Source organism: Eurosta solidaginis, chromosome 1, assembly GCF_040869045.1.
Source record: "Eurosta solidaginis isolate ZX-2024a chromosome 1, ASM4086904v1, whole genome shotgun sequence".
In the NCBI taxonomy this organism is placed as follows: Eukaryota; Metazoa; Arthropoda; class Insecta; order Diptera; family Tephritidae; genus Eurosta; species Eurosta solidaginis.
The window spans coordinates 367,368,342-367,945,057 of NC_090319.1; the positions used below are offsets into that span (position 1 = coordinate 367,368,342).

Here is a 576,716-nt window from a genome sequence, read left to right on the forward strand (position 1 = left end):
CCCTTAGTAGATCTGTATGGCATTGGAACCAGCCGACCATCTAAGGATGCTAAGAAAAGCGCAAGGCTGCGAATAATAGTTAGGTGGCAAGAAAGAAGGCAAGATTCGAGAAAGAAACGCTGGACCTTCATGCTGGTTCGAAATATAGCGGAATGGTACGAGCGAAAACACGGCGAGCCATATTACCACCTCACACAGTTATTGAGCGGCACGGCGGTTTCAAGGAATATCTACATAAGCGTGCGATTGATGACGATCCTTTCTGTCCACACTGTCCTTCCGAATTGGAAAGCGCAGAACGTGTTATGTTTCAATGCACTCGTTTCACGGCAGTGAAAGTTCTTGGAGAGGAGCCTTCCATTAGGAATTTAGTTCCCCGAATTTGCGGAAAAATAGATTGTTGGACTGCTGTGATGCATGCTGAATGGGAGCGCAGAGAAATGCGCATATGACAAAATCGCCTCCCCAACTTACTTTACTTTTTGATCGTCCTGGCTTTTCATTTAAAACTAGCTGACTGGTGTTAGCAACTAATATGAAAGATAATAGCGGGCGTAGCGGGAAATGGTTAATGACAAAGAAATACGTGCATTAAATTACAACAAAAATATCTTCACTTTCAATTTAGTTAACAAACATATTTCGTATACAACAAACAATAATAGCAAACGAACATATCTCGTTAATATTACATATGTATGCATATATGTATTAGGGCGGGTCGATTTAAAAATCGCTCATTGCTCTATGAAAATCGTATTCTAGTGATCAAAATAAGAAACCTTGCCGAAGGAGCCATACCTCTAAAACGAATTCTGATGTCCCCCCCCCCCCCCCCCCCCTTTAGATCGAACTTTTGGGTAGGGGCAATTTCAATTTTACCTGCTGTGTCTTGTGGTGGCTTAAAAAAACAACACAAGAAATTTTACGATCTGCAATTGTGTCACAGTGATACCTTCATTTTTTAAAACGTTTGAATAAAAAACCCACACAACTATGTTTACGACATGCAAATGCATCACAGTGATGCCTTGGTTTTAAAAGGGAGTTGTAAAAACGCTAATTTCTAATAATTTTTTTAAATTTTTTTTCTATTACTAAGTTAAATTTTCATTTACATATGTTCTGACTAAATAAATTTCTAAAGAGAAAAATAAACTCCAAAAAGAAAACACATAGGCATTTCAAAGTGGGATTTTTCAAAATTTGCCCATACGACCCAAAGTGGGGGACATCAGAATTCGTTTTAGAAGTATGGTTCCTTCGGCAAAGTTTCTTATTTTGATCCCTAGAATATGATTTTCACAGAGCAATGGGCGATTTTTTTGCCTCCCCACAAATCGACCCAGCCTAATATGTACGCATCTAGAAGCATTGATTTATATGTTCATACAGAAAATATTATTAACACATAAACATTTATTGTGACTCCATTTGAATTGCTTATTATAAAATTAGTACGTGAGTAATTGTGTTAAAGAAAATTTCTACCAACAATGCACGATCTAAGAAGAATTTAGTATTCTTGTATGTTTAAAGGCATCAATGCACATGTGGGTAGATAGGTAGGCAGACATGCGCAGTTCGATCAATCAATATGCGCTTAGCGTTGAATTTTTATTACAAGTTTATGATCACAAATTATTGTGGACAAGTGAGTAACGCAACATTAAATTGAATAATTTAATGTTAATGTTGTTGGTAATAAAGTAAAATGTGTAAGTTATTGCTTAAAAATTATGTAATGTGGTGTTTGTGCTAATGATGCATTTCATTTGTATACCTTTCAGGGAAAATGAAATGGTATATCAATTTTGTCACGAAACTCAAAATTGTAAACCCTTAAAGGAGAAGAGATAGACCCATCAGTAGTTTTACATATATGATCATGTCGACAATCTGCTTTGATTTAGCCAAGTCAGTCTGTCTGTTTGAACGCAAACTAGTCCCCCAATATCAGATGTCTTGATAAAATTTGGTATTGGAACCGACCGGATAAAACCACTGTAGCATACACATTAGATTGGGTCGATTTATTAACCGAGATCGGGCCATCGACTTTTCGATAGGATTTGGGCTCAGGAAAAAAAGTTTCACTATGCATACCCATAGTACAGGTTTACAAGTATGATATGTATGAGAAGGAAACAAATCCTTTCTCTTTCTAACACACTGTCAAACTATTGTGGAACTCAGTGGAACCTGCGTGGAACATGCGTTTGACACTGAACGAAGTGTCAAAATTACCGGGGCTGCTGTTGTGGAAAGCGACGCAGGGAAACAAAAAAAGGAGCGGAATATCAGATATGGGTTGCTGTGATGGTCAATTTTTTTGAACGAATTTAGTATGAAAATGAGGTGCACCTATATGGGTCCTACAGAAAATTATACAAAAAAGTATTGAATTGAGGTATCTGAGGACGCGTAGTTATTCCAACATTAAGAATACAAACACGGGTGCTAAGTTTTTCTACTCGTTCAAAAGTTTTCCGCGAAAAACAGTTTGAAACCGAGGTCGACTGCAATAACCCGTCCAAAATAGTAGAAAGATTTATGAAAAGACGCGATTTGTCCTGTTATCAATAGTCCAAAGGCAAAAAAGTATTCGAATTATTGGAAGCGAGGCAAAAACGCGTTTATTAATACTTCCCCCAACGGTTTTGGTCATGTTGTAGCAATCGTCTCCGGTAATAAAGTATCACAATTTGTTAATTAAAATTGTCCAAAACATATGGATTTTAAAGAGAGATGTAATTAAGTGCTCGTTTGAAAGTAAGTAAAGATATTTCTTTGTAATTTTACAACAAAAAATTTAACCCAGTTTTCGTTAACAGCTACTAAACTTTTCTTGGACCTAAGAAGTACAACAGTGCCAAATAGCATCCACAAACAAAAAAACGAACAAGAACAAGCATTTTATCGGGTGAGCGTGGCTGTGTATGTGCGTGCTGCTTCATATTCTACTTGTAGACCTGTACTATGACGCATACCCTAAAAAATAATTTTCGAGCCTGCAAAATTTTTATTTTTTTTTTTACTTTTTTTCGATTTTTAAGGATTTTTCATGACCTACTAAAAAATTTTAATTTGATTGTAAAACTTTCGTGTATACCTTGTCCGACCCAAAAATGTCCGCTAAAGTAAAAAAAAAAATTCTTTGTTGGTGTGGAAAACTAGTACGCAAATTGGAAGAGAAGAGAAGCTCGGCCTTAGATCCTTAGAGGTTATCGCGCCTTACATTTATTTTTATTTTTTATATGTATGAACACTACGCCTGTGAGGTATTTGTAAATTATATTGCAGTATATTACCAAAAAGGAACTCTTACGCAGCTTCATTGGGTTTCTTGTTTTTTAACGCTTTCGAAGATGCGACCACGTACTCAGTTTTCTCCTGATTTGAGGTTTTCGAGTTTCCTTTCAACCTCGCCCAAAAAAGAAAGACATTACTTTTGAATTTTCATACATGATCTTTTATTATTTATTTATATATATTTTTTTTGTGTTTTACTTTTTTTCTTTTTAATCAATTAAATTAGTTTACTTAAATTTTGTCACATTTAACATAATATTTTTCGCATTTTACAATTGTGATTGCCATTAAATTTAATATTTATCAATAATAATAATACTTATAATAATAATATTTTATTTAGCTTATTTATATTTCACATTTTAAATATTTTCTGCATTATATTTAGTTTTTTCTTTCTTACTGGTTATAAATTTTATTTAGTTTTAGACGTTCTTTTTAACTATCAATATGGCCAATTACAGTTACATAGCGAGTTATGTACAATTATGTATGTATGTGTACTAACACATTAATATATCTAACAATACAGTTACATATTTATTTATTTATATTTTAGCACAATATTACAAATACACATACATTTACAAGTCGGTGTATGCAGAAAGTCATTTATTTTTTTATTGGCGGTATAATTTTTATAAATTAATTACGATTAAATATACTAAATTATTATAATACAAGTTGAGCTTATAAAATATAACAACATGAAATCAAATTTATATAACAAAAAATTATTATTTTTTTGTTTAATAAGTTCTTTTATTTTTAAACACATTAAAATTTTTATAACATTTTATGCGTTTTTAAGAGAGGTTTTTGAATTTAAAATCTATAATTACATATACAGGGTGTTGGCGTACTCTTTTACCCTATAGTTTTATTATTATTTACATCTTATTCGTAATCATTTGTTTTTTGTTTTTATACAATATTTTGTATAACTAAATCTTATTTATAAAGGGTTTATACATTAATATAAATCTATACAAGATTTTGCTTTTATTTTTTTGTTTTTGATTTGCTTAGTAACTTTTTTTGACCTTTTTGTATATTTCACCAAAAATTTAAAATATATTTTTTTTTATGTTTCTTTGTTTTAATGGTGTGTTCAATTTATACTTATTATTAAGAATTCATGAGCTTAACACCGGCTTATAATAATTGAATAAACTGAATTAAGCAAGTAAACAAATACAAGCAGGGTAGCCTAGTGGTTAAGGCAACTGCAAGTTTCACCGTGTGATTCGCTGTTCGAATCTCGGTGAAACCTTTGATAATATTACGAAATTGTCTGACCATGAATTCGTGGCGGTTTTCGAAATGTTACCATCGCAATATGCCTGTAAATGTTTTCTTTCTTTCTTTTTAGTTTCTCTCAGAATAAAACAAAATAATTGAACATTCATTTATTGAACATTCAATTATTATATGTCGGCGTTAAGCTCATGAATTCTTAATAATATATATATATATATTTTATTAAGACTAATATGTTTAATTTTTTAACTTTAATAATGGTTTTCATATCTAATGCAATTTTTTTTTGTTTTTGTTTGTGCTATCACGCAAGAGTTGCCATTTATTTTAAATTTTTTTTTCTATTGTTAGTTTTCAACTCCTTTATTTAAATGTGCATTATTTATTTTTTATACTATATGTAATTTCATACTTTATATTCTTTTTCTAGTTTTGAGTTTCTGCAATTTTGAATTGTTTAGTAGCAACATTTTTTTTTGTAGTTCTGTATTAAAAAAAGTTAGGTTACAGGTTTTGGACGTTTTTTGTATGCTTTGAACTTCCATTAAGGAAAATTTTATATTGTTTGGCCATACAAGGTATATATTTGAAAAAAAAAAGGTTTTTACATTAATATTTACTTTTTATTGTTTTATCATAACAATATTGCAAAATGCTGTTCTATAATAATTTTCCTTGGATACTGTGTAAACTGTAGCTATATATTCTGTTCCAAAGCTATTCAGTTGTTATTTTAATTTAAATAATACTCGTCAAGTGTACATAAAATATAAATTTGTAAAAATTTTGTGTAAAGCAGAAAGTTATGATCAAAAATATTAGAAAATTTTTTAAATTAATCGAATAATAGAATATCTGCTCTATGATGATAAATGCTTGTCAAGAGGCTATGTAAGTTCTTAGAAAGTGGTTATGTAATATAGCTCCCAAAAAGCATAGGATTACGGGTCTTCTTGTATCTTTGTTTCGTAGATGGGGATGGGTCAGTGTGATGAATTCCGAATGAAGCTACCTTAGGATTTCTAACCTACAGATAAATTCTTACTTAAATAAACACGGTGAAAAGGGTCCTTAGAAATTTTAGTTTCAAATTGTCCATTGAAAAGGTTTGTTGTGCCTTAAGGAGAGACATACAATACGTCTCTATTGCTCTAACTAAGTAAAAAACCAACTCTGTGTGGATGCGTTAATTGACCTGCCTATTTATCTTGGGATAAAATTGCTGAGTTATGTGCTTATATCATAGTGCAATGGGATGTCTAGTGTTATGAAGGTTCGGGGAAGGGAGAACTGTCTGTTTTGAGTTTCATTGTGCTCTTTAGCATTGGGCGTTTCCTCTTCACCTTTTTATCGAGTATAAATACTGAGTGCGGTGTTCGCGGGGGTTTGCAATTTGCTTCAATAGATTAGGCAACCATACTGGTGAGTTGTATCGTATGTAGTCTGCACCAGCCACCGTGTAGTGTGCTTCGTTTGGTTTATACTTTGGCAAATACTTCGAGTGAATTTTTTTCATGAAAAGCTTCTCAGTGAAAAATCATCTGCCTTGCAGCTGTCGTTCGAAGTCGGCATAAAACATGTTGGTTCCGTCCTGGAAGAGGAGCTCGGCCTAAATCTCCTCAGAGGTAAATTTATCCAAGCATTTTATTCAATTTATTTTATTTTTGCTCCTAACTTATCTATATTTAGTTTAAAACTTAGGCTACTATCGAATGTAATGCCCTGGAATCTTGGATACCCGACAATTGCTGGCGTAATACCGCGACGTGGATGCTGAAATGCGAAATCTACGTTGTAAATGCCGTCACGAGAAGTGAGACAACTGGCTAGATAGAGGAGAGGTTTGTTAAAACTGGAGCTTAGTTGAACTATAGGTGGTTCACACTAGTATCCATTTTAGGACAATCGACTGCACGGAAAAGGGATAGGGAGTTTTGATATATAGGCACTATACAATAGAGGTGATAGAAAACCACTTGTTTAATTATTCTTGATTTGAATACTTCTTTACGGAGTGTACTTTTGTCTTTCTTCCACCCTTATAGTTTCGTAGAGCAGATACTCTACTATTCGTAATAGCGCCATTGTTTTAACTATTCTAAGTGCTCGGCCGTGCGTTCTTTTGGAACCCTAAGGCAAATGTACAGCAAATAGTATCAAAAACAGGCTTAAAGGAGTTGAGAAATCCATGCATATCTACTAGGGTAGTAAAAAAAATATTCATATGAAAACTAAAGTCGCGATGATGCAACTCTAAGAATTAAAATAAAAAACAAGAAGTTTAATAAGCTGTTTTCATGGAACAGGGAACAATATTTTCACTATACCAGTAGAAGAAAAAAAAATTTTTGTTGGCCAATCGCGATTCCATACACGTCATTGTAGAATTTGAGATTGAACGTTACCATCAAGTTTTTACAAAACCAGACAAATTAGCAAAAAATCATCGTATCCTTTGGAGTGCTAAGGGTCGATGATACAAAAATAAAATCAGAATTTTTACAGGTTTTCATTTTGAATGTCCAGCACAAGTTCTTCACTATACCAAAAGAATTAACTATTTAATACACATAGTAAACTATTTTCATAGTTTTTTTTTGACCCACCTTACTATTTACTCCTTAGAGGATATTTTTCCAATGGTTAAACTATGATTTTAGGTGCCAAGATGTGTTACGGCTTCTTGCAGCCGAAGGAAATTTTACTAGCTTGGGAGTTTATCGACGGTGATTAGAAAAGTAGATTATGTTGGGAGGTTTGAAAGGGGGAAAAATGTGAAGCAAAAAACTAGACTCCCTGAAGAAGATACGTGAGTATCGAAACGCGTAAGAGTAAGAAGGGAGGTTTGAATTTTACCGTGTCATTACCGGTCGTTAAGCTGCAACTCAGCATATATAGACACGAACCGTTTTCAAATCAGTTAGGTAAAAGAAGTTCAAGGTGTGTCTTATTTCAAGTCTATTTTAAAGAATTTTTCTAAATATCGAAATGTACTACAAGCAGCCAGAAAGGAAAAATTATTTATGTAAACAGAGCTTTCTTTATGCGGTTTAAAGGTTCAGAGTTTAAAATAAAAATTATATTTATGTTTTGCATTCATAGGTTTTAATATGTTTTAAACGCCTTTCACAATAGTTTGTTGATTGAAATATTTGTTTTATTAAGATAGAAGAAACTGAAAACTGTTTCAGTTAAAATACAAATATTTTTAGGAACTCTAGGCTAGCTCACACTAAATTGAACTACATAATACGTTTTTATAAACTTAAAATACTTAAAGTGGGATAGTTTTCTGCGATGGATTGTTTTTATTTGTGATGCCAAACATGGAAGGATTTGAACGAAATTAAAAATAACTTACGTAAATAAAAAAAGTTATTGCACAAAAGTTTAAAATAGTTAAATTATTTCATAATAATGTTTATATACATATATTTTTTAAATAAACTTCTTTTCAAAGAAATTTAAAAAAAAATGTAAGACTATTAACAAAGTATAATTATTGTTTAATTTTTTCTTCCCAAAAATATTTTCTGCCAACCGACAGAAGAACTGGCGACCTCAGCATTGTATTAATTAAATTTTGCTTTTCGCTTTTAATGCTTATTTACATTTATACATATATACTCCCGACCATATCCGTTAAAATTCAGACCAAGCATTGCGAATGTTTATTTATTTTCATAAAAAATTTTTTCATCTTACGCTTATTTAACTGGCGCCAAACAATTGTCTGCAATATTTAAATATTACAAAAACAACGCCACGCCCTTTTTAATACACCCCTCTACTTTGCTTAAGTTAATCCTTTGGTTAAGCCGCAACGGTGCCACTTAAACAGTAGCTCAGTCGTTCAGTGGCTTAGCCGTTCGTATAATCGTTTCATTGAATGCAAAACACTCGAAAAAGCAAAAATAGGAAACAATGAAGTTCAAAAACCTATTAACCAGGCTTAGCTGTTAGCTAGTCTGTAGCAGTGTAGAGCGGTCAGCAACAAGTGCAGCGTAACGGACAGCAATAAGATGGATGGCCGGTGGATAAGCTGAGCTGAGGTTGAGTTCTGGCGCACTTCTTTTCCATTCTACTTCTTATACGGTTTACCGCAAAAGTTGATCGGCACAATTTCACGCTCGATTGATTTAATCCTGTCAGCAGGTAAATTTTACTTAAATTTTTTTTCTTTTTTTCATTGCTTTAATGAAGTTGCACGCCAATTGAAATTTTGCTATGTATTTTGTTGGCCTACACTCACTCATTAATGTTGGCGGCGACAGGATAATCCCAGCATTATTTATCAAAACCATAACGCCTTGAGCCTTGAATAGCTGTACTAAGCGCCAGTGTGTTGGAGAGCGAGAGAGAGCGCACATGCTAAATGTTGAGTAGGATTTCATATCTTTGTGGTCAAAATTGCCTGTTGATGAATTGTTTTGTTGCAAAATAGTTTGTTGTGGCACGTTAGGCAAATTGTTTTTATTAGTTTTAGTTCTGTTTTGCATGCATATTTTTGTTGTTGTAACCTCACATAGAGGCATTTTTCTTTATGGCATTTATGAATTTGTGGCAAGTTTTGTTGGTTCTGCTTTACTCTTTATACATATTGCTTTTTTTGCGTTCACTGGTATGTTTGTTGTTGTTGCTTTTATGAACTTTCTTATTAAACGCCTAACTTGCGTGCTAAGTTTTTATTTTCCACATTCTTTGCCTTGTTTACTTTCAATTGAATAAATTATTATTCAAATTGTTCCCGCTCCATCACGTATAATCCGTCCGCCAGGTGCCCTGTTAACATAAAGGAGAAAAAAGTATGATTTTAGCTTGATTTAAGTAGCAAGAATGTAATTGTGGGCGATTTGATAAAATTACTTAATAAACGTGATTTGAGAGCAGCAAGCAGGGATTTTCTCCTAAAACAAATTTTGTTTTCAATTGTGGAGCTCCAACTTTCTTGTTAAGAAAGAGTTGAGAGCGCAAATTAGAGAAAGCTCAGAGTAGGTAAATTGTGGGCAACAGTGGTGGCAAGGAAAAATATATAGGCTCCATTTATCAAAAAAATTTGGTTTAGTCCAGTCCAAAATGAACCTGTTGAGAACTGTGCAGTAAAGAAAAGTGCTTTTGAACTACCCTTGATGGTACTTGTACAACTTTGGCAGAGAATTTTCATAGTGTGCGTAAAATTCTGAGCTAATGCATGAGTGCGGTTTATGACGAAGTCGTTGCTCGTGTGCATGTATACGCAAAAACTCCCGTATGGGCGACGCTGCCAGGGCTACAAAGCATTTGTTTGGAATTTTTTCCATTCTACTGTCACCAATTGATCTAGTTTATTCCAAGCTAGCTTAAAAAATTACACAGAAACACTTTTGTGTTACCGGTGTGTTTTATTTCATATACTTTAAAGATTTACCCTTAATTCATAAAATATAAAATGTTTTATAAAACTTTTAAAATTAACATTTCTATGCAAAATTTCGTATTATAAGTTTAACAAACACAATCTTTTTTATGAATAAGGGTGTTAGAAGTTTGAAAAATTCTTCAATCAACTATGCCCATTCAGTGTACAACAGGTCGAACCACAAAAAAAAAAAAAGCCGAAAACGTTCCATATTGCTTCCGGAATAAGCTCGAAATAATTCCGAAATTAAGCCATAAGTGATCTTGAATCGATCATGTAATTCTACCGAAACTGTTTTGAAATAGTCTCGAAATTATCCTGAGCTTGTCGCAAAGTGACAACTAAAATAATCTAGAAGTAATCCTGAAATTTTGCCAAATAGGTTCTGAAATTATTTCGAAATGATTGTGAATATCCGACATATTATTAAAATGATCCTGGTATTCAAGAAGTCATCTCGAAATGTTCACAAAACAGTGAAGTAATCATTGCAAAATAGTCCAGAAACATAAGATACTATTCCATCCCCTTCAAGATTTGGTCCAATTGCGTCAATCCGTCATGCATGGACAAAGGTGCACTTAGGTCCATATTATTTAATATGCACACACATTCCCCCTTTACTTAATGTGATAATGTGGCCCTCTTTAATTTATTGATTTGGTATGCCCTTTTCTTATGGAACACACGGTCAGTCCATGTTTTATTACAGGAATCCCTAAACTGAAAAGATGATAAATCCCGTTTACAAGTACCGCTTTTGTTCAATCGTAATATAAATCCAGTTTTAAAAAAATAAAATAATAAAAAAATTCAGATATCATACATTGGGCCATTATATAAGTAAAATTAAATTTATATAAGTAAATTTAAAAATAAATAAATTTAAAAATAAATAAAAAGTTTTTTAAATTATCTTCAGAAGAGAAGATGGAAAATAAGTCAGAGCAATAGTAAAAAAGTCAGTTTTTCTGTTGTTACAGCGAGCCGACGTATCTTTTTCTAATGGCATTTTCTTTCCCGAAAATGATGTCGTCCTTTTGGTTGTTTTCAGCGCTCTCGTGATTTTTCCTGTCTCTTTCAAAAAATAAACTCCATTGAATAAGAAAATGCATAGCACAGGGTCGCGTAGTTCAAAAGGGTAACGCCATAACTCCTCATAATGTAAATACTCAAAGACCGTGGGCGCACTTTACACCTTTTTTTCATATACATTGTGGTACGGTCGAATAAGGGTATCAGCGCCAAAATGAAAACGGTTTATTCGGGAGCTAAGTCATATGCTTCACTTATCTGTAAATAGAGCATTTAACTTTTTAAGCACTTCCTTTTACTGGTCGATTTGGAGTTTTGAGCGCACGACAAAGCTGTTGTGATGTTGGTATTAGATAGGCTTATGCCGAAGATTAAGTTATTTGCTAAGGTAAACGACTTTGAATGGAAATTTCGTTCACATAAATTTGAGTGGCAAGTTATGTGGGCTTTACTAAATTTTTATTATATGGATGTTAAATCTGAATAGAAACTGTACATTTTTTCGCCAACCTAATTGCAGCACCTTTACTGTTCTACCCAGCGCTCAATTGGAGTTTGCGCTCATATAATTTTTCTGGTCATACATAGCTCTCTTAAAAGCTCACTCTTATTGAACATTAAACAAAGAGTTGAGTAAGTAAATATTTGAGATGTCTTCAAAGTGTCTTACCATCGAGCCTAAACCAAGATGATATGGCTGCGAATGTGGCACTACACCGCCACCCAGCGAACCGGCCGTTGAAAAGCCACCTTGCAGACCACTCGAAGCACCCAAAGCGCCCATACCGCCGGTATACCAGCCGCCGTGCATATGCGCATGTGCGGGATGTAAACCACTGGAAAGATGGCCATGTTGTGCTGGAAAATAAAACAAAATAAAGATATATAGAAAATTAATACATACACATGTACATATAACAAAGTGAGTAGCCATTATTTATTTAGGTTGGGTAAGTAAATATAGAGTTAATGTGTAAAACTAAGGGTACATAATGTGCACTTGAATATAAATATAATAAATATATAAATAGTAGGTATAAACAAAAAAATATTTATGAAGGTAATAAATAAAGCGTAGTTTGTTTTGCGTAGAAATTAATAAAACTTTGAAGCAGAAGAATATAAATAATTGGAATTAATCGTTATTATATATACTTTTCAAAGATACATTTTGATTTCAATTAAATATTAAAAAAAAAAAATGTCAACTTTATAAACATAAGTGCATGGTAGTCAAAAAACTATTCTCAATAAGCTCTTAATTAAAAAAAAATTATCTGTATGTGATATCTAAGTTTTTTAGCAGCTTTGTTTCTAATATTTCAATAGTTATTACTCACCCATAGATGAAAACCCGCCACCAAAGCCCTTTGTCGGATCGAGTGGCTTAAAATCACCCATACCCAAATGGCTGCCTATGGGTAAACAAGCACCCATACCCTTCTTTTTTTTCGACTTTGAGGATAATTTTCGATTTCGCGTTTGAATGCCTTCTTTTTTCATGGTAAGCGGGCGATTGACCTGGAAGCAAAAAATTAGGAAGAAAGAAAAAATTAAGTATTGTTTTGTGTAAAGAAGCTTTGTAATGATTTATGATAAATCAACATTTTAGAGTCTGTACAATTCGATTTATACACTCATACATAGATAATGCAAGTTTTCTTTTCGTTTTAAGTAAACCCAAGCAGTTTTTCATTAAATTTCCGTTGACCTTGAAGAGTAGCAAAATGTCGTTGAAAAAACAGCCCTAACTACGGAGGCTTGAGTGTTTGCACTACTAGCCCAATTTTGTAGCTCATATACATGTGTGTATTAATGTATGTGAAAAAACTGCAACAAGAACTTCCGTTGTCATTACTGCATCACTAAAAACTCTCTAGCTTCCCCATCCCACAATGCGGAGACAGTTTTCTATATTTAAACATCGATTCATGTACATTAGGGTGTCTTTTACTTTGTAATATTGTCCTATATAGCAAAAATACATCTGGAAGTATATTTCTACTTGTTTGTTTGTCGTTGCGGGGTGGTTTTGTTTTTGTAAGTCAGTTTTAAAGTTTCTAATATATCGCTAGTGAAAGTGTTTTTTTTTTATTATTCTAACGTAGCATATTTTTTGTTTGTAAATTTTCTTGTTTTATTAAAAACGGTGCAAACTTTTGAAAAATGTTAATAAAATATTTTATGAACCATGTTAAAGTTTTCTGAACTTTTCACCAGTTCGGCTTTGCAATCGTGGGTGGATCAGAAAGTATTGAGAAGTATACAGCAATCAATTTCAGTTGCATGAGAAAATTTTATTCGCCCGTTTGCATTAATACATTTGTTTAAACTTATATGAATGAACGAAATGTTACTTATAAGCTAAAAAAATTTAAAAAGAGAGAAGTATCCGTACTCAAACTCTTTCAAGCACACACATTTATGCAAATCATTTTATTGTGCCGGTAAAAGATGCTATGTATATATAAGAATTTTTCCACAAACGTCGCCGAAATTGAATAAAATGGTTTTTGTGAGTGTAAACAAACGCAGCGTTGCATAAAAGAAGTATTAAATTGATTGACCAGTTGAATACCTAGCAGCAATGTTGCATGCGATTATTGCACTTCCGTTTACAGCATTCAAATTTCAAAATCAACAATAAAAATTTGATTGCGAAAATCATTAATATCATTTGCTTCGTTTTGGGTCGTTAGTATTGAGAATAACTAAAATAATAATAAAATAATAAGTAAATACAAATTTTAGTTATTCTGAAAACGATCAATGTTAACTACTTTGGCAAACATTTTTTTTCTCACAAAAAGAATATTTGAAATCATTACCAACACTGTTGCATCCAATTATTGCATAAAGTTTTTTTTCTTGCATGCAATTATACTGTCAAAATTTAGAAATCAACAATTAGTTTTAAGAATTTTTGTCTTCCTTTCGCATAGTTAAATATTTGAGGCAGGCATCAACTAACTTCAGAATCATCAATTCAACTATTTATGTACGTGTTCTCGGTTTAATTTTTGGGACGATTTTTGTTTAGCCCTAAGCTGGCGATTTTGGCGACTTAAACGTGAATAGCTGCGATACCACTTACAATAACAAAATTGACAACCTTATTCAACAGGCCCCCAAAACAAGGGCAATATAATGTTTTTACTAATATTTTGATTTTAAATTAAATCAAGTCATAACCATCAAAACGGCATAGGTGAAAAAATGTCCAAATTTTCCATTGTAATAGAATTTGAGAGCATATGCATTAAATCGTTTTACGGCAAGCTGTTGAGCGGTTTTGACCAAATCAATTAATAGTTAAGTGACGATTTGTTAAAATTTAAATATTCATATTTTAACAAAAGCCGTGTCTCTACTTAGTCTTATACTATGGTTTTGTTTATATAAAACGCAATGCAATACTTAATATTTCATATTTCCGTAGCATATATTATCTGCATCTACTTCAATTAAGTGTAAAAGGTGCAATTTAATGTTAATGAATGCGATATAATCTGTCAAAGTGCTTTGCATAATTCGGTCCTTAGGTTTTATCTTGTTATTAAGGTAACTTATAGTCATATATAAGCCGCTTAAGGTCCTTTTCCAAGGCGTTTTCCAGATATCCCGCTTCAAAAATTCCCATCATCCCAAGTTTTTATAACCCACTGGGTTTTTAATGGTCTGGTATTTCAACCAAAAATATTTTGTTCATAGAAATAAGGCGCACCCTAATAAACATGGCATAAACCTAAATACATATATTAACAAAAAGTTGTACTTCCTTTAAACCAGTTACATTCAAAAACTCATAGTTTGCTAAATTCTACGTACCAGCCAATTCGCACGGTATGTAACCGGAATAAAATGAAACATTAAAATATTTTTACATGATCAGATAAGAGAGGCAGTGTGCGATTATTTCAACTGATAAGTTTTCCCTATTCTCTACATTACTGCAGCGCAACCATAAGCGCTACGCCCTTAACGGCATTTGCTTAGTAGGAAGCGTACAAACATATAAGTAGTACTTATGTACTTAAGGGCACCAAAGATACACAGATACACACATACACATAGCTCTTCAAACCCTCGCATACATCAACGTATTATGCGTGTAAATGTTCAAGCAGTCAACCAACCAACCAAACAACCAACCCAACGTTGCCTCTGACTAACAACGCACAAACCAACCAACCGTTGAATCAACCACTTTTACCTCCACCTTTTGCGACTATTTTTATTTAATTTATATTTTTCTATTTCCTTTTTATTCGCATAGTGTAAAGCTTCCAGCGTTTCGCTAACATTTTTTTTTTTGCGGTAATGCATTTGTTTGTTTGTGTTAGTAAGTTTGTTTTATGTGCGATTTATATGTTTGCAGTTTTTTGTTTGTGCATTTTTTGTATGAGTACTTGCATATGGTATGCTTATAGGCTTATCATTTGTGAAAAATCAACGTTGATGTTAGAAAATGCGCTTCATTGCGATACAATTACAATATTAAGTTACTCTTCATCAGCAGCCGCATGTGGAAGGGTGCTTGGCTAGCAGACTTTACACAGCGTTAAAAAAAAACTATTCAGTGATGCATTTAAAGAGGTCTATGCTTCTTTTTAGTTAACCAGCCTATCAGCCAACGAGTCTACTTACCAGCTAACAGACAAATTCATGTAAAAGATTGGGAAAAATTAAAGTACCAGGGCGTGAATTACGTTGTATAGCTTAATGGTATGCAAGTTGGGATGTGCGCACAGTGGAATATTTTATGTTCTTTATACATAGGTGCTTTTCTTTTAAGTTTGATACTTCTTAGGTTATCATCATTAACGTTTAGAGCTAGTAGTGTAGATTAGGAGCAATGATGTCTTTGATATCAAACAAATCTCTCTTCTTTCAGCATCGTAGAACTTATTGCTTTTCAAGGTCAAGGCCTTGTGCTGCCAATAGTAACGAATTTTCTTCCTAATACCTACAAATTCCAAAAAAATTTCAAAACCCCCGCAAGAAACAAATTAGACAGGCCAATTTCAGACGACAAAATCAAAGTGTATCAAATTTGCGGTAAAGTCCATTGTTTTAATACAAGGATTAGTTTCTGTATTTCACTTTGTCATCAGCTAGTTTTTTAGGTACCGAGCTCTGAGCACGAGTACACTTGCTTTAAATTGCTGTTAATGAAAATGATGGCAACGTAAGTACGTGTCGGCCTAATCTTAGGACGAAGCAATGCAAACGTATGACCAGCCCAAAGAAACGTATGACAAGCAAACCCATCCGTCAACACAGCCATTTGAATTCCCCGTTGCCCGTTTTGTTATTTGTATCAAAAACAACTCCTAGTAACTATCGCCGTTTACACTTTTATATTTTTTCTCTAATATTAGCCGTGTTTTTTTTTTACACGCGTAACGTTGTGATAGATAGTGGAAGCGCATAGAATACATAGAATTAGTGTAGAGAGTGAAACAAAGACACAAATTTCAGCTACATCTGAGTATAATGCGTATTGAAATTTAGTAGGACAAAATTTATGCGCAGCAATTTCAGAGGTGTATTTAAAGTTTGTCGCTTAGCAGTCCATATGAAGTTTAAGCGTAAACAGATATACGCGTGTTAAAAAACACGGCTATTAATAACAGTAACCGCATTTTTTCATCGCCATTTTCGTCTAAATTTCTTCTTGCAAACTTTTTCTTCTTATGTTTTTCTTCTAATTTGATTTGTTTTTGGTTTGTTTGTGTTTTATTTACCAAGTTTTTTGCCTTTCTTTTCCTTTTTTCCTTATCCTCTAATTTTCCTTTTACATTTGAACTTCCTTTGCTTGTCCTCTTATTTTTAATATACTCAGCTGAGCAGAGCTCACAGAGTATATTAATTTTGTTCGCATAACGGTACCCCGTAACGGCATAAAGTAATCGAGATAGATATAGACTTCTATATATTAAAATGATCTGTGCGAAAAAAGAAATTCATTTAGCCATGTCCGTCCGTCCGTCCGTCTGTCCGTAAACACGATAACTTGAGTATATTTTCAGGTATCTTAATGAAATTTGGTATGTAAGTTCCTGGGCACTCATCTCAAAGCGATAAAGCTGATATAGTAAAAGATAAAGATGATATAGTAAAATTTTGGACAATGGGCGTGGCACCGCCAAGGTAATTTAAAAGTTTTGCAAGCTGTAATTTGGCAGCTGAGTATGTAATGTTCGGTTACACCCGAACTTAGTAAGGAATACTTGTTTTTCTTTTACATTTGAACTTCCTTTGCTTTTCCTCATATTTTTATTTTTCTTTTCCATTTTTGGTTTCTTCTTCTTCATCTTTGTCTTTTTTTCAATCTTTTCTTTTTTTACTTTTACTTTTATTTTTAATTTTATAATTTTTTTTTTCTTCCACTTCTTTTCCTATTTCGTTTTCTTTTATTTTTATTTTTATTTAATTTTTACTTTTCTTCTCTTTTTTTTCTATTTTTACTCCTATTTCGTTTTCTTCCTTTTTTATTTTTTAATTTTAACTTAAATTTTACTATGCGTTCTTCTTATATTTTTCTTCTTAATTTACTCCTTTTTTCTCTTTCATTTTCTTTTAGTTTTCACTTTTCTTTCCTTTGAATTCTTGCTTCTTTCAAAGTTACCATAGTTTTTTATACTTTCTCTTATTTAATTTTTTTCTTTTCAAAATTTTTTGTTCGCTGCCCTTTTTTAATCACGTTTGTTTTTACTTTCCTAGCAACCTCACTAATTATTAAAATTTGTTTTTTTTTATTTATTTTTCGATCTTTTCTTTTTACAATCAACATATTTATTTTCCTCTAATTTTCTTAATAACATGTTCTTTCGATCCGTTAAACTCTTTCTTTTTCTGTTTTTTGTGTTTCAGCCCCTTCCCTATTCTTTTTCCTTTGATTCAAAATTTTGTCTGTTTTGAAAGCACCTTTGTTTTGTCTCTTTTCGTCATCCTTTTCATTTCCCTATTTTATTTGATGTCTTTATTCGCTTTTCTCTACTTATTTCTTCTTTTTTCCTGCACCTTTATTCCACTTCTACTTCAAGTTCTCCTGCCTTACTTATTCTTCTGTCTCTTCTTAATGGTACATCGCACTATGCTAGTGAAGGGCCATCTTATCTTAGAGAAATATCACTATATCTCAGTAAGAAATCGCCACATCTTAGTAGAAGTTTCGACCGCCTCAATGAAGGATCGCCGTATCTTACTGAGAGATCAACCTAGTGAAAGATGGCCTTATCATGTGGGAGATCGGGTAATCATTCTTCAAACGCACTCTAATATAAGGCATTTTAAAAATATTCTTCAGTTAAATTCTGAGATAGACCATTTTTGAACTGACAGCCAAGATATGGTGATATTGAACCATATCAAACAATAAAAGAATGAAAAACAAAAGACTTAAGAAGCCAACTCTAGTTAGTTAGGGAAGTGGTTTTCTCTAATCTATATACTTACTAAAACAGCTCAGTTACGGCAATATATCAAAGTATGAACGGTAACGAATTTGCACGACTTTTTTGATTACTGTACAGTGTGACCTGTACAGTCTGTACAGTAAAGATTTGAATAATTCAGAAGTCAACGGCTACAATCATTACTGATCAAATAATTTTCTACCATTTTCTTTTAAATAAGAGTGTTTATTTCACAAATAACAAACTATTTATAATAATCCACCAAACTTACTACTCTTATGCCTCCTTGCACAAAAGTTAAAACTTTAACATATTTTTACTTTTTTCCTCAAAATTTTTTAAACGTAACACCGACTTGCTTCTAGTAAAAGCGGCTATGTGAGCTAACGTAATACTTTAGAGTAAGAAACACACAAAAAGTTCGAAACATTTTTAAATGGTTGAAAACTATCACTCAGTTGCCGCTGTGTAACAATAATGCAATAAAACAAATTTTTAAATGGAACATAAAGAGAAATAAAACAAAAATCAGAAAAACGAACAGTATCATTTACATTAGCAGAGTTTTTTTTTGTTTTGATGACAACAAATAGGATAGAGAAGTTGCCCCTACTTCCGCACCACTACCATCATTGCAGTGAACAACGATAACAAGAGCACAGCAATAACAGTCAATCCCTATAGCTATTATGCCGTCGCTCCTGCCTGCTACGACAATTATTAGGGCACGTAGCGGCATGGCTTTGTTGTATTATACAATGCATTGTTGTTGCGTTTATTGTTCCAATAAAAAGCTGAAGATTTGCGAAAAGGTAAATAATTGTTTTGGTAATTGATACTTTTATGAAAATTTTCGGGCAGGTCGAGTAGCGAGATCAACGCTAAATGGGGTGTGCAGAGTGAATGTCGTGCGGCAGGATCAGCAGGATATGTAACAATTGAAGCTGAGGGCAGCACTGGGTAGCATCTAAGTAAATGCGTTGACAGTTAAAATTGCTACAATTTTCTTAAATCAAACAATGCTAAAGATCAACTACAAATTAAAACGGGATTTCTGGCTGCGGATGTGCATTGTTGCTGCTATGTATATATGTATATATGTGTGTGCATGTGTGTGTGTTTATGTAAGTGTATTGTCGTAAGTTGCTTTGCCACTTAAAAGATTAAGGGCGTTGCGGCCGTTTGGCGAGGGTAATGTGGCTATGGAACAGCTGTTGCTGCATTCTTGCATTATGTTCGTACGTTTAACACCATTTTTGTTTTGCTTGATAAATTACTAATATGAATATGTACTTTATAGTTTCATGTTTGTTTATATTACATGTTTTTTATGTTTTTATTTGATTCACATTTAACTAATAACACGTACACTATCATTAACGCTTTTAAGTATACAAATTACTTTAATTTACACGCGATTTCTTGAACGTCACGAAGACGATGGAGGAATAAGTTAATGTTTGTGTGTTCATATATCTTAACTATTTATGCTTTTAGTTTGCAAATGTTGCTGATAAGAGCGAAGCCTTCAACAAAGCTAGATAAATTACTTATATGGAAGGGAAGTTTAAGTGAGCTCAAAACTACCAATATCAATACAAGGCTAGCCTATTAGAGTTGAAATTATATAAAAATTCCTGACATTTTTCAGAAAAGCTAGGGTAAGATAACTTTTTGTAAGTCTTAGGAGCCTTAATACGGCACTTATTATAGCCGCCATAAAACCAGAAGGAGGACCATCAACCAGTTACATGGCTTTACATCTGGTAACGGTACGGAAACTTTTATGGTCTATATTTCAGGACTTGCGTTATGACTTAAGTAGATTTAAGCAATCGAATGTTGGATTGCCTTAGCACTACTTATAACTTGTAGTCAATTTTGAACTCTCAAATCAGTCATCGTATTGACTCTGCAAAAAAAAATAAATAAAATAAAAACGAACAAAGTTTTAACGTGCTAATTTGCAAACTGTTGCTTGCATTTAATTTTCCGATCGCTACAAAACTCAAACATATATAGCCAGATAACTGAGCCACAAAAAATTATGTAAGTAGTTATCTTAATTAAGTTTACGAACTCCAAATTATTGCATTATTTTTCGTTCGTGCTTTGCACACAGTAACTTTGATTGGATAACGGTTGGTTGTACAGCTATACAGGAATCGAGATAGATATAGACTTCCATATATCCAAATCATCAGTATCGAAAAAAAAGTTGATTGAGCCATGTCCGTACGTCCGTCCGTCCGGCCGCCCGTTAGCACGATAAATTGAGTAAATATTGAGATATCTTCACCAAATTTGGTACACGAGCTTATCTGGACCCAGAATAGATTAGTGTTGAAAATGAGCGAAATCGGATGATAACCACCTCCCACTTTTTACATATATAAAATTTTGGAAAACACAAAAAACCTTATAAATAATACACTCAATACACAATAATGTTGAAATTTGACATGTGGACTGATATTGAGACTCTTGATAAAAATATGGAAATTTTTTTTAAAATGGCCGTGGCACCGCCCACTTGTGATAAAATCAATTTAACAAATATTATTGTTCATAAATCAAAAATCGTTAAACCTATCATAACAAAATTCGGCAGATGTGTTGCCTTTATTATAAGGAATGCTTCGAAGAAAAATTAACGAAATCGGTTAAGGACCACGCCCACTTTTATATAAAAGATTTTTAAAAGGGTCGTAGACGAAAGTAATAAGCAATGTCTTAGCGAAAAAGAGCTTGTGTCAATAGAATTTTATTTTCTAAATTGAATTATAGCATTAAGTTGGAAATCACTAAAATTTTTGAAAATGGTTGTGACACCGCCCTTTTTATGAGTAAGCAATTTTTTATGTTTCGGGAGCCATAACTGGAAGAGAAATTAACATATCGTAATGAAACTGTGTACACATATTTTCCTTATAGCGAAAATTAATTCTAGTAAAAATGGACATATACTAGAATAATAAGCTATAACTTAGCAAAAAATAGTTTTGAATCATGATATTTCACTTATCAAGTTTTATTGTAAGAGGAAATGGGGAGGCATTTTTTTTAACGGGCGGTGCCACGTGTTATGTAGAAAAGTAATTTATCTGCAATGGAATGTACAATTGAAGCTCACGCTGAGTATATAATGTTCGGTTACACCCGAACTTAGACACCTTTATTTGTTAATTTCAATTTTAATTCTAGTTTCAATTTAAATTTCAATTTTAATGTCAGTTCAAGGTTCGATCCGAGCTCAAGACCAGAACAATAATTTTTATGATAATTATTGTTTTTTTTTTTAATTTTTCTATAATCGAAACATTTTATTTTATTTTTGGAATAGTAGGTAGACATTTTTTCAGAAAACAAACACTATAAAACAAAAACAATTGTTTAGTTTCAGTTTTAATTTCAATTTCAACCTAAATTTCGATTTTAGTTTCAGTTACAATTAAAATCTCATTTCACTTGAATTTTCCTTTTCATTTTCCGTTTCAATGTTAATTTGAAATTCCTTTCTTTTTTCTTTTCATTTTAATTTTAGATTTCGTTTTCAAATAATATTTTATTTTCAATTTAATTTAGTATTACATTTTTATTTTAATTTTCATTCTCATTTTCATTTTATTTTAATTTCCATTTCTATTTTAATTTTCAATTTCAATTTCGCTTGCATTTTCATTGTAAAATTTTAATTTCAATCTCTGTTCCAATTTTTTTTTTCATTTCTATTTCTTTTTTCATTCCCATACTAATTTTTTTGTCTTTAGTTTTAACTAAAATTCATTAAATTTTCATTCTTATATTCATTTTCAGCATTATTCTTATTTTCGTTCACATTTAAATTTAATTTGCATCTTCATTTTCGTTCTCAATTTTGCTTTCAAACTCATTTTAATTTTCATTTTTATCCTCATTTTATTTTTATTAACTTTTTTTTTTCATTTCATTATGTATTTTAATTTAAGTTTTACTTTTATTTTGAATTTTCTTCCTTACTGTGGTGTTCCTTTTCTTCTTCCTCTCCCACTAATCCTCCTTCTTCGTCTCCCTTTCTATCTCTCCCTCTCTCTCTCTCTATATCTCTCTCATTTTCTCTTTCCTTCTCCCTATCCCGAACCATCTCCCCCTTCCATCCTTTTCCCTCACCTCTCTCTTTTCCTCCCACTCCTCCCCTAACATATCAGAGTGTCCTTCTCCACCCCTCCATACCCCAATCAATCAGTTCGTATTTATAACGAATTGAAGCTGCATATTGTTCGGGAGCATGGCACCGCCCATTTTTCCAAAATATAATATGGCCTATGCTCTACCCAACTGTTCACTTTATTAGCCTGCTTTAATAATTTTCAAAATATCAGTAGAAGACTTAGAGTTTAGAAATATAGCTCTGTAGACCTTACCGATTTTAGGTTTTAAATTAAGTATAAGACTATAAGCCTTACATAAGACCCACCTCTTTTGCTGACTAATAATGACACGCACGCACTGAAACAAATATATCAAACAAAATGTTGCGCAGCTTCATTTTACTGCTAATGATGATGCACTCGAACGGTGAGCGGCAAGCGCTACGCACATTGCGTGTAGCCTCATTAATAAATTAAAGCGAATTCTTAATCGTTCAGTGAGTTACATAAATGAGAACGATACGATGCTATAAGTAAAAGTAGATTTTTAACAGATTGTTGAAAGAGCGCAATGACGCAAAGCGCATGATTGTTGGCGAGGTTAGATGAAGGGGCAACGCAAATGCAGTGGCGTTCGACACAGTTGAGGCCGTCAAAAAGATTTATGCATAAATTAAATGGCGCACACAACATTGCCTGCAGCACTGCAACGTGTGTATGTGTGTATGTATGATGAAGTTGTTGGAGGTTATTGGATGCTTGGTTAGTTGGTTACTTTGGTCGGTTAGCTGTTGGCTGTCAAGTTAATTTTTGACAGGCTTGCACGCGACTGTTGCATGTGGCAAGTGGCAACTTTATATGCAGCGGCAAGTTATATGCAACGCTACTGCAAATATTCTGTAAAGTTGTTGTGTGTTTGTTGTTATATGTATTTGTTTATGACACTCTACTAAATACGGCGATCGTTGGGTGGCATTATTGTATGTACATGTGTGTGTGTGGTTATTGCTCATCATTCATTTAGAAACGCTTTGTGTACACGCGCATGTTGCAACAACACAATTTGCTTTCGCTGTTATAGGCTAATTGAGCGTAACCTGCGCATGATTTACAATGGAAAACAAAATTTGTTAAAAGAATGTGCGGTTAAAGCAAAGAAAAAAAAAAAGTTATAATTAAAATAAAAATAATTTCTAGAGATTCCTTTATAAAAAGCGCCGCTTTACTGTGAATTAAATTTTTGTTTAACTTCTTTACGAGTATGCGCATGCGCTTCACGCTGGACGATTTGCTCTCCCTATACGGAAAAAGATTTAAAAAAATGTTCAGAAATTGTTAAAAATTCTTAGTTATTGATTTGTTTGACGTTCATAGCTCAGATATTCAATAATCCAAGGAAATTTTTTTTAGCTCAGATACCCAATAATAATTTTTTCATTTTGTTCTTATAAATTTAACTAATAAAAAAATTTAGAAATTAATTTAAATTTACTTTAGATTTTTCAGACACTGATAGCGCGGATGCCAAACAATTCCTTTGCTATGTTCATATACATTTTGCTAATTAAACAAAAATATTTAAAAAAAAATTATTAAAAATTTTTTTTTTTAATTCTTAGATTTTTCATTTATTGCAAATTTAATTTTTTTTGTGATTCCGTAGAAATATTTTTATTATATATTATATATTTATACTCAGCAAAAAAATAATTTATAGAAAATTTTATAAAATTTTTGTTATGCTCATATAAATTAATCATAATGAAAAAAACTATGGAATAAACAAAATTGCTTATGGTAATTTTTTTTGAACAGTCAGGTGGCGATAGCTAAGATTATTTGTTAAAAAAAATTTTATTTGGCAAAGTTAAATAATAAATAAAAATATAAGTTTATGACAAAAATAAATTTTAACACTTTTGGAGTTTTGAGATTCTGACTTTTCAGACGGCGACAGCTTAGATAAAAATGTTAATTGGGAAAAAAGAATATCTAAAAAAATTTTCATTGGCTCTTAAACGCCAATTAATTAATGATGAAAACTGTTCATATAGACACAGTTTTTTAAAAACAAAAGTTTATTGAAGACCATTTAATTTTTTTTTTGGGTTTTTATAAATAGTATGTGAGTTATTATATGAGTTATTATAAAATATTGATTGTAAGACCTTTCCGAATATCTAAAAAATGATCAAAGAAGTCTTAATTACTTTGGGTAATATACACTGAAAGAAAAATACTGGTAGGTAGGTAGGTTGAACGGGCCGGTCCATGAGGACCTCACATAGACTGATTGAGTCCGTAGTGTTACCAGAAGTTTGTTTTAATGACCAAACTGAAAAACCCTATCAAAAACCAGGACCTATGTTATAAAATAACTCCGTCCTCTTGGCAAATACTAGAAGCTTCCTAGGAATTAAGCCACTTGCTGCTTCTAGATCTGACAGCTGCATCACTCCTAATAGCTGGAGTCTTAGCCTGGCAAGTGCAGGGCACGAGCACAGAACGTGCTCGATCATTTCCTCCTCCAACCCGCACTTCCTACATCTGCTATCACTGACCAAGCATAGTTTAAAGGCATGTGAAGCCAGAAGGCAGTGTCCAGTCAGAATACCCGTCATGAGTGTACAGTCCTCTCTTTTTAATGATAGAAGCAACTGTGTTAATCTAAGGTTGTAAGACCTATACATAATCTTCGACACTTTACAGCCCCGCGCTTGCACCCACGCCTTTCCCCCTTGGTCGATCATGTGCACCTCTCGCCTTCGCTTAATCTCGCCTAATCTAATTGGGACACCTACGGAGCAAGCTTCAAAGGATGCGCCATTTTTAGCTAGTTCATCCGCTTTTTCATTCCCATCTATTCCCATATGCCCTGAGACCCAATATAGATGTATGCTTCTCCCTGTCCTGATTCTCTCCAGAGACTGCTTACACTCTAAATGCATTTAGATGCTGTGCTATGCGAGATTATTGCCTTAATTGCTGCTTGACTGTCAATATAAAAGTTAACACGGTTGCAGCTTAAGCTATTCTCTTCCAGGGTTTCTACTGCTTTGGTTACGGCTAATATTTCCGCTTGGAAAACGCTACAGTAATCCGGCAGCCTGTATGATCTGCTTATTTCCGGATCAGCGCAGTATACCGCAGACCCTACTCCTTCCACTACTTTGGAACCATGGGTGTACACATGTATCGCCTCGTCCGCCATTTGCGCACCCTTGCGCCAACCGTCCACCTCTATTGTGGCCTTAAGATCTCCCTCGAAGCGCAGATAGGGAATCATGTAGTCTGTTCGTCTTGTGATTGATGACGCTATACTACTATGGCCATATGGTCGGCGCTCAAGCTACCCCGAAGCACCAAGCCTGGTTACGGTCGTTAACGCTTTGTTATTTGCTACCAGGTCTACAGGTGGGGGAAAAAAAATACTGGTAAATTCAACCGAAATACGGGTCAATTTAACCGAAATTTCTGTCAATTTTTATACATCGTAACAAGATGTTGCATCAACTGCGCACAAACCGTTGATTCGTAATTGACCGTTTTAGTAGTCAAATGAACAAAAAAAGTTGTTGTGACAGCTTTGTACGAAAGTATCTATGTTGGGGCATTTGCAAGGCATATGAGTTTTCACTGAGATCTTTTCATGGCACAAATTCACTCAGAGTGCTTGCCGAACAGTGCCGAGGGGCGACCCCGCTTAGGAAAATTTTCTTCTTATTGAAAAACCTTATTTCCAAATTTTATGTTGCTTTGCGCGTGGTGTGAACCCAGGGTCTTCGGTGTGGTAGGCGGAGCACGCTACCATCACACCACGGCGGCCGCCATATACATACGTAAATATGTGCATACATATAGTACACAGAATACGTAAGTACAAAGTAGAGAACGCAGTGAGCGTAAAATTCACTTTGAAATTTGTTCATGTATTGACTGTTGATCGCTGTTAAAATGACCAGTGAGATCAGTTGTGTTAACAAAAAAATCTGTTAGATTGTTTAGGAATCTGTCGATTTTACAGAATTTTGTTAACTTAAGAGCGACAATTTCTCTTTTGTTGAAATTACTAAATTAATTTGTTCGCTTGACAAAGAATTTGGTCGAATTAACCTTAATTCGATCAATTTCACCGAATCTCCTTTAAGTCAAGAACAATAGAACCGATTTGTTGATTTCACTAGCACCATTTTTTCAGTGTAAACTTTCCCACACTAGCGAGACCAAATGTCCTACTGTGCAATACTTAAAATTCATCAAGTACTAAATTTCTTATCTCCATTTACTCTCTTCGCTTATCGCAACATATTTTCATGTAAAGCAACTGTTTACTGCAAAGTGGCATATCAAATTATAAAAACAAATCCTGATTAGTTACAATGATTGTTATCTTTGCACATCTATCAACTATTACCGAATCGTTCCCATTGCACGCATTTCCCAACCTTAATTTTCTCAATAAGACTATCTTATGTAAAAAAAGAAAGAAAAGCAACTAGGTATCATACAATAATCGTTCATCATTGTGACACCATTATCCCCATTGTCGCCAGCACTCGGTCTGTATTACTTTATAGCTCAACAGGACACGTGTGACAGGATCAATGTTCTCAAACTCTTATAAGAGAAGCAATGAAACAAATGAAACACAAATTCTTTTTAGGTTTTAAACCTTCTTTATTTGTGCGTGCAAATGTTTGTGGGCTGTACAAACAGTACTCGAAAAATATACAGTTATAAAGGCAGACAGCCACTCAGCAGGATATTAATTTGGTCACAAGTTGTTCGGATATATTTTCCTTTTATTTTATAGAAAAAAAGCATCGTCCCTTATTTCTGTAATATTTGTTGTAGTTATTCTCATAAAATAATATTTTTATTATGTATTTCTTTATGCGACACAACGGCACCTGATTATTAACGACTTTTTGTTTACAGGTGTAGATTTTATGACATCGCTTACATAAATACTTGTCTACATATATATTACGGTAATGTGTACAGGTAGAAATTATATGCGTGATATATCGCACTCATGTGAACCAAATTTTCTTAAAGAGAGAGCAAATATCAACACATATATTATTATCATGTGTGATATTATCATGTGATGATGAAACTTTCTTTGAAAAGGATTATTTGTGATGAGTTTAGTTTCATTAATATTAATTTCTTAAGAAAGATACTATGTATTTATTCACACACGATTTATAAAAAATGCTTTTTCTACATATGATGTTATCACCAAAACAACAAGTAATTGATTTGATCTTGTGATGTGACGAGTCCATGTAGGTGGAAGAAAATTACAAAAAAAAAAAAATGATTTGAACTCCTCGGTAAACGCCTTAGCTAGATTTATATAGAATAAAATTAGAACTTGATTTAATAATTCCTTAATTTGATTTTTCTCCTGTGATAAGATCATATGATGCGATTTGCCATCATGTGATAATATTGCATGCATATTAAAATACTATTTTATATGTTTATTATAATCGTAGCTGTTTCACCTGAGGTCTATTAGGCAAACCAAGAAGCACTGGTTTAAGGATAAATTCTTATTGTAATGAGGTCAGACAATGATATAGGATGCCGTCGACTTAATTTATCTCATACTTGAGAATTTGGATTTTGGGTTGCCTATGTTTGAAATAGTCATGTCTCTCAAACCTTCGGCAAGTGCTTTCGCTTTCCACTACAATAACAATAACAACAGCCAGATTTTGCGAATCACCGTGGAATTGGCTGATTTTTGCCTCACCTGCAATCTTATATACAGAGTTGGAATGACCTAAAAGGTTCAAAATGTTCATGTCCGTAAAACCTTCAAAAGGTGTTTTCATCTGTATTAAAACAATAATAAGCTCTTATGTAGGCGTCCTTTAGTCTTTCTAAAGTTCTTGGAGAAAAATTTTAGTAGAATCGGTCTAAAGTATTTGCGGCTTACGTGGTGACGATTATAGTGCCTTTTATCTAATTAAAAAATAAAATAAATATCAGATGGCCTTCTCGCATTAATATTTTTCCGAGCATATATCTCTTGATCTTAGTTAGAAAAAAAATTATTATCTAGCGCAGAATTTGGTCACATCATAAACACACATGATCAAATGACGCATTCATACAATAAGATCACATGATTCGAATTTCTCATGATTTGGAAGCTTTTATTATTTTAAAACTTCATTTCATTAACTACAACATATTTCCTTGATAGGCGTTTGTGCTTAGTTTAAAAACAAAATTACTTATCAAACCCAGTAAATGGTCACATCATAAAATCACCTGATCACATCAAAGATGTTTGAAATTGGCCATCCTTCTTATTTCTCATGATATGGAAATTTGTATTGCACATTCTTTAAAGTCTGTCACCTCTTGTAGTAACGTTACAGTACTTTTTTAGAAATAAAAAAAAATACGTTTCTTCGTACTTTTCCTGCAAATTTAGCTGCGTATTGCAGCAATAACAAAAAAAAAAAAAACAATTGTTCGTCACATTACGCTTCTTTTGCCATTTCAGTTAGGCTGTCTATGTGCCTTATCGGATTGAAAATTTGCATAAATTCCAAAAATTGCAAAACAGGGCATACAACTCACAACAACAAGAAAATAGTAAGCAAACTGCATGAAGTGCAACAACAAAAAACGGCGGCGATTTGGGTGGCTTGCATATAGTGCAGTTTTTGCACTAATGATGTGGCAGGCAACAGAATAACAAGAATTTTGCTTTAATTTAAGCTATATACATAAATTTATACACATTTTATTTATTTGTATATTTCTTTTATCTGCGATTTTTGATGAGCATATTTCAATGTATAAATATAATTTATATGCGTTCGCGTTATTTGGCAGCTCGCCGGCAAGCAGTGCATCACAAATATGTAGGAAGAAGCAGTAGCCAACACAACAACAATAACAACTAGTAAATAAATTCAAAATGAAAACAAAATCATTTGAAAATATTTTCTTATATATTTTTTTCGTTTTTCAATTGGCCACTGTCCCATCTTGATTAGATACCAATCAGCAGCAGCATAGAAAATACCAGGCGACACAAAACACATCTAAAGTTTGTATGCACTTATTCAAAATTTCAGCGGTCAAATGGGTGGGCCAATGTGACGTGCCACTATCTACCCACAGTCACTTGTAGATATGTATCCGCACTTGTATCTATCTATCCATTTATTTATGCGCTCGCATGCTATGACGAACTCCCTCAATTTTCGTACATCGTAACTTGCTGGTTCGTCTTTCATTTGCTTATGAGCGCACATATCAGACCAAAGCAATCCATTTGCCACAAATGCAACAAATCTAAATGTCTCAAACAAATATCTCGATATGTAGACATGTGCGCCCTTTTTAAATAATTTCCTCACTAGCGCGGGTGCATATATTTCTGGCCCCCATAAATTGTCAGCTGTGTGTGGGCTCGTACATCTAATGCGCAATCTGATTGGCAATTTATGGAAATTTTGTTGCCCGCTAACTTATTAGTACTTGCAAATTCACATACATTCATATATTTATTTATTTATTAACTGCTATAAATGCAAATTTGCATGTCCGTTTTCTCTTGTTGTTTATCTGCCAACTGCTGTTATAATTCAGTCCTAATACACCTACACAAACACACTTGGTTTTGGCTCACCGATCGGACAGTGGGTTTTCTTTGGCTCGTAGGTCATTAGTATGTTGAACGTTATTAGATGGGCGATTTTAACGATGAATCAACTAACGAATGGACGACGTTGGTTGGTGTTGATGGCGTTGCCAATGATGAATGTAAAATAATGGTTGTTGTTAGTTATTGGCTGCACGGTGCGTGGAAAGATTTATGGTGGTTTGATGTATTTTGATGATAAGTTGACTTGTTTTGAATAAAAATTTTTTTTAAATAAAAAATTATGCACATTTGCTTTGGAATATACCACATCACCATGGTATCGCACTTTTGAGAGAAGCCAAAATTAATTAAGCTTAAAAATTTAAAGATCAGTTCCGAAGTTCTTTTTTTCAAATGGCACTCTTAGCTATTATCAAAGTCTAGAAAAATATTATTATATAATACTGCAACAACATTACAGTGGCCTTAGATAAGATGTTTACACAGATGATTTGATAACCAGGGACTGGATTCATTAGGTGATATCAGTCATATGAATTAATCCTTTTGCGATTTATTCATATGATACAATTTGATGCTCACATTAGACTAATTAAGATATTCACCTCAAGCTAGATTCAATAAATATGAGAAATATATTTGGACACCAGACGACTACGATTGTTGTTACACCAATTTTACAGTGGCCTTAGTTCAAATGATTACACAGATGATTTGATAACCAGGGGCAGGATTCATTAGGTGATATCAGTCATATGATTCAGTCTTTTTATGATTTTATCATATGATACAATTTGATGCTCACATCAGAATAATTAAGATATTCACCCATAGCTAGATTCAATACGTATGAGTTTTGAAATGTCCTCTTTTCTCCATTTAACGTATATGTCTAACGTCTTTCAAAACTGAGCATGGTCACGTGATTTTTAACATGTCACAATTTTTCAAGATTACATCAAATGTTTAATTCAACTTATGTTCAACAAACCATTCACACGTTATCACATTCAGCATTTTACTGATATTGCACATCTACAGTCAAAATGCTAATAGCGGGTGCGTAACGATATAGTAATACTATCAAATGACACTATCATAATACAACTCTATCATATAAAAGGTTTGTATGGAAGAATAGTATACAATTCAAAACTCACGTTTACTGAATCTATCAGGTGGAGGTGAATAAAGTATAATAGTTATATTCTGAAAGAATGACGGATATTACTTTACCGTTATGCGCTCAGCTACAAGGTGAATATGATAATATATGCATTTAGAAAGTAAGTTAGAAATAAATTTTTGAAGTAATATTAAAAACAATACATCACATGATTAAAAACAACGGGTAGTTTCGAGAAATATAAAAGTTTTCAGTATTCAAACACATATTTTGCATTTGTATTTATAAAGTTATGATGTGACAATTTTGCTCTTAGCGCGATGAATCAAAACGATTTGCGACTTGAAATTATTTTGATGCAGTCTTACGATTTAATCATATAAGTGCGATCATGTGATCTAATGATGTGACCCATATTAATGCGTTAGCTAAGTGGGGATTTTATTTTATTCAACTAAGTACACGACTTTAGTGCTTTTCAAAAGTTATGACCTGCTATATGATTCTGTCACATGACTTTAGAAAATGGGTAGTTTTAATATGAATGCAAATATTTTGTATTAATACTCAAACAAAGTCAATTAGATACCTATTAGATAAGTAGTTTTGAACTACTTTGTATTTGTATTCAATTGATGCACCTTTATGATGCAATAATATGACTGCGATGTTTGATCATGTGATCCAATGATGTCGAGCGGTTGTGTCGAAGTTAAATGATTCCAAAAAGCCAGCTCTGACCCGCGCTTTAAATCTTTGGCAGCAGAATTTACTTTTGTAGACAGAGGTCTAAAAATTTCCTTCTAAACACCTTAGTTTTATTTTTTTTTTAACTTTTGATATAATTCACTGTCTTCTCACTAGCAATCACTTTTAAATTTTCAAGGGCATTTCAACTTTTTTATTTTGCCTTCATTACCTTATCTTTCTATGCCTTTTTCTTCATTTATCTACGTTTCTATGTATCTGCCACCCTCCACCAACAGAAAAAACTTATTGACATGTAAATGACACTTTTACTAAAACTTTTTTACACCCCCACTAACAAATGGCACTTCAAGGTGAGCACAAAAGTAGAAAAAAGCGTAATAAAAAACCAAAATTCCTGTGAAAAAAAGTTAGGAAAAACTTTCTCCTAATGGTTAAATAGGTAAACAAAAAATCTCGTAAAAAGGAAAAAATCTTAGTAAGCGAAAACGGACAAAAAACTATGTAGTAGACATCTCATATTTGTGGTTGGCTGGTGACATTTTTACTGCAAAAAGTTTTACGTAGTTACTTCTTATCAATCATTTGCCGCGAGCGATGCCCAGAAAATTGATTTTAATTTTGTTTACTTTAGTTGATTTTTTCCATTGTTTTTTAAACTCTTTTTTTTTTAATATTTTATTTACTTTTCGGTTTTTCTAAAGTAACCATGACATTCTCATGATGAATTAGGCATGTCAGTAACTTGTAATACAAATTTCTGGTTCAGAACCAGACCTAAAGTACCAACTAAGAACTAGCTCGATAGCAGCTAGATTTTCGCTAACCGGTTCCCAAAAGTGTAAGTTTTAAAAAAAGAAAAACCGGTTTCAAAAATGCGACCCGTTTCAAAATTTAGAAGTTTTCAAAAAGTTTCCGGCTCTAAAAACTAAGTAAAAAAAAGGGAGCCGGTGCATGAACGGTAACCAAAAACGGTTCCAAAAATTAAGGTTTTCAAAATGCTTTCCGTTCGAAAACCAATATCGGACTTAAGAAAGCAATCGCTTCAAAAAAAAAAAAAAAGAAAAAATTCGATGTTTTCAAAAAAGTTTTAAGTTAAATAAAAGCAACAGTTCAAAGTAACCAGTTTATGAAAAGGCAACCGGGTCCAAAACGTAGTAGTTTTCAAAAAAAAAAAAAACATTCAAGCTCAAAAAAGTTATAAGTTTCAAAACCTGAAACAGATACTAAAAACCGAAGCTTTCTAAAAAGTTTCCAGTTCTAAAATGTAATCGGTTCGAGAAACGGGAACCGGTTCCAAATCAATCATTTCAAAAAGTTTACCAGTTCTAAAAACTAACAAAAGCCAAAAAAGTTACGGATTGCAACAAGTCACAGTTTTGAAAAAATCTACCAATTTTTAATAAATAGCCGATGCCAAAAATTTCGCCGGCTTCAAAAAGTTGAAACTTTCAAACTGTTTGAAGTTCAAACGTTGGGGACGGTTCCGAAAAAGCAACTACCTTGAAAAAGTCGATGTTTTTTTAAATATTTCCAGCTCAAAGAACTTAACCGGTTCCAAAAAGTCGAAGTTTTCAAAAAAGCTTCCAGTTCTAAAAAAATAGCCGTTGCCAAAAACTTAAACGGTTTCAAAAAGTTAAAATTTAAAAACAGTTTGAAGTATCAAAAAGTAGCCGGATTCAATGAAGTAACCGACTCCTAAAGGTCGAAGTTTTCAAAAATATTTCCAGGTCCGAAAAATAAACCAGTGGCAGAAAGTAGCCAATACCAAAGAAATTACCTGCTCCAAAAAAGTAACCGGTTGCAAAAAAATATTGGCTCTAAAGCCCCATAAAGAGTGAACGGTTCTAAAATTAAAACCAATTTACTGAAAAAGTACTAAAAAAGTAGCTAGTTTTGCATATTTGAAGGGCTTAAATATGTAAAACGTCACGAAATTTGAAACGAGCTCAAAAAGCAAGAGGGTCGGTAGAAGTTCCAGTCAAAGGTTTGAGCAAAAAGAAATATTTGCCTTGGCTTAGCTGACCAAACAAATAAAAATAAACGACTAATTATAATTACGCAAAGCAAATTTTAAAGTAAAAGAACACTTATTTTTGAGACTTTCATTGTAAAAGTCACAACCAGTACGAAGCCTGCTTATAAGTATTAAGCCAACTAGAAAAAACGCGCATAAAATCTCTCTTATGAAAACTGAAGCAAGATAAAACATCAAATAAAAAGAATATTAATAATAATAACTTTCCGAGTAGCTACTCATTTACCGAAAATTGAATTTTGTTTCCACATCAATGCCGCCACATCAAAATGATACACCGCTAACGTAACACCTTTGCGCCACGAGATAAACACGCACACACACACACACATGCACAACAGAGAGCTTGAATGGTACCGAACTCAATAAACTCCCAACAGCAGCCATCAAACACCCACTCCATAAAAAATTCGCACTCAACTCTCTAGCGTCTATAAATTACCCCAATTTAGCCGGTAAGCGATTTCTTCCCCATTTATTCATTTATTTTGCAACAGCGATTTGCTTATCGTATCTTAACAGGCCGAGCAATGCACGCGCCAACCGTTGTTTAGTGCTTATCTTATCGTCATACAGCAATGTTGTTGTGGAGTAACAAAATCATATATAAAATTACAAAAGCAAAACAACAACAAAAAATAACAATCAACAGAGAACAAACAAAAACAAGCAGGAACAACAACAATAGCACCGCTTAATACACAGCATCTTTAAATAATCATCAACAATTCATCAAAACGTTTAAGAGCAACACCAAAGCAGTGGCAGCGCAAGGTCATATGATTGAGTGAGCAAAGCGCCCAACTTTGGGAGTTACATATGTGTGTGCGCGCGTGTGTGTGTATGTGTTTGTAATCAGATTGACCAACTTTATCGTGGTTATTTTGTGCACAAGAACATTGCACCCGCCTGATTTAAGTGCAAATCTGATTTTCGTTAAGCTTTCTACTTCACACGCGTTTGTGCTGCTTCGTATTGCTACTTGGGAAGTAGCGCCCTTTTGCTTGCTTGTATGCACAACTTTTCAACCCCAAGTATTACATACAATTACTTTCATTACTTCCATACGCTTGCAATACTCATCTTTGATCTGCGCCCCTTTTCTAGTAACGCGCACCCGTATGGGTGTCAATTTTAATCTCGTCACATTTCCGCTACCCTGCACTTGATTTCCGTTTACCAAGCACAGCAGCAAGGCACAGTGATTGATTTTGTATTAATAGTTAAACAAATTTAAGTAAACAAACACATGCAATATGTAATTGGAGTTATTTTCGAAATTCTATCTATGGAGTGAGAAGTGAAGAACTCTCTATTGGAGAACAACAAGATGGATTCAAGGATTGTGTAGCGCAATCATTTAAAGCGGTTTCCAGTTTACTTAGACCACCCCAAGAGAAAGGGGTTGTTTGATCTAGAATCTCAACATAGTCATATCAAATCGCTCCCGAGATGGTCGAAGTAGTATCTTACCAACACTTTTAACACTTTGTAGGTAAATTATGGAGAAATACACTAAAAATAGAAAAATTTTGCACCTGAAGAGCAAAATATCATTGATACACTGACAAGGTTAGCAACGACCAATTCTTTACTGCGTTGCTTTGCATAGTCAACGCAATTCAAAGTATGATGTGCAAGTTTTCCGTGCTGATCTACTCGAATCGAGAGACCGTATATTTTTATAATACTCTGCTAGAAATTAATAAATAACAAGTTCGCACTGTTTACCTCAGGGAAGATTTAAGACCGATCGCCTGCTCCTTTTTAGTTTTTTGAAATTTCGCGGGGCGGAATCTGCAAGTTTTATGCCGACCTAGAACGGCATCTGCAAGACAGATTTTTACTGAGAAATTTTTCATGGCAGGAATACACTTGGAGTGCTTGCCAATCCATGAGTTTTTTAACTGAAACTATATAAAAAAACTCAGAAACGTTTTCGAAAAAATTCGAAAATTCAAGAAAATTTTATGAAAATCCCGAACTGTTAATTTGGAATTCTCTGAGTTTTTTTCTAGTGTGCAGCCTTGAAGCCCAGTCAATTTTAGTCCGAAAGAGTACAAATTATAGGCATCTCAAAATTCACATTGATTTTTGGAAATTTTTTTTAGACGGTTAATTCAGAAATTGACCCACTGTGCAAAAACACATTTGAGGAGTATCAGCGACCACACTTGCTTTATGAGAAAAATTGATTTTCCTATCTAAGGCGAGTGTATGTGCGCTGCCCTGCAAAAAATGCTATAAGCCTAGGATGAGTTCCGGATGAGTCGGAAAGGAGTATGCGACTAATGCCAGTTTTGATCTATTTGCATGCTTTGAACTGTTCCCTTTTGTTTGAGCATGTCCTATGAAGAGACTAATTGTACACATTTATACCCGAACGGGAACGATAGGAACAATCCCCTTTGTATCCATACGAGAACGAATGAAGACTATTCTCTTTTATCACCCAAAAGTGTTAGTTTTCGTATGGTACGAGGTTATATATATTTTAAACGCAATATTAAAACTTGCAAAAAATTGCTAAATACAACTATGTAAAAAATTATTAAGCCGCCAACTCATTCCAAGAGATATGCGTCGACGATACTGGAACATATGGTTCAAGTCATTTAGGTTCGGTATAGGGCACCGCATTTTTCTTAAATAATTCGAATCAATCACTTCGTTGCCGCCTTTTTATGTTTCTTAAAATGGGCTACATAGATTTCAACCTGACTAATCCCAACTGTACCCAAAAGGAACTACAGGGGATCAATTATACCCCCATGTAGATAAAAGAGATGAATCGCATACCGCTCTCTTTAGGGATTAGTTGCACTATGGTTTGCAGGATAGCTTTATACACTAGTCCAAGCGCAGTTTCTACCACAAACACACACTCGAACACGTTAAATGGTGTGTAAAATCGCTTTCGCACTTAACGAGGGTTAAGCGCATGAAGTTTATTTGCTGGTGCTATTCGACCGAGTGTTTGTTATGTTGTTGTTTTTTTTATTCTTATTTTTGTTGTTGTTGTTGTTAGCAAATATATTTGCTGTTTGTTTTATTTTTGTTGCTTACCTACTTGTAGTTGCTTTTGTTGGATATTATAAACGATTTAAACGCTTATATCATTAAACTATCATCAACGGATTTACGGCGTGGCAGCGCCCGCTGTGCCCAACTACGCTGTCACTGTGTGACTTTATTGATAGATACCGGAATAGCACTCCCCTTTTAAATATATCCGCTGCACTACGCCATTGCCATTGCCGCCACCACCACCACTACTTGGGTGTGCTATTTTTGTGGAAATTTGTTAGCATTTATTTAAATGTTGTTAGGCAAATAAATTTTGACAGGATTAACATGCTAATATACATTTGTATTCAATTCGGTATGTGTGCACCTATGTATGAACGTATGTGTGCATACATAAATCGCTTGCCGCTTTGTTAGATATGTCACTTTTATAGCCGCCGCCGTGCACATTAATTCAACCAAAAGCATATGCAGCGCGGATTAGCTCAGTTTGTTCGCAGTTAAGTGAGTAGCTCATATACAAAGCTCCCATGAGAGCGTAGTTGTTAAAGTGAACTCTGACTATTTTTTATTTGTTTGTAGTTTGTAGGATATAAAACGCGAAAGTCATCCGTAGTAGAAAAATTGGCGGTGTAGTGACGTTGGCGCGTTTTAACATTAAAATCTCTTGTTTGGCATAAAACTATTAACTTTAGCTTGGTACTATGTTGAATTTAGGTCCAAGATACCTAAATGCACTGAATCGGCATGTTTTAAAAATTTATATATAATTTTGTTTTAAATGACAAAATTTTTTCATGGAAATCTAACTTTAAAGCAGTATAAAACTACTTTTCAAAATTTGTTATGTCAACAAAAAAATTTCGAAAATTTTTTATGGAATTTTTAAAGTTTATAAAAGTTTGTAAATAAATATATATATTTGTACATAAATAAAAAATAGGTCGAAAATTAAAAAAAAAAAAATTCGAAAATAGTTCAAACAACTTTTGAAAATTTTATCAAAAAAAATTGGTGGCAAGTTAAATTTCTTTTTTTAAATTTTAAAGACTTCAATTTTATTTTCACGAAGTGTCGCTTAAAAATCGTGATGAATTAAAAAAAAGTATTTTAAATCATTTTGTTGCATTCTTAAACAAAATAAAAAATATAAGAAAGTTTTGTAAAATGGTAAAAAAAATTTCAAATTAAAAACCCATTTCAGAATTAGAAAAAAAATCTAAAATCTAAAATTGAAAACAAAAGAAAACAGCTATAAAATTTTTTCTGTTTTTTAAATTCCTTATCGGAAAATGTCGATGTTGACAATTTTACAAATATGTTTCAAATTTTATTTACGTTTCTAAGAATGCAATTTCCAAAAAAGTTTTAAAAATTCCTCCCAAAAATGTGCAATATTTTAAAATAGAGTTTGAAAATTGTTTAAAAAAATCGTTTTTGTCTTTGTTCCAAAATTGTTTTCAAAAATTCGAACATTTTAGAAAAAATCCTCGAAAATTTAAAATAATTTTTTTTAATGCAAGTTTTGTTTTTCCAATTTTATACAATCTTAGACCATGTTTACACATGCATTAATCTACAATAAATCGCCAATAGATAATCTACGCGTTTACATATGTTCCATCCCTAGAAGTAGATTATTATCTGTAAAATTTTTACGTTTATCTTTGTTTGTGCTACCAATTAGAGACTAAACTCTAGAGGTGGAACTTTTTCTATGAAAAAAAGTCCGCATCTCTAAAATTTATTCATAACTACGATTATACTAGTACTAACGATTATCGAGGGGAAAATTTTATATTGGTTATATAATTAACGATGAGATGTTAAATACGAAAATGAAGATAGTCTCGCTATATGTAAACTAGGTCTTAGTTTAACAAAGTGTGTTTTAAAACCCTTGTTGAATTTTTAAAATTTCTTTTCGGAAAGCAATATTGATTTATAGCTCTCTCCTTTAAACTATATTGGCGTCCTTAAAATGCAAAATAAAAAATTTACAAAAACACCTTAAAATTTTCAAAAACATTTTGAAAATTGTTCAAAAATATATTGAACATTTAATCAAAAAAAAGTTTAAAAATTTTTAAACATAAATTTCAAATTAACCAAAAATACTGGTTTGTAGGCTCAATTTAGGTTTCACACAAGTCGCTGAAATGCCGTGTTGACTTTTCAAAGTTTTTTTTCGGACGCCAGTATCGACTATTATCTACTTACAATCAAAAACTTCAAAAAAACATTAAAATTTCCAAAAAAAAAAACTAACTGTAAATTTTTCGAAAAAAAAATTTGGAAAATTAAAAGAAATCTTAAATTTTTTTTAAACGTTTGTTAATTTAATTTATTAAATTTTAATGAGCTCGAGGCAGTTTAAAAAATTGAAACACAGTTTAAATTTTTATATTTCAATTTTATTTGGTCGATATTTCGATCTCATTCTGAGATCATCCTCAGGAAACAATTGAATATGTTTTACCGACTGTCGGTAAAACATATTCAATTGTTTCCTGAGGATGATCTCAGAATGAGATCGAAATATCGACCAAATAAAATTGAAATATAAAAATTTAAACTGTGTTTCAATTTTTTAAACTGCCTCGAGCTCATTAAAATTTAATAAATTATAATATTTGAGGGCAAATAAAAATATATTTTTAAAACATTTGTTAATTTGTTTTTGCAAATTTTTAGTTAAAAATCCTAAAATACAATTTTAACTTTATGTAATTTTTTATACTTTTTTTAATGGCATCATAATCTCGTTCAAAATTAAATTGAATTCAATGTTTCATAACGGTATTTGGGGTTTTATAAACTAAGATAAAAAAAAAAAAATTGAACAACTTTCGCAATTTAAAATATGGCTTGGAATATAAATTTATATACATGAATATAATATACATACATACATTAATGTTAAAAACATGTCAATTCTGAATGGGTATGATGCATATATGAAAACTTTTTCACATTCCCTTGTAATTTATCTTTCATTTAGTTTTCTTGTTTTTAATTTAGAAGAAATATTTTTTTATTGTTGTCTTTCAACTTACATTATGCAACTTGTAATAGAGTCCACAAGCATTACACACTGGTTCACCGCTTGCGTTCCGCCGCCAAAGGGTTGTCGTTGTGGTTTTGCAATTCGCACATGATGTACCCGCTCGTTTCGCTGCGCTTTGTAGTGACTGCAGTGTCTGCAAAAATAAAAAGGGGGAAAATATAAAAATTAAGTATGAGTGGTGAATTTTTTTTCATTTTAGGTTATTTTTATAAAGAAATAAAGGGGTGAATATTTTAGAGAAAATCATTTGGTCATAAATTAGTGTTTTCTTAATTTCTTGTGGTTGCTGCATGTACATTCAATTGTGGTTAATTAGTGTAAATTATGCAAACCAATCGAATTTTTTGGGATGGAATTATTCTTACTCGTAATCAATAGAACAATTTTCAAGTTACTTATACATTAGGCCGGGTCGATTTGTGGGGAGGCAAAAAAACCGCCCATTGCTCTGTGAAAATCATATTCTAGGGATCAAAATAAGAAACCTTGCCGAAGGAACTATACCTCCAAAACGAATTCTGATGTCCCCCCCTTTGGGTCGTAGGGGCAAATTTTGAAAAATTCCACTTTGAAATGCCTATGTTTTTTTCTTTTTGGAGTTTATTTTTCTCTTTAGAAATTTATTTAGTCAGAACATATGTAAATGAAAAAATGAATTTAACTTAGTAATAGAAAAGAAATAAAAAAAAATTATTAGAAATTAGCGTTTTTACAACCCCCTTTTAAAACCAAGGCATCACTGTGATGCATTTGCATGTCGTAAACATAGTTGTGTGGGTTTTTTTATTCAACCGTTTTAAAAAATGAAGGTATCACTGTGACACAATTGCAGATCGTAAAATTGCTTGTGTTGTTTTTTTGAAGCCACCACACGACACAGCAGGTAGAATTGAAATTGCCCCTACCCAAAAGTTCGACCCAAAGGGGGGGACAACAGAATTCGTTTTAGAGGTATGCTTCCGTCGGCAATGTTTCTTATTTTGATCCTTAGAATACGATTTTCATAGAGCAATGAGCGATTTTTAAATCAACCCGCCCTAATGTATATAGCTAAGTAACCAGGTATGAGATACAACTGTTCATGAAAAGTCTAGACGTTGGGACTAATATTCGTACAAGGCTACAGAGAGTATAAAAGCAGCGCAAGCTGAGTAATAACAAATCAGTTTGATTTAAACACGCTTTTGTGAAGTACGTGGTAGTTGTGAAGTACTACTCCCAAAGTAGTCTAATAAAAACCATTTTGTAATACTGAATATTGGAGTGATTTATTCGACAGTTCAGCGATTCGAACTTTGGCATAAGGTGTATATTTATCAGAAATCCCCAAAATTCGTTATAATAACGATAAATACAAAGTGCGGTATACCTTTGAGGAGACTTAGGCAATCTTCTCTTTTAATTTGCGTCGTGCTTCTTCTTAGTTTGTTCTACAAATTGAAATTACTTAAGTTTTAATAAACCAATGCGCACAAACAAATGACGGTCGTGATGGTTAAGATGCTATTATGCTGTCAACCAACTTTATATTTAATTTTTGTCGTTTGTGTGTGGGGCAAGAATATTCCCGAGATGAATTATTTGCTTGTGTGAGAATGTCGATCCCACATCTAATGCCTGAGTTAATTTGGGAAAAAAGTCCTAGCGGGTCTCTTCGCAGTATCATCTAACTAAATTGATGGTTACATAACAACTAAGTTTTACCGTTGTCAACTGAACCATGAACTAAAATAAAACTAAGTTAAGCATTCAACTTAACAGGTAAATCGAGGTAGACCAGCTGACCGATATTCGCCAATACGAGTTGGTACCAACAAACCAATAATCAGCACAAGGTATTGCAAAAAAATACCTACAGACTTTTGAAACAATTAAAAAGCAACAGTTAAACTTAACTGTGTGTTCAAGATTGGCATTTGTGACAAACAGACACACACACACGCGCAAGTGCATTAAACAACAGTATAAATTAAGTTGTTAACATGACAATTCGACAAAACTCTCTTGGTCCTCTGGTGTTGATGATGTTACTGAGTGTAGTTGTTATTGTTGCAAATTTTTTTTTTGCTTAATCTTGTAGGTGCAATACATTTCACACCTCGCTAAAGACATCACCAAAAAAAATTTAAAAGTAAAAATTCACAGTAAAAAAATTTGCAAAAAACAAGAAACATTTTAATGCTAACAAGGTCCACTTTAATGAATTCGACGTTTACACTTCGATCCAGCAACTACTCAATCGCACTCCTATACCCCACTCTATTACTTACATATATAAACTTAAATGTCTTAACCACATAGCTCCACACTAAGTATGCATGCTTACTGACTCAATCGGGTCTTAACAACAAACTCGAACTAACTGAAACTCTACAGTGGCCTATTAAAGTAGTGCGCACTTTCTCGCCGATTACGATTGCATTTGGATGGGCATAAAATTAAGCGACAGGTCACAGCTTACCTGTACATATAAATGTATATACATTAACCTGGGTCGATTTGTATGGACGAAAGTTAACCGATATCGCGCCATCGATTTTTCGATAGGATTTGGGCTCTGGAAAAAAAAGTTCCACTATGCATACCCAGAAAAATAATTTTCAAGCCTGCGAAAAAAAAAAAATGGCGAAAGGGTAAATTTTTCGATGCTGATCCCAAAGTTCCTTTACCTCCAGTTCTTCCACCCCCAACTATTGAATTGATAAATCTGTCCTCTCCGAGTCCCTTAGCAGTTCAACCATCGACATCGAAGGCTCATTCAGCTGTATCTACCGTACCCTCCATAAAAAGGAACCAAGTTCCCCAAAACCCCTCTGCGGAATCTGAACCGCCGGCTAGTAGATTGATTACTGTCCAGATTAAAAAATCGATTTTCGTGTCCAGATTCGAGAGAGACACTACAGAAGAGGACCTGAAGTTGTACATCATAAGTAAACTTAAATCTGAAAATGTGACTATTCTTAAATTTAATTTTAGAGACATTTCGTCATTTAGGATTGACGTATCATCGCAACATTTTGAAACAATTTTGAGTAATTCATTTTGGCCACCCGGAGCCTTTGTGCGTGAATTCGAGCATAGACGCAACGTTAATATTCGTAATCTTGCTACCGTTCCTCAAACCAATAATGCTGCAAAAAACTAAATATTAAACCTGTCCTTAATATATTTTATCAAAATGTAAGAAGCTTAACACGAAACTAACTGAACTATACTTGAGATCATTTAACTGTAATTACAATATCATCGCTTTTACTGAAACTTGGTTAAAGCCTCATATTTTTAATTCGGAGATTCTTTGTAATGATTACCAAATATATAGAAATGACCGCTTGAATAGAGTTGGCGGTGGAGTTTTGCTCGCGGTACACTCTTCTATACCTTCCGCTGAGGAAAATTTCCTGTTATTGAAGCTACGGAATTTAAGTGCATTAGAACCCAGCTGGGAATAGGTTTTACCTATATTGTCATTTGCTATATCCCCCCATCTTCAGATCCCTCGGTGTATATGAACCATATTTCGTTACTGAAATATATCAGTTCAATGTTGAAGCCTATTGGCTCGATAATTGTCTTGAGTGACTTTAATCTTCCGCACGTATCATGGGCCACATCCGGCCATGGTATTGTACCGGTTTCTTCAAAATTGTCCAGCATCGACTTTTTAGCTGAAATAACTGAACTTTGCCTAAGACAGATAAATATAGTTCCAAACATGTTGGGGAGGTTACTTTATCTGGTATTTGTTGATGCTGAATCAAAATCCATTCTTAGGAGGGGTGAACCTCTTAGTGTACCTGAGGACCCTTACCATCCTTCGCTGGAAATAGTTTACGAATTGGAGGAAATTCTCGGAGTTTCACTACCACAGAAAACGACTCTAGTTTTAGATTCGAATTCGCGAAGGCTAATTTTAATAAACTCAAATTTTAAACTGTTGCAAAAACGTTGGCCATAACAGTTTTTTGAAAAAAAACAAAAATATATTTTTTGGGTTTTGGGGAGTCTTTTGGTCAAAATTTTACCCTTTCGCCATTTTTTTCGCAGGCTCGAAAATTATTTTTTTGGGTATCCGTAGTGAACTTTTTTTCCTGAGCCCAAATCCTATCGAAAAATCGAAAGCGCGATATCGGTTAATAAATCGACCCAGTCTAATATATGTACATACATACATAAGTATATATAATTGTCTGTACATTATCGCAAAATTTTGTTTTTTGTTTTTGTACAGGTATGCAGTGGCTTAACTAAATGGTTGTCTGTGGTGTGAAAGATGGCAAAACGCGATTTCATATTGATTTGTGTACTTCGCGTTCAAACTCACACTTGTTGGTATTTATTTGGAAATTCGTGTTTTGGAATACTTTGCGTTGTGCCTTGTTTTGTTGTTCATGCCACATAGTTGGCGTGCCAGCATGTTGGTTGCAAATTTGAAATTTCTTATTTTGTTGAGAGCGATTTATTTTATTTCGAATTAAGTACCTACAATGACAATATTTCTTGTAGGGCATTTTTGCAAAGATTTTTAAAAAACAAGAAATAGTACTAAAATATTACCCTTTTAACAGTTGGGGTATTCCAATGTGACGGATTGGACATTTTGACGCCTTATTGGTAAAATTTTAAGAACTCTTTACCTAGTATTTAAGAAACTTTTGAAAATTTATCACTTGTTCATACGAAAAACTGATTGTAAATTATTTCCAATAGTGACAGATGGGCAAAGAACCCAACGTCTGGATGACTTCACTTCCCTATTATTGAAGATCGTTAACATTTAAGAAAATAATAAGTCCCCCTAGTGGGTTAGGTGCCTTAGAATATACTCGCGGCAGGTATGTGGCAGGCTGTCCTAAGAGACGACTAAAAACCAAATTGATTCAAGGGGTTGCCAGAGCAATTTATAGCTTCTCCAACACAATTGTCGACCTCACCTACCCATGGCGAATCCTGTTTCTCTAGCAGCCGTGGCTCTGGCGACCACAAGATCGTCACGGATGTAGGGGGTGGGAGGGTGGAATGGCCAGAAAGTTTCATGTTCCCGAGATAGTCGGGCTAGTACCTCAATAGTGCTTGTGACTGGAACTCCCCAAAACCTTCGGGGAGTGTCCTTATCGCTACAACAACAACAAAATAATAAGTCACATATTTTCTGTATTGAACTATCAGGGACCCATTTTAAGAGTTGGGTCATGCCAATGTGACAAATGGACTTTATGGCGCGTTATTGCTCAAATTTTTAATTATTTTCTTTACATTTTGAGAACTTTTGACATATTTGTTTCATAAAAAAAAAAAAAGAGATACAAGTAATTTCAACAGTGACTGATAAGACAACGAAACCCACCCCAGCGGGTTAGGAGGTCAGAATATACTCGCGGTAGGTATGCCTATCGTAAGAGCCGGCTAAAATACCAGATTCAAGGGGCTGTGTAGCGCAACCCTTCAGGTTTCCAACGCAATATATAGCTTCTTCAAACCCAATTGTCAACCTCACCTATCCGCGGCGAATCCTGTTTCACTAACAGACGAGGCTCTGGAGACCCCAAGCTCCTCATGGAACTTGGCGGTGGGGAGGGAGGGAGGGGATGGCCTGAAGGTTTAATGTGGCTACATAAATCGTTATCGAGATGGTCGGGCTAGCACCTTAATGGTGCTGTGGTACCGGAGCGTACCGGATCTGTATCCGGCAAAGCACCATCACATCGATAACACTCCCCAATGCCTTCGGGGAGCAACCTTATCGCTAAAACAACAACAACGAAATCAACGACTGGATGATGTCACTTCCCAATCACAGACAAACTATACAAATATTTTCAAAATTGGGCCTATTAAATGTTTTTGTTTCAAGCTAAAATTGAAACTTAAACTCATTTTAGCTCATGGCGGGTGGGAAAAGTCACATTGGAAACACAAGGAGAGATATATGTAGCTCCGAGCGGATTTAGGCAGAGCCTTTATTTCAATTTGCGACGTGCACGTATTCAATGTATTTCTACAAATTGGCGAGACGAGACTAACATATTTTACGTCGAATCTGAGCAGCTTATAATGGCAGAAATACCCTCAAAGTGTTTGCCGAGGGGCGATTGCACTTAGAAAACTTTGAAAAAAAAAAAACTTGTTTCTAAAGCCCGTGTCTTGAACGCACGACCTTTGGATTGGTAAGCAGGCACACTACCAAAACCTCACCTTCGGCCTAGAAGAGTCTACTGTCTATATTTTTACTCAAAAGTGGAGTAATTTTTTAATTGTCTCTGCGACTTGGGTTAGGTTTGGTTAAACTGTTCGGTCAACAGAGACCGCAAATATATTGGATGTTTCCATAATGCTTCGAAAAAATGGGAGCACTTCCATTAGGTATCAGGACTTATGTTATAAAATTACTCCATTCTCTTGGCAAACACTAGAAGGTATCTAGGATGTATGTAGCTTAATTGCCGCCTCTAGATCTGGCCAGTGTACCGCCCCTAATAACTAGAGTCTTGACCTCGCAAGTACAGGATACGTACACACAACGTGCTCAGGGCACTAAGGAAGAATCACTTTCTTATAATTTTTAGTCATTTTCACCTTAAATATATTGATTTGGATCGTTTAAATAGAGTATATGGACCATATACATCGGGATTTAATTGTATTTGAATCCCATCATGGCTGATTTGAGATCACTAAGAGATTCATCTTTGATTCCTTCGTAATCCAATCGGAACTGAGTTCGAAATCTTTTAATGATCATTTCGTGATACTTATCGTAAATCATTTCAGAATCATTTCGGGATAGTTATAGGATCATTTCGCGACTATCTCTCAATCTTTTCAGGATTATTTTGGGGAAATATCGCGATGTTTTTCGGCATTACTTAAGGACAAATTTAAGTTTGTTTTAAGGATGTTATCGGCACTCTTTCCGGCTAACATACATATATTCACTTTATTTCGGCACTGTTCCAGGATTATTTCGCGATAATTTCATCATCATTTTTTGACAATTTCGGGACTGTTTCCAGGTTCATTGCATGATTATTTTAAAGATCATTTCTCATTGCTTTTGATGTCTTTTGGTGTCGTGATAACTTCGGAACAATTAATTATAAAGGAGCAATTTCGGCATGAGAACATTTCAATTTTTTTAAATCTCCTAAAACTTTACTCCATTAAAAATGTTGCTCTGCTGCTGCCTTCCGAAAGCTATCTGCAACCAAATACACATCTCTACAAGCACAACAAAATTGTGGGCGTTGCACTTAATTTCGGATTTCGCACATTTCGCTTAAAGTTAAATGGTCTGTAGATTTCCGTTACAAACTCAATAAGTGCGCCAAAATCCTATATACGCATGTATGTATGTTTAAATGTACATGCATTAATTTTGTTGTTGGTTGTTGTTATTGACTCAATTGAAGTGTACAATTATGTAAGTTGAAACTGTGGCAAGTTCGTTAGGCAGGCTTGTGCCACAAGTGGCATGGTTCAGTAAATATTAGTTACGCCTGAAAAGAGGGCAGCAACAGTGCTTTTTATACGCTTTGTATAAACGAAAAAAAAACAGCTTAAAGCAAAATTAAAAAATAAAAACTAAACACCTTTACTTTACATGCCTCGAACAGGTGGTTGTGGTGTTGCTGAATGAGAACAAAAAAAAAAAAAAATACTGGTCGAAAAACATGCAATAGCCATTGGAAAAACATCAATTAAAAGTTCATCGTCAAACATGATCAATAGCAGACAGTGAACACAACGTGCGAAGCTGAACAAAAAAAAAATAAAAAATACTAAAATTACAAATCAACAAGAAATACAACAAAAATATAACATTTATTAACTGAGTTGCTTTTGAGGGCGAGAAAGGCGAGCGTTCAAAGCGTGTTGCCTGAACATTATCACGATCCAATGCAATGCAGACGAAGGCGCAATGGAAAAAGTGGAAGGCATATGTACACTCTGTACGAAAAGTATGTGCCGAGGAATGTGTTTTTCAACAAGTTTTGATTCAACTTGATTAAATTTTCAGAAAAATGTTGAAAATTGTGTTATTATTATTATTATAATTATTATTATTAGGCATAAATGAACTGCGTCCTTTGTTTAGATCTATTGTGCTTGACCTTTCTGCCTATTGCTGCATCTGGAATTTTTTAACGTATCAAAGTACCTTTTGAGGTTTTTTACTCCAAATTGCGAAAGGATTAAGATTCACGCCACCTGGATGGGATAGACTCTGTCACAGCGACGTATTCGCAAACAATGGGAACCTGCGTTTTATCCTTCAGCTTACGAAAGCGACAGATTTGTATATCACTTAGATCTAATTTACTAAGTTGATATCATAGAGTACGGTGTCCCGTGTAGTTCCAGTGAGAGTTGAAAGGTCCTGAAAGGTCTGCTTAGATGTAGGTTTGGCTGATGCTCTCGTTGCTGGCAGAATAAACAATTTGGACTGTGTTTACCCTGGGCATTCAATACAGTGTTGTCTGTACTAATTTGTTTACCGGTTCCTTATAGTTTCATTAGACTACAGCTACACAAGGGCTCTGGACCACAAAATGCTGCTTTAGCATCTTACTTGGCTAGATGGTCTGCCCGTTCATAACCTTTATGTCCCTGATGCCTGACCATCTTAACAAAACCTTTTTTTTGGCACCCAGGTCATTTAGGACTCCAATGGATTCATCCACTAGCCTAGAAGTAAGTGTGTAAGACTGCAAGCTAATACGTCTGCCTCGCTAACTGAAATATTGTGGAAAGTCCTCGAGGATAAACCCTTAATAGACACTCTTTATCGCAAACTTTCATCGCATGAATTTCGGCCTGAAAAATAGTTTGATAGCATCCCATTGGTATCTTTTTCTTGAAGTTTGGCCCATAGATAACAGCTCGCGTTTTTCCGACATCAAACTTTGATCTACAAGTGGACCAGACAAATGAGTCAGTATATGGATTCTTTGTTTACCAAGGAGATCTGCGGACAATAGCCCCCTGAAGTTTCTGAACCTAGGATCCAATGCATCACGTAATCGTAAAACAGGATTTCGTATGAATTTTCTTATACGCATACTTTTTCCATTGAGTGTACATACATATGTAAGGCCAATGTGGAAGGCGAAACCAAATGTGATTTGAAAATAGCGCCCAACTAACTAGGCGTTTGCGTTTTACCGAACGCTAGTTGACTGAATGCAGCATTGGCGCGTTACAGGTTGTGTTGGACACCTAGACTATACAGAGTTGAGCTGCGCTTGCGTATAGCTCAAAATAAAAGGCGAAATAAAAAATTAAAACAAAATAAATTTTAAATTAAAAGAGTCAAAATTTACGCTTAAGCCAGCAAGCTGCAGCAGCAATGAGGTATTTAGTTACTTGCAGTTAAGTTAAAGCTTCTGTGAAAAAAAAATTACTAAAGCAACAACAACAATAACAATAACTATATCAACATCCAGTAAGGCATGTCGCAATACATCCCAACCTACAAGCAAACGAATGGAAAAAAAAAGAAATAAAGTTATCATGAACGCATGTTGCAGGCAATTCGTGGAAATCATGGAAGGACGAGAAAAAATCGTCAAAGACAAAATTAAAAAAAAAAAAATTAGCAAAAGTAAGAGTTAAAAAAAGTGGAAATATTAACTCTACTGCAGCATGGTTTTTTATTTCTTCCGTTGCACCTTCATGGTTATACATTGCGTGGAGCTTGCCCAGATCTGGCCCCAACTACACTGAAAAAATGGTGCTAGTAAAATCAACAAATCGGTTCTGTTGTTCTTGACTAACGGAGATTCGGTGAAATTGATCGAATTAAGGTTAATTCGACCTATTTCTTTGTTAAGCGAAAAAATTAGTTTAGTCATTTCAACAGAAGAGAAATTGTCGCTCTTAAGTTAACAAAATTATGTAAAATTGATAGATTCCTAATCAATCTAACTGATTTTTTTGTTAACACAACTGATCTCACTGGTCATTTCAACAGCGATCAACAGTCAATACATGAGCAAATTTCAAAGAGAATTTTACGCGCACTGCGCTCTCTACTTTGTACTTATGTATGCTGTGTACTTTATGTATGCATATATTTACGTATGTATATGGTGGCCGCCGTGGTGTGATAGTAGCGTACTCCGCCTACCACACTGAAGGCCCTGGGTTCACACCCCGGACAAAGCAACATAAAAATTTTAGAAATAAGGTTTTTCAATTAGAAGAAAATTTTTTAAGCGCCGTCGCCCCTCGGCACTGTTCGGCAAGCACTCCGAGTGTATTTCTGCCGTGAAAGGATCTCAGTGAAAACTCATCCGCCTTGCAAATGCCGCAACATAGGTACTTTCGTATAAAGCTTTCGCAACAACTTTTTTTGTTCATTTGACTACTAAAACGGTCAATTACGAATCAAGGATTTGTGTGCAGTTGATTCAATATCTTGTTGCGATGGATAAAAATTGACAGAAATTTCGGCTGAATTGACCCATATTTCGGTTGATTTTACCAGTCTTTTTCTTTCAGTGTAAGTATAGAATCAGGTATATAATTTTATGCTGAAAAAGTAGCTGTTGCTCGTCATGTGAAGTTTTGTAAAATTGTCATTTTAATGAATTGATGCTGCTGTTAAAAAAGGTTCTTATGAAATGCATACCCAGGTGTGCACGTTTGGGTCTTAGGGTGAGACGGAGGGAGGAGAAAGAAAACGAAAAAGGCACTTGAGTGTAAGATAGTTTTGGAGATGAGTTTGGAGTTGAACGTGTATATATATACAACACATATAATGAGTATTACACGTACGAATATTGTTATATATCTATGTCAGCATTCTATTATTGGGAAATCCAATAATCGGGGTAGCTTTAGTGCAGGCCTTATAGCCATAGCTCTATAGCCCCACCTAATATTTGGAAACGGAATATATGGCCCGTGCCTGAGCTTCGAAAGAGGACTTGTGCCGGAAGATTGGTACCAAAGTGCAGAAATGCTATACCATACTGTGGCGAATTTTAGCATCACTAAAGTGTTAGTAAATAAAGGCACAACAACTAAAACATTAAAGCAAGCTACACTTGTGTACATGAACACATCAATGATCATTTATACACATATATGGAAGACGACGAGAAGTACATGCACACACATAACCAGCAACTCGAAGTGAAGAGATATCTCACGCAAACACATATAGTCATCAGCAGAAGTTCTTACTCACACATATACACGCATATCACTAAATTACCAAGCAGGAGATACAACAGTTCTAGAAGGTGAAACGTCTATACCTTTGGAGATATATGCGGACGAGGCAACAGATAGTATAAAAGCAGCGCAAGCTGAGCAACAACTAATCAGTTTTGATTTAAACACGCTATTTGTGGTGAAGTATAATTGTGAAGTACTACTCCCAAAGTATGCTAAATAAAGACCAGTTTGCAATACTGAATATTTGATTGATATATTCAACAGTTTAGCGATTCGAACAAATGGTTCCAAATTAATGGAAGGGGTCGGGTCTGCTGTTTACTGTGTCGATCCAGAAGTAAACAGATCCCAAATGCTGTCAGATTACTGCAACGCCTTTTCTGGCGGAAACAATAGCCGCGAAGAAAGCATTAGAAATTCTTGAGGAAGCGTGCTTAAGCTGCAGTTGCGTCAATATACTATATTGATAGTCAGGCGGCGATTAAGGCAATAATCTCACATAGTACTTCATCAATAAGTGTCTGGAATGCAAAGAAGCATTGTAAGAACTTCGCTCAAGCCGGACCATACATCTATACTAAGTAATATTTACCTACCTTCTGCATCAAACAAAAAAGAAAAAACACTTGATTCCTTACTTATATGAGCATTATTGTTTAAACAAAAGTAACAATTTTTGCAAAAAAAAAAAACAGTGTGTTTGTTTGTTCGCTGTGAACCGTGCGAGCATACTTGCTTTAATTTGCACATTTATCACGTCACATTTAGCGTCAGATACATATATACATAGCAACCGCTACCGTTATTTAACTTCGGGAGTACCATTATGGGTACATGTGTCTATATTTAAACATTTCGTTCAAGTTGTTAGGCAAAAGTTCTTTTTTGGTATGTTTGCGTTTTTATGCTAATGTTTGTGCACTAAGGAAATTTAAATCTATCTAACTCTATATACATATATACTTAAAGAAGGATATATGTTTGTATGCAGCTTATGCACTCCGAAACCACTCCCCAGATTTTATTAAATTTTGCGGAGCCGTTTCACAGCAACCCGAAGAGTGTTCCTGAGAAGTTTCTTCCCGGGAAGTGAACCAGACACCGATCTATGCGAACATGTTCTATTTACTATTTGTAGGTAGCCGTCCTGGATGAGTATTTACGACACTTTTGGACGAGGGACTTATCTATTCGACCAAATTCTATCCATGGTTCGATTTGCCTGAATATTGGTATTTAGGTAGCCGTTTGGGTAGATTAGAATTTACGAAACTTTTTTTCCTGGCAAATGGACCAGGGACTGATTGGGACTTGGGCTGGTATTGGGACTGGAACTGGGACTGGGAATAAGATATGGAGAAGAATAAGAAGAACAGTGAAGAAGAGAAAAGAGGGAAGGAAAAAGAGACTGAGATAGAGATAGAGTTAGAAGATGATAGAGAGATAGATATAGATGGAGCGGAAAAGAAGTGAGGGAAGAGACGGAGAGGGAGAAAGAGACGTAGAGAAAGAGAAAGGTAGAAGGAGGAGGGAATAAAAGGATAGGGAAAAGGGGTAGAGATAGAGAGGGAAAGTTAAACGTAAAAACTTCTTTAAAGTTATGCCGTTATGCCAAAGTTAGGGCACATCAACGTTTGCTGGGTCTATTAGTATGTATATGAAGTGGAGACAAGTAATGTTAACTTATGTTTGTAGGTCACAACAGCATACCGCCAGGTGTGAATGATAGTGCCACTGGCCAAATATGCTTCTGCCACAGGCTGAATTTGTAGAAAAGGGGTACCTTCTTATTCAGTAAGAAATATCTTGTGGAGGATACACACAAACTTAGGAAAGAGCTTAGAAGAACAAATAGAGAGCGAAATTATTTTCAGGAAGGAAAACGCAATACGATTTGGGCAGCACGTTTTCTGCGATCTCTGAAATGTTGCACATGACAGTCTCTAGGCTTGAACAACCCAGAAAGCATTTTTATTGTTGAAAAAGTTTAATAAACGTATGGTCTTGATTTTCACAATCCCTAACAAATAATGCAATTAAGTAAAAATTCTAATACACATATATACATATATATATATCTATATTTTAAGCCACAACAGGTGAGTATAACAAAAAATGCTCAAGTGATAAAAATCTATGATTTTATTTATAAATTTTTTTTTCACTGATTCATAAGATTGATTTGTTTATCTTTTCGTCGCTGTAACGCACTCTTTTAAAGAAGTTAATAAAAATTAATGAAGTGTGAGCATTAACACATCTAAAACACAGAATTTCCATGATAGCGCACCATTTCTTGATACAACACCATCGAATACTTATCATATATGCACTACAACTATCTACTTGTATGGAAAAGCATTGGTATGTGTGTATGTATGCATTCAAAACCGGCGAATAAACGTAATAAATCAAGAATATAGAAATGACAAACTGTCAAATATTGACAAGATTAATTGAAAGGCAAACAAATATGGTGAAGTATATCAAAACACAGGTACATAAGGTACATACATATATATGCGTAAGTATCTACATAGCCCATCGAGAAAAAATATACAATTGCTATATACAAATGAACTAATATAATAATTTATTTTTGCGGAATAACGAAAAGTAGCATACTTTTAAAAGAAATTAGCTATAAGCTGATTGTAAAATTAAGTAAAGTTGATAAAGCGTGTATATTTTTTTTGTCATTCGCATAAAAAGTTTTTTTTCCTGCAGGGCATTTATGTATGCGCATACACACACAAGCAAATGTGTAGGGTCATTTAAGCGCCGAAAAAAAATCATAAGATTAAATTTTTGATTGAAAAATGTAAAGCATAAGAATAAAAAAATACAGTAGCGCACAAAACAAAAGTGCAGTGGCAATTGTTATCAAATTTCGTCAATTAGATACTTCTTTTTTATTTTTAAGATTTTAAGAAAAAAATTCTATAACTTTTGTGACTGAAACTATGCAAAGCTATCTTGAAAATTCGTTAAAATTTAAGAAAATTTCGAAGATTTTTTAAGAAAGTCTCTTAAGTTTTGTGGAGTATGCAGCTTGATAAAAACCTTTAAAAGGTATAACCATTCTCTCTTCTTGTCGTCTATGACTTATTTTTTGAAGTTTTTGCGCAATTTAATATTTAATAAATAATCTCCGAACAAAAGGAAAGAAGAAAATAATCAATCAATCGACTCCACAAACTCTCGTAGTCGTGCCTGAAGTTTGGATTTATTACCGGTTGTATTCAATCCGCGGCTCTCCAACTCCTTCTTCAGTTGCTGGATCTTCAATTCACTTAACTTTGCCATGTCCAATTTCTACTCGAAATCTTCGGAATTTATTCAACAATTCCTCTTCTGACAACAATTGTAACGAATTTAGGGGAATTCCGTTTATTTGAAACCTTCTGCTAACGTTCGAATCTCTAAAGTGGTGAATAAATCACTTTAATATTTTGTATTACAAACTGGTCTTTATTTAGATTAATTTCGGAGTACTTCACAATTATACTTCACACCCAATAGCGTGTTTAAATCAAACTGATTAGTCATTCCTCAGCTTGCGCCGCTTTTATACTCTCTGTTGCCTCGTCAGCATATTTCTCCAAAGGCCTAGACGTTTCACTTTCTAGAATCTCCCGCTTGGTTACCAGCGATATACATGTACATTTGTAATTTTTGCGCTTCTCATAGTCATATGCGTGGGTATGTGTGAGTAGCAACTTCGGCTGATGACTACATGTGTGTGAGTTATCTCTTCGTCGCCTTCTATGTATGTGTATAAATGATGATTTATGTGTTCATGTACACCAGTGTAGCTCGACTTAATGTTTTTGTTGTTGCATGATTATTTACTAGCAGCTTAGTGATGCTAATATTCGTCACAACATATTATTTTGTTTTTGCTTGAGAAACAACGTAAATATGTATATGTATGTGCATTTTGAGAAATTGTAAAATTTTTCATTACGTCAGATATGGTTAAATTTTTTAAGTGTTTTTATCATGGAAGGCAGTATAGGTCTCTTGAAATTTGCATTGATCTTCGGAAACTTTTTTTTTTGAAGGGTGTTTCACATTTACAAAGTGTGAACAAATTTTTTTATATGGAAGAAAGTCGAAAAATTTGTGCTTAAACAATATTGTTTCTTAAATACAAAGTACAAGCTTTTGCGTTCTAGAAATGTTGAAATCTTCCTTTTTTTCTGGAACACCACTTTTTTTAAATATTTTTTTTTTATTTAAATTTTAATTAATTCCATGCCATCAAGCTTGCTTTTGAATTCGCACCTAAAAGATTTATTTATGCGTTGACAGCATAAATAAAATTATTTCAAAATAAAGCAACATGCTATTGCCCGCTTTGTTTGACGGGCTTTTGCATTTGCTGTGCAGCGAAATTACAAAGATCTTTGTTTTATTTTGTTTATATTTATGTAGGTATCTATATATGCATGTACAAATTTAGTAGTGTGCAAAATTTACGACTTTTACCTGGGGTCAATGCAAGGTGCGCTACTACGGCATAACTGTATGCTTATACTAGAATCATTGAGAAGAGGGGAGTGTGAGACTCATAAAATGGTAGGCGAGAATTGGTGGTTGGATTGGAATATTTCAAGGAAATTTTTACAAGAAAGCAGAAATAGATTATTACTATGTATTTTAAAAATAACGTAAATCTTGCACAAAAAAAAAAAAAAATACTCGAACATCAAGTACTCGTGAGGTTCGACCTACAAAAAAATTTTGGTAACCTGCCAAAAAAATCGATACAGTTTTCTAACAAATCGATATTTTTCGATAACAAACGATACCTTTTTAATAGCAAGGAAATCAATTTTCGATAGTAAAGCCATAAATTTTGCACTACTATTCGAGAACAAACCAATAACTCATTGAAAACGATTGCTGTAGATAACAGATTTATAAAAACTCAATAGCCGGTCCATTCCTCGTCGATAACAAACCGATAAGTAATGGATAATAACCCGATAACTCGCCAGTAACGGTAATTTCGATAAAAAATCAATAATACGCCGTGCGGTTTAGCTTTTATTTTCTACTCCTATCCTCTATTCCTATCCTCCCACCATTCCCACAAATTACACCTACACGTATCTTACACTTCCACATGCCAACCTTTCAATTACACTTTTTTTCGCTTGCATTCCAGAGTCCCCCATACCGTGAGCAAAGATGTTTACATATTGTAACGAATTTACTTGCAAATCCTCTTATTTGCAATCCTCTGCTAAGTTCGAATCACTAAACTGTTGAATAAATAACTCCAATTTGTAGTAATGCAAAATGGCCTTTATTAAAGTACTTCACAATAACACTCCAACTGTACAACGAATAGCTTAATAACCAAACTGATAGCTTAAAGGAAACTGACTTTCAAAATAATAGTGCTATTGCTCGCTAGATATCGTCTTACTCGTAACTGCTTGACAATTCAAATCAAACTGAATTCCATTTTACTCGCTTGTGCCGCTTTTATAGTTTACGCTGCATACATCTAGGCTCTTCTATTTCCAGAACTTACCAACTATTTCGAGTGTTTATAGTTCTCATATAGTTTCTACTTGTTTACAATTTTCTACTTTTCAGCGTCTCTCAGATGTATGTGAGTTTGTAGTTTACAGTCTCTCGCACACACATAGGCGTATAAGTAAATGCATCTGTGTGTGACATCTCTCGGCTGCCTTATATATGTGTATACATGATTTGATTATTGACGTGAACATCGCTTAGCATCGCCTTAGTGATGGTATAGCTTAGGGATGCTAATATCCGTGACAATATGAAGAGCTTACTGTATATAGCGGAATTCTTTACATGCGCCAAAAGAGATCCTTAAGTTTATGTAAGACCTATCAATTTGCGGAAATTGCTACATACTTCTTAATACTGTAACGTATCTTCAAAATACCCGCTTAATCTTTGCGTTCTGTTATCTGTTATCGCGTGACTGAACTGATGAATTAATAAACTCAAATGTGCTTATTACAAATTGCTTATTATTTGCAGCACGGCTATGGTAGTATAACTTCACAATTCAAACCATTTGCATACTTGACTTCAAACGTGTTAAAATCAAATAGATGAACCATCACCTGGAACTCGCCACTTTTACAGCATCCAGTTGCTTCGTTCGCCTATTTCTCCCAAGGCCTAGACTTGAAGTGAACAGCCTTCTCGATTAGTCGTTTATTTACTTCTATCATCTCTTTGCTGCCCATATTGCTGTTCAATGCATATGTGTGTAGTTTATCTTATGCAGTCCATAGCACAATTGTACAGACTCAATTCACACGAATTTTTTCGCTAATTCGTTTGTTGAATGCGTTAGTCGTCGCTGAACAAGCGGAGTAGCAACATCGGAGGAGATTGTTATTTATTTACGCATTTCAAATCAACATATTTTGCAAACAAAATCTCAAGCGCTTAATTTCAAGCTTTTAAATGTTAGCATTATATTTTATTTTAAGTCTTTGGTACTCTCATGCATGTAAATAATATTTACATATCATATTAATGAAATAATTTTTGAATATTGGCAAACATTGTGCGCGTTCGTTTTGCTTAATTGCTCGTTGATTAACGACTGAACCACCACCACTACGATCATAATACTCTTACTAACACAATCACATTTCCAGTTTTGAAGAGCCCTGATTGAATGTTATATGCGCTCTTTGTTGCTGCATATATGTGTGAGTAACTGTTTGTCCATGGTTGCCACTTTGGTACATTTGGACTAATAATGGTCCCTTCCAACCCTATTTCGTCCACTGGTCCCTTTTTTTCAATTTTGGTCCTTTTTAGGCAGTATCCATGATTTTTGTACTTTTCTTTCTTTTTCACAGAGGTTAAATTTCACACCTCTCCCACAACAATTGGCATACTTTCATTAACCCACATATAATTTTCAAATTACTTTCATGAAATTCTTACCACAAAAAATGCGCAGTCAACAAAAGACATTAATAAGAAAAGTACTGGATCTAAGGGCAAACACATCACACGGACTTATCAGAAAAAATTCTTGTTTTAGTATCCAGATAATTCGATGAGTTATCAAACACTTTTCGTGATAGATTTCTTTCAAATGCCCGCGTGCCTCTAAGAAATTTAACAGGGCTTGCCACTTACGATTGCCGTCGAGTTAAAATTTAAATTTAAAACTAAGTAAATAATGAAACTGATTGGTTTTATGTTTGGTTTACTTGCCACTCACTTAGTTTATGTTCAAGGGTGCCGAGAGATATTGAGATTTCGTGAACGAATATATCAAGAAAATCCTATGTAAAAATTGCACGTCGATATCTAAAACGTTCTCACACAGTTAAAAGTAGCTCAATGGATTTAAGGAATTCCAGGAGTATTGTGATGTTAAGGCACGCAGAATACTTGAAAACTAAGAAGCTTGACATAAGAAATATTTTAACCGTAAGGAAGGCAGGAATACTTCTCGAAAGCGGTAACTTTATGAATGAATATCGAATCGCTATTGAACAAATTTACTTTTATAATCAGATTTTGAAGCAAATATAAAAAATATTGGATTTCGGAAGAAGTATTTTGTGTTTTATTCCCGTCCGTAGGTACAGAACTCCATAAACTTCAATAAAAAAACCGTTAACTAATTTCTAGTACCTACTTAAATGTAATCAGGTTCCGTTGAACAGTTGAAACTTTTAAGATGTTCGATTTTTAATCTGAAGCCTGGAAGTTTTTCAAAAATCACGCTTACTGAATCTAGGCTCTGGTATGAAATTTAAACGTTCAGGGGAACAAGGCAACAATAAAAATACCATTACCAAAACTGCTAGGAAGAATTGCTTGATTTTAGTAAAAGCAAACTGCGCTATACATACATCGCAATTAACAAAATAATGCTGGGACTAATGCTTGATTTAAGGCAAAGTCTCCTATTCGCTATGTTTATTAAAATATATAGGAAACCACGGAAACATCCTGAAATATTATATTTGACAACGACTAAGACACTTTTGTGGATTGTCGAATTGCTTGTATCACAAAAATTCGGTCTTTTTTCTGAGAATTTGTCCTATTTTTCGATGAATTTTGGTCCCAAATGAAAACATGGTGTGGCAACCGTGGTTGCGTCATCTGCTTACATTGCTGTTGTAGCTGTGAAGCATATATTTGCTATGAACTTAAAGTTTAAGTCTTAAACACAAAATTTAAATATTTAGTCTGACTTGTTAATGTATTGAATTAATTCATGTGGTTTCATCCCAAACCTGCATTGCTAAATTTATTACTACTTAAAAGCGCAATCCATTATATATTTGTTTCTTTGTGTCTTACTTTAATTTAGTTTATTTATCAAATGTCACCATTTATCAATTCATTAATACATACTCTAAGGCTACATGTCAACAACAATTCATTGAATTAAACTGATTACTTTGATTACAAATTCAAATAAAAGAAAAGTAAAATTAGGCAGCTATTGTTTACTTAAGTTTTTGTAATTAGATTTTTTATATCAAAATTTAGATATTGCAATTTTACGGAAAAAATATCACATATTTCTTTTGTACTTAAACCAAATATTATTTGTTAAGAAAATAATCCACATTTATGACAATTATTAAATAAATTTCTATTTACATTAGATAAAGGTGGCAATTTTTAATGGAAAATTTACAAAAATATACAAATAATTTGAAGAAAATATTTTTATGAGTGATATTTATTTGTGTAGAACGATTTTCTATTATTTTTTACGCACCCCTTTCCTACCTTATTTAAGAAATTTCAAGCGAATTTAATCGATTAGATTTTTGACAGCACCTTGCTTTATAGCGCTGATAAGATAATTATCTACATACATATGTACATATTTAAATACTCGTACGCTTGTATATATGTATCTCTTAGGAAAACTACACTGAAAGAAATGGTGCTAGTAAAATCAACAAATCGGTTCTTTTGTTCTTGACTTAACGGGAATTCGGTGAAATTGATCGAATTATGGTTAATTCGACCGAGTTCTTTGTCAAGCGAACAAATTTGTTTAGTCATTTCAACAGAAGAAAAATTTTCGCTCTTTAGTTAACAAAATTCTGAAAAAATGACATATTCCTAATCAATCTAACTGTTTTTTTTATTTAAATAACTGATCTTACTGGTCATTTCAACAGCGATCAACAGTCAATACATTAGCAAATTTCAAAGAGAATTTTACGCTCACTGCGCTCTCTACTTTGTACTTATGTATGCTGTGTGCTATATGTATGCACATATTTACGTATGTATATGGCAGCCGCCGTGGTGTGATGGTAACGTGCTCCGCCTACCACACCGAAGACCCTGGGTTCACACCCCGGACAAAGCAACATAAAAATTTTAGAAATAAGGTTTTTAAATTAGAAGACAATTTTCTAAGCGGGGTCGCCCCTCGGCACTGTTCGACAAGCACTCGGAGTGTATTTCTGCCATGAAAATATCTCAGTGAAAACTCATCTGCCTTGCAAATGCCGCAACATAAATACCTTCGTACAAAGCTGTCGCAACAACTTTTTTTATTCATTTGACTACTAAAACGGTCAATTACGAATCAACGATTTGTGCGCAGTTGATTCAACATCTTGTTGCGATGGATAAAAATTGACAGAAATTTTGGTTGAATTGACCCGAATTTCGGTTGATTTTACCAGTCTTTTGCTTTCAGTGTAGGTCTGATTGAAACCGAAACTCATGTAGTAAGTTTATTGTCAAAATTTTTCTGTACTTATGAATTGTTTATTTTTCATAAGAAGCTTAAGGGATCGTATTTGTTATTGGTTTACTCATCAATTAATTTAATGCCATTTTTATACTCAGGCTCTCCTGTATTGCTGGTTAGTGATTTATGTTATTTGTATTAAAATAAAATGAATTTAAGTGGATTCTTTTGAAATCTTTATGTAAATATGAATTTGGACGAGCTTGAAATGACTTGTTTTTTATTTTTTACGGTTTTTAACAACTGACCTCGGACCACTGTTTCATAAGGCGTATTCATTCCTTCAAGAAATCATAGACAGCGTAGGAAACGTAGTTTTCCATTTTCCAGTCAAAAGTTTTCTATATGCTGCAGTAAAATATGCGTATTGGAAATATTATACGTTTTCAATGACTTCTAGAGTGAGAGTAGTGCTCTATTATAACATGAAATATTGAAAGAAAATATAGGACTTGTAAAAACCAAATATTATCAAATCAATTTGACCAATCTGTAGACGAATTCACAAAGTTTTAATTTTTTACTTTGGATGACGACTGTGCTATTTACTGACTCATGGCGTTTTCTTTTCTAGAAATAATGTCACCAAGTTGGCTCTGCTCAGCTCTTTCGTGAGTTTACGTGTTTATTTCACAAAATATTTTTCTTCGAATAAGAACCTACAAGAAAAGCCCTTCTGCATTGCGTCAGGTGACCTACTTAAAAGCTTAGAATTTAAGAGTGCAGCATGCGGCTAAAATTTCTTCCAGAAAATAAGACGCCATTAGTTTTGAAATCGCTAACGTTTTGAACATTTTATTGTTTTTAAATGGAAGAAAAGTGACTCCACAGCTAATGCCGGTAAAAAATTATCTTATATTATTAAACGATATTAGCTGATCAAAGATTTACGAATATCGATAAAAAAAACTGTAATTCAAATCGAAATCTTTGTCTTCATAGATTATTTATATAGCGATGGCGAATGTCGTTAAAAAAGTTACAGAGTCCCAGCACTGATGCCAAAAAACCAATCTCATGTGAAAAATAAATTATTATCTTTTTATGTATTTTTATATGTGCATGTGTATCCAACTGACTCCTTCGTTATTTTCTGAAAATGCAATGGACTCACAATTTGGTCCATTTTCTTTCTTTTCTTTTTAGGAAGTAAGCCAGGCGCCGACCTCTCCACAAACAAAGAAAAACTACTTTGTGACAAGATTTGTTTAAAATTTGGTACAAGGATATCTCTTTGCCCCCCGCCAGTGATTTGGCAAACCTCTCTCTCTCTTCTAAACGCGCCCTACATTTATTTTTTTTTTTATATCGGTGAGCCTAGCTTAATAATTGAAAGACGTCTCTTTCCAGGAAGTGGACTAAGTGCCAACATATTCTAAAAGGACTTTTTTATAGCCCGATTTGCTTGAATACATTAATAATATTTGGGAAAGTTTTTACATGATTCGCTTTTGGCTAGGTTGATATTTGGTACACTTTTTTTGAGGCAAAGTTGGGGAGTTTGAAAAAAATCGTATTCAATTGATCATCCGAATCTATTGCTCGTCGTTTTTGTACTAAAAACAATATCCGCTATGTTATTGGCATGAGAACCAAAATTCGCGATGAGGGGTATCTTACTCGATATCGAGAACAATGCTTTCACTATACTAAACAGAAATTTTATGATTATTTGGCCACCCTAATTCATTAACATGTGGGCTGAGTGAAAATCACCCTACCTCAGCTACCTGTTCAAAAACGCCTTCTGATCTGTCCCGGAACTTGTTTCTAAAACCAACCATCTAAGAATTGGGCTGCAGAATGACCTATCTCAAAGTTTTTGTCAAAATCGTGCTACTATACGTCAGAATTATGTATTTGTAGTATGTTTATCTATACATGTAGGAATGTGTGTATCTGAATTATTTTTTTACCCCTTAATACATTACAGGTGTTATAAACAAAATGCTCACATGAAAAAATTTAAAGAATCCGCTTTTGCAACTGCCGACGGCAATTGAGCTCATTTCTTAAAGCGTGTTTCGCATTTACCTTTTTGCAAACAACAAAGTAACATTATTGTGGTTTTTTGTGTCAACTTGGTTTACTTTAAAGTCAATAAAATAACAAAACAAAAATTTAGAAAAATGCCAAGTAAACAGCCACGTACTGACACACTGAAAAATTTATATAAAATTTCTAAGCACAACACGAATGGCAATGCCCTTTTCGATCTAAGATAAAAACGAGCTAACATTCTTATAAATACAAATAAAATAACTGGTATATAAGCGCAAAGCAGAGTGAGTATATAGAAAGATATATGTATGTATGTATGTAGGTATGCTATGTAAATAGCTTATTTATAGTTGTATACAAAAAGGTCTCTAAGAACGGCTAGATGGATGCTCGGGCATGTAGCACAATGTACGGAGGGTAATATAAAAGCGTAAAGATAAGCGATGCTGTGGATTGAGCAGTGCGAACTGTAAGTTAAACGTTGCTTAACTTTACTAGCCACACAAAACCATTCATGTTAACCGACATCAACATAGCCAAATACACCAATTCACTGAACTGACCCCACTTCAAAGCTAAGCATATTACATACATACATATTTCTTTTTAAAAACACAAAGAAACTCAACTTGGTTTGGGGTGTTATAATAATACTGAAATATCTTGATGCTGTACAGACAAATCGAAAAAAAAAAAAAAAAAATCTAAAAAGCAATGAAATTGTGGCGACTGTGTAGAATGGAGTATGAGGAATCTGCTTCCTTGTTTGACTCCCTTGGAAAAGCGCACGCTACATTAGATTCAGCAAAAAGTGTTTTGGGGTAGAAATACAATTTTTGCAAAATGACACAAATACATGTGGGCATACGCACACAATCATGCACTCTATATGTGTGTACGCAGACAGAATAAATAAAGCTAAACAAAGGCAGACAAAAGCTTAGAAAGAAAAATGTTTATTTGCTGCGGCAGCTTTTTAATTTTTGTATGTTTGTATGTACGTAATAAAAGGCATGAAAAAAAAACAAATGCTTGCGGGGAGAGCTACTTGCTGTTAGACATGGAAAATTTCTTTATTTCATACTCGTGCTTTGTTACATTAAAATAAAAATAATATGAAATGAAATAAAAGGAAATTACTTCAGTAATATTCCTTTTTCCAGTTAACATTTAAGCTTATGAACGAAATTTTCAAGAAATTTGTATCGCTTACTCTACATCTCCCTCTCTCCCCTTTTGTCGGGGAGTATTATTGATCTTACTTATACTCTCACTCTTACTGTTGTTGTTGTTGTTGTAGCGATAAGGTTGCTCCCCCAAGGTTTTGGGGAGTGCTATCGATGTGATGGTCCTTTACGGGATACAGATCCGGTACGCTCCGTTACGCTCCGGTACCACAGCACCATTAAGGTGCTAGCCCGACCATCACGGGTACGATTTATATGGCCACATTAAACCTTCAGGCCATTCCCTCCCTCCCCACCCAAGTTCCATGAGGAGCTTGGGGTCACCAGAGCCTCGCCTGTTATTGAAACAGGATTCGCCGCGGATAGGTGAGGTTGATAATTGGGTTTGGAGAAGCTATATATTGCCCTGGCAACCTGAAGGGTTGCGCTACACAGCCCCTTGAATTTGGTATTTTAGTCGCCTCTTACGACAGGCATACCTACCGCGGATATATTCTGATCCCCTAACCCGCTGGGGTCTCTCACTCTTACTCTCACTCTTCTTCTTCTTACTCCTACACTTACTCTTACTCTTATTGCTACCCTTACTTTTACTCTTGCTATAACTCTTACTCTTAATCTCCCCCTCACTTTTACTCTTACTCTTTCTCTACTCATACTATTAATCTTACCCTTACTCCTACTCTTATACTTACTCTTACTCTTACCTTCACTCCTACTCTCACTCTTACTGTTACTCTTACTATTAATCTTACTCTCACCCTCACGTTTACTCCTTCTTTTACTTTTACTATTCATCTCCATCGTAATCTTCCTGTTCTCTACCTTCCCAACTCCCTCTCTCTCTAACGCATTCCGACTACTTTTTTCTTCACATCTCTCCATTTTTCCTCCCTCTCTCATTCATTCTCCATTTTTTATCATCAATCCTCTCTTCTTAACCTCTTTCTCTTTGCTCTTCCCCCTCCCTTCACACGCAGAAACTTCACTCACCGTGCTAATATGAAGCTTTGCCTTACTTTGCTTTAACTGAATAGAAGATTTTATGCTCCTACGCTACCTCTGACTCTCTCTCTTCCTCTAGCTAACTCGTCATATCGTTACTTAAATATTACCCCCAAATATTTTTGATAATATTTTGCCATTATCTTTTTTCAAAAAAAATTTTAAATTTGCAAATAAAGTCGAAAAAGGTGTGCATGGATTAGCTATTGTCTAATGCACCGAGAAAAATATCTAAGCTAATTCTTCGGTGTTTGCTGGGTTGCTGCTACATTCACTCCATTTCATGAACTGCAGAGTACTCAGAGCAACCCCCAAAGTGGGAAACGAATTGTAAATGGCAGGCGCAAAAAGTCAAGTGGCAATTCAGTTCAAACGGAAGTTCTGGCTGCTGAAAATGGAGCAAGAAGCTGTTGTCAAACACATAAATGGAGAAACTTATACACAGATACATATGTATGTCTGTGTGTGTGCGCAGCTCTGCGCGAAAAAGTAATATAGATGGCACTTGGCTATAAACTGCTGGGATTTGTGAAGTTTATTTTGTATTTCAGCACGTACATATGTATTGGTAGGGAAAATGGGTGCCATTCATGGGGGAAACAGTACGTATCTGGCGCAGAAATTTTCTCTATTGATTTTATCGCAGGAGATAGTAGATAACTACATTTTGCATAATATTATATTGCATAGAGATGCGCGCGACAGAGATAAGTCGAGAAGCTATATAATATATACCTATGTATGTACTTGTATATATGTTGTATATAGAACGCAAATACTCAGATAAAACTGGGTGGACAAGACTTGGTGGCCGCTGTGAGCAAGAAAATTGAGAAATTCTGCTAACTTGTTAGTGTTATATATTTCATAAAGATATTTCATTTGCTTATATATGCTTGTAAGATATTATTCTCATTTACTTAGTTATGTATTTTTTTAATTTATTTTATGACATGCTCGTTTCACTGTACGATGAAACATAAAAATTTTATTATCTCATTTTTATTTATTTGGCTTTTCGTTGTTCCGAGCACTGAAAATATAATGGTACAGCCCAAGTTTCTTTTCTTAGTATAAAACTGGAAAATTTGCAGTGAGGGGTGGCTTGCAAAAAGGGAATTCCTTTGAATTACGTCGTGAGATGATTATATATTTGAAGTGCTAAAACTTTTTTGTTGTTGTAGTACATATATAGGTGCAAGTTAAACCATAACAAAGGTAACTTTACCAGAATTAAAACAATTTGGGACTTGTTGAGAAGATATTAATCGACTTCTCCTCGTCGTTTGTTACCGGATTGCTATCGTTATGTCACCGGCTTCTTATTGGTTTCTTAGTAGCTTTTTGTCATCTATTGTATTAAAATTGTATCGGTATATGATTTACAACAACAGTCGTCGATTAAAATCGATCGTGATACGCAAATCGATAACCTTTCCATAACAAATCGATAGCCTTACAATAACAAATCAATAGCACACCGGCAAAAATTTGGTCTGCGGCTTCTAGTTAGTTTTTCAGTAGCTTGTTGTGGTCGATTTTATATTAAGCTGTTATGTAGATTAATAAATCCGTCGATTACACGCCAATACAAAATCCGTGGCAAACCGATAGTAAATCGGTAACAAATCGGTATCTTTTCCATAACTTTCCCATAACAAATCAATGGCAACATCGATAAGTAATCGATAAATTTTCCATAATTAACCTATGAATTGAATAGCATATTGCCAACAAATCGACGGAGAATCAATATACTTTCGATAGTAAATTGATAACTCTTCGACAACATATTCGTAAATTTTGAATGATAAATCGTTAACACGCCGATAGCAAATGTATAACTCTTCGATAGAAAATCGATAGTTTGTTCAGAACATATCGATATTTTTTCGATAAATAATCCATAACTTTTCGATAGCAATTTTATAACTTTTTAATAAAATGTCGATAAATTTTTGATAAGATTTCGTTAGTTTAAAAGTCATGCACTTGTTGTGTTTTGGTAGTTCGCTTCTCTGGGCATATATTTTTTTTTGCAAACTATTCAGTAATTAATTACTTTACTTACAATTTTCTGTACTTCTGCGTGACTGACTTTTGGAACTTTTTTTTTTTTGAGTACAAGCCAACGGTGTATTGAAACAGGGAAATACTAACACATTGCAATTAGAGAAGAATAATACGCCGAACAATGGAGCAGTTAAGTGGTTGACCGGTAGAAGCGCCGCCTTGTACACTAGTGTGACTGTAGGTATCAAGGTTCGCATCCCATTACTATAAAAGCCAACTGATGAAGAATCTTGTAATTTAAAGACGTGCTCCATGTCCTACAAAGACATGTATAGAGGCAATATATTCTGGAAGATGAGCTAACAAGTTTAGCAGTCAAATATTTTTGTTATCTACATCAACTGAGTATGCATTTCATATTACTAATGCAGGCAGAGATCTTTATCCACCCAGCCATATGAATACCCCTGTGCTTTCTTTACACTAGTATAAGGTATGAATGTTGGAGTTTTTGAGTTCAATACTCAGCTCCCGTTAAGCTCATGAAGAAGTGAAATTCAGAAGCATGTCCTAATAAACATCGCCGTTTGTAAACTTTGTAATTTTTCTCTAATAACAATAACAATAACAATTGTATAAAGCATTGTGAGCATGTCGCGCTAATTAAATACTGACAATACTTTCAAATATAATAAAAACAAGTAAGGAAGGCTAAGTTTGGGTGTAACCGAACATTACATTCTCAGTAAGGGAAAATCACCATGTAGGAAAATGAACCTAGGGTAACCCTGGAATGTGTTTGTATGACATGTGTATCAAATGAAAGGTGTTAATGAGTAATTTTAAAGGGAGTGGGCCTTAGTTCTGTAGGTGGACGCCTTTTCGAGATATCGCCATAAAGGTGGACCAGGGGTGACTCTATAATGTGTTCGTTCGATATGGGTATCAAATTAAAGGTATTAATGAGGGTTTTAAAAGGGAGTGGTGGTAGTTGTATATGTGGAGGCGTTTTCGAGATATCGACCAAAATGTGGACCAGGGTGACCCAGACCAACATCTGTCGGGTACCGCTAACTTATTTATATATGTAATACCACGAACAGTATTCCTGCCAAGATTTCAAGGGCTTTTGATTGCGCCCTGCAGAACTTTTTCATTTTTGTCTACTGAATATGGTAGGTGTCACACCCATTTTACAAAGTTTTTTTCTAAAGTTATATTTTGCGTCAATAAACCAATCCAGTTACCATGTTTCATCCCTTTTTTCGTATTTGGTATAGAATTATGGCATTTTTTTAATTTTTCGTAATTTCCGATATCGAAAAAGTGGGCGTCGTCATAGTCGGATTTCGGCCATTTTTTATACCAACACAAAGTGAGTCCAGATAATTACGTGAACTGAGTTTAGTAAAGATATATCCAGATATATCGAGATATATCGATTTTTGTTCAAGTTATCGTGTTAACGGCCGAGCGGAAGGACAGACAGTCGACTGTGTATAAAAACTGGGCGTGGCCTCAACCGATTTCGCCCTTTTTCACAGAAAACTGTTACCGTCCTAGGATCTAAGACCCTATCAAATTTCACAAGGATTGGTAAATTTTTGTTCGACTTATGGCATTAAAAGTATCCTAGACAAATTAAATGAAAAAGGGCGGAGCCACGCCCATTTTGAAATGTTCTTTTATTTTTGTATTTTGTTGCACCATATCATTACTGGAATTGAATATTGACATAATTGACTTATATACTGTAAAGATATTAACTTGTTTTTTTTTAAATTTGAATTAAAAAAATTTTTATATAAAGTGGGCGTGGTCGATCTCCGATTTTGATAATTTTTATTAAGAACACATATAGTAATAGGAGTAATGTTCCTGCCAAATTTCATCATGATATCCTCAACGACTGCCAAATTACAGCTTGCAAAATTTTAAATTACCTTCTTTTAAAAGTGGGCGGCGCCACGCCCATTGTCCAAAATTTTACTAATTTTCTATTCTGCGTCATAAGTTCAACTCACCTACCAAGTTTCATCGCTTTGTCCATCTTTGGTAATGAATTATCGCACTTTTTCGATTTTTCGAAATTTTCGATATCGAAAAAGTGGGCGTGGTTATAGTGCGATATCGTTCATTTTAAATAGCGATCTGAGATGAGTACCCAGAAACCTGCGTACCAAATTTCATCAAGATACCTCAAAATTTACTCAAGTTATCGTGTTAACGGATGGACGGACGGACGGACATGGCTTAATAAATTTTTTGCGATATTGATGATTTTGATATATGGAAGTTTATATCTATCTCGATTCCTTTATACCTGTACAACCAACTGTTATCCAATCAAAGTTAATATACTCTGTGAGCTCTGCACAACTGAGTATAAAAAAATAAACATATTAAAATGAGCCTGAAAGCCCCAAACGTATTTTGGCTTTGAACAAAGTCTGCCTATGCATTCTTATTTCAACATTAATTGTCATTTTTATCGATTTTTCACAAACAGCTTTAGTGGCCTTGAACCTTAAAACGAGATACCAAAGCGAAAGATACAAAAGCAAAACGTTTTGCGAATTCGAATACCTAATATCCTGCATATACGTCCTGCCAGCGTCAAACAGGATACTCAGAATCATGCAAAAAGCAAACAATTACGCAGCGAAAATGGACAAACTACGAGAAGTTGATCGACGAAAGGCAGAGAAGTCAAGTCGAGTGAGCAATGTACATTGAAACATTTTGTGAAAATTTATTAAGTTAAGCGCAATTTAATATGCACAAAATGCCTATAATTTTATACGAACATTTGCACATTGTATAGATATTATAGAGAATATGCAAAACTTTAAGAAATATATGCATTATGTTTGTATATACATTTATGAGAACTACATACATACATCAGTATTTATTTCTTCGACTTTGTGTTTAAATACTGAATTCACGTACAAAGTCTTCAGCACTTGCAAAATGTGTGTATGTGTGTGTAGGAGTTGCATGGCAGTAAAGGGTTCACCTGCTGAGTCCTTCAACGTCTGTGTGTGCACTTATCCTGGCATGTTAATATTATGCGAAAACTAATGCAACACACAACAATAACAAACGCTTTGTGCTACATGAGTGTTGCACAGGTAAGTAAGTGGTACATTTTCATGAAATATTACGAACATTTTTTTTGCTTGTATGCTTTTTAAGGCAATGTGAGCGTGCTTGGCAGACATCCATTTCCAAGTCAGCACAAAAAAAAAAATGAGTAAAACTAAAGAAAAGCAGTAAAATAAAATATTTACGCTACTAAGTTAGGTAAGTTAAAAACAACTAATGAAAGCAATAACAAAAATATATGCGAAATAAAAACAAAAAAATATTTAACACAAGAAAGCATGATAGCAAGAAATAAAATTATTTTGTCGCACAAAAAGAATTGAAAAAAAAAAACAACTTGTCAGAAAATGTATTAAGCTTTTATAGTTGGTGGTCGCCATCAAGCAATATATAATGTTAAAAGCGTTAGCAATGACGACTGCGATTTCAGTAGCACTGGCCAGTGACAAATATTAATGACACTTTTCATACCTTCGATATGCGCGACTGCGAAAGCGTAAACTCATTTATAAAGTAAAACATATAAACAAATGCACACACACATCAACATGAGACCAAAGGAAAGATAGCGAGGCGTTATATAAAAAATCGAAAATTTTTGCTGAATTATTATGTATTTAGCAGAAAATATGCTCTGCTACTACTCCGGCTCTGAACAGCAAAAGAGCATAGAGCAGAGCTGTAGCATATAGCGAAATAAAAATCCAAACGAGATGCTATTTGTAGTGAAGCGAGTGCAATCAAAAAAAATTTTATGCTCGTAGCAGAGCGTAAGAAATGCTATCACTTTTATGTGCTACGGCTCGGCTCCATGCTCTCTTCTTGTTCAGAGCCGGCAAAAAAAAAATCCAGAGTATTATTTATTTACTTATAACTACGGCTGTTTACGCCCAAAACTTAAACTACTAAATACAATTCATTACTACAATCACTTAGTTCCATTGAATATGCTGTCGGAATGCCATGTGATTCGGATCAGCATATTTAATAGCGTGACAAACGGACGAGACTGGGAGCCATTCTTTAAAGGGAGGTTGAAAAGGACGCTTTTCCAATCCTCCACTGCTCCCAGCATAAGGCAACAAAATTTGGAACATATATTTTTTATACTCAGTTGAGCAGAGCTCACATAGTATATTAACTTTGATTGCATAACGGTTGGTTGTACAGGTATAAAGGAATCGAGATAGATATAGACTTCCATATATCAAAATCATCAGGATCGAAAAAAAATTTGATTGAGCCATGTCCGTAAATTTTGAGGTATCTTGATGAAATTTGGTACGCAGGTTTCTGGGTACTCATCTCAGATCGCTATTTAAAATGAACGATATCGCACTATAACCACGCCCACTTTTTCGATATCGAAAATTTCGAAAAATCGAAAAAGTGCGATAATTCATTACCAAGATGGATAAATTGATGAAACTTGGTAGCTGAGTTGAACTTATGGCGTAGAATAGAAAATTAGTAAAGTTTGGGACAATGGGTGAGGCACCGCCCACTTTTAAAAGAAAGTAATTTAGAAGTTTTGCAAGCTGTAATTTGGCAGTCGTTGAAGATATCATGATGAAATTTGGCAGAAACATTACTCCTATTACGATGTGTATGCATAAGAAAAATTAGCAAAATGGGAGAACGACCACGCCCACTTAAAAAAAAATTTTTTTTTAAAGCCAAATTTAAAAAAAAAAGTTAATATCTTTACAGTATATAAGTAAATTATGTCAACATTCAACTCCAGTAATGATATGGTGCAACAAAATACAAAAATAAAAGAAAATTTCAAAATGGGCGTGGCTCCGCCCTTTTTCATTTAATTTGTCTAGAATACTTTTAATGCCATAAGTCGAACAAAAATTTACCAATCCTTCTGAAATTTGGTAGGAGCATAGATTCTATGACGTTAACTATTTTCTGTGAAAATGGGCGAAATCGGTTGAAGCCACGCCCAGTTTTTATACACAGTCGTCCGTCTGTCCTTCCCCTCGCCCATTAACACGATAACTTGAGCAAAAACCGATATATCTTTACTAAACTTAGTCCACGTACTTATCTGAACTCACTTTATCTTGATACAAAAAGTGGACGAAATCCGACTATAACCGCGCCCACTTTTTCGAAATCGAAAATTACAAAAAATGCCATAATTCTATACCAAATACGAAAAAGGGATGAAACATGGTAATTTGATTGGTTTATTGACGCAAAAAATAATTTTAGAAAAAACTTTGTAAAATGGTTGTGACACCTACCATATTAAGTAGAAGAAAATGAAAAAAGTTCTGTAAGGCGAAATCAAAAGCCCTTGGAATTTTGGCAGGAATACTGTTCGTGGTATTACATATATAAATAAATTAGCGGTACCCGAAAGATGAAGTTCTGGGTCACCCTGGTCCACATTTTGGACGATATCTCGAAAACGCCTTCACATATACAACTACCAACAGCCCTTTTAAAACCCTCATTAATACCTTTAATTTGATACCCACGTCGTACAAAAACATTCTAGAGTCACCCCTGTTCCATCTTTATGGCGATATCTCGAAAAGGCGTCCACCTATGGAACTAAGGCCCCTCCCTTTTAAAATACTCATTAACACCTTTCATTTGATACCCATATCGTACAAACACATTCTAGAGTCACCCCTGGTCCACCTTTAGAACTATGGCCCACTCCCTTTTAAAATACTCATTAATACCTTCCATTTGATACACATGTCATACAAATACATTCCAGGGTTACCCTAGGTTCATTTTCCTACATGGTGATTTTCCCTTATTTTGTCTCCAAAGCTCTCAGCTGAGTATGTAATGTTCGGTTACACCCGAACTTAGCCTTCCTTACTTGTTTTCTTTAAAATTGGTATTTTAAGTGATCGGATTAGTGTCCGGTCAACGCAGTTAAACATGTATATGGATGTTGAAAATAACGCGTATCCAATCACCTCAACTTTGTTTGGTAATGGCGCTCTCGGAATGCATGTAGATTCCGATCAGCACAGCTCATCATATAATGGGAGATTGAAAAAGACGTGTTTCCAATCCTCCCTGTTCCAACTTTTGTTTGGCCTTATTTTCGTTACTTATTTATTTATTTATTTGTTTAATTTTACGGTTTACTAATTTGAAGGTTGGAAATAACGTGTTTCCAATCCTGTCCCGAATCACGTTGAAAGGGCGTGAGTCCCATTAATGCAGCAACTGTCGGCCTGAGACTGCGATTTCGAGATTTCGTCCCCAATCCCTCGTTTTCTGACATGATTTATATATGCATTTTTCCTGGCTTTTTCAATCACTGCTTTTTTGTCAATTTTCTAACTCAAAAATGTGTACCCAAAATAATTCGGAAATATGCGAGAGAAATTCATAGTGTTCTTGAAAACGGGTACAATTTCTTTAGCAAAAACATGAGCTTGTGAAGACGAACCCTACTAGAACGATCTCTTATGATACAGAAGGTGTGAGCTGCCACTCTCAACCATTGTCAATCAATTATCAATTTTTCGGAATGCCCACGTTTCAGCTTTTAATTATTGGGTCTGTACGTCAATTTTTCTAAACAATGAGAAATTGGTATGCCGGAACCCAACTGTAAATGAAAGTACAAGAAACCTTCATATCCAAAAATGGGCGTAGTAATAATAAAAAGTGGCAATAATTTGTAAACAACTGAACACGCGGCCCCAATGTTAAGCTAAAATACAATATTGGATTGCATTAGGTTTAGCCAGATAGACCCTAAATAGTTTCGGGATCTATTCTCGAATAATCCCGCATAAAATTCCATACTGTTCATGAAATAGTTCTGCAATCCTCACTAAAACATTCTAAAAATCACTTAAAATAATCTTGATATTGTCATAAAAACAATTCTTAAACAGGCCAAAAATGACCACACATTATTTCGAAATAATTTAGAAATCGTAGTGGAATTGTCCGTAATCGATTCCCAAACAGTCTTGGAAATTCGGCAACGATCCACATATAGTCGTGAAATTATTCCGAAAATAATTCCGAAATGATCGCGAAACAGTTATGAATTGATGCCGAGAAGGTTTGAAATTATTTCACCCAAGATTCCGAAAAAAATACGGAAATTAAAATTACTGAAAAAATGCTGATATGATTGAAATTATTCCGAAAGCTGATCGAGAACAATCAATAAGTAATTCCAAAATAAAGAATCGCGGGTCTGCAAAGATTTTAATATCATGTGCAGATTCTACGATATTTGACTCATATCTTTGAAGAGAGATGCCTTCTGGTGTCACATGCTTATAAGTTAGGCTTCGTTAGTAACAGCAGGTTTCGGAAGTGAGAGGTGTAGGAAGAAATATGTTCTGTGTTCGTGTCCTCCGCTCTCCAGGTCAAGGCGCCAGCTAATAGGGGCGGCATAGTTGCCAGATCTTGAGGCAGCAATGAAGCTAGGTCCTAGAAAACTTTTAGTATTTGCCAAAGAACGGATTTATTCTTTAATATAACTCCTGGCACCTGATTGGGTTTCCTACGTTGGGTTGTCAAACAAATTATGGTAATGCCATGCACACATTCAGTCTAAGGTCTTTATTGACCGGCCAGTTCAACCAAACTTAGATAAGCTTCGATCTCGGCAGAAAAAACATAAATTAAAGTTGAGTTGAAGAAGGTGACGTGCAATATATGAAAATTGTAAATGTTTGTTGTAGTTATGGTTTTTTGGTATGTGCATCTAGAGCGAACGTAGGACTTGTCTGGATGGTAGTCGGCTATGATGCCGATGTATAGACTTAAGTGTTGTGAGAACAAACATATCATCTACTTTTCTTATTTCAATAAAAAAATTAACGATATTTATCCAACTCGTGGTTATTCCATTTGTCAATTTGTTATGGAATGCATTTAATATCAACTGAAGTTGAAATTGATTGAAGGATCAAATGAATGTCGTGCTCACCACGAACAGTGTAAATGAGTTACATGATTGCGTGCGCGCTCCACATTCGCAGCTACTGTTTGTGTGAGTTTTTTCTTCTTCCTCCTTTCCACATTTATACTATTTCTAGCACTTACGCCTTAAATCCTTACGAAATAGCGTTTGCTGGACATTTTATAACCCTTTTATATAATTTATGTGGCACGAGTAAAGACGTTGGCTAGAATTTTTAACCACATACACTCGTATGATATATTGTTATAACAACAAACACCACACAAATACACCTAAAACATACATCGAATACATTTGCTGTGTTCGCACATAAAATTCATTGAACACGTTTTTAATGAGTGACATTTGTTTTATTGATTTCCTTTTATTAAATTTATATGCGTATATAAGTGACATATGTCTTCACATTCATACCTACTTGCTGATATATAAAGGTGGTGTTTAGTGGTACCTTTTTGGCACTTAAGGTGTGTGGTTTTCTTAAAAAAAAAAGAGAGCAAAGGAAAAGCCCAAAAAAGCATGGTAAGGCGTCATTGCACTTATTTATTACGTCTTTTGTGGAAATGAGGTGTGTATAAATCGATTAATGGTGACATAGGCTTTTATGTGCAGGTGTTTATGTGAAGTAAGAGTGATAATCAAAATATCGAAGAGTTAAAATGGCGCTTAAGGTGTGCTCGGTATTATTCAATTGTCACCCGTTATGAATTTTAATATATTTTTGGAGTTAAAGCAAAATTGACAATATTTTTTTCAAATTTATAAATGAAATTTGAGAATATTACTATGGAAAATATGTAGTTGGACATATGGAATGACGTTAAATTATTTTGGAACTTTTTTAAATAATCGTATATATTATTTCTAATTGCTGTTTTTATGTACGGCTCCCTTTTTCGCTCTTATTTGGAATCCAAATCTATAAATAAAGTTTTGGTTGTAAAGATGGAAATTCGGGCTATTAGCGAGCTTTGTGCAATTTTGGTCGTAGTGCTTTTGTTTAGCTATATTTTATTAAAATAATTTGTTAAAACTAAACGATTGCGAGCACATAAAGAAATCTATTTGTATTATGGCACTATTGTGAATATTTTCACGGCATTACCGGCAGTTGCAAGCTATAAGTTTTAGTTGATTGATAGAACAGCTGATTTTTGTTGATATTTGATAAGATACTTTTATATTGGTTGCGCAAGATGCGCACGGGTCCAGCTCGTACTAAATAATTTCGAAATTTTAGCTTTTACGACAGTTGTATTTCAAAAATGCGCCATCTGAACAAACCATCAAAAAAGCTAAGAATTTGTTTGCAGAGTTCATGCATAAACGTTTATTTTCGTCCGCACTCTACTCCAGAAATACATTTACTAACTACCTGCCTTAAAATCAGGGCCCGTAACGAGTGTTACGATTAGTATTGAAATCAAGTTTTCACTCAAACATTAAATCAAAACATTACTGAAATCGTGAGTTCGAACACTGAAAGAAATGGGGCTAGTAAAATTAACAAATCGGTTCTGTTGTTCTTGACATAACGGAGATTCGGTGAAATTGATCGAATTATGGTTAATTCGACCGACTTCTTTGTCAAGCGAACAAATTAGTTTACTAATTTCAACAGAAGAGAAATTGTCGCTCTTAAGTTAACAAAAATTTGTAATATTGACAGATTCCTAATCAATCTAACTGATTTTTCTGTTAACACAACTGACCTTACAGGTCATTTCAACGGCGATCAACTGTCAATACATAAGCAAATTTCTAAGAAAATTTTACGCTCACTGCGCTCTCTACTTTGTATCTATGACGGTGGTGCCACTTGCTAAAAAAAGAAAACTAAAATAAGAAAACCATCAAATCCAAAAAACGCCCAAAATGGGAAAAGAACAAAAAACTAGTTTTTCAGTTACCAATACAAAACGAAAAAACCCTTTTTTGAAGTTACTGTGCAAAAAATTATGAGATACCGGGACACCTATTTATCGGGTACAATTTTGCAACTTCTCGTCCAAGCGAAACGCAAAATTGCGCCCTCTTGTTGCAAAAGTTTTGCCTGAACGAACAGGATTTTTCAAAAGTTAGTAACATTTTGTTCAAGTTTTTATGAAGTTTTTCTCGCGCGAACGAATCTAATAAGATAATAAAAAAACATCCTTTTTTAATGCTGATATTATTGAGTTGTTTTGGAATCGTTTCAACATAAATTGTTGCGAAAATTAAACTTGCCGAATTACATGTAAAGTTACTCCAGTGGTGCATTACCTTCCTGCGATTTGATTCTTTACTTTTCTATAACTTACAAGTTCTCTTTTTAAAATGTTACGTCAAACATATATACTACAAGTTTTGTTCGAAACAACCAAGTGTGGCAACTACATGCGAGAGAAGAAATTGAGAATAAGCTGAGCTGCAACTGAAAGAATTGAGAAGCAGTTTTGTCACTACTATTTTCATTTCTATTTGCAAAGCGAAGTTCAAAACTATAAATTAAATAAATTATAAAATATAAAATTTGGAAAAGTGTGTTTAATAAAACAAAATAATAAAGTGTATAATGTTTAATGTGTCCCAGCATATTTGATGTGCGCCCAATTGGAGTTCGGTTAGTAAGTGCCACCGTGGTGTGATGGTAGCGTACTCCGCCTACGACACCGAATGCCCTGGGTTTACACCCCGGGCAAAGCAACATCAAAATTTTAGAAATAAGCTTTTTCAATTTGAAGAAAAATTTTCTAAGCGGAGTTGCCCCCCGGCAGTGTTCGGCAAGCACTCCGAGTGTATTTCTGCCATGAAATGCTCTCAGTGAAAACTCGCAGATGCGGTTCGGAGACGGCATAAAACAAGTATGTCGCGTCCCGCCAATTTGTAAGAAAAGTTAAAAAGGCGCACGACGCGAATTGGAAGAGAAGTGCGGCCTAAAATCTCTTCGGAGATTATTGCGCCTTATATTTATTTATTTCTATGGCAACATAGGTACTTTCATACAAAGCTGTCGCAACAACTTTTTTTGTACATTTTACTACTAAAAGGGTCAATTGCGAATCAGCGATTTGTGCGCAGTTGATTCAACATATTGTTGCGATGGATAAAAATTTACAGAAATTTCAGTTGAATTGACCCGTATTTCGGTTGATTTTACCAGTCCTTTTCTTTTAGTGAATAACGACATATATGAACTATAGACTTCGCGTACTAGTTGCAGTTATAATTTATCATAATTTTTATAAATAGTTTGGCAGTTTCATATTTATAAATTGAGTGAAAAATTGATTCCGATACGAATCGTAACACATGATACGGTCCTGAATAAATCCGATGTGATTTCGTGAAATGAAAAAAAAAAATTAATCCCAAATTTATTCGAGTGTTTGAAAATTTTGAAAATTATTTTTCACTTTATTGTTTCACAGATCACAATCACAATATTTAGAAAAGTGTAAAACTGCCTGACTTTCTCATATGCCACTATGGTGTTTTAAGATTTTATTAAGACGTAGGAAATCAAGTGGTATATAAAAACTCAAAATCTCTGATTTCTAATTGAGATGGTTAAGATCGTTGTGCACGATATGACAACAGTAAAAAAAGAAAGTTTTTATGAAACTTGAAAAGCCAATTTTTAAAGTTATTTTATTTGATTGGTTTCTTGATATCCCGTAGCTGAAAGTAACTCAAAAATTTTGAATTTTGGCCAGTAAAAAATTTGGTGAAAGCTCTAACAACTTTTAGCGTACATGGCAACGTCAGCCTTCAAATCTTATAAACAAACGTAAATTAAAGAAAAGTTTGTTCTCATATTTTGTTTTTGTAAGTGTTGATAGCGTAATCGACCGGCGAGTTATATTTTTTTAATGGAAGTTTTCTTATTTATCAAATTGAGAAATCTAATTTTCGTTAACCTATCTCGAATATACCCGGAACAAATTGAAATTGAAGTCAGTAAAATTTAGAGAGAGATACGCTACGATTTAACTGTGAATGTTAGGATGCCTTATTAGAAATTTTTAAGAGAAATTAACAAGAGCAACAATAAAAAATGTTATCTAATAATTGACGACTTTTCGCCGAAAAGTTATCGACTTGTTATTGAAACGTTATCGATTTGTTTTAAAAAAGTTGTACATTTGCTATTAAACATTTATCGATATGCAATCTAAAAGTAATCTAAAAGAAAAATAGCAAAATTATTGATTTCTTATAAAAAAGTTATCGACTTGTTAAGAAAGAGTTATTGAGATATTACCGATTTGTTATCGAAGCGTTACCAATTTGTTATTGCGACATCGATTTGTTATAGAAACGTTGTCGAATTGTAATTTAAAATTTATCTGTTTGTTATTGAACTGTTATCAAGAAATGATTAATTACTTACTTACTTACTTAATTGGCGCTTAACCGTCTAAACGGTTATGGCCGTCCAACAAGGCGCGCCAGTCGCTCCTTCGCTCCGCCAACCGGCGCCAATTGGTCACACCAAGGGAGTTTAAATCGTTTTCCACCTGGTCCTTCCAACGGAGTGGGGGCCGCCCTCTACCTCTGCTTCCATAGGCGGGTTCCGATAGAAACACTTTCCTGGCCGGAGCATCATCTTTCATTCGCATAACATGGCCTAGCCAGCGCAGCCGCTGCGTTTTAATTCGCTGGACTATGTTGATGTCTGCGTATAGCTCGTACAGCTCATCATTAAATCTTCTTCGGTACTCGCCATCGCCAACGCGTAGAGGTCCATAAATCTTTCGAAGAACTTTTCTCTCGAACACTCCCAAAGCCGCTTCATCTGCTGTTGTCATGGTCCATGCTTCTGCCCCATATAGCAGGACGGGTACGATAAGTGACTTGTAGAGTATGATTTTCGTTCGCCGAGAGAGGACTTTACTTTTCAATTGCCTACCTAGTCCTAGTGAGAAATGATTAATTTAATATCGAAAAATTATCGATTTCTTATCAAAGTGTAAGCAATTTGTTATCGGCGTGTTACCTGTCGATAAGTGGATGGCTCGGAGATAATAATTCGTTATACATATTATGCCGATAATAAAATAATAACTTGCCGTTTCGGTTGTTACCGATAAGAAGCCGATTAAGCTTTTCTCAAAAAGGCCGATATTATTGGTTTTTGGTTAAGTTATCTCTATTGAGTTTCAACGTCCATCCCTGGGCGAGCTCTAACATTGGTTTCATAGACCTGTATATTTAATTTAGCTCTTAAAAGGTAAGAAGCTTTAAGAGATCAAGTGGTATTAAATCTGTTAGAGTTAAGGTTTTTGTGACCTAGGAGGTATTGCTGCTTTTAGAACGCCTCAAGTTTAATAAAGAACTTAAGTCAATATAAAACAGCTAAGCAAATCTTAAGCAACATGTTGCACAAACACTCAGTATTTCTACGATGTCATCGAAAAATATTTGGAAAAGTGGTGAAAGGAGAAATGTTGGCATTTCAAAGTATTGACATGCAATTTCTCTCTTCGTTGGCCTCCAAAGCTAAATATCTTCAGGATTCTGTACATATGGGAAAATAGCATTTTGTGACTCGTTTAAGTTAAATTAAACATGAACTTAGTCTTAAGTTTGTTTAAAAAAAAAATTACCTGTGTGACGACAACTTCCAGAAAAACAACATGTCTACTCTGTAGCAAAGTTTCTGCTGCACAGAGCTATTACATCCGTGCTGTAGCGTGGCGAATTCACAAACCCACCCCTTACTATATCGTTAATTTTTAATTGATCTTTCTTAATGTAATAACTTTTTAATTTTATTTTTTTTAAATTTTTTTTGCGTTTTGTATTGTTGTTTCTTTTTTTATACTCAGCTGAGCAGAGCTCACAAAGTATATAAATTTTGTTCGCATAACGGTAATCCGTAACGGCATAAACTAATCGAGATAGCTATAGACTTCTATATATCAAAATGATCTGGGCGAAAAAAGAAATTAACCATGTCCGTCCGTCCGTCGTTTTGACGTATCTTAATGAAATTTGGTATGTAGATTCCTGGGCAAACATCTCAATCGCTATTTCAAATGAACGAAATCGGACTATAACCACGCCCAATTTTTCGGTATCGATTCGAAAAATTTCATAGTTCTATACCAAATACGAAAAAAGGGATGAAACACCGTGATTGGATTGTTTTTTTGACGCAAAATATAACTTTGGGAAAAACTTTATAAAATGGTTGTGACACCTACCATATTAAGTAGAAGAAAATGTAAAAGTTCTGCATGGCGAAATCAAAAGCCCTTGGAATCATGGCAGGAATACTGTTCGTGGTGCCCGACAGATGATTTTCTGGGTCAACTTGGTCCACATTTTGGCGATATCTCGAAAAGGCGTCCACCTACAGAACTAAGGCCCACTCCTTTTAAAATACTCATTAACACCTTTTTTTGATACCCGTATCGTACAACCACATTCTAGAGTCACCCCTGGTCCACGTTTGTGGCGATATCGCGAAAGGCGTCCACCTATAGAACTAAGGCCCACTCCCTTTTAAAATACTCATTAACACCTTTCATTTGATACGCATATCGTAAAAACATATTCTAGAATCACCTCTGGTTCACCTTTATGGCGATATCTCGAAAAGACGTCCACCTATAGAACTATGGCCTACTGCCTTCTAAAATACTCTTTAGTACCTTCCTTTAGTTACCTTAGGTTCATTTTCCTACATGGTGATTTCCCCTTATTTTGCCTCCATAGCTCCCAGCTGAGTATGTAATGTTCGGTTACACCCGAATTTAGCCTTCCTTACTTGTTTCCTTTTGCATTAAGCTTTGGCATTGCATACTTCCCAGAGGATCAACGCTAAAGGCCAATTTTTTTTTTCGTCTACGTTGTTGACGATATGTTGTCTTAACAAGATCTAGCGTCAGCCGTACGTTTTGTTATTTTTTTCTTTGTTTTTTTTTTTTTGTATTGCACATTGTCTGCACCTCATTTTTAGTATGCTGTCGCTAAAATATTGACAGACGCACATCAATTTTACTTGCAAGCACAACAACAATGTTTTGTATGTTATTGAAAACTTTTGTATCTTCACTTGTTTTCGATTTGTATGCTTTTTGGCGCAATGACGCCCCACATGTTGTTGCAAATTCGTTTAAGCGCTTACTGTCTGCTGGCGTTTTGCGTGCGACGAACTCTTTCACGGCTGCTTCGTATTTTAATTTCTTCTTTTTGCATTTATTATACTCCTTAAATATATTTAAAAGGGTTTTTGATTTTAATTCGTTTCAACCTGTTCGGATGAGCGCGCATACATTCAATGATCGTGAATTTTTGATTTATTATAAGAATGCCTATACTTAGGCGGCTGAGCGCTCTGTTTTTGTTGTTGCTTTGCTCTTTTTGTTATATATATATAGTACACCCCTTTTTTTTTGGAATTTCAGTTGCTCATTGCGTTATTCAGCATATTATGATTAAATGCGCGCGCTATTGATGAGCTTCGATTTTTTATTTAAAATTGTTATTTTTTCATTGCTTATATTCCCTTTCATTATTTAGTCCCTGAATGCAGGCAGTTAATTTTTAGCGTTACTGCCCACATGTGGTCTTTGGGGGTTTGCTCTTAACATTTTTTTTTTTGGTAGCAGCGCTTAAGTGCCCCACTTGAAATATTCTCACGGTTTTTTGATTGTGCATAGGCACCAGCGAGATAGCGCGTAAACACATATGGCGTGCTGATGCGCTGGCTGAAATGTGTTAATTTCCAGTTTAATTTGCTGTTAAATCGAAGTTAAGCGACACATTGCACGGTTTGTGCGTGATAAAGCAAATTTGAGATTTTTTGGAGTAAAAGAAAAGAGAAGACAATATTTGCAAAAAAAAAAAAACAATCTATATTTTAAACCAACTTGCCAGCTTTTGCAATCAAATAATTTATAAATAAATACGAAAAAAATGTATTATTAACGCCCCTGCTGTTCATACACGGCACAATCGAGCGCAGTAACTCAACGCGCGTTCGTTTCTTAAGTCTTTTGTTCACAATGCGTTCAACAATTGTGTAGCATTTAAAAAATGTTGAAATAACTTACCGCGCGTGATATGACAAAATTTGTTAAGATTTCACGCAATCTAACAACTCTTTTAACACATACCAATCGTAGCAGCAACAATAACAGTACAACAACAAAAAGTGATTCAAACTGAAGTGAAAGAATTATAATGATATGGAAAAATTATTGATTGGCTTGATCGCACTTGTTAATGATCACGCTCAGTTGCTGAAGCAAACCCAAACAAGCGATAAAAACAGGCCACTTACATATTTTAACTGTATATACAGTAATGTATTGACATGAATTGGCTTAGAGGAAATCATCAGCGTGATTTGTTAAATTTGAAGTTCATCTTTCAGAACTTATTGTTCTTTTGTAGCATAGAATGTGCAAGTAAACCAAATGAAAATGAATATTTTTTTTTTTTGATAAATATTCATTGTAGAGCTGTCTATCTAAAATATGCGTTAACTTAAGAGCAGCGGGAGTGTTTGAAAAGCACGTGTTTAATTAACAACTATGCCAAGCGTACGCCTCTATGATTAATTGCAAAGTCATTGCTAATAGAGTTATCAAGGGAAGTAAATAAAAAAAAAAACTTTTGAAACTAATAGATCTGAAGTGAAGGTAATAAAAAGTTCTAGCTCAAGCGGAATTTTTTTTGGAAAATCTGTGCATAACCTGCGCCCTTTTGGAAGTTTAGCCTCTTTAGGGCTTAGGAAAGCCTCGATATAGGAAACGTACCTTTGAAAGTACAATGTCCTGTATATTCTGTAGAGCGATCAGCCTTCTAGCTGTCAACCACTTTCTAGAATCTATAATTTTCTATATGATATTTGGATGCAAAATTGTGTATGAACTCTGTCAAAATCGAGCCTTCCTATATTATTTCAAATGATAGCTACACTGAAAGAGAAAAGTTGAAATATCTGCCAATTTGTATTCATCATAAATCGCGGTTGAATTAACTTGCCACAAATTGTTGATTCTGAAATGACTGCTTCAACAGTCAAATCAGAAAAAAAAATGTCATCATAGGCAAGCCTCCATAGCTCTGTTAATTTATTTTTTGTTTTAACAATTATTACAATACCCTTAAGAATACCAATGAAAACTGTTAGAATAACAGATTTTCGACAGTGATGGCTGGTGATATGACAAAAATTTCTGTAGCACCATAGTTATAGGAGAGAAGTAGAAAACGCTATGAGCGTAGTTTCTCTTTCAAATAGGCTGATGCACTTGCGACATATTGTCCGCTGTTGATATGACCAATAAAACGAGTTATTTCAGCAGCCAAATCAGTTAAGTTGAATAAGAATCTGCAATTTTTACAGAATATCGTTAATTTGAAATGATTAAAAATATGCTATCTTAACTAAAACAGGATTTGCAATGAGAGCTTCCTTATTTGCCTCTATTTTAAATAGAGTGGCTCATTTGCAACCTGCCTCTTACCCAATGTTTATGAAGACATACAAAGTAAACATTTAAGTTAAATTTCGTTATGTAAAGTAGATGAACCAACTCCCGTCTTTCTCATCTCACATAGCTCCGTCCATTAGCCTTTAAAATTATAATGTTATCATCGGACCTTAATAAGTTCAGAACGTTTAAATTAAATCTCAAAAAATAGAGCATATATCAACTGCCATACGCCCCTTCCGTTGGCCTCTACGATATGATATTTTTGTATTTTTATTGATCCCGAAATGATCAACAAAGTTTAAACTAAATCGCGCTGTAGAAAGGGGGTAAGTATATCCATTCCCCGCTCCCACTAGCTCTACCTACGTCAATGAATCTCTCAATTTGACTTTTTGTCGTCGGTCCTTGGTATGTTTACAACTTTTACAACCCTATATAACATCAAAACACTCTAAAACCCCCCTTCCCTCCCCTTCATTCATCCAAAACGCTTTGTAACGCTCGTGAATTTGTAAAGTTGGGATATTGCCATCAGTAATCAATAAATCTGTGGTATTTAAAATAATGTCTTTTAATCCCCTCTCCTCTTTCATAAGAATCTGATGATTTAAAACCAAAATACTGAAACAATTTTTAGAAATTCAAAATTTTTTAAATTTAACTAATGGCACAAAAATTAAAAAATGAAGTGCTATAATGCTTCCAAAGCATATAAGCGCAAGTAGAATATATTTACAAAATTTAATTCATTTCCTCCTACACAAAAAATTACTCAAACTTTCAAAATCTTTTTAGAATATTGCATAGAAATACGTTTTCCATTCGTACATAAATAAAAAAGTTTAAAATTATAATTAACTATATGTTATAGAATAACGTTTAAAATAAAATTAACTATGTGAAAATTTTCAGCCACAAACAGCAACTAACTATAGTCGCAATTTTGTTGTCAATATTCTTCGTTCTAATTTCGCAGCTGCGTTCAAGGTGTGTTGAAAAAAAAAACCGTGTTGACGGTGACACGCTTGTTTTTGTTTTTTGTTTTGTTGTTATTGCAAAGCGTCTATTTTTTGTCGTTTATGTCTCATAATTTACGATTATCGCACAACAGTTTCTCATTGCCTTTAGCATAAGTCACGAGTTTAATTTGCTTGTTGAGTATTTGCAATTTATGAGATTTATAAACAAAAAACAAGAAAAAAAGAGAGAAAAACAAGTAAGGAAGGTTAAGTTCGGGTGTAACCGAACATTACATACTCAGTTGAGAGCTATGGTGGCAACATAAAGGAAAATAACCATGTAGGAAAATGAACCGAGGGTAACCCTGGAATGTGTTTGTATGACATGTGTATCAAATGAAAGGTATTAAAGAGTATTTTAAGAGGGAGTGGGCCATAGTTCTATAGGTGGACGCAATTTCCGGATATCGCCATAAAGGTGACTCTAGAATGTGTGTTGTACGATATGTGTATCAAATGAAAGGTATTAATGAGGGTTTTAAAAGGGAGTGGTGGTAGTTGTATATGTGAAGGCGTTTTCGAGATATCGACCAAAATGTGGACCAGAGTGACCCAGAACATCATCTGTCGGGTGCCGCTAATTTATTTGTATATGTAATACCACCAACAGTTATCCTTCCAAGATTCCAAGGGCTTTTGATTTCGCCCTGCAAAACTTTTTCATTTTCTTCTACTTAATATGGTAGGTGTCACACCCGTTTTACCAATTTTTTTTCTAAACTTATATTTTGCGTCAATAGACCAATACAATTACCATGTTTCATCCCTTTTTTCGCATTTGGTATATAATTATGGCTTTTTTTTAATTTTTCATAATATTCGATATCGAAAAAGTGGGCGTGGCCATAGTCGGATTTCGGCCATTTTTTACACCAACACAAAGTGAGTTCAGATAAATACGTGAACTGAGTTTAGTAAAGATATATCGATTTTTGCTCAAGTTATCGTGTTAAAGGCCGAGCGGAAGGACAGACGGTCGACTGTGTATAAAAACTGGGCGCGGCTTCAACCGATTTCACCCTTTTTCACAGAAAACAGTTATCGTCCTAGAATCTAAGACTCTACCAAATTTCACAAGGATTGGTAAATTTTTGTTCGACTTATGGCATTAAAAGTATCCTAGACAAATTAAATGAAAAAGGGCGGAGCCACGCCCATTTTGAAATTTTCTTTTATTTTTGTATTTTGTTGCACCATATCATTACTGGAGTTGAATGTTGGCATAATTTACTTATATACTGTAAAGATATTAACTTTACTTTTAAAATTTGAATTAAAAAAAATTTTTTTTTAAAAAGTGGGCGTGGTCGTTCTCCGATTTTGCTATTTTTAGTTGGCAGACATATAGTAATAAGGGTAACGTTCCTGCCAAATTTCGTCATGATATCTTCAACGACTGCCAAATAACAGCTTGCAAAACTTCTAAATTACCTTCTTTTAAAAGTGGGCGGTGCCACGCCCATTGTCCAAAATTTTACTATTTTTCTATTCTACGTCATAAGTTGAACTAACCTACCAAATTTCATCGCTTAATCCGTATTTGGTAATGAATTATCGCACTTTTTCGATTTTTCGAAATATTCGATATCGAAAAAGTGGGCGTGGTTATTGTCCGATATCGTTATTTTAAATAGCGATCTGAGATGAGTGCCCAGGAACCTACATACCAAATTTCATCAAGATACCTCAAAATTTACTCAAGTTATCGTGTTAACGGACAGACGGACGGACGGACGGACACGGCTCAATCGAATTTTTTTTCGATACTGATGATTTTGATATATGGAAGTCTATATCTATCTCGATTTCTTTATACCTGTACAACCAACCGTTATCCAATCAAAGTTAATATACTCTGTGAGCTCTGCTCAACTGAGTATAATAAATGTGCGCATAACAGGTGGTAGGAAATTCAAAAAAAAAAAAATCAAACAAGGTTTTATAAATTATAAACAACTTGAGATGAGCTAGAGACAAATAAAATTAAAAAAGATTTGAAATTTTGTAAAAAAAACAGTAACAAAAATAAAAAAATACTATAAAATAAAATAAAATAAAATAAAACAAAATAAAGTAAAATGAAGTTTAATAAAATATAATGAAATTAAATTTATAAAATTAAACAAGAAAAATAAAATAAAATAAAATTTTATGAATTAAAATGAGATCAAATAAAATAAGATAAAATAAAATAAAATAAAATAAAATAAAATAAAGTAAAATAAAATTAAATTAAATAAAACAAAATAAAATATAATAAAATGAAATAACATAAAATAAAACAAAATTAGATAAAATAAAATTAAATTAATAAAATAAAATAAAATGAAATAAAATAAAATAAAATATAATATAATAAAATAAGATAAGATAAAATAAATTTAAATTAAATTAAACAAACTAAAATGAAAAAAAAACAAAATAAAAAAAAACAAAAATAAGTAAAATAAAATAAAATAAAATAAAATAAAACAAAAAAAAAAAATAAAATAAAAATAAAATGAAATAAAATAAAATAAAGTAGGATGGAATAAAATAGAATAAAATAAAATAAAATAAATAAAATAAGATGAAATAAAATAAAATAAAGTAAAGTAAAATAATTTAAAAAAATAAAATTACATATAATAAAATAATGTAATACAAATTTTGGTAAAATAAAAAAAATCAAATAAAAAAATAAGAAATATCAATAAAATAAAATTAAAGAAAATAGTAAAAGATAAAGCAAAACAAAATAAAATAAAAAACACTTCAAAAGTGGGAAGTTTTTTTTTTTGTTTTTTTTTTGAATTTGTTGTATTTACATCGTATAACCAACATTTACAAATAATTTCTAAATATAGTTTTTTTCCAAAGACATCAAAACGGCTTTAAATAGCTACTTGGGCGACCAGGGTCGCAGCCATTTTTTCCAACGAAATTTTTTTTCTCAATGGCATCTTAATTTCTTAGATTTTACTTTCGTCTTACAAAAACATTAATTTCAAAGTTTGGAGCATAAGAAAAATATAAAAACTTTGCACATTTACAAATCACTTTGATAGCATCGGCCGAATGAGCCTAAGGGCTGTGAGCACCAAAGTTTTGCAGTCAGATTAACAAAAAAGTTACTTAGAACAGTTTTTTTCGTTTGCTTAATATGTTTAACATTCTTACATACATACATACTACATACATATGCGCATAAATTTATGCTTGTCGCTTGCAAACACTTAAAAACAATTCGACTGACGGTCAAGCGAGTCAAGGTGAGCGCATAGTTCACCTCCTAGTCATGCTAAAAATCAATTGTTTACGCGAACAGTGAATACCGACAAGCTGCTTGCCCAGAGTCAATTTCCGCCCTCAAAAGCTTTAAGAACAATGCAACAGAAATAAAAACGAAAATAGAAATAAAAAAAAAATAACAGTACTGAATTTCATGTTCTCAAAATATGCAAAAATACTCTCGCTTTTCGCTGGTATGATGGTAGCAACGCGCTTGGTTAAGCTTGACTGGAGCTAAGCGTAATTAGAATTTAACTCTCAATATTCGAAAGACCTGAAGCTTAGCTATTTTTTTATACGCACTTATGTATGTATGTAAATTACACAAAGGTCAGACGCTACTAAGCGAAATTGCAAAGCTAAGGCGCTTACATTACAGGTTCTACCGGACGTTTGTGCTATTTTCTGTTTTTTTTTTTTTTTTTAATTTTTATCCAGCCAGAAATTAAGTTAGAAAATGCGGCATGCCTATATGAAAAAAATAAAAATATTGCCTTGCAAAAAATTATCAAAGCTCGAAAAAATCACGCAAAAATCTTTTATTTTGTCCTTGCAATTAAGCGCAATTATAGAACTGCCAACTAGTAGTCATTGCTAGATTGCATTCAGCTTTAGGCATATTATCGGGTGTTTGCATAACAAAGCACATTCCGTTTCTATATGCAAATCTATAAATGAGTATAAATATAGTAGCAAGAACGATGTACCAGCACAAAGCCACACAGTATAGAACAATGCAAATATTTTGTTGCCAATTATTTCGCTCATTCTAATTTATGTGCTTTAGCCTCAAGTCACAATTAGTTGTGGGGCTGAAGGAAATTCTCTAACGTTATAAGAAAATATACAAGTAACAATTAACAATTTTGTGATAAGATGAATTTTGGTAAACTTTTTATTGCCACCACTGTATAAAAACTTTAAGTGAATATCAAGCATTGCACTAATTAAAACTAAGTTCATTTCTAAGAAGTAGTGGTGAGGCACATACATATAAACATTTTTATACCTTTCATGAAAATGAAATGGTATATTAACTTTGGTCCGATGTTTGTAACGTTGAGAAATATAGAATATAGACTTTAGACATTAAGTATACCGAATTGATCAGGGCGACAAACTGAGTTGATATAGCCATGCCTGTCTGTGCGTTCGTCTGTCTGTTCGAACGCAAACTAGTCCCTCAAATTTTGAGATATCTCAATGAAATTTGGCACAAGAATGTATTTTTGTATTATATTAGACATTTGTCGGATCCGGTAGGATCGGACCACTATAACATATATCTCCCATACAACCGATCGTTCGGATAAGACGATTTTGGTCATTTCTGCCGCAATTTAGAAAGCATAAACGTGAAACTCGGTGATATATATTCTAATATATCATAGAAGATATTCTGAAAAAATCACATTGATTGGAGCTATATATAGTTATATCTCATACGACAGATCGTTCAGATAGAAAGATTTCTGGCCATTTCTCCCTTAGTTTCCAGTATAAAACGTGAAACTTGGTGATATATATTCTAATATATCATGGAAGATTTCCTGTAAAAATCATCCCATACAACTGATCGTTCAGATAAGGGGGTTTTTTGCCATTTTTTAATATTTATCTTAAAATCGTTTAGGTATGTACATCTGTTCACTATATATTTCTTATCTTATACAGCGCATTATTTGGAGATTACAAATGGGATAAGATTATTGTTCAGCCCCATTCATGAAAGGTATGAAGTCTTTGGTACAGCCGTAGACAGTCCCGTCCTTACTTGTTTCCTTTGACATAGTAGAAATATTGTTAAGCACATCCAAAAAGATAGCATGTAAAAATTTGAGGTTTTTGTTTAATTTTTAGGGGTGCCTCATCGTGGCTTGAGTTTTTCTGTACAAATCCTATGTGGTATGTCATCAAATTTTAGGTTGAGGTTTACTACTAAACGAGTCAAGTTAGAGAAAAAATAAAATTTTCGTAGACCGTTAAATTTCCTATAAAAAGATATATAGCTCGTGATTGGGGAACTAAGCGTTAGAGCTCTAGTACATTTTTTATGAAATCTTGAAAATTCCCGGTACGATTTGTATGGATAAACTAAAGTCGAAATGAGGAAACTCTAAGCATAAAAGGCGCAATAAGTTGAAACTTTTACAGGCTATATTTTTGGATGTCCTAAAAAATATTTTTATTTAACCAATCTGCTGGTTTATAAAAAAAAATTTGTTTGGCCCACCCTAATGCATATATAGATATAGCGTTCAGACATCGGTATTTTATAGTTTTGCTATTTGTCTATAAGAAAGTGGTTTTCGTTATATTTTTATTGTCAGCACTGTACACAAAACGTGCTAAAAAATTACTTAAAGTATAAGTCAGATCTTTAACATTGGAGTAATGAAAACTCCATAAATTTTGCATCTAAAATATCAACCTTCTTTTGTTGTTACAGGTTATTGATAATCCATTGCGCAATCTTGCTCTTATTGCGTATGTAAAATGGCAATTACTTACAATATTGGCGGACCCATGCTGTAGACCAGCCATCGATTTCCACATTACCTCTCTTGTGGCACCTCTCCTATTAATGAACACATCAAATGCGCATCTGTGGTATAGTGAAGCAAACTCTCAATGAAGAGCGTAGGAGAAAGGCATTAGTTCGTCTGGCGATGAACTGGGTGCGATGCTATACCTATCGTCCGTTTCACAGGCGGCCCTTATTGCAACATGGATAATCAAAACGAACAGATAGTGGTATAACGCGGAATGCAGTGTAGTAAATATCAAGTGTGACTTTACAGAGGAGATCCTCAAATTTGAATTCTTCTAGTCCCGATATTGAGATTTAGCCGGCGACATTCAAAAGTGACAATTGTATCAGACTCTATGGAATTTGTGAATAAAAGAGAGATAAACTTTACTTCTTTTGCAATGCTTCGGCCCACGGCCACGTCTATGCACTATGTTGTGAAAAAAATGGAAACTACAGAAAACTTGAGAGATTTTTGATCTGTAGGTTTAAGTTATACATAAACTAGACTGGCTTCGGGATACGTGAAAATCAATTCTGATTGAGATTAAGATTAACGGCTGATCATTTTCGGTTGCCTTTGTCGCCCTTTTGATGATCAGGTATGAGGTGAACGCGATAGACGTGCTTAAAGAGCAATGGCTGAGCTCTTCAAGATCCTGAACATTTTATAACTTTAATCTTTGTTTTTAAATTATTATTCTGAAAGCGGCCAAATCATTTGATATTTGGTACATAGATATTATTTGAATTTGACTCCATTCACAAGCAGATGCTAATTTCCGGCAATAAATTGCTTTGGAAAGTAGAGGGATGACCTGGAAAGTAGATGGACGCTGGCAACTTGTCAAAAAAAAACTGTCTGAAGGCAGTGATCGAGTTTACTAGGATAGCTCTGCAAGGTAGGCTGTTATTTGATATTTAATTAAAATTATATCGGATAGGCCTATATGGATAAAAAATGAATTCCTAAGTGCTTCTGCTCAGAATGTCACCTAGGGTTGCCTCCTAACTGTTTTATTTTTATCCTGTGTTTGTCAATTACTACATCTCTCGGCTCTCTAACTTAAGCATTACTATTTTTGATATTTCTATAAGTTGCCACCTGCTTGAAATAAAAAAGTTAAATATACCGTATTTTAACTAAAATCCTCCAAGCAGTCATCTAGGGCTACCACCTAACCGTTTTATATTTATCCTTTGTATATCCTTCTTTATTTCGAATTGATTGAAAGTTAAGCTTTTGTAAGACTCGACAATCAAGGCTCTCTTACCTTACAAGTTTTGCCACCTGTTTGAATTAAAAAAAAAAATTATCAAATATGCCAATATGTATATCAAATGAATACAATATTGTAACGAATTTACTGAAATTCCGCTTATTTCAAATCTTCTACTAAGGTTCGAATCACTAAACTGTTGAATAAATAACACCAATTTTTAATAATGCAAAATGGCCTTTATTAAAGTACAATAACACTACTACCTATTGCCCGACAGATAGCATACTTAATTCAAAACTGATTGTAGCGCCTCTACTATTGCTGCCTTTTATACTCTTTGATTTCCTCGTTGCATCTTCTAGGTGCTTCTGTTCTAGAATCTACTAGTTGTTTATCTGCTATAATTATAACTACAGATGTACGTGTACAGCTCTTATATGCGCGTGTGTTTGTGAGCGACACTTCCACAATTATAATTGCATATCTCAGATAAGGCATCTGCATGTGTTTGTGCGTTGCTTCTCCGCTGCTTGTACGTATATATGTGAAGACATAATGATTGAATTATTGATGTGCATTCAGTCACTGCTTAGCATCGGCTTAGAGGTGGCAGTACCACTTAGTGTTGCTAATATTCGTAACAATATGATTATTTTTGGGTAGGGCTGCCATCCTATTTTAGTTATATATTTGTATAATTGTACATATGTCACTAAGATGTAGAGTTTCTGACGCAAATTTTAGTTACACCAAACCAAAACTCAATCCCCAGTTACTAAGTTATTATAACGTTAGATAGTCGAGCTTTGCATTGATAGTTAGGAATAACAAAAAAGCTCATCAAGAAACAAAAAATACATAAAAAGGCACCACGCAGCTGTAGAAAAGTTGGGGATGCTGCTTCAATTGTTATTTGTTTAATCTTTTTTGCTATAATTTAAATTTGCTCTATTATTCAAATAAATGTTAACTTTTTTCACTTTTTTTGCTGCAATTGGCACAAAGTGCCGTCTAACTTTTCTTCTGTTCATGAACTCGCCCTATAACTTAAATATGTCGATATTCTTGTATATTCCAACATTTAAATCAATACAATGCCATTCAAATATAAAGTCAGTTTGACCATTTGTTAACTTGGTGGCGGTTAAAGTTGGATATAGAAGACAACTGAATGCCGGTTTATAGTATGCCTGCCACCCAGAGACTACAAGCTTTTTATTTATTTATAAGCTTAAATTATATATATGTGTATGTGTGTATTTGAATGTATTTATATTGAACAGCCAAACAATTGAATTGCATATCAAATTGACTTAACGACCTGACAGTGGTGTGGGCATTGATGTGGAGCATCCTGTGGTGGACACAATACACTTGCATACTTACATACATACATATTTAGTAGTAGCACAGTGACAGCAACTTGGTGGCAATTGCAAGTTGCAACTACTCCGCAGTGCAAGCTCAGTTTTATTACAGCTGAACGCTGTGTGCGGTTGATGCTAATGATGTATAGCGACTTCAATACAAACGTCTAGCTTAAATAAGTTGAAGAAGGAGAAGGAAGATGAACATACCCACATGGCTTAATTTACATATATGCAGATATGTATGCTCACACATAAAAGGTTTTCAATAAAAAAACGTTTTTAAAACAATTAAATGCCTAGTGCCTAGTCTAACCTCGTCACCCCCAGTGTGCTACAAACCACATTCACAAGAGGCATTCCAATGCACATAAAAATCACAGCATAAATTTTAATTTGTTGCATATTTTGTCAACAGCATTAAAAATGTCAACAAAAATCAACAAACCTTAAATATCCAGCTGTGAATTTCTTGGGAATTCCCTCATAAGCATAATGCGAGCAGCGAATACAATGAATGAGACGACGAATAAAAACCGACACAACAACAACCATGGAAGCTGATAGTGCAGCAGACGTGAATGTATGTACATCTATATGTGGTTGAGAGGGGCTAAGAGGAGCACGTGAAAAGGGCAGGAAAAATATGTGGCAGAGGCTGAAGAACGTTGTGACGCCAAACGCCAAGGCGTACATACATATGTGCGCCACTCTGCAGAGGGCACACTGTGGACAGTATACCTTTTTTTGGTTTTAAATTACTACTTATAGTTGTTGTTGTTGTAATTGAGTGGTTTAATATAAGTAGATAGGTATATCTTAATGTGGCGCAATCAAAATCCTATATATTCTTAAACCTCAATAAAGTGAAAATCAGCGCTTTAATATAAAACGAGGGCAACCTGCTAAGTCAGCTGCTTATTCATCTGCTAGAACGGTCGCCATGCGGAGAAATATCACAAAAAAGTCAAGCTTAGTTTTTCGTTTAAAAATATTCCGCAAACAAGTTTAATGAAAAATTTGGCATCAAGGTAAATCTTAAATTATGTTTGCATAGTGGGAAAGGTAAAAAGTAGTGAAAAGTTGTGCAGAGAGAGAGCTGTCCCCTAGAATATTATCTTCTCGTTCATATTTGGATGTTTCAATGCTGTATTTGTCTTAATGTGCGCTGAACTTTGTCGCATAACAGACGATGCTTCAAATATTCACGCGAATAAAATGGGCCATAGCCCAGGGGGAGTGGTACAGGATAACATATTAGTTTTAAAGCCGATACAATTGACTCTTTACCTTAGGTAGAAGCCACATAGCAGATTTTATTAATATTTTGAAAACGACCTAAGTTATACAACCACTCTCTAATTTTTTTGCGATATGTACTGATATTTTTCTTCACAAATGTTAATAGTTAAAGCTAAGGGAAGTGAAAACAGTAAATGACAATATAAGAAAAATTACAAAATTTCGTAAAACCTGCAACAATGTTAAGCTTTCATAAACCCAGTACTGCCTGAGCTCAAAATAATTATATAGCCCCATACCTTTCGGAATACTGATGCTACTCAAATTCGGTAGTCTATGCAAAAATCAGTAGGAATACGTGCGAATTCATTCTTGAGAGTTGCATAATAGAGAAATTGGCAGGAGACAAAAATTGAAATGAAATAAGCGCGATATACCTCAGAAAATATCTAGACCGAGTTTCTCTTCTATTGGCGTCGTGATACTTTTAAATTTTATTTATTAATTGCCTAGATATGACCTACAAATAATGTAACCCTGTTGGTTTTTCTCTGCTCTCTCGTATGTCTATGGGCTCTTTTCACAAAATGTTTCCTCTTGAATGAGAAAAGGGGTACGTACCATTACCTTTAATTTTAGCCTTTATGCAGAGCGTTAACTCAAAATATAGAATTTTGAGGTACAACATGAGAGTAAAGTTTTTTCCTAAAAAGTGCAAAAAAAGTAAAGGGAATTAAAAATGCAACTAAGTATATGATGGTAAAATATTTTACAAAAGAACAGTTTTAACAAAATAAGTTCGCAGACGATCAGTACTTTCTGTATTTGCAATAATATTCAGGGCCTATAAAAATATTAGTGTTCAGAGGCGAATTGTTCGTCTGAGCAAAGGCGAATTCAGTACCAGGTGTTGTTATCCCAAAAGCTGATTGCTTCTTCTTGATAATTTTCCATACAAAGCCTTGTACTACAACATGTGAGTTAATCGAAATCAATTAAAATTTTCTTTTGACTTGACATTCTTCTATACGGCGAATTGGTTGAATTCGCTTTGCGACCACCTGGTATGGATTCGCCTCGGTCTAAGCTATCGCTCGTAATAAAGAATAATGGCCTATAATGAGAGGCAAATAACACAAAATAGTTTAGTAGAACAAGCGAGCACAGGGATGATAAATGGATTTTTTCATTTTGTACCAAACAAGGAAAAAAATGTACCAAATCATCCAAAAATGTACCAAAAGTTTTCGGATGTGAATTTGAACCAAACTAGAGCTATATTCCGCTACTTTATCCAAAAACTATTTTTAGTCAGGAAATTTTTCGAACACTTATTAAAGGTAGTATAACAGGGAAATATGATTTATGAAGAAATACTTTTGCAGTAAAAATACTAAAAGAAGTTTATGGATTGAAGCGTACAGTTATGTGCATATATAAAAACATTTCTTTATCAAGTGCCAGTAAGGAATATAAAATTAATATTTAAAAAAAATAACCGTTGCATTCAATGCAAAAACATTTCATAAAAATATTTTAGGTACAAAAGTTTTAGATTCAGGTATAAAAGTTGACAAATTGTCGCCTACATCCGTACTAATAACTCATGTTTCAATCACTATATTAGCATTACACTACTACACTATCTCAGTTGACAAAAAGCTTTTTTCGTATCTATTTTTCGACAACTATTGTTAGTTGATTTCATCAAGTCTTTAGTTTTTATTAAATTCGAAACTGCGTTTGTTTGAATTAAATTTCGTATAGAAAATATCCTTTCTACGTTTGTAGATGAATGTGGAATAGACAATATGCCTTGAACTATTCTATAAATATTGGAAAACATTTGCGCATTTAATTTATTTTTAACTGATCTTAATTCTTCCCAAAAGCTGCATATATTTAAATTCTTGATTTTTTTAAGGCTTTAGCGGTCTCAATTCAGAATTAATTTTCTCTATTTTATCAAATGCAGATTTTGGAAACAAGTCCATAACTAAAGGCACAATACTATTTGTTCCACCGCTTAAAATGCTTTCTGGTGAAAGCTTTGCAGCCCACAACAAAGTATTATCATTCATATTTACTTTCTTTAATAAAGTACTACAAAATTGTATATTAAATTGTTTAGCACAACTCTTAAATATGTGTAAGTTATCTTCTTCGAAAAGGTTGTTTGATAGGATAATAACCATATTAACACCGCAGTAAACTTCATCTGGGGCTAAGTTATTTTCGTCTGAATCAATATTTAACAGCCAAGTAGGACTGGAGTCTAAATAAGATTTTTTTATAAAATTTTTATTTTGGTAATAAGTAAATGTATGCGAATACCTTCAGACTGCATTTCTATATTCACATTATTTATTTAATTTACAATATAAGAAAGATATGTAAAATATACTTTATAAATAGGACTTTGAAAAATTTCAGATATAAAATTAATATTTTGATTACTGCTTTTATTTTCAAATACGTAAAGATTTAAATAATACTTGAGGGCATCTCATTTCACAAGAATTCTACCTATGACTGCTTGTCTAGAAAGCCACCTTGTGGGGGCGTACTTTAGTATAACATGCATTTCTGTACCGAAATGTTCTTGAAAACTCTGAAAGTCTGCCCTCTTAAGCGGGCTGTTACTAAAATGATAGTTTATGTCTTTTAAAAATGTATCAATAGTGTTGGGAAATACATCACAAGCGGCCATTGAAGCTAAATTTAAAATGTGACAAACACATCCATTAACGTGCAGATTTGGAACAACTTGCTTCAGCCTTGCTTGCACTCCGTTTTTTGCTCCCATCATAACCGAGCAATTGTCGGCAGTGAAAGCAATCATTTTTATTTATTTTTTTATTGAATGGTCTTTCAAAGATTTAATAATGGCATTATAAATACCCTCCGTGCTACTATCAGTCAAAAGTATCCAATCTAAAAATCTATCAATGCAGTTTTTATCAAAAATTCGAATCGAAACTGCCAAATTTTTTGATATACATTTATTTATTTATTCAAAAGATAAAATTATAATATTAAATTATAATATAACTATAAAGCCATAGTGCAAGGGCCTTAGGCTAATTGATATACATATATCAGTAATTTCATCTATTATTAGAGAGTAATAATTCTTCTGAGAAAATGCAATTATGGGTTTATAATTTTCTGGCCCTGTTATTTAAGTTATTATTTTCTGTGCTTTAATTCTGTTGTTGCAAAATTTGTTCACAATTTTAGAATCAGTTATGCTATTTTTCATAAGCATATTTAATTGAGCCATAATAGCAAATGGCAAATTGTGCTAGGCAACAAAACAACTTAGCTATATATTTTCTTCGAAACATTTTAAATTTTTTTGTACATTCAGAGCTGCTTTGCAAATGACTTGAAGTAGTGCTGTATTTTACAAAAATGTACCATATATGTCAATGTAGTACCAACGTACTTTCGGGAAGCGAAATGTACCAAAAAAAAGTAAAAATGTACCATCGTTATCATCACTGAGCGAGCATGCTATTCGTTGATTTTTGCTCTCAAACTAATGAACACAAAGGAGCGACGCACTATGGCGCCTTTGGAGTATTTTCTTTGCAAAAATCATAACTTTTGAACTAAAGAAGATATTTTAAAGATTTATACTGCACCTGAAAGCTAAGCTAAGCGCGACGGTCATGCTCAGTTCTTTGTATGTTTGTTACGGGTTCCATTTATCATTTTGTATGTCACACCTACATTTACGAAATTAATTGTTTGCATATGGCAGAGTGATGACCACTGATGTAAGTACTTGGGAAAAGATTTGTAAACTAGGCAAGCTCAAAACAAATTTGAGAGGCATTGATTCGTCTTGCAACGTTTCATGTGTTTTTATTTGTCAGGATTTTGAATTGTTAAATCGTCGTGATAGGGCTATTTTTTGGTACTGTTATCGATATTTTGCATATTTTTTTATTTATAATTACAGAAATTAGGGAAATAATCAAGTTGCAGTTCACGTCATGGTTCACGTTGAATTATAACTTAATAAGATGGTACGTTTAAAATTTTATATAGAATTTGACGTGATTCGAGCTCGTTTGACTACGAGAATGAACTATCAATGAAAGCTCCGTATGCTAAAAAAAAAAATACACTAATTTATCAAACCATCCTAGTACAACAAAACTAAAAAATGTATTTGTAAATAGATTATATTTTAAATAATCAACAAATTAATATTTATTACACGGTTGTGCCATACTAAGGTGGGAAAATTTATACTCCTTGTCATACAAATACAGCGTGAAGCTGTTGAATCTTGCTTACGCCCAACGTATTGAATACATTAGTTACACATTTATTTACATACTTAGTTTGTAAGAATATAAGTGTGCATGCTAATAGGTCAATTTATGTTATTTTGAAAACCTTAAAATTTCTACACACTTCCAATACATTTACACATCGCCCCTTTTTTTCTAAACAACATAAAACAGTTGGTGGCACAGCATCCCTAAAAAGCCACAATTTTAAGTAGCTGGCTGACTGCTTCATGGAACTGTAGGCAAAAGAGGAAAGGAAGTCTGTGTATTGTTGTTGTAATATTGAATTGTATTGTGATAATTTCATTTGTATTTTTGTATGTAATATTATTGAGTTGGTGTTTTGATTTTGTGAAGTTTCGAACGATTTTTGATGTAGTTGGCGCCACTGGTTGAGTAGGCAGCAACACTGTGTGGCGCTTAACGTTGATCGTAGATAGGCGATTATGTTCGGATCTGTTAGAATGCATGTTGTAAAAGTAGCTTGAATGAGTTTTGTAGATGTAAGTGATTGTGTGCGTTTCAGAACCCCACTCAATTTACAGATGTAAATGGAAGATATTAAGACTTCTTTTTTGAGGCGATGTTATGAGCCTTAATTTATGCATATTTAGTAATTTTTATATATTTTTTTTCAGTTTTGTAGTTTTAAAAGATATTGCGTTTTATTAGATTTTTATGAGTTGTTTTGATGCGATTATTTGTGGTTGATTTGTTGCTTAAGATACAGGCGCTACTACTGTTAGCACGACTCAACTTTGTTATATTTATAAAGGAAAACAAATTTGTTTATTTTTTTTGACGTATACAAAAAAAGCTTGTTTATCGAAGCTGTTGTTATCAGTTTATGAATAAATTTAGATGAGCGCGTAATGATTCAGTCGTTTTTCTTATAAATTTTAATTTACCTATTTAGCTGTCACTTTATAACTACTAAATTTAATACGTTTTTGGAAGACGCATATTGCATTTCCTATTTTTTAATTTGTTAAAATTTCTGAGAACCATATATTTCTCAAATAGTGTGGACAATTTATATGCCTATAAATTAATAATGATTTGTTTTTCGGTAATTCTAGCAAAGTGATTTGAGTTGAGGATAGGTTATGTGGGAAATACACTAATACGCTTTTTATACGAGTCACAATATCATGATAAGCAATTTTTTGTTAGTCTCTTGTTTCTTTAATTATTTTATATAGCTTTACTGTTATATGACACTATTTTTTGTGTTGTTAAACTTACCAGTCTTCGCTTTGGTTTAATGAGTGGTCGATTTTGGCCATTCATTTTATAATACAGTCCACAGGCATTGCACAAATAGTGACCGGTGCCATCACGTCGCCACAATGGCGTAGAGGTAGCACCGCAGTTAACGCACTCGCGCCCCTCTGCAACGACAAAAAAGGGAAGATTGCGATATAAGTACATAGAATTGAGAGGAAAATCTTTAATATAGTTATATTATACATAAATAAAAAGCATAAAGAATATAAATATTTAAATAAAATATAGCTACATATTTACAAAAACAAGTTTATTAGCAAAATGATACTCAAATTATATAGAAACTATAAATAGAATAAAAAAAAAAAAACAAGTAAGGAAGGTTAAGTTCGGGTGTAACCGAACATTACGTACTCAGCTGAGAGATATTGAGACAAAATAAAGGAAAATTACCATGAAGTAAAATGAACCTAGGGTAACCCTGGAATGTGTTTGTATGACATGGGTATCAAATGGAAGGTATTAAAGAGTATTTTAAAAGGGAGTGGGCCATAGTTCTATAGGTGGACGCCATTTAGGGATATCGCCATAAAGGTGGACCAGGGGTGACTCTAGAATGTGTGGTATACGATATTGGTATCAAATTAAAGGTATTAATGAGGTTTTTAAAAGGGAGCCCTTAGTTGTATATGTGAACGCGTTTTCGAGATATCGACCAAAATGTGGACCAGGGTGACCTAGAACATCATATATATATATATGTACTATATATATGTAATACCACGAACTTTTTAATTTTCTTCTACTTAATATGGTAGGTGTCACACGCATTTTACAAAGTTTTTTCTAAAGTTATATTTTGCGTCAATAAACCAATCCAATTACCATATTTCATCTCTTTTTTCATATTTGGTACAGAATTATAGCAGTTTTTTAATTTTTCGTAATTTCCATATCGAAAAAGTGGGCGTGGTCATAGTCGGATCTCGGCAATTTTTTATACCAAGACACAGTGAGTTCAATAAGTACGTGAACTAAGTTTAGTAAAGATATATCTATTTTTGCTCAAGTTATCGTGCTAACGGCCGAGCGGTAGGACAGACGGTCGACTGTGTATAAAAACTGGGCGTGGCTTCAACCGATGTCACCCATTTTCACAGAAAACTGTTATCGTTATAGAATCTATGCGACTACCAAATTTCACAAGGATTGGTAAATTTTTGTTCGACTTTTGACCTTAAAAGTATTCTAGATGAATTAAATGAAAAAGGGCAGAGCCACACCCATTTTGAAATTTTCTTTTATTTTTGTATTTTGTTGCACCATATCATTACTGGAGTCGAATGTTGACATAATTTACTTATATATGGTGTAAAGATATTAAATATTTTGTTAAAATTTGACTTTGAAAACAAATTTTTTTTTTAAAGTGGGCGTGTTCGTCATCCGATTCTGCAAATTTTTGTTTGGCACACATATAGTAATAGGAATAACGCGCCTGCCACATTTCAACATATCTTCAACGACTGCGAAATTACAGCTTGCAAAACTTTTAAATTTCCTTCTTTTAAAAGTGGGCTGTGCCACGCCCATTGTCCAAAATTTTATTAATTTTCTATTTTGCGTCATAAGCTGAACGCTCCTACCAAGTTTCATCGCTTTATACGTCTTTGGTAATGAATTATCGCACTTTTTCAGTTTTCGAAATTTTCGATATCAAAAAAGTGGGTGTGGTTATAGTCCGATTTCGTTCATTTTAAATAGCGATGAGATTAAATAGATAGAGATGAGTGCCCAGGAACCTACGTACCAAATTTCATCAAGATACCTCAAAATTTACTCAAGTTATCATGTTTTGCGGACGGACGGACATGGCTAAATGAATTTCTTTTTTCGCCCATATCATTTTGATATATAGAAGTCTATATCTTTCTCGATTAGTTTATGCCGTTACGGATTACCGTTATGCGAACAAAGTTAATATGCTCTGTGAGCTCTGCTCAGCTGAGTATAAAAATAAGTACTTGCAATTAGTTCGTATGTTTAAGGACCACCCTAATGTACCTTTGAATTAATGCTTAGTCTGTAGGTTAACTTTTGACTTTACCTTTTTTATAACTTTTTAAAAAAATATAATTCTTAATTTTTTTACCCACGCTTGTTTATTACCCATAGACAGTGGTGCCTAATTTGTAGCAACAAAATGCATGCTATTAAAACCGTTGCAATGTGAAATGTACAATTGACTATTCTGCGTACACCAACTCTTTAAAATACAGACGAATCATATAAGCTCATTTACATATCGCTGCCATTTTTATATGTCGGCTCTCAGGTTCGCTTTCTAGCTCAGACCTTTCCGCGGTCTCAGCGCTAAAAGCAACTTAGACTGCACAAGTAAATACTTAAATACAACCTCTTCGGGACCTAACACTTCACAGATCAATTCCGGGATAGAATATTTAGTCCAGCTCTATTGTGCATTTGTACATCTAACATTAATATTTATACTCCCTCTACTTTGCATGTGGCCGGTTTGGCATGCAAACTTGGCTTAATATCGCGCGCAATTAACGAAGCAATTTTAATTCTAGTAGATACTTTGTTTTTCAATTTTCATTTAGCCCCCCATCCGCTTTAGCTTACTTTCCTTTTTACATTGGTTACGGTATCAATTTTATTTAAATGCTACATTTAATGTTGGGCTTTCGAGTAATATTGTTTTAAATTTTCCTTATACACTTGTTATACTCAGTTGAGCAGAGCTCACAGAGTATATTAACTTTGATTGGATAACGGTTGGTTGTACAGGTATAAAGGAATCGAGATAGATATAGACTTCCATATATCAAAATCATCAGTATCGAAAAAAAGTTTGATTGAGCCATGTCCGTCCGTCCGTCCGTCCGTTAGCGCAATAACTTGAGTAAATTTTGAGGTATCTTGATGAAATTTGGTATGTAGATTCCTGGGAACTTATCTCAGATCGCTATTTAAAATGAACGATATCGGACTATAACCACACCTACTTTTTCCATATCGAAAAATTTGAAAAACGGAAAAAGTGCAATAATTCATTACCAAAGACGGATAGAGCGATGAAACTTGGTAGGTGCGTTGAACTTATGACGCAGAATAGAAAATAGTCAAATTTTGGACAATGGTCGTGGCACCACCCACTTTTAAAAGAAGTTAATTTAAAAGTTTTGCAAGCTGTAATTTGGCAGTCGTTGAAGATATCATGATGAAATTTGGCAGGAACGTTACTCCTATTACTGTATGTATGCTTAATAAAAATTAGCAAAATCGGAGAACGACCACGCCCACTTAAAAAAAATTTTTTTTTTAAGTCAAATTTTAACCAAAACTTAATATCTTTACAATATATAAGTAAATTATGTCAACATTCGACTCCAGTAATGATATGGTGCAACAAAATACAAAAATAAAAGAAAATTTCAAAATGGGCGTGGCTCCGCCCTTTTTCATTTAATTTGTCTAGGATACTTTTAATGCCATAAGTCGAACAAAAATTTACCAATCCTTATGAAATTTGGTAGGGGCTTAGACTCTAGACGATAACTGTTTTCTGTGTAAAAGGGCCAAATCGGTTGAAGCCACGCCCAGTTTTTATACACAGTCGACCGTCTCTCCTTCCGCTCGGCCGTTAACACGATAACTTGAGCAAAAATCGATATATCTTTACTAAACTCAGTTCACGTACTTATCTGAACTCACTTTGTATTGGTGTAAAAAATAGCGAAATCCGCCTATGACCACGCCCATCTTTTCGATATCGAAAGTTACGAAAAATGAAAAAAAAAAATGCCATAATTCTATACCAAATACGAAAAAAGGGATGAAACATTGTAATTGGATTGGTTTATTGACGCAAAATATAACTTTAGAAAAAACTTTGCAAAATGGGTGTGAGACTTACTATCGAAAAGGCGTCCACCTATAGAACTAAGGCCGACGCCCTTTTAAAATACTCATTAACACCTTCCATTTGAAACCTATGTCAAACAAACACATTCCAGGGTTTCCCTAGGTTCATTTTGTTAAATGGTGGTTTCCTTTATTTTGTCTCCAAAGCTCTCTGCTGAGTATATAATGATCGGTTACACCCGAACTTACCCTTCCTTACTTGTTTTTAATTGTTGTTGTTTTTGTCAGTTTTTAACCTCTTAATGATACTACTAAATATGCGTTATTATGATTTAATGTTTACAGTTCATGCAGCGATTTTTCACCTAAGCATAAATAGACTTAAGTATATCTGTATGTATGTATGTTTGTATGGTTGTTTATTTTGCCGGTTAGCTTAAATTTTTTGTGGTTTCTGTTTTAAATTTCATATGCCAACTCATCTTTGGTGAGCATTTACACTTTTAAAGCGGTACTGGGCCTACCCGGCCGCATAGAAATTTAGTCATTAGCATAACTTCAAAAAAAAAAAAAGTATTTTTTTTTTAATTTTACGCTACACTGGATTTGTTATGCATTTACAAATTAATTAACCGTTTTAGTTGTACCCCTATTATGTGTTATTATTTTTAAAGGTAGTTGTTTATGCTTCACTAATGTCAGTTAAATTATTTTTAAATCATAGAACATTTGCTAACATTAACTAGGTTTTTTGTATAGTATGCTATGGTTGTCAATGGCAAATGGTTCCACAATTCTGGTATACTTTGTTGGTTCTTATAGAAATAGGGATGGAAAAGCGAAGTACAAATATCTATCAGCTGTGCCATAAACGCACCATAGAATACATTTTTATGCTCTAGAAGGTGTGAAATACTACTTTTTTTTATTAAGAGTCTTCCTAGTAGTCGACCCTCATTAAAACCCTTAATAGACCTGGGGAAGAAATTATCATTAATCGCCTGACCTCTTCAGTTTTCAGCGTTGGCTTTGTTCTTGTGTTTTCCTGCATGTTTCGGGGCTAGAGCTTACGATTTCTTCACGAACACAAGCGCGAATTTCGAGACTCGAGAAAACAAAACTTACTCGCGAGGTTCTTGAATCTTGAAATACTCCCAAGCTCGCTAACTTTTTGACATTCAATTCAGTTGCTGCATTATATTATATTTAAATACTCGAATCTCCAAATATTCATAATTACGTGCTTAAATGGCTCGGAAAACAATCCCGAAGCAGTCCCCAAAATTACCTTACAATGATCCTGAAAACACTGCTGAAACACTTCACTGCTGCAACACTTCAGAAATTACCTCCGAAATAATTTCAAAATGATCCTCGACTAGTCCCAAATTGATCCAAATCATCACTAAAATATACCGAAAAATTTTCGGAAATCATATCGGAATAGTGCGTATTAAAAAAAGGCTTAAAATGATGGCAATAAGATTTCGAAGCAATCCGTAAGTTATACCGAATGATTGAAAATATTCTGAAAATGTCCCAAATTATTAGCGAAATAGTCCCAAAACTAACCATCAAATATACTTAAATTGGTCTTAAATTAATTTAGGATTTATACCAAAACGTATCCAAACTACCCCGAACGGAATCGGTACATGGTAGATAGGTTACACCATCTTGTCTAAGCTCTTATTCGAATTCCTGAATTGCGCCAGAAAACCGCTTTTTCAATCGATCGAAGGTCTGCCACATAAATATCTTTACGGTGGCAATTGGTGATTGCCATAATAACTGCATATAAAGTTGTCCGACTAACTGGCTCTATAATATTACTATTGATATTATGCCCTCCCCTACAACATAATGTTGCCATATCCTGTGCTCCCTCCCTAGGCAGCATTCTAGGGTCCTTGTTTTTTATTAATCGTCCTGCTTTCAAAACTCTTAATCAGTGGTCACCAAAATTGAAAGTGTGGCTGTGCTTGTAAGAGTAAAATCTTCGTAGTGGTAACAGTTTAGTCGCTGATTAACTAGCAACGAAGCAAGAGGTATAATAATAATAATAAAGAGGTATGCACGCATATTTTTTAACAATCGAAAAATATTCGGCAATTTGCTATGAAACTATTTTTTTATTGCTCCGGCTTAACAAAAAATTAAAAGAAAATATATTGCAATTAAAACAATCTGCGCCCGAGCGCTTGCTTGAAAAATATGTTTTTTATACCTTTCATGAACATGAAATGGTATACTAACTTTGGTCCGATGTTTGTAACGTTGAGAAATATAGAAGATATCATCATCATCATCATCATCCTCCTCAACTCCTATTGGAGCATAGGGCCTCGACCACCGACTTAAATCTTATTCTGTTAGGTGCAGTTCTTGTGATGTCATTCCACGTATACCCTGTGTCTTCGAGTTCTTTATCCACAGTTCTGCGCCAAGTTTTCGCAGGTGCACCAGGTCGTCGGCTTCCTTGTGGATTCCATCGCAATGCTTATAGAAGATATACTAACCATTAAGTATACCGAATTGATCAGGGCTACGAACTGAGTTGATATAACAATTTCCGTCTGTCCGTCCGTACGTCTGTCTGTTTGAACGCAAACTGGTCCCTCAAATTTTGAGATATCTCAATGAAATTTAGCACAAGGATGTATTTTCGTATTATATTAGACATTTGTCGGATACGGTAGGATCGGACCACTATATCCCATACAACCGATCATTCAGATAAGACGATTTTGGTCATTCCTACCGCAATTTAGAAAGTATAAACGTGAAACTCGGTAATACATATTCTAATATATCATAATAGATATCCTGAAAAAATCACTTTGATCGGAGCTATATATAGTATATATCCCATACAACCGATCCTTCAGATAGAAAGATTTTCGGCAATTTCTCCCTTAATTTCCAATACAAAAACGTTAAACTTGTTGATATTTATTCTAATATATCATAGAAGATTTCCTGTAAAAATCATTTCGATCGGAGCTGTATATAGTATATATCCCATACAACCGATCGTTCAGATAGAAAGATTTTTGGCAAAGTCTCCCTTAATTTCCAATACAAAAACGTTAAACTTGGTGTTATATATTCAAATATATCATAGAAGATTTCCTGTAAAAATCGTTTCGATCGGAGCTATATATAATATATATCCAATGCAACCGATCGTTCAGATAAGTGGGTTTTTTTGCCATTTCTTATTTTATATTTATCTTAAAAATCGTTAGGTACGTACATCTGTTCATTATATATTTCTTATCTTATACATCCGATTATTTGAAGATTACAAACGGGATAAGATTATTGTTCAGCCCCATTCATGAAAGGTATGAGGTCTTCGGCACAGCCGAAGACAGTCCCGTCCTTACTTCTTTTATTTTAGTAAATAGTTTAGGTAAAGGGAAAGTATTTAAAAAATAATAACTTCCATATTGCTGATTTGTATTAATATGCATTTATAATGTCTTCATCAAACACAATTACTCTCTATATTTACATATTTACATAAAAGAGATATAAAGGTAATACGACCTAATATAGTCTCTAAATCTCTTGAAATCAGACAATTGATCAATAATAAACACATACACAATTACCTCTTATAAACACTCCTTTTTTCAACAAAACAAATTCCTAGTGAATTGCCTTACGACACACAGCAGTCCCAAATGAAGGCATAAAAACGTGAAATGCTCTTCAGAACTACATTTTATTACGACTTTCTTCATAGTGTCCAAAAAATTATCATTTGGGATATTACTCTTCGAGTGTTTTTGGAGATTTCAAATTACGAATATTTTACGTGCGCTCATCCCACAATTTTAACATTTATTTGCTTTTTATAACTATTTTATATATATATTAGACTGGGTCGTTTCATTAACCCATATCGCGCCATCGATTTTTCGATAGGATTTGGGCTCAGGAAAAAACAGTTCCACTACGCATATCAAAAAAAAATAATTTTCGAGCCTGCGGAATTTCATTTTTTTGACTTTTTTCGACTTTGATTAATGTATTTTTCATGACCTACTAAAAAAAGTTTCACTTGATTGTAAAATTTTCATGTATACCCTGTCCGACCCAAAAATGTCCGCTAAAAACGTAGTCGATAAACTTTTTTTTTTTTTTCAAAGAACTGTTATCGCCAACGTTTTTAGCGGACATTTTTGGGTCGGACATAGTATACATATGAAATATTTTTAGTAGGTCATAAAAAAAACCTTAAAATTCAAAGTCGAAAAAAAGTAAAAAAAAATGAAATTCCGCAGGTTTGAAAATAATTTTTTTGGGTATGCGTGGTGGAACTTTTTTCCTGAGCCCAAATCCTATAGAAAAACCGATGGCGCGATATCGGTTAACTTTCGTCCATACAAATCGACCCACCCTAATATACATAGAGACTGAATATTAAAAAATTTAGGGTGTCTTAATAGGATCAGAGTAGTAAGGCGACTACTTGCTTGCTTATCAACGTACATATGTAGGTATGTACATACCCTACAAGCATTTTACATATTTTCTAAATAATTCGAGCAGAATATTGCTTGTTTATTGCTATTGCTTTTTTTGCTATTATGTTGTTATACTATCTTCATATTACGTGTTTATGTCAGTTACAACCATTCCTAGAAATTAATTTAAGCGTTTTGCGTGTAGAAATCCAAATATGTAGCTAACAAAAGAATTTATAAAGGCGACATTTTTTGGCTGCAATTTTAGGTGGAGTGTGTCTGCTTTAGGTAGACAAATACATAATTACCATATTTACATAAGCCTTGTCACTCCCTCACCTTTAGTTAATTTGACTTAGGTTTTGTTGTGCGCATTTTTGTCAACCAAATTTATTGTTAAAAATAAACAGTTCATTTGTTACAGGCGCATAGAAGACGATTTGCATACTTGTAATTTTTTTATGAAAAATATCAACATTCTTGGACATATTTAATTGTTGTAAATTTAAATAGAATATGTTTCGTATTAATAATGTGAGTTTGCTTTGAACAGCGCGGTCTTAGGCCATTTTCTTTCTAGACGAATCCTTAAACAATGGTTGGTACTTTTCATCGCTGTTATCAAATATTTTCAAATGTAAATGTCATGTTAAATTACACAGGCCGACAAATTTAATTTTTTCGACAGGCCCTTTTTGTGACATGAGATATTTTCCTTTAAGTGTATTAGATTTCCAAACCTTCTTCACAACAAACTTGAAGTCTACTTTTGGGCACGATAGCGACAAAATATCTGCAAGTAGGTGACTTTAGCAAACCATGAGTGTTTGCAATAAAAAGAAATAAAATTAAAAAAATGTAAGGCGCGATAATCTCCGAAGAGATCTAAGGCCGAGCTTCTCTTCCAATTTGCGTCGTTTTCCTCTTGATTTTCCTTACAAATTTGCCGGACGGGACCTACATGTTTTATGCCGACTCCGAACGCCATCTGCAAGGCAGATGAGTTTTCACTGAGAGCTTTTCATGGCAGAAATACACCCGGAGCGCTTGCTAAGCACTGCCGAGGGGCGACCTCGCTTAGAAAAATTTTCTTCTAATTGAAAAACCTTAATTCTAAAATTTTAATGTTGCTTTGCCCGTGGTGCGAACCCACAAAACAAAACTCTTAAATTAAAAGAAATTATAAAGACTACCCCATCTGCTACACAATTCCAAACCTAATTTATGCGAGCCTGCCTGAAAGTATGCTACAATATGCTGTACCTTTTCAACTAGCAGAGGATAGCAGTTTCTCTTGCCGGTATATAGTACATAGTGGTTTTTATCAATTCTATCTTGCTCTAAGAGTGCCGTTCGGAGAGAGGTGACATAAGGTCTACATTAAAAAAAAAAAAAAAAATAAAAAAAAGGTCTACATTACCACAAGGTTAAGTGAAGTTAATACCAAATGAAATGGTCACATCATTAAATTACAAACGGTTACAATAACAACGATATTGGCAATCATGCTTTACTAAAAAGTCAACTCATATTTTCGCAAGGGCCAAAGAGTCAATAAATTTCTTTCATATTGCACGCATTAATATTAGCTGGTAAATTTACAGTTGAATAAAAACAGCAATTAATCACACCGGTAAAAATTATGCGAAACAATTGAGTGTAAAAAATGTCAGATCTAAGAACATGGGGTTTTAAGAATTTCAATTGGTACATAAATGGGTTCCGAAGAAAAAGTATGCAGCACGTTTCATAGTCTGGTTTTATTTCAGTTAAAAATCGGATTAAAAACAGGCATCACAAGAATTTCTTCAGAATAAAAATAAAAATATTTCAATTAAACGTCCCTTATTCATTCTGTAGAACTCTTTTGATGTTGTGCTGTTCTCGTTTAACCCTCCGATTAGCGGTGAATAAATTCAACACATCTTAGCGTTGTCGGCTGGCCAGACGAAATTTGACTCTTAGAACTTTATCCACAAATATTTAAATTTTGAAGAAAACTCGTCGCACACTGTGATTACCCAGAAATAATAGGTCTTGTAGGCTTAAAAATATGTTCGTCTAGCCAGACGACAACGCTAAAATTTGACATAATCAAATTTGGTACAAAAAAGAAAGATAACATTAAAAGAAAAAAATATCGATTTCCGAGTTATTATAAAGACCACTTTTAAACTTAAAAAGTCACTAAAGCTTTTCATGATCGGGTGGGTAGCAGTAATGTTATTCACGAAAATAAAGCCTTCTCGTCCGGCCAGACGCCACAATCTATCGGAGGGTTAAGTATATTATGGTTCCGAAATGGTCATATGGAAAAACCGAAAAATTCCAATTGGCCTTTAAATCAAACTTAAAAAGATCATAAAGTCAATAGAAATTTTGCGCGTTTAAATTGGTCATAAAGCCCATTTATTTCATGACCATTTGAAGAGGTCATACGGATTAGAGATATACGCCGTCGATAAACGCCGCCGCCGAATATCAAAAAAATCGGCGGCGGCGGTGGCGTCCGGCGCGGTATTATATTTTCTACTCATTTAAGACTGTCTAGGCCATTTATTGTTCATGCCGAAAATTGGACGGATATGGTCGAAAGGGGTATCAACGGATGCGCATCACTGCCAGTTATAAGAATCCAATTGCGTAATGTAACTCTTTCTATCCGTTCAAAAGTAATTTAAAACAAGTAAGGAAGGCTAAGTTCGGGTGTAACCGAACATTACATACTCAGTTGAGAGCTATGGAGACAAAATAAGGGAAAATCACCTCGTAGTAAAATGAAGCTAGGGTAACCCTGGAATCTGTTTGTATGACATGAGTATCAAATGGAAGGTATTAAAGAGTATTTTAAGAGGAAGTGGGCCATAGTTTTATAGGTGGACGCCATTTCAGGATATAGCCATAAAGGTGGACCAGGGCTGACACTAGAATTTGTTTGTACGATATGGGTATCAAATGAAAGGTGTGAATGAGTCTTTTATAAGGGAGTGGGCCTTAGTTCTATACGTGAACGCGTTTTCGAGATATCGACCAAAATGTGGACCAGGGTGACCCAGAACATCATATGTCGGGTACCGCTAATTTATTTATATATGTAATACCGCGAACAGTATTCCTGCCAAGATTCCAAGGGCGTTTGATTTCGCCCTGCAGAACTTTTTCATTTTCTTCTACTTAATATGGTAGGTGTCACAACCATTTTACAAAGTTTTTTCCAAGGTTATATTTGGCGTAAATAAACCAATCCAATTACCATGTTTCATCTCTTTTTTCATATTTGGTATAGAATTATGGTATTTTTTTCATTCTTCGTAATTTTCGATATCGAAAAAGTGGGCGTGGTCATAGGCGGATTTCGCTATTTTTTACACCAATACAAAGTGAGTTCAGATAAGTACGTGAACTAAGTTTAGTAAAGATATATCGATTTTTGCTCAAGTTATCATGTTAACGGCCGAGCGGAAGGACAGAAGGTCGCCTGTGTATAAAAACTGGGCGTGGCTTTAACCGATCCCTACCAAATTTCACAAGGATTAGTTCATTTTTGTTCGACTTATGGCATTAAAAGTATTCTAGACGAATTAAATGAAAAAGGGCGTAGCCACGCCCATTTAGAAATTTTCTTTAATTTTTGTATTCTGTTGCACCATATCATGACTGAAGTTGAATGTTCACATAATTTACTTTTATACTGTAAGATATTAAATTTTATGTTAAAATTTTACTTAAAAAATTTTTTTTTTAAGTGGGCGTGTTTGTAATCCGATTTTGCTAATATTTACTTAGCACACATAAAATAATAGGAGTAACGTTCCTGCCAAATTTCATCATGATATCTTCAACGACTGCGAAATTACGGATTGCAAAACTTTGAAATTACCTTCTTTCCAAAGTGGGCGGTGCCACGCTCATTGTCCAAAATTTTACTAATTTTCTATTCTGCGTCATAAGTTCAACCCACCTACCAAGTTTCATCACTTTAGGCGTCTTTGGTAATGAATTATAGCACTTTTTCTCTTTTTCGAAATTTTCGATATCGAAAAAGTGGGCGTGGTTATGGCCCGATTTCGTTCATTTTAAATAGCGATCTGAGATGAGTGCTTAGAAACCAACATGCCAAATTTCATCAAGATACCTCAAAATATACTCAAGTTATCGTGTTAACGGACAGACGGACGGACGAAGGAACCTACTTTCCAAGTTTTATCAAGATAACTCAAAATTTATCCATGTTATTGTGTTTACGGACGGACGGACATGGCTAAATGAATTTCTTTATTCGCCCAGATCATTTTGTTATATAGAAGTCTATATCTATCTCGATTAGTTTATGCCGTTACGGATTACCGTTATGCGAACAAAGTTAATATACTCTGTGAGCTCTGCTCAGCTGAGTATAAAAACAGGCGCTTTCAATGCCAGCTTAACACGGATTTTGCATTACCCAATTCACCAATTTATTAAAACAATACACTAAAAGAAAAATTATGTTAAATTTAAATGCACACTTTGCATAATTTTCAAAAAACATTAAGAAGGAACAATGAATTCAAATAAAATGACCCAAGTTGAACATGTTTTCAAATTGTCCTTCTGTTGTTTAAAAAGCAAGTTACCCGAAAAAAATGCTGATTTTCTCAAACATTCTATATTCCGATTGGGAATAATAAGCGAAATCAGTTATGCAAAATCCTTTAGTAGGTCCCAGGGGTTTAAACTCCCCTTTGAAATGATTCTCACCTTGTACTTAAGTTGAAGATAGAAGGGTTTGAAAAATCACTTGGCCTTATATTCAAATATCTGTTGTTTATTTGCGAAACTTTAAAATAGCGTCCGATGTGTTAATTTTGATTTTCACAATTCATCATTCAACACCCAAGTCTCCCGTTTTCACATTTCCTAAAGTTGGCGGTCCTATCCCAACTGATCCCTTGGAATTAATCACATTTATTAAAGCCTTTCAACCAAGTTTAAATATCACCTACACGTTACGGCTCCTTTTACAAATGTGAATACGGCACATATATTTACCAGGTGAGGCTTTGTCCTTCGCAAAAACACTCAAAGTGGTGAAGAAAAAGCTTTCCCAAGACAGTCGAACTAATGACCGTGTGTCGTAATGTAGTGGACCGTCGAACTAGTCTCAAAACTGCAGCCACGTGGTCATCCATAATGAGCTCTTATATCATAAGGCCGGAAAACAGCAGTTAACATTTTTCGGTCGACTTTCATTCTAAAATATCGTTTTGATCTAACGAAGACTATTGAAATCAATGTTGTGAACACAAGCGTCTCCAAACGTTGGTCTACATTAAAAGAAAAGGTATCCAGGGTTCTTGTAAAATTTAAATTATGTAGGATTATACTATTTTCACCCATGAGTTATGCAATAATATCCACTTGGACTGCTTATGATTTCGAGGGCGGCATCCTTGGCCGAATAGCCACTCCCTAACGTTTCAAGGTGTTTCTTTGGTAGTGCTCGACAGTATAGCGCGAAAAAAAAAATCCGTTAGAAAGTCTTCGGAGCTATATATAGAGCTTCTAGTGACGTTCACGAAGGTATGCGTTCGAAGTCGCAGTCCTATAACTTCTGTGCTGGCATGTTATGTGAGGGCCAGGATGCGTGGTAGCGACTGGTGGTGGACAGGATTGCTACTGTTCGCACTTCGGGAATTATAGCTCTTAAAAGAGCCGAAAAAACTTGATGCCCCCTTTGACGCGACTAACAATAGGCCAGCGTTGGTGCACATCGTTAAAACTATGCCATGAGTATTAAAAGACCATTAATAGCAACCATAAATCGCCTTTGTGCGTGACCAGCAAGGGATCACAAATAATTTAAAGAAATCGCGTCGATAAGGAGTATTAGAAGTTAGACCAGAACATCTCCTTTGGTGAAACTACGTTTTGTACGAGATATACAGACAAAAGTGTGACCATTTTAAGTACCTCAGTCCCTTAGACCGGGGATAGGTTCGAAGCCTCCCTGGAGTAATTGAATGAAGGACAGTCCCTCCGCAAGGAGCTGCTCTTGAAATTTTTTGAACGATCCGCGAGACTTTGAGGCAAAAACCCCGGATCTTTCCGAAATCGCCAATACGTTGATTCCCTTAAATACATACAAACAAAACCTTTCCTAAATATTAATTTTAAATAGAAAAAAGCGTTTTAAAGCAAGATCACCGGCGTGCACCGGCGCGCCGCCAATATAGTGATCGGCGTAAACCTCTAATATGGGTTACACCACAATGCTAAACTCTTGGGATAGTTTTTAAGTTAATGACAAAATAAGTTCGCCATAATAGTAATACATAAAAAATATTAGTAAAATTGGCACTCCTCATAAAGCTCGCATATGATTTATCAAATTTTCACAGATTGTTTTTTATACCCTTTTAACGCGTATGTTAGAAGTTTCTCTTTTATTCACAATTAATATAAATCTCTTTACTGCCGGCCCTTCACATATAAATAGATGTTTGTGAAGAAACAGTTATAATAGTATCAGTTTTAAATCTTAAGAAAACTTTTAAACACAATTCGCAAACATTTCAATCATTTAAATTTATTTCACGCTCTGCACTTTCATGCCTTAACCACAATGCTTGTCAGCTACACGGCGCCAGATCATAACAACTGAAAATAAACATCTAATACAACCTAATAAAAATAGCGAACTCCCCAAAAATTAATTATGCATAAATTTTAATTAGCTGGCTCAACAATGGCGCTACGTGGATAAAAGTAAAAAAAAAAAAAACAAGTAAGGAAGGTTAAGTTCGGGTGTAACCGAACATTACATACTCAGTTGAGAGCTATGGTGACAAAATAAGAGAAAATAGCCATGTAGGAAAATGAACCGAGGGTAACTCTGGAATGTGTTTGTATGACATGTGTATCAAATGAAAGGTGTTAATGATTATTTAAAACGTAGTGGGCCTTAGTTCTATAGGTGGACGCCATTTAGGGATATCGCCCCAAAGGTGGATCAGGGTTGACTCTAGAATATGTTCGAATGTACGATATTGGTATCAAATTAAAGGTATTAATGAGAGTTTTAAAAGGGAGAGGTGGTATTTGTATATGTGAAGGCGTTTTCCAGATATCGACCAAAATGTGGACCAGGGTTACCCAGAGCATCATCTGTTGGATACCGCTAATTTATTTATATATGTAATACCTGCCAAGATTTCAAGGGTTTCTTATTTCGCCCTGCAGAACTTTTTCATTTTCTTCTACTTAACTTGGTAGGTGTCACAACCATTTTATAAAGTTTTTTCTAAAGTTATATTTCGCGTCAATAAACCAATCCAATTACCATATTTCATCCCTTTTTTCGTATTTGGTATAGAATTATGGCATTTTTTTCATTTTTCGTAATTTTCGATATCGAAAAAGTGGGCGTGGTCATAGTCGGATTTCGTTCATTTTTTATACCAAGATAAAGTGAGTTCAGATAAGTACGTGACTAAGTTCAGTAAAGATATGTCGATTTTTGCTCAAGTTATCGTGTTAATGGCCATGCTGAAGGACAGACGGATGACTGTGAATAAAAACTGGGCGTGGCTTCAACCGATTTCGCCCATTTTCACAGAAAACAGTTAACGTCATAAAATCTATGCCCCTGCCAAATTTCAAATGGATTGGTAAATTTTTGTTTGACTTTTGACCTTAAAAGTATCCTAGACAAATTAAATGAAAAAGGGCGGAGCCACGCCCCTTTTGAAGTTTTCTTTTATTTTTGTATTTTGTTGCACCATATCATTACTGGAGTTGAATGTTGACATAATTTACTTACATACTGTAAAGATATTAAATTTTTTGTTAAAATTTTACTTAAAATTTGGTCCTTCTCCGATTTTGCTAATTTTTATTAAGCGTATATATAATAATAGGAGTAACGTTCCTGCCAAATTTCATCATGATGTTTTCAACGACTGCCAAATTACAGCTTGCAAAATTTTAATTACCTTCTTTTAAACGTGGGCGGTGCCACGCCCATTGTCCAAAATTTTACTAATTTTATATTCTGCATCATAAGTTCAATTCACCTACCAAATTTCATCGCTTTATCTGTCTTTGGTAATGAATTATTGCACTTTTTCGGTTTTTCGAAATTTTCGATATCGAAAAAGTGGGCGTGGTTATAGTCCGATATCGTTCATTTTAAATAGCGATCTGAGATGAGTGCTCAGGAACCTACATACCAAATTTCATCAAGATATCTCAAAACTTACACAAGTTATCGTGTTAACGGACGGACGGACGGACATTGCTCAATCAAATTTTTTTTCAATCCTGATGATTTTGATATATGGAAGTCTATATCTATCTCGATTCCTTTATACCTGTACAACCAACCGTTATCCAATCAAAGTTAATATACTCTGTGAGCTCTGCTCAACTGAGTATAAAAAGCATAAATAAATGAGAAATTACTTTTCAGTAAGCTTGTACGAATATATATTATACATGATAGAAGTTTTGGTATATATGTACGTTGTCATGTAAAATATCTTTATATATGAATAAATGAATTTTATTAATAATTTTGTTAAACGTTTTTGCCTCTTTCTATGAGCTATTTTAATTTTATTGACTTTAAAACGCTACTCCTTAGCGTCCATGTTTTAAAACCAAGTTTTTTTTTTAATTTTTTTATTTATGTATGTATATATATTCATTCATTGCACCATGTTTAATATGGCTGTCTTGTTTGCTCGCTCCTTATTTTTTTGTGTGTGGTTTATTTGTTTCTCCCTGCTGCGGCTGTGTTATTTATGTTTCAATAATACAGTAGCAGTTCAATAAATTATCATTATACAATTTTTTAAGTCATAATAAAATGAAGCTCAAGCTCTGAGAATTGGTACAAACGAGAATACATACTGATGAATGAAATTGGTGCTTAGTGATGATATAGTTAAGCTTTTTCGGTACTGCGTGGGCTTCTCATGGAATTTTTTCTTCCATGAAGTCATCATCACGCTCAGATATCATCTTGGAACTTGCGGTAGACAATTTTTCTGTACAAGACAATATGTTGCAGTTTAATATCTATGCAGGTAGATCTTTTTACCTAGATCAATATATACAACAAAAATGCCCACGCAATGGATCTAGCTATAAACAGAGAAGTCATATAAACAGGTAGCATGTCGATGAACAGCCATGGATGACCAACAGGAAGAAATGTGAAGTTGCTGACGTACACTACCCTATCCGCGGAACTTTATGGTCAGGTACTTCGAACATTGCAAATTTAAGATGAAGAAAATGTTAAGGCTGTTGCAAGTCCGCTACGATCTAATTACAGATGGAAAGGCGTTTAGCAGGATAAGAACTCACCTTCCTCAAAATTTTGCTCAAAAAATATCCCAAATCATTGTCGATAATGTTCAAACAAAAACACTGAGCTATCCAGAATTATGAAATGAAATAAGTTATTTTGTGGAAACCACACTACGAGAATAAAACTGGTCCTAGAGGCGGTGATAACAGAAATCTCTGAGACAATACGAAAGCAGTATTATGAGTTAGCGTTTTAAAAAGTGGCTGTTTTTTTTGTTCGAGGGCGCACGGTTAGTACGACGGCATAATATATTTTTCATCCCCATTCTAGTCCCATTCTAGTGAAAAATCGGAGATAAACTGACTCAATAAGGACATATCTGAGTTAGAAATAATTATTTAACTAAAAGTTTAATGAAAATGTTCGCTTCTTTCACTATATTCCGGCAAATTGGACTTATTGCCATTTGAAGTGGTCATAATTGAAATTGACCTTTTGGCCGTTGACTTAATCTCACCCCACCAATAAAAGTGTTTGGCTGCGTTCGACGTCCGACAACAAATAAATAGGTTTTGCTAATTTAGTACTTAAAATTACAGCTACATTACTGTGCCCCTCGTTGGGCGCCGTTTTGCCTTGTACGAAGTTTTGTTAAAGATAAAAAAGTTAAATAGAAAAGTTAAAAAGGAAGCAGAAAAGAGTGAGGATTATTATTAAAAAAAATACTATTCTCAGGTCATTCCCTCTTAGAAACATGATATCGATTTTATAGCTCTTTAAATATCGATTACCCATGAACTTCAAAAAAGGATCGGCAGATATAATATCGATACCACTATCGCATCTGTTTTATATTTTAGCAGAAGAGAGCTACAGATATAAAAATTATCAAATGTTCAATAAATGGACCTCATGACTTTCAGAACGAGTTTTAACTGAAGTTGTTAAAACAGTTTTTGCGATAGAGAAGAAGAAAACATTTTTGATTAATATATTCAGGCCTGTTCTGAATTCCGACTCGTTTCGCAAAGTAAAACGAGGCTGATTCCGAGTCGATTTCATTTTGGTGTTCTCAATTCCGATTGAAGCAAATCGATTCGAAGTCGATTTCGAACAGTTTTCATTTCGAGTCGATAATCAAGCGAAACAGCTGTTTTTATTTATTTTGGTTTTAGTTAAATAAAAATTGTGCAAAAATTTGAACAAAATGCCAGCACCAATGGCTTTTGGAAATGCAGAGGCAAGAAGACGTGGAATTATGCATAAAAATCGCAAAATTATCGATCGAAATTGAGAACACGTCGGTTTCCTTTCGACCAGAATCGCTTTGTTTAGCTTGGAAAATTTTTAATAGGAATTTTCAAATTAAGATTTGTTATACTAAATAAAGAAATAGTCCAACAAAAATTTGTTATAAATCTTCAAAATAAAATGAATAATTTAATAAACCTTATTTGTGGGAAAAATAATGTAATTATCCGTGCTTAATGGGCTAATTATTTTCGAATCCGACTGCTCAGAGGCAAAACTTTTCAAATTGACCAAGTATGGTTGGAATCGCTATTCAGAACACCAATCCATTTCGATTCCGAAAAAATTGGTCGGAGTTGAAATCCAGAATAGGCCCGATTGTCGATAAAAATCTAGCTTCTTTCTATCTGCAAAAGATTTCTTTCTCGATCCCTAAAAATATTTGAACATAAAATATATGTTGGCACTGAGTAACAGAAGTATGGTTATGGTGTCGTATTTTTTCACGTAAAGCTTTTGAAGGTTTTCAGATTACATAATTACCCAGGTATTTTTGTCACGTGTTCCTCTTACCAAGAACTGAGTAATGTTGGGCGTTTTTTCTAGGCAAACAAGCAATTGACATACGCTTGAACTTTACTTGAGCTTTTTGGCATAACTGCTCCGTAAAACAACAAAAAAATATTTAAAGAAGATAAACTAAAACGATTTCAACCGGCGCACTTCTCCAAACAGCGTAGACTTGCTAATTAAATTTAATTATCACAAAATACAAAAGGTCATTTAGGCAGCTTAAGTGTACGACAAAGATACAAGCTCGCGCCTAAAAGCTTGTTTTGACATGCTCTTCATAATAAAATTATTTTTACTACAAAGCAGTTAGCAAGAACTACTAAGTTTTGGAATCACAATTTTTTCTTTTTTTTGTTGCAATTCCAACTTTAATATTTCAGGCGCAAGTTGGCATTTAGAGGAGTAGTCTTTCTACGCCACCTCTTTGCTCATAAACTTTATTAAAATTATTATTCAGTTGCTGTGTCAGCAGTTCTGCAGTTGATATGCTTGTAAAATCAAGCAGAACAGCATTAAAACAAAAACAAAATCTGAAAACAACAATAAAAAAAAAAAACACGTGCGTGCATTAAATGGTCTTGCGCACAAGAGAGGGCCTAATAAAAATTAAGCAATATTTGCTTTGTTGTTAACAAGCTGACAATATATGGTCATCAACGTTTTGTGTTTTTATTTCTTGTTTGTGTGTGCGGTCGTATGATTATGGGCCAAGAAAAGGTTTAGTGAAAGACAAAAGGTAACTAAATAAGTTAAAAACACACAAAAAGAGAAGAATAATCACAAAAAAGTCTGAGAAATATTAAAATGAAAAAAGGCGACGGTCTAGTAGAGGGCGCAACAGCAGACGGAGGCTGAAACTGTCATGAAGAAATTTCCACCGAATTGAGCCAATGCAGACAGACCTTAAATTGAGTACGTGTATGTGTTGGTTTTGTTAGCAAACCCAAAAAAAAAAAAAAACAAATTCAATATTTTTTTCTCTTTAGTTGTCGCAGATCACAACGGTCCATTGGCGTTTAGTTGGTGGCGGTTGGCCCTTACCGACTTCAGCGCATCGTCGCCACGCTATACTAAAGCTAATAAATCAGTGAGTTAATGATGTTTATACCTTTGCTACAAAACAGCCACTGCCAAGAAGTGGCTAAGTAAGCAAACCAACAAACCAACCAGCCACTCACACGCTGGTTGACCGCCCCGGTCGTTTGACTGCTCGTTCAACGCTAGTAGTTGTAGTAGTTTTTTGTTGTTTTATTTTGTTTTGGGTACTACCGTTCCGGCTGGTCCATTTTTTACTTTTGCTCTTTGGCATGTAATTTTATTAAGAATTTTGTCGACACCACGCGCCTGCAGATTCCAGCGCAATAAAGCGTTCTGACTTTTTGTGAGGGAGTGAAATTTTTTGGTTTTAAAATTTTTTGGTTGCTCTTGTATTTGTATGTTGTTATGTGGTTACATATGTGTTTTTATATATTATGTACGTAAATTTTTAAAATGCCACACCACATTTTAGTGAAAATATTGCACAGTGATTGATACAGTCGCTGACAATTAGAATGGACCTAGATAGTTTTGGTTTTTTTTTTCCACATGAAGTGAAATCACAAGGTCACAAGGTGACGTAATATCAGATCTAATGATGCTTTCATCGGGTCAGTTGGGAAAAAGGGATGAAATATGCCCAACCACTGTAGATCAAGTGACATACCTATAATAGTGACACACGACAAATCATCCACCGCCGGGTATGGTGGATAAGCACTAAGCTCACATTTCCTTTAGCATGGGCTCAAGTTCTGGTGACGTAATTGGACAGCTGGAATAAAAAGTTTAAGTGAGATTTTTTTCAAACTTATACACTTCTCTATTAGCCAAAGTTTTGCATTTACTGAAAATAAGTTTGGTCGTTTTCGGACTACTCTGACAGCAGTGAGAAAATTTTTGTTGCTAAAAAGTGCTTTTTCTAATTAGCTTGGTGTCTTCCGCAGGACACGTACTTGTGGTGTTTGATTATTGAACTGGTGCTCCAAAAATGTGCTCTTCCCAAAATCTTTTTGTTTTTCTAATTCAAAATATTGGCTCTTCCTTTCCCTCGCTACTCTCTTACCTCCCGCATATTCGTTTCATTTTACCTCCCGCTCCTCTTTTCTCTCTCACTATCTTCCTCTATTTCTTGCTTCTTCTTGTTCATAGTCTTTCCTATCCCTCTCCACTCTCGTTCTGTTATATGAATAGTTGGCGAAAAAAGGGGAATTTATATTAAGAATCCAATTGTTCCAAATTGGTCCCGAAGTAGTCCCACAATTATTCCATAAATGATCCTGAAGTGATGCTGTTACAGTCTAAAAATTGTTTCGGGATATTCTCTAAATGATTCAGAAATTGTTCCAAAGTGATATTTAAAATAATTCCGAAATAATCAAGAATATGACCCATAAATTACATCCCCTTCAAAATTTAATCGAATTCCCTCATGATGTGTCAATCTTTGATCGAATGATTTTGTATGTCCTTCCTTATCGAAGAAAAAGTAAGTCCCTGTTTTATTTTATGAATCGATGTGTCCTAATTTGAACAAGGGAAAGACGGTAAGTCCCCTTTCACTGTCTATTTTTTCCTCGGCTAATTATTGAACCGAATTGCACGGAAGAATAGCACCCTAACTAAAGCTTTTTTCGAATATACCGTTCCTTTTCCTATTTCGCGTAAAAAAATAATTATTCAAAATTATACTCACTCGACTGCTCAGTGGAATACAAGCCTATCTCAGTGGGCGTTTCGAATGGCACATCAGCGTAGCTGAGTTTGCATACCCGTTATCAGGCTACCACCAAGAAAAGGAAAGTTTAAGCTGGATGATAACACTGCTCAATCCAGCTGAAAAAAAAAACTTTCGAAGGAAAGGATGCCAATTATTATGGAAATATTTTTTGTAATGATATTTTTGCGAACTACATTTCCCATTCGCCGTATATGCTATGCTTTAATCCAGGGATCGCCAAGAGCTTCTTATGGAAGCGTGACCACACCTACTTTGAAATTCAAAAATAAAAATAAAATGGCGACGGAGCTAGTAAAAAGTACACTGTAAAAACTTCGAAAATTCATAAAATAAGATTTTTTTAATATCTCGATCCTTGCGCCACCTGGCGGCGATTTTTTTTCCATATAACGCTTTCTATTCATGTATGTAATATGTGTTCCAAATATTAGCCTAATCGGAGCACAAATACGATATTTTTAAATATTTCTATCCATGCGCAACCTATCGGAAATTTTTTTCTTATTATTGCATTATCATCGGATTCTGAACTATATTCCAAGTTTCAAGTTTGTACTTTATCGGGAAGTTACTTAAATTTCGATTACAAAATTCTGTTCGCTACACAGAGTCAAGCTAAATAAATTTATTATATTCTATTAGATAAATTAGTTATAATCTTAAATTATCTTCTTACTTCAAACTTTTCACTAATATGTATATCCCATATTAAATTTTCAGGTTCAAGTGAGGCGAAATAAATTTTTGTCAGTGCATGTCTATTCTTCATTTTGTTTTCTAAAAAAATAGCTACCACCATTCAGCGCGCAGAAATGGCGCTGGCTCGTATACAAACCCAGTCGGACTTGGTAGCTTTCAAAATTAACGTATCGCATTGTTTTCTTGAATGCATTCAAAAATACTTCAGCATGCGTTCAATTAAAATTTAATTTAATTTGAAATTGAATTATTAAAAAAATCAAACAAAGCTACATTGTTTTCGTACAGGTGAACCAAAAATAGACCCAAAAATATTACTTCAAAAGTCATTTTACACGAAATTATAGCAGTTTAGGTCCTAATGGGCACAGCAGAATACATTCGGTTGTGGGCGAGAGGAAAGAAGGCGTGCGCGCGGGGATGTGTGGTACGCTCGTGAGAAAACCCTAAGACAGTCAGGCTGTATAAGCGCAGTTAAACCAAAGCATGGCGATGAGTTTGGTTATAACTCTTTAAAGATAACTGCAATACACTGTAATCTGAGGTTATATTTCTGTTTTTGGTGGAAAACAAGGCTAATTATTTGTGCACAGTATTTGAGTTGGTTTATTTGGCAATTTAGAGACTCAAACCAAAAGCACGTAAGCTAGAAATCAAAAAATTCGTCACCTTATGCATAACCAGCAAGTGCATAGGTAATAGCGTGTGACTGTAAGTAAAAGTAAGAAACAAAAAATAGCCGAGTAGATTTTTGCATATCCTCTGTTTCATTTTCAGTGCTAGTTACTGTACATGTTGCCTTGTTGGATGCTGTCACAAGTGAACGTAAGTGCGAAGGTTAAAATGTGTGTGTATGTGTATTTGCGTTTTATGACCATTAACGGCTTTTGTATGATATGACTCTCTTGAATTTAATTTTGATTGCAGTTTGCTTTTTCTTTGTACTACTATATTTTTTTGTTGTTGTGCATCACGTTGATCCCTGGAAATCTTTATATTTATATTTTTATTTATGCTTGTATGTACACATTTATGTATATAATTTTATATTCTATTTTCTCCATATCTTTAATATTTTTTTTTACTTTTAATTGCTCTTAAAGTAATATTTAATTTCTTTCCTTTGTTCCTACTGTGAGAATCCTTCAACTATGGTTTTGATTTAGTAGTTATAACTGTAACTCTGAGCTACAAATCTTAGCTAGTTGCAGTCCCTTTTTTTCAATGATTTCTCAGAAATTCGTGCACACATCGGTATGTCTTCTTACGGAGATGACTTATATAATTTCATGCAACCTGTTGGTAGGGTCAATGTTGAGCACCGTAATTTAGTGACAATTGACGTTGTGGTTACTATAACGATGCTGTTGTTTCAACTTTGTTTTATTGTTGTGTTCTAAAAAATTTACCTGTTGTTAAAGAAATTTGTTGTTTTAAAGAACCTGTGTAGATGTTTTTTATTTTTCATACCAATTTAAGCCATTTATTTGACACTTGGCGTTTGTTCAAGTATTCTTAGGTTTATACAGGGTGATCGTAAATTTTGTTCCAAAACCTGACCCACTTGTTTGTACATTTTTTTCGGGGAATCGGTGCTCAAAACTCTCATATCAGCCGCTTTTTACTCATCACATCTCTGTCGATTGCGTGCGTATTTTTCGCCTTAGAGCGATTACATATGTCACGTCATATCACTTGCTAGATATTAAAATCTTTGAATATTATAGCTAAAAATTCGTGTCCACAAGAAAAATTCTCTACACTTTTCAATTCCATAGAAACAGCATTAGTTGGAATAGAAAAATATCGAGAAATATCAATGTTTTGGTAAAAATGTCCAAAAATGGTCAAAAATAAATACTTTTCCTGAAAATTCGTGTGGTTTGCAGATATCTTTACCCACAGAAATTATGATGCAGGTAATATTGCTCAAGTATGCCAAATATGACCTTTCTGTGATGAAAACTACGCTCGCAATTGACCAAAATGTTAGGAGTGACAAGGTTCTGACATGAGAAATTTGAGCATCGATTTCTCGAAAAAGTTGTAAGAAACTCAAAAAAATATATAGGGTATTTTGTATTTGGCTTAATTTGAGAAATACGTGGGCGAAGTATTGTAATGCAATTTTGGATCACCCTGTATATTTTTCAAGCATAGACTAGCATGCATTGTCTTTAGCTATTGTTCATTATTAATAACATCTTTTTTTTTTAATATTTATGTATTTGGTATATTAATTTTTTTTGTTTTGATTCCCTCTCTCTGTGAGTTGTGGCTAATAAAATATTTGTTGATTATGTTTTCTCGCTATTTAGATTTTTAGTTGGAATTCTTTAATTGCCATGTAACTAATTGGACATATGTTTTTGTATACCTTTTGATATGGTGAGCAAGGTTGCGGAGCTACGTTTACCAGTGTTTTTATTAAAGTTATGACATTTTTGGGAAATAGTATGAGTGATTATTTAATCGTGGGGAATATTGGAGCTTTTATGAGAATTTATGTTCGATTATCGTATTAAATATGCTCGCAGGTTCATCTTCAGTCCAAAGCAACACTAAAAATGAGAAAATAATCAGAAAGTAGGAAAATGCTAAGAGTAATAGTAAAAAGGAGCTTGTCAATATGATCCTTGATTCAGCACCGTTTTTCACATATTTTTTGTTTCTTTTTTCTTCGCCAAACATAGTATTCAGATCTGAATCAAATGATTAACACGAAAATCAATTAGACAACACATGTTTTCCACCTTTATCCTATTTGCAGCAAGAGTGTAACATTCTTTTTCTAAAAGTTGGAAATAGTACGAAAATTCCGATAATTTAGATTAAAGAGCTCTTTGAAATAAAACTGCTTGATCATTGCCATTGTGATATCAAAACGAGGGACTCTTTTCCTCCATCAAATTGTATATATGTATATAGTTTGTTAATAGGGTTAAAAAGATTTTCGCATGCTTGCGAAAGTGGAAAATTTTCAAACAGATAATGGTTAATTTCCGAAATTCGTTTAAGGCCTCCACCGATAATATGATCAAGCTAAAGTGTTTTAAATCCATTTGGATAAAAGCTAAGTTTTCACCAAGACATGGAATACAAGCTTATAGTGTGAAATGGCCCTAAGTGATGATACACCGCGAATCACTAAAATATAAAAGAAAACAAATTTCCACAAATTCGTTGGATATTGTGTCGCAATCATACTCCTTAAAAGAGACCTTCGTCTATTTCTAAAAATAAACTATGAATTTTTTGAATTTTTTGGCTAATCACATTAAAGGGTTCCAAATAGCTAAGTATTTAGAGCTTTTAAGCCACTTTTCCCGCTAAATAAGAGTAAAATTGGGGAAAATACCAATCACTTCGTAGGATCTCTCTCAACTCGATCATATTGATTGTATCGTTCAAATATATATATTATTTTTTTTGTGGGTTTGCTGGCTAAAGGTAAATTTTAATATTTTAGCTATACCTTGATATTTAATTCTTCTAACTGCCTTTTTTGGCAAAAGCGACTTTTCACTTTCGTTGACCTCAACAGCAATTCCTTAATGGTGGAACCTTGTTGAAGCTGCTAATTTTATTAGAATTTTATAATAGGATCCTAATAATTTTTCTTTGCTTGGTCTTTGAGTACATCTAACTCTGCATTGACTTGCCTTAGTTTTATGTTTCTATCACTTCTACATCGGACTGGAATATACTGCGTGGCCTTCTCACGTTTGCTGCGAAATGAAAAGCATTTACGAAGGTAGTTTGGTTATTGGATGACTCTTGCATAAAATACACTTTTTATATCATATCTCAGCACAAGCTTCCTTTAGCTTTTTTCTAATATTTAAGTCCTCTGAAATAATAGAGATTCTTAAGGTTCTCAAAACTGCAGTTGGTTTAAGTAATGATCTCTTTATTTAACCATAATATCTTTCCTCCCATCAATTTCTTCAATTTCGTGTACAAGACACAGCCGAAAAGTGCTAAACCTGGAGAATATTCTGGACGAGATAGCAGTTCGGAGCGGAAGTTGTGCATTTTTGTCATGCCCACTATACATGTTTCCCTTCTCAGCCAAGTGTGCAAAAATTTGCTTCAAATACGAATACGAGTCTATACAAAAGCTTCGAATATACGCCTAGGATATTTTTGCCCTTTTCTCTTTGTCGTGGATTTTAATGATCAATAGTCCAACTATGAATTGCTTTGGTGCACCTTCGTGCGTGGTAAGTGACTATTTTGATTCTTCTTTGGCTACTGGTGTATTGAGAGGGACCTTTATTTCATCTACGTTAATGCAACGATTCAAAAATTCAGTATATACTTGGCTTTGTGGAAGGAAATTGACCTGAAAAGCGTTGTATTTAAAAAAATTCGCGATAAGTTCAAAAAGTTACAGAAAATTAATAAATAACACCTTTGATACAAAAACTAAAACAACATATTTGTGGTCTGTTACTGGTTCCTTTGATATATTGTCTAAATCAACAAAACATTAATTTTGCTCCGGAATCAAGTATTGGGACTCTGTAGTTTTAGCCTGGAACCACATCATATTTAAAAATAATAGACTTCGGGGGATTTATAAGGTTCGTTTAGCTTCGATCACTACTCTTCGCTAGAGAATTAGAAACTATTGGTATATATCGACAAAAAAAAAAAACTTGTATGTGCGTAAAGTTGTTATTATTTTATGCGCAATGTGTGTTATTATACATAGGTAGTTATATGAAAAATTGCCTTCCAAAACAACAACAACAGCAGCTTTTTTTAGTAGGATAAGTGCAGCTACAAAATATATTATTATTTATGATTTTATTTTCACAATTCACAATGAAAATTTTTTTTATGGCACATATTACACAAAACCACAGTGCTTTTTTAAATATTTTGTTATTTTTTTATTGGTGAACAAGACAAAAGACACATGATGTGAGCAAATATATATTGTATATTGATATTGAATTAAAACAAAAAGTGTAATTAATATACACAAAACAGTGTGAAAAAGCGTTACAAATGGAAACTGGTTAACGTAGACTAAATAATATTAACAAACCAAAGGATTTTGTATAATAACGGTACACATAAAAAATGCAAATCATATAAAAATGGAAATTATAGGCAAATAAAAGAGTGCGCATGCAAAGTGTGGAATCAACAGAGAAAACTTGAACTAGAAAAGAAAACCCACTTAAAATCACAAATAGCAGTTTTGCAGCAAAAAATATTAATGGCTTAGTATTTTCAAAAAAGAATATAGATCATAGGTTTTTAGATTAAGCGCAACTACAGTTGCAAATATCTGCGCATCAGAAACGCTGCAAAAATGCGCCGCTGCAGCGCTGGTGAAAGATGCACATCATTATCTTGAATTTCAGATTCTCTAAAAGAAATAATCCTGAAAATCTTTAAAAATCCAAGACATAATCTAGACAGGTCACAATACAGACATAGCAACACAATATCCCGAGAGAGCAAAGTTTCAGCAAGACTCTATACATATTTCTTATTATAATTGAACCTTTAACGAAAGATGAAACTTGAAGCTACATTTCAAAACAATGCGTATGATTGGGATTTGATGTCCGAATTGAATTTCGTCGAGATGTGATTTAGTTTCGAAATCGAGATATTTACTCTCCTCTGTTGCCCTCTCTCAGAATTTGTTGCTAAAATTTCACATGGTTTCAATTTTCCCCAAATTTTTTAATTAATTTATATTAAAAAATTGCCTTAACAGATGTTTTTATGCATTAAAGGCAATAAGCACTCCCCTCTCAATAATACGAATATACACTCATTGGTTAATTCCTTTTTTTCTATAATTAGAGCAAAGTAATACCAGTTCCTTAAATGAATCTGCCAACAACAAAAGTAGCTTTGGTACTAGCAAACATAACAAATAAGTATAAAATAAGCTAAAATAAATCTATGCAAAACAAAGCTGTGGCCATGGGTAGGTCGATTTGTATGGACGAAAGTTAACCGATATTGCGCCATCGATTTTTCGATAGGATTTGGGCTCAGGAAAAAAAGTTCCACTACGCATACCCAAGAAATAATTTTCGAGCCAGCGAAACTTTTTTTCGACTTTGATTTTTAAGGTTTTTTTCGTGACCTACTAAAAAAATTTCATATATATACACTGTCCGATCCAAAAATGTCCGTTGAAAACAGGACAGGGTAAAATTGAAAATTTTACAATCAAATGAAACTTTTTTTAGTAGGTCATGAAAAAAACCTTAAAAATCGTAGTCAAAAAAAAAAAAAAAAAAAAAATTCAAAAAAATTTAATTTCGTAGGATCGAAAATTATTTTTGTGTACGCGTATTAGAACTTTTTTTCTGAGCCCAAATCCTATTGAAAAATCGATGGTGCGATATTGGTTAATAAATCGACCTAGTCTACTGTATGTGTTTGTCAACAGCTAATCATTGCAGGAGTGCAGGCTCGAATCCCACTTCGTGAAGAAAATTCTTAGAAGAGATTTCCAACCTTAAGTCGAAACAGCTGTTGCTTGTCCGTCCTGACATCACGTTGCTTCAAAGATAAAAATAATAATATAAATTTTAATATACAATTTTTTTAATAAAACTTAATTTTTTTCACGATAAACAATAAAAAAGAAACGATAAATTTGAATACCATTTTCCGAAACCTTATTATAATTTGTTGTACAGTCAATATCTGGCAAAGCACTACAAAGAACAATAAAACTTCACGAAAACTTGGGACATTTTTTTATCTCTACAAGAGGAAAAATAAAAGAAGTGTAAATATTCAATAAGCTGCCCCAAAACTAAAACTCTTGTATTTTTTTTCATATGGAACGAAGAAAAACAGTAAAAAAAAAAATTTGAAAAAGATCTGAAAAGGTTTGAACTAAATTTTCTGGATGAGTAGAAAAGCCATACTAGTATTTGCTGAATATATTTGGAAAGTTAAAGTTTATTTGCTTTAAAACTAAGAAGAGATCTCAAATTATTTTTGCACCGACATATGAGACGCTGAAAATACGATCTTATTTAAAAAAAAAAAAAAAAAACAAAAAAAAAATTAGCGATACTTTTTTTTTTATTAATTTGATCTAACCAGTCTGCTATAGTTTAATAATAAAAAAAAAATTTTAGGAAAAAATTTTTTAAAGATTAACGATGCCTATCTTTCATAAAATTTTTATAAAAAAAATATAAAAAAATTTGAAAAAAATTTTCTAATATTTGTAATGCATACAAAAGTCCATCTCTTTTGTTAAAAAAAACTTAGGGATAGTTAATTTGCCCGAAGAATAATTCCGTGAAAATTATTTTTTTATTAGCAGCTTATAAAATAATTTTTTATTAAAAATAACGCCATTTTTTTTTAAATTTTTTTTAAGTAAATTTCTTAAAAAAAACTTTCAAAACCTTTTACTTCATACACAAAGTCCGTGTATTTTAATATAAAAAAGCCTTAGGTGAGTTATTTCTATTTCTTTATTTTCGGTATGAAAAGCGTAAAAGAAAAAATGGAGTTTCAATTCTTTTTTTTACTTATTGAATATGTTTCCTTAAAATAAAAAATTTTAATAAAGCAAAATGCAAAAAAAGTCTAAAGTTCTTGATTCCCGTACATTTATTTGAAAAATTTTGGACTTAAAGTTTTTTATCTCTTTTTTGACTGTTTTCTTTATTATTATTAATTTCGAGGTAAAAAATTGCAGATAACTATTAAAATTAAATATTAAAAATTTTGTGGAATATTTTTTGCTTAAAAGTTTTTTTCCAAAATTTGAAACTTTCCTACAATAGACATATAAATAATAGTAGCAAAAAAAACGTTTAAAACGCCGTTATTATTGTCCTCATTCATTCCTCAAATATCAATTCGCCCAACATCATACTACCTCCAATATTTCATAGTTCGTGAGCCATTCAATAAGAAACGGGTTTTTGAGCTTTTCTGAAAAATTGTGAGTGGCGCTTACAACGCTTTTCGCGTGTACCCTTCGTATGACGAATTGAAAAAACAAATTTTATACATTTTTGCTAAGAATTTTTTCACTTCAGAAAAAATTTGCAATTTTCCTCCAAACAATCTCTAATAGCAAGCAACTCATAAGGACCACGTATGGAAACTTTCCGCGCATGGCTTTAGCAGCCATACGTACAAGCATGGACAAATCAGCAAACAATCGTCAATAGATGTGGAAGAAATCATATAACCAAACGTCCCAAAAACAATGGATTTCAAATCATATCAATTACTTAGCTTCATTCAATGCATACTTTATATTCACCTGTAACAAAAGACAAAAAAGTTCGAGAGAATGATGGCACAAAATATAGCACGCACACACATATACATAAATAAGCAAGCATATCCATTCTTAACGCCGCGCGCCACTTAAATCCACTTTTTTCTTTTTAACAAACTATTAAATTCATTTATACAGCTAAAGCAGAAAACAACAAAAGATATAAAAACCGAGTGAAAAGTGTGCTGTAAAAAAAAGTTTTTTTTCTTTTCGAAAAAAAATTGATCGCTTCGCGTATCGCACAAATGTATCTCTTGAAAAACTGCAACTGAACAAAAGCGTAGAACATATGTTCTAGCGCCTTCACACAACTTATCGCCAAGTCGCGATAGCACAAAACGTTTAAATGGTTGAATGACCAAATGACTGGAGGATCGAATGAGCCACTGGCTGGTCTATTGGATAACGATTGAGTATAACTGACTTGTTGAGTGGCGCTGGTGAGGGTGGCAGCTACTTGGGTTAGCTTGGCAAACAAGCGTTGCAATCAACAGATTGCAATAATAGCAGAAGCAACCATAAAATCAGCCAATAATGACAAGAAACTAGCAGCCGTTGAAATGAAGCATTCAATGTTTAATGGTGATTACAACAACAATGAAAATAGCACACAAACACACTGAAGCAATCAAGAAACAATAGCGCACAATGAAGCCACTTTGGTTTTGTGATTGGTAAAATTATAAAAAGAAGAAAGATTCAAGATCCTGGCGCATTTTTCAACTTAATTTAAAATTTTGCGCATTGTTTTATAATGCGCTGTAGCTGCTATGTGTGACATTAACTAACTGACGTCTGCAAAAAACTGTCAACTTGCAAGTCAAAACAATAAAAATTGTTGTGGTAAAGCAAATAAAATTTAAAATATGTAAGATTGAAAAAAAAAACTAAATAAATCTGAAAAAAATAAGAAATTTGTAAATGCTCATAAAAGCGGTTAGTAAAATTATAGAAATAACAAGTAAAGGTGTCTAAGTTTGGGTGTAACCGAACATTGTATACTCAGCGTGAGCGTCAACTGCACATTTCATTTCAGATAAATTACTTTTCTACATAAGAGGTGGCACCGCCCGTTAAAAAATGTCTCCCCATTTCCTCTTACAATAAAACTTTATAAGTGAAATATCATTGATTCAAAACAATTTTTTGCAAAGTTATAGCTTACTATATGGGCATTCCGTATAACGAATACTGCATAACCTGCAAAGATCAAACTGCCAGGGAGACAGTAGAAACCTTTATGTGTAAATGCCCGGCCCTATCTAGAGCTCGGCTAAGGCTCCTTTGAACCCCGTTTCTAGAAGACCTCAGAGGGTTATCTATGATAGCAATCCCGAATATTCTTAATTTTATCAACAACTATGGCTGGTTGTAATACCTAGGTTTTTAGGCGAGTTCCATGGCATCAAAACGGCTTTAAATAGCTATTTGGGCGCCCAGGGTCGCAGCCATTTCATCTACCTACTTACCTATAGCTTACTATTCTAGTCTACGACTCTTTTTAAATTTGGTTTATATAAAAGTGGGCGTGGTCTTTAACCGATCCCGTCCATTTTTACTAGAAATATTTTCTATTATATGGAAAATTTGTCTACCCAATTTTATAACGATCCGTTAATTTTTCTTAGAGTTATGGCTCCGGAAACATAGAAAATGGCTTAGTCATAAAAGGGGCGATGCCACGCCCATTTTTTAAAATTTGAATTTTTTCCTATTTATTGTTATAAATGCAAATGGGAAATGAAATAACATTGATATAAAGCTCTTTTTTGCAAAGATAAAACTTATTTCATTCGTCCACGACCCTTTTAAAAATCTTTTATATAAAAGTGGGCGTGCCACGCCCATTTAAAAAAAATTTCAAATTTGTATAAGGAGTCTCAATATCAGTCCACACGGCAAATTTCACCATTCTAGGTGTATTATTTACTAAATTATCAGGTTTTTGTGTTTTCCAAAATGTTATATATATATAAAAAGTGGGCGTGGTTATTATCCGATTTCGCTCATTTTATATACCAATCTATCCTGGGTCCAGGTAAGCTCGTGTACCAAATTTGGTGAAGATATCTCAATATTTACTCAAATTATCGTGTTTTGGACAGACGGACGGACATGGCTCAATCAAATTTTTTCTCGACACTCATGATTTTATATATATGGAATTCTATATCTATCACGATTCTTTTATACCTGTACCACCAACCGTTATCCAATCATAGTTAATATACTCCATGTGCAAAACACGCTGAGTATAAAAATAATATATACACTAAGTATATTTAAATCTCAGCCTGTGTTGCTTTCATTAAGCATGTCCCTCACTCGTATTATTATTATAACGCAACTTATTTATTTATTTTTTATTCCTTCATCTTTATTTAGCTTTTGTGCTGCTCGCCTTATTTTTAAATATTTTTTCTTAACTTTACTGCTGGTGACAATGAGTTGGACGTCTGCTATCTTGCGCGCCACTTTCTGGTTGTTTGTTGTACTGGCAGTCAGGTATTTTATATATGTATGTAAAATATTTGTATATGTGCAACGCATTGTCCGCTTTGTTGCTGCAGTTTGCGATTTCTCATATTAAGTACCCTTTGTCAGTTTGTTCTCTTTTCATGTAGTTTTTTTTTTTTTCAAATTCTGCTTTCCTTGTGCTGTCACTATTTTATTTAATTTTTGTCAATGTGCTGCGTTATGCTCCACTTGTATGGGTAAACAAATTTTGCTTAGACTTATCAAAATGAAAGACTGAAGTAAAGAACTCGTAAGTTACTAAGGACATTTTAACATATAAAAGACTTAAGAAACGAACTTTTTATTTAAAACTTGAATAGAACGTTTTATCGTGCAGAAATGTAGAGAAATTTACTAATTAAAATGGAAGACGGGACTGTGGCTTAATAACATGTCATATGGAAAAAAAATTATAAAAATTTAATTTTACTGTAATTAATAGATAAGAGCATCCAGTGAATTATCGCTTCAAAAAATGGGAGAGGGCCTAACAATTTTAAAGGAAACTCATCCTTAAGTTTGTTTAACGACAAAACTGAAAACCCCTATCAAAAATTAATACCTCTGTTATGAAATAACGTCATACTCTTGGCAAATACTAATAGTTTTCTACGACGTATCTGACAGTTATATCACTCCTAGTAGCTGGAGTCTTAGACTGGCAAGTACAGGGCACGAACACAAAAGGTGCTCGATCATTTCCTTCTCCACTGACCAAGCCTAATTTAAAGACATGTGACGCCAGCAGGCAGTGTAAAAAAATAAATGTAAGGCGCGATAACCTCCGAAGAGATCTAAGACTGAGCTTCTCTTCCAATTTGCGTCGTGCTACTCTTGATTTTCCCTACAAATTAGCCGGACGGGACTTGCATGTTTTATGCCGACTCCGAACGGCATCTGCAAGGCAGATGAGTTTTAACTGAGAGCTTTTCATGGCAGAAATACACTCGGAACGCTTGCCAAACACTGCCGAAGGGCGACCCCGCTTAGAAAAATTTTCTTCTAATTGAAAAACCTTATTTCTAAAAGTTTGATGTTGCTTTGCCCGGGGTGCGAACCCAGGCCATACGGTGTGGTAGGCGGAGCACGCTACCATCACATCACGGTGGCCGCCGCAGCAGGCAGTGTACAATCAGAATATCCGACATGAGCCTGCAGTCCCCTCTTTCTAATGATATCAGTAAGTTTGCAAGCCTAAGATTGCAAGACTTTCACATGATTTTCGACACTTTGCAACCCAACGCTTGGGTACACGCATTTTCCGCTTGGTCGATCATGTGCACCTCTCCCTTTCTGTTAATCTCACACAATCTAGTTGGGTAATTTACGGATCAAGCATTGAGGAACGCGCCCTTTTTAGCTAGTTCATTCGCTTTTTCATTCACATCTATTCCTATACGCCCTGGGACCCAACAAGATTTAATCTGATACCAGATTAAATTATGACAACATAAAAAGTGCTTGATAGTAATTAAATATAATTTAATATATTTTAAATTTACCCATTCCTGATAAATTTTTCGTGCTCTTCAGGTATTATCTATATACTTATTTATTTATATATTATTTAAAAAAGCGACAACGTTTAAGGCATCGTGTTAGTGCAACGTGGGCTTTACATTCGTGCTACATTCAGGGAAATGCGTGCACCTCAGATGGGGAATTAAATGAGCAAATAATAAAAGTAAAAAAAAAAAAACAAACAAAATATGTATCACCAGACGCAATAAAAAGTACTCAGTCAAATAAAGAAGTCTTACAAAATGTATATTAAAAGCGTCACTTGTCAATTTTCAAATTTCGATTGGAGGCTAATTGGTGCCGGTTTTGTGCCATCTTCAGTGCCATTTTTCGTTGAAATGCAATCAGCTTTTCTGAGAGCTAACCAACTGGACCTACAACTTTTAAGAACTAATTTTTAGTTAAGTGAGACCCGTGAGAGAATTGTGGCTACTCTATCAGTTGTTTATACGTTTCGAAAAAAAAATTCTTCAAAATATTCCTTCAAATCTAAATTGGTTTAAATTATTCATACGGCAGCCAGATAACAATTTCAAGATTTATTCACTATAACAGTTCTGTAAAAGCTTTACACTATTTTGAAGAAAATATTTCAGCAAAACAACAGAATCCATTTGAGTAAAATTTGGACTAAGTTTTACAGGTAGCTTGGAAGTTTATGATAGGGGGTTTTCGGTATCAACAGATAACCATAATACGTTTAAGTTATCGATAATTTAAAAAAAATGTATCGATATGTCACTAGCAAGTTATTGATTTGATAAGGGCACAATAGGCCAATGGTCGCAGTGCAATCCTCAATTAAATTATCTATCTATTGATTTGTTATCGAAAAAGTGTCGATTGTTATGAGAGTGTTGACAATTTGTTATTGGCATGTATTGATTTGTTGTCGAAAAGTTATCAAAAAGTTATCGACTTATTATTAAAAAGTTATTGATATGTTATCCAAAAAATATCGATTCATTTTTGAAAAGTTGTTTATTATTAAAATCGCTTAGGCGGCTAAACGCTGATTAATAGTGATGTTGACGTTGATTATTTATTGAAAAATTAATGATGAGTTATAAAAAAAAATCGATTTGCTATCAAAAAAGATTTGTTATCGAAAATAACTGAAAAATTTCGCTTTAGAAAAATATCGTTTTGCTGTCGGAGTGTAACCAATTTATTATGTGGGTATTATGATTTGCTGTCGAAAAGTAATCCATCTGTTATCGGAGTGTTGCCAATCTTACATCAGGGTTTAATCGATTAGTTAGCGTAAAGTTATCGATTTAATATAGAAAAGTTATCGATTATTCGTAAAAAAAGTTATCAGTATATTTACGGAATGTAGTCTATTTGTTAACCAAAAGCTATCGCTTTAATATCGAAAAAGTTCGATTTGTAACCAAAAAATTATCGTTTTATTTTCGAAGGTCTATCAGTTAATTATTGGTGTATTATTGAAATTTTATCGACGATTCATTGGTTTGTTATGAAACAGATACTTATAAACCTTAAATATAAAATTGCTTACACATCTGTGAGCCGACGACTCAGCGATAGCTGTCGACAAAAAACCGATTAAATAAACAGTAACTTCTCGGTATCAGTTGTTACCAATTGGAAGCCGAACACGCCCGAAATTATATAATCCTATTGAAGCTACCTCTGTTGTAGTTTTAATTTAACCCCTACGTTCCACTACGCATACCAAAAAAATTATTTTTTTTTTTCAAAAAAACTGTTGTAAAAAGGTTGGCGATAACAGTTTTTTGGAAAAAAAAATATTTTTTGGTTTTTGGGAAGTGTTTTGGTAGAAAAATTGACCCTTTCGTCACTTTCTTTTTAGCAGGCTCGAAAATTATTTTTTTGGGTATGCGTAGTGGAACTTTTTTTCCTGAGCCCAAATCCTATCGAAAAATCGATGGGCGCGATAGTGGTTAATAAATCGACCCAGTATAATGTACATAGCAAAGCAAGCAGCCAAACTTATGTATATGGCAACGAAGAATAGTCCATATACATAATCAGCAGCTTGAAGCAGAGATATTATTGCACATACATTAGGCCGGGTCGATTTGTGGGGAGGCAAAAAAATCGCCCATTGCTCTGTGAAAATCATATTCTAGGGATCAAAATAAGAAACTTTGCCGAAGGAACCATACCTCTAAAACGAATTCTGATGTCCCCCCTTTGGGTCGTAAGGGCAAATTTTGAAAAATCCCACTTTGAAATGCCTATGTTTTTTCTTTTTGGAGTTTATTTTTCTCTTTAGAAATTTATTTAGTCCGAACATATGTAAATGAAAAAATGAATTTAACTTAGTAATAGAAAAGAAATTAAAAAAAATTATTAGAAATTTGCGTTTTTACAACCCCCTTTTAAAACCAAGCCATCACTGTGACACAATTGCAGATCGTAAAATTGCTTGTGTTGTTTTTTTTAAGCCACCACAAGACACAGCAGGTAGAATTGAAATTGCCCCTACCCAAAAGTTCGACCTAAAGGGGGGGGACATCAGAATTCATTTTAGAGGTATGGTTCCTTCGGCAAAGTTTCTTATTTTGATCCCTAGAATACGATTTTCACAGAGCAATTAGCGATTTTTAAATCGACCCGCCCTAACATACATATATGTAGCCGGCAGCTAAGGGCCGAAGTTGTTACTTACATATACACACGCATATGGCTAGAAGAAAAACACAAACTGCAGATATAGATTTATATAGCTAAATAACCAAATATGAGATACAACTGTTCTAGAAGGCATGTTCGTGAAAGGTCTAGATCTTAGGAGAAATGGGCGAACGAGTTAACCGGGATTATAAAAGTAGCGCAAGCTGAGGAATCAGTAATCAGTTTCATTTAAACACTGTATTTGTGAAGTATAATTGTAATTGTGAAGTACTAATCCCAAAGTAGGCTAATAAAGACCATTTTGTAATACTGAATATTGGAGTTATTTATTCGACAGCTCAGCGATTCGAACGCAGAAGGTGTACAATTATCAGGAATTCCCCAAAATTTGTTACAATACTTTTATCCCGAACAAATTATAAGGATACATTTTTTGAACATTTGAATATTTTTTTCTTATCTTATTTTCAGCTATTAACACATTTAATTAAGAAGAAGAAATGACGTGAGATTGGCAGAACATACATATACATGTACAAAAATATATTAGATATTTCTTTCAAACCAAAATATAGGCAAGTAAATGAGTGGTTAAAGGAGAAAATGTAGCAAAAAAAAAAAAAAATAAGGTCTAAGAACTTTAAACTACGCATACATGCAAGGAGATATGCAGAGACAGACGCAGGCTCTCCAAAAATATAATAAACAGGAAAATTAAGGTCAAGAAGTAAGCAAGAGAGCAATGAGTGTAAAAAAGGAAAAAAACAGTTAACAAAGCAGTAGCAGGAAAAAGGGATTGGGAAGCCAAGTAAGAAACTAATTAAAAAAAAAAATACAAAAAAAATACTTGTGGCCATCGAGAGTAAAAACGGATCAACTAAATTGAGGACACGATCTGAAGTAACTTAGGTCAGCACTTCAAAGGACGAATGCAGGTGAACTTGAAACTAAATACAAATGGGGAAAAAGTAAAATTTAAGAGGAGTGATGAAAAGTAGTAGCGGACAACGGGGGTGGATTTAAACAAAGCTGCACAGAGGCAACGCTATGTTGAAAGCAGGTGCAGTTGACTTGCGTCATGGCACAATGAACGCATTGTTATGAGCGAAATGCGGCATAAAATAGGAAAAATGAAAACGAAATATTAACACAACTCAAATGCATTTAAAGAAACCTTGGGCAGACTTTAGACAGAAAAAGTGAATGCACATATTGCTAAGTAGAGCGATTTGAGGTAATTAAGGAATTTATTTGTTAGACAAAACTGGCAAGCGAAAAAGGTGAAGGAACGGCAGAGTAAGACATAACTAAAATAAAAAAAAAAAAATGAAAAATGTAACTAGTAGTTATTTGAATAAAAAAACCAGTTAATGAAAAAGCAGCTAAGTAATGTAAAGCAGAAGTATTCACATGAAAATTGAACCTGCGACGGAGAAAGGTAGACTTTGCAAAGATGTAAATAGCAATGGAAGCAAACTGAAGAATTTGTGCAATCTGTATTGTCATTTTCAAACATTTTCGCACGCGCATAAAAATCATTACATAATAAAACTTGAATACACTAAATGGGATGTATTCGCTTCTAACTCACACACGGCGAATGCAGCAGCAAAATGTTGTAGGCTGGCATGCGGAAGCGCGTTAATGTGACGCAGGGTTGTTTTCATATAGCGCGGGTACAAGACAGAGGAGCATATAATTTGCAAAAGCGCATACGATTTATAGCAGTACATGTTCAAGTGCGGGAAAATTTTGTGTCTGTTTTGTTTTAAAGTCGCAGCGTGTGAGCGCTGGCGAAAATTTAGAACGGAAGCTGGCAAAGTGGGGTGTAAAAATGTGCTGCTATATATTTAAGAACATAGCCCATGCAGTTGAGTACTTTTTGTGTTTTTATTGCATAAAAGCAGTACTTGAATTAAGTTAAAAGTCATTTTGTGAAAATTCTCACAAAAAGTCACGACCTCAAGAGCGCACCGGTATCTTTGTTCTGTTGCTGTTTATTTACGCTTTTATACTTAGAAGTTGTACAATAAAGGGAGGTGAAGTAATGATTCATTATTTATTTGAAGTTTAGTAAATAAATGCGTTGGGCCTCAAGGAAATGGTCACTCACTAAAATAGTATATCACAGGTTATGCCTATCAATGTTCCGGTGCTCACACCTCTGGCTATCTTGGAACCATCAAAGAATGCCGTTTTTTTCTACAATAATAATAAAATATAAACACTAAAGGCGATGCGCTGTGACCCATGGGTCTTTTGTGCCTCTTTTTTCTTCACAGTGCCTTGTCTAATCAGACTCCTTAAACAATCGCGTATTTTTATAGATTATATAAAATGTATGTGCTTAGCCCCAACGAACGGGATTATGATCTGCAATCTTATCCGTGCCATCGGTGGAGTGACAGGTGCTGGTCGAATCCATATCTGGGTTGTGAGTTTAGCTCTTCAGCAGTACAGTATCTCAGCGTAAAGAAATTTTCTTGAGTGTTGCCTCAAAACTGCTAAGTATCGTGAGAAGTTAGCTTGTAGGTCTGTCGCTGCGTTTAGATTTATAGCGAATATTTTCGACTGAAAATTGTCGATGAACCGCCCCAGTGATATGAATATACTACTCCTGGCGCCGAATATTCCTGGCCCGAGCCGCGTTGAGGCCTTCGAGAGGTCTGTGTACATTACAAGTGTTTAGTCACTGACTTTCATATGGTAACTCATCCTAGAGTCTACATCCTTGCAGAACTCGCCTGTGATGCTTCTGCACACCGTCATTGCTCTTGTAGCCTTGGTATGTCAACATGCTTACTCAATAACAATTTAGTATCAAAGGTGACTCTAAGTGGCTCAACTTCGTTGACCTTCTACAACGGCGCGCCCTACAAATCCATTGCTTCCATTTCGCAGAGAAATCTTCTTTTGAAGAAGGAAACGATGACAGTCTTTGTGTGACTGATATTCAGTGTTTGTTTGCCTCTTCCGCCATTTACAAGGATAAGTTATCAGTCGAGGTATGGTTCTGGAGCGACAAGTTTAGTTGTTGACCATTTAAACTTGGCAATTCAAATGCCGGTTTTTTTTTTTTGTTTTTTTTTTTTTTTAATTTTTTCGAAAAGTAATAGATCCGGGTTGTTAGGATACCTGCAAACAACGGTTTCTTGTACCCACCTAATAACTTAGTATTTCAAAAGTTCTTTCCAGTTGGGATGATAGCATAAGGGACTAGTATTATATTCATAACAGAAGCGTTCTCCAGGTCAAATATCGCAGAATTTGCTCTTTCGATACTCACACCCGTTTCCGAAGCGCGTTCTCCATTGATTTCCATCCACATTCCACTATACATTCTTCGCCGTCGAAAGGAGGAACTGATCAGTCAATTTCCGTATGTTCAATGAATTAACCCTACTTACTAATTTTAGGACGAAGCATACAAAATTTACCATCCAGAATTCTTCCACCATTCTTGTCTCTCTACCCGACTTCGATATGGAAACCAACTTCTGAAAACTTCGAGGCCTCAATTAACTTGAAATTCCCCTGTTAGGACAACTTAATTTAAGATAGTTTTCTTCTAATAAAGAACACTCATTTTCAACCTTATACGAATGGTTTTTGTTCCTAAATATTTATCACATTTTTTTATATCCTAACTTAAAGTTTGCTGCAGGGAACTAACTTGCCCTTTGATACTACATTTTGTACGTCTAGTGTTTGCAAAGTTTAAGTCCAATGAATTCCAAAGATGTCCATATTAAGATTTTATATGGTGTGTATTATATCATAGTCTTTATGAAAAGGGTTACTTGATATGCCGTCAGGCTGATTCTTTTGATACTTCAATTACTTACTTACTTAATTGGCGCTTAATCGTCTAAACGTTTATGGCCGTCCAACAAGGCGCGCCAGTCGCTTCTTCGCTCCGCCAACCGGCGCCAATTGGTCACACCAAGGGAGTTTAAATCGTTTTCCACCTGGTCCTTCCAACGGAGTGGGGACCGCTTTCTACCTCTGCTTCCATAGGCGGGTTCGGATAGAAACACTTTCTTGGGCGGAGCATTATCTTTCGTTCGCATAACATGACCTAGCCAGCGCAGCCGCTGTGTTTTAATTCGCTGGACTATGTGGATGTCTGCGTATAGCTCGTACAGCTCATCATTAAATCTTCTTCGGTACTCGCTATCACCAACGCGCACATTGAAATAAATGGTGGTAGGAAAATCAACAAATCGGTTCTGTTGTTCTTGACTTAACGGAGATTCGGTGAAATTGATCGAATTGTGATTAATTCGACCGAGTTCTTTGTCAAGCGAACAAATTAGTTTAGTCATATCAACAGAAGAGAAATTGTCGCTCTTAAGTTAACAAAATTCTGTAAAACTGACAGATTCCTAATCAATCTAACTGATTTTTTTGTTAACACAACTGACCTCACTGGTCATTTCAACAGCAATCAACAGTCAATACATGAGCAAATTTCAAAGAGAGTTTTACGCTCACTGCGCTCTCTACTTTGTACTTATGTATGCAGTGTACTATATGTATGCACATATTTACGTATGTATATGGCGGCCGCCGTGGTGTGATAGTAGCGTGCTCCGCTTACTACACCGAAGACCCTGGGTTCACACCCCGGACAAAGCAACATCAACATTTTAGAAATAAGGTTTTTAAATTAGAAGAAAATTTTCTAAGCGGGGTCGCACCTCGGCACTGTTCGGCAAGCACTCCGAGTGTATTTCTGCCATGAAGAATCTCAGTGTAAACTCATCTGCCCTGCAAATGCCGAAACATATGTACTTTCGTATAAAGCTGTCCCAACAACTTTTTTGTTCATTTGCCTTCTAAAACGGTCAATTACGAATCAACGAATTGTGCGCAGTTGATTCAATATCTTGTTGCGATGGATAAAAATTGACAGAACTTTCGGTTGAATTTACTCTTATTTTCCGGTTGATTTTACGAGTCTTTTTCTTTCAGTGTAGAGGTTCATAAATCTTTCGGAGAACTTTTGTCTCGAACACTCCCAAATCCGCTTCATCTGCTGTTGTCATGGTCCATGCTTCTGTCCCATATAGCAGGACGGGTACGATAAGTGACTTGTAGAGTATGATTTTCGTTCGCCGAGAGAGAACTTTACTTTTCAATTGTCTACATAGTCCAAAGTAGCATTTGTTGGCAAAATTGATTATTCGCTGGATTTCAGTGCTGATGTTGTTGCTAGTGTTGATGTTGGTTCCCAAATACTGATATTTCACAGTCACTTTAAAAAAGATTAGTCACTAAAATGATATCAATGCTTACTTCACAAGAACGGGTGTTCTCTGAACCCGGAAGTTAACGGTAGTATTGCCCTGTTATATACAGACAATATTTCAAATCTTGAAGTCAAAAAAAGGTTTTGCTGAATTTCTTACCATGACACGGACTTTCTTTCAAAAGGAAGTATATATATTTAAATAATATATAACAATAACAACATTATTTTTAGTAAAAAAAAGCAACAACATAGTGAAATTTTTTAAATAAAAATATCACACATAACTTTCACGGGTATCCCCATTCCAAAGACCTTCGGATTCATACAATTTTACTCATTTCAATTTGGTTTAGAGTAATAATTTTTTGTAAAATTTCATTTAGTATATTATCTAAATTATATTTTATTTAATTAGTTATATTTTTATATTTCGTCAAAATTTTTCTTTAAAAGTAACTTTTTACACATTTCTCAAATATACGAAATATTTAAAGTGGAATTATATGATTCCCCATTAATTTTTTGTTTTTAATTTAATAAGTTAAGCTTTTATAATAGTTGTGACTTTCTCAAATTTTTAAATAAGTCGTCAATTTCTTTCTTTCAAAGAAGTTGATACGGTAGTTGGTCTAGCAAAATGGAATTGAGTGTCCCTAATTTTCACGATTTTGGTAAACCCATTAACTAATTTTAGATACATTGGCTTAAAAATAATAAACAAATACAAAAAATTATATATAAAAATTTAATGTATACAAAATCAAATGACAATATGAAAAGTAGTGTTATTAAAAGTGTATTATACGATAACCAAATTATAACGGTATTAGTAATAATAAATTTCAGTAGAGCTGTGCCTTAAATGTTTTAAAGATAATTTTTTTGGAATAAAGTACACGCTTAATAGCAACAAATAATTAGAAAAAAAACATATCTAAAATCAAAAGCACATCTCTACCTTTTAACATATACGCATACATATATATTATTCACCCACACCATCACATTTGCATATGAAATGGGTCTTTATTTTGTTTTTTGTCTTGCTTACCAGCACTGGTTCTTGGTTTCGTACGCGCCGGTTTCACATCCTGACTATGACTATGTCCATGACTATGCGCGTGACTATGGCCATGCCCAAGACTATGCCCATGATTTGCCGACATATTGCCACCCAAACCGCTACCACTCAACCCACCTAATCCACTGCCAATACCACCGCCGCCGCCGCTACTACCACCCAGACCGCTATGGCTGTGCCCTAGACCAGATGACGAGCCTATACCACTCGCACTTGACGTCGCACCACCCATCATATGATGATGCGCCGCATGATGACCACTTGACATGCTATGCCGTGCAGCTGCTGCTGCCATTGAGGAACTTTGAAACATACCCGCTGCTGCTGCTGCAGCTGCCTGATGATGCGCCACCGCCGCTGAAGTGTTTGCCAAATGATGATGCGCCGCGTATGAAGCATATGTACCATCATAGCCACCCATAGCACTAGCGCTGCTACCCGCGCTACCGAGCGATGAATTGCCTGTTAAACCATTACCGCTAAGACCGACACCAAGCGCACTGTTACTGCTGCCATTACCCAAACTGTTTGCGTAATGTGCTTGCGCTGTACCATCGAATAGACTGGAACCATTTAGGGCGGAGACGGTATTGGCGCTGGAGGTGTGTGAGTGAAGATTGTGGTTACCGTTATTTGTTGTTGAGGCGGAGTTTGTGTTGTTGTTGTTACTATTCACATTATTATTATTATTGCTGTTGTTATGCGAACTACTACTGTTCGCTGTGTTGTTGTTGCTGTTGTTATTGTTATTGCTGTTATTATTGTTATTACTACCTTCACGTTGCTTTGGCGCCGCCGATGATTGTTGGCTGAGGTTGTGCGTTAAACCACCAACACCGTTTTGTATGGCAGGTTTAATGTCCAGCGCACAACTCGTGTCCGCTAATGAGGTAGTGCCGGTTGATTGTGCTTGATGCATGAACGCGTTCACAACAGCCTAATGGTGAAAGATGGAGGAGAGAAAGGAAAACAAGGGATCAATATATTTTTACAAGAGGTAAATTTTTACATAAGAAAAGTAAGGTAAATATGTTAGTTCATGCAAGCGATATGTTCTCGATACCATTTCGTTCCGTTCACGTTTGAGAAGGGTTTGAGAAAAGAAAATTTCTAAACTTGAGAAATGAAATTTCTAAACTTGTGGGGGAAAATCCCATAATAAAGAGGTGCTTTTTAGTTTAAGAAAGCTATCAACTTGTACTTGAGATATATTTTAGAATTAACGTTTGATAACTGGGAACGAGGTTAGTTTTCAAATGCGTCTCAAATTGTTATTTAATAAAAATATTTACTTGGGTCTACCAGCCCGGAAAATGCTTAGCAACTTTATTAGAGAAAAACAATCAGCCTTCTAGAAGGGATTTGTGAATTGTTTCTGTTCATATAGTTTACCTTCATGGTATTGAGAATATAGTTATAATTGCTTGGGAAATACGTGGACCATGTCCAGAAGATTTTGTAATGCGTTACTAGATCAATGCTGGAGCACTCAAAAACCTTTCACATTCATTTCGGTATAGCTTCGAAATAGTTTTAAGATCCATTGCTGGATAAAATCGGACGTCCAACTTTCTTTGGTACAAGGCCAGGTTTTATTTGGTGGCCGGATTTATTAATTTTTTTTTTAATTTTTTGGGAGCATTTTGAGACAATTTCACAATGTTTTCGTTGTAAGTGATCAATTATTTCAAGATTGATTTCGAATCATTGAGGGCATATTTTGGAATCATTTCATCAATTAAGGGGTTTCAGGGGTTAATTTTAGGATTAAGTTATGACTATTTTCGGAACCTTTTTAAGATAACTTCAAGGCTATTATTGAGCCAGTTTGGGATCATTTCGGTGCTATGTAAGAACCATATCACCATCAGCCCGGGTCTTTTCGTTTTCTTTTAAATAGGAACTTGGAACACCGTTTCTCATCAAATTTTTGGGACCATACCGGGAATATTTCTATTTCCGGTATCATTAGTAGATAATTTGAAGACCGTTTAAGAATTGATTTTAAACCCTCCACAAGATCACTTCACTTCAAAATTGCTCCATTTGCTAATAGAGATTACTCCAGTACAGTTTTAAAGTCCTTAGAGGGGTTTAATATCTTTTTTTTTTTGGGTCTACTTGATTTTCTCTGTAACAACGTAGTTTGGATTCAAAATTTATGCTTTTGGGATCATGTTGTGGCTATTTTGCGGAAAATTTAGGAACTACTACAGTATTGTGTCGAGAATAATTTCGAAATTGTTTGCCGGAAATTTTGGGATCATAGACATTAAGTTTCACCTATTTGGGAATCATATAATTTATTACGGGGTCAGGACCGTTTTTCAATCTTCTTATTATCGATTGAGGATAGTTTCAGTACTGATCACTTCGGAACCATTTCGAGATCGCTTGAGGATGTTTTTTAAAATAACGATATAATAAAATAATATAGTTTGACCTCTTCTTCTGATAGATTTTCAAATAAAATATTCTTCAAAATCAAACTATTATTTTTCTGTTGGCGAAGAGATTCAGGAATAAGCACGGCCGAAGGCAGCCTATGCAGAAAGTTGGTATGCATTATTAGCCTTTTTTTTTCGCGGCAATTTAAAACCTAATTTGAATTTATTTCACACATAAAATGGGGATTTTGTGTTGGTATGAGTTTGGGGATTTTGATTTTGGGGATTTTGATCTGGGGATTTTGTTTTGGGGATTTTGATTTTGGGGATAGCGTGGTAGACCCAATATTTTTCTCTGCAGCAAGCGATACAAGAAAACCGGGTGAATCAAATACGGTGATACATGGAGCTCCAAGAGAGACCTAAATTTCTTGATAATACTGAATCAATTCTGAGTAGGACCGAAGTAGCACAACCATGGGAACAACTGCAATATATTTAATAGCTTTTGAAGTTATTAATCATTAATTGACTTGTTTATGTTAATCCCTAAATATGAGTCGCTTGTTGTAAAATTTTTTTAAATATCACAAAATATAAAACATTACATTGCCTAGGGTCAAGTTAAATATCGTATATTAATTTAATATGTTTTCAATGTAATATCGCTTTGCAATTATTTTAACAAATCGCTGCATTTTTACATTTTTATCGCATTTAATCTTAATTTGTTAAAATTATTCAATTGTTTCATTATTGTGCTTACCTGATATTCCGATGGACCGGTTTGTACTGAGTCGGGTGTTGAATCCTTTGGCGGTGTCGGTGGAAACGGAAACGAATGTTGGCCCGCCGTCGTTTGATGGCTTTGACCAATTTGGCCAACCTTATGGTCAACTTGCGGATCTTGAGGGCATGCAAAGGGACTACCCCATGGGCTGGCAGGCGCAAATGATTTATGCTCGCTGGTAAGCCATGAACCGAGAGGCGGATGAAAGTGCGGCCGACATACTTGCGGTGATGTATGGGATGATGGCATACGGGATGCTGCAAAGATAACAAACAAAAACAATCGTTCCATTATCATACGCAAAAGAAAAAAGAGTGTATGCAAAGAAGAAAAAATATTGCGTGTTTTAATAAATGCAAAATACAGTTCAACATAAAATTCTCATGAGCAATTGTTCTCAAAAAAAAAAAAAAAAAAAATTTATATATTAGAGTTAATCTATATGCATTAAATCAATTATTGGAAAATTTATATTGAAAGTAGGCACTCAAAAAAAATTTAATAAATGAATAACTACAAAGTTGTAGGTTAGTCGTTGTGTATGCATTGTAGGAGGGTGACGGAAGTGAGACCAGAAGCGATACAATTTTTTATAATAAATGATGCCAACTTGTCGGTAAACATACATTGGTATGTGTGTATGTTTTAAGTGCAATAAATTATTTATAGCTGCAGCTCTATGGCACCGAACAAAGTGAAGGCTGCCAGTTCACTATGGGGTAGGAGGCTTAATTTCCTAGTAAAAATATAGTTCTAAAAAAGTCAGCAAAAAGAACATTTGCGTTTGAGTGTAAGTCAACCATTTTGACGGTGAAGTTTTCCCTAACTACTATAAATTTGTTTAGAAACAATTTTTTTGATAAATATTTTTTTTATCTCGCTGCCAAGTAAAAATATATGGAAACGCCCATGGTATAAATATTACTAGGTAAAACCATTTACTCTTCTTGGCGGCCATGATGGTTTTTTGATTTTTAAAAAAAATTTAAAATCACTCTCTTAAACTTTGTGGAAATGCCAAACCAAAGAAAACTCACAAAAAATTTTTGATATGACATTTTTCACTTTTTTTAATACCAAGAAAATAAAATGCTTATGAAATAATTGAAAAAATATTTCGAAATGTTTTGAAATCTGTTTTTATGTACATACATATATGGCAAAAAAAATTAGTTGCCAATATAGCGGATGCCTCAACACGCCCTATTTTTGCAAACGGACAAAAGAAAAGACCTTACTTCTTGACCTCTTCTAATTAATAAGCGAATGTTGGAGACCACCCCTATTGATTTTTCATTCATCCTTCTTCACTTGGTTGATACGCCTTTAACCCTTAAATATGCTGAAACTTCACTTCATAAGAGATCAGCAGTCTCAAATTTTCCTCGCGATTGGAAGATAAATTCGTTAATTGGCGCCTAACCGTTTATGAGATGCTGGTCGTTGCGTAACAAGTCACTCCAGCTAACCCTGGTTCGCGATAACTGATGCCAACAGTGGGCACCAAGAGAGATCAAAGTCATCCCCCACCTGCTTCTCCGAACTCAGTGGAGATCTTCCCATAACTTGCCTACGCCACCAAAAGCGTTGTAGCTCTTCGCAGCTTAGCTAAACAGCATCGTTCAGTTGGAGTATGAAAGTTCGTGGAGGCTGAATTTACCGGCTGAACGGCCAAAGTCTGCCGCCGTGGTCTAGAGCTAGTGTGTTGGCCTATCTATCAAAAGAATTTAAGAAAATGTGTATAAATGGTGTCGATTGTCCCTCGGCATTACCTTGGCACCAAAAGTTCGTCCGCCTTAGCAGATAAAGTTTTGGCTCGGCATAGAACATGTATTTAGGTGAGCCAGTTCATAGAAAAATTAATACACGATACGTAGCCTTCAAATTGAAAGGACAGCTAGATCTCCTCGGATATATGTCACACCAAATTGTTATAATTAGTAGGTTTGTATCTCTTACGTACACCTTGGCACAACAATTTGTTGAAGAAAATTCCTCAGAAGAGGATCGTGGCTTGATGTTTCTTTTTGTGGGAAACCACAATACAATTCTTGTATTGAAAATTCTGGAATGCGGTTGACCCTTGAGATTTCTTTCCCACAAAAAAAAAGTTATTTCCACCAATAAAAAATTTGGGTTTGGATAAAATATCATAATATAATTGTTAGAACGCAAAAGTATCTGGTAGTTCTATACGACAGCATGACACTGGTAATACGCGTTCAAAATACCGAGAGAGTTGTAAAAAGACTCGTATTTACCTCGACAACAATAATCAGAATGCGGAAAATAAAAATTTTAGATCGTTCAAAAGATATTAACGAAAAACCGAAAAATTACCCGGAGTGCTCCGAAACCGAGGGTGGAATCCATAGTATTTTTTCGCAGAACACCTTTCCGCATTGGCGGCCTTTGACCGCGCTTATAATACCGCGTCTTTTGATACCCCTCTTGATATGTTTGGACGTGTATTAAGAGTGGCATGCTGTCGTATAGAATTACCAAATATATTACAGTTTGTTTTATTTCTGTTATGAAAACAAAACCAAAATAAAAAAATTAAAATGTGAAGCAGTGAGAATTTTAAAATTTTTTAAACTTCATTTCGGCTCTCAGCGGTTTTACCTTGTAATATTTATACCATGGAAACGCCAAATAAATTTTGTACAAAAACTTCCGGTTTTTTTTTTAATTTTTGTTGTCTCGTCAAGATCGCAAGCCGTTCAAATCAAGCAAAAATATACAAAATGACCAACATTTTTTATCTCGAAGTTTTATATTTATAATAAATTTTTTATCTTTTTATACTCTGATTTGTTTCTTTTTTTTTAATTTTCTGCATGTTTTGAAGGAAGGAAAATTTAGTACAGAATTCAATGATTTTTTTTAAGTGGAATATTTTCTATCCCAATTTGTGTTTTTTATTTGGTTGTGCTCGTTTTGATGTTAACCCTTTCAACATTTCTTTCTGCTCTTTTTCCTCATATTTTTTCGTTCCGACATAACCACTTTGATCTGAAAAACTATGTACAAAATCTCGCACGCCGCCCCATAGTACAGCGCAAGACTGCCACAGCCCACATTGCGGCAGTGCCAAAGACATCGATCGATCGCACCACACAGCATAAATTCGCCTAAAGCTTCTGTGTGCTGTTGCTGCTGCTGCAACTGAACGTCATTCAATCTTGCAATGTCAGTAGCGGTAAAAACAACAACACAATACAGTAAGTGTTTGCTTGTGTTCTCAACTTGTTTTGCATACAAAGGACAACAATTCTAATACATACATACAAACAACAAATGTTGGTACTGCCGCTTATATCTAAAGAAATTGATGTGCTTGTATGAGTGTTGATGCTGCCACCACTGTTATTATTTTATGAATTGTTTTTTATTTTTATTTTTTGGATTGTTACTACACAGTTTATCCAGCTACAATGCAGCGTTTATACATTGTCATAAATTGTTTAATTTGTATCATAAACAATCGCGTTAAACTTTATCCCTAAGCCATAATGCCAAAAGATCGATCAAAAGCCGCCATCGCAACAACACAACATTCATGCATCATTTGTGTGGCAGGCAAGCAAGCAGCAGCAGCAGCAACAGGAGTCAAGCGATTACATCGATTGCATTGATGGCGCACTTAAGCGATCGCGCGATCGGTAGAAATGTGCAAGCAGCTTTAGCGCATTAATGCGTTCACAGCATACACAAAGCTGCCACCTCGGCATGCTGGCAAGAACTGCCGCCAATTGCAGCTTCTGCTCGACAGCGTTGACCATGTGGCAGTCGCCTGTCCGAGAATGATTCATGTCGCTTTTGCTCCCATTTCTACTTTGATTTTAATTTTACCTTGTTTTACATATTTTTTTAGTTTTTATTTATACTTATTCGCGCGTTAAGTAGCGTTGCAAGCTAATGCTTTTTGAAATGTATAATTTAGCAGACACCAAGTGAGATTTATGTGGCATGCTGTTGGCGCTTTATGTTTGGTATTATATATTTGCATCAAACACTTTATTGTTGCTGTTGTTGTTTTATACACTAATTTACGCCTTAGTTTCGAGGGTGAAAAATTATTAATGTAAAATATAAGGTATGAACACTAGTTTTGCTAGTAACTTGCAACAATATGGATTTAATACAGGGACTGCAACACTTTTAAAATTTATTATACACTAGAAGACCCGGCAGACGTTGTTCTGCCCCAAATTTGGCCTATCTGCATACATTTTAATAAGCTTCTTCCGCATAACTCTGCCCTCCCCCCCTCTTCACTTTTTCTAATCCTTTTATTCACTCCTCCCTCCGTCTTTTTCGCTTCATCTATCTCCATCTTCGTCTCATTCTATCTCTTTCTCAATCTCCTTCTCTCTTTTCTCTTTTCTCTTCTCTCAATTTCTTCTCATTCTTCTGCATCCCTTATTGCCTGTCCCAGAGGGTGGTATATATTTTATTCCAGTCCCAGTCCCAGTCCAACTCCGAGTCTCAGTCCCAGTCCTAGTCCTAATCCCGGTCCCAGTTCGTCTCTGCATAATATATTACTCTGTACTAAAGCACTCATCTACAGCTTTTATTTGATATCCATATTGTATAAACACTGTCTAGGCATTCACTGGTCCACGTTTTGGCGTATATCTCGAGACCTTAGTCACCCAGGGGTATGAGAATTACCCTCTACACAACTAAAGACTCTCCTGAATTAAAAAAAATGTCATTGTACCTCTAAATCGCGGGCGCCCTCAGAAACCCCCTTCCCCCCCTCTCGGCAGGCCTGGTGATGTGCTATACTTTATATCATTCGCTATAATATTTTTTATTGATAAGCAGGTAGTTTCATTAAGCACCAAGCAATTAAACGGAAGTATATCCGCAACACCTGAAAATATGAGTGCCACTGCGTATACGGAACACTATATTATTACGTATAAACAAATAAAAAAATTTGCAATAAAATAATATTGCGACTATAAACTGAGATATCACCTACCCTATCTCTCAAGTTAGATCAAACTACACACGGGGTGCAAAACAAATTCAAAATCGGTTTAGTAGTTTAAGAGTCCATCGCGCCCAAAAATGTTGTGACACGTGTTTTTTATATATTAAGATGTTTTTTTTTTGTAATAATTTTTCTAACTTTTCTCACTAAGTGGTAGTTTTAAGTTTGGCCAGATCAAAAGGAGTTTTTTATATTGCTTGGAAAATAATAATTATTTTTTTAGTTTTGATTTCTCTCCCTAAATAACAGTTATATTAAAATTTGTTTTTATTTCTCTCGAACAGTAACAGCCAATTACAAGTTTTTTTTTTATCTCGCGACGATATAAGTATTTATGGTTGGAATTTTATGCTTTGCTTGGAAAATAATAGTTACTTTTAAACGGTTTTATTTAACTGGACTCTGTGTAGCGGCCGGCCGAACAGAATTTTGTAATTAAAATATAAGTAACTTCCCGCTAAACTATAAGCTTGAAACTTGGAATATAGTTCAGAACCCAATGACAATGCAATAATAAGAAAAAAACTCGGACAAGCAGCTCATGGAGAAATATTTCAAAAAAACGTATTTGTGGTCCGATTTGGTTCATATTTGGCGCACATAATACATACATGAATAGAAAGCCACCTATGAAAAAAATCGCCGCTAGGTGGTGCATGGATCGAGATATTAAAAAAAATCGGAATTGCGGTCCGATTTGTTTCATATTTGGAACAAATATTACATACAGTCGGGTAGAATTGACATCAAAATACTTTGGAGTTCGAGGAGGAACAAGCATACGCGGGGCTGAGTCGAGTAAAGTCTTTGGAAGGATTATGTGTTGAATATTAAAGTGTAAAAAATTGTCAGGAAATAGTCCTTGTTGTAATGAGTCACTAAATGAACTAAATAGAATGAGAAATAATAGGCAATTAAATAAAGACTAAAAACTTGAAAATAAAATAATTTAAAAATAATTTTATGTTAAACAGTTTTATTGAAAACAATATTTACATGAAGTAATAATAATACTAAAAGCTAGAAAATAATTAGGTAGATCCTACGTACTAGTTATTACACTCCTCATTAATATAAGGCGTTGATCAGACAATAAAATAAAAGCGTTGGACGCGTCAAATTTTTATTGAGAGGCATAAGTAAGGCCAACTGAACCTTAAGCAGGTTATGCCACGCCTCACATTTTTAGAAATTTCACGCGGCCAACACCTTTATTTAATTGTCTGATCAACGCCCTAATTATGTTCTAGCTTTTAGTATTATTATAGCTTAACAATACTTACATGTTTTCAATAAAACCGTTTGACTAAATTTTTTTTTTGTAATTATTATTTTTTTGAGTTTTTTTATGCTTTTCAGTTCGAATGTTTACCAATATTACTTTTTTGCAATCCCTGCAATAAATAAGTGCATTGATGCCCTACAACATCCATATGAGTTTATGCCCCTGTATGCCAGCTGTCCTTCTGTATATTATACCGATCTTTTGTACGTCAGTCGCCAGCCAAATATTGACTGCCTAGCGGTTTTGCATTGTTATTATCATTATTATTATTGATTTTAAGCTTAAGGCTTTAAATGCAAAATAACAGCACACAATTCATCATATGTATGTTTGTTATGAATACATGTCGTATTACAAATCACTGACCGTTGCTGATATGAACGAATGCCTTCGAATTTTCATATTCCATAAGCTACTACGAGAGCATTGTGTTTGTGCGTAGAAGCAAATGTAGTAGGAAAATTGCAACTAAATTTTTTTACGATGGGAAAGTATAATATTCTGCTCATATAGCCGCTAAGTATTAGTAATTCTCGCAGTAGTTGTATGCCTCAGAAAACTTTAGCCTCGGTTTAGATGTTCAATGCTACGCCCATACGCTTACGACTAGAAATTTCTTATTCCTACGAATTCAGTTTTTGATATTTTACTTATTTACTGTAATACGCTTTTACGTTAACGCGCTTCTACGCTAGTATGATCTTCTGCCAAATATCTCTTAAGCCAGACCGCTGTTACGCTCATACGCTTGCACCCTACCAAGCTCACAAAGATTCAATCTACTTTTTCATATTTTCATTTAAATATTCAATTCTTTGAGTAAAAATGATTTACGCTGACGTTTTTACGTGCTTACGCTATTGCGCTTGAAAGCCCCTGCTGCTAAAAATATTATTCATAACTTGACGCAATATAAAATCGCGGATATTATAGCCGAGCTGCTTTTCAAAAAAGTTCGCTTAGTTGTCAAAGCTTAAATCTTTTTTTTTTATCAGAGAAACAAAATTATTAGGCTGGGGCCCTATTCAGTAACTGTGAGTTTTAAAATGTACACCTTTTCTTCATATAATTTGTATGAGAGAAAAATGTACATTTGAAAACTCATAGTTACTGAATAGGGCCTCTGGTTATGCTTCGCGAGACTTATTTCAGAATTGTATGGCACTAATACATCTTCTCAGAATATTTTGATTAGCTTCGATGATACAGCTGAACATTAAGTAACTGACTGTCTCCTCGTCTTCATCCATTCAGTTTACGCTGGTAAGGTAATTGAGAGTATTAAGACGTATTGCATGGATTCTAATTGGACAGTGCCCTGCAAACCCCTTCACATAGTATTTTAAGCCATCGCTTCCTCAACTCCCTTATGGCGCCCTGCTACTCATATGTTTGCTAATCCTATTCAGCCCGAGTCGTGCACGCTCCCAGTAGTGGAATATCCTTTTGCATGGACTGTGATACAACATTGTTGAAGCATCTTTCGATGCCAAGAAAAGCGTCCACCAAAATGCTTTGCGTTTTTTTTATGTACAGAATTATGAATTGGTGCAAAGTACTGCCCTTAGCCTTACTGTCAGGCGGATCTCTTAGCCCGCAGGGGTGCAAATGAACCGGATAAAGATGACTGTAGGGATTTCGGTATTCCGCTGGCCACCTGCGGTTTGCTCCTCCATAGCTAGGCCTCGAATCATCTCAGCATACGTTGGGCGAACACCACCTCTTGCAGGGTAACAAAATCTTTCTGGCCGAATGTGCATGGCAGGAGGTCTGCCGAAGTAATTGGGTTCGCCTATCTATGGTCATTGGGGTTTTGACAGGGCACTGTCCCATGGGTATCCATGCGGTACGTCTCAATATATTGAAAACCCCATCCTGCTGTAGCTGTATGGAGGATGATGAGGTGGAATTACCAAATTATGCTTGATTGCTTTTGCCAGAACTAGGCGAAAGTATTTCGGTCGCGACTCACCTGGATCTCCCGACGATTTATCCAAGGTTGAGGTCGGTATCATTCGGAACTTTATCGTTGGTATCACAACGAACCTTCGTGTTGACCAAGTGAGTTTTCCTTATCAGGGCAGCTACAACCTAATCCAACCTAACTGCCCTTACAAAGCTATTGGTGATATCCCGAAAACTTTTATAAGTACAAACCGAAGATAACCAGTAATTCATGAAATCGATATCAATTGAGTGAAATCGATTAACTCGCTTATCAATAGGGGAATTAAACTCAAGCGTCATATTTCAATAATATGACGTCACACTTGGAAATTATACTCGAAATATCTAAGCGAGACGCCACATTATCAAAATATGACGCGTCCATTGTTTTGTTCACTCTCTTTTCGAGAGAGCAACTTATTTATTCGACATTGTCTTCCACGTAGACTCTTGATCCAAACCTAGAGACATTTTGTAGAATTTTAAGCCAGATAAGAATAAGCCGAGTACTTTTTGTCAACTCCGAAGTTGTTTCTTTCACTGTTTGACTTCAAATTTATGCACTCCATACGCACTGGCTTACAGATTTTCCAATTTAACCACAAGATCGTGATTGATTATGTGGTTTTGGCTTGAGCGAAAAAAAAAAATTTATAATAATATTTAATATAGGTAATAAAATTGTGCAACACAAATTGACTAGCACAACTAAAAAAAAAAAACGAAAAAAAAAAAAAGAAACGCGAAAATTGAAGTGCCGAAGAGCAACAAAACAAAAAGGAACTTTGGTACAACATTGACGCACTTCAACACAGATCGCGAAAAAGATGAGCCACCGCCAAGACGGCAGCCATAACAACAACAATAACACCAGTAATAACAGCAGCAGCAATTTGTACTTTTGCAGTAGGCGCTTACCGGAGAAGCATAATTCATCTAACTGGCATTGTAGCTGCTGAACTGAATTTGGTTTTTGGTATTGCTGCCGCTTGATATTATTGGTGCTGTTGCTGATGATTTTGGTGCTGCCGCTGTTGTCGATCGATTGCCCATTGCTTGGGCATTGCAAATTGTTGATCGTTGTGCATGATAATTCCCATTTGATTAGCCTAATAACAGTTTTTTAGCCAATATTACATGTACGTGTGCCTGATTATAGATATTATGCGCCAGCAATCGGTATCTACCGTAGATGCGTTGTTGCATCGGTTGTGGCTGAAGTTATACACCATGCATCATAAGTGACTTCAGGTGGTTTCCTTCTACGGTCGCTCTATCCTCGTTCTTTTATTTGTACTTAGTAGGTATGTTTGTATGTTTTTTCATGCTGTTATTTTAGGTATGTTTGTATAATTTTTGGAAGCGCAGGTGATCAGCAGTGAAAATGAGTATTGAATTAAAATAGCAAGTTTGTATGAATGTTTTATCTTTATCTTGAATTTTTTATATTTATTTTTCACTGCTGTCTAAATATTAAACCCCAAAGACGGACAAACAAACAAATGAATTTATAGCATTGATAGCGCTATGCGCTCGCACAATTTTTTTCCTTATTGGTGGTTGTTTGATCGATCGATGGGCGCTAGTGTGAGATCGCGTGATCACAACACGATCAAACGCAAGACATCGCACGTGAAAGACAAAATATAATAGCGATTTTTTTGTGTGCACTGAATTACAATTGATTTCATCTCGTTGATGACCTAACAATTGGTTTACTATGAAAATACGAATTATGTGATCACCGAATAATATAACAGCAAAAAAGAGGACGAAAGAATTTGTATGATTTGTAGCAGAAATATGAGTACACGCGTATCATACCTGGTAAATACGAATCCCTGAAAATCAGTACCTCAATCGCGCTACAAAAGTACTTAACAGCGCGAAAATTAGAGCAAACTAGAATTTTTTTTTACAAATAATACAATGTTTCACAGCAATGTAATGAAATCAGCGAAATGTATGTAAGATGTAGGGCTATCATTAAAATCCAATATATAATTTGCTGCAAGCATGTTAAGACAGAACGTAGCTGAAAATTATAGGTATGAACAAATACAAAAAAATTTAAAAACAAAATTGGAGAAAAAGAATTCGTATGAAAATAAAATTGACACCAGTCAGTTGAGCAAGTTGAGGCACCATGTGTACGTGTTGGCAGCAAGTAATTGTTGCATGGACACAAATTCGCAGTTCTTTCTGCATACGCAAAGACAAACAAAAATAAACAATTGAGTTTTTTAATAAATTTTTTTTCAGTTCTTGGGTGTTGCCACTTTATTTGCACACACATCTTTGCCGTGAAGTTTTGCTGTATCGCAATCAACCCGCTCAACATGTGAACTGTAGCGAGCGCATGCGCAAATGCATACGAAAACGCGTACTGACTTACAGCAGCGAACTCGAAAATGGCAGTGGAAATTTTATAAAATTTGGTTAATGGAATTCATTTTTCGTTATTTTCAATATTTTAGTAAACAACTGCGATGAATTTCATAACTGGAACTGTGAAAACCATTATCAAAAACGTTTTCGAAAAAGTTCGAAAATACGTGAAAATTTTACGAACTTTTTTTTGGAGCTCTTTGAACTTTTTTGAATAATCAATTTTCGCGTCAAACCGATTTTAGTCTAACAAGGTACTAGTAACAAGTCTTTCAGAATTCGCATTGATTTTTGAGAATTTTTTTACGCGGAGTATTGAAAGATTTTCTTCCATATAAAAAAATTAACACACATTGTATGATGAAATATCTTAAAAAATTGCCAAAAACAAATGCGAATTTTTAGAGACTTATAAATTAAATCATGTTATCTCGAAAATTTTCTCGAATTTTGAAAAATTTTCGAAAATGTTTTTGAAATTGGTTTGCATAGCTTCCGTTAAAATATTAACATCGGTTTTTTTAAATATGAAAATTAAAAATTGACAAAATATGAAAAAAATTTCCACTGCTCTTTTTTTGTTCGCTGCTGTTTATAAATACTTATATCAGCAATCATTATCTATATAATTTTTGTTCGTAGCGTCAAATTAATAAGGTGTCAATTTATGATGTGTACGATGCTGTGCTGATAAGCTTGATTGTGAGAAATTAAGTCATAACTGCAATCATTGCATACTTGCATTTGTATGTGCATGTATACATACATACATACATGCATACATACATAAATAGCAACATTTCTGGTTTTCCCAGTAAACATTGACAAGCGTTTGAGAAGAAACTTCATTTTCAAATCTCAAATCACAATTCCAAAAGGCTTCGTTTCTCGTGTTCTAAAACTAAAAAGTACATTTCTAAAATAGTTCTCAAGTTGCGAAATTTCATGTTCTCAAACTAATCTTAAAGTTGAGCAGAAGTAGGTGAGCCTCAATATGCACTTGTGAAATGCGTCTCAACTCTCACTCAATTATGTATTTTTTTATTTCTTTATAAGTATGCAAATTGAAGAAAGCTGGAAAAATAGTGATCTCTACTATTTTTCCAGCAGTAGAATAGAGGTCATTATTTTTCCAGCAGTGTTTCAGAGAAGTGCAAATCTATTTCAGAATACTTAACTTGAAAAAAAATCGTTCAATTGGAAAGAGCAATTTTGCACTAGACAAGGTTAGGTTGAACTGGCCGGTCAATGAGGACCTCACATAGACTGAATAAGTCCGTAATGTTACCAGAAGTTTGTTTTAACGACCAAACTGAAAATAACCAAATTATAAAATAACTCCGTCGTCTTGGCAAATACTAGAAGCTTCCTGGGACTTAAGCCACTTGCTGCTTCTAGATCTGACAGCTGTATCACTCCTAATAGCTGTAGTTTTAGCCTGGCAAGTGCAGGGCACGAGAACAGAACGTGCTCGATCGTTTCCCGCAAGTCCTACATCTGCTATCACTGACCAAGCCTAATTTAAGGGCATGTGACGCCAGAAGGCAGTGTCCAGTCAGAAAACCCGTCATGAGTCTACAGTCCTCTCTTTTTAATGAAAGAAGCAACTTTGTTAGTCTAAGGTTGTAAGATAAGCTCAGATGTATTTCAAATAAATTCAAATGTTTTTCAGAAGCGAGTAAAAAGAGTTTGAGCAGAAATCAAATATATATCAGACAATTATGAATGTTTTCCAGGAAAATTTAATGATTGTCTTTGAAATTAGTTCATTTTTCATTTTCAAAAAAAAAAAAATCAATTTTGCTTTAGAAAAGTTCATTTGTATTTCAACGAAATTTGAAAGAGTATCAACATAAATTTTGCTTCAAAATAGTACAAATGTATATAAGAAATGGTGAAATATATTTCAGTTGAGAGAAATAAATTATTTCAAAAAAAATTTTAATGTATTTCAGAAAATGTGAAACAGCTTTTGGAAATATTTACAGATTATTTTTGTAATTTGGTTAGCTTTTCATTTTCGTTATATGTGACTTGGAATCATAAAAGGAACCTATTGTGCGAAAACAAGTTTTCGAGAAAAACGCGTTTAAAGTTCTTGTTTAGCTTGACTCTTTGTAGCGGCCGGCCGTTGTGAACGAATTTTGTAATAAAAATTTAAGTAACTACCCGATAAGCTACAAACTTGAAATATAGTTCAAAACGCGATGACAATGCAATAATAAGACAAAAAATTTCCGTTAGGTGGCGCATGGATAGAAATATTTCAAAAATTCGTATTTGTGATCCGAATTGGCTTTAAATGCGATTTGAATGTAATAATCACTCAAAAAGTGAACAACGGTATTTCGCACAATAGGTCCCTTTTATGATTCCAGGTCACATATGTATATCAGAAAGAAGAAATTTTTCTTCAGGAATGTTAAAAGACTTTCGGTCAATTGTATTTTAGAAAACAGCAATTTTACTTCAGACATCTTCAAATGTTTTTCAAATATCTTTAAGAAAAATTTTTAAATTATTTTTGTGATTTGGTCAACTTTTCATTTAAAGCCAAATTTAATTTTTTATCAATTTAAAAAAAAATTTAAGATTATCTAAATCGTGTTTCAGTGTTTCTGAATTACATTTACGCCCAAATAAAATGCGTTAAATAAAATACATTTGAGGTTTTGTGAAAACATATAAAGCTTTCGGAATTGCATGTGGAAAAGGTATAAGTAGATACAACTAATAATGAAGGCAAGTACAAGCTTTAGCATAAATGAATAAGTTATCATTACATAATGTCGGAATGGACGTGATTCCGAGCAATATAGTGTAAGTCCGTTGGGAGGTTGGTTATGACACGTGTCTAATTAGTCATCTATCTAATTAACCGTCCTTCTAATTTGTTGTGAAAACGATAAACATACGCTGATCCTGATAATCTTGTTGAGCTCTGTTCATCTATGCATGTGAAAACTACTAAAATATGGTCTTGAAAGCGTGCACCAAATGTTGACTGACTAGGTGGAAGGAAAGGACGAGTCCTTGAATCTAAATTTTCTAATATACGATTTAATGAAGATTATGGAATAGTGGTTCTCTATCCTATGAATTCACTTGTAAGCCCAGTATGGCTGAAGGAGCCTCGAGGCTTATTAATTTGCGTAGATCTGAGAAGAAGAAGTTACTTTTTGTTGTGAATAGATTGTCTTAGGTATCAAGATTCTTGTAATTCTTAGCAAAATCTAGGTACAGACTTGCATGTGCTTCTAAAACCAAATGAAAATTTAACTTAATTTATTCAAGAAATTTGACTATTTATTTATCCATTCTTTATTCGCCACAAACAACACTCCAGCATTTTCCAACTACTCTTTAGAAAAGTTAAATTTACAATATGCGACTATCTACAGTAGAAAGAGTTTTGGTTTGAAAATAATTATTTGTTAAAATATTAAATTTCTAATGCGAAACGATGTTATAATTTAAATTAAAAACTAAAATTTCCTCAATGATGCGAAAATTTAACTTATTGCTAACTGGATTGTTATCTTATGGTAATTTTACACCAAAGGCATAGCTAAATATTTTTTTTATTTCCACAGTTGGTGTTTGATGTAATTTGTGTCATTTGCAAACGACTAAGTGACGCTGTGGTGTGAAACTGCGCAAATTAAGGTGTAATTTTGTACAATTTTTAAAAGAAGCAGTTTTCCGTCAGACTTTTTAGTTTTTGAATATGGCTCCAACTAAAAACTTCTAATGGTATTTCACAGTGCTGAGATACTTTTGCGAAAGCAGTAAGGAAGACAGGCCCAATTTAGCATGTTTACTTCGTAAAAACAAGCGAAAAATGATTCACTGCTTGCTCTGTGATCGCACGATATATAGGTGATCTAAACCGGTGGTCATACCCCCCAGCGGGTTATGGGGTTTAGAATATACCCGCAGCAGGTATGCCTGTCGTAAGAGTCGGCTAGTGTACCAAATTAATTTGAGGTGTTGTGTAGCGCAACCCTTTCAAGGCGTTGCCAGCGCAAAACATAGCTTCCCCAACCCAATTGTCAACCTCACAAAGCCGTGGCGAATCCTGTTACTTTAACAGCCGAGGCTGTGGCGTCCACAAGTTCCTCATGGGCTTAGGGGGTTGGAGGGCGGTATGGCCTTGAAGGTTTAATGTGGTCATACTAAATCGTTTCCGAGATGGTCGGGCTGGCAAAGGACCATCAACATCGATAACACTCCCCAAGGCCTTCGGAGAGTGTCTTTATTGCTACAACAACAACAACAACCAATGGTCATAAAAATTGAAACTGTGTCTGCTGGTAGGAGTAAAATTATTGAAATGGTAATGGTCTAGTCGTTGATTAACGAGCATTGAGGCAATATGTATGCACGCATATTTGTTAATATTAAAAAAATTATTCGTAAATATTCTATACAAATTTTAATTTATTGCTTGAGTCTAACAAAAAATTATAGTGAAATATATTGCTCATATTAAACAATTAAAATATTCTGTGCATGAGCGTTTTTGCAAAGCATCTTTTCGAAAATGCACTAATAAACAATAGCATCCTTCGCTGTTTATATTGTGGAATTCCACCAACACATACTAATTTTTTATGTAATAACTAAACCAAAACATACTCATATTGAGCACTCTCTTTCTGGAGAGTACAAATCTCAACATGTAAAATAATAACGACTTTTCCATTAAACGGTACCTTATAATATTCATATGCAGTTAACTTCATTATATGTGTATTACCTTTGCGTGCGTGAACTGAAGAACAATTACTTCTTGAACTTTCCGACCCACTTTTCAACAGCAATCAGCACAAATATTAAATTAACACTTAATACTACATTTTTTTATCTTCCTAAAATAATTCTAAAGATCTTCAAAATGAATAAATTAAATTTATTTCTTTTATCTTATTTTTGCTTAAATGTTAATTGCTATAATCCAATAAACTAGGTACACATCTGCGTAAAAACAAATGAGAGCAAATTTATTTATATATTTAACATAAATATGTATGAGTGTGAATGTGTAACGTGTGAAGCAAGTAGATTGAATTATCATAAATGCGATTGACATGCCCAGATAGCGGGACATGCAATTGCACTTTAATGGCATTTAAGGTGTGATTATTATTTATTTATGAAAAGCACTTAAACATACATACATCAAATCACATGCGAAGTGTTAAAAGTTTTTATTATAAATAAGAAAGAAAGTAAAGAGCATAAAAGTAACGCAAAAGTTTATAATTTTAAGTAAAATAAATGTGATGGGCAGATATGTATTTGAACTGATAGTAAATTTAGTATTCACGCAATAAATTCGAATATCAAGTGATGAAACTGTTTTTCACTCATGCAATTCAAATAGATGATTATTTTTATGAGGGCAAACGCGTACTCCGCGGTTTAGTTTGCGCAGGCGCGTATTCTTTATATAAAAACCACGCAAACGTTGATAGATAATAAAAAAAAAACAGAAATATGTAATGCATATTTATAATATTTATTTGCTACAAGCCAGTGGCATGCAGCCAAGTATTAGTACACAAACGCAATTTCAGCAGCACAGAGGAGACAAAAAAATGGTTATTATGTGAAATATTTAATAGCAATAATTAAAACAAACAAGGCGATGCCAACACTGCAAATAATTCTTGGACTAACTGGTGCGTTTCTTGTGCTTTCGGCACTTCTACTAGTTTACCATCAATCAAAACAGTTTATATCCAATCAACTGGCAAATTGAATACGACGCTGTCGCTTTGATTGGAATTTTCTAGCATTTACCTATATTTTAATCATTATCTTTATCTTTGTTAGGGCGGGTAGATTTAAAAATCGCTCATTGCTCTGTGAAAATCGTATTCTAGGGATCAAAATAAGAAACTTTGCCGAAGGAACCATACCTCTAAAACGAATTGTGATGTCCCCCTCTTTGGGTCGAACTTTTGGGTAGGGGCAATTTCAATTCTACCTGCTGTGTCTTGTGGTGGCTCAAAAAAAAAACAACACAAGCACTTTTACGATCTGCAATTGTGTCACAGTGATACCTTCATTTTTTAAAACGGTTGAATAAAAAACCCACACAACTATGTTTACGACATGCAAATGCATCAGAGTGATGCCTTGGTTTAAAAAGGGGGTTGTAAAAACGCTAATTTCTAATATTTTTTTTTAATTTCTTTTCTATTACTAAGTTAAATTCATTTTTTCATTTACATATGTTCTGACTAAATAAATTTCTAAAGAGAAAAATAAACTCCAAAAAGAAAAAACATAGGCATTTCAAAGTGGGATTTTTCAAAATTTGCAAGTTCGACCCAAAGGGGGGGACATCAGAATTCATTTTAGAGGTATGGTTCCTTCGGCAAAGTTTCTTATATTGATCCCTAGAATATGATTTTCATAGAGCAATAGGCGATTTTTTTGCCTCCCCACAAATCGACCCGGCCTAATGTTTATACATACATATCTATCTTTATTTTTATCTTTATCTTTATATTCATCTTTATTTTTATATTTATCTCTATATATCATTATCTTTATATTTATATCTATCTTTATTTTTATCTTTATCTTCACTTTCATCTTTGTCTTTATCTTTATTTTTATCTTTATCTTTATTGATATTGTTTTTGTTGCTTTTTATCTTTATCTGTATCTGTATCTGTATCTGTATATTTATCTTTATCTTTATATTTATCTTTATCTTTATTTTTATCTTTATCTTGATCTTGATCTTTATCTTTATCGTTGTCTTTATCTTTATCTTTATCTCCATCTTTATCTTCATCTTCATCTTTATCTTGATTTTGTCTTTATCTCTATCTTTGTCTTTATGGTTATCTTTATCTTTGTCTTTATCTTCAACTTTATCTTAATTTTGTCTTTATCTTTATCTTCATCTTTATCTCTATATTTATCTTTATCTTTATCTTTATCGTTGTCTTTATCTTTATCTTTATCTCCATCTTCATCTTCATCTTTATCTTGATTTTGTCTTTATCTTTGTCTTTGTCTTTATGGTTATCTTTATCTTTGTCTTTATCTTCAACTTTATCTTAATTTTGTCTTTATCTTTATCTTCATCTTTATCTCTATCTTTATCTTTATCTCTACCTTTATCTCAATTTTGTCTTTATCTTTATCTTTTTCTTCATCTTTTTTATTGTTATCCTTTTCTATATCTTTAACTTTATCGCAATCTTCATCTTTAAGTTTATCTATATCTATTTTAGACAAACTTTCTTTTGACTTTAAAGACTTTTTATCTAATTTTTTGATGTTGCTTTCCCTGGGACTTGAACCCAAGACCTTCGGTGTGGTAGACGTTGCGCGCTACCATGACACCAAGGCGGTTGCCAGTAGCAGTCGCAAAAACTGGCACTAGTGCCTTTCGCCGCAGGTTATAAATGTAAGAAATATGAGAGTGCCAAATGTGTTTTTGTTTAAAAGTCAAGGTGTCCGCTACTGCGCGCTGAACTGGCGAACAAGTGCAGCGGTTTCGGGTGGTTATGCGATGCTTTTACCGAATGCACAATATTGCATGCCACCAAACAAGAATCCGTTATACTTTATTGCTACTACACTTTAGTGTACATACATTCATACATGCTGTGCGCTTAGGGTGCATAACCTGTGGCTGCGTGGCATAAGAAACTGAACGAGACAAACAAAAATAATAACAATAAACTATCAAAAAAACTTTTATTCACGAGACGACAACGTCCTCCGCCTGAAGTATTGAAGTGTTTTTAATTTGGAGCAGGTGTAATATTTGCCCTGCTACATTTGGTTGGGGATTAGCGAACGCAGACGGCTAACGCGAAGCTATAAGTAGGAACTGCGTGGCTAGCAGACAATTGGAGCGGACAGCGCGCGAACAAGCTGAGTGCATGAAAAGATAGTGACTAGTTGCTTACAGCTGGAGTTGTGGCACGAAAGCATACAAAAAACTCGTACTAAATATGTGGCACGCGCCAAAAACTGACTAACCTTTAATGTATGTGTGAATGTGTTTTTTACGAATGTTTCCATTATTTTGTTATTATGAACTTTTCTTTTAAAATTTGTTAATTTTCATTTTTGCTGTCCGTTACAGTGGGAAAGTAAGAAATAGCATACTCGAGAAAAACAACTATTTACAGGTACATATTTTAATTGTAAATGAGTTAGGTTTGTATTTCCACTCCGGGAACGGCTCTAGTGAACTCGGTGCAATTTTTCGGGTGGTCTTACAGGGTTGGCACTGCTTTGAAATTATTTAAAAAAATAAAAGAAATATATCAATGCAAGTATCAAAAAAAATGTATTTTAAATTTTTTTTAATATATTTTTGTTGGGGTTGCCACCTAATAGATATTGTGACGAATATTAATGACACTAAGTGATACTCACATCACTAATTGATACTAAATAAATAAGGCCACAAAACAATAAAACAAGCAGTTATTTGTATCTATATAAACGAATCAATCATTATGTCTACACATATGTACGTACTCGCAGCTGTGAGAACCGCACACACACATGCATATATCTGAGATACTCCCAAAAGTAGGCAATCATCGGTGGAAATATCACTCACATATACACGCGCATATGAGAATCTATAACTGCATCTGTAGTTATAGCTGGCAATTTTATAGGTGGTAAACAAGTAGCAAATTCGGGAAATAGAAACGCCTAGAAATTTGTCAACGAGGAAACCAAAGAGTATAAAAGCAACACCAGCTTAGGCATGGGGAATCAGTTTGATTTAAGCACGCTATCTGTCGAGAAGTTGAAGTGTTATTGTGAAGTGCTTTAATAAAGGTCATTTTGCATTATTGAATAGTGGAGTTATTTATTTAACAGTTTAGTGATTTGAACGTTAGTAGAAGGTTGCAAGTAAGAAAAATTGCACGAAATTCGTTACAATATGTATATTTGCATATTTCAATACATTTATGTATATGCAATACTATCTTGGAAACGATTACGAAATTATTATTTTATACCGCTGAAGCATTATACTGTTAGCACTGCTACCTAGACGTTGCCATTAATATTAATTGAAGAGGGCTGCCACCTATTTACAGATTTTTCAAAAATTTATTTATCATACTAATATGGGACAAAAAGGAATCCTTAAAAATTTTAAATTTTTTTTAAACAGCCTAATGTATACAGAGCAGCGAATACGGAAATATATTCAAATGCTACTAAAAAAGTATATCAATTATCTTCTTCTTTTATCTATTTACTTTCTAAAATTATTGTAAGAAATGCAATAAATTCTATAACTAAAAGCGTTCGGATTGTCGGTAACAAATCGATAACACGCCGATACCAAATTGCTAAAACTCCGATAAGAAGTTATAGATTTAAAAAAACGACAAATTTTAGATAAAAAATTAATGAATTTTCCATAACAAAAAAAGTAGCTCTGTTGTGGAATCGACGCCATGCAGATAACACTAATAGTTTGTCGATAACTTTTCGGTAAGCATATCGATAAATTTTTGATAACGCAGTGTTAGCTTGTCTATAACTTTTTGGTAACTTAGCGATAACTGTTTAACGAATAATCGATAGTACAGCGATTAATTTCCGATAACAAACCGATAACCCTTCCATAAAAAAGCATTAACTCACTGATAAACTTTATTTTTGATAGCAAATATTAAACACTTATTAACAAATCGATAACTCGTCTATACCTCGTCGATAATACAGCTAAAACAAAACGATAACACATCGCTAACAAACTGCCCTTTTACAAGTTTTTACTGCCATTTTTGTGTTTTCAGCTGTATTTGCAAATAATTTGTTTGTACAAAAAATTAAAATTATTTTCAAAACGCAAAATTTCTAAATTTATGTATGATACTTTTCCACCCACAACTGTACACTGGAACGCATCTTTTCACTTTCGACAACATTGGCGCATAATTGCTGCGGGAAGCAATAACTAATGTTGAGAAAAGAAGAGCGTAAGAAACAAACAAAGAAGCGCCCTTGTCGGCAAGGATCACCTACAACTTATTCGTGGCGGATGGGGCAGGTGTAATATTTTTTTGTTTTTTCATATTTACATTTTTATGCTACTTTAAAGAGTTTTTCATCTTTCTTTGTTATCCGTAACGTGCAGTGTAGTAGCAGTAGTGTCTGCGCGAGACGTAAGAAGGGCACCTCAATAAGGACTTAGTGCAGTGCATTTCATTACGAAATGCGTTGTGTTGCATCGCGGCTAAGAGGGTTGGGATACACAAATATCTTACTTTTAAGAAAATATTTGACAGAAAAATGAGTTAGTAGCATTAAGCGGTTAACGGCAAGCAGATGCGGCGGCGTTACATTACATGCCACACATCTTTTAAAAGGTGGCAAGCGGCAAGTAGTTGAAATGTTGTAAATTTGGTTTAAGGGTAATTCATTTTCTTCGTTTCTTTTGGCGTTTTATTTTATTTCATTTTCATTATTTATGATTGATGACTGCGCATAGCGGATGCAGCTGAACTTTGACCTACTGCTCAAGTAAAGGAAGGAAAAGAAACTTTAATTGCTTTAAGCGCTTTAATTTATATTTATCCTTTTCCTTTTGCTGTACGCTAACACCTAAATTGCTGCTATGAAATCTTGAATCCGAAATTCTCACTCAGCGCATTCTCTAATCAACTGGCGGCGTGTCACCAGCAAATCTCGCACGATAAGAATCTCATTTGTGGCAAAACTAAAGCACATTCACACTCATTCACTCAATATGTTTGTTTATGTGTGTATGCCACAATTTCGCATTTTACATTTGCTGATATTGCATTGTATGCCATCGCTTTTATTTCGTTTCTTCATTCGTTACATTTCAGTCGACTGACACTTTAATCCTTTGGCAGGGATTTTGATTTGTGCACTCTGATAAGGTTGGCTAACACAATTCGAGTGTGCTACGGGTATAATCTGTGTATGTATGTTAAGCGCAAGTACATTCGCACCAGATTTAAGTACTATAAGATTGTCGCCATTATATTTGGAACAAAAGGCTTGATGGTCGAGCGCAACACAAAAAAAAAAAAAAACATACAAACAAAAACATAATAAAATGTGAAAATCGAAACCAAAGTGTGAATTTAATTTTCGAAAAAGCCTCACTGTTTTTCTTCTATATAATCGCGTTTGCTTTGTCTGCTATTGCTGTCTCTTTTCTTTTTTGTATCATTGGTCATTGGTGTTGCGTTAATGTACGAGATCTTTGTCAATTTGGTACTCAGCCCTTTCATTTTTATCCTTTCTCTTGCGTAATATTTCCAAATGTGATTGTAGATATATGTCATGTAACAAAATGCAATCCTTTCAACAATTTCAATTTTGCTACAGTTTTTAATTACATTCTCTAATGGATTTTTTTTTCAGTTTTTGTCTCCTATTCGTATCCGAAAAAACTAAATTCTATGGTGCACTCGCTCGTTAGTTGGTGTCAGTGTTTCGTAGCTCATAAATACCTTCAACTAGCTTCTACAGGGACCGACTTCGATAGTTATTTTATTTGGTATTTCAATTTCCAATGTCAGAAAGCTCTCTGGGACTCTATCTAGCTCCCAACAAACAAAAAAAATCGTTGATAGTTGCTGTCATTTTTATTGACTTTTTTGGCAGCAGCGGTGGTGCGTTATTCGTCCACTACACCGAAAAGCCTGGGTTCCACTTCGGGGCAAAACATAAAAAATTCAGAAATAAGGGGTTTCAATTAGAATACTTTTTTTCTAAGCGGGTTTGCCTCTTGGCAGTGATTTGGCAAACAGTTCGAGTGTCTTTTTGCCTTGAAAAGCTTTTCATTGAAAGCTCATCTATCTTGCAGATGCTGTTCGGAGTCAGCGTAAAAGACGTAGGTCCCGTCCCGCCAATTTGTAGGATAAAATTAAAAACTCGCACGACGCAGAAGGAGCTCGGCCTAAATTCTCTTCGGAAGTGTTTCGCGCCTTGTATTTATTTGTTGTCAGATGACTTCACTAGCTAAGTTTCTTGAGAATCCTTAGTTAAAAGCCCTTTTATTTCATAGATAGTTTTGACGGAAATAAAATGTGTAGAAAGAAACCTCGAAAATCCTAAAATTGTGTGTCTCAAGTAGGGATCAGATGGTAATTTTTGAGGTAGTTTCATGATTCGTATTGTTTTCGGCAACATTTGAGGTGAGTTCATTTTGAGATGAATTCTGAATCACTTCAGAAAAATTTCATTTTAATTTCGGAGTTGTTTCGGAACAACTTTCACAGTACAAAATAGGGCAATATTTTGGGTAAAAACCAAGTATGAACTATTTTCGGGCTTGTTAGGGATTTCTTAAGAATTGTTTCGTTAGATTCCTCCTGGAATAAAGTGATAGAAATTTTATAATTTTAAAATCACCACCTTGAAATATTTTCGAATCATACCCCTTTTAAAACTTCGGAACCATTTCTGAATTTTTACAGAACGATTTCGGAGTAAGTACGTAATTGATGACGAAAGTCACTTTAAGGCAATTTCAATTAAATTTAAGTTCGAAAGAATAGTATTTTTTTTTAATTAATTCTTATTTTTGTAAATTTTTCAAGAAAAGAAAAAATATATTTCTATATATTTTTTAATAAAACCGTTAAAATTTTGCTTTTTTGGTTATTTTTGACTTTTTAAAAACTATAAAAATAACGGTTAAAATCTTACTTAAATATTTTGGTCAAAAATAACAGTTCAAACTTTGTTTATACATATATTTTTTAACAAAAATAATAAAATAAATAATTAGGCTTTACAATTACTTCACAACTATTAGATCAACTGTAAAATAAAAGTGAATTTATTACTAATACTTTACGACTTAAAATAGATACAAAATTTAAATTTTACGAGGGTGGAAGATTTTGACTGAAATATAAAAAAAACACTTAAACAAATTTTTTAACAAAATAAATTTAAAATTTACTTATTTAATTTTTTTAATTATTAATAATTAAATTTCTTTCCTTTTTTTGCTTAAATACATATTTGTTATAGTTCCTGCCTGCTCTCATCCAATCCCTGTTGCTGCTTTTTTCTTCTTTCAATTGCATTTGTCTGCAGCCACAATTTCATTTACGAATAGCTCTTATCGCGATTTTCTTACTTTCTCTTTGAATTTTATTTCATCTGAACGATTTTGAACTTTTTTTTCATTTACGCTTTGTACTTTTCTCTTTCTTTACTTGTATGTTTTCTCAATCCCGATCTATCTTTTTATCCATTTGTGCGCTCTATCACATTCAAATGAGATTTCATCAAATGATAATTCGATAAAAGGGCTTTTATATGCTCCAGCGCAGTTATATATGCAAGAAATTGTTCAAAACTAAGTATACATATACATAACTATATGTGGATGTGTGTATGTATGAATCTGTGTTTGGTTCAGGATCCACTTGCACAAAGGTTCCGCTTTACACTTTATAAATTTTTAAGTACATATTTCAGTGTTCATCAGAAGCTGCACAAATCCATTTCATTAACGTTTACAATCCGTTTTCTTTCTTTTATATGTTCCACTTGGGAGTATTAGAAAATCTGTCAGCTTTTTTTTTTGGATTCATATTTTTTTTCTCTGCCCGTCAAATTGTTACTCAAAGAGCCTTTGTTTGCTTACAATCATACATGTTGCCCATCCATATTTTTCTTTTACACTTTTTCCCCCCTTGCATATATATCTCACTTCCTTTTTCATTTTCAGCTTATAAATGTTTTAATTTTGTGTCGACTTCATTTCACTAATTGAAATGCATTTACTCGATTTTTTTGCCGCCTTTGATGACACGTACCCAGTCTCTTTGGTCTGTAAGCGTTGGCTGATTATCTCAGGTGCAGCCAATATTTGTTGACACATTTTAACCAAATTAAATACTTACATTGAATGGATGCTTTTCAAAATAAGTATGAGATTAAAGATAACTAAAGGGTGTGAAATGTTATTGTAGTGTCAATCCCAATTGAAAGTCATCTCACTTAGTTTAACTGGAGAACATTTTCATTACAATGTTAGCAGGGACACTGGTGAGAGATTAGATAGAGACATATCTCTGCGATTTAAGATGACTGAATAATGTTGAAGGGGAACTAAATCTCTAAATATCTTCGATATAAAGAAGTTTTACTTGGTGCTGCGGTTCGTATTGGAAGGAACGACTGAATAGAAAATTTTTGTTTAGGAAATGACAATCCAAGCTTGACAAACTCCCAAACTTTCCGGCTTGAAGAAAACATAACGGCTGTTTTCTGCAATAGGATCATATCTTGTATAAATTATGTCAATTAAAATTAGTACCTTGGCCCATAGAATCCAAGCGATTATTGGGCCAAAAAGGTAAGGCTTTGTAGATTAAGAAAAAAAAGGTAAAATTTTCAACATATAATTTTGTTTATCATTTTAGCGATCAGTTCTCTCACGAAAGTATCGTTTGAAAGTTCTTATGAAATTAAATTTTGTAGATCGCAATAATGTAAAAGTTTTGCAGAAAAATATTTCACGCAACATTTCACTAATTATGTTCTGGGCATCTGACACGAAGAGGGAACAACAAAGGACAAGGCTTATTGAATTTACTTAGTGTTTTCAATTGCATCAAAACCAAACTTGGGACGTTTGGCTCATTTTTAGCTGATTTTGGAGTTCAAAATGATTATATTGCCTTTCCTGCGCTGCTAGCCTGATATGAGGCTGAAACTCAAGTATGAGTCCGATAAACTCTTAATTGATATATAAACGACACATATTTCATTACTCATAAGATTCTAACTGGACTGTTTCCGTTGTCATGTATGTGATTTATTGGCATCATATACTGCGAATTTTTAGTTCTAATATAACATTATTGTTGAACATTTAGGATTGATTTTTTATAGATTTCTGCTGACATCCCTTTTAAACGCTGCAGCGACTATCCGGAAGCAAAGACCATGACCATGTCAATCATAATTATATTTTTGAGGTTCATGTGTCTCACATTTTTCGGAACCCTATCGGATTCGTAATCATTAGTGCTCCGAAAATCTATGTGAGGATGTATCTAAAGTGTTCATTGTTGTTATTGTATTAAGATAGCTTCGTCCTATTCAATGGGTGCGACCACTCAAAAATTGTCATCAAAGTCCTATAACGGGAGTAAAAGTAAACTAGCAGTTTTAACAGGGGTGGATCATAGGAACGTTGCTGTGAGAGGCGTAGGTTCCACATTACAATTGAAAATATGGTTAGTGTCATGTGGCGACACACAGCATGCAGCACTCACATTACGTATGTTGGGATTCTGGACTTGCATAAAACAGCGAAAAATGCGGCAAAGCACCTTTCTCTATGCAGTCTTGCTTTTATTGGGGAATAAAATTTCTAATAAAAGTTCTTTTATTATACAATTTTCATGTATATAGTAAAAAGTTGTGTTTGGTATCTTTCGACTTTTTTCGTTTCTATTCAGACCCAACCTACATAAAGACTCGCCCAAGCGGCATCAAAAGCGCTGACAAACGCCACGTTGTGCCACAAAAAAAACAGTCATAAATCTATAATAAAACATACACAGAAAAAATCACCAAAAACCGCAACTTCAACCACGGTAACAAATAACAAAAACTACCAGTTTAACAAAAATAAAAAAGATCTCAAAAAAAAAAAAAAAAAAAAAAATACATGTCTACCAAATAAAATGAGTAATAAAAGCAAATACTTATGAGCTTTTTTGTTTGTTACAATTGCTGTTGTTATTATAATTCGTTTAAAAATCAGTGAGCGCGCAAGCAAAGCTTTAAATGACAGATCAAAGTGATTTCGCCGAATGTTTATATAAATATATATATATATATATATACCCACATGAATAAAAGCACACGTGCAAATAAAAAACAAAAACATACATACGAATACCTTATAAAAAATAGGTAAAATAATCTGAAGAATTAAGAAAAAGAACTTAACTTTGGTCAGTTCTTTATGTATGTATGTATGTGTTTGTTAGCATATTTGCTTTCAACGATTTAAATCGTAGCGGAATAACTAAAATATGTGAATACATTTGGACAACTAAATAATTGCTTTACCGTTTGATCAGCCTGCGGAAAATGATTCAATTTTCTTATTTATTTATTGCTATTTCTTTTGGAGCGCTGACATATTAAAAGCATTTGACAGCCAGCCGCTCCAACTTTGACAACGTCATCTCTTAAGTGGCGCACTTTGTGTCTTCACAACGCCGCCGCCCATTGAGACTAAATAAAAAAGAGTTACAATTTGCTTTAGCTAAATACTGCTCAGATTGGTTTAGCGCAAATAGTAGCAAACACATTAACAGCAGCTGGCAGGCAAAGCCAACCCCTCTCTATGAGCCTATCATAGCGCAGCGCTCATGGCATGTGGTAGCCAAAAGTGGCTGACAGCTAGCAGCTAATGTACGATATATATTTAACTAGGCAAGCGCAGCGCACAGTGCTATATAACGGCCAAAGTAAATAAAATGGAAGTGATTATTGGTCCGGATATGTTTTTTATAGTCCAGAATTAGGTGAGACGTAGATAAGCAGGAAAAAAGATTAAGAAAAATGCTAAAAAAAAGTTTTGGAAATTTGTGTACTGAATTTTCCGGACGAATGGTACAGCCAAATAAAATACCGCTTATCGTTTTTTTTTCATATTAAAAAAAAAAAAACTAATTCATAAAATATTTTTTTTACAAATGAAATTTACTTTATTTTTTTTTATTGAATATCTTATTTTGTCAAGATATTAATTTGAATATGATATCTCCAATCGTTTTTTTTTTTTTTTTTCAAATTAAAAAAAAGCAAAAATTCATAGTACGTTCGTTTACAAATAAAGCTTATTTAATTTTTTTAATAATTTTTTTTTTTTAATTTTAGGACGAATGGGACAGCCAAATAAAATACCGCTAATCGTTTTTTTTTTTCATATTAAAAAAAAAAACATTAATCCATAAAATATTTTTTTACAAATGAAATTTACTTTATTTTTTTTTTTTTTATTGAATATATATTTTTTCTTATTTTATCAAGATATTTATTTGAGTACGATATCTCCAATCGTTTTTTTTTTTTTTTTCAAATTAAAAAAAAGCAAAAATTCATAGTACGTTGTTTTACAAATAAAGCTTATTTAATATTAATAGAAAGATATTATTCGGTATTTGGTTTATCAGTGTCAAAAGCAAATATATATATATAAATTTATAGTTTTTTTTCCACATCTAGGTATCTAAATTTTTTTTTTAACTTGAAAAAAGAACTGAGAATTCAAAAAATATTCTTAGAATAAAATTTTTATTTGGCTAAACAAATTTTTTTCTTAAAAGTAAAATCAACCCCAGTTAATGGGAACTAGAGCTTACGATTTCACGAACATGTCCGAAAAGAGATTTCTCGCGAGATTCTCGAATTGCTCGTAAGGCTTGTGAGATTCTCGAATCTCGAATTACTCATAAGGCTCGTGAGATTCTCGAATCTCGAATTACTCCTAAGGCTTGCGAGCTTCTCGACATTCAACTTAATCGATTCATTGGCTGTTTTATATAGAGCTTACGATTTCTTCTGGAGCACAAGCCAAAATGTCCGCAAAACCACAAGTAAAAAAGAATAGAATATTGCCAATGCAGCGATTGAATTGAAAGTCGAGAAGATCGCGAGTATTACGAGTAATTCGAGACTCGAGAAGCCGTGTTCTTGATGTCTCGTTGAAAAATAAAATATTGCGAACAAAATTATATGTATAATAAATATGGTTTTGAGTTAAATCTCATTGATGTATTATTTATAATCAGCAAAAAAGTCACAAGTAAAAAAAAAACAAGTGTATAAATATATTTTTATACTCAGTTGAGCAGAGCTCACAGAGTATATTAAGTTTGATTGGATAACGGTTGGTTGTACATATATAAAGGAATCGAGATAGATATAGACTTCCATATATCAAAATAATCAGGATCGAAAAAAAATTTGATTGAGCCATGTCCGTCCGTCCGTCCGTCCGTCCGTCCGTCCGTCCGTCCGTCCGTCCGTCCGTCCGTCCGTTAACACGATAACTTGAGTAAATTTTGAGGTATCTTGATGAAATTTGGTATGTAGGTTCCTGAGCACTCATCTCAGATCGCTATTTAAAATGAACGATATCGGACTGTAACCACGCCCACTTTTTCGATATCGAAAATTTCGAAAAACCGAAAAAGTGCGATAACTCATTACAAAAGACAGATAAAGCGACGAAACTTGGTAGATGGGTTGATGTTATGACGCAGAATAGAAAATTAGTAAGATTTTGGACAATGGGCGTGGCCCCGCCCACTTTTACAAGAAGGTAATTTAAAAGTTTTGCAAGCTGTAATTTGGCAGTCGTTGAAGATATCATGATGAAATTTGGCAGGAACGTTACTACTATTACTCTATATGTGCTAAATAAAAATTAGCAAAATTGGATTAAGAACACGCCCACTTTTTAAAAAAAAATTTTTTTAATTCGAATTTTAACAAAAAATTTAATATCTTTACTGTATATAAGTAAATTAAGTCAAAATTCAACTCCAGTAATGATATGATGCAACAAAATACAAAAATAAAAGAAAATTTGAAAATGGGCGTGGCTCCGCCCATTTTCATTTAGTTTGTCTAGAATACTTTTATTGCCATAAGTCGAACAAAAATTTACCAATCCTTCTCAAATTTGGTAGGAGCATAGATTCTATGACGGTAACTGTTCTCTGTGAAAATGGGCGAAATCGGTGGAAGCCACGCCCAGTTTTTATACACAGTCTACCGTCTGTCCTTCCGCTCGGCCATTAACACAATAACTTGAGCAAAATCCGATATATCTTTACTAAGCTTAGCCCACGTACTTACCTGAGCTCGCTTTTTCTTGGTATAAAAAATGGGCGAAATCTGACCATAACCACGCCCACTTTATCGATATCGAAAATTACGAAAAATGAAAAAAATGCCATAATTCTATACCAAATACGAAAAAAGGGATGAAACATGGTAACTGGATTGGTTTGTTGACGCAAAATATAACTTTGGAAAAATCTTTGTAAAATGGGTGTGACACCTAACATATTAAGTAGAAGAAAATGAAAAAGTTCTACAAGGCGAAATCAACAGCCCTTGGAATCTTGGCAGGAATACTGTTAGTGGTATTGCATATATAAATAAATTAGCAGTACCCGACAGATGATTTTCTGGATCACCTGGTCCACATTTTGGTGGATATCACGAGAACGCCTCCACATATACATCTAAGGGCCACTCGCTTTTAAAACCCTCATTAATACCTTTAATTTGATATCCATATCGTACAAAAACATACCAGAGTCACCCCTGTCCCACCCTAATGGCGATATCTCGAAAAGGCGTCCACCTATAGAACTAATGCCCCCTCTCTCTTAAAATGCTCAGTAACACCTTTCGTTTGATACCCATATCGTACAAACATTCTAGAGTAACCCCTGGCCCACCCTAATGGCGATATCTCGAAAAGGCGTCCACCTATAGACCTAGTGTCCACTCCCTCTTAAAATGCTCAGTAACACCTTTCGTTTGATACCCATATCGTACAAACATTCTAGAGTCACCCCTGGGCCACCCTAATGGTAATATCTCGAAAAGGCGTCCACCTATAGACCTAATGCCCACTCCCTCTTAAAATGCTCAGTAACAGCTTTCGTTTGATACCCATATCGTACAAACATTCTAGAGTCACACCTGGCCCACCCTAATGGCGATATTTCGAAAAGGCGTCCACCTATAGAACTAAGGATTACTCCCTTTTAAAATACTCATTACCACCTTTCATTTGATACCCATATCGTACAAACACATTCTAGAGTCACCCTGGCCCACCCTAATGGCGATATCTCGAAAAGGCGTCCACCTATAGACCTAATATCCACTCCCTCTTAAAATGCTCAGTAACACCTTTCGTTTGATACCCATATCGTACAAACATTCTAGAGTCACCCCTGGCCCACCCTAATGGCGATATCTCGAAAAGGCGTCCACCTATAGACCTAATGTACACTCCCTCTTAAAATGCTCAGTAACACCTTTCGATTGATACCCATATCATACAAACATTCTAGAGTCACCCCTGTCCCACCCTAATGGCGATATCTCGAAAAGGCGTCCACCTATAGACCTAATGCCCACTCCCTCTTAAAATGCTCAGTAACACCTTTCGTTTGATACCCATATCGTACAAACATTCTAGAGTCACACCTGGCCCACCCTAATGGCGATATCTCGAAAAGGCGTCCACCTATAGAACTAAGGATTACTCCCTTTTAAAATACTCATTACCACCTTTCATTTGATACCCATATCGTACAAACACATTCTAGAGTCACCCTGGCCCACCCTAATGGCGATATCTCGAAAAGGCGTCCACCTATAGACCTAATGCCCACTCCCTCTTAAAATGCTCAGTAACACCTTTCGTTTGATACCCATACCGTACAAACATTCTAGAGTCACCCTTGGTCCAGCTTTATGGCGATATCTCGAAAAGGCGTCCACCTATAGAACTAAGGATTACTCCCTTTTAAAATACTCATTACCACCTTTCATTTGATACCCATATCGTACAAACACATTCTAGAGTCACCCTGGCCCACCCTAATGGCGATATCTCGAAAAGGCGTCCACCTATAGACCTAATGCCCACTCCCTCTTAAAATGCTCAGTAACACCTTTCGTTTGATACCCATATCGTACAAACATTCTAGAGTCACCCTTGGTCCACCTTTATGGCGATATCTCGAAAAGGCGTCCACCTATAGAACTAAGGATTACTCCCTTTTAAAATACTCCTTACCACCTTTCATTTGATACCCATATCGTACAAACACATTCTAGAGTCACCCCTGGCCCACCCTAATGGCGATATCTCGAAAAGGCGTCCACCTATAGACCTAATGCCCACTCCCTCTTAAAATGCTCAGTAACGCCTTTCGTTTGATACCCATATCGTACAAACATTCTAGAGTCACCCCTGGCCCACCCTAATGGCGATATCTCGAAAGGGCGTCCACCTATAGACCTAATGCCCACTCCCTCTTAAAATGCTCAGTAACACCTTTCGTTTGATGCACATATCGTACAAACACATTCTAGAGTCACCGCTGGCCCACCCTAATGGCGATATCTCGAAAAGGCGCCCACCTATAGACCTAATGCCCACTCCCTCTTAAAATGCTCAGTAACACCTTTCGTTTGATACCCATACCGTACAAACATTCTAGAGTCACCCCTGGCCCACCCTAATGGCGATATCTCGAAAAGGCGTCCACCTATAGACCTAATGCCCACTCCCTCTTAAAATGCTCAGTAACACCTTTCATTTGATTCCCATATCGTACAAACACATTCTAGAGACACCCCTGGTCCACCTTTATGGCGATATCTCGAAACGGCGTCCACCTATGGAACTAAGGATCACTCCTTTTCAAAATACTCATTAACAGCTTTCATTTGATACCCATATCGTACAAACACATTATAGAATCACCCCTGGTCCACCTTAATGGGGACATCTCGAAAAGGCGTCCACCGATAGACCTAAGGCCCACTGCCTCTTAAAATGCTCAGTAACACCTTTCATTTGATACCCATATCGTACAAACAAATTCTAGAGTCAGCCCTGGTCTACCTTTATGGCGATATCCCTAAATGGCGTTCATCCATAGAACTATGGCCTATTCTCTCTTAAAATACTCTTTAATACCTTTCATTTGATACACATGTTATACAACCACATTCCAGGGTTACCCCAGATTGATTTTCCTTATTTTGTCTCCATAGCTCTCAACTGAGTATGTTATGTTCGGTTACACCCGAACTTAGCCTTCCTTACTTGTTATTTATATATTTATTTATTTATTACGACTCTAAGAGCCTAGTTCAAAACTTAAAAATATGATTGCATTAATTGACAATGTGTAATTAAACTAATTTTTCAATTAAAAAAAAAATTTAATTATGACACATGTATCACTACACTAATGCATTTAAATCTCAACGACTATATCATTTAATCGGCCTAGATTTGGTGTAGTCATACATACTGTCCATACAGCGATTAAGTAAGAATGTGGAGAAGCTCGCGAGATTTATGCGAACTTCCAGACGCGAGAATCTCGCGAGAAGTCGAATTATCGATTTCTCGGGTCTCGAAAATCTCGCTTGTCTTCGAGAAGAAATCGTAAGCTCTAATGGGAACATTAAAAATTAAATTATTCTGTATCTCACCTATCATGGTTTGAAAGGAAGACAAAACAGCAAAAAATATAAAAAAAAAAATAAAATTTAAATAAATGCAAGGCGCGATAACCTCCGAAGAGATCTAAGGCCGAGCTTCTCTTTCAATTTGCGTCGTGCTCCTCTTGATTTTCCTTACAAATTAGTCGGGTGGGACGTACATGTTTTATACCGACTTCGAACGGCATCTGCAAGACAGATGAGTTTTCACTGAGATCTTTTCATGGCAGAAATACACTCGGAGGGGCAAAATTTACTTAATTTTGTTTTGAGCATTTTTTTTTAATTTTGTCAAGATATTAATTTGAATACAACAGAAAAAAATTATTCCGTATCTGATTTAACAGTGACAAAAACACATATATATTTATTGTTTTTTTTTTCCACAACTAGATATCTAAATTTTTTTTTACACGGAAAAAAGAATTTGAAAAAGGTGCCTTGAATATAAATTTTGTTTGACAAAGAAATTCTTTTAATAATTTTTTAATTTATTTTTTAAACAAAATAAACCCAAATTCATAGGAACATTATGAAAATCAATTATTCGGTATCTCCCTATCGTGAGACCCCGATTTTTTAGTCAATAATCTTTTTTTATTATTCAGAACGGTCCCAAAGCATTGTCTTTCACAACGACGTACTTGCTCGAGATGATCCTAAAAAACTAATAAATTGGAAAAGAGCGGGCAGTAGAGGTTGAAATTATATATTTTGTGCTTTATATATATTTTAGGTAAAGTTGATCAAAACCGATTGTTAGGTAATTGTCGTATATGTTAGCATAGGAAATAACAAATATACCCTGCTTTGTTCATTTTTGTTCAGCTAGCGAGGTTTAATCGACCACTATGCAGCGGCGCGTCCAATGAGGCAAACGATAGAAGGAAGCGCAGTGCCTTTTACATACATGCCAAGCGTTTGTTAGTTTTTCTTTGAAGGAAATAAAACTTTGTTGCTTTTATTTACTACATCATGGCTTTTCGCCTGCTTACGCCGCTGCTGCGCCGTGAGTGACATAATTAATTGAGTTGGTTGGTAAAAGCGATAGCCACTGTTACTGATAATGCACTCACACACACACATAAATGCAATTGCCGCGCATGTGTACTCGGCTTCATATTTCTTTGTTTGTATGTAGATAAGTATGTTTGTATCAAAGGCGGCTTTTGCTGTGGTTTCATTTGCTGCCGGCGATTGAAGACATGACATTTGAATGACAGATTCAAGACGTGCGATTGAGGTGATCGTTAGACATGCATGTCGACATGGAAATACGCGTTCTAAGTGATCGTATATTCATTCACAAGTGTATGTAGAAAAATACATGTGTGTATGTGCATCTCATTTGGACAGGTGAGAGAACTCAACTAAATGTTAAGTCTTTGACTTTGACAACGCCGACGACAGCACCTGAAGTTAATGAGCTCAGTAAATGTTGGGAGATTGAGGTTTGGCACTTACTTGCAGGTAAACGTAGTAAGATTTTGTAACGCCATCAGGTAGGGTACTCAGAATTCGGACTGTATGTAGTGTTCAAGGCTCAATTTCGGAAATCCCCGAACTGAATTACTGAAAAATGTGAATTTGTTATTCACCAACTTACTATTCAGCTATTTTTTTCAATATGTGTGTCACACCATATCAAAAATTTGAAATAAGTTCATTATCAGACATACTTTTGAGGGAGCGTTAGCCTAGAAAAGTTGTGCGCCTTACGTCGCGTTTTTCATTTGATTGTTTGTTTGCTACTGACAATTATAATTGTTGTCTCGCTCTCGTATAGGTGTCAAACTCTAATATTCTCCAAGCCAGCTCGACAAACCATACTCAGCCATTACTTGAAGTGAAGCAATATTGAGAGAACACAATGTTTTAGGCGTATGATGATATATGAAAAAGGGTGTTAACTCTTTATTCTATGGCTAGTTCTCGTAAAAATCCATACGTGATAAAGATATGAAAAAGTATCATGAATAATAATAAGAACGACGTAAGACGAGACTATAAATAATATGTGAAACAATAAGAAAACAAAGCCAACAATGGCAAAAAACAAGTGCAAAGACAAAAGCAACTAGCAATAACAGATAAAGTTAACAAGTCGCCAGACAACACAAGTTGAACGTAATGATGATGCAAAATGTCTTATTATTTATTATCTAAATCTTATAAAATTGCATACATATGAAACTGCTTGCTTAGAAGACAGTAAAGTGAGCACCTATGAAGGTGTGAGGCTTTGAAAAATATGGTAGCAAGGCAAACGATCACAAGTACCCAGAACAATGCAACAGCGAAGTCGCAAAAGTTCAAAGAAAAGTTAAAGCAGATGTGCAACATTGCAACAATAGGTGGCGTACGAGTGTAGGCAAAAGTAGATGGGCAAAGTGTTAGGTGTGAATTAAACGTGGCGAGAAATGCAAAAATGCATTGCATATATGCATGCTTATGTGTTGATTATGTTTAAAGAAATTTATTGCGCTGCAGAGATAAGCAAAAAAAAATATATATAAATTTAAGTTTGCCAAATAGGCATAGAACAATCTATTGTTGTGTTATAAAAAAGTGTTTTATATGTAGTTTACAGCTGTTTTTTCTGCGTCTGCTTTTGCTGGTAGTAAATCATGACAAACGCCTAAAAAAAGAACACTCCCATATAAAGTTGCTGCTCGCATTGTGTCATAGCAACCGCATTTGAAACTTATGTGCATATATACATATATGTATGTAATAAAGTAAACTTGTATTTTATGCATTTGTGTATACTACACGTTTGTAAGCCTTTTTTAAACATGTTGTTAGTACGCTTGGCATGTTGCATTTTGCTCAAGCGTTATTGTATGTGTTGCCAAAATGTCAACAACTTTGCAAACTTTATTTAAAGTTTTTTTTTGTTTCATTTTTATGAACATATGTACATACGCATATGTGTAAATTTACAGGTTTTTATTATTAGCATACAAACTTTTCCAGTTGTTGCTTTTTTCGCATAGTGCAGTGTGTTTTCTATGCGAAAATTTATGCCAGTTGAGTCACAGAAGTGTTGTTGTGCTGTAAACAAACAAGGGAGTAAAACACAATATGTATACTAAATAAACAATGCATATGTTTATTTAGGTGGTGGTATCGCTTTCAAGAAATATATTTTTTCATTGCCGTGCCTGAAATTTGTATTGGTCACAGATAAAATATTTAACCAAATTTCCCCGTCACTGCCCCTTTCTCTCTCTGCCACTCCCAAATCCATTTTTAACCTAATTTTTCCACTCATTCTCCCTCCCGAGATATTTTTCCCCTCTGTCACTCGCACATCTATTCTCCTGTCCCCACTTCCTTTGTATACGTAATTACTTTACTTAATATTGCTCATCTATATAGCAAATATTGAAAGCTTGTCTCTGAAGGCCCGAAGACATTCGACATTTACGTCGTTTTGGCGCTGATGTCACTTTGTAATAACGCACGCCGTAGTTTTCCTGCCACAAGGAACGGAAGAAAGCTCAAATTTTGATTTGCTTTTAATGATTAAATTTTAAAATAACAAATTTTGTCACATGAACCAAGGCGAATCCATCAAGGCGAATTAATCAATTCGCCGTGCAGAAGAATGTCAAGTCAAAAGAAAATTTTCATAGATTTCGATTATTGATGTACAAGGCGTTGTATGGAAAATTATAAAGAAGAAGCAATCAGCTGTTGGGATAACAACACCTGATACTGAATTCGCCTTGCCCACGAACAGGGAAATATTTTTCAAAAAAAAAAAAATAAGCAAAATAAAAAATAATAATAAATGGATTTCTCATACAATTTAGGACAATGGACAAAAGGGGCATTGACAGCGCATGGAAAAACGTAAGTTTTTGAACTCTTTTGCTGTTGCTTTGACGTTCCCGTTGCGTTGTCTGTGGATATAGAGCATATCATATTCATTTCGGAATTCATATTCATTTATAAATTTTGTATGTTTTTTCCATGGCGTATCTATACAAGGTGGTAGCAAAAAGTACTCATACCAATTCGCCGTGCAGCAGAATGTCAAATCAAAAAAGAAAACAGTGCTCTGAATTCATTTTAACTGACATCCTGCTATAGCAAATTTTGCTAGGAAAATCGCAATAACGAGCAATCAGCTGATAGGTAACACCACCTTATACTAAATTCTCCCTGGTTTTTTGCTAAGCTTTTTATATAAAAAATCAGATTTTTATATAGAATAGAGAAGGAAAATATCATTTGAAAGACACTAATGTAAATTTATTTCTGTGCCATTTTTGCCATATAACGCATGAACAACATTTAATAGGCGAATGAAAATAAGTAAAGCCTTCACAAACAAAATCTCAAAAGTGATTTTTAAAAGACCTAATATTTACACTTTATGAGACTAAAACTCTATGGACTACCAACTGCAATTTCGGTTTTTTAATTTAAAATATAAAATAATTTTTTTTTTATTATTATTATGAATTAATGAGCTTAACACCGGCTTATAATAATTGAATATTTAATTATTATGTTTTTCCAAGACAAACTGAAAAGAAAGAAAGAAACATTTACTGGCATATTGCGATGGTACCATTTCGAAAACCGCCACGAATTCATCGTAAGGCAATTTCGTAATGTTATCAAAGGTGTCACCGAGATTCGAACCGCGAATCACACGGTGAAACTGCAGTTGCCTTAACAGTTCGCGGTTCGAAATTGCCAGACGATGAATTCGTGGTGGTTGTCGAAATGGTACCATCGCAATATGCCAGTAAATTTTTCTTTCTTTCTTTTCAGTTTCTCATAGAAAAATATAATAATTGAACATTCAATTATTATGAGCCGGTGTTAAGCTCAGGAATTCTTAATAATAAGTACGAATTGAACACACCATTAAAACAAACAAACCTACATTTTTTTTTTTTTAGTTTCAAATTTTTCTGACTTTCCAAAAACAGCCAAAACGTAAAATCTTATATAAAATTTTAAGAGGGAAAAAATAAAATGCAGCCCACTCTACCTCCGTACATTTTTTACATCTTATATCCTCTCTGCTGGGTTATTATGTTAGGTACGTACATAGGTAAATCCCTACATATGTATTACCAATGACAATTTTCACATTCTGTGACATGTTGCATTTGTATGTACATAAAATTCTTTCTTTTTTTATTAGTGTTTGAAATTTTCTTCTTTGTATGTTATACGCAAGAACAACGCTGTGAAACATAGATGAAGGAAAAGCAAAAACATTTGCAAACAACTTTGCCAGCAGCATGAAAACATCGTTGCAAGCAAAACCCTAGCGCATGCAAGCAAAATTAAAACAAGAGGAAGAAAAACATGCCAAAGGGGAAATCGCTGTTAAAAAAGTGCTAAGTATTTAAAAAACAGGAAAACAAACAAAAAAACAAATGAATGCAAAACAGCTGGGAGAAGAACTGTGAATAGGGCGACAGGCCGTTGTAGTGAATGAGTTGACGCTGTTTTTTGTGTTTTTTGTTTTACTATTTTACTCTTTTGTTTATTTTATACCTACTCAGCTTTTTGCTGACTATAGTCTAGTCCGGATTTCAAGCGTATGCGCCATTTTTGTAGCCATTTTGTGTACAAACAGATATACATATAAATGAATGTATGTGTGTGTATATGTACACATTTGCATATATTTGTCTGATCTTTTGTTATGAACGATACGTGAAAAGTAAAAAGAGCACATTTAAAAGAGAATAAATAAACAGCCCCTAAAGGAGTCTCTGAGAATATATTGAGCTTTCTGCATTTTCTCAGGACAGCAAAAGAAAATCTATCTATCACTTTGGGCCTTCATTGCAGAATTGAAATAACTTCACATCACAAAAAATTGTCTCAAAACTGGAATGATTTCTCAAAACACTAAAATTATTCCTGCAAATATAGAGCAAATTCTTATAAGCATTCAAATTATTAAAAAATTTATTTGAGTAGAAAAAGGCGGATGGTAGAACATAATTCTCGTTTTCTTTGTTCAAGCAAGCAAATGATAGAATTGCGAACTCAACTTGCAACAACAGTGATCAAACTACTACAAATACAACAATACAAGAAATAAATAAACCACAAAAGCAGCAAAAAGTGTGAAACTGCTACACAAATATTTAGCTGTTAAACAAAAGTGAGCTGTTGCACTGAAAGCCCGAGTGTCTTAAGCCCGCACTCAAGTGTCGATAAGCGCGCACAAATCATAGCAATGGCGCAACAATCGCTATAGTAATCAGCTAGCAACAAACAAACAAACAAAAAAAACCCCACCTTAGGGAGTTACCTAAACATGGACGAATGACAGACGTGCGTTGCAAGGCTGTCCTCTTGACTGATGAAGTACTGCGACAAGTGGCATTGCTGCGCTCTTCTTGATGATGGCTTCCCACACGGCCAAGGCTGCCCGCCTATTTTCACCATTTACAGTAGTAGCTAGGGTTTTTTGTTGTTACTTCTGCTATTGAAACAGAAAAACCTCGCTAAAGCTGATATAATGAGCTTGATGATATTGAACTAATTTATTTTTTGTTTATTAACTTGATACTTGCCGATCGGGAGAGCGGAATGAGAGTAATAGAAAAGGCTGTGGAGGTTTAGAAGGAATCAAAACCAGGAAATAAGCTGTAAGAGTAAGAGTACGAAAAGAGTAATGGTACGAAAAGAAAAAGAGTAGAAAAAAGAGTAAGAGTGAGAGTATGAGTAAGAGTAAAAGCTAGACTATGAGTTAGGGACAGGAGAATAGTAAGATTAAGAGAAGGAGAAAGAGGAAGAGACGGAAAAAGAGTAAGAGACAGAAAAAGAGTTAGAGTAAAATTATGGGTAAGAGCAAAGGCTATAGTAGAATAAGAGCCAGAAAAAGAGTGAGAGTATGAGTAGAAATAAGAATGGTAATAAGAGAAGGAGAAGAAATAATAGCAAGGATAAAAATATGACCAGCAATGAGAGTAATAGTATCAGAAAAAGTAAATATTCACAAGGCTAAGAAGATTAAAAGTAAAAGAAGGTTTAGAACAAAGAGTACGAGGTAGAGAATGGGGATTACAGTAAAAGTAAGAGTAAGATCAAAAGTAAGAGCAATAGAGAGCGTAAAGTAAGGGTGAGAGTAAGAGTACAAGTAACAGTAATAGTAAGAGTACATAAGAGTAATGGTAAGAGAAAGAGCTGGAGTAAAAATAAGAGTAAGAGTTAAAAAAGACTATAAGTTAGGGTAAGGGTGAGAGCAAGAGTAAGACTAAGAGTAAGAGAAAGAGTAAAAGTAAGAGTAGGGGTTATAGTAAAAGTAAGAGCAAGATTAAGGGTAAGGGTAAGAGTTAGAGTGGGAGTAAGAGGAAGAGTTATATTGTGTATGTACACAATTTGGTGTATAAAAAAGTCTGCCCGAAACAGGTGTTCGTTCGGAGATGTTCCACTGTACACCAATGGATATAAGCTCTATAATTATTATACGCTTGCGTAGCAATCGATGACACAAGTGCGTGCAGCGCATCAACAATTGTATGCAAACAATAACAAAGCGCACAAGTTGCCAGTACAATAGCAACAGGCATGTATGAATGTGTGTATATGTTGCGTGTGCGTATTTCAAAAATGTAATCGAACGTGGCGATCGTCATTTTTCATGGCGTTAAATATTGCGCGTTGCAGCAACTTGTTAAACACATGCGAGAAGTTCCAAGTGTGCAAAAAAATAATAATCAAAAAACTCACACAAAAAAAAAAATAAAATAAAAAACATGATACAATAAAACACCCGCTAACAACTACAAGTGCCAATAAAAGTAATGAGCAACAACAAATAATAATTTATAAATATATTTCCTACACGCTTTTGCTGCATTTGCTCATTTTTTAAGGCCTGCTACCTATATACACACTTACATGCTACATGCCACAAATAGCGAGCGCATTGGGTTGCCACACGAGATCGCATGGTCGGCGGCAAATACAGTTGACAGTTCAAGCGTCAGTATAATCATTAAAATTGACAAGTTTTTGATGTGTAGACGCCTGCAAATGCCACCAGCGTTGCCAAATTTGGCAATATGCGTTTGCTACCACGTTAACAACGCCTGGCTGTGAAAACAAATGCGCCAGCTAACAAAAAAATTCAAAAAAAAAAAAAAAACAAACATCTCGAGTAAGTGGATTGCAAAAAGCAGAGACACAAAAAAATATTTGACAAGTCGCTAAAATGTAGCGCCTACGTGAAATGCTTTTAGAATGTGCGCCCGCTCAGCGAAGAAGTCAACGCTGACTGGCTGATGCTGCAGACCCCGAGTATGTCATAAAATAAATAACTATGCTGTGACATTTATCACAATCTGTGGTACAAACAAGCACGCAAGCAAATCACAAAAACCTAAAAATATGTATCGAGGCAAAAAAAAAAAAAAAAAAACAGTAACAAAATGGGAAGATGGCAAAATGAGTTAACTATGGAAGCAGGAGTATTCCACGAGAAGTATGAACTTTTACTGTTTTTAGCTAAAGGTAAAACGTAACTTTATCAAACGAAGTATTTGTTGCATCAGTATAATGTGGTTTGACCCTTAGTCTCACAAAAGTAACAACTTTATTTTCTATATGTGTCTAAGAAGTCTGAGAATAAGCAAGCGTTTGTACGGGACAGCTCCAGCGCCTCATGAGTTTTAGTAATTTTGAGTCGTGGGAAATTTGAGAGAAAATTATAACAAGCAATAAAGTTTCTTAGATAGTGCTTGAGTCAAAGCTCGCTACAACAACAAAAATATCAATTTATTTATTTCAGAAAAGTTTATAGCGCTACGATGAAATAATTCAAATTTTAGATTTCTCATCTTCTATATAGAAACACTGATGTGGCTGTCTAAAGCTTGTACTGCAACTTGACTTGAATTTGCTTCTATTACGTGAAATTAACATATTTTGGGTAAAGGGTTAGTATACTACCAGACGCGACCTTGAATTGTTTTCAGTTTTCCATGAATTTTTACAGCTTTCGCAAGTTGTACCTGTACCTTCAAACTTTCATTAGGTACATTTCCTACTGCACATTGTAGTAGGTTAAAAAAACCGATACAAAATTCTGGCGCTTTTGTGTACTGGATGATTAAACTCCGGCTCACATTCTTTGAGAATAATTCTCCAGCGCAAAACAGATACTCTTATATTTAAGTGACGGAACCTATAGTCCGTAGTGATATGGAGTTAGAAACCTAATTATGATAAAATAGTCTACATATACTACAACATCAAGTTGAAAGACCAAGTAAAAAGATATGCTTTAAGGTCATAGTGCTTTGAGACCAAATCTTGGTTCTTTATGTTAGCAATTCTCTTATATTTCTATATATATTCTTCCTCATTTTTGGAAATTGTCTAAGGTGGTTGATTTTTATTGTCATATTATTTTTAAATTCTTTTGTCTTCTTATTTTCTACCCATTGTTACGTTATTTTTTTATATCGTTTTTGTGATATTTTTGTTACATTGTTTTCTAATACTAAGAGATTATAATTTTATCTACCTTTTTTCATATTTTTTTCAAATTCTTCTTCTTCTTTAAAGTTTTTCTGATCAATATTTTATAATTTTTTTTTGTTATACCAATATTTAAGTCTACTTCCTCTTTTTTTATTCCAATTGAAACAGAAAAAAATTATAATATTTTTTGTTACATTACTTTTAAATTCTCATAGTCTTCTTTTGTACCAGTTCTTTTCGTGGTTTTTTCTTTAATATTTGTTTTTACTATATATTTTTGTTCAATTTTTCTTTCTTCCGTTTCCTGTATTAATGCTTTCTATAACATTTCTTAAAGTCTCTTTTATTATTTTATCCTTTATATTCTATTATATTCTTCTTCTTCTTTTTATACAGTATTTTGTTTAAAACATTTTTTAATGATTTTTTTTAATAATCTTGTTATATTACTTTAGAATTCTTCTTTCGATTCTTTTTTATATCAATCCTTTTTAATTGCCTTTATAAGTTTCGTAATATGTTATATTTGAATTCTTTCTCCTCTTCTTTCCTTTTACCAATTTATTTTATTAAATTTCTTGTTAATAATATTTTCTATAATTTTTTTGTTATATTATTGTAAAATTATTCTCCTCTATCTTTTATACCATTCTTTTATAATTTTTTATTTTATTTTTCTCTACATTCTTCTTCTGCCTATTCAAACCAACTTATTCTTTTACATGTTTTTTCTTTCATAAATTTTTTTATAGCTGTATTTTGTTATAAAATTTTTAAATTCCTCTTTCACTTCCTTTTATATAATTTTTGTTTATTTGTAAATTCTTTCTCTTCTTTGAAATGTTTCTAATAGCTTTTTTATTTTTTGTTAATACATTACATTTTTTCTCTTCTTTTTTAATCCATTTTAATTCCCTTTTTTTATTTTTACCTTTATATTAAGTCGCTTTCAAGTTTGTCCCCTTATATCCATACGAATTTTTGACCCTTTTTCTGTAACTTCTAGTCGAGCTAGACACTTGATACTCAGAGCATAGCTCAGATCTGGGAGACGTTACAACGCAAATGAAAAAAAAAATCCGCTAGGTGGCGCACGGATCGAGATATACAGAAAATCTATTTTAAAATGGAAATTTTGCGATCGACTTTTAACTAACTTCTCGATGATCCAGAGACTTGAAACTTAGCACATGGTTTGCGAGTCGATGGCACTACAATTCGTGGAAAACAAAATGCCGCCAGGTGGCAGACGAATCGAGATAAACGAAAATCCCTGAAAATCCCTGAAAAAACGCAGGGAATCTTGCGATCGATTTTTAAGTAACTTCCCGGTGACCTAGAGACTCGAAACTTAGCACACAGTTCGAGGCTTGGTGGCAATTGGTGCTAATTGAGATAATTACAAATCCCTGAAAAACGAGGGGAATCTTGCGATCAATTTTTGAGTAACTTGCCGGTGAGCTAGAGACTTGGATCTTGGGCTGTGGGTCAGAACCCGGTGACAATACAACATTTGATCAAAAAAAAATTCGCTATGTGGTGCACGCGGATCAAGATGGTAAGAAAACAAATTTTAATTTGGGAATCTTTCAATCCATATTTAACTAACTTCCCGGTTACCTAGAGACTTGAAACTTGGTACTTGGTTAGAGACCTAGTGACAATACAACTTATAGAAAACAAATTTCCGCTAGGTGGCGCGCTAGTTAAGATAACTGCAAATCCTTGAAAAACGAGGGGAGTCTGGCAATCGATTTTTAAGTAACTTCCCGATCAGCTAGAGACCTGAAACTTGGGCCGTGGGTCAGAACCCAAAATTCCAAATGCCTTTTTGTAGGTAGCACTAAAAAAGTGAAAATAAAAAGATGATAAAAAATTTTTGAGGACTACCTTTATATAAATTGACCAAAAAATAGAAGGCAGTTTTTCCTTTAATACAGACATAATCTTGTTGAATTTTGACTAAAAAAACTTTAACAATAGCTCTTGTAAAACAATTTAGGGATTTAAAATTATAAAGGTAGAGCGCGTGCTTAAATTTTAAATAATCAATTAGTTAATCCCAAGTACATGGTTTGCTTTAAATTGAAAGATTGCGCTCCACCTTTATAGTTTTAAATCCCAAAATTCTTTTACAAGAGCTATTGTTAAAGTTGTTTAGTCAAAATTCAACAAGATTATGTCTGTATTAAAGGAAAAATTGCTTTTATTTTTTGGTCCATTTATATAAAGGTAGTTTTTAAAATTTTTTTATCATCTTTTTATTTAATTTTATGCTTAATAAAATTTAAAGTCTTCTTTTTTTAATTTCTACAAAAAAATTTGTTTTTTGATATATTTCTTTTTTATTTAGTTATGATTTCTTTATCTTTTTTTAAATTTTTGTTATATTAATTTAAAGTTCTTAATTTTTTTCTTTTTTCGTACCGATTTGTTTTAAATTTCTTTTAAAAGTTGTTTCTTATATTGTTTTTGCCCTCTTTCAACTCTTTTTTTCTTATATCAAATATTCTTTTAAATATTTTAATAATTTTTGTTATGAATATTTAAATTCATCTTCATCTTTTTTTATATACCATGTTTTTTACTTTTTTTGTTATATTAATAACAAATTCTTCTTTTTTATACAACTTTTTTCTTTTGATCTTGTTTTTTCCTATTTTATAATTTCTAGGAACGAGCAACCGGAATATTGGAAACACAAAAAAAAAAAGCTTTTTGAAAACGAGGAGGCACTTTGGCTTTTGAATTTTTTTGGACCAAATTTTAATTGAATTTATTTGTTTGTTTTTATTTTCTTTATTAAATATTTTTTGGATTTTTATCCATTAAAATTATACATATAATTAAATTCTCGTATCACAGTGTTTGTGATTGAACTCCTTCGAAACGGCTCGACCGATTCTAATGAAATTTTGTGGGCGTGTTGAGTGGGTTTGAGAATCGAATTTCATCTATTTTTCATACCCCAAAATGGTAACGGTGGTCCATCCCTCCTTTTTGTAGAAACATTTTTTTGTTTATATTTTATATGAAACAGCATTCAAAGGTACTACATACAACCCTTTGGGACTGGGATTGGGAATATGGGATAGAGAAGAGCAAAAATATCTAGAGAAGAAAAACGAGGGAAGCAAAATTTAAATAAATTTAAAACTTTCTTTCCTAACTTTATTGGGGCAAAACTTTTTAGATGTATAGCAGCTAAAATAATTTAGAAAAGCAATAAAAAAATTCCTGAAATTTACAATTTCCCATGGAATGTCCAACGCAGTCTTTGCAACAAATTTCTACATTATGAAGTATGAAACTTGAGAGTTGATGTTGTCATTCTACATACATACATTAGTGCCTAAAACACAAGCAGCAAACAGCAAAAGGCACAACAACCTTTCAACAAGCACACAAAATCAACAGAAAATGCATAAATTCATAAGTTGGAGTTGCGCATGCGCACGCATTGCTGCAGCAAAACACGCACGTTGGCGCGCATGTGCAGCACTTTGGCAAATGCTGAGAATTTTTTGGCGCATATTTTACAAATTCAATTGTTCGCACAAAAAAAAAAAACATCCACTCATAAGCAAACAATAAAAAGTCGTTGAATTTATAAATGCGCTTTATGACGATTATGAGCATTGAAGTTCAACTTGCAACTGTTTGCTTGCTTTGATCATTTCTACCATCGACCATCGTCTTTACCGCCGCTTTGCTAGCCATTATGAGTCTATATAAATATTATTTATTAAATAATGCGCATCACGCCGCCGCCAATCGACAGACGGACAACTTTTTTGACCATACGTGGTATCCGTGCTTCCCTCTGTCAGTACAACTAAAAATCATAAGAACTAACAAAAATTATGCTAAATAGCGTCCCAAAAATGTACAAAATCGTGGAGGTCCTGTCCATTCACATCGCACATGTACCAATTGGTGTATGTCGGTATTGTTCGCGCATGCGTCTTTTCACTGTTTGTTCACATTTGTGGCAAGTACAAATTTTTTGGCGGCGGCTTTTTCGACACACTCGCATGACATTTGTCTTTTTCGTTTATTATTTATTTGTGGTGATGCGTTTTTCGTAGTCAATGGAAGGCTCCCGCTATCTATGCATTTGGCAATTGGTTGGTTTTGTTTTAGTGATGTTGCGCGCGTTGGGGTCATGTTGCTAAGCTGTTGAATATTTTATTAGCAATATTTTTCGTGTGCCTTTTTATTCTTGTATTTTTTTAATGTTTGCAGCTGCTTGTTGTTGGAACATTTGTTGTTGCTGTTGTTCTTGTTTTAATGCTTGTTATTAGCAGTAGTTGTTTGCGCACATTAAACAATCACATATTTAAATGCGAATTTATTTTCTTTATTGCTTGCCACGTTTTGCAGCATGCCACATTGCGAACAAAATCGTGCTCTTATAAATATTTGTTGTTGCATGCACATATAAAGCTTGCCATGCCGATCATCATACTTTTATCCGTATCCAAAATTGGCAGACTTTTGCACGTCAGCCATAGCGACGAGCTGTCTGCAATGGCAGCATTGCACAGAAAGTTATTGTGGCAAGCTTGCTTTTAATTCCTTTTATTAGCTTCCTTTCGTGCGTGGTTTTCTTTTTGTATAAACCTCTTTTTCTTATTATTACTGTAGCTCCTTTACTACCATCCTCAACTCCAACTGGTGGATTTCCAAGAATGAGCGCCTACAATTGTAACCAGCCATGACTTGCAACAACGCAACTTAGACAACCAACAACTCCTCTGCGATTCGTAGAAATCACGGTGTCAATGAGTGCTACAATGACCTCAGCAATTGTTGTTACCGCTGTTGGAAGTCTTAGTGTATGGCATCATCTTAGTGTATTACATACTTCTGCTCTTTAAATGTTGCAACTTACTACAGACACCGCAGTACTGTTAAACTAATTTATCAAGTGCCAATGTCCGTGTTTGGCATACGTGCAAGTAGGTATGTGCCTTTCCGGTTATGGCTATTGATCGAATTCTTTTGCTACTGCGTGCTCGTACTTTTACAGCAGGCAAATAAATGGAAATGAGGGGGTGTAACTTTTAATTTGCTCTAAAGAAGGCAACATTTCATTTAACTTAGTTTATTGTGACTTATTTATGTTTTATGTCGTGGCCACCCTGGGCCAAGCAACATCAAAATTTTAGAAATAAGGTTTTTCAATTAGAAGACAACTTTTCTAAGCGGGGTCGCCCCTCGGCAGTGTTTGGCAAGCGCTCCGAGTGTATTTCTGCCATGAAAAGCTCTCAGTGGAAACTCATCTGCTTTGCAGATGCCGTTCGGAGTCGGCATAAAACATGTAGGTCCCGTCCGGCCAATTTGTAGAGAAAATCAAGAGGATTACGATGCAAATTGGAAGAGAAGCTCGGCCTTAGATCTCGTCGGAGGTTATCGCGCCTTACATTTATTTTTTATTTAGTTATGTTTAATTTAGTTCAGATTAATTTCATTTCGTATGATTAAATTTTATTTTATTTTATTTTATTTTATTTTATTTTATTTTATTTTATTTTATTCTATTTTATTTAGTTGCATTTAATTTGATCAATTTAATTTGGTGTGAATCAGGTTAGTTCAATTTAAATCTATCAATTCCAAAATCAGTTCAACTTATTTCAATTAATTTAGATCAGTCAATTAAAACCGACAGCAAGTATTTCCCTGTAATTCTATTCGATTTCATTCAATTCAACCTGTTTTAATACAATGTTATTCAATGCAATTAATATCCACTAATTTCAATTGAATTCAATACAACTCAATTCAATGCAGTTCAATTCAAATTCATACAATTCAATTCAGATCAATTCAATTGAGTTCATATCAGCTTAATTTAATCCAATCCGATTCAATTAAGTGCAAGCTCATTTCAAATCAATTCAGTTTTTTTAACAAAGCTCAACTCGGTAAACTTAGTCAATTCAGTTTAAGTCCCGTCAATTCAAGTCAGCTAATACAATTAAATTTAGTTTAATATTTTAGATGGAGTCTTTTTTTAGCTATGTCCTGACTAGTGACTGCTCCAAGCCCGGTTATAAGTAACATAGATTTTAAGTATACTTTAATAACTTGGGCTTATCTCTTTTCTTTCTTTACTTTCAAACACATTTGTTTGATTGTTTTTACAGTTTCGATTAGTTGGATTACAGCAAACGCAAATTGTGACTTTGACAAACGCTAATGAGTTTAAAGCCAATTAATTGTTAGTAATAATAATTTTTTTATTCCCTGCTAATTCTGAGAAGAATAAACTAAGTTTGAATTTCGAAAACAACTTTTAAATATGGACAGTAAAATTTTTTTCTGTTTTTTGTTGTTTTTTGCTTCTCTAATACATTTGGTTGACTAGCGTTAAGTCATTGGCTCAATTTTTATGTAAATTTAATCTTCTAGGAAGCGACTTAATAATCACAGCATTATTTATTGTTTTACTTAAGGACTGATGTTCTAATTTGATATTATCAACACTTTGAAGTAGTAAAAAATTTAGCGGCCGTTTGCTGACCAGATAGTAAAGGAGTCTTACTTCTAGGAATTGAGAATAAATGATGGGAGAGTAGTAATTTGTAAATTTATTATTGGAATGTATGAAAGTGAACTACATCTTTCGATCTGTTTTCTGATGGCTCGAACATATCACAAATAATTGTATTTATATCTCATGTTAAAGAAAAAGTACCCAGGGCTTAATTCGAATAAAGGTATAACACTTTAAATTGGGAACAAAGCTAACTCAGGCCCCCTTCCCCTGGCTGTTGTTGGGTAATAAAGTGTGCCTGTTAGGCTAAATCTGTGTGAACTATGCATATATTTTGACACACGTTTAGAGTGTAAGTATTCCAAACCCTTTTAATGCGAAAAGATTAAGAGAAAACTTAAAAATGGAACATGAATGGAACTTCTATTCGATCCCCTCTTTTCCTTTCTCGCCCTCGCTGCGTCCCTCTCTCCCTCTCCGTGTTTTTCTCTCTTTCCCTCCTTTTCTTTATCCAACTCTCTCTGTCTGTAGCTCTCTTTCGCTTCTCTTCGTCATACTATTGTAGACGAAATACAAAAAGTCGCATCATAAATTAGACGTTTACATACAGTTCGATCCCTTGTCCATTACCCAGAAAATTATTGTCCTAATTACCTCATAATCTAGGCAAGAAGTGTGGGAGTGTTAATCGGAGCGTTTACACTCGTTATGAGCCCGAAAAGAGTGTATTTTGTAGTTGGGAAGGCGATTGGTGTCTCGACCTGTTTGTATGGTAGAACCCAATTTGAAATTCTTATACGATTAGATTTAAGTAAAAATAAGTAGACTAACCAGAGATCAATGACAATGATAAGTTCAAGGGTTGTATATAGATAGATGCGAGGAAGGGAGAGGGGCTGTCCCGTTTAGTGCTGCAATACTTCATTCAGAATTCAATGGCGTAGCAAGGTCGGAGGGGAAGGGGCGTGTGTTATTTTTGATGTAAAATATTGTAACGAATTTAAAGAAATTTTTGATTATTCTGCCTTTCTACTATCGCTCGAATCTCTGAACTTCCGAATAAATAACGCAAATATTCAGCATAGCAAAAGCTTCTTTATTCACAGTACTATTGTGGTAGTATTTCACAGTTAAATTACTCGCGCACTTCACTAGTGGCGTATGAAATCAAATTGATTAATTGTTTCTCAGCTTGCGCTGGTTATATACTCTCAGCTGCTACTTTCGCCTATTTCTCCAAGGGTCAATACCTTTCGCGAACAGCCGCCTCGAATACTTGCTTGTTCATTTTTTGTTTCTGTATCACAAAGTTCGTTATTTAGCTATACATATGTAGAAATGATGTACCGATTTCATGTTTGTATGGCTGCTTGCTTTGATGTTTACATGTATGTGTAGCATTTATTTACTAGCTGCATAGTGACGTATCGAACTGCTAATATTCGCCACAATAGACATTTAACATTTTTTTCTTCTCCTCGTGTTCGATTTCATATATTAGCAAACTGAATTCTCTGGCATTAAATTTAATTTCTCCCTTTTTTCCCATTCTCTCCACCTGCTGGATTTAAAGTACATTTTCGAAACAGAATATGATCAAAAGTTTAGTAGCTAAAAATCACAACAGCCAACATAAAATTAATATATTTGAAAAAAAAAAAAATCTCACAATCAAACACTTTTACTACGGCAGTGCTGTAAAATTTGTGTAAAACAACAGTAGAGCAACAACAAACAACAATTTTATAGTAGCAACAATTGGCCATTGCAACAACAGCAGTTTGACATAGAGCAACAAAGTATGCAACTCATTTGTAAACCACACAGCTCGTATGCAAACAAGCAACAACAAGCTGTTCAGTGCATAAGTAACAACAAAAAATATTTGTTGTGTTATTTTCTCTTTGTTGCTATTGCAATATTAAATTGCTAAGCATTACCACTGCCAAAGGCAACTACTAGAAGTTAATAATACAAAGCGCTTGCGCTTTGCGTTGTGTCGCCTATGCATAGGTAGACACACACACGTACACATACTCACACCCAAACACACTTTCATAAGTATCTCGAAAAGCATATGAGCGCGTTCGGCAACCAAATTGCCAACAATTTATCATGCGTTGTACGATTTTGCACCCAAAGAAATTGCTTTGGCAAACTAATAGCTTATATTATGTGTGTATGTAGAAAATCATATATATCTATGGGTATGAATAAAAGTCTCATTTGTATAAAGGCATATGTGCAAGGCAGGCAGAAAACGTGCAAGGGCGCAGCAATTCAATATGCTCAAAATCACATATACTTATGTACATTTATTCATATATGTATGTATATTAAGCTGGGTCGATTTATTAACCTATATCGCGCCATCGATTTGGTTTTGGTTTTGGATTATCTTGACGATTTTTTCAGACAACCATCTATGCCCAATACGTAACCTTGTGGTAAAATTTGATGTTGCTAGCTGTTAAAATGAGGGAGAAATAGGGCAGAAATGGCTAAAACCCTCTTATTGAACAATCGATTGTATGGGAGGTATATGCTATAGTGGTCCGATCCGGTCGATTCCGACAAATGTCAAATGCCCCATCAAAATATGCCTGCTTACCAAATTTCATCAAGATATCTCAAAAATTGAGAGACTAGTTTGCGTTCAAACAAACGGAGAGACGGACAGATGGACGTACAGACGGACGGACGGACGGACACACGGACATGGCTAAATCAACTCAGCTCGTCCCCTGATCATTTTGGTATACTTATTGGAGGGCCTAACGGAAACATATACATAAAAAATGATTTGGAGCCTTGAAAATGAAAAAAATCGATTTCGACCCAAACAAGTCCCAAAAACCAAAAAATTTTTTTTTTAAAAACTGTTAATGCCAACGTTTTTATCGCATAATTTTAAGTGCGTTAGGAGCTTTGAGACAAATTCGTTTTCATCGGCAACACTTTTGCACGTTTCTGAAGAAACTCTTAAAAAGAAAAATGGCGAAAAAATAAATGTTTTCACCAAAACACTCCTCAAAACCCAAAAAATATTTTTTTTTTTTTACAAAAAACTGTTATCGCCAAAGTTTTTAGCGGACAATTTTGAGTCGGACAGGGTATACATGAAAATTTTAAAATCAAATGAAAATTTTTTAAGTAGGTCATGAAAAAACCTTAAAAATCGAAGAAAAAAAGGCAAAAAACTTAAATTTTGCAGGCTCGAAATTATTTTTTTGGGTATGCTTAGTGGAACTTTTTTTCCTGAGCCAAAACTAATCGAAAAATTGATGGCCCGATATCGGTTAACTTTCGTCCATGCAAATCAACCCAGCTTAATGTATATATTTATTGGTTTTATTATTTGCAACTCTTTGCTATTATTGTGCGGGCGTTTACTTGCTTTGCACCAAACAACCCTCTGGTCCCCACCATCGTCGTGACTCTTTTACTTGCCAATTTAACGACCTCGGTCACTCCAACGCACACTACACTTGCCAGCCAAGGTAATTTTACAATAATAATAGCAGCTTTAACGATTACAACAATGATTACAACAACAAAAGCAACAATTTGATAACGACAATTTTGCTAACAAAAGCGCAATAATGGCATGAACAGAGATGTTAACAAAAACCAATAACAATACAAAGTTTTTTTTATTTCCGTTCTACTGTGGACTTGAAGTTACTAGACAGAGTCCACACGCTTTCGTCAATGGAAGACGTTACTACGTAGATTTTGGGTTTATTTTCGGTATAACTTCTGTACTTTTTGGATAAAACTTCAAAACCATTCTGGGATTGTTTTGTGGATAACTTCTGTACCAAGCCGCCTTGAGATGGGTTTTGGATATTTTTTGGGATAATTTTTATTACGATTTGTGATTGCCCTCTAGATCGTTTCTATACCTTTCTGCGATTTATTCAGAACAATGACGGGACTAATTAAGTATAACCTCGGTACAACTTGGGAAAATATTTTCGAAATAGTTTCAAAATTACTTTGCTACGATTTCGGATTTGTTTTTACAATAATTTCTTAAATTTTCTCATGAATGGTATAGAAAAAGTAAAAGCTGAGATGGTTTGTGATATTTTCCGCTAAATAACAATTCTGAACTGTTTTGTAAATCGTTTCGAAGCCGATTGGGTAGAATTTTTTAAAATTTAAATCAATTCAAAACTTCTTCGTTAATTTTTTTGTTAAAATTTCCAAATCAGAAAATAACTAGTAACTAACTCTTTTCAAAAAAGTCACTAGTGTCAAAATAGTCACAAGTGCCAAAAAAATCACTACCGTTAAAAAATATTACAAAACGTCACAAGTGGCAAAAAAGTCAATGGTCCTCATAAAAGTCACTGGTGCCGAAAGAGTCACTAGAACCAAAAAATGCAGTAGTCCCGAAGAATTCATGCGTAACAAAAAATTCGTCCTTCCAAAAAATCACTAGAGTCAATGTTAATGAAGCAAAAGCAATCGCTTCATTTTAATCAGGAAATAACTAGTAAATAAACATTTTCAAAAAAGTTACTAGTGGCAAAAAAGTCACTAGTGTCAAAATAATCACATGTGCCAAAAAGTCACTACCGTTAAAAAATAGTACAAAATCGTCACAAGTTGCAAAAAAGTCAATGGTCCTCATTAAAATCACTAGCGCCAACAAAGTCACTGGTCCAGAAAAAGTCACTAGAGAGAAATCATGCGTAACAAAAAAGACCCCCTTCCAAAAAATCACTAGAACCAATGTTACTGAAGCAAAAGCAATCGCTTGATTTTAAAATTTTAATTCTAATGAAGTAAACGATCTTTTAGTAAGAAAAACAAATATTTAAAACCTGTTCGGCATTCGTTTTTACGTGGAACGTATTTTTCAAATAATTGGATTTTACTGAAATTTCGGTACTGATTTCGAATTGTATATTAGATCGTTTCATGACTACTTAGGCAGTATTCTTGGGGCAATTTCGGGAATTCGGAAGTAGCGAAAAATGATCATGTCCGGATAAAATGGCAGCTTAATAGAAGACACATTTTCGCTGGTGACGAAAAATCACTGGTGACAAAAAGTCACATGTGCTTTAAAAATCTCTGGTGGAAAGGGTCTTTAGCTCCAAAATTATAGCAAACAGCCTCTTATTACAAAAAGTCAATAGTGACAGAAAATCACCAGTAACAAAAATCGCCAATTATAAAATATTTGCTTGTAAAATAATATTTTTGTATGATATTCGAAAATTAAATTTTTGTTAGTGTTTTTTAAACATCTTGGAAACATAATATTCGAACAATTTAATGTCCCTTCATTTATTGATCTGGTATATATGGGGTATTCCATCCCATTTCGACCAATTTTGAACCCGACCCCTTTAGAATTGGCTGAAAGTTTTTCTTCTTTTTCTAGCTTACGAAAGACGTTTTTCAGAAGTTTTTCAAATGTTTTCATCCAACTCAAAAAAAGTTTTGAATTTTAAAATAACACCGTTTTTGTTTTCAAAATGGTATAACCTTTTCAAAAATTGACCGTTTGGGATCTTTTTTGTTTAATTTGTTTTTAAATGTACTTTTCGGAAAAAATTCAAAAAAATGTTTAAAGTTTTTTTTTGTAATTTTTCAGTTTTTCGAGATTTTTCGAATTTCGGCCTTTTTTTTCTCATAAAAAACTTCAATCAGTTCTGCAATCAGCCCCACTACCCCACGCCGAGAAATTTTTTTTTTTATTTAATTGAAAAAAAGCTTTAAATTTTTTTTTGTATTTTTTCCGAAAGGTACATTTAAAAACATATTAAAAAAAAATTATCCCAAACGGTAAATTTGTGAAAAAGTTAAAGTATTTTGAAAAAAACACCGTTTTCCAACTCAAAATAAGTTTTAAATATTATGAAAAAATCGGTGTTTTTTTCAAAATGATATAACTTTTTCAAAAATTTACCGTTTGGGATCATTTTTTTTTAAATATGTTTTTAAATGTACTATTCGGAAAAAATACAAACAAAAATGTTAACGTTTTTTTTTTTTTCAATTAAATAAAAAAAAATAAAATTGTCTGGCCACTCCGGGATTAGTGGGGATGATTGCAGAATTGATTGAAATTTTTTTGAGAAAAAAAAGGGAGAAATTCGAAAAATCTCGAAAAACTGAAAAATTACAAAAACAAAAACGTCTTTCGTAATCTAGAAAAAGAAGAAAAACTTTCAGCCAATTCTAAAGGGGTCGGGTTCAAAATTGGTCGAAATGGGATGGAATACCCCATATGTATGTGAATATTCAGTACCAACTAGACCAAAATATCCACTCTCACTTCATTTCTTCTCCATTTAAATAGCTTTTAAAGCATGCAGAATAGATATTGCACATTACTGTGCGCGTAATCCATGCAGCGTCCCTTCCCTCCAGTTTAACCATATTCACAATAATCATCAGCACCCGGTAGCCCACTATAATTATTACAATTGCAAGCGAGCAGGCACAACTACTACTATGTTGTCGAAATTGTTGCTATTGCAAATTGTAAATTGCTAGTACTTTATTGTTTATTGCTGTTTTTATTGTTGTTGTTCCAGCTGCTGTACGATTTCACTGCCAATGCCATCACACAAAATTAATGAACACTGTCACATTTGCGGTTATTGTCATCGTCAAGCGCGCGACACACACACACAAGCTCTGTCAGCTTGCACAGCTTTTATGCTGTTCATTTACTGACCACTTGCTGCGTTAGATGGAATAGCAACAATAAGAGCAACAACAAATAAATACAAATATGCGGTATAATCATAATTATAAAAGCACGAATTGCGCTGCTGTTGGAGTCTTGATGATGTTTTATTGTTGTTGTTTATTGCGGGTTGGTTGTTGTTGCTTATTGCTATTTTTTTGTTGTTGTTGTTGTTGCTCATATACATATTTAGGTTGGTTGTTAACCCCTTTGTGTCCTCCATTTTCAATTCACTTCATCATCCATTTACCAAATGACAAATCACAACAAGCGCACACAAGTGTCAAATGTAATGAGGCACAACCAGCCGCGTAGCGGCATGCCACATGCCGTATGCCACCTTAACTTGGCGAAGTCATTCATTTTTGTGGTGTTTATTGGTACAGCTGTTTCAATGTCGCACGTCTTGTCAATTTTATTGTACGCCAGTAACCCTCAGACTTCTCGCGGCTTCCCACCTCAGCTATGTGCTGCCCACTTCGATTCTCTCTTCTGCTGAAGCGCTAGTTTATGCTCCTTCTTTGGTAGTTTCTGTTTATTTGGCCAATTTGTTATTTACATTGAGCCACCGTCAAAAGCATTGAATGCGGCGTTTGAGCTCTCTTCAGCTCATCCTATAGAGCTCAATTTTAGTTGTTATTAATGCATTTGTTGAACAATTTTGATATCGCAAATTAATATGGAAACAATATGTGGCATATGAGCTTTTATGTGCTTACCAATACACTCATACACACATACACAGACATCAACACGAACACACACCATATTACACTTCATGTCGCATATTTTTAGTGCATTTTGTTGTTGTTTGCATGTAGTTACTACTGTTTGTTTTGTTTGCTTCCGTCTCTGTTGCGTGATTATTGATGATGTTCATTATGCAGCGCGGTGACATATACAGACATACGCGGACGCACGAACATATACATATTTACATGCTTTTCTTTGCAACAATGCGCTTTTATTTGATATAGTCCTTATATACTTGTATGTTTGTTTGCATGTTCGTAGTTGGTCAAAAGCTCTACAGACTGACCAGCCCATGTTTGACATTAGGCTGTGCCAAGAATATCCCTAAAGAAGCTTATTTCCAAAATATGCGTGACTTTAATTTGTCTTAACTAATTTTGGGAAAAAAGTTAGTAAAACAGATTATTTGAAAAGGAACAATGAATGACACGAAAAGCCCTTGCATTCCAGAATTTAGGTGTAATAATTTAAAATATGTTCATTCTAGGCGATTTTCTAATTAGTCTGACAGTGCGTATACGTAACATTGAGTTAATTAGAGTTGTGCCGGATAGAGATTTTGTCTGACAACCGGATTTGGGAAAATATGTATATTAAAAGGTTGAACGATTTAATGTGTGGAACATTAGATAACCTGGTGTCAGAACTGAAATTCCCAAAATACAATATCGAAAATCGAATCCTCCAAAATCCTTAACACGATGTGGAGTAATGTGGGATAACTAGGTGACCGAAGCCTCGAGAATAGTGTAGAGCTTTTAAGTACGGAAGTTACAGCACAACACAAGGTGCGGAAGCGACTTTATATTTATTATAAGCAATTTAATTGTTATGACTTAGTTAGCTTTCATTTTCTTAATCCATTCCTTTTTTGCAAGTAATTTGCGTTAATTTACGAGATATGATTTATGAAGATCCGTTGAGGTTAGCTAGCTGAATTAGCAAAGAAACAAATACAACATAGTAGTCCAAGGGTTAGGTGATTGTTATTTTAAGCGAAATGGCCGTGGTTCGCTCCTTAGTAAGACCGATTGGAAAAAAATATTACGAAATTGCCTGATATTGATGACGTGGCGGTTTTCGAAATGGTACCTGGCAATATGTTTCCTTCTTTTCAGTTTTCCCCATTTAAAAAAATAATAATTGAATAACTATTATTATTTACCGGTGCTAAGCTCATTAATTCCTAAAAATATTAAAAAAAAAAAAAAAATATTTTAATAATACTAATTTATTTCCTCAACTTGAACATATCTTCAAACTCTTTTACCTTTGCATTAAAAAAAATATTAGGACCAAGTTCACTTCGGAGTTTTGAGACCAGAAAATCCTACCAAATACCTCTCCTAGAGATTCCATAATAAGTTTTTTGTAATCTAGCACCTTTATAAAATTTTCGCTGGTTTGCTGCTGAGCCGCATCAACGCGTGGCTTGATTGTAACAATATAATTACGGAATACCAAGCGGGTTTCCGCAAAAACTACTCAACAATGGACAATCTGTTAAATTTAACTAGTATAGTACACTTAAACTTCAGTGCGAAGAAGAAAACTTTCGCTTGTGGATTTTTCATGTGATTTTGACGCAGTTCCTCGGAATATGCTTTTTTACAAGTTGGCTTATATCGGTCTCTCCAGCCACATTATAGAGGTTCTGCGACTCATTTATAAAGATACATCAAGTCAGGTATAGTTTGATGGAGTGCTTTCTGAGCCGTTTACTGTCAATCAAGGTGTTCGACAAGGTTGCTTGCTGAGTCCAACTCTTTTCTCGATATATATAAATGACCTAAGTGACAGTCTCATCGGCGGTGTACAGGTTGCGGACACAACAGTAAAAGCTGTTATGTACGCCGACTATATCGTGCTTATAGCCGACTCGGCACAGGTTTAGAGGAAATGATAAATGAGCTTTACGAGTACAGTATGCAGTGGGGCTTGAGAGTTAACCTCGCCAAATCTAAAATAATAGTTTTCAGGGTATGTAACAGTCTCCCACTTTTCAATGGAATTATGGGAGGGAGATCATCGAAATTGTTAATGAGTACGAGTACTTGGGAGTTCTATTGAACTACAAATTATCGTTAATAAAGCACCTTGAGGCGAAACTGGCAGAGGTTAAGACAGCTATAAATGCTACATGGTTACTTACTTAATTGGCGCTTAACCGTCTAAACGGTTATGGCCGTCCAACAAGGCGCGCCAGTCGCTCCTTCGCTCCGCCAACCGTCGCCAATTGGTCACACCAAGGGAGTTTAAATCGTTTTCCACCTGGTCCTTCCAACGGAGTGGGGGCCGCCCTCTACCTCTGCTTCCATAGGCGGGTTCCGATAGAAACACTTTCTTGGCCGGAGCATCGTCTTTCATTCGCATAACATGGCCTAGCCAGCGCAGCCGCTGTGTTTTAATTCGCTGGACTATGTTGATGTCTGCGTATAGCTCGTACAGCTCATCATTAAATCTTCTTCGGTACACGCCATCGCCAACGCGTAGAGGTCCATAAATCTTTCGAAGAACTTTTCTCTCGAACTACTACATGGTTAAAATACATAAATAATCCTCGCATTTGTAACTCAAAAAATATGACAATTTTTGACGCCGCATGTACGTGCATCATGTTTTACGGTGCCTAAATATGGGGTGTTGATAAGTATGAATGCGTAGAGAAACTTTTGCGTTTGTTTGTAAAAAAGTTAGTCTTTCTGCCATCTAACACACCAAATTATATGATACACCTAGAATCAGGTTTATGCTCCCTATTCATACATACTTTGCGTACACACATGCTTTATATTTCACGCTGTTTAAGTTTGACTCCAAAAAGACTCCCCCGCTTTGTAGCAGAAGAAGCAGTAAGGCAAGGTTCCTACTGGGTCAAAAAGTGGAAAAACATTTACGAAGTGTTAACATGATTCCCCAGTCGGACTTCTCCTACGCATCGCTCAAGCTTAGTATTCCAATTGTACTAGAAAAATTAATTCAAAAAGAGTTTGATAACTACACCGAAAGTGCACGCCAGTCTAGGCCACATGACCTCTACTCCGGCTTGATTCCTACGGACTCCACCTATTTAAATGATACGTATTCTGCGTATGCCACAAGTCTGATCTTCCGGGCAAGGGGTGGCTTCCTAAATCTTAATGCTAGAAATTTCAAAAACGTTGCTTCCGTAAACTGCTCTATTTGCAATCTAAATGCTGTTGAAGACACAAACCATTTCATTGGCATATGTTCTATATATAAAGATATTCGGTATAATTGTTTTGGTGAGAAAAATTTTAGATCTGCAGATGGTGATAAATATCCTTAAACGTTGTAACTATCATTCGCTTTACATTTATATAAGTAACTGTCTTAAATATAGAAGTCTTATTATGAACGAATTTTCCTAAATGTTTGTTTAGATATAAGTCATTTTAAGACACACAACATTTATTGTTATTGTCTAAAAAATTTTTATTTATTTTATATCTAGTTCAGGTTAATTTTGCTTTTACTTTTGTAATTCCATTTTTAAAAGAAAATAAATAAACTGCTACTACTACTACTACTATAAAAATGTTCAAAACAGTATTTCTTTATATATAAATCGAATCAAAATTACGAAATAATATTAAAATGTCATAAGATACCTATTTTATCCCTTGAGTGCCAATTGAGCAGCTTAAGTTTTTAAACTATTGTTTAAGAAAAAAAAAAAAAATTATTCAACAAAAGCCTATGGAATCGGCTGATTTTTTAAATTTTCTTATGTTAAAGCAAACTATAAAAAAAAATTATCATAACAGTAATGATCGCATAAATCATCTCTCTTATCTCTTCCTCTATTTTAATATATAAAAATGGAGGCAATATCACGAAATAACATTAAAATATTTTCCACTATATATTTTATACAGACGAAGGTTATAGGAATATTTTATTACGCGATTCCAGGATCTCAGCCAGGTACCCATTATTCGCTCTTTGCCCAGGGTTACATGCAGAAAAACGTCTTTTAGCCAAGTGGACCAGAATCCACTCCACAAGTTGTTATTTATGCCAACTTCTTCAGTAATTTGGCATGGGGCCAGTCAAACTCACGGTGTAAGCAAATGAATTTTTGCATTTAAACCAAGAAGTTGTCCTTTTGCTATTCAAAGAGTTTTCAAGCATTAAAAATAATTAAATTTGGTTTGCTTGGACAATCTAATGAGCACACATACATGTACTGATGCATGTTTGTATTGTAGGTATAAAATTCCTGGAACTCATCAAATTGACAATGTAAAACCGACGGTTCTGCTAATATGTTTGGTTGTTTCAAAGCGTTCTTTGAAAAATGATAGTAGATTTTGGGTAGTTTTTACTAGAATGTTTGTTGACATTGTTGTTGTTGTAACTGCAAACCAGAGGTTATTCAACGCGCTGATAGACTTCAAATGAATGTTTTTGGTTTGCGTGTATTTAATTAAACACAATGCTAAATCGCTTCTTTAGATCACTTGATATGTTTTGGTGCAATTATGATGGGTAAATTATATATACAATCATTCCTTAAGAATATGAAATATCGTCCATTTTAAGTTTGTTGAATTTTTTCAACGAATTAACATATAATGCTTCGGACGAAATATTCGAACCTTTAATAATAGTTTTGAAGGGATAAAGCAACCACGCAAGTACAACAAGCAAAACGCATAGCATCAAACAAACATGCGAAAGTAAACAAACAAAAGCAGCAACCACACATAGTAAGTCAAACTACTAAAATTATTGCCTTAACTAACCGCCCCAGCCACAAAAATGTATGTGAAAACAGGTCTGCATTAAACTTTCCGGATATCAGATAATCGAATATACAAAATTAAAGCGTTGCAATACTAAATACATAACTACCATTTATTTACAGCTTTACAAATAACATTACACTTACATACTTTACAAGAAACCCATTTTTGCATTTGTAATGAACAAATGTCACTTTTCAAGTGGACAATGATATGCGATATTGACTGACAAACGGATTCGACAGACAGCATTTTTGATCTCCGGCTATAGTTTAGCTGTTGATTTTCACACAATTTGCATGACTCAGAACAAGAAAAAGCCAAGCGAAACAAAAAAATAAAAAATAAAAACAAGTAAAGGTTTCTAAGTTCGGGTGTAACCGAACATTATATACTCAGCGTGAGCTTCAATTGTACATTTCATTTCAGATAAATTACTTTTCTACATAACACCTGGCACCGCCCGTTTAAAAAAAGTGTCTCTCCATTTCCTCTTACAATAAAACTTGATAAGTGAAATATCATTGATTCAAAACTACTTTTTGCTAAGTTATAACTTATTATTCTAGTCTAGGACCCTTTTAAATTTGCTTTATATCTAAGTTGCCGTTGTCTTTAACCAATCCCGTCCATATGTATTAAAAATATTTTCTGCTATAATCTGCTATAAAATGTTATGGCTCCCGAAACATTGAAAATTGCTAGACAAAAAAGGGGTCGTGCCACACCCATTTTCAAAAATGTTAGTGTTTTCCAATTTAGTGTTATAATTGAATTTTGAATGTAAAATTCTATTGATACAAAGCTCTTTTTCGCTAAGATATAGCATATTACTTTCGTCTACTACCCTTTTAAAAATCTTTTATATAAAAGTGGGAGTGGTCCTTAACCGATCTGGTCCATTTTTTTGAGAAATATTTCCAGCTATAGGAAAAATCGGTCCAATTAAATTTTTATTAAGGTCCGTTAATTTTTCTTCGAGTTATGGCTCCCGAAACATACAAAATTTCTTAGTCATAAAAGGGGCGGTGCTACGTCCAAATTTTAAAAATTCTAGTTTTTCCTATTTATTGTTGTAAATCCACTTGGGAAATGAAATACTATTGATATAAAGCTCTTTTTTGCAAAGATATAGTTTTTCCATTCGTCCACGACCCTTTTAAAAATCTTTTATATTAAAGTGGGCGTGGTCCTTAACCGATTTCGTTAATTTTTCTTCAAACCATTCCTTATACTAAACGCAACCTCTCTGCCTAATTTTGTTACAATAGATTTAACGATTTTTGATTTATGATTAGTAATATTTGTAAAATTGATTTTATCACAAGTGGGCGGTGCCACGCCCATTTAAAAAAAAAATTTTCAAATTTTTATCCAGAGCCTCAATATCAGTGCACATGTCAAATTTCAACATTATAGGTGTGTTATTTACTAAATTTTTTGTGTTTTCCAAAATGTTATATATATGAAAAGTGGGCGTGGTTATCATCCGACTTCGCTCATTTTCAATACCAATCTATTCTGGGTCCAGGTAAGCTCGTGTACCAAATTTGGTGAAGATATCTCAATATTTACTCAAGTTATCGTGTTAACGGACGGACGGACGGACGGACGGACATGGCTCAATTAAGTTTTTTTTTTCGATACTGATGATTTTGATATATGGAAGTCTATATCTATCTCGACTCCTTTATACCTGTACAACCAACCGTTATCCAATCAAAGTTAATATACTCTATGTGCCAAGCACGCTGAGTATAATAATTGCTAAAACTAAAATAGAAAACAAAGGCTTATAGTAAAAGCCAACTGGGGATACAATTAAATAAAATAAAAAAAGCAATAAGTAAAAGGCGAAAATATATATAAACAAAGTAAAAACTACAATAAACTAAAGAAGAAACATCAAGAGCTCACAGTGTGCTGTCAAATTAGAATGCAAAGTGTGTAAGGAACAGTAAAAACAATAAAAATGGTAAAAACGTATAATAAAAGTAATAAAAGTAATATCAACATACAACATGAACACTAAAGTTAATGTTGGCGGCTTTGATGAAAGACACCTTACTTATAGCGAAAAATTTCCAAACCAAATTTGCATTGCCAATGAATCTTTTTTGCCGCCATATAAGGCACACGCACATTTGTAGTTTTGATTATATAAACTCTCTTTATGTACTTAGAATCATAGTTCAGTTTTCGCATATAAAATACTATTGTTAACAAACGGCGCAACATTGAGGAAGTGAATGCGCCTGAGAAAGCAGTTGCAAGATGTATTTTTTATTTTTAAAGAGAATAAGTAGGTGATATAAAAGTGAGTATGCGACTGCGCGAGTAACATGTGCCAAAATCCGATGCTCCCAGTTCTGTTAAACTCGCCAAAAAGTATTCTCCACACTTTGTGTTTCACCTAATAAGAAATATAAGTTTTATAAGGAAAAGCAACAATGGCAGCTAGAAAGGAATTTCACAACGAAGAGGAGGGGGCGCTCGGATGGCTTAATAGATAAACACGCTAGGTATTGAGTTACGCATCCCAGTACCCGAAAAGTCAGCCGACGAAAAGTTGTTTATTCAGAAATATATCTCAAAAAACCAATTTTTTATGTTCAGTATATTCAATGCACTGTATTATATATATTATAAGATGGGAACAATGTATATGGAAAAGTTGATGTAAGCCAAATTGGACAGCACATTAAGGCAAGGCACGGTAAGGAAAGTAAATCAAAGAAAAGAAAAGATTTATTTTAGGTGTGTTATTGCAAGTGATAGACGTGTTGTTTTATCAAAATATTATAAAATTGATACCGATAACATTATCGAAAATTTTTCGATATCTTATCAAAGTTTTATCGTTTTTTATCGAAAAGTAAAAGGTTTGTTATCGAAAAGTGATCATTATGATATAGAAAAGTTAACAATTTGTTATCAAAAATATATCGTTTGTTTTCAACATAATTTTTTGGATTATTTTCTGATCATTTTGGGACTATTTCGGTATGCTTTCATGATTGTTTTCTGATAATTTTGTTGTAGATCTCGGGACTATTTCGAAATAATTTCTGAATTGTTTAGGATATTATTTCTAGACTTTTTCGGGTCTGGTTTAATAATTAATATAGTTTTATCATCAGGAATGAGAATCCAGTCCAAATACCCGTGCCCACATTGAACCGGTCTCAACATAAACGGCTTTTAATAAACTCGGTACCTCACCATCTTCAGTATGAATACGCGCCACTCGCGATTGATATATGCTAGTGTTACCTACATTCCCCTGAGCATCATTTAACCACAATACAATGAGATCCCATAGGAACTGAGTTTTGGGTAAAGTGTTGCTGGTCAAATGAAAAGAAATAAAAAATAAATTAAATTTGCAAACTCAGAATAGTCGAAACAAAAACCAAACGAAACTTCTTCTCCCTCACAACGCACTAAAAGGAGGCACACATACAAAACACAAAAACACGCAATGAAGCGTCGACTTCTTAACTGAGTATTATCCATTCGTTATCGGCGCGTTATCGATTTATTGCCGTCAGCTCATCGGTTTTCGATAACACATCTGTAACACGTCGATAACAAGCCGATACGAAACCAACAAAAAGCCTATGACTCGCCGATAAGAATGTCGGCTTCTTATAAACCGATAACACATCGTTAACTCGGCAATAATAATTCGCTATCGGCTATCTTCGATAAGAAGCCTACGAAGCTCTACTCGAAAAGCCCAAAGTATGTTTCTGCTAAAGTTGCATCTATTGCGATTTAAGTTCAACCGCCGGGTAAGATTAATCATCATTTGAAAGGCTTTTCTTTACTTGGTGTTATTGCTTATGCTTTGTTGTCATTACGGTTTTTTTTTTCTTTTTTTTTTTTTTAAATGTATTATTGTTGTCATTCCTTATTTTTTTTTTTTTTTTTTGCAGTTGTAGAGCAAGTTGAAGTAATTATGTCATTTAATTACGCGGACAGGCAGGCCACTGAGAGAGCATTCAGATGTGTATGAGGAATAAAGTTAAAAAACGAGAACAAACACAACTCAAACGCTGCATGAGAAATGAAGCAACATACTTACATACTTATATACACAATTAACAAACATGTGGCGCCCCCACACTTGCGTAAAAACGTGGAGGAGATTGACGACAGCGTCGGAGGTTAATATGAAAGTGGGCTCCAAACAGCAGGCAGCCTGCAAGGCATTACATATAAGCGAAATGTTTTTATTAGCTAACCACCAAATGAAAGTGGATACAAGCGCATGCGCCAACTCCACACGCTTAAATTTTTTTCTACAAATAATTATTGTTGTTTTTTGCTTGTTGTATGCATGTTCTTCAACTGACAATATTATTAAAGATTGTACTTGCTTCTATAAATTTTTTTTATTTTTATTTTTATTTTTTTTGCATTACTAGAAGATAAAGCAAACTTGCCGCCACACAGTTGGGGCTAATAAATGTGCCTCAACTAATTAAAACATCGCACGAAGGCTGATGGTAGTTGTTGATCGCTGTTGTTGTCGCTTGTGCTGCTCGTATGCAATAGCTTACAACAAGCTATACAATACAATTGTTGTTGTTATTGTTGTTTTACGCTTGTGACGTTTTTTTCCATCACTATTATTATTCCTCTATGCAATTTCTTATTAGCACTCACTTGCTTGCTTTGCAGCTGGACAGATGATTTAGCAATTGCAATGAGTTGTACAAACACACATACAAATGTTTGCTTACATATGTTAATACATATAAACATCTGTTATGTGACTGTGCTGGGCGATCAATGCGTTGGTGGCATGAATGAATCGCCACTGTGTACATATGCTCGAGAGAGTTGAGTTGTATTCAAAACACGCGTTACCGTCAATGCGCGATCGACAACAATAACAAACATCACTGGCTATTAGCATTCATAAGTGAAAATAATGCAAAAAAGTTGCCGCATTGTTAGAGTCATACGATATGAGAATTTTCCAAGAATTTGGGCCATAATTAATGTGGCATGATTTTTTTGCTTCTGGAAATATTTTAATCAAAAGAAATTGCGAGGTTGCAACAACGAATTGGCACTTAAGTGGTAAATATGTGGCATGTTATTGACTTGTTGAACAAAGCAGTGAATACCCACCTCTATTAGTGGAGTGAACATTTTGTTGAATTTTTCTTCTTTCTTCTTATCTCCAATTTGTTTCGGCATTCGCCACCACTTCGGGATGATTGCGGAACTACATTTACATCATTTCAGAACTATTTTAGGAGAATTTCGGGACTCATTCGACATAATTTTAGGACTACTTCATCATAGTTTCGACGTCAATTCGGATGACCTCCAGATCATTTCGGAAGTCTTTTCAGAATAATTTTGGAACTATTTCGGCATACTTCCAGAACTATAGATATTCTTAGCATTTCGGGATTGCTTTCTGCATAATTCTACGGCTGCTGAGGGATAATTAAGCGCCAATCAAAGATATCATTTTGGGACTGTATTCTGATAGTTTCGGTATAATTTCCGAACCATTTGAAACTGTTTCAGGATAACCTCGGAGTAACTACGGAAATATGTATCTTCGGTTTCATTTCGGAACTTTTTGTGGCTATTTCGGGACCTTTTCGAGGCTATTATGGTATTATTTTGGAACTAGTTATTCATTGTTTTCGAACTTATTTCGATACATTTTTCAAGCTATTTCGGTTAGATTCAGAATTGATGTCGCGATAATTACAGAATTTTTTAAAGGTTTTTTCGGGAATAATGAAAATAAATGAATAAATACATGGCGAGATTTACCTCCGAGAAGATTTAGGCCGATCTTCTCTTCCATTTTGCGTCGTTTTCTAATTTAATTTCACTACAAATTGGCGGCACGGGACCTACATTTTTTCGGGACTACTTCAAGGTAATTTGTGGACCATTTTTTAAGGATAATTGTGACTAAAACATGATTTTATTGTTGTTTCTGGACCAATTTTTTAAACGTTTGGCTCAAATTTCAGAAGAATTTAAGGAATATTTCGGCATTGTTTTCAATAAGTATAATGGGACTATTCGAGACCATTTGGGATAATTTTAGATATTACTTAGGCATCGATGTCGGGATCAATTGGAAACTATATCTGGGCAACATTTTAGGGCTAATTTCGTGACTACTTCTAACAGCTCTTTTCAAAAAACTTCCGCCTATGGAAGCAGAGGTAGAGGGCGGCCCCTACTCCGCTGGAAGGACGGTGGAAAACAATTTAAACTCCCTTGGTGTGATCAATTGGCACCGGTTAGCAGAGATAAGAACAGGCTGGCGCTTCTTGTTGGACAGCCATAGCCATTTGAACAGTTAAGCGCCAATGAAGTAAGTAAGTATCGGGTATTTTCGGGTTTATTTTTGAGTTGCTGTTCCTACTAAGAAACTTTAAAACAATCATTTGAAAACGGATTAAGGGTTAAATTTTCAGCAACCGGGGACACATATTTATCGAATAATTAAACTCTACAACAGGAAATACAGTACCACTATCACTACTTGAACAAGAGAGGTACTCGAATAATTATTCAAAGTTAACAGTATAGGAAATAGATTAACTTGCATTCAATCTCCTTCATATATACACTTGAAATCAACGGTGCCAATGCAATAGCTTTGATGACGCATAACAACATCAATTTTACTCCGATTTGCTTCCAACAATAAAAAAGATTTTGATAGGAAAACAAGCAAAATTACTACAACGTACTTTAACTTCGTAGTTTTTTTTACCCTCAATTGAGGCAAACGGTGCAACGAAACAAACGATGCAATAATCGATCGACATTCATTCGCTGCTGGCCAACCAATTTGGATAAAAACAATTTTCACTTAACAGACACATATTTCTAAGGAATTAAAAATTTCTTTGACCTGGTGGACTTATAGCGCAAACTTTATCAATCTTTTTAGAAATTTTCAAAATGATCTCTGAAGGAATTTTTAAGGCGCATAAATGACAAACGCACAGACATATATTTACTTTTATTTATACGAATCCAAATGAATACTTATCGCTTATCAATTCAATTGTTACAGTGACAAAACAGCTAAAGTAAGGCAATAACAACAAGAAAAACAATACAACCAAGGCAACTGAAAAATATGTCCCATCAAATTAAAACACAATACCATCTTTAAAATCTCATCGATCATGATTTCGCATTTAATCCTTTACACGTTGCATTAGTTGTATGTACGAGTGTACAAAAAAAAAAATCATCTTACATAGGGAACAAAAAAATATATATACATATATGCACCTTGCCGTCTTGTCACACTGTTCAGCTGTCCTGTTTATATGAATTTCAATAATTTCATTTCTACATATCTACTTATTTATACCTTTCTTGTTCTTTCTTTACTTCAAGATCGTTTTTCTACCATTCATTCAGTTGTTGCGTTGTTCAATAGCCATCAATTCAATACTTCACGTATATAATTCATTGCGTAGCTCGCTTACTGGCTTGCTTGCTTTTGCTTTAGTGGTTTTTGGTTACCCCCAACCGTTTCGACGCACAATTCGTTGAAAACTTGCGCACCGGGATTGAGATTTGTGTGTGATAGATATAATATTTGTGCGTGGCTTTAAAAGCTGAAGCAGCAACAGCGGCATAAATATCGATTGCCAGCTGGCTATAGTTAAATAAAAGTATGTAGATTAGACTGGGTCGATTTATTAACTGATATCGCGCCATCGATTTTTCGATAAAAAAAATAATTTTTTTCGACTTTGATTTTTAAGGTCTTTTTGATGACCTACTAAACAAATTTTCATTTGATTGTAAAATTTGTATGTATACCCTGTCCGACTCCAAAATGTCGGACAGGGTATACATATGAAATTTTCTTAGTAGGTGATGAAAAAACCTTACAAATCAAAGTCGAAAAAATTAAAAAAAAATTAAATTTGGCAGGCTCGAAAATTATTTTTTTGGGTATGCGTAGTAGAACTTTTTTCCTTATCCCAAATCCTATCGAAAAATCGATGGCGCGGTATCGGTCAACTTTCGTCCGTATAAATCGACCCACCCTAATGTACTTAAAGAGTTGGCGAAGGCAAAGGATATAAGTGACCAACGAAATAGTTTAGCAAATCTCTACGTTTTGCTTCTAGGCTCAATTGCTGTAAGTAAAGTATTTAGCCTTCCTTTAGCAGCAAATGCTTGTTATAGAATATATGGGTCATTCCGTGCCAAATCAGCGTATCGATTGATTTTGCAACACCGATTTCGTTAAACTTTTTAGACTTCGGAAAATGTCTCCAAAATTTTAGCTAACTTCATCACCCATTCATGTAGGCACTTTCAAAAATTTTTAAATATTTTTGATAATTGCTTGTTTTTAATAAATTGGTGTAAAATTCCCCTTGGGTGTTTTCTTTTTTTTTGTTATAATTTAAATTAGTTCTATTGATTTCTGATGACTTTCCAACAACAAAATATGTAAGCAAAATTTTAAAAATTTTTTTTATTTCCTTTCTCTGATTTAAAAAGTTGGACTATTTTTAGTTTTCAATTTTTGTTTAAAAATTCTCAGCCTCAGTGGTTTTCAGTCAAACGAATGATGAATTTTTGAAAACTTCCAAATATTTTTCTTTAGTTTTTTTAATAATTGATGAAAAAATTTCACGATTGGGTATTTTTCGCTTCTTTGGTAATTTTAAATATTATATGATATTTTTTGGAAAATTTTATGCAAAATATATTTTATTAAACATTTTTTATTAAAAATTTTTTTCATCCTTTTCTAATTGTATTACAAATGTTAGTCTTGGAAAATGTTTCTAAGGTTTTTTTCAATGCTCTCCCAATCGGAGATTGGAGATTTTAAATTTCGGAATATTAATATAAATATTTTTTTTATTCATAATATTTTTCGAACATGATTGAAATTTGTCCGACTTGGGAATTTTTAAACACCTATTCAAAAATATTTCAGTAAGAATGTGATTTGTTTTTTTTTTTATAGAAGTTTAAAAAAGTAATAAATGAATTTTAAGATTGTTATTTGAGGTAGATTAAAATATTTGAAAAGTTCGGAATATTTTTCATAAACGTGTTTTCTAATAAATTTTTAAAAAATGTTTCTGAAAATTGGTTGGAAACATTTTTTTCTAAAAACTGTAAATTAAGATTTAAATATTTCTGTATCACAGCTCTCAGGTTTCTATAACTTTTTTTTAATTTTTTCTTGAGCCCAATACAGAATTTTCGAAAATTTTGGAAATTTTATGAAAGTTGTAGATAAAATCACAAAAAAATTTATTATTTTCATACCAATTTTTTTTCTTCATATACAATGTTTAATTTTTGATGATTTCGAAATTTTTTAAATTTTTTATTTTTTATTCTTACGACTTGGTCCACATTTTCTTTGGTTGTAACATTTGAATATTGTTTACATAATTTTATAGTTTTTTTATTTTAAATTTTCTGAAGAACTTATCCAAGATAAATTAAAAAAAATTATGTTTATAAATTATTTTAATTTCAAATTAAAAAAAAAAAAATTAAATATTATTTATTAGGATGTCACAATAATAATTCTATGGATTGTAATTTTTTCTTTCGGCCAATCGGGAGATTTGAATTTTTGAGACAAATTTCAAATTTTCAAACAAAATTAAGTTTTTAAAATTTTTTAAAAAAGTATACCTGTATCTGATGGATTGCAAGAAAAACATTAAAAAAAATAGAATATTTTCTCGCAAACTTAAGATTAACCCATCTTTGGGATGAGTTGGCATGGAATGCTCCATATCTACAAACTCTGCAATGCATTACAATAACTATTAAGAGGTGTTTTCTATTCGATTTTATTAAAAATGTTGCATCCTTTTATACGTAAGCTATATGTTGTTGCTGCTGCAACCTAAAGTAAGTTCGTTGCTCAAATCTTTTGTTTAGTTTTTATTTTTTGAAATTTTTTAGTGTAAACTTTTTATTTGTTGTGTGTATTTTTGTCTTCACTCTAAACTAAGCATTGAAATTCTAGGAAATCCATGCTGCATAATTTATTGCTTGTTATGATATGGTGACGATATGCTGCTCTGTTGGTGCTGTTGGCTTATGGCTTATGGCTTACGGCTAGTGTTGCTAACTCTTGTTGATGTTATTGTTTTTTCTATAGTTTTTGTTTCTATTTTTTTTGTTTTGCTTTTGATGTTACTGTTGTTGCTTATATATTAGCTATATTTTCCGTTGTTGTTGCTTTTGCTGTTGTTGTAGTGGATCAACACCTGGTGTTGCTTCTTCGTTTTGTTTTGCTCTCAGTGTGTACGCAAGATTTAATATTACTGGCGTTGCTTTGTTTTTCGATTTTATTTATATCTCAGTGTAGGCTGGGATTAACTGGTAGCTCATGAGTAATATGATATCGCTTCTATGCGTAGCATATAAATATTGAGAGCTTCTGGGAAGCTGGCAAAGCGCAATGGTTATAACTGTTAATGAAGAGGAGGAAAGTTTATGGGTTTATCTTTCAATCCCATGTTATGAAATGCATTAAGCATGTTAGTTTCTGAGAGACTTGGTATTCTAATATGAGCATTTCCCAAATCTTTCCATTAACTAGCTGCAGTCAAATGTCAGACAATCACTGCAGCAAGAAGGAAAACGCTCTGCCTCAGCTTAGTTTAATTTAGCCTACGTAGAAGATAGAATTTCAGTCAAAAGATATAAGTATGAGATCAGTATGATCTCAAAAACCTTCAAAAATATGTCGGATTAGGAAAATTGAGACGTGGCACCTTCCCATAATGGTATTGGTATTGATATTGTTAGTGCACTGACAGATGTAGTGATAGTAATTATGATAGTAATAACGAAAATAATAGCGGTAGTGATAGTGTCAGAGATAGTTGTAGTGCTAGTCTTAATGACAGTGGTAGTAGTAATGTACAAAAGTGAAAGTGGTAGTGATAGTGGTGGTGGTAGTAGGAGTGGCAATAGTAATGGTAATGGTAGTAGTTGAGATAGTGGTAGTGGTACTGACAGTGGTCGGGATTGTGGTATTAGCAGCAGCGGGTGGGGCTGGTAGTAGGACTGGGAGCAGCTGTGAACGTCGGATTGTGGTTTGGAGAGGGTAGGGAGACGCAATAAGGAGACAGAAAAGTAGTGGAAAAATAGAGCCAAAAAGGCGGAGGGAAGATTATAATCAGAAAGAGAAGAAGAGGATTGGGTGAATGAGGTTGAGCACGAATGCTCAAATGCGCTGCCTCAACATGACCTTAATATATTATCAGTTAATATTTAGGAAAACCTAAGCTCTTCATATTCGGGAGTACGGATATAAAAGTTCATTCTTCAAAAATTTCGAAAATGTCTGAGGAAAGCTAAAAGACGAGAACAAATCCCCATCACCCTAATACTGATCAAACCAATATGTTCCAATACAGTTTCCAAAAAGAAATCAAAATAAAAGATTTTACCGATCTCATTACCATTGCTTTAGACACCTTAAGGCTTGTTATCTTAAAATATTATGACAAATAGTGTTATCACACAGCCAATGCCAAATGGCACGCATGCGCAAACAAGATCATGCGCTACTAAACTGGCTATGGATAACGTGCTTATTAACTTTACTATGATAGGAGTGTGGAAGTCGATCTCAAGCAGTAGGTAGGGCAAAATGGAAAAAAAGATCTGAAAACCAGAAAAAATTACAGAACTTTGTTATAGGGACCGTGCGTGTTTTTTTTTTCTTACCATATGAAACGAAGGTTGGAACGGAGCCCGCAAAATGTTTGTAAATGTGAAAAACGCTTGCAATCTATGTAATGCTCAATGTAAAAAACTGCAAAAATAATACAAACAAACAAAAATAAGAAAAGTCGGTATCGCGCAATTTAAGCCTTCGTTCTTTAAAATACTGTCACTGTTGTGGCTTAAACAGTCTTTGCATGCACTTGCTGTAAGTGTTCTTGTTGTTGCTTTACATTTTCCTACTCATTGTAACTCAGAAAGTCAGCCAAACTAACCGTACTACATAAAACTGAAGCACTCTTTATACCTACACAAATCCATAATTATCCATAGAAGTTCACATATTGTAAGTAACGTGCGCTATGTGGCATGGCACATAATGTGGGTACCTACTAACGAATGTGGCATGCACCACCACACACATTTCCATACACACGTTATCAAGGTACATGTGTTCACCACGCAGTATATAAATATGTTGGCAACCATACAGAAATGCCTACTTGTCACGCACGCCTCTCGGCATCAACAGCAGCCAGTTGGTCGACGGTTGGCGTTGCCTCGCTTTCCTCCTCCTCCTTATACTACTTTTCGTCCTTTCGTATTCTTTTTGCTTTTTTAGCTGCAAAACACATTTCAAGTGAATTCGACTTTAACAAACAATATAAACTGGCTGGGAATTAATGAATTAAAACATTTTCACGTGCTATACGATATATGACGCGTAGTTTCGCTCAGGATTATGCAAATTCCTTGTAAATATGTGCACGCACATACACAAATATATAGCCACATATTTTTGTTGGGTACATGCAATGACATGGAATGCACTGTTTTATGCATGAGAAGGACATGAACATGACGGTTTGCATATGTATGTAGTTGTTGCTGTTTTTGGTGAAGTAGCCAAATTACGTTTGGGTGTGAATTGAATGTGAGTTGTTAAAGGACTTAACGTGGACTTAACTTTTTTTTTTGTTTTTTTTTTTTTATTATTATTCAAGCGGTTGCGTCAGACATGAAACGTTTAATTTTTATTTTATAGTTTTATTGCACTTTAAATGGAGCTTATTAGTGCTTTATTGTAGGTTTAAGTGCAAGTGTTATATTGACAATACTGCAAAAGGTTTTATGATCGTTTGGCAATTCAATTTTCTCATTGTTTTGTTTTTGGAAAGGCGAGAATTCTATAGAACGAAAATGCAAATTTTGGCTCAAGCGACTAATGCAGCGTTTAATAATAAGTATAAAAATGGATTTTTGAATTGTTAGGTATTTTGAAATAGAAAGTTCGAAATACGAACCAATTACACGGAGACATATAAGTACTACCTGAAAAGACGCATACCGGTACGTATGCGTAAAATTTATTTCTTATTATTTGGTATAAAAGAGTATACACGTTTTAAAGAAATCTGAAATTTCAGTAAAAAAAATTTCTGGGCGTTTAGCGAGTGCCTTTTTTAAATCCTATTAATACTAAACTGACAGAAAAGCATTGCCCCGTAAAAAGTCTACAATACAGAAAATGGTTTAAAACTAATGCAAGGACTATTCGTATTTTTAGGGTAATTTTAAGAATTTTTAAGGTGTAAATGTAATTTAAGAAAAAAGCAAACTCTAAGCCCTGCCTATAAAAGCAGAAAAGTAATTTTTAAAAAATTCACAATCCAGGACCTGCCTAATGCTACTAAAGTAAGCTATTTATAACTATTTATTAAAGTAAACTCACGAGAAATGCTCAGAAACGAAGCGGCGAAATAATATTCAGAAACTAACTGAAGTGAATTTTTCAGATTGGAGGGGGATAGGATGATTGGAGCCATAATCCCAATAGGAAGCTATCATGAAGGGATCGGAAAGGAGAATGTCGGAAAATATTTGGAAACGATCTGAAGGAAAATTTCACGAAGGAGTTCACGTTAAGTGTTACGAAAAAAGTGGTAGTCCCAGTGGAAAAATGTGGATATAAAGTGCTCGAAAAGGAGCTGCATTTCCAATAGGAGGCTGACGTGAAGCGCTCATAAAGATATCTGCCTCGAAGTGCTCAGAGACGGCAATGACGACACATTTTCAGAAACGATCTATGATGAAATGCTCAGAAAGGGGAATGGTGGAAAATGCAGAAACGAGTTGAAGAAAATGTTTGAGGAAAAACTTGACGCAAAGTGCTTTGGAATGAGCTGACGGGAAGAGCTCAGAAGAGAACTGTATTCCGTGTAGAAAGTTGACGTGAAGAGGACAAAAAGGAAGTGTGGGAAAATATTTAGAAACGAGCTGAAAAAAAAATAACTGTCGAGAAAGAAGTTGAGTCAAAGTGCCTAGTAGATTAGGTTAGGTTAAGTGGTAGCTACCCTGATAAGGATAACTCACTTGGACAACACGAAGGTCCGTTGTGATACCACATACACAAAAAATAACGGTGACTTAGATCCAGCTACTTAGAGAATCGTTGGGTAGCAACGATAAAGCTCCGAATGATACCGATCTCAACTTTGGATAAATCCTCGGGAAATCCAAGTGAGTCGCGGCCGAAGTACTTTCGCCTAGTTCTGACAAAAGCTGGGCAATCAAGCATAAAGTGATTTGGTGATTCCACCTCATAATCCTCCATACAGCTGCAGCATGATGGAGTTTCCAGTATATTGAGACGTAACGCATGGATACCCATTGGACAGTGCTCTGTCAAAACCCCAATGAACATCGATAGGTGAGCCTTAGTGAACCCAATTATTTCAGCAGACCCCCTGCCATCCACTTTCGGCCAGAAAGATCTTGCTACCCTGCAAGACGTGGTGTCTGCCCAACGTTGGCTGAGCTGACTTGAGGCCCAGCTATGGAGGAGCAATCCACAGGTGGCCAGCGGGATCCCGAAATCCCTACAGCCATCTTCATCCGGTTCAGTTGTACCGATGCGGGCTAAGAGATCCGCTTGACAGTTACCCGGGATATGACTATGGCCCGGGACCAAGATAATCTTAATTGTAAAATAATTCGATGCAATCGCAAGCGAGGTCAGGCACTCCCAGACCACCCTCGATCGCACTGTAGTTGAGTTCAAGGCCTTGATAACCGCTTGGCTATCAGAGTAGATATTAAATTCCCTAACCGTAGTAGCACTGGCTAGCATTCCATCCAGTGCCTAGTAAGGTGCGCGTGGTTTTAAATGGCCCCATCTAAATATTTTTTTCCACGGGTATATTCTTCCAACTTCTGTTCTCATTACTATTATTGCTAGTCTATACTATATGATTGCCAATTAGCAAATTTCGTTTATTGCCCATATGGGGTTAGTCTAGTTTTTCCTTATTCTATATGCTTAAAAGAAATTTATATTCAGGTGCTATAGGCAATCCATCTGATTTTTTCATGGGAATTCTAAATGCTGTTTTAATATGAAACTCTGTTTTGCAAAAATCCTGTTCAAGTTTTCTTAGAAGTTGCCTGCGCAAGAAGTGTTACATGGATCCTCTAAGCTGTCCCATGCTCTACCTAAAAAATTACTAATAAAACAACTCTTGCTCACTAATAAAATAGTTTGCATGTTGGAACGCCACAACATGTCCTCCATTGCGGTTGTGAATGATCACAGGCAACTGCCTTAACACCAGTATGAATCAGGTGTCGCCGGGTGCAAACTTTGTAATTTTTCTTATTTGGTTTAAATTTTTTATAATTTTTCTCTAATATCAAGAACAATGCAAAGATTACAATTGTACACTAAAGGATATCAGACCTCTAAAAGACATTCTTTACAATGTATATTGTCTAAACTTCATGACCAAAAGTCATATGCACCATGAAGGCAGTCTTTCACATTTTTTTATTACAGGCAAGGGCAAAAGCACTAAGAAACTATCACGACTCTTCTAAGGGCAAACCTAGGAAAAATCAGACATTACCTTGATAGACCACACTATATGGAGCCATTGGAAAGCCAATAATAATACAAAATATACCAATTTGAAAAGGGGTATATTTTTCAAAAAACAAATTTATTATTTATTTATCTACAGTTTTTAGCAACATAATATAATACGTAATACATTTTACCAGATTCAACAGAAAGCTTTGAAATTTCAAATTTTTTTCAACAATTAAAAGCCTACAATACTACTAATAACTCCCACAATTGACAGCAAGTACTTTAAAGTAGAAGGAAAATTGTCAATGGTAAATTGAATTCAGGCATAGCTCCTCCCAATATTAGCAGCTTCAAAAAAACCATATATGGCTTCATATATCTAAATAAAAAATTTTGGGGTAAAAGTGGCAATGAAGCGAAAAAAGTGGGCGCTACTTGTAATTCACCGTTTTGTGCTGGCATTAATAGAATTTCGAGCTATGAAACAATTATTTGTCAGAAAAAGAGTACATACATACAAATGTATTTAATTTAATTGTTAGCGCTATTCTGACTGTGAGGTAATTGTCATTACTTGGTTAGCAGTTAACGCGTTCACCCACCTTTTTCACTTTCCATAGCAAAGTTATTTGTTTGGCTTTTGTCCGCTTGCATATATTATGTACTGTGATGCATACTTTTATACACATAAATAGATTTGTATGTACATGTACATGTATCCATAAATGCTCCCAGCAAAAAATTATGTTAGATTATAAGGGATAACATAGTGCGACTGACTTGACGTGTCTTCCAAGAGAAAGATCGTTTTGTACTAAAACAGTTCTCGGACTATTTTACAATAGTTATGGGATTGTCTATGGCATGAGTTCGCAATCATTTCAGGATTATTTCTGGATCAGTTAAAGACAATTCGGGATTAGTTCCAAAGAATTTCGGCATCGATTCAGTGTTATTTTCGAAATCACTTTGGGTCAATTTCGGAATGATTTTTTAAAACATTTAGAGACAATTTCAATATCATTTTAAATTTTGAATTATTCTTGGGATAATTTGATGGATTTTGGAGAGGAATAAGGGACTGTTCAGGGACCACTTCATCAGTTTCAGAACATAGATTCCATCATTTAAACGCAAATATAAAAATTTAGTTAATATTAAAATGCTCTAGAAATAGTCCTACAATGATCCCGGAATAATTCTGTAATAATTTTCAAATGATTTTCAAATAGTGTTGAATTGAGCCTAAATTATATTGTAAAGGTTCCGCTTTATCCCGAAATAGCGCAAAATATTTCTCGAAAACAATCCCGAATATTTTTTTAAATACGATGTTAATAACTTAATCTTGATATGGAAACACAAGAAACTTGTTTTCTTAAACGGAAATTTTTGTCGTAGAAACAAGCAAGGAAGTCTAAGTTCGGGTTAAACCGAACATTATATACTCAGCGTGAGCTTCAATTGCACATTTCATTTCAGGTAAATTACTTTTCTACATAACACGTGGCACCGCCCGTTAAAAAAAAAATTCTCCCCGTTTCCTTTACAATAAAACTTGAGAAGTGAAATATCATTGATTCAAAACTATTTTTTGCTAAGTTATAGCTTATTATTCTAGTTTACGACTCTTTTAAATTTGTTTTCTATCTAAGTTGCCGTGGTCCTTAACCGATCCCGTCCACTTTTACTAGAAATATTTTCTGCTATAGGGAAATCTGTGTACCCAATTTTATTACTATCCATTAATGCTTCTTCGAGTTATGGCTCCCGAAACATAGAAAATTGCTTAGTCATAAAAGGGGCGGTACCACGCCTATTTTTTAAAATTTGAAGTTTTTCCTATTTACTGTTATAAATCCACTTTGGAAATCAAATACCATTGATATAAAGCTCTTTTTTGCAAAGATATAGCTTATTTCATTTGTCCACGACCCTTCTAAAATCTGTTATATAAAAGTGGGCGTGGTCCTTAACCAATTTCGTTAATTTTTCTTAAAAGCATTTCTTACAGTACAGCCAACCTCTCTGCCGAATTTTGTTACGATAGGTTTAACGGTTTTTGATGTATGATTAATAATATTTGTAAAATTGATTTTATCACAAGTGGGCGGTGCCACGCCCATTTAAAAAAATTAAAATTTTTATCAAGAGTCTCAATATCAGCCCCACCTCAAATTTCAACTTTCTAGGTGTATTATTTACTAAATAATCAAGTTTTCTGTTTTTTCCAAAATGTTATATATATAAAAAGTGGGCGTGGTTATCATCCGATTTCGTCATTTTCAATACCAATCTATTCTGGGTCCAGATTGGTGAAGATATCTCAATATTTACTCAAGTTATCGTTTTAACGGACAGACGGACGGACGGACGGACATGGCTCAATCAAATTTTTTTTTCGACACTGATAGTTTTGATATATAAAAGTCTATATCTATATCGATTCCTTTATACCTGTACAATCAACCGTTATCCAATCAAAGTTAATCTACTCTGTGTGCCAAGCACGCTGAGTATAAAAAGAAGCAAATTTGTCTTTTAAACATGGACATTTTTTTATTATAAAAAAAATCGTACTCTCAGTTGGGGAAAAAATTCCTATGGCGCAAAATTAGTCTCATTGAGCAGAGCTCACAGAGTATATTAATTTTGCTCACATAACGGTACCCCGTAACGGCATAAACTAATCGAGATAGATATAGACTTCTATATATGACAATGATCTGGGCGAAAAAAGAAATTCATTTAGCCATGTCCGTCCGTCGGTCCGTCTGTCCGTATACACTATAACTTTAGTACATTTTGAGGTCTCTTAATGAAATTTGGTATGTAAGTTTCTGGGTACTCATCTCAGATCGCTATTTAAAATGAACGAAATCGGACTTTAACCGTGCCCACTTTTTCGATATCGAAAATTTCGAAAAACAGAAAAAGTGCGATAATTCATTACCAAAGACAGATAAATCGATGAAACTTGGTAGGTGGGTTGAGCTTATGACGCAGAATAGAAAATTAGTAACATTTGTACAATGGGCGTGGCACCGCCCACTTTTAAAAGAAGGTAATTTAAAAGTTTTGCAAGCTGTAATTTGGCAGTTGAGTATGTAATGTTCGGTTACACCCGAACTTTGACTTCCTTACTTGTTTTAATAAAACACATTTTATTCATCTGCGTTTTGTAATTGAAATACAGAAAAAAGTTATTAAATATATTCTCGCGTTGCAAAGCTCTCCATCAAAGACATAAGCCTTATATAAGTTGCATATATTTTTTGGCTTAGGTGCTATGCACTCACGTCAAAAGTTTGAATTTGGGTTGAGTATGGGGCCCTTACTATGGCGCCTAGTAGCGCGGAAATGCCAAGGTGTGCGCGCATGAGTGATCAGCTGCAGCAAACAAAAAATAATACAGACTCACTAATACAAAAATGTTGGAATTTTTATTTTTTTGCATACTTGCAACATACACACAAACAAAAATATTGTTGTTCATTAAAGTTAAGCAGAGAAAGAAATGGCAACTCATTTCATTCACTTTTTTTTAATTGAATTGCATTTTAGGGAAGCAGAATAGCAGTTTTCTTCCAGTTGCTTTATATTCAGATTATTGCGGTTCGCATACTTTTCGTAAAAATAAAAAATTTCTTGTGCCACGATGCGTTTACGGTAAGCGAAAATTTCAACTCGTTTAACAGTGGCTCCCAAAGTATATTTATTAAGCTAAAAGAATTTTCTTTTGTGTAAATTTTTAATATGCTTTTTATTCCCTGACATCTTGTTACCTTTTGAAGCAAAATTGTGTGAACAAATTTTGAAGTATTCAAAAATATATATATACATAAGACACTTCCGCAACCTTAATATGACAGTTCCACTTAAGTGACTCCAATTTTAGCGCACTTGCACAGAGCATACAAATAATTGTGCCACTACTTTCTGGATTTCTGCACTTTTGTGGGTTCTTTGCTCTTATTTGTATTACCACCTTTAAATTTAAAAGATTTGCCAATTTTTTGGCTTGAGTCTTAATGAAATCGCTGCAAAGTGGCTGTATTATTGACGGTTTCTGTTAAATCTATTCTTTACTTAACATATTACGAGTTGCTCCTTGCTGCTGCATTCAAGTGATCGATCAGTTTTGTTGGCGCATGCGCGTATAATATGCGTAATTCGTACTCAGCTGGAATATCGCAAAATAACCCAATTAACCAAAAGCAAGTTGTTTTAGGTGTTTGAACATTCGGCGCACAGGTATCGCGTCGCAGTCGATGAAAATATTGCACATAACCTAAAATTAAATATTACCGCCGCATTAAATACAAAGCGAGCACGACAGAACTACGGTTATGCTCCGTTCATAGTGTGTTTGATATTAATCCTTTTTGTAATTTTGCCTTTTTTTAAAACAGAATAATTAAAACAAAAAAATAAAAACACGAAACGCTGTTCGATATAAATTTAAATAAAATAGTAATATTTTTGAAAAACCAAATAAAATCAAAAATATTAGACAATTTTTAAGAAACTCTATTTTGGAAAATTTAATTCACTGCCAAAATAAAAAAAAAAATTGTCTGATTGGGAAATGGCATCTGCCTTAACACCAGTCTGAAATATGAAATTTGTAGATTTAAGTTCAAAACAAAGTTCCCGAAAAGCTAGTTGATGAAGATGAGAAATTCAGAAGAATGAAACTATTGCGGTGTGTAAATATTGTAGGTTTTCCCTAGGTTAGGTTAGGTTGAACTGGCCGGTACATGAGGACCTCACATAGACTGATTGAGTCCGTAGTGTTACCAGAAGTTTGTTTTAACGACCAAACTGAAAAACCCGATCAAAAACCAGGACCTATGTTATAAAATAACTCCGTCCTCTTGGCAAACACTAGAAGCTTCCTGGGACTTAAGCCACTTGCTGATTCTAGATCTGACAGCTGTATCACTCCTAATAGCTGGAGTCTTAGCCTGGCAATTGCAGGGCACGAGCACAGAACATGCTCGATCGTTTCCAACACGCCCTTCCTGCATCTGCTATCACTGACCAAGCCTAATTTAAAGGCATGTGACACGAGAAGGCAGTGTCCAGTCAGAATACCAGTCATGAGCCTACAGTCCTCTCTTTTTAATGATAGAAGCAGCAAAAAAAATAATTGCTTGATATACAGATATGAAAAAAGTTATAATTTAGAACAGCTAATAAAGTTGAAAACATTTTTTAAAAACTGTAATTTAAAAAAAATTAATCAATCAAAACATTTTTAAAGCAAATTTTAAAATTAAACAAAAAATTTTAGTTGCATTCGGATATAAAAAATATTTTTTTTTTTTTGAAAAATTAAAATATAATTAATTTATTCAAAGAAGTCCACAGAAAAACATTTTTAACCAAATTTTAAAATTAAAGAAAAAATTTAGATGCTTTCGGATATAAAAAGGAATTTTTTTGAAAAATTAAAATAAAATTAAAAAAACTGTAATTTTGAAAATATTAAAACAAATTTGTTTTTATCAGAGCTGAGCATATAAAATTCCGTTTCAAAAGAACATCCGGAAAAAACTTTCTTCTAACAAATTTTGAAAATTTTAAATTAATCCAAAAAAAAATTGTTTGCATTTCGAAATAAAAATATGAAAATTAATGTTTGTGAAAAACTAAAAAAAAATTGGAAAACATTTTTAAAAAACTATAATTTGAAATTTGTAAGATACATTTGTTCATAATATCTTAATAAACGGAATTCAACTACTATAAGAATTATATAAATCAGTAGTTGGGATAATGTAAACTATTTCTTTATGCACAAAAATGTCCACTAAAAATATTTTTAAAATATCAAATTTCGAAAACTTAAAAAAAAATAAATATTTGTTGCTGTTTGCTCTGAAGATATGAAAAAGTTTAAACCTAAAACTTTGTGGTTTTCTAAAACCAAGTTTTTAAGTATAAAAAGAAAATCTAAATACATAAACATATTAAAAAATAGTGCTTAAAAAATACTGAATATAAAAAATTCCAATTTTGAAAATTTGTTTATAGATTTCTTTTCAACAGATCTGGGTAAGTGAAATTCATTTACAATTTCAATTATTATATTGCTCAGTAATTGGAAAAAATAATAAATTCCTTATTCAAAAATACTGAAAACTATTTTTGAAAAAAAAAACTTCGAAAATAAAAAAAAACAAAAATATTCATTGCTGTCCGATATAAAGATGTAAAAAATAAATATTATATTTTAATTTTTTATAAAAACTAATTTTTAAATTTTAAAAACAATCTTGTTTTCATCAAATATTTCAATTTTATTTTTTATAAAAACTATAATTTGAAAATTTGAAAACCATCCTGTTTTCATCAAAATTGGATTAAGGAAGCTTCATTAAAATTATAATGACATTCCTCGGTAAATGGAAAAAGGAATCAATTTTTTATACAAAAATACGTTCACATAAAAAAAGTTCAAAACAAAATTTCGAAAAAAACAAAGTGTAATACTTATTTACCTAAATTAAGAAACAAAATTGAAAATATTAAAAAAAAAACAGTAGTTTTGTACATTTTGAAATAAATTAATTTTCATTAGAGCTCGATAAAAGGAATTACATTAAATTTACAATTCTCAATAATTGAAAAAGTTAAAATTTTTCAAAACAAAAATTGTCCAATTTTTTTCGTGTTTTTCTTTTTTTGCTGTTTTTTTCAGTTTGCTTCTGGACGACACACATTTTTTTTCTCACGAATAGCCACTTCCTTACATAAAACTGATGATTTGTATTCCACACAAATACTTTCAAAGTCGTTAACAAAATTTAATTGATTTTTTTTTTTTTAAATCTTGTATACGGTAACCAAATATATCTAATTTCATTCGAGTTTACACATTTTTTACGAAATCTTTGTTTTGAAAACCGAGCACAATACGACCAATTGTAAAGAAAATGTCTCAGAAACTGCTGGAGTCTTAAATTTTTGTTATTCTCGCAATTCTCTCGAATAGCGCATAAGTCATATTATTCATAGTTAAACCCTACCGTTCATTTTAAACTCCCTGCACTCAGAGAAAAAATCGTTCTAAAACGAACGAAACAAGTTTAAAATTAAGAACATTCGTTGACGAAAGTCTGTTAAGTACGTTTTTTCTTAACTCGTGACCGATGGGATTGTTTTAAGAACAGTTTTTCCAAGCACACCGTTCGTATTTTATGACCAGTTTGGTATTGATGTGTGAAACTTCTGTGCTCATTTCAAGCACTACTTGGGCTTGATTTAGGATTTTTCGTTCTCACGCTTCGAGAACGATTTGGGTTCGATTTAACATTTTTCGGTCTCAATTTAGGAACGGTTCGTGCTTGATCTTTGGTGGGAGGGGAAAGTATTTTTTTAAATACATTTATTTATTTTTTATTAATAATAATCTTTTTGTCATAAATAAAAAATATTTATAACAAAAAAAATGTTATTTAAATTCAAAAGTTTAAGAAAAAATGCATAATAAGCATTTTCTCATACATTTCTCTTATTGAGAAATTATTCTTATTTGAAGACAATCTGCATATATACTTAAAACATTTCATAACAAGGTCGAGAATTACCCGTGCATATGTAAATGGAACTGAACGAAAAATAAGAGTTAAAAAAAAATAGAACATAAAAAAATTGTTTTAAAAAAATTTAGAGTTTGATGGGGAGCGAACTCGCGCCACACGATCGCAAGATGAACTTCATAGCCGCTGGGCCATTACAACTGCTTGATAGCTGGTGCCAAATGTTGTATTTAACATTGTAGTGCACACGAATTGTACCGTTTTTTTTTGTTGGGCTTAATTTAAGAACATCGTTCTTATTAATAGAACATTTGTTCATATTTTAAGACCAGCCGTTCTGTTTTAAAGAAAATGGTGTCAGTTCAAGAACAAGGTTGTTGTTTTAAGAACAGGTCGTTCGTTTTTCAAGAACAAAAAAGTAAGAACATGAAAAGCTTGAATTGAGTCCGGTGGTGCTGGATTTTAGAACGGCGTTTTTCTCTGAGTGTGCGCTTCGTCTTAACCTCAGCTTTTAATCTTCTCGAACCTCTGTCATCTGTATTATCTACGCTAGTTTTGGTTCATTGGCATACGAGAAATCAGTGTAAAAATTTTTTGTTTCGCATCCATCGACTCGCATCTTCTTCCACCATTTATTCTACATACCTACAAACAAAACAAACGTAATTCATTCATGCGCACATTTCTCATTCAAAATGATTCAAGAATGATCGCTCAAATCGCGCACAATCGATTTCCACAAATTTTATGCATAACTTTCAATTACAACTGCAACAACAAAGAGCATTTAGTTTATATCCGTATCAATATACGTTTTTTTGTTGTTATATGTACATATTCACTTAGCAGAGGATGCTCGTGGCACCATTGTTCGTTTTATTTGCTTTTGGCATTTCACAAAAAGCTTTGACAGACATGCTGGCTGCTAGTTGTTGGTTTTTTTAGCTGCTGGTTGGCAATCAATATTTCACTGCCGGCTACACCATCCAACCGCCTGTCGCTTCTTGTTGCCAGTGTTCTTGTCAAATCGATCAAGAGCTACAGTCGCAGAGCCTTTTTCACTTGTCAAATATGTTAACTGTTTGTTTTGCATTTCAACTGATTTTTTGGTAGGTGGAATACCAATAAATATTATAAAAAGAAAATATGCATTTTAAAATTCATTAGTCTGCATATGTCATACATTTGTTGCTTTATTTCTGTTGTTGTTGTGTTTCTGAGCTTTGAGCCTGATTGAAAGCGTAAGAAAATGTCAAAAATTGATTTTGATGTTATTATTGATGATGATGCTGTTCGATATGCATAATTAACATATATACAAACACGTTTTTTACATACATATGTATATATCCAACTTTAGTTGGCCTTATGTTTACTCTGGCAAAATTTTTGACTGCCATCACTGTTTGTTTGACTGATATTAAAATGTTAAATTTGAATAATAATTTTTATGTTTGGTTTACATACATATTTGTTGTATACAGTTTTTGTTTTTTAACAATTTTTGAAGTTTTAGAACGCTGTTTAAGTTGTTAGGGATTTTCGAATGAGAATATGTAAGTGTGTACGTGATAACTTTGGTTTTATAAAAAATATGCGTTCAAAGCCCTTTTCCTAAAATATAGCTGAATAACGAACTTTATATAATAGAAGCATTCCAGGGTAGGCACTTGGCTAATAGTACTGTGGCGAATATTAGCATCACTATGATGTTAATAAATAACAACAACAAAAAAAGCAAGCAGCCACACTAAGGTACAGGGCAGCGAAGAATATTCCACACACATAATCAGCAACTCGAAGCGGAAAGATTATTTCACATACACATAAGTAGTAATCAGCTAAGAGCAGAAGTTGTTACTCACACACATACACACGCATATAGCTAAATAACCAAGTCTGAGATGCAACTGTTTCAGAAGGTATGTTCGTGAAAAGTCTAGACCTTAGCAGAAATATGCGAACGAAGCAACATAGAGTATAAAAGAAGCGCAAGCTGGGGAATAACTAATCAGTTTGATTTAAACACGCTATTAGTGAAGAATAATTGTGATTACGAAGTACTACTCCCAAAGTAGTCTACATTAATATTGGAGTTATTTATTGAACAGTTCAGCGACTCGAACGTTACCATAAGGTGTATAATTATCAGGAATTTCCCAAAAATTCGTTACAGTATGCAAGTGTACAGCTTTCGCCCTTAGTTTAAGACAAACCATAGCTTTATGAAAAAGAATATTTACTGCAGCAATCTACTTTAGAATACAAATGTTCATACAAAATAAAAAAATTGGTTGTGAAATAAATAATGTTCCGAAAAGCAATGCACTCTTTCAATTTGCTTATTCTCGATGTGTGTGAGTCGCATCATAATGAAATCTTACAGATAGCTCTATACAGATTATGGTGCTCCTCTTAATCATTTACCCGATTTTTCCCAGTGTCATTCCTTCGGACGGTAATTCTGAGGTCAGAAACATCGTATATCAGGTTTGGACAAAGCAAAGGTTGCTCTATGGAGACTCAAAATTTCCATTATTTTATCCCTTTTTCAATGTAGAAAATTCTCAGCAGGCAATATCGTACTTAAATAATTTTAACCTTTCTGTATATATGGAAAATGTACATATGTATGTTATTGAATATACTGTCGGATTGTACGATATTTCGAGCAACACTAAATCATATTCAATTGATTAATAATGCTGTGGGACTCGACGTGATTTTTAGTGGCATTACACAGCACGTGGGGCTACAGTGCTTGGGAAGTTGGAAAAGACGTTTTGCCAAGCGACCGGTCAATTTTTGTTAGGTTTCTTTTTTCAGTTAATAAAGCCATAATATATATATATGTTTTTAGTAAGAAAGAGCAAGTCAGAGGTATCAAAAAGAGTGCAAATATTTTTACAATAAACCGGGTAAAGGTGCGTTCAAAATTTGATCTGCGTGCGCTTACCAAAAGTTATTGGAAGTATCTAGATGGCCTGAAGGGGACGTTGAACACAACTATGCTAAGCAAAACAGGACTGTCTACTATGTCTTATTTCGCTACGAATAACACAACAAGTATTTGCCTCTCCGACTTTGAAGCGTAGTTAGGTATATAAGTCTCAGGCGACTAGAGTAGAGGGGAAGATTCTATCCTATGAACACATGGGGTAAGCCCCTCAATGGGAAGAGCAGGAACCGTTTTTGAACAGATTCTTATTTATCACAATGAACTTGGGTATTAGATACTTTATCGATAAAGTTTTGCCTGAACGACAAGTTAAAGAACAAGAGCCCAGGAAAACTGTGCACAATCACTTAGTAAAAATAAATTTTCGTATTTAAAAGCCGCTGAAACTTGCTTAAAGTGATTGTAGAAGCGGTAAATAATAAACTATTATTAGATTCAGGAAGACCCTCTAAGGTATGGTTTTCCAAAAAAAAGGAAAAAAGGGTTGCGTGGATGGAAATCGTGACAAAAGAAATGAAACTAAGAATTTGAAATGAACTATTATCATATTAAAATAATATGTTCTTCCCTGCGAAGATGCCAAACATTATTTTTTTTAACACCCTTCGGAATCAAATTTTCAAAAATCAACGCGAATTTTGAGAGATCTACAACTTATACTTTGAATGCGCAACAAAACTGCATACTCAAATAAATTCATTTGAAATTTTTAGAAATTTTCGCGAATTTTCCAATTTTATCAAAAACTGTTCTGAGATGGGTTTGCATTGTACCAGTTACAATATTCATAAATTTTTTTTGCTTAAATTACGGAAAAAAAAGAAAGAAGAATTTAATTGAAGAAATATGAACTATTAATCGGTATGTAAAAGCTTAAATATGTACGTGTCTTATTCTATAAATATAATTACATACATACCCAGCAAACACAGTTTCTAACGTCAGAGAAATATTGTAATTTTACAATGTATAGCTTTTCCGATCAGTTTGTTGGTAAATTCTTAGTTCTTTATAAGCTGCTCTGATCTATTAATTTCCATGGTGCAAAAAAAACACGATTATTCCACCTTCAAGGATTTTGCAAAAAAGAGAAAGGAGCATAAATTTAAGGGAGGACAGTGACAATATTGCCGCTGCATATTTAGTTTGTCTATAATTTAAGTTTAGTATGACAAGTGTACCATACAAGATGATATCGATCTCTTTTTCTTCTTTTTTACACTGTTGATTGTTAGTTTAGTTCAGTTTTAAATGTTCTTATATAATTTCAACCACCACATTTTATTGTAAGTAAAAATAAAAATTCACAAAAAAACTGTTTTGTTCATTGTTGTTACTTTTATGTCCAGTGCCATACAACTTTATAAATGTTAAACTAATAAAACTTATGTATCTTGTTGTTTTTTGGGAAAAAATAAATATAGATTACGCCCTTAAAAATGCCAAGGAAATTTGGCGAAACGGCGGGCTGAAGGTGGAATAATCGTGTTTTATTTGCACCATGGAAATTAATAGATAAGAGCAGCTTATAAAAAACTAAGAATGTAATTTTACATTAGTATTATAATGCAGTTCTCTAATGCATTTCGAATCGAAAATTAGGTTAGAGAACTAGGTTAGAATTCGACTTTGAAACCATTCGAATAACACTAGATATGCGATGTTCTGATTATTGTCACAGTTATCGATTATTTCCACGACATCATCACTGATCATTAGTGTTATACAAACTAAACAAAAATAGTGAAAAGTTGTGTGGAAATATTATAAGTTGGGAAATAAGTTTTTTTTATTTATAATAGTAAATACTAGTACGTGAAAATGAATCAAAAAAACTTAAAAAAGTAAAGCGAGCCGATTATTGAAGTGCTATTTGAATGGCATGAAGAAAACGCTTCCTCATCCGTACCTCAAACCAACGCTGAGTTGTTTTTATTTTAATTTATTATAATAGAAAAAGCCTTTGAAATATGTTCATTCTTAATACATAATCTTATAACCAAATAAAAGTATTTGATATAATGAAACAATGGAAATTTCGCTGATTTTAAATAATTTAACTTAATTGCGCATCACTTCAAAATTCTCATTAGAAACTCATTAGAAATTGATGTTAGAATTCGATTAGAATTCTAACCCTTTTCTCGATATCGAGAACGAAGTCCCCTTTTTGTCGAGAATGCTATAATTCGCAACAGTTTCGCAAATCGTCCTCTAACCTTCTACCTTAGAGAAATACATTAGAATTCGATTCGTCTTCTAATTGTTTTCTAACATAAATGTTTGTTGGGTACGTATATTACATATTTTTTATTTCTCTAAATTCTTATGTGTTTCTTCATTTAATTTTTAATTTTTCTAATATATTTTTTTATTATAGGCACACAAACCTAAAAAACTCAATACAAACGCTTTTAGGTTTTGTGCGCTTTTGTTTGTGCGTGGTGTAACAAAACAAAAAATCAGTAGCTACTTTTGTTGTTTCGTTTTCCATTTTTAATGACTTTTTTTTTGAGGCACATGTATCGCAGCCATTGCCAGCAACCACTAAAGAATGTGTTGTTATATATAATAACTTATTTTGTTGTGTTGTTGTTATTGCTATTGACGCCATCACTGTGCCATCGGGCGCATGCTAGTTAAATATGAAAAAAATATTTGAAGTGACTTCCAATAGGGTCGTTTAGTTATACACAGTTTTTCTGTAAACGAATACATATTTATGGAGATGCAAACAGTTATTTGTTGTTAGTAAAAGTGGAACATTATATAAAAATAAATATGTGCTTTTACCCTTTTACAAAAACAGTGTAATCAACTTTTTATTCTTAAACCTTTCTGGGAAAGGATTTTCTTTGTGTAGGTTTAGCTTATTTAGAGGCTTCTGAGAAAATGATAAAGCAAACCTCACAAAGAAATCCATCTCTGCTTATGAGCAGTCAGAGCAAATCTTGACTTTTATAAAATTTTCTGAAAAGCAGTATAACGTCAGCGTTTTCTACTTTATGGTATTATATTCTTCCGATTTTAAATTTGAAGTGTATATGTAAATTTTTTTAAGAGTATCTAATGAGAATGGCACTATCCATATGCGAATAGCATACAGAGAAAGAGTTTCTGAACAGTTTTTATAAAACCATACGATCGTGGGGCTGTATTCAGTAAGTGTGAGTTTTGAAATGTACATTTTTCTTTCATACAAAATAAATTAAGAAAAAGTGTACATTTAAAATTCACAGTTAGCGAATTTACCCCTGGAAGTCTGTTACATAAGGAAATAACTATTTGTTTCTTGAATAAAATGGCATATTTATTGAGGATGGCAAAAATAAAATGTTTAGCCTAAATGATGCAACAAGACCGCTGCGTTCTCGAACTTACCCCCACTATTGTAGCGCCGTTGTAGTTTGGCCGTTTACCAACATTTTCATACAAAAACAAAAAAAAAAAAACAAGCAGTTGTCAAAGGCGCCTGTCATCCCTGCTACCGCCAACGCCATTAAAAACTCATTAGGATTGCGCGCATAATGAGTTCTATATGTAGCATTTCTTGTTTTTTTTTTACACAAACATATTAAATGCATGCATACATCAATTATTTACATATGATAATACATACATACATGTATTCAGAGAATGGGAATAACCAAGCTTCGAAGGGCTCTTATATTCAATATCTAGCCTTAAAATAATATCAGAATATAATATACAAAGGAATGTACTGTATATAAACGAATACGTAGGTAATTTTTTGTTGATTCTAAACATTTCGTAATAACTCAGCTGCCTTTTTTTACATGACAAAGCATAAATACTAATTTTAAAGAAACATTTTCAAATACTTACGCATGGTATAAGAGAGAAGGTAATTCATTGGTATGTAGTTGTCGGTCGCTATATTAAGTATCTGACAACTAAACAGATTGTGGCATTTCGGGCTACCATTTAAACTTAAAAAAATCTTTAGTAATTTTTTTATTTGTTTCAAATATTGTTGCAATTTTTGAGCTTGACTAAAATTTCGATAATCTTGCCAGGAAACTCTTTCAAGTTTAGCACATTAGTCAGTGCAAACCTACGAAGCATCAGAACATCTGGTTCTCAAGATGTGGACTATTTAGCCAAAATTTCAAATATGTATGTACATCGCGGAAAATTGATTTTGGTCCTGACATCAAAATCGGGCAAAGTGGGATGACTGCTGTAATCCGGGAAACCCTACTAACCAAAGAGGGTTATTTTGGCTACACTCAGGGAAAAAATCGTTCTAAAACGAACGAAAAAAATTGAAAATTAAGAACATTCGTTGACAAAAGTCTGATAAGTACGTTTTTTCTTAACTCGTTTTAAGAACAGTTTTTCCAAGCACACCGTTCGTATTTTATGACTCGTTTGGTATTGGTGTGTGAAACTTCTGTGCTCATTTCAAGCACTACTTGGGCTTGATTTAAGATTTTTCGTTCTCACGCTTCGAGAACAATTTGGAGTCGATTTAACATTTTTCGGTCTCAATTCAAGAACGGTTCGTGCTTGATCTTTGCTGGGAGGGGAAAGTATTTTTTCAATAAGTACCCATTTATTTTTTATTAATAATAACTTTTTTGTCATAAATAAAAAATATTTATAACAATGCGTAATATGCATTTTTTCATATATTTCTCTTATTGAGAAATTATTCTTATTTGAAGACGTAATCTACATATATACTTAAAACATTTCATAACTAGTTTGAGAATTACCTGTGCATATGAGAATGGAACTGAACGAAAAATAGGAGTTAAAAAACTAGAACATAAAAAAATTGTTTTAAAAAAATTCAGAGTTTGGCGGTGATCGAACTCGCGCCACACGATCGCAACCGCAACATCATAGCCGCTAGGCCACTACAACTGCTTGATAGCTTGTGCCAAATGTTGTGCTTAACATTGTTGTGCACACGAACTGTACCCTTTTCTTTTTTCTTGAACTTAATTTAAGAACATTGATCTTAATTTAAGAACATTTGTTCTCATTAATAGAACATTTGTTCTTAGTTTAAGACCAGCCGTTCTCTTTTCAAGAAAATGGTGTCAGATCAAGAACAAGGTTGTTGTTTTAAAAACAGGTCGTTCGCTTTTCAAGAACAAAAAAGTAAGAACATGAAGAGCTTGAATTGAGTCCGGTGGTGCTGGAATTTAGGACGACGTTTTTCTCTGAGTGTAATATCTTTTCTCTCATCCTATTTAGGAACCAAAAGCACTGTCAATGCTCAGTAAGTAGGGATATATGACCCAAACCAACAGTGTACCTAATAGAATGCCGCTATTATCGTCCGGAAACTTCAAAAAGACCCGATATGTCGAGGTTCTCAAGATGTGGATAATTTAGCCAATATTTCAAATGTATCACAGAAAACTGATTTCAGTTTTGACATCGAGTTCGAAAAGAGTGGTTTGACTACTGTAATCTGGGAAACCCTGCTTACCAAAGATGGGTATATTGACCTACATCTTTTTTCTCGCTCTGTTAAGGAACCAAGAGCATAGTCAATGCTCATAAATTAGGTATATCTGGCCTCAAGCAACAGTGACTCTTATAAAGTATCGGTATTAGCGTCTGAAAGCTTAAAAAATGCTCTACATGTTGCATTACTCGAAGGCATCGGAGGCTTCACTTCGCCTACAAGGTAGTGCCTCTGGTGGTTTTCTATTTACGTGCCGCAACCTTCAACTTCGGCATCTTGAAACCGCTAACCATCGCTGCTCAATAGATTCCGTCAAATGTAAGTCGAACAGATAAAAAAATACAAGGGTGAATATACATCCGTAGGTATTTAGGCCGAGGTTTTCATTTAATTTGCGTCGTACTCCTTTTTAATTTTCCATTTTTACAAATTGCCGGATGTCAACTTCGAACGGCATCTGCAAGGCAGATGAGATTTCACTGAGAAGCTTTTCATCGCAGAGTGTTTGCCAAATCACTGCCAAAGAGAGACCGCGCTTAGAAAAACATTTTCTAATTGAAGAAACTTGTTTCCAAGTTTTTTCAATATTTCTGTTTCCTGAAAACGCCGAATATTTCTCTCCTTTCAGTTTTTCCCTGATAACAAATATAATAACTGAAAAACAATTTTAACGACCCGGTTTAAGCTCACGATCTCTTAAAAATAAAGCAAATAAAAATATATAATCAAGTTTTCATCGATTTTCTACTAAAGAACATTTTTTTCTCACATGTAACAAAATATTAGAATTTTTTTTTTGACAATTTACATATATATTATCGACTGTGTGAAAGATCAGTCTATTGTGGATGCCGTTTGTAAAATGATCTATCACCTTGGCCCCAAATTTTTTTTTCCAAACGCTCTCTTTCTCTCTCAATATTCTTTTGCGACAGCGAATTTTAGAAGTTCCGATATAGGCCGTTCTGCGAAAATATTCTGAAATGTTCCAGTTTTGGAATTCGAGAAATGCTCCCGAAATCGATTTCAAATTCTTTTTTTATATCCTCTATTAGATAAAATTTATGGATTTAAGATCGTTTAAAAAAATGTGTGAAAGTCCGTACACATTTAAGCAACTCACAAGGTCTCCTAATCGCCGTATGTGCTATGCTTTAATCAAATTTTAAATTGCAAAACACGGAAATAACTTAAATCTTAACATTTTAGAAAACGATTTGAAAAAAAAATTTGAGAGAATTATTTCTTCCATATTTTGGTTGGCAAGTTCCAAATGTCACTTCAGCCTCGGATAGCAATACATTTTTATGAGCAGCTCTTTTTCGTGACTTTCTTTCACGAGTATCGAAACAACTCCTTCTCCAAATTGTATGCAACATTTTTATAGAAAATAATTAAATTAATAATTAAAATCCCATGTGAACTTCAAAATTTATCTATTTATTTTATTCATAAAAATGTTTTAATCGGCCGGATGAATCTTAAAGTTTACCATAGAAAACGGCCCTTAGTAGCATTATAACGTCCTAAGTATTTAGCACTTTTTTCCTAACTGGAAACAAAACTTCAAATAAAATTTCACCAGTTCAACAATTTTTTTAAAAAGTGTGCACTTCTTAACAAACGTAGTTTAAGATTAAAAGTCACAATTTCCTTGAAAAACAAAAAAAAATAATAATAATCAAAAATATCAAAAATTAACTTACTGTGTTGATGATAACTCGGATAGTAGCGTCTATGATGACTATTACTTTCCAATGCATAGAAAGCGCTCATATCGGTTGAATCCAAACCGCCAAGACAACCACCGCCTCCACCACCTCCACCACCTAGACCACTACCACCACCCATTGCTGATGTACCAGCTGCTGTGAGAGCATGATGTCCCAAGCCAGCGCCAGCACCGCCCAGGCCATTCGCTTGCGGAGAGCTGCCCAATCGCGGATTATCATACCAGCTACGGGCGGCAGCTTCCGCTGATGAAGTCATATCCATTTCGAGAATAATTTTGATGGTTTTTATATGAACAATGAGGGCGAAGAAAAATTAATATGTACTTTTAATATTTCTTCTGTTTGTTGTTGGATTAGTAAGTGGTGCACGCTAGGGAGCTACCCCACATACAAGCTTACTATTTTATCGATATTTTATTAGCACAATTAATTGTATGAAAAAATACTTTTTATTTTAGTTATATTTTCACTTGTTTGTTTATTGTTCAAGAGTTTACGCTTTGATTATGCATTTTGATTTTTTGTTGCACGAGTTTCTTTGTTAATTTCTCAAAATTTTTTGTTTATGCTTTGCACTTATGTTTATTTGTTTGTTTAAATTTCCATTAAAATTTACTGTTTCTTTGTTTTGTTTCACATTAATTTTTGATTGATTGATTTATGCTATATAAAGATGGCAAGAAAGAGTTAAATAAATATTTATACAATAATTACTGAATATAAAATTTTATTGCCAAAATTACGGCAGCACAATTTGATAAGATCTGTTTTTATATTTTCGAACGATCCGTCAATGCTGAGCATTAAAAACGTAATAGTAAGCGATTGATTTTTGTCGATTTCTTTACGTCTGCACGATTTTATCAAAGTCATAGAAATTTCGTACAATATCAGTAGGGTAAGCGTAAAATTCGGGCGCTTATCGCGCCACAGCAGTTAGAAATATTAATAAAAACTTAATTAAAAAATACAACAATAAAAAGACACAACACAGGACATATCATAGGCACCCGAAAATAGCTACATTTTGTTATCGCTTAAATTTTAATTTCGTTTTCTTCCTCTTCTTTCTTTCCTCATCTTTGCACTTGATTTAGCGGTAGTATTATATCAAGATACTTCGATCAGTAACTAAGCAGCTTTGAATTGTTATCGCTCGCGCGTAATAAGATATTTGTATGGTACGCTTCAACAGACTTCATTAAACATATTTTGTATTGTGTTCAATGAAGCAACGGCTCGAAAAATGTTGTAAGTATCAAAAATTATGAAGCAGTCAAGATCTTAAAGACTCATTTGGTTGCGCAAATACATTTTAATGATTTTTGACTCCTATTTTTTATTATCACTTAAAAAAATGCCTTTGCACCTACAACGTTTTCCGTGACAACGTCTCAAATGCTGCGATTTAGCTTTTCTCACGCTTTACCTCAGCTCCTTACTTTGTCTTATAATTTCAGTATTTTATACATTAAATTTTTTTGTCAAAGTTTACTATGACAAAGTATAGAAAATGTTTCTTTTTTGTAAATGCGCTTTTTCGCTGGTTCTAAAATACCCAGCAGTAAAAGAAACTGAATACGAACTAACTACAAGTCGGTCTCAATAACGGGTTTCCAATAAAACGGCCGAAAGATAGTGAAGGGTGGTTAATTCTGCATTACTTGTCAGCTAACTACTCTTCAACTAATCTAAACCGAAAACTAAGTTGGCTTTTACCAACTGGTATACCTCACTCTTATTACAAAAGCATTCCCTAAATATATGCCTTACGTCTAATCGAAAAACCTAAAATGGATTTTATTCAGGAGGCATGAAATCAGATCTGTGTGTTGGCGATGTTACATTTATTTGCATATTTGAAACTTAATGAAATCATATGAAATACAATATGAAAACACCAAATTTTTTATATTTTTCAATTCTTTTTGCCAAATTATATTCTGACATGAAATTTTTTCGGTTTAATCAATTTTTTTCTTTTTTTTCAATTTAAAAGATACAGTAGTTGCTTGGGAACGCTGCATGACGTTACAGCTGATTTATAACTCACTTTTAAAATTTAATTAGAATTAAGATACTGTCTGGAGTCCATTTAAATAACCAACTTTTAGTTAGCTTTTTTAACAGTTGAGTAGCAAGTAGAAAATCTAATAAACTATTAACATTATTTTTAATACATAAATGTATTAGATTCTTGTTTCAATATCAAGTATCTATCTACTTATTTAAAAAAAATAAAATAAAATAAAGCACGTACACACTTCTACTGATTTCCGAAAAATCTCCTTGCTTCTGTGAATGTCGACTCCGGTAGATTTTCGACTGCTAATGCCAGTCGTAATGTCCCTTTGAGCTCATATAATCAAGTACAAAACATCATCCGTTATTTTTTGCCGGCCAAACAAAAATTTTGTACTAAAAGTCTCTCAACATAAGCTTAAAATTTTTAAGCGTACTTTTATAGATTTGCTTTTTCATATGGGACCCAACCTAGTCCAGTATATATAATACAAAGTTCTAGATATAAAAGCTTAAATCGCTTTAGTTTAGTGGAATAATGAAATGTTTCACTTTAAAAAGAACCCATAATTTTTTCAAATATTTGAAAATAATTGTGCAGATCTTAATCCAAAACGCAATCAGTGCACTATAAATTTGTTTCATTATAATTATATGTTGCTTTTAAACATCAACATGATAGATCGTGAAAGACATAAAGATAATTAACATAATATAAATAAAATTGCAATTAAAAGTTTGAATTTTAACATTTTTTGTTTAAATATTATGAATGAAGCTCCCCAATCATAGTAAATTTTTCAAAGGTTACAGAAATAATTTTCGAAGTTTAGATGATCAATATAATTGACTAATAGTTTCTTAAAATAATAAAAAAGTTTAAAAATAATGGAGCAAATTTGCTGCATATCAATTTGAGAGCAAAGCTTTTCTCAAAGGTTGAAGAAATATTTTTTCGATGTTTGTTGAGAAATAGTATTTTGATTCTAGCCTGGGCTCGTTTGAATGGGGATAATTGGAAAATGCTGGTGGAGATCAAATCGAGAATTAAAAAAATCTCGAAATTTCTTAAGATTGGAGAATAATTTGAGAAAAATGTTGATATCAACTTGAGAACTAACTCCCCGCGGGTGAGTAGTGAAACTTATTTTTAATAGAGTATGCAGATCGATAGGTATTGAATTGGGGAAACCAGTTGTATGTTTAGGGGTAAATTATGTAAAGCGCAACGATTAATTTTTTCTCGTGTGATCCAAAATTCGTATGATATAAGAGATTTGTTCACTTCAGTGGGTGACAGTAAACCTGAGTGCCTTTGTGAAATTTTTGGTATTACTTAGTGATGGGTGTGAAAGTCAGTGACTACGACACAAAGTGTCTGGCCATTAACTTAAAAAATTCAGATTTTTAAATAATATAAGTAGCTTCCTCTTTATCCAGGTGTGCAATAGGTTTCTTGAACATTTTAATCGAAAGATATTAATCTTTAAATCCTATTACTATCGGGAGTAATCCACTATTATATGTTTATAAAAGATGTACTGTTTAAAAATGACTTGGGTTATGGGCAAAAAGTTTTAAGATCACAAAGTCTTTGAAATAAAAAAGTTAAAATCGCGCCAGAAACATGTTTTTTTAGAATTTTGAAGGGTTTGTTTGTGCGTTGTATTTTTTCAATTTCGCCAGATGTCCGTATTAGTAAAGTCATACAATGACAACCAGGGGCTTTCTCGTGGCATTTATGTCTTTAGCACATTATAAATTATTGACAGGTGATATCTTGATAAAGATACGTGTACCACTACATAGGCACATACATATGTAGTCATTTTTGCTTTCTATTTGAGTCTTAATTGGTTTTAACTGGTGGTGGTTGATAATCTTCACCTACATTCAGCGGTTGAAAAAGCACTAATTTTTTATATACTAATTTTTTTATATCAAGAAAATGAGTCATATGTACTTTGTAGTAATATGTTTGTACATATACATTAAAAACGAAATGGACAAGGGAAACATGAATAGTACGTGTGTATAAATTATAAAATATAACATCTTAATAATAACGGTATTCACTGTAGATATGTTCTTAAAAATATTAACTTTTATCTAAATACATATATACATATATACAAATTACATATATGTGCTCATACTTCCAAGAACCTGGGCCTTAATCGTGTTCTACGATCAGGTTTCGAAAAACAATTTCACTCGAACGATAAATGTGAATCCGTGGATATATGCGTAAAAGTTGTAAAATGTTATGAATTTATGTTCAAAAATTGAAGTCGATCATGGATCGTAACACACGTTATGGGCTCTTTTCGATGATGTATTTTCCATTATTAAGACGTTAAGAAACTATTCCATAGAATGGCGCAATCAAATACTTTTTGATTGAAAACTTTTATTTGATATTACACCGTTATTGAAAGGCACTTTGTGTAAATCATTTTATTCCTATTCAAATATGTGTAAAAAATCCAATTTTTACATGGAATTCATCATTAGAATTCAATGATGGTGAAAGTATCTGTTCGTGGGGTTCTAGTCATTGTTACCCCAATATTACATAGGAATTCCATCAAACGTTCTTATCAACTTATTGAATTACAAAAAGTTTATGGCCAATTTTTTTTCTTCCTGTTTTTATTATCTATCAAAATGATTAAAAATAAACCCTAAAGTTCGGTGAGCTGCAAAAACTGTCTGCTGCTGCACCGGTGCAAAATACATAACTCAATCTCTTTTAAAACTCTACGTTAAATTTTAGATTAAGTAGATTAAGCATACCAAACAAAGCGATTACATTTGTATCGCACTTTTGTATTGCAAAAAACAAAATACCAAAAGTAGTGGTTAAATCTTTTGCAAAAAATTTTGTTGTTTTTGTTCTTTTTTGGATTTGATTACGAAAATGTTTAGCGTGCATACATTTTCTATTCAAACATCTCACATAAAAAACGAAATCAATGAACACGAAAACTTTCCGTGAGATAACCCATAGTGAAATAAAACAATCTTAATAAAATGCTTAAGACTGATTAAAAAGGCAATTAAATAAATTAATCACAATGAACTGCAGCTGTGCAAAACAAAAAACAAATGTCGCAAATTATTTCTCGTAAAAATTAAATGCTTATGTAGAAAACGTTATATAAGGAAGTAATTACAGCTACATAGTTTGACAAAACATTTTCTAATTGAGCTAGTTTTTAATACAACAAGTGACATGCTGGGAAAATATCCACACAAACAACTAAAAAAAAACTGTTTGTGGTAGTCCGAAACCGCACATATAGCGGGTGTGAAACTACTCTATTGAAAGGTCTGACTTAAAACTGTTTTAACTAAACGAAAATTGTGTTCATGTTGCTTTTTATAAAAAAAAAAATAAAAAAAATAAATGTAAGGCGCGATAACCTCCGAAGAGATCTAAGGCCGAGCTTCTCTTCCAATTTGCGTCGTGCTCCTCTTGATTTTCCCCTACAAATTGGCCGGACGGGACCTACATGTTTTATGCCGACTCCGAACGGCATCTGCAAGGCAGATGAGTTTTCACTGAGAGCTTTTCATGGCAGAAATACAATCGGAGCGCTTGCCAGACACTGCCGAGGGGCGACCCCGCTTAGAAAAATTTTTTCTAATTGAAAAATCTTATTTCTAAAATTTTGATGTTGCTTTGCCCGGGAGTTGAACCCAGGGCATACGGTGTGATAGGCGGAGCACGATACCATCACACCACGGTGGTCGCCATAAAAAAAAATACCTTTTATAAAAAAGAGATGGTATATTTGATGAAATTTTTGTAAGAGGGTGCACTTCCATTTTCGATTAATCATTTTTCGAAACCAATAAGATCTAACCATTACAATAAACATAACTATATCCCTATTGGTGGCACATTTGCCTAACTTTAAACTTGCGTCGCGATATCTAGGAATATTTATACAAGATTATCTGAAATAATCGCTAAGATCGTTCATATACATATAATACAAACATGTATACCACATTTAAAATTTCATTAGATGCTTGCAAATGTCCTAACATTCAACAAAACCAAGATCGGTCGTAAATAATATTTTATTATTTTATGCGAGCCTAAAACGGGAAATTGTTTGGGATCTTTACATTTTTGAAAAAAAAAAACCCTCAGGGAAGACCATATATAAGGAGTTCCATATCAAAACTCAATAAGTTCATACACATTTTTTTTCGAATTTTGATGTAATCAAATTCGCCTTACCAAAATCTTTTATATAGCAAGTAAAAAGTGTAAGAATAATAATAAAGCATATCTGAAGAAGTTTTACAAAACCACCTTATCATAGAGTTTGTTTCAAAATCGGCTTACCCTCGAATTCGGTTGAGAAGCGCCTTACATCAGAAATTGTTTCATAAACATTCTACTAAAATATATTGAATTTACGCTGAGGAAGGGCGTCTTTGAATCTAATTTTGAGAGAGGATGCTCTTCAGCCAACTTCTATGATAGGTCATATTTCGATTGAATTGTGAACTTAGGCACTTATTGAAATTAGGTGGGGCGCTTCTGGAACAAATTCTGATATAGAACGCTTTTCAGTAGTATGATGTTTGGCGTAACGGAAGGAGAGACGAGTAACAAATATGTCCTGATGTTGATGTTCCACTCAGCAGTCGGCATTTAACAGATTGCTCAGATATTATACATTTTCATCATAAATTTTAATATAACCCCTACATTAGACATAAAAACGAGACCAGAGTTGCATATGATTCATCAGGCATGGGCTGCAAAATTTTCAAATTCATGTGTAAATCCTACTACATCAGACTTATAAAGTTGTTCATATCTCGAAAGAGAGAAGATTTAAGGCTGATGACGAGCATTCTAACTGAACACTGCCTTCTGGAGTGACATGCATGTAAAATAGGCGTCGTCAGTAACAGCAGATGTAGGAAGGAAAAGAGCGCTGTAGGAAGAAACAGTTGAGCACGTGCTACGTTCGCGAGGCAAGGCTGCAGCTGATAGGGACGTTAAAGTTGCCAGATCTCATAGCAGCTTAAGCACGGTCCTTAGAAACTTCTAGTATTTGGCAAGAGGGCAAAGTTATTCTAAAACATAAGAACTGATACTTAATTAAGGTTTTTCCGTTTGGTCGTCAAACAAATTCTGGTAACACTATTTTTGACCTGTGAGTTCATACTTTATGTTTATAATGGCAGAATTACACTCGGAGTGTTTTTCAAACCACTGCCGAGTGTTTTTCAAACCACTGCCGAGTGGCGATCACACTTAGAAAAACTTTTCCTAAAGTATTTTGATAATGCTTTTTCTAAGACTAAACCTTCGGTGTTGTATTCTTTGAAAATTGTGACAACCCATGTTAACTGGTCAAATCTTTCCTTATAAACTCAATGAGATTATTGTTAATTTATATTCATGAAATGTATAAGTCAAGCTTTACTTATCTAATATGCATATGATATTGATGTAATATACTCGGTCTCAAGAATGGAATAGAACTTGATTTTTTTATAACCTTGGCTGTACTGTTTTGCATTTTAAATAACGATAAAGATATTCATCATACGGTAAGCGTGTGATTGAGAATGTGGAGCATTTAAATATGTATTCTTGAAGGCGTTAATACATATATGTTTGTATGTCCACAAATACCTCACTTATACCTACATATTGAAGTGCAATCAACCACATACAAGGCCCTGAACAATTAATCATTTTTAGCTGCCCATGTAAAATGGGCCCAGTACCAAAATATCGTAGCTAACTGCATACATAGTATACATGTTTGTGTAAGAATATAACGCAAAAGTATCATTAGTATATAAGAAAACAAGAGAAAATGCATTTACCCAATAAAAAAAAATAAAAGAAGCAAAAAGACAAATATAAAAATGCAAATGGGAAAGTTCCCACGAGTGTAAAAACTTTAACAAAAACACAAACATTCTTTCGAAATTCTTCAAAGTTCTCAACTAACTGGAAATAAAAATTCCAAAAAGTTTTAGAATAATTCGAAGTTATTCTATAAAATTAATATTTAAAAAAAGATAGGTGTTGTTTTATGACTTGAGTAAATTGATATGCCCTTCATAATAAACAATTAAATCAATTTTTTCAACCAACGCGCAATTTTGCCTTCAAATTTAGGCAGCAATCAAAGAATACTTTTTGTTTCCATTAAAATCAACATATATGAAAAAATTAATTTAAAACCACAAAAAAAAATCTTATCTTTTATGAACAAATAGCCGTTATCTTGTTACACGCAATACAGCCCCAGGTTCGAACTTCAGAGCTCATTATACGGTAGAAGGACAAGTATCTATCAATAGATAAAGTCATTTATTCAAAGACCAAACTAAATATTGCAGCAGGTAGGATGATGTGATAGTGAGAATTGTAAACAACAACAAAAAAGTAAACATGTTGAAAGTAATTGTCACATTTGTACCAAAAAAAACGAAAATTTAAACGGAGAAGAGAAGGTGGAGGCATTTAGGAACCGAAAGAAAAGAATATAAATACTCACAAATATACATAGATATATCGCACATCTTGGTAGGGCTAAAGCGAGGTAACTGAGAAATTTAAATTTTTGAACTTATGCATGCTACAAGGTAGCCAGTTATGTTTTCACGTTTTCAAATTAGCTAATCAATGTTTAGATCTAAATGTACGATATGTCCCATCCATGCGGGTGCGCTCAATAAACACAAAGTTTCTCAATAAGAATAGTCAAACCATCGAACCTCATCCATAAAATTATTTATCGTTTTGTAATTAAATCAACTTAAACAATCGACGTCATATATCTATGACGACCCCGGCATTTAATGGGTTTTACCTTGCCAATACGCAAACAAATTTTCCTTAAATTGATGAAATATCTAATAAAATAAGCGTTCCGAGTGAGAAACAGCTCATCCTTTTGACAAACGCTTGTGAGAAACATTTAAGTTCAGAAGAAGAATTGTTCGGTATTATGGCGATGCCTGGTATGAAATCTATCTCAACGGCTCTACGGTTTGGAAATGTTAGGTTCCGAAGCAACATACTCGAAAAACTTCACTCGATTTGTCGATTGAAACTTTTTTTGTTTCAATTGAAACTTTTTTCAAATGAAATGAAACTTTTTTCATATCAAGTTAAACATTTTTCATTTCAAATGAAATTCTCGTAAATGGGTTGATATATCGTCATAAAGTTTTATTAGATCCATTTGTACAAATATATTTGAAACATACCCTGTTTCATGTTTTGGTTCTCAAGACAGCACTTTTTTGAACAATTTTAATTTGTGTATAGACCAAAAGAGCGATCAGCTCAAAAAATCGCAATGTTCAGAAAAAGCCAAAAAATAGCTATCTCTCCCAAATGCGTCGATGCAATTTTAAATTTGTACAAAGTCTTTTCTGGATGATTAGTGGAGGTATTAATAAATGGAGTCAAGTAGGTATTTCGAAATTTCAGATTTTTGAGTTATCTAATGATCTAGGTGTGCGACATTATTTTTTAAAATTGCAGAAAGCATTTCACAGGATCAGAGAAAAAATGTAGATTTGCATACGATCATAGTATTTCTGAAATTAAAAAAGGCTCCCTTGGTGTGACCAATTGGCGCCAGTTAGCAGAGCGTAGAAGCGCGCCTTGTTGGAAGGCCATAACCCTTTAACCGGTTAAGCGCCAAATTAAAAAAAAAAAATACTTATATTGAGTTTGAAGTATGTCAGAGCTAAATAGCCAAAATATGATCAATAAATCTTTAAAGTTTTGCTTGATTTAAGATTTTCGTTTGCAAATCAAGATCCTTTTGTTTTTACTTGAAGAACGTTTTGTACTGGATTTCAAAAGGTACTCAGGCAACCGACTGGAAAGGATTGTTGGCTTTTCCTTTTCTCGCATAGAGAAATTGTTCCGCTGCGGTAACGTAGGTATCATCAGAAAATATATTTAAAACATTTGATAAAAGGATTGAGAATTGCATAACTAGATAATAAAGCAAATGAAAAAATCATTTTCATCGCATGCCAAGTGCTGCAAGCAATGTCTCCGACCATACATATTATAGTTTTTGATTAGCTGGATAAAATACATAACAAAATCCTGATCTATTCCATAGCAAAGATTTCCGTTTTGCTTTTCTGAGAAATTGTGACCGGTGTTTACAACGTTTTTCGCGATTATCGTTCGATTGATAATGTTTCAAGATACGAGAACAAGTGCTGTTGTTTTCCCAATAGAGCAGAACTATACAGCCTTTGATTGCAATTCTTATTTTGAGCGTCAAATATTAAGATTTAAAATTCTTAATGCAAGTAATTTGATCTTATGTTTAGATCATTAATTTTCCCTAAGTATAGATTAATACACTTCCGTATTTCAAAAACAATAAAAATAATTCGATTTTAAACACAGATAATCGACATATTTATAAAAGCCTTTTAATCATAAAATTTTTTTACAATTTGCAGGATATGTAAAAAAAATCATCAGTGAGCAAAACTTTCATTTAAACTTAGTTCGGGCTCTCCCTGGAGAGGTTCTAGTACTCAAGCGTATAGGATTCATATTTGGAAAATATTGGCAGTGATTTTGTTTTTTAACAATAGGAACAACACCACATTGAAACAAAAAAAAAAAAAGCCCTTAGTTCCACCCTAATAATCTTCATATTATTCTGAAATACTGAAAAATACGAAGACCTATAGGAACTTCGACCAAAATATCGAAATTTAATTCATTTTTATTCTAGGCTACTGAGAACTATCACCAATTTGTGAGAAAAACTATACACTGGCTTGATTTATTTACTTCGACATTTAAAAATCATTGGTATTTAGAGAGCTATTCAGAGCAAGTAAGAAAGTTGTTGTAACCGGTAGCTAAAATTACAGGCAACTATTACACTCCATTCAAATTCTTCGTGCACAAGTTACCTGATATTATAGAATTATCTCATGTTGAAAAAATAATATTATCTTTGTACATTATGCTCTACTGTAAGATTTGGTTTTTTGTCTGTATTGCTGTTTCTGCTAGATTTGTGGTAATAGAAGTTACAATCTTACCGGTAGCCGAAAAGATTGCGCTTTTCCATTTTTGGTAGAATCTATATTGACACATTTTTCTGTCTTTACACTTATAACAACTGTCAATACGTACCTAGTATTCATGAACCAATAAACAGATCCCGCATTAAAAAATGTGAGAGCAAAAAATCATAGTTAGCTGGGAAATAAATTTTATTGGCGTGACGTCACGCTTTTGACAACATGTTTCATTGCTGACGCAGTGTTCAGACTTTATTCCAATCGGAGTATTTTGCTCCGCTCTTACCTCCTACTACATTTTTTATCTCAAAGGTTTATTTGGGTCGAGTTGAAAACTAAATAGTATCACTACCTAAATAGTATACTACTAATACGTAGGAAAAGCTGACTTTTTATAAGTGACGATTGGATGAAATGACGCGAATTCATTGTTCGTGCCTTAAGACATGTTTGTTCACATTTTACTCACAGTTTTTGTAATTTTTTTGTACTGAATGATAATAGAAGCAGTAAAATGTAAGCAAAAAATGTGTGTGGAAGCGATCTGTAAATCCTGCCAAAATTCAACATACAGCACTTCTTGAAGTTTTATATAAAAATGATGTACGTTGAGTCAGTAAGGTCAGATAACCCTGTTTTGCGAAAACCTTTGGGAGCACCAAGCGAGGTCAAATCTTCCTCCAACTGTCTCTCCAAACTCAGTGAAGATCTTCTCTTTCCTCTATTTACAAACTACCGGAGCGTATTAGTTCATCCGCATAACGTGACCTAGCTAGCGAAGATTTCTGTTTTTATTCACTGCACTATCGTCATATCTGCGAAAAGCTCATATAGCTCATCATTATGCCTCCTTCGTTACCCGCCCTCGACATCACGGATAGGATTATAGATCTTCCGGAGAACCTTTCTCTCCAATACTCCAAGAGCCATCTCATCTTCTCTCGACACCTTCCATGATTCCGAGACATACATCAGCACAGGTATGATGGGTGACTTGTAGAGCACGTACTTCGTCTTGTCCACATTTACTTCAAGGCTCACTTTTTTTGCTTCTTTATTTTATACCAACTCTTTGCCTCCATATTTGAACAGCCCGGCGGGTATCCCGTCATTACTTGGCACCTTGTGATTTTTTAGCCGCGATATTGCTATTCTCACTACACCATAGTCGGATGTCGGAGCGTATTTTTCATCATCGGCGATCGGGGTATCGGGTTCGTCTTCCCCCACACTCTGTACGTCAGTTATCATATCGCCATTATCGTTCCTACAGGAATCTGCCCCGGTCTTGAAGCCGACTCCATGTGCACCTGATAAGGCAGATAACTTTTTTGCTGAGAAATATTTCATGGTAAAAACACAATCGAAGGGTTTGCCAAGCCACCAAGTCAATTTGATGCTAGTTGTTCGCCCGCTTTCAAAAAGGAAAAAAATATACTCCGAAAATAAAATTTTTACTCCGACGTAGTAGTTTACTCAGGTAACAGTTTTAAATACTTCGAACACTGGTAACGAAATATGAGAGAAATGTAATACAAAGAAAAACTTCAAAAACGCTACGTCACCAAACTTCTTTTTCAAATTCGATTACAAATACAACATTTCCGGAATGCGGGATCTTGGCTCATTTGTTTATGCCTAGTATTGTTAAACGTAGAGTTTTGATATGTTCAATATTTTGTGTGTCAACAATAAATTTTTAATTTTCAATTTTGTAGGGCGTAGGCAACTAGAAATTGAAGATATGCATTGTAAACTTGGCTGTTGTTGTTGTTCTTTATATTTCTCTTTCATAGAATTGCCGAAAATTTGTAGAATATTGGTTGCACTGATTCGTACATACAGATATACATACATACATATGTACATGTACATATAGGTGTGCATAACTTGTCTACTGCAATCAATTTATCAACATGTCAACTGACGCATGTAAAGTTTGCTTATCAATTTTAATTTTTGAGTTTTTCAAGATTTCTTCCACTTTTTTTTTATCGAACATTGAGAAAAATTACGTGGTGAACTTGAGAGAGTGCTTTTCTCTCTATTCGTCCAGAAAATAATTATTTTTCCTCCAGAATGATGTAAAATTAATAAAAACACCAAAAAAATGAATAATATGTAAACAAACAAAAAAATTGGAAATTTTCAGACTGAATTTTCCGGACTAGTATCTAATACGGACAGCCAATTCTTTGAGGGAAATCTAAAAATAAATTTAGATCTTTAATTGTAGTAATACTTAAGTCATGACAAACTATTTTTGTTTGGTGCTATAGAAAGAATTGCTTAAGGAGGTTAACTTATAGATATGATAGGTTGGAATTTCCATTCATACAAAGAAGACCTTCTCAGCAAAGACTTTAACATAAGTTCAAGCTGAAGTAGAGACTACTCAGGGGCAAATAATTTCAATTCGATGTGCAAATACAAAGTGAACCGACTCGGCGTCGTTTTCGCACCGTAAATTCGTGGAAAGTGTATTCTACTTAACAAAAAAAAAAAATTTACATTTTAATAAGAAAAATTTCAAGTGTGTGATAACAAGCGTGAAAGACGATAGGGGCCTAGATGTTTAGAAAAGCAACTTCAGTACCAGATTTGGTGAACTTATCGAGAACTAAAGCTTCTATGATAAAGTGATGTTAGCAACAACATCGCTCACAAAAGAGACGAAATATTGAGATCATTAGAAGTCACAATGAAAACTACATAAAAATAAATTAAATATCATTCAGATCACCTCACCGATAGGAATTTTTGTATGCCTGATTAATTTAGCTGTCATTAATTTAAGCGCGGTATCCAGTTCACATGAAAAAGCTCAAGCAATTTTTTAATTTTCTTCTTGTAAGCTGAACTTGAAAGTTTTTTTTTTATTTGAGAAAATGTGTTTTCCTATTTTATTTTTCATTTTCTTTATAAAAGTGCTTCCGCAAGAGGTATTTCTTACACATTTCCTGAACCCTTGCGGAAATCCTTATGTGTTTCAATTGATGCATGCAAAATGCATCTTGAACGAACTTTCGTAAAGAATGGGGATAATAATAAGAGAAAATACATTATTTCGAATAAAACAATCTTGGCTGTAAAATTTAAATACATAATGTCATAAAAAATTGCCGCACTTTTGAAAAAGACTCATAAAGCCCTCAATTCAAACAAAAATGTTTGAGTACAAATTCCTTTTTATCACAAGATTTTTATTCTGTGAAATAGTCACATGAAGCACTTTCATCTCAGAACACTTCTAGGTAGTGACTGAGTGTCAGTTGTGGTTTTGGTATTTAGATCCGAGTTGTGTCATGGGAATAAACCGTTTTTAAATATGTGTCTTTTAAAACAATACAGCTGGAAAAAAGTTAGCCATAAACTATACCATTGTCTCTACAGAAAACAAAAAAAGAAAAACATTTCAAAAAGCCTACACTCACCCAAAATTTTAAGCAGAACATGATAAACTTTAGTGGTTTTGCCAAATAGGTATGTATGTGTTTACCTAGGCTAAACATTTTTCCTTGTTTCGTGGAATAATTTGCTTATATTACAGAAAATACTTTTTGAGTTTATCAGAAAAACTTCGAGTAGTGTTTTTTGGTTTCAACTACAAAATATGTATATCAAGAAATTGGCCTTCTTTAAAAACACAGCAATTTGGAATAAAATTGAACTGAGAAAAGCTGCGAGAGCGGAAGTGCACTAAAAAACCACCTACTTAAAACATGGAAAATCAAAGAGATTTTTTGCACTGATATACTGAATACTGAAAAAAAATGTCCATGTTTATAACACATTTTACTTTCTGTCATGGGAGCTCAACGTGGAGGAGAGGGTCAAAAAGGCCTCAACGGCACTCTATGCATGTAAAAGAATGTTGGGGTGTACGTGGGGCCTATCGCCCTCTCTTTCTCATTGGGTTTTTATAGCGATTGTAAGCCCTATTCTATACTATGGAGTTCTTGTTTGGTAGAAAGCCACACAAAAAACAACATACCTCAAAAAATTAGAGGGGGTATGCAGAATATCGATACTTAGCATTACGGGAGCCCTGAAAACAACCCCGACGGCTGCACTATATGCCATTCTGCATGTTCCACCTGTAGACCTGGTAGCAAAGAACATAGTATTAACAACCGCAACCAGGCTCGGTGCCTTGGGGCAGCTTGAGCCCCGACCATATGGCCATAGTAGTATAGCGTCATCAATCACAAGACGAACAGACTACCTGATTCCCTATCTGCGCTTCGAGGGAGATCTTAGGGCCACAATAGAGGTGGACGGTTGGCGCAAGGGTGCGCAAATGACGGACGAGGCGATACATGTGTACACCCATGGTTCCAAAGTAGTGGAAGGAGTAGGGTCTGCGGTATACTGCGCTGATCCGGAAATAAGCAGATCATACAGGCTGCCGGATTACTGTAGCGTTTTCCAAGCGGAAATATTAGCTGTAACCAAAGCAGTAGAAACTCTGGAAGAGAATAGCTTAAGCTGCAACCCTGTTAACTTTAATATTGACAGTCAAGCAGCAATTAAGGCAATAATCTCGCATAGCACAGCATCTAAATGCGTGTTAGAGTGTAAGCAGTCTCTGGAGAGAATCGGGACAGGGAGAAGCATACATCTATATTGGGTCTCAGGGCATATGGGAATGGATGGAAATTAAAAAGCGAACGAACTAGCCAAAAAGGCAGCATCCCTTGAAGCTTGCTCCGCATACGTCCCATTTAGACTGGGCGAGATTAAGCGAAGGCGAGAGGTGCACATGATCGGCCAAGCGGGAAAGGCGTGGGTTCAAGCGCGGGGCTGTAAAGTGTCGAAGATTATGTGTAGGTCTTACAACCTTAGACTAACAAAGTTGCTTCTATCATTAAAAAGGGAGGACTGTAGACTCATGACGGGTATACTGGCTGGATACTGCTTCTGGCGTCACATGCCTTTAACTTAGGCTTGGTCAGTGATAGCAGATGTAGGAAGTGCGGGTTGGAGGAGGAAAGGATCGATCACGTTCTGTGCTCGTGCCCTGCACTTGCCAGGCTAAGACTCCAGCTATTAAGAGTGATACAGCTGTCAGATCTAGAAGCAGCAAGTGGCTGAAGTCCTAGGAAGCTTCTAGTATTTGCCAAGAAGACGGAGTTATTTTATAACATAAGTCCTGGTTTTTGATAGGGTTTTTCAGTTTTGTCGTTAAAACAAACTTCTGGTAACACTACGGGCCCAATCAGTCTATATGAGGTCCTCATGGACCGGCCAGTTCAACCTAACCTTAGCGCTGAAAACGTATTAACTTTGGAATAGCACTGAAAAAAGTTCTATTTGGAATAGTTTTCGCAATTTAATCGAAAAGTTGGTAATGCAAGAGTTATATGCACATCGGATTCGGATTTGGCATGCGAAATTGCGTGTTTCCAGGAGGTTATGGTAAAACTTAAATACCACTCTTATCTGTTCGCCGGCCAACCGCGCGCTTATCATATTTACAAATCGTAGTCCTTAATTTCACCAAACCCATATATACAAGTCTATTACGACGTGCTTAGTCCTAGCGAATACGGACTTTAGAACATACCCGTGTTCATTACAACAGCAATGCTCTCAGTCTGATTTCTAAATCGTTTTAACTTGCACATCCCCAAAATTGTGAGCAATTTCGAGGTTTTGCCCAAATTCAGAGTTTTTTGCCGAACTACTCCAAACTTTTTGAGTGCTGAGCAGTCGACGTGGTGTGTTGCTTGCGCAGTCCGCCCTCCACAGTGAAGTTGCTGGGCTCAAGTCCCGGGGAAAGCAAAATCAAAAATTTAGAAAAAAATTTGTTTCGTTAAGAAAATATTTTTTAAGCGTGCTCCTCCTCGGCAGTGCTTTGGCAAACACTCCGAGTGTCTCATGGAGTACCTACGGGTTATCGAAAGCTTTTTTTTGACTTGTTTACTTAATTGGCGCTTAACCGTTTAATGGTAGGTAAATCGTTTTTCACTTGTCGCTCCCAGCGGAGTAGTATCACTCTCTTCCGCTACTTTACATAGCCGTGCTTCAATAAGAAGCGTTTTAAGGCTCCGAAACAAAAAGTTCAAAGAACTCTGTGAGCCAACATTTTTGTGCCAAGCTAAGTATTTAAGACGATTGCTTTCTACGTCGTTGTGGGTAGAAATTTCAGAATTGTTATTTGGCGCATCATCCAGAGAGCTAAAGTCCGATTACAATGAATACTTTGCCGATCCCTTGCCTTTGACAGATGGATTTAATGACAGATTTAGATGAGTTTGTCGGTCGAATGTAAAACTATAGGTATATGTAAAGAATTGAGTTTTTTTTCGACATATAACGCGCTTATCTTTCAAAATCAAAGTTCGAGACTCGAACTTCGAGTGGAAAAAGTATGTCCTTATTTTCTTAACGCGCGTTATCTTACCAAATTGTGCTTTAAAACTTTTGTTTTTGTGTTATTTGTTATGAAACAAATTGCTCCATTTAAGATTTGTAATCTTTTTGTGGTAACACTTCACTCACTTTTTTAATTTTTAAATTTATGTAATTTTTATTTTTATTTTTTTTTATAACTTTTCACTGCTTTTTGTTATATAACGTTGCTGTTAGTAACAGTTTTGAAAAATTTTAAGTTTAAAGATATTTTACAAATACACTTTTTTTTGTTTATGTATATTTTTCGCATTTTATGAACAGACTTGCAGCGGGACTGCAGTAAAAAATAGTATGTATGTTCATGCTGCTAGAACAAATTAAAAAAAAATGTTTTGAGTTACTTTTGTATTCAAAAATATTTCGCGCTTACAAATTTTCGTAAATTTTTATTAGTTTAAAAATTTGTTTTTATTAGCACATTGATTAGCAAATACTTTAGTTGTGCCACAAAATTGTATGTAAACTCAAATTTTTGACATTTTATTTTTTTTTTCATTTATTTTACTTGAGTTGTTTGGTTTTTGTGCGTAAGTTTTTTTTTTTTATTATTTTTCAACTTGTTTTTTTTTTTTGACTGATTTAAATCTCACTTTTCGTATTTTCTTCTATTTAGTTACACCACGACCGTAATTGTAATGCGCTTTTGCCGCCTTGCCGTATGTTAGTGTCCATATCCGGTGCAATTATGCCCAATAATACCGTAAAATTATTGTAGATAAACTTTTTCAACGTTGCGCGCGCAAATACACCTTCACAGCAATACCTTGGCCGTTCATTGCTGTACAATCTACATATGTATGTTTTAGATATACCTATCTTACGAGAAAAAAATAGCCAAAATCTAAGGCGAAAAGTCATATGAGTAGCAAGTATCTTTAGACAATATACAACTATCAGCACAGCATTGCACTCATTTCAATGAAAAGCGTTCTTACAACAAATCAAGCAAATTCGCAATACCGTCGTTTGCTTTACAGGCAAATTCTACAATTTCTACCGACGCATTTGCCCACAAAGGAGCACTTGATAAGCTTTAGTTATATATTTTGTATGTATGTATGTATTACGCTGCTACTACGCGCAGGTATCACTATTCAATGAATGATAAAAAGCTTTTAACCGCATTGTTAGATTGTAAAACACGCGTAGAGTCAAATAGTGTCAAAAAAGCACGCACGCACGCACGCATTCACGATCTCGTCGTGGTACAACGCTAAACAATTTATACGCTATACACACGCTACTAAAACGATAGTACACACGTCAACGGTCACAAACCAACTGAATTAAGGAAAATAACGAGACGGCATGAAAGAGATGACAAACAAACACCCAACAGTCACGCAATACAAAGAGCAAACCACAGCGTAGTATGTGAAACAACAATAAAATATAAAACCTAAAATGGTCACAAGTGTGAGTGCAGCGACAATAAGAAATGTTGCAATCAAGTAAAGTTGGCGGCTAGCTGACAGCTACAACAACAAATATTTGTACAGCTAACAATAGTGGGTTGGGGTAATTCGCTTCCCTGCGGTGCTTTGGAAATGCGTGTGTGTGTAAGAAGTTTTTTATATACCGTACACTCAACGTTGCAATGGTCGCTCAATGTGCGAAAGAGTCAGATTGATAATGATTTAGTACAGCGTTGTTTGTATACCATGCTGAAGAGCAAGTTAGCAAATGCTAACTGGAATTTTTGTTTACAAAGGAGCGTCATTCGGGCAAGCTGAGAAGAATTGTTTCTATCGCATTTGCACCTTTGTACTGAGTACGGGGCGTATACAAAATTCCTTGTTTTGTTGTAAAACCGGTTGAAGTATAATGTTTGGCTACTTACTTAGCTCAATTTTTTGATGCTGGCAATGTCGCGTGTTAGTATAATGAGAAGAATTCGCTCAGAAAAGTGCAACAAAACTGCTTATGTGAAATGTTTACGAATGCAACTGCACTGACAGTGTAGCACAGTGCAGCAAGAAATAAATTTGATACGTGGAAAGCTTAATTTTTAAAAAAGGTTGTCCCTTATTCATCGGAAATTTTCGCTTTCTGGACGAACAATTAATTTCTTATTAATTCGGAGGAAGATTTATTTTGATGCTTTTTTCCCTTCTTGTATTTTTTTGTTGGAAATAATTTAACAACGAAAATTGTTCATCCGAAATTTCCGGACGAACATCCACTTCCATTTAACTGTTCATTATTTTCGTTCACTGATCGAACACATTTTTTCAGTCCTTCATTAGTCTAATATTCAATTAATCATGATTTTTACTGATTTGTTTAATACCTACTCTACTTTATATGCAAAATGGCAATTAAACAAATATTTTCGAGTGAGTAATCTGGCAAGGATGTTTTTTATAAATTTTTCAAAAATTTTTTGTTTAAGTTAATTGGTTTAAACTTTAAAGTTCTGTATAAAGTACCAAATATAAAATAATTTATTAATTATATTTTACATTGAACACTAAAATAAGTCATTTTATTATTTTCTATTATTTTATTATTTTCTGGACTAATCATTTTCTTTTAAAAATTCACCACTTGTCGTTTCATGACCGAATACATTTTTTGATTACCTTTAATAGCCTACCTACTACACTGTATATGCAAATTGGTAATGACTAAAATATAGTAGTAAAATAGCCTTACAAATATATTATTTATAAATTTTTCAAAAGCGATTTTTTTTTTCTAAGTTTGTTGCTTCAAAATTCTGTATAAAGTACGAAATATAAAATTAACGAATTAATCCAACCGAGAATTAATAATTTCACTGAGCTTTTTAAACTTGTCAAGAGAATGTCTTCATATGCCAAAAGCTTTATGGCCTGCGCATGGTAAATAGTTTGTTCAAAAAACAAATGCAGAATAGTTTAAAAACTATACTGGTCTTTCCTGAGATGCGTCAACCATGAGCAAAAAATTTTCATTTTAAGTACATAGAAAAATTCACTGTGCACATGTCATTCGAAACCCGCATGCGTTGTTCTCTACACTCAGAGAAAAAATCGTTCTAAAACGAACGAAACAAGTTCAAAATTAAGAACATTCGTTGACAAAAGTCTGTTAAGTACGTTTTTTCTTAACTTGTGACCGATGGGCTTGTTTTAAGAACAGTTCTTCCAAGCACACTGTTCGTATTTTATGACCACTTTGGTATTGATGTGTGAACCTTCAGTGCTAATTTCAAGCACTACTTGGGCTTGATTTAGCATTTTTCGTTCTCACGCTTCGAGAACGATTTAGGGCCGATTTAACATTTTTCGGTCTCAATTTAAGAACGGTTCGTGCTTGATCTTTGGTGGGAGGGAAAGTATTTTTTTAAATATATTTATTTAATTTTTATTAATAATAATATTTTTGTCATAAATAAAGAATATTTACAACAAAAAAATTGTTATTAAAATTCAAAAGTTTAAGAAAAAATGCATAATAAGCATTTTCTCATACATTTCTCTTATTGAGAAATTATTCTTATTTAAAGATGTAATCTGCATATATACTTAAAACATTTCATAACAAGTTTGAGAATTACCTGTGGATATGTGAATGGAACTGAACGAAAAATAAGAGTTAAAAAAATAGAACAAAAAAAAAATTGTTTTAAAAAATTCAGAGTTTGGAGGTGATCGAACTCGCGCAACACGATCGCAAGCGCAACATCATAGCCGCTTGCCTACTACAACTGCTTGATAGCTGGTGCCAAATGGTGTATTTAACATTGTAGTGCACACGAATTGTACGGTTTTTTTTTCTTGGGCTTGATTTAAGAACATCGTTCTCATTAATAGAACATTTGTTCATATTTTAAGACCGGCCGTTCTTTTTTCAAGAAAATGGTGTCAGTTCAAGAACAAGGTTGTTGTTTTAAGAACAGGTCGTTCGTTTTTCAAGAACAAAAAAGTAGGAACATGAAAAGCTTGAGTTGAGTCCGGTGGTGGTGGATTTTAGAACGGCGTTTTTCTCTGAGTGTACGGCAATAAACATTGATTCAATAATTTAGCTAATACATAAAGAAGACATTAGTGGCTGACCAAATATAGTTAGTTACGGCACATTTTTGTTTTCTTAGACAATCCAGTATTTCTTGAAATAGTCCAAAAAATTTAAATATAGCTAGTGAAGTATTAAACTTATCGGTATATTTATTTATCCCACACTAAGCTCCGTCATACTAATAATAAAAACAGCGTTAAAATATATGCGTTGAAGCTTAAAATATTTTCAAAATACGTAACTTTTTGCAAACGTTCGGATGCATTTCATAATTAACGCTTTAGAAAATAACTTGTAGCGGTAGCTTAAACTGTAAAAATGCTAACATTTAACGGCATATTCAGGTATGTTTATGTTCCTATAATTTGTTTTCCGAGAAGTTTAAGCAGTCAAGATTGTATGGATGTCAAAAACCGGAACCCCGAACACTTCTAGTAGATTTTGTCTTATATTTTCATAAGTTTATTTAAAATCCACCGTGGTGTGATGGTAACGTGCTCCGCCTACCACACCGTATGCCCTGGGTTCGCACCCCGGGCAAGGCAACATCAAAATTTTAGAAATACGGTTTTTCAATTAGAAGAAAATTTTTCTAAGCGGGGTCGCCCCTCGGTTGTGTTTGGCAAGCGCTCCGGGTGTATTTCAGCCATGAAAAGCTCTCAGTGAAAACTCATCTGCCTTGCAGATGCCGTTCGGAGTCGGCATAAAACATGTAGGTCCCGTTCGGCCAATTTGTAGGGAAAATCAAGAGAAGCACGACGCAAATTGGAAGAGAAGCTCGGCCTTAGATCTCTTCGGAGGTTATCGCGCCTTACATTTATTTTTTTTTTTATTTTTTTATTTTTATTTAAAAATGATTTTCTTGTACGGGTATGTGAGTGGTGAAGTTGAAAAAATAATAAAAAATCATTAATTTTGTAAGATTTAATACGATATTCGACATAATCTAATTTCCTATTTGCATTTAAAATCCAGGTGTTTCTGGAAGCCCGTTTAAAGTTTACGTGCATAAAAAAAAAACAAAGCTAGGGGGGGGGGGGGGGGCGGGAATGATATCAAAAAGTCTCATAAATTTTGTTTTATTTTTATAAAAGCGGTATTCATGTGTAAATTGCCGTGCGTCGTGAAATGCCAAAATTAAGTATTGAACATTTGAATATTTGTTTTCTTAGGATATTTCAATTTTGTTCTGTAAAGTATTTGAAAAATAAAATTTCTCGACCTTTTTTGGGGGGGGGGGGGAGGGATAGATGCGCGCCTGGTGGATTTGCAGTATGTTTTATTTACCTAACCGCAACTGTTGTACCTACACGACCCGACTTTTACCAATCAAAATGTTTTTTGGGATATAAAAAAAAAAAATTAATTTTAGACCGTTCTTCTCATCCAATTTGCGTCGTGCTCCTTTTAATTGTTCCTACAAATTGGCGGGACGGGACCTACTCATATGTTTTACGACGACACCAAACGGCATTTTCAAGGAAGAAGAGTTTTCACTAAGAAGCCTTTCATGGCAGAAATACACTCACGGTGTTTGCCAAATCACTGACGAGCGGCGTCCCCCCTTAGACAAATTTTGTTCTAATGGAAAAAAACTTGTTTCTAATGTTTTGATGTTGCTTTGCCTGGGGCGTGAACCCAGGATCTTCGGTACGGTAGGCGGAGCACACTACCATCACACCACGACTATACACAGATACATACATACATACATATGTACATGAAGTGATAGCTAAAATAGTTTTTTTTTAATTTGAGCTTATAAATTCGTATTTTGCCCTACTGTCTGCATTCGCCCAAAAGTTAATGATATTTCTGCATACATAGTTCCTGTTTACAAATCCATGGAAGTTTAGTTTCACTCGATTTAGCTTTTTTGGCTTCAAACTCTCTGCGCGCCAGCTTGTCCTCTTTTTCAAACTCAATCCCGTTTACAACTTCAATCAAGTTGGTTCCTTGTATTATGGTGCACTAGTTGGTCTCTTTCCGCTACCATTTGTATTGTCATTTCATTTGCTCCTTTAAGGCATTTTCATACACACAGTCCACTTGAATTTGTTGGTGTTATTGTATTTTCACATTTTTGCTGCGTGCACATTGAATAGGCCCTCAGACTGACCGGCACTCATGCTTTTGCTTTTGTGCTATGATGGCGCGCTCATGCTCTTTCGATTCGATTAACACGAGTTTCGTAAGTTGCTCAATGCATTGCCGTTACGGTAGCTCTCTCGCATCTCGATTTGGCTTTGTTCGTGTTTTCTTATTTTGTTATAATAACATCAAAAACAACACCAATAACGCTGCAATTGTACATGCGTACATACATACACCTCGCCATATACATATTCACGCTGTCATGACAGTGACAACAATCGATCGTTCCGTTCGGCGATTATTCGGTTTATTTATGGCTTTAACATGTGCAGATTTGTCTATGCTGTCGCTTCCAATTGTTTTTGCTGTTGTTGCTTTTTTGTTTTCTTATTGCCGCGTTCGCTCATATGAACTTATGCGCAAGTGAGATAGATAGCTTTATAATGACGCTAGCTTTGCTAGCACAGCTACGCCATTCATATTTATACAACTCGCAGCTTCCTCCTCCATTGCTGATGCCTTTGAACAGTTGGTTGGGCTTGGTTTGGTTTGTTGGCCTAGCCTGGCTACGAATTTGTTTGAGTGAGTGGCCATATGCATGTGTTGTATTTTGTTTTTGGCATTATTTTAGATTCCCGTGGCTGCTGTTGAAATTTTTTGCATACATTTCGCGCATAAGTGTAGAAGCGTACATGTTTGTTTCTTTTGTTCTATTTCTTTCTTGAATGATGCATTGGCACAATCGTCGTAGGAACTTGTTTCGACAATGGCTGAGTGGGTCGTAATTTTTTGCACAGTGTAGCGAGTATAGGGGGTTTAAGCACCTTTTCACATATCAATAAGATTATACATTGGTATATCGGTATGTATAACTAAATTCCGGATGGGCCCCTATTCTATTTCGAGTAAACTCTAATTATTAGATACGGCTTGGCGATAACTGACGCCAGACATGAGAATCAAGGGAGACCACATCTTACACCAGCTTTGCTTCTAATGCGAATACGTTAGGTCGCGAAACCTTTTTACTTTTTTCTCACAACTTGATCTAGACAGCGAAGTTTTTAATCCTTTACTCAAAGAATTCCATATGAATGTGCATCAGTGCCCATCATTCAATTTCCACACGCCGTTATAGTTACATGACCGACCATACATTTTCTTGAAGACGCAGCCATTCCATCTCCTTTCGAGTCATACAATAGGACAGGCAGTTTTGAGGAACTCATAGCATGTGAGACTTTTAGTAGCTTCCCAAATGTACCTTTATGCCTGTGCGAGGTAAGACAGATTCCATTTGATGATGTTTTCTAATAAGGAGATGTGAGCCCTCCGATCATATTTTGCAAAAGAGTTAATGCTTTTCTTGCTTTCCTATGTTTCCTTTCTATTTTCATTCCTTCCTTTCTATTGTCATTCTGTTGGTATGTTATTTCATTCATCAGCTATTGCAATATCTCGATCTCTCCTTTATTGGTTAGAAAGAAAAGTCATCTCTCCATAAGCTAAACATGCTCTATTCGTCGGTTGCCCGATCGCAAATATTGTTACTGCGGATATTTCCAACTATTTTGAAAGCTTCCCTTGCATCTTATCTGGTAGTATATGAAACTCCTCTAACTAGTTATATTTTCTCCGCGTGATGATAACTTTCACATATACCACACGTTGATGTGTATGTAGGCTGCTTGGGCCAGTAGGCAACGTCCAACATTTCCGATGCGGCGCGACATTCCGTCGGTGGAGGTGGAATGAATTTTGTATATTGCTAACATCCAGGATACTTTTACTATACTTACTGTCGATCTTGGAATGACAATTTGGTTTTACCCTCTTTTCCGGTCCGAAGGAGGGTCTATCAGCCAAGCGTTAGCCTAGCTGACTCAAAGTTAAACTATACAGGAGCAGAACGCAAGTGGTCAACTTAGCACCGTATTCTCTACAACGCCCAAACTTTGTTTCAGTTTTGCCGGGAAGGGTTTAGTAGTAGCAGAACCCAAAATCACATTTGATAAATGATACAGGGCCAACTCAATAATATCTGCAGATCGCGCGCTATCGATTCAGGATTTTCCTACCTGATTCGCAGCCAAACTATACTGGAACCTGTTAAAGGTCTTTAGACACTTGTATATTCATTTTAGCATTTCGTAGCATCAACCTCCGTTTGGAAGACTCTACCGTGATCGGGTAACTCTTGCGTTTAACAGCGAGCTCCTGATACTCCCCCAACGAGGGAGTCTTGGTAGCGGTGACTCATATTTCATCGCCAAAGGAACCACTTCCGTTTAACTAGGGTCGACCGTAAGTCCAGACGACTCAGCTAATCAACTTGCCACGCTAGGCTTTGAGTAAAGGGGACAGCACATCTCCCAACGGTGGGTAGTACACCCACACATTTCTATAGCCAGCCGATTGCTCCATGCCTGACGCTCGCTAACAATTGCACCCAGTCGCAACAGATGGTGCTGCGTTCGGAACAGTCGAGTGTACCAATTTAATTTTAGAAGGATATAGAATAGGACAAAGTCGACGACTGAATGAAATATTACCCGATCTCGGCTGCTAATTCAAAAACGCCTTATCCCAGAATTTGTTCCAAACACACCCTATGTCATAATAATTTTCATAAATGCCTTATAAACCTTGAAATTCGGTGGAAGGGCGCTTTTCACATAAAATTTATAAGTGAGCAGTTTTGAACATTTTTCTGAAATAACAAATTTTCAAACCGGCAGACGAGTTATAGTGACGCTCCACTAAGCAGTCGATATCTGTATTTGTCTTTAAAAACTTGATTAGGTAAAACCCATGATGGAATAAAACCAGAGAGGTGAAGTCTACATTACAAAGTAGAATCGCATATGACAATACTCACCCTAATAAATTTTAAGTGTTGCTTCTTGACTTATCTATATTATTGGTTTTTTCAGTATCATAAAATAATACTACATTAATGCCTACTAAAATAACGCCTGCGGTCTGAAATTCCTTTTGTGGGAAGGTTTATTTCCTTTGCCTAAAAGAAAATTGAAAAGTTTTATTCAACGGAACTAGCCATTCAGTTCCTCAGTACTTATACTGTTTTCACACAGAAACTTAATGATCTCATTTCACCTTCTAATGAAATCGTAAATTTTTTGCTTTCACACAGAAGTAACTGCTCGATTAGTATGAAGGATGAAATGTCAAGCGAATAAAATGACAATGCTATATGACAGACAATCATGGCGGGACGATACAAGGTGGCAGCATGGTGACATACCTACAAACCAAAAAAATTCCATGTACTTGTAAATTCTATGGACAAATGTCAAAATCGTACTGCGCCGGTAGTTCATGTATCAAATCAAATAAAAAAGGTTATAATCAGCTGTTCGATGCGGCCACCTTGTATCGTTCCGCCATGCAGACAATGACATTTACTTTGACAAATGACATTTTTATGCATTATGCTTTTGACTTCATTAGGCATTCGATTAGCTACTAATGAAATAATTATAGATTCGAATTTTGTAGGGAAGATTGAGCTCAATAAGCGTCTTAATGTAGAAAACTGCCTTTATTATTCAATAAGCCGTCTGTGTGAAAATAGTATTAGGATCATCAGAGTAAAATATTGTCCACAACTGTGCTGCTACTGCTGACGTCAATGAGATGATTGACGATTTGGAGCAATATAATAAAATTGTGTATGAGTATCTGGGACGCTTGTAATACGAAAACTCGGGATTGGCGGTATACAAGACCCAACATTTATCCATGTAAACCGAGCGTTGAGGTAGGCTCATTCACTCAGAGAAAACGTCGTTCTAAAATCCAGCACAATCAATTGAGTACAATCAATTCAAGCTTTTCATGTTCTTACTTTTTTGTTCTTGAAAAACAACGACCTGTTCACAAAACAATAACCTTGTTCTTGAACTGACAACAATGTTCTTGAAAAGAGAACGGCTGGTCTTAAAATCTGAACAAATGTTCTAATAATGAGAACAATGTTCTTAAATTAAGAACAATGTTCTTAAATTAAGTTCAAGTGAAAAGAAACGGTAAAATTCGTGTGTACTACAATGTTAAATACAACATTTGGCACAAGCTATCCAGCAATCGTAGAGGCCCAGCGGTTATGGTTACTCCCACCAAAGATCAAGCACGAACCGTTCTTAAATTGAGACCGAAAAATATTAAATCGACCACAAGTCGTTCTCGAAGCGTGAGAATGAAAAATCTTAAATCAAGCCTAAGTTGTACTTGAAATGAGCACAGAAGGTTCACACATCAATACCAAACTGGTCATAAAATATGAACGGTGTGCTTGGAAAAACTGTTCTTAAAACAAGCCCGTCGGTCACGTGTTAAGAAAAAACATACTTAACAGACTTTAGTCAACGAATGTTTTTAATTTTGAACTTGTTTCGTTCGTTTTAGAACGATTTTTCCTCTGAGTGTATTCTATTATTACTACCTTGCCTCGGACCATTACCCTTATTCTTACTTTTACTATCATTCTTCATCCTTCTCTTGTTTTTTTTTTTTACTTTTCCCACTTCCCTCCAACTTTTCTCCTCATTTCCTCTGTTTTATCTTCTCTTTTCCTTCATGTTCCCGTCCCCGATATAAATATAAACCCAGTTAACTTACTTTAAAACTTATGACCGGATTATGAGGGCCGTCAAATGTGCTACTAACTTCACCGGTTTGGTTTTATTGCGTCATGGATGAAACCTAAAAGTGAATTATCAATTTGAGAAACTTAAATATCTACTTTTTTATTTAGTAAGCTAAAATACTATAAATAATATACTATCACATAATATTTACCGATATACAAAAAAAAAAAAACGCCATTGTCAGCATCGATCGCCGCCTTTGTCGCCATTATTTTTGCAATGCGCATCCTTTTGGACATTTCGCCATCAGCCAGCTTTGCTAGCCAACCGCACTATGAAACATTTCTTCCTTCCTTCCTGCTGTGCAACGGTTTGTCTGTTGGTGTAGCATAGTCTTCCGTTTTACATTCAGTATTAAATTGTTTTTTTGTGTTTGCACAATTTTTGTGGTTAAATGTTTTAATACTGTTTTCTGGTACCCTGAATCTTATTTCGTTTGTTGTTGCTTTTGCTATTGGCCCTTTTTAAATTTCTGTTTTTTCTTTTTGCTATTATTTGAGGAAGTGTGTGTTGGCGTTTTTAGTTTTGTATTTGTTTTTTTTTTTTCTATTTTGTGTTTTTTCAACATTTCTCACATTTCACACTTGGAATTGTTTTGTTCTTTTGAGTTATTGTTTTCGCATGTTCACTTCGCCATGATTTTTTGTGGTTTTTTAGGTTCAGTCGTTTTCGAATTATTTATTGTATTTACGGATGTTCTTTTTCGGTTATTATATTTTTAACCCCTATGCCTCATTCATATACTTACCGATATGAATTTTGAATTGGTGAATGCGAATCTGAGGCGATTTTAGCTAGAACATGCCCAGTATTTGAAGTAAATCTTCACAAAATATTGAGAATGTACATACATATGTACTAAACGGACTCCGTATGTCGAGATATATGTATGTATGTTACAGCAAGGCTAGTCATGTAAATTATTATTATTTATTTTTGTGAAAAAAATTCGTTGTGCCGGCCGACGCACAAGGAAAAATAGTTTGAATGTTAAATCCAAATTTTGCGGTCATTGGGCTTGTACAAGTAGAAAATATTTTACTGGTTTTATTCAGAATTTTATGGATGCTCCAGTTTAACGGATCTCAGCAGATTCGAACACAGCTCGTAGAAATACATATACATATGTGTAAATTTGAACGATATGTTTTTTTCAATTTCATGTAGTTCTGAGACTTACCTCGGTCGGAGCCGCAACATTTTTGAATGTCATAGTATAATTATCCAGCAAGGCGTTGCTGGCTTCTAAATCATAAACTTCTAAACAATGTCTGTCGCCTCCCGACGAGTCGTTACGGCCATTAGTATGTTATTAATCGCTTAAAGGGCCCATTACTGATACTTAGCATATACTTGAGAACTGTCACTTACAGTTCTGTTAAATAAACATTGCATGTTACTGATTACTCAAAACTGAGCAACACTTAACTTGACTTAGAAGTCTGAAACAAATATGTAGATGATACGGTGCTCAGCACGGTAAACAACTACGGGTCTACACGTGAGTCAGGAGGTTGAAACAGTATTTAAGATGTTCGCACGAGCTCTCTGTGTGAACTTGTTATTGGAATTTGAGTGTATGGTACGGTAAGAAATGCCGCAAAAAATGCTGTCTACAAACATCGTTGATCGAATGCAACGAGAGGAGTGTGTGAATGCTGCCGTAAGTTAAAGCAGGAATTAGGCGTATTTTTCAAAAATAATAATGAGACGCAGAGAGAAATGAGTGTGAAGTGTTTGAGCTACTAGCCAACAGAATAGCGACCGAGTTTACTAACAAATTTGGGGAAAGACGAAAGATTTCAATCCTAAGGTAGATTGATAAAGAAAACCGTGACTTGGTAAGCCAGGTCTAGAGAGTGCTTATATTATGGAGGGATCAATCTCTCAAGAGCGAAGGCAGCAATGAAACATCCAATGTAAATGCTGATCCCGAGTCCACAATCTGATGTGGCAGTGCCTACGAAGATATTCAAATAATGCGGAAAACTGCGCTAACTGTCGCGTAATCAGCATTTCAGCTGATTTGACGTTTTGAGTTCGGCTTCTGGCCTAGTTAGATTTTCGCTATACCAAAAATTGGAAAATGACCTACAAAAGAAATGAAAAACATCACCACATTGTCAATTTTAAATCCACCTTCAATAAATTCGAAAATTTGTTGTCTATATGCCGCTTTGTCTAAATTTGGTTTCCACGTAAAACCGTTTAGCGGAATTAGCAGAATTTTATAGGATCCTTCCGCGCCATTACAAAATTAAACGAGATTTCTTTCAGAGTGTTAACTAACATTAGGACATAAATAGAATAATGAAAAAAGCGGAGAATAACTTGGCAACAAATATTACTTTAGATATAGTGGACAGTGGAGAAATAAAGCCATGTTTCCGCAAACGAAAATCTGACTCAACAAGAAGCAAGAAAAATTCTACGAGAGAAAGGGTTTAATGTAATTTGCTTTTATGACGAGACATTATACACACATATGCATATACCACAAATGAAGAAGATGCTTCGGCCAGGAAGGTCTTTTCACAGAGACCTGCCGATGCAAAAATCTTCGACTCATTAAATTTCCAGGACAAGCCCTTATTCCTCACAGGGAAGAAAAAACTTTAAGCCCTATCCTTCGTGGTTGTCAATGGCTATTTAGTGCTTTTGGGAAGGGAACTCTCAAACTGGAATAAGTTGGAACTTGCATAAAACATATTAGGAAAACTAAACAAGCTCAAATGCCATCATTTCGGTCTTGCGAAATTCTGTATGACCTTTTAATATCATTCGAAGCTCAATCGCTTTGCACAGTGGTTTTTTTTATAGTTTCCTTGAAGTAGACACATAGTGCAAGGCAAAACAACTCCACTAATAGACAAAACTATGTGAAAATGACGCTTTAGCTCAAAAGGAAATTTTAATTACATAACAAGACCAAAATAATGGCATGCGAATTTTAAAAATCAGATTTCAAATAAGCGAGTTAGAATAAAAAAGCGAGTGCGACTGGGAGGATAAAAAAATTTGTCCGGGACCCTCTCGACATAAGCTTTAAATTATGAAGCGGTCTATTTCAACTTTCTTGTTCCATGCAGGCCGAAATACATATGTAGATATTGCTGAATTTGCACTCGAGCACGAAGGAAGAGCAACTCAAAACAACTGGGATATGACGACGGCGAACACCACACAACAAAACGGCAATGCAACTCATATCTAGATACAAATTATTTATATCGACCTCATATTTTGTGCTCGACTCGCGAAAATTGCGCATCTGCTGCGATGTCAGAGGAATAACAACAACAAAAACAAAAATAAATGCCATCAATATTGCAACAAACAAGCAGCATGGATCTATAGCAACAATATTAGGGACAGCGACACTAAGAAAAACAGCAATAAAAACTTTAACTAAAGTAGAAATAATAGCATCAACAAATTTGCCATTTCTTTAGCATGCATAAATACATATTAGGGTGGACCAAAAAAAATATTTTTTTTCCGTTTGGTATAGTGAATATATTGTTCAGAATATCCAAAATGATAGCCTTCGTAAAATTGAGTGAATGTGAGACGTATTGAACAATAACGTATTTTATAAAATTTATTTTTTATTATTATGGAAAAAGCGAAAAGAATTAATCAAACTGACTGATATTAAAGCAGTTTCAACCCTGCCAAAGATCGCTTTAGAAATTGTTGTATTTTTTTGTTTAAATTAGAAACTATATTCTCCCCGAGTAAGATCCGCAATCGAGTCGTCAAAAGTCTAATCCCGCAGGACTACCATTAGACTATCACTGCGTCTGTATGTATGTGGCTTGACTTGACTGGTAGCGTAATGGTAGGCCTGTGGGATCAGACATTTGGCGACTCGAGTTCGAAGGGTCGAAATAGCTTTAATATTAGCCAGTATGTTCCTTTCAGTTTTTTCATTATAATATAAAATAAATTACTGTGTAGTGCTTCTCAAACTCATTTAATTTTACGAATGTAATAAATGAAAATGGAATTAAATCAAAGATCAAAATGATAGCCTGTAAAATTATTTCCCTTTTATTTTATCGTTTGGAGGCGCCTGAACGTGATTTTAGTTATCAGAGCTTACCAGAGCTCTAAGCCTTTATACCCTAATCACCAGCTATACATATTCTATAGATAATTGAACGCTCTACAAAATAATGTCTCAAAAGCTTGTTCGCTATGCTGACTCGTTAAGTGTTTACTCGAGGTTAAAGTTCAACCTCGAATTGTATGAGATTCCCCATACGATTTGTGCAGAAAAAACTAAAGTCGCGATGAAACATATAAATTAAGCTGAAATTTTTTACTATATATATCAAAGGAAAAAAAAAAATAATAATATTGTTGGGTCCACCCTAATACATATATGTGTGTATGTGTGTTGTTGTGATGCTGTTGCACTAACTATCCACATTTCGCGACTGCTCTGCTCATAAAAGTTCTTTCATTGAACTCACTCCCACTCCCGATCAAACGCATTGCGGTTAAAATATGCTACATCTTCTTTGCCTCTTATTTCACAACTTTTTAAGTGCAATTTCTTTGCCACTGCTGTTACTAAAAGCATCTTCTTTGTTTTTAAGTGGCTCCTTTGTATGCGAAATTTTGCAGAGAGCTTGAAAGATAATAAAAGCAAGCAATATAACATTTTGAGTTGTCTTTTTCCCATGTTCCAAACACACCTGAATGTGCACAAGTGCTATGTTGCATGCAACATAACACACACACACAGGCACGCACACCTTTGAGAAAGCGGTATATGCGTGCTTAAGCTGGTTTCCTCAACGATGAGTACTTTGTAACTTATGCACATATGCAGCGTTGTGTGTGTGTGTGTTTGTGATGCTTCCCAATGCATGCCAACAAAGGTTGTGGCAGCACTAAGTTAAACGTATTGCACAAGAAATGAACTTTTACGTTGAATTTTTTTTTATAAGTATATGCATACAAATACAAGCATAGATATTCTGCGCTGCACTGCCTTTGCTTGCACATTGACTATGCAACAACGTGCATCCTAAATACATTCGTATGTTTGTATATATGCACAATGTTGCATGCATAAGATGCCATATCGCCCTCATCTTGAATGCGATATTCGATTTTTATGCTCCTGCCAACTCTGCGATTCTTGGCTATCGATGTTTTTTGTTTTTTTATTTTTTATTTTCGCTTCATGTAAAACCTAAAGCTTTTGAGGTAAATTATGTGTGTACGCTCTCATTTAATCCTTTCACGACTTTAACTTTAGGGCATATTGCGTTACAATTCACCTGCCCCATACTCCTTAGCTATTTGCCTAAAAAAAAACACTAAGCAGGTACGTAAACGCATGCATGCAGATAAATTTGCACATATGTACATATATATGTATGAACCTAAATATATGCAAAAATAAGTAACTACAAATATTATTACATTATAGTTTAAACTTCTAACAAAGGCGATTTTAATTACAATATCTTGGGGACCGAACTTAGCTCGGCATGACTTTACTTTCCTTCAAAAACTCTACAGCCTACAACCCTTTGCGGAAACATTTCTATCAGTGGCGGATCCAGGATCAGGTCAAGGGGGGGCGGGGGGGGTCTATAACTAAAAATGTATATATGGGGTATTCCATCCCATTTCGACCAATTTTGAACCCGACCCCTTTAGAATTGGCTGAAAGTTTTTCTTCTTTTTCTAGCTTACGAAAGACGTTTTTCAGAATTTTTTCAAATTTTTTCATCCAACTCAAAAAAAATTATAAATTTAAAAAAAAAACACCGTTTTTGTTTTCAAAATGCTAAAACTTTTTCAAAAATTGACCGTTTGGGATCTTTTTTTTTTTTAATTTGTTTTTAAATGTATTTTCGGAAAAAATACAAAAAAATTTTTAAAGTTTTTTTTTGTAATTTTTCAGTTTTTCGAATTTCGCCATTTTTTTTTCCTCATAAAAAACGTCAATCAATTCTGCAATCATCCCCACTAATCCCGGAGTGGCTCGAAACTGGCCCAAATTTATTAAATTTACAAGCCTTTATAATGGCGAAAAAACCTTTCGAAAACTAATCCTATTATCAGGGCAACCCAAAGTATGTAACAGTTTTTTTTTTTTATATGACTCCAAATCAAATATGCATAGATTTCACCAAAAATATGAAGTTTGAACCATACTTCATAAAGCATATTTCTGCAGAAAAAACATTGTATTTCTTACTTATTTCAAGCAGTCCGAGCTAAAATATGAATATGAAGGTAAATATATCGGAAGAAAGAAAGGAAAGGCATAAAAGATGGGTATGTGTATTTATCTACACACGTGAAAATTTATACTTCTCTGGCATCATTCAACTATATACCGCATTTCAGGCAAATCGAATAGAAATACTAACTAGGCAAAGCCATACATGCAAAATTTCAGGCAGATCGAACCGTGAATAGAGTTTGTTCGAATAGATTACTGGTGCACTTCCCGGGAAGAAACTTTAAAGAAAATCTGTCCGGATTGTTGGGAAGCTATCCTGAGAATTTCAATAAAATCGTCGAAGTGGTTTCGGAGTCCATAAGCTGCATGCAAACATATGTGCATCCTTCTCATCCATAAAGCTTTGAAAGTTACATCGTCCAAGTCGTCGACGACAGAGTTGATGACCCATTTTATGGTGATACTATCACCCTTACTAGAAACTAGGTGGCAAGTTCAATCCTCCCTGTGGAATAATTATCTTAAGCCCAGACTTAAAAAAAAACACAAAAATTAGTTTAGGTCGGTTAAAATGGGGTAATCTGGCCGTCCAGAGCAAACCACCAAACAAGAGACTAAGCTACACGGAAATTCTTCCTTCAGAGTACTTCACGTTCTTGAAGAGTAAACCAGTTTATGCAGATTTGTATTCTGAGTTTGTTTGCTTAAATCCGAAGTGAAATTTGGCCCGATTTGCAAAAGTGGTTGCTTTTGGTCCACCCGGAAATAAAAAAATCATATTTAGTGGCTTTAAAGCATGTTTTTAAACATAAATTTAGATTTAAGCGCATTTTATAAGCGCTTAAAATCAGTATTTTTTTGCATATTTTGGGTTGCCTTATTTATTATTATAAATGTTTATAAAGAATTTCCTGAATTGTTTTGAGTATGCAGTTTCTTACCCCAAGCAATTTTAGGCAAACAATTCGTATTGATTTTTGAAATTTTTTTCCGAAGGCTATTTTTTTTTTTCCTCAATACGAGGTAAAATAATTTTTTATATGGACGAAAATCTCAAACGCGTTGTACAAACGTTGTTATACTAGAAATGATTAGCTATACACCTGCTTACGCAAAAAAAAATCTGAATCGAAAAGAAGTCAAAAAAATTAAATTTTGTAGGCTCGAAAATTACTTTTTTGGGTATGCGTAGTGGAACTTTTTTTCCTGAGCCCAACTCCTATCGAAATATCGATGGCGCGATATAGGTTAATAAATCCACCCAGTCTAGTGTACACACCTCGCAACCGCTTATATGATACTCCGACAGGCAAGAACGGGCCCTCTCTATCTTCTGTAGCTCTATTTAGAAGATGCTGGGTTAGTTTAGAAAACGGTCCATTTTGGCCCCGTCAGTGTCGAGCGAGGTGACAACTCCTTGCAAACCATGCCGTCTGACCAATCCATTCTTGAGGGAAAGTTCACCGAAAAATTCACCATCAAAGCTCAGTGTGGGAGAAAGATAGTATGTTGTCGAATCCACACGGAGCCTCTGCAGGATACCACTGTATCTGGTATCCCTAAGCCTTATGGCTGAGCTGTATCGCGCATGTGGCAGTTGGTTGATATCCTTAACCTTTAAGTTTCTAAGTACAAATTTATAAACAGAATCCATACCTCATATTTTTCATACTCAAATTGCTTTCGTACTTTCACTATTGGAAACAAATATCTATCTGAGAAAAATCTAAAAATTCAAACAATAAAGGTCTTTCTGAAACAATTAATATTTTTTAACACGGTTATACTAGCTTCATTTGTATGTTTCTATGTTTGTGTGTAACTCTCTTCTATAACAAATAATAAAAAAAATGTTACGTATACGCACCGGTCTCCATCCTTACAGCTGGGTCGGATACGCTTGCGTGTAATTGGTTTGTTTGTCATAAAACAACTTGCTAATTGTCGCCAAATTTTTGTTTTCAACAATTACTTCAACGCTTGTCTCAGCATATTTTGTTCTTTATACTCAGCTGAGCAGAACTCACAGAGTATATTAACTTTGTTCGCATAACGGTAATCCGTAACGGCATAAACTAATCGAGATAGATATAGACTTCTATATATCAAAATGATCTGGGCGAAAAAAGAAATTCATTTAGCCATGTCCGTCCGTTCGCCCGTTCGTCCGTCCGTCCGTTAACACGATAACTTGGGTAAATCATTGAGATATCTTGATGAAATTTGGTATGTAGGTCCCTGGGCACTCATCTCAGATCGCTATTTAAAATGAACGATATCGGACTACAACCACGCCCACTTTTTCGATATCGAAAAACCCGAAAAGTGCGATAGTTCATTAACAAAAACGGATATAGCGATGAAACTTGGTAGGTGCGTTGACCTTATGACGCAAAATAGAAAATTAGTAAAATTTTGGACAATGGGCGTGGCACCGCCCACTTTAAAAGAAGGTAATTTAAAAGTTTTGCAAGCTGTAATTTGGCAGTCGTTGAAGATATCATGATGAAATTTGGTAAGCACATTACACCTATTACTATATGTGTGACCAATATAAATTGGCAAAACCGGACGACGAAAACGCCCACTTTAAAAAAAATTTTTTTTATAGTCAAATTTTAACAAAAAATTTAATATCTTTCCAGTATATAAGTCAATTATGGCAACATTCAACTCCAGTAATGATATGGTGCAACAAGGGCTCCGCCCTTTTTCATTTAATTCGTCTAGAATACTTTTAAGGCGATAAGTCGAACAAAAATTTACCAGTCCCTGTGAAATTTGGTAGTTGCATAGATTCTATGACGATAACTGTTTTCTGTGAAAATGGGCGAAATCGGTTGAAGCCACGCCCAGTTTTTATACACAGTCGACCGTCTGTCCTTCCGCTCGGCCGTTAACACGATAACTTGAGCAAAAATGGATATATCTTTACTAAACTTGAAAGGCGTCCGCCTATAGAACTAAGGCCCACTACGTTTTAAATAATCAGTAACACCTTTCATTTTATACCCATATCGTACAAACATATTATAGAGTCACCCCTGTGCCACCTTTATGGCGATATCTCGAAAAGACGTCCACCTATATAACTAAGGCCCACTCCCTTTTAAAATACTCATTAACACCTCTCATTTGACACCCATTTCGTACAAACGCATTCTAGAGTCACACCTGGTCCACTTTTATGGCGATATCCCGAAATGGTGTCCACCTATAGAACTACTACTACTCCCTTTTAAAACACTCTTTAATACCTTCCATTTGATATACATGTTACATAAACACATTCCAGGTTTACCCTAGGTTAATTTTCCTACATTGTGATTTTCCCTTATTTTGTCTTCAAAGCTCTCAGCTGAGTATGTAATGTTCGGTTACACCCAAACTTAGCCTTCCTTACTTGTTTTTTTTTTTTTAAACTTTTGAAAATGTTGATAGATATTTTCGATGTCTTTTAAAAACTGCCTCTATTTAAGGCATATAACCAGTGCTGCACAAAATTTTTTTATATGGAAGTGCGAATCACAATACATGTACAAAATTGTATGTGCACTGAAACTTTTTTTGTATTTAAAAAAATATATTTAAAAAATGTTAATTGTTGGAGGTCGGAAAAAGTTGAATATTTGGTTTCAAGTTACAAAATATTTGTTTAAAATATTAAGTCAATAGTTATATCACCAACATACAAGAGCCAATAAATTTAATTCTGAAAAATTACATTGACCTCTAGACTCAAGTTTTGTGGGAACATATTCTATATAGGTACGTATATCGTCGGAATTTGGATTTCAATAATCATACTAAAAGTTAATGTACAGATTACCGGGAATGTTGCAATGGAAATTGAATTTTAAAACTTTGGAAATGCTTAAATAGACAGCTCCGCGTGGTTTGTTTTAAATTTGTGTTCAAATTTACATACATATATTAGCTACAGAGGTTACTGAGGTGCTGAAATACCATTTGAATTTAATAAAATATTTAACAAGTAAATGATAGGCATGGTTACTTTACGGTGCCTCCCACTTCCAGTCAAAAAATGTCTCATAACCAAGAAAAATAATATACCGAATTGAAATAAAAAGTCACAGAAACTACCCCGTAAGGAGAATCTCTAGTTCAAAACAAGTAAAAACGGGACTGTCTTCGGCCGTGCCGAAGACTTCATACCTTTCATGAATGGGGCTTAACAATAATCTTATCCCGCTCGTAATCTCCGAATAACCGGATGTATAAGATAAGAAATATATAGTGAACAAATCTACATACCTAAACGATTTTTAAGATAAATATAAAATAAAAAACAGGTAGGTAATCTGTGTGAGGATGCAAAGTTTCAGGTTTTTTGTGGTCTGCATGTAAAAACTATGACTACGAATCACGTATTTCAAAAATATATGACGTTAACGTAACTATTTGATGAAATTTGATGAATTTTGAAGCTTCTAGCCGTAAAAAAGGGGCAAAAATGACAGTTTATATGAAGTATATAATATATATACCACCGATCTCTATGATTTTTTCAGACAACAATATATGCTATGTACGTAAGCATTTAGTGAAATTTGAAGCTTATAGCTGTTAAAATGAGGCCGAAATCGCAAAAAAATATATATATACTATATATATATACTATATATACCATCATATATATATTATATATATCACCGATCTCTATGATTTTTTGACACAACAATACATACTATATACGTAAGCAATTGGTGAAATTTGAAGCTTATAGCTGTTAAAATGGGGTAGAAATTGCGAAAAGTTTCTTATCTGAACAATCGGTTGTATGAGATATATACTATATATACCACCGATCTCTATGATTTTTTCAGACAACAATATATGCCATATACGTAAGCATTTAGTGAAATTTGAAGCTTATAGCTGTTAAAAAGAGGCCGAAATCGCAAAAAAATATATATATACTATATATACCATCATATATATATTATATATATCACCGATCTCTATGATTTTTTGACACAACAATACATACTATATACGTAAGCAATCGGTGAAATTTGAAGCTTATAGCTGTTAAAATGGGGTAGAAATTGCGAAAAGTTTCTTATCTGAACAATCGGTTGTATGAGATATATACTATATATACAAACCGATCTCTATGATTTTTTCAGACAACAATATATGCTATATACGTAAACAATCGGTGAAATTTGAAGCTTATAGCTGTTAAAATGGGGTAGAAATTGCGAAAAGTTTCTTATCTGAACAATCGGTTGTATGAGATATATACTATATATACAAACCGATCTCTATGATTTTTTCACACAACAATATATGCTATATATGCAAGCAATCGGTGAAATTTGAAGCTTCTAGCTGTTAAAATGGGGCTAAAATTTGCGAAAATATATATATATATATATACTATATATATACTATATATACCACCATATATATACTATATATACCACCGATCTTTATGTTTTTTCAGACAACAATATATGCTATATACGGAAACATTCGTTGAAATTTGAAGCCTCTAGCTCTTAAAATAGGGCAGTAATTACGAAAAGTTCCTTATCTGAACAATCGGTTGTGGGGGATATATACTATATATACGACCGATCTCATCAATTTTTTCAGGCAACAATACGTGCAATATCCGAAAGTATATGGTGAAGTTTGAAGCTTAAATCTGTTAAATTGGGTAAGATATTACAAAAATCCTCTTTTTCTGAAAAATCGGTTGTATGGAGGATATATGCTATAAGGGTCCGATCCGGTCGGTTCCGACAAATGTCTAATCGGACACCCAAATACACCCGCTCACCAAATTTTATCAAGATATCTCAAAAATTGAGGGACTAGTTTACATACAAACAGACAGACGGACAGACGGACATGGCTAAATCAACTCAGCTCTTCAACCTGATTATTTCGGTATACTTAATGGTGGGTCTATCTATTTTCCTTTAAGGACTTACAATTTTCGGTTTCGTTACGAAATTAATATACCATTTCATTTTCATGAAAGGTATAATAAGTGCATTTCTGCAGCATTTTGAACCATTAATAGTTCGCCATCTATCCCTTTTACATGTTTTCAACTGGCGAATTTAACATGGCGATGTCCTAGGTGGTGGAAATTGTTCCCGCTGCTTTAACTTTTCACTAGTTCCTAACTATATATAAATTTATTTTTGGTACTTTTTCGATAGTTACGTACTGGTGGAATAGTGTTGAGAAAGAGGCATACTCATATGTAGCCGCAGCTCGTTAAAGCTGGTAGAAGTTTTTTAGTCGATTTTATAACTGAAAATCTAGCTATTAACGAACTAATACGTATTTGGCACCTTAGGTCTAGTTCTGAACCAGAATTTTGTATCACTAGTTACCGACTTCCCTTGCGGGTATTAACTAATATCATATGAAGTTAGAATAGGCTCCTCTTGTTTTGGTACAGTTTTGCTTATATTCTTTGGTCATATGCCCCATATATTTCAGCTCCGCGGTCAATTATCTATTTTAATTTTATTTATGAATCAATTTTGATTACAAATTTTTTTCAGTGCTAGAATATTTTGAATAATTTTGAGTTGTGAAATTGTTAGTGTAAATGTTTTTATCATACACAAGCATAAACGAATGAGCTAAGATCCCGCATTCCGGAATTGTTGTATTTGTAATCGAATTTGAAAAAAAAGTTTGATGACGTTGCGCTTTTGAAATTTTCGGTTTATTAAATTTCTCTCATGTTTCGCTACCAGTGTTCTGAGTATTTAAAACTGTTACCTGAGTAAACAACTTCGTCTGAGTAAAAATAAAATTTTCGGAGTATATTTTTTCTTCCTTTTTGAAAGCGGGCGAACAACTAACATCAAATTGATTTGGTGGCTTGGCAAACCTTGCAAATCGAATGTGCTTTTGCCATGAAATGTATATCAGCAAAAAAGTTATCTGCCTTATCAGATGCACATTCCCCCCGGATATTTATCGCGAAAAAATATTATTATTATTATTTTCGGTTTACCATACATATTTCATGCTCTTTTAGTGACCTAGGGTTCGAGGACTAGGGCAGATTCCTGTAGGAACGACAATGGCCACCTGGTAACTGACGTACAGGGTGTGGGGGAAGACGAACCCGATACACCGATGATGGAAAACACTCCCCGGCATCCAATATCACGGCTAAAAATCACAAGGTGCCAAGTAATGGCGGGATACCCGCCGGGCTGTTCAAACAAGGAGGCGAAGAGTTGGTATGAGATAAAGAAGCAAAAAATAAGTGGGTATTGCAGTAAATTTGGACAAAATGAAGTACTTGTTGTCATCGTGGCCTTTGTGGCTCACTGTTGACGGATATAAATTCGAGACTGTGAAGGATTTCGTTCATTTGGGAAGCAGCATTAAAAGCAAAAACAATGTCGGCATAGAAATCAAACGGAGAATAACTCTTGCCAACAAGTGCTTCTTTAGGCAATTGAAAAGTAAAATCCTCTCTCGACGAACAAAATTCCTGCTCTACAAGTCACTCATCATACCTGTCCTGATGTATGGCTCGGAATCATGGAAAGTGTCGAGGAAAGATGAGAAGGCTTATAGTCCTATGCGTGATGTCGACCGCGAGTATCGAAGGAGGTATAATGATGAGCTATATGATCTTTACGCAGACATGACGATAGTGCAGCGACTGAAAATTCAAAGGCTTCGCTAGGTGGGGCATGTTATGCGGATGAACGAATACGCTCCGGCAGTTTGTAGACAGAGGAAAGAAAAGACCTTCACTGAGTTGGGAGAGATAGTTGGAGGAAGATTTGACCTCGCTTGGTGGCCCCAATTGGCGACTGTTATCGCAAAACTGGGTTAGCTGGCCTCAATTACTCATCGTTCTTAATTTTTATATAAAACTTCAAGAACATACACGTTGAATTTTGGCAGGATTTACAGATCGCGCCGGACACATTTTTTGCTTACATTTTACCCCTTCTATTCTCAATTCGTAAGAAAAAAGTACAAAAAATGTGAATAGAATGTGAAGAAACATGTCTTAAGACACGAAAAATGAATTCACGTCATTTCATCCAATCGTCACTTGTAAACAATCAGATTTTCTTACGTATACAATAAAAACTTCAACCAAAAGATATTAGGTAGTATCACTATTTAGTTTTCAATTCGACCCAAATAAACGTTTGAGAAAAAAAATGTAGTAGGAAGTAAGAGTGGAGTAAAATACTCCGATTGGAATAAAGTCTGAACACTGGGTCAGCAATGAAGCATGTTGTCAAAAGCATGACGTCACGACGAGAAAATATATTTCACAGCTAACTATGATTTTGTGCTCTCTCATTTTTTAATGCGGGATCTGTGTATTGGTTCATGATACACAAGTACCTGAGCTTCATATGGAAGTGCTTTTTCTAGGCACTTTCATAAGAAATTCAAGTATTTTCATATGATACGAAATTACATATATATGAGGGCATATGGGAGTGCTATGAAAAATTTTTTTTATATTCAAAGTGTGAATTTGAAGCTGTGCCTATGATTCAGGGCAAAACAAAAACAAAAGTGCTTCAAGTGTATAGGGGTTGAGCAGCTCTGCATATAACGCTATGTATCGCATGAGCACATACTTTTTTATAGATATTTATATATGAACATAAGTACACGTTATTATATGCTTAAAATCTTATTAATGTTACTACTCGAACTTTAACCCACATACATAAGCTGGTGAAAGCGCAAGCCCTCTTAATAAATTTTTACAGAGCTCTAAAAGCCACGTCAAAACAGACTTAAATAAAAATTTTTATGTTTCGAAGCGATTAGTTAGTTTTCAAAATAAAATTGCATCAAGTTCCATCCATTGCATGTTCCAATTGAGTGTTCTAATTGGAATATGTGAATAGATATTGTTAGCTATTTAGAAATTTTTTACACAAATGCGGTTTTGCACTCTCGTCAACGATTTGTATTTATATTAAAATAAGTATAAATATTTAATTGTTACAATACACATACAAATGTACAAACTCTATTTTTAGTCGTGTATATCAAATATGGTCATCGCATATCTCTGCTGTAAAGCAATATATACTATCAGCCGTACTTTAAGAAAAGTATGCTCTAATATATTACTGACATTGGTGTATCATGGATTAATCCACTCAAAATTGCAATACGGGGTCAGTTTTTGGGGTGGTGCCTACAGCACTAAGATTAGATCTCTGTTAGTCTTTCAGAAGTGTCTTATTCGAAAAATTTGCAACACTGGTCGGTTAACGCACTCTATGGATCATATCAGAAAAAAAAAATATCCTTCCCTTACGTTACTTATATTATTTTAAAGTTCTAAAAATTTTCTTTAATAGAGGCGGGTATACTCAAAACCCTATGTACAATCGCTACTGTCTAAGAAGCAAATCGTCTTCTCACATAACCGTGCCTAGCTGTCGGACCTCTCTTTATCGTAACTTCTACACCACAATATCATGTAAATTAATAAGAAAGCAAACTGTGTTCCTGAGGGAAGTGAAGCAGTGGCTTCTTCGTTTCAATCATGGGTATATTGAAATTCTGCTGCGACCTATAATGTAATTTCTCGCTGTTTTTAATATATAGTAATAACTAATTATATGAAAGTATTTACTTTGCACCTCCAGTTTTTTTATATTCAATATATATATTAAGATCACTTAAAGATATTTCCCTTTTCTTTGGTTTTGTTCTTTTTATATACATATATGTTCTTGTATTATCAGTATGCGCCCCACAAGCAACTATAATACAAAATGAAGGATATGACATTTCCACTTTTCTTAAAACGAATATTTAGTGCCATTAACTAGTTCCTTATTGTTATTATTTTAGTAATATTTTTATGAAAATTGTTAACTATTATAAGAAAATAATGAATAAACAAACAAAGAAACTTAAAACACTTCGCTTATGCATTATAGAATCTCAGTTTTAGGCCAAACATTTTGCACGATATAAGAATATTCATATTTAAGAATGAAAAATGGAAAAAGAACCTAAATAAATAAAATAAATGTAAGGCGCGATAACCTCCGAAGAGATCTAAGGCCGAGCTTCTCTTCCAATTTGCGTCGTGCTCCTCTTGATTTTTCCCTACAAATTGGCCGGACGGGACCCACATGTTTTATGCCGACTCCGAACGGCATCTGCAAGGCAGATGAGTTTTCACTGAGAGCTTTTCATGGCAGAAATATACCCGGAGCGCTTGCCAAACACTGCCGAGAAGCGACCCCGCTTAGAAAAATTTTCTTATAATTGAAAAACCTTATTTCTAAAATTCTGATGTTGCTTTGCCCAGGGTGTGAACCCAGGGCATACGGTGTGGTGGGCGGAGCACGCTACCATCACACCACGGTGGCCGCCAAGGGAACCCATTTAACTCCCCGTTATAAGTAATATTGAGTTTATAACATATCTACATTTTTACTTTGCGGGTTTTGAACCAACGTTCTATTACTATCCTATCTTGTACATATGACTCTTTCAACTAAAATAACTGACTTTCAAACAAAATGTACATATATGTACATACATGGATGCATTAATAGTTTTGTACAAATGTTTGCTTCCGTTTGTGTGTGTCGGTCATGCTAAACGCCGCATAAACAAATAAATTATACACTGTTTAAATGCTGTAAAAATGAATTTGATTTATATCAATGCGCATGAGTGTTAGATAGCAACAAAAATATGCCAGCGATGAAAGCATATAGCACACAGCCATTACAACAATTATGATAATAATAAAAGGCTGCAGTAGCAGCAGCAACAGCAACACTAACAACAATAAGCAATGTAAAGCTATGTTGTATAATTTAAATGCTTTAAATAAGTTTATTTAACTTTGAGTGAAATTAGATACATTTATTTGTACATTATTGTTCTGATAAAGTTAACAACGCATAGATACAAATTATAAGTAAAGTTAGTTAGCTCAAAAGCACATATATGTATGTAAATGGAGCATTCCACGGTTAGTATGGCACAAAACGTGCCGATTTTTTTTCAGTTTTTGACCTTAACTAAATATAACTTTCCAGACAAACTTTCTAGTGCATGAATATTGTGTGGTACATGTCTAAATAAAACTAGAAACCTGCTGAAGAAATATTTGTATATGTGTGTGAAAAATCCGTAATATAAATTTATACGGGACATCAAAAATTCATCGAATTTTGTGTTTATCAGGTGAAATTTCAGCAAAATAAAATTAAAAAAATAGCATATAAAAAATTAAAAATTGCATTTGGTAGTATTTGTATCAAAATAAAAAAAAGTTAATTGGAAGAGAAGCTCGGCCTAAAATCTCTTCGGAGGTTATCGCGCCTTACATTTATTTATTTATTTATTTTATTTCTAAGGATTCTGACCTGGACTCTTGCTGGATGGTGCGCAGACATTAACTTATTTTTAAAATCAAACAAATTCTGTGTTGTGTCTTATTCCATAAAGACAACTGCCACATACTTTATCTACAAACTAAATGCTAAATCTCTTAATCGTTGTCCAGAGAGTAAAGACTTGGGTGAAACTTTTGAGTACAAACTCTCTTATTCTAGTCACATTGATTTCGTTGTTTCAAAATTGTTGCAATGGCTGGGTTCAGTAGACGTAACACCAGTGACTTTAAGGACCCTACGACGTTGAAGGCACTTTATATATCCTTGGTCAGAAGTGGCATTGAATATTGCTCAATAATATGGATTCCTTTCTATTAATGTAACTCCTATAAAATTGAGAAAGTTTCAAAAATTTTTACAAAAATTACTTTACGTATGCTTCACTGGCCAGACGGCCTCCCATCATATACCAGCAGGCACAAATTGCTTAGTCTTCAGGCTTTGCATGACAGGAGACTTTTATCTCACTCATGCTTGCCTATAATGTAATAAACTTTACCATGAATTGCTCTGATTTATCTAATTGGTTCAATCCATATATTCCACTGCGTGATCTTCGGCATAATAGATTATTTATCGAAATAGAATGAACCTATAACTAGGACTATACGTCTAGCAAATCGTTATTAATTTTAATAACAGCTTATATAAGTTTAAGCTTGAATTGTTTTCTTTTTTTAACTAGTCTGTAAGAAAGCATGTAGTTATCGACATGTAAGAATTGAAGTAGATTATAGTCACCGGAAAGCATTTATCATACACCAAAGGAATGTGTCAATTGTGTAAATCCAATTTCAAGGGGTTGTGTTCGCAACCCTCTCAAGGGGTTGACGTCACAATATATAGCTTCTCCAACCCAATTGTCAACTCACCTAATCGTGGCGAATGCTGTTTCATTGACAGCCGAGGCTCTAGCGACCCCAATTTCCAAGGGGTGGGGAGGGCGGGATGGCCTAGAAGGTTTAATGGGTTATATCAATCGTTCCCGAGATGGTCGAGCTAGTAGTATTTTAATAGTGCTTTGTTACCGGAACGTACCGGATCTATATCCGGCAAAGGGCCATCAACATCGGTAACACTCCCCAAAAACATCGACAAAGCATGTACTTTTAGACTGAATGAATTAAATAAATAAATAAAATGCGCGCACAAAGAAATGACTAGTAATTCAGATTGATATTATTGACAGGTTGACTAAGCACATTCTTTTTAATAGCTGACGACTTAGCACATTTACACATCATTGCCCACAGCACGTAAAAATGAAAAATTTAAATATTTTTTTTTGTGATCGATGTATTTTGAATTCAGTTATAAAACTGCATTAAAATACAATTTTTGAAAAAAAGTGACTTAGCACATTTTCACGTTAAGCTAACGATATGCAAAAGTAATTTTTAAATTTTAATTTTTTCATGTCCTATATAAAGAAATTATGTATTGAAATTTACATAGAGCAGACACGGGCTTAGTATGCTTTCAGAAATGGACATTTTGAATTTGTTCAGCTATTTAATATGCAAAATGAAAACAAAAATGGGTACTAAGGAAATTAAGTTTGATGCTTATTGAATTTTACAATTTTTATCTTTTTTCACAACGATTTTTTTCTAAAGCTAATATTAATTTTAAATTTCGCTTTCTAGGTACGTTGACGCGTGACATACTTAATATATATGGGCTTTGAAAATAAATAACGAGAGCGATAATCGGTGAAAATTTACAAATTTCCATGGAATGCTCGATATAGGCATTGCAATTAACGCTACATATGGGACTTTCCACCAACTTTTGCCAACTCCACTTACTCTGAATTATGCATTACCGGTTACTAATCGGAAACTATAGATTAAAAGTTTTAATTTTTTTTTTTTTGCTATATATAACATATTATCAATTTAAAATTAATAAATAAAAAAAAAAACTACAAATATTAAGTCCAGTGTCGTAATAGGTTAATGACTGGTGATACATGAATTTTTTTTATTTTATTAGTTGAATAATTTTTTTTCTAATTACTTGGTGAAAAAGTATTTATGTTTAATTCTTTTCATTTAATAAAAAAAAACAAAAAAATTAATTTAAGAAAAAAATTTGAAATAGGATTTCGAAATTTTTTGTATTGTTTTTGTTTTTTATTTATGTAGCTGTCTATATTTTCATTCTTATAAAATAAATAAGAAAAAATTTTAAAATCCACATTTTTAAAAGGTTGTAGAAAACAATAAAGTGTCTAGTTTTGTATAACTTAATCTGCCCTCGCCCCTCTACACTTTTTCCTGATCTTTGTATTAACTCCTCCCTCCATATTTTTCGCTTCATCTATCTCCATCTTGGCCTCATTCTATTTCTTTCTCATTCTATTTCTTTCTCAGTCCTCTTTTCTCTTCTCTCAAGATTTTCTCATTCTTCTTCATCTCTTATTGCCAGTTCCTGAGGATGGTATGTATTTTGTTCCAGTCCCATTCCGAGTCTCAGTCCCAGTCCCACTACGAGTCTCAGTCTCAGTCCCAGTCCTTTTCCTAATCCCAGTCCCAGTCCGTCTCTGGTCTACTTCCCGGAAAAAAGCATCGTAAATACTAATATAGGCAAATTTATATACCAAATTTCAGGCAAATCGAATAGAACGTATGTAAATAGGTAAGTGGGCATTATTAATTCATGTCTTTATTTCGGCTTCGCATGCATATTTATCAGTTTTGTCAGGTTGATGCGACTAAATCGAATATCACAATGAAAATTACTTTAAAGCTTCCAGCAACAGCCTTCATTTGATATCCATAATACACACACATTCTAGGGGTATCCGGGTCGATGTTTTCGCCTATATCGCGAAACCCTAGTCACCCAGCGGTGTAAAATTTACTCTGTACTAAAGCACACATCAACAGATTCAATTTGATATACATAATGTAAAAACACATCCTAGTGTTACCCTGATCCACTTTTTGGCTTATATCTCGAGCCCCTAGTCATCAATAGGTATGAAAACTCCCTGTACTAAAGCACTCATCAACAGCTTCAATTTGATACCCATAATGTAAAAACACTATCTACCTGGGGTACCCGGGTCCACGTTTTGGCCTATATCTCGAGACGCTAGTCACCCAGAGGTATGAAAATTACCCTCTACTAAAGCACTCATCAACAGCTTTCTTTTGATATCCATATTTTATAAACACATTCTAGGGGTACCCGGGTCCACTTTTTGGCCTATATCTCGAGACCTTGCGCGTCGATCCTGAATTTTCTTTGCTATAAACCTCACGGAGGTGTACGCGTAAACATAAACGTATACGCGTGTATAAAAAGCGCGGCTATTATACATATATATGTATTCCGAAAAGTGCCAAATTTTGTGTAAGAAACAGTTAGAAAAAATCATAAAAACCTTTTTTCAAAAGATACAAAACGCTGTTTAAATGTTAACGAAATCGGTGATGCAAAGTTTATCGGAAATTTAATTTGTCGTGGAAAGCTCCGTATACACATACAAACTGGGGTTGCCAGATATATTTTTCTGAAGTCAATACGTTTATTTTTATATTTTCCTATATCTATACCATGCATTACCACAAAGTGGGTCAATTCTCCACTATAACAACAAAGTTTAGGCACTTAAAAAACGATTTGTATTTGAAAATTTGAAACTCCGATCTGGCAACCCTAATTCAAACATATGTTTAGTGTAGTCTTTTGAACAATTATATATACATAATTGTTGTCTATAATTTGCAGCTTAAACTTAGTCAGTGCACAAAGTATAACAAATACAACATACATAAATTTATATGTTTGTATTATTATTGTCTTTTATGCCTGTGCTTACCTCCCAGCGCATCGCGTTCCATAAATGCAATACAAATAAAAAAAAAACATTAGAAGCCATTATAGTAAATAACTTAATCTAAATACTGAATAAAACAGCAACTAAATTGCAGAGCTAACTACAGTAATATAAGCAATGAAAAACAATAAATATAATAACATTTTTTGTAAGTCATAAATTAAACATTTCCATGAGATTAAAATCAAAATTACACGCAACATGCGTTTATGCCCCACAACAATTCCTACAAACTTACAACCGCATACATATATACCCACTAAACATATTTGTTTAATGGCATGTTGGGTAGGTTTTTAGTGACTTTGATTTCTTTTATAAAAGACACGAAAATTTAGAGCTTTAATACTTAATAGGGAGTTTTCATTTCTTCAAAACTGCGTAGTATTTTTTCCAACTTTTCAGAAATTTGTTTTAGTTAACTGGGTGTATAGTGCATTAAATCCATTAATATACAAATATACATTTGCAACTGCACAATAAGTTTGGGTAATATAGAAAATTATTTTATTTTGTTTTTCAGTGATTTGTGGCCTCTTAATGGTACCATGAATAAAAATGCAATAAACTAAACTGAAACTTACAGGATGATGGATTTGAAGCGTTGAAAATTTGCTCCCCATCTTCTGGGAGATCGTGTCGCTTATTTCCCTTAGAATTTTTGTATCCAACCAGTATTCTTCGCTTTTAACTCATGAATTCGGCTCGCTTCTTCGTTTTTAGAATAAAAAAAGCTACGTTTTTTTCCTATTGGTAGTGTTCTGACATAACAAAGCGAAGGTCGTCGACTCAATTGACGGGGCATTTAACATCAAGATACACAACTTAAAAAGTGTGTCTAAAACATACTCGTCCAATGGCAGCATATTGCGAACTATTAAGAAAGAAAAAGTTTGTACTGTACCCACACGAGTACACTAAAACTTGAATACGGTTTTTGCATAAGTACGTAACGTCAAAGGGGCTTAGAATATTCACGCAACTAAAATCCTTAGATCCAGAATATTGGGTGAGCTAGTAGCTACATAATGCTAGATTCCAGAATGTACCGAATCAATCCAAGTCAAAGGACCATCGTCATCAATAATACTCCCCAAAACCTTCGGAGAGTATTTCTACTATTTCACGTACTACCTCAACCTCGATCATAATTTCAATGCTATTCAGATTCAAAAAATTGAACTCGGTCACGGATAGTAATTCTTGTTCTCACGGTGTGCTGTACCAACACGAATACGTAGCCCCTTCCCCAAAAAAATGTGCTACCCTAGCGAATTAAGTGGTTTAAAATGTTAACGCGACTAAAATACATAGATCTAGAATGTTGGACGAGGTCATATGAATTCGTTTTCGAACTGGTCGGGCTAGTAGTTCCATTTGTTAGATTCCACAATGTACAAAGAACCATCGTTAACAATAATACTCCTCAAAACCTTCTGAGAGTATCTTTATAACTACAAGTGGAAGAAAAAATAGGAAAAAAGCTATAGGCATCGTTATTTGTACATCGGTTGTGTTCTTTTGAATGTCATAAATACACTGAAAGAAATGGTGCTAGTAAAATCACCAAATTGGTTCTGTTGTTCTTGTTTTAACGGAGATTCGGTGAAATTGATCGAATTATGTTTAATTCGACCGAGTTCTTTGTCAAACGAACAAATTAGTTTAGTCATTTCAACAGAAGATACTTTGTCGCTCTTAAGTTAACAAAATTCTGTAAAATTGACAGATTCCTGGTCAATCTAACTGATTTTTCTATTAACACAACCGATTTTAAAGGTAATTTCAACGGCGATCAACTGTCAATACATGAGCAAATTTCAAAGAGAATTTTACGCTCACTGAGCTCTCTACTTTGTACTTATGGCGATGGTGCCACTTGTTAAAAAAAACACCAAAATAAGAAAACCATCGAATCGAAAAAACACACAAAATGGGAAAACAACAAAAAACTAGTTTTTCAGTTATCAATACAAAACAAAAAAACCCTTTTTTTAATGTACTGTGCAAAAATTATGAGATAACCGGACACCTATCTATCGGGTTCAATTTTGCAACTTCTCGTCCAAGCAAAATGCAAAATTGCGCCCTCTTGTTGCAAAAGTTTTGTTTGAACGAACAGGATTTTTCCAAAGTTAGTAACATTTTGTTGAATTTTTTATGAATTTTCACTCACGCGAACGAATCTAATAAGATAATAAAGAAACATCCTTTTTAATGTTGATGTTACCGACAAAATAAAAGTTTGAGTTGTTTTGGAATCGTTTCAACTTAAAGTGTTACGAAAATTAAAATTGCCGAATTACATGTAAAGTTACTCCAGTGGTGAGTTACCTTCCAGCGATTTGATTCTTTACTTTTCTATAACTTACAAGTTCTCTATTTAAATGTTATGTCAAACATTTATACTCCAAGTTTTGTTCGAAACAATCAAGTGTGGCAACTACATGCGAGAGAAGAAATTGAGAATGAGCTGAGCTGCAACTGAAAGAATTGAGAATCAGTTTTGTTACTACTATTTTCATTTCTATTTGCAGAGCGAAGTTCAAAACTATAAATTAAATTAATTATAAAATATAAAATTTGGTGAAAGTGCGTTTAATAAAACAAAATAATAAAGTGTATAATGTTTAATGCGTGCCAGCATATTTGATGTATCTCAATTGACGTTCGGTTAGTAAGTGCCACCGAGGTGTGATGGTAGTGTGCTCCGCCTGCCACACCGTATGCCCTGGGTTCGCACCCCGGGCAAAGCAACATCAAAATTTTAGAAATAAGGTTTTTCAATTAGAAGAAAATTTTTCTAAGCGGGGCGCCCCTCGGCAGTGTTTGGCAAGCGCTCCGAGTGTACTTCTGCCATGAAAAGCTCTCAGTGAAAGCTCATTTGCCTTGCAGATGCCGTTCTGAGTCGGCATAAAACATGTAGGTCCCGTCCGGCCAATTTGTAGGGAAAATCAAGAGGAGCACGACGCAAATTGGAAGAGAAGCTCAGCTTTTAAATCTCTTCGGAGGTTATCGCGCCTTAAATTTATTTACAACTTTTTTTATTCATTTCACTACTAAAACGGTCAATTACGAATCAACTATTTGTGCACAGTTAATTCAACATTTTGTTGCGATGGATAAAAATTAACAGAAATTTCGGTTGAATTGACTTGTATTTCGGTTGATTTTACTAGTCTTTTTCTTTCAATGTATGTACTATTCGTGCAAATCTTTTGTTTAATGAAACATTCTACTTGATTCTCATGCGGTTTTTAATTCTTCTAACTGCTGGATAACCGACTATATTGATGCTACTAGTTAAATCAATAGAAATAATTAGCTAACCAGCCAAGTTACAGATTTTTGACCATTTTTGGTTATCTATACGTTGTAAGGCTATGCTAGAAAAGTGCGATTGCATTACCTTGGTGACTCGCTTGGCTGCTTACTACTGGCTGTCGCTTAACTGCTGTTACATGTTCATAATTTCCATGGAAATCATTTTCATAAGTACATATCAGATGTAATATTTATGCATGCCTAGGTATAGCAGACCATGTTCAATATTATGTTTACCTTTTCAACATAAAATGTTTTATATTTGCGTTGCAAGTCAAAAAAAAAAGAAACGAGTAGGAGTATGTTCGTTTGTTGTTGCTGTTGTTGTTAGTTTGACAGTGTTGCGCACGCGCATACGCACAATCATATAATCGTTGACAATATTGGCTCGACTTATTAGTTGTTGGCAATAAGCCTGACACTATTGGCTTTAACTTTGTTTTTTATTTTGTTTGTATTCTCCACTGTTCTCGCTTGGCTTGCTCCAAAGTCTTTTTGATCTGATTCTGTGGGTGCTTGCTACCGCGCCTATCTGATGGCGTTGTACAAGTAATGTTCGTTGACTGTTGCTGTCGCTTGATTCTATGTTGTATTTATTGTTATACTGCTGCTGTACGATTAAGTGGTGAACAGCATAAAAATCAACTGAGCAGCAACAGAAATTGGCTTATCGCGATCAAAATATTCACAATTATTAACTATGACGCCTCATGACATTTAATTTTGAATTGGTGAACAGAGAAAAAAAGAAAGTTGAAATATATAAGTATATGAAACCATATACTTATGAAATGCATATTGAGTTTATACGTACACTAAAAACAAGTAAGGAAGTCTAAGTTCGGGTGAAATTGAACATTACATACCAAGCTGTACACTTTAAATGCTGTTGTTTTTTGTTTTGTGTGCTTAATAGTGTTACAAGGCTGCGCAATAATATATATACATATGGTTCTACTCTGAAATAGTTTTCGTTTAAAATAAGCAAAAAAGATACAGAGGCTAGCACCAATGACCTTGAGCGGGTAATAATGCAGTTTTCCTTCAGATATGGGGATTTCCCTACTGTTTATTTTAAAATAAAGATATAACAGGACAATAAATATACGATTGGTACAAAACTATTTTTCGCTAAGATTTAACTTATTATTTTTGCCTACGACCCTTTTTAAAGTCATTTATATAAAAGTGAGTGTGGTCTTAACCAATCCTGTCCATTTTTACTAGAAATATTTCCTGCTTTTAGGAAAATATATGTACCCAATTTTGTTACGATATGTAAATTTTTGTTCGAATTATGGCTTCCGAAACACTGAAAACAGCTTATACAAAAAAGGGGTGGTGTCACACCCATTTTCAAAAATTTTAGTGTTTTCCAATTTAATGTTATAATTCAACTTAGAAAATAAAATTCTATTGATACAAAGCTCTTTTTCGCTAAGATATAGCTTATTATTTTCTTATACGACGCTTTTAAAAATCTTTTATATAAAAGTGGGAGTGGTCTTTAACCGACCTCGTCCATTTTTCCTAGAAATATTTCCTGCTATAGCGAAAATATTTGTACCCAATATTATTATGGTCCGTTCTTCGAGCTTTGGCCCCCGAAACATAGAAAATTGCTTAGTCATAAAAGGGGCGGTGCCACGCCCATTTATTAAAATTTGAAATTTTTCCCATTTATTTTTATAAATCTGCTTACAAATACCGTTGACATAAAGCTCTTTTTTTCAAAGATAGCTTATTTTATTCGTCCTCGAAACTTTTAAAAATCTTTTATATAGAAGTGGGCGCGGTCCTTAATCGATTTCGTTAATTTTTCTTCAAAGCATTCCTTATAGTAAAGGCAACCTCTTTGCCGAATTTTGTTACGATAGGTTTAACGATTTTTGATTTATGATTAATATTATTTTTAAAATTGATGTTATCAAAAGTGGGCGGTGCCACGCCCATTTAAAAAAAAATTCAAATTTTTATAAGGAGTCTCAATATCAGTCCACACGTCGAATTTTCGTCGTCGAACATTCTAGGTGTATTATTTACTAAATAATCAGGTTTTTTGTGTTTTCCAAAATGTTATATATAAAAAGTGGGCGCGGTTATCATCCGCTCGTTTTCAATACCAGTCTATTCTGGGTCGAGATAAGGTCGTGTACCAAATTTGGTGAAGATATCGCAATATTTACTATAGTTATCGTGTTAGCGAACAGACGAACAGACGGACGGACGGACGGACATGGCTCAATCAAATTTTGTTTCGATACTGATGATTTTGATATATTGAAGTCTATATCTATCTCAATTTTTTTATACCTGTACAACCAACCTTTATCCAATCAAAGTTATAATACCCTGTGTACAAGTACAGCGGGTATAAAAATCATAAAAACTCCCATAAACCAAGAATAAATGGGAGTGATTTTGCGTCATAGAAACGTTTCTCATAATATAGAAAAGTAATTTTCTCAAAAACTAATATGTTTTCTTTCCTTGGTTTTGGGAATATTTTTCTATAAAATGGAGAAAATTGTTTAAAAAAAATAGTTGTGTGACTGCCACGGCCCTCGTTTTATAGTCGAGGTCCGCAACTTTTCATTCCAATACTCTTAAATTAATGAAAATTTGTATACAAAAACAAGAAATTTTTACTCATTACATTGAAGTTTCGTAAATTAAAAAATATTTTTAAGCGTTCTTTTCTGAGTGTATTGGGTAATTGCACTATGCGACTATGGGTAATAACGTATGACGAGCTCGAAGCTATCACGAACTGAGTCACAAGACAGAATTGGGAGAGCATATTCAAATAGGCTCAAGTAACTGAAATTACTTAGATACTTACTTAATTTGCGCTTAACCGTTTAAACGATTAAACCTTTCCGCCAGTCCCTTCTTCACTGGGTTAACTGGTGCCAACTGGTCACCCCAAGGGAATTTAAATCGTTTTTCACTTGTTCCTTCCAGCCGCCCTCTTCTCCTGCTTCCATAGATGGGTTCCGATAAAAATACTTTCCTAGCCGTAGTATTAACTTTCATTCGCATAACATGGCCTAGACAGCGTAAACGCTGCGTTTTAATTCATCGTAAAATCTTCTTCGGTACACGCTGCTGATAACGCGTAGATGTGCGTAAATCTTTCGAAGAGCTTTTCTCTCGAACACTGTCACAGCCGCTTCATCTGATGTTGTCATGGTCTATGCTTCTGCACCATATATCAAGCGATGTACCGAAAGTGACTTGTAGAGCATGATTTTCGTTTGCCGAGGGAGGACTTTACTTTTAAATTAACTACCTAGTCCAACGTAGCATTTATTGGCAAGTGATACTTCGTCGGATTTTAGATCTGATGTTATTTGTGTTAAGCCTGTTTCCCAAATAAACGAAGTATTTTACTATTTCGAAGTTATGGCTGCCAACAGTGGCGTGGTTGCCAAGGCGCAAATACGCTGACTCTTTGCTCAACGACAGCGTGTTCTTTATTTTGTTCACAGTCACCATCAGTCCCATCTATTCCGTTTCCTTTCCAGTTTGGAGTAAGCAGAACTTATGGCGCGGGCGTTCAGGCCCGCTTTTATAGAATATTGCTCCAGAGCGGTTAATTTCTGCAGCTAGTAATTTATTTTCGAACGGCTTGGAGCGGTCCTTCCCGATTCTGACTGAGCTGATGGTGTTTCAACGTAATTTTGCGCAGTCGTATAAGTTTTGCGGGGAAACCAAATTCAAACATAGTGGCAGCTGTTTTCGTGCTGCCGAAGGCGGCTTTGAAACCGAAGAAGGCTGATTCCGCGATAGTTGGCGCAGTTTGCAGTATCCCCTTTCTTGTGGATTGGGCAAAGAACATTTAGAAGTTATAAAGTTTTTATACTGAGGATTACTACCACACAATGCATTATAGCTTCTTTCAACAAAACTTATATGAAGGTGATCCCTAAACAGTTGATTTAACTATTTTTATGTAAAAGTATTTTTCCAAATTCAATAAAACCAAAATGCATGTATTTTTTGTTGTAACTCGTCATTACTTTATAATCGCAATACAGCCTTTTTGACTTTAGTTTTCGCAATGGCTATCTTAATGTAATAATCAGCAACGAAATTGCTTGTGTATCAGTTATTTAATAGTTGTAGTAAATTGCCTTAAAATATAAAACAAACAAATTCCACAAAAGATTTGCCACGGTAACTAAAAACTTTATGCACATAAAAGCAAATATCACGGAAAAAGACTAGAAAAACTTACAGAACTCACTGAAACGTATTCTAAAAAAAATTAAAACATACATATTTTGCATAACAAAAATATGTACAGCAGTGAACACAAAAATAGCAGCGCCAAATTTGATCAAATTTCGTCATTTAAATTCTGCTTCTTTATTTCGACAATTCAAAGACAAACTTACATGACCGACACCAATCTCAAACATTTTTTCGAAAAATTTGGAATTTATAGAAAGCTTAAAGAAAACTGTCTTCGTAAATAAAAATTGTCAAAAATCAATGTGAGTTTTCAGAGACCTAAAATTAATTGGTCTGCAAAATTGTAAACTCAAAAAAATTAAGAAACCCCTTAATAAAATGTTCATAATTTTCGTTACATTTTTCAGAATATTCAAATTTTTGTGAATATTTTTGAGACTGATATGCATAGTTTCAGCTACAATATTCATGAAAGTTTTTTTCTTAAATTATCTAAACTAAAAAACGCAGAATTTTATTAATGAAATTTGATAAACATTTCCACTGCTATTTTCATGCTCGCTGCTGTAAGATTTCACATTCACTTATTGAGCCATTGTGAATTCATACAAGTGGCGAATATTTGATAGAAACGTTCACAATAGTAAACAGACTCGATCACCTGTTCAGTCGCTGTTCGATTACTTAAATCATTTGCTCAGTAGTGTTTTTCAAACATTTTTCTAGACGAGTGGTATATTGCATTATTTACATATTTTAAAATGTTTGCATAACTGACTTCTGAAATTCAATCTATTAACTTGATTTCAGAAATGAATACTAATATGTAGTCTGATTTTCTGTATACGTTTTTAAAAGAAACGCTGATTTGAAACACAAATGTGCAATTCATTGCACTTCAATTTAATAAGCGCGAGCAAAAAACAAACCTTTCTTCCATTCTCTGGTCATTCGAGACAGCCGTTCTCCCTGTCAACTATTATCACAATGTATTGAGCTTTTCTCACAAGATGCCCATTCGATGTGATGTCTAAATGACTTATAACTCAAACAGTTATTAGTTTTAAGGCATGTTATAAATATTACCAGGTAAAACCATTTCCTCTTCTTGGCTTTCATAATGGTTTTTTGATTTAAAAAAAATTTTAAAATCACTCTCTTAAACTTTGTGGAAATGCCAAACCAAAGTAAACACAAAAAAAAATTGTTGGTTTGTCATTTTAATTTTTTTAATACCAAAAAATAAAATGCTTATGAAATAAGTGAAAAAATACTTCGAAAATTTTGAAATCGGTTTATATAAAAAAAATGAGTTACCAATATAATGGATGCCTCAACACGTGCTATTTTTGTAAGTGGACAAAAGTAAAGGCCTTACTTCTTAACCTCTTCTAATTAAGAAACTAATGTTCGAGACGACCCCTATTGATTCATCCTTTTTCACTTGGTTGCTACCTCTTTAACCCTTATATATGCTGAGACTTCATTTTATAAGAGTTCACCAGTCTGAAGTGTCTTCGCTACTGCGGAAAAAGTAATCTTGGAGATATTCTTTGGTTCGCTTTGGTCCTTTTCTTCGCGGTTGGAAGATACATTTTTAACCTTAACGCTTAACCGTTTAGGAGATGCTGGCCGTTTCGTAACAAGTCACTCTAGCTAACCCTGTTTCGCGATAACTGACGCCAACAGGGGGCACCAAGAGAGATCAAAGTCTTCTCCCACCTGCTTCTGCGAACCCAGTGGAGATCTTTCCATAACTTGCCCACGTTAGCAAAAACGCTGTAGCTCCTCGTAGCTTAGCTGAACATCGTCGTCCAGTTGGAGTATGATAGTTCGTGGAGGCTGCATTTACCGGCTGAACGGTCGAAGTCTGCCGCTGTGGTGTAGAGCTAGTGTGTTGGCCGATCCATACAAAATATTTAAGAAAATTTGTATAAATGGTATTGATTGTCCCTCGGCTTTACCTTGGCACCAAAAGTTCGTCCGAATTAGCAGATAAATTTTTGGGTCGGCACAAAACATGTATTTAAGTGAGCCAGTTCCTAGAAAACGAATACACGATAAGTAGCCTTCGAATTGGATGGAAAGCTAGACCTTAATCTCCTCATATATATACACCAAATTATTATTATTAGTAGATATGTATCTCTTCCGTACACCTTGGCGGTAAGTCGGGGTTTTCTTCTCGTCTCGCAGACGCTGATAAATTTCTAAACAATTTGTTGGAGAAAATTCCTCAGAAGACGATCGTGGTCTGATTCTTCCTTTTGCGGGAAACCACAATACAATTCTTGAATTGAAAATTCTGGAATGCGGTTGACCGTTTTTCTTATTTTCTGGTTATTTCCACCAATAAAAAAATTGGTTTTGGATAAAATATCATAATATAATTGTTAGAACACAAAAATATATGGTAATTATATAAGATAGCATGACACCGGTAATACGCGTCCAAGAGAGGTGTCAAAAGACTCGTATTGACCTCGGCAACAATAATCCGAAGGCGGAAAATAAAAAGTTTAGATCGTTCAAAAGCTATTCACGAAAATCCGAAAAATGACCCCGGAGTGCTCCGAAACCGAGAGTGGGATCCATAGTATTTTTGCGCAGAACACCTTTCTGCATTGCTTATAAAAAATTACATTGGCTGGGTTCAACACCGGTATGGAGACTAAAACTATAACCGCGAAAAATACTTATGTTCACAATTTTTTTGTGGGTACCACAAAATCATCAAAACTACAACAACCACATGAAAATTTTCAAAATTTCTTTTGCAAATATCTCTTGACAGACCCAAAATTTTTTACCTTTGATTTCGGATTCGCCATCCTGGATCCAAAACGCGTCTATTGATACCTCTCTTGATATTTTTGACCTTGTATTAAGAGTGTCATGCTGTTACCAAATATATTAGAGTTTGTTACATTTTTGTTAAAAACAACACCAAAATAAAAAAATAAAAATGTGAGAGCAGTGAGAATTTTAAAATTTTTTTAAACGTCATTTTGGCTCTCACCGGTTTTACCTTGTAATATTTATACCATGTTTTAAGGTACGCACTGAACTACATCGAATTCAATACAAAATTCGAGAGTGTATCATTTAAGTTGAAGATATCTCACTGGTGGAAAACTATATAATATATTCCTTCTTAAATTTTTGGGGGACTCTTTACGAATTTTGTTATTTTACATCGGACTAAAAAAAAAATTGCGCCCAACACAGCGAAGGATTTGGGTTCGAGTCCTGGGCTAAGCAACATCAAAAAATTTGAAAAAATTTTTTCCGAGCGTGGTCGCCTCTTGGCAAACACTCCGAGTGTGTTTCCGTCATAAAGACCTTCTCAGTGAAAATTCATCTGCCTTGCAGCACCGTTCGAAATCGGCATAAAAAATCCCCATAAGGTCCCGTCCCGTCCTCCAATTTGAAGGAAAATTTAAAAAGAGAGGACGACAAACATTGAAAGAGAAGCACGGCCTAAATCTCCTCAGAGGTAAAATTATTAATGAAGTGTTTATTTGTTTAGTTGTCAATATTTTGTCTTGAATATCGCTTTATATTTCCGTTTAATACCCTTTTGAAGCATGCGCTCGTTTTCACATTTCTAGCGGGTATACCAAAGTGTGAAATCTCTCATTGGTGTCTGGAACATGTACTTTTCCGAAAATTCAGTGTCGTAGTAGTCCCTACTCAATATTTTTTACTTACTTACTTGTTTGGCGCTTATAACCATTCAAAATAGTCGCTTCTTCGTTGGGCTTACTAACACCATGGAAATTTGGCGGGTTCCGTTAGGAATATTTTCTGAGCCCGAACATCTTTTCCCATTCGCATAACATGGCCTAGTCAAAGTAGCCGCCATATTTTAATTCCGTATATCTTTTAAAGAATTTTTTATACTCAGCGTGCTTTTCACACAGAGTATATTAACTTTGGTTGTACAGGTATAAAGGAATCGAGATAGATATAGACTTCCATATATCAAAATCATCAGTGTCAAAAAAAATTTTGATTGAGCCATGTCCGTCCGTCCGTCCGTCCGACGGTCTGCACGATAACTTCAGTAAGTATTGAGATATATTCACCAAATTTGGTACACGAGCTTATCTGGACCCAGAATGGACTAGTATTGAAAATGAGCGAAATTGGATGATAACCGCGCCCACTTTTTACATATATAACTTTTTGGAAAACACATAAAACCTGATTATTTAGTAAATAATACACCTAGAATATTTGACGACGAAAATTCGACGTGTGGACTGATATTGAGACTCCTTATAAAACTTTGAAATTTTTTTAAAATGGGCGTGGCACCGCCCACTTTTGATAACATCAATTTTAAAAATATTATTAATCATAAATCAAAAATGGTTAAACCTATCGTAACAAAATTCGGCAGAGAAGTTTCCTTTACCATAAGCAATGCCTGAACAAAAATTAACAAAATAAGTTAAGGACCGCGCCCACTTTTATATAAAAGATTTTTAAAAGGGTCATGGACGAATGAAATAAGCTATATTTTAGCGAAAATTAGTTTTGAATCAATGATAATTCACTTATCAAGTTTTACTGTAAGAGAAAATGGGGAGATATTTTTCTTTTAAACGGGCGGTGCCACGTGTTATGTAGAAAAGTAATTTATCTCACATGAAATGTACAATTGAAGCTCACGTTGAGTATATAATGTTCGATTACACCCGAACTTAGACACCTTTACTTGTTTTCTCTTTAACGATCTCATTCATGGTTCATTCATGTACGAAAATTGCATAATACCTCTTTACGAACGGTTTAATTTCTACAGTGTTTTCGACGTGGGTTGAGCATCAGGGAGCACGGTCCCAGACCTAAAGGAGTTGCTGATCAGTTGTAGCAGATTTCCTAAAACTCCGCTTGATACGGCGCTTACCGCATGCAATGACTACACCTTTTCCAACGGTATTTAAGAAATGGGCAAATTAAATTGAGAAAGGGACAAATGTATTTCACAAAAGAGCAAATGTAATTGCGAAAAGAAAAAAATGTTTTTTGGGAAATGTGTAAATGTATTTGAGAAATGGGCAAATGTATTTCAGAACAAATCAAAAACATTCATCTAACATTTTTCTCAAAAACATTTGCCCTTTTCTCAAATTCATTTGCACATTTCTCAAATATATTTGCTCTTTTCTCAAATACAGTTGGAAAAGGGGAGATCTGTCGAACATTGTCTAAATCGTCCACTCCATTAAAAGTTCTTGAAATATTACTGAGCCATCTACTTTTTGCATGAGCCCCGACACATTTCATTTAATTTTTTTGATAACACACTTCATTTTTGGTAATATGCACCGATCTCTTGATGGCCGCCCGAGTTCCAGAAACTAGCGTCTATCAAATTTAAATACAAATTATTAACTTTTTCACAGCTCGAATCATAGTCACAAATTTATATTTGCTTGAGATTATTGAAATTTGAGTTTTCCACATGAAGATTCTTTTCTGTTGCTGTTGTTGTAGCGATAAGGATACTCCCTGAAGGTCTTGGGAAGTGATATGGACACATTAAACCTTTTAAGTCAAACCGCTCCCACCTCATAGTTCAATGGGGAACTTGGGGTCGTCAGAGCCTCGCCCCCAACATACGCATATTTGTAACAGGATTCGCCTCGCGTATGTGAAGCTGGCAATTGGGTTGCTGAAGCTTTGAATTGCGCTTAATAACCCCATGAACCCGAATGATTCTTTCCTAAAATATACTGTTATGTTTTCGGAGAAACCTTTGAAATTTTCGGAAATACATTGAAGATTTCCTAGAATACGTTTGAAAATATTGGATACAGTTGAGAGACTTTTTCAATCCACTGAGTTTTTGCTTCTACTCTAAAATATCGTTGGTTAGATTTGGCAGCTTTTACCGCGTCGTTGACGATATGTTTTACAATAAGAAAAAAATCCGTACTTTTACTCGAAATTATATAACAATTTTTTCAGGTCCATCAGCTTAGTATTACCACATAAATAGAATTCGTTGAATGAACGACTGCATTGCGGCACTATAACGTTACGCTTTGTTATTTGTATTATTATTCTACTTATTTTTAAAATTTTTCGCAAACCTCTTTACTGCAGCCAATCCCCAAAAGTCCATATATCATTTAACGCAGGAAATATATGTTCTCATATTTCATATTTGCTCGCATATGCTCACCTCTGCTTACGGCACTCATAAGTTATTCATGTCCCTGTTAGCCCGTATCATGCACTGAATCACCCACACAACGTTGCGTGCATACAAATAAAACTCTGCATTGTATATGTTCTAATTTTATTCATTTGTGTGTTGTTGCATCACTGCATTCGCAAACCAAACCAGTCGAACCAAAATAGTCTACCTCGGTAATACGAGTCCTTCATATTCGAGTTTTGCCTAAAGTGGTTTGAATATGCACCCTAATGAACACTTACATGCATACATACATACATAGATCGGCTGTCACAAGTTGTGGTGGTCAACTACTTCATAAATTTCAACTACACGCATGGCTAAACGCCTAAAAGTATGCTTTACTCAAAATAATGCCTTCGTAGATACGTGGCTTTTGCCGTCGGCAGCGCGACATCGCGCAGGATATCTTCTTTGACTTCCTACTTCACCACCCATTTTGACGTTTTCATACACAAATACAGGTGCATATACACACACACATTTAAATTTATTTGTAAACAACATTTGCCAGTGTCCACTAACGCGTTCAATATGCTAATTTAAACTGTAGTTTCTCTTACTTTTAGTTCTATCAAATTTGACTCCACAACTCAAATGAAAGTCACAATTTTTAACTGACTTCAAATTTGTTATGCCTGTGATTTTAGTGTCCTTTGCACATCATGTCCATGTTGCTTCGTTTAACTCGATGTTGGTGGCCAATTATGCAAATTAACAATTTGCATGTGTTCACGATATATGGAAATTTTATCTGGTGTTTATATATATATGTAAGCGCTCAGTTGTATATAGATATCTTCATATGAAAATGTACATACATATCTACAATGTAATATTCGGTTAAGTACTTAGGGCAGTGAAATGAGAAAGCTGTTCCTTGTAAATCATTCACCCCACTTAATCGTGATCAATCGTACTAGCTTCATAGCCAGAAAAGACCCGCCACACTTGCAGTGGTAATCCCAGCTTTCGGGAGTGCTTTTATCGCTGAACCAAGAAAAGAAATGAAAGATGATTTATAGGTGCTTAATGATCGAAAAAGTTAAAGGCTACGTTGGATTGAGTAGACAGGCACGAAAACTTACCACACGTCCACCCGCATATATTTTTGTCCATTGTGAATCACCGCAAAGACCTGCTTGGAGACACATTCGTATTGAATTCGTTCCTAATAAGTATTCAATAAAGCACTTGCTTTCTCATAATAACTTTAATAGAAGCGAGAGATCCACATCCCCAAGCCAGACTGTCGAGAAGCCATAAACCCAGAAATTTGAGTAATCTTGGCTGCAATCCTGTATTTAAGCAGAGAAAGTGATCAATTGACTTCCTCATGCTGAGGTTTTGCAGGGGGAGCTTGGTCGTGCGCCATCATCGAAGCATCCGTGCCCTTAAGTACGCTCACTGCAGATTTGTTTAGTTTGAGAAGGAAGCTCGTTCATTTCCTTATGTGGTAGTACCGAAAATTCATTCCCCTAAAGAGGGCTAATTGTTCTCCCTATGGCATGAACATCCTCCTGGAAGATATTGCAAATGTCAAGAAGTGGGTAAGATTGATTAACACCAAAATGCATTAAGTACAGCATCCCTGTTAAATTTTTTATGTCTAGCTGAATAAACTGTAATGTTCCTACATCTGTCGAAGGTCTCTTCATAAGATTACCTTATGCTCAGTATATGGAAGTAAATAAAGTTCGTATGAAACGAAAGAGCGTGGTGTGATGACAGCGTACTCCGCCTACCACGCCGAAGATCCCGGGTTCACGCCAGGGATAAAGCAACGTCCTAATTTTTGAAACAAGTTTCTCCAATTCGAAGAAAGTTTTTCCAAACGCGGTCGCCCCTTGGCAGTGTTTGGCAGGCACTCCGTGTATTTGTGCCATGAAAAGCGCTCTGTGAAAACTCATCTGCCTTGCAGATTCCGTTCGGAGTCAGCATAAAACAAGTACGACCCATCCCGCAAATTTATAAGAATAATGAATTAATTAAATAAATTCGGAGGTTATTACGCCTTACACTTTTAATTTGTTTATGAAACGATGTTTCAGTATTGAAAACGTTTAATCTCCGTTTTACCATTACATTTAATATCGTTGCGTGGCTGTTTTCACATGATGTATTCTATCAGCCTACTTCTTTTGCCAGCCATCTCTTTCCCTCAGCTCTTAAGTATTACACGAACCCCTGCATTCCTCCTCGAGGAGTGTCCTTTGCAATTGTTGTACATACGCATTCCGAGCAAGAAGTTGCGATGCCTATGGTAGAACTGGGGAGCGTATTAATACTAGCAACTGTAGAAAACTGGCTTCCATGTCGTCCTGCCTTGACTAAGCTTTCAATGGCGAGGAAGCCTGTCGGAGTGTGTAACTTTCTCTCTTGATTTCGGCTGTGTTTGGCTTTTTTGAAGAATTTAACTTAAGTGGCCCAGCGTTTCATTAGACTGCCTTGGGTTCAGTGCTTGGTCTAGCTGGGAGGCAGCAGAGTTCGAGAGAGTTAGCTAATTTCGTTGTTAACCGATTAACCGCCATTTCAATACTTAACTCTTCTATCTTTTGTGGATTTGATTGGGCTAAATTTGAACGGCAGTTGATGGTATTGATCTACACATATGTTCCTTTCCTACACTCAGAGAAAAAGTCGTCCTAAAACGAACGAAACAAGTTCAAAATTAAGAACATTCGTTGACAAAAGTCTGTTAAGTACGTTTTTTCTTAACTTGTGACCGATGGGCTTGTTTTAAGAACAGTTTTTCCAAGCACACTGTTCGTATTTTATGACCAGTTTGGTATTGATATGTGAACCTTCTGTGCTCATTTCAAGCACTACTTGGGATTGATTTTAGATTTTGTGCTCTCACGCTTCGAGAACAATTTGTGGTCGATTTAACATTTTTCGGTCTCAGTTCAAGAATGGTTTGTGCTTGATTTTTGGGAGTGGGGAAAATAATTTTTTCAAGTAGTACCCATTCAAAATTTTTTTTTATTAGTAAATAAGTTTTTTGTCATTAATAAAAAATATTAATAACAAAACAAATTATCATTAAAATTCCAAAAAGGTTTGAAAAAAAATGCATAATATGCATTTTTTCATATATTTCTCCCATCGAGAAATTTTTCTTGTTCGATGATGCAATCTGAATATATATTTAGAACATTTCATAACAAGTTTGAGAATTACCTGTGCATATGTGAATGGAGCTGAACGAAAAATAAGATTTAAAAAAAATAGAATATAAAAAAATTGTTTTAAAAAACTTCAGAGTTTGACGGCGATCGAACTCGGCCACGCGATCGCAACCGCAACATCGTAGCAGCTGGGCCACGACAACTGCTTGATAGCTTGTGCCAAATGTTGTATTTAACATTGTAGTGCACATGAATTATACCGTTTCTTTTTTCTTGAACTTAATTTAAGAACATTGTTTTCATTAATAGAAAATTTGCTCATATTTTAAGACCAACCGTTCTCTTTTCAAGAAAATGGTGTCAGTTCAAGAACAAGATTGTTGTTTTGAGAACAGGTCGTTCGTTTTTCAAAAACAAAAAAGTAAGAACATGAAAAGCTTGAATTGAGTCCGGTGGTGCTGGATTTTAGAACGGCGTTTTTCTCTGAGTGTACCAGATAAGCATTTGTAAGAAATTCCAAGAAACGAGTAGAAAAATGTTTACTAATTAATGATATTGGATGATAGTAATAAATAAATTGTAACAATTATACGATAAGGAGAATCATATATTTGGTATATGATAATTTTCGTTCGTTTAGTTCATGAGAAATCAATATTAAATTTTTGCAAATTTTTTATAGCAAATTTTCACCTCACTTAAAGCTTAAAATCTTATTCCAATATTTCTGCTTTCATTTTCAGTAAATGTAAATATAGTTTATACATTCACAAAAATTCAATACAATAACATATTTGTAATTGTCCTCCCAAACGCCACCAACAGGAACTCCAGTGTGCATGCCGTCCAACCAGAGCGTGACCATTCACAATACTTTCATCAGAATTTAGTTCAAGCTCGAACAAACACATATTGCTAAAAGGGAGATGTGGGTGCAAAGAAAATGAATAGACCAAACATGGAAAAATACCCGCCATTGTTTGCTCATCGTCTGCACGAGTTTTTCATTTCATTTATATAACACAGGAAGTAGACATGTACATATGTATGTACAAATGTATATAAAAAGTTAGCTTAGATATTTGCAAATGTACGTTGCACGTTCACACACCTCTGAAAGAGACAGTTTGGCAAATGGCATACTATACATCGACAAAAAATCTTTAACTTTTAGATATCTGAAGATAGTAAAGCTCAAATTGTGTAAAGTGATGATATTAAACATTTTTAGGTGTCCGATTCCAAAAAATTTATTTTAATGTAGGTGAATTATAAAAAACTGCATTATAAACTTAATTTTTTTCGCAACATTGTCCTAAGATTGTTTACATTTCATCTTTTCTGGATCCACTTCCCAAAAAAAAATCACATTCTTTTGTGTCTATGCCTCTGTCTTTGACATTGTAACAAAATCGATTAAGCGTAGTGGGAGAACATAGTGTGGCGAATGTTATAAATTTCGATGCCTCACTCTGCTGCTAGTAAATAAATGCACAACAACAGCAAAGTAAGTAAACACACATATGTGCATTTAAACATTAAAGCAAGCAGCCACACATGCAAACTGCGAATCTACCAACGAAGAGATTATTTCCCATACACCTATGTAGTCATCACCTAAGAGCAGAAGTTATTACTCACACATACACACGCATATAATTAGAAGAACAAATGTAAATACCAGATACATAAAAGATAAATAAATAAGCAATAGTTATAGAAGACTGTTTGTGAAAAGACTAGACCTTTGGAGAGATATGCGAACAAGGCAACAGAGAGTATAGAAGCAGCGCAGGCTGAGGAATAATTAATCAGTTTGATTTTAACACGCTATTAGTGAAGTACGCTAGTATTGTAAAGGAGATATTGCTATTCTGAATATTTGAGTTATTTATTCGACAGTTCAGTGATTCGAACGATAGCAGAAGTTGCAAATTAATCGGGAGTTTCCCAAAATTCGTTACAATAGTATACTTACATTCGCTTGCTGGCCCTGGTTTTCGATCTTATTTGACAATGTGGTGTGGTGAAATGATTTCCTGAACGCGTGTTTGAACGCATGTTTCACAGCGAACAAACAAGCAAACTCTTTTCAAACGAGTATTCGTTGTTGATTCACAGCTGTGTACAATCTTTACCTTATTTTGAGAAATTAACACACCTCTGCTATAAACTGATTTACATTTTATCGAGTTTAACCATCTCACATAGCTAAGCTTTAGAATGCAAAAACTGTTTTCAAATCGGTGCGTTCTGTGCGAAGTTATTGCGTTAAATGGATATTTAGCGACTTTATTTTATAAGATGTATTCTATTTTTATATGTATTTCTCTCAGCTGATGAGCTTCGTCTTTAGCTGAGCCATTATAGATCTTGACGCTTAACAAATCACTGCCTTTTAAAGACGCTGCACAAAAAAAAGTAATAAACATGGGTAACCTTGTTTATTTGGGCCAGTTGAGGGCAGTGCGCCCTCACAACGCTCAAAAGAAAAGTAAATGTATAAGAGGTATGCATATTGTACAAGACTGACTATTCTTGGTGTATTTACAGACCAATAGAATTTTTAATCTAAATACACTACTGGAAAAAATTGGGCGACTAAACATAAAAAAAATAAAATTTTTAGTCAGTTTTCAATAGGCCGTAACATGATGTTGTTGTTGTAGCGATAAGGACACTTCCCGAAGGCTTTGGAGAGTGTTATCAATGTTGGTGGTCTTTTGCCGGATACAGATCCGGTACGTTCCGGTAACAAGCACCATAAAGGTACTAGCCAGACCATCTCGGGAACGATTTGGTATGACCGCATGAAACCTTCTAGGCCTTACCGACCTCCCACCCCTTTGATCCCATCGGGGTCGCCAGAGTGTCGGCTGTTAATGAAACAGGTTTCGCCACGGGTAGGTGAGGTTGACAATTGGGTTGGAGAAGCTATATGTTGGGCTGACAACCCCTTGAGAGGGGTTGCGCTACATACCCCCTTGAATCAATTTGGTATTTTATACTGTTTTCACACAGAAACTTAATAATCTCAGTTCACCTTCTAATGAAATCGTAAATTTTTTGCTTTCACACAGAAGTAACTGCTCAATTAGTATGAAGGATGAAATGTCAAGCGAATAAAATGACAATGTTGTATGACAGACAATGACATTTACTTTGACAAATGACATTTTTAAGCACTGAACACACCAAAAACTAAGAAGCTGAACGCTACCAACAGAGTTGCATTGTGCTTTTGACTGCATTAGGCATTCGATTAGTCACTAATGAGATAATTATAGATTCGAATTTTGTGGGGAAGATTGAGCTCAATAAGCGTCTTAATGTAGAAAACTGTCTTTATTATTCAATAGGCCGTCTGTGTGAAAACAGTATTAGTCGCCCCTTACGACAGGCATACCTTCCGCGGCTAAATTCTAAGCAAAGGAAATCTAAAAGAAGTAAACGGAGCTCCAAGAGTCTACACGTCAAAAACTTTATTTTAGTTTTTTTTAAACCACTAAAAAGTTTTAAGCAATTTCTAAGACATCTTGGTTTATATTTTAGTCCAGACACTTGAAAAATTTAATTTCGATGGAAAGTTTAAATTAAAACCAAAAAGTTTTAACAGTAAAAACCTTTTGATTTTATTTTAAACTTTCCATCGTTTAATTTAAACTTTCCATTGAAATTATATTCAAGCGTACCACTTTTTAACAGTTTTTAATATATTTGGGCTTAAATTTTAGTCCAGAAATATAAAAAATTAAAATTTCCTCGACTAAAATTTAAATCAAAATGTTTAAGTTTAAAACCAGTCATACGAACTCGCTGGATCCAACTATGTAGGAAACACAAATTCCCTACAAAGATCCAAATAAATCCAGCGTCTCTCGATTGATTTACACCTATCTGGCCGGCAACTGCGTTTTGACTGTAACCTACGTCAAAAAAAAATCACTAACCGAGCAACTTCCGCTCGTTTCCACCGTTAAAAATCAAAAAAGTAAAAAAATTCATTTTGTGACACACAAATAATGTAATACCATGATTCAATTACTAGAGGTTTGTTCTTCAATGATGGCAGAACTTTGACACTCCCAAATTGAAAAATCTGAACGGGTTGCTTTTACGAAGTAAGGAAAACGGGTAATAATTCAATCCCCTTTAGCGAAAATTGTAGTACAAAAGTACCTTTAGTAGTATATTAGTAGTGATAAAAAATTTGTAAATGGCAACAGGTTTTGGAGGAAATAATTAATAAAGAGCTATGTTGGTTTAGAATTTTATTCAAAAATACACTATCACAATTTGTTTCAACAACTCCCTATATGAGCATAAGTTCAATGCATTTTAACATAAAGGGGAGTTAATGAAAATCATTCTGAGGCGTTCTTCAATCTAATTCTAAAATAGGGCGTTTTTGTGACAAATCATGAAATGGGAAGTTTTTGAAAAATGTTTTGAGATAGGACTATATTTAAAAGGCAGCCGACATGGTCTGCCAAAAAAAATGTAAAAGAAAATGGCTTTTTGTCTTAGAACTTTATATTCCGGTCTTGACTTTGACAGAAGAGTTCAGCTTTTATGCGGTCCTGCTACACAGGGAGTATTCACCTTTTTACTCTGAAATTTCGGAAAGCTCCTTTACGTTGAGTATTCATGGAAGTCTTCCGTTCATTTAGAATATTCGGAACACGTTCGTTTCATACTACCTCACGAAGTCCGAATATATCAAATAAGTATATACTACATAATATTCCAAATATAAACCGATTCCCCAAATTCTTAAATGGTGACGAATTTTCCGAACGTACGGAATGAATAAGTTAACATGCTCAATGAGTACATTTCGTTATGGCATCTCCGATATTTACTAATTACATTTTTACGTAAATCGATTTACTAGTCGAGTTTTTGACGTTGAACGATGAATTTTGAAGTGGTTTAGGCTTCGTCTGTTCATAGGTTTACGAAAGTGCACGATTCCTTGATGTCCGTACTTTTCAAATTGATCATGGCATAGTTAATAAATTCATCATAAAATTAAAATAAATGTTCTAAGGAATTATGCACTTCAGTACTTATCGGGGATTTGTAAACTGATTGCTTCCTATTTCTACTACTAATATTTTTCGAAAAATTGCAAAGAAACAACACTGTTAACCGATGTCAATTCTATTTGGGAGCAAAATGGCTGGAATTGTCAAAAAATTCGTCTGTCGAGCAAACCTCTTCTGATTGAATCATGATGTAATACTATATCTACACGGTACACGATTTCCGTAGTATGATTTCGTAAATTACATTCCTGTCCACACGATTATGCTTCTTCTTTTGCATAATTTCAAATGACATTTGTTTTCGCTAAACATATGTTTTTGAAATTTGACAGCTAGTGCGGGCAGACCATCGATTATTTTGTGTAAATTGTAATCGACCACAGAGTCGTTCAGTAAATTGCGCATAATTTGGGTGCAATTTCGATGAAATTAAGAAGAATTTCTAATTTCGTTTGACATTTTTCACATAACGAAATTAGCTAATTTCGAGCTAATTTCGGCTGAAATTAAGAATCTTCCGAAATCAACTTGATTTTGGTGCCGTGGGAACATAGTATAAAATGATTTTTTTTGGAAATTTTGTATCGACATTTAATTTTTTTTTAATAATTGGGGAAAAATTTAAACAACGTGACATCAGGACGAACAAGGCGACAGCTGTTTCGCTTATACCTTTTTAAATTTCTTCAAAGCATTTTCTTCCGGGAGTGGGATTCGAACCCTGCACTCCTACGATGGTTGTTATAAACGCATTCAGCCACGTCATGCCTTAGTTGTTGTAAACCTTATCCCAATTGCCTTCTTTGCATGTATGTATACAATAGACAACATTGGTGTTAATTCGTTGTAGTTCTATAAATAGAAGAAAGCAACAACACCAAGTTTTTCTGAAACCGCCTTACCAACGCATAACTTTACCATATTATGCCATACGAAATATGTACGGTGCAAAAAGAATAAAATATGCAAGGAAGGCAATTGGGATAGAGTTTACAACAACTAAGGCATGATGTGGCTGAATGCGTTTATAGCACTTCAACCATCGTAGGAGTGCAGGGTTCGAATCTCACTCCCGGGAGGAAAGGCTTTGAAGAGATTTAAAAAGGTACTAGAAGACCCGGCAGACGTTGTCCTGCCCTAAATTTGGCCTATCTGCATACATTTTAGTAAGGTTTTTCCGTATGACTCTGCCCTCCCCCTCTTCACTTTTTCCTAATCCTTTTATTCACTCCTCCCACTGTCTTTTTCGCTTCATCTATCACCATGTTCGTCTCATTCTATCTCTTTCTCAATCTCATTCTCCTTCTCTCTTTTCTCTTCTCTCAATTTCTTCTCATTATTTTGCATCCTTTATTGCCTGTCCCAGAGGGTGGTATGTATTTTATTCCAGTCCCAGTCCCACTCCCACTCCGAGTCTCAGTCCCAGTACTAGCCATAATCCCAGTCCCAGTCCGTCTCTGCATAATATATTACTCTGTACTAAAGCACTCATCAACAGCTTTCATTTGATATCCATATTGTATAAACACTGTCTAGGAATTCACTGGCCCACGTTTTGGCCTATATCTCGAGACCCTAGTGGCCAAGGGGTATGAAAATTACCTCTACACTACTAAAGACTCTCCTGAATTAAAAAAAATGTCATAGTACCTCTAAATCGCGTGCCGCCTCAGAAACCGCCCCACCCTCTCGGCGGGCCTGGTGATGTACTATACTTGATATCATTCGCTATAATATTTTTTATTGATAAGCAGATTGGTTTAATTAAACACCAAGCAATTACACGGAAGTATATCCGCACCACCGGAAAATATGAGTGCCACTGCGTATACGTAAAATTTTATTATTACGTATAAACAAATAAAAAAATTTGCAATAAAATATTATTGCGACTATAAAGTGAGATATAACATATCCTATCTCTCAAGTTAGATCAAACTACACACGGGTTGCAAAACAAATTCAAAATCGGTTCAGTAGTTTAGGAGCCTATCGCGTCCGAAAATGTTGTAACACTTGTTTTTTAAATATTAAGATAATCGAAACAGCTGTCGCCTTGTCCGTCCTGACGTCACCTTGTTTAAATTTTACCCAAATTATTAAATAAATTATAAAATTAAAAATTGCTTAAAATAAATGTTTTCATACATTTAAAGCAATAAGGGAAATCCCCGCTTAAAAAGTTATTTATTTTTTTTTTTTGGATTTTTTCGCCAAAATTGTAAATTTTTTACTTTTTTGTCGAACGGTAGGAAGTTTAGTGCGTTTACAGTCCCTCATTGAGTGTATGGCTTTCAGAGTTCCTCCTGAAAAACAATTCCAAACACAATGGCGAAACCTGTTTGTCTCCAAAAAGGGATGACGAAAAATCGTTCCAATATACTTATGTACATACATAAAAATGATTATTAATCACATAAACATCTGCAAGTAGACCCAAACTCGTTCCGGACTAACCGCATTTTCAGCAGGTTGTTTTAACGCATCTATACACAGGATTTTAAATATTCAAAAATATTCAGCTTGCAATTTTTCATTTTTGTCCGATACTTTATTTTGTTTCCTTTGTAGATATTTTGCGTCGTTACATGTTTCATGTGACTTTTCCGCTTTTCTTAGTCGCCACTACAATAAAAACAAAAAAATCACAGAGTTATGGGAAAGTGGACACGAAGGCAAAACGCCTCGATAGCCAACTTGCCACAACGACATCAACTTCCGCCTGACATTGGTATCAAGAAGATGGGAGGCGTGGAACTTGGCTAAATTTATGTTTAGTTGAAATTTTCATTTATTTTTGTTTGCAAGCTTAGACAACCATTGTTTGTGAGCGCGTCAAGGTTACTTACTGCTTTGCAGTTAATTTCAGTATTACATGAGTATGTACATACATATGTAAATGTACGAACTCTAAGCATTTCTTGGATATTATTCCTTCTTCGTACATAATTCATTAAAATGGCCAGTGCTATTCCGAGCTTTATGCGAGTATGCTATAGCAAACCCCCATGGAAGCTCCTTACATACATACACAAATACATGCAACGTTGGCCTTCTCTACATTGTATAAACTTTTCGTTCCCGCTGTCGTTTTGTTCTATTGGCAAAATTACGATGTGTCTGACAGGATAATTTTACGATTTCCTTGAATACAAATGTCCTGCTTTACTCACATCGTATCGAGGCAAAGTGACGTCGAACTCCAAACAATCAGTAGGTAGGTAGTCAAACATTCTCGTTGAGTACCTATGCGCTCATGAGTGCTTCCCGGTTCGACTTACGCTTTATAGCTACGATATTCACATTCATTCATCTATTCTTTTATTCATTGGTTTTTGTTTTGCTTTTGAGCAAACCAAATGGAGCCTTCAAGTGCGGGTACACTTTTGGGTGGAGAAAATGAAGTGTAGCCATGAGTGCTGCTGTCTCCCAAGGATTGTCGTTTAAATGGTTGCCATTGTTCTTAAGTTTGTAAGGTTTCTTAAGTATGTTATGTATGTACGTGCTTTAAGTTAGGTATATAGGGAAAGCTTGTTTTTGTTATTGTAAAGTTCTATTTGCAATTGCGGTAAATAATGCGCACATAACAATTTATCCAGTTACTTTCTTGTGGACATGTTTTTGTTTCTGTGATGTTCTTAAATAAACATTTCTAACTTTTTTGGCTATAAACTTTTTAAGTATTCACAATAATTTTGAACTGTGGGCACGAGAAATAATATAATCAATATTGAATATAAAACAGATAAAACCACAAACAAAGCAAAATCCGTCACGCATATAGCCAAGTTAAAGACATCTTGAGGCGAAGGATAATATTGTAACGAATTTACTGAAATTCCTCTTATTTGCAACCTTCTACTAACGTTCGAATCACTAAACTGTTGAGTAAATAACTCCACTACTCAATAATGCAAAATGGCCTTTATTAAAGTACTTCACAATTAACACTTATATTTCGCAATTGATTGCTTAAATGAAACTGATTGTCGTGCCTCCACTGTCGCTGCTTTTATACTGTGTGGTTTCCTCGTTGACATATTTCTAGGCGCTTCTATTTCCAGAACTTACTGGTTAGTTAATAGCTATACAATTACTCAGCTGTAACTACAAATGCACGATTTTATAGCTTCTCTCATTGCCTACTTTCGGGAGTATCTCAGATATATGCATGTGGTTGTGCGTTGCTTCTCCGCTGCGTGTACGTACATATTTGTAGACATAATGATTGAATGGTTTATGTAGATCAGGGCTATTCAAAACTGAAAGTGCACCTGTATTAGTGAGAGCGCAATCGTCGCGATGATCATGCGGGTGAATTGATTTTTCATTTAGTCGCTTACTAGCAAGCAACGAGCTAACAAAAAGCATATGTATCGCGCATAATTATTCATACATATTTTGATACCGATAAGCCGATACCCATCACCGATGTTGCTACGCCAAGTGCCAAGCGGTGACTAACTCAATTAACGACGACAGAGCGAATCATATGCGTGTGAATTGAGAGGGCACAATTGTGCTATGAAATGAAAAGCCCTTATGTAGATACAAGTGACTGTCTGCTTTATTGTTGTTGTGGCTTCATCTACTTAGCATCAGACTAGTGATGTGAGTATCACTTAGTGTCACTAATATTCGTCACAATATGTTGGTTCTTAGTTAATTCATATAATAGTGGTCTCATAATATTTCGGGAACGCCGAAACAAGTGTTTCTACAAACCATATTTGATGATGGAAAATCGTTCCAACATCTTATCTTATCTTATCTTATCTCATGTTATCTTATCTCATCTTATCTTATCTCATGTTATATTTTCTTATCTTATCTTATCTTATCTTAACTTATCTTATCATATCTTATCTTATCTTATCTTTTCTTATCTTTTCTTATCTTATCTTATCTTTTCTTATCTTATCCTATCTTATCTTATCTTATCTTATCTTACTTCTCACTTATCTTATAAATTCGAAACTACTGAACCAATTTTTCAGAAACTACTCTACTCTTAGGAGCTTGGAAAGGAACGCAGTGTCCATGTTGCCACTACAACTCTGTATTGCAATAGAAATATTTTTAAGTAGCTTTACCACCTGGTTAGGTGGAAATACCTCATTAAATAGATTCCCTATGTACTACTATCTTGTAATCGGATTAACCGATTGGGATGAAATTTAAAACAAACTGTGTAGTAAGGGCCCATATCGTATACTTTTGGGTCAATGTCGGGTATACATATTTCCTGCACCATTTTGAAATCATTCGAAGACTGTCAGGGAGAGCAAACCGGCATCACTTGTCTAACTTTTGGAGAGTTTTCGAAAGAAGGCCCAACGAATGCAAATGGGTATCTATTGCATTGCGAAGCGACCCTAATGTAGGAGGTTGCACGTCTACTAATAAAGTGAAAGATGAGAGCATTGTGGTGGACAATGGATTCGTTGTTCCATACTTGATGCTTCTGTGCAAATTTTTAACGCCAAGCAATTAAATACACATGTAAATACATTAACAAAGGTACCGATCAAGCGATATTTACCATACAGCGACAAGGTAAAGTACAAGTCGGCAAAACGAGGCGGGATAGCAACTATTGGGCTTAGGCTCTTATGAAAGCTAGCAGTATTTGATATGATCACGTTGAACAATCTAGGTTATCTCACCCCCTGATTCCGTGAAGAACTTATGATGGCCAGAACCTCGCCTGTTATATATGTGTATAATAAATTCATATTTAGGATAGCATTCGCCGAGTGTATTTGAAGTTGACAATTGGGTTGGAGAAGCTTTAAATTGCGCTGTTAACTCGCACCTCTGCCGAAATGCCAGACGTAAGCGATATCTACAAAGTTCTCCATTTTTCATAAAATGATTGAAGAAAGCAGACAATATTTGTGAAACACGAGCCGGACGCGTGCGCATCTTGCTCAACCAATATAAGTCTCTTATCAGATATCAACAGAAATCAGCTGTTCTATCAATCAATTAAAACGTACAAGCTTGCGCTGTCATCTGGCGTATGGTAGCAACTGTCGGTAATGCAGTACAAATATTCACAATAGTGCCATAGTACAAAAGGTTTCTTTGTGTGCTCACAATCGTTTGTTTTTAACAAATTATTTTAATAAAATATAGCTAAACAAAAGCACTAGGCCAAAAATTGCCCAAAGCCCGCTAATAGCCCGAATTTACATCTTTACAACCGAAACTTTATTTATTGATTTGGATTCCAAATAAGAGCGAAAAAGTCACCAGTATATAAAAACAGCAATTAGAAATAATATATATGATCATTAGGTAAGCTATTACTTTTACAGCAAATCATTCTAGTTCCGAACCAGCATAGAACTATTTCATTTAGAGGCGGTACTAGTTCCAATTCTGTTCCATCGCAGTGCTTGCGATTTACACTTTTTACATTCAGACGTCCTACGATACGGCAATTGCCCCCCTTTGCAGACCTTTTGAGCGCATTCTTAACTGTGTCAGTCATAGGTGGTTCTAAAATAATTGCTGCCTCTGAATTAATTTAAATTAATATAGCTCAGACGCGTGTATGTGTGGCTACCAACTATTCCGCTCTGCGGAGATAGTCATTAAACATCTAGTCCGAAACTGGTACTTTGCTTAGCTGTCTCTCACGTCGGACTTATAATGCAGTGCATTTGTTCGAACTGTGCAGGTACCCAATGTGTCGCACATTTCCTGTGGAACAGCTTATTCAAAATTCCTTCCTTGATCGGAATGTAACTCCATTTCTTCATTTTTGATTTTGCGACCCTACGGATATGATGAAATAATCCATAAGCACCAGTACATATTTCTTTCTTAGTTTGCTTTGTATAGAAATGGACCGTCTACAATCAAGGCGATCCTCTCAAATGGTACACAGGAGTTTTACAGCTGTCTATGGCTCCTGAATCTGCGCCCTTTTGCTTTGATGTACCCGTCGCATTTGGCGATTCACTCTTGTGACCTATCTATTATCATTTGACAGACCTATTATCGGCCCATTATAATTTGAGATTTATTTGCTCCAACGAGTTCCACTGGACCGTTATGTACTTCATTGAGAACATCAGGGGTCCCTTTCCTTGTGCTAACTAGCAGTTCCCGCAAACAGTAGCCAACCTGGCGCTCCCATAGTTGATTTAAGCAACCACATAGCAACTGTGAACTTTTCCATTGTGTCCAAATTGACTTGATAAAAGGACTCTTTGGTAACATTTTCTTGTAGGCGGTCGCATGTTTTGCTCGGGCCCCTGTTTTAAACGCATCAGATCTTTATGCTATCACTTCCTTTATACTTCAAGGTTTAGAAAGCCAATGCTTACTGCTTACATTATTCATAGGGTTTATTTTTCCCGGCAAGCAACTGAAGGATTTATTTCGCTCGTGAAACTGTGTAGAAACTTGTGTGGGTTTAAACCCCCAAACTCCTGCACCATATCCCTCAATTAATCTCCAAATCTGAGGCTCTTTAAAACAGGACTAAAAATTATATCTGTCGACATATACATCAGTTTCGGCAAAGACTAAAGAAACTCCAAGAAAATATCATTAAATATCTCTTAACACCTACTACAATAAAAACAACAGAAATAACAAAAGTGACAAATGCGAGAGTGATGAAGCAAAATTAATTTTTGCAAATTACTAAAAGAATTCACAAAAAAATTTCAAAAAAACAAACTAAACAAAATTGGAGCGATGAGCAATAGCATAAAATTAATAGGTACCGTTACTGTGAAGTGAAGCAGAAAAAAACTCAAATTCAGTAAGTGGCAGTAATGAAAGATGCTTTGACAATGATTACGATTACGGTAAGTAATCCACCGCTCCACACCAAAGGAATGTGCTCTACATACACAAACACAAAGGCAAACAAACACCATTAACCACCACCCGCTCCTGAACAGATGCGGCGGCTCCTTAGAATTCATTTGAATGCGTATAAGTTACTTTTGTTTTTGTAGTAGTAGTTAATGTTTGTTAAATACGCGCGCGCACGCTTCAGCATTCAGTTACGTTTGTGTGATGTGATGATGTGATATGCGATATGCGAGATATGACCAAAAGATATTCAGATACAAAAACAAATGAATAAACATAAAGAATGGCAGCTCTTCGGTAGACAAGCAGGCAAGCTACACAAGCAGACAGTGGGACTTGAGACGTGTAGCGCTGGTCGGTCGGTCGGTCGGTCGGTCGTCTTAATGGCTCAGCGGCTCACTTGCATGGACGATATTAAAATTGGAGGCGGAGGCAAATGTACGAGTAAATAAGTAATTTGATGTCATATTGTGTCACACGGCATAGCGGCAACACGCTTGCTGCTTAGCTGGCGGCACGTTTTGTCATCATCGACATAATTTTTGCTCGAATCTGCAATCTCATAGGAAACATCAGCGGCCACGATGAGCAACATTTTCGGGTGTTGTTTTTGTTGGTTTATTCTTTATTGTTTTATCTGAAACAAAAAAATTCGGGTTATTGTATTGTCTTGTTATTTTGTACGTATGTCTTAGTTTAATGGCAATATTTGGTTTCTATGTTTTTTTTTTTCTTTTTGTTTGTTGATATCTCATTTTTGGTAGCTACTCACTCGACGTTTTCTTTACCCGCTACAACTTGCTTAGTCTAAATTCATAATCCCACGGTTTTCAGTCCATATCCAAATTAAGCCAAGAAAGTTGCAATTTACATACAGAAGTTTGAAGCGAAGATTCAGAATTTTCATTTCAAATTCAGAAAATTTTAACTCCAGTTCAGAAATGGCATCTTCCCACCATCAGAGCCTGTGTAACAAACTAACATCAAAACGACTGGGTTATATGAACTTTTTACCACGCTACAAATGTCGGATAATCTTTTATTGAGATAGAATAAGGACGTTGAACTGTTGTATTCAACAAGCAAGTCGGTAGACAATGACTAAATCTTCCTAGACTTTGCCGGAGCTTTTAAAAATGTTTCGAAATGGGTCATGGATGGTCTCGATTTCGTTGAATGAATCAGCATCATGTAAAGGAAGCTTACTACTCAATGCGGTCTATATGACGACAAGAAATCCGTGAACGAAGGCGTGGCACAAGGCGGAGTACAATCACATCTTATAAGTTGGTTGGTCATCAATCAACCGTACAGGGCCTTCGACGGGAACCCTTCAAACTCATGGCGTACGCAGATCACTTTTCAGTAATAATACGTAGCAAACACGTGCCAATAGCAGATTCGAATAAAAGTTGAACTTTTTCCTGCAAACCAATAACCTTGAAGAACAATCATGAAGTTTGTAAGTTTTATTATGGATTCTTACTTACTTTATAAGGATCATTATTCATTATTAAGTAAAGCTTAAACATTTCAGAAGATTGCACACATGGCACAATTTAACCTTTAAATGCAAATAAAATTAAAAGTAAACTAGGCTAGTTGGACAATGAGTTTGTTCAGAAAAATTGCACGGTAACTTTGTTCTAAAGTTGGTGTTGTACAGTGTAATTAGCTCTTAATTGGGCTATTTGGATATAAATGATTGAACCTCTAACGTCAAGTCAACCTCCCTCGTGGAATATACCTGGTCGTGTTTATTAGAATGTGTGAAATAGATTGGCGGAATGGATTACCTGATGCCGAGCCAGCGCTTCGGTGGGGATTTCAGAAGTATTATTAGGTGGAAGGACGGGTGCGGAAAACGCTTCAGATACAATACACATACTCACCATATGAATAGTATCGAAAACGCGGATGAGCTGACAAAGGATGTTGCAACTATTGTAGCATGGCATTTTCGGATCTATAAGCAGCAACATCTTTGGCAGTGTTCGAGAGAAAAGTTCTTCGAAAGATTTATAGACCTCTACGCGTCTTGTTGGAAGGCCATAATCGTTTAAACGGTTAAGCGTCAATTAATTAAGTAATAAGCAAGCAGGATGTGTCCAAGTATTTCTCAAGGGGACAGAACTATTTAATTACAATGACCCTGGTTCTCGATATGATTTTTCAGTACGGAACAAACTGTGAGGTGGGTTTTGTCGAAGGCTGAGGTAAGCTCAGCCGCTCCAGGGTCAGGCGAAGGTCCCACTAACCTTTTCCAATTAATAACACAAGTAGTTGTTGTTTTTGTTCCGAACACGCACACACACACGATGCGGCTTTTGCCTTTCGATGCCGGCAGCCTTTGATCCCATAGAGAGAGAGAGATAGCGTAGGAGCGACAGAAGCGGGTATCGAAAATGACGGTACGGGTCGCGGTGGTGAGAATCTTCAAATGGTATCTTACCCCCAGAGAAAGCTTACTCGGATTGGTTCAGGCGGATTACGGTGGTGCTTCTACGGCTAATGATTGCAAGGAGGGCGCAGTTTCCCTTGGATTGGTTCAGGCGGATTACGGTGGTGCTCCTACGGTTAATGCTTAACAGCGGCGGGCAAGGAGGGTGCAGCTTCACCTAGGTGAAGTATGCAGTGAGTGGTGGCGTTTGCCGTTTCATACTTGTTAGCATATAAAATGGTTAAGAATTCAGCTCATCAATAACTCCTCGTTATGATAGCGAATGAAAAATGCACGCCAGATAGTCAGTACCACACGTGCTGAGTATGTTTGGTTGTTCGCTGTTGGTACTTGGCATACTATGTGCGGGTGGTTGTTCGCTGTGCAAGGCGATCGTAGGGTATGTATATTTAAATGCTAGGGTATGTACATATTTAATGTTAGGGCTTGTGAGTGGGTTATTGTGACGTAGCATTTTGCTACGTTACAAAACTTCTGATAATACTATGGGCTCATTCGGTCTATGTGGCATCCTTTTTGACCAGCTAGTTCAGCCTTACCTAAAATGTTTTCTTGAAAAGTTATTGTTATTGTATCGGGAAGATAAGTGATATGCAATAGAATTAGTATAATAAACATGAGATATATTAACGCAAGGACTCACTCGTTCAGCCTATATGAAGTCCTCACGGACTGACCAGTTCAACCAAGTATTACAGCTATTGAACAAATGACCCCAAAGCCAATTGAAGTTAAGACCATATTCAATAGTCACATGGCCAGATTTCAATTGTTTACAATATCAAGGGTATTAGCACTACGAACATTCTGATTTTCCGAAGTAAAGTAAACTCTTTTTTCTCAAGTGGCCATATGATCAATTATTTTGTTTCGCACTTCCACCTCCTGAGGTATATATTGTTATGTTTTTTCTATTTTCGCTATACTTTTGTTCAATCCAATGAGCAAAGAAATTTCCGGGATTTCCGTTGAATTCTAGTGAAAAATCACATACAAAGCGGAGTTACTACTGCGTCCAGCGTGAATTTCTTTAAAATAAGGATGACGAAAGATGAAATATGTAATAAAAACACACGACCACTTTTCCTAATTTTGGTTTTCATGGGCCGGTGAGGACACCTTTGAAATAAGGACTAAAGGTCAATTCAACTTAACGTCTAATCAATCCTTCAAAAGTTTATTGGTTTTGTGCTGATCTGAGAATTCTATACGTTAGGGTGGGTCCATTTGTATGGACGAAAGTTAACCGATATCGCGCCATCGATTTTTCGATAGGATTTGGGATCTGGACTTTTTTTTTGACTTTTTTTCGACTTTGGTTTTTAAGGTTATTTCATGACATACTAAAAAAATTTCCATGTGTATTTTTTATACTCAGTTGAGCAGAGCTCACAGAGTATATTAACTTTGATTGGATAACAGTTGGTTGTACAGGTATAAAGGAATCGAGATAGATATAGACTTCCATATATCAAAATCATCAAGATTGAAAAAAAATTTGATTGAGCCATGTCCGTCCGTTCGTCCGTCCGTCTGTCCGTTAACACGATAACTTGAGTAAATTTTGAGGTATCTTGATGAAATTTGGTATGTAGGTTCCTGAGCACTCATCTCAGACCGCTATTTAAAATGAACGATATCGGACTATAACCACGCCCACTTTTTCGATATCGAAAAATTCGAAAAACCGAAAAAGTGCGATAATACATTACCAAATACGAATAAAGCGATGAAACTTGGTAGGTGAGTTGAACCTATGACGCAGAATAGAAAATTTGTAAAATTTTGGACAATGGGCGTGGCACCGCCCACTTTTAAAAGAAGGTAATTTAAAAATCTTACAAGCTGTAATTTGTCAGTCGTTGAAGATATCATGATGAAATTTGGCACGAACGTTACTCCTATTACTATATGTATGCTAAATAAAAATTAGCAAAATCGGAGAACGACCACGCCCACTTTTAAAAAAAAAAATTTTTTTAAAGTCAAATTTTAACAAAAAATTTAATATCTTTACAGTATATAAGTAAATTATGTCAACATTCAACTCCAGTAATGATAAGGTGAAAGAAAATGCAAAAATAAAAGAAAATTTCAAAATGGGCGTGGCTCCGCCCTTTTTCATTTAATTTGTCTAGGATACTTTTAATGCCATAAGTCGAACAAAAATTTACCAATACTTGTGAAATTTGATAGGGGCTTAGATTCTGGGACGGCAACTTATTTCTGTGAAAAAGGGCGAAATCGGTTAAAGCCACGCCCATTTTTTATACACAGTCGGCCGTCTGTCCTTCCGCTCGGCCGTTAACACGATAACTTGAGCAAAAATCGGTATATCTTTACTAAACTCAGTTCACGTACTTATCTGAACTCACTTTATATTGGTATAAAAAATGGCCGAAATCGGACTATGACCACGCCCACTTTTTCGATATCGAAAATTACGAAAAACGAAAAAAATGCCATAATTATATACCAAATACGAAAAAAGGGATGAAACATGGTATTTGTATTGGTTTATTGACGCAAAATATAACTTTAGAAAAAAACTTTGTAAAATGGGTTTGACACCTACCATATTAAGTAGAATGAAATGAAAAAGTTCTGCAGGGCGAAATAAAAATCCCTTGAAATCTTGGCAGGAATACTGTTCGTGGTATTATATATATAAATAAATTAGCGGTATCCAACAGATGATGTTCTGGGTCACCCTGGTCCACATTTTGGTCGATATCTGGAAAACGCCTTCACATATACAACTACCACCACTCCCTTTTAAAACTCTCATTAATACCTTTAATTTGATACCAATATCGTACAAACACATTCTAGAGTCACCCCTGGTCCACCTTTATGGCGATATCTCGAAAATGCGTCCACCTATAGAACTAAGGCCCACTCCCTTTTAAAATGTTCATTAACCCCTTTCATTTGATACCCATAACGTACAAACAAATTCTAGGGTCACCCCTGATCCACCTTTATGGCGATATCCCGAATTGGCGTCCACCTATAGAACTATGGCCCACTCCCTCTTAAAATACTCTTTAATACCTTTCATTTGATACACATGTCATACAAACACATTCCAGGGTTACCCTCGGTTCATTTTCCTACATGGTTATTTTCCCTTATGTTGCCACCATAGCTCTCAACTGAGTATGTAATGTTCGGTTACACCCATGGCGCAACGATACAAGGTGGCAGCATGGAACAGCTGATAATAAACTTTTTTATTTGATTTGATACATCAACTTACGGCGCAGTACATTTTGATATTTGTCAATCGAATTTACAAAAACAAAGTACATGGAATTTTTATTTATTTTTGTAGGTATGTCACCATGCTGCCACCTTGTATCATTCCGCTATGGTTACACACGAACTTAAACTTCCTTACTTGTTTTTTTTAAACTGTTATCGACAACGTTTTTAGCGGACATTTTTAGGTCGGACAGGGTATACATGAAAATTTTACAATCAAATTAAATTTTTTTTAGTAGGTCATGAAAAAAACCTTAAAAATCAAAGTCGAAAAAAAGTAAAAAAAATTAATTTCGCATGCTCGAAAATTACTTTTTTGGGTATGCGTAGTTGAATTATTTTTTCCAGAGCCCAAGTCCTATCGAAAAATCGATGGCGCGATATCGGTTAATAAATCGACCCAGTCTACTATACATGCTTCTGGTCTTTTCCCTAAAATGGTTATAAAGTCATACGGAAATTTTCAAAATGGCCTTAAAGTCAAATTAAGAATGGTCATAGAGTCAATTGGCCTTATGGTAATTTGTACTGGTCATAAGGCAAATTGATCTCATAGCCATTTGAAGTGGCCTTTTGGCCGTTGACCTTATGTCACTCCACCAGTTCCTTTTGTCGCCGACACTGAACACTTCTTTTTAAGCTACCTCAGCATTTCTTACTTTTTCCATTTTTCTTATTTTTATTTCAGCTGAAAGTGCTCTTATTTTCTATGTCATTCTCATTTGTTATTATGATTACTCTTGTTGCTGCTGCTGTTGCTGACGCATTCACTGCTTTCATTATGTAGGTATTTGTTGTTGCCGCTGGTGTGCGGATCTTTAATGGAATTACGTTTTACGGCTTGTAGTTCGTTACTTTAACGATCCGATTTGTTGTGCATACAAATGATTTTATTAGCCGATTGAATTGGTTGAATTTTTGTTCGTTACGTCTTAGATGGCCGGCTCTATCCACTGGCCAATTTCGCTGCCGCCGACAATGCCGCCGCCGCGTTGGCAGCATGCGCTATCATTTAATTTTTTTGATATTTGTTAGTGTTTTGTTTTTATTAGTACGTTCATTTGCTGCGTTGTGCTCCAGTTTGGTAGTGTCAATTAAATTACTTGTTTAATGTGATTTTCCGAGAAATTTCTTTCTCACTTTTTCCTTTCACGAGCCACAATACCAAAAATAATATGTCTTCACTGATTTTTATATAACTTCAGGTTTCAATGAATCAGTGTTAATCTTTAATTTTTATTAGTATGAATTTTACTAAAAGTGTTTTATTTTAAGTTCGTTTGTCCATTTATCGGAATTTCTTTTGCCGCAAGCATTAGTTTTAAGGTTTTTTTTTACTTAACTGCAATTGATATGGAAATTAATGGTTTTAATGAGTTCATTTGTACGATCAACGTTATATAACTAAAATTAAAAGAAATTAAGTTCGAATTTAATATGTTTTTAAAGTGAATGGTGAGAAGTAATTGTTTGTTCGTAGTGTGTTGAAATGCTAGTGTTTCAAGATTATTACAGAAAAGCGAATGTTTTGTATGTATATAATTATTTATATATATAATCGGAACTGAATAACATGTTAGCACTTCATCTTCAATCTGAAGTGCATCATGCATAGGTTGTTGTAGTTGTTGTTGTTGTTGTAGCGATAAGGATACTCGCCGAAGGCCTTGGCATCATTATGGCATCATTAAGTTTCTATCCCGACCATCTCGGTAACGATTTTATATGACCACATGAAATCTTTTAGGCCATACCGCCCTCCCACCTCCTATACCCATAAGGAACTTGGGGTCGCCAGAGCCTCGTCTGTTAAAGAAACAGGATTCGCCACGGGTAGGTGAGGTTGACAATTGCGTTGGAGAAGCTATATATTGCTCTGGCAACCCCTTGAAAGGGTTGCGCTACACAACCCCTTGAATTAATTTGGTATTTTAGTCGCCTTTTACGACAGGCATACCTTCTGCGGGTATGTTATAAGCCCCCTAACCCGCTGGGGGTTCAGGCATAGGTCGAGCCAGACAGTTAAAATATTTTCACAAATTTTGCGTCTTATCTATCATGGAAGGCACGGCTTGAATAGAAAAACACACTATCGACAAGGAAATCTTTATTTTTAGCGACAGCCAAACGGCTATCAAATCCCTTGGCTCTTACACATTCAACACTGAACTAACACTTAGTTGTTGCCGATATTTTGAGGATATGAGCCAACAGAACAGTATCAACATCACATTGATCTCGGGACACAGAGACATTGAGTGAAACTGTATTGCAGATTTTTGTTGACAAAGAACTCTGAGGTATACCCTTCGCCACCTGCAAGCTAATGCTAAAAGGATGTAATCTAAAGCAAACGATAGATGATTCCCAACTGCAGAGTGTCGGATATCTTAGCAAAAATGGGATCTTAGGGTACTATCTTGGTAGACTTGAAGAAAGGCTAGGAGCTCTCTATGTGAAGAAGTAAATGTGACGAAGAAAGGGAAACGGTGGGTTGCTTCATATGCAATGCCCGGCGTTTAGTGGTGTTACACAGCGCTGCCTGGGAGTCCCCTTTCTGGACAATCTACGCTAAGGTCGAGAAGGAGCCTTTAAAAGGTTCTCGAAATGCTTCGGGGAGAGGAGAATGGTGTATTTTTGAGGTATTACATCGGGCCTGCTGAAACTGGTCTATATGTGCCTCCGCTGCAGCCACTACAACCTATACTAATCAATCTTAAGACTTATCAGTCCTACTCTTGGTTTCACTTTTCCCTATCCGAATAATTAATCGCAACTCTTGAGTACTTTTTATAACATCACTGGTATTATCCGTTGAACGTTAGGCTGGTATTGTTTTCACTTTTAATTCTGGGGTCAAATAGATGAGGTCTTTCTTTCGAAGGCGAATACGCTGATTACTTTTATGGTGACAGGAAGTGCTTTGTCTTGGCACCATTTACCACAAGATTCACTTTACATCCAGGCCAGAGAGGACAAAACTTACCTAGCATTTTGTTAGGGTATTCCTACAGCAGCGAACAGGAAAAAAGCAGAAGTCGTTCTTATCAAATTTCATGAATCAAATTATTCCTTCTATTCGATAATTCAAGAAAAAACTTCCATAAATTTTGTAGCTGAAACTATGCAAACCAACCTCGAAACACGTTTTCGAAAAAATTAGAAAATTCGTAAAAATTGTATGAAAAATATTTGTAGTTTTGTAGCCCAATCAATTTTAGTATCTCAAAGTGCAAATTATAATTATCCAAACATTCGCATTAATTTTTAACAATTTTTGTTTCGAAAAGGATGGAAGGTCGTTGTGATGAAGCAACTAAGTAGAAGTGAAGTGCTCGACCATATTTGAGGCTAGTTTTGTGATGGGGTGTATGAGTAATATTGTTTTAAGACGCATGCAATCGGACATACCGGACAGCTTCTTAATAAACTTTTATTACAGTCTCGAAATCTTTACTCCTTAAAAGGCCTCTCTAATCTTTTACGCCAAGTTCACACTTCAAACAGACCTTTCGCAATGTTCTTTCAATTGGTATTTGAGAAACATTTGATATCAAATTAAAAATAATGCTGCAAACCAAATGGAACGATTTACCGTTATCGCTCGTCAAATTTGTTTTCAAAATTCCGGTTCCGGCGTTTTGCCATCTTCAGTGACAATTTCGAGAATGTTTTTTCACCTTACAACGGAATATTTGCCCTTTTTTTTGGAAATGTATGTTTATAATACGAACTTGTTCCTTGTATGCGTGTCGGAATACAAATAAGAGTTGACATTTTACATGTGTGTCAGAAAACACATAAATAAATATCGCTGTCAAGGCAAATTCAAATTTAGTTAAACGCGAAATGAATAAAAAATGTATGGGAAATAATGCGTGGGAAAATAAGCGAAGGGAAATTAAATAAAGTTTGGCGACAATTTTATGTTTCCGACACTAAGATATTAAGTCCTGTGTCTGCTTGCTGTAATGAGAGTCGTTCGAAGAAAATTATAAAAATTACTCACATTTTTGCAATCTAACTATCAAATCAAGAATATTTAGCAACTTTTAATCTGGAATTAAAACTTAAATTCAAAACAAAAAATTGTTTTTTAAACAAAGAAATTTGCATTTCTTCTTCGATTTACGTACCCAGCAAATATTGGCATACGCGTTTATAAGCAATAAGGAATACTTCTTTCACTCCAGGCAGATAAACCTTAGAATAAGGTAAATAGATTACATCATCTACCTTATAATAACGACTTTTTCTATAGCAGCTCAGGCTCTGGCGACCCCAACTTACTCATGGTAGTAGGGGGTGGGGTGTGGAATGGCTTAGAAGGTTCAAAGTTGTCATATTAAATCGTTCTGGCTTGTATATTAATGATGCCTGTTACCGGATCTTATCGGATCTGTATTCCAACAAAGGACCATCAACATTGATAGCACTCCCCAAAACCTTCGTGGAGTGTTTATATCGCTACAACAAGGACAATAGACGGGTTATATGTTAAATAAAACCTAACATTAAAGCCCTGATAAAGTTGACGTATCCATATCCATATAACCAACAAACCTTATGGAAATCAATATAATTAATTGGTCGATGGTGCTATACCATAACGCCCTAGCCATAACCATACCATAGCCAACCAATTGGTTTTTGGTTTTTCGCGATATCCATACCCTAAAAATATTTAAGTTCGTGGATTTATTAACTTTTTGTAGATTTTATTTATTCTTTTGGATCCTTTTGGCAAAAAGACTTATTATTTGTGGTATATGTTTGTAATTTTGAAATTTGAAAATTTCACGATTTTTAGATTAAGGCACCAATAACTGATGCCAATTGATATTGATAAGTAAAAATATGGTTATGGCTATAGCGTTATGACTACATGAACTTTGCCAGGCCCTTTAGTCGATAAATTTTCGTAATATTTCTAAGGAAACTGGTTTTTCTTTTCTTTGGAAAATTAGAACGCCGATAAAATTAGTTCAAATAAATAAATCTTCTTATTATCATTTAAAAAAATCCATTAAAAACAGTATTCCTATATTTCTCGCTATATGAGTAGCTCTTTTTATTTCAAGTCTTTCATATACTGCTTTACTATGGCAAATACATTTTGGAAGGGCTGGCCGAACCCCATTTAGAAAAACTTTCAAAATGAATTTTTAATTTGAACGCAGGATAGTAGACTACCAATCCACTTTTACTTAAAAAGTTTTGAAATAGCTGATCATAAAGATGAATAAAGGGATTAAAAGTGTGATGGTGTCTTATTATAAGGCCTATGCGAGCCTGATTTTTTATGTGAAATAAAACTTATAATTAGGTATTAATATGACATAATATTTATTCCTTATTTTATTTTCATTTATTGTACTCAATGTATGTATTATTTTATTATAACGCCTTTTGTAGGACCGATTTTGAGTGCCTTATATAAAAGGTCTTAACGGAGCAAGTAGAAAGTATCTTGTAATGTAAGCCTCATTTTCATCGGTTCATAGGCCTTATAATAATGTTTTGATATTATACCTATAATGACTTATTATAACTTCTCATGTAAGTCCTATTTTATTTGAACACACAACGTTATCTATCAGATAAACCTTATGGCTGATGACATAAGTACAACAAAATAAGGAATACGCCATAGAGCTTCTATTCCTCATGGAAATATGGCGTGGTGCCATAAGCCTTTTGGCCATATGAAACAAGGGTAACATTTTTTGCTGGGTAGCCACTAGAGGTTTACGCTGATCGCTTTATCGGCGGCGGCGGCGTACGCCGGTGTTCTTACTTTAAAAAGCTTGATTTTTCTATTTAAAAAAATAATATTTAGGAAAGGTTTTGTTTGTATGTATTTAAGGAAATCAACGTGTTGGCCATTTTGGAAAGATCTGGGGTTTTTGCCTCAAGATCTCGCAGACCGTTCAAAAATTTTCAGGAGTAGCTCCTTGCGGAGGGATTGTCCCTCGTTCACTTACTCTAGAGAGGCTTCGAACCTAACCCCGGTTGGAATTGGTACTGCTGCGTCTGCTGAAAATAAATAGAGATACATAAAATAGCCACACTTTTGTCTGCATATCTCGTGCAAAGCGTAGTTTCACCTAGGGTTAACTCCAAATAATCGTCGCGAACACCATTTTTTAAATCATTTGTGGCTCCTTGGCGGTCACGCACAAAGGTGACTTACGGTTGCTATTAATGGTCTATTAATACTCATGACTCTCGTAGCACAGGGTGCCTCCAGTGTTTTCGGCTGTTTTTAATAGCTTCAATTCCCGATGTGCGAACAGTACCTACAACCAGTCGCTACCACGCCTCCTGACGATCGCACCATATGCCAGTACAGAAGCTATAGGATTGCGACTTCGAACTCATACCTTCATCGACTTCACTTTCCTAGAAGCTCTAGGTGTAGCCCCGAAGACTTTCCAACGGATGCTTTTGTCGCGCTATGCTGCCGAGCTACACCAGAGAAACGCCATGAAACGTTAGGGAGTGACTATTCGGCCAAGAATGCCGCCCTCGAAATCATAAGCAGTCTAAGTGGATGTCATTGCGTAATGGGTGAAAATCGTATAATCCTCGGCGCATTTGCATGATTAAAATTATACAAGGACCCTGGATAAAATTTTTAAAATGCAGACCAAAGTTTGCAGACGTTTGTGTTCACAACATTGATTTCATTAGTCTTCCTTAAATCTTCGGAAAGCTTTTGCTTCACCACTTTGAGTTTTCTTGCGAAGGACAAAGCCTCACCTGGTAAATATATGTGCCTACGTATTCACATTTGTAAAAGGAGCCGTAACGTGTAGGTGATATTTAAACTTGGTTGATAGGCTATAATCAATGTGATTCACTTCAAGGGACCAGTTTTGGATAGGGCCGCCAACTTTAGGAAATCTCAAACCGGGAGACTTGGGTATTGAAGGATGAAGTGTGAAAATCAAAATTAAAATTTCAGACGCTATTGTATAATTTCGCAAATAAACAACAGATGTTTGAATGTAAGCCCAAGCGATTTTTCAAACCCTGCTCATACATACATATATCAACTTAAGTATGAGGTAAGGATCATTTCAATGGACTGTTTATGCCCCTTGAACCTGCCAAAGGATTCGGCATCACTGATTTCGATTATTCTTTCAGCTAATTGCAAAATAATACTTAAAAAAAGATCGGCAACTTTTTTGGGTATTTTGTTTTTTTTTACAACTTGAGGACAATTTGAAAACAATTTGAAACACCTTGTACGGTCATTTTATTTGAATTCATTGTTCATTACTAATTTTTTGAAAAAATATGCAAAGTGAGCATATAACTTTATTATATAACTTTTCTTATAGTGTTTTGTTTTAATAACTTGTTGAATTGGGTGATGGAAAGTCCGTGTTAAGCTGACATCGAAAACGCCTGTTTTTTTAAATAACTTTTGAACATTTAGAATGAGTTAAATTTCGCAATTAGTTTCTTATAACTGGCAGTTATGCGCATCCGTTGATACCACTTTCGACCATATCCGACCAATTTTCGACATGAACAATAAATGGCATAAACAGTCTTAAACGAGTAGAAAATATAGTAACGCGCCGCACGCCACCGCCGCCGCGCCGATATTTTTGACTTTCGGCGGCAGCGTTCATCGGCGGCGTATATCTCTAGTAGCCACATAAGTGGATATGTATGTATTTACAATGCTAGTTATTTTATTTTACTATTTGCAATACATAGTTTAATTACTTCATTCATTTAAATTAGTTTAAATCGTATTCTACATACATATGTACAGTGTCGATGTACAACCAGCAGCCAATTACGTACGCCACTCCAACTCTTCATTTTTTTGTTTGTTTGTTGTGTATTTGTAGTGGCGTGCAACTTGTTTACTGCTGTGTTGACAGTTGCCCCAAATTGGCACTTTGACAGATTTAGTTGGCAGTTTGCACAATTGATTATCGGTACCATCGATGTGTTTGCTGACTATTGAGGAAGCAAATAAGACAAAAGTGATGAAAATTTTACAAATGTTTTTCGGACACTTTTTATTGTATTATTATTTGTTAAAAAGTACCTGGGGCCATATTATGTAACTCGGCTTGAAAGAAATTGCTTTCGCATTTAAAAATAACAATGTAGGTATGTAATTTGAGCGCTTATGAATCGCGTTTTCATTCGCATCGAGCTACAGAAAATTGTCCCTGCACTAACAACATAAATTACTAATTTCGCGACCTAGACATTTCTTAATTCGTTTTATATTGGTTTCGTAAGGGATAGTAAGAGGAGTCTTCGTAAGATCCGTTATTGACACCCGCTTATACAAAAGCCGGATCCGAAATGCCTGAAAACTAACGACATATGCATATTGGATTTGCCTGGGATTAAAAAAAGAGGAGTTGCAAAGTAAGGCACTGGACTACAATAATCACCGCCGCACAGTGTTTCGTGTAGAACAAGCTAGCTGGACAAAATTATTTTATGAGATTTTCCGTTTCATATGCAGTCATTTATTACAACTATATGTCATTTTTTTCAGCCATATGTTCTTTTTTTATTTTTTTCCAAAATTTTACTTCATATGCATACATTTGCTTATTTCATATATATTAACTAATGTGAATAAGTGACATAGATCCAAAAAAATTTAAAGGACTTAAGAATATTACAGGAATACAAATCTCAATACTCTAAAAAACTCTAAAAATTCGAAAAAAAAATTAAAATTTTTTATGAAAATTCATCGAATTTTTCAAATATTTTTTAAATATAATTTAGTTTTTGTTATAGATCGTGACAAATTTTCTTATGAGAAATTAGTTAAAATAAATTTGCGAAAGCGAAAATTGTAAGAATTGTGCAAAAAGGGTGTCTACTTATTTATGTGAGTGACTGTACATATGTGCATACATATTTTGTATTTATTTGAGTATTTATCCTGGCACTACAATTTTTACAAAATTAGTTTATAGTACCAGTCAGGAATGTAAAAGTGAATTACAGTAATAATAATAACAATGTAAATAATTAAATTAATTGTGTAAAAATTACTTATTACAAAAATTTAAAAGTAAAGTATCATACAAAGTACAAAAACAATAGATTTAAATTAAATATAACCTGATCCAACAAAAAGTTATAGAGTAGATTATCTTTTATAATTATGTTATTATTCGCTATCATCACTTTCATTGGATGAGTCACTTGTGGAATAGTCATGAGCATCAACAACACTATTGAGAAAGCTTGAAACAACTGGGGTATTTATTGACTCCTCAAAATTATCGGGGGACAGTAAATTTAAGACTTCTGAAGTCAGACTTTTAAAATTTTTTTTAGGTATCTCCCTAAAACTGTTAACTAAAGGATCCGATGTTATAAGCAACATATTCATAAGATCTCTATTCGTGGCTTCACGCGACTGCTTTTGTGTGTTATCATCCCTGAATCGTCTCAAATCTTTGTTACGGGCTTCCTGTGCTTCCTCAGAAAATTGACCAATAGGTAAAATTGCTGATTTTATAATATCAGTACTATGCACTAAGATTTTATGAACTGTAACAGGTATATTAAACTATGGATAGATATCTATGTATAGTTTTTAGTCTCGCCCGCAAATTTTTCAAATCTTTGGATATTTATATTGTACCCAGATGCTAATGCGCGAAGGAGGGTGTTGAATCTTTTGATGAGCGTAACATCCAATCCCGTAATCTCAGCATCAGCCTCAGAATTTTCGAAAAACCTACGAGCAGTGTTGCCGTCATTAGTATTGCCGAAACCTGGTTTTGGTTTATCTACTATCAATCCAAGTTTTGCAGTATTTATATTACATTCAGGTATTGGCGTAGATGCTACCAAATGGGGTTGTTTTGTGTAGCGTTCCTGTGTGGTTATACCTGCATTAGGATTGCTTTGTATGTACCTGTTTTTATGCCTTGGTGACTGGTGCGGTAGGTTGTGGCAGGTTGAAGTCAATGATCTCCGCCTTTTTGCTTTTGGTGTGCACTTGTTGCCCTTGCGCATTTATTTTTGTGTGTTTTATGGCTACGTGTTTGTTCCCTGTACCTGGGAATTGGTTTTGCCGTTTGTAGATCAGCTTTAAAGGTTCAAATATCTCGTCGGAGCTGGTACGTACATACATGCTATTTTATATGTAGAGATAACTAAATCTACAAAAAAAAAAATTAAAAATAGATGTGCAAAGAATTCGCAATGGTTTTTCTTTCGACTATTAGAGAATACTTCCGACTATAACATATGTAAAATTTAGCCCGGATGTCCGCGGATGTATGTAACTTTTTTGTCCCTAAAATTAAAAATATAGAGAAAAAATACATTTTCTTATTAATAACGGAATGTTAAATATATTGAAAATACTCTAATTGCGAAAGAATTACTATTAAAAAAATTTACTTACCTTAGAGCTTAGAATACATCAAAAAAATTATGTAAAAGTGTTCACTTAAAAGAAATATGAAGCTTAATATTCAACAAGAATTTTGCAAATTAATCAATGCATTTTACGGCCACTCCTGCCTTCTTACTTCAATTACTCAATATATATGAGCAAAAATATCAAAAAAAAAGCAAAAATCCCGTTATTTTCTTAGTTTTCTTTCATTCCTCATTACACTTTTCTTGGAGTAAGAACTTTGTTTTTGTCCAGCTAGCTTGTTCTACACGAAACACTGTGCGCCGGCAAAAGCATTAATTGGGTGTTTCACAAGAAGACAAGAAGTATTAACGTTGTCAAGTATTATTTCTGAACTAGGTTTTACGCATTTGAATAATTGGTAATACAATAACGAATTTTAGTCTAGCGGCTCCACATTATGCAAATTTAGTTTTTCAGGCAGACTTCTCAAAATAAATAATTTTTTTATACACCTTTTCAGTTGATTTTAGTTTTTTGTGTTTGGACTTAAGACAAATTGCTATAGTACTCAGCTGACTGGGTTTAAAAAAGGAGCAAAATTAAGGTTGTCTGATAGGTTTGCAGGATCACTTTTGAACTGTTTAACATCTTACTTGGGGGTCAGACCGAGCTTATAATAAAAATTTAAAAATCCATATCTTAGATACGAAATTAAGATAGAAATTAAGTAACACTATTAATTGAATATATTTTTGTGTGTTTCTGAAACGTGTCGGGTTTAAGTACATTTAAATTACTTTTTCGGTTGCATTGTAATGATCTCAAACATTGCTGGACAAAATATGGTTTCTTCCAGAACTATCTTGAGATTCTTTGGAAAAACTTCTTATTTCGGATTGAGATTTTAGGACTATGGATCATTTTGGGATTATTTCGGGTCTGTTTCCAGGTCAATTCGGAATAGCTTTGGAACCACTACAAGATAATTCAATTGGACCGAAATAAATAAATACCTCCGAGGAGATTTAGACCGAGCTTCTCTACTTTGTAATTTCTCCTACAAATTTGCACTACGGGATCAAAAAAAAACAAAAAACTGTAGATTCATGACGAGTATTTTGACTGGAAACTGCCTTTTTGCGTCACAAGTCTTTAAATTAGGCTTTGTGAGTGATAACAGATATAGGAAGTGCGAGTTGTAGGAGGAAACGATCGAGCACGTTTTTTGCTGTTGCTCTGCGCTTGCCAGACTTAGCCTCCATGTATTAGGAGCGATACAGCTGTAAGATCTACAAGCAGCAGGGTTCTGGTTTTCGATAGAGCTCTTCAGTTTGGTCTTATTCAGTCTATGTGAGGTCCGCATGGACCAGCCAATTCAACCTAACCTCGTACTAAGGGACCTACATGCTTTTTGCCGACTCCGAACGGCATGACAGAAATATACTAGGAGTGTTGGCTAAAACACTGTCGAGGGGCACGCTAGCTTGGAAAATCTGTTTTCCAATTGAAAAAATTGTGTCTAAAGATTTTTATCTAGCTTTTCCCGGGAATTGAACCCAAGATGTTTGAGGGCACGCTACTGCCCCATCGCGGTGGCTGCTGTCAATTGAAGCTGTTTTCTGTATAAATTTGGGATTGTTTCGAAATCATTGCAGGATTGTTTCGTGGTAATTTCAGGATCAAATTAAAGCATACCTTTGAGCCTACTAGGTTTATTTCAAATAGGCTCAATATAATCATGTCATAGTCTCAAAACTATCCCGAAAACAATACCCAACAAAATTTTCTCGAAAAAATTATTTCATTGGATAAATTTTCTAGTCGACTGCTACTTTTATTAGGCACTAAAAAAGCCTAACACGATTTTTATACTCAGTTGAGCAGAGCTCACAGAGTATATTAAGTTTGATTGGATAACGGTTGGTTGTACATATATAAAGGAATCGAGATAGATATAGACTTCCATATATCAAAATAATCAGGATCGAAAAAAAATTTGATTGAGCCATGTCCGTCCGTCCGTCCGTCCGTCCGTCCGTTAACACGATAACTTGAGTAAATTTTGAGGTATCTTGATGAAATTTGGTATGTAGATTCCTGAGCACTCATCTCAGATCGCTATTTAAAATGAACGATATCGGACTATAACCACGCCCACTTTTTCGATATCGAAAATTTCGAAAAACCGAAAAAGTGCGATAACTCATTACAAAAGACAGATAAAGCGACGAAACTTGGTAGATGTGTTGAACTTATGACGCAGAATAGAAAATTAGTAAGATTTTGGGCAATGGGCGTGGCACCGCCCACTTTTACAAGATGGTAATTTAAAAGTTTTGCAAGCTGTAATTTGGCAGTCGTTGAAGATATCATGATGAAATTTGGCAGGAACGTTACTACTATTACTCTATATGTGCTAAATAAAAATTAGCAAAATTGGATGAAGAACACGCCCACTTTTTAAAAAAAAATTTTTTAAAATTCAAATTTTAACAAAAAATTTAATATCTTTACTGTATATAAGTAAATTAAGTCAAAATTCAACTCCAGTAATGATATGATGCAACAAAATACAAAAATAAAAGAAAATTTCAAAATGGGCGTGGCTCCGCCCATTTTCATTTAGTTTGTCTAGAATACTTTTATTGCCATAAGTCGAACAAAAATTTACCAATCCTTCTCAAATTTGGTAGGAGCATAGATTCTGTGACGGTAACTGTTCTCTGTGAAAATGGGCGAAATCGGTGGAAGCCACGCCCAGTTTTTATACACAGTCCACCGTCTGTCCTTCCGCTCGGCCATTAACACAATAACTTGAGCAAAATCCGATATATCTTTACTAAACTTAGCCCACGTACTTACCTGAGCTCACTTTTTCTTGGTATAAAAAATGGGCGAAATCTGACCATAACCACGCCCACTTTATCGATATCGAAAATTACGAAAAATGAAAAAAATGCCATAATTCTATACCAAACACGAAAAAAGGGATGAAACATGGTAACTGGATTGGTTTATTGACGCAAAATATAACTTTGGAAAAACCTTTGTAAAATGGGTGTGACACCTACCATATTAAGTAGAAGAAAATGAAAAAGTTCTACAAGGCGAAATCAACAGCCCTTGGAATCTTGGCAGGAATACTGTTAGTGGTATTGCATATACAAATAAATTAGCAGTACCCGACAGATGATTTTCTGGATCACCTGGTCCACATTTTGGTCGATATCGCGAGAACGCCTTCACATATACATCTAAGGGCCACTCGCTTTTAAAACCCTCATTAATACCTTTAATTTGATATCCATATCGTACAAAAACATACCAGAGTCACCCCTGTCCCACCCTAATGGCGATATCTCGAAAAGGCGTCCACCTATAGACCTAATGCCCCCTCCCTCTTAAAATGCTCAGTAACACCTTTCGTTTGATACCCATATCGTACAAACATTCTAGAGTCACCCCTGGCCCACCCTAATGGCGATATCTCGAAAAGGCGTCCACCTATAGACCTAGTGTCCACTCCCTCTTAAAATGCTCAGTAACACCTTTCGTTTGATACCCATATCGTACAAACATTCTAGAGTCACCCCTGGCCCACCCTAATGGCGATATCTCGAAAAGGCGTCCACCTATAGACCTAATGCCCACTCCCTCTTAAAATGCTCAGTAACAGCTTTCGTTTGATACCCATATCGTACAAACATTGTAGAGTCACACCTGGCCCACCCTAATGGCGATATTTCGAAAAGGCGTCCACCTATAGAACTAAGGATTACTCCCTTTTAAAATACTCATTACCACCTTTCATTTGATACCCATATCGTACAAACACATTCTAGAGTCACCCTGGCCCACCCTAATGGCGATATCTCGAAAAGGCGTCCACCTATAGACCTAATGTCCACTCCCTCTTAAAATGCTCATTAACACCTTTCGTTTGATACCCATATCGTACAACCATTCTAGAGTCACCCCTGGCCCACCCTAATGGCGATATCTCGAAAAGGCGTCCACCTATAGACCTAATGTCCACTCCCTCTTAAAATGCTCAGTAACACCTTTCGTTTGATACCCATATCGTACAAACATTCTAGAGTCACCCCTGTCCCACCCTAATGGCGATATCTCGAAAAGGCGTCCACCTATAGACCTAATGCCCACTCCCTCTTAAAATGCTCAGTAACACCTTTCGTTTGATACCCATATCGTACAAACATTCTAGAGTCACACCTGGCCCACCCTAATGGCGATATCTCGAAAAGGCGTCCACCTATAGAACTAAGGATTACTCCCTTTTAAAATACTCATTACCACCTTTCATTTGATACCCATATCGTACAAACACATTCTAGAGTCACCCTGGCCCACCCTAATGGCGATATCTCGAAAAGGCGTCCACCTATAGACCTAATGCCCACTCCCTCTTAAAATGCTCAGTAACACCTTTCGTTTGATACCCATACCGTACAAACATTCTAGAGTCACCCTTGGTCCAGCTTTATGGCGATATCTCGAAAAGGCGTCCACCTATAGAACTAAGGATTACTCCCTTTTAAAATACTCATTACCACCTTCATTTGATACCCATATCGTACAAACACATTCTAGAGTCACCCTGGCCCACCCTAATGGCGATATCTCGAAAAGGCGTCCACCTATAGACCTAATGCCCACTCCCTCTTAAAATGCTCAGTAACACCTTTCGTTTGATACCCATATCGTACAAACATTCTAGAGTCACCCTTGGTCCACCTTTATGGCGATATCTCGAAAAGGCGTCCACCTATAGAACTAAGGATTACTCCCTTTTAAAATACTCCTTACCACCTTTCATTTGATACCCATATCGTACAAACACATTCTAGAGTCACCCCTGGCCCACCCTAATGGCGATATCTCGAAAAGGCGTCCACCTATAGACCTAATGCCCACTCCCTCTTAAAATGCTCAGTAACACCTTACGTTTGATACCCATATCGTACAAACATTCTAGAGTCACCCCTGGCCCACCCTAATGGCGATATCTCGAAAGGGCGTCCACCTATAGACCTAATGCCCACTCCCTCTTAAAATGCTCAGTAACACCTTTCGTTTGATGCACATATCGTACAGACACCCCTGGTCCACCTTTATGGCGATATCTCGAAACGGCGTCCACCTATGGAACTAAGGATCACTCCTTTTCAAAATACTCATTAACAGCTTTCATTTGATACCCATATCGTACAAACACATTATAGAATCACCCCTGGTCCACCTTAATGGGGACATCTCGAAAAGGCGTCCACCGATAGACCTAAGGCCCACTCCCTCTTAAAATGCTCAGTAACACCTTTCATTTGATACCCATATCGTACAAACAAATTCTAGAGTCAGCCCTGGTCTACCTTTATGGCGATATCCCTAAATGGCGTTCATCCATAGAACTATGGCCTACTCTCTCTTAAAATACTCTTTAATACCTTTCATTTGATACACATGTTATACAACCACATTCCAGGGTTACCCCAGATTGATTTTCCTTATTTTGTCTCCATAGCTCTCAACTGAGTATGTTATGTTCGGTTACACCCGAACTTAGCCTTCCTTACTTGTTTTTATTGAGGTTGTACAAAGATCCAACGACTCTAGACAAAATCTGTAAGCTTTTTACAGCTGCACCGAAAAGCGAATAAGGGAGAGACATCAATATATGTGCCCAGGTCTATGAAAAGGTGGCTTATGAATCAAAAAAGAAACAGCTGTTAAAGGTAAACAATGCATTTCTTCAGTTTCTTAGTAGTTTTTCTTTTCCATTATTTTTTTTTTTTTTTGAGGCATAAGCCACCTTTTCATAGGCTGGGTCACATATGATGCCCGCGGATCCCTTCCACCGCCTAACGTCACTTTGGAATATAAACATTGCAAATATTTCAGCTTGGAATTCCGGGATTACGGACTAAAGTGGAGTTGGGTAGCTGCTAGCTAACTTTTTCAATTTTGTATACCAATATGGGAAATTTACTGGGGCATTCTATGCCAACTCATTCTACCGATAGACGTTGCATCTGATTTTTCTTCTATCCAATCGGCCAAACTTCATAACTTTTTTAATTACTCCAAAATTTTTTTTTAATTTGTTGGTTTTTTCAAAATTTTTCTAAAAAAATATGCAAAAATCATTTATTACGGGCTTGGCAACCTTTTTTTTTAGTCCATAGTTAAAAAAAAAAACAAGTAAGGAAGGTTAAGTTCGGGTGTAACCGAACATTACATACTCAGCTGAGAGCTTTGGAGACAAAATAACGGAAAATAACCATTTAGCAAAATGAACCTAGGGTAACCCTGGACTGTGTTTGTATGACATGTGTATCAAATGAAAGGTGTTAATGATTATTTAAAACGTAGTGGGCCTTAGTTCTATAGGTGGACGCCTTTTCGCGATATCGCCATAAAGGTGGGCCAGCGGTGATCCAGAACATCATCTGTCGGGTACCGCTAATTTATTTATATATGTAATACCACGAACAGTATTGCTGCCAAGATTCCAAGGGCTTTTGATTTCGCCCTGCAGAACTTTTTCATTTTCTTCTACTTAATATGGTAGGTGTCACACCCATTTGACAACGTTTTTTCTAAGGTTATATTTGGCGTCAATAAACCAATCCAATCACCATGCTTCATCCCTTTTTTCGTATTTGGTATGGAATTATGGCATTTTTTCATTTTTCGTTATTTTCGATATCGAAAAAGTGGGCGTGGTCATAGTCGGATTTCGGCCATTTTTTATACCAAGATAAGGTGAGTTCAGATAAGTGCCTGAAATAAGTTTAGTAAAGATATATCGTTTTTTGCGCAAGTTATCGTGTTAACGGCCGAGCGGAAGGACAGCCGGTCGACTGTGTATAAAAACTGGGCGTGGCTTCAACCGATTTCGCCCATTTTCACAGAAAACAGTTATCGTCATAGAATCTATGTCTCTACCAAATTCCACAAGGATTGGTAAATTTTTGTTCGACTTATGGCATTAAAAGTATTCTAGACGAATTAAATGAAAAAGGGCGGAGTTACGCCAATTTTGAAATTTTCTTTTATCTTTGTATTTTGTTGCACCATATCATTACTGGAGTCGAATGTTGACATAATTTACTTTTATACTGTAAAGATATTAAATTTGTTGTTAAAATTTGACTTAAAAAAAAAAAATTTTTAAAAGTGGGCGTGTTCGTCATCCGATTTCACTAATTTTTATTTAGCACACATATGGTAATAGGAGTAACGTGCCTACCAAATTTAATCATGATATCTTCAACGACTGCCAAATTACAGCTTGCAAAACTTTTAAATTACCTTCTTTTAAAAGTGGGCGGTGCCACGCCCATTGTCCAAAATTTTTCTAATTTTATATTTTCCGTCATAAGGTCAACGCACCTACCAAGTTTCATCGCTTTATCCGTATTTGGTAATGAATTATCGCACTTTTTCGGTTTTTCGAAATTTTCGATATCGAAAAAGTGGGCGTGATTGTAGTCCGATTTCGTTGATTTTAAATAGCGATCTGGGATGAGTGCCCTGGAATCTACATACCAAATTTCATCAAGATACCTCAAAATTTACTCAAGTTATCGTGTTTACAGACGGACGGACGGGCATGGCTAAATGAATTTCTTTTTTCACCCAGATCATTTTGATATATAGAAGTCTATATCTATCTCAATTAGTTTATGCCGTTACGGATTACCGTTATGCGAACAAAGTTAATATACTCTGTGAGCTCTGCTCAGCTGAGTATAAAAAGTCGAAACTTTTGATTCATTTTGTTTTGTTGATTTCCCGCCATCCCTTGCTAAATTCGGTTTGGCAACATCTTCAGATGACACAGCGCCCAAACCGGTTTACCTCGAAACCAAATTCTACAAATGAAGACGAAACATTTTCTAAAACATCTACCTACATCAATTAAACCATTTGGTCTATTCTCGTCACTGTGATTATTAGTTTATCTGTTTAAAAATGAATTCTGTTGTTTTATTTTTGTAATCGAATAAAATATTATAAGCACATACGCAGATAAACTGATTAGCACTCCTACGCCTATAGATCAATTGATTTTAAGATAAAATTGTGCAAATTTTTAACTTTGTTAGAAATGTATAAGTTAATCCCACATTAACGCCCCGATTCTAGTGTGGTAACAACATTCTTCACCACGGTAACGAAATCATGTGGAAACTTTTACACCCTTTGGTATTCTCTCCGCGAAAGTAGCCGGATAATTTTTTACCCACAAAAGTAGGTGGTTACATCGAAATAACCACACAACAGCTGTTGTTTAGAAAAAGGCAAAACTGGAAAATAAAGAATTGTAAGCGCAAATAAGTAAAGATAATAGTAAAAAAGTGTTGCCTCTTGCTATATATTATATATTTTTTTACATTATGTACTTTCACAGAATAAATTACAATATAAAAAAAAAAAAAATAAATGTAAGGCGCGATAACCTCCGAAGAGATCTAAGGCCGAGCTTCTCTTCCAATTTGCGTCGTGCTCCTCTTGATTTTCCCTACAAATTGGCCGGACGGGACCTACATGTTTTATGCCGACTCCGAACGGCATCTGCAAAGCAGATGAGTTTTCACTGAGAGCTTTTCATGGCAGAAATACACCCGGAGTGCTTGCCAAACACTGCCGAGGGGCGACCCCGCTTAGAAAAATTTTCTTCTAATTGAAAAATCTTATTTCTAAAATTTTGATGTTGCTTTGCCCGGGAGTTGAACCCAGGGCATACGGTGTGATAGGCGGAGCACGCTACCCATCACACCACGGTGGCCGCCAATATAACTATATAAAATCTTATGCATGTATGTACATATATACACATCGTCTCGTTTATTCGTTAACCTCGTATCTACGAGTGACACATTTTCGGTTCACCATGGCGGAACGATACAAGGTAGCAGCATGATGACATACCTAAAAACATAAATAAAAATTCCATGTACTTTGTTTTTGTAAATTCGATGGACGAATGTCAAAATCGTACTGCGCTGGAAGTTGATGTATCAAATCGAATAAAAAAAGGTTATAATCAGCTGTTCGATGCTGCCACTTTGTATCGTTCCGCCATGGGTAAAGCGAAGAAAAGCAACTTTTAAATTTCACCACAGACATTAGTGAATTTTTCGGTGATGACAGCGTTACCACTATGGCCAGAATCGCGAATAAAAGAACTGGTAACGATTTTCGGTTACATAATGTTCTGGGTACTATTTTACCGGTAACGCTCAGAATCGGCCCGTAAAAGATAACTCTGAGAGGAATATTTAACTTTCAGTTTGCAAGTGGGCATAAGGCACTTTGTATTTCTCGCCCCCCTCCCCACCCCCCCCCCCCCCCCCCCCCATACTTTTTTTTGGGTAGTATTGACACAAAAACTTAATTAAATATTTTTTTGTATGCTTATATATTGTAAAACCGCGTAAGTACTAGGAACTGAGACAAATTTGAATTGCCAGGTACCTAATATTTTTTCAAGCGTGGACATTAAAACCGTTGACATTGCGTTGATACCGATGGCCGCGTTCCATACTTTTTAAACTCAATGGTGTTCGTAACTAAACATACATAAACCCTACATAACAACAAACATTCACATGTGCAAAAAATAGCAAAACTTTAGAGAAAAAAAGTTAAATCTGATTAATCTGATGAGAGGTGCGTGCAAGAGTGTGCCTAGATGAAATGGGAGTGGGGCAAGAGTAGAACACGCTGCTGTGTTCCGCGCTTATCAAGATGCAAATAGGTACCTGGCTGGCAAAGAAGAAAAAAACAACAGCAAAAACAACATCATGTAGAAGAACATACATACATACACAAACAAACATCGAGCAAATAGGGGTAAAAAAACACAAACACAAAATGAAAAAAAAAAAATTATTGAAAGAGATGAAAGCACTAAAGCAACATACGTTGGGGAGAAAGGGGAGACAATTTTTGTATTTTTTGATGTTCAGTGAACTTTGCAGCATTTTTTGCGTAAACACTGTCAGGCGCAAGGGGATAGAAGAATAATAGAATCCGAATGCAATGAGAGGGAGATAAATATAAAGTAGTGAGGGTAGGAGTGTTAGTAGTGCAAGGGATTTATACGATTTGTTTTTGTATGTAAGTACAGTAGGTGAAAGTGCGAAACGGTATATAACACTTTTCCGAAACAGTTTAAACCACACTTGTGTTTAAAAATGTTAAGCCTTCTGCCAACAAAATCTTTTAAGTTGCTCAAGGATTAGATCTCAAAAGGCGTATGTTCTTTAAACTTGCTAATATTCCTTAAATTAGGAAATTGGTAAGTCACATAACAACGCCAGTAATACATTTACTTTCACATAATTTAAAACACTGAATATGCGGTTTGACAAATTGCTGAAGATATGTATGTATGTACATATCGCTCATTTACTTCAATAGTGTCATAACTCAAAAAAGAAAATTTTTCAGGAGAGCGCCATTAAAGATTTTAACTGCCATATGTTGCGCATATAACGGCATATTTTCATTTTTATAGCACATGGTAAATTTCTAACTGATCACAAAGATTTTTTTTATACAACATATATCATGATATTGGGTACGTTTATATGTTATTAACTCAAAAGTTATGTTTTTTGAGTTATGACAATATTGAAGTGAATGAGTGATATGTATATGCCTTGTGTTACGAAGCACAGTGTAATGTAATCATGTACTGCATAGCCAAAATTAGAAAAGGGCTTTCGCAAATCAATGAAATTTTGCACGTTCGTTTTGCGGCTATAACTTTACAGAAATTTAGTCTAGTTATAAAATATCTTAAGCAGAACAGCTTCAGCTCTCTTAAACTGTATATTATTTTGGACAGTTACCTACTTTATGTGGATTTGAGTTGCCAAAATAGTATTAGTAAATGTTGTATTCAAATAATAAAGGTCAGTTTCGTATATTCTTAGCCGAATCACTTATTCTCTCGTAACTTATCTATAGAAACTTTACAAAGTGATTTTCAATCAATCTCCACGTATTATTTTTTTTAGCGGGTTGGGATATAGATGCACCAGAATTGCTTCCGTCGAAGCAACCGTGTGTCCGTGCAATAACAACCACCCCTTTTGGAACCGTCGTCCACCCTGCAACGCGAAAGCATTCCATATTTCTCGTTTTCCCTCTCCCGTCCTCTGTTGTTCCTACGACCAGGTGACACTTTTTTTGCTCTGAGTATGGGTGTTAACGAATTTTCTGAATTGGTGCCACTCTTTTGGGTCACATAGCTTTTTTTGTAATATTATGCACTGTGACCTGGTCGACACTTTTCTCGAACATTTGTGGATTCTGGCTCCATTGCGAGCTTTTGAAGAAAGTGTGTTCAGCATCGTCGTCGTACACATCACCGTTGTTATTTTTCAAAATTTAATCAATGAAAACAAATCAAAATTTGAGCATTCTTGCGTTAATTGTGGCAGGCAAACTTCCATCGTACGTTATTTCATCGACGAAATTGGAGTGTGTTTGGGGCTTAATAATCTTCGGTATTTTTTTTTATTCTGTGCAGATATTTTTTGAAGTAGCATTCGTAATTTATTTCCCAACGTTGTTGCCACATCATAAACATTTCTTCACAGCTCTCTTTGCTAACGACTTTCATGCCATGCCCTCTGGACCCGTCTGTTTTCCTTTGTTGAATTTTCCTATAACTTTTTTTCTTTTCAGCGCGAATAAGTCGATGCGGATTGTTCCGGTAATCACTTGTATGGCTGATCCTGATAATCGAAGGCTACTTTCTTAGCTGCCAATCGCTGTGCAGCTGTTAAAAGATTACAACTGTTCTTCTTTCGAAGTATCTTTGCCCACAGCTGGGAGCCGCGGATAGGGTGATGTCCATCAGCAGCTTTCTTTTGTTCTCTGTTAGTTGTCCGATGTTTGCCATTAACCTGCTTAACAAAGATACCGTTTTAGATTCCTGCTCAGTCGCAAGTTCAATTTGCACCAAATTTGCTAGTCGGTACACTAACTTTACTTCTAAACCTTTTTTGGTGTTAGATTTCCGGGGAAGATTTCATAGCTGAATTCTAGCGGTAAGTATATTACTTATATACTTAATTGGCGCTTAACCTTTTAAACGGTTATGGCCGTCCAACAAGGCGCGCCAGTCGTTCCTTCTCTCTGGCAACCAGCGGCAATTGATCAAATCAAGGGAGTTTACATGGTTTTCCACCTGGTCCTTCCAGCAGAGTGGAGGCTGCCCTCTACCTCTGCTTCCACAGGCGGGTTCCGATAGAAACCCTTACTTGGCCGGAGCGTCATCTTTTATTCGCATAACATAGCCTATCCAGCGCAGCCGCTGCGTTTTTATTCGCTGGACTATGTTGGTGCCTGCGTAGGGCTCGTAGAGCTCATCGTTAATATTCTTCGTTACTCGCCAACGCCAACGCGTAGAGGTCCATAAATCTTTAGAAGAAATTTTCTCTCGAACACTCACAGAGCCGCTTCATCTGATGTTGTCATGGTCCATGCTTCTGCACCATATAGCAGGACGGGTACGATAAGTGACTTGTAGAGTATGATTTTTTTTCTTCTTCTTTTGTATTTCGGGCTGTATTGGCTGCGCCAATGTCGTCTGCGTGTCCAACTAAGAACAAATCATCGGACATTTCAAGTTTGAAATATCATCGTAACGTCCTTACACATATCCGGACTAAGCAATAATCCAATCCTTGTGCTGCTCAGCATGCTGCTTTCATGGTCAGGGGACTCGTTGAGGTTTGATATATAAGAATACTCTTACTGATGTATATCGGAACTCTCACTACTTCTGATAACGCGCTCTCGGTAGCATGGTATTTGACATCGCTGCTGGAAGGCATGTCTGCACATCTCGCTCTGTTGAAAGCGTTTCTTTTGTCTAAGGTTGCAAGGAGAATTCACTTGAATTTGGCATAAGCCTACTGTGCTTTTTTTAAGTTTGCTGATTCCGGGAAAATTATGCATGTGTGTATATAAGTATGAAAAGACAGTTGAAATTGAAAATCAGATTAACTTTGCGCCAATAAAATAAAATAAATCTCTCCTTTCTTCCTTAAAGAAGAATTGTTGCTGTTGGCCACCCTTGTTGATGAACTTCACTGGTCAGAAAAAAACAAAAAGGCAGTTCACAAGCTCACCTATTCGCCGTCTGTGCTATGCTTTAATCAAATTTAATATTGCAAACCCTGGGAACAATTCAAACCATAATAATTTCACAAAAATACAAAGAACCTATCTTAATTAATTCGAATATGAGCGCACACGCTCCACTGTGCGCCAGTGTCTGTCACTGACAGCTGTGACAAAATTATAACAAAGACAACAACAAAAACAAAAGAAAACAATGACATTTTAAAATACGCCAGCAGCCAATTTTGTGCAACACCGAAAAATTCCATCTGTAAAGCTTTTTTCACGCATCTAAGGACAGAAAAAAAAAACGCGCAGACAGACAGACAATAAATGGCAGCAGAAAAAGTTATGCTTATGCACAAATTTATTTATATACATAAATACACACGTATTTACGTATATTTGTAGTTATGTATGTATATCTGTACCTCAATTATGCACACACACAGCTGCTCCATATGAAAAGAGAAATATGCCATTTTTATATTGCCCATCCGCATATTTTTAAGCATCAAAACTAGCCTTAACTACAACACCACTGTTAAAATCTGCTCTCAACTGACACCTGATGCTATTTTTAATGCGCAAACGCAGTAACCAATTGAAGAGCGCCATTTTAGCTCCGCCTTAAAATGAAAATGGCGCTCGCTTACGAATTCGCCTTCGCATATGCGCTGCGCAATCGAATGTTATATAGCTGTGCTGCTCACACATATGGCATTTAACGTCGCCAAGATAGAAACAGGCGTTGCGTCCCGTTTAGTGTACACAAGAGAGTTGGAAAATGCAGCGAATTTCTTTGCAGAAAAACAAAAACGAAATACAACAATAAATTGGCAGGCGCAGAATATTTCATGTGTGGGTTTTACTCGCTATCAACGTACTCACATGTATGTATGTTTGTATGTTGCGCGGCTGCTGTTGCTGGATGTGTAAAAGGCACACATACATACATACACATGCATGATGTTTGTACAGAGCGCTGTCACTAAATGAATGTAATGATCGTGTAACTGATGTTGATTTGGATCGTACACAAAGTTAGAGAGGATTATTTTATTGACAATACATAGTAAAGCGATAAAAAAAATTAAATGTGAGCACTTCTGTTAATTTTAATCACACTTCAATATTGTACCTACTAAAATGTGTTCTATGACTTTGTCGGTTTCAGTGCAGACTATCAATGATTGGCAAAACGGGGGCCCTTAAAATTTCCCCGACAGCAGCATTGCATGCCATTCTACACATCCCACCTGCAGACCTAATAGCCAAAAAAATATCGCGATGAATGCCCTGTGCCTGCGGGTGCAGAAATGGGAGAAAATAATATACACATGCATGACGATGGTTTTAAATTAACGGAAGGTATTGGAAGGGCTGCGGGGGGGGGGGGGGGGGGCGGACAGCCAGGGCAATTGTCCTGGGGCCCGGAAGGTTTTTGGGGGCCCGGCAAGGCAAAGCAGTATTGACAGCACTCTAACTAGGATTTCATAGATACATACGGGGTATTCCATCCCATTTCGACCAATTTTAAACCCGACCCCTTTAGAATTGGCTGAAAGTTTTACTTCTTTTTCTAGCTTACGAAAGACGTTTTTCAGAAGTTTTTCAAATTTTTTCATCCAACTCAAAAAAAGTTATGAATTTAAAAAAAAAAACACCGTTTTTGTTTTCAAAATGCTATAACTTTTTTAAAAATTTACCGTTTGGGATCTTTTTTTTTAATTTGTTTTTAAATGTACTTTTCGGAAAAAATTCAAAAAATTTTTTTTTACATTTTTTTGTTGTAATTTTTCAGTTTTTCGAGATTTTTCGAATTTCGCCCTTTTTTTTCTCATAAAAAACTTCAATCAATGCAGCAATCTTCCCCACTAATCTCGGAGTGGGACGAGAATTTTTTTTTTTTTATTTAATTGAAAAAAAAAAAACTTTAAAATTTTTTTTGTATTTTTTCCGAAAAGTGCATTTAAAAACATATTTTTTAAAAAAAGAATGATCCCAAACGGTCATTTTTTTGAAAAAGTTATAGCATTTTGAATAAAACACCGTTTTTTTTCAAAATATTTAAAACTTATTTTGGGCTGGAAAACGGTGTTTTTTCAAAATGCTAAAACTTTTTCAAAAAGATGACCGTTTGGGATCATTCTTTTTTTAAAAAATATGTTTTTAAATGTACTTTTCGAAAAAAATACAAAAAAAATTTTAAAGTTTTTTTTTCAATTAAATAAAAAAAAAATTCTCGGCCCACTCCGGGATTAGTGGGGAAGATTGCAGTATTGATTGAAGTTTTTTATGAGAAAAAAAAAAATTCGAAAAACTGAAAAATTAAAAAAAAAATTTAAAAATATTTTTGTATTTTTTCCCAAAAGTACATTTAAAAACAAATTTAAAAAAAAAAAGATCCCAGACGGTCAATTTTTGAAAAAGTTATAGCATTTTGAAAACAAAAACGGTGTTTTTTAAAAATTCATAACTTTTTTTGAGTTGGATGAAAAAATTTGAAAAACTTCTGAAAAACGTCTTTCGTAAGCTAGAAAAAGAAGTAAAACTTTCAGCCAATTCTAAAGGGGTCGGGTTCAAAATTGGTCGAAATGGGATGGAATACCCCATACATATTTTGTTGCTACAAAAAATTGTTTTAAAATTGAAAATCACTAAACTAAAATCATAAACATCCAATCAAATATTCTGGGGCATAGTCATAGTCGAAATAAAATTTGATTTTAAGTTAGATAAGCGTTTTTGACACAATTTTAAAAGCGCTATCTGTCAAAAATTGTTCAACTAACTTAAAATCACATTTTATTTCGATTATAACTATGCCCCTATCGGTTTGGTCGTATTGCTTTTTCATATTTGTAAAAGCCAGCGGCAACTGTAAATACAGGCTGATAATAAACTAGAGCGTTAATTTGAAAAAATTAGTACGCTTGACTTGTTTTGCGATGCGCAAATTTGTGCAAACATATGAGTATGCCGTGGATAAGCTTACATATGTCATTGATGAGTTGAAGAAGTTCAGGGATCAATGGTCGATCATACTTCAAGAATGTAAGGTTCTGGCAGGGAGTGTAAGAGTTGTGAATACCTTCGCTGATAAAAGAAGGAGGATAAGAAAGCGCTAGTTCGATGAATTACCTGGCGAATCACCTGAGTGTGATTCCGAAACTCAATTAAAACAGCAAGTTGTTTACGTTCTTTTGGACTGCTTGATTGGTAACATGACAAGACGTTTCGAAGCCGTAAATGACATTGCGATTAAATTTAGTTTTTTTGTGGAAGTATCAGGATCTGACGGAAGAAGAGCTCAGAGAAAAGGCAGCGGCATTCTGCACGATTTATGGCATCGATATTTCTACGGATCTGATAGATGAAATCATCCATCTCAAAGCCATCCACTTAGAAAATTTGGGATGTGATTCGCTGCCACCATTTCAACTTCTGAACAAATTTCATGACTTGAAGATGGAAGTATTATTTCCTAACATCTGCATAGCATTAAGAATATTTTGCACACTTCCAGACAGTGTGGCTGAAAAGGGAGCGTTCTTTTAGTTTATTGTCTCGCGTGAGAAATTTTTTACGTTCTACTATGAGCCAAAACAGCTTGACAAGCCTTGGAACATTGGCGTTGGAGTCCAGCCTTGCTCGCAGCATTAGTTTTGAATCGGTAATTTCCTTGGCTGATTCAAGCTCTTAAAATGCACATATTTAGAAAAAGTTAATGTAAGCAAATCAAACAATGAAATCTAACATTTCATTTATGTAAGTGCTCCAGTAAAACTTATTTTATATGAAATAAAACTGAAAATGTGAATTGAAAAATTTATGTATGTTATGTCATTTTTTTTACTGGATTGAGTATATTTTTTAAGGGGGCCCGTGAACGCGAACTGTCCCAGGGGCCCGGCTCGGCTCTCTGCAGCCCTGGGTATTGCGTCTGCTGTTTACTGCTTCGATCCAGAAATCCCAGATCACTGCATATAGGATACTGCTATATGCTACCAGATCCCTGCAGCGTCTTTCAGGCGGAAATTATAGCCGTGAAGAAAGCAGCAGAAAATCTGCAGAAAGCGTGCTTAAGCTGCAAAGGCGTACATTAACAGTCAGGTGGCAATCAAGGCAATAATCTCACTCACTACTTCTTCAAGAAGTGTGCTGGAATAGAAGGAAGCATTGGTGAGGCTTCGCTCAGGTCAGGCCATGCATGTATATTGGACTCCCAGTTAGGTATATGCGGCAATTGATTAGATTAGATTAGATTATTTATTTATTACGGCCAGAAGCCTAATTTGTAAATTTGAAAATATTACAGTTTTTAATCTTATAGCTAAGGTTTTACAATATTCATATAATTTTGTTTTCAATACTGTTATTTGGTTGCAAATTTTTATATCCATAGGCAGATCATTGTAACTTTTCAGACCCTTGTAGAAAATGTTCTGTTGATCAATTTCAGTTCTAAAAAACGGCAATTTGAAATTATGTTTGCTCCTCGTATTTATGTTGTGAGTTTGCTCAACTAATGCTATATTTTTATTTAAATACTCAGGTACATTTCCATGTTTGATATTAAATATGAATTTCATGGAGTGGAAAAAAATCTTTTGTTTCACACTTAACCAGTCTAAAGTCTTCAACATGTCAGCCGTTCGTGTATCTCTAGGTTTCTGAAGAATAAATCTCATGCATCTATTTTGAAGCTTTTGGAGCTTGTCTACTTCTTTATCCGATATTATGAATAGAATGGACGGGCAGTACACGAAGTGCGGTTCTATAACTGATTTATATAAGATTATTTTGTACTTTATCTGAATGAATTTCGTTGTTCTCTGCATCACTCCTATTTTATTAGCAACTTTTTTAATTGTATAATTTATATGATCTTCAAATTTGAGTTTATTATCAATTATTATTCCTAAGTATTTTGTACTGTTAACTCTTTGTATGATTTCATCATTTATTTTTAGCTCGGCTATATCCTCCTCATTGATATTCCTCCTTGTTATTATCATATATTTAGTTTTATTTATGTTTAGTTTCAGTCTATTACCACACAACCATTTATACAAGATATTTATTTCATGTTGCATTTTGGCGAGTGCAGTATTAATATTATTTTCACTTATCATAATTAATGCATCATCCGCAAAAAGTCTAATTTCACAACCTTCGATAGCATTGACTATGTCATTTATGTATATAAGAAATAATATAGGTGCCAATACTGAGCCTTGAGGTAACCCTATGGGTACCTCTAATTCAGTCGACGTCACAGCATTTATAACTGTTTTCTGCTTTCTCTGCTTCAAATAGTTGCGGAACCATTTAAGTTCAATATCAGTTATGCCAATCTGCATTTTTTTTATTAATATCTCTCTATCCACCGTTTCAAAAGCTCTTTTAAGGTCAAGGAAAACTGAAACCACTACTTTTTTGTTGTTTAGCTCTTCTTTCCAATCAGATATCACCAAGTTCAGCGCTGTCTCACAGGAGTGTTTTTTCCTAAATCCTGACTGTTGGTAGACTAGTATATTATTTACTTCAAGATGATTCACCAACTGATTCTTAACAACGACTTCGAGAATTTTAGCATCACTTGGCAGGGTATTTATGGGTCTAAGTTCTTCAGGTTGCATTGTCTTTTTAACTTTTTCCACAGGTATTATTGTTGATGTTTTCCACATTTCAGGTACTACACCATCTTCTAAGCTGTTATTAATTATTTGGGCATAGAAATATCCGGTATACGATATACAATCTTTTAGTACATCTTCGGATAGCAGTTTTCTTCCACCTATTTTATATTTAAAGTCTGTTAAGATATTAATAACATCATCGGTGGTAATTTCAGCAAACTTTAATTTTGAATGGACTTGTGTATCCTCTAGTGCTACTTGACAGGTTTCGATGTTATTATTAATTTCAATCACGCTGTTTACAAAAATCTATTTAGACCATTCGCCAGATCGGTTTCGTTTTCAACCAGTATGCACCTTTTTTATCCCTTCGTTATCTTTAGTTTGGTTGACCGTTTGTTTGAGATATTTCCACATTTCTTTAGCATTATATTCATTCAAAATGATTTTATTCTCCATATACTTTATTTTTTTTAATTTGACTAATTTTATGTAAGACCTATTTATATTTTTATATTCATCCCACTCTCCAGTTTGTAACGCAGGCATGTACATATTGTATTTATATTTATTCATTTGTGCCAATTCACTATCATACCATTTATTCATTAACTTGATATGCACTTCTTTCTCGTAGGTTAAACTTTCCATAGCCTGAATCATTATATTATTAATTAATTCGACTTTTACATCAATTGATAAGTTTATAGTAAAGTTGAAAGGGCTATAACAACATTGAACCTCCTACGCCATAAGTCCCGGCATCTGAATGGGCTTTTTCCGTTTGATTGTCAAAGATATCAAACACGTTCAGTCTATGTGAGGTAGGCCGGGTCGATTTGTGGGGAGGCAAAAAATTGCCCATTGCTCTGTGTAAATCATATTCTAGGGATCAAAATAAGAAACTCTGCCGAAGGAACCATACCTCTAAAACGAATTCTGATGTCCCCCCATTTGGGTCGTAGGAGCAAATTTTGAAAAATCCCACTTTGAAATGCCCATGTTTTTTTCTTTTTGGAGTTTATTTTTCTCTTTAGAAATTCATTTAGCCAGAACATATGTAAATGAAAAAATGAATTTAACTTAGTAATAGAAAAGAAATTAAAAAAAAAAAATTATTAGAAATTAGCGTCTTTACAACCCCCTTTTAAAACCAAGGCATCACTGTGACACAATTGCAGATCGTAAAATTGCTTATGTTGTTTTTTTTAAGCCACCACAAGACACAGCAGGTAGAATTGAAATTGTCCCTACCCAAAAGTTCGACCTAAAGGGGGGAGGGGGACATCAGAATTCGTTTTAGAGGTATGGTTCCTTCGGCAGAGTTTCTTATTTTGATCCCTAGAATATGATTTTCACAGAGCAATGAGCGATTTTTAAATTTACCCTCCCTAATGTGAGGTCTTTATTGACCGGCCAGTTTAACCAGTTCAATACTTATCTAAATTTTAAAACTATAATAATGGCTCGAGGTAGTTCGGTAAGTACCCAGCTTTTGATAACGAGGAATAGAAGTCAAACATAAAAACATAGATACTTACCAGCAACGGTTCTTTGCGAATCATTTCAGACACAATTTCCTTCTTTTAGACCAAAACACATTTGTTAAAAAAAAATGACTAGGTAATATGTGGTATATAACACACACTATCATGGGCGGCCGCCGTGGTGTGCTGGTAGCGTACTATGCCTACCACACCGACGATCTTGAGTTCACGCCCCAGAAAAAGCAACATAAAAACTTTAGAAACAAGATCTTTCAATTAGAAAAAGGGCAGGGTGGCCCATCGGCAGTGTTTGGCAAGCACTCCGAGTGTATTTTTGCCATGAAGAGCTTCTCAGTGAAAACTCGTCTGCCTTGCAGATACCGTTCGGAGTCGGCATAAAACAAGTATGTAGGTCGCGTTTCACCGCAAATTTGAAGAGAAGCTTGGCCTAAAATGTCTTCGGAGGTTATTGCGCCTTAAATTTATGTATATTTATACTAGCAGACCCGTCAGACGTTGCCCTGCCCTAAATTTGGTCTATCTCCATACATTTTAATAAGCTTTTTCCGTCTAACTCTTATCAGTTTTGCCAGGTTAATGCAACTAAATCGAATATCACAATGAAAATTACTTTAAAGCTCTCAGCAAACCCTTTCATTTGATATCCATATTACACACACATTCTAGGGGTATCCGGGTCCAGGTTTTGGCCATATCTTGAGACCCTTGTCACCCAGCGGTATGAAAACTACCCTGTACTAAAGCACTCATCAACATCTTCCATATTGTACAAACATATCCACAAGTCCACGTTTTGATCTCAAGACCCTAGCCAGAATGTGATAAAAAGTATCCTATGTCTGTCTCCTGGTTCTAAGCTACCCCTCCACCAATTTTCAGCCAAATCTGTTCATCCGTTCTTGAGTTATAAATAGTGTAACTAACACCACTTTCTTTTATATATATACATCACATTAGAAACTTCAAAGATAACAGTATTTCTCCACTATTTATTGGATGTTATACTATGTTCAAACAGAAAAATAAATTGAGGAAATTTCGATTTGAATTGGGTGCTGTTCATATAACTCGATTTAGCTTACACAATAGTAATTTGACAGCTGGTTGGCTCATCTCTACAGCAAGAACATACCTTTGTTCAGACTGTCAAAATGAACACGCACATTATTAGGCGAATGAAATGGAATGAAAACATAAAACTTTGAAATTTTTGTGTGTTGTAAGAAAATGTGTTCAATGTTTTGGTTTCATTTTGAGTTTGCCATCTTCTTTTGACAATCCCTACTCCAGTGAAATGAAAGACATCAAATCAGCTGATGAGATGAGCCAACCATATAGTTCAGCCATGCGTAACTGACGTTTAAATATACTCAATAAACACACTTTACAATGTTGCATTTGCAGTTTGAAACAATTTATTACGCAATTTTTTTTAAATTGGCAATTTATTATTACAATTTATTATATGACAAATTGCGTAATAAATTGCCCAAATAGTATAAATTGCCAATTTGATGTGTGTTTGAACCTAGTATTAGTATACATGCAAAAATAACAAAAAATAAAACTTTTGTTTAAGAATTTTAAGGAAATAGGAAATGTTCAATATTTTTAAAGAAAGAGTATTTTTCAAGAGATGTGTGTATTCTTAACCATTTATGTTGCATTAGCTTGACAACAGCACATAAATATGTCAAGCTGATATGATATAAAAATGCATACATACATTCATGCATATAAATGTACTCCCGAAGTTAAATAACGCAGCGAATGCTATATATGTACGTATGTATGTGTCGCATCATGTCTCACTCAAAAGCAATTAGCGCGCACAGTTCACAGCGAACAACCACACACCCGAATTTTTTGGTAAAAATGTTACTTTTGTTTAAACAATTTGGCTGATATAAGAAAGGAATCAAGTATTTTTTTGATGCAGATCGAAGGTAAATATTGCAAAGTTTTACCGAAAAGTAGAATTTTTGAAATCCATCCATCCGTTTATGAGTTATAGCTGTGTAAACAAAAATTTTATGATTTTTTGCTACATTTTGGCAATTTGCCACGCCCCTATAATATATATCTTCAAATTATATTAACTGTACCATCTCACGTAGCTAAGCTTTCAAATGCAAAAAACCGTTTTAAAATCGGAGTATTCTGTGTGAAGTTATGTGCATACATGGCATTTAGCGACTTTATTTTATAAGATTTATAGTTAGATCTATACACATTAACGGTAAATAAGCACATCAAAGCTCAAAAACATGCTAATTCGGTACACCCTGCGCAACGTAGATAATAACACAAGCAACAAGCTCATTAGTGAGCTGAATAAAATTAATTGAATTAATGAATTTATCAAAAAAACAAAACAAGCTTTATAATATTTATGAATTTAACATTATTACATCCGCCAATTGAAATGTCAATACGATGAGCACAAACAAAAGGTTAAAGGAACACAATAAAATAATTGCATTTCAGCAAACCAATTCAAAAAATCCGGTGCACGCGATAAGCCGATTTGGCCAGTTTTAAACAACAGTTATTAATTTAAAAAAAAAAAAACGCCAATGATTAAATTGAAATAAAATAGTAAAATATGTTTGTATTTATGTGGGTATCTATGTTGATAAAAAATTTAAACTATCAATACATAAATGCATATAAAATAGTGCCAAACATTGCAAAGTCATAGAATATTATTGGGACGAGGCGTGGGCACGGTGAATCGCCACATTGACTGCTGACAATCCAAGCGACAATTTTCATTAAAACTAAAAAACTTTTGTTCTTTGGATCATGCTGAACCGCAATCAGCAGCAAAGTTGCCAATGCCACAGAACAAGCAATCAAGCTCATCATTTATCATTGACGCCACCAACATCAGCAGCAATAGCAGAAGTAGTAGCTGAAACAACAACAACAACAACATGCCTCTCAATATTTGTGCCACAGACAAAAGGGCCAAGTTAAAACAATACAATTCAATCAACCTGATGCACTCATGCAACAACAATTGAAACGTTAAAGCTGATTGCGATGTGAGCCACAACAATGACAGGCGACATAATCTGCATGCCAAAGCTCTTTCAAACAACAACAACAGCAAAGGGCATATATAAGCGGACGTGTGAAGCGGTGGCAAAACTAAGCAGCACGATAAGGTAAAAGAAGGGGTGAAGCAATTGCTAGTCGATACTATTTGAAATTACAGAAGGCAAAGAATCGAAGCTATCAAAAATAGTGAGCAGTGAAACCTTTGAAAAAGAAAATAAAGCTGAGTGAAAATCACTTTTTCTTTATTGAAAGAAAAATTGGTGGTAAATCGTTGATTAAAAAGCCTTCATCAAGTTTTTGCAATATAGCATAAGTCGCACATTTGTAATTTTCGTGTAAATGAGACTTAAATTATTTAATTTTAATACCTTAATACCCTTCCAATCCAACAATGGTGTAAAAGGAATAGCGCGGGACAACATCGCGAGCTTCAGTGGCGTAGGGATTTAGGAGATAGAAAAGCTTTCCCAAGGCAGTCGAACTAAGGACGATGTGTTTTACCCTAACGTAGTGGACAGTCGAACTAGTCTGAAAACTGAAGCTACGCGGTCATCCATAATGATAAGGCCGGAAAACAGAAGTTAACATCTTTCAACTTAAAATCGGTTGACTTTAATTCTAAAATATCATTTTGATTTAACGAAGACTATTGAAATCAATGTTGCGAACACAAACGTCTGCAAACTTTGGTCTACATTTTAAAAATTTTATCCAGGGTCCTTGTAAAATTTTAATTATGTAGATGCGCCGAGGATTATACGATTTTCACCCATTACGCAATGACATCCACTTAGACTGCTTATGATTTCGAGGGCGGCATCTTTGGCTGAATAGTCACTCCCTAACGTTTCAAGGTGTTTCTCTGGTGTAGCTCGGCAGCATAGCGCGACAAAAGCATCCGTTGGAAAGTCTTTGGAGCTACACTTAGAGCTTCTAGGAAAGTGATGTCAACGAAGGTATGAGTTCGAAGTCGCAATCCTATAGCTTCTGTGCTGGTATATGGTGTGAGGGTCAGGAGGCGTGGTAGAGACTGGTGGTCGGGATTGCTACTGTTCGCACATCGGGAATAGCTCTTAAAAACAACCGAAAGAACTGGTGGCGCCCTGTACCACGAGAGTCATGATTATTATAAGACCGTTAATAGCAACCGTAAGTCGCCTTTGTGCGTGGCCGCCAAGGAGCCACAAATGATTTAAAGGAATTGTGTTCGCGACGATTATTAGGACAAAAGTGTGACTATTTTATGTATCTCTATTTCTATTCAGCAGACGCAGCAGTACAAATTCCAAAGACGGGGTTAGGTTCGAAGCCTCTCTGGAGTAAGCGAACGAGGGATAATCCCTCAGCAAGGAGCTACTCCTGAAAATTTTTGAACGGTCTGCGAGATCTTGAGGCAAAAACCCCGGATCTTTCCGAAATGGCCAACACGTTGATTTCCTTAAATACATACAAACAAAACCTTTCCTAAATATTATTTTTTTAAATAGAAAAATCAAGCTTTTTAAAGTAAGAACATAGGCGTAGGCCGGCGCGCCGCCCACGCCGCCACCGCCGGTATATAATAGAGCCTACGCCGCCGCCGCCGATAAGGTGATCGGCGTAAACCTCTAATACCATGCGTGATGAAGTCGCAGGATACGCTGCCTATTCTGCAGATTCAGAACCCTTATATACCGAAACAGGATTTGCAGCTACCTACTGTATGTCGGCCTACGGAGGAGGGTCAGTTCTACACTTTCCAAATAAAGAAGCAAGCAGCTTTGAAACATCTCCTGGTGTACAGAAAAAATTATATCCAACTCAGGAAATGAAGTTCTAAAGATAACAATCCCAACACGCTATAAGTGGGCGAAGTCGAAAAGGAACTCGAAAGCATTGAAGCAAAGGCGCAGGTGAAGGACGCGTATGTCACCACGAAGTTGTTAGAGGAGGACGATCAGCCAAATGGTGCTACGTGTCGCACAGAGTAACACCCAGCACAGCATTACAATCGTAATTTGCAAGAAACGGGAGAGGATGAAGATGACCTTGAAAGCCTTAAACCAAAAGGACAAGAGAAGGACGTACGTAGACGTCACGGCGAAGGTGTTTGATGGAAACTAATAGCCCAATAATGCTGCGACTCTTACAGATAAACACAGTACAGTGGCATCGAGCGTACTCGCCATAACCCATGAGGAGGTTTCTTTTTTCGTTGCACTGATCCAGGAGCCATGGCTCTCATCAAGCTATCATCCAAGCTACTAATTTTAAGTTGAGCAGTCGTGGAGTGGATTAAAATAATGGGTGCATAAAACTTAATCATATATCGCACTCTTGGATAGCTGCTCGTGTAGCTTTCCTTCCAAAGGCGGGTAGTCGCCAGTCTGATGGCCTGGTCTTTAAAACACACACTGGAAAAGGCTGCAGTCCTGCCATAATTCCCCACGTAGAACTTATGTTATAACAACAATAGAAATTTAGTTTTATTAGTGCCCCTAACGGGTTGGGGGGTTAGAATATACCCGCGGTAGGTATGCCTGTCGTAAGAGGCGACTAAAATACCAAATATATTCAAGGGGTTTTGTAGCGCAACACTTTCAGATTAAAAAAATAAATAAATGTAAGGCGCGATAACCTCCGAAGAGATCTAAGGCCGAGCTTCTCTTCCAATTTGCGTCGTGCTCCTCTTGATTTTTCCCTACAAATTGGCCGGACGGGACCTACATGTTTTATGCCGACTCCGAACGGCATCTGCAAGGCAGATGAGTTTTCACTGAGAGCTTTTCATGGCAGAAATACAATCGGAGCGCTTGCCAGACACTGCCGAGGGGCGACCCCGCTTAGAAAAATTTTCTTCTAATTGAAAAATCTTATTTCTAAAATTTTGATGTTGCTTTGCCCGGGAGTTGAACCCAGGGCATACGGTATGATAGGCGGAGCACGCTACCATCACACCACGGTGGCCGCCAACTTTTCAACACTTTCAGATTGGCAGCGCAATATATAGCTTCTCCAAACCCCATTGTCAACCTCACCTATCCGTGGCGAATCCTCTTACTTAACAACCGACGGTCTGGCGACCCCGAACTCCTCATGGATCTAGGGGTGGGAGGGCGGTATTGCCTAGAAGGTCGCATGTGGTCAAAACAAATCGTTCCCGAGATGGTAGGGCTTGGTACCGGAATGTACCGGATCTGCATCCGGCGAAGGACCATCAACATCGATAACACTCCCCAAGGCCTTCGGGGAGTGTCTTTATCGCTACAACAACAACAACAACAGTGCACCTTCGCAGGCAGGAAACCTGCCAACAACAAGATCTTACTATGCGAGCAGTTTTGGAAAAACCAGGAAAAAAGAGTTGATATGTCATGCGATAATCTCTAAACTTGATGTCCCTACAAAACTTATACGGCAATGCTCAATGAGTTGGAGCAACACCACCGCTCAGTGAGGATTGGGAAAGGCTTCGTAATTTGAGGTTGTGGAAAATAATAAAAGCTTCACAGCTCAATAATATTGGAACGATATTTTATAAAAAACGAGGTTAATGCGGGCGACCTTGGCTATGTTTCAAACGACCTTATTACTGCCTACTCAAAACTGGAAAAAGAAGCAAATAAGAGGCGTCTGGCCGTAAGGGAGAAAAAATGAGGTATCTGCTGGTGCGAAGCTATGTTTTGGCGCATTTGCATCTTGAAATAGTGAAGGACTCCATTTATATGGGAACCAGGACGCCAGCGAAAAACTCCTCTTCGCATCAAATGTCACTGTTAACAAAGCACTCAGTTGATTCCTGTATCGAGGTTTTTGGATAAAATTTCTGCAGCAGGGTATTCTTCAAACAAATAGGACGTTCTTTAAAAAGTTTTTTGAGAAGGAGCGTTTTTGAACTGACAACCGATATAGGGTGAAACAAGTAAGGACGAGACTGTCTTCGGATATGCCGAAGACCTCATACCTTTCATGAGTGGAGCTCAACAATAATGTGTTGAAATTTCAAATCTTCTTAAAATCTGAACAATCAGTTGTATGTGATATACGTTATATATGCGACCGGTCTTAATGAGCAGACAATAACGTATGATATATGTGTAAGCATCTTATGAAATTTCAAGCTTTTAGCTGTTAAAATGAAGAAATTGTGATAAACCTCTTATCTGGACAGTCGGTTGTACGCTCAGTGAAAAACGCCGTTCTAAAATACAGCACCACCGGACTCAATTCAAGCTTTTCATGTTCTTACTTTTTCGTTCTTGAAACACGGTCGACCTGTTCTTAAAACAACAACCTTGTTCTTGAACTGACACCATTTTCTTGAACAGAGAACGGCTGGTTTTAAAATATGAACAAATGTTTTATGAATGAGAACAATGTTCTTAAACTAAATTCAAGAGAAAAGAAACGGTAGATATAATTCGTGTGCACTACAATGTTAAATACAACATTTGGCACAAGCCATTAAGCAGTTGTAGTGGCCCAGCGGCTATGATGTTGCAGTTGCGATCGTGTGGCGCGAGTTCGATCGGCGTCAAACTCTGAAGTTTTTTAAAAAAATTTTTTTTACCCTATTTTTTTAACACTTATTTTTCGTTCAGCTCCATTCACATATGCACACGTAATTCTCAAACTTGTTATGAAATGTTTTAAATATATAAATTATTTGGCGAAATCGACGACGAAGATTTAAAGCAATTTATACAGAACGAGAATAATGTGGCTAACAAACTAACAACAAAGCTAAAGAAGAAACAAACTACAAAATTTGAGAGACTGCGAACCAAACGAAATATGATCTTCACTCACAACAATAAACAAGAAGATTGGTTTATAAACAATACAAATGTCCAGTTCCCGAAAGAAGTGAAAGAACTGTTGGCGAAGGGACCGAAATTCGGAGTACCTGTGGAAAACAAAACGTTTCCTCTTTTTCAATATATAGCTGATGGAGAGGATTTGGTTCAGACACTTGAAAACAAAGAGCAAATAGAAGAGGCGCGGACAAAGCTCTCTCTACTTATTAAAAGCCACTCAACAAGAAACAAAAAAAGTGCAATAGATAGTGCAATATCTGATACAGTGGCACAAACAAGAAAGTTTTTGCAGAAAAATAAAAACATTAGAATCTTGACATCAGATAAACGTAATAAAACGGTCGCAATGGAAGCAGAAGATTATAACAATAAAATGAAATGTATTTTAAATGACTTGACAACATACAGAATCCAAAGACAAGATCCGACATCGCGATTACAAACCAAAAACAACACTTTAGTCGAAAAACTCTTTAAAATGGAAATTATCACAAAAGCGGAGAAAAAGAAACTTAGCACAAACACGGCTTTGCCCCCTAGAATCTATGGTCTCCCTAAGATACATAAGGAAGGAACACCACTGAGACCAATTTGTTCTGCTGTCGGATCACCTGCGTATGGATTATGCAAATATATTTCAGAAATATTGAAAAACACAACGGCGGCTTCAGTATATAACGTAAAAAACACATTAGAGTTTAAAGAACGAGTAAACGACACAAACATATTTGACAATGAAAAGTTAATTTCCTTTGACGTGGTTTCATTATTTCCCAGTATACCGATACAACTAGCACTTGACGTAATACAAGAAAAATGGACAACGATAAAAGAATTTACGAAGATACCCAAACAATTATTTATGGAAATTGTTCAATTTTGTATTAAAGATAACAGATATTTTAAGTTTAATGACAATGTATATACGCAGTTAAAAGGACTGCCAATGGGATCACCTACCTCCCCAGTGATAGCAGATATAGTCATGGAAAAATTATTGGAAAAACGATGGATAAATTGGAGCACAAACCAAGATTACTTACGAAGTATGTTGATGATTTATTTGCTATCGTAGAAGAAAATGAGGTTGAAAATGTACTTAACACATTGAACTCTTTCGACAAAAATATAAAATTTACAGTGGAACTCGAAAAGGACGGAAAATTGGCTTATTTAGATGCAATAGTAAATAGATTAAACAATAAATTAAAGTTAAAGTGGTATAGAAAACCAACATCATCGGCGAGAATTATTAATTATAATTCAAAGCATCCTAAATCAATGATATTAAATACAGCAATGGGCTGTATAAAGCGGATGTTACAGACTTCGGACCAAATTTACCACAATGAAATAAAGAAAGAAATATTTACAACTTTAAAGAACAACGATTTTCCAACATACACAATTAAAAAATTATTAAGTAGAGTAAACCATGCTATTAGTCAACAAAAACCACAAAAGTCAGTCATTTTCAAATCTCTCACGTACGTACCTCAACTCTCCGAGCGCCTTGCAAAATCGGATTGTTACAATAAGGAAAAAATAAAAATTGCCCATAGACCGACTAATACTTTAAAATATTTATTTAATAATACAAAGTCAAAAATACCACAAAACGAAAAAAGCAATGTTGTGTACCAAATTCCGTGTAAAGGAGGTGGCAGAGAGCCGTGCAAGAGTGTCTATGTAGGCACAACAAAATTGAAATTAAAATCCAGACTTTCACAACATAAATCGGATTTCAAATATTGTCATACAACTGATAACCCAAAAACAGCACTAATGGCCAACTGTTCATCTAGTGGGCATTCGCCTAATTTCGACGACGCGAAAATTCTCCAACAAGAACGAAATTACAATAAGAGATTTATATTGGAGATGTTACATATAGTAAACACACCGTCGAATATACGACTTAACTTTAAGAGTGATAGCTCTGACTGCGCGCATATATATAAGCACTTATTAACTAATAAACAGTACCAAACTCCGCGTCACACAGGGCAGACGTGAAAATTAATGTATGTGAAAAATAATGTATTTTTATTATTATTTTTTAATTAATTAATTTTTTATTATTTTCTTACGTTTGAAGTTTGTTAATTTGTGTTTTATTTATGTTTATCAACAGTTTTACCCTGAGGACGGTTACCGTGGAGTAACCGAAATATATTGGTTAGAAAAGAAAAACACTTGTGTGTTATATTTACGAAAGTTGACCTAAAGCCAGCCTAACAACAAAGTTTTAAATATATATTCAGATTGCATCATCAAATAAGAAAAATTTCTCGATAAGAGAAATATATGAAAAAATGTATAGATATTATGCGTTTTTTCAAATCTTTTTGAAATTTTGATAATAATTTGTTTTGTTATTAATATATTTTATTAAAGACAAAAAAATTATTTATTAAAAAAAAATAAATGAATGGGTACTGCTTGATAAAATTACCTTCCGCACTTCCACCAAAGATCAAGCACAAACCGTTCTTGAACTGACACCGAAAAATGTTAAATCGACCACAAATTGTTCTCGAAGCGTGAGAACGTAAAATCTTAAACCAAACCCAAGTAGTGCTTGAAATGAGCACATAAGGTTCACACATCAATACCAAACTGGTCATAAAATACAAACGGTGTGCTTGGAAAAACTGTTCTTAAAACAAGCCCATCGGTCACGAGTTAAGAAAAAACGTACTTAACAGACTTTTGTCAACGAATGTTCTTAATTTTGAACGTGTTTCGCTCGTTTTAGAACGATTTTTTCTCTGAGTGTATGGTATATATGTGTATAATATGTATGACCGATCTTGAAAGCTTTTTCTGAAAACAGTGTATGCTTTTATGTAACCATCCTGTTAAATTTCATTCATCTAGAATGGAAAATGAGGAATAAATGACTAAAGCCCTCTTTGTCGAAATATCGGCTGTATGGAGGATATATGCTATAGTGGTCTGATCCGGTCGGTTCCGACAAATGATCAATAGCACACCTAAATATACTAGCTCACCAAATTTCATATCTCAAAATCATATCATATCATATCTCTTCTTCTTTAAGGACTTCAAAATTTGAGATTCGTGATAAAATTAATAAACCATTTCATTTTCTTGAAAAGTATAAAAATGTATGGTACACGAGTGCAAAAGTAGCTCACTAACTACTCCACTGAAAAGTGGCATCTTCGTTTTATAGTTTTGGTCCTTTGATATACAAAAATGTTTGTTGGAAAGTTGTTGTGGTGTCTTTTGTGATTGAAACCTCTGTTTTACAAATATATTAAGAGCAAAATAAATTTCACACCGATCAATTTGTTATAAGATTATGAATACCTTACTCTAAGTAATGTTAGATAAAAGTGTTTTTTTTTTTTACCTAGAATCTTGATGACTTTTTTAAATACACAAATCGCTTTCAGTTAAAACGCCGACAAAGGCTAATGCTAAAATGAGTTTAACAAACATTGTAGAAACCTACAATTACATGAGCGATTATGCGCATGAAATAGTGGAATAGTGCCTTTGATAAACTCAGCTATGAGATTGTGAGATCTCAATCTTCTCCAAGCAACTGAAGCACAAACAGAGCAATTATCAATTATTACGCGCGACAAAGGAACTTTTCATAATGTCAACAAAATGCATGCACAGCAAAAAAATGACAACAAAAGCATGAAGCACCAACAACTCCAACAAAAAGAGAAAAATATGTACGAAGAAGCACAACAGCAATGGCAGCAGCAATTATCTATTTACAACACATAGGAACCATTGCTTTGGTACCTTTTTGGACAACAACAACAACAACCAAAAAGCGAAGTTACTAAAGTGGATACTTCAAAGAAATAATAATTGAAAAAAAAAAAACGAAAGTGAGCGAGTAATGGAAAATGTGCTGCCTATGATTATGTCAACAGGACATGCAGTCGAAATTTTGTTGTGCGTTTATAAAGTGAGGAATAACAAGCATAAAACACAAATAACAACAAATAAAAGAAATCAAAAAACAAAACTCAAATCACGCTTGCGATAAGTGAGAGCTGCAGATGACACTTGAAATGTTGGCTGCGAAAAAATGGAAAGAAGTACCTCTATATGACAATCATAGTAAAAAATTAGAAAGGATCAAAGCGGCGAATGCGAGTGCACGCATAAATAGAAATGTTTTGTTTTTTTTTTATAACAAATTGGAATTTCGTAATTGTAGGCGCGACAAAAAATCGAACCCATTGCTGTTTTGAGTTAGCTATTCATTGAAGTATCAACATCATTTTTTTACGAATTTTGTGTGCTTAATAAATGCAGAATGTAGGACGCAATTGCATAAGAGAATCATTTGTTTTTATATAGAAGGAAAATTTGTAAATGGCATAATCAGTTCTATTGCTTTTATATACCCAATGTTGAATTTGCATTCCATGTTTCATCATATTATTTTAAGGATTAACATATTTCAGTTTCATCCAAATTTTAAACCATGTCCTCGGTTGAACGGTTGTCTTGAAATGGAAATACACTTCAGCAAATTAAATAAATGTAAGTAAAAATGAAGAGCTAAAGGAGCAGTTTTTAGCGTTAGCGTTATTTTTTCATTTCAGGCATATTTAAACCAGGGATGCACCTTAACGTTAAGCTAATCGTTTATCAAAAAATTTCCACCGTTTCCGTTGAAACACTTCGAAATATTATCGATAAAGAAATTATCAAGATAAGTTGTATCTCGTTTTTAACCGAAACGAAAAGCTTTCGTTAACGTTAAAAACGTTAACAAAAACGTGATACTTTATGTTTGAATTGTGCTGGCAATGCTATAGCCATGGTGAAGCCGTAAGGTGGTAACAACGAGCGCACATACACACACAAACTCCATGTAATTTGTTTGTGTAATTCGTTGGTGGTAATGTCAAAAATACTCTGAGAAATGTTCGTGCTGTCAAAATTCATGAGAAAAGTTGCAATCAGCTTGGCTAATGCTTTCACCTTTAATGACTTCGCCATTAATCAGCTTTGCCAGCATAGTTTGAAATTAATAATCAACATAAACGATTTGATTTCGTTTTGATATGGCAGATAACGTAACGAAATCATTTCGTTAATTTGACGTTCTTAACGTTAATAAGCGAAACGAAATGACTTTGTTTCGTTTATTAACGTTAATTATCGTAACGAAATGATATCGGTTCGTTGGTTAAGCATGCCTGATTTAAACTTAACATTTTTTTTCCGATAATTTTTTTCCACTGGTGGCCTATCCTGTTCAAACCTTGGGCCAACGAACCATAGTAAGAAAAACAATAATTTTGTATTTTTAAACGGTTTTTGCATTTAATATTTTCTTTACGCTACCTGTTATTTCAAAAGTGAGCTAAAGAAAGAAAATGGGATAGCCACCCGCTAACATTTATCAAAAAAAAAAAAAAAAAACCTTAAAGCAATAATTTGCATGTTCTTGATTTCGGGGGGTTCTGAAGTTAAACATTTCTTTTTCAAGAGTGAGTTAACGAAAAAAAACCGTGGCCATTCAGGGCCAACCTTTGGGATGCGAGCCATATAAAAAAAATAAATATAAGGCGCGATAACCTACGAAGAGATTTTAGGCCGAGCTTTTCTTCCAATTTGCGTCGTGCTCCTTCTAATTTTACCTACAAATTGGCGGGACGGGACCTACATGTATTATGCTGACTCCGAACGGCACCTGCAAGGCAGATGTGTTTTCACTGAGAACTTTTCCTGGCGAGCCATATAGTTTTTATAAAAAAAATTTACATCATACGTTTTTTCTTAACACGTGACCGATGGGCTTGTTTTCAGAACGGTTTTTCCAAGCACACCGTTCGTATTTTATGACCCGTTTGGTATTAATGTGTGAAACTTCTGTGCTCATTTCAAGCACTACTTGGGCTTGATTGAAGATTTTTCGTTCTCACGCTTCGAGAACGATTTGGGGTCGATTTAACATTTTCGGTCTCAATTCAAGAACGGTTCGTGCTTGATTTTTGGCGGGAGGGGAAAGTATTTTTTTCAATAGGTACCCATTTATTTTTATTAATAAAACCTTTTTTGTCATAAATAAAAAATATTTCTAACAAAAAAATTTTTACTAAAATTCAAAAGTTTAAGAAAAAATGCATAACATACATTTTTTCATAAATTTCTCTAATTGAGAAATTCTTCTTATTTGATGATGAAATCTGAATATATTGTAACGAATTTAGTGCAATTCCGCTTATTCCAAATCTTATGCTAACATTCGAATCGCTAAACTGTTGAATAAATAACTCCCATATTGATCAATGCAAAAATGGCCTTTATTAAAGTACTTCACAATAACACATATATTTCGCAACTAATAGCTTTCTTAAACCAAACTAATTGTCGTGCCTCTACTGTTGCTGCCTTTTATACTCTGTGATTTCTCGTTCGCATACTTCTAGGCGCTTCCATTTCTAGAATTTACTAGTTAGTTATCAGCTATAAAATTACTACGTTTATAGCTTCTCATATGCACGTGTAGTTGTGACTGATATTTGCACAATTATAATTGCCTACGTTTGGGAGCATCTCAGGTAAGATTTATGCATGTGTTTGTGCGCCTCTCCTCCGCTGCATGTACGTACATATATGTAGACATAATGATTGATTTATTGATGTGCATACAAGTCACTGCTTAGCATCGGCTTAGAGATTATAGTATCCCTTAGTGTTGCTAATATTCGTCATAACAAGTTTGGGAATTACCTGTGCATATGTGAATGGAACTGTAAGAGTTTAAAAAAGATACAAAAATTGTTTTAAAAAAGTTCAGAATTTGACGGTCATCGAACTAGCGCCACACGATCGCAACCGCAACATCATACCCGCTGGGCCACTACAATTGTTTGGTAGTTCGTGTCAAATGTTGTATATAACAATGTAGTGTACACGAATTATACCGTTTCTTTTTTTCTTTAACTTAATTTAAGAACATTGTACTTAATTTAAGAACATTGTTCTCATTAATAGAACATTCGTTCTTATTTTATCACCAGCCGTTCTCTTTTCAAGAAAATGGTTGTCAGTTCAAGAACAAAGTAATTATTTTGAGAACAGGTCGTTCGTTTTTCAAGAACAAAAAAGTAAGAACATGAAAAACTTGAATTTAGTCCGGTGGTGCCGGATTTTAGAAGGGCGTTTTTCTCTGAGTGTAGGTTTGACAGCTGAGGTTTGACAGCTGTGTCACTCCTAATAGCTGCAGAGTTGCGTACAGCATAAGAAAATTTAACAGGCGAAATTTTTCTTAAGCATTTCTCGAGTGTCATTTTAGCTGCATACGGCTCTAAAGAAAGTTCTCATCTCAGACTTGTTACACAAAAATCAACTGAGCGCTACCTCAACCTTTGACAAAGCCCACCTCATTCCTAATAAATATTTATAGAGACTTTCTTTCGGGACTGGAGTGTAAGCCCGCATTCCTGCAACGATGTTTCTGTTGGAGCGGTCTGTCGTTGTATGGTCCCATTGCGTTTTGAATCAGCGAACGGAAAACATTTTTCTACAACTGGGTATAAAATACATCAAGGCTCAAATTGTATTATTAACAATACCAATTGTGAAATGATGTGACAGTTATGCATTTTTTATTTCATATTTGCTTTTTTTAGTGCACCGCATTTCAAAAGATCTACAGATATTTAAAAAAACTAAAAATTCAAAAACAAACAATCGTCCTTTCGTGGTTTTAGGAACTCCCTCGTTTCTTTTTGATTACAGCCGCAGATTTTTGTATTTTTCCACGCGTACAGTTACATGGTTTTTGTCGCTTTGTCAGGTGAATCAGGCACACGAACTAACAAAGAAACGTTCAGAGCAAAAAAATAAAAAAATGGTGCGTATTGTGAAAAAAGGATTGCATTGAAATTATCAGTTTTTATGAACGGCATCATATTCGTGCTTCCATGGAAATGTAAAATTTTACGCTATTTTATAGTAGAAAGGCATAGAGCTCTAAAAGTCTTTACTTCATTGGGCAAAAGTGCTTGCTTACAAGGATTCGCATGCTTTTATGTGTATTCTACATATTTTTAATGCTTTCGGACGAAGTCTAATTACAAACTCAGCCCAAATGTTTCTTATGTAAAATGTTTTTTATGTAAGTTGCTATTTCGCTTTTGTATGCCACTTCCCACACCTAAAGATTTTTCATGCTTCTAGCCAGAGCTCCAGCCTTGCCAATTAAATTCGCATCAAGCGTTTAATTTACTGCTTTTGCTTAGCATTTTTCCAACTAGCGCGCTGGTGGGAAAGCGTTGTAGCCTGAAAAATCATAAATAAAAATTGCAATAAAATTATGCGCTTCATTTTTGCATAACAACATTTTCATTAGTCCCTGTACCGTTGGCCTTAGTCAGTGCAGCAGCTCATAAATGCGGCATAGCGCCATTAGCGGCTGGTGCAACATTTCGTGCGTTCGTATTTCCCACCATCAAAGCTGTCACAACAAATCAAATGGACAATCAAAACATAACAACAATGGTGTGAGTGTGTTCGTGTGTATGTGAGTATATTTTTATAAAACATCCCAAATTTTATTGTATGAAGAACCCTTAATTAATTTACAAAGCAACCGCATCAACAATCACAACAAACTCTCAGCACTCATGCACAATTCAAAATCACTTTTGCACCAGCAGCACTTTGTGCTTTCGCTCTTTTTGGTGATGTTGTTGCGCACAATTAATTACAAATCAATTTGTTCTGCAACGAATTGAACGATTTACTCCTTGTTGGGCTATAAAATGTGATCTTTGTTGTAGTTACAACTAATTTGAATATGTACTTACGTTGGTTGTGTGAATGCCCGAAAGAGTTTTAATATTGAGCAGAAAATGTTGCCTTTTTCAGCTATGTTACAGTTGATCTTAATTTCACCTTCCCGTTTTGGCTGACTGAGAAATAAGACTAAACTGAGAAATAAACAAGTAGTCAAAAAGGAGGTTAGTTTTCAAAATACTTAGCAGCAAAAGGGCTTAAGGATATACAGACGTGCAAACAAGGCATGCGAGTGGAAGATCCAAATTAAAACAAGTAAGGAAGGTTAAGTTCGGGTGTAACCGAACATTACATACTCAGTTGAGAGCTATGGTGACAACATAAGGGAAAATAACCATGTAGGAAAATGAACCGAGGGAAACCCTGGAATGTGTTTGTATGACATGCGTATCAAATGAAAGGCATTAAAGAGTATTTTATGAGGGAGTGGGCCATAGTTCTATAGGTGGACGCCATTTAGGGATATAGCCATAAAGGTGGATCAGGGTTGACTCTAGAATGTGTTTGTACGATATGGGTATCAAATGAAAGGTGTTAATGAGTATTTTAAAAGGGCGTGGACCTAAGTTCTATAGATGGACGCCTTTTCGAGATATCGCCGTAAAAATGGACGAGGGGGGACTCTAGAATACGTTTGTACGATATGGGTATCAAATGAAAGGTGTTAATTAGTATTTTAAAAGGGCGTGGACCTAAGTTCTATAGATGGACGCCGTTTCGAGATATCGCCATAAAGGTGGACCAGGGGTGACCCTAGAATTCTTTTGTGCATTATGGGTATCAAACGAAAGGAATTAATGAGTATTTTAAGAGGGAGTGGGCCTTTCTGGACCAGGGGTGACTCTAGACTTTGTTTGTACGATATGGGTATCAAATTAAAGGTATTAATGAGAGTTTTAAAAGGGAGTGGTGGTAGTTGTATATGTGAAGGCATTTTCCAGATATCGACCAAAATGTGGACCATGGTGACCCAGAACATCATCTGTTGGATACCGCTAATTTATTTATATATGTTGTACCTGCCATGATTTTAAGGGTTTTTTATTTCGCCCTGCAGAACTTTTTCATTTTCTTCTACTTAATATGGTAGGTGTCACAACCATTTTATAAAGCTTTTCTAAAGTTATATTTCGCGTCAATAAAACAATCCAATTACCTTACCATATTTCATCCCTTTTTTCGTATTTGGTATAGAATTATTGCATTTTTTTCATTTTTCGTAATTTTCGATATGGAAAAAGTGGGCGTGGTCATAGTCGGATTTCGTTCATTTTTCATACCAAGATAAAGTGAGTTCAGATAAGTACGTGAACTGAGTTTAGTAAAGATATATCGATTTTTGCTCAAGTTATCGTGTTAACGGCCATGCGGAAGGACAGACGGACGACTGTGTATAAAAACTGGGCGTGGCATCAACCGATTTCGCCCATTTTCACAGAAAACAGTTAACGCCATAAAATCTATGCCCCTACAAAATTTCAAAAGGATTGGTTAATTTTTGTTCGACTTATGGCGTTAAAAGTATCCTAGACAAATTAAATGAAAAAGGGCGGAGCCACGCCCATTTTTAAATTTTATTTTATTTTTGTATTTTGTTGCACCATATCATTACTGGAGTTGAATCTTGACATAATGTACTTATATACTGTAAAGATATTAAATTTTTTGTTAAAATTTTACTTTAAAAAAATTTTTTTTTTAAAAGTGGGCGTGGTCCTTCTCCGATTTTGCTAATTTTTATTAAGCGTACATATAGTAATAAGAGTAACGTTCCTGCCAAATTTCATCATGATATCTTCAACGACTGCCAAATTACAGCTTGCAAAATTTTAAATTAACGTCTTTTAAAAGTGGGCGGTGCCACGCCCATTGTCCAAAATTTTACTAATTTTCTATTTTGCGTCATAAGTTCAACTCATCTACCAAGTTTCGTCGCTTTATCGGTCTTTTGTAATGAATTATCGCACTTTTTCGGTTTTTCGAAATTTTCGATATCGAAAAAGTGGGCGTGGTTATAGTCCGATATCGTTCATTTTAAATAGCGGTCTGAGATGGGTGCTCAGGAACATACATACCAAATTTCATCAAGATGCCTCAAAATTTACTCAAGTTATCGTGTTAACGGACGGACGGACGGACGGACGGACATGGCTCAATCAAATTTTTTTTCGATCCTGATTATTTTGATATATGGAAGTCTATATCTATCTCGATTCCTTTATATATGTACAACCAACCGTTATCCAATCAAACTTAATATACTCTGTGAGCTCTGCTCAACTGAGTATAAAAATGTAAGGCGCGAGATCTAAGGCCGAGCTGCTCTTCCAATTTGCGTCGTGCTCCTCTTGATTTTCTCTAAATATTGGCCGGACGTATTTAATATCGACTCCGAACGGTATCTGCAAAGCAGATGAGTTTTCACTGAGAGCTTTTCATGGCAGAAATACAGCCGGAGCGCTTGCCAAACACTGCCGAGGGGCGACCCCGCTTAGACAAAATTTCTTCTAATTGAAAAACCTTATTTCTAAAATGTTTGATGTTGCTTTGCCCAGGGCATACGGTGTGGTAGGCGAATCACGCTACCATCATACCACGGCGGCCGCCAACATCCAAATTAGTAGAGCTCCTGATTATCGACTATTCTAATAATCGATTAGCAAAAGTTGGTTAGTAAAATAATTGTTTATCACTAATAATAATTAGTCATTTGCGATTAATGACAGATTAAACTATTCGAATACATTTTTTTTGTAATTTGTCAATTAGTTTTGCAATTTTAATGATGTTTTGGAGTTATTGTAAGCCATCTCTAGCTCACATGTTTTGCATTTAACTTCTTTGGCGTCGTCTTAACAAAGAAAGAAATTCCATACCGAGCTATATTTTCCGAAAATGTTTATATTATATTTTTTAATAACCAACTTTTTTTTTTTTTTATGAAACCGTCAATATTGCTACTCGAATAATCGACTAGTCGATTAGCTGAAGGATCATAATAATAATAATTAACTGCTTAGGTCTAACCCATTTTGGGCCCCCTGTGACTACTTGGAGTCCTTTGACTGGCGCCATTTTTATTTGGCACCCATATAGGGATCATATTCGGATTAATTCGTGGCTTTTTTGAGATCATAACGTGGCTTTTGAATCATTTGACGATTGCCTTCAGGATCATTTCGGAGTAATCGGTAGGTCGGTGATTTCATTGATTTGTAGTGATAAGGAAATCAACCAGCCATTCATTAGAGGGGAAGAAAGCATTAAAATATAGTAATCTAAATATCCGATTCAGGTTAGTAGCCACATACAGATATAGATAGACGTACAAACGTGAACTTTGAGACACATTTCTGGTCAGCATACGCTCAGTGAACACTGCACCTGCGGTACGTGCACCGTCCAAAATTGAAAAGGTGGTCTCTCTAGGAATGTAGCGTTTTCCTTCAAAGGCTTTGTCCAGTTCCCTTTAGCTCTCATTTTCCCTTCTGCTCTTCCTCTAACTTTGGATTCCCCGCAAAATGTATACAACTGTGCAAAATGACGTTGATCAACACCATCAGCTCAACCAGAATTGGGCAGGACCTTTCCGAGCCGTTCGAAAATAAACGAGGTTTAGGGCATGTTGACCCCTTATCGTGCGACTTCTTTGATGCTGGAGAAATTTATACTAGCTGCAGAACTTAACCGCTCTGGAACAATATTCTGGAAAAGCGTGCAATTTCTGGCGTATGCTCATGATATTGGTATCATCGGTCTGAACACACGCGCCGTAAGTTCTGCTTTTGATGGTTAATGAGGACAAAACGAGGTACCTGCTGTTATCGAGCAAGAAGTCAGCGCATTTGCACCTTGGCACCATAATTTCGAAATAGTAGAAGACTTAGTTTATTTGGGAATCAGCATTAACACAAAAAACAACCGCAGCTCTGAAATCCCGCTAATAATCACTCTTGCCAATTAATGTTACTTTGGACTGGGTACGCAATTGAAAAGTAACTTTCCCTCTCGACAAACGAAAATCATGCTCTACAAATTTTTTATCGTACTCGACTTGCTAGATGGTGCAGAAGCATGGACCATGACAACATCAGATAAAGCGGCTCTAGGAGTGTTCGAGAGAAAATTTCTTCGAAAGATTTGCGGACCTCTACCCGTTGCATCATGATGTAATAATAAAAGTGATGTCAACAACATAACCTCACTTTTTCGGTAGCTCTATTTTCCAGTATTTACTTGTATTACAAAAGTATTAAATTTTTATAGCTTCATTTTTCATACAAAATTTCCCAAAAAATTTGTTTTCTGCAATTTTTTTCCATATTCTTTTGAGGAACACAAGGTTACGTTAATTTTTTGGCTAAATAGTAGTAGCGGCTTATATAGTTATAATATTTCTAAACGTATAGTAAAATCTACTCCAATCGTAGTAGAACTCAAAGGCAAATCTGTATGATAGATAACCCTCTAAAATATTCTAACGATTTTTAGGGAAATTTTGCTTATTCCAAATCTTCTGCTAACGTTCGAATCACTAAACTGTTGAATAAATAGCTCCAATATTGAATACTGCAAAAATGGTTTTTATTGGACTACTTGAAAATAACACTTATACTTCGCAACTGATAGCTTGCTTAAATCAAACTGATTCCGGACTACTCAGCTTCTGCTGCTTTTATACTCTCTGCCCAAATGTCTAGACATTTCTTCTTCTAGAATCCTCTACCTGGTCAGCAGTCATACGCGCGTGTATTTGTAGTGTGTAACCATATGCGTGTGTATATGTGAGTGAAGTAGTAGCTGATGATGACATGCGTTTGTGAGTATCTTTATGCTGCTTGTATGTATGTATGTATGTACATGATGATTAATTTGTTTACGTACATACAAGTGTGGCAACTTGCTTGATTGTTGTTGTGGCTTTATTTACTTAGTATCAGATTAGTGATGTGAGTATCACTTAGTGTTACTAATATTCGTCACAATATGCATGCCGAATTTTTCAGAATAAGAGAAAACGTCAACCGAATGAGAGCACCTGAATATATATTTCATCATGATCTGCATTATTTGTAAGGTGGAAAATATATTTAAAATCATTCTCAATATAGGTAATTTTTTTTCATATCAGAGACCAGTTTTAAAGAAATAAAACCAGAATTATTTATTAACTGAAAAAATGTGCTCTGGCATTAATGGAAAATTTATATTATTGTTTTTTCTGCGTAGGAAAAAATAATTTGTTTAAGGGTTTTTCCAACATTTGGCGCATAGTGAAGATCTTAGTACTTTGATTACAATATTTGGTACAGCTTGCAGGATCTTTTTTCTTGTGTTTTATAAAAAGGCACTAAGGCAAACACTCCTCCTATTATCTGCATAGAGTTAGATGCATTTACTGCATCAACTCCACGCCTGCATACTTGAATAGCTTTACAGGTGATTTATCAGCACACGAGGTTTTGTTCTGTCTAACCTGGATATTGATATGCATACTTTGTGCGGTATCTTAATCATCTTCGGTGGTGGTCTCGGACTCAACATCATCCATGGATGCTTTATGTCAAGCATTTATGAATAGCTTATACATATATGTACGTCATTCCGGAAATTCTGTTTTAAAAAGTATTATGAGTATGCTCGTTAATTAATCTTAACATAAAATATGGGTTGATAACCAATTAAATTAAATTAATTGGCATAAATATGGCAACATTAAGTAACTGAAAATATTTTCATTTTAATACATGTCATTTTACATATATGTATCTACGAATCAGTCTTGACTATCTAAATTTATCATGTCAGTTACCTTGGTTATAGTTCAGCTATTTTTTGCTCAGTATTTATTGCCGATCTTATCCATTGGAAGTTTCAAAGTGTCGAATAATTAAAAGAGCACCTCAGGATGTAGTATTTTTTCAAACATTTTTAATAACGATAAATATATGTATATGTGCATTAGGGTGGCCATTATTTTCCAAAGTGTTCCGATTCTCGATCTCACCCCCTAGAAATATGCGAATAGCCTAAAAACTAGAATAGAAAAAGTTTTAGGTCAATCGAAAAAGGTTTAGAGGTGGCGCAAAGAGCTTGAAGTCCTGAAAAATGACGAATTTTTACAATTTCTTAAATTTGGTCAACCCTACTCCATTTTTTATGGGCAAAACGTAATTTATCGTGTTATTAGTAAGTTCTAGAGATATTTGGCTTTCAAATAAATTTAAAACAACAAAAATTGCTAAAATAATAATAAAGTTATAAAATATATTATGCCCTAAACACGGTGTCATTACTTAAAGAATGTGTATATAATGAGTATACGTAAATGAGTTTGTTTCAAATTTTTTATTATAAATTTTTTTGAAAATACATTTTTAAAACATATGCATATATCTTGTGAAACTTTAGCTGACACGTATATAATATGATATTATTTCCTAGGATCTAATTAAGGATGATTTAGTATGTGATTCAAATTGTTTTGTAATCAGTTACAACTTGTAAAAAATATTGTTTTTCTTGTTCTATTATATTCTTTCATAAGCTTTACTCCCCGTTCTGCTGTGTCTTTAACTACTTTTATATTTATGACAGTATCTTTAGCTTTTCATAGGTTCCTGTATCCCCCCAGTATAGTGGATCTACCTCCAGAAATTGAGATGATGTCCCAAACCGACCAAAAAATCAATTGTATTTCCTGTTACAAAATCGTGTAGTTCTTTTTCTATGAATTTATTGATTTCACTGGGCCTTAAGTGTAACCTCTTTAAATTTTCTGTTTCCTTGTCGCAGTTGTCTATGCTTTTGGTTTTTTCACAAACTTTTTCTTCATGGTACAAGAGACGTTATCATCGAACAATGCCAATGCAACACATTCTAAAACTTTTTTATTGCAATGTTAGATATTTTTTTATTAACATTTCTGTATTTATAAATTTTCTAATAAAAGATAAGTCTTGAAGAGGTGCTCTATGAGGATTGGTACAGTAAAACCAAAGCTTAACATAGAATTGTATAATAAACGCGCATATACTTGCTATCGAATTCTCTTCATACTCCGTTAGTTTAAACTGTTCACGAAATTAATAGATTTTTACGCAATACAATGCCTTAGACATCCACCGAGCATGATGAGTGGGCTTTGTTACACGAAACTTTATGCCATCACTTGCTCCTAGACATATAGACGTTAATTCCAATAATTCGCTATAGTCATCTCTTACTATTTTCTTTTTCAACTATTCCTTAGAGGGTTTTTTAAAATAGTATCTTTGCTATTTTTGTCGATGTTTATGCAATTTTCTTGAAATCGCCGAAATAACTGAACGTCTTTACTAGTATTTACTTGAAAATAACTCTCAGTAGAACTTCATAAATATGAAAGCAATATATATTTTGCCCTGTAACTCTGTTACTGATCGACCGATTTTGAAGATTGTGGCCATTTTAGGAAAGTAAGAAAATACAGATCTTACTGCGGTATGGAAAAGCAGTAAATTTTCGTAGGGTTTAGAAATATGGAAGCCTGAAACATGAAATTGTAAAAATTCGTAATTTTTCAGGATTTCAAGCCCTTTGCGTCACCTCTAAATATTTTTTGATTGGCCTAAAACTTTGTATATGTTTGTTTTTGAGCTATTCGCATATTTTTAGGGGGTGAGATCAAGAATCCAAACACTTTTTTTTTCCGTCTATATAACGAAGGGCCACCCTAATGTGCATATATGTAAAATTATACAAATGTGTATTGCTATATATCGACAAAGTTACGTTACTTATGCCTTCTAGTACTTCAGGCACTTTTGTCTAACAATATGAATATGCGAACGACGTGCCTGTGAGTGTGTACTCATCGAATAGACGGCTCATGCCTTATCTTATCGATCTTTAAGATTTGAAAGCCCGTAGGAATCGATGCTATTCTCATTTCATTCAATGCTACTTAATTCAATATTCTAGATGGTTGTAAATAAATAATACGTTATAGTAGAATACTTTGAGTATATGTGCATAACGTAGATATTTAAAATATTTGCGTAATCTAGTATATGTAACATATTTTGATTTACTTGCATAGCTAGTTATGATGAAAGCTTTACAGGAAAAAAGATTTTAATTGTTCAATACACAAACTGGACATTTTTCGACAGATTTGATTATAACATAAGGAAGGCTAAGTTCGGGTGTAAGCGAACTTTACATACTCAGCTGTCACATTACAGCTTGCAAATCTTTTTAATTACCTTCTTTTAAAAGTGGACGTTGCCACGCCCATTGTCAAAAATGTTACTATTTCTCTATTCTGCGTCATAAGGCCAACCCACCTACCAAGTTTCATAGTTTTATCCGTCTTTGGTAATGAATAACCGCACTATTTCGGTTTTTCGAAATTTTCGATATCGAAAAAGTGGGCGTGGTTATACTCCGATTTAGTTCATTTTAAATAGCGGTCTGAGATGAGTGCCCAGGAACTTACATACGAAATTTCATTATCTTCCATTACTTCAAAATTTACTCAAGTTATGACGGACGGACGGACAGAGCTAAATGCATTTCTTTTTTCGCCCAGATCATTTAGGTATATGGAAGTCTATAACTATCTCGATTAGCTTACGCCGTTACGGGGTACCGTTATGTGAACAAAATTAATATAATCTGTCAGCTCTGCTCAGCTGAGTATAAAAAGCGCGACGATATTAGATGACATGGCAAGAAGACGAATAAACGGGTTCTTAACTGACTTAACGTCCGTAAATATTTGGGGATTGTTTTGGACAAGAAACTGTCCTGGAGACCCAAAGTGGAAGATCGGGCCAGGAAGGCCGCCATTGCCTTGTACTGCTGCAGAGGAGCTATCGGGAAGAGATGGGGACTCTCGCCAAGAATAGTACACTGGCTTTATGAGATGGTGGTCAAACCGATTCTGCTATATGGGGTGCTGGGCAGGTGGAAAGCACTGGACACGGCGAGCACCTCCAAAATGTTAGTGTCAGTGCAACGGACGGCGCTGATCGGTATCAGTGGCGCTCTCAGAACAACACCTACCTTGGCACTGAATGTCATGCTGAACATATACCCAGCAGATATTGCGGCAAAGGCGGCCGCGGCAAGGTCGTTGGTCAGGCTTCGTGATATGGGATATATACTTTCTGACCGCGGACACTCTAGCCTTCTTACCAGTTTCGACTTCATCTCGGACAGAACGGACTACTATATGCCGATAACTGCTCCCTATACAACCTTCACCCCAGTTAATCCAGAGAGAGAGGATTGGGGAAGAGGAATTATCTGGGGCATGGGACCGGTTAACTTGTTCACGGATGGGTCAAAGCTGGATGGAAAGGTTGGTGGGGGGTCTTTTGTCAAGAGCTAAATTTAAGCCGCAAGTTTAAGTTGGCTGATCGCTGGAGTGTATTCCAAGCGGAAATTGCTGCGATTAAGGATGCGATGGATGGAATGCTATCCAGTGCTACCACGGTTAGGGAATTTAACATCTACTCTGATAGCCAAGCGGCTATCAAGGCCTTGAGCTCAACTACAGTGCGATCGAGGGTGGTCTGGGAGTGCCTGACCTCGCTTGCGATTGCATCGAATTATTTTACAATTAAGATTATCTGGGTCCCGGGCCATAGTGATATCCCAGGTAACTGTCAAGCAGATCTCTTAGCCCGCATCGGTACAACTGAACCGGATGAAGATGGCTGTAGGGATTTCGGGATCCCGCTGGCCACCTGTGGATTGCTCCTCCATAGCTGGGCCTCGAATCAGTTCAGCAAACGTTGGGCGGATACCACGTCTTGCAGGGTAGCAAGATCTTTCTGGCCAAAAGTGGATGGCAGGAGGTCTGCTGAAATAATTGGGTTCACTAAGGCTCACCTATCAATGGTCATTGGGGTTTTGACTGGGCACTGTCCCATGGGTATCCATGCGGTACGTCTCAATATACTGGAAACTCCATCCTGCTGCAGCTGTATGGAGGATGATGAGGTGGAATCACCAAATCACTTTATGCTTGATTGTCCAGCTTTTGCCAGAACTCGGCGAAAGTACTTCGGTCGCGACTCACTTGGATCTCCCGAGGATATATCCAAAGTTGAGATCGGTATCATTCGGAGCTTTATCGTTGCTACCCAACGATTCTCTAAGTAGCTAGATCTAAGTCACCGTTATTTTTGGTGTATGTGGTATCACAACGGACCTTCGTGTTGTCCAAGTGAGCTATCCTTATCAGGGCAGCTACCACCTAACCTATCCTATCCTAACGTCCGACTATAAGTGCGATTGTTGACATCCGGGTGCAGAGCATAAGATATCTTTCGGGGTAGGAATTGGAGGAAGGTTTAGACTGTGATAGGTGCTTTAATAATCTACACAGAAAGTTCGAAAATGGAAAAGGGAGCTGGAGCTGAACTGGGCTAAAACATATGCTGATAAATCAGTCGTAAAGACTACCTAACTCATGCAGTGTCTTCCAAGTGGAGGTATGTGCCATATAGAGAGAAGCCAATCTGCTTCTAAACAGCGCTGTCTCAGACACCTATCCAACATCAACCAGGCCGTCGTAAAAACATTACAATTCCACGTGATAAAATCATATACCGTGCGTATATATCAGGTACCTGGGCACAGCGACATTGAAGGGAATGAAATTGCAGACTAGATGTTGTTTTTGTTGTTATTGTAGCGATATAGGCACTACCCAAAGGTGTTGGGTGGTGTTAACGATGTTGATGGTCCTTTTGCCGGATACACATCCGGTACGTTCCGGTAACAAGCACCATTAAGACATGTGTAAGCCCGACCATCTCGGAAACCATTTAATATGATCAAATTGAAACTTCTTTGTCTTCCCGCCCCACCAGCTAATTCCATGAGAAAGTTGGAGTCACCAGAGCCTCGACTACTAAAGAAACAGGATTCGCTATGGTTGGGAGAGGTTGACCCTTGGGTTTAAAAAGCAAAAAATTGTGCTGGTATGCACTTGAAAGGGTTACGCTACACAACCCTTTGATATAGATATTTAAGACCAACTGAGGGTTCGCAAAGAGGTAGCAGGAAAGGTTCCAAAAGGGATATAAGCGACGCAGACAGCTTCGTACGACCACCGCTGGGTTATCTCCTGAGAAAAATCGAGGAATACATATGAAAAAAGAGAAACGGAATTTCTAATTCGCAATTTGATTTGGTTTGAAAACGCTATTAGCGGCTCGTTGAGTTGCATTTAAGAACTCCTACTCAAAAAGGTCTCTCAAATAGAGATTGAACAATAAATGTTTCAAAGTTCATAAGGACATACTTCCGTATGTATATGTACGTGTTTTAAGTACAGATTACACAGTTCCAAACTTACACATGCTTAAGATATTTTCTGGTACACAAAGTAAGCAATTTTATCTGCGGTGAACGACATTGAGATATAAATGTAAGTGGAAAAGCACAAAGATAAATATGTTGATATGTCATATACATACATATGTACATATAACAGTCTTCACACTGATATCTAAACATACGCATTATGGTGGAGCGTAAACGTTAAAAAAAAAATTTCCTTTAAATGCAGGTTTCTTCAACTTGGATATTCGTCACAAAATTTCAAAGCCGGAATCGAAAAAATACGACCAAACTTCAACTACGACGAAATAAAATTTAGCTTTTGAATTTTTCCCATAGCTCTATGATGAATGGAGGTACTGCTGACGACTCTACAATTACTGCTCCCTCCGTGCCAACATACTGATGTGCCGCTAAATCGGGAACGACATTTTTTTCTGTTCCAGAGCCCGCTTCATTCATGTTTGGCTATATTTATCTAGAGCGCGATTTAGGAAATTTCTTGGTTCAATGTTTTGTTTTCTTCCTTCTTTCCTTGTGCTATAGCAGTCTTCATTATTTTATTGGATGCCGATGCTTCGTTGAACTTATACATGACTGGATTATAGGAGTTGAAGCGTTGCTCAGTGGTCGATTATGGCAGCTGAGAATTCCGCGGGCAAGAGTCTGAGCTTATATGAGTTAACCGGGGATTGCCCGTATCGCTTTAAATGTATGAGAACATTTGTTTCAAGCAATTTTTAATTTTTATAATTTATTTAATAATATGGGAAACATTTAAACAAGGTGACATCAGAACGGACAAGGCGACAGCTGTTTCGATTATACCTTGTAAATCTCTTCAAAGCCTTTTCTCCCGGGAGTGAGAGTCGAACCCGAACTCCTACGATAGTTGAAATGGTTATAAACTGAGCTGTTTACACCCATTGGTCCGCCAATCGGATGCTCTCTTGCCTATGTCAGAGTTTAATATTTTTTCTTTCCAGTTGCTCCCGATTGTTAGCTGGATATAAAATCGGCGGTGTATCGTTGTCATGATGGTTAAGATAGTGTCGCGGATTGGTGATTACATTGAACAAAAGATTATCGGCTCAGTTTAATCCCATCGTACGGCGGGGATTTCCTTACATATCTGGTACTTGACTCTGTGTAAGGTGGTTTGGGCCGAATGCATGGGCAATCTTTTGAGATAATGTTTTCGTAAAACCATCTGAAACAATACATTCTCCTATATTTTTTTACCTTTTAGCGCCAATAATTAAAAAGCCGCGGAAATGTATGCAGTGTTGTTGTTTTCGCATAGGAAAACGCGTCCCTTCGCGGGCACCATTTCAAAATTTTTCCAAAAAAACTTCATACTACGCGCTTAAGATTAGGTCAAGTTGTTTGTCATACTCGAGATAGGTTTTATAACGAAATAACTGTACTTTGTATATCATATCGCGGTTGCAGATGAAAAAAGATGCCCAACTGCTTTTACGAAAGAAGACGCATACATTTTCTTAACGATCAAAGACGTAATATCAATATTTTGACTTTGACAATTGATAACAGGCCTCAATACAATTTTAAGACTGGACATTTTTGGAAGCATTAAGTGTCTCACGTAATCGACTTTTCTCGACAGGGTCGACGTTTACTTGACTTCCTTGTTCTAGTTAACTATTTTCCTAAAATTGTATTCTAAACAAGTAAAGATGTCTAAGTTCGGGTGTAACCGAACATTATATACTCAGCGTGAGCTTCAATTGTACATTTCATTTGAAATAAATTACTTTTCTACATAACACGTGGTACCGCCCGTTTAAAAAAAAATATCTCCCCATTTTCTCTTACAGTAAAACTTAAAAAGTGAAATATCATTGATTCGAAACTATTTTTTGCTAAGTTATAGCTTATTATTCTAGTCTACGACCCTTTCAAACTTGTTTTATATCTAAGTTGCCGTGGTCTTTAACCGATCCCGTCCATTTTTACTAGAAATATTCTCTGCTGTAAGGAAAATATGTGTACATACACAATTTCATTACGATCCGTTAATTTTTCTTCGAGTTATGGCTCCCGAAACATAGAAAATTGCTTGGTCATAAAAGGGGCGGTGCCACACCCATTTTCAAAAATTTTAGTGTTTTCCAATTTAAAGTTATAATTCAATTTAGAAAGTAAAATTCTATTGACAAAGCTCTTTTTCGCTAAGAAATAGCTTATTATTTTCGTCCACGACCATTTTTAAAATCTTTTATATAAAAGTGGGCGCGGTCCTTAACCGATTTCGTTAATTTTTCTTCAAGGCATTCCTAGTAAAGGCAACCTCTCTGCCGAATTTTGTTACGAAAGCTTTAACGATTTTTGATTTATGATTAATAATATTTGTAAAATTGATTAAGTGGGCGGTGCCACGCCCATTTTAAAATTTTGTTTCACATTTTTATCAAAAGTCTCAATATCAGTCCACACGTCAAATTTCAACATTCTAGGTGTATTATTTATTAAATTATCAGGTTTTTTGTGTTTTCCAAAATGTTATATATATAAAAAGTGGGCGTGGTTATCATCCGATTTCGCTCATTTTCACTACCAATCTATTCTGGGTCCAAATAAGCTCATGTACCAAATTTGGTGAAGATATCTCAATATTTACTCAAGTTATCGAGTTAACGGGCGGACGGACATGGCTCAATCAAATTTTGATATATGGGAGCCAGCGCGTTAGGGAGGTCAGAATATACCCGCGGTAGGTATGCCTGTCGTAAGAGGCGACTAAAATACCATATTCAAGTGGCTGTGCAGCGTAACCCTTCAGGTTGCCAGCGCAATATATAGCTTCTCCAAACCCAATTGTCAACCTCACCTATCCGCGGTGAATCCTGTTTCATTAACATACAAGGCTCTGGCGACCCTAAACTCCTCATGGAACTTTGGGTTGAGGAGGGAGGGGATGGCCTGAAGGTTTAATGTGGCCACATAAATCGTTCCCGAGATGGTCGGGCTAGCACCTTAATGGTGCTGTGGTAGCAGAGCGTACCGGATCTGTATCCGGCAATGGACCATCACATCGATAAGCCTTCGGGGAGCAACCTTATCGCTACAACAACAACAACAACATATATGGAAGTCTATATCTATCTCGATTCCTTTATACCTGTACAACTAACCGTTATCCAATCAAAGTTAAATGAGCAAAAAATTTTAAAAATATGGTTTCATAAAAATATACTCACTCTAATACATATACATATGTACTTGATGCTCTCAAGCAGTTCAAGTCCCATATCCATGCAAAGGGAAATGTCAGTAAAAAGAGGAGAATATCTACATACATAAGTATATATGAGCATGTATGAAATAATAACAATAATAATAAAATGTTGAAGAGAAACATAAAAATGTAACTAAAATAAAGAATATAAAAAAATTGGCATTAAACGAACGCCAAAAGAAGCAGAAGTAGTGACTGTTGAAACAAACATCTACGAATGAATAAAATACGCTGCATCAGGAGTGGGAGGGAGCAGAAGAGACTCGCATAGTTAGGAAGAAATAAAAATAAAATCAAGAAAAAATGGCTTAAAGTTAAATTTGCACACATGCACACATTCACATCTATATGAATAAAGTCAAAATTTCAAAAGAGAAAAACTTACACACACACACACACACCTACTACATTCATTTAACAATACACACATATGCACATAAATGCTTTTATATAAATATACATATTTCAACGGAGAAAGCTCGTATATTATCATAAAGCAGGGGATGCGCAAAGTCGGGTCGTAAATCTTTCTGATAACATTTTATGCGAAACATTTCTTTTCGTTCCCGGGGGAAGTTATGAAACGACAGGCGGGGTTGGTATGCAGTATGCGAGAAGCGTATGAAGTGTTGGACGAACCCGCGCAGCAGCCAGTGGGGCGCATGGTAAGTTAGCTAACTGAAGGTAGGAGTAGTGTGGAATGTATGAGGGCTGAGGTCGCGGGTAATACACCAAGCTACATTCATCCTCCATCGGACAACCATATGAATCACACACATAAAGACGGCGCTGCGCTGGGTCGTTTTGTTTCAAGTTGCTCAACTATAAATGTACATACAACCCGGCCCCTTCTACCCAATCGTTGTTACGGTGCAGAAAAATTTATTTATTTTTTATTTTTATTGTACAAAACGTTTTTCTTTTCCCTTATTTACAATTTTGGGCTGTTGCTGAATATTGTAGGTGGAGGTGTGCGAGGTGATTGTCGATGTAACTGGCATGCGTTTGTGTGTGTGTGCGGCTAAGGGAAGCGAAGACGAATGGATTGTTTGTTGCTTCCTTTCGGATTTTGAAGAATTTATGTGGCAGGCAGATGTATCTTGTTTTTCTTCGTTACGTCGTTGCCATTGTGAGACGGCAGATGCTACTGATTTAAAGAACAGATAACGTTTATTTAAATAGAATCAAATAATAAAATAAAATAAAATAAAATTAAATTAAATTAAATTAAATAAATTCAAATAAAATAAAACGAAATAAAATAAAACGAAATAAAGTCAAATACAAGAGAAAGCAAATAAAACAAACTAAAATAAAATAAAATAAAATGAAATGGGATTAAAAAAATAAAAAAGGATAAAATAAAATGAAGCATAATAATAATATATACAGAAAGAAAATAGAATAAAAAAATGTAACAAAATAAAATAAGAAAATATAAAATAAAATAAAATATAATAAAATAAAATAAAATGAAATGAAATAAAATAATATAAAGAAAAATAAAAGACAATAAGGTAAAAAAAAACAAAATACAAATAAAACCAAATAAAATAAATTCAAATAAAAGGAAATAAAGCAAAATAAATTAAAATGAAATGGGATTAAAAAAATTAAAAGGATAAAACATAATAACAATATATACAGAATAAAATAAACTAGAATAAAAAAATATAAAATAAAATAAATTAAAATAAAATACAATAAAATAAAATAAAATAAAGTAAAAAATACATAATAAAATAAAATAATATAAAATAAATTTAAATAAAATAAAACTTATGAAAGTTAAAATTAAATGAATAAGTAAAAATATTATACAAAAAAAAAATAAATAAATTACACAAAATTTAATGACACGAAATGGAATAAAATAAAATACCAAAAAAAGTTATAAAATTAATAGATGAATCATAGAATTAAATATTAAAGACACATGTGGTGCATTCATCCGATACACGAACCTGTCGCTTTTGTGAGCTGCAGTATGAAACGCCGTTTCACATTCACTGAGAAGCTGGTTATGGCAGAAATACACTGGGAGTATTTTGCCAAATCACTGCCGAGAGGCGACTCCGCTGCGAAAAACTATTCTTTGATTGAAAAAAACTCGTTTCTAAATGTTCCATGTTGCCTTGCCGGGGGCTTGAACCCAGGATCGTCGACGTAGTAGGCGGAGAAGGCTACTACCCCACCACGGCAGCCGCTGTATATTAAAAGCCCCACATATAGCAAAAGCCTGAAAGGCTAAGCTCAATGTATATAAATAAAGGTACCAGTGCATCTAGGCCTAATAATAATATGGTGCTTTAATAAGGATATGTAACCACCTTTTTCGCGTTCCCTCAGTTGCGGTGTCTAACCATGCAAAGCCACAATTAACATATTTCATCCATTCAACTCTTTGCCAAACTCGCTAAAAGAACTATTAAGACTATTAAATATTTAATAGTTACAAATAAAACTTATGGCTCAAAAGCTAAAAGTTATGAATACCAACACATACATACCTATGTGATTGTAATGTATATATGTATATGTAAATACTTACTTAGCAAAGCACAAACAAATAACCTTAAAGCCGCCAATTAAATGGGAAAAATTAAGATTCGCTTATCGCTGAGTTATACATAACAAATGTCAACCATCCAAGTGGTTGCAGGGATCCCAAAAGAGATGGGTGGTTGATGATTGGCAAGGCAATATTTAATTGTGGGTGTATTGTTAAAGAGAACTTCTTTGAAAGAACGAATTAAAACGCTTTAGCAACACGCGTCAAACAAAGCTGAAAAGGACGCGCTCATTAGAAGGTAGCATCACTCGTAGATATGTTTGCATATCCGTCCAAAAATGTTTATCTTATATAAAGCTTAGAATCTAGTTTACATAGTTCAATCGATTTTGGAGTACAAGTTATATAATAAAAGCACATTATTTATCTATTTAGATCGAATACACTCTAGAAATGGCCTGGGCTTCTGTGATGACAGCAGCTTTTCGTAGCCAGAGTGTGGGGAGCAAAATAGAGAGGTTGTTTGTGTTGTTGTTTTAATCGAGAAACATAGGTTCGTGGAGTGTTCTGGATACGTACAGTCCTTTACTAAATTAGAAACCGGTACGTGCTAGTACTTGCAATTTCTGGTAATAGAGGACTGGCGACATGAAAGTCGTTATAACAGGTAGGTCAATCAAAGGAAACGGAGTACCAGTATGTGCTTATTCTGAAAAAGCAGTAGTATGCTAAGAAACTGCGCAGACTACAGCTAATATAGCACAGTCAGTGGACACACCCGCCTCCATAGTCATTGAGAATAGCCAACTGCCTCCACTACCTCCATTTTTCCCTCCACATCGGTATATAACAAGATTTGCGCAAAGCTTAAGTGGGTAGGCTAATTTGTGGAATGGAGGGAGAGAATGAGCTAGGTCAAAAAAGCAATTAGCTAAGGAGGATGCCACCTGGTCACCTTTATGCCCGGCCGGGCGACGGAAGATAAATAGGCTAAAAGACAAAGACCCGTCGTAATCACCAAGTGAAAGGTGACCGGCAAAATGAAAGAGTAGTTATAAATGCCGGCTTATCTGTGGAGGCTGAAGAACAGCTTATTCTTCTTTTTATTCTTGTAGCACTGCTACGCCCCATCCAATATATCTTATCACTGACAAGTGTCATCGATATCTTCTAAGGGAATTCCTAGGAAACTTGCAGTTTCACTAGGTTTGGAATGGAGTGACATGGATGTTAGAGGCACTTGTTCCAAATATGTTCGGTTGGCAAGATGGTTGGTGTCAAATATTCAGATCGAAGTTGTGTCAGAATGACGCGCGTCTCCCTAGGAAGTCTGCTTTCCTCCACTGTGAGTTTCGAGTATCGAAAACTGAGAATGGGGCTCGCCTGCCATTTATCGGCATACACATCTCTGTGTATGAGGTTAAAGGCCAATTTGCTTCCTGCAGCCTTTCTTTTAAGCCTGCGACCATATCGGTGACGTTATGACCGTTTCTTTTTCTTTGCCCTATGTGCTGCCAGCAAAGGAGTCAAGGCTTTTATTACGGCTCAGATCTTTATGTTTAATTGTGGCTGCGTGGGTTCTAAAATGCTTCTTATTGTTTAATTCTTCTTGGTTTTGATGCTACGTTCTTGAACTGGAATGATGCCTGGCGATCGCTCAATTATCTGGGGTATGCCTTTTTAGACTAGGTGGAAGAGTGAACCTTTCAAAAAAGTCATTCAGTATAGCATTGTGATCGAAGTTGTCAAGTATCACCAGACTATTGCGACTCGACAGTTAAACATAACGCATATTTGGTAATTCAGTGAAGTAGCATTGGATGCCGATAGATCGATGATTTTCGCTTGCTGGCTGCAATGGGGGTCTACCTTCCCTACATACCGAACTTCAAAGCGAACCGGTTAGAATGTCTCTGAGTTCGTTACATTTTTGTCATCAGGTATACGGTTTTAAATCTCTCTCTCGCCCTGAAAGATTATGCACTAGACAGTTTATAAAGTAACTATATAAACATATAAGGCTGAGATGGCACGGCATTCGTAAGGCCGAGGTATAAGTATAACAACTTATATGACTTATAGCGCTGTAACGTAGTTTTACAATAACGTAACCCCCTGTATTTCCTTATTCACTTAAATCTGAACCTCCCTGTACTTATTCTTTTATAGCATAGTCAACAACCACTGATATGAAACCAATGAAAATCACAATAATGGTGTGTTGACTTCTCAGCCAGTTTGCGGCACCACCCTTATAAACATCGAATTTGCATTTTTGCAATTCAGTCCTCGAAGGTGAGCCAGCGGGAGTGGATGTCTTTTTAAAGACATACTTTTCCCTCCTGCTAGCTGGCTGAGTGGAAGGTGCGCTGTCATGGCGCGGGTCACCCTTCACTTGCCTTGTACTACTTTGCCCCTCGCGCCGTCCTAGGTGTTGTGCGGGCCGATGCCTTAATGACCATACAACGGCTGGCTGAGTGGCAGGGGCGCCGTCATGGCGCGGGTCACCCTTCATTTAGGTAAGGACGACGGGGAGGATGCCTTGTGCTACTTTGCCCCCCGCGCCCTCCTAAGCCTTGACCGGCCCGACGCCTTCATGACCATTCCACCCCTTCCCCTCAGCACTGGTTTCGGCAGTGAGCCGATGCGTGCCCACAGGGGCTACCGCTGTGCCGTTAAGGTGCACTTCCCCTCCGCCCACGGGTCGACCCTCGGTGTATCGGCTGGTACAACCCCGCCCCCTTTACGCACCTTCTACTAGTGTGGAAGTAGGGAGGCAGGGGTGTCCAGGGGTGAAACCAGCACTAACGAGTCCTCGCAGTCTCTTCACCGACCCAGCAGACTACCGATCCTGCCGAAGACTACCGATCAATCCGATCCCGCCGATACCGTCAGCCGACCCCGCCCGGAACGAGCCGTCGCTGTCCAGGTAAACACCATCGCCAGCCTACTTCCCCTCTCACCCTGGCCCTGGTACGCGCTTTGTAGCCCACCGCCGCTGCTGTTACATCGTCGCCCCTCTGGTGCCGTGCCCATACCGCCTTGCTGGTGCCGCCGCTACCACACCAACCACTGGCCGTTCGCCGTCCTATCGCCATTCACCCGCTGCTGCTACGACAACCGTTGGCCGTCTGCCATCCAACCGCTGCTACGACGAGCGTTGGCCATCCGCCATTCTACCGCCGTTAAGCCGCTGCTTCCGTACCGCCTTACCAATCCGTCCGTTATCCGACCGTTCAACCGCCCTACCGAACCTTCTCTGCTCCAACGACCGTTAGGCGCCGCTCCGCTCCTCCTCACCATCTCCAGCCGTGTGTGCGGGTGTTCGTAACACATAATTATTGTGTATATATTCAGTAGGGGTTTGTGGGATCTTTACTCGACTCTGAATTGACTGAGCGTTACCCCAGCCTTAGACAAAACCCACCGCATAACGCATCCAAGTTAGCAACAACATCGTCGCATTCTAAATTTCTTACAATCACTTACACTATTTTTTCAGAAAATTTCGTTATCGTGGAAAATACCCCCATATATATGTACGTATGTATATGCACATGGGTGGCAACATATTTAGCTCGAGTTGGCTTTCGACAAATCCAAAGGATTTGTGGTATTTGTGCGCATTTGTTAGCGTTGATGGCAGGGATATCAGTGACACAGGAAACGTTTTCGCCATTGTTCACTTTGATGGGAGCCAAAAATCAAATTATAGCAATAAGAATAGTATAAATGTGAAGGTATTAATATGTGCATATATGTATGTATATGTATAACGTATATACGTATGTATTTATGTCGCTGAAGTTTGTTGTGCGCCATAAAATTGGTGGAATAAAAAATTGCACTTATCGCAATTGTCATAAAAATCTCATCAAAAATGTGGTTATCGTTGCTTTTATTGTTGTTCGTCTTCTTGCCATCGTTGCTGTTTTTCTGTCAATGTTCATGCAATTGTTTAGACTCTATGAACACCCGCGCGCGTGTCCGTCACTAAACGAATTAAACTGAAACATTGAGATAAGATTTTAGATATGACACATGTATCCGTGCGAATCAACACAGACAAAAATCTCATCAACAAGACACATACACAAACACATCAATTCAGTGATATACTTACTTGCGGGTGGTAGCAAGGATATGCCAATACATACATACGTATAAGCATAATTGTTAGGATATGCACTGGAGCTTTATTTGATGCCGGCAGTTCTCATTTGCTTTGTTGCTTTGCTCGTCAAAATAATTTTATGTACTAACTGTAAATAATGAATGGATATTAGTTGAAAGATTCTCACTAGCTTTCATTTAATAGGCTCTGAAAAATGTTATCTATTCAAGTTACCTTATTCTGCTGTGTATGTCAGGTAGCCTCCCCAATAGAACATCCCAGTTGGGCCAAAATGATATGTGTCTTTATTAAAAGTTTCGCATAGGAATGGTCTGCTAACGTAGGCGCAATAGCTGAAGCAAAGATGAAGCCAATGCTTATGCCAACAATATTTAGCTACCAATATATCCAGCAGACATTGCTCTTCCGGTAATTTGGAAAATGGTATTCATTTCCATTCGAACCGAATTACACACCGAATTACTAAGGTCCCAGGTTTTTCTGTCAAAAAAGCTTTCAGCAAATATAAATCTGATATCTTATACTTACTGTTCGTTCCATAGAAACTTCCTTCTTTGCAGGCAGTAAGGTCTTAGCCGAGCTCATTGGGTTAAGGTGCCTGCATCTACACCGTTTCGCTTAATAGCAGGACAGTGGGGTGTCGGTGACCAAGAACTGCGAACCTCCTAAAACAGGTTGTTATGCGGACCATGCACATTGGACAATTTGCGGCAAAGGGTGTACTTTTGGCTTTATTTGAGAGGAACACTCCCGATACATGAACGCTTGAAAAGTAACAATGGCCTTACTACAGCAAGGAGCACTACTGTGGTGGATGGTTATGAAAGGAAAGCCGATAGCGTTGCAAGCAGAGAATACTGCAATCGAAACTAACATTAGGGAGGGAACGAGACAAGAAGTTTAAGGGAACCTCTTCAAAATACTAGGCAGCATTTAGAATTGTGTAGAGCTTGGGTACAATGGTCGACCCAACCTACCGCGGCAGCGAGCGCTTGGCATGGGCATGCAAGGCAGTGATAGAATGTTCAAGACAGCTCACTGACAAAGACTTTGCCACGATCAATCCTCAATTTTTCAACAGACCGAGGAGAAATAAATCCCGTGTCGGACGAAGAAGGGAGACGGCAATAGCCTGAATGACAAGAACCACACCTCTAGATCTACAACGCAGAGAGAATGGGAAGTCTAAGTACTAAAAAACCATGTACCTCATATACTGCAACTCAGAAAGAGGAGGGCAGTAATGGCATAAGGAGAAAAGAAGAAAACGTTAAGAAGCTAATAAGGAATTGGACGATGTGTTGCACTCACAGCTTGTGAGCTTGACCTGGGCCACCGGCAGTATTTATAAGCGCCTTAGAAGGAGGAGCCCTAATAAATGAACTTCCCACACGCAATACTAGTTACATGAGACGATGCTAGCAGTTTGAATTCCGCAACATATTCAGCATGTCATTGCAGCAAGAAAAGATGTTTTACCTAACCACTTATGTGCGGTGAAATCGGGCGACCCGCGTCAGAATCGTATACAACCTTACAGGAAGATACTTCGCGTACACCGGCCCACGGAGGAGAGTCAGCACTATATATACCAAATAAATAAGCAGTGGATATGTTGAACTCAGAGTTGGAGGAAAATTCTTGGGCATAGACAGTTTTTATCCGCACTTCAGGAGGAGAAGTTCTGAGTAAAATAATCATACTATGCTAGAAACAGGCGAGGTAGAAAAGGACATCCATAAACTAAAGTTAGGAGCCTTAAAATAATTAGTCTCTAGCGAGCTACTTCTAAATTCCTAGGAGTATATCGGTTATCTTTTACTGCTACTGAGCGGCAATCGGTAGGCGGAGGTGGGAGAGTTGTTTGTTAAACTGATTCTGCTCTATGCGATGCTGGTATGATCAAACGCATTGAACATGCCAAGTCTTACCAAAATTTTACTGTCAGAGTAACGCACTTCTTGATTTACTTTGAGTTCATTTCAGGGAGGAGAGACTTGTCTGTGCCGCTAACTGCCCCCCTGAGAAAGCTTCAACACACTAATTTCAGTGTAAGTGGACTAAGGAGGGTACTCGTTTGAAGCTGTGGACTAGTTATCTAGTTCACGGGTGGGTCGAAATTGATTATGGGAAATTTCTTAGAAAAATTGTAAGGATGCAATATATAAAATGCTATCCAGTGGTACTGCGGTGAGAGAATTTAAGTTCAACTCCGATAGAAAAATGGCTATGAAAGCCATACGCGGAACCTTGGTGCGTTCAAGAGTGGTCTGGGAATTTCAGACCTCACTTGCAGTGGCGTCGAATTATGTAAAGATTAGGCATATTTTGGGTTCGGGGTCAAAGCGGGTAACTGTTACGTGAGTGACTGTACTCCGCGAGGAGAGCGCTGTAGAAAATTCGGTGTATGCTTACCTACAGACGAATCTGAAAAATTTTGGCCACGTACCACCTCTTGAAATATAATGAAATACTTCCGTTCGAAAGAGGATATCAGGTGGTTAGCAGAAATTATTGGGCTCACCATGTTTCATCAATCAATGGTGAGTGGGGTTCTGATAGTGGCGTAGCTTCCTGAATAATCTGTATTTTTATTATAACTGATTTCTGGATAATAATGGTTTCTGGAAAATATTTTCTATACTAATATATACTAATATGCATATATCCGGAATACTTGGGACAGTTTGTGGAATAATTGAACGTTACGATGGGAATTTTTAAAAATACTTTAACAAAAAATGTCAAACGTGAATCTGAAACATGACGGAGCACCCGAACACAAGCGGTTGGCGTTATCGTCGATGTGCTAGAGAATGTAGTAGACCACTTAGAACAATTATCAGAGAACACTAACACCACAGCCCCAGCGGGTTAGGGGATCAGAATATACCCGCGGTCGTAAGAGGCGACTAAAATACCAGATTCAAGGGATTGTGTAACGCAACCCTTCAGGTTGCCAGCGCAATATATAGATTCTCCGAACCCAATTGTCAACCTCACCTATCCGCGGCGAATCCTGTTTCACTAACAGACGAGGCTCTGGCGACCACAAGCTCCTCATGGAACTTGGGGGTGGGGAGGGGGGAATGGCCTGAAGGTTTAATATGGCCACATAAATCGTTCCCGAGATGGTCGGGCTAGCACCTTAATGGTGCTGTGGTACCGGAGCGTACCGGATCTTTATCCGGCAAAGGACCATCACATCGATAACACTCCCCAAAGCCTTCGTGGAGCAACCTTATCGCTACAACAACAACAACAACAACCACAAGTGACACCAGAAGCGAAGCTACAATTCTGTTGCAAAAATATACTAAACTTTAGTTTCATAATATTAGTTCATTTCTGGTATGAAATCTTAAGGAGGATGGATCGTGTGGAGCTGAGATTACAAGATCCGGGGATGAATGTTAGAGATGCGTATCATGGTCTTAAATCATTAGCGACTGAACTATCTGAAATTCGAGACATTCTCTGTGAAGAGGCAATAGAAAACGCGAAGTCGCTTTGTGAAAAATGGGATATTGATTGATATAGTAAAAAGTGTAAGAAGGCGCCGCAAAATTCCCGGAGAATTGGCTAGAGATGTTGGTCTTTCCGCAGAATGTGAAATTTCTCGCCTTATGAAATGTATTCTCGTACATCTCCAAAAAGAAATACGTACAAGATTTACACGACTAAATGACCTTAATTTTAAATTTGGATTTCCCTTAGACGTTGGAAGTTTGTTTAACAAGGATAATAACGACTTACGCCCCGATTCTGAGCGTTACCGGTAAAATAGTTCCCAGAACATTACGTAACCGAATATCGTTACCAGTTCTTTTATTCGCGATTCTGGCCCAAGTGGTAACGCTGTCATCACCTAGAAACTCACCAGTGTCTGTGGAGAAATTTAAAAGGTAGTTTTCTTCGCTTTCACGGTTGCCACTTTGGTCCATTTGGACCAAAAATGGTCCCTTCCAACCCAATTTGATCCGTTAGCCCCCATATAATTTTGAATTTACTTCAATGGAACTCTCACCATAAAAAATTGCTCAGTCAGTAAAATGTACCAGAACAATAATATTTCACCTAGGATATAATTTTTGCCAGGCATTAAAAAGAAAAGTGTTGGCAAACACATTGTTGTTAATTGCTGATGAAATAACCGACTAATCAAAAAAAAAAAAAAATCGTGTTTTATAATAATATTAATAACGGCTAGATATTTCGATCGGTTATACAACACTATGTAAAATATATGAAAATAAAAATTGCTTCTCGCTTAGCATAGCTTATAGCGAGCACTCTGCCGCGAGTCTAACACTTTCAAAATTTATACAAAGGAATTCTATACATTATTTCTCGTTTGGCCCTTTGATATTTAAATCTTTCTCACCCAGCTCAATGAGTTCAAGGAATTCCAGGACTATTGTGGTGTTAAGCCACGCAAGGTAATTGAAAATGAAGTACTTTGGCACAAGAAATATTTTAACCCGAAGACAGAAGGAAGTAAATGCAAAAGAGATTGGATTTCGGAAGAAAGGTTTTGTATAAAATTATTCCCGTAGGTGATAGCAGAACCCCTGAGTCCTGGGCTCGAAACTCAGACTTACCGAATCTAGGCTCTGATATGAAGTTTAAACGTTAAGGGAAAAAGTAAGCATCTATAAAAATAGCACTACAAAATTGCCTAGTTTCGTTTATGATTTACTGAGTTTTCTACATACATAGTTCGGCAACATCAGAACGCAAATTTTGAACCGTTTCTTACTAAAACCTAACTGCACTATACATTTTATTTCATTGCAATTAACAACATAAAGCCAGAACCAAGAGCTTTGTGACCAAAACTAGGTTCACAACGTCAAAATATAGTACCATTTTTGGTTGCATGCACATATATTTGTTTGTGCAGCTTGAATTTAAGGAAATTTTTCACTACGTTTAGTAAAATTTTATATGGATACATCCTAAAATTTTGTATTTTATACTAATAAAATAAAACAAAAATTTGGTCCTTTTTTCGATGAATTTTGGTCCCAAATGAAAACATGTTGTGGCAACCGTGTTCGCTTTACCGAAAATGTCTCACTTGTAGATACGAGGTTAACGAATAAACGAGACGATGTGTATGTATATGCATATTATGCATGTTAGGTTTCTACATAGTTATATTGTAATTTATTCTGTGAAAGTACATAATGTAAAAAAATATATAATATATAGCAAGAGGCAACACCTTTTTACTATTATCTTTACTTATTTGCGCTTACAATTCTTTATTTTTCAGCTTTACCCTTTTCTGAACAACAGCTGTTGTGTGGTTATTTCGATGTAACCACCTACTTTTGTGGGTAAAAAATTATCCGGCTACTTTCGCGGAGAGAATACCAAAAGGGTGTAAAAGTTGCCACATGATTTCGTTACCGTGGTGAAGAATGTTGTTACTACACTAGAATCGGGGCGTTAGTAGGAAATTTTAAGAACGTGAGTGAATTTTATAATGCAGATATGGATGGAACAGAACTTTTTATCTAAATATGTGCCTGTAAAATATTACTTCGCAGTAGAAAAGAAATTAAACCTAAAACTTCATTAGAATTACTTACTTTTATAATCTCGTATGGAGAAGATGCTCAAAAAAATATTTTTCCCCGGGCGCAAGAAAACCTCACTACGCAACTGTGTTCTGACGAGTGCAACATTGTTAAACCTAAAATTTGTGGCATCTGCTAGTTCTGTAATTAACTCACCACATTGCGCTGACTTTGCACTCTGAATGGTTTACCAAAGTACTATTTATTAATGTAAATTTATTTTGTTTAAAATTTCGCATAAATTTTGTATGTAATCACGTAATAAAACTGTGATTCGACTGCATCACAACAAATACAAGAGTAGTTGAATGTTAAACAACATACGGATGTATCTAACAACCCCACCATTAATTTAGTGTCCTGCAAAATAGTGATTTGAACATGTGGTTTTATGACTCAATTAGAATGATAATTTGAGGCTGGATTGCATTGTCTATTTGCTATTTACCACCTAAGTCAGCACCACAAAAATCAATTGTCAAACAAGTTAATTTGGGGTTAGTGTAATAAATTGTTTTTTTTTTGTTTTTTTTTGTTACCATGTTCTTTGACTAATACCAGAACAACAAGTACAAAAGTGGTTGAAAAACGCGGAACACTTGACAGAATGCAAAATTTTCATTTTAAAAGCATCAAGTGAATCTACCCCCACCGTAAAGTGCATACCCAGTAAGCGATTTTTCGAAATAACGCATGCGACAGCAGTGCTCGCTCATTTGCTTTTGTGTGTGTGTGTGTGTGTGTATGTTTTGAGTGGGTCACCTCTTGTGTGGTTTGTCTACTGTTGGGATTGGGTGGGTTGACAAGAATAATTGCTGCAATAAAATAAATGTGACAAGTGCAAGTGAAAATATTCAATGCGATTGTTGGTGAGCGATTAGGCAGTGTGATGGTAATTGTTGTTTTTGTAGCTATCATTGTATTTGCTATTGTAGTTCTTGTCAACTGTCTATTTCCTGCAAATAGTTATTTCGAATGCAATACTTATAGAGGTTTTGTATGGGTTGCACGAGCCAATATGGGTTCTTGCGTAAATATCTTGCTTTGTATAAGCGTTTGGAACTTCGGGTGGTCTCAGCACTCAATTTAAAACAAAGCTAGAATCTGACAACAGAAATTATTTACTGCTATTACCTAAGAATGGAAGCACTATGGACATATACAGGCTATGTGAGGTCCTTATTGACCGGCCAAATCAACCTAACCTTAGAATGCGAAATATGAGAAGAGGAATAGGAACAGAGAAGGATAAGGAGGCAGAAGAAAGGGAAAGCGAAGTGAAAGAATAAGAGAAAAGAAACCGGAAATTCCTAAGGAAGTTGGGAAGAGTGGAAGCTGTGAACAAGGAACAGGAAGGGGGAGCAATGGAAAGGAAGAAAGGTAGACAACTATTCGGAGAGGGCAAAAGTGGGAAGGTATATTGAACATTGAAAAAGAAGAGTGGCGCAAAGAGGAAAGTTGAAGATGCTGAAAGGAAAAGGGATGAGGAGCAAAAGGGAGAGACAAGGCGGTTTAAAACGAAAGAATGAAGAATTGAAGGAGTTGATTAGCAAGTAGATTAGGTGAAAGGAAATTGATGGACAGCAAATAATTAAAAAGAAACTAGTAAGGAAGGTTCAGTTCGTGTGTAACCGAACATTACATACTCAGTTGAGAGCTATGGTGACAACATAAAGGAAAATAACCATGTAGGAAAATGAATAGAGGGTAACCCTGGAAAGTGTTTGTTTGACATGTTCCATAGGTGGACGCCTTAGTTCCATAGGTGGACGCCGTTTCGAGATATCGCCAAGAAGGTGGACCAGGGGTGACTCTAGAATGTGTTTGTACGATATGGGCGTCAAACGAAAGGTGTTAATGGGTATTTTAAAAGGGCGTGGCGCTTAGTTCTATAGGTGGACGCTTTTTTGAGATATCGCCATAAAGATGGACCAGGGGTGACTCTAGAATGTGTTTGTACGATATGGGTATCAAATTAAAGGTATTAATAAGTATTTTAAAAGGGCGTGGGGCTTAGTTATATAGGTGGACGCCTTTTCGAGATATCGCCATAAAGGTGGACCAGGGGTGACTCTAGAATGTGTTTGTACGATGTGGGTATCAAATGAAAGGTACTAATGATGCTTTTAAAAGGGAGTGGGTGGTAGTTGTATATTTGAAGGCTTTTTCCAGATATCGACCAAAATTTAGACCAGGGTGACCCAGAACATCATCTGTTGCATACCGCTAATTTATTTATATATATAATACCACGAACAATATTCCTTCCAAGATTTCAAGGATTTTTTTATTTCGCCCTGCAGAACTTTTTCATTTCATTCTACTTAATATGGTAGGTGTCGCACCCATTTTACAAAGTTTTTTTTGCGTCAATAAACCAATCCAAATACCATGTTTCATCCCTTTCTTCGTATTTGGTATAGAATTATGGCATTTTTTTCGTTTTTGGTAATTTTCTATATCGAAAAAGTGGGCGTGGTCATAGTCGGATTTCTGCCATTTTTCATACCAATGCAAAGTGAGTTCAGATAAGTACGTGAACTGAGTTATTAAAGATATATCGATTTTTACTCAAGTTATCGTGTTAACGGCTGAGCGGAAGGACAGACGGCCGACTGTGTATAAAACTGGGCGTGGCTTCATCCGATTTCGCCCTTTTTCACAGAAATAAGTTATCGTCCCAGAATCTAAGCCCCTACCAAATTTCACAAGGATTGGTAAATTTTTGTTCAACCTATGGCATTAAAAGTATCCTAGACAAATTAAATGAAAAAGGGCGGAGCCTCGCCCATTTTGAAATTTTCTTTTATTTTTGCATTTTGTTGCACCATATCATTACTGGAGTTGAATGTTGACATAATTTACTTATATACTGTAAAGATATTAAATTTTTTGTTAAAATTTGACTTAAAAAAAATTTTTTTTTAAAAGTGGGCGTAATCGTTCTCCGATTTTACTAATTTTTATTAAGCATACATATAGTAACAGGAGTAACGTTCCTGTCAAATTTCATCATAATATCTTCAACGACTGCCAAATTACAGCTTGAAAAATTTTTAATTACCCTCTTTTAAAAGTGGGCGGTGCCACACCCATTGTCCAAAATTTTACTAATTTTCTATTCTGCGTCATAAGTTCAACTCACCTACCAAGTTTCATCGCTTTATCCGTTTTTGGTAATTAATTATCGCACTTTTTCGGTTTTTCGAAATTTTCGATACCGAAAAAGTGGGCGTGGTTATAGTCCGATATTGTTCATTTTAAATAGGGATATGAGATGAGTGCACTGGAACCTACATACCAAATTTCATCAAGATACCTCAAAATTTACTCAAGTTATCGTGTTAACGGACGGACGTACATGGCTCAATAAATTTTTTTTTCGATCCTGATGATTTTGATATATGGAAGTCTATATCTATCTCGATTCCTTTATACCTGTACAACCAACCGTTATCCAATCAAAGTTAGTATACTCTGTGAGCTCTGCTCAACTGAGTATAAAAAAGACGTGAGAAAGTCAAAAGCAATGCGAACAGAATACGAAAAGAAACCAAGATGGTTGAATTGGAAGATCAACAAAGAACCCGCATATACTGAAAAGAATGATGAAAAAAGGGTCTAAAGGGGTAAGGAAAGGGAGAAGCGGGGAAAAAGAAGACGGGTGATTTAAAGAAAGAAAAAGTAAGAAAGAAGGGACTTAAATAAGAGAAAAAAGAGTGAGGAACGTGAAAAGAAAACAGAAGGGGAGCGGTAGGGTCAGGGAAACGGAAAATAAGAAGGTGAGGGTGAATAACAAGAGGAAGTAAAGGAAGAAGAGCAGTATAAGTAAGCGTACGAAAAATAAGAGGACGTGGCAGAGAGAGAGGAAGAGAGATATACAAAATAGTGGTTGCGATGTAAGCCTTTTACAAAAACAACTGTAAAACCATGATAACAACCTTAATGTACATGCCACAAACCCAGAAAAAATGCAACAAAAATTATACAAAGTCTATATACATATGTATGTAAATAAGAGTGGCCTTAAAAAAATCAAAAAAATTATATTTGAAGAATGAGTAGCCCTTCAAACGGTAATGGCATGGTCGAAGATATAGCACATACATTTTGGGTCACATTGCAGACGTGTCGCACAGGGGTCAAAGTTGAGGTTGCTATGTGAAGAATAAAATTGTTAAAAGTGAGGTATGCCTTAATCGTCTGCAATGGGTATCATATATTTACAAGTGATCCCTTGGACTATAGCACTATCGGTTTTGGGTAAATAATACCCCAAAATCTATAACGCTATAGCCGAAAGGATCACTTTTGAATATTGGTACTTATTGGAGATGGCTAAAGAAGACCTTAACCGTTTCTAATTGGGTCCAAAATTTTGTTAGTTATATCTTGATATGACCGTTAGAAGGGGTGAAAGAGAAAAAATTGTTTAATGACCACCCTAATGTTTACACATACCTTTACGTTTACCCTAACGTTTACATATATATGTGTGATTGGGTCATTTTGAGGCGCTGCAAGTTAAATTGTTCAGGCTTTCAATTACGTGGCAGTGAAGCAGTTAAAATAATCCACAACACGTCGAAGATGCAACGCATTCCGCTGGATAAAAATCAGTAGCCACAAAAAGTCACAAAGCAATTAAATCGAAATGGCAGCAGCCAAAAACAAAAGCAAGCAGCAAAGCAATCGTAAAAATATCATTTATCACATGAAGCGCGAATTCAAGTACAACGAGTATGTTTGCTGCGTGGCAAGCTGAGATATGCGCACCATCAGTTTACCAGATATCATGTACATGTAATATTTCAAGAAATCAGTCCATTCAGATTGGCTGTTAGTCAATTTAGGTATTTGTTAGCTCTTACAACAAACAAACGCACATATGTAGGTATATAAGTATTTGCTGTAACCATTATTCAGTCAGTCAATGGTTGCAACTCATAAAATCACTGGGTGTGTTTAATATCTGTGAGTGCTGTGAATAAATTATCGATTTTAAAATGACGTTAAACATTTTCTTTTCCCCTACTTAGGTACTTGTATAATTACTGTGAAATATTACATACATATGTATGTATGCATACCTAGTCTACTGCAGCCACACATACACTGGTCATTAATCCTTACATGTATGCGTAATATATATTTCAGCCATCGTATTCAGCCACGTATGTGATCTGACATTACTAATTTTCTCGCTATACGCCATAAATCGTGTTGATTTCACTACTTATTATCCCCATGGAATTCATTGGAAACGTCGCGCTGTGTCATAGAAGCAATAATTGCATGAGCGCTGGTGGTCACATTCGTCATTGCTAGCGCCAATATCGATGCATCAGTGAGTGACAAATATGTTGCTCATCACGTTAATTAAGCACATCGTATTAAAAATACACTACATGAAAAAATAAGATAAAATTTACTATACTAGTTTGTTAGTGAGCTATAAACTCAAATAATATTCATACATATATGTATGTATGTATAGCTAATATTAAAGTAACAAAGCAACTTATCTCGACATACGCGATTGGGAACTGTGACAGTACAAATTGTGATAAAATAACATTCAAATTCACAATTTGGTATTGTAATGAATTTAGTGAAACTCCGCTTATTTTACACCCTCTACTAACGTTCGAATCGCTAAACTGTTGAATAAATAACTCCAATATTCAATAGTGCAAAAATGGCCTTTATTAGACTACTTTGAAAGTACTTCACAATAACACTTGACTTCACAACTGATAGCGTGCTTAAATCAAACTGATTGCTGCTTACTCAGCTTTCGCTTATTTTATACTCTCTGCTGTCTCATTCGCATACTTCTAGGCGTTTCTTCGTCTAGAATTTACTATTTGTTTACCAGCTATAATCTTACCAGCCATAAACTACAGATACACGTTTAGAGCCTCTCGCATAGCCATATGCGCGTGTATATGTGACTCAAACTTCCACCGATGATTGCATACTTTTGTGAGTATCTCAGATATATGCATGTGTTTGTGCGTATCTTATTTCTAAAATTTTGATATTGCTTTGCCCGGGGTTTGAACCCAGGGCATACGGTAGCGGAGCACGCTACCATCAAACCACGGTGGCCGCCAGAATAGTATCCCTTAGTGTTGCTAATATTCGTCACAGTATGGTCTTCTTGTTCCTGTTTAGATTCTTAACCCCGGGCGCTTCGCAGGGATATTTAGTTTGAACAGGTCATACCCGCTTTATGCATGGTGTGCGGCGACACATGTGTTAAGTGTAATGTGAACAGACTGCACAAAATTTATCTGTCCTAAAGTTCTGTACGTCTATTCCTCCATGTAAAAGATAAAACTTCCCAAGTAAACCATCCACATGAGCTGGCCAAGGATTTCAGACAAATTAATCCCATGGCCTTCGTCTTAAAAGCAGTGGAGAGATTACTGCACATACATATAAGGAAACTACTTGATGAGTTCCCCGCTTCTACGATACTACGGAGAGTTCACAGAGACTATGCCACATGAAGTGGTGGGAACATTGAAGAAATCCCTGTTGTATAAACAACTTACTCTTGCCATTATTGTTGATGTGTAAGGCGACTTCAACTACATGAAAACTGACGCGATAGAATCTTCATAACATAATCTTATGCATTAGGAGTAGATTGCACGTATTTTTATGGAGAACGGCAGATCGAGCGACCACTAGCACCATCTGAAATGAAAAAGTTGCCATATTCCAACTTATGTTGCAAGGAAAACATAAGAAGAAGAATTTGACATATAATTATATATTTCTTTTAACAAATGAAAATGAAATAAATGAAATAATTTGGCTAAGGGTGCCTTCATAATTTAAGTGAAATTTTTTTCTCATTTGTTGGTACTTTTCCAAAATTTTTCACAGTTAAAAACTGCAATTTAACAAATTAATTGAGCGCAAAATATGTTCATAAGTATTTTCCTTGTATAGTGAGAATGTTAATAACAGGGCAAGGCGAAATAAACTTCAATTGCCAAGTCTGAAGGTCCTTTTTATTTACAAACGCAACATCTTATATGAAAAACTTCATTGTGGCTCCTTACTTCTCAACCGAGAAATATCATCTGAGCTAGGGAGAACAATAGTTAGTTAAAAGATATGCAAAAGCACACCACAAGGCGAGGTGCTCTGACCTTTGATGTGGCGCATTATCATAAGTGATATCCTAGAAAAACTCAAACAAGTGGTATAAAGATTGTGGCATAAACCAACAATGTGATGAGCGCAATAATGGAAAGAACGTTCGAAAAAGTAAGGAGGTGGGCACAGGATTACAACTCTTCATGAGGAAGTTCAAGCCTTTAAATTACCAAGGCTAAACGGCCAGCAATTAACCTCATCAAGCATTCAGTAGCGGGTTTGAGGGGCGGGGGGACCCAGGAGCGATCGCCCCCCCTCCGACTAGATTTTTTTTTCCAAAATTTATTCGGAACAAAATTTTTTCACGAAGTTCCAGAAACCCACTATTTTTATGCAGTATTTGTAGAAATATAATGATGGATATTTGATCGTTACTTTTCATAATGCAGTTTTTGTATGCATGCTTTAATCGAGTATCAATTTTCAAATAATATTAGCGCTCAATAGTAAGAATGCTCATGCAAAACAGTCCAATGCTCAGAAATATTTGCGCTGCTGATAACATACTGAATCTAACCTTACTTAATTGAATAAAGTTTATTCAGAATCTTATATGGTGGCAATATAAGTGAAGATTTTGTAAATTTCCTTGATGCGTACGATTCGATCCGAGAAGAAGATGTTGTAAATGGAGAAAAAATTGACAGGTGTAGCCTTGGCACACATAGTGATTTAATAACTTAAGACTACCGAAGATTGCGTTGGAATTGGAACGGATGGATGTTCTGTAATGACATCAGAAGTTAAGAGAGCTGTGCAGGATCTTATTAAAATATGTGCCAATGCTAATCATTATCCGTGTTTCAACAATTGTCTTACTAACTCGCTTGCGAAAAAGTCGAAAAAGCAATTCGACTATCAGCTGAAAAAGTTTTAAATGATTGCAATGAATATGCGTTTCCATCAATAAATGTTCTTATCAAAATTCTGGCCACGCTTCCAGCTAGCAATGCTTGTGCTGAAAGGAGTTTTTCGACACTTCGCCGGTTGAAAATGTGGTTACGGTCCACAATGCCCCAGAACAGACTCACTGTTCTTGCACATTTAAATACCCATTTCGATATTGAGATTGATATTGATCTTATAATTGAAAGATATGTAAAAAAAGGGAAGCATAGAATTAAATTTACTGTCTGAATATGAACTATGCAGAAGATAAAAATTATGTAAAACAAGTAAGGAAGGTTAAGTTCGAGTGTAACCGAACATTACATACTCAGTTGAGAGCTATGGTGATAACATAAGGGAAAATAACCATGTAGGAAAATGAACCGAGGGAAACCCTGGAATGTGTTTGTATGACATGCGTATCAAATGAAAGGGATTAATGAGTATTTTAAAAGGGAGTGGGCCTTAGTTCTATAGGTGGACGCCGTTTCGAAATATCGCCATAAAAGTGGACCAGGGGTGAATCCAGAATGTGTTTGTACGATATGGGTATCAAACGAATGGTGTTAATGAGTATTTTAAAAGGGAGTAATCCTTAGTTCCATAGGTGGACGCCGTTTCGAGATATCGCCATAAAGGTGGACCAGGGGTGACCCTAGAATTTGTTTGTACAATATGGGCATCAAACGAATGGTGTTAATGAGTATTTTAAAAGGGAGTTGGCCTTAGTTCTATATGTGAATGCCGTTTCGAAATATCGCCATAAAAGTGGACCAGGGGTGACTCCAGAATGTGTTTGTACGATATGGGTATCAAACGAATGGTGTTAATGAGTATTTTAAAAGGGAGTGGGCCTTAGTTCTATAGGTGGACGCCGTTTCGAAATATCGCCACAAAGGTGGACCAGGGGTGACTCTAGAATGTGTTTGTACAATATGGGTATCAAATTTAAGGTATTAATGAGGGTTTTAAAAGGGAGTGGTGGTTGTTGTATAGGTGGACGCCTTTTCGAGGTATCGCAATAAAGGTGGAGCAGGGGTGACTCTAGACTTTGTTTGTACGATATGGGTATGGTATCAAATTAAAGGTGTTAATGAGTATTTTTAAAAGGGAGTGGGCCTTCTTTCTATAGGTGTTCGCCTTTTCGAGATATCGCCATAAAGGTGGACCAGCGGTGACTTTAGAATATGTTTGTACGATATGGGTATCAAATGAAAGGTGTTAATGAGTATTTTAAAGGGGCGTGGGGCTTAGTTCTATATGTGGACGTCTTTTCGAGATATCGCCATAAAGGTGGACCAGGGGTGACTCTAGAATGAGTTTGTACGATATGGGTATCAAATTAAAGGTATTAATGAGAATTTTAAAAGGGAGTGGTGGTAGTTGTATATGTGAAGGCGTTTTCCAGATATCGACCAAAATATGGACCAGGGTGACCCAGAACATCATCTGTTGGATACCGCTAATTTATTTATATATGTAATACCTGCCAAGATTTTAAGGGTTTTTTATTTCGCCCTGCAGAACTTTTTCATTTTCTTCTACTTAATATGGTAGGTGCCACATCCATTTTACAAAGTTTTTTCTAAAGTTATATTTCGCGTCAATAAAACAATCCAATTACCTTACCATGTTTCATCCCTTTTTTCGTATTTGGTATAGAATTATGGCATTTTTTCATTTTTAATAATTTTCGATATCGAAAAAGTGGGCGTGGTCATAGTCGGATTTCGTTCATTTTTCATAACAAGATAAAGTGAGTTCAGGTAAGCACGTGAACTAAGTTTAGTAAATATATATCGATTTTTGCTCAAGTTATCGTATTAACGGCCATGCGGAAGGACAGACGGACGACTGTGTATAAAAACTGGGCGTGGCATCAGCCGATTCCGCCCATTTTCACAGAAAACAGTGGACGTCATAAAATCTATGCCCATACCAAATTTCAAAAGGATTGGTTAATTTTTGTTCGACTTATGGCGTTAAAAGTATCCTAGACAAATTAAATGAAAAAGGGCGGAGCCACGCCCATTTTGAAATTTTCTTTTATTTTTGTATTTTGTTGCACCATATCATTACTGGAGTTGAATGTTGGCATAATTTACTTATATACTGTAAAGATATTAAATTTTTTGTTAAAATTTTACTTTAAAAAAATTTTTTTTCAAAAGTGGGCTTGGTCCTTCTCCGATTTTGCTAATTTTTATTAAGCGTACCTATAGTAATAGGAGTAACGTTCCTGCCAAATTTCATTATGATATCTTCAACAACTGCCAAATTACAGCTTGCAAAACTTTTAAATTACCTTCTTTTAAAAGTGGGCGGCGCCTCGCCCATTGTCCAAAATTTTACTAATTTTCTATTCTGCGTCATAAGTGCAACTCATCTACCAAGTTTCGTCGCTTTATCTGTCTTTTGTAATGAATTATCGCACTTTTTCGGTTTTTCGAAATTTTCGATATCGAAAAAGTGGGCGTGGTTATAGTCCGATATCGTTCATTTTAAATAGCGATCTGAGATGAGTGCTCATGAACCTACATACCAAATTTCATCAAGATACCTCAAAATTTACTCAAGTTATCGTGTTAACGGACGGACGGACGGACGGACATGGCTGAATCAAATTTTTTTTCGATCCTGATTATTTTGATATATGGAAGTCTATATCTATCTCAATTCCTTTATATATGTACAACCAACCGTTATCCAATCAAACTTAATATACTCTGTGAGCTCTGCTTAACTGAGTATAAAAATTGGATGTACTATTTTTAATTTGAATAACTAAATGAAACCAAATATGTGTATGAAATTATTAAGCATTGTAAAAAAATACTAATAAATTTACCCCTAAAAAATAACGGTCTGCTATACGTTTCCCTTGTTGTTTTGTCTTGCATTTTCACATATAAAGTATTTTGATGTGAACTTTGCTCAAAACACATCAGTTATTAAGAGAAACAATTACTGACTGAAATCGCCCCCTCGCCCCCCTCAAAAAGCAGCCTGGATCCGCCACTGGGTAAAAGCTTCAAGGCGCAAGATATTGCAACCAAAATTAGCTTGTCTGAATGATTTTTTACCATGAAACATAAAAAGTGTAGATTTCTACAATTTGTAGAAAACGTATAAGAAGACCCATATTTGGAGAAAAAGCTCGGCATATATCTTTTAGGAAGTAAATAGAACCAAAATATTATGATTACTTTCAAAAGCTTTCGCTTCATATTTAGTTAACTTTTATAATTGCGCAGTAATCAGAGCAATCAGAGGTACGTATAAAAAATATTTTCAATAAAAGGCACGCTTAAACAATTACAAAGCATTTATAGCATTTTTGGGTCAAATTAATCTTTTTCCAATCAAATGAAACTTTTTTTTCAATCCGAATGAAACTTTTTTTCAAATCAAATAAAACTTTTTTTCAAATCAAATGAAACTTTTTTCAAAGCAACTGAAACTTTTTAAACGGTTTTATTTAGCTTGAGTTGACAGGCTGCACGGCCGCATGCACGGCCATTGTGAACGAATCTTGTAATTGAAATTTAAGTAGCTTCCCGATAAGCTACAAGCTTGAAACTTGGAATATAGTTCAGAACCCGATGACAATGCAATAATAAGAAAAAAATCGCCGCTAGGTGGCGCAAGGATCTAGATATTCGCAAAATTCCCATTTGTGGTCCGATTTTGCTCATATTTGCAACACATAATACATGCAAGAATAGAAATCGACCTGTGAAAAAAATCGCCGCTAGGTGGCGCATGGATCGAGATATTCACAAAAATCGTATTTGTGGTCCGATTTGGCTCATATTTGGAACACATAATACATACAAGAATAGAAAGCGACCTATCAAAAAAAAAAAAATCGCCGCTAGGTGGCGTAAGGATCGAGATATTCACAAAAATCGTATTTGTGGTCCGAGTGGTCGAGTGTGGTCGAGTAAAGTCTTTGGAAGGATTATGTATTGAGGACTTAAGTTGTTACAAATTGTCAGGAAAGAGTCTTTGTAAGAATGAGTCACTTAATGAACTAAATAGAATGAGAAGTAATAGGCAATTAAATAAAGACTAAACACTTGAAAATAAAATAACTAAAAAAAAATGTTTAAGTTAAACGGTTTTATTGAAAACAATACTTACATGAAATAATAAAAATACGAAAAGCTAGAAAATAATTAGGTAGGTCCTAGGTACTAGTCATCACACTCCTTATCAATCTAGGGCGTTGATCAGACAATTAAATAAAAGCGTTGGACGCGTCATATTTCTATTGATAGTCATAAGTAAAACCAACTGAACCTTAATCAGGTTATGCTACGCCTCACATTTTTAGAAATTTCACGCGCCCAATGCTTTTATTTGTCTGATCAACGCCCTAGATTGATAAGGAGTGTGATGACTAGTACCTAGGACCTACCTAATTATTTTCTAGCTTTTCGTATTTTTATTATTTCATGTAAGTATTATTTTCAATAAAACCGTTTAACTTAAAAACTTTTTTTTAATTATTTTATTTTCAAATCAAATGAAACCTTTTTCAAATCAAATGAAAATTTCTCAAAACAAATAAAACTTTTTTTCAAATCAAATTAAACTTGTTTTCGAATCAAATGAAACCTTTTTGAAATCAAATGATACTTTTTTCAAATCAAATGAAACGTTTTTCAAATCAAATGAAACTTTTTTCCAATCGAATGAAACTTTTTTCCAATCGAATGAAATTTTTTTTAAATCAAAATAAACTTTTTTTCAAATCAAATGAAACTTTTTTCAAATCGAATCTTTTTGCAAATGAAATGAAACTATTTTTCAAATCAAATGAAACTTTTTTCAATTCAAATGTTTTTTTTTTTTTCAAATCAAATAAAACTTTTTTCAAATCAAATGAAACATTTTCAAATCGAATGAACATTTTTTTCAAATCAAATGAAACTTATTTCCAAATCAAATGAAACTTTCTTTTTAATCAAATTAAACTTTTTTTCAAATCGAATGAAACTTTTTTCAAATCAAATGAAACATTTTCCAATCAAATAAAATTTTTTTTTCAAATGGAATTAAATTTTTCAAATCAAATGAAAGTTTTTTAATGAAATGAAACAGTTTTTAATAAAATGAAACTTTTTTTCAAATCAAATAAAATTTGTTCAAGTAAAATAAATTTAAGCTCAGATGAGATATTTTTTAAACAAATTCTAGGATAGACCGTTTTTGAAAAAAAAGTCTTAAGTATGACGTTCTTCAATAAAATCTGAAAAGGGTGTTTTTCAAACCTTAGGCAGGACATTTAACAACCGAAATATTAATATTGTTACGCATATTAGCAACAGTAAGGGGTACTGCCATCTCTAAGCCGATGCGAAGCAGTGACTTGATGCACATCAATAATTCAATCATTATGTCTACACATATGTGCGTACACGCAGCGGAGAAGAGATGCACAAACACATGCAGATATCTTATCTGAGATGCTCCTAAAGGTATGCAATTATAATTGTGGAAGTGTCGCTCACACATACAAGCGCATGGGGTATGAGAGAAGCTATAAAAATTATACATCTGTAGTTGTAGCTGAGAAAATTATAACTAACTAGTAAGTTCTGTGGAAGTGTCGCTCACACATACAAGCGAATGCGGTATAAGAGAAGCTATAAAAATTATACATATGTAGTTGTAGCTGAGAAATTTATAACTAACTAGTAAGTTCTGCAATTAGAAAAGCCTAGAAATATGCAACGAGGAAATCAGACAGTATAAAAAGGCGACAACAATAGAGGCGAGGAATCAGTTTCATTTAAGCTATCAGTCAGTTTGGTTTAATTAAGCAAGCTAGTTGCAAAGTATAAGTGTTATTGTGAAGTACTTTAATAAAGACCATTTTTCCATTATTCAATATTGGAGTTATTTATTCAACAGTTTAGTGATTCGAACTTAGCAGAATGTTGCAAATAAGGGGAATTGCAGTAAATTCGTTACAATTGGTGTTAGAAGAGGAATTGTTGAATAAATTCTGGAGATTTTGAATACAACTTGGACATGCGAAAGTTAAGTTAATTGAAGATCCAGCAACTAAAGAAGGAGTTGGAGAGCCGTGGATTGAATACAACCGGCATTAAAGTAGAACTTCGGGAACGACTACGACAGGCAATGGAATTAGAAGGAATTGACGTGGAAGAGTATGTCTTTCATCTTGATGGTGAGGAAACAACAAAAATGGAAGAGACAGTTACGCAGACAGTTACGAGCACAGACTTGAACATGATATTGGTTGCAATATCTGCACAAACATCGACAGTAACATCAATGTCGTCGCAAATTGCATCTCAACTGGAATCGCAGGAGACACGCATAATGTCCAGGATCGAAGCACAAGAAACGCGTATAACAGAAATGTCATCATAAATATCCACAAATATGTCATCACAACTGGAAGACCAGAAGACATATATGTCATCCCAGCTGGAAGAGCAGTTGAAAGCACAAGAGGCCCGCATATCCTCGCAGCTGGAGGCACAGGAGATAAGGGTAACATCGAAGCTGGAGGCCCAGGATACAAAAATTTTACAGTTTGAGGAAAAAATCGAGGTCGAGGTAGATGCTTTGAGAGGACGTATCGACCAGCTGCAACTAAATCTCCCAGCAGTTTCAACGAGTAATTCAAAGGTAAAAACACCATCCTTTGACGGTTCTGTTCCTTTCCAGGTCTTTAAGCTACAGTTTGAGAACACCGCAGCAGTGAACAACTGGAATGAGGAAGATAAAGTTGCTGCGCTGTTCGTGGCATTGAAAGGGCCTGCAGCGGAAATCTTACAGACGATTCCAGAGTACGAACGGAACAGTTATGAAGCATTGATGGCTGCTGTAGAACGACGCTATGGAAGCGAGCATAGAAAACAGATATTCCAAATTAAGTTGCAAAACCGCTACCAAAAAGCCAATGAGACATTGCAGGAGTTTGCTTCAGATATTGAAAGATTGGCTCATCTTGCAAATGCGGACGCACCCGTGGAATACACTGAAAGGGTAAAAATCCAGAGCTTCATAAATGGCATACGAGATGTGGAAACTAAGCGGGCTACATATGCGAATCCAAAACTAACATTTGCTGAAACGGTATCGCATGCACTGACTCAGGAAACAGCCTCACTTTTGAGTAAGCCAGCGTACAAAGCTCATCACGTGTAAGTGGAAAGGCCAGACTGGGTAGATGCAATTTTAGAAGCATTGAAGGGTGCGCAGCAGAAGAATAATGACGCAGTCAAATGCTTTAAGTGTGGAAAGCCAGGGCATATTGCGCGTTATTGCAACACCAACCCTAACAGTTCCAACAATGTGGGTCGTCGTAAACGGAGAGCAGAAGGAGATGAGCAAATCTCCAAGACCACTCAATCGTTAAACTAAATCGGGTCAGCCGCAAGGGGCGACAGGTGGCTCCCGCATTTGTATGCCCCGTAATCTCTATCTCGCAGATTGGAAGAAGATCGAGCAATCTTACTGTTGGAGGACATGTCGAAGGAAAGGAACGTTTACTGACTGTAGATACGGGTGCATCCCATTCCATCATTCGATCAGATTTAGTCAACAAGAAGATAAGACCATTGCTTGGAGCAAGATTACGTACAGCCACTGTAGAGGACACCCAGGTAATTGGAGAAGTAGAATGTAAAGTAGAAGTTGTGAACGTCACGGTACTATACAATTTTATAGTGGCAGATATTGTTGATGAAATAATAATTGGAGTGGAGTTCTTAATCAACCAAGGCATCAAGATCGATATGCAAAGCAAGACGATGCGATATAAGAACATGGATGTGCCACTTAATTTCGGCTACGAGAGAGGCTACAGCAGTAAACGAGTACTGGTGGAAGAGAGTCAGCAAATACCACCAAAATCCGAAGCAGTCATCTAGGCAAAGGTTGATGGAGATTGTGGGACAAACAAATTGTGGGTTGTCGAAGCAGCAAACAAATCAGCACTGAACATACTTGTAGGAAAAACCCTGGTTATGACAAAACAAGATGGACGTATTCCGGTAAGATTACTCAATGAATTCAAGTCACCATTCAATTTGACCAAAGGAGCTATTTTGGGAAGAAGCCAAGAGGCTGAAGTAGTTATTAACTGTGAACAGCTCCAGGAACACGTTTCATCTAGTAATACTGATCTTTCAAATGGCATAACGACATGAACGCAGGGGCTAGAGGAAGTCTATCAGAGTAAGGCAAAACAACTGCTCCTAAAGTACGCGAACATATTTGACCAGAATGGTTCCAAACCAGGCCGCACCAATGTTGTGAAACATCAAATTGTCACTGGAGACGCTAGGCCGATACATTAAGCTCCTCGTAGTGCTCCACTGCTGAAACGGGAAGTTGTGAGTCAAATCGTACAAGAAATGAGCGACAGCGGCGTCATCGCACCATCAGCTAGCCCATGGAGCTCACCGGTAGTACTTGTAAAGAAGAAGGATGGAAAAATGAGGTTTTGCGTGGACTACCGGAAGTTGAATGACGTTACGTAAAAGGATAGCTAACCATTGCCAAGAATTGACGACACTCTGGACTCCCTATCTGGTACGAAATGGTTTTCCACACTGGACTTGAAAATCGGCTACTGGCAAGTTGAAGTGAAGGAGGAAGATAAAGAGAAAACAGCCTTCAGTGTGGGTGATGGTCTTTGGCAATTTACAGTGATGCCTTTTGGACTTTGTAATGCACCAGCTACCTTTGAGAGACTCATGGACCAGGTACTGAAAGGACTACATTGGAAAACATGCTTTGGTGTACCTGGACGACATCATCGTATTGGGCAAGAACTTTGATGAACATATTAAGAACTTACAGCGTAGTCCATAGCCTCCATGAGCTTACATGAAAAAATAAAGCTTTTGAATGGAAGAAGGAGCAAGAAGTAGCTTTCCAAACATTGAAGGAGCGGTTGTGCACTTCCCCAATGTTAGCATATCCGATTCCAGGAGCAACATTTATTCTAGACACAGATGCGAGTGGATATGCTATAGGAGGCGTTTTATCACAACTGGTCGATGGACTGGAGAAGGTGGTTTCATATTACAGCCGTTCGATTGGAAAACCAGAGAGGAACTACTGCATTACGCGGAGAGAGCTCTTGGCATTGGTAGAGTGCATTAAACATTTTCACAAATACCTCTACGGCCAGCGATTCCGTGTTAGGACAGATCACGCAGCGTTAAAATGGCTTCTGCAGTTCCGTAATCCGGAAGGACAATTGGCACGGTGGATCGAGCGACTACAAGGCTACGACTTTTCCATTGAGTATCGAAAAGGTTGTACCCATGGAAATGCCGATGCAATGTTACGAATACCATGTAGTTTGGAATGCAAGCACTGTTCAAAGCTGAGGCTAAAGAAGACATTATAGATGTCCGGCTAATGACTATAACGTGTACGGATGAATGGGACAAGGAACAACTAAGAAAGTGTCACCTAGAAGATACAGATCTGTCACATGTTATGGGCTCGAACGAAATGAAAGACCAAACAGAGGAGAGATGCTAGCAGAGAGTCTCATTGCGAAGTCATATTGGGCACAGTGGAACAGTTTAGAATTGATAACCGGTTGCCTTCATCGAGTATGGGAGGGTGAGGATGGTCAATGCAAGCAGAAACTGATAGTAATTCCTGACGTGCTCAGCGAGCTGCATAATGGTCCAAGTGGAGGTCATCTTGGAATCACGAAGACGCTCGAGAAAATTAAGCAGAGATTATATTGGGTTGGTTACCGTCAGTCGGTCACCGAGTGGATTGCCAACTGCGAGGTATGCAACAGAGCGAAAGAGGGCCCAAAACACGAAGTCATGGCCAGATGAACCAGTATATTTCAGGTGCACCATTTGAAAGGATCACCATGGATGTCGCAGGTCCATTTCCTACTAGTAACCGCGGAAACAAATACGTACTGGTGGTTTTGGATTATTTCAATAAATGGCCAGAGGTATACCCAATCCCAAACCAAGAAGCAGAAACATTAGCAGAAGTGGTTACAAACGAAAGGGTTGCAAGGTATCGTGTACCAATGGAGTTACATTCTGACCAAGGCAGGAATTTTGAATCAGCTGTGTTCCAAGAAATGTGCAAGAAGTTGGGCATTCGAAAAACACGGACAACAGTCCGATGGTATGGTGGAACGTTTCAATAGAACATTGGAGGAGCATTTAAGGAAAGTAGTAGACAAGTACCATACGGACTGCGATGCACACATATCATTATCCTTGATGGCCTACCAATCGGCAGTACATGAGGCAACGGGACAAATTCCCGCAAAGGTAATTTTTCGCAATGATCTTCGACTTCCAGCTGATTTGAAGTATACGATCTGGTAAGGCAACGAGTAAAGGTTGTGAGTGACAAGATGAAAGCGAGGTACGACAAAGCAATTAATTCGGAAGGGTTTCAGGAAGGAGATTTGGTGCTGCTATACAACCCACAACGAAAAAAGGTTTGTCCCCGAAATTGCAGTGTAACTGGGATTGCCCATACAAAGGATCAACGATGTAGTGTACCGCATACAAACCATTGGCAGCGTTTAGATCGAGAGATTTGTCTGATCGGGACGATCAGACTTAGGTGGAGGGCAGTGTTACCAATATTAGCAACACTAAGGAGTACTGCCATCTCTAAGCCGATGCTAAGCAGTGACTTGATGCACATCAATAATTCAATCTTATGCCTACACATATGTGCGTACACGCAGCGGAGAAGAGATGCACAAACACATGCAGATATCTTATCTGAGATGCTCCTAAAGGTATGCAATTATAATTGTGGAAGTGTCGCTCACACATACAAGCGCATGGGGTGTGAGAGAAGCTATAAAAATTATACATCTGTAGTTGTAGCTGAGAAATTTATAAGTAACTTGTAAGTTCTGGAATTAGAAAAGCCTAGAAATATGAAACGAGGAAATCAGACAGTATAAAAAGGCGACAACAGTAGAGGCGAGGAATCAGTTTGATTTAAGCTATCAGTCAGTTTGATTTAATTAAGCAAGCTAGTTGCAAAGTATAAGCGTTATTGTGAATTACTTTAATAAAGGCCATTTTTCCATTATTCAATATTGGAGTTATTTATTCAACAGTTTAGTGATTCGAACTTAGCAGAAGGTTGCAAATAAGGGGAATTGCAGTAAATTTGTTACAATATTATTTTTTGAGCCAAATAAAAACCCGTCCTCATAAAAAAATAGGTGCAAGGCGCAGTAGACCGGCAACTACATGGTAGATAAGTTATCACTTTTCATAACAGCAGTACACTGGAAGTGTTCTTCAAACCACTGCCGAGGGGTGACCCCACTTAGAAAAAACTTTTTTCTTATTGAAAATTCTGTTTATACATTTTGATGTTTTTTTTCCCCGGGATTTGAGTCCATGACTTTTGGTGTGGTCAACGCAACACACCACACCACGGTGACCGTCTAGTAAGTATGCAGTTTTCTTTATTATGGTGATCTTTGCTTTGCCTACAGCGCAGTGTTAGCCAACCCCGCGTTTGACATTTTGGCAAGTCGGCAATATGTACTTGCTTCATCCATCATTCATCATCTAAGAAAGTATTTATCATGCTTAAGCAACATTGGCTTAAGGTAATGGCTCAATGAAGCAAAATCATATTTATTTTATAAAGATTTTTTTAAATTTGTTTACCTTTTAGCTTCAAACCCTTTTATATGAAACTTAGGGCGTTTTCTTTTCTGAAAAAAATGTTACCCTCATGTTGCACTCTTAAAGGCTAACTTTTCAACTAGGCCACCTAACGCTATGCAAAATGACTCTATTTGTAGGCAATGAGATTTTTTTCTTATTCATTGGAAAAAATTTTGTGAAAGGAACACTTAAACTCACGAGAGAACTGTGAAGAACTAACAGCATAACATTATTTTTAGAAATTAAAACGGCATTAAAAAAATAATCGAATTTAAATAACTAATTTAATATGTAAATTTATAAGAAAAAATTTACTACTCCCACAACTAAACAATTCCCGGGTAAGTCTAAATTATTTCCGTTTAATCCTTTTCGGGTTTTTTATGCATGACTAGTATACTCAGGCTGGTCCTTGCTAGTCCAATGTACTTTTTTTTAGTATCATTTTATCAAACGGTAATACCAAGTCCAAAAAAGAGGACACATTCAATTTTGGCCCAGGCTGGAGATGGTTAAGAGGAGTCTTACAAGTTTAAAGAAGAATCAAAAAATTAAAATAATTTTTTTTTTATATCTAATACACAAAATCGACGGTAAGAATTTGACACATAAATTTTGGTTCCGATTAGAAATGGTTTAGGAATGTAGTGGGTAAAATCAATATTTTACTTTATTAAGCCTTTATATGGTAGTCTGATATTATATCCATTCGCGACACCCCTTAATCGTTTCCTATTCTGACTAAAACTTGTATGTGATATCTGTACTATATTATATTATCCTAGTTTTGTCCCCTGTGCGACACATCCTAAACATTTCCAGCCTTTGCCAAAATCTATATGTGATGTTTTTGGCCGTAGTATTATTTTTTGAAGTGCAGAGACTGGACAAAAACGTTTATTTCCTTCACAACCCTGTAGGAAAAAACTCTTGTTCAAAACTAGTGCATTTCTAGCGCATTCGGAAACACTACTGGTGCACCTCTGCCTCTTTTACGTGCTCTCAACGGGCGAATTTAACATAGCTATAACCAAGGTGGAAATGGTCCCCGTATCATTTTTTTTTTTTTTGTAGTTCCGAACTAGATACTAGATTTCCACCATAGGACTAGATTCTTTGTTTGCACTTTTTCGATAGTTCCTAACTAGTTAACAAATCGTTAGTATAGATCTATTCCGTTTATTGGTACAAATTCGATAGTTCCCCACTAGTGTAAAAATTTAAAGTTTATATCTATTTCTGCGTTTTCAGCTATCGCCTAGCCAGCATGGTTTGGTACCTCGAAGATATCAACCACTAACAACTTGCTAGTGCTTACCTCTTTAGTAATGGATGGATGTTCAAACCAAAGGCAAATTGACGCGATATACACGGACTTCGGTAAAGCCTTTGACTCTGTCATTAATGAACTTCTAATTTTTAAACTTGATTTTCTTGGGTTTCGGAAGCATTTCCTTCTCTGGCTTGCAAGTTATCTCGCCAACAGGACCCAACTAGTTTTGTTCAACAATTGTCTTTCTAAGAAGTTTATTGCAACGTCCGGGGTTCCTCAGGGTCCATTACTCTTTACCCTATTCATAAACGATTTACCAAAAATTATCTTATATTCCCAAACTCTTATATATGCGAATGATGTTAAACTCTGCTATGCATACCTGCCCTCTGAGTTATTCCCTTCCCATCTCGTGCAGGCCTACTTGGACTCTTTTCGTTGCTGGTGTACAGCGAATTTACTAGATTTAAACTCTTCGAAATGCAAGCTGTTAATATAATTTTGACATCTTATACGTTAAAAAGCACGGTCGTGTGATCTGGGAGTTCTCTTTGATCCGATACTGTGCATCAATATGCATTAGGGTGGGTCAAATATATTGTTCAAAAGGCACATCCAGTTTCTGAATCTAAATAATAAAAATTTCTAAAAAGAAAAATATTTTCTAACAAAATTAGGGAGGCTCGAAATTCATATCAGACCTATAGTCCCATGGACAATATTACTCAGTATGACCCATAGATACAGAAACTGGATGCGTACCTGAAGTTTTTTCCCCCTGCAATTTGGCCCGCCCAAATATGCATATTTCATCAATTGTGAACAAAGCAACGGGGATACTTGGATTTGCGAAATGGCAGGCAAAAGAGTTTGATGATCCGTATCTCACTAAGCTCCTTTTCACATCTTTAGTACATTCAGTACTTGAGTACTGCTCGTGTCTGGTGCCCGCGGTATCAAAATTATATACAGCGAATTGTGTCTGTTCAGAAACAATTTTTAATTTTTGCAATCCGCGGCCTTAATTGGGATCATAATCTTCATCTACCACCATATAAAAATAGGCTGCTTCTTATTAGTTTGCCAACTTTGGAAAACCGAAGAATATTATTTGGGGTAATGTTCCTTCATAAGCTGAAATTGCCTTGGAGGTAAAACGCGCCAAATTCTTTTTTTTTTTGTACTTAGCGCTTTCCGAGGGTTTCCTAAAAATCTCGATCAGTGCGACATCCAGCGACACCTATGGCCAAAGTAAAATCCTATTTTAGTAAAATATCGCCTCTTTAAAGGCCCTGTAAAACTTACCATATTCATAACGCCCAATTCGTAACCATATTTTCACTTATGCCCGATTTTTGAGTGCGAGTTTAAACTATAGTTAAAGTTGACTACTGTTTAATCTTGCCACTTTGTTCGATAAAATAAAATTTTGCTGCTCATCTGAGAAGATAAGCGGCCGAAGTGGCAACTTTGACTTGAGTTTAAACCCGCAGTGAAAAACTGGGCTTTAATCATAGATAAATGTATATTGGCATCGCTTATTTGTGCCTTAACCTAAAGAATGTTATAACTTCATAAAATAAAAAATACGAAAAATTTCAAAACGAAAAATACAATCTCCAAAATATGAATAAATTCGCCAACGTAAAAATTTACAGATTATGGATATGGTGGAAAACCAAAAACTAATTGGTTGGCTATGGTATCGTAATGACTAAGGCGTTACTCAATGGCTTCAATAACCGATTAGACTAACTTCCGTAGAATTTTTTGGATCAGCTGTTTTACATGGAGTTTGCCAGGACCTTAAATTAGTCATTACGCAATTTTGTTTTTATCTCATGATCTATTCATACACGAGGGACTTTAAAGTTGTGATCAAAGTTTGGTCTCACAACTTAATTTTAATTCATTTACATACGTCACACTTTCATTGCATACAATACAAAATATTTATTTAATCACAATTGTAATAATTTATTTGTAACTGATATAAGAAAAAATAGCATCATTTCGATTGCTGAGCGGAATATCACCATATTTCAGCTGCTGTTTCGAAAACGCCTTATCTCAAAATCTTTCGAAATTCGGCGCTCAGTCGAGTTAGGGTGATATTCCAATCAACAGTCAATTTATAATAACATCCTTCATCCTGTTTGTTATAAAGTTTAGAATTATTGGACTTGTTAAATCTATATATAAAGCCGGATACTTTTCGCGGCCACCTATGGCCACCGCACAAAGTCGGTTATTCAGAACGCCTGCTGCTCCAGAATCTGAATGACATATATCTTCTCCATTACGTCCAGCATACAAGGCTATTTCTTTTAAAACTGATGCCATATATATACTCCTATATTCATTCCTACATTGTTTTATTTCCACGTGCTTAGTTTTGAGAAGAGGAGAATAAGTTCCACTGTTTGCATCTAACCAGCCCCATCCACTAATTTGCAGCCATTTGTCCGGTTTTAATTTATCATTGCAAAGTTCTATAATTTTTACGGCATTATTCAGTTTAAAGGGTATATGCACTTTAACCACAGCGATGTCCATAAATAATGTTTCTGAGTCATATTTATCATCAATATGTATTTCCTTCACACAGTGTCGTTGCCCTTTTTCTTCCTTTACATTGGTTACACCAACAAGAACGGCGATATTAATCAGAAGGTTACCTTCTACACAATGTGCCGCTGTAATCACCGCTGTGTTACTAACTATGGAACCAACACATTCATAGATGTTATAACGCAATATAGCTACTGTATGTGGGGTGCTCTCTATATTTATATCGCGACCATCTATAATGCGGGATTGTGCGTTCGTATAGCTTAGAATGCTGCTAAGCAGGACAACAAGCACCGCGAAATTATTTTGTTGATTCATTTTATATTAAAACCTTTTCTACCACTTTTAAAGAATAAAGTACACCGATATTAATTTCGTGGGCGCTATTTATACCTAATTGAGTCGTGTAAATAAATAATTAAATTCCAGGAATTAGAAATAACAAAAATACATCTAAATTTAAGTTAGAGCTACTAAAAGTCAATCTTGTTATACTCAGCGTGCTTTGCACACACTTTGGTAACATAACGGGCATAAACGAATCGAAATAAATATAGACTTCCATATATCAAAATGTTGAGGATGAAAAAAGGAACTGATTTAGCCATGTCCGTTCGTCCGTCCATCCATGTGTCGGTGCACACGATAATTTGAATAAGTATTGAGACTAAAATATTACAATTTGGTTTATGTGTTCCATGGCGCTCATCTCCCATCGATATTAAAAATGAGGGAAATCGGATAGTAACCACGCCCTTTTAAATTTTTTGGAAAATGGGCGTGGCACCGCCCACTTTTGATAAACTCAATTTTACAAATATTATTAATCATAAATCAAAAACAGTTAAACCTATCATAAAAAAAATTCGACAGTGAGGTTGCCTTTACATTAAAGAATGCTTCGAAGAAAAATAGAGGAAATTGGTGAAGGACCACGCCCATTTTTATATAAAAGGTGTTTAAAAGGGTTGTAGACTAGAATAATAAGCTATATCTTAGCGAAAAATAGTTTTGTATCAACGATATTTCACTTACCAAGTTTTATTGTAAGAGGAAATTAGGAGACATTTTTTTTAATAGGCGGTGCTACGCCCCTATTCCGATCAAGCATTACAAAATATTTCTAGAGTCTAAAAAAAAAAAAAAAACAAAAAAAAAATAGATCTCTCGTAACAAAATTCTAAAAAGTAATTTATCTGAAATGAACTGTACAATTCAAACTCACGCTGAGTATATAATATTCGGTTACACCCAAACTTAGAGACCCTTACTTGTTTTTTGTTTGTTTTAATTAGTTGAACAAACAGATATTGCTGTATCAAAATAAAAAATTAAATGTCTTTATTGATATTCTAGCGAAATGAAATGACGCATTTTGTTATACTTTTTCAAAACATAATTACTTTGCAATTGTTTGTTTATTTATGTGTGGGCAAATCCCAAATAAACTCCATCACGAACCGAAAATCAAAAGTGGTCAGATTTTATTTCTATCACTTGGGATTAAAGATGAAATATGCGTTTCGTGTGGATATCAAATAGATTCTTTCCCCTTATCCTGGACAGAGAAACATAATTTCAAAAAAAGGCTTCTTCGGTCTTGTAAATTTGGATGTTTTACTAACAAAATATAATAATAATATATAATGGTTAAATGGGAATATCTTATCCAAATTTCAATGGATTTATTATATTGTTGCTTCAAATATTGTAATATCCGCTCAGTCTGCTGCTCATGTTCTCTTTTATGCACTTTGAATGCGTGCGAATTTCGTGTCCGTTACCAGGGACTTGCCCATATGTATTTGCAAAGTGTGCTATTAAGTTGACATGTGTACAATGAATGTATTTTCAATGAAAAGAACAAAGGGTACACTTAATTAGTTTTATCTGTTTTCAAGTTGGTAATATTCCGTCGTACACTGCTACAAAACCAGAGTTGGGAGCAATGCACTAAATTTTGAAAAAAACACTTAATGGGCTGACATAATCAAGATCTTGCCTTAAGTATTAATGAGACGTTAATTTGTTATGGATTTAAAATATTGTAGTTTGGTATATGGGTTCCTTGACGCTCATCTCCCATCGCTATTTAAAATGAGGGAAATCGGTTGGTAACCGCGCCCACTTTTTACGTATATAACATTTTGAAACACATTAAACCTGTTTATTTAGAAAATAATTCATCTAGAATGTTAAGATTTTATGTGTGGACTGATATTAATACTCTTGATTTTTTTTTAAATGGCCGTGGCACCACCCAATTGTGATTTTACAAATATTATATTAAAAGGGTCGTAGACTAGAATAATAAGCTATATCTTAGAAAAAAATAGTTTTGTATCGACGATATTTTACTTACCAAGTTTTATTGTAAGAGGAAATAAGGAGACACATTTTTTTTAATAGGCGGTGCTACGCCCCTATTCCGATCAAGCAAATAAAAATATTTCTAGAGTCTCAAAAAAAAAAAAAAAACAAAAAATAGATCCCTCAAATAGCTTATTCCTTCCCCTCATCCTGGTCAGAGAAACATAATTTGAGCCGGGCCCATTTTGATGGACTTTCTCCCGGAACGAATTATATTTTGGCTGATGTACCCTGCGTATTGTTTTACTCAAACCAATTGGTTTAAACGATAAACCTACTGATGTCATTGATGCGGCAGTGTGACACCGCCCTTAAGTCCGCAAACACATAGCTGCCTAGCGTTCGGGACCGAAAATTTGCGAGGTCTTGGCACTCGCAGAGGAAATGATTAACCGATTCCTCGGCACCCGCCTGTCTACAGCTCCTACACCTCTCATTGTAGTGGATACTCATTCTACTCGCGTGCGGGCCAAACGGCCAGTGCCCTGTAATAGTGGCCGTGATTCTGTACATTTCCTTCCTAGACCTATTTAGTAGGTCATCGGTTCTTTTCTGGTTGTACTCTGGCCAGATTAATTTGGTAATTCTACAGGTGTCCGTAGAGTACCAATCACGGATTGCTATTTTCCTAAGATAGGTGAGATGTCAATTTTAATTTATGTGAGTGCTCGATGCACCACAACTGCTTCGGTGATGTCTAATGATGCCCCTGCCTTTTGCTATTTCATTCGCTTTTTCGTTGCCGTCAATGTTCCTGTAGCCGGGTACCCAGCTGAGTGTGATAGCTGCTTGGTTAGCTGCTTCACGTAGTACCATTTTACAGTTATCGACGGCTTTAGAGGATGTGTACGGTGATTCTAGCGCTTTGAGCGCCGCTTGACTGTCGGAGTATATGACTACCTCGCCGTCTATCCGGTTCTGCAGGCCCTCTCTATTCATTACACCTCTGCTTGGAAGATACTAGCTGTGTTTGGAAGGCGGATGGGGATTTCGACTTTTAGTTGGTTGGAGAAGACACCTGCGCTGACGCCGCCATCCATTTTGGATCCGTCAGTGTAGAGTGAGGTGATCCCCTCCCTGCCAACTCTTCCGGTCAACCAATCCGTTCTAAAGGGTATCTGTACCTTGTAATTTCTGTCGAAGATCAGTGTTTTTGAGAGGTAATCTGTTATCAAATCCACATCGGCGAGCCTTGCTAAGATGTCACTATGGCCATGTCGTTTTTCTTTCCAGCATCTAGACTCCCTTAGCCTGGTGGCTGTGCTGATCGCTATATATCTGATGTGTAGGGCCAGTGGCAGTAGGTTAAGTATAACGTTTAGTGCGTCCGTCGGGTACACTCTAAGTGCGGCTGTTACCCCTGCGCATGCTGCCCTTTGTATTTTGTCTAGTTTTTTATTGGTGTATTGCTTGTTCAGGGTAGGCCACCATGCTATGGCTCCGTACGCCAGGATGGCCCTTATGACCGCCGTGTAGAGCCACATCATAAGTTTTGGCTTTAGCTCCCAATTTCTGCTGACTATTCTCTTGCACGAGTAGTATGCGCTATACGCCTTCTCTACTATATTGTTGTCTATTGCGACGCCTATATACTTAACTCTAGTTGGGAGCGAGAGTTTGGTATCATCTAGTGGTATTTTCGTTCTGTTACTGAACAGTATCAGTTCTGTTTTGCTAGGGTTGATGTTGAGGCCGCACGATTCCGCCCAGGTGTGTAGCCTGCTTAGCGCACCCTGAACGATGTCGCTTAGCGTGGAGGGAAAAGCCCCCGAGACTGCAATGACCACGTCGCACAGTGTAACTTTTTTCGCCTTTAGGATGCCAAAAGTACAAAAAAAAACAATGTCCTCCAAACTCAAAAATGTTTTGACATGCAACAGATTAATAACCAACTGTTAAGAAAATGTATACACAGCAAAGTAAAAAACCCGCGATCACCATGATAAGCATTATGAAACTTGGATAATTGAAACAAGTGTAAAAATCATTTTATAATCCAAAATTTTTGCCCAATTTTGTGGCCACGTGGTGGATTTTTCAATAACTGTTTTGACTTCAAACTATTTTATTTAACATACTTGGGTAGTTTATAACAGGATTGGTAAGTTTCAGCCACGTAGGCATTTTTTTAAATTTTATTTTTTTTTTTTGTTTTAGACAGCCACTAAAACTTTGGTAAGCTTAGAAAATTTTTCGTTTTCAGTAGAATAAAACTTGAAAAATAAAACCTGATTCCACCCAATTGCATTGAACGAATACGTACACATTAAAGGGAATTTCATATAGTTTCAGATAAAAAAACAAACCACTGCGAAATTTTGCGTTTTTCTTTGTAATCGCCAACTTAAGATCTCTATGCCCTCGTTCACGTATGAAGCGCAGTGACCTAACAATGGATATGTATGCACGCCTACCTGAGGGTCGTCTATTATGGGTGATACTTCTAAGCAATTGAGTGCTTCGGGAATATACATATGTATGTATACATCACATAAACGTCTACCTAACGCTCTGTTGGCATATACATCATCGCAAAAGTGCTACATATGTGGGGCTTCTCCAAAAGAGATGAACAATATGCGAGCCCTGTCAGAGCGAAATATTGACAAAAGCATGCTTGCTTTGGGAATTTCCCCCTTACATTCTTGGATACGATGCATGGAATGTATGCTACATATCGCTTATCGAATGGAAATGAAGGCCTGGTGTGTACGGGGCGAAGAAAATAAGGAATAGATGATAAAGAAGAAAGAACATATCCAAAATAGATTCAGGAAAGAAGTTGGTCTTTTGATTGATATGCCAAAGCAAAAAACCGGCAACACAAATGATGACAACACTGCGGGAAGATTTTTTGGAGATCCTGAAATAACATCAGACATAACCGGCATAAACCTCAATCTTTTGAAAAGGTTTCATACATTACTTTCATGCATAGGATGTGGGTTTCAAATAAGTTCTGAACCTTTTGACCACTATGTGACAGAGACAAGGGTAGTTACTATATTTATCGGAATATGCTTGGTACAATATGCCAGTGAGCGTATATAAAATTCTGTTTAATGGAAAGAGTATAATCGTGTCTGCTATTCTTCAACTTTCGGAAGAAGCTCAATAGTTCAGAAACAAAGATGCACGAAACTATCTTGAACTTTTCACCACAAAAAAGTCAAGAATTTGAAGTAACTTGGATTTGCTACACAGATTGCGATATCGTCAGACCCGTTAATAAACAGTTTGCCGAAAACCCCTAGGTCAAAGCAGCGAGCATTAACTAGTGAAGTTATTGGCTTATTATCTGAACCAGAGCATGTCGGCGATATTTACTCCGACTAACTTTATACCAGTTAAAATATCACTTTTTATTTATAAGTATGTATTTCGATTCAGTTTTTACAAATATATGTACATATGTTGTGTTTGACTTTGAAAATAAATTTTTTTAAATATTAGTCAAAACCCTCTAAGTTAAAGTTAAGAAATATATAAAATTTTTATTTATATTGGCACTGGAAATTGCTTTCAAAGTAGAAAATATGATTATGTGAAATTTCACCTTATATGAGGGCAAGGAGAAAAAGTGGGCGCCCATTTTTATTCTCAAATCAGATTTAGTTGCAGATACACTGCAAAATGCTAAAAGTGAAAAAATTTACACTGTGCGTCGTCTGCGTAAGCTACTGCTTTAACACCATTCTTGTCGAGTTCGAGTAAAATCTCGTTCAGTGCAATGACCCAGAGTAGTGGCGAGAGGACCCCTTTGCGGGACACTGTCACTGAGCCCATATCCGCTTATGTGGTTCTGTTTTCCAGCATAGATTGAGTCCATCCACAAATGTGGTTATCAACTCCGGCCCTTTGCAAGGCTTCCACAATTGTGCCGGTTGCGATGTTGTTGAAGGCTCCTTCTATATCTAGGAAATCTCCTTGTGTGAATTGTTTGTAATGTAGTGGTCTTTCCACAAAACCCGTTAGCTCATGGAGGGCGGTCTCCGTAGATCTTCCCTTCATGTAGGCGTGCTGTGCCTTTGACAGGTTTGGACCTGTCATTATTGATCTAATATAGATATCCACAAGCCTGTCAAGGACCTTGAGCATGAAGGATGTGAGGCTTAGTCTTTGGCATTTTCGTGTGTGCGTCTGCCCGCTTTTGGCAGAAATATTACTTTTGTATTACTTTTGTTTTTCTCCAGCTTTGTGAAATAGAGGTCAGGGCGATACTCGCTCTATATACCATTTCCAGCCAGAGGATCATTGGATCACCTAGCTTTTGTAGCATTACCGGGATAACGCCATCCAGACCAGGCGATTTGAATGGAGAGAAGCCACTGATAGCAAACCTGATCTTTTCGCTGTCTATTGCCCTGTACAGTAAGCTTTCTGAGGGCTGAGAGTCCCTGCAGAGACGGGACTGCTCCATATTCCCTTGCTCCGGGAAGGTATCGAACCCAATCCGGGTCCATCTCCTTACCACGGTCTTGAGAAATGGTTTTGCTGCGTCTGCCGGAAAATAATCTTTTTAGGACGACCGTACTCTTGGTCTCGTGCAAGGGTTGGTTGCATCGGACAGGTTGTCCTGTCCTAGATCACAAAACCCGACGTCCTCGTAACTTTTGTAAATCTTTTGTGGCTCCTTGCTGTTCACGCCCAAGGACGTCCCGTAGTCTACGCATTAGCGCCCCCTCCCCCTACCTTCCAGCAGCCCCGCTGCTCAGGAAGCCACAACAAGGACCCGCTGTTGCTCGTGCCCCACGCTACCAACTCATTCGGCCGCTCCCACTCATAACTAGAATCTCCGTAGAAGAGTCGGTAGCAATGCCGAGCATCAGCCTGCCAAAACACTGCCCTCAAGACCGCCACGGTTTGTCTTCTTATGTCCCCAGAACACCATCTACATAATGAGGCGAGGACACTCCCCATCAGGGAGAGAAATGAAATGCAAACCAAACAGTTCCTGTTGAATACTCAGAAACCTGGGCATTCCAACAGACATCTGATTTATGAGCCAACACCGTCCAGGGGCTTAAGGAGTAATCTCCGTAAGCATTATGAGGAAATGAGGCACCTGAGAATTCAGCCGTAGGAAGTCAAAAAACACAAGCAGGTCCTCAGTGAACTCCACAAACAGGCGTCGGACCTTTATGCCAGGAATTGCCCGGTTAATCCAGTACTCAAAGAACAATACCCAAAACTTGCGGAAGAGGAATGCACACTCCCCAGGGAAACGCGAGTCACTCTAGGTCAACTTCGATTTGGACACTGTAACAGGTTAAACTCTTACCTATCCAGAATCTATCCCGAGTATGCCCCGCTTGCAATGTGTCCCCACATGACACCAAGCATCTCTTTAATTGTAATGTGGAACCAACGCCTCTAACACCCCTCTCATTATGGTCCACCCCTGTTGAAACAGTGAGTTTCCTTGGACTCCCGTTAGAAGATATTGATGATAATTTGTGATCGGTCGCACCTATTGGATGGGGCGAAGCACTGCTACAACAACAACAACATGAGAGTGACCAGATGGTAACCACACCAACTTTTTACGTATATAACATTTTGGAAAACACATAAAACCTGTTTATTTAGTAAATAATTCATTTAGAATGTTAAAATTTTATGTGTGGACTGATATTAAGACCTTTGATTTTTTTTAAATGGGCGTGGCACCGCCTACTTGTGATTTTGCAAATATTATTAATCATAAATCAAAAACTATTAAACTTATAATAACAAAATTCGACAGAGAGGTTGCCTTTACTATAAAGAATGTTTCTAAGAAAAATGGACGAAATCGGTGAAGGACCACACTAGTCGTAGACTAGAATAATAAGCTATATCTTAGCGAAAAATAGTTTTGTATGGACGATATTTCACTTACCAAGTTTTATTGTAAGAGGAAATTAGCAGACATTTTTTTTAATGGGCGGTGCCTCGCCCCTATTCCGCTCAAGCATTCACAAAATATTTCTAGAGCCTAAAAAAAATCCCTCGTAACAAAATTCTAAAAAGTAATTTATCAGAAATGAACTGTCCAATTCAAACTCACGCTGAGTATATAATATTCGTTTACACCCAAACTTAGAGACCCTTACTTGTTTTTGTTTGTTTTAATTAGTTGAACAAACAGATATTGCTGTATCAAAATAAAAAATTAAATGTCTTTATTGATATTCTAGCGAAATGAAATGACGCATTTTCCTATACTTTTTCAAAACATAATTGCTTTGCAATTGTTTGTTTATTTATATGCAGGCAAATCCCAAATAAACTCCATCACGAACCGAAAATCAAAAGTGGTCAGATTTTATTTCTATCACTTGGGATTAAAGATGAAATATGCGTTTCGTGTGGATATCAAATAGATTCTTTCCCCTTATCCTGGACAGAGAAACATAATTTCAAAAAAAGGCTTCATCGGTTTTGTAAATTTGGATGTTTTACTAACAAAATATAATAATAATAAGGGAGTTCAGAATTTTGTGTATTTGGTGTTGGAAACGTTGCTGTAGCAAATGAAAGCTACGGATCCTGAACACCTTTTTTTCGTTTTACATTTATTCTTTGCATATTTTGTTTTGTTTTGACAGTTGTTAATTTGCTATACAAAAATGAAAAAATAAACTTCGGTTTTTGATGTTGTGTATTTTCCACGACGTAGTAAATGCATATCCGTATAATTTTTTAGCGTTTTTCGTAAAAATACTACACCAGTTTGCACATACAATGATATTAGACCAATTGCACAAAATCCTCAGCTCCCATAATATATAATGGTTAAATGGGAATATCTTATCTTTATTACATTCGTGAGTTGTTTGAACGCAAAATTATATATGGGCTTTTTAAAGTTTTGATTTATTTTGTACTTTTGTTCTATTTCTTCCATTATACTAAAATTTGTACATCGTTAGAAACACAAGAACGAACTCTATTGAATGACCTAAATATTTATCGAAGAATAAACAGAGCGAAAGTTATATACCAGTATACGTCTCCGCTTATGAAAAGGGGGTTTTGGGCCCTTAGCCCGGACTTTTTTTTGCATAATTTCACAAGCATTAAAAAATTACTTCTATTTCTTGTCGCGTCTGAACCTCATCATATATGGTCATATATATGTACTTACATTTTTGAGGTACCCACAATTGCTGCTTCAAATATTGTAATATCCGCTCAGTCCGCTGCTCATGTTCTCTTTTATGCACTTTGAATGCGTGCGAATTTCGTGCCCGTTACCAAGGACTTGCCCATATGTATTTGCAAAGTGTGTTATTAAGTTGGCACGTGTGGAATGAATGTATTTTCAATGAAAAGAACAAAGGGAACACTTAATTAGTTTTATCTGTTTTCAAGGTGGTAATATTCCATCGTATACTACTACAAAACCGGATTGGGAGCAGTGTACTAAATTTTGAGTAAATGGGCTGACATAATCAAGATCTTGTTTTATGATTGTTTTCATACAACCATAACTCAAAATGAAATGCCCAAATAAAGCCTTAGCAACTGCTACAGCGTGTTTGCTCTGAACGGGCACTGCAATCAAATATTTAGTTAGGTCACAGATAATAGTAACAGCATATTCATTTCCGTGCATCGATTTCGGTAACGGTCCGATTGTATCGATTTGTACTTTGTCGAAGGCCTTCAGATACGGAGTTACCGTTATGATCATATTCGTTATGATCATAAATCAAAAACCGTTAAACCTATCATAACAAAATTCGACAAAGAGATTATCCTACTGTAAAGAATGTTTCGAAGAAAAATTAAAGAAATCGGTGGAGGACCACGCCTATTTTTATATAAAAAGTTTTAAAAGGGTCGCGGATGAATAAAATAAGCTATATTTTTCGTATTAAGATTTGGTTCACATATTTCCCTTATACATAACAGGAAATTTTAAAGGAAAAATGGACGGGTTTGGTTAAAAACCCAAGCCCACTTGTATAAAAAATATATTTAAAAGGGCCGTAGACTAGAATAATAAGCTATATCTTAGCGAAAAATAGTTTTGTATCAATGATATTTCACCTACTGAATTTTATTCTAAGAGGAAATTCGGACACATTTCTTTTAATAGGCGATGCCACGCTCCGATTCTGACCAAGCATTAGGCAACATTTCTAGAGCCTAAAAAAAACAGGATAAATCCATCGTAACAAAATTCCAAAAATAATTTATCTGAAATGAAGTATACATTTCAAACTCACGCTGAGTATATCATATGCGGTTACACCCAAACGACACCCTTTCTTGTTTTTTGTTTGTTTTAGTTAGCTGAAGAAACAGATTTTGCTCTATCAAAATAACAGATCAAACGCATTTACTGATATTCTGGCGAAATGAAATGACGCACATTGCTTGCTATACGTTTTCAAAACAATATTTTTTCCAATTGTTTGTTTATTTATATGTGGGCGAGTCCAAAATAAGGTCCATCACGAACCGAAAATCAAATTCGGTCGGACTTTATTTCTATCTCTTGGGATTTAAGGTCAAATATGTGTATGGTGTGGGAATCAAATAGTTTATTCTTTCCCCTCATCCTGCACAGAGAAACATAATTTCGTCGGTTTTATATTAGTGGGTTCTTGATTTATTTTTATACTCAGTTGAGCAGAGCTCACAAAGTACATTAACTTTGATTGGATAACGGCTGGTTGTACAGGTATAAAGGAATCGAGATAGATATAGACTTCCATATATCAAAATCATCAGGATCGAAAAAAATTTCACTGAGCCATGTCCGTCCGTCCGTCTGTCCGTTAACACGATAACTTGAGTAAATTTTGAGGTATCTTGATGAAATTTGGTATGTAGGTTTCTGGGCACTTATCTCAGATCGCTATTTAAAATGAACGATATCGGACGATAACCACGCCCACTTTTTCGATATCGAAAATTTCGCAAAACCGAAAAAGTGCGATAATTCATTACCAAGGACGGATAAAGCGATGAAACTTGGTAGGTGTGTTGAACTTATGACGGAGAATAGAAAATAAGTAAAATTTTGGACAATGGGCGTGGCACCGCTTTCTTTTAAAAGATTTAATTTTAAATTTCTGCAAGCTGTAATTTGGCAGTCGTTGAAGATATCATGATGAAATTTGGTAGGAACGTTACCCCTATTACTATATATATGCTTAGTAAAAATTTGCAAAATCGCAGAACGACCACGCCCACTTTAAAAAAAAAATTTTTTTTAAGTCAAATTTTAACAAAAAATTTTATATCTTTACAGTATATAAGTAAATTATATCAACATTCAACTCCAGTAATGATATGGTGCAACAAAATACAAAAATAAAAGAAAATTTCAAAATGGGCGTGGATCCGCCCTTTTTAGTTTAATTTTTCTAGGATACTTTTAATGCCATAAGTCGAACAAAAATTTACCAGTCCTTGTGAAATTTGGTAGGGGCTTAGATTCTTGGACGATAACATATTTCTGCGAAAAAGGGCGCAATCGGTTGAAGCCACGCCCTGTTTTTATACACAGTCGACCGTCTGTCCTTCCGCTCGGCCGTTAACAAGATAGCTTGAGCAAAAATCGATATATCTTTACTAGACTCAGTTCACGTACTTATCTGAACTCACTTTGTATTGGTATAAAAAATGGCCGAAATCCGACTATGACCACGCCAACTTTTTCGATATCGAAAATTACGAAAAATTAAAAAAATGCCATAATTCTATACCAAATACGAAAAAAGGGATGAAACATGGTAATTGGATTAGTTTATTCACGCAAAATATAACTTTAGAAAAAACTTTATAAAATGGGTGTGACACCTACCATATTAAGTAGAAGAAAATGAAAAAGTTCTGCAGGGCGAAATAAAAAACCCTTGAAATCTTGGCAGGAATACTGTTCGTGGTGTTATATATATAAATAAATTGGCCGTATCAAACAGATAATGTTCTGGGTCACCGTGGTCCACATTTTGGTCGATATCTGAAAAACGCCTTACATATACAACTACCACCACTCCCTTTTAAAACTCATTAACACATTTCATTTGATACCCATATCGTACAAACATATTCTAGAGTCACCCCTGGTCCACTTTTATGCCGATATATCGAAATGGCGACTACCTATAGAACTAAGGCCCACTCCCTTTTAAAATACCCATTAACACCTTTCGTTTGATACCCATATTGTACAAACGCTTTCTAGAGTCACCCCTGGTCCACATTTATGGCGATATCTCGAAAAGGCGTTCACTTATGGAATTAAGGATCTTACTTACTAACTAAGGATCACTCTCTTTAAAAGTGCTCACTAACACCTTTCATTTGATACCCATATCGTACAAACAAATTCTAGAGTCAACCTTGATCCACCTATATGGCGATATCTCGAAAAGGCGTCCACCTATTGAACTAAGCCCACGCCTTTTAAAATTCTCATTAATATCTTTCATTTAAAACCCACATCGTTCAAACACATTCTAGAGTCAACCCTGGTCCACCTATATGGCGATATCTCGAAAAGGCGTCCAACCGTAGAACTAGGCCCCACTCCCTTTTAAAATACTCATTAACACCTTTCGCTTGATACCCATATTGTACAAACGCATTCTAGAGTCACCCCTGGTCCACCTTTATGGCGATATCTCGAAAAGGCGATCACCTATACAACTACCACCACTCCCATAAAACCTTCATTAATACCTTTAATTTGATGCACATATCGTGCAAACACATTCTAGAGTCACACCTGGGCCACCTTTATGGCGCTATCTCGAAAAGGCGTCCACCTGTAGAACTAAGGCCCACGCCCTTTTGAAATACCCATTAACACCTTTCGTTTGATACCCATATTGTACAAACGCATTCTAAAGTCACCCCTGGTCCACCTTTATGGCGATATCTCGAAAAGTCGTCCACCTATAGAACTAAGGCCCACTCCCTTTTAAAATGTTCATTAACACCTTTCATTTGATACCCATATTGTACAAACGCATTCTAGAGTCACCCCTGGTCCACCTTTATGGCGATATCTCGAAAAGGCGACCACCTATACAACTACCACCACTCCCATAAAACCTTCATTAATACCTTTAATTTGATGCCCATATCGTGCAAACACATTCTAGAGTCACACCTGGGCCACCTTTATGGCGCTATCTCGAAAAGGCGTCCACCTGTAGAACTAAGGCCCACGCCCTTTTGAAATACTCATTAACACCTTTCGTTTGATACCCATATTGTACAAACAAATTCTAGAGTCAACCCTGATCCACCTTTATGGCGATATCCCTAAATGGCGTCCACCTATAGGACTATGGCCCACTCCCTCTTAAAATACTCTTTAATACCTTTCATTTGATACACATGTCACACAAACAATTTCCAGGGTTACCCTCGGTTCATTTTCCTACATGGTTATTTTCCCTTATGTTGTCAGCATAGCTCTCAACTGAGTATGTAATGTTCGGTTGCACCCGAACTTAACCTCCCTTACTTGCTTACTTTTGTTCTGTTTCTTCTATAAAACTAACATTTGTACATCGTTAGAAGCACAAAAACGTACTATATTAGGTTAGGTTAGGTTAGGTGGTAGCTGCCCTGTTAAGGATAGCTCACTTGGACAACACGAAGGTCCGTTGTGATACCACAAACACCAAAAATAACGGTAAATTAGATCTAGCTACTTAGAGAATCGTTGGGTAGCAACGATAAAGCTCCGAATGATACCGATCTCAACTTTGGATAAATCCTCGGGAGATCCAAGTCAGTCGCGACCGAAGAACTTTCGCCTAGTTCTGGCAAAAGCTGGGCAATCAAGCATAAAGTAATTTGGTGATTCCACCTCATCATCCTCCATACAGCTACAGCAGGATGGAGTTTCCAGTATATTGAGACGTACCGCATGGATACCCATGGGACAGCGCCCTGTCATAGCCCCAATGACCATCGATAGCTGAGCCTTAATGAACCCAATTATTTCAGCAGACCTCCTGCCATCCACTTTCGGCCAGAAAGACCTTGCTACCCTGCAAGACGTGCTGTCCGCCCAACGTTTGCTGAGCTGACTCGAGGCCCAGCTATGGAAGAGCAATCCACAGGTGGCCAACGGGATCCCGAAATCCCTACAGCCATCTTCATCCGGTTCAGTTGTACCGATGCGGGCTAGGAGATCCGCTTGACAGTTACCCGGGATATCACTATGGCCCGGGACCCAGATAATCCTAATTGTAAAATAATTCGATGTAATCGCAAGCGAGGTCAGGCACTCCCAGACCACTCTCGATCGCACTGTAGTTGAGCTCAAGGCCTTGATAGCCGCTTGACTATCAGAGTAGATGTTAAATTCCCTAACCGTAGTAGCACTGGATAGCATTCCATCCACCGCATCCTTAATCGCAGCAACTTCCGCTTGGAATACACTGCAGTGATCAGCCAACTTAAACTTGCGGCTTACATTTAGCTTTTGACAAAAGACCCCCACCAACCTTTCCATCCAGCTTCGACCCATCTGTGAACAAGCTAACCGGTCCCATACCCAGGGAGCAGTTATCAGCATACAAGAGTCCATTCTGTCCGGGATAAAGTTGAAACTGGTAAGAAGGCTAGAGTGTCCGCGGTCAGTAAGCCCATATCCCATATCACGAAGCCTGACCAACGACCTTGCCGTGGCCGTCTTTCCCACACGTACTATATTGAATGACCTACAAACGTCTCCGCTTATGAAAAGGGGTTTTGGGCCCTTAGCCCGGACTTTTTTTTGCATACTTTCACAAGCATTAAAAAATTACTTCTATTTCTTGTCGCGTCTGAACCTCATCATATATGGTCATATGTACATACTTACATTTTTGAGGTACCCACAATTGCTGCTTCAAATATTGTAATATCCGCTCAGTCCGCTGCTCATGTTCTCTTTTATGCACTTTGAATGCGTGCGAATTTCGTGCCCGTTACCAAGGACTTGCCCATATGTATTTGCAAAGTGTGTTATTAAGTTGACATGTGTACAATGAATGGATTTTTAATGAAAAGAAGAAAAGGTACACTTAATTAGTTGTATCTGTTTTCAAGGTGGTAATATTCCATCGTACACTACTACAAAACCATACTTGGGAGCAGTGCACTAAATTTTGAGTAAAAACACTTAATGGGCTGACATAATCAAGATCTTGTCTTAAGTATTAATGACACGGTATTTTATTATGTCAGATAACTGCAGCCACCGCTACTGTTGCTCAAGAATCTTTTGGCTTCCAAGGAGTGCATGCGTCGGACGTCGTCAAGGCTATTATGTCAATTAAGTCGAATGCAGTGGGTAGTGATGGTATACCAATGAAATTTATAAGAATTATTCTCCCCTTTATTATTGCTCCTCTTACTCACATACTAAATCACTGTTTCTGAAGTAGATGCTTTCCAGCCGCTTGGAAAAAATCAATTGTAGTGCCTGTTTTAAAGAGATCACCTTCTTCAAATCCCTCAGATTACAGACCTATCAGCATTTTGCCAGTATTCTCGAAAGTTTGTTGGTCTTTGATGGCTCAGCAAATATCAAACCATGTACATAGTAATAAATAACTATCCCCTCTGCCGTCCGGTTTTAGACCAATGCACAGTTGTGCATTATGAAATCATGGATGATATAAGAAGACCATATGATGACGGAGATATAACGCTACTTTGTTAGACTCTTCTAAGGCGTTCGACTCTGTCAATCATCAGTTGTTATGCTGGAAGCTGAAGGACTACTTTGGATTTTCAGAAACTTTTACTAAACTTTTATCTAGCTACCTATGTGGAAGAACTCAGCAAGTTAAAGGGGAAAGATATCTATCGCGATAAAAAAATTTACGTGTGGATGTTCCCCAGGGCTCAGCTCTCGGTACATTGTTGTTTAGTATGTTTGTAAATGATGTATTCTCGGTGTGTAAATATGTCAATGTCCACGCGTATGCTGATGATATACAACTGTACTTTGTTGAAGATTTGTGTTATAAAATCAATATTGATATGCCTTCTATAATGTTGTGGGCAGAAACAAATGCTCTTTGCTTGAACGCTGCCATATCTTATGTTGTGCCTGTATTTAAAAGTCTAGTTAATACAGACGACACCCCATCGTTAGTGATCGGCACATCTGCTCTCAAGACTACTGATAAGATAAAGAGCTTAGGTTTCATTATCAACAATAAACTAAGCTGCTCAGATCATGTAAATAAGTTTGTTAGCAGTGTATATATTATATTGCGTAAATTATGGCTCTCTGCTCGTTTCACACCTCAAGAAATGCGACGGAAGTTAGTTATGCAATTGATTTTACCACATATTACCTACGCAGAGATTGTTGACAGCAAACTTGATTCAGTTTCGGCTAATAAAGTAAATGTTGTATTTAACAATGTCACGAGCATGTAATATTTCAATTATTTGGCAGCAAAAAATTACATTACATGTATAAATTGTTAGAGTAGAAGACTTCGGCGTATCTGTATGATAAGTTACAGCTAACTAGGTCACAGAGATGCAATACTTTGGTTGTTCCCAGATACAACTCTCTTACAATTGAGCGAATGTTTTTCATCAACGACGCAAGACTTTGGAACTCTATTCCTGAAAGTGTCAAGATTGTACTAACTACACTGAAAGAAATGGTGCTAGTAAAATAAAAAAATCTGTTCTGTTGTTCTTGACTTAACGGAGATTCGGTGAAATTTATCGAATTATGGTTAATTCGACCGAGTTCTTTGTCAAACGAACAAATTAGTTTAGTCATTTCAACAGAAGAAAAATTGTCGCTCTTAAGTTAACAAAATTCTGTAAAATTGACAGATTACTAAACAATTTAACTGATTTTTCTGTTAACACAACTTATCTCACTGGTCATTTCAACAGCGATCAACATTCAATACATGAGCAAATTTCAAAGAGAATTTTACGCTCACTGCGCTCTCTACTTTGTTATTATGGCGATGGTGCCACTTGTTTAAAAAAAATACCAAAATAAGAAAACCACCAAATCGAAAAAACACACAAAATGGGAAAACAACAAAAAACTAGTTTTTCAGTTATCAATACAAAACGAAAAAACCCTTTTTGAATTTACTGTGCAAAAAATTATGAGACACCGGGACACCTATTTATCGGGTGCAATTTTGCAACTTCTCCTCCAAGCGAAATACAAAATTGCGCCCTCTTGTTGCAAAAGTTTTGTTTGAACGAACAGACTTTTTCCAAAGTTAGTAACATTTTGTTCAAGTTTTTACGAATTTTCACTCACGCGAACGAATTTAATAAGATAATAAAAAACATCCTTTTTTAATGTTGATGTTTCCGACAACATAAAATGTTGAGTTGTTTTGGAATCGTTTCGTTAAATTGTTACAAATATTAAACGGGCCGAAATACATGTAAAGTTACTCCAGTGGTGAATCAACTTCTAGCGATTTGATTCTTTACTTTTCTATAACTTAAAAGTTCTCTATTTAAAAAGTTATGTCAAACGTTTATACTACAAGTTCAAAACAATCAAGTGTGGCAACTACATGCGAGAGAAGAAATTGAGACTGAGCTGAGCTACAACTGAAAGAATTGAGAATCAGTTTTGTGACTACTAATTTCGTTTCTATTTGCAAAGCGAAGTTCAAAACTATAAATTAAATAAATTATAAAATATAAAATTTGGTGAAAGTGCGTTTAATAAAACAAAATAATAAAGTGTATAATGTTTAATGCGTGCCAGCATATTTGATGTAGCCCAATTGACGTTCGGTTAGTAAGTGCCACCGTAGTGTGATGGTAGTGTGCTCCGCCTGCCACACCGTATACCCTGGGTTCTCGCACCCCGGGCAAAGCAACATCAAAATTTTAGAAATAAGGGTTTTCAATTAGAATAAAATTTCTCTAAGCGGGCTTGCCCCTCGGCAGTATTTGGCAAGCGCTCCGAGAGTAATTCTGCCATGAAAAGCTCTCAGTGAAAACTCATCTGCCTTGCAGATGCCGTTCGGAGTCGGCATAAAACATGTAGGTCCCGTCCGGCCAATTTGTAGGGAAAATCAAGAGGAGCACGACGCAAATTGGAAGAGAAGCTCGGCCTTAGATCCCTTCGGAGGTTATAGCTCCTTACATTTATTTATTTATGTATATGGCAACATGGGACTTTCGTACAAAGCTGTCGCAACAACTTTTTTTGTTCATTTGACTACTAAAACGGTCAATTACGAATCAACGATTTGTGCGCAGTTGATTCAACATCTTGTTGCGGTGGATAAAAATTAACAGAAATTTCGGTTGAATTGACCCGTATTTCGGTTGATTTTACCAGTCTTTTTCTTTCAGTGTAGGAATAACTTTAGGACAAACATACTTCAATACTTTACTAGCATATCTGGGTGTGAATCCTGATCCTATTTACCTAGTGATCTTCATCTCCCTGTTAGTTATAAGCCTATGTTAAGCAGATATGTACTTTTTTGTGGAATTTATGAATTTCTCAGTTGATGTACATATATTTGAAATTTGGTATATGGGTTCCTAAGCGCTCATCTCCCATCGCTATTAAAAATGAGGAAAATCGGATGGTAACCGCGCCAACTTTTTACGTAAATAACATTTTGGAAAACACATAAAACATTTTTATTTAGTAAATAATTCATCTACAATGTTAAAATTTGATGCGTGGACCGATATTTCTTTTTTTTTTGAAATTGGGCGTGGCACCGCCCACTTGCGATTTTACAAATATTATTAATTATAAATCAAAAATTGTTAAACCTATCATAAAAAAATTCAACAGAGGTTGCCTTTACTATAAAGAATGCTTCGAATAAAAATGGACGAAATCGGTGAAAGACCACGCCTATTTTTATATAAAAGGTTTTTAAGAGGGTCGTGGACGAATAAAATAAGCGATATCTTTGCAAAAAAGGTGCTTAATTTTCCAAGTAAAATTATAACAAGAAAAAGGAAACAAATTTAATTTTATGACCAACCAAAAAAAAAAATTTTTTTTTTAAAGTGGGCGTGGTCCTTCTCCGATTTTGCTAATTTTTATTTTGGCGGTGCCACGCCCATTGTCCAAAATTTTACTAATTTTCTATTTTGCGTCATAAGTTCAACTCATCTACCAAGTTTCGTCGCTTTATCTGTCTTTTGTAATGAATTATCGCACTTTTTCGGTTTTTCGAAATTTTCGATATCGAAAAAGTGGGCGTCGTTATAGTCCGATATCGTTCATTTTAAATAGCGATCTGAGATGAGTGCTCAGGAACCTACATACCAAATTTCATCAAGATACCTCAAAATTTACTCAAGTTATCGTGTTAACGGACGGACGGACGGGCGGACGGACATGGCTCAATCAAATTTTTTTTCGATCCTGATTATTTTGATATATGGAAGTCTATATCTATCTCGATTCCTTTATATATGTACAACCAACCGTTATCCAATCAAACTTAATATACTCTGTGAGCTCTGCTCAACTGAGTATAAAAAGTAATTTATCTGAAATGAACTGTACAATTCAAACTAACGCTGAGTATATAATATTCGGTTACACCCAAACTTAGAGACCCTTACTTGTTTTTTGTTTGTTTTAATTAGTTGAACAAACAGATATTGCTGTATCAAAATAAAAAATTAAATGTCTTTATTGATATTCTAGCGAAATGAAATGACGCATTTTGTTATACTTTTTCAAAACATAATTACTTTGCAATTGTTTGTTTATTTATGTGTGGGCAAATCCCAAATAAAATCCATCACGAACCGAAAATCAAAAGTGGTCAGATTTTATTTCTATCACTTGGGATTAAAGATGAAATATGCGTTTCATGTGGATATCAAATAGATTCTTTCCCCTTATCCTGGACAGAGAAACATAATTTCAAAAAAAGGCTTCATCGGTTTTGTAAATTTGGATGTTTTACTAACAAAATATAATAATAATAAGGGAGTTAAGAATTTTGTGTATTTGGTGTTGGAAACGTTGCTGTAGCAAATGAAAGCTACGGATCCAGAACACCTTTGTTTTCGTTTTACATTTATTCTTTGCATATTTTGTTTTGTTTTGACAGTTGTGTAATTTGCTATTCAAAAATGAAAAAATAAACTTCGGTTTTTGATGTTGTGTATTTTCCATGACGTAGCAAATGCATAGCCGTATAATTTTTTAGCGTTTTGTGTAAAAATACTATACCAGTTTGCACATACATTGATATTAGACCATTTGCACAAAATTCTCAGCTCCCCTAATATATAATGGTTAAATGGGAATATCTTATCTTTATTACATTCGTGAGTTATTTGAACGAAAAATTATATATGGGCTTTTTAAAGTTTTGATTTGTTTTGTACTTTTGTTCTATTTCTTCCATTATACTAAAATTTGTACATCGTTAGAAGCACAAGAACGAACTCTATTGAATGACCTAAAAATTTATCGAAGTATAAACAGAGCGAAAGTTATATACCAGTATACGTCCCCGCTTATAAAAAGGGGGTTTTGGGCCCTTAGCCCGGACTTTTTATTTTGCATACTTTCACAAGCATTAAAAAATTACTTCTATTTCTTGCCGCGTTCGAACTTCATCATATATGGTCATATATATGTACTTACATTTTTGAGGTACCCACAATTGCTGCTTCAAATATTGTAATATCCGCTCAGTCCGCTGCTCATGTTCTCTTTTATGCATTTTGAAATGCGTGCGAATTTCGTGTCTGTTACCAAGGACTTGCCCATATGTATTTGCAAAGTGTGTTATTAAGTTGGCACGTGTGGAATGAATGTATTTTTAATGAAAAGAAAAAAAGGTACACTTAATTAGTTGTATCTGTTTTCAAGTTGCTAATATTCTGGCGTACACTACTACAAAACCAGACTTGGGACCAATGCACTAAATTTTGAGTAACAACACTTACAACTTAAGTGGGCTAACATAGTCAAGATCTTGCCTTAAGTAATAATGAGACGTTAATTTGTTATGGGTTTAAACGTCCGTTCATCTTTCACATTTTCGTAAAACTAGCCAATACCCGCGGGCCAGACCCCACGAAGAAAATACAACATAAAACTATTGCGATATATCAATATATGATCTCGAAAACAGTAACGAGACCATCCTTTGAATCGTCCCAACAAATCGCGAAATGTTCGCATTCGCAGAAATAACCACACAGCGATAATTAATAGAAATTATATGCTGGATATCTTAAAAAGATAGGCTCCGGTACTCCCCTGATATACTTTTTTTAAATGGTTTTTATATAGTTCCATTTATATTTATATTACTTATTTGATAATGCAAAAACCAGAGCGTTAAAATTAAATTGTGCAAAAGACACAACATTACATTGACCTGAATGGTTAGGTTAGGTTGAAATGCGCCCCTTTTAGATAAAGCATCCGCTTTTTTATTCCCATCTATTAGCTTATGCCCTGGGACCCAATATAGATGTACTCTGTGGAAGAAAAGAGAGATGAACAAGAAGCGAGAGAGTTTAGTTGTACTTTTGCCGGCAAAAAAAAAAGACCTAAAAGTCGTGATCCATGAATTCTTAAATTAAATTCATTATATTAAACTTTGTATCTCTTTTTTAGCATTTAAATTTATTTGAAATTAGCAAATGCTGTCTCTCAGCATGAAGGCCAAGCGACCAGCTTCTCGTGATTGTAGTAGTGATCCTAAACCGACATATGTAGTAGGTCGTATTGATGGCATATGCTGATGACATTGATATCATCGGCCTGACCACCCGCGTCGTTAGTTCTGCTTACTCGAAACTGGAAAAAAGCGGTAAGGTTAGTTTTGATGGTGAATAAGGATAAAACGAAGTACCTGTTGTCATCGAGGAAAGAGTCAGCTCATATGCGCCTTGGCAACCACGCTACTGTTGGCAGTAACAATTTCGAAATAGTAAAAGACTTCGAAGGCGACAACCTGGCTAGGCCACTCTGACTTAATCGGTTTAAGGGCTAGCCGGGGGATCTCCCATCGGCAGCGTCTGTTCACCACTAGGCGCGGCCGCAAGCGGGCGTCTGTCTTGGAGCAAGCGGCTCGCTATACCTTTATATATTATTACTATATATTTTCACCCCCACTGAGCGGGTTGTACGCTGGGCATGGGACCCGCCACCTGGCCACCGTTTAAAGGACAATGAGTTGAGGGCATGCACCTGGAACGTCCGCTCCCTGAATGGGATTGGTGCAGATGCCCGGCTGGTTGATGTCCTCGTCAAAGGAAAATCTGATATCACCGCCATCCAAGAAATGCGTTGGACGAAGCAAGGAAGAAAGAAGATCAAAAATTGTGACGTATATTGGAGTGGCCATACAAATAAGCGCAGTTTCGGCGCCGGATTCGTGGTGGGAGAGATACTTTGTCACGCCTGGGGACGAACGTCTCACCGCTATTCGAATAAAAGCAAAAATTTTTAATATATCATTCATCTGCGCTCATGCGCCTACAGAGGAGAAATACGATGAGGTCAAAGACGCTTTTTATGAACAAATAGAACGCACATACGAGCGCTGCCCACGCCATGATATAAAAGTCGTGCTTGGCGACTTTAACGCCAGGGTGGGCAAAAAAGGTGTTTTTGGCCCTACAGTCGGAAAGTACAGCCTACACAATGAAACTTCTCCTAATGGACTGAAGCTGATTGACTTTTCCGGTGCTCGAAACATGGTCATATCGAGCACGAGGTTCATGCCTATAAAGATACATCACGCTACATGGCTTTCCCCTGATCGAAATACTCGCAATCAGATCGATCACATTATGACAGACGGACGGCATGCCTATAGTGTTTTAAATGGGCGCACGATTCGAGGACCTAACATCGACTCGGACCATTATCTCGTCGCAGCCAAAATGCGCACTCTCCTCTGCGCGGCCAAAAACCAAGGAACAAAGAACACAAGGAAAGTTAAATGTCGAAAGGCAGCAATCGCAACAGACTGCCAATAATTTCGTAAATCATCTCTTACTCCTGCTTTCTGAGAGCTCAACTCAGTCTGAATAATTGCAGTAGTAGTGGAAGCATATCTCGAAAGCACTTCGTACTGCCGCAGAGGAAAAAATTGGTTACCGGCATCCACGGAAAAAGAACTGGTACGATGAAGAATGTCGCGTTGCAGCCGAAAGAAAAGGCGCTACCTGCAGGGCTACGTTAAAAGCGAGTGCAACAAGATGAGTGTGTGAACGCTATCGCGAGTTAAAAAGGGAAGGAGGCCCGAGCTGCTAGCCACCAGGAATAATGACCGAAAATTTTACCAAAAAATTCGGCGACAGGCGGAAGGTTTTAAGGACAGGGCAAACTCCTGTAAGAACGAAAACGGCGACCTTTTAACTGATGTCCAGAAAGTACTTAGATTATGAAGGGAAACTTCTTTGCTCTCCTAAATGGAGACAGCGATTTACCGCACAGGGATGACGGATGATGGAGTAAATGTCCCCCCACCCGATTATGATGAAGTTAGAATAGCAATAACCAGAATGAAAAACAACAATGCCGGGGGCGCTGATATTGCCTGCGGAGCTATTGGGCGGCGTGAGGTTGGTAAGGCTCATGCATCAGCTTCTTCGCAAAATATGGGCTGTAAAGATAGGTTTGATGGTGAATGAGGACAAAACGAAGTACCTGCTGCCATCGAGAAAAGAGTCAGCGCATATGCGCCTTGGCAACCACGCTACTGTTGGCAGTCATAATTTCGAAATAGTAAAAGACTTCATTTATTTGGGAACCAACAACATTAGCTCTGAAATCTAACAAAAAATCACTCTTGCCAATAAATGCTCATTTGGACTAGGTAGGCAATTGAAAAGTAAAGTCCTCTCTCGGCAAACGAAAATCATACTCTAAAAGTCACTTATCGTTCCCGTCCTGCTATATGGTGCAGAAGCATGGACCATGACAACATCAGATGAAACGGCTCTGGGAGTGTTGGAGAGAAAAGTTCTCCGAAAGATTTATGAACCTCTACGCGTTGGCGAAAGCGAGTATCGAAGAAGATTTAACGATGAGCAGTACGAGCTGTATGCAGACATCAACATAGTCCAGCGAATTAAAACGCAGTGGCTGCGCTGGCTAGGTCATGTTATGCGAATGAAAGATGACGCTCCGGCCAAGAAAGTGCTTATATCGGAACCCTCTTATGGAAACAGAGGTAGAGGGCGGCCCCCACTCCGTTGGAAGTACCAGATGGAAAACGATTTAAACTCCCTTCGTGTGACCAACTGTGGCCGGTTGACAGAGAAAATGAGCGACTGGCGCGACTTGTTGGACGGCCATAACCGTTTAATTGGTTAAACGCCAATTAAGTAAGTAAGGAAGTGATCTGGGAGTTCTCTTTGATCCGAAACTGTGTCTCAATATGGATACTTGGATTTGTGAAACTTGCATTTGTGAAACGGTGGGCCAAGAGTTTCATGATCCGTATCTCACTAAGCACATCCTTAATACGTCCAATATTTGAGTATTGCTCGTGTGTCTTGTGCCCGCGGTATCAAAATTATATACAGCGAAATGAGTCGGTTCAGAAACAATTTTTAATTTTCGCACTCCGTGGCCTTAACTGGGATCATAACCGTCATCTACCGCCATACAAAAATAGGCTGCTTCTTATTATTTTACGATCTTTGGAAAATCGACGAATATTGCTTGGGGTAATTTTCCCTCACAAGCTCATCATCGGTGAGATAGACTCCTCTTACCTCGTCAGTCACCTAAATTTCGCAGCCCCTAAAAGAACATTAAGACACTATGTGCCTTTCCACCTATCAACTTGCCGACAAAATTTTGCTATAAATAATCCCTTGGGTAATTGGTGTTCGCACTATACTGATTTGTATAACTGTATCAGCCTGGAATAATCTTTTACTGCATAATTCAATACTCTCATACCTGACCTATGGAAGAGTGATCATGCCTGCAAATAACACGACTCTACAGAAAAAATTGTTTTCTTTGTTCTAAAGTTTATTTCATTATTTTCTGTTTTATTATAAAGAATAAAAAGATGATAAAAATCCCCTTTATATAAATGGACCAAAAAATAGAAGGCAATTTTTCCTTTAATACAGACATAGTCTTGTTGAATTTTGACTAAGAAACTTTAACAATAGCTCTTGTAAAAGAATTTTGGGATTTAAAACTTTAAAGGTGGAGCGCGTGTTTAAATTTTAAATAATCAATCAAGCTCGCTATCTAGCGGTTTTCTATTGGCTGTATTTTCACCAAACCTCTAACTAAGTTCCAAGTTTCAAGTTTCTAGGTAACGGGGAAGTTAGTTAAAAATCGGTTGAAAAATTCCCAAATAAAATTTTTGTTTTCTTACTATCTCGATCCAGTAGCGGGTTTGAGGGGGGAGGGCGATGGCCCCTAGATTTTTTTCCAAAATTTATTTGGAAAAAATTTTTTTCACGAAGTCTCAGAAACCCACTATTTATATGCAGTATTTGTATAAATATAATGATGGATATTTGATCGTTACTTTTCATAATGCAGTTTTTGTATGCATGCTTTAATCGAGTATCAATTTTCAAATAATATTAGCGCTCAACAGTAAGAATGCTCATGCAAATCAGTGCAATGCTCAGAAATATTTGCGCTGTTGATAACATACTGAATCAAACCTTACTTTGTTGAATGAAGGTTATTCAGAATCTTCACTCTCACTCTACACATTTTTAACCACTTTCTACTAGGCATTTGTCATCTCTGTAGAAACTGCAGTGCACATATTCAATAACAGTAGAATCGCAAGAAAGTTAATCGCCAGTGTTCGGACTTCTAGCACTAAAGTGGTAGATCTACCACTATTTTTCTTTTATTTGAAGTTCTACCACTTCTACCACGCAAGACCGAAAAAAGGTGGTATTTTTTTATAGAAGTTTTTTGAAGAAACCTTTGCTTTTCCACAATTTTTTGAGAAGAGAAACAATATTATTTGTAGAAGAATAGTTTTATAAAACTCAAAATACCACCTAGCGCTGCTTTGATCACCATTAAATCTCTTTTCCTTTAGGTTTTTAGTACATAACTGCCACTTCCACCTACCTATGTATATATAGGAAAAGAAGTGAGTAATATTCACTACTTAAAAATGTTTCAAATATAACCCAATGCTACCACTTTTTTCATAAATCTACCACTATTTTCTGAAAAATCTACCACTAAACAAAATTTTAAAGTCCGCACTCTGTTAATCGCTCGGCTAAGTTGACCGAGTATGAACGCCCATGTCCCGCTCTAAAAAGTTAACTATGTATTAGTTAACTTTTCTGATCTCATAAATTTTTTCAAACCTAACCGTTTGTTTGGCAATAAAAAAAGTGCGGGTATTCCCCGAATTCCTGTGTGAAAAATTATTGTCGGTGTCGCGTGGCGCAAATGTAGTTAGTCATGAGCATTTAAATTTGTGAGTTGTGTACTTGTGATAACTTGTGTTAAAGCTTGTGTTTTGGTTAACTTTTTCGAGATTCTACTGTATTAACCTTAGAATATTAAAAAATTTAACCTAATTCATTCGATTTACCGACTCGTTCGGCATCGTGAACTATTAAATCTGTTTAATTAATTGACAATTTGAAGTTCGAGTGACAGATAACCAGCAAACTAAAAGACCGAGGGCGGAGGAACTCGAAAATGGTAAGTACGAATTTTCCATTAACGCCCCGATTCTAAGGTGGTAACAACATTCTTCACCATGGTAACGAAAACATGTGGAAACTTCTACACCCTTTTGGTATTCTATCCGCGAAAGTAGCCGGATAATTTTTTACCCACAAAAGTAGGTAGTTACATCGAAATAACCACACAACAGCTGTTGTTTAGAAAAAGGCAAAACTGAAAAATAAAGAATTGTAAGCGCAAATAAGTAAAGATAATAGTAAAAAAGTGTTGCCTCTTGCTATATATTATATATTTTTTTAAATTATGTACTTTCACAGAATAAATTACAATATAGCTATGTAAAATCTTATGCATGTATGCACATATATACACATCGTCTCGTTTATTCGTTAGCCTCGTATCTACGAGTGACACATTTTCGGTAAAGCCATGGCGGAACCATACAAGGTGGCAGCATGGTGACATACCTACAAACATGAATAAAAATTCCATGTACTTTGTTTTTGTAAATTCGATGGACGAATGTCAAAATCGTACTGCGCCGGAAGTTGATGTATCAAATCAAATAAAAAAGTATATAATCAGCTGTCGCATGCTGCCACTTTGTATCGTTCCGCTATGGGTAAAGCGAAGAAAACCAACTTTTAAATTTCACCACAGACATTAGTGAATTTTTCGGTGATGACAGCTTTTTAGCTTTTCAAAGAATTCCGCAAAATTGCTGTAGCGTTACCACTTTGGCCAGAATCGCGAATAAAAGAACTGGTAACGATTTTCGGTTACATAATGTTCTGGGTACTATTTTACCGGTAAAGCTGGAGACATTGGTTCTTTATCGGTAACCGTATCGGTAACCTTTTAACAGCTGATTCGACCAACCTTATGAGAATCAATGCAATCGCTTATTGGTGCCGCTAAGGTCGTAACCGTATCGTAGCCAACCAATTGGGTTTTGGTTTACCGTCGTAACGATAAACAGCTGATTACGTTAGGGATACGGATACAGCGATACGACATACGGCACCAATGACTCCAGCTTAACGCTCAGAATCGGCCCGTAAAGTGTGATTCGGGTTTTTCCATCGAGCATGCATTGCTATTTTCATATAATCGTTAAACATTTAATAAAATTTCATGAATCAGACTGCTTTTTAACAGAGTTCAAATAACAGTAGCGAGCAATATTTTTGCACCAGCTTTTTTTCGCGATCGTATACACACAAAAATTTCATTGAAAATGTAAGAAAACTCTTAAAATATTTGTATAAAAACAAAATTTAATAAATTTCAAACTCTTATTACATATTAACAAAGGTCGAATGCAAACAAGCTTAATCCAAGCCAAAAGCAAATATTGGCGGAATTCATGGCGATACACACGCTTTGATATCGGGGCTTGCTTCAAATTTAACTTCGCCAGAAAGTAACTAAAAGCTTCGTAAGTTAAGCGAAATCTCTACAAGAAACTGCAATAATTTTTTGTTACAAAGATATAATACATAAATGATATGCTCACGCTTTGTTTGTTAAGTCCAAATGGTTACTACACTCTCTTAACCGCCTTCGTACTATCTTTTTCTAGCCTGCGCTATTACTGCAGCTCCAAAAAAAAAAAACAATAAAATTGGGTCCACCGCAGTAACTTACTTTTTTTTTATATTTTTGGCAACCAATTTGACAGTTCAAAATATATTGTGCGTATCGTTGCGTATTTTTGAGAATTGAAAAGAAATTACGTTCCGTTTGCTGTCGTATGTTTTAGTCCCATTTTTGTATATACGTTTGACGTATCACGTAATTTTCTTTCGTATGTTTGGCGATCCGTGATCGTATGTTACGATTCGAGCCCAGGTCTGCGATGATACAAATGTAGAAAACGGAAGTACTCTTCCACTCTTAACTCATACTGATCGCGACGCTAATACATTGTTGGTTGATAATAATAATGACAAAACGTTGCATTCAACATCTATGAATACTGAATCGGGTTCGAATGTACCTATATCACTTTCACAAAATTCTATTGTTGAAAAATACGACATAGGTAATTTTGTGAGGAAAAAACATTTATTAGATGATTATACGAAGTACAACTTACTAAAATATCCTTGGGTACCACCGAAGGACTATATCTTCCCTTTTTCGAGTCTTAGTGAAAAAGGAAAAATAGAAAAGCGATACTTCAAACATCATTTTTTAACTGAATATGAGTGGCTTGTTTATTCTGAACATAAAAAGGATGTGTTTGTAAATATTGTTTCTTATTTGCAAGTAATACTGGTGACTCGAAATCGAATGTTCCTCTCAATGTACTTGTCAAGGTTCCTGTAACATCGTTTGCAAAGTTGTCCGGTAAAGAAGTTGTACTAAATAACCACGCTATTAACAAATATCACTCTAAGTCAGCCCTTTTTAGTCAAGATTTCATAAATACTTATACAAATTCAGGAAAGGAAATCACTAATTTGCGTTCTTCTCATCGCATGGAACAAGTTGAGAAAAATAGAAGATTGTTGGAGATTATTATAAAAACTATTATTCTTTGTGGGCGACAGAATTTAGCATTAAGAGGCCATAAAGATGAACTAAACTTTTCTGAATCAGCAACAAACGAGGGTAATTTTATGGCAATTTTGAAATTTTTAGTCGCCCCACGTCACAAAGAGCTTGAAGAACTATAAAATTCTACACATTCAAGAGCTACTTATATAAGCAACATGACTCAAAACGATCTTATTCAATGCTGCAAAGATGAAATTCAATCTACTTTGCAATTATTTTCGATGAAACTACTGATTGTAGTCATACTGAGCAACTCAGCCTTTGTTTGCGGTATTTATACGACGGCAATATAAGAGAAGATTTTGTAACTTTCCTTGATGCGTACGATTCGATCCGAGAAGAAGATGTTATAAATGGAGAAAAAACATTGACAGGTGTAGCTTTGGCACACATAGTGATCGATATTTTTAATAATTTAGGACTACCCTTCGAAGATTGCGTTGGAATTGGAACGGATAGATGTTCTGTAATGACATAAGAAGTTAAGGGAGCTATGCAGGAGCTTCTTAAAATATGTACCAATGCTAATCATTGTCCGTGTTTCAACCATTGTCTTAATAACGCGCTTGCGAAAACGTCGAAAGTTCTTCAAACAAAGTATTGTATTGCGTTGATGAAAAAAATTATCAGTTTTCCAAATCAGTCTCCGAAACGTACCATAGTTTTCAAAAAACATCTGCAGGAATCATTAAGTGGACTATGTGAAACGCGCTGGTCTGAAAAACATGATGGTATAATGCAGTTTGAAGAAAACATCACAAAAATTGTTGCTTCGTTTCAAGAAATTTCTACTTAGCAAGATTCAACAACAAGTTCTGAGGTCCGTTCTATGTTGAAATCTATTTGCAAAACAGAGTTCGTGATTTCAATGATTTGTTTGAGCAATGTACTTTCTGTTAAGGGCCCATTACTCATACTTAGTATAAATTTGACTTGGCTTAGAAGTCTGTTGAATTTTGATTTTCTATGTAAGTTCTAAGTGTCGTTTACATTGTGAGATGCCATTTGTTTGTTTCCATTTCATTTTGACATTTTGCCATACAAATTGACATTTATTTAAAAATAAATTTCAAACCTGATTATGATGCCAGATTGTATGCGCTAAGTGGAGTATAATCGTGGCTAAGTTGCCAAGTTTACGCCAAGTCAAGTCTATGCTAAGTATCAATAATGGGCCCTTTACACGACCAATAAGCTTACTTTTGCAAACACCGTCAATAGATTTGAATCAAGCTTCTGAAGCATTGAGTGACACTTTGCGAATATTAGAAAATCATAGACTTGAAGCAGGAAGTACTTTTTCGGGAATTTACAAAAAAATTGTCGCTTTAGCAGGTAAGTTAAAGTTTAATATTGTCCTCCCACGAATTTCTAAAAAGCAAATACATCGAGCGAATTACACTTCATCAGACGCTGAAGAGTATTATCAAAAAGCAATTTATATACCTCTTCTTGATTATATTATTCTTGATTTACAAGGTGGATTACCTGAAGATACATTGAAAATTTTTAATCTTAATTTGCTACTCCCATCGCGAATCATCAAAGATAATACACTGCATAAAAGAATTTGTCTAAAGAGCTTGTCCAAGATCTTGATAAACGATACGCAGGAGGAAATAAAATTAATCTAGATGGAGAGTACGAAGTGTGGTCAGAACGCTGTCCGATAAGCAACACAAAAAATCAATTCCACTATCAGCTGAAAAAGTTTTAAATGATTGCAATGAATATGCGTTTCCATCAATAAATGCTCCTATCAAAATTCCACGCCACGCTTCCAGCTGGCAATGCTTGTGCTGAAAGGAGTTTTTCGACACTTCGCCGGTTGAAAACGTGGTTACGGTCCACATTGTCCCAGAACATACTCACTGGTCTTACACTTTTAAATACCCATTTGGATAATTAGATTGATATTGATCATATAATTGAAAGATGTGTAAAAAAAGGGAAGCATAGAATTAAATTTACTGTGTGAATATGAACTATGCGGAACAAAAAATTGATGTCAATGAATTGAATATACTATTGTTAATTCGTATAACTAAATGAAACCAAATATGTGTATGAAATTATTAAACGATGTAAAAAAATACTAATAAATTTACCCCTATAAAAAAACGGTCTGCTATACGTTTCCCTGGTTGTTTTTCTTGCATTTTCACCTATAAAGTATCTTGATGTGAACTTTGCTCAAAACACATCAGTTATTGAGAGAAACAATTACTGACTGAAATCGCCCCCTCCCCCCTCAAAAAGCAGCCTGGATCTGCCACTGCAATATCGGTACATCAGTGAGTGACAAATAAGTTGCTCATCACGTTAATTAAGCACATTGTATTAAAATACACTACATGAAAAAATAAGATAAAATTTACTATATTAGTTTGATAGTGAGCTATAAACTCAAATAATATTCATACATATATGTATGTATGTATAGCTAATATTAAAGTAACAAAGCAACTTATCTCGACTTACGTGATGATTGGGAATTGTGACAATCCAAATTGTGATAAAATAACATTCAACTTCACAATTCGGTATTGTAACGAATTTAGTGAAACTCCGCTTATTTTACACCCTCTACTAACGTTCTAATCGCTAAACTGTTGAATAAATAACTCCAATATTCAATAGTGCAAAAATGGCCTTTATTAGACTACTTTGAAAGTACCTCACAATAACATTTGACTTCACAACTGATAGCGTGCTTAAATCAAACTGACTACTGCTTACTCAGCTTTTGCTCCTTTTATACTCTCTGCTGTCCCGTTCCCATACTTCTAGGTGTTTCTTCTTCTAGAATTTACTACTTGTTTACCAGCTATAAACTTACCAGCTATAAGCTACAGATGCACGTTTATAGCCTCTCGCATAGCCATATGCGCGTGTATATGTGAGTAATACTTCCACCGATGATTGCATACTTTTGTGAATATCTCCGATATATTCATGTGTTTGTGCGTATCTCTCCGCTGCTAGTATGTACATATGTATAGACATTATGATTGATTTGTTTATGTACATAAAATTGACTGCTTAGTATCGCCCTAGAGATGATAGTATCCCTTAGTGTTGCTAATATTCGTCACAGTATGGTCTTCTTGTTCTTGGGCGCTTAGCAGGAATATTTAGTTTGAACAGGTCATACCCGCTTTATGCATGGTGTGCAGCGACACATGTGTAAAGTGTAATGTGAACAGACTGCACAAAATTTCTCTGTCCTAAAGTTCTGTACGTCTATTCCTCCATGTAAAAGATAAAACTTCCCACGTAAACTATCCACATGAGCTGGCAAAGGATTTCAGACAAATTAATCCCATGGCGTTCGTCTTAAAAACAGTGGAGAGATTATTGGACATACATATACTCCATGATGAGTTCCCCGCATCTACGATACTACGGAGAGTCCGCAGAGACTATGCTACAGGAAGTGGTGGGAACATTGAAGAAATCCCTGTTGTATAAACAACTTACTCTTGCCATTATTGTTGATGTGTAAGGCGACTTCAACTACATGAAAACTGACGCGATAGAATCTTCATAACATAATCTTATGCATTATGAGTAGATTGCACGTATTTTTTATGGAGAACGGCAGATCGAGCGACCACCAGCGCCATCTGAAATGAAAAAGTTGCCATATTCCAACTTATGTTGCAAGCAAAGCATAAGAAGAAGAATTTGACATATAATTATATATTTCTTTTAACAAATGAAAATCAAATAAATGAAACAAGGTTGACGTGTGCGCGCCTTGCGCAAAAAAAAAACAAAAATGGTTTGAAACCTTTTGTTAGTCCAGGTCCAGGATTTTTCAAACCTTTTTCTCAAATTTTGAAGTTTCCTTCATACAAACTTACATATGTCGAATTTCTGAAAATTTGAGAAAAAGCAATAGTTTTTTTTATAAATATGACCTAATGACCACAAAACCACCAATCACAAGTAATAGATATATGTATACGTTTTTAGCTATGTTCGATATGTACATGTATTTATTAACTTAACATTTTTTTACAAAACTTCTTTAAATACAATGGGCTATCGTTCGCAATACAGAATGAGGCCCAATATTCGATGTAAAAATAAATTCATTTTCAATTTTTTGCTTGAATGTCGCTTGGGCTGAAAAAGTGATATCTTCGAATCGCCTGACTCTAGAAAAGGCCACATATAACTGTCCATGTGAAAATACTGGGCTAGGTAAATATAAACCGGCTTTATCGAATGTTTGACCTTGGGTTTTGTTGATTGTCATAGCGAAAGCGACTTTTAATGGAAACTGTTTTCTAGTCATCTGGAAGGGTACAGTTGGATCTGAAGGAGTTAGTTCAACTCGCGGTATGATAGCTATTTTTCCCGAAACAATTAATTTAAAAATTATTGCGTTCTCGCCTAAATGACTGACGACCATCCTGGCACCATTTATAAGTCCTTCTTTGGCATTAAGATTACGAATCAACATAACGATTGTATTTTTCTTCATTAAAAGTCGAGCATTCGTCATTTTTTGGACATAAAATAGCTGTTGAGTAAAACTTAGATATGTTACTGTCATTTATTTCATTTGTGCCGTATCTTCGGATATTTCATGTTGGATTTCTAAGTCACCATTTCCCAGTTTGAGTAGCCAGTTTTTAAACTCAGGATCATTATTGGCTCGCATATTTTTAACTAATCTACGAATTTTCACCTTTCACCACAACGCTGAGCGTTTAATGCAATTTTCAATAATTGAAGTTCTGGTGACATGTCTAACAACTGGAAGAACTTGTCTAAAATCACCTCCAAATACAAATATTTTTCCTCCAAATGGCAAATTCAAATTTGTTATATCTTTCAAAAGCTTATCAACAATGGTTATTGCATCTTTAGGTACCATAGATACTTCGTCCCAAATAAATAAATCTGTTTCCCGTAAAAGCTGTGCTTCTTTTGAGTTTGGCCGCACAGATGATACTGTAGTATCTAAAATAGGCACAGGTAGTTTAAAAAGAACATGTGAAGTTCGTCCCCCAGGTAACAGATTCGCAGCAATGCCTGTCCATGCAACTGATAAAACCACTTTATTTTCCCCTCGGAGGATGTGACATAGCGTAGTGTAAATAAATGTTTTTCCTGAACCACCTGGTCCGTCAATGAAATAACAGTTTGGAGATTCATTTCTAACCGAACTCAAGACTTCTTCCACTATTGACGTTTGCTCTTGATTCAGTTTGCTAAAAGCTTCTTGTCCATGTTGACGTTCTTGTTCAACGTTGTAGAGTATGTTAGGCTGGTCAACTATAGTTGGTTGAGGTACGCAAAAGTGTGGACACGTTCTGCCATGCGTTTTAAAAATGTTTTCTAAATCTAGTAAAGCAAGATTGTAGAACTCTTCGCGCTGGTGTTGTTTTTGGTAATCCTCTGATAATGCATAACGAAATATATGCCAAAGTTCCAAAATGCTGGTTGGTGAACAGAAAATGCAAATAATTGCAAAAAGCCATCTCAACTGAGTTGGCATTTGGTAAGTTACAGCTTTCTGCAAACATTCTTTCCACTCAGCATTGTTACCTACTAAATGCAATTTTTCCGCAGTTGCTTGAAAACTATCATAGACTACATCATTTACCGTACGTATTTCCGTGTATGACTTTGGTCCTTTGGTATGGAGAAGTAAAAGACGAAGGAAATACCTTTCATAATCCATTGGATTTACGGTGTACATCCGACCAATGCACTTACTGTTTCTCACCCTTATGCACCATTTGCCTTTAGACCATACGTAGTGTTCGGGATTTTCGTGGTATAAATACTGACGGGCGTCCTCTTCTTCGTTGCAAAGCTTGAAAAACGCCATGAGTTTGGAGTCCTTGCTAATATTGGTTTCAGCTTCGCGACCAGCTCGGAAGTAAATCATCTGTTCTTCTTGTAAATGGACAGGTAGCCGCTCAATAGTATGTGAACGATGAAAGAGTTGGCGCTCATGAATTCGCCACATTGCCTCTGGAGGACTAACATAGCGACAGTCTAAGAATGTATTAACTTCGTCTACATTTACTTCCCTTTGCCCGTCAGAGTTAATGCTCAATTTCAGTGAAGCACAGTCATGACCCTTATAAACGTATTTGTACAAATACTTAACAGATTTAATTGAGGAACAATGCTCGACAGTAATGCGGGCCTGATATTTTCGACTTAGGTAAGAATTATACGGTACGATCCAGTAGTTGCTGTAACAGAATTCTCACGTAAAGTAAAGAGGGTAACTATTTACGTTTATGTTTGTTTCACTTCGAAATTCTTTGGGGAACCCTTTACTACACTGAGCGTCTTTCATACAGGGGCTGTTTGGATTTAAAATAACGCATGGGCCGTGCGTCATAGTTTGTTTTTATAATTGTAAAAAGTTGCAGGTCTTCCTCATTATTTGGAAGCTCGACAGAAATTAGGGAATCCACATCTTCAATTGAACGGAGCTTATCGACTTCTCGAAGCATAAGAAGAATATGCGCGTGCGGTAGGCCTCTTTTTTGGAATTCGATTACACTAACATACGCAAGAACTACACCCAGTACGTGCTTTTTTAATAAATCATCTAAAAGTGATTTGAGTTTTAAGTGAAATACTCTTGAGATTAAATTAGGCCTGTTTTCTGTCCTCTCATACGGCTTGAGTTCTGATGTTATTTCAATCCATTTAGGGTTGCAAGTAAACGTAAGGAAAATGTTTGGTTTGACAAAGCGGGATACTATACTCATAGCATCTTGATAATTTTGAAGCATGTTTCTCGGACTACAAATAAACGAAGACGGAAGAATAACAGGAAGTCCTGTCGCTGCACCTCTTTGTTGAGCATCTGCATGAAGGAAATCCATTAACCCTTTATAGCTTTCAACTCTTAAATCTTTTTGATGTGACCTAATGTATGCAACTCTGGAGCCCTCCACTTTGACATAACTGTCTACAAAGTATTGCTGAAAAAATTTTCCTGAAGCTTGTATTATATTAAATTCACCTCTTATTGCTAAACGGTAACAATAATGTTGCAGTTGAGTAGTAACGGTTCGTATTGCAGTTGTCGACATGTTGCATACATCGTCTCCATCCTGCGTCTCCACAGGGAAAGAGCAGAGGATAGCACATTGGATCTGAATGGGGATTCCGACACGATATTTTACTAAGTGATCCATCTGACTTATAAAAAATTGTAAAGTCAAATATGCCTGGTGGAACGCCATCTTGACCCAAAAAAACTGCCGCAACTTCAGATACAGTGGGTGCATTATATCTTCCGGGATGGAAAGCATTTTCCGTAGTAAATTGTATTTGCATATCAAAATATTATAAGACATATCTTTGACACAATTGAATAAACTCGCATACGGATTATAGGCTATAAGCATTGTTTGAAGTTGGTTCATAAGAAATTGGCAACAGCTCTTATTAACCTCTCGGTTTGTACGATACTGCAAAGCATCATCATTGTCTAAAATAAAGAGGCCAACATATGAGGGTGTTTGGCCCTCAGGTGGTTGTAAAGCTCCAATTCTATGATATACTTAACCGTTTAGCTTGAAACAAAAGGGGTCTCTTCCAGGGATGTTAACAAAGTTTACTTGAACTGAGCGTTGTTAAATTTTCTTACGTTTTCCAAATAGTTTTTTGTTACAGAATCATTGCGTTCGATTATAGTTTTAAGTTCTTTACATACAGAAATTTCTGGCAAACTCACCTTCCCTTTATGACAACAAATTGAAGAACTTCTATCGCTAACTTCACTGGCAAATAGTTTGTCCATACAAAATATACATTGTTGATCCATACGTCCAACGCTATGTGGTTCTTGAATGATTCCGAGGCGTGCGCAACAATAAGTTTTTGGAAGCTTTTCCTGTATTCTCCTAGAATTTGTGTCACTGCTTAACTTTTAAATATATGATGGTACCAAGTCACTCCTACGCTGGACTACCATTTGAGCACTTTGTTCCTGTCGGCGGTTACGCATTGTTTGCCTTGCATGAGCTAGATGAATATTTCGTTGCTGACTTGGTCGACTTCTTCTTGACGTCTTCTTCGCTCAGTTGAAGGATTTAAGGTGGCCCTAGGCATTATAATCTAACAATATGAACAAAATGTGAACACATGTAATTCATGTCAAAATACACATCTTAGAACTTACCAATTATGTATTTTATCACAGGTGTATAAAAAAGATTTTCAATTACGAATAAAATCAGCTACTATTGTGAGACCAGAAAACATTATACAAATATGCCTAAACAGCTGTTTGAATTTCAATATTCAAGTGTAAAACTTGATGGCGCGCTCGCAGTGGGTGATATTCACCATATTCACCACTGCCTAATATTGTTCAGTCACAATAGCGTTGCAGTACGAGTTGATTTTTTTGTGCATTCACAATCGCTCATATTAAATAATTTATTTTTATTAAATAAGCTTAAACAAAAGCACTCTGCTAATTAAAACATGGTTTTGCATGTAGAGCTAACCCCCACCTTTAAAACGATACCTTATTTATTAATATTGGTTCCAAGTGAGAGCAGAAAATTAGGAACTAACACAAAAAGACCTTACAAAAATAATATATATGATAATTTGGCTAAGGGTGCCTTCATACTTTACAAGTGAAATTATTTTTCTCATTTATTGGTACTTTTCCAAAATTTTTCACAGTTTAAAACTGCAATTTAACAAATTAATAGAGCGCAAAATATGGTAATAAATATTTTCCTTGTATAGTGAGAATGTTAATAACAGGACAAGGAGAAATAAATTTCAGTTGCCAAGTCTGAAAGTCCTTTATATTTACAAACGCAACATCATATATGAAAAACTTCATTGTGGCTCCTTACTTCTCAACCGAGAAATATCATCTGAGCTAGGGAGAACAATAGTTAATTAAAAGATATGCAAAAGCACACCACAAGGCGAGGTGCTCTGACCCTTGATGTGGCGCATTACCATAAGTGATATCCTAGAAAAACTCAAACAAGTGGTATGAAGATTGTGGCATACACCAAAAATGTGATGAGCGCAATAATGGAAAGAACGTTCGAAAAAGTAAGGAGGTGGGCACAGGATTACAACTCTTCATGAGGCAGTTCAAACCTTTAAATTATCAAGGCTAAACGGCCAGCAATTAATCTCATGAAGCAGTACTAAGTAGGAGCCAATATTCGACTTCAAACTGAACTGGAAATCGTGTATGAAGGAGTGGGTGCCGAAAGCCTGTGTTACTTATAAGCCTGTAAATCGGTGATAGGAAAGAAATTCGGTCTCAAACCAAGGATGGTGGCTGTACGAGGCAGTGGAACGCCCAAAACCTTGGTGTTTGTATGCATCTACGTTGGGCTTAACGGTAGATGTATTCTTTTAGATGTATTCTTTTTTTGCATGAGGCAGCGTTCTTTGTCAATATTTCTGTGTCGCGGTACCCATGTAAGGTGTACACGGTTAGATCGGCGACAGTTTGGTGTTAGTTCTGAGTTTGAAGACTATGAGCAAGAGATTAGCAAAAAACAAAGATTTCCTTCAAACCGCGGCACCTATGCTAGCTCTTCATACTTCTGCCTGGAGGACAGTACTATGATCAGGTAGTCTGGAAGAGATTTGGAAGCCTAGGTCTTTTGAAAACACCACCTCCAACCCTAGTATTTAACTAAGAACCTTACCTGAACCTTATATTTAAGAATCTTTCCTTTAGTAGAAAAGTTACCAGTGGGTGGGAAAAATAATTTCACTTGCAAAGTGTGCCAGCAAATGTCAAATTTTCTTCTTATGCTTTACTAGCAAAAAAAGTTGCAAGTTGGCTACATTTTCATGTCATGAATCTACCGTTCTCCATTAAAATACGTACAATCTACTCATAATGTAAGACTGAGTTAAACGCATCTATATGAAAAACTGCTTATGTGACTGCGCTTTAAGTGACTGCCAAATACTTTTCCGATTCAGAGCATATTTTCGTATTTCAAAGTACAGCAGCGAACAGAAAAAATTAATCAAATTTCGTCAGACTAAATTTTCTTATTTTATTTTTGATATTCTAAGGAAAAACATAGAAACAATTTCGAAAAATTTGAATATTCGGCGAATTCCAAACAATTTTAGTCTAACAAGTTAAAAAAGAAAATGTTCCACACTTTTTATGAAGGAAAATCTAAAACACGCTTCGGAAAAACACAATTTTCAAAAAGCAATGCGAATTTTGAGAGACGTATAACTTATAATTTTTAAGACTAAAATTCATTGGGCTGCAAAATGCATACTCGAAAATATTCAGGGAACTGAAAATAAAAAAGTTTGAAATTTTCGTAAAATTTCGTCCAATTTTTCAATTCCTTCGAAAACATGTTTGAGATGTGCTTGCATAGTTTCAGTTATAAAATACATGGCCGTTATTTTTTAAATTATCGAAAAAAGATGTATTCAGTTGACGAAGTTTATTAAAAATTTCCACTGCTATTTTTCTGTTCGCTGCTGTATGTGCATTTGTACATAGGCGTGTCCTTAGGCGTCTTTTTAACTTTTCTCTATTTAAATAATTTAACTCGTAGTTTTGTTTTGTAATTTCTCAATTTATAATTCAGTTAGTTGCAATGACAAAAGTCGCCTAGCGGTAATCCTCTTCAATTTAATTTAAATTAATTTCGATTTTAAATTTGTCACTGATAATCATGTAGTATGACACTCATAATTAATTGTTACACATTGCAAACTGTGACAGTTAAATTAATTAAATATACGGCATATAAAAGTGATGAATAACAAGCACAATGGACATGGTACAGAACGACATGGAAAAGCTTGTTGCAACAAACCAGAAGCCACAATGTAACAAATGATGAAACAAAAGTTGGCAACTGCAAAGATTTCCAGATGCAGTACGTAGATGTTGCAATAAGCTCGTGGACAGAAAACTGCTACTGGAGTTAAGAATTCCAAAGGCGGTCAACATGACAAATGATAGATTATGAAGTTAGGGCGAAAAATGGCAGGTGGCTGGTATGTAAAATTAATACATACAGACATATGTAATTTTATAAATATTTGCGAAGCATAAATTAACAAGTTTAAAAGGATAGAGGAAGATGGCTTGTGGTTTTATCTAGAAGTTCTACGGGTTTTGTATAGTTATTGGGATCAATGTAGGAGTCTGTCTGTATCTTGAAATAATCGCCAATATGCATTTCTTTTGTTAACATTTTACTACTTTTTACGTAATTTGTTTATACTATTTTAAGTGTTTACACTTACATATTTGGCTCCGCAATTTTTGTGGATAATAAAAATAAAATAAAAATATAAGTAATAAACAAAAAATAAATTATCTTGCTGCGAGGCATGACAAAAGCTTATTGTGGGGGCGCGCAATTTCATGTTCACTTCGGTTGGCTTTTCGCAACAAATCACGCCAGTATAATAATTCAAGTGCGGTTGACATTTTTATGGCAAATATTTTATTCATTTTTTGTGCTATATTTTGTTATAATTTTTTTGCTATATAATTTTTTTTTAAGTTTTTTCTTTTTGCTTCTACCTTTCTTTGTTTTAACTGCCTAAAAGCTTTCCTCTTTTTTATTCTCTTATGCAATTAAAAAACAAACATTAATCCTTTATATAATATCCCTTATTGTGGTGATTGTGGATGGTTGGTTAGAGATTGGTTAAAGAGTCATAAAACAACAGTAGGCAATAAAAAAGGGGAGGAATGTTTTATGTTGTGATTTGCTTCATATGTTCATGAGTATATATGTATACTAGGGTGTCCGCCATTTACCAAGTTAGTTTATTCTTGCGACATCCTCTAGATTTATTATTTTGAGCTACAAAAAAAAATTGTAATATTGAGCTATTCCAATTAACAAAAGTGGAAGAAATTTTTCCATTAAAAATGCTTAACTCTGCCCAATTATTTTTAGCTGATTTTTTTAAAACCTAAAAAATTTGTTATTGGACTTATTAGTATTCACATATTAGTAAAACCAAATGAGTTTTTAGACGATTTCATAACTTTTGGTTGCTTAAACTCTGGTGAAATTTAAACTCCAGTTAAACTGCAGAGCAATTCTCCAGTCACTGTCTAAGGCCGACTTTGGAGTAGGCTTTTTGTAAGGTAACATTGGTATTGTTACGAATATTAGCAACACTAAGGGGTACTGCCATTTCTAAGCCGATGCTAAGCAGTGACGTAATGCACATCAATAATTCAATCATTATGTCTACACATATGTACTTACACGCAGCGGAGAAGAGATGCACAAACACACGCAGATATCTTATCTGAGATGCTCCTAAAGGTATGCAATTATAATTGTGGAAGTTTCGCTCACACATACAAGCGCATGGGGTATGAGAGAAGCTATAAAAATTATACATCTGTAGTTGTAGCTGAGAAATTTATAACTAACTAGTAAGTTCTGGATTAGAAAAGCCTAGAAATATGCAACGAGGAAATCAGACAGTATAAAAAGGCGACAAGAGTAGAGGCGAGAATCAGTTTCATTTAAGCTATCAAACAGTTGATTTAATTAAGCAAGCTATAAGTGTTATTGAGAAGTACTTTAATAAAGGCCATTTTTCCATTATTCAATATTGGAGTTATTTATTCAACCGTTTAGTGATTCGAACTTAGTAGAAGATTGCAAATAAGGGAAATTGCAAGTAAATTCGTTACAGTAATTTATTTTCTAGATAATTTTAGATACCACAACATCTGGATTTTATTTACACAACAAAGGTGGAAAAAAATAATTATCCAGCCTTAGAGAAATATATAGTATCTAGTTGTAAACTTGATATGCAACACCATTCCTATCAATTACTATCCAACCTTTGAGAAATATTGGAAAATGTATGGTTTTCGATTTGAACACGGACGTCGTTCTCAAATTAGTCTCCAACCTTTTAGAGATTTTGAGAAATTTATAGTTTTCAAATGAATATCCAGCATATTTCTCCAGTTTATATCCTACAATGGATATCGAGTTTTAGTGGAGTTGAAAAACAATCTTCTCCAAGTTGGTACCACCAAAGCTAACAGCTGATTATTGTGAAAAATAAACATCTGGTTGGTAGCAGTAATGAAGCGTGAGTACAAGTTAGAAACTATCTTTTTTTCAAAATCATTTTTTGTTTTATAAAAAAATTCATTTTTTGCTGAGAACGCTATGATTCTTAAGTTAAGCCACTATTTTGAAACAAAAAAACGCAATAACCTCCAAAGAGCACGCTAGAAAAGTATGCTAGTTATCAACATGGGCTCTAATGGTACTCAAGCCGAAATGCTTATTGGGTATCTTAAGGTGAGCTTAAACTTCAATTAAGGTAGGCTGGTAAACTACAGAATAAGCTTAAGCAACTGAGTTGACCTTGTACTGAAACACCGGGCCTTAGTATTTTATTTACTATTATAAAAAAATTTAAGGAAATTAAACAAACTTTCTGTTGTCTTGTAGCTGTATCGACCCTGTCAAGGGTGCTCTTCGGCGATCCTTGTGAGATTCGAACTCGAATGCTCAACTCGTAGAGGCCAAGTTTCTAGTGTAGCGAAAAAAACAAAGGTATCTGAAAAGTAGCAAATAAAAAAATTAAATCTTTAATACTTAACCACCATATTAATTTTTCTAATTTCAGTCTAAGTTAAAGAGCGGTTTTCCGAAACTAATTATCCGATTTGATCGAAAGTTGACGAGTACGCTCCTCATTTCCATGGCGAAGCCAGTAACAGATGACTGCCGGAAATCAGCAGATGTGTACTATTTTGATATGATTTGACACTTCAACTTCCGGCGCAGTACGATTTTGACATTAGTCCATCGATTTACAAAAACAAAATATGTACAAGGATCTTTTATTTGTGTTTGTAGGTATGTCACCGTGCTGCCACCTTGTGTGTGATTCGCTTCACATTTGACTACCTCTTCTACTCGGTAAATATTTAATGCAGCGGGCATGGGCAGAGAGGCACAGGGAAAGGGAACAGTAATTGTCCAGGAACGTGAGAGGAACAAGGGCTGGTGCGGAGAGTGAGACAGGAAATAACAGAAGGATAAAGATACAGATTTATAGAGAGATGTAGTGGCAGAGGAAAGAAGTGGAAGAGAAGAGGCACAGGGGAGAATGAAAGAAAGGAGACTAGAAAAAAAAAAAGGTTTATGACAGAGTTCGGAAAAGAGAGAGTATAAAAGAAGAGAAAGGGGAATATTAGACATGAACTGTAACCGAATAATATAGATTTTTCTAATGAATTAAATAATGATTTCTATTATGTTCATGTTTGGGACGATGAAACCGAATCAGGCGATCATTTCGTGGATTAATATTTTCTAGATGTGAATCTTCGGCGCTTTCAATTCGTGGGCTGTAGCGTTCAAGTTTCCCGTAAGAAGCAGACTCCCAGTAACAACTAGGTATCAGATCGTCTTCAATCAGTTGAAGATTGCGCTTGAAGATTTGAATTGGATCATTTGTGGCAAGTAGCTGGCCACTCTTGAGGTATTTACTACAGACAATGGATGTAGGGAGAAGGGACTAAACCATCAAGGATTCTACTTATCGCTTTTTTAAAAATAGCAATTCAAATGTAAATATTAAAAAACCGTTTAAAAACATGGACATGTTGCTTGCTGGTCTGATATGTTACCATCGGATCCAGACTTATGCTAAAATGGCGAAATTTGCCTAACCTCTCACTGTAAGCAGCATATCCCTAGTATCGTGGTTATCTGAATGTTTGACAAGCACATATGCACACTCTACATGCACACATACATTTACGGTAGCATCCTTTGAATCGTTTAATTTGTTTTTGGTACTTTTATGTCCAAAACAAAAGAAAACAAGTAAGGACGGTACTGTCTTCGGCTGTGCCGAAGGCTTTATACCTTTCATAAAAGGGGCTGATCAATAATCTTATCCCATTCGTAATCTCCAAATAATGCGGTGTATAAGATAAGAAATATATAGTGAACAGATGTAAATACCTAAACGATTTTCAGATAAATATAAAAAATGGCAAAAAACCACCTTATCTGAACGATCGGTTGTATGGGATATATATTATATATAGCTCCGATTGAAATGATTTTTACAGGAAATCTTCTATGATATATTAGAATATATATCACCACGTTTAACGTTTTTATTTTGAAAATTAAGGGAGAAATGGCTAAAAATCTTTCTATCTGAACGATCGGTTGTATGGAGTATATACTATATATAGCTCCGATCAAAGTCATTTTTTCAGGACATCTTCTATGATATATTAAAATATATATCACCGAGTTTCACGTTTATACTTTCTAAATTGCGGCAGGAATGACCAAAATCGTCTTATCTGAATGATCGGTTGTATGGGAGATATATGTTGTAATGGTCCGATCCTACCGGATCCGGCAAATATCTAATATAATACAAAAATACATCCTCGTGCCAAATTTCATTGAGATATCTCAAAATTTAAGGGACTAGTTTGCGTTCAAACAGACAGACGGACAGACAGACGGACAGACGGACATGGCTATATCAACTCAGTTCGTCGCCCTGATCAATTCGGTATACTTAATGGTGAGTCTATCTTCTATATTTCTCAACGTTACAAACATCGGACCAAAGTTAATATACCATTTCATGTTCATGAAAGGTATAAAAATGGCATAGAATAGGGCTACCATAGTTCACTGGCACTTTATAATGAATCTTCGTATGTGACATGTAGCCTTTGTAAAAAAAAAACAAATCCTTGGGTTATGGCTCCTTTTTTGCGGGCAAAGATTTTATTACCATACACTTTGCTGCGGCTTTTAACTCAAACCTTACATTTTTTTTTCATCCTCGTATGCTTTGGATCATCCTACTGCGAAAGCCACTTGCTACAAGCTATGCGGCTCGAGTCGCTAATATTTCTCGTTTAAAAAAGGATAAAAACAAAAAATACAACAAAAAAAATTTGAGTTTATCTAATGCCTTGTGCGCTACTTGCTCGCTTGCGTATTTGAACAATAAACGAAATAAAATCCATTTAATTGTTAGCCATAAATGGCACTCATACTCGTTTAAATTTTGAGTTTCTTTCGCTTAACTTAGTCCGCCATTGCCAAGCTTTTTGGTGTTTCGAACGAAGCCATTTTCTACTTTTGACTTTCATCTACAACTAAGATACGTGAAAAGGAAATAGGCGGCTCTTCCTTTAGCTGCGCAGGATATCATAAATATTTTATTTTATTTTTGTTGTATTCTTGCTAATGCGCCTGTAAATTCTAATGTGAACATTTATTTAAATTTATTGTTACTTTATTGCTTGCCCTTATAAATCTTAACTAATTTCGTTGGCGATTTTAATGACTTTCACTAGTATCCAGTTTGATTTGAATGTAAAGGGACATATATTCTGGTGTAAGGAAGGATTTTACTGGAACATTATGAACCTCTGAAGAATAATTCAACAAAAACTAAATGCTAAAATACCTACAGTAGCGCACCGAAAAACAGCAGTAGAAAATTTTTGGGCTTCATTCTGTATTGCGAACGAGCTTAGACGAACGATTCGCCTACAAAAAATTTCGTCTAGCACTGGTATTCTCTCTCATTTTCGTTCGGACTTTCCGTTTCTTACTTAATTGAAACCCGGAAGGCGAAATCAGTTATCAAATGAAATGTTGTCATCTTTTAACATAGTGCAAATACACTAGCGATTCATCTCTGAGGCGAAACGAACGTTCGTTTCGTAACAGAGAATGAGGCCCTTTATTAAGCTTCGCCAATCAAATAAAATTTTTGTTTTTATTTTCGATATTTTAACAAACAATTTTTATGAATTTTTGTAACTGAAACGACATAAGCCAAATTTCGAAAACACTTCTTTTTTATTTTCATTATTTTAAGAAAAAACTCTTATTAGTGTTTTGTAGCGAACACTTTGCAAACATACTTCGAAAAAATTCGAAAATTCGAGAAAATTTTTCAAAATTTTTTAACTTTTTACTTGGAGCTCTCTGAATTTTTTGGGGTATGCAGTTTTGTAGCTAAACAAGCCTCACAATGTGCAAGTTACAGACCTCAAAATTCGCATTTAATTTTTAACATATTTTTTCCGAAGAGTGTTTAAAATTTGTTTCCATTTGATAAAAAAATTCACTCTTTGTAAGGAGGAATATCGGAAAAAAATTTTCAAAAATCAATGAGAATTATGGGAGATCTGTAACTTGTACTTTGTAAGGATAAAATAGATTGGGCTACACAACAGAATGCTCAAAAAATTCTGAGAAGTAAAAAAAACTTGACAATTTAAGTAAAAGGTGTTCGAAGTTTCGAACTTTTTCGAAAACTTTTCCGAAATCGTTTCAACAGCTTCAGTTATAAAATTCAAAAGACGAGTTTAATTGAAAAAGAAGAACTTAATAAAAAAATTCAGAAAACTCCAAGTAAAAAGTTCAAAATTTTCTAGAATTTTCAACTTTTCCGAAGTTTGTTTGTAAAGTTTCAGTTACAAAATTAATTATAGTCTTCTCTTGAAATATTGAAAATGAAAATTTAATTGAAAAGGTTCCAAAATTTCCCAAAATTTTCTTTTCAAGGTATTTCGAAAATGTTTTAATAATTCAAGAAGAAGAGTTTAATTGAAAAAGAAAAAAAATAATAAAAAAAAAAAAAATCTGAAAACTCTAAGTAAAATGTTCGAAATTTTCTAGAATTTCGAAATTTTTCGAAAACGTTTTCGAAGTTTGTTTTGAAAGTTTCAGTTACAAAATTCATTAACGTCTCTTCTTGAAATATTGAAAATAAAAAAGAAAAATTTAATTGTAAAGTTCGAAAATTACCCAAAATTTTCTTTTCAAAGTTTTTCGAAAATTTTTTAATAACTCATAAACCTTTTTCTTTGAATATCGAAAATAAAAAAAAGGAATTTAATTGACGAAATTGGATCAAAATTGCCACTGCTATTTTTCTTTTCGTTGCTGTAACTACATACCTGGATTTCATTTTGAAAAATAGTTCGTTAGAAATAAGTACACACCCACAATAATAAACTTACCAGCTCACGTGTCAGTGTCTTAAAATAATAAATAACAATTTCAGCATAATCATCGCCGTTTTTATTATATGTCATTGTTTTGAAATATTAAATAAATAATATAATGAACTCATAAATAACAATAATGTGGAAGTTCGGAGAAATGTCTTAAAAAACAACCAGTAAACATAACTTCATGCATAAATATTACATACTTAACAACACTTTGAAAATCTCTACCGAACAGAATATGCCCATAAATGCGCAGTCAAAGTGTCGTGTGTGCATAGTTTAAATGTGATTTTGATTGTTTGATTTCAATCGATTTGATTTATGGCTTGTTTCGATTGCCAGTGACATTTGTAATTACTCTTGTGTTCACTTTCAGATAAGTATGTGTGCGTGTATGTTAGTATGGTTGTCACCCGTTTTGGTTGCATGCCCCAAACGCATGCGCCAACGCCATCATCGCCGTAGTTGAAGTGCAACACCATGCGCGTCGCGTTCGTTAATGTTTGCCGTGCTACCAATGCGCATACCAATGGCATGGAAAACCAGAAAAGAGAATTGTTTACAGGCTTGCCGAAACTTATACCTTTTAAAAACTAAGAAATCAGGTGATATTCCAAAATCTTTTCTCAGAGATGCCGTTCTCTTATAGCGTGTCCATCTCAACCATTTTATTATATATCCAAATAGTCGATCGTAACGAAGCTATATGTTCCTCAAATTGACTCAACTCTGGTCATTTTCAATATCCAACGTTTGCTTGTAATGATATGTTTTTAAAAACGAGATTAAAACGAAACCATTTTCGTAATAAGTATTGCGAAGTAAGATTTAAGCGCCCATTACTGATACTTAGCATAGACTTGACTTGACTTGAGAACTGTCACTTACAGTTCTGTTAAATGAACATTGCATGTTACTGATTACTCAAAACTTAGCAACACTTAACTTGATCTAGAAGCCTGTTGAATTTTGATTTTCTCTGTAAGTTCTAAGTGAGGTTTACATTTTGAGATGCCATTTGTTTCTTTCCATTTCATTTTGACATTTTGTCATACAAATTGACATTTATGATTATGATGCCAGATTGTATGCGCTAAGTGGAGTATAATCGTGGCTAAGTTGCCAAGTTTAAGCCAAGTCAAGTCAAGTTTATGCTAAGTATCAGTAATGGGCCCTTTAATAACTTTTATTCTGCTTACATCTACAAATATCGAACTCAAATTAATATAACATTTCACGTTGTACATGGTATAAAGTTTGATGCTATCGTGGTGATTAGCAACGAGTCATGGAAAACAGCTTCTAGTACGTAGAATTGAAGAAGGATGTTGCCAGATTTCCTTATCCTGTTCTTTCATTAAATAACCTTAGGATTACTAAATTAATTTCCATTTAATTGTCCAATATTAAGAGCTCAGCCTGAAGAAGACCTTTGAGTATTATATTAACAACGGAAGCAGAGGAAGAGGATGGGCCTTACTGCGCTGGAAGAATCAGGAAGAAAACGACTAAAATTCCACTCCAGGTAGCCCAGCGAAGAAGCAAATGGCGCTTTTTGTTGGACAGCCATAACTGCTTAAACGATTAAGCGCCAATTAACTGTGTGGGTCTTATTAAATGCACAAACTCTCCTTCTAATTGTTGACTAGGTAATATGAACTGGGAAAGCTCTTTACGATAGAACAACACGCTTTGGCATACCACTAGAGGAACATTCAAAGGAACGGCAATGCCTTTAGTTGATATAGAGTTAAAATGCCGCCATATCAAAAAGACATTAAAATTCAAAAATTTAAGTCAAACAAGTAAGGAATGCTAAGTTCGAGTGTAACCGAACATTACGTACTCAGCTGAGAGCTTTGGAGACAAAATAAGGCAAAATCATCATATAGGAAAATGAACCTAGGGTAACCCTGGAATGTGTTTGTATGACATGGATATCAAATGGAATGTATTAAAGAGTATTTTAAAAGGAATATCGCCATAAAGGTGGACCAGGGGTGACTCTAGAATGTGTTTGTACGATATGTGTGTCAAATTAAAGGTATTAATGAAGGTTTTGAAAGGGAGGGCCCTTAGTTGTATATGTGAAGGCGTCAATAAACCAATCCAATCATCATGTTTAATCCCTTTTTTCGTATTTGGTATAGAATTATGGCATTTTTTCATTTTTCGAAATTTTCGATATCGAAAAAGTGGGCGTGGTCATAGTCGGATTTCGCTCATTTTTAACACCAAGATAAAGTGAGTTCAGATAAGTACGTGAATTAAATTTAGTAAAGATATGTCGATTTTTGGTCAAGTTATCGTGTCAACGGCCGAGCGGACGGTCGACTGTGTATAAAAAATGGGCGTGGCTTCAACCGATTTCGCCCATTTTCGCAGAAAACTGTTATCGTCATAGAGGCTTTACCCTTACCAAATTTCATAAGGATTGGTAAATTTTTGTTCGACTTATGGCATTAAAAATATTCTAGACAATTTAAATGAAAAAGGGCGGAGTCACGCCCATTTTGAAATTTTCTTTTATTTTTGTATTTTGTTGCACCATATCATTACTGGGGTTGAATTTTGACATAATGTACTTGTATACTGTAAAGATATTGTTTTTTCTTAAAACTTGACTTTTAAAAAATAGTTTTTTTAAAAAGTGGGTGTGTTCTTCATCCGATTTTGCTAATTTTTATTAGGCACATATATAGTAATAGGAGTAATGTTCCTGCCATCATGATATCTTCAACAACTGGCAAATTACAGCTTGCAAAACTTTGAAATTACCTTCTTTTAAAAGTGGACAGTGCCAAGCCCGTTGTCCAAAATTTTACCAGTTTTAGATTATATGTCATAAGTTCAATCCACCTACCAAATTTCATCGCTCAATCTGACTTTGGTAATTAATTATCGCGCTTTTTCGATTTTTCGAAATTTTCGATATCGAAAAAGTGGGCATGGTTATAGTCCGAAAACGTTCATTTTAAATAGCGATCTGAGATGAGTGCCCAGGAACCTACGTACCAAATTTCATTAAGATAACTCAAAATTTACTCAAGTTATAGTGTTAACGGACAGATGGACGGACGGACGGGCATGGCTCAATCAATTTTTTTTTTCGATACTGATGATTTTGATATATGGAAGTCTATATCTATCTCGATTCCTCTATACCTGTACAACCAACCGTTATCCATTCAAAGTTAAAAAATCTGTGTGCAAAGCACGATGAGTATAAAAATAGAAGTTTTGCGTGTAAGGTATAAGATTTTGCAAATTTAAAACTTTGTTTTATCTTTGAATTTGGATTTTAAATATATCAGTTTTCATTCTTCATTAGCAAACAAACTGATATCCGCATTGCCATTTTCGTTCATTCTGATCTGCTTTTATCGATAAAATGAGACTGAAGATGGCATAGAGCTGGGAAAACACAGTCGCTTTAAATTTCATATTTTAACATCGAAGTTTTTCAATAGTAAAATTTAGGTTTCGAAAAAGTCAACATTTATGAACGATACATCGATGTCTTTTCGATGTTATTGGCCCATATGACGTCATCAAAAGTATGAATGAATTTTTTTCTCAACTTAACACTAAGTTTTCAAAGAAGCACAAAAAAAATATTTTCATTATGATTTATTCAAATGCAAAGGTAAATTTTTCAAGAACAGCGATGATAAAAAATCGTCCATTAAGGAATGATGTATCGATTTTTTTTGAGGTTTGTACTTATACACGGAAAATTGATATTAGAAACATCGACGTATTGTTTACATCCCAATACACAGTCCTTAATTTAAATTTCCTAATAATTTCCAAACTCATAGATTTATTTCCATTTGTCTCCAATATGGCAACACTATGCACATTACTCGATAGGTAATAATTAAAATGCATGTGTACGAACACCTTAAATGAACATGCCTAGATTACAGCGAAGCAAAGAAAAAAAAAACGATAGCGAGTGACAATTTTCCTTATTCTATCTGTGAGCTTCCTTATCCTTTTATAAAATGAAAAGATCATTTTGAGACCATCAGGGAATAAATCAACACGCTGTGTGGCTTCGTCAACGATCAATCAGCTTCATACGTTTGGCTCAATATCTTCATACTTCTGATGCAATACTAATGTGGATTAAACCGTATCAAAATAGGAAAAGTTCGGCGTACAACACCAACATTTTCAGAACACTTTCGAAAAATGTTTTTGGTCTCTAGTAGTACTTTCTAGCCTGAACTATGAAAACCGTTTCGAAACTAGATTGTCTCATGAGGACGAAAAAATCTATATGAAAACACATGATGTAAAATCTGAAAAATATGTTTTACCTTAAGATTGATCTTTTATTCATTCTGTCTAATGTTTATATTTTCACATATTGATGTCTCGCTCCAATAAGATCACTTGGCAAGTAAAAATTTTCTCGCCTACATACGATTAAGTTCATTGAAGTTGTCTGGCGCGCGTTGCAATGAAAACAATTTTTGTTTTTATTTCGATTTTAGATTAAATACGTTCATTGATGGTGGATTTTTGGGGCGGCCTATCATTATCGTTTCACTGATCTATAACTGTGATCAACTTGACAATCGAAGGCATTTTGTTGTCTCTGTGGAAAGTAAAGGCGTAATGTCACTTTGATTGAATGTGTCTACTCAATGACAAAAGCAATTATTTTGCGCGGATTAGCGTTTCTCTTATACGTAATTATTTTTTTGTTAATTTTGTCGATTTGTTGCCGTCAGGGTCACCCCTAACCATGAAGCTTACAAGTGAGCTAATCAGTATATGATCGTTTTGATTTTTGTATTCATATTTTTCTACATTTTGAAGGATTAAGTAAATTTGTGTGGGTTGCTTTATGATTAACAATGGTTATTGAGTTAAATATTGATTACCAATATATATGACAAATTGCAGACAGTAAAGTTTTGCGCTTAAAATCGCAGAAGGCGAAGATATATATAGGGTGGGTCATTATTAAATTCATTTACATCATCATTATTGATTGGCGCTAACCGCCTTAGCGATTTCGACCGTTTCGTAACAAGCCAGGCAAGCAGTCGCTGTTTCGCGATAGCTGTGGCCTATTGAGAACACCAAGGGAGGTCATTATTATACGGATAGGTTTATACATCTTCCAGAGAACTTTTTCTCTAGAACACTACAAGAGTCATCTCATCTTATCTGGACACCGTCCACGATTCCAAGCCCTACATCAAGACAAAAACTGCTTCGGCTGTATTTGCAAGGATCAAAACAAATATAAACTTGAAATTTGTGGGCGGACTTGTGAGACTTTTTTTCCGACCTAGTATAATGTGAATATTTCTCCAGAAAGTTTCCAGCGAAATTAGGAATTTTTTATAAATAATTTTTGTATCACATGTGGATTACTTATAACAAGTTTTAAGCCGAACAATTTCGATGTGCTATTTCCCAGCAGTGAATGAGTGTCAATCGTTTGTTCTGTCGTCTGCTTTAAGTGTGCGTCGTATCAAATTAGACGTAGTTCAAAACATGCTGCTCTAGTTTTCTGTGCTTTTCTATAGAAATCAATTTTTTGTATTGTTTTTGAGAGCAAAGCTATCAACTACACTTTTTTCTTGATTTATGAATCTTACTGAATCCATTTTCTTTGAAGCCTTTTATTTCTTTAAGGCCCGGTTTTTCAGTACAAGTTCAACTCAGTTTGTCAGTTAAACTACGCTTAAACTTTTTCTGCAGTTTTTCAGTCTTCTTTGACTGAAGTTTAAGCAAAACTTAAACGGTCGATCTGGCTGGGTTAAACTCTAATTAACCTATTGGTTATTTGCGTTCGTTCGAAATGGCGTCGAATATACCAACAAGCATTTGGGCTTGAGTACCATTAGAGCTCATGTTCATAACTAGGTATACTTCTAAAATCTCAAGGGCTGGGTCGCAGTGGCAGTGGCTCAACCCGACAATCATAGCCTACTCAATAAAAGAGGGAATGTTTTATGAAGCAAAAAATGATATTACTTAACAATAAAAATTGTTGATATTACTTAAGTTGAAAAAATTTAATTAAGAACTTGTGGTTCTCTAACTAGACTCAAATATAAAATTCCATACTACAGTATTTTCACGAAAATAAAATATATATAATTTATTTTTGATTAATTATACTTCATTACTGCTATCAACCAGGTGTTTATTTCTCACAATAAACAGCTGTTGGTTTTGGTGGTAGCACCTTGGAAATTTTTTTTCAATTCCACCTCAACTCGATATCCAGTGGATATCAACTGGAGAATATTCATTTGAGAACTGTACATTTCTCAAGATCTCTCGAAATTAGGATATTAATTGGAATATATTAATGACGTTGGAGATCAACTCGAAAACTTTTAATTTTACAAAACATCTCAAAAGTTGGATAGTGATTGGAGAATGAAATTTGATATCAACTCGAGAACTATATGGTTTAAGAATAATTAAATAATGATGTAGGATATCACTTCCGGAACTATGTATATATATATTCTCGCTGGAGAACATTTTTCCATGTTTGTTGGGTAAACAAAATCCAGCTGTTTCCGTATCTACAAATTATCTAGATAATAAAAAAACCAATGTTCCCGCACTAAAAAGTATACCCCAAAGGCGGCCTTAAACTAGATTAGAGTTTAAGCAAACTTAGTTTAAGCTTAGCTTAACCAACTACTGAAAAACCGGGTCTAAAACACAAATGTTACTGAATACATTTTTTTGAAGCCTTTTATTTCATTAAGATTTCGAGACTCGAACTATCCCAAAATATCTGAGTCAGCCTATGACATGAATCAACTTTTGGCGATCTTTAAATTCGATCAGCTTTTGACAGCAACATTTGCAACTCATATTCTAGCTTTATGTAGCGGCAAAATGCTGCTATTTAATTAGCTTGTCAAAAAACAGTCCAAAAAACAATAACTACTGTATTTGAGCGCAATGCTTCACGCAATTTAATAAAAAATAAAATAAAATAAAAATTGTTTTTTTTTTTTACAATTTACGTTTCTCTGAAAACCCAAAAACTGCCACACCTAAATGAGTTAAATACTCAATGTTTTCTTTTCAAATTATTAATACAAAGAAAAGGCCAATTGAAGATGACATTGTTATTCGACAGGTTGTTTGGCATTAGTCTTGCCCAGTTCGCCGAGTACCTTAGAAATAGGTGTACCTCAAAGTAAACACAGAATGTTCCCATTCAGTGGAATTTTTTTTGAGTAGCTAAATGAAGTTCATATTGGGTGCAATCACGTGACTTGCAATAAATTCTGGTTACTTTATTCTTGCTTTTTTTTTAATTTGGTATTTTTACTATAATTGTGGCATTTTTATTAACCGTCCTTGTCATAGCGTCGATCCCTTTTTCATTGGAATTGAGCTAATAAATACCATTATTCTAAAATTTTATTATGTGTATGTACATATGTCTGCTTGTGTTTCAATTTTTTTTTTGTTTATTAGTATATATTTTCAAATTATAAGTGTTTGTGTGTCTGGTTATTATAAACATTAACCACTTGACTAGCCAATCGATATTTGTTTGCTTGTTTATGACTCGCAATAAGTTGCATATTTTCAGTTTAAATAAAAACCTATTCACAATTGTCAAAAGTGGCAGATGTGCATACATAAGTTTTACTTAAATTTTTTATACTTTACAGAAGTGAAAAATAGCAATCGAAACTTTTATCAAAGTTCTTCAGTTAAATTTTTTTAATTTTTTTTTTTTTTTACAAAACAACTTTTATGAGTTTTGTAATGGAAACCATTCAAACCAATCACAAAAAAATATTTTCCAAAAAATTTCAAAAATCAAGAAAATTTTAGGAAAATTTCGATCATTTTATTTGTAGTTCTCTGAATTCTTTTGAGTATGCAGTTCGGTAGCCTACCCCTTTTGTGTCTAACCAAGAACAAGTTATAGTATGCCGAAATTCGCACTGATTTTTTACAATTTTTATTTTGTAAGGGTGTTTTACATTTTCCTTTCATTTAAATAATATCTGCAAACTTTGACAGTCAGTTTAAAAAACAAAGGAAACGGCTAACAAAAGAATCGAACTTTTTTGCGTGTTTTAAACTAGTATGAGATTTTTTTGCCACTATAGTAACCTATTGAATCTTTTAATTCGAAGTAAAAGCGCAAAATTGGCCCGAATCAAGAAATCGAATTCGTCAAATTTTTCTATAATTTCCAAGGATAATATCTTAGGTTCATCGGACAGGACAATTCCAGTACCTTGTAAATCTAAATACATACATATAGTCGATTAATACGTAGTTACTTCGCACAGAAAGCTGCGATTACAAGACTTTTTCTTGCGTTTTAGAGGCTAGCTTACCCACCCAGCATTTAGATGATTACATTTTGAATTTCCCTACATATCAATACAATTTGATTACTCTTTCCGACTAAATAATGAGTTATCATATAATTGAACAAAATAAATAATCAAATATGCTTACCTTTGATGATCAAAAACTTAATATAGTTTTTCAATCACATTTTGGAATGATATTTGAATCAATGTGTGTGAAATCAAATGTGTTTATTTTAGGTGATCAAAAATTTATAATCATTTTTAATTCAGCTTTTTGAATCTTTTATGAATATATTTGTTGACTGAATAATGATTTTTATACTTGTTAAAATTTTAATTTTCATTAAAAATTTTATTTTTTTCACATACACATATTTTTTCAATCGCAAAGCTCAGAAAAAATATATAAAAATTTTATTATTTATATAATTATACATATTCTTCAAGACAAGAAATAATGTAAATGCTGCTCGTGACCGAAGATTTCCCCAACCATTTCTCCACCTTCGGCTTCCCGGAAAATACATAATAGTTGGACAATACAAAGGTTGTGAGCTATTTGAACCACAGTTAAGTGAAACTCTCTTGACATATGTACCTGGATGTGTCTTCAACATCCAGTACCGTATCGTATTTTAAGATATTGACGATCATAGATAATGTTGGATGTTGTAGTCGCAGGTGTATATCGATCAAGTTTGTTTGCGAGTGGCCTGTGGTTCAAATAGCTCACTTCCGCATGCTTTATTCCCCTGATGAAATAAGATTATTATGTATTATCTTATTTTGAATGAGATATGAAGAATAAATGCATCATAATCACATTCAAAAATTATTCAAAAATCTCAACCAAAACGATTGAAATATGTTCACGAATATGATCTGAATATGACTGCGAAAAGCCGTCAAATATTACTCTAAAACAATTAAAGCTTAATTTTACAATGATATCAAATATGAAATAAAAAGCGTTTCGAAATAGGAATCATAAATAATTATTCAAGAATAATCACATTTAAGGTACATTTTTCTCCCGACGATACAGATATTTTCGAACAGAAAATGCTTTTAAATTTGAACGTTTTTAATCATCTTGGGGTATGATATTTAAATATTTTTTGATAAAAATTTTCAAAAAATGCTGGCTGGGTAGTAAGATGGTTATACTTAATATAATGTGAAAGAATTTGTCATCGATACTTGGAGACTCAGAAAAATGTTGGAAAAAACATAATATTGTAGTTTAAAAAGACATGAAACGATATAGCTTTAAATTAAAAAAAGGGAACAGCTTGTGTGTTTGTTCGCTGCGAACCAAACATTCAAGCAAGCTTTCAGAGAGAGTAATTCAAACACCAATTGTGTACGTAGATAAGTGAGCATATATTTTTTTCATTTCATACACGCCTGTTGCCAAGTTTATGCAACAAAACCAATCAAGAACGCATAAATACTTTAAGCATACTTTCCTGTTAAAAAATTTGAATAAATGTACTACTGTTTCGTTCTATTCAACTACTTTATTTTATCTATCCCGCCGTACACTCCGTACGTTAGATAATCATCCATTAAAAGGGGGTTTTTGGTCTCTTACTCTAAAATTTGAGGGTCTAATGGAAATTCTAAGAACGTAGGGCTTATGGCCTCAATTACACCTACATACTGCGGTACATATCGCTAAGAGTATATTTTCACTGTCAATCAATGCAATTGTTGTTATATGATGATGCACCACAATGCAGTTTTCTCAAAAATTGTTTGGGGAATTTTCGTAAAATTTTACTGACGAGCTTATTTTAGCACAGAAAACAGGAATCCGAAAAAAATGTTAGGTACTCTGACTTTGAATTAAAACATAGTTCAGGCCCCCCGTGATAGGATGTGTTTGGAACAAATCCTTAGGGCGGGAGTGAAACAGATAGAGAGGGAGAGGGAATGAAATGGGAATGGTAGGTAGTGATAGAGAGGGAGCGGGAGAGCAAGAAGGTACAACTTTTTCAAAAGTTATTTAATAAAGAATTCACACAGAGTGTTAATGAAATATTTAGTCAAGTTTTCTACATTAACTTATTGAACTGAATCTTCCTTACAAAATACAAATATTGAAGTATGTTATAATTGCTTAATTTACAAACGATAAACGTGTATACCGATGGTTTAAAATTAGTGGGAGAGGTCGGGATTGCTGTTTACTGCGTCGATCCAGAAATAAGTGAAGCCCACAGGCTGCCAGATTGCTGAAGTGTCTGAAAGCGTGATAAAGCTGCAGTCGCATCAATATATATATATTGATTGTTAGGCAGCCATAAAGGGAAAAGACTCACACGGTACTTCATTAATAAGTGTCCTAGAATGCAAACAAGCATTGGAGAGACTTTGATCAGGCTGGACAATACATCGCTACTCGGTTCACGATCATAAAGAACAGAAGGGAATGAAAGACCGATATGTTGGTAGACAACCTAGTCCGCTTGGGAGAAATCAGAAGGAGTTGCATTTTATCCATCAAGCACGAGATGCGTGGACAGAAGCGTGGGGACAAAGTTGCTCATATTTCTAAAGAGCGTAGACTTTAGGCTCATTCTGATCATAATGATGGGCATACTAACTCACCTGAAAAAAGAGGTACAGTTAAAAAATCTAAAATATTTGAAAGTCAAGCTAACAATTTTATACCCAGCTGTACTTGCACACAGAGTATATTAACTTTGATTGGATAACGATTGGTTGTACAGGTATAAATGAATCGAGATAGATATAGGCTTCCATATATCAAAATCATCAGTATCGAAAAAAAAATTTGATTGAGCCATGTCCGTCTGTCCATCCGTCCCTCCGTCCGTCCGTCTGCCCATTAACACGATAACTTGGGTAAATATTGAAATATCTTCACCAAATTTGGTACACGAGCTTATCTGAACCCAAAATAGATTGGTCTTGAAAATGAGCGAAATCGGATGATAACTACGCCCACTTTTTATATATATAACATTTTGGAAAGCACAAAAAACCTGATTATTTAATAAATAATACACCTAGAATGTTGAAATTTGACGTGTGAACTGATATTGAGACTCTTGATAAAATTTTGAAACAAAGTTTTAAAATGGGCGTGGCACCGCCCACTTGTGATAAAATCAATTTTACAAATATTACTAGTCATAAATCAAAACTTGTTAAACCCATCGTAACAAAATTCGGCAGAGAGCTTGCCTTCCCTATAGCGAATGCTTTGAAAAAAATTTACGAAATCGGTTAAGGACCACGCCCACTTTTATATAAAAGATTTTTGAAAGGGTCGTGGACGAATAAAATAAGCCATATCTTTGCAAAAAAGAGCTTTATATCAATGATATTTCATTTCCCCAGTGGATTTATAACAGTAAATAGGAAAAACTTCAAAATTTTAAGAAATGGGCGTGGCATCGTCCATTTTATGACTAAGCAATTTTCTATGTTTCGGGAGCCATAAATCGAAGAAAAATTAGTTCAGAATAGAAACATATGTGTGTATGTATATGTGTTATTGCGCAACCTTGTAACACTATTAAGCACACAAAACAAACAACAACAGCATTTCAAATGTAGAGCTGGGTATGTAATGTTCGGTTTCACCCGAACTTAGACTTCCTTACTTGTTTAATATCCATTTGAAAAACTATAATTTTTAAAAAAGTGTTTAATTTTTCCAACTATTTGTTAACGTTGTCACGGTATATTTTCTCTGGCATAGCCCAACTCTTACAAATATCATATTCCTCGAATGCACTGATGTACATGCTTACATACATACTTATTTACATTGTATATATCTTTTGTAGAGGCTCCTTAGAGTAATAAAAATGTTTAGGAAACACTTCAACTTGCTGCACCAAAGGACAAATAAATTGCGTACACGGATGCGCAATAAAATGCAAAACAGCAGGACATGTTAACGCCCACCCGCAACTTCAAGCATTCATGCCGAGTAGGTAGATACAGAGCTAGAACTCCCGCAAATTCAACTCTTGTTCAGGACAATGCTATATGTCACAAGCTCGTATTTATTGTCTTTTCAGTTTGGTAGTAAAACTAGTGCAACACTTTGGCTTATAGTACAAAAATTATTTGTTTCTATTTGTGTATTAATATATGTTGTAATACATTCGATGACATAGAGCAATTTCATATGTACATTCTTCCAAATATTTTCTTACTTTTCTTACCTTTTTTGGGCGCTGAGGTGTGTTCGCAGAAGTCGTTAGTGTGACAGGTTGGATTTGTTTTGTAGGTAATACATTTGTTTTAATTGTGTCTGTGTGTGTGTGTGTGTGTGTATTGTTGTCCCATTGTCTCAGTTTGTCCTCAGACTGTCATAATCGGCATCAGCTCTGTCTGGCGCCAGTATTTAGGCTAACAAATTCTTTAAATATTTCAATATTACAGCAAATGCGGGTGTAAATAGGAGAAATGCAACAACAACAACTTCATAGAAGGGAAATCACTTATGTTTCAAATTGGTAAAAATTTGAAAATCATGCAACAGGTAAGTAAGTAGATGAGTGCGTTCCAATGCTTAAGGCATAAGGTAAATGTTTTCAGAATGACACTGGCTATGGTCTCAGGAGTCTCATGCAGCATCCATGTTAAGTTTCATCTTCAAGTGATTTATAAATGTTTTTAAAAGATACATATATGTTGCTATGAACTGGACGACCCTTCTGTTCGATATGCAAATAAATAATTGATTCGTTGAAACGCGCATAAATTAAAGCTAGTTTTCTAGATTTGCCCGATCTGTTTGCATAAATGTAATGCGAAACGAAGGCCAGAGGACTTGGAAACGTTCGCATCACAAAACTTTCAAAATTTTCCTTCAACTAAATGCACAGCGATTAGCTTAAATCGACTGGAACCGCAACGTTCAACCTTCCACGAAAAAGCGCTGACCACAGCTTTGGATAAATCTAGGAAAGCCTCAGGTCCTAACGGAATACCAGCGAAGGTAATTAGCAATAGGAGAAGAAATCAAATCTAGGAAAGCCCCAGCTCCAGGCGAAATATAATATTCATGGCTTTCCTTGCACAAATATGTCGAAGCAAGAATTTTTGCAAACTTTTTAGATAGAAGGGCCAAGTAGACCTCAAATATCTGTCGTCTTTCCGGCGACTGTAGAAGAGAGCCTTCTAGAAACTGTCTCACTGATAACATGACTTTCGGAGAGAGCACACCACAATAAGCGCCATAGCTGAACTGATAAAGCAGTAAATGAAGCCGAGACAATGTGCCACCAACTACAACTGATCCCGCTGGACGTCAAAAATGCTTCAGGATGTTTATTAAGTATACCTTTCATTGGTATATTGAGTTCGGTCCGATTCTTGAAAGTTGTAAGTTCTTAAATGAGAAGAGGTAGACCCATCAATAAGTATACCGAAATTATCAAGATAACGCACTGAGTTGATTTAGCCATGGCCGTCTGATGTCAGTCTGTCTGTCCGTTATGAAAATTGGTGAGCGGGCATATATTGATGATTGGACATTTGTCGTAACTTACCTCTGATTCAGTATAGGCTATATATCAAATACAACAGAATTGTCAGATAAGGAGGTTTCCGTTATGCCTTTCTCTTTCGTTATGTCTTTCTCACACAGCTAAAATCTTGCGTTGTTGCCAAAATATCATCATGCCGCGAGGTTAAAGGTGCGTGCACACTTAGCGGCGCGACATATAGCGGCAGCGGCGCTTCACTTTTTTGCCTATTTGATCAACATTGCCGCTCATGGCCGCGGCGCGTAGTGCTGCTGCCGCTAGGTGTGAATTGTTCCATAAGAATACATGCAAATAATATTTTGAAGCGCAGTGTAGTGCAGCTCAGTGTGGCCTTAGCTTAAAGCGCACCGTAAATAGCTGAATCGCTGATGACGGTCTTCGGCTGACTCCAGCAAAAACGGTACCGTCAACCTTACGTAAAAGTGAATCTCCACTGAATATGATGATTGGGACCAACAAAACGAAACACGCAGTTCAATTCTTTTTTGGTAAGGTCAGACCATAAGCCCACCATCTCATTAGAGAAGCCTGCTGCTACATCAGAGAAGGCTACACATGCCATTACGAGTCTGAGTCTACTAATGGCCATTATAGGTGGTTCAAAGCCTTGTAAACGGAAGCTGCTGTTCCCAGCTTCTGATTTTATACTCTTATACTGCGAACTTTTTTTAGCTTAGCGCGTGGTTTCCGCGGCAGCTTTACTGGTCGTTGCGGAAACCATACCAATATAACTTTGCGCTGAGGGAAGAAAAGTACTATACGATATTGGCGAAAAAGCGAGTACAGATATTGTGTCCATAGAGGTACGAGAGGAATTGATACGAAGCAGGTCACATTAGCGGAACGTCAGTGCTGCAGGCAAGTAGACAAGGGAATTGATTCCGCGACTGAACGCATGCTTGAATCGACCAGACGAAGAGGTCGACTTCTACCGGACATCATTTTTAGACATACATGGTTAGTGCCCTAAATACCTACAAAGTATGGGAAGGCGGCCACCGTGGTGTGATGGTAGTGTGCTCCGCCTATCACACCGTATGTCCTGGGTTCGCACCCCGGGCAAAGCAACAACAAAATTTTAGAAATAAGGTTTTTCAATTAGAAGAAAATTTTTCTAAGCGGGTTCGCCCCTCGCCAGTGTTTGGCAAGCGCTCCGGGTGTATTTCTGCCATGAAAAGCTCTCAGTGAAAACTCATCTGCCTTGCAGATACCGTTCGGAGTCGGCATAAAACATGTAGGTCCCGTCCGACCAATTTGTAGGGAAAATCAAGAGGGGCACGACGCAAATTGGAAGAGAAGCTCGGCCTTAGATCTCTTCGGAGGTTATCGTGCCTTACATTTATTTATTTTTTTTTTATGGGAAGGATTGAAAATGTGAAATATAGACTACGTACACCACACCTAGAACTCATCTCAAAAACCCAACTATAGTCAGGAATATTATTAAGCATATACCATCAAATACATTTTACGCTTTTGACTGAGTCCAAAAAAAGGCCAAATCTTTTATGGACTTAAATTGTAGCCATCCTTGCCAAAGTAGGCTTAAATAATTGCAGAATGCCTAGAAACATATTTTGCTTGATATGGTCAGCACACTAAAAATGTGAACAGCACCTCAAAACAGCATTAACTGCCCACCACCCAATTGTAGAGCTGCTGGAGCTGTCATCAACAGCCGTTTTAACTAAATATTAATGCTCATGCTGGTTGCCAGTATGTTGGCAACACACATCACAGCACCGTATGTAGGTATGACTTGCTCCAGCAAATTTTCCAAACTCATGTTAATCGTAATGTTGGCATTTTCAGTGTTTTTGGCACACTTAATCCTGGCGCAAAACTATTCCATTCGCATTGTTCCACGCACAATGGGCACAAAGGACATGTTTGCACTGATTATCAGATTAGACTATTGTATGTACAAATTGATATTGTCATGTTTCAAGTGCCTCCAGTGCCATTGTTTAATACGGTACGGTAGACTTGGCTAGCTAGCTGCAAGAGAGAGAATGTGCGAATAAGCTAGCATGGTTTGTGTAGGAGGTGCGTGCATTAGTGGTGTACAGAGAAAAAAAAAACCGAACTGTGAGCATCGGGTTCTTAAATGAACTGACAATTTCGGGTGTTAAGAAAAATGGAAACAATTCCTTTACAGGAACATCTTTGTAGCTTTTCAGGGTTAATTTTATGGATTGATTCGAGAGCACTTCAGGATCCATTTCGAATAGTTTCGGTATTATTTTCGGGACTACTTCATAACTGCTTCAGGTTTATTTTTGGACTATATCGGAATCAGTTATTGCTTATTTCGGACACGATTCAGGACTGCTTCAGGATCATTTAGGTATCAATTCCTAAATTTTATATTAGCATTTGGGAGCTTCTTCGGGCTCACTTTATCGGGATCACTTCTTGCTTATTTCGGGATCGTTTCAGGACTGTTTCAGGTTAATTTAGGGATCAATTCCTAACTTTTATAGTAGCATTTGGGAGCTTTTTCGGGCTCACTTTAAGACTATTTCGGTGTTTGTTTTCAGGACTATTTCGCGATCATTCCAGAACGTTTTGGGATTGTTGTCAGGATGACTGTGGAGAAAAATTCGGGATTATTCAGAATTATTTCTAGATCACTTTAGGAGTATTTCAGGACTATTTCCGTACCATTTCAGTACTGTTTTCGGGAACATTTTCTGATCGATTTGGTTCTGCCTAAGAATCACTTCAGATTGTTAATGGGATTAATTCGAGACTATTTCGGAAAAGTTCCAGGATTATTTTTCGAGATAACTTTGAGCTTATTCTTGGACTGTTATAACCATCCTTAAATTATATTGCAGTGATCCCGATATTATACATATAAAAGCCTCGAAATTTTGCTGAAATAATCCCGAAATTAGCAGGGAAACAATGCCAGAACAGTCTTTGAAGTGATCACGAAATAGATCCGCAATGCTCCTAAAATAGTCACTAGCTGCTTTTAAAATAGCCCTGAATAGTTCCCGAAATGCGTACGAAGTGATCCCAAAATAGTCCCGAAATGATTATAACAGTTCCAAATCGAACTAGAAAATAGTCCCTAGAAAGCTTCGAAGTGATCCGGAAGTAATTCCGAAATCTTCACGAATTTGTCCCGTGTGAGCTAATATTTATTTATTTATCTCGTATTAATCTAGAAAATGTGAAAATTTTCATACATATTACAAGAAAAAAAAAATAATAGACACAGTTATTTAATCGTAAAAACTAAAAGTTACCTAAAAGTTTACGTATATAAGTCATTTAATATCGATTTAAACATATGTTTTGTGGCGAAAAAGTCCAGACCCACAGGATTTGAAAGCATATTAAACTCTTTTAAAGCTCTTGAAATTGGAGCATTATACTCGTAATTTTTCTAACGGTGTCCAGCCAGAAAATATCGTGATTGCGTAGTCTCCTCTGTGGGATGTTGAACCAAAATTCTGGCCAGCAGAAATTGGCAGTCAATCGCTCCACTTATCAAGTCGAAAACAAAGGCGAGTGACAGAATAGAACGTCTGCTGTTTAACGATTTTAGGCTTATAAGCAAACAGCGACTACTGTAAGAAGGAATCGGGTCATTAAAATGCAACGACCGTAGGGCAAAGCGAACAAAAACTTTTTGCATACGTTCAAGCCTGGTAATGTGACAATTATAGAATGGCCTCCAGATAAAGACCGCGTATTCTAATTTAGACCGCACAAGAGAGGTGTATAGCAATTTTAATGTGTAAGGATCGGTAAAATCAGAGCTAAATCGTTTTATGAAGGCAAGTGTTGAATATGCCTTCGCAATTATGAAATTCAAATGGGTTTGAAACAGAAATTTACAATCGAATACAACACCAAGATCAGTAATTTCACTTAAAGTGGATAATCGTAACCATCGATTTTATACCATATGGGTAACGGACAGCGAGACTTTGAGTATAACTCAAATTTGAATATAACTCAAAATAGTCCAAATAATTGCTTATGCGGCAGTTACTCACGAACGTACGTACCAAAAACGTGTCAGCTGACACGACCTATCTTATGAGTGTGCAATGTAAACAATTTTGATTTTTTCCGTAAGAACGTGTCAGCTGATCGCTCTCTCACTAGACAGAGTTGCCTAGTAAACTTTTGTGAGCTAATTTTTGACCGTGTGCAGTTTTATGCAAAAACACCTAATTAAAGTTTGAAAAATTGTGAAAATAATTCGAAATAATTATGTAAAAGTGCAGATTATAAATATGTAATCTATTTATATTTATTTAATATTAATTCCAGCCTTTTACAACGTCAAAAATTAAATTGGAAAAAGTTGCTGCTTCCATAAGCATGCATGCAAAATGGTCATTGGCAACAGTGCTTATCTGTAAACAATACACACACAAATATGTTATGTACATGTACACAGACGCACACATTGATTCCTACGGGCTTGAGAGTTCAGTCAAACGTGTTTCGTACGACAAACGTCCGTACGTACGGCACACGTCGGTGGGTAATTGCCGCTTTAGGTTGGTTTGAAATCCGTCAGAACGGGTTCTTTATATGCTCAGTAACCACACATCACTAGTGAGCTCCTTTATGCCCATATTTGAGAGGGCATCAAGTGTGCGGCTCTTGCTTTGTTACAACTTGCGATTTTCACTTTTGTTAGTGTTTTTTGTAGGCTTATGAGCTGTTGTTTGTAGTGTCGCCAATGCTGATTAAAAGATTTTCACTGACTCACACAATGCAACACTGATCCGATTCTATAGCAATGAGTCGGTGCGTGCAACAGCAACATTATTTGCGAATTTAACAAAGAAAAAATCAAGTGGCGTAGAAAGATGAGTAGGTGTAAAAGAATAGAGATTTGCACTATTTAGACATAAAACTAAACATAACTAAATAGGTAGGCAAATGCATATGCATGTAAGTAGTATTAAGAATTTTTGTGGAAAACAATTTCGTGAACAATGTGTTGTCAAATATATTTGTCGACATTTCGAGTACTATTTGTTCTAGTTTTTTTATTTTTGCTATTCTTCTCATTTACTTTCTTGCATTGTTACACCTTTTGTTCATTCTAGTCCAGTTTCGATCAGCGATCATTAGCATAAATCCGATATTTCCATTGTAGTGGTTCGAGTGGTTCGAGTATAGATTTAAAAGAAAAATATTTGGAGCTGTGATCTTGCAGAAGGATTAGAAGATAGCGAAAAATCGAGTTTAAGTAAGAAAGATGCATATCATGTTGTGTTGTGTATAATCTAGATACGATCAGGTTGAGGATTTCTGGAAATGTTTTCTTTCTTCGCTACATTTGCACTTTAGCTATTCGCAATGGATTTTCTTAATTCTACCTTGAATTTGATGGAAAAACGCTTATTTACAATGACGTTTTTGATCAGTTATGACGATTAGATGTGGAAACTTGATTATGTATACACATGTATAGTGTGTCGGGTGTTTAGAAAATATTTCGTTCATTTGCTTTAAAAGGTTTCCAGGAAAACAGCTGAAAAAGTGGTCCTTAAAATTTCTTAAAAAAGGACCATTCAAACGTAACTATCGGGAATCAATAGTTGCAGCAAATATTAAAGTATGGCATCTATATATGAGGCTTTAAGCGCATTTTTATAGAGTATCATGTCATTTGTTTATTTTCTCCAAGCTTAAACGATTACATGACGAGCTGTTTTGGTAAAACTTGGTCCTGTTGTAAAGCTAAACAATTTAATTAAGTATGATTTTCATTCATAAGTACTTACCTACTTTATTGGCGCTTAACCGTTAACGCGGTTCTTCGTTTATTCGCACCAAATGATCACATCAAGTATATTGGAAGGATTTTCCGTCATCCTTGGCAAATTTAGTTTCGAGACAAACCGGTTTCGGTGTTGTGCCATCATCAGTGTCGATTTTCATTCTCCGAACTAAAGAACGAAAATCGACACTGATGATGGCACAACACCGAAACCGGTTTGTCTCCAAACAAAATTTGACAAGGGATAACGGAAAATCGTTTCAATATACATCATTTATCCACCCTGTCGGGCAATCAACAAAATAAAATAAGTCGATCACATCAAGGGAATGTACACCGTGGTCCTTTCAGCGGGGTGGAGACCGGCCTGTTCCTTTGCTTCCATAGGCGGGTTCCGATAAAAACACTTTCTTAGCCGGAGCGTCATCTTTCATTTGCATAACATGCCCTAGCCTATGTTGAAGTATGCGTAAAGTTCGTACAGTTCATCACTAAATCTTCTTCGGTAATCGCCTTCGCCAATGCGTGGAGATCCGTAAATCTTTCGAAGAACTTTTCTCTCGAACACTCCCAGAGCCGCTTCATCTGATATTGTCATGGCCCATGCTTCTGCACCGTATAGCAAAAGGGGTCCGATAAGTGACTTGTAGAGCTTGCTTTTCATTTGCCGAGAGAAAACATTAGTTTAGAATTTCCTACCTAGTCCAAAATAGCATTTATTGGCAAAAGTGATTCAATTATTCAAAAACGCCCTTATGTAAATCTTGGACAGACATAGGTCCTTCTAAGATTTGAAAGACGAAAATCGGCCCAGTAGATCGCCTGTTGTGATCTAAGCTAAACAAGTTATTTAATGTTATAAATAGTAAAGAAGAAGAAGAAGAAGATAAAGTAAAGATAAAGACAAACAGTTCAATATAATGCCCATTCTTACTCTATGAAAATTTATAAGTGTATTTTTATGACGCAGTCCCGGAAAATGGACCGGAGACCATTCCCCAAAATCTTATTTACTGAGTATTTTGATTTAAATTAGGAACATAGGTACCGGGAGCTGACCTATTTTAAAAAATCGTATCTACAGTGTGATAAAAAAGGACATGACCCTATTTTGGCTATTTGGTCTCATATTGGCCTCCAATAGTTAGTTCTCTGAAGGATCAGCCTTTTTGGAATGTACATGCTTGGTAGTCTGACGTCGAGTTAACAAACAATACAGAAAATACAGACCCATATTCTTTTAAAATTATGCACGCTAACAAATAGTCTGGAAAGATCTATGACCTTTGGAAAGCGGGTTACACAGCTCACAGTTTCGTCTTTGATAACTACCAACGATAAGGCGTGCAGATCCTAGATACTTCCGCATGATACTATCGTGAATCCTGCACTGTGCTATAAACACCGTCTTAAAGCTATCTGATGTTATGTTATGTTCTCCTTAACTACGTCATAAAAAGGTCGGAACGAAATCGAATTTTTTTTTTTTCGAGCAGCAACAATGACCTATTCTCTCTTCATCCACTCGACGCGTATGCCCCAGAACGCTATCCCTTAGGAGCAAACGCGTTTGGCTTAGTGAAGATACCACCGTTTTCCCCTTATCTGAGCATCTGACATTAAGTTAGTCGAATTTCATTTCCTTTTCGCCACATTCGATACGGTTTCAAAACGTAAATATGCTTTTGGAGCTGGTGTAACGCATAGTTCAGAGAGGACATGTTCACTCATCTCGAACTGAACTTTTATTTTTATTCGTAGTACAAGTTCTTTGATGACCTACTTGAATGTGGCATTTTTGTAATCGTAAACTAGAGAAAAAGGGAAAAAACTATCGATTATCTTCTTTCTACTCTTGTAGCGATAACGTCGATTTGTGATGTTCTAAGATGATGGTCCTTTGCCATTAAGGTACTAGACCAATTTGATATGACCACTTAGAGTCTTCTATGTCTGCATCCCTATTCACTTCTAATGACATGCATGCCAATCACGGGGAATTTCTAAGCCACCTACACTCAGAGAAAAAATCGTTCTAAAACGAACGAAACAAGTTCAAAATTAAGAACATTCGTTGACAAAAGTCTGTTAAGTACGTTTTTTCTTAACTTGTGACCGATGGGCTTGTTTTAAGAACAGTTTTTCCAAGCACACCGTTCGTATTTTATGACCACTTGGTATTGATGTGTGAACCTTCTGTGCTCATTTCAAGCACTACTTGGGCTTGATTTAGGATTTTTCGTTCTCACGCTTCGGGAACGATTTGGGGCCGATTTAACATTTTTCGGTCTCAATTTAAGAACGGTTCGTGCTTGATTTTTGGTGGGAGGGAAAGTATTTTTTTAAATATATTTATTTAATTTTTATTAATAATAATATTTTTGTCATAAATAAAGAATATTTACAACAAAAAAATTGTTATTAAAATTCAAAAGTTTAAGAAAAAATGCATAATAAGCATTTTCTCATACATTTCTCTTATTGAGAAATTATTCTTATTTAAAGATGTAATCTGCATATATACTTAAAACATTTCATAACAAGTTTGAGAATTACCTGTGGATATGTGAATTGAACTGAACGAAAAATAAGAGTTAAAAAATAGAACAAAAAAAAATTGTTTTAAAAAATTCAGAGTTTGGTGGTGATCGAACTCGCGCAACACGATGGCAAGCGCAACATCACAGCCGCTGGGCCCCTACAACTGCTTGATAGCTGCTGCCAAATGGTGTATTTAACATTGTAGTGCACACGAATTGTACCGTTTTTTTTTTTCTTGGGCTTGATTTAAGAACATCGTTCTCATTAATAGAACATTTGTTCTTATTTTAAGACCGGCCGTTCGTTTTTCAAGAAAATGGTGTCAGTTCAAGAACAAGGTTGTTGTTTTAAGAACAGATCGTTCGTTTTTCAAGAACAAAAAAGTAAGAACATGAAAAGCTTGAGTTGAGTCCGGTGGTGCTGGATTTTAGAACGGCGTTTTTCTCTGAGTGTAGTCGGCTGTACTATGACAGTGTCCTATACTACTGCCTTCCGGACTATCACCAGATCATTTCGAAACTATCACCAACATTTCGGTTTTTTTTTGTTCGAACTATTTCGCGATAATTTTGATATCACTTCTTAGAAAGTTCAGGATCCAATTGAGATCAGGATCGGAATGTTATTAGGAAATATTTTGCGAGACCGCCGTGGAATAATTTCAAGTATATTTATAAATCATTTCGGGGCTAATTCGGGATAATGTCGTGATTGCTGTCGGAACCGATTCGGGATAGGATTATATTCAGACTATTTCGAGATCATGGCATTTTATAGTTATTCCCCTCCTTTTTCTGCTGTACAACTTTTAAGGTACGTGATTACCTGCAGTTGCGATACCTTCCTTCGCACTGCCTTATAAATTTAGTGGTATAAGTCTTTTCATTGTGGAAAGTTTCCCTGATGGGCGGGGAACGTCCCTTTTTATATTTTGAGTGTATGTTCTATGTCTTGATATAGAGTCCTACCAGAAAGAGGGACAATGATTTAACTTTGACATCAATGGCCCGACAGTTGCTTCGGGTAATGAGTTGATCTTTAATATTTGAACACGTGTTGTTTCCGCCACTGCCCTCTCTCAGATCGAAATTGGAAATTTTGCGTTGCTTAAAAAGCCAAAGACTCAACAAAAAACCAAGATGAGAACAGGGCAAAGTTTACAATACAAAAACAGCATCATGTGTGACACTAAACAACAATAGCAACTTAAGTTATCCACGTGCTTTACCGGATCGTGTTACAATGATTTTGTCCATACATACAAATCTTAATAAGCGCCCTCTTTAATATCACATTTTTCTCACTTTTTTGTTCCCTGTTTAAGTGCTAAGTCCATATTTAGTGTAATACAAAACAAAGCACAACTTTATGCATAAAAGCTTGAGGGATTACAAAAATGCACTGACATTTTCAAGTGCTGCACATGCGCGTGCCAAAACGCCAGCAGTTGCGGAATTTTTTTGTTTTACAACCCCTCGAAAAAGAGGTTTTTGTTGCAATATTCAAACAAAATATTGTAAACATTTTTCTAAAGAAGTCTACGTTGGTGGGCTTTAATCTTTTATTTGTGTTTCTTTTTTCAATAAACTGTAAAGGAATGCTTTGAAGTGCCAACGCAACAAAAGCAGTGCTCAATGGGTTAAGAAGTATTGCAACAACAACGGGTCATAACCTAAATTAATATGAGTGTTTAAGAGTTCGAGTGTACTTTGTGCATTGAAAACAAGTTGGTTATACTAAAGAGTGTAAAGGAAATACATACAAAGCTTCAAAAAGGATGCAGTTCGTCAGGCTTAAGGCAGCTAACCCTGCTGGAAATATTCAAAGTACTGAAAGGTTATCACGTAAAGTTCCACTGTCTGAAATATCACCATTAACAACAATATAAAAAGTAGAATGTCTTAAGTATGGCTGTAGAGAGTTTTTTTTTTTGCATATTGGTCTCATATACCTTGATACTCTACAAGACTATTCCAATCACTTCCTTTTATTTTTAGCTTATTTAAGCCAGTGATAAGATATGCGACACATGTATTTCTGGTATGAGAGGACCTCATTCGTTGTTTCAACATCAAGAGTAGATCCATACCCTGTTAACCCATCATTCGTCTCGTTTTCCTCTATATTGTGATGTCCGGGCTTTCAAATAAAAAACGATATGTCAAATCGCATGGCGCAAGGTCCACTTCTATACTGTCCAACCCCCAGCGGGTTAGGGGGCTTAGAATATACCCGCGGTAGGTATGCCTGTCGTAAGAGGTGACCAAGATACCAAATTGATTCAAGGGGTTGTGTTGCGCAACCTCCTCAAAGGATTGCCAGCGCAATATAGAGCTTTTCCAACCCAATTGTCAACCTCACATAGCCATGGGGAATTCTGTTTCATTAACAGTCGAGGCTCTGGCGACCCCGAACTCCTGATGGATCTAGGGGGTGGGAGGGCGGTATGGCCTAGAAGGTTTCATGTGGCCATAAGAAATTGTTCCCGAGATAGTCGGACTAGTATCTTTATGGTAGTGCTTGCTACCGGAGCGTAACGGATCTGCATCCGGCAAAGGACCAGCAACATCGATAACACTACTCACGGCCTTCCGGGAGTGTCCTTATCGCCACAACAACAACAACACTGTCCAACTAGGGCTCGTATTACGTTTTATGATCAGTGACTGAAAACCATTTTCACTCAAACGATAACTATGTAACTGTCAAACTATTTCTAAAAATTGTAATTAGTTATAGATCTAATAAGTACTATTTGTCGCTAGTTCAAATATGTCATTAATCCGATTCACCTTTTTAGAGCTATTGTAATTTCAAAGATGAGTTTCGGTTACGGATCGTAAGACGTCATACTTGATTATATTCGCCTAGCTGTCGACAAACCCTTTACAGACTTCTATATAGCGGAAATCGCCAATCGAAACTGAGTCCGAGAGACGCATAGATATGGGCGTGGGTGGGTGCAAGGAATCCAGCTGCAACTCCAAATGAATATCGGAGCGAATGTCCCATCTTTTCACTATTTCTATCGAAGGCTGCCCTAAGGCGTATGTAGTCCGTTTATTATGTAGTAAAGGAGTCATTAACATTGAGCAGAACACAGCCGTGCCTTTCTCCTAAAACATAACTCCCGAAGCCGAAGGGTATTCTTTTTTGCCGTTTTCTTGGTAAAGTGATCGACCGGTGTTAGACTGCATATGCCACTCAGTGACTTTAAAAGACACATACAGATAGTAGAACTTTTCCTAAGCGCATGAGCTAGCTGAAAAGGTCGCATCACTCAAAGTTTGTGCCGTAGTCTTTCCAATCGGGCGGCATTAAAAGAAGACGAGAGTTGCACATTATCGACCAAGCAGGAAAGGCGCGTAACCAAGCGCAGGCTGCAAAGTGTTAAAGATCATGCGCAGGTCTCACAACCTTAGACTTAAAAAGTTTTTTTTTTTTTTTTGTCATTAAATTGAAAGGACTGTAAGCTCATAATAGATATTGCCTACTGGCGTCACATGTATTTAAATTAGGTCTCGTCAGTGTTAGCAGATGTTGGAAGTGCGGGTTGGAAATGGAAAAGATCGAGGGCAGGCTAAGACTCTAGCCATGAGGACTGTTATGAGGTTGGAACTATTTTGAAAAATATATCCTGATTTTTGACAACGTTCTTCAGTTTTGTAGTTAAGCAAACTGCTGCCAGCCTACGGAACTATTCTCTGGATTATATCGAGATAATTTTGATACAACTTCAAGATTATTTCAGCGATAAATTCGGGAATATTTCAATACGAGTTCTAGTTTTTAATAATTTTGGCACTGTTTTCGATATAATTTTGGGATTATTTCTGAACGTTTTTGGAAACATTTCGAGATCATCTTAACACTTCATTCGCATAATAGCAAGATTTTTTTCAGGATCATTCGTGAAATATTTGGGAAACATCTCAGGATTATTTTAGAGATCATATAACTTTGGGACAGTGACGAGATCATATCCTGGACCGCTTTTGATTACTTAGTTTCGAGATAACTGCGGAGCTCATTTGTTTGTGATTATTTCGGAACTATTTTCTGTACCATATCGGGATCATTTGGAGATTACCTTGTGATTAATTTAGGGTTGAATTCGGAAATATTTTACTACCAGCTTCAAATCATTCCGGTACTCTTTTTCCATATAATTCAGGAGTTATTTCTGAGTCAATATTTCGGGAACATCTTAGCTCTATCTCCGGATAGTAGCGAGATTGTATTCGAGTCCGTGTGGAATAATTTGGGAACCACCTTGGGACTATTTAGTGAACAATTCGAGACTATTTAAAAAATTTGAAACTTTATTAAACCTAATCGGACTTTCACAATTTTGTGTAAAGTTATCAATCCTCGCGTTTCAGTGGACAGTGATCCAGATCACGATAGAAATCTGTATGGATTAATTTGGTATGGCCTTTGCAAATTTAATTTTTATCGAGATCTGGATCCCTGTCCATTGGAACGCGGGGAATATTAATGTACATATCACACGTTTTATTGTAAATAGAAGTAATTCAAGATTAAAATTTTTTTTGGAAAACGCAAACAAAGATTTATTTTTTCATAGAGTTCCATTATAAAAATGAGATTCAAATACATCTTTGTCCGTTATTGTACACTCAGAGAAAAAATCGTTTTAAAACGAACGAAACACGTTCAAATCGTTGACAAAAGTCTGTTTTTCTTAACTCGTGACCGATGGGCTTGTTTTAAGAACGGTTTTTTCAAGCACACGGTTCGTATTTTATGACCAGTTTGGTATTGATGTGTGAACCTTCTGTGCTCATTTCAAGCACTATTTGGGCTTGATTTAAGATTTTGCGTTCTCACCCTTTGAGAACAATTTGTGGTCTATTTAACATTTTTCGGTCTCAATTCTAGAACGTTTTGTGCTTGACCTTTGGGGGGAATGAGTGGGGAAGGTAATTTTTTCAAGTAGTACTCATTCATTTATTTTTTTTATTAATAAATAATTTGTTTTCATTAATAAAAAATATTAATAACAAAACAAATTATTATTAAAATTCCAAAAGGTTTGAAAAAACGCATAATATGCATTTTTTTTTATATATTTCTCTAATCAAAAAATTTTCTTATTTGATGATGTAATTTGAATATATATTTAAAAGATTTCATAACAAGTTTGAGAATTAACTGTGCATATGTGAATGGAGCTGAACGAAAAATAAGAGTTAAAAAATAGAATATAAAAAATTTCTTAAAAAACTTCAGAGTTAGACGGCGATTGAACTCGCGCCACACGATAGCAACCGCAACATCATAGCTGCTGGGCCACTACAACTGCTTCATAACTTGTGCCAAATGTCGTATTTAACATTGTAGTGCACACGAATTGTACCGTTTCTTTTTTCTTAAACTTAATTTAAGAACCTTGTTCTCATTAATAGAACATTTGTTCATATTTTAATACCAGCGGTTCTCTTTTCAAGAAAATGTTTGTCAGTTCAAGAACAAGGTTGTTGTTTTGAGAACAGGTTGGTCGTGTTTCAAGAACAAAAAAGTAAAAACATGAAAAGCTTGAATTGAGTCCGGTGGTGCTGGATTTTAGAACGGCGTTTTTCTCTGAGTGTAATCTTTTTGGGTATTCAATAAATGTCAGCATAATTTCGTCTGCTGGTTATGTTCGTGGGTCATAAAACCTTCAAAAATCAAAATTTCAAGTTGTATCAGTTTACAAGAAAACGTGCAACATATTTCTAGTAATACTTCAAGCACATGATTTTTATAAGAAAAACCCCCATTCATTCATTTATTATTTAATTTTATCGATGAATTAGAAAGATAATATAAACATCAAAAAATAACTTCCACTTCAGCAGAGCATAATAAAATTTGATTACCACACTGTAACAAAAATTAATTTTCAAGTGCTTAAACGTAGTTTTGAAAAAAAAAATCAATTTAGTTAGTTAAAGTTAAAGATATGACAACAACATTCAGTTTAACCTATTAGATTTTTTTCGGCTACCAAAAAATAGTTTTAAATTACTTGATTCGTTTTTTTTTTTGTTCCCAGCAATCAAACACAAACACATAAAAACGCCACGTTTCAACATTATCTGTCAGCAATTTGTACAGACAATTGATAACATGAACAACAAAAATTAAAAAAAAAAAATTTAAAAAACCTCGAAGCACTCATCTAACGTTTGATTGACAATAGCCCGAGCATTGATAAGCAACAACCACAACCACTTCACTTGGCTTGTAGATGAAAATTTTTTGGTAGCAAAGTTTCTTATCGAATTGTTTTGAAGCAGGAAATCAAAATTGAAATCAAATCACAGCTAACACTAAAATAATGAGAAAAAAATTTTAAATAAAAAGGTAAATAATAATTCTTATCGTAACTGCTTCTAACTGTTAAATTGTGTTTGTCTTTTTCTGGGGTACGACTTTATATGTAGGAAATTGAATAGGAAAAGTTAACATTTTTTTACCAAGAATAATAAATATTATCTAGTACACACATATATATATATCCATATAAGTAGTTATGTGCTTTCAAGTACGCATACCCCAATCTTTATTTAACTCGATTTCAATTTGTTTGCTATTTTTTGATAACTTCATCAGTTTCATTTATTTCAGTAGCTACTCGTACCAAGCGTGAAATCAATTATTCGGTGATAGCGTTTACATTGTCGTTGATTAAAAATCGTTTCAAGCAAATCAAAGCCACATCGCATTTGATAGACAATTAATTTTGGTAGCATTGAATGAATCTAGATTTGGGGAAAGATTTAGCAATTTGAAAATATTTAACCTACTTTACTTATGTTGTTGTTTTTATTGGTAAGAACATAAAGTGTTTGCATTTAAATAAGAATATATCAAATAATATTTGTTTTTAGAATATTTGAAAGACGGTGCTGAAATTGGGAAATAACACAATTAAAGCCTAGAGGCGGCCGCCGTTGTGTGGTGGTAGCGTGCTCCACCTACCACCCCTAAGCTCCTTAGTTCAATTCTTGGGTAAAGCAACATCAAAAATTTAGAAAACAGCTTTTCCAATTAGTAACAAGTTTTTCTAACCGGGGTTGCCCCTCAGCAGTTGTTCGGCAAACACTCCGAGTGTATATCTGTCATTAAAAGCTTCTCAGTGAAAACTCAACTGCCTTGCAGGTGCCCTTCGGAGTCGGCATGTATGTCCCGTCCAGCCAATTTGTGGGGACGATTTAAAAGGAGCAACACACAGGTTGGAAGAGATGCTCGGTCTAAATCTCCTTGTAGATAAATTGCTGTTTTCTTTTAAAACCAAGAGGGTCAATACTACTTAAGTATAAGAACTCGGATGGCCGGGAAAAAATGATTCAAAATAATTGAGGCTATAAGCACAAAGGTGGTGTAGCCCACAATTTATTTATGTTACGGTTCCGTTTAAAGGTGCATTAGTTACATTATATATATTAGACTGGGTCGATTTATTAACCTATATCGCGCCATCGATTTTTCGATAGGATTTGGGCTCAGGAAAAAAAAGTTCCACTACGCATACCCAAAAAAATAATTTTTGTGTCTGCAAAATTTCAACGATTTTTTATGCATTTATTCATTTTCAAGGCTCCAAATAATTTTTTATGTATTTTTTTTTTTTCGTGTCAATTGGCGAATGCAAAATTGGTAAATGCAGTTTCTTGAAAAAAAAAAAAATTCTTTTATGGAGATTTAGAAGAATTTTGGTCGAAAAATCGATTTTTTTTTGCAGGCTCAAAAATTATTTTTTTGGGTATACGTAGCGGAACTGTTTTTCCTGAGCCCAAATCCTATCGAAAAATCGATGGCGCGATATAGGTTAGCTTTCGTCCATACAAATCGACCCAGGTTAATATATATACATTTCAATATAATCATGTATTTTTTGTATCCATGAAAATATGGCTCTAAAAACTTTTTACTTGCATAGGGCATAATATGAACAAATATACGTGAGTAACAAAAACTCGTGAAGTTTGAGAACAAATAAATAACACACCTATCAGAGATTGGTAATCCTCCGATAACTATTCGCAAATTTGTCGAAGGAAACCTCATAACTTTTGATACTATATCGATAACTTTTCGATAAGAAATCGAAAACCTTCGATAATAAATCGATAACTTTTAGTTTAAATGTCGACTGCTGTTATCTCGCCGATAACGTACCTGTGGAATGGTCAGCATAACGGCTGCATATTCTTTACATACATTTTTACATACACTCAGAGAAAAACGTTGTTCTAAAATTCAGCACTACCGGACTCAATTCAAGCTTTTCATGTTCTTACTTTTTTGTTCTTGAAAAACGAACGACCTGTTCTTAAAACAACAACCTTGTTCTTGAACTGACAACGATTTTCTTGAAAAGAGAACGGCTGGTATTAATATATGAACAAATGTTCTATTAGCTACAACGATGTTCTTAAATTAAGAACAATGTTCTTAAATTAGGTTCAAGAAAAAAGAAACGGTACAATTCGTGTGCACTACAGTGTTAAATACAACAGTTCGCACAAGCAGTCGTAGTGGCCCAGCGGCTAAGATGTTGCGGTTGCGATCGTGTGGCGCGAGTTCGATCACCGTCAAACTCTGAAGTTTTTTAAAACAATTTTTATGTTCTATTTTTTTAACTTTTATTTTTCGTTCAGTTCTATTCACATTAGCACAGGTAATTCTCAAACTTGCTATGCAATGTCTTAAATATATATGTATTCAGATTGCATCATCAAATAAATAGAATTTCTCAATAAGAGAAATACAAGAAAAAATGCATATTACGCGTTTTTTCATCTTTTTGGTTTTAATTATTAATAAAAATAAATAAATGGGAACTATTTGAAAAAATTATCGTCCCACTCCCCCCAAAAATCAAGCACAAACTGTTCTCGAATTGAGACCGAAAAATGTTAAATCGACCAGAAATCGTTCTCACCGCGTGAGAGTGAAAAATCTTAAATCAAGCCCAAATAGTGCTTGAAATGAGCACAGAAGGTTCACACATCAATACCAAAGTGATCATAAAGTACGAACGGTGTGCTTGGAAAAACTGTTAACGAGTTAAGAAAAAACGTACTTAACAGACTTTTGTCAACGGATGTTCTTAATTTTGAACTTGTTTCGTTCATTTTAGAACGATTTTTTCTCTGAGTGTACTCGCTTTGAATTGCAAATTTAACTCTCTTTTCTTAAACTTGCTTACATAGTCACCTTTTCAATTAACTTTTTCCAGTACATAGCAATACTGTAACCTTCGTGAAATATGAACAGTAATTTTATCAGACCACTTAATTTTTGTCCTCTAAATACGTTGGACGTTTTACAAAAGTATTTTTTTAAAATAAAGCATAATTTTTGTTTAACCTAAAAGGTAAACCGTGCAAGTGTTTTTATTACGGCAAAAAAGGTAAAGTCAACCGTTCCAACTTCGAAAGCATCAATTTGGTAAGGATTTAGTTCGATTGAGTCCTACATACCTATAACAAACCTTTAACTTATCGCTAACAAACGAATAACATTTCTATAACAAATTGATAACAACCCGCCCAGATGCGGCTTCGGGTTTTATTTTTCTTCGATTTTGACTACTAACCTTTCCTTTCCTAACACTTCATTTTCGTTTTTCCTTTCTTTTCTTTTTTTTCTTTTCTTTCCTTTTCTTTTCTTTTCTTTTCTTTTCTTTTCTTTTCTTTCTTCCTTTCCTTTATTTGGCTTCGCAAACACACATCCACATAATTATCAGCATTGTTATTTTACTCCTCTTTTGCTTCCTCCCCCTTTTTTGTATTCTTTACATTCATTTCTTTTCCTATGTGGTTGTAATTTCTCCATTATGTATCGTCGATTTGTTTTTCTGTCTGATATCGCTCAAATCAACTCCCCCATGTACATTGTTCCCACAGTGTAATGGGTACGCTCAGCCCGTTATCTCGCCAGCGTTTTCGAGTAATTTATAAACCAACGGCAAGCTTCTTCACCTTTTAGGTTGCTTTCAATACCATTAAAACTTAGGCCATATGCAAGGATCTCGCTCTAGGTAGTATAATTCGACAACCAGGAGCTCCTTTAAAGAAGGAATCTTGTCACCACTCGATATAAAGTGGTAATTAATGAAATGGAGGAAGCATTTATTGCAAAACAAGCTGGACTAGCCCGATAAGCAGAAGACGTTTAAGGAAGGAGGGCTTAAACAGTGCTAAGAAAGGATGGTAAGAATAGTAAGGCTGGCACAGCCTGGTGAAACTATATACCAACTTGATGAATTGTACGGAAGTATAGAGATTCGCTGGCGGTCATAAGGTATTTTGGTATTTCCGCCGGCACAGCAGAAGGGAACATACTATAACTACGAAAATACTACAGGGAATCTTCGACATAAACATATAAACGAACTCAGTACGGTAATCTTCTGAGAAAAATCCAGGAATATACCGACAGGGCGACGATCCTTCCTTGAACTATTCACAATTTTTTTGCGACGAATGTCGCACATTTATGAAGAATTGTTGGCAAAAGCAAAATGGAATTAGAAATACAAAGTAATAACCGCTGAGCGAGCCGAATGGTTACCATAACGGCGCCTAAAGGGTACTGGTAAGATCGGAAAATACCGAAAAAGTTTCCCTTTCATATATTCCAATTTAAAAAAAATCAATTAAGACAACCTTTTTAAAAATTGTTGTAAAGGCCTTAACCACCCTCCCTTATGTATGATATTCTTGAGCAAAGGCAAGGGTGTATATGTTGCCTCCGATTGTGACTTATTATTTCACTTAGCCTCTTAGACGATTCTGTTTTATTTCGTTCATTATCTTTAAGTAGAATAAAATTACTTAGGCTGATAATTGAGTATCAAATCTTAAGATATACCACAGATAAAATAAGAACTCAATCAATGTAGATTCCATTTTCTCAAACTAAACGAATCGATTGCTAAAAAATTGATTTACATCACCTTTGACCTTTTTAAAACAATCACTCAAAACATTCCATCAATCAATTCAACACTATTTTACCCCCACTTGAACGGGGTTTCTACACTCTGCACAGATATATACCTACTTATGTATACAAAAAACCACTCCATACCGAAAACTTAATAACTCAATACATAAATTCAATCGGAATAGAGTAAATAATGGGGCCACCCGCTTCGAATGTTCAACAATAACAACCATCCAGACAGCCAGCTGATGAAGTTTGTTACCAACAATTAATTCAAGTAAGTCCTTTCTCACGTAGGCGTCACTTTGTTTGTATATTACAATGAAGGACATTTTGTGTGACACAAGACCAATATTATTAGTTGTGTATAAAATGTACGTACAATATAGGGTGTTTTGTAAGGTGATTTAATATATCGACTGTTTGATCTCAGAAATCGTTTGAAACTCTCTCTATTTCGGAATAAGTTTGAAGTAAAACCTCACTGATGATAATGCCTTTTGCATAAATTTCAATTATGGTTTTAGGTAGGGTTTTGATATCGGTTCCGGTGCCACTTTTGCTTTCACTACCAGTTTTAGTCAAGGCATATTTTTTCCTTTCGATTGGGGTTGCAGTTCATATTTTGGTGCGAATTCGATCGCGGTTTCGGTTTTACTTCCGGTTTAGGGCTATTTTTTTCCTTCGATCGAGGTTTGGGTTCTTAATTTGGTTAGTCCTCGATTTTTATCTTAGTTCGGTTATGGCTTCGCGTTCGATTTCGGTATCTTTTACGGTTTCAGTTCCGTTACCGGCCCGGGTTCGACCTTGCGCTTTTTATGCCGGATTAGGTTCCAGTTTTGGTTATGTTTTACTATCCTCCCTTTATTGCATACTTGGATATTATTTAAATACGAATTTCGATCCCGGTTAGGCTCTGCTGTTGCAGTCCTTCCTGGCTTAATAATACTAAGCTCCAGGTTGAATTACTACCATGGTACGGATATGACTCCGGTTTCGGTTTCGGCTTCAGTTCCATTTTAAGTCTGGGTTCGGCCTTGAGGTTTCGATACCGGATTACCCGCTGATTTCCGGTTTCACCCCTTGCTCCAGATTCGCTTCCGGGTTCAGTTCGATTTCGGTCCATTTTCGATTCCTGATTTAATTTTGGCTCCGAAGTCGGTCCCGGTTTCAGTTAAGTTTCAGATCAGCTTTCAAAATGGCCCAACATTTTCTTAAAGTTTCATTCCGGTTTGAGTCCGATTTCGATCCGTTTTCGGTTCCGGTGCCGGACCAGTGTGCAGTCTTCATATTTTAAAGCCGATTCGCTTCCGTTTTCGATCCTATCCAGGATTTGCTTCTATTTTTAGTCCAATTTTGATCTATATTCGATTCCTGATTTAATTTCGGTTACCGTGTCGCCCTGGGTTCAGGTCCAATTTTAGTTTCACTTCGATGCGGTTAAAGATTTTCTAAAGCATTCACTTCGATTTCGGTTTGTTATCGGTTTCTGGTTCAATTTTGTTTCCAGTATCGGTCCAGGTTTCCATTCCAGTTTCTGTTCAATTTCGCTTCAAGCTTCGAACATAGTTTTGGTCCCAGATTCGGGCGGGGCATAGTCCGATTTCCGTTCTAATTTTGGATTGAGTTACGATCCTTTTAAAATTCCGGTTTGCGTCCGGCTTCAGTACTGGTTTCAGTTTCGTTCCCGATTTCGGTCCTGATTTCGGTCCCGATTTCAGGTACAGTTTTCAGTTTTACTACCAGATAAGTTTCTTTCGGTCTGACAGAGCATTCGGCACCCTATCTGACTTTTGCTTTAATATTTTTTCAATATAAAAAACACCCTTTACATACATATGCAAACTCACATTTGTGTGAAATACCGCAATTAGGCGCAGAAGGTATTTCACTCAGCAACCATATGCTGATCCTTTCACAAAACCTTCGATTGTCCTTTTTTTCAGTTATTCGTTTGTCTTTTTGTTGGCATTTGCAATTGCCGTTTGATTCGATCAGCGGGGGTTTGCCCAAGGTTTAGCCCACAGGCGTTGGTGACGCCATAGCTCAGCAGCAATATTGTCGCGACTGTAGTCGGGCACATTCGCACGCCTCCTAACAATGTCGGGATTGTTATTTTTTTTTTTTCTTTTTGCGGTAGCTAAGACATTTGCGCCGACACCAAAGAACAAAAACAAACAAATCACAATCACGTACTCGAACTCGCATAAAATTGTATCCTTTTCTTGATGGGCTTTGTTGTAAAATTTCCATCGAAATGTCATTGCATTTATTGTATGCTTGCTTGAGCATTTAGTGGGCTTAGACTGTTGTTGTACCTTGTATTGAAGGTAATATTGAATAATTTGTTATTTGCTTTCAGATGTCTATAGAAATTTTTACATAATCGTACATGCGACATTTTATGCGGGTGTGGGAATATCGCATATGGCATGACTGGACCGACTGTCTGGTCAAATGCAAGCTCTGGGTTGCGTTACATATTTAGTACTATTCACTGAAATATATGTAGATATATAAAAAAAAAAAATAAATGTAAGGCGCGATAACCTCCGAAGAGATCTAAGGCCGAGCTTCTCTTCCAATTTGCGTCGTGCTCCTCTTGATTTTCCCTACAAATTGGCCGGACGGGACCTACATGTTTTATGCCGACTCCGAACGGCATCTGCAAAGCAGATGAGTTTTCACTGAGAGCTTTTCATGGCAGAAATACACCCGGAGTGCTTGCCAAACACTGCCGAGGGGCGACCCGGCTTAGAAAAATTTTCTTCTAATTGAAAAATCTTATTTCTAAAATTTTGATGTTGCTTTGCCCGGGAGTTGAACCCAGGGCATACGGTGTGATAGGCGGAGCACGCTACCATCACACCACGGTGGCCGCCAGATATATATGATATTCAATAATTATGTTTAGAATAACATGTGGTGATATTCTCATATTAGAAATCCTTCGTTCTATCCCTACAATTTACTTTGTAAATATTTTTGTGCAATTTTTAATGGATTTTTCGAAAACAAATCATAGTCTGAAATGTTTCCAGGTTAAGCGAATATAACTAGCACATTTTATTTTTAATATGAAATTATTACTTTTCAATTAGAGAGATTTCATATTCTCTACCACAATAGTGAGTACATACATTTGGAAGAGGTCAGCATGTTCCCAATGGCTTTACAATTGCAAGAATGGAGTTTTATAAATAATGCTACAAGCTTATTTGAGAGCTATATTTTAAAAACATTTTTGAGATTCATTTCAACATATTTACCAAATTTTATTGGTCTAGGTCGAATAGCCTTAAAGTTATACCAAACAACATTGCAGAATGTTCAAAATAATGTCTTTGTTAAACTGTTTCCGGAATAGCTCTGAAGCCAATTTCGAAGTAAAGCCACAAATAGTCCCTGAAATATTCTCTGAATAGTCTGTTCTTAAAATAGTCCCGAAATAGTGACGAAATGATGCCGAAACCTATTTCGGAAAGATCTCTATATAGTCTCGAAGAAGTCTCCCCAATACTCACGAAACAGCTCATATTGATACTTAAAATAGTCCCGAAATAGTGACGAAATGATGCCGAAACCTATTTCGGAAAGATCTCTATATAGTCTCGAAGAAGTCTCCCCAATAATCACGAAACAGCTCATAGTGATACTTAAAATAGTCCCGAAATAGTGACGAAATCTCTGAAATAGACTCGAAACTATCCCGAAACAACCCCGAAATTTCCTCAATCTACTCCCAAAATGGTCACGAAATTTTCTCGAAATAACTCCGAAAATATGTGTACCATAATAGTCCCAAACTCACCCTGAAATATACCATAATCATACAGAAATTGGTCCGCAATGATCTGAATATAGTCCAGAAATGAGGGGCAACTCCATTTTTTACACAAAATAGCAACGCAAATCTTTTCAATAAATGCACAACTATCAGAGAATAGTCCTGAGATGTTGCCAAAGTGACTGCAAAAGAGCGCTAAATGATATTAAAAACAATCAAAGAATGATACAAAGATATTTCTGAATTTATCTCAAAGTGGTAACAAAATAATACCGAAGTGATCGCAATACAATTTTGAAACTTTGCCGAAACAGTTCGAAAGTATCCCTAAATTATACCGAATACAACTCCGAAAATATCCATAGATAATCCGCTAATGGTCACATTCCCAAAATTGCCTAGACCTTGGTATATCAGATATCATTGATCGAGAGTTTTTGAGAAAATACATAGAAATCTTTGGAAAGAAATACTGCAGTGATCCTAAAACAATTCCGAAAATTTTCAGAATAAGTTCTAAACCGTCCCGAAACTATAATGAGTACAACGCCGAAAATATTCAGAGATAACCCCAAAATGCTTAGTTTTCCAAAATTGCCTAAGCCTGGCTTAAATGACCCAAGTACTAAATACCATTGCTCTAAGATTTTGGAAAAATTATGTCGAAATGTTTATAGAAGAGTCCCAACATGATCTTGAAACAATTTAAAACATTTTTTAAACTGCTCCGAAATGATACCGAAAAAGCTTGGAAATATTTCGAATACACCCTCGAAGTGATCCAACGTATTCTCGAAATGGCTAGTGAATTGTGGAATTGTGGTGGTCCTTATAAACCAAATAAACCACATGTTCCAGCTTGTTGCACAGGGGTCAATGCTAAGATTTTTCTATGAAGACTTGTAAAATTGGAATTGATTACTTATATGTATAAACACGGATAATCAGGAATTCAAAAAAAAAAGATAACAAGAAATGGAACCTGATCGTCTACAGAAAAGTGTCGGTCATAAATCCAATTGTGAACGTTGGCCTATACTTGAATGATAATAATTTGTTACATAAATGCCGCCAGGAAACAAAAATCTCAAACAATTCCTAAAAAGTGAATGAAACCTTTTTAACAAAAAGACATGATGACAAAGCAAAAAGGACAGAACAATTTAGTAATTATCGAAATTTTACCAAAGAAAAATATTAAGGGTGACATACATATAGGTTGGTGATATTACAAATTGTAACAATCGAGTATCAGGAGAATGATTCAGACTTAGGTATATTTGTTTGTACCTAGTTACGTAGATGCCAAAGTGTAGTGCTTACGCGGCACAAGTGTTACTTTTACCATGGTAGTAATTAAAATTATGTGTAAATAAATGTATCAAAAAAGTGCTATTTGTACTACATTCATCAAATTGTATAGCTTAGGTCCGGTTTTTCAGTGCGAGTTTATGTATATTCCAGTTAAAGTGGACTTGTGTTTAACCCTGACACTTCGGCCCCTTGAGCTTAGATGAGCAGTAATATTTTATGTTATCGAACAAACTGGCAAGGTTAAACGCAAGTCAACTTTAACTGAAGCTTAAACTCGCATTGAAAAACCCGGCTAATTCAAGCAAAAAATTTACTCGAGGTCGAGTAAAAAAACACATAAAAGCAATTTGGAAACAAATAAAACTAATTAAGTTTACGCTTTGTTCTTTTCATAAAAATATAAAGGTAATATACATAATAAGAAATTTGTATAGAAATGTCGTTTTAAAAAGCTGTATAAATATTTTTCATTATTAAGGCCATTGAAATTTTAATTAGGCACTTCAAGCCAAAAAATTTACTCGAGGTCGAGTAAAAAAATATAATACCAGTTTGGAAACAAATAATGTTGCATAATAAGCAATTTCTATAGAAATGTCGTTTTAAAAAGCTGTATAAATATTTTTCATCATTAAGGCCATTGAAATTTTAAGTGGGCACTTCAAGCCAAAAAACTTACTCGAGGTCGAGTAAAAAAACACATAAAAGCAATTTGGAAACAAATAAAACTAATTAAGTTTACGCTTTGTTCTTTTCATAAAAATATAAAGGTAATATACATAATAAGAAATTTGTATAGAAATGTCGTTTTAAAAAGCTGTATAAATATTTTTCATTATTAAGGCCATTGAAATTTTAATTAGGCACTTCAAGCCAAAAAATTTACTCGAGGTCGAGTAAAAAAATATAATACCAGTTTGGAAACAAATAATGTTGCATAATAAGCAATTTCTATAGAAATGTCGTTTTAAAAAGCTGTATAAATATTTTTCATCATTAAGGCCATTGAAATTTTAAGTGGGCACTTCAAGCCAAAAAACTTACTCGAGGTCGAGTAAAAAAACACATAAAAGCAATTTGGAAACAAATAAAACTAATTAAGTTTACGCTTTGTTCTTTTCATAAAAATATAAAGGTAATATACATAATAAGAAATTTGTATAGAAATGTCGTTTTAAAAAGCTGTATAAATATTTTTCATTATTAAGGCCATTGAAATTTTAATTAGGCACTTCAAGCCAAAAAATTTACTCGAGGTCGAGTAAAAAAATATAATACCAGTTTGGAAACAAATAATGTTGCATAATAAGCAATTTCTATAGAAATGTCGTTTTAAAAAGCTGTATAAATATTTTTCATCATTAAGGCCATTGAAATTTTAAGTGGGCACTTCAAGCCAAAAAACTTACTCGAGGTCGAGTAAAAAAACACATAAAAGCAATTTGGAAACAAATAAAACTAATTAAGTTTACGCTTTGTTCTTTTCATAAAAATATAAAGGTAATATACATAATAAGAAATTTGTATAGAAATGTCGTTTTAAAAAGCTGTATAAATATTTTTCATTATTAAGGCCATTGAAATTTTAATTAGGCACTTCAAGCCAAAAAATTTACACGAGGTCGAGTAAAAAAATATAATACCAGTTTGGAAACAAATAATGTTGCATAATAAGCAATTTCTATAGAAATGTCGTTTTAAAAAGCTGTATAAATATTTTTCATTATTAAGGCCATTGAAATTTTAATTAGGCACTTCAAGCCAAAAAATTTACTCGAGGTCGAGTAAAAAAATATAATACCAGTTTGGAAACAAATAATGTTGCATAATAAGCAATTTCTATAGAAATGTCGTTTTAAAAAGCTGTATAAATATTTTTCATTATTAAGGCCATTGAAATTTTAATTAGGCACTTCAAGCCAAAAAATTTACTCGAGGTCGAGTAAAAAAATATAATACCAGTTTGGAAACAAATAATGTTGCATAATAAGCAATTTCTATAGAAATGTCGTTTTAAAAAGCTGTATAAATATTTTTCATCATTAAGGCCATTGAAATTTTAAGTGGGCACTTCAAGCCAAAAAACTTACTCGAGGTCGAGTAAAAAAACACATAAAAGCAATTTGGAAACAAATAAAACTAATTAAGTTTACGCTTTGTTCTTTTCATAAAAATATAAAGGTAATATACATAATAAGAAATTTGTATAGAAATGTCGTTTTAAAAAGCTGTATAAATATTTTTCATTATTAAGGCCATTGAAATTTTAATTAGGCACTTCAAGCCAAAAAATTTACTCGAGGTCGAGTAAAAAAATATAATACCAGTTTGGAAACAAATAATGTTGCATAATAAGCAATTTCTATAGAAATGTCGTTTTAAAAAGCTGTATAAATATTTTTCATCATTAAGGCCATTGAAATTTTAAGTGGGCACTTCAAGCCAAAAAACTTACTCGAGGTCGAGTAAAAAAACACATAAAAGCAATTTGGAAACAAATAAAACTAATTAAGTTTACGCTTTGTTCTTTTCATAAAAATATAAAGGTAATATACATAATAAGAAATTTGTATAGAAATGTCGTTTTAAAAAGCTGTATAAATATTTTTCATTATTAAGGCCATTGAAATTTTAATTAGGCACTTCAAGCCAAAAAATTTACTCGAGGTCGAGTAAAAAAATATAATACCAGTTTGGAAACAAATAATGTTGCATAATAAGCAATTTCTATAGAAATGTCGTTTTAAAAAGCTGTATAAATATTTTTCATTATTAAGGCCATTGAAATTTTAATTAGGCACTTCAAGCCAAAAAATTTACTCGAGGTCGAGTAAAAAAATATAATACCAGTTTGGAAACAAATAATGTTGCATAATAAGCAATTTCTATAGAAATGTCGTTTTAAAAAGCTGTATAAATATTTTTCATCATTAAGGCCATTGAAATTTTAAGTGGGCACTTCAAGCCAAAAAACTTACTCGAGGTCGAGTAAAAAAATATAATACCAGTTTGGAAACAAATAATGTTGCATAATAAGCAATTTCTATAGAAATGTCGTTTTAAAAAGCTGTATAAATATTTTTCATTATTAAGGCCATTGAAATTTTAATTAGGCACTTCAAGCCAAAAAATTTACTCGAGGTCGAGTAAAAAAATATAATACCAGTTTGGAAACAAATAATGTTGCATAATAAGCAATTTCTATAGAAATGTCGTTTTAAAAAGCTGTATAAATATTTTTCATCATTAAGGCCATTGAAATTTTAAGTGGGCACTTCAAGCCAAAAAACTTACTCGAGGTCGAGTAAAAAAACACATAAAAGCAATTTGGAAACAAATAAAACTAATTAAGTTTACGCTTTGTTCTTTTCATAAAAATATAAAGGTAATATACATAATAAGAAATTTGTATAGAAATGTCGTTTTAAAAAGCTGTATAAATATTTTTCATTATTAAGGCCATTGAAATTTTAATTAGGCACTTCAAGCCAAAAAATTTACTCGAGGTCGAGTAAAAAAATATAATACCAGTTTGGAAACAAATAATGTTGCATAATAAGCAATTTCTATAGAAATGTCGTTTTAAAAAGCTGTATAAATATTTTTCATCATTAAGGCCATTGAAATTTTAAGTGGGCACTTCAAGCCAAAAAACTTACTCGAGGTCGAGTAAAAAAACACATAAAAGCAATTTGGAAACAAATAAAACTAATTAAGTTTACGCTTTGTTCTTTTCATAAAAATATAAAGGTAATATACATAATAAGAAATTTGTATAGAAATGTCGTTTTAAAAAGCTGTATAAATATTTTTCATTATTAAGGCCATTGAAATTTTAATTAGGCACTTCAAGCCAAAAAATTTACTCGAGGTCGAGTAAAAAAATATAATACCAGTTTGGAAACAAATAATGTTGCATAATAAGCAATTTCTATAGAAATGTCGTTTTAAAAAGCTGTATAAATATTTTTCATCATTAAGGCCATTGAAATTTTAAGTGGGCACTTCAAGCCAAAAAACTTACTCGAGGTCGAGTAAAAAAACACATAAAAGCAATTTGGAAACAAATAAAACTAATTAAGTTTACGCTTTGTTCTTTTCTTAAAAATATAAAGGTAATATACATAATAAGAAATTTGTATAGAAATGTCGTTTTAAAAAGCTGTATAAATATTTTTCATTATTAAGGCCATTGAAATTTTAATTAGGCACTTCAAGCCAAAAAATTTACTCGAGGTCGAGTAAAAAAATATAATACCAGTTTGGAAACAAATAATGTTGCATAATAAGCAATTTCTATAGAAATGTCGTTTTAAACAGCTGTATAAATATTTTTCATCATTAAGGCCATTGAAATTTTAAGTGGGCACTTCAAGCCAAAAAACTTACTCGAGGTCGAGTAAAAAAACACATAAAAGCAATTTGGAAACAAATAAAACTAATTAAGTTTACGCTTTGTTCTTTTCATAAAAATATAAAGGTAATATACATAATAAGAAATTTGTATAGAAATGTCGTTTTAAAAAGCTGTATAAATATTTTTCATTATTAAGGCCATTGAAATTTTAATTAGGCACTTCAAGCCAAAAAATTTACTCGAGGTCGAGTAAAAAAATATAATACCAGTTTGGAAACAAATAATGTTGCATAATAAGCAATTTCTATAGAAATGTCGTTTTAAAAAGCTGTATAAATATTTTTCATCATTAAGGCCATTGAAATTTTAAGTGGGCACTTCAAGCCAAAAAACTTACTCGAGGTCGAGTAAAAAAATATAATACCAGTTTGGAAACAAATAATGTTGCATAATAAGCAATTTCTATAGAAATGTCGTTTTAAAAAGCTGTATAAATATTTTTCATTATTAAGGCCATTGAAATTTTAATTAGGCACTTCAAGCCAAAAAATTTACTCGAGGTCGAGTAAAAAAATATAATACCAGTTTGGAAACAAATAATGTTGCATAATAAGCAATTTCTATAGAAATGTCGTTTTAAAAAGCTGTATAAATATTTTTCATCATTAAGGCCATTGAAATTTTAAGTGGGCACTTCAAGCCAAAAAACTTACTCGAGGTCGAGTAAAAAAACACATAAAAGCAATTTGGAAACAAATAAAACTAATTAAGTTTACGCTTTGTTCTTTTCATAAAAATATAAAGGTAATATACATAATAAGAAATTTGTATAGAAATGTCGTTTTAAAAAGCTGTATAAATATTTTTCATTATTAAGGCCACTGAAATTTTAATTAGGCACTTCAAGCCAAAAAATTTACTCGAGGTCGAGTAAAAAAATATAATACCAGTTTGGAAACAAATAATGTTGCATAATAAGCAATTTCTATAGAAATGTCGTTTTAAAAAGCTGTATAAATATTTTTCATTATTAAGGCCATTGAAATTTTAATTAGGCACTTCAAGCCAAAAAATTTACTCGAGGTCGAGTAAAAAAATATAATACCAGTTTGGAAACAAATAATGTTGCATAATAAGCAATTTCTATAGAAATGTCGTTTTAAAAAGCTGTATAAATATTTTTCATCATTAAGGCCATTGAAATTTTAAGTGGGCACTTCAAGCCAAAAAACTTACTCGAGGTCGAGTAAAAAAACACATAAAAGCAATTTGGAAACAAATAAAACTAATTAAGTTTACGCTTTGTTCTTTTCATAAAAATATAAAGGTAATATACATAATAAGAAATTTGTATAGAAATGTCGTTTTAAAAAGCTGTATAAATATTTTTCATTATTAAGGCCATTGAAATTTTAATTAGGCATTTCAAACCAAAAATTTACTCAAGGTAGAGTAAAAAAAATTCTATGTATTAATTGCTTTAACTTAAATATACAAGTAATTTTATCGTTCAAATCTAGAAGGAAACGTTTTTGCTCATTTTTTATTCACACGACCCAATTATTTATAAATAGCGCCCACAAAATTGATATCGGTTTACTTTATACATAACAAGTGGTGGAAATAGTTTTCAAATAAAATGTATTTACGCAATTACTTCGCGTTTTGGGTTATCATATTTAGCTGCAGTTTGGCTTATACTAGTTCGGAATATCGCATTGTAGGGGGCTCTCCTTGGACCATAGAGCAGAGTCCTTACTTGGTATCAATATGGTATGGGGACAGAAATCGTTGCGTAGGTTCCTTGATCAGATTGGAAAAGGTGGTTACAGCTGCCAATTGCGTGGCAAAATTAGATAAGGACCAATTTACTGTTGCAGCTGGGGTAACGAATTTATATCATATATCCTCAACTGGACAAACTCGCAAAGTGGCCAGAATAATTGTTCCAGATAACTATAATGCCGAAACAAAAAATATGGATATAGCTTTGATGATATTGTGTCGGCCGTTTGACGAGCGTAATACAGTAAATACAATAACATATTGCGCAGATGTTTTAAAAGGTAGAACGGTAATGCAAATTAGTGGATGGGGTTGGACAACTCGAAACAGTGGGATAACTTCGAATATACTCCAAGCAACTAACTTGACTACAATAACACAGAGGACGTGTAACAATTATTATAAGGTGATAGATAAACCTATAACATCATCAATGATTTGTGCTACTGGGAAAGATCTATCTGATGCGTGCAATGAAGATTTTGGTGGACCGGGCGTTGTGAATAAACAACTTTATGCGGTGGTATCACATAATGTGGGTTGTTTGCAATCCAATTATCCAACTGTTTTAACAGTTTTAAGTAATCCAAAAGTTCAGAGATTTTTAAATAATGCATTGGACCAAACGGCTTAATGTTGAAATACAACTCTGTTCACAATGCACATATTCATGCAACGCTGTAAAATGTCAAATTTGAATTCAACGTCTTTTCTTCTTCTCTTTATTTTCAACAAATAAACTTCGTATTATATTTCGTGTTCAATAAAAGTACTTTGTATTAAACTTAAACATGTGTATATTGATTATGCTTGGTGCAGGGGAAACTTCCACAGTGTTAAGTACAATATAAACTACAAAAGTTCACAGGGGCGGACCCAGCACGATTTGGGAGGGGCGGCGATTTAAGTCAACTTCTTAAATAAGATAAAGTGACCTTAAAATGTTTCATACAAACACACATACATATCTACACTCATCTACAAAAGTCATCATCACTCAGATTTTTCTAGTTTTTACTAAGTTTTGCTTCGACCTTCATAATTTTCGATATTTTTATAAAAATATTTATTATTTTATAACACCAACAAGCCAAATATGCACTTAAGACTTTTTAGAAAATTCGGGAAAATTCCGCGAAATTTCATGCAAATTTCTAGCTTTCGGTAAGAATTTTTAGAATTTATCTCTCAGATGGTATTTTGCATGAACGTTTGCGGGCAATCAAAGAGAGATCCTTTGAAATACATATGTACATACATACAGTGTTGCGGAGATTTCTTCCTTTTTAGAACATTTTGCTCCTTTGAAAACTATTTCAAATATTTTTCGAATTATTTTGGGGCTCAATATTTTACCCTGTCATAAACATCAAATTTAAAAATGCACTTGATTATTTTAAGAAGTATCTATAGAAATATGATTCAGAAATTATATCCTTTCGAATTTATAAGAAATCCATAACTTAAAAATAAAGGTGCGTATTCAAAGTCGAAATATAGTTACTTATACTTCAAATTTGGTCACAGCTTTTTTGACATTTGGTCCATAGCAAATTATTTTAAAAAGCCTACCTACATAACATTGATTGTGAATATGTAGAGAAGGATTTTGATTAGTCATTTTAAATTGATTTACAGCTTATAGCTGTTAAAAATTTCAATTAAAAGGTATATTGCTAAGAGCTTGACTTTAACGGATCAGTTCAATGTATAATTTTGGTGCGGTCATGCTACACAAAGTTTGTGGCACGGTTCTGTGTGAGGGTGTAGCATACAAGTAAAATCCCTATTGACCGCTTTTTGAAAATTCTCAACGACAACACTGTTCACAGCAGATTCGAAGAACGGTACTTTTGATATAGCGGCTACGGTTACCACTTCGTTCTATTTATACAAAACTTGTGCTTTTTGTTTAGGTTTGATCTGATGGTCACTTTTCCCCCAGTCTGGTTCTTTCCACGGAAGCGAGAGCAAAAGTGATAAAAAAATAGGTTTGTTTGCGCCACCAAAACCGATTAACAAAATTATAGATTTTTCTCCAAGATATCACATTCCAATGCATATTCAGGCGGCTTTTTGGCCGAAGTGTCACCCGATATCAAAACTATGAAATAGAAGATTTATTTTTACGTGTGTATATCTTTAGGATCACTTAACACACGTTCTCAGATTTTTTAGCACCAAGAAATAATTACACTGGTTTACAGCCAAAATGCACCAAAGACGCCATTATGAAATTCTTATGTAAAATCACCACCTGATTTCGAAAATCAAGGTTATTTTTAATTCTATGGTAACGTTTTAAGATATTTAGGAATAACCGTTTAAAACAATATATATATTGGGTCTACTGAATCATATACATATATCTCAAGAACGAATTAAGCAATTCCAAAACGGTCTGGAACTTTCAAAAGACAATAAAATTTGCTATAAACTGTGCATACACCACTTTTTGCAAGGCCTTGTAGGTTCAAGGATAACGAACAATCATTACGGATTTTTTCAATATTTTTTGTAAAAATATAAAAAAAAATTGTACTTTGCGAGGAAGGATCTCGACAACTTTTTATTTTTTTGCAGATTTTGAGAAACCAACAGTAGTCACCCATCATAGCGACATCCCAGAATCCTTGATACAGACTTTCAATAATTTTCATTTGCTGGTGAAACCTTTGGCCATGCTCGTCACTTTCGTCGCCAAGATTTTGCGAGAAAAAATTTAAATGGGAGTGTAGAAAATGAATTTTTAAAGACATACTAGCAGACCCGGCAGACGTTGTTCTGCCCTAAATTTGATCTATCTGCATACATTTTAATAAGCTATTTCCGTCTAACTCTGCCCTACCCCTCTACACTTTTTCCTAACCCCTTTATTCACTCCTCCCTCCGTCTTTTTCGCTTCATCTATCTCCATCTTCGTCTCATTCTATCTCGTTCTCAGTCTACTTCTATCTTTTCTGTTCTCTCAAGTTTTTCTCCTTCTTCTTCATCTCTTATTGCCAGTCCAGAGGGTGGTATATATGTTGTTCCAGTCCCCTTCCGAGTCTCAGTTCCAGTCCCACTCCGAGTCTCAGTCTCAGTCTCAGTCCTAGTCCTAATCCCAGTCCCTGTCCGTCTCTGGTATACTTCCCGGAAAAAAGCATTACAAATACTAATATAGGCAAATTTATATACCAAATTTCAGGCAAATCGAATAGGACGTATGTAAATAGGTATGTGGGTATTATTAATTCTTGTCTTTATTTCGGCTTCGCATGCATATTTATCAGTTTTGCCAGGTTGATGCGACTAAATCGAATATCACAATGAACTTTAGAACTCTCAGCAACAGCTTTCATTTGATATCCATAATACACACACATTCTAGGGGTATCTGGGTCCATGTTTTGGCCTATATCTCGAGACCATAGTCACTCAGCGGTGTAAAACTTACTCTGTATTATAGCACACATCAACAGCTTCAATTTCATACCCATAATGTAAAAAAACATTCTAGGTGTATCCGGGTCCACGTTTTGGGCTATATCTCGAGACCCTAGCCTCCCAGTTGTATGAAAATTTTGCTGTACTATAGCACTTATCAACAGCTTTCATTTCATATCCATATTGTATAAACACATTCTAGGGGTACCCGGGTCCACGTTTTGGGCTATATCTTGAGACCCTAGCCTCCCAGTTGTATGAAAATTATCCTGCACTATAGCACTCACCAACAGCTTTCATTCGGTATCCATATTGAATAAACACATTCTAGGGGTACCCGGGTTCACGTTTTGGACTATATCTCGAGACCCTAGCCTCCCAGTTGTATGAAAATTATCCTTACTATAGCACTCATCAACAGCTTTCATTTGATATCCATATTTTATAAACCCATTCTAGGGGTACCCGGGTCCACGTTTTGGGATATATCTCGAGACCCTAGCCTCCCAGTTGTATGAAAATTATCCTGTACTATAGCACTCATCAACAGCTTTCATTTGATATCCATATTTTATAAACCCATTCTAGGGGTACCCCGGTCCACGTTTTGGGCTATATTTCGAGACCCTAGCCTCCAAGTTGTATGAAAATTATCCTTACTATAGCACTCATCAACAGCTTTCATTTGATATCCATATTGTATAAACACATTCTAGGGGTACCCGGGTCCACGTTTTGGGATATATCTCGAGACCCTAGCCTCCCAGTTGTATGAAAATTATCCTGTACTATAGCACTCATCAACAGCTTTCATTTGATATCCATATTTTATAAACCCATTCTAGGGGTACCCCGGTCCACGTTTTGGGCTATATTTCGAGACCCTAGCCTCCAAGTTGTATGAAAATTATCCTTACTATAGCACTCATCAACAGCTTTCATTTGATATCCATATTTTATAAACCCATTCTAGGGGTACCCGGGTCCACGTTTTGGGCTATATCTCGAGACCCTAGCCTCCCAGTTGGATGAAAATTATACTGTACTATAGCACTCATCAACATCTTTCATTTGATATCCATATTGTATAAACACATTCTAGGGGTACCCGGGTCCCCGTTTTGATCTCAAGACCCTAGGCACGCAGCGAGAAAAAAGGTAGACTTTGGCCGATTCTCAGACCTACCCAATATGCTCACAAAATTTCATGAGAATCGGTTCAGCCGTTTCGGAGGAGTTAAGCCTCTAAAACCGTGACCGAAGAATTTTATAAATTAGATTTACTCCTGAAAGAAAATAAATAAGTAAGGAAAGTTAAGTTCGGGTGTAACCGAACATTACATACTCAGTTGAGAGCTATGATGACAACATAAGGGAAAATGACCATGTAGGAAAATGAACCGAGGGAAACCCTGGAATGTGTTTGTATGACATGTGTGTCAAATGAAAGGCATTAAAGAGTATTTTATGAAGGAGTGGGCCATAGTTCTATAGGTGGACGTCATTTAGGGATATCGCCATAAAGGTGGATCAGGGTTGACTCTAGAATTTGTTTGTACGATATGGGAATCAAATGAAAGGTGTTAATGAGTATTTTAAAAGGGAGTAATCCTTAGTTCCATAGGTGGACGCCGTTTCGAGATATATCCATAAAGGTGGACCAGGGGTGACCCTAGAATTTGTTTGTACAATATGGGTATCAAAAGAAAGGTGTTAGTGAGTATTTTAAAAGGGAGTGATCCTTAGTTCCATAGGTGGACGCCGTTTCGAGATATCGTCATAAACGTGGACCATGGGTGACCCTAGAATTTGTTTGTACGATATGGGTATCAAATTAAAGGTATTAATGAGGATTTTAAAAGGGAGTGGGCCTTAGTTCTATAGGTGGACGCCTTTTCGAGATATAGCAATAAAGGTGGACCAGGGGTGACTCTAGAATACGTTTGTACAATATGGGTATCAAACGAAAGGTGTTAATGAGTATTTTAAAAGGGAGTGGGCCTTAGTTCTATAGGTGGACGCCTTTTCGAGATATAGCAATAAAGGTGGACCAGGGGTGACTATAGACTTTGTTTGTACGACGTGGGTATCAAATGAAAGGTGTTAATGAGTATTTTTAAAAGGGAGTGGGCCTTCGTTCTATAGGTGGTCGCCTTTTCGAGATATCGCAATAAAGGTGGACCAGGGGTGACTCTAGAATATGTTTGTACGAAATGGCTATCAAATGAAAGGTGTTAGTTAATGAGTATTTTAAAAGGACGTGGGGCTTAGTTCTATAGGTGGACGCCTTTTCGAGATATCGCCATAAAGGTGGACCAGGGGTGACTCTAGAATGTGTTTGTACGATATGGGTATCAAATTAAAGGTATTAATGAGGGTTTTAAAAGAGAGTGGTGGTAGTTGTATAGGTGGTCGCCTTTTCCAGATATCGACCAAAATGTGGACCAGGGTGACCCAGAACATCATCTGTTGGATACCGCTAATTTATTTATATATGTAATACCTGCCAAGATTTCAAGGGTTTTTTATTTCGCCCTTCAGAACTTTTTCATTTTCTTCTACTTAATATGGTAGGTGTCACAACCATTTTACAAAGTTTTTTCTAAAGTTATATTTCGCGTCAATAAACCAATCCAATTACCATGTTTCATCCCTTTTTTCGTATTTGGTATAGAATTATGGCATTTTTTTCATTTTTCGTAATATTCGATATCGAAAAAGTGGGCGCGGTCGGATTTCGTTCATTTTTTATACCAAGATAAAGTGAGTTCAGATAAGTACGTGAACTAAGTTCAGTAAAGATATGTCGATTTTTGCTCAAGTTATCGTGTTAACGGCCGAGCGGAAGGACAGACGGATGACTGTGTATAAAAACTGGGCGTGGCTTCAACCGATTTCGCCCATTTTAACAGAAAACAGTTAACGTCATAAAATCTATGCCCCTACCAAATTTCAAAAGGATTGGTAAATTTTTGTTCGACTTATGGCATTAAAAGTATCCTAGACAAATTAAATGAAAAAGGGCGGAGCCGCGCCCATTTTGAAATTTTCTTTTATTTTTGTATTTTGTTGCACCATATCATTACTGGAGTTGAATATTGACATTATTTTACTTAAAAAAAAATTTTTTTTTTTAAAGTGGGCGTGGTCCTTCTCCGATTTTGCTAATTTTTATTAAGCGTACATATAGTAATAGGAGTAAGGTTCCTGCCGAATTTAATCATGATATCTTCAACGACTGCCAAATTACAGCTTGCAAAAGTTTTAAATTACCTTCTTTTAAAAGTGGGTAGTGCCACGCCCATTGTCCAAAATTTTACTAATTTTCTATTCTGCATCATAAGTTCAACTCACCTACCAAGTTTCATCGCTTAATCTGTCTTTGGTAATGAATTATTGCACTTTTTCGGTTTTTCGATATCGAAAAAGTGGGCGTGGTTATAGTCCGATATCGTTCATTTTAAATAGCGATCTGAGATGAGTGCTCAGGAACCTGCATACCAAATTTCATCAAGATACCTCAAAATTTACTCAAGTTATCGTGTTAACGGACGGACGGACGGACGGACGGTCGGACGGACATGGCTCAATCAAATTTTTTTTCGATTCTGATGATTTTGATATATGGAAGTCTATATCTATCTCGATTCCTTTATACCTGTACAACCAACCGTTATCCAATCAAACTTAATATACTCTGTGAGCTCTGCTCAACTGAGTATAAAAAGTATATCAGATACATTTATAGGTGACAGACACATTAGTATATAATTTTCTTAGGCTGGATTTATCTTTCAATTCAGAACAAATTTTTTGTTTACATTTTTCTCGTTCTTGTTTGTTCGGAACTGGGCGATGAATTCAGATTTAGGGCTATATATTATATAAATTTAAAAATTTTAATCCAATTTTTTTGTTTATCTGGCATATAGGTTTTAAAGTTAACTGAGAAAACGGTCCTAAATATTTTTTTTCATTTACCCATTTCCGCATAGTTTTTGATTAAGTCGTTCACTACCATCTTGTAGTTAGGACTTTTGTGTTTGCATAAAAAAAGTAACGACCCTTTCAAAAGAATCCCACGTGCTGCCTCCACTGATGACAATAGTTCTTTGAAATGGTTATTGGTCATCATTTTTTTTATTTGCGGTCCCACAAAAATCCCTTTCTTTATTTGTGCTTCTGAAATCTGTGGAAAGATTGTCTTCAAATAATGAAAAGCTTCGCCTTCTTTGTTTGATTTTGTTTTGTTTGTTTTTGATAAGGCTGAGCTTGATGTGGAGCGGAGGTAGAATTATTTTTTCCTTCTTTATAACTGGGGAGTATTTTATGTCATCCACCCCAACTTGAAACTCGATTCGTTTTGGCCAATCCTTTATGATGTAGTGGTCTTGACGAGCTAGGCTATCCCATTTGCATAAAAGCAACAGTATTTTGTGTATCCACTTTGTAGACCACACAGCATTCCAACGACTTTAAGATCGGCACTTATTTTCCAATCATGTTCTTCGTATTTGATTAATTTGAGCAATTTTTGCATTATCTCATACGTTTCCTTCGTATTTACTGCATGCGCGATCGGGATAGATGGCTTTTGGTTGCCAATATGCAATAATATGGCCTTTGAACTTAATTTATTGCCGTCTATGAACAATCGCCACTCTTTTGTATCATATGGTTCACCAAACTGTTTGAATAGACCAGCAATGTCTTTGCAGTAACAAACACTGTTCTTCTTCGTATAGTACTTGGAAAATTTTTCATGACGAGTTCTATAATATGTTACCTTAATATCGGATGAAACAAATTTAAATTGCTGCATATGAGAGGCGTGTAGTTCGGCCTTTTTTTCTTTGACAATTCCAAATCCCTTATCCAATCATTGAGTTGTGCTTGTGACAAAGAGTTTCTTTCATTTTCCGTTTGAAATCCAGTACAATATGATGCCGCGTAATCAGATGCTGCTGTTGACAATGAAACTGGAGCCGGAACTAAAGTTAAATTTGATTCTGGCAATTTAGCTTCCGTTGAATTTAGTGCTGGTAACGACACTGTAGATACGCTCGCATAGGTTACTTTTCTTGACTTTCCAACCCAAAGTACTTTTGTAGCACAAATATAGCAGTGCGTTTAATGGCAAGTTGGTTCCCTCCACTTCATTGGTGTTATAAATTTCATAGATAGTTTCAGAAATTAGTCAGATATGCTTTAAAAGGGAGCAAATTCCTAATTTTTACAACGCAACTTTTTGTTCCAGTTTCCGAAAAAGTCAATTCGACTCGACATGTGGTGCACACAGTATTCGGTGTCCATGGGTTTTCATTGTTTTTAGGCCAAATTCCAAAATATTTATAGTATGTAATTTTCAAAGGATTTGTAAAAACACGGCGCATCCTTTTAACGATAAATTGACTGCAGATAAAACAGAACATTTTGGATCTTTTGTACACTGAAACTCTCGCACCCTTTTATTCATATTTAAGTAAATGACGGGTTATAAATTGCAATTATAAACTGAACAGTATCCGGTGAGCCTTGCAGATATTATGAAGGAACAAGGCGCATGTACAATTTTTTATACTTAGATCAAGTAAAAATTCAAGCCTACCTAGACAAAAAGGTTCCATAGTTCCACAAAGAAAACACTACCTGCCTTTAAAATATGTTCTTGCTTGAAATGTACCTGGGTGTGAGAAAACGACACTAACAGTTTTTTGTATCTAATAACCCTTCGAAAATCTACCTGCTATAACTAATACTAACACATATGTACCAGTACACAGTGGTCGGTCTTATATGGAGTTGGTGGCCAAAAATACTTCCAGTAGAGATATAAACGTGAAACTTTGCTCACGGCTTTAGAAATATATGATAATTATTTTTTTTTTTTTTTGGATGTGTGGGGAAAAGTGGTAAGATGTGTCTGTCGCAAATACAATGTTTAATAGGATTAAATTAGGAAATTAAAGTTATTAAAATAGCTTGCATACATAACAAAAACAAAACAACAAACACAGACCAAAGTTTACATTTGCATATCGTCGACTGGATAAAATAATGTCGTATGTTACATGTGAGCACATATAACATACGACAATAATTTATCACGTTGACGCTATCAGAAAACTGCCGCAAAACATAGTTAGTGGCAGAAATTGGCAGTTGATATTAACACTTTAGAATCTCAAAGCTTTGACTAATAACAAGATATAAGTTCCAACGTCAGGGTAGGTGAGGAACCCAACTAAAACTTTAGCTGAAATTTAAATATTTGTGCAAATAAACACTAATAAAAGCACTGGTGAAATTTTAAATAACAAAAAAAAAAACCCAAAAAGCTAAAAACACGAAAATTATTTCAAAATGAAGTAAATATCTTTCACTTCAATATGCATTTCTATTTATTTCAATATAATGACATTTTATGTATTTTTAAAAAGCTTAAACTTGCACTTTATTTTTAACTTGCTCACACTGCGAAAACCAACTAATACCATAACCCCATTTTTGAAGCTATTCTTGAAGAGTACAGTTCGAATAAAACAAAAATAAATATACCTTTTAAAAGGCTGTTCTAATAAGAGATACTAACGATACATTTGGTGGAAAACTTTTTAATTCAATTTTTTTTATTTTTGGCCTATGGAACCGATCACTGTGCGGTTGAGTACTTAAGTATTAAATGGATATATTTACTTGAATGCTTATAACTTTTGTATTAGCCCTCCGATTTTGTTGAATGAAAGCTTATTTTTTTTGCAATAAAACAGAGCTTAGAGAAAAAAGTCTGCAGAAAAATAAAAAGTTTTCGAGATCCTTCCTCGCAAAGTCCAATTTTTTTTATATTTTTACAAAAAAAAAATTGAAAAAATCCGTAATGATTTTTCCTTATCTTTGAATCTACAGGGCCTAGCAAAACCTGTTGTATGCAGAGTTTATAGCAAATTTTTTTATCTTTTAAAAACTTAAAACCGTTTTGGAATTGTTCAATTTTTTCTTCAGATATATATGATTAGGTGGACCCAATTTTTTTTAAATTTTTTTTTTTTTGAAAAACGGTAATTCGTCAATATCTCAAAAAGATTACCATTGAATTAAAAATAACCTTGATTTTCTGAATCAAGGGGTGATTTTACATAAGAATTTCATAATGGCGTCTCTGGTGCAGACAAAAAATTGGAATTTGTGATCCAGTGTTATCACAGCATTTTAAGACGGAGCCAGACATTGCTAAATTGACAAATAAACGACTGAATAAGCAGGCCTGAACCGTGATAACAAATTAATTTTTAATGCAAGTTAATAGCCTTGAATATTGTAAATTGTTAGATTTATTGAGCTAAAAGCCTTCACAGATGAATAAAACTTATATTTTATTTATATTCATTTATAATTTATTTGGTCGATATTTCGACTTCAATCGACTGATCGATCATACATATCCATATGTTCCCGATGATGACTTCAGATTGAAGTCGAAATATCGACCAAATAAATTATAAATGAATATAAACAAAATATAAGTTTTATTCATCGGTGATGCCTTTTAGCTCAATAAATCTAACAATATAAAATAAATAAAAACAAGTAAAGGTGTCTAAGTTCGGGTGTAACCGAACATTATATACTCAGCTTGAGCTTCAATTGCATATTTCATTTAAGATAAATTACTTCTCTACATAACACATGGCACCGCCTGTTTAAAAAAATGTCTCCCCATTTCCTCTTACAATAAAACTTGATAAGTGAAATATCAATGATCCAAAACTATCTTTATAGTTTTTTAGTTATAGCTTATTATTCTAGTCTACGAGCCTATAAGAATCTTTTATATAAAAGTTGCCGTGGTCTTTAACCGATCCGGTCGATTTTTTCTAGAAATATTTTCTACTATAGGGAAAATTTGTGTACCCAATTTTATTACGATCCGTTAATTTTTCTGCGAGTTTGCCTCCAAAAGCATTTGCTTAGTCATAAGAGGGGCGGTGCCACACCCATTTTCAAAAATTTTAGTGTTTTCCAATTTAATGTTATAGTTGAATTTAAAAAGTAAAGTTCTATTGATACAAAGCACTTTTTCGCTAAGTTATAGCTTATTATTTTCGTCTACGACCCTTTTAAAAATCTTTTATATAAAAGTGGGCGTGGTTTTTAACCGATTTCGTCCATTTTATCTTGAAATATTTCCTGCTATAGGGAAAATCTGTGTACCCAATTTTATTACGATCCGTTAATTTTTTTTAGAGTTTTGGCTCCCGAAACATCGAAAATTGCTTTGTCATAAAAGGGGCGGTGCCACGCCCATTTTTTTAATTTGAAGTTTTTCATATTTACTGTTTTAAATCCACTTGGGAAATGAAATACCATTGATATAAAGCTCGTTTTTGCAAAGATATAGCTTATTTTATTCGTCCACGAACCTTTTAAAAATCTTTTATATAAAAGTGGGCGTGACTCCTTAACCGATTTCGTTAATTTTTCTTCAAAGCATTCCTTATAGTAAAGGCAACCTCTCTGCCGAATTTTGTTACGATAGGTTTAACGATTTTTGATTAATGATTAATAATATTTGTAAAATTGATTTTATCACAAGTGGGCGGTGCCACGCCCATTTAAAATTTTTTTTTTCAAATTTTTATCAATTGTCTCAATATCAGTGTACATGTGAAATTTCAACATTCTAGGTGTATTATTTACTAAATAATCAGGTTTTCTGTGTTTTACAAAATGGTATATATATAAAAAGTGGGCGTGGTTATCATCCGATTTCAATCATTTTCAAGACCGATCTATTTTGGGTCCAGATAAGCTCGTGTACCAAATTTGGTGAAGATGTCTCAATATTCACGCAAGTTATCGTGTTAACGGACAGACGGACGGACATGGCTCAATCAAATTTTTTTTCGACACTGATGATTTTGATATATGGAAGTCTATATCTATCTCGATTCCTTTATACCTGTACAACCAACCGTTATCCAATCAAAAATGAATATACTCTGTTTGCAAAGCACTCTGAGTATAACAAATATATACTTGACGCGATTTATCTCAGAAAATATTTAGGCTGAGCTTCTCTTCAAGTTTGCATCTTGCCCCTTTTTAGTTTTTCCTACAAATATATGGGGCTTTAATTTTTTATGCCGACTCCGAACGGCACCTGGAAGGCAGATGAATTTTCACTGAGAAAGCTTTTAATGGATGAATGAACTTTTTTCTTAAATTTTGATGTTGCTTTTGCGCGGGCCTTGAACCCAGCACCCTCGGTGTGGTAGGCGGAGTACGCTACCACTACACCACAGCGCCGCCAAAGTCTTGAACCAGCAAAAGCAATAAGTTAAGCTTAAATTCCGGTTAAACAATTATAAGATGAAAATAACAAGTGTTCACTTTGTTTTGGGAAAACCCTCATTTTTTATTGATCTTGATGAGAAAGATTATGTTTCATGAAAAATTTACGCTTATTTTGAACCCTAAACAACCTGTTGGAAACGATATCTTATTATTCCGTTTTTTCGGATCGTGTATTGAAAGCTCTTATACAGGCTTTGAAACATTATAAATGTGTCAAATAGGCTAATTCACGACTATTTTTAAACGGTTTTATTTAGCTTGACTTGACAGGCAGGCCGCATGTACGGCCGTTGTGAACGAATTTTGTAATTGAAATTTAAGTAACTTCCCGATAAGCTACAAGCTTGAAACTTGGAATAGAGTTCAGAGCCCGATGACAATGCAATAATAAAAAAAAATCGCCGCTAAGTGGCGCAAGGATCGAGATATTCACAAAAATCGTATTTGTGATCCGATTTGGCTCATATTTGGAACACATAATACGTACAAGAATAGAAAGCGACCTGTGAAAAAAAATTGCCGCTAGGTTGTGCAAGGATCGAGATATTCACAAAACTCGTATTTGTGGTCCGATTTGGCTCATGTTTGGAGCACATAATACATACAAGAATAAAAAGGGACCTATGAAAAAAATCGCCGCTTGGTGGCGCAAGGGTCGAGTTATTCACACAAATCGTATTTGTAGTCCGATTTAGCTCATATTTGGAACACATAATACATACAAGAATAAAGTGACCTATGAAAAAAAAAAATCGCCGCTAGGTGGCGCAAGGATCGAGATATTCACAAAAATCGTATTTGTTTTCCGATTTGGCTCATATTTGGAACACATAATACATACAAGAATAGAAAGTGACCTATGAAAAAAATCGCCGCTAGGTGGCGCAAAGATTGAGATATTCAAAAAATCGTAATTGTGGTCCGATTTGGTCCATATTTGGAACACATAATACGTACATGAATAGAAAGCGACCTATGATGCTCGATTTGGCTCATATTTGGAACAAATATTACATACAGTCCGGTAGAAGTGACATCAAAATATTTTGGAGTTGGAGGAGGGACAAGCATACGTGGCGCAGAGTCGAGTAAAGTCTTTGGAAGGATTGTGTATTGAGGACTTAGATTGTAACAAATTGTCAGGAAAGAGTCCTTGTAATAATGAGTCACTAAATGAACTTAATAGAATGAGAAATAATAGGCAATTAAATAAAAACTAAAAACAATTTTTGTTGTTATATCGGCCTACTGATTTTAAGATCGCGGGTTCGAATCGAGCTCAAGGCCTAACAATAATTTTTTATCATTATTATTGTTATGATAAATTTTTTCTTAATTGAAAAAATTTTTAAATTAGAATAGAAGAAAGAAAAAATTTTAGACAACTGCCAAAGCTCGTTGTATAGATCCATTTCGGGAACTGCTAAATTCCTTCATCGGCAACGTTATAGCAGCGGCGCCTAAACGTTGCCGATGAAGGAATTTAGCAGTTCCCGAAATGGATCTATACAACGAGCTTTGGCAGTTGTCTAAAATTTTTTCTTTCTTCTATTCTAATTTAAAAATTTTTTCAATTAAGAAAAAATTTATCATAACAATAATAATGATAAAAAATTATTGTTAGGCCTTGAGCTCGATTCGAACCCGCGATCTTAAAAACTAAAAACTTGAAAATAAAATAATTAAAAAAAATTTTTTAAGTTAAACGGTTCTATTGAAAACCATATGTACATGAAGTAATAATAATACTAACAAATAGAAAATAATTAGGTAGATCTTAGGTACTAGTTATCACACTCCTCATCAATCTAGGGCATTAACCAGACAATTAAATAAAAGCGTTGGACGCGTCAAATTTCTATTGATAGTCATTAGTAAAACCAACTGAACCTTAATCAGGTTATGTTACGCCTTACATTTTTAGAAATTTCAGGCGCCCAATGCTTTTATATAATTGTCTGTTCAACGCCCTAGATTGATGAGGAGTGTGATGACCTACCTAATTATATTCTAGCTTTTCTTATTATTATTACTTCATGTAAGTATTGTTTTCAATAAAACGGTTTAACTTAAAAATTTTTTTTTAAATATTTTATTTCTGCTGATTTTACCCACAGCGAAACAAATGGAAATTGGAAATGAATACATAGCTGCACTATTAATTTCATAAAATATTTCAACTGAAGTATTATAACTTGCAGATCTTTCGCGGGGGGGGGGGGGGGGCGTTTGCCTCCCCCCTTTCCCCTGGATCCGCAACTGAAAGCTCAACGCTTTACAATTGCAGGGTGTCGGTTTAAATGGACTCCTTTGTGGAAAATCACTCTAACTCGACTGAACACCCCATTTTAGAACTCTTTTTCATAAACGCTGCAGTGACTAGAATTATTATGCTAAGATAGATCTTTTTCGAAAGGGTATTTGAGATATTCTATCAGCAATCGAAATGATGATATTTCTTTTTGTGTTATATATAAATAAATGTTTATAATTACCATTAAAAAAAAAAAACATTTTTTTATTGTATGCAACGGAAGTGTGACACATGCAAATGCCTTAGGTTGTGAGATCAAACTTTATTCTTAGCTTTGAAATTCCTTCTTTGATGAATAAAAAAAAATGATAAATGTAAGGCGGATAACCTCCGAAGAAATCTAAGGCCGAGCTTCTCTTCCAATTTGCGTCGTGCTACTCTTGATTTTCCCTACAAATTGGCCGGAAGGGACACCTACATGTTTTATGCCGATTCCGAACGGCATATGCGAGGCAGATGAGTTTTCGCTGAGAGTTTTTCATGGCAGAAATACAACCGGAGCGCTTGCCAAACACTGCCGAGGGGTGACCCAGCTTAGAAAAATTTTCTTCTTTATTATTATACTGTGACTTTAAAAGAACATACAATCTATGTTTTGTTCTAAAAATAAATTATTTATCCTATAGGACTGACTTACCACATAACTTGCCTTCGTATGGTTGGCAACCAATGATCGTAGTCAACCATACTACATTTAATTTTATTGCATTTGTGGCAACGATATTTTCTGTTCGGCTTTTTCGCGGGTAATTTTATTCTGTAAAAAAATACATGCCAGGATCCCATCTGAATACGTGAAATAGTGCCTACAGGTACTGATTAAATGCATTATGTATTATGATTTTTACAAAAAGCCTGACAGTTCGCACGAGCCTACTTACAGAAATTTGAAACTTTTTTGGACTACCTATTATGACCAAACAAAAATTGGTTTAAAATCAAATTGTAAAATCTTTCATGAAAAAGAGTATTTTGAGTTTTGTTTTAATATTGCATAGATTTTGTGGATTGAAATTAAAAGTGTGTAATTTTTAAACTCATCGTATACACACAGACTATATTAACTTTGGTAATATAACAGTTGGTTGTACAGATATAAAGGAATCAAGATAGATATAGACTTCCATATACTAAAATCATCAGTATAGCAAAAACATTTGATTAAACCATATCCGTCCGTCTGCCCGTCATTTAACATGATAACTTGAACAAATATTGCGATATCTTCACCAAATATATGCAGACTTATCTGGACCCAGAATAGATTAGTATTGAAAATAAGCGAAATCGGATGATAGCCTCGCCTACTTTTTTGATATCGAAAAATGGAAAAAATTTCATAATTCAAGAACGAATACCGTTAAGCTAATGAAATTTGATAGATGGGTTGGTTTTATGGCGCAAAAACAAAAATTCCAAAAAATTGTGGAATTAATTCGGCAGAGAGCTTGATTTTACTGTAAGGAATGCTTCGAAGACAAAACAATTGGTGTTCTTGGATCTGTTAAACAGTAGGCTCTTGTAAGTACAATAGTCAAGTATTGCTTGTGCGTTTCGTATAAGGTATATCAAAATTATATACATAGTTTTAAATCAATTTAGAAACATGTTTCAATTTTTTCACTGCGCGATTTAAACTAGGAATCAAATCTTCATTTCTTCTATAACATCAACGCCTGAGTACAGTATCCCACTTTCTTGGCTGTCAGTTCAAATACGCGATTTCTTAGAAATTGTTTCAAGAAAATTCTATGTCAGAATAATTTTTACAAGAATGCTTTATGTCAGTGGCTGTTTCGAAAAAGCCATATCTCATAATTCTGTTTAAGGACACCTTATTGCAAAAATTTTTTTCATAAACTTCAAATTGATCTCAAAATATTTTACTATTGCGCTATGATAAGGCATTTTGGAAATATATTATGATTAAGCAATTCAGAAGGTATCCTATGCTTTAATCAAATTTTATATCGGAATTCATGGAAACAACTCAAGTCTTAAAATTTTATATAAAGCACAAGCACAACCGTGTCGACTTGCCCAGATATATTACACTATAGCTATAAAATAGTAAATTCTTTGCCGAAGTTTTGAGATAGAAGGTTTTTTAAATATGTCCAACAAGTTCTGAAATAGGTTTTTTCCAACATTTTTGCTGATCAGCTTAAATAGGGTTGATTCAGGCGTCCATATAGTTATTATTTTGCCAACTCTGGTAAATGGAGTAATATTATACGGGTAAATATTCTATCATAAACTGATTATCGATAAGATATTGTCCTAGGATCCTGGTAAGGCTAGCACTTTTAAACCTTTATTGGTTTATTAAGTCTGGTCCGATTATCAAAAAATGTAAGTCCCTAAAGGAGATGCTGATAAGTATACCGAAATCATCATGATGAGCTGAGAGGATTTAGCTATGTCCATTTGTCTGTCTGTCACCCTGTTTGAACGCAAACTAGTCCCTCAATGTTTAAGAAATCTTATGGGAATTTGGCGAGCATGTGTATTTTGGTCAACAGTTGGTTGTACAGATATAAAGGAATCAAGATAGATATAGACTTCCATATATTAAAATCATCAGTATAGCAAAAAAATTTGATAAAACCATGTCCGTCCGTCTGCCCGTCCATTAACACGGTAACTTGAACAAATGTTGCGATATCTTCACCAAATATATACAAACTTATCTGGACCCAGAATAGATTAGTATTGAAAATAAGCGAAATCGGATGATAGCCTCGCATACTTTTTGATATCGAAAAATGGAAAAAATTTCATAATTCAAGAACGAATACCGTTAAGCTAATGAAATTTGATAGATGGATTGGTTTTATGACGCAAAACAAAAATTCCAAAAAATTGTGGAATTAATTCGGCAGAGAGCTTGCTTTTACTGTAAGGAATGCTTCGAAGGCAAAACAATTGGTGTTCTTGGATCTGTTAAACAGTAGGCTCTTGCAAGTATAATAGTAGTAGGTACACTTGCAGGTATAATAGTCAAGTATTGCTTGTGCGTTTCGTATAAGGTATATCAAAATTATATACAACGTTTTAAATCAATTTAGAAACTTGTTTAAATTTTTTCACTGCGCGATTTAAACTAGGAATCAAATCTTCATTTCTTCTATAACATCAACGCCTGAGTATAGTATCCCACTTTCTTGGCTGTCAGTTCAAATACGCGATTTCTTAGAAATTGTTTCAAGAAAATTCCATGTCAGAATTATTTTTACAAGAATGCTTTATCTCAGTGGTTGTTTCGAAAAAGCCACTGAGATAAGGCATTTTGGAAATATATTATGATTAAGCAATTCAGAAGGTATCCTATGCTTTAATCAAATTTTATATCGGAATTCATGGAAACAACTCAAGTCTTAAAATTTTATATGAAGCACAAGCACAACCGTCTCGAATTGCCCAGATATATTACAGTATAGCTATAAAATAGTAAATTCTTTGCCGAAGTTTTGAGACAGAGGGTTTTTTAAATATGTCCAACAAGTTCTGAAATAGTTTTTTTCCAAAATTTTTGCTGATCAGCTTAAATAGGGTCATTTTCGATTCAGGCGTCCATATAGTTATTATTTTGCCAACTCTGGTAAATGGAGTAATATTATACGGGTAAATATTCTATCATAAACTGATTATCGATAAGATATTGTCCTAGGATCCTGGTAAGGCTAGCACTTTTAAACCTTTCATGAAAATGAAATGGTATATTAAGTCTGGTCGGATTATCAAAAATTGTAAGTCCTTAAAGGAGATGCTGATAAGTATACCGAAATGATCATGATCAGCTGAGTGGATTTAGCTATGCCCATTTGTCTGTTTGTCACCTGTTTGAACGCAAACTAGTCCATCAATGTTTAAGAAATCTTATGGAAATTTGGCGAGCATGTGTATTTCGATGAACGATTAGTCATTTGTAGGAACTGACTGACTTTAGCATACATCTGCAATACAACCAAATTTTCGGATAAGAAGCTTTTCACCATTTCTTTCCCAATTTATCCGCTACTGCTTGAAATTTCACAGGGTACATATAAGCCATACATTGTTGTCTGATGGTCAAAATCGGTCATACACATATAAAATATATATATATGTAGTTCCCATACATAAGTCCAAAATAATAGTTTAAATTTCATTCTTATTATAAAAGTCACAAGCAATGATGAAAAAAGTCAAAAATGAAACGCAAAACCGGTTTTTCGGATTTTTTTTATAATGAGAGAAATTTGCGTTATTTGAGGATCATTTCCAGATTATTGTCGAAATATTTCCCGATGATTTCGATACAACTTCGGAAATATGTCGTGGCTATTTCGGGATTGTTTTTGGGCTTATTTCGAAATCATGCTTGGGCTGCTTCGGAATTAATTTTAGTAACTATTTCGGGATCATTCTAGATCCATTTAGGGATCATATATATAGATCCCATATGTTCAGATTTACTGGATTTTTTCAAATTTCATCAGATTCTGTTTCAGGTCCATTATGAATGGTATGAGTTATTCGGCATAGCCGGAGGCAGTCCCGGTTTTACTTGTTTTTTTTGTTTTTTTTTTTTTAACGAGTAACTACTTTGTATTATCACAAAGTACAAAGGCAAAATATCAAAAAATCACCGAAAATTATTGCTTTGTATGATTTTATAAATAAGAAATATTTTTGTCTTCAACCCACTGTGCAAACAATCAATCACTTTCGTTGAAGTTAAAAAGTGGTAACACGAATTTCAATGAAGCGCTCCAACTAGATCTTATCACCTTAAGATAATCTAATATTGATTTTGTTGCTAAGTAAGATTTGTTTCAATTGGTAGCGTTTGTATTATCGCAGTAGCATAATTCGTTAAAAAGAAAATTTGTTTAACTGGGCGTAATTGTTTATGCTACAAGAAAAATACAATAAGAAACAACTAAAAGAATAATCAAAGTTTAAGGAGATCCCAAGGTGTTTCAAGCATGCATCATATTCCAAAAATTAAATTAATTACGAAAAAAGTTTTCAACAAAATACCAAATAGGCAAATTTCAACAACAACAAAAATTCTCCCTTAAAAATTTATTAATGGCCTAATAGTGACGCACTGGGACTTTAAGCTAGATCTAAACGGCGTATCCTTAAAAACTTATGTATATTTGGATGCTAAGGTGAACAAAATTGAAAAAAATTAAATAATCAAACCGCACACATTTCGATCTCATATCTCTAAATACTGTAGGCATGTTTCTTCATTGTTTACAAACTTAGCGGCTTTTCTATTTTTTCCCGTTTCGCATTTACTTTTATCTCTGTTTACAATGTCATATGCAGTCATATCTTGCTAAAAAATCACTTCAATTTCACACATTTTCTCTGAAAATTATATTCTAAGCAATTCGCTTGTGCCCTTTCTTTAGTTTGTGATGTTTGCGTTTTGATAATGCAAAAAGGACAACAAAGAACTCGTTTTGGTGGATTAGTCAACTAAGAGTTAACACTTTTTTGTTTTGTTTTAAACCTCTGCCTTAAAAAATTATTTTATGGTTTGTATGACAAATTAAAAAATTTGCTTAGTTTTTGTTTTTTGATTTGAGGAGTTAAGTATAAAATACATATGCATTTACATACTTTTGGGGATTGCATATACAGCTTGATGCGACTTGGATCCTAAAAATTTGCGATCACTTTCAGTTAGGTGTGAATCTTTAATGCGAAACAATTTACATTCCTGCAGGGCAAGTATTTTCCAGAGTTCTTACCATCACTTTTATAGATTTGCAGTGATATCTCTACAACTATCTGGATTGTTCGCGTATTATCTTCTCGCATATTTCTGTGTATCAGCATCTCTGTTTTTCCTGAAATCAAACTGATTCCTCCTGGCACCTGGTCTTTTATACTTCGTCTGCAGAGGTATAGTCTCCTCAACTTCATGTCGCTTAATATTGCTAGATTGTTCGAGTATCACATTTCCGAGTACAAGAGAGAAACAAGGATCTCAATTCAAGCTTTTCATGTTCTTACTTTTTTGTTCTTGAAAAACGAACGACCTGTTCTCAAAGCAACAACCTAGTTCTTGAACTGACCACCATTTTCTTGAAAAGAGAACGGCTGGTCTTAAAATATTAATGAGAACATTATTCTTAAATTAAGTACAAGAAAAAAGAAACGGTAAAATTCGCGTGTGCTACAATGTTAAATACACCATTTGGCACCAGCTATGAAGCGGTTGTAGTGGCGCAGCGGCTATGATGTTGCGATTGCGATCGTGTGGCGCGAGTTCGATCACCGTCAAACTCTAAAGTTTTTTAAAACAATTTTTTTATATTCTATTTTTTTAACTCTTATTTTTCGTCGAGTTCCATTCACATATGCACAGGTAATTCTCAATCTTGTTATGCAATGCTTTAAATATATATTCAGATTGCATTATCAAATAATAAGAATGTCTCAATAAGAGAAATATATGAAAAAATGTATATTATGCGTTTATTCAAACCTTTTGGAATTTTGATATTTTTTTTGTTATTAATATTTTTTATTAATGACAGAAAAAAATTTTATTAATAAAAAAATAAAAAAATGATACCTTCCAACTCCCACCAATGATAAAGCCCAAACCGTTCATGAATTGAGAACGAAAACTGTTAAATCGACCCCAAATCGTTCTCGAAGCGTGAGAACGAAAAATCTCAAATCAAGCCCAAGTAGTGCTTGAAATGAGCACAGAAGGGTTCACACATCAATACCAAAGTGGTCATAAAATACGAACGGTATGCCTGGGTAAACTGTTCTTAAAACAAGCCCATCGGTCACGAGTTAAGAAAAAACGTACTTAACAGACTTTTGTCAACGAATTTTCTTAATTTTGAACTTGTTTCGTTCGTTTTAGAACGATTTTTTCTTTGAGTGTACGTATTGCGAAGTCGAGATCGGCATTATCAAAGACTTTAAAGTACCTATTGTGTGGCTGAAGTATATGAAGGATTTTTTAGGAGAAATGGTTAATTGGAGCTCAGCATTCTAAAAGTAACATTGATGTCTGTACACAAAAAGATATGGAGAATAAATTAAGCTAGTAATAATACAACAATAGTAAGTAAACACTCTGCTAGCAAGTGACTTAGCATCTCCATATGTTTAAGCATACACCGCTCAGAGTAAGACGAAATAGGCTCATAGGCTGGAGATGGCTAGCAATAAAACAGAAGTAGTTTTGGTGAGCTCAAAGCGGACTGTGGATGAGTTAGACCTAACCATTGGAAATTATCAAATAAGTTCGAAGCATTTCTTGAAATATCTAGGGTTAAACATTGACTCAAAACTAACTTTGAAGGAGCACTTCAGGGCGGTGGGGGAGAAAGTTTCTAGAGTTAGTTAGGGTTCCACACGCGAATAATGTCCAACATCGGCGGCCCAAGCGAAGCCACCCGTCAGCTATTATCCAACGTAAGCAGCTCGATATTATTATATGCAGCACCAGTATGGCACGGATCTAAAATGGTCCACCAAAAAGATATGCTAGCAGCCTACCTACCGTGTTACTGTTATAAGAGTAGCATGGTTTTATCGGACGATGTCCGACGACGCGATCCATGTTTTATACAGGAAAATCCCAATAATGAAATGCGCGTTCTATTTGGCATTGGAATCAGCCGACCAACTGAAGATGCTAAGAAAATCGCAAGGTCACGAACAAGGTCTTAAGTGACAAGAACGGTGGGAAGGGTCGAGAAAAGGGCGCTGGATGAGCGAAAACACGGCGAACTAAATTACCACCTCACACAGATATTGAGCGGGAGCGGCGGCTTCAAGGAATATCTACATAAGCGTGGGATAGAGGAGGATCTTTTCTGTCCACACTGTACCTCCTAATTGGAAAGCGCAGAACATGTAATGTTTCACTGCCCTCGTTTTCACGGCGAAAGACTCTCTGTAAACAGAGTTTTTGGAGAGGAGCCTTCCTTTAGGAATTTAGTTCCTCGAATGTGCGGACAAATAGATTGTTGGACTGTTGTGAGCAAGGTGGCCTTTATATGTAGTTATGACGCAATTGATGCATGATGAAAAGAAGCGCAGAGAAATGCGCATACGAAGTAGTGGCGGCTAAATTTTCTTTCCCCCTCGTAATGTTATGCGTACACGGCGATCCTGCGGGTGCGGACACATGAACAGCATTAGGCTGGTTTCATTGGGCCACTTGAGGGTAGTGAGCTACCCCAACGTCCAATAAAAAAATAAAGAAAAGGCTCACTGAAATTAAGTAACTTCTGAACTAAAAGAAAAATGTTTGTACTCTTTCTTCTCTGTAAATGTGAGACATCAATTGGATTGCAGGTTAGGGCACAGACTACTTCAATTTAGATAAAAATAAATAAATGTAAGGCGCGATAATCTCGAAGAGATTTTAGGCCGAGCTTCTCTTCGAATTTGCGTCGTACTCCTTTTTAATGTTTCCAACAAATTAGCGGGCCGAGACCTACTTATAATATGTTGACACAGAACGGGCATGGCAGAAATACACTCGGAGCAGTGGCGTAGTGAGGTTTTCTTGGGCCCGGGGAAAAATAATATTTTAGCATTAAGAAAGGAAAGGTCAGCTTCACAAAAACGAAGTTCGAATATGCCTTAGGTATATGTTATTGACATCTTCTTCTTCATGATTAAAGAAACCAAAGGAGAAGAGGGCGTATGAGTAAGAATGCCATTCTATTACTTGTATTTAAATGAATAAACTTAAGAGTGAAAGACACGAGGTGCATGTTTTTAGTATCTTTTAAATATGTGTAGACGAGCTCACGGTACCAGCAAAGTTTAGTACTATACGATGCACGCGTATAGACGATAGTAAAATAATTGACTTTTTGCCATAGCTTGCTGAAGGTTTCAAAGTTTTCGGGATCGCTTACAGATGTTCTAGGTGCTGTTCCAGGATCATTTCCAACTTGTTTTCGGGATCATTCGAGATTGTTTTACGAATCACTTTGGCACTATTATGGGATCATATCGGAACTATGTACCGATAATTTTGCGTATTATATACGAAACATTTCTACTATTCCTAGTTTCATTTTAATTTCGCGACTGTGTTGAAATAATTTGGGGACTGAGATCAATTTGGGATTATTTCGAAATTATGTTCGGGCTAATTTCAGGACTGTTCTAGGGCTCTCATATGGACAATTTTTATACCTTTCATGGACATGACATGGTATATTAACTTTGGTCCGATGTTTGTAACGTTGAGAAATATAGAAGATAGACTCACCATTAAGTATACCGAATTAATCAGGGCGACGAACTGAGTTGATATAGCCATGTCCGTCTGTCCGTCCGTCTGTCCGTCCGTCTGTATGTTTGAATGCAAACTAGTCCCTCAAATTTTGAGATATCTCAATGAAATTTGGTACGAGGATGTATTTTTGTATTATATTAGACATTTGTCGGATCCGGTAGGATCGGACCACTATAACATATATCTCCCATACAACCGATCGTTCAGATAAGACGATTTTGATCATTCCTGTCGCAATTTTGAAAGTACAAACGTGAAACTCAGTGATATATATTCTAATATATCATAGAAGATTTTCCGAAAAAATCACTTTGATCGGAGCTATATATAGTATATATCCCATACAACCGATCGTTCAGATAGAAAAGTTTTTGGCGATTTCTCCCTTAATTTCCAATATAAAAACGTTAAACTTGGTGATATTTATTCTAATATATCATAGAAGATTTCGTGAAAAAATTATTTCGATCGGAGCTTTATATAATATACATCCCATACAACCGATCGCTCAGATAGGAAGGTTTTTGGCCATTTCTCCCTTAATTTAGAAAGTATAAACGTGAAACTCGGTGATATATATTTTAATATATCATAGAGATTTTCTGAAAAAATCACTTTGATCGGAGCTATATATAGTATATATCCCTTACAACCGATCGTTCAGATAGAACAGTTTTTGGCAATTTCTCCCTTAATTTCCAATATAAAAACGTTAAACTTGGTGATATTTATTCTAATATATCATAGAAGATTTCATGAAGAAATCATTTCGATCGGAGCTATATATAATATATATCCCATACAACCGATCGTTCAGATAGGAAGATTTTTAGCCATTTCTCCGTTAATTTCCAATATAAAAACGTTAAACTTGGTGATATTTATTCTAATATATCATAGAAGATTTCGTGAAAAAATTATTTCGATCGGAGCTATATATAATATACATCCCATACAACCGATCGCTCAGATAGGAAGATTTTTGGCCATTTCTCCCTTAATTTAGAAAGTATAAAGGTGAAACTCGGTGATATATATTTTAGTATATCATAGATTTTCTGAAGAAATCACTTTGATTGGAGCTGTATGTATATAGTATATACCTATCCCATACAACCGATCGTTCAGATAAGGGGGTTTTTTGCCATTTTTTATTTTATATTTATCTTAAGAATCCTTTAGGTATGTACATCTGTTCACTATATATTTCTTATTTTATACAACCGATTATTTGGAGATTGCGAACGGGATAAGATTATTGTACAGCTCCATTCATGAAAGGTATGAAGTCTTCGGCACAGCTGAAGACAGTCCCGTCCTTACTTGTTTTTTTTTTTTTTTTGACACTATTTCGCAATTGGTGCCGGTATAATTACGGTACTGTATTCGGATCATTTTGTGACTGTTATTGGACTATTTCAATACCATCTCGTAATTATTTCGAGGCTTTCTGTGGATATTTATAAATTCGAAACCATTTTCGAATAATTTTGAGATTAAAATTATTTCAGGAATGTTTCGCGATTGTCTTCGAAAAAATTTCGCCACCGTTTCGGGATTTTACTATTTTAAGCTCCATATCTGTACTGTTCAGGACCATTTCGAGATTTTTTGCAGGATTATTTCGGGATCGTTTCGGATCAGTTCCAGACTATTTCAGGACCAATTCGAAATTACCTTTACATCATTTGGAGACTATAAACTACAAAATGTTAGTTTAAGTAGAAACGTAGTTTGTGTTGTTGCAAGCATGAGTGTATGTATGTACATATATATGTACATACATATGTGTGTAAATATACTGCAAAAAGCACAAATCAAAACAAAGTGTAATACATATTTTCCATGAACATAATTTTGTAAATATCAAAACAAATTAGTCTACAAAAGTCACATTTGCTTGTATCGATTGAATCACATCAAAATTCTCTGGAATTCACGCATCATGACCGACACACCCAGAAGCAAGCAGATACATCTTGATATGCGTTGCCATCTCTATATGTTTGTAAATTCATACGTACATACGTACATACATATTTATGAATAAATGTAGGTATCTCTTAGACTAATTGAATTTACAAACCACGCTAGAATATGTGGACACATTTAGAATGCATAATCTATGCATTTATTATATTCCTTTAGAGGTAAGAAGTATTCGGATGAAATTCTCTGGTAACCAACTTAATTTTTCTATTTTAAACTGCATAAACAGTGCAATAAATCACATTTTAATCAACAACAAATCTCTACGTAATCAACTCAAGGATGAAGAGTGTTGCATGTGGCAGCAAGCGGAGCTATGAACACACATACATATGTATGTATGTATGTATAGATATTGCTGCCACACATGGCCAATAATAGCAAAAGCAATGTTGGTGGTGGCAGTGTGACAATAAAATTGGCAGCAACGACAATGCCCATCACTGAAGAGCGACACAAAATGACAAAGCAAACATACACATACATATGTATGAACCCACATGTATGCAAAGAATTTGACAAATGGCCAAACAGACAGATGGATATGACACACAAGCAATTGAACATAAACGCATGTATATTAGGGTGGTACTTATAAATTAAATAAACGTTTTGTTTTAGTCTCACGCCTCCAGACGGTAAAACCTAGTTCAAAACAGTTGAAGCGCGTTGTGCAGGGATTCAAGTACTGATTGCACTATGAAGGCTCAATATATTAAAACCTGAGCTTTAATAACTGTGCGACACTCATTAACCGTTTTTATCGGGACCAAAATTAATTTGTGATATCGCCAACAATGATATCGATTTTGTCCTTTGTGCGATATCCCTTAACTGTTTCCGATAGGGATGAAAATTTTTGTGCGATTTGTGCCCTTGGTATTACCGTCTGAAGGTGGGATACTGAAACAAATATTTTATTTGATTGATAAGGACCGCCTAAGTATACTAAGGTAAATAGGTACGAAATTGGATATACAGGGTGCCACATTTATTAAGCCGCTTGTCCAACTATGCCTTAAACCTTTTAGAGCCACATACTATTGTCTGAGTCTCTAAGACTGAGTAATATTAACTTACTTACTTACTTAATTGGCGCTTAACCGTCTAAACGGTTATGTCCGTCTAACAAGGAGCGCCAGTCGTTCCTTCGCTCCGCCAACCGGCGCCAATTGGTCACACCAAGGGAGTTTAAATCGTTTTCCACCTGGTCCTTCCAACGGAGTGGGGGCCGCCTTCTACCTCTGCTTCCATAGGCGGGTTCCGATAGAAACACTTTCTTGGCCGTAGCATAACATGGCCTAGCCAGCGCAGCCGCTGCGTTTTAATTCGCTGGACTAAGTGGATGTCTGCGTATAGCTCGTACAGCTCGTCATTAAATCTTCTTCGGTACTCGCCATCGCCAACGCGTAGAGGTCCATACATATTTCGAAGAACTTTTCTCTCGAACACTCCCAAGGCCGCTTCATCTGCTGTTGTCATGGTCCATGCTTCTGCCCCATATAGCAGGACGGGTACGATAAGTGACTTGTAGAGTACGATTTTCGTTCGACGAGAGAGGACTTTACTTTTCAATTGCCTACCTAGTCCAAAGTAGTTCAAAGTGGCATTTAATTTTAACTATAACTTCCTTTTATAACAGTCTGGAAAGATATTCTTTAAAATCTCCACACTTTTAAAGCGATTCCAACCGAATTCAACAAAATTCACCAGTCATTCCTTCTTTGTTATAATTGAGGGAATGCCAGTTCTCTAGGCGAATCTATACCAGGTGGTTGTTAAACGAATTCAAACAGTTCGCCGTGCAGAAGAATGTCAAGTTAAAAGAAAACTTTCATTGATTTCGATTAACTGACATATTGTTGTACAAGGCGTTGTATGGAAAATTATCAAGAAGAAGCAATCAACTGTTGGGAAAACAACACCTGGTACTGAATTCGCCTTGCCAGCCCTTCTAGATTTTGCTCTAAATTGCTAGAACAGGCAGGCTCAAAAATAATTTTTGTGTCTTCGGTTCGTTAATTTTCCGAAAAAGTTCTCTAACTTTGATTTTGACAAGATATAAATGGGCTTAATCTCATCCACATTATTACAAAGTTGTAAGCTGTCATCTACAGAAAAAATTACCCATGAAACACTTTAGTTGTTTTATATATTTAACGTCACCATGTACATAAATATTGTGAGCCTGCGCAGCACACAATTAAGATGACCGCCAAGTGATAATTAATGATGACGGAGTTGTAAGCTGAAATGCATGTCAATGGAACAAATGAGAATAATGAAATAATTGTGCTCAGATTATTAGACAGCCTGACTATGCGCTTGTCTATATGAAATCGTTTGTTGTCTGTCATAGTTTTTGTGGTTTTAGAATGAGTAGAGAAGGTAGCACTGTAGGTGCACAGAAATGCAAGCGAATGTTTGCAACAAATAATTTAGCACGCGAACACAAATAAATGTAAATACCCTGCAGCGAATCGCACCAGTTTGGAATTAGCTCAGAACTATCTCATTAAGAGACGATACCAGATCTAATTCTGTACCCTTTGTAGACCTTTTGAACGCGTTGTTAACAGTCTTAGTCGTTAGTGGCTCTGAAATAGTCGCTGCCTTTGATTAACTAATTTAGTGCTGTAGGTATAAGTGTGGGTGCCAATTGTCCCGCCCTTCATCCAATTAGCACCAGTGCGGTGGCTGCCACCCATTACCGCTGCAGGGTAAATACTATCTGTACTCCATACCTAGGAGTTATTTATATTTGTGTTTAAATGACACTAGCCTATACCCACTAGCCAGTCCGAAGGAAGAAAATACAACACAACACGATTGCGATATCGCCCCATATAATCCTGAAAATAGTTCCGATACACTAGAGAAACTAATATTGGAACAGTCCCGAAAATGTCCCAAAAATAAAGCTCGCATAGACGCGATATAGTTTGGAGATATGGAATTGACCCATAGCAGGAATTTTTAAATTTTTTAAAAAGGTGGCGCCTAATGCTCGCCTGAATTCGTCCCTAAATAGCCTTGAACAAGTTCTGAAAACAGTCTCAAAAAAATGTGGCTATAGTTCAAAAATATTTCCGAAGAATTCCTTCCGAAGAATTCCTTCTTAAAATGTTTACGTAAATAATCCCGAATGGGATTACGCTTTGGCGACGGCGAGTACCGAAGAAGATTTAATAATGCGCTGCATGAGCTTAACGCAGACATCAACATAGTACACTCAGAGAAAAAATCGTTCTAAAACGAACGAAACAAGTTCAAAATTAAGAAAATCCGTTGACAAAAGTCTGTTAAGTACGTTTTTTCTTAAGTTGTGACCGATGTGCGTTTTAGAACAGTTTTTCCAAGCACACCGTTCGTATTTTATGACCACTTTGGTATTGATGTGTGAACCTTCTCTGCTCATTTCAAGCACTACTTGGGCTTGATTTAGGATTTTTCGTTCTCACGCTTCGGGAACGATTTGGGGCCGATTTAACATTTTTCGGTCTCAATTTAAGAACGGTTCGTGCTTGATTTTTGGTGGGAGGGAAAGTATTTTTTTAAATATATTTATTTAATTTTTATTAATAATAATATTTTTGTCATAAATAAAGAATATTTACAACAAAAAAATTTTTATTAAAATTCAAAAGTTTAAGAAAAAATGCATAATAAGCATTTTCTCATACCTTTCTCTTATTGAGAAATTATCCTTATTTAAAGATGTAATCTGCATATATAATTAAAACATTTCATAACAAGTTTGAGAATTACCTGTGGATATGTGAATGGAACTGAACGAAAAATAAGAGTTAAAAAAATAGAACAACAAAAAAATTGTTTTAAAAAATTCAGAGTTTGGCGGTGATCGAACTCGCACAACACGATCGCAAGCGCAACATCATAGCCGCTGGGCCACTACAACCGCTTCGTAGCTGGTGCCAAATGGTGTATTTAACATTGTAGTGCACACGAATTGTACCTTTTTTTTTTCTTGGGCTTGATTTAAGAACATCGTTCTCATTAATAGAACATTTGTTCATATTTTAAGACCGGCCGTTCTTTTTTCAAGAAAATGGTGTCAGTTCAAGAACAAGGTTGTTGTTTTAAGAACAGGTCGTTCGTTTTTCAAGAACAAAAAAGTAAGAACATGAAAAGCTTGAGTTGAGTCCGGTGGTGCTGGATTTTAGAACGGCGTTTTTCTCTGAGTGTATAGCGAATTAAATTGCAGCGGCTGTGCTGCCTAGGCCATGTTGTACGAATGAAAGAGTACGCTCCGACTAAGAAAGTATTTTTATTAGAACCCACCTATGAAAGCATAGGGAAAGGGCTCACACTCCTTTGAAACGGTTAAGGGCCAATTAAGTAACTAAGTAAGATAATGTTGAAATAGCCACGAAACAGCCTCGGCGATGAAACAAATCCGAACAAAATCCCGAAACGGTCCAAAACAGTCTCGAGATCGGAATTTTTTTCCAAAATTGTTATGCCTCCATAAGCCCGTAGATTTAGTATGACTATTCCGAGTGAAAATTCTTAAAGTTTTAACGGCTTAAAATAAAAAGCAGCTACTCTTCCAAAGAGGCGTAGAACCCCACCTCCTCTTATTCAATCACCTTTTTTACTAGTGTTTATCTTTGTGCCAAAGTTAATCGAAATCTGTTCTAGCGTGATTGAGTCACAAATCGATTAAAAAATTGTTTTAAAAATTCTCCATCTGAGTGCTAAAGTTCATCTATATCCCTCTAGCCGTTCTAACGTGATTGGGTCACAAAGACAAACGTCTGTACATCTAGACAAACACTTAAACTTTCGGATTTATATTACTAGTAAGATAAGATACGTACATACATACCCAGTAAAGAATTGAGCGACTGGTCTTTAAAGAGCGTTTCTCTGGTGTTTTTAGTATCCGACCAGTCCCAGACTAGTAGCAGCAGTCTTCCGAGTATATGAATATGAATATGTATGCTTGTAAAAGCGTACAAATATTGCGCTCCTCACTTCCCTACCACTATCAACTCAAAATTTATTGATATCAGGTTCGAGAAATATTGGACAACAGCATATATTTTGTTGCCATTACCGGTGTCGATGTTGTTGTTGTTATTATATATTGCTATCATGATGAACATCAAATGCAATGTGTTGCATTGTAGTGATTTGTACATTTGCTGTCCGTCCATTCATTCAGCATGATGCGAATGACAAAAGGTGTACAATTCGATTCGACTGCGTCCGGATGCGCTTTACAGGAAGCGGCCGTTTTTGGTCTTCGTAAACAAAAAATTCAAAATTATACAAAATATATCGTGTAGCCATTGCACAAATCGTTCCTACAGTTGGTTTGATCAACATGCCACAACGGTAGCATCTCGCTTATCGTCTCTTGTCGATCGCTGTGATTTTATTCGTTTGCTACATTTGGTTTCATCTTCTTTCCATGTTCCATATTCCAAAATTTTTCGTTTTTGTTTTTTATATGTATGTACATACTTTGTGGTTAAGCGTTATTTATTTGTTATTTGACGCGTACGTCGATTGTTAACAGAATCATTCGAAAAAGGCGCGAGATTGTGTTGGCTTTTGATTCTAACACGAAAAGATAAAAATGTAAGCAAACACGCACCTACTTTGTGATTGAGTGTCCAGAAATGGAGTCAAATTCAATGTTTTTATCTTTAAAAGAGTTTTTTTAATTTGTTTTGACATTTATTGTATTTTGCGGAAGTGAAATTCTGATGTCAAGGATGTAGTCTCCCTGCAGCGAATCATATTAGTTTCGAACTAACGCAGAACTATAGCATTGATAGACGTTGCTAATTCAAATTCTGTTCCTTCCCAATTCTTCAACTAACACTTTAAATGTTATGATGTCCAGCGTAATAGAAATAGCCTTCCTTTATAGACGTTTTGCATATATATTCGCTGTTCATTGGTCCAGCCTTCTACTTCCAAGGAAACTACCACTTTCTATACTTTTGAACCAAAGACTCATAAGTTTGAGAGGCGTGAGTCACACATTACAGTTGAAAAGATGGATCAATCATGTGGGTTCACCATACATGCGGGACATATATTACCGATCTCAGGGTTAACTCGAAATAAGTTACAGTTTATCTTATTACAGTGTCCAGATCGAAATTGTGCCAAGGAGCATTTGTCTTCGCAGGAAGTCTGCGTTCTTCTACTTCGAGTTTCGGGTATTGGACTCGGAGAACGGGGTTCGCCGGCATTTATCGGCCTTTACAGACTTTTTGAAGAAGAGGCGAAGCGTGTTTCAATACTCTTCCGGTTCAAAAGGTTCAATTCGTGTTTGCAGACCTTTCCGTAGTTCTTGTAGAGATGTCGCCTTATATCCATGGAGGACGGAACCCCATCAATCAGTTGTATATTAGAATACCTTGGAATTTAACAAAAACTGTTTGCCCAGTACTTGGTTTCTCTCCTGCAGTATTTTGACGGGGCCATATCGGAGACGCTTAGCGCATAATTGGCTGGACAATTGCTTTTCTGGTAAGGAACTGTAGGACACTGTAACGGCTCTGATATTTAAGTAGAACTGCGGTTGCAAGCTCATGTAATTGTAAGTCATTATCAAACGTCACACCCAGTATTTTTGAGTGCCAGACAGTCGGTAGTGTGATGCCATCTAAGTGGGTGTCAAATATTGCCAACATTTGCCACGTCCACATCGTAAATAAGGGCGGCGAAAGTTTCATTGGCGATAGTGCTAAGTTACGCAAGACAAAGAAGCTGAAATTATGGGAAACAGTTGATAATTGTAGAGTAAAGCTCATTCATGGAATAGCCCAGACCAGTATGCAGTCAGCGGCAACCATGATCACTTCTTTAGATGGAGAAGGGAGGTTCAATATATAAATATTTAAAATAAATGGGAAAAGAAAACCACCATGCGGAACCCCTTGTTTAATTTTTCTTGGTTTTGATGTTACGTTCCTTGGATCCAACAGCACTTTATCACCAAAGGCGATAGATATTGTGTTATTAATGGAATCAGTCGGGATAGGGTGGGCAGCAATAAGACTCGGTGTATGCTGAAGTCCTGCGTAGACGATGGAAATGTCTGGCGAGCTATAACAGTTTCGAACCGTATACATACGTGGAGGCGTCCTCGTTCAACGCGCATTCAGTCGTGTCATATATTTGGAATGCTACATCTGGTTATGTTAGGTTAGGTTCGGTTGAACTGGCTGGCCCATGAAGACCTCAAATAGACTGAATGAGTTGGTAGTGTTACCAGAAATTTGTTTAATGAGCAAACTGGAAAGACCGATAAAAAACCAGGACCTATGTTATAAAGTAGCTCCCTCCTCTTAGCAAATACTAGAAGCTTTCTAGGGCCTATGCCACTTGCTGCTTCCAGCTCTGACAGCCGTATCACTCCTAATATCTGGAGTCTTAGCCTGGCAAGCGCAGCGCACGAGCACAAAACGTGGTCGATCGATTCCTCCTCTAACTCGTACTTCCTAAATATGCTTTCACTGACCAAGCCTAATTCAAAGACATGTGACGCCAGAAGGCAGAGTCTAGTCTGAGTACTCGCCAAATTGGTTATGTTGCTAAAAACTGTCCTTCAGCTGCCGGTCGTACATACTTTCTATTACTAAAAATCAGTCTCACCATAGAATTCCGGTTTAAGATTATATATCCTCGGCTAGTGTCAATACTAAGCTTGTCTGAAACAGCTAAATTTTGCTGCATCTCAGAGCTAGTTGTTCCTGAGCTGAGAGGGCTGACTTTAAACATAGCTTCCACAACTAAAATTCAACAAAATCTGGAAAAATGTCCTTTCCCGTACAAATTTTCCTTGCCAGCTCCTGGACTACAGCCTATTTTATATCGAAAGTACTTAGCAACAAAGGAAGTATGTCAATTTTTAATTTAATGGATCTCTAAAGCTCTCGTGGAGGATTTTTATATAAAATTAGCAGATCTTAAATACTTAGTGCTTAGTTTTCTAAATCTTCTTATTGACCACTCAAATCCATGGAGACACTCACTTCTGTTGGTCATAGTGTATAACCTATAGCTGAATCGGTTGCGATGAATCTTGGACACACAAACTTTTCAGTCATAGAATTAGAGAATAGGGTAGAGATAAAATAGAGACACATTTCAGTTGCAACTGAGTATAATGCATACTGAAATATTTATTTATTTATTTATTTATGTAAGCCAATCAGCATACAAATCTTATAGGCTATTTAGACATATATATATATATATATATATTAAACAATAATTCTAACACTTCAAATACTTTATTTATAAAGAGTTGTTAAAGAACTTAAAAAGCGATCTTTCGAACCTGAAAAATCTACCTCGATAAATCTAGCAATTCTGTTGAACTCAATTAAAGCTCTAGTAATTGGAGCATTTTTCACATAAAGAGCTTTAGAAATACCAACATGGAAGAACTCCGAGCTACGCAGAGCTCTAGCTGGAATATTTATTAGAATCCTTTCAAGGAGCACGGGACAATCAACAACACCCCGAAACAAATCAAAAATGAATGACAGCGACAAAATTGTTCTCCTGCTCTGCATTGATTTTAAACTAATCAATAAGCATCGCGCTTCATAAGTCGGAATAGGCTCCGAGAAACGTAAGTTGCGTAATGCAAATTTTAAAAATACCTTTTGGATGCGTTCAATTCTTACAATGTGGCAACTGTAGTATGGCGACCAAATGAAGCAGGCATACTCAAGCTTGGAACGCACAAATGCCGAAAATAACTCCTTAAGTGTATAAGGGTCGGCAAAATCCAAGCTATGACGCCTAACAAAGGCCAGCATGGCATACGATTTTGAAAGGCAAAGGTTAATATGGCTTGCAAAAGTAAATTTCGAGTCGAAAATTACTCCTAAGTCCTTAATTTCACTTACCCGCGACAAAGGCGTATTAGATATATGATATGAGGTATCAATGATATTCATACGTTTCGAAAAAGTAATTTGAAAACACTTACTTATGTTGAGTGTTAGCCGATTATTTTTACACCAGTTACTTAATTTATCCAAATCTAATTGCATCAATTCGGAATCATGAAGGCTATTGATTATAGAATATATTTTAAGGTCATCCGCGTACAACAGAAATCTTACTGTAGAAAAGCAAGAGCAAATGTCATTGATAAACAAGACAAAGAAAATTGGGCCCAGAATGCTTCCTTGTGGCACACCGGAGCAGGCGACGAACGGAAGAGACCTAACATTGTCAACCACCACCATACAGTGACGATTATATAAGTAGGATTCAATCCATCTCAGGAAGACAGAATGGAATCCCATCAGGGCTAGTTTTTTAGTCAGAATTGAATGTGCAATCCGATCAAATGCTTTAGAAAAGTCAGTATACACTATGTCAACTTGACATCCTGACTGAAAGGCTGCGATGCAGTCATCAGAGAAAATAGCCAAGTTAGACACAGTTGAGCGTCCCGGAAAAAAGCCATGCTGTTCTGGACATACAATATTCTTGACAAAGAAAAGTAGTTTCTCTTGAATAATGTATTCAAAGAGCTTTGCTGTGGCTGATAGTTTGGAAATAGGCCTATAATTGCTAACGTCATTTTTATTGCCACTCTTGAAAATAGGTGAGATCAGAGCTAATTTCCAAGCGTCAATAAAGGTACCCGACGATAAGGAATTGTTAAAAATTAACAAGAGTGGGTAAGCTAGGGTATCGCACAGTTTGAACACAATTACAGACAAACCATCAACATCGGTATTTGACGAGGGTTTAAGTCGAGAAATGCCCCTAACGACATCGTCATTAGGCAACACAAGGTTCCCAAAATCAAAAGCAGGATGTGTGTTAAAACAAATGTCGTCACAATTGCCAGAATCGGATACAAAATTTTCCATAAAATATTCGGAAAAAAGATTTGCCGCAGCCACAGGAGTATCAACCACTTTGTCGTCGGAGAAAAGAGATGATGGAATATTAGCAGTAGTAATTTCCTACGCAAAAATTTCATAGGTGTAGCACTTAGCAGTCCATATTAAATTTAAGTGCGTATATATATACATGTAAAAAAAATACAACTAATGCCGTATATTTGATACACCGCTTTCTGTTGAAACAAGAAGGATTCTGTATGAAAACAAAATTCGTTTCATTGGGATGAGTCATTCCATAGCGGGCTTACAATAAAAGATTTTAAAACAAATTTTTAAATTAAAATGTTTAATTGAAAAGAATACTTACATTTAGTAATAATAATATTAAAAGCTATAAACTAGTTAGGTATAGCCTAGGTATTAGTTAATACACTCCTCATCAATCTAGGCCGCTGATGAGACCAATAAATAACAGCGTGGGTTGCGCCAAAAAATCTGATGACAGTCAACCGCTCATATCTTTGCAAATGATATTTTCAAGTAAGATCAGCTGAACCTTAATCAGGTTATGCTACGCCTCACGTTTAAAAAAATTTCACGCGCCCAACGCTTTTATTTATTTGTTTGATCAACGCCATACACTCAGAGAGAAAGACCGTTCTAAAATCCAGCACCACCCGGACTCAATTCAAGATTTTCATGTTCTTACTTTTTTGTTCTTGAAACACGACCAACCTGTTCCCAAAACAACAACCTCGTTCTTGAACTGACAACCATTTTCCTGAAAAGAGAACGGCTGGTCTTAAAATATGAACAAATGTTCTATTAAAGAGGACAATGTTCTTAAATTAAGGACAATGTCCTTAAATTAAGTTCAAGTAAAAAGAAACGGTAAAATTTGTGTGTACTACAATGTTAAATACAACATTTGGCGCAAGTTCTCAAGCAGTCTTAGTGGCCCAGCGGTTATGATGTTGTGGTTGCGATCACGTGGCGCGAGTTCGATCACCGTCAAAGTATAAAATTTTTCAAAGCGCTTTTTTAACTTTTATTTTTCCATTCACTTATGCACAGATAATTCTCAAACTTGTTGTGAAATATTTTAAGTATATATGCAGATTACATCTTCAAATAAGAATAATTTCTCAATAAGAGAATAATAAGAAAAAATGCATATTATGTATTTTTCTTAAATTTTTGGACTATAATAAAAATTTTTTTGTTATAAATATTTTTTATTTAAGACAAAAAAATTATTATTAATAAAAAATAAATGCGTACCTGTTGTAAAAAATACTTTCCCCTCCCATGAATGATCAAACCCAAACCGTTCTTGAATTGAGAACGAAAAATGTTAAATCGACCACAAGTCGTTCACGAAGCGTGAGAACAAAAAATCTTATTTTAAGCACAAATAGTGCTTGAAATGAGCACAGACGGTTCACCATGGCGGAACGATACAAGGTAGCAGCATGGTGATATACCTAAAAACATAAATAAAAATTCCATGTACTTTGTTTTTGTAAATTCGATGGACATATGTCAAAGTTGTGCTGCGCCGGAAGTTGATGTATCAAATCAAGTAAAAAAAGTTTATAATCAGCTGTCCCATGCTGCCACCTTGTATCGTTCCGCCATGATCAATACCAAACTGGTCATAAAATACGAACGGTGTGCTTGGAAAAACTGTTCTTAAAACAAGCCCATCGGTCACAGGTTAAGAAAAAACGTACTTAACAGACTTTTGTCAACGAATGTTCTTAATTTTGAACTTGTTTCATTCGTTTTAGAACGATTTTTTCTCTGAGTGATAGATTGATGAGGAGTGTAATGACTAGTACCTAAACTCAGAGAAAAAATCGTTCTAAAACGAACGAAACAAGTTCAAAATTAAGAACATTCGTTGACAAAAGTCTGTTAAGTACGTTTTTTCTTAACTTGTGACCGATGGGCTTGTTTTAAGAACAGTTTTTCCAAGCACACCGTTCGTATTTTATGATCACTTTGGTATTGATGTGTGAACCTTCTGTGCTCATTTCAAGCACTACTTGGGCTTGATTTAGGATTTTTCGTTCTCACGCTTCGGGAACGATTTGGGGCCGATTTAACATTTTTCGGTCTCAATTTAAGAACGGTTCGTGCTTGATCTTTGGTGGGAGGGAAAGTATTTTTTTAAATATATTTATTTAATTTTTATTAATAATAATATTTTTGTCATAAATAAAGAATATTTACAACAAAAAAATTGTTATTAAAATTCAAAAGTTTAAGAAAAAATGCATAATAAGCATTTTCTCATACCTTTCTCTTATTGAGAAATTATTCTTATTTAAAGATGTAATCTGCATATATACTTAAAACATTTCATAACAAGTTTGAGAATTACCTGTGGATATGTGAATGGAACTGAACGAAAAATAAGAGTTAAAAAAATAGAACAAAAAAAAATTGTTTTAAAAAATTCAGAGTTTGGCGGTGATCGAACTCGCACAACACGATCGCAAGCGCAACATCATAGCCGCTGGGCCACTACAACCGCTTCATAGCTGGTGCCAAATGGTGTATTTAACATTGTAGTGCACACGAATTATACCGTTTTTTTTTTTTTTTTTCTTGGGCTTGATTTAAGAACATCGTTCTCATTAATAGAACATTTGTTCATATTTTAAGACCGGCCGTTCTTTTTTCAAGAAAATGGTGTCAGTTCAAGAACTAGGTTGTTGTTTTGAGAACAGGTCGGTCGTGTTTCAAGAACAAAAAAGTAAGAACATGAAAAGCTTGAATTGAGTCCGGTGGTGCTGGATTTTAGAACGGCGTTTTTCTCTGAGTGTAGGGCCTACCTAATTATTTTCTAGCTTTTATTACTTCATGTAAATATGGTTTTCAATAAAACCGTTTAAGTTAAAAAAATTTTTTTTTAAAATTTTTTTTCAAGTTTTTAGTCTTTATTTAATTGCATATTATTTCTCATTATATTTAGTGCCTCATTATTACAAGGACTCTTTCCTGACAATTTGTTACAATCTAAGTCCTCAATACATAATCCTTCCAAAGACTTTACTCGACTCTGCGCCACGTATGCTTGTCCCTCCTCGAACTCCAAAGACCGCACTGTACGTAATATTTGTTCGAAATATGAGCCAAATTGGACCAAAAATACGATTTTTTGAAATATATCGATCCACGTGCCATTTAGCTGAGTTTTTTCTTCTTTTTATTGCATTGTTTTCGGGTTCTGAACGAACTATGTTCTAAATCCCAAGCTTGTAGCTTAAAAATTCGTAAACAACACTCGCTATAAATATTCAAGCTAAATAAAACCATTTAAAAAAGAGTCGAGATACTCACAGCATTTTATTTTTCAGTCACAACTTGGCGTTTTGCATTATGGAGTTCATGCAAAACTCTTTTATAAGTTGATTCCAAAAGTGACCATTTGTCCAAGAACTTAATTGAATCTGTCCTGCTGCTAAGCATCAACCTCAAAAGCTATCGACAATATGGTAAATTTTGTTATTTTTATATGGTTGCGTATTTAAGTAATTATGGATATCATAAAAAGTTAAAAGTCAAACCAAAATTTTTACACTTATATGCACAAATACAGCCAGGCTGCAATCATTGTAAAGGATGGCTTATGCAAACCTCACAACAAATTGAAAATCAAATGATATTGTTTTGATAATAATAATGCCCAGTTGCCATCAGCGATAATCATATCACCAAATCGACATTTAAACAGCAAAGCACTTCAATTCGCAACTCAATGCTTGAGCTCTCTATTTGCTTTTCAAAAGAGCATAGCAGCTAATTCATGTTAGTCTTAAGTTCAAAACTTGGATTGCATTTAAAATACGCTGATTATCTGTACTAATTTTGTTTTGCTGCTGTTGCTATTTTGTGTGTTTCTTTATATTTTGCTACTTTCATTATCGCTAAACAAATCGCATGTCAACCAAAGAACCATTCATACGCCCGACCAACCAGCTGTCCAACCAAGACAAAAATCATATTGAAATTGAGATCATAATTATATAAGTTAAGTAAATACTCAGTTTGACTATATCTAACCATTATCTTTAATCTATGTGGTTGGAAAAATTAAATAAACTAAACTAGGCATACGCGTAAGTACGCACCATGCAGTCAATCGTACAAGTTATATACAATATCAATAGGCATACTAGTAATTCTGACTTTTAGGAGACTAGTCCGATTCTGGTTAGAAGAACATAATTTGTTTAGCATTCAAGTCGCTTCTAAATGAAGTTTAGTTTATGCATCACTAAGGACACATTGAGACTATTGAAAATACTTACGAGCAGTTCAATCTTAGCTTACGTCGTTACGAATAATAACCATAGTTTTTCAAGACAAATTCCTATCCCAGCATACGAAAGCCATAACGATTGGGGTTTTGCTATTAAACTGTCTCCAAAATAATAACGGCTGAAAATAAAACTGAAGTGTCGGTTTGGATGTTGCGAGTGCAAGCCTTTGCCTTGGTTAGGTACTCAGTGGAGGGAAAGCCGATGCAGAAACACCTTCTCCTACTCTTACCGCCGCCGAGTCACGTCGTAATAAAACCTGATTTATTAATCCCGAACGAACCAAACGGAAAAACCTGTGTCATAGGCGAAGATCTTAAGTGACCCCAGAGCTTTCAGTAGACGGTTTTTCAATAAGAATACGGTGAGTGAACTTCCCTAGGATCGGAAGCTATTCAAAACGGGATTGTGTATTTTTCATTTGGAGATTTCCAGTGAATTAGCTTCGCCGAAAACTCAAAAGGGTATATGAGTTCTCGATGTTTAGGAGGATCCTCTTGAGGGATCCTGCCTTATAGGGTGCCTAACTGGTGACGATGAAAGCTGGGAAACAGGCGGTGAGATATCCTTATTGTTTAATCGACAAACTCACACATCGTTGCCAAACGGCTTTTAGCCAGTCCTCGTAACTTAGAAAGAAGCAGGATCGTAAGACCAATTAGGTAAGAAGCATAACAATGCGCAAGTGGTTTTAGCCAACTCAACATCTCTATGCTATAGTGCTTGCTATCGGTTGCCTAGGAGGGACATCTTTTCATCAAGGCATAGGCCAATTTACATGAGTCATTAACTCTATTAAACCCTACTAGTATCCGTGCTACAAAGAAATAGTAATGTGCAACTTCAAAGATCCTTGGAGATCTTCTTGGGCTGGCTAGCCCCTATCTACGCCAATTATCTGACTTAGGGATGTCTTGAAATATGGTGCAGCTGGCCTATTCCTTCCAAAGACTTTCTTCAAGGTATCTAAGCATTCCCATTATAAGGGTAGGCCTCTATGATAATGGGTCACTCAAGAGCAAAGAAATTGTACTTGGAACCTTTTTTGACATCGAAAGAGCTTTCAGTAGTACCAAGCCAGCGGCCACTAGCACTAGGAGTATTTCTAGTAGCAGAACGGTCATAGCGAAGGAAGCAGTATCGACTCAGGAAAAGATGATAGGGGTTATGTCTCAGGGAGAAACTCTTCCTCCACTGCTTTGGCCGCGGTTTATAATGACCTGCTTCAAGGCCAATAACATTGCACCAGGAGCTCACTGACGGCCGGGAGTTTAGTATTGCGTATCAACGCTGCATATTCCAGTCGGAGGAAGCCGGTTTCAAGAAAAGTCAGCTAGAAAATGGTGGCTTGACGTAATTCTTGCCAGTTCTTGACTTAAAGCGTTGAGCGGAAATGTTACGAAAAGTTTGTATACTCATATTTGTCAGGTAATTAACACAAGGCGCGATATACTTTGGATGTGCAACTTAACTTTTTCTTAAATTGGTTGAGGTATTGTCTCATATTTTATGCCGAATATGAACCGCATATGCAAGGCGGATGAATTTTCGTTGAGAGGCTTTTCAAGGCAGACATACTCTCCGAGTGTTTGGTTTAACACTGCCGAAGGGCGACCCCGGTACCCGGAATTTGAATTCAGGATCTTCGTTGTGGTAGGAGAGCACGGCACTATGGCGATCGCCTAAGCTGCCTGAAAAAGACGAGCTAGAATCATGTAGTTACTTCATGCAAAGTCGTCCAACTCTTGCGAAGACGACGCGATAAATCACACGATAAAATCTCGCTTATTCGAAACCACGCAGCGATTCACTGATTAATTCTAAGCTGCTCACACAATTAGGTAGTATTGTAACCTTCCAGTGGATTAAATGGTTAGAATGCTCCCGTGATAAATATGCCTGTCGAAAGAGGCAACTAAACTACAGAATTTCTGCAGCATACTATCATCATCGAAAGGAAAGAATACCTAATTTAACCTCGTTTACAGGTTTCCTTACATTATATTGAAAATTACCATTCCAGATACATAGCTTGAATTTGACGAATTTATTAGATTAGATGCTTCCTTGCACTGGTTATTTTAGAAATGGTTGACATATAGTTATGAACTAAAATGTTGTGCTATTAAACTTGGTTTTATTGCATGGTATGTAAGTAAGGAGGTAAATATACATTCTTATGATTTAATATTCAAAAGTAAATAAGTAGATGGTAATGCAGATGCAGATAAACAACAAAAAAAAAAAAAAAACACAAAAAACAGCTTACATTCATTCACAATTCTGGCATAAGACAACATTCTTATTACTGGTAACAAAAAAAAGGTAAAGTCAGCAGCACCTAATATAATTAGCCTTTTTACAAGGTCTACTTCGGCATACGGCGATGTGGCATGCTTCCTTCTACTGGACTGTATGCAATATTTGTTCCAAATATGAGCCAAATCGGACCACAAATGCGAATTTTGCGAATATCTCGATACTTGCGCCACCTAGTGGCGATTTTTTTTCTTATTATTGCATTGTCATTGGGTTCTGAACTATATGCCGTGCGGCCTGCCTGTCAACTCAAGCTAAATAAAACCGTTTAAAAAAGAGAACGACTTATTACTACTGAAAGCTCCACGTTTGAAATAAGAACTATCGTCCAAATAAAATTAAAAAAATTGTTTATCCACATTATTTCACTAAATTTTACGCACAATACAAATTTGCTTATTTAAAAAAAAAAATTCTTGTTTTAATAGTAACATAGTAACATAATCACGATAATAAGAAATGTTTGCAAGCTTCGGTAACAAACTTTGCAGTTACAATTAAAAAACGCTCGTGAACAACTCTTTGCTTCTTGATTTACTCATGCCTTTCTATTTATTCTTGTGGGCGACATCTGCTTCTGTCACGTTTGCTGCCACTGCATATTCCCACCATAATTCTTTTATTTCTTTTCACATTCATTGCTGCTCTGCTTTCAAAAATGTCCTTTAGCAAAGCGTTTCGTTATTGTTCGACCTTCTTTACCAACTTTTTATTTTATGTTGTTTTGATGCCCTGCTTCAAAATTCATACGAGTATGCTTTCTTTTTGTGATTTATCTTCGATCATGATAAACTCATTGAAATTATGATAATGTTTTTGTTTGAATAGATTTTTCATAAATGCACATACAAACTTAGATACATATGTACATGTGTAAGCATGTATGTATATGTAGTGGCATATTAACAGCTGTACAATGAGTATATTTTGACAGACGCACTATCCCTTTAATAAAACGCAGTATTTTCAGTACTATTTTCGGTTGTGTCAGTTTTTTGTGTACATTTTTTGTGAAAGGAGTAAACTGAAGTTAGGGTGTTTTTGTCTCTATTAAGGTAAGCTATTTTATTGCATTATCTCTAATCTTTTTTGACAGAAAATAGTTGAGCCAACAGTGGATTATAGTAACAGGCGTTTAAGTAAATATGTTACATGAAAGTGTCTGCCATAAGCTTCCTTAAAATAAGTGTAAATGGTTTGTTATTGATTGTATTAATTTCTTAACGGCAAGTTATCGATTTGATATAGGTGTGTTATACTGTTTTCACATAGAAGCTTAATGATCTCATTTCACCTTCTAATGGAATCGTAAATTTTTTGCTTTCACACAGAAGTAACTGCTCGATTAGTATGAAGGCTGAAATGTCAAGCGAATAAAATGACAATGCTATATGACAGACAATCATGGCGGAACGATACAAGGTGGCAGCATGGTGACATACCTACAAACAAAAAAAATTCCATGTACGTGTAAATTCGATGGACAAATGTCAAAATCGTACTGCGCTGGTAGTTGATGTATCAAATCAAATAGAAAAGGTTATAATCAGCTGTTCGATGCGGCCACCTTGTATCGTTCCGCCATGCAGACAATGACATTTACTTTCACAAATGACATTTTTAAGCACTGAACACACCAAAAACTAAGAAGCGGAACGCTGCCAACAGAGTTGCATTGTGCTTTTGACTTCATTAGGCATTCGATTAGCTACTAACGAAATAATTACAGATTCGAATTTTGTAGGGAAGATTGAGCTCAATAAGCGTCTTAATGTAGAAAACTGCCTTTATTATTCAATAAGCCGTCTGTGTGAAAACAGTATTATTGGTGAGCCATAGACGAGTTATCGATTTGTTATCAATAAAAAAGCTTACCAATGAGTTACTGAGTTTTATCGATAAGTTTTCAGTTTGTTATCGAAAAGATATCTATAAAATATCAGAGTGTTACCGAAATTTTATCGACATGCAATCGAATATTATGGATTTTTTTATCGAAATATTTTCGATTTTTTTTTAAGAAAATTTATCGAATTACTATGGAAAGTTTATCGGGTTAAACCAAAATTGATTCATGATTGAAAAAAAAAGTTATCAATTTGTTACCAAGAAGTTATGTATTAGTTACACCTAGAGAAAAAAGCATGAAATTCTAAATATTTTCACTTAGATTTAATTATTTTTACCAATGGCATTAAATTGTAATTTCGTCAGTCTTACTCTGCATGTACTTAAAATATCTTTTCATCATCAACATTGTGTTTTCAAGGATGAAAATACTTGAACCAAATTAGATAACATATTTGACTTAAAGTGTTCTCATAATTAACCCAAGTATAATTCTGTCATTATTAAATATCTACGTATTATTTTTGGGTATTTTCGTACTATTTTAGCAGAATAAATATGTATTTTTTTAATTTAAAGTGTTTGGTATTCAAACTTGCAGCTCCTCATATTTAAATAAAGCAAACTTAAAATCAATAAGAACGTTTTTGATTTTCAAAGACGGTTTTTCTCTGGGTGTATAGCAGTTTTACCAATATGTACACGGCACTTTAAAGATTTGCTATTGAAAATTTATCGACTATATGTCATAAATTATCGATTTTGTAAAGATAACCTACCGATTTTATAACGGAGTGCTACCAATTTGTTATCTGCATTTTATTTGATTTTTTATCGAAAAGTTATCGATTTGCTATGAAAGACTGTATCGAAAAGTCGTTCTAAAAACAAAAGTAAGGAAGGCTAAATTCGGGTGTAACCGAACATACATACTCAGCTGCCAAATTACAGCTTGCAAAACTTTTAAATTACATACTTTCAAAAGTGGGCGGTGCCACGCTCACTGTCCAAAATTTTACTAATTTTCTAATCTTCGTCATAAGTTCAACCCACCTACCAAGTTTCATCGCTTTATCCGTCTTTGGTAATGAATTATCGCACTTTTTCATTTTTTCGAAATTTTCGATATCGAAAAAGTGGGCGTGATTGTAGTCCGATTTCGTTTATTTTAAATAGGAACTTACATACCAAATTTCATTAAGATACCTCAAAATTTACTCAAGTTACCGTGTTCATGGACAGACCAACGGACGGACGGACGGACATGGCTAAATGAATATCTTTTTTCGTGCAGATCAATTAGATATATAAGTCTATATCTATCTCGATTAATTTATGCCGTTACGGGGTACCGTTATGCTCAGCTGAGTATAAAAACTAAGTGCATTGTGAGAAATGAAATTGCTTGAAACAATTTTGCACAACCAGCGTTTTTGGCATGAAGTGACCAACGAAGCTGCCTGTAAATCAAGCATCCTCCCACTTCCTCAGATTATGTTCCAATTGGAGATCACTGCTAATAAGTCAACCTTTCACTAAGTGTCGCTCTTTTAGATTTCTATTCTGAACGATAAGATGGGATCCGAGAAATGAAGAACGTAACCGTATGTAGAACTTTAACATACGTGCGAAAAGCTTCTGTTCGTCTTTCACCATTTCCAGGTCCGATTATTTTGCATGCAATTCAACCCGAGGGTTGAGTCCAAACAAACTCAGCCCAACTCAGCCCATGATTTTTCCCCAATTTCAAACTGCTTTAGAAATTTCCTCGCCTGCCTTAACTGTGCTACATCAAGAAGTCATAAAGTAACCTTTATCTTAAAAGTGGACAAGATAACTCACGCATTTTCTAATTATTTCACCAATGAACCACTCCCAGTTTCTTTAGAAAACTATTGAGCGTCTCGTAGAAGCATAGCCAACAAGACGGTTCTTAATTCAAATGTGAAACAAATCATAGGTAACTCCATAGAGGGGACTACATTTTCTGTTAAAACAACAAACAACAACAACATCCCTGCGGATCAAATGAATCTGATCTTACAACCGGTGGGCCATTACACGGGCAAAGACTGTAAGCACAATGCGTCTCTCAAACACGTAATTTGTAAGCTCCAAAAAGCAGCTAACAAAACATGGGTAAGAACTAAAGAGACCAGAATCTCATTGCGTAGGGCGTATCCTGTGTTAAGTGCTGAAATGCAGCCATCATAATTTAAGACAACATAAAGTGTTGACGTTTGTTGCCGTTGCTGCTGTCGATGTTTATGCCACTGTGTTGAGCATTATGTAGTAAGTAGATAGGTAGCGCTGATGCAATAGCAACAAAAGTATACACAAACAACAAATAAAGCGTCAGGCCTAAAAACGTAAGCGCCTATGATGGTGATGACGATGAAGATGGCGATGACGTTGCCAATTGCTTTAGTGCTTTTCATACGTACATACACACATACATAAATACACAATACATAAATACACAAACAAAAGTTAGTACTGTTGCTATTGTTAGTGTTGATGGTTTTGTTGTTATGCGTGTTAGCAGTAATGTCAGCATGTGAACAAATGTAGGTTCGCGCCGCCACTCTTAAACATAAACATACAAATATACTACGAACGTCGAGTATATCTAAACCATTCCACTTTAGTGGCTGAGCATTAATGCTTGACGTTTTTTTTTCCAATGCGTCTGCTTAAGTAGATGTGAGTGCATTTGTGTGTGTTTGTGCCAGTTGATCCTTGCGCTGCCCGGTACCTTTTCTTATCAGCAAATGCGATGCAGATTAATCGCCACTGATAGGACGCATGCGCAGCCGGCGATGAGCAGCCAGAGTGCCAGCTTGAAGTAGAAGCAGCAGCAGCAACGGTTGTCGTTTAGGCGGTTTTTCGGTCGGTTGATCGGCTGGTTAGCTCGTTTGCAGGCGTTGAAATTGATGCTGGTGATGTTTTGTACATAGAATTTTTTGATTTTGTTTTTGCTTTGTTTGGATGTTACACGGATTTTGATGTTTGTCAGGAATATGCAGTTCTTCATTATTTTGTGGTCTTTGCTTTTGTTATCTTCCACTATTATTTGTATACCCAGTTGTGTTTAAAAAAGATGGAGAAGGAAACGTAAAATGAAAGTGGAAAAGGAAAGGAAATGGAAAGTGGAGCGTAAAAGGGAGAAGAAGATGGAGATGGATAGAGAAAGGGAAAGAGAGAGTGTAACGGGAAAGGACATACAGAAGAGAGTTGGCAGGCAAAGGGGTGGGAGAAGGAAATGGAGAAAAAGGGAGCAGACAAGGGTAAAGGAGAGGGAGAGGGAGGAGGATATGAAGGTGAATAGGGAGACGGGGAAGTAGAGCAAGGGGAGAGATAGAGGCAAACACGAAGAAGAATAATCAGACGAGGATGAACACGAAGGCAACGACAGAGGAATAAGGGGAAGAAAACGATAACGAAATCGAAGAATAAGAAGAAAAAAGATGAAGACGAATACGAATCCGAAGGGGAGGAGGAAGAAGGCGAGCGATATGAATAGAAAGAGGCAGTGGCGTAGTAACGGGGCGGGGGGAGGGGGGTATCGAAGTGAATAGTGCTTAATAAATAAAGTGTTAAAGTGTTGTTAAAACTAAATAAAGTGTTTTATTTGTGTGTGACAAATAGTTGAAAAAGCGGCCGAAACTTTCCAACGAGGAAACATGTGAAAAAATGGATACGCAATCGTGTTCTAGAAGCAGCTTCAACGATAATGAAGAGAATAAATTTATTTCATTAACGCGTGATGCCAACCCAGTCGTCAATATGGGTAAAATCATGTTTTCAGGTATAAACTCTTGCATCCTAAGTGCCTCCATTTTCTATAAATAATATAGAGAGAACGCATGTTATAATTATATAGATATTAACCCACAGAATCCGATGGAAACTCCAGAATGGACAGAGATTTTGGCTCAAGAGATATTGCTATTCATTTAAAAAAAAAAATTAGAGTTCCCAGCCAGTAGTCGAAAAAATCTAAAGTTTGAAGGAAAATGGCTCGATGAATTTTATTGACTCGCGTATTCCGAAAAGAAGGATGGTGTTATTTTTTTCATTTATTGTACTCTCTTCAGTCAAAAATATGTTGGGAAAGGAAGTCACTCGTCCGTTGGATCTCTGGTTATACTTCCGTTTAAGCGATGGAAAAATGCTAAGGAACACTTTCGAACTCACCAAGATCTAGAGTATAACAAGGCCGTAATTGTTTCAGCGGAAAATTTCATTGCATTCAGGGAAAAGAGAATGGTCTACATAAGTTTGCAGCTCAATTCTGTGAAAAGTGCTGAAATTCAACGGAATCGAGAAATCTTTCGCTCCATCGTCGAGACAATAATTTTCATCCGCAGGCAAGAAATAGCTTTAAGAGGAAATCGTGATTCTGGTCCTATATCCCTCGAGACTCCTCCCCATAATGATGGTAACTTCAAAAATCAACGCAAGCGAATGCTGCACTATACTCACAGATGGGACAACCGACATTAGTGGCTCACTATGTTTCCATTATACTGAAAGAACTGCAGATGATATAATTTTGAGAGAAGATTTTCTGCAGTTCATCCCGATCGAAGTTTGCACTGGTAGAGGACTTGCTTCGTCATTGATAAATATTTGAAAGAAGCTGAAGATCAACCTGGAGTTTTTGGTTTCTCAAGGATACGACGGTGCAGCTGCAATGAGATATCACAGTGGAAGAAGTCATCGATTCGCTCAAAAACAGAAAAATCAATATGTAATTTTGCTTTTTACTATTAATTATTACAAGAACATTTTCAATAAATGGATTACTGAATAAATACAATACTATTTCCTCCCAATAATATTATTCCATACAATAAGTACTTATCACCTAACAAAATTTGAATTTTAAATTTTGTGACCCCCCACTTTTTTTACAGGGAAGTCTATTTTTGAGCAACTGAGGGTGCTCATCATATAACATCTTCCATATTTTTTTACATGCACTACTATTTTGAAATTCAGAATTTCAACATGGTTTTTGCTTTTCAGCTATTATCTCGGGAACACCTCCACCCATTTAAATGAAAGTTTGTTTGTAGATAACGCGCTAAGTTCTTACTACTTACGATTAGACGTTGCCGATGTTCTTTCCAGGTTGCCAAGGTTGCCATCTGACATTATTATATCAGCTGTGTATCCGATCCAGCTCAAAACGGATTGACCAACTCGAATAAAATTTGTATAACGCTAAGTACTACCTGAGCTTCCTTACTTTGGTGTTGCTACTTCAGATGTTTTCAACCGATTGCTACTTGTTGACATTTTTGAAGATGAATTTAAGTTATGCCAAGTCCGGTCACCCAGCAACTATATATTTTTTTTTTCATTGAGGAAGGAACTATGTCCTAAAGACTTTATTTCAATTGTAGACATTTTTTCGTGGCGTGACATAAGGTAAACGCCAAAGGGTTGAAGTGGTAATAAGGTCAATTTAATTTAAGTAAGTTAAATTCATTTCAAAGAAGTGGCCGCTGGAACAGTATTTGTCACTAAAATGAGTCCGAATGCAAGCAAAAATTTTAAATAAAATATCGCGCGATTTTTTATTCCAAATTTTCTTTAAACTTTTGGGTGAATTAGTTCTTATCTCAGAGACGACCCCATTGGGCTGTTCGCTTTTCATACGACTGAACAAAAATATAGCGAAAACAATAATGCGTTACTATAATTCAACAATTGTTAAAATTTTTATACGTCGAGGTGTCAAACAAAATTTTGAGAAAGAGTGAGTTTTCTTTATGACCATTTCGGAAAAGCAGTATGGTCATAATGTCATAATTTCAATTGACTTTGTGGTCATTTGGAGTGGTCATAAGGTCAATTGACGATATGAACGTTGACCTTATGTCACCCTTCATAATTTCTTATGCTTCCAGCTTTAAAAAAATGAAACTGAATCGAAGTTTGAATTTTCAATCCACATTCGGTTATATTAGTTTTGGTTAAACCGTACGAGTTTTGTTTATTCTTTTTGATTTAACATTTTATGCACCCTTAGGTTTGAATGAATTCTTTCGTTTTATGTAAATACTTGTACACTCAGAGAAAAACGCCGTTCTAAAATCCAGCACCACCGGACTCAACTCAAGCTTTTCATGTTCTTACTTTTTTATTCTTGAAAAACGAACTACCTGTTCTTAAAACAACAACCTTGTTCTTGAACTGACACCATTTTCTTGAAAAAAGAACGGCCGGTCTTAAAATATGAACAAATGTTCTATTAATGAGAACGATGTTCTTAAATCAAGCCCAAGAAAAAAAAACGGTACAATCCGTGTGCACTACAATGTTAAATACACCATTTGGCACCAGCTATGAAGCCGTTTTAGTGGCCCAGCGGCTATAATGTTGCGCTTGCGATCGTGTTGCGCAAGTTCGATCACCGCCAAACTCTGAATTTTGTAAAACAATTTTTTTTTGTTCTATTTTTTTAACTCTTATTTTTCGTTCAGTTCCATTCACATATCCACAGGTAATTCTCAAACTTGTTATGAAATGTTTTAAGTATATATGCAGATTACATCTTTAAATAAGAATAATTTCTCAATAAGAGAAAGGTATGAGAAAATGCTTATTATGCATTTTTTCTTAAACTTTTGAATTTTAATAACAATTTTTTTGTTGTAAATATTCTTTATTTATGACAAAAGTATTATTATTAATAAAAATTAAATAAATATATTTAAAACAAGTAAGGAAGGCTAAGTTCGGGTGAAACCGAACATTACATACTCAGTTGAGAGCTATGGAGACAAAATAAGGAAAATCACCATGTAGGAAAATGAACCGAGGGAAACCCTGGAATGTGTTTGTATGACATGTGTATCAAATGGAAGGTATTAAAGAGTATTTTAAGAGAGAGTAGGCCATAGTTCTATGGATGGACGCCATTTAGGGATATCGCCATAAAGGTGGACCAGGGCTGACTCTAGAATGTGTTTGTACGATATGGGTATCAAACGAAAGGTGTTACTGAGCATTTTAAGAGGGAGTGGGCATTAGGTCTATAGGTGGACGCCTTTTCGAGATATCGCCATTAGGGTGGGCCAGGGGTGACTCTAGAATGTTTGTACGATATGGGTATCAAAGGAAAGGTGTTACTGAGCATTTTAAGAGGGAGTGGACATTAGGTCTATAGGTGGACGCCTTTTCGAGATATCGCCATTAGGGTGGGCCAGGGGTGACTCTAGAATGTTTGTACGATATGGGTATCAAACGAAAGGTGTTACTGAGCATTTTAAGAGGGAGTGGGCATTAGGTCTATAGGTGGACGCCTTTTCGAGATATCGCCATTAGGGTGGACCAGGGTTGACTCTAGAATATGTTTGTACGATATGGGTATCAAATGAAAGCTGTTAATGAGTATTTTGAAAAGGAGTGATCCTTAGTTCCCTAGGTGGACGCCGTTTCGAGATATCGCCATAAAGGTGGACCAGGGGTGTCTCTAGAATATGTTTGTACGATATGGGTATCAAATGAAAGCTGTTAATGAGTATTTTGAAAAGGAGTGATCCTTAGTTCCCTAGGTGGACGCCGTTTCGAGATATCGCCATAAAGGTGGACCAGGGGTGTCTCTAGTTGTACGATATGGGAATCAAATGAAAGGTGTTACTGAGCGTTTTAAGAGGGAGTGGGCATTAGGTCTATAGGTGGACGCCTTTTCGAAATGTCGCCATTAGGGTGGGCCAGGGGTGACTCTAGAATGTGTTTGTACGATATGGGTATCAAACGAAAGGTGTTACTGAGCATTTTAAGAGGGAGTGGGCATTAGGTCCATAGGTGGACGCCTTTTCGAGATATCGCCATTAGGGTGGGCCAGGGGTGACTCTGGAATGTGTTTGTACGATATGGGTATCAAATGAAAGGTGGTAATGAGTATTTTAAAAGGGAGCAATCCTTAGTTCTATAGGTGGACGCCTTTTCGAGATATCGCCATAAAGGTGGACCAAGGGTGACTCTAGAATGTTTTTACGATATGGGTATCAAAGGAAGGGTGTTACTGAGCGTTTTAAGAGGGAGTGGGCACTAGGTCTATAGGTGGACGCCTTTTCGAGATATCGCCATTAGGGTGGGCCAGGGGTGACTCTAGAATGTTTGTACGATATATGTATCAAACGAAAGGTGTTACTGAGCATTTTAAGAGAAAGTGGGCATTAGGTCTATAGGTGGGCGCCTTTTCGAGATATCGCCATTAGGGTGGGCCAGGGTGACTCTAGAATGTGTTTGTACGATATGGGTATCAAATGAAAGGTGGTAATGAGTATTTTAAAAGGGAGTAATCCTCAGTTCTATAGGTGGACGCCTTTTCGAGATATCGCCATAAAGGTTGACCAAGGGTGACTCTAGAATGTTTGTACGATATGGGTATCAAACGAAAGGTGTTACTGAGCATTTTAAGAGGGAGTGGGCATTAGGTCTATAGGTGGACGCCTTTTCGAGATATCGCCATTAGGGTGGGCCAGGGGTGACTCTAGAATGTTTGTACGATATGGGTATCAAACGAAAGGTGTTACTGAGCATTTTAAGAGGGAGTGGGCATTAGGTCTATAGGTGGACGCCTTTTCGAGATATCGCCATTAAGGTGGGCCAGGGGTGACTCTAGAATGTTTGTACGATATGGGTATCAAAGGAAAGGTGTTACTGAGCATTTTAAGAGGGAGTGGACATTAGGTCTATAGGTGGACGCCTTTTCGAGATATCGCCATTAGGGTGGGCCAGGGGTGACTCTAGAATGTTTGTACGATATGGGTATCAAACGAAAGGTGTTACTGAGCATTTTAAGAGGGAGTGGGCATTAGGTCTATAGGTGGACGCCTTTTCGAGATATCGCCATTAGGGTGGACCAGGGTTGACTCTAGAATGTGTTTGTACGATATGGATATCAAATTAAAGGTATTGATGAGGGTTTTAAAAGCGAGTGGCCCTTAGATGTATATGTGAAGGCGTTCTCGCGATATCGACCAAATGTGGATCAGGTGATCCAGAAAATCATCTGTCGGGTACTGCTAATTTATTTATGTATTCAATAACACTAACAGTATTCCTGCCAAGATTCCAAGGGCTGTTGATTTCGCCTTGTAGATCTTTTTCATTTTCTTCTCTTCCCATCATCATTTTAAATAGCGATCTGAGATGAGTGCTCAGGAACCTACATACCAAATTTCATCAAGATACCTCAAAATTTACTCAAGTTATCGTGTTAACGGACGGACGGACGGACGGACGGACATGGCTCAATCAAATTTTTTCTGGATCCTGATTATTTTGATATAGGGAAGTCTATATCTATCTCGATTCCTTTATATATGTACAACCAACCGTTATCCAATCAAACTTAATATACTCTGTGAGCTCTGCTCAACTGAGTATAAAAATACTTTCCCTCCCACCAAAGCAGGCATCGGCGTTTCATACATCTTAAGATGGTGAGCAGCTCACACAGATAGCCTGCGCTCTTTGTTTAGTGAATGGTTCAGTCTGCAATGAGCAGTTGGCGTGTCAATATCGAATGTTGGTATCGCTAGTTGCGCAGCGAAAAATGTATGCACGTATTTACGTAAATACATTTTATTAATATGAATTAATTTAACTAATTTAATATGAAAAAATGCAACTCTCCTCAAAAAGTTTTAATTTTTTTGTTGCATTCAACTTATTTAAGTTTTTATGCGAACTTTCAAAATGTCGTTTGATGTTATTTACATACGTCGCTGAAAATGTTTTGTAGCATAAACCCCATTGAATTTGCCCAAAGGCGTTGTTCAACATAAAATATTCGCTTGCGATTGTGCGCATCAATAATTTATTATTTATTGCGTGCTTAGCCGTTGCAGTTTTACAAGCGAATGATCAGTGAATCAATTGGTTCGTACGATCAAAGCGCTCTCACTAATACATCCACACAACATTTTTGCCGACACTTGCACCAAAGATCAAGCACGAACCGTTCTTAAATTGAGACCGAAAAATATTAAATCGGCCCCAAATCGTTCCCGAAGCGTGAGAACGAAAAATCCTAAATCAAGCCCAAGTAGTGCTTGAAATGAGCACAGAAGGTTCACACATCAATACCAAAGTGGTCATAAAATACGAACGGTGTGCTTGGAAAAACTGTTCTTAAAATAAGCTCATCGGTCACGAGTTAAGAAAAAACGTACTTAACAGACTTTTGTCAACGAATGTTCTTAATTTTGAACTTGTTTCGTTCGTTTTAGAACGATTTTTTCTCTGAGTGTATATGCATTCATATGTATATTTTTTTTTTTTATAATTTTTAATTTCCGCGCTATATCGTGTGAAGCTCAACGTCAACTTCAAAAGCGATCATCAAATTCTTTCCTTACAAAAATTACTTTAAAACTTGCGTTCATTGGCCGAGTAAGTGATGATTTAGATTAAAAGATGAGGCGTTTTTTTGGCGCAAACAATTTCAACAACAAACAGAAACGAAGGAATAGACAACAACAAGCAATTGCTAACAAGTATTTAAAACAAATAATAAGGCGTTGTGATAACCAGCGATTTCGCTTCGGGTTACCACGATGAGGACAGCCCTAAAAAATTTGTTTAACCGATGCAATTGACCTCTACAACAACTACATCTGCAATATTCGCATACAAATATATATCTCGGCACATAAATGTAAATACGCAGATAGAGATATTTGCTTACATACTCGTATCTATAGGATATAAACGCTAAACAATCAAGAACAACAAAAAGTGCTCACAATTTTTACGGAACATCTGTTGATCGTTTGCCGTTGATAAGTTCAATTGTGACCCTTAAAACAATTTTTTTCGACCTATTTGCTTATTGTTGATAATATTTAGTTGCAACCATCATCACATAATCGTTTCCCTTTTGTTTCTGCATACTCCTCATATCTGCGTACATTTATGAATATGAAAATTGTCACGAGTTATTGTGGTCGCTTTGCCGCTTCATTCAAATACCACTTGGCCCTGACTATGATGCCCTATCTGCCTCCCTTGGGCATTAATGACAGACATTTGCATTGTACATATTGTTATATTCATACATTCAAAGGTACCCACATATATACATACATAGCATAGCGAGGATTTTAGCAAGTAGTATTTTGGTATCTGGGGGATACCAACGGATTATTATTGGCCAATGAGGTACTTTAATAACCATAATCAGGATATTATTGTTATGTTATGAGCGCATTGTATGTATTTAAAGTGGAAAAAAATAATTTAAAACAAAATAAATTCAAAATTATTTGCAAGCAGTAAGCAGGATCACAAGTGCAGGAAATGCGCACAGCTGGAGTTTAAGAGGCGAATAACTTGTGAGTTTCAAAGACGGAAGTTTGCAGTTTATCGGAAATGTGTGTGGGTTAACGTAATTTTAGCTCAGCAAAGGTTGACTTTTGGACATCCTTTTTTAGGCGATAAACTGTTGTAAAGTCCCATATTTCCAAAAATGTCTGTATTTTAAAAATCGTTTCTTTGGTCCGGGAAAAATCAAGGCATTCATAAATACTTTTAGCGTTTAGACGGTGAACACAGGCCCCCGTCGAGAGGGGGGGAGGGGGAGGTGAAGGGGTCATCCAAGCTTTTTGCGTACATACAATAAACAAACCACACCTTTAATAACCTTTAGTAGATAGCAATCATGTTAAATTTCAACAAATTTTATAAATTTCATAACGGGTCTGCACCCCGCATAAGGTGTTGCTGGTTCTTGGCGTCGGCTTTGTAGCATAAAGTTGAATTCGTTTACTGTTGCAGCAGAAAAATTCGGAATGATGCAAATTCCTATACAGCGATATACATTAGACTGGTCGATTTATTAACCGACATCGCGCCATCGATTTTTCGATAGGATTTGGGCTCAGGAAAAAAAGTTCTACTGCGCATACCCAAAAAAATAATTTTCGAGCTTGAAGAAAAAAAATACCTTTTGGATTTTGGGGAGTGTGTTGGTCGAAAAATTGACCCTTTCGCCATTTTTTTTTCGATAACAGGATAACTCGAATATCTTTACTAACTTGGTATACTATCTTATCAAAATAGATTGGTATTAAAATACGGCGAAATCGAACGATAACCACTTGTCCACGTTTTCGACAGCTAAATTTTCGGAAAAATTCCTTTAAAGTGATGAAGCATGATATGTGAATTAACTTTATAAGACAATTTGCAAATTAAGTATAATTTTGGGAAATGGGCGGGTTGAAGGGTTCATGTTGAAATTTGGCATGGAGTTTGTCCTTGCTGTTTTATATATATTGTGACGGATATTAGCATCACTAAGCTATACCATCACTAAGGCGATGCTAAGGCCATGCTAAGCGGTATTTACGTCAATAATCAAATCATGTATACATATATATAAGGCAGCCGAGAGATGTCACACACAGATGCATTTACTTATACGCCTATGTGTGTGCGAGAGTCTGTAAACTACAAACTCACATACATCTGAGAGACGCTGAAAAGTAGACAATTGTAAACAAGTAGAAACTATATGAGAACTATAAACACACGAAATAGTTGGTAAGTTCTGGAAATAGAAGAGCCTAGATGAATGCAGCGTAAATTATAAAAGCGGCGCAAGCGAGTAAGAAGTAATTCAGTTTGATTTGAGTTGTCAAGCAGTTTCGACAAAGACGCTATCTAGCGAGCAAGAGCAGTATTATTTTGAATAGTAGAGTTTTATTTGAGCTATCAATCAGTTTGGTTGGTAAGCAAGCTATTCGTTGCACAGTTTGAGTGTTATTGTGAAGTACTTTAATAAAGGCCATTTTGCATTATTACAAATTGGAGTTATTTATTCAACAGTTTAGTGATTCGAACTTAGCAGAGAATTGCAAATAAGAGGATTTGCAGGAAATTCGTTACAATATATTGTGAATATTAACAAGATCGCTTTAGCGACCACGCTCTCTTAAAAAAACTAACTAAGGCCCGGTTTTTGAGTACAAGTTTAACTCAGTTTGTCAGTTAGACTACGCTTAAACTTATTCTGCAGTTTTTCAGTCTACTTTAATTGAAGTTTAAGCTGAGCTTAAGCGGCCGATCTGGCAGCGTTAATCTCCAGTTAACCTATCAGTTATTTGCGTTCATTCGAAATGGCGTCGAATATACCCAACAAGCATTTAGGCTTGAGTACCATTAGAGCTCATGTTGATAACTAGGCATACTTCTAAAATATCAAGAGTTGTTTCGAAACAGTGGCTCAATTCGAGAATCATAGCCCAAGAGGAAATTTTCTATAAAGCGAAAAATGCTATTACTTAAGTTTGAAAAAATGTTATTCTCAACTTGTGGTTCTCTAACTGGAGTCAAATGTAAGATTCCATACTACAGTATTTTCACGAAAATAAAATAATTTATTTATAATTTATATTTGATTAATTATTACGCTTATTACAGCTATCAACCAGATGTTTATTTGTCTAAATAAACAGCTGCTGGTTTTGGTTTTACCACCTTGGAGAATTTTTTCAACTCCACCTCAACTCGATATCCAATGTACGATATCAACTGGATAAATGTGTTTGATATTCATTTCAGAACTGTAAATTTCACAAAATCTCTGAAAGGTTGGGTAATAATTTGATAACGATAATACCATTGGAGATCAACTCGAAAACTCTAAATTTTACAAAATTTCTAAAAGGTTGGAGAGTGATTGGAGAATGAAGTTGGATATCAACTCGAGAACTATCTGGTTTAAGAATAATCAAATAATGATGTTGGATATCATCTCCGGAACTAGATATATATCTATATCGATGAATAAATATTTTTTCCATGTTTGTTGGGTAAACAAAATCCAGCCCCAAAGGCGGCAACCTGTGCTGAAAAACTGCTCAGTAGTTTAACTGGAGTTTAAATTTGACTGGAGTTTAAGCAAACTTAATTTAAACTAACGAAAAACCGGTCTAAGTGATGCTAATATTTCGCTTCAGTTCTGATATCGTGTAGCAAACGATTTCGTTGAAAATTGACCAGGCCCACCCTATTTGGTAATCTCTCTGTAATTCTTTTAATGCCATTAACTAAGCAAAACAAAAACTCGTTCTTGTAAAACTTGACAAAGTTGGTTGGAAGCCATACCACTTTTAAGCCCTTTGGGTTGCCCTTCTTTTTGCTCGTTGACGAGATACTTTGAGCAAAAAT

General features: G+C 35.1%; 1 protein-coding gene across 2 annotated transcripts; it reads right to left on the minus strand.

Moving 5' to 3' along the window:
• Window positions 1-4,023: 4,023 nt before the first annotated feature.
• On the minus strand, window positions 4,024-261,589 carry grn (GATA binding protein grain). Of its 2 annotated transcripts, none has more exons than XM_067762921.1 (9): window positions 260,415-261,589; window positions 242,796-243,485; window positions 148,370-148,650; window positions 145,991-146,153; window positions 100,981-101,126; window positions 40,151-40,294; window positions 12,346-12,526; window positions 11,676-11,863; window positions 4,024-9,354 (listed from the first exon to the last, which is right to left on the minus strand). In XM_067762921.1, exons 2-9 carry the CDS (start codon window positions 243,082-243,084, stop codon window positions 9,328-9,330), a joined length of 1,419 nt encoding a protein of 472 aa, XP_067619022.1. In that variant the 5' UTR covers window positions 243,085-243,485; window positions 260,415-261,589; the 3' UTR covers window positions 4,024-9,327. The 2 variants fall into 2 exon arrangements, with proteins under 2 accessions (XP_067619022.1, XP_067619021.1); XM_067762920.1 differs by having other exon boundaries at window positions 145,187-146,153.
• Window positions 261,590-576,716: the final 315,127 nt, after the last annotated feature.

What these genes read in the sequence shown, in the direction of transcription:
- grn (XM_067762920.1), bottom strand. Translation starts at nt 243,084, where the DNA reads ATGGATATGACTTCATCAGCGGAAGCTGCCGCCCGTAGCTGGTATGAT. An exon ending in TCCGAGTTATCATCAACACA is followed by an intron (nt 148,651 to 242,795) that starts GTAAGTTAATTT and finishes TTATCTTTGCAG; the next exon opens with CATCCCGTATGCCATCATCC. An exon ending in ATCTTGGTTTAGGCTCGATG is followed by an intron (nt 9,355 to 11,675) that starts GTAAGACACTTT and finishes TTATGTTAACAG; the next exon opens with GGCACCTGGCGGACGGATTA.